Consider the following 576,716-nt stretch of genomic DNA (forward strand, 5'->3'; position numbering starts at 1 on the left):
GTCAGAATATTCCGCAACGTACTCTTTTTATTTATATATATGCTCAGAGCACACTCTTAAACTCAGGGGAGACGTTCAAGGAGGACAGATATGTTTTAAACTCCTGTCGTGGTTTTGTTCATGCACTGGGTGGGCTATATGTCCAGACAACTTTTTAATATTCAAGAAAATCACACAGACTCATTTAATTTGACACCCCACTGCAATGGAGTGTGACGTGGCCGCGTGTAATTGGGCACCTGAAATAGGTAAGCAAGGGGAAAATGGTCAATGTATGATTTATGTGGTTTTAGGGAACAGGAAAAATCATACATTAGTGAACACAGAGTGTGAGCAGACCTTGATTAGAACAGCTCTCTTGGGCAGTGTGTCGTGGCGGCCACAAGGTCAGGTGACCATCTCCTATATCCATGGAGACACAGCGGCATACCCCACACTAAAAGTGTACTTATCGGTAGGACCGATAAAACATCACCTGGTAGTAGGGGTGGCGGAAAGGTTGCCACACCCAGTTATTCTGGGCCGAGACTGGCCAAAATTTAAAGAATTAATTACTGGTTTAGTAATTCTGAAGCAACACCATGTCTATTTTAAATTTTCTAAAACCCCTTTCCACTGTATTTAAATACTAATGAGCAAGTCCTCTTACTAAGCAAAACAGGGTTTTAAACACATAGTTGCCCACCCAGAACAGGTATCTCATTAACCATCAAAGAGATGACACTGGCAAACAAGGTACAACAACAGTTTCTAATAAATTACTTTATCTGCTAATATAAAATACACGGATAGCAGTAGATTTACCATTTAGTGCAGCATCTCATCATTTTGGTGGTGTTTAATTTTTGAATTTCAATATTATAACATGCCAAATATAGTCATTTTAATATGAAAGATGCCATTTTTTACAATTTCTTACAAACTCCACATCTGCAAATGTTAATTATTAAATAATGCAACCAGTTATGTCACTTTTGCTATGATAATATGTTAACAATTGCTATTATCAGCATAAAAAATAAAAAGTCTGAGATGTCAACTCTGTGTCTTTGGGTAAAGTGGGCATACATTGGGGTACAAATGAATATTAAACAGTACATATATGAATTACATTTACGTATTTAAATGTAACGCATAACGAACATGCATACCAACTTTGATGCACAGCTTGAGTTTGCATGTTATCAAGCTTCTTGTACTGTACTGCGTTGGTTCCCAGTGTCTCAATAGTCAATTGTGAATATACTGCATGTGGTAGCTAGAGAATGCCGGGACAGCTAATTGTAGCCTGCCTGGGAATTGCCAGAAACACATGATCAAGGTGATCAATCAAGAATAGAATATTATCGTTTCTTTATAAATATATAGTATGTGCATGCAGGCCTTTTGTTAAGTATATTCCATCAGCAGCATTGTGTTTATTTGCTTCAAAGCCATATTGTGTGTGTGTGTGTGTGAGAGAGAGAGAGAGAGAGAGAGAGAGAGAGAGAGAGAGAGAGAGAGAGAGAGAGAGAGAGAGAGAGAATATAAAATAACGAAAACAAATAACAGTTGTTGCTCATGCTGATACTTGTTTTGGGGTTTGTCCACTGCTTTGTTTGTCTATTTATTTTGGCCAACGTGCCGTTTGTTTGTGCAAGTGTTTCGTGTTTTGTTCAACCTGTTTATTTAGTCATTTATTATTAAATACCCATAACAGCGCATTCACTGAAACAGTCCGTGTCCATCTATTTCCTGGTCTGACGTTACCACACGAGCCATCGTTTGTCTGTATTGTATAATTGCTTTGGCAACACCTGCTATTGTAAGTCATGCCAATAAAGCACCATTGAATTGGTGTCAAATAAGTGGGAAACAGCGCCTTTACTACGCAGGCCAGGAACAGTACTGCAGGGACAGGTTTTTTTTTGTTTGTTTAAAAGGTGTTTGGTGGTGGGGGGTCCAGCTCGTCATCGCCTGTGGAGGGGGGCCGCTCGCCATCGCCCGGGGAGGCCAGTTCGCCATCGCCCGGGGATGCTTGCATGTCACTGCCTGGGGATTTGTTATGTCCAGCAGCAGCAGTTGCGCTGCTGAAAATTCTGGGGCCGGAGCCCATGAGAAGGGAACCACTGGCTACAGAGAATCTAACTTTTAACAAACTACCATGTCGTTTAATAGAATGTGTGTTTGCCATTTCCAAGGTATAGCCTTAATTTGTCCAAACAGTAAGAAATCTTGCATAAAGCGGCCATCATTATCTAGATTCTAATATCTTTGGGATGCCCAAGTGATTTTGAGGGGAAGTGGGGACACTGCTTAATTAGCAAAAAGAGCCAGCACCAGCCTCCATATACCCTGAGATTATTATACATTCAATGACTTGTGCTACAGAAGTTCCTTAGCAAGTTGTGTCATAATTGGACAAGCGGATACATGGAAAATGCTGAAGTGTGAAATATGCTTTCATACCTGCCTCTACATACAATGTCCCCTGGGAATATGCATCTTGGAGGGGAGATAATAAAATAAACAACATTCGTCAGTTGCACCACAGATCATTAGTGTACCGGTACATGCATTTCATTCCTATGTATTTGTATACTACAACTTTCTAGACCTAGTGTGTTCAACTTGCCAGATTCCAAGGACATCCCACCTTGCTGTTTTATTAGAGGGTTTGATAGGTAAGAGGCCAGTGTTTTCTTGAAGAGTTAAGTATTTTTACCAGTAGGTGGCGCCTTTTATTAAGAATACAACGGTGGAGTTTTGTTTGTGTTTCTTCTAACTTCATCTCATTACAACTAGAAAAGCAAAGTGAGCAGCACACATGCTGTGAACAACTTTCAACACTACAAGACGGTTTCTTCTTAATTCCAAAAGTGCCATAGCAGCACGAGCTAAAGATTTAATGACAGGGTTGGACATGGTCTAAGAATGTTTTTGCATAATCTGGCAAAGATTGCCATAAAACACTGCCACTAACAGGCCAGTTCCTCCCATTTTAATTACATTTTTAGAAACTGTGTGAACTCAAGGTCGATTGTGGGGAGGTGAGGAGACCCGTACTGTAGACAGAACATTTAGCAACCAATCCTGTGCAGCACTGCTTCTCATAATAAGCCTTGATTGGGGAGTCTTTTGGAAGCAATGTATGCTGAAACAGTTTGTTAACATCAAATAATGATCTAAGCATAAACAGCAATAGAGATTAAAACAGAACACTCACAAAAGGGAACTAAACCAGTAAGAAATTAAATATTCTGAAAATGTAGATGATATAAACTACACTTTATGGTCAACATATTGTTTTTCATTTATAGTAAGTGACTTTGAATACATTTAAATATATTTTCAGTATTGAAATCTATGGGGTTTGAGAAGTTACTTTGAAAAAACATATATGCATTATAAAACAGAAACATATATAGGAAACTTAACATGGTATAATTTTGATTGATGCCTAGTACCCCCATTACAGACACATCAACTAGTGATGTCATCACCAGCTAGCTGTCAACAAGCATAGTATAATACACTATTTAAAAAATATCTACCCTCTTCACACATTTAGTTAAGGTGCCTTGTTCTACTTAAATAAAACTAAATTGTTGTTTCAAAAGTAAGATAGTTCACACACGTGAAATAAATCAAATATATCATGTTCATATTCATATTATTATTATTTCTTAGCAGACGCCCTTATCCAGGGCGACTTACAATTGTTACAAGATATCACATTATATTTTACATACAATTACCCATTTATACAGTTGGGTTTTTACTGGAGCAATCTAGGTAAAGTACCTTGCTCAAGGGTACAGCAGCAGTGTCCCCCACCTGGGATTGAACCCACGACCCTCTGGTCAAGAGTCCAGAGCCCTAACCACTATATATCTATCTATCTATATCTATCTATCTATATATAGATATAGATATAGATATAGATATAGATATACGTGATTGTGTTTGTGACAAAAAACTAAAAAATTTGTTTAGTTTTCGGGCCATAAGGTAGACGACTATACAAACATCTCTTTACAAATAGCGACAGTAAATACTATCCCCAAGATTGTTCGTCAGAACCTAGCGGGGGTGGCCGGGCCACAGCGATCCTAAGTGAAACTGGAAGTGGTTGATTATCTTCCTGAGGAGGGCAGGAGGCTGCTCCTTCAGTGATCTGAAACTCCCCCCCCCCCCCCCTCTTGCTGGTTTTCTCTGTGTCTGTCACGGTGGATCAATGCGAGAGTCTCAGTTTCACAGAAACTCCCATTCAGTCTTTCTCTCGGCAGTGCTCGCTTGCAATACCTAGGGGGGCACATTTCAACCTTGTTTAGACCCCTTGTCTCACAGCGGGCCCTTAGCGCAGTATGTGGTAGTGGAAGAGACCGGGGTTCGACTGGTCGGGCTCGAAATGTCGCTGGAGGTGTAGAAGGTAGAAAAATCACCACCTTTGACCCCCCTCCTTTCGTTCCCAAGCTTGTTGCTTTGCGAAGCGGCCTAAAAACACAAAATGTCGACCAGAACGCCATTGCCCACTGTGAATGAGCGCGATACTGAAAATGTAAGTATTGCAATATTTTTTTTCTTAATTTTATCATCGCTGTTATTTGATTTGAACTTATGGTGTAAAGCGCTGTGTTCATGTTAAAATTACCGATGTCGACGTTGTATTTACACTACACTGAAGATTGTTGCAGAATAATTTGGGGAGGCGGTGAAACCGAGGAAAATAAATATTGCTATGGATTTGTTTTACTTTTAAAATGTTATTTCTAATTGATTGAAGAAGAAAAAAACGATCATCTAAAAGTAGCCGACTCGTATGCATTAAAAATTGTCTTGTTGTTGTTATTATTATTATTATTATTATTATTATTATTATTATTCATAGTAATATCTGGTGTTGCACAGGGGTCGCGTTTGGGTGTTACTACTGGTCCCAATAATTTATGTACGACTGTACACAACGTTTGTTAATGTTGTGTACTGGAACCGTGTGTGAACTGGTAATTGAATGGTGTTTCACCGATGCTAAGCTAAGAATGTCTTGCACGCTGTTTCTTCAGTGAAGCACATAGTGTTTTTGTGTCCTACTTATATTTATCGGCACGAAAATACAACGGAGGTGATAACGTAGTTATATTTGTTACAAATTGCTGTGCAGTCGTCAGAAACATGCAAATTGGAAACTATCGAAATCGGATGTGCTAAGCCTAAAACAAATGGGGGAAAAACGACTGTTACGGAATGTGGCCTCTACTCGTAACCCACACATTGGGGAGATTAAAACGTCGTTTTTTGTTTTTTTTTTCTTATCACTTTTTTAATAAATTAAAATTGCAACTGGATAGTCAGGCTTGCTTTTTTATGTACTATTATAAAGCCATGCTCTGAAATAAATAGCATGTCAAATCTCAGCACAGTAATGTTATTGCCAGTCTGAAGCTTCTCCCGTTAAGTAGAGCAATGACTCATTCATATGGTATTAGGAGGAATGTAAAACCAACTGAATAAATCCATTCTGATACATTGTTGATTGTGTGTGAGTGTACAGAGCCAGAACCAGTGATACAGTGCTTGATGCTGGTGCAGACTTGAGGATGACTGTGCATTATACACTGTAACTCGTTTTAAAGCTTTTTGTTTAATTATGTATTTTAACCTGTATTGCAACTACTGAAATGTATACAATATCATTATACCATATAGCCATTTGTTTTACTGCAGAATTGTATGTGTTGCTGAAATCCCTCTCCTCATGAAAGTTAAAAGAAAACTTAAAATGCTTCAGTTTGACAGATTTTTAGTCAGGCGTTCATGTAGAACCAGTACTGGAGGGGGTGAAAGGAGGGGAGGAGGGGGTGAAAGGAGGGGAGGAGGGGTTCAAGGAGGGGAGGAGGGGTTGAAGGAGAAGGGAGGAAGAGGGGTGGGGGTGGAGGCGAGGGGGTGGAGGGGAGTGAAGGAGGTGCTGGAGGGCGGAGGAGGGGGGTGAATGATGGGGGGAGGAGGGGGTGAATGAGGGGGGGAGGAGGGGGTGAGTGAGGGGGGGAGGAGGGGGGTGAAGGGGAGAAGGAGGGGGTGAAGGGGGGAGGTAGCTGTGTGAATTTAATTCCACATTCCTCATTATCCGTGAATGGACATGCTCTAACTTTTCTAACTGGAGTCAGTAGCAGTTAAACCTAGTAGGCTGTAGATAGATGGTTATTCTTGGACTCCTGTGATCCCTGCTGGAATGAAGCCACAGGGACCGGAACCTATCAGATAGACAACTTCCTGAGTTGCTCCCTACAGTGTTTCACACACTGGACCAGAATGAATTGTGAAAATGCTTCAGAATGTGTGTTTTTTTTTTTTTTTTTTTTTTTTAGCTTCGGGGCTTCCAGTCTAATTTCAACTCCCAGCCCCATATAAAATGGTGTGATATCAAGCATTTTTGTATCTTTGACATTGTAATTAAAATTCCCTCTCTGTCGCGTGTGTGTGTATGCGTGGTACCATTTTCTGTCCTGACTGAAACCTTTAATCTTTGAAATATTCTGCTCGGGTCTGCACAGCATTTTGTACAGTCATTCTTTATTATGAGAAACCAGTGGGATCGTATACCACCTGCTTTATGTAGTTTTTAGGTGCTATTGTTCATCCTAGCATTCCGGTGTGGAGAACAGTAAACAGTAAATCTCATCTGTGCCCTTTAAAGTTTGTTTGCCTGAAAAGGAGAATACTTATTTTTCAGTTACTGGTAATAAAGAGGAATTAGTTAGAAATCTGTATTTTAGTGCATCTTCGTCTGTTAATTGTTACATGCAGTTTTAAGACGGTTGTCCCAGAAGTTTGTGTTTTCAGTTGGAGTTGTGATGTCATCAGATTTTACTGACCAGTTGTCCCTGAGGCAGTGCATGGCAGTGCACTACCAATCTACTGTTTACACCTGTTATTCGCAGGCTATGTGTGGCAAAGGAAAGTGGCTCATTTGATGTATGCTGCTTTCCACAGGATATTATCTCTGCACTCGTGTTGATGTTGGCCACAGATGGGCAAACTCAAATGGACAAATGAGACCAAGAGACAAACACAATGTCATTAGGGATTGCTCTAAATTCACAGAGTGACATATATAATGAAACTGTTGAGTCCTGACCTGGATTTATGCTTCGGCAATCAAGACAATTTGTCAATTTCAGGTGCTATCTAGGGCTTTAGAATATATTTTCTTGCCTATTACTGGCACAGTCAACGCATTCGTTCACTGGTTCTCAGACGCAGTTTAGTTCAGATGTGATCAGTCTTTCTGTGTGTGGTGGTTGCTGACCAAGACTGACTGAGACCGATTAGTCATAAGGGTGTCAACCAATGGTGAAGCAGGTTTAAGTGACGTAGCTTGTCATGTAACTTGTCACAAGATGGCAGAGTATTGACAGCTGTAGTTCCACAGGTAAAACTACATTAGTCTTAAATTGCTCTGAGTGTCCCGAATTCATAAATACCAGATATGTGCACATTTGAATTGTTTAAACGTTTACTAATCATTTACTGATCAATTTACCGTTTACAGTCTATATTTTCTTACTAAAACATAAGTAACCGGTGTGTCGCTCTCCAATAGGTCACAAATCACAAGCCTCTAGATCCACACGCTGAGAAAATAAACGCCAAAGTCAAATAAAAATCTATGTTGTGCTAAGTTAATACAAAATGTGTAGGGCAATATTAATTTAATTTGCATACATAGTAATAACCAGGATCTAGTTGTGGTCAGTAATTCAGTCTTGGCAGTGTGTGACACCCAGTCGGGAAAAGCTCAACTGTGACGTCAAACCAAAACTGAGCACAACTGATCGCAGAACCTGTGCATACTCAGATGAGATGAGTCAGGACGGCTTTAGTGATATGAGCGAGTTTCTGAAAATGTGTTCATAGTGATTTAATTTCCTGCAAGGGTGAAAGGGCTATTTTAATGATATTTCTGCATACTGGTAAAACATTTGTACGGAGTACCATGAAAACAGTTTGTCAAGGTAATTTTATATATTGGGTTAAAACGATCTTAGGCTACATAATTGTTTTTTTGTATTTTAATTACTTTCCCACCTCCCGGCTTCTTTTGGTTGTCCGGTTACTAATATTGATGTTTAAACCAAATAACACGGAACTTAATTTAGGTCCCGTTCACGTGATTTAGGGGTGGTCCTTCCATAACATTCAGTGTTCGCGCTAGGCAGCGCCATTGCGCCAATGCCCCCTGAAATTAAAAATGTCCCGCTGAAATTCTCTTAACGCGCCCGTGTGTCCCCCTTCCCAGACCAGATGCAATACCAATACGCAGTATATTAATGCATTTTGTATTACCATGACATGTCTGACGACAGGCTAATCTTTTTTACACTTGCGTTTTCATAATTAAACTCCCGTTCCATTATTCTCCAGTCCAGTACTAGAATGCGCTCACACCCTCCCTGGTTAGTCTGTTTCACAGTAAAGCCTGGACGACAGCATCAGGCTTGTTAACAACATGGCCTGGTGCAAATATAACCTTGTATCACTGTTACACCCGACCATTACTTCTGGAAGAATAAGCTTCGGCAGTGACTGTTGAAATGTAGGCTATTATAGTTGTGCTTAAAAATACTGTGTGCAGTAGATTTGTGAAACGAAAACCGCATCATTGGAAAAAAAAAAAAAAAAGTAGCCTACGGTAACGTTATAAAATATGTGAAATTTGTCTTTTCTATGACCAAAAATGTTAAAATTCAGGGCCAAAATAATTCCGTATGTGTTATGCACCAACTGTCTGGCCATTTTGCCAGTAGGCCTATAACGGACATGATAAAATTATAGTGTGTGATTTTATACAGCACTATATATATGCCTACAATACATTATTATTATTATTATTATTTATTTCTTAGCAGACGCCCTTATCCAGGGCTACTTACAATCGTAAGTAAAATACATCTAGCATTGAGAAAACACCACTGGAATTGGGATAAAGGACATTATGTATAATACAGTTCACATGCAGCACGGTTTTGGTAAGTAGCATTTTCTAAACCATATCATTATGTGCAGTATTAAAATGAGTTAAGAAATATAGCAAATCCACAAAACCAACAAAATACATATTGTGTATATTTTGACATTTTATTTTTAGTGTTTTGTGTAACACGGGCCATCGTTTAACCTTGAAAAAAATTAAATACAGTACCTGTGAAGCAGATATACGCGTTTATCATATCAACAACACCGTGTGTTGTAAAAATAAAGCAACAATTGTTTTGAAAATTGTCCAAAATATTTACTTGGTGGCTAAGAATGAAAAATGTCAAGAAAAAAATGCAATTTTTGATATGGAAATTATCAAAATAAAGGGGAAGCTGGAAAGTAAGAATTTACCAGTCAGGACAATGGCATTTAAATACTACTACTATTAAAATGTATCTGTTGGTAATGTGGTTTCTTCTAGCGGTTTTCAAACTGTGGTACACGTACCTGGGGTTACGCGAGAAATTCTGAAATGGCAGACAACGCATTTTATTTAGTACCACTTGCCAATCTATTGCAAACTTTTGTCATGTAATCAACGTTTAATCGCTAACATCAGACTGATGTGCTGTGACAGAGCGTTCAATGCACACAAGACTAATTTACATATTATATATATATATATATATATATATATATATATATATATATATATATATATATATATATGTGTGTGTGTTTTAAATAATAATACATATTTTAAAAAACCTAAAAGCCTAGTCTTTAACTCATTTTATTTCCTATGTGTGTTTGTGCCTGCAAATCGATATTTATTTTTTTCAATGACCCGATTAAAGTTTATTGTAACTTAAGTATTATTGGTTCATTTCAAAATACAGAATGTATGGCCAATCAGAAACCGAAGTATTGTCATGTGGTCTAGTTTTGACAAGCTGTTACGTCTGGTGTGAGAGTAAGAGTTTTTAGCTTTCAATCCAGTGAAAAAATATGGATTGTTGGCTCAATACTAGTACATTACTAGCAAAGGGCAATCAAGACGAAAGACCGTTGGAGATTAAAAATGCCAAAAATGTCTTGCGACTGAAGCTCTCTTCAATTTCCCTGCCATCATCAGTGATTTGTGTGGTAACAAGCAGGGACATCCATCACACTGATACTAGGGAAGCGTTTTATTATTATTTTTTAATTAGCATCAGTACTGTACGTTTGTCACCAAGAATTTAAAAATGTCAATAATATTTTTTCGTAATGAGGTCAGCTGTAGAGATGTGTGGATAGTGAGCTTTTCTTTGCCTTCTTTTCTGTCATTTTAATTATCAATAAAAATACGTGATTGCCATTTGCTATCACAGAATAGTCCTATGTTATTTCTGAGTGACTGAGGCTAGCACGGAGGCTTTGTTGATTTTAATTAATTAATATTTACAATAAAACTAGAAACCTGTTTGAGGGACTATTTTTATCCATTTCTGTTATAATACTGTAACTTTTATAATTGTATCCATCACACACTCCAAGGCTTGTGCGTTTTGTTGTATCATGTTATTGTACAGACCTTTTTTTCTGTTTTTGATTTTATCTCAGATGGGGGTACACGATGGACTTTGTTTTTTGGAAAGGGGTATGCAGCTTAAAAAGATTGAAAACCCCTGTTCTAATGTGATTTGGTACAATGAATGTCCTCTACTCAATGATACACCAGCATCAGTGTGACACATTAACCAATATTTTCCCCAAAAGTGACAGTGAGTATTGTAGAGACACCTTGGTTGTATCTACAGCTTTACAGTTTTATTTTCTGTTCTTCAGAAACAAAAGGCCAGTAAACTCTGTTGGCATATTTAAAACAAACAAAAATAAGAAATGATGGTTGGTTCTGAATCATCAAATATATTGACCCCCTCACTGAAGAAAATGGCCCCCTAAAATTTTGAGAGGGGGCCACATTGACCCTCAGTCTGTAAGTCCTGGAGCAAACACTGAACATTAGCTTATTATTCAGTGCAAGAATTATAATCCTTGATTCGGTGCATGAGGACGCTGAAAAACTAAACCCAAAAATAGCCTACTTCCAGCGAGCATAGCTGACTGCGAAAGTGGGTTTGCATACCTGTCAACGTTTAGTTTTCAAAATAAGGGAGCATTGGTAAACTGAAATCTAGTGGCCTGAATTGAAGTGAATACCTACATAACACAAAGGCATACAACTATTCCACTGTATTAGTGGTAGAATGAGAGGATAGGGGTGTCAGGTTAACCCGAAAACTGAAATCGATAATTGAACCCACAATATCAAATCGATCGATAAAAAATCGATATTTAGAGTTATTTTTGTTTTACCTACAATACAAAATAAGACACCTCTATATTATACTCTTACAATGTTTTAGTATCTCGCAACCCTCTGTTTAGAAAAACATCTAATGGCAACACCGGATTACGGTCAAATGTCAAACTAAAAAAAAAAAGCGTTATAAAAGTGTGTATATATGATTACCCAGGTACACAAAATATAAACTTTCAAATGAAAAAAAATATATAAGTTAATGTACAGTCAGTTACTTACTGTGTGTTGTCCTTAAGAAATATCCAACTAGATCACAGAATTGTAACAGTCCAAAAAGAAACAAAAACTATGTATATCCAATCTGTCCATTCAAACGTGTGTATTTTAAATGTTGTTTGCAAGGAACACAAGCCTGTCGACTTGCTCTGGATCCAGGGCTGCTCGCTTTTTATTTACAATGTTTCCTGCTGTCGAAAAGACACGTTCAGAGCGCACAGATGTGCCTGGCACACACAGGTATTTTTTGGCCAGTTGAGCAAGGTGTGGATATTTCGGGCCTGATTTTTTCCACCATTCCAGTGGATTGCTATCTGCTGAGAGTGGTGTCTCCTTGACATAGCACGCCATCTCCTGCATCAGTTGTATTTCGCAGTTCTTTGTTTCTTCTTGCCCACAGGTGTATGTGTCCCCAAACAGGTCACCCATTGCAGACAGCGCAGTTTTTCTGCTAGCGTCTTTATTTTCAGAACTGCCATGTTCATTTACCAAATCAGTTTCATTTACAAAACGCTGTATCACTTCTGTTTGAATTTCTTCCTGTACCTGACGCTTTTCTTGTTCAGATAAATGTATCAATCGGTGAAAGCGTGGGTCAAAGAATGACGTTTTGTTCAAAAGCATGAATGTTGATTGTCGTTCTTCTTTGTCGTACCTCAAACTCAGATCACTGTAGATTTTGTTTTTCATCTCCTTTATTACAGGAATTTCAGATGCTGCAATCAATTTAACTTGATTGATCAGGATATGCTGAAGAGGTAAAACAGCTGAAGCTGTGGGGTATTTGTCTGTTGATAATGCAGCGGTTGCCGTTTTGAATGGTTTCAGAGTTTCACGGATATTTTCAACAACCAGCCATTCGTTAGTTGTTAACTCCAGATGCGAGAGCTTTTTTTCAAAGATTACAGCGGCCACTGCAGCCTGTTGTTCTGATGCTCGGCAAATCATGTCGTAGGTGCTGTTCCAGCGTGTAACACAGTCATTGATTAAATTGTCATTTTTTAATCCGAGCAACTTTTGCTTATCCTCCAGAAGACATTTGTCAGTTGGTGACCTATTGAAATGTGCAGCCGAACTTTTAAGTCGGGTAAGTGTTCTTTCGATCGGTCCAGTATTCAGTCCCTTCCGTACAGCAAGGTTAATTGTGTGAGCCACACACGGGATGTTGATCAAATTGAGAAATCTTTCTACTGCGTTGACGTAGTTCAGTGCATTATCAGTAGTGACAGCAATTACTGACTCGCGTATATTAAAATCATCCAGAATTTCTGAAATACACTCTGCAACATTTTCTGCTGTGTGACTTCCTCGAAGCTCTTTGGTTTGCAGAACAAAATCTTGCAGTTCCCAAGAATCAGTAATGCAATGCGCTGTTACGGTAACATAAGCATCGGTGGCTAAGGAGGTCCAACCATCTGTAGTTAAAGCAATGTCCTTACAATCATGCAGTATTTGTTTTACATTTGCACGAGTGGTATCATACAGTTTAATTATGTTCTTTGAAATTGTTGTGCGACTCGGAATTTTGTATCGCGACTCCATTTCACTGCAAAATTCCCTGAAACCATCACCCTCGACAATGCTGATGGGTCTCATATCTTTGCAGATGAATTTTACAAGAGATTTTGTAATTGCTTCACTTCGTTGACCGGGTAATGCAGCAGCAGATGTTTGTTGAAAAAACGCTGTCATTCGTGGCTGTTTAGGACATGAAGGCCCAGCCGTTTCTGATCCCTCCTCCTTACCGTGTATTTCGCTGCACTCAAGTGGGTGGTGTTTTTCCAAATGGCTTCTCATGTTCGTTGTATTTGAATTATAGGGGAGTTCGCGTTTGCATAATTTACATACAACATTTTTTTTATTTTCAATCTGTCCTCCAATCGTCCAAAATCCGAAATGACGCCAGTATTTGCCTTTCATACTGGGTGGTGTAACAATTGTGCGCTCAGGAGCACTTCTACCCGCCGTGTTATCACTTTTGTCAGACATCTTTCATTTATGAAAACGAACCGGAAGAGAATTAATCAGTTTCGCGCTGCACTTGAGGAGATACAATTGAACCTTAGTGCCGGGTATTTGTGTCGGTATTTCAAGTAGACATAATGGTGGCGTCCTGTAATTTAAATGCCAATATAGGAAGTTTGGTGCAACATTTAGTTGATAAATTCCAGAAATTTAATAAACTTTGCCATTATCGATCATCCAGTTTTATTATCGATGATCGTAATAAGGAGGAAAATCGATAAAAATATCGATTTTCGATTTTATCGTTGCAGCCCTATGAGAGGATGAACTTGATCACGCTCTGTTCGCCCACCCTAATGATAGACTGGCTGACAGGCTGCTCCTGTAAGGGCTTTTTATGAGTAAAAAACTGAAACATAATAATAGCAGTCTTTTTTTTCACATCAGTAATAACATTTGCCTAGCAGAATAAGATTGTAGTGGTGCACTGGGATTCAATGCACTGTTTTACAAATGTGTATGAGGCTTGGAGCATTTTTATCCAAATGTAACAGGGTATTTTTAGTAACATTTGTTGTTCACCAAAATGTTGTAATTCTAAAATGTATCCACATCAAGACAGCACATAGAAGTAGTTTGGAAACTGTGACAAGCACTTGGAAACAGTGACAAGCGACACTGAGTGGCTGATAAACTCGCTTTTTTTTCTTTGACCAAGGCCACAATGTGAAAGGGCTTACATCACATACCACAAAACAAACAGGAAAGTAACGATATAAAAACAAAAAAGAGGATTTTCACAAAAATGTTAAGTCATCCCAACTAATCGGATAATATCTAATATAGTTTGCCTCCCCCTTCCTTTTTGAGCATTCATGTTACTACACCATGTACAGAAAACGTGTGTATTTCCATATATAATTAGAATTGCATCTTTCAGGACCTGCAACATAGCGAGTGCAAGCAAGGTCCTAATTGTTTTTATCTGACCTTTCACATTGGAGTAACAGAACAACGCTTTGCTTTGAACTTGCGATTATGCACACTCACAGAAAATAGCACTTGTTTAGAGTATTTTTATAAACGTGATGGCCTGTTTATTTTTGCCTGGGTCCTAGCAGTTGGTTGATAACACACACATTTGACAACAGACACATACGCAAGCACAGACACCAACAGACACACATACATATGTGTGGATTAGCACCTAGTTATTTTCAGGAGTTACTGACCACGTATCTTCCAAGCCCCACATCCTGTGAGATCACAGGATGTGGGGCTGCTGGTTATACCTAGGGTCAATAAAAGCAACACGAGAGGTAGGGCTTTTTCTTGTAGAGCTCCTAAATTATTAGGACCGTTACAGTTTTAAGTCAAGACTAAAAACTCACTTTTATAAAATGGCTTTCTTATCTTAGTGGATTTTAATGTAATTTTTAAAATTGCTGCTTTTGTATTATGTGTATACTGTTATTTAAATCTGTTATTTAAATGGTCTGATTGTGGCAGTTGTATGTGTGACATGCGACACAAATGTACTGTGGTTTGTTATTTTTTCTGCTATGTACTGTACTGTGCTTTGCGATACTTTTGTATAAATGCAATAAATAAAAATAAACTCTTAAATCCTTTTGGAAAATAATATTAATAATAATCTTACCTTATTTTGTTCTTCAGTAGCCACTGTTCGTCTATCCGTGGTCGTTGTCACAGTCTTTTGCTGTTTTAAGAGAAGCTATGACAGTGAGTTACTGGAAATACTGGACTTGCATTTTGCATTTGTGCCCTGTCTTTTGCCGTTATATTTGGTGCTAATTTAGATTTGTTTCCGGAACTCACTGATGGTCTTAGGAATCTCTCCATGACTGAACTAAAGCTCGCACTGAAACCCCACCGCACTTCTCACTATACAAATAGCGTATGTGCGCTCTAGTGACATGTACCGTGATAGTAGGGAGCAAATGAAAATTCTGCGAGAGAGCAAATTCCGTGATTTATTCTGCGATCACGGAATCCTGGAGGGACTGTTTAATGTCAACCTGCATGAAAATGTGTTATGCAGGAGATTAGGTTCTGCAGGAGAAGTGCTGTTCATAAGCATTATTTTAAGAAAGGCCATAGACTAAAGTGAACAGTAACTGTTAGAAAACCAGTAGTGACAGCAGGGCCTTAACAGTTTGGGGCTTCCGTTGGTGGGGGGGGGGGGGGGGGTGAATTGCATTGTGTAATGCGCATTACTCCAGTGAAATTAACAAAGTAGACTTTTTTATTGTTAGAGTACACTCTTATACTGAATTGGGGTCACCGTTTTACTGTAGCTGGCACCGTATTTCCACAGAGAGACCTGGTCCCTCTGCATTGATGAAATTTGTGTTTGATTTAATAACTCTAACCTCATGGTGGCGTTTCTTTAGCTCCTTTTTTTTTTCTCCCTTGCATTTTCCATTTTGATCAATCAGTTGCTGAGATGCACACAATGGTCTCTTTTTTTGATGGCTTCCAAAAGATCCTTATCTGATCCTGGAAGGCCTTCTGTCCTGGCACTGTTTTGTTAGCTTGAAACGTGCATCCTTTCTTGCAGCATTATAAAACGGTGAAAAAAGAGGTTAAAGGAAAAAAGTATACTAATAAAAATGTGCAGAAGTGCTTCCTGGATCTTTTCATAAGCCCCCTTCACACTGGCATGCTCTACCCGGGTCGGCAACGTGATTTCACACTGATTTTTGAAGAAGCAGGGTTGACCTTGGTGACAAAAGCAAGTACACAATGGGCGTGCACTATTCCCCAGAGGCTGAAAAGTTGACAGTTTCTCTTGCTTGAATTCCTGGCCCGAATGTTGATTAGATCAAATATTTCTTCATCCCTGCTGCAATCTGGCTCATGGTGTGTCTCAATCAGCTGAAATGTGGCTAAACAGAAATATTCCTTGCGGAAGTGAAACCTTCACGCAGGCATGGCTGTTTGTTACTTCATCCTACCAGGAGTGTCTAATAAACTAATCAGACGTGATATGCAGCTGCAAGAAAACCTGAAGTGGAGCAGAATGCTTCACTGATATGGCATGGATGGAAAAAAGACTCCTATTGCATAGCAGTTTCACTTGGACATGCAACGGTTATTTTCCTGAACTGAAACCAACATTTGCATAAAATTCCATACAGAACTGAAACTGAATTATTATTATGATTTTTTTTTTTTTTTTTTTTTGTTCAATGAAAAAGCATCTGCAGTCTCGGCAGTAAGCCAGCGGCATTGCCAGGAGCTCATCTCACACTTTGCTACATGTAGACGGTTCATATTACAGGGCTCTAAATTGGCAACAAAAATGGCCTTCAGTTCAATACATTTGTAGAGGGCAGCAAGGCCACTAAACTTAAGTCAAGGCCAAAGTGTAAAATGTTGTCTAAATTCATATATAAAGCTAATTATTGGCCACGGAAAGAAAAACAGTTTAACTTTAATAATAGCTATTTATGTATTCAGAATTTTTTTTTTTTTTGTTAACCAGTAACCTAGACAGGGCCAAAAAAATTGTTGGGTGCCAATTTAGGAGCAAGTTGGTCACTATTGTATTCAACTGCTTAAATTACAACTTGTTAAGATACTAAACTGATACTAAGGGTGTGATCACACTGGGTAAGTTTTAGAGGGTTTGGTCCACAATCGGTATGGTTTGGTACGTTTACTTTGTTTAACAGTAGGAGAACTGTGCAGAATTGCGTAAACTGCATTATTCTCCTACTGTAGGCATTCAATACATGTATTAATTAAATTAGTGAAGTGCTTTCTTCCACAGCAATATGTAAGAATCCAAAACATGCTATAAAGAAAACAGCAATACATCAATAGCTGCCATCTTTCAATATGCCTTGCAGGATATTGTAAACATCCGGTTCACACACCATATAAACGAACCAAGTTCACTTGAATCCAAACTAACTTGGTCCCTTTGCTCGCAGATAAGTGTGAACAGCAAGCACATCGATACATTGTTTCAAACAAAACAAACCAGACAGTTAGTTAGAAGGGACCCAGTGTGAATGCAACCTCAAACATATTTTAGTACTCGCTTGTTTGTTGCCTCATTCTGTTGAATAGGTAAACTATGCAGCTGATGACTGCAATGAACTCCACATGTTATATTTGTGATAGTGTGAAGTGTTGTGTATGGAATTGGTGACAGCACCTCTAATTGTGTACAGCTGTACTGTGGGAAATAGCGTGCTGCAGCTCCCATGCTCAGTGTTAGTTAGTGGAGTCCTGGTCTGAGAGCATGTAACACAGCCAGCTCTTATGTTTTTTTGTTTTGTTTTTTTTCTGTACACTTAACCATTTATTGTTTCAGTAAAAAAAAAAGGTTGTTTCAGGGAGTTTGTTCTGTTATTTACAATATTAAATACACCACAGTAAACACAGTATCCTATATTTTATATATTTCCCAAACATTTCTTTTTCAATGCCACAGTCTGAAAGCAAATTTTAGTCAATGGCAGTTTTTCTACTGCAATCAGGAATATGCTTCCTAATTACAGTCCCAAGTATTTATATGTGTTCTGCTGTCACTGCTCTTAAAATTATTATTTTAAGTCATTATTTAGAAATAAACTCAATTTTCCCTGCAGAAGCTGACCCTGCTTTAGTACAAACCCTCCACTACATTTACTGTTTTTCATTATTGTAACGTCTAAATTACCATGCATGCTTCTTTGGCTGAAGTCTATCAGCTCCTCATGTAAGTTACTGCACAAATAAATCATCCTCACTCCTGAAGGTAAACAATGTAACCGAATATATCTCGGATAGATACGGCTGCTAAAGAAGATGCAACAAACGATATAAATCCGTTTGTGTTCACTCAAAGCTTTAGGCACACTACTATCTGAGTGGTGAAAGACAGCATTAGTTTATTGGAGTTCACAAAGACAACTTTTTTCAGCTTCATTATTATTATTATTATTATTATTTGTTTATTTAGCAGATGCCTTTATCCAAGGCGACTTACAGAGACTATGGTGTGTGAACTATGCATCAGCTGCAGAATCACTTACAATTGCGTCTCACCCGAAAGACGGAGCACAAGGAGGTTAAGTGACTTGCTCAGGGTCACACAATGAGTCATTGGCTGAGGTGGGATTTGAACCGGGGACCTCCTGGTTACAAGCCCTTTTGTTTAACCACTGGACCACACAGCCTCCTGATAACCTTTACAATAACCTTTTCACTTCCATTTTTAAAAATTAATTATTGACCTTTTGCTGCATTTCAACCCTTAATTATAATTATTTTCTTTTAAGGTTTTCAGGGCATTTTGTTAATGGCACGTGTGCAACTCACAAACCTTAAAGGGCTAAACACACTACAGCGTTTTTCGCTGCGTTTTTTACACCAGCCGCTTCGTAGCGATTTTTGTATTCACACATGAGCGTTTTTCTCTTGAGATGTCCATTGGAACGTCTGATTCTAGCAGTGCTTGTTCTTTATAAGCAGCACAATACATATCTCGATATGCAATACAAACAGAAAATAAGAGAAAAGTTGAAGCAAAACACCTCCTACCATATAGTGTTTTCTATCAGTAGAATTACCAGTGGGTTGAACAGAAATTCCCTCCACTCATTTTCATGGTACAGATTGTACTGTAACTGCCATTTGCTCTCATCAGACTTTGTGAGTTGTTCCCTTCTTGTTTGAATTGAAGTAAATGCATCCTTTTTCAGTAAACACTACAGCTCAGAAACAACATAAACTGCAGTGTAATGTATTGTGGTTTAATGAAATTAGATCAAATGGGCTACCTCTTTTATTTTATTTTAAATACCGCTAGGCTATTTTTTATTTTTTTTGTCTACTGAGTGTATAAAGTATATGCAAATGAGTGGTATTTTACAGATGTGAACCCACATTCTTCTACTTTGTTCTCTTCTTCGAAGCTATAACAATGCAGCAGCTTGCACCTGATCCACACTGCCTCCGAATGTTGAAGGACTCTGGAAATCGAACCTGTTTCGATTTATTTTTTTGCAGCGATTTACGCTCAAGTGTGAAAGGTAGTATTCAATTCCATAGGATAGTAAGAATACAGTACATACGTTACTGAATGTAGTGTATGCTGCAGCAATTAAATCACTACTCTCCCAGGGTAGAGTTAGTATGTTTTCTTTGTGCTTTACCAAAACTGACAGGAGTTTAACAAATGTGTAAATTAAATAAAAAAAAAAAAATTAAGTAGAAGCAGTACAGAAATATTTGTTGAGGTACAAAAAGAAATCATGAAACTCCAGACAAATCAGCAATTGGAATTACAGGACTACTTAAATTCAATAAAGTAAAAAGAGAAAGCTATACCATTTTTATTTTGTTTTGGCTTATAAAATAAATTAATAAACTGTAATGAATATGTGTTGATAAAGTTCTGTAATTCTCTCTGAACATTGCTTAAACCCCCACTATTCATTAGGGTGAATAGTTTAAACGGTTAATAGACATAATGATGGTCGTGTCGTGTTCAGTTGGGGGGGGGGGGGCACATCTGTTATCATAATGAGTGTTTTTTGCGTACGATTCCTCCCATGTGTATGATGAGTATGACCCCCCTCCCCTGAAACGAGCGTCCCACTGAACAGTTTCCAAATGTGGGCAAGTATGGTAACGTGCATTTTTTTTTTTTTTTTGTAAATGGTGTTTTATTTTATGTGAAACCAGTGTCCCCTGTAGTGGATTGAGATTAACTGTGAAGGAGATACTAGAAACTTAGAAAGGTGTACCGGTACACACATCGTCAATGTGATACAATCGTGATGCAATTAAAGAGGATTTGTGCTCTAAGCTGACTCTCTTTATGTTTGGTAAACAAATGTCAATGCCTGACAGACTAAATATATGTGGAGAGTGTATTTATTTAAAGGGTATTTAGTGTGATAGTGTAAATACGGTTAAACGGTTAACCGATAGAAATCAAATAGTTTAAACAATTTTTTCATTAAACAAAATTTACATCCATTCCAGAAATATCTTTCAAATATGCTTAGTGTATTTGAATAGCAGCTTCCTGCCTCTTGAAGGAGTAATTATCATTGTTTTAAATCAACATTTCCAACCCAATAGCTTCTTTTAACATCATAATAGGCTTAGAATCTTGCAAGTATTTCTAATACTACGCTACAGGTAAATTGCTGCATTCTGATACCTTTGCTGTAGGTCATATGGTGTGATTGCAGCGAGACCAACATTTCTCAACTGCGGCCATAGCAGCCCGCAGTTGAGTTGGAACAGGAAAGTGAAAGTAGTTTGTATATGTATTTAACTCAATACATTAGTAATGTACTTTAGCATATCTACAGTAGCAGAACACCTGATTTTTGTCTCCAATTTGTTTATTAGACGGGCCTGGGAGTTGAGCTCCAGCACAGAGTAAAGAGGGGCTGTTGTATTTTAGTGAGAAACACTTTAACTTTATTATAGAAATAAATGGAAAAATATAGAACTGCATATGTCTTTTTTTCTTTATTTTTCATATGATATACGATGTGTAGCATTTTTAGGAAGAATTTGCACCATTTGTTTGAGAACCACTGAAATAAACTTACTTTTTTTGGAGGGTAGCATATAAAGTGTTTTCTAACATCATAATAGGCTTAGAATCTTGCACTATACAGGCGCTATACAAAATAAGTTTGATTTCTTCCACACTGCAGTCTCATTGTACAGTGGTGCTCTTTAAAGTTTTTAATAATGACTGATGTGTTGCAGGTACACAACTGCATGCTCTAATTGTCTTAGGAGAAGTTCTGGTACTAATCATGTAATCGAAAAAGTCTGACAAGTCAATGATAATCTTGGAGGAAAAGATTGTGTAGTTATTTTGTCTACATATTTGCTGTATGGCGCACAGTAAGGTTTTAAAGTCTCATGTAAAAAAAAAAAAAAATAATATAGGGAGTGTTTGTGTAATCCAACACACCACACCACAGAACTTTTGACACCCCATATCTCAGAAACCATTTGAGGTACATACTTCATGCTTTCAAGTTATATAACGACCTTGGGTGAAATTGGCAAGGTTGTTGCCCTTGACCTAAGGGCAGTTCTTGCCATTAACTCAAATTTTGTTTTTGAATGTTGTGGTATGTTCTGAAATGCTTTAGATCACCTTATGAATGGTTAAACTGTTATATTTGTTGATATTGTTCAGCTGTCTGATTGGAATTTGGAAAATGAACGCAGCTACAATTCTGGCTAGGTTAATGTTTAATTTATTTTGTTGAACTCTGGACTGACTATTAACACTTGCACTTGGCTATTGAGGCAATTGACCAGATAGTGGACTCCGATAGTGCTTTCCTCTACTGACTGTCTGAAGCAGCAGCGAGTCGCTTGCATAGACAGACTTCAATAAATAAAGACGATGTAGTTTTTTAACACTTTACTCACAATCAATCAATTAATGCAAATGCAGACCTAAAAACAGATTTTAAGGTAAAACTTATAAGAAACTCATGAGAAAATAAAATAGTTTTCAGGATAGACACAATTCTAAACATTTGTCTACTTAAGTAATAACTTTCTTTTAAATACAGACATTAGACAAGTTTTGTGATCTGTGTAGAAAAAACAATAGGGGGCCACGTCTGCAATGGAGTTCTGTGAAGGCTTTCATTCGTGCTTGCTCCTGTCCCTCTAACAAAACAGACCAATCCTATTTAGCTGTGCAAGCATCTCAATCAAAGTTTGTGAGATTTGCTTTCCTACGTGTTGTGACTGAATCTGCTTATACAGTATTACAAAACACAAATGAATCAGTCCTGTGAGGAGCCAACTTAGACTAAAGTTTATGGTAGATGGAAATTGTTTCCTAACATCTTTTCCTGTGTCAATGCCAAAGAGTATTACCCTGTTTCCACTGAGCCAAGCAGACCCCAGTGTTCAGTACATTTACCTTTTTGTAGGGCACTACAAGCACCAGGCTGTGAAACTCCAGTCTAATGAGATATCTGAAGTGGGACTATGAAAGTTCACATTGCTTTTGTACTGTTAAACACAAAGACATTTTAAAGCACAGTGGTTTACAAAGTATTTATTGTTAAAGGCAAAACAAGAGGTAACTGTTGTGTATTATGTCAGTCGTTTCAAGAAGCAGCGAGCTGCGGTTGAAATGGAAATACCCATTAAAAATGTACCATAAATATTGTATAGTTAATATATATATATATATAAACAATACATATTTTGTTGTCATAATAGAAAGACAACCGCTCATAATTCTAATGAAACTTCCTAAAGGCATTTCTTGCTGTCACACGCCACACTTAACTGTACATTTGTACATGTTTCTAAAGAAGCGCTTATTCAGTTTTGATTTTACATGGTTAGGATATTCTGTTTATGGGTAGGATATTGGTGTTGCTTGGTTCTAGATAATTATACATGGAAATGGTTGCTTGGAAATAAGCTTCAGCTATCTTCCCCAATTGACATATATTTTCCTTTTACATGTAAAAAAAATATATTCAATATTAAGTTTATTCTGCTTCCCTTTAGTAGAATGTGTAATAACCAGTATGTAATATTTGCAGTTGATTTATAATCCTAAACAATGCAATGTTTGTTTTTACAGTTGTGTGCAGTCTTATGGCTTTGCTGTATTATTTTCAGCAAGTTCAGTAACAGTCCACTTTGTTTCCAGTACCTGCCATAGTTCCAAAAACAAGTGTTTTGAGATCGTTGATATAACACCTTAAAGAAAAGGGCTGAACAAACTTTTTTTATTTTTTTTTTACTGTTGGCAGCAATCTAAAATATAGCTAATTTGGTACCTGGCTCTGTTTGGGACAATCAGAGAAGCCACATTTCCATTTAGCAGGTTGTGTCCCTTCATCTATTTAAAAGGGAAAAACAGAAAGTGCCTTAAAAACCTTAAATATTATTATTATTATTATTATTGTTATTGTTTTAGGCAGGGATTTCCGCATTGTGTGTTTCACAGATATAGTGAAGTTTGGTACATTATTAACAAGATGCAATGCGTGATGCTGCAGCTGTCACTAAATAAATTCAAAAAAAGACGTTTTTCATAAACTCGTGTCTAGTTTATATAGATTACATTCCACAGTACTATAATCTGTTTGGAATAAATATTTTAGTAACACCGCTGTAGTATGTTAAACTTGCTTTAGGCTTGTTGCGAATGTTGTGTGTTTTTTTTTCTTTCTCCTGACTCTACCAAGGCATAATTACCCCTCGCATTCAATTGTTGTGCTCAAGCTTTTACTTACAACAGCAATGATATTAAAATAATCACGGGGGGAGGTGGAGAAATGGAGCGACACTGTGGGCGGTACAATCATAGTTATTCGAACGATTTTATTTTGTGTGCCCAATTAATCGATTGCTATTTTGAGGCTTAACTGACAGCCCTATATCTATCTAGATAGATAGATAGATCTAATATACAGATATTTTGGGTGCATTCGTGGGTGATTAATGGAAGTTTTACGGTATCTGGATTAGGGCGACTGCTGAGGATGTGATGTTGCTGTTAAGCAGTGGCTATGTTGCTGTTACCGTGTGGATTTCTAACGGTAAGGAAAGTGTTCTCAGGGAAATGCTGCTTGTAAGCGGCGGTTGCTCTTAACAGGTGTTGCTACTAACAAGCGTCTACTGTGTGTGTGTGTCTATATATATATATATATATATATATATATATATATATATATATATATATATATATATATATATATATATATATATCTCAATCAATCAATCAATCGGTCTGTCAGTCGTCGCCAGCTATTAGTCTGGTCAACGCAGACCACAGCGGAGTACCCAAGCCATTTGGTCTCGGGCCAGGCACATCCAATTCCGTCCCATTTCTTGTCGGAGCTGGTCTCTCCACAGAGTGGCTGGACGACCGAGCGGTCTTTTGATGTCGAGTGGCAGCCATTCAGTCACGGCCAGTGTCCATCGGCCGTCGGTCCTCCTTGCCAGGTGGCCGGCCCAGCGCTTCTTCGACTTGTCGGCCAACTCGACCGCATCTTTGACCTTGGTCATCTGCCGTATCTGCTCGTTGCTGATCCGGTCCATCCGCCTGACGCCAACCATCCGGCGCTCGATCGCCCGTTCGGTGACGGCCAGTTTCAGCCGGTCGTCCGCAGTCAGCGACCATGTCTCTGCGCCGTAAAGCATCGGCGGCAGCACGGTGCTGTTGAACAATTCAGCGCGCCGGGTCATGTTGTTGCCCATGTTGTTGACCACCTCGGCGATGGAGGTGTAGCTGATCCAGGCGGCCTTCCGTCTGCGCGCTAGCTCGCGGCTGTTCTTGTGCTCCATCGTCAGTTCTTGGCCCAGATAGATGTAGCTGTCGACCTGCTCGATTTGGTTCTGGCCAATGTGGATGGTGTTGTCGGCGACCTGTGCGACAACACCATCCATGATACAGATATGGAGTTTTACAGGGTTAATAAAAAGAATAATGGTTGACCGTCGCCACCGGCCCCCCCGCGACATGTCTCAGGTTTAGGCTTCAGAAAGTTGGTAGCTTTAATTCAGGAATTACAGGTTTTACATTAGAAGAAAGGAATACAAATTGCAAAATGGGCAGCAGTGTGGAGTAGTGGTTAGGGCTCTGGACTCTGGACCGGAGGGTTGTGGGTTCAATCCCCAGTGGGGGACACTGCTGTTGTACCCTTGAGCAAGGTACTTTACCTAGATTGCTCCAGTAAAAACCCAACTGTATAAATGGGTAATTGTATGTAAAATAACGTGATATCTGTATAATGTGAAATAATGTATAATGTGATATCTTGTAACAATTGTAAGTCGCCCTGGATAAGGGCGTCTGCTAAGAAATAAATAATAATAATAAAATGGTAACTAAGGCTGTGATTTTACATGTAACCTTCTGTATTTGAAACTGTCAAACATTTTCAGTGAAAAAGTAGACTATTGTCAACTTTCAATAGTTTTATTAAACTATTAAATATAAATATACAATAAAATAGTCACTGTAGGTACTGTACAGTATGTGCTCCTATTGTAGTATGTGCTTTCTATTGTAGAAAGACCCATTGGATTGAAAACCCAAAAAGAGCAGTAGGCTTGTTCAGATTTAATTGTTGTTGAGCAAATCAAGTATCGCGCATAAGCATGATTACTAGATTTCATTGTTTGTCCAGAGCTTTTATGACTTTTTTTTTTTTTAATTGCGAACAACAGAATCATTTTCTGAAGTAACTTAAAAACAAAACACTTGCCACAACTTCTGTCCTGACAGTTTTAATATTGAGTGTTTTAGGTACAGCAGCTGTTACTAAAGTAGACTTGCTTGTTGGACTTCAGGCTCTTGTACTACTGTAACAAAACATTGATTGGACTGTCCATCCACCTCTCCGCTCTGTCAGTTTTGATAAAGGGTAGACCTCCATAAACTTGTGTCTTACTGTATATGATGGTGGCTTAATCCAAACTACTGATGCTTCATTTAAAAAATAATAGCTTTTATTGATCACCACTCTTCCCGTTAGCATGTGAAAGCCATGAATATTTTCCAATTGGAATGGAAATGCTCTTTTTAATTTAAAAACACATTATATTTCTTTCTCCATTCTCTGTCCCAAATCCTATTATTTTTGTGCAATACAGTGCGAACATATAAACATAGGGTAGCCGTACTGTGCTATCATAATAGTAGAAGCCAGCAGCCAACAGTGCATGCCAGAATATACAGCTCACTATGTTTCAGTCTTCTAAGTCTTATAGTAAATCTCCCCAATTGGATACTATTAGGATCAAATATTCCACATTTGTGCATGTTGTAGTATTCATCGAGGCATTGTATCTCCTAGATAGAGCTGAACCACATGCCATGTCTATTCTTAATCCCTCGTGGAGGGTTTTGACATTCGCTTATTTTTTCAGAAAACGAAATGCAGGTTGTTTTGATATTGATGGGTCCTGACCATGGGTTGCACAAAAATATGTCTATTAACTTGTCTGATCGAACTTCTTCTTGCTGGTTCTTACCAACATCAATTAAATAAATAGTCTGTGCCCTTCCCTTTCCCTTTAACTAAACAGATCTGACAACTCTTTCACCTGTCTCTTTGCATTGCTCGACCCAAACACTGCACCTTATTTATCACCCGGGTGAAGATTGTTTTTTCTGGACTGCTAGTTTTTCAATCAGAGCGAGAGAACAGTCCCAGTAAAGAGCTGGCAACAGGGATGACTTCGGCCATTATCTCTAACGGCTTTATTAGCTGCTGATCCACAGAATAAATATTTTGTTTAAATGCAGGGTAACTGTCCCCTGCTCACAAGGCTGGCAGCCAAGCTTGCTGCTCAGGACTGGGTGTGGGGTGGGGTGGAGGGGGCAATGTCTAATGTAAACCATTACATATGTTGTTTCAAACAACCCTTATACTTCTGTTACACTAATGTAAAACCTAATAGTTTAGATTATGTTGGATAAAGGCAGATTAGATCCCTACCTAGTATTTAGTGTAAATGTATTCTGATAACTGTAAGGGGGATGGCGACTTGATTTAGAAGATTCACCAGCAGTTTTGAAGGAAGGATCCAAAGCTAGGAATGATTATCTGTTGCCGCCCTTGGGCAAAGTCTGACAGTACTCTTTGCTTTGACTTGTGACCTAAGTGTTAGTAGGCTTTTAGAAACAGTAAAAATTTAGTTATTGTCTCAATGTACATGTGTGTGGAGTGGGGGAGGAGGAGAATGTGTCAAGAACCACAGACAAGAGGAAAGGTTTGAGAGCCACGGTATTAGACCAATTGTAATGAGCCCTTCATTTGAGTGTGTGCATTTAAGAAAGCATGTTTCAGCATGTACTATATACTGAATTCACCAGCAGGGGCTGAGAGTAGCTGGTGCTTAGTGTAGCAATGAGGTTGGATACAACGTGTCTGTTGTCCATGAAGAGGGTGTTTTCTATGTTTTCAGGGATGGATGGGATACTGTATTAAAGGGCAAGAAACATGTCTGTTGTCTGCATTGAGGGTGCTTTATTATAACAGTGCCAAGAAAAATTCCCAACTGCTGGATATTGAACAGAATACTGAATTTTGCCTGATAAGTGCAAGTGGAATTCTTATTTTTGGGAAACCGCCCTGAAACTAAAGAGGTTACCTTGCTCAACTGTGTGCTGTAGCCTTATTTTGTTTTTATTTATTTATTTATTTATTTATTTATTTATTTATTTTAAGCACACGTCGGTCGACGGGTACCATGAACCTCATGTCCAGCCTTCGAAGTCCAGCAGCCGGCAGAACATTCCCCGCTGCCGGAACTCCATCACCTCCACCACTGAAGAGCAGCCGCACATCGGGAACTACCGGCTGCTCAAAACCATAGGCAAGGGGAACTTCGCCAAAGTCAAACTGGCCCGACACATACTCACTGGAAGAGAGGTGAGTGAAATATAAACTCAGCATGGTGAGTCTGTGGGGTTTCAATTTGAAAGTAGTAATACTTTTGACTTGTTGAGGTGAGTTTCTGAATCGGGTAAAACTTACAAGAAAGTGGAAGTTTTGGCTAGCTCTTCATGTTGTATTTGAAATATTTTCAAATCCTGAACTAATACAAAAAACTTTTTTAACACAACACGGGTTGTAGTAATGTTAAAGGTTATAAGTAATACAAAATATCAACCCATTTTGTTTTCTTGAAGGGGGAAAATTATCAAATAACTTTTGACACTTTGATTATTGTTTTTGAGTTGGTGCTTATTGGTATATTGCATTGGAATTGGTATTACTTTAGGAACAAATTCAGCAAACTTTACACTTGCTTCAAAATGGGTTCTGGAGTCATGGCGGAATTCTTGGATAGCAGTGGCTGTACCTTTCCAGAGTAAATGGCTTGCTGTGAGGATTGCCTTTTTCCTAGTCCAGTGCATGAGCATTTTGGATTGAAATAGATACTAAAAAGATAGCCCTTTGCCCATAGAATCACACCTATACTGTTGAAAAACAAATGCCAGCAGGTGTTTGTGTTGACTCATTCTGTCTGATGATCTCCTTAGCCAGCCTCCTCCTATAGCTACTCATGTGGGGAAGTACAAAGTATTTTTACTTTGCCAGCTGAAGCTGAAATGGTTTATCTTAAATCGACTGTGAAATAATCAGTTTACCCATTTGTACCGTTGCCCTTCTCGGTCACAATGAATTGCTGCATCATGTGTACTGTATATATTTTTTGCCAATTATGATGTGCAGCCTTTAACCTCAGGAGGCCTAGGTTCTTACAAACCTTCGATCAGTACATTTGTTATGAAATAAACTTTGTTTTAGTACCTAAATTAATCACCCTTCATGTGATCGGGCTGTAGCATATAATGATGACGTCTATTACGAGTTGCGCATGCAGCACTACCCTGTGTGAGCTATCCTGCGAGAGCTACGCTGTGGGATCTTTCGTTCTGCAGCAATACCCCGCTCAAAAAAAAAAAAAAAAAACAGAATAATATACGCTAGTCTGCTAGTTGACTAAATTGACTTTATGGTAGTTTGTCTGCAGACATTGGAAGGTGTATTACAATTAATCGTATGAGTACAATAACATAGTTTACTATAAGTGTGTGCCAAACAGCAGTCCCATCACTTCCAAACACAAGTACAAGATTTTGGCAGTATTATAGTACTCATTTTTATGCATGGATACAATCCCTGGAGAAATTAACAGTCTAGCTGGGTTGCTATAATTTCAAACACCTGATCAAGTCTTTTAAACATTCCACCTGAGGCTGTGGCTTTTTATTTCTAACCTTCTACTAAAGGTTAACCCTGGGGATCCTGGTTATTTTAGTGAAGTATTTCATAGAAATCTATGCTGATATAATGTCAAACCCATTATATGTTTTAGAACTGGCATATTTGGTGGAGTAATTATAAATATGTTAAGCCTGATATATATAATCAAAGATACCCTAAACCTTTAACTGAATTCTAACCTTAAAACCATCAAATACATTCTGTAAAATGTCCAATATTATTTGATATGTTCATAGCTTTGTTCCCTTTATATCTGCTTTTCAGCATTATAATAAATACAATAGTTGACTGCACACTCTTAGGGATGTGATCATTTAGTATTGTGCCACCCGCAAGTGTGCCTTATTGTTCATCCTTATGGTGAAATTGCGATAGTTGAGCTGATCCAGTCATTTCGAGGAGGTCAGGTAGGTTGTCAGTAACAACGGTGAGTAATTGCAGCCTGCTTCCAATAACTGTATGCTGATACACATGCTAGACACTAGTCATGTGTTAAGCGTAATAAAAACCTGTTTAATCTCATCTGAACAGAGTTCAGTTTCTGAGAGGGCAAATACTTTTATTAACTAGGATACTGGATTGAGAAGTAATTCTGTACTGAAAGGGAGTGTAATTTTGTCTTATTTGATTAAGAACTAAATTAAAATTGCTGTCAAGAAATTTTTAAAAAGGGAGAAGATTAGCTCACTTCTTAATTACCTTTAACTGCACCTGGAAGCCACCTATACAAACCCAGCTGCAAGATGGATAGCCAGTTAATGGTGTGAAAGATGAAAATCCAATAATACTGCCTGAATATTGGTAATGGATACTTTCCAATGTCTCCCAACACTGCCAGTATACCTGAGTTTTCTTTATTACCTTTACCAAACTTTTTTAGACTTCTAAGGATGACCAAAACCACTGTACAGTAGCCACTTGTTGTCCACCATACAGAATGATGAATCATTTTTTTTATAGTTTATTACATATCAAATACATGTGCAAATACATATTGAACTGTTGCTGTGTATTGTTAAACTGTTGTAATAATTCTAATACTAGTAATATTTGTGTATGTTTTCTGTCTGATGTCGAAGTGCTCCCTATAATTTACTTCTAAATGGTAATCCACCACTTCTGCAGTCTTCATCACAATTTATTTCCCCAGCTCAACATAATTTTTTAATTGTGCTTTCGTATGACTAAATCTCTCTTAGCCAACTCTGAAACAGCAGTGGTTGGAATTTTTATTTAAACTGGAGTGTGCAGCAAAGTGTGTGGATATTTTCTCCAAAGATGTGTTGTGAAATTACTGAAACTTGGTTGAGTTATTGACCAATTTTTATAAATATCAAAAACAAACTTGTTAGAAATAATAATTCAAAAATGATTAAAAACCCAGTACATAATACATTACAGAAAGCTGCAGCATAAAATTGTCAATATTTTACAATAAAATCAGTGTTCTAAAATAAAATGTAAATTGACTGTTTTATAATTTTGTAAAATACTTCTGTTCTACATGTTAGCCTGATCATTGGATTTAATAAGGACATTTAAACAAATAAATGGACTTGCATTATTTTTTTCATAAATCTTCCTTTCCTTCCAGGTTGCTGTGAAAATAATAGACAAAACACAACTGAACCCTACTAGTCTACAAAAGGTAAGGCTTTTATTGTAATCCTTTTGACGAGAAACAAGGGATCGGATCCTGTATATTATTTGAATACTGTATTCAGAAGGCAGTATGTTTCTAATTGTTTTCTTTTGTGATGTCTTTATTTGAATATAAAGCTGTAACCATGCCTCTGTTTAGAAAGGTCGAATCAGTAATTTGGAAGTACGCTGTACTGTAACCTCGCTACTAAGGCTAGTCAAGGGTCCCAGAAAATGTGGCCTTATTAAGGTACAGAATGTATTTTAATGAGGTGGTTTGACCGATTTAATGATTAGTCACACCTGTGGGCTTTGATTAAAAAACAGTTGATCAATATTATCTTGTCTACCTGAATGCGGTATCAAAAAACAGTGTGGAAAAAATGTATCTTAAAAAAAGGATAAACAATGTCTTTGGTACTTTCTAGATATAGTGAAATATTGGGTATACCTTTTGCTGCTGCAAAAGGGCAGCAGCAAGGTATACCCAATATTTCACTATATCTCAGAAAAAAAAGACTGCAACTTGCCACACTTGCTCATCAGTGCTTTCCTTTCACGGCAGTACTAAGTTTATTGCATTATCTTAGTCTCCAAATATTTTAAAACTGTCAAATTACATGCAAGTAAAAATATATCTTTATTAAACATTGCTGGCATTGTGAAACATTTGCAGTAAATAGCATGATATTAACACTTTTTTGTATTACTTGTAATTGCCTTTCATTACAATTTCATATCACTAGCAAATGTATGATGAATCGATCATAGGTCAGATGATTAATCGATCAATAGAAAATGTCAAGATTAAGACCCCTAATTCTAACACATTAGATTTATTTTAGTGTTAACACAAACTGTTTGAATTCACAGTTTGTTAGTTTTCAGTTTAATAGATGGCTTTCTTTTTTTTCTAAAGTATATCAGTTGTGAACATGACTTGCACCATGTTGCACCCATGTGTTCAGAAGATTTTTTTAATGTTTTGTTTTTCTAAGACTGCATGTTGGTCTTATTAGAGGTGTAATTTTAAGAGAGGTGTGATACATTTGGCCCCAATACATCGACTGAAAACATGGCCTTAACTGTGAGGTGGTCTTTTATACTGATGTGGCATTTAAGCAAGATTTTACTGTACATAGCAAGTCCTGCAGCCAGATTCTTTTTGGGTCACATCTCTCTAGCTTCTGCTGCACTCAGCAGGTTGCTGCCAAATGGTCCAACTGCAAATGAAACCTGTGGTAATGAGTTTCTGTGAATTCAGTATAAATCAACAGGGTAGTTACATATTAACCACTGTTCAAAACTCCTCTGGGGGGAACCTTGTCTCGTAACCAAGAGCAGGCATTTAAAAAAGAATGCTTTGATTGAGATTTTGTTTATTTTATTAAACTTTTTGCTGTAGAAACTGGACAAAATATGTGTTTACAGTTTTACTGGGGAAACTGCAGTGTGCAGTTTATTTGGGCGTTATATTGCATCATATTCCAGTGTGAAAGTGGATGTAGTTATTCCATAACTCTTAACTCATCATGCACAAACTTTCTCTCCTATGGGTTTTAAATGTGCGGTTTTGAAAGTAACAAACATGTATTCAATGTAAGACTTTGTAGTGGTACTACACAAGAGTGAAGTTGTCCCTGCCACTTCAGTGTCCACAGCCAGTAACACTTTGAGCCAGAAGAGACTGCTGAGGTAAAATGTAAGTGAAGCAGTTAGACTTCCTGAATGTAAAGCAAGTAAATGGAGAGCGTTCTTTTAACCTAGTGTAGTGCTACAAACGGTTATGAAATTATTTTTTTGGCTACTTTAAAATGGCTCATTGTTCTCTGACTTTCCTCTTTTGAACACAAACACATTACACCCCCACTTAACTAATTTCTCTCTGCAAAACAGCTTCCTTTTTCTCTACCACAGTACAGCACTTTTTTTTGCAAAAGGGCACTGTATACTCAAAACCATCTATTTTATTAGATATGAAAGACAAAGATGGGCAACGCTCACTGCAGAAAATTGAGCAGTTGACTAAAAAAGGACATTATATACAATGTTTTTCTTTGTGCAGTAACTACTGCATTATAAAGGAAACTGACTGGAGATTGGCTGTCTGCAAATTTTGCAGGCATGCAGCATTTTCCAAGGTCCTGGACAATCCATGTAGTGGTCATCGATACATCAAGTTAATATTTCAGCTTGATACACAATCCATTGTTTTTTTTTTTTTCTTTTTTAAATTACGTTTTGTTTATTTGTTTTTGTATGTGTTTTATTTCACTGAAGTCAAATGTACATATTCTGCAATGCAGTGCTGTCTTGACAGTGCTGCATGTCATTTTGCTTGACTTTTTTAATTTAATTTTTGATTATTGTTATATAAAATGCTTCATTGGGAATTGATCGTTTTTGTATTAACTGGCCTGTGTGCACATTGTTTTACTGTTGAAGGGCCAGAAGTGTTTAGAGAATGATTCAGAATACCGTCTGAGTCTTATTACAATGCCGAGTCGTTCGGCATCAGAGAGAAGCCAACAACCCATTCCCAATTGAAATAGCTGATCTTTATCACGGACACATAATGTGCATTGATATGCAGTATTAATTTGCAAGAAATAGTACTAAGTGGACATTTTGCCCTGTTGGAGCTTACATTGATTCTTATTCCAGGACTGCGACTGCTTGAAAGCCAGATGGATATTGATATTCTAACGTGCTGTTCCCCATTTAAAAAAAAAAAAAAAAAAAAATCCTTTATTGCCCTGAACATGTATTTGCTGCTGTTTGTGCTCTCCTACTGAATATGTTGCTTTGTTGGGCTCCCTCTGCACTGTTACTGTAAATATTCAAATAGTTGTTGCACCAAAAAAAACAATTGCTTTTAACTGTTAACTTAAAGTAGCCTGGATCCAATATGCATACTGTCTGATACTTGTTAATAGATTTTTTTTCAAGGCTGCATGGTGTTACTATTAATTTGGCTGAGGGCACTTCACTGGTGGTGATTAATCAGTCTGATATATTTCTATGATGAAGGCAATTTCAGACATCTGTGTTTCCTTGCTGTAGTAGCTGTGAAATTTGCGGTACTCTTATTTCACGACACTGCTGTTCTAGTAAAGCAGGTCTGTTGTTGCACTGGAAGCCAGTCATTGTATTGCTGTTCATCTGTTTGTAGTAGAGTGCTTTAAATATATAGGAGACATTTTGAAAGTGTGAAAGGAAGACGTTGATTACACAGGATATGTTGTATGATTTAAAGCTGCAGTTTTCCACCATCCTGTTAACTTAAATTTCTTGATTTCTTTCCACTACATTCTTTTTAGGTATAACCTTTTTGTACACGGCAAGTCCCATTATCAAATTAACCCTTTGTGATACACTGCTGATGTAGTTGGTGTTGCAAATTCTTGTACAGCAAACCATGATTTTTTTGTTGTTTTTGTCTTAAGTCTTTGTTAATACAAAGCTGTTGTCTTCACACCTACTTTTAACCCTTTTATCACAACAGGTAAATTATTTAGGAACATACACCTATGGCCTCCTCCCAAGTATAGATATTTTCTCATACAGGGATTTGGGTGGCTGAACATGCAGGACCAATGAGAATAGGTTTTGAGTTTTACACTGCAATCTGCTGTTGAGTTTTAATGTAGAGACTCAGGAACAGGAAGCCAGCCAGCAACATTTTTAGAATTGTGCTATGGAAACTGAAGGTGCATCATAATATATTATAGACACATTTGCAGCAGATTCCTAATGCCAATATATACAATTAAGTTATATGTGAGGATACTCTACAAGTTTCTCTACATTGATTTTTTTCTTCTCAAACCATAAGCTTTGTAACTGTACTGTATGCTTAATAGCAGCTGATACAAAATGAATATTATGTTTTGTGGGGCCCTTGTATATCATTCTAAATACTACGTTATAGTGCTGAGACAAATGTCAGAATATTCAGACAAACATCCTTAACATGTATTCGAAGACAAAAATCCATTGTTCATGTCTGCCAGAAATGACATAATTTAAAAACCAAGTAAAACAAAGGGTTTTGCCTTGCATCGATTTACCATGCAACAGAATGCAGATGCAGGTACATAACTCAGAAATGCCTCACACTATTCAACAGTGGACCAACTTGTTTATTTAAGTAAAATGCCATAGTTTTAGTTTGCTTGTTCAGCTACAAAAAGGCATAAGTAAACCCCAGGAATCATATTACTACTTTTTTTGCAAGTATTCCTATGGCCACTGTTTATTGTGTATTACGGTAATAGTTGTGGTTTCTCCTTTTTCTAATCAACAAGCTCTAATCTCAGTACAGTGACTGTTGCATACAGTTTAAGATCATCCAGATTCAGAAACCTCTGAAGCCCTGGCTGAATGTTATAACTCTCAGCCCCTGTTGAGAAAGAGCTGGAGTTTAGTAGCTGAGAGTTGTCTTCAGCCAGTAGTGACCAGCACTCCTTGATCAGCAGTTTACTGTAGCGGGTGACAGAGAAGCAGGAACATTTTCAAAGCTCCTCTCCTCCCCTGGAGTGGCCTAGAAAACACTTGCCACCTGCCCCCGATGTGGACGGTCACACTTCAAAGTGCACAGTTCAACATCGGTGTCACTATAGACTGTTCAGGAATGATCATTAAAGACATCTGGAAAGATTGAAGCGTTTATCAAGCGACATGGAAGTCCTTTACTGTCAGTTAATTACCTGTAGTGGTAGGTTGTGCTCAGGGTAACAGATATCCCTTTTTTGAAAAAAAAAAAGGGAATTGTAAAATGTAAAAAAAAAAAAAAAGTATCTAGTAAGAGGTTACTTTTTTAATGCAACTTTGTTCATCCAAAATTTTTTGATATTTATCCTTTTTGAACACATTCACACAAAATGGCTTAACATGACAGTGCTCTGAAATCATTGCGTACCTGTACATTTAATTTTCCTATAAATTATTCCTTTATGTACGATATAAAGTCAGTGCATGTTGCTGCTGGAGCAAGATCAAAAAAATGTCAGACACCCTCCACATCCCCTCCTGCCAAAAAGGTGCTAGAGTTGAAGAGTCCACACAAGCAAAAGCACCCATGTGGTTAAAGATTCTTGATTTGTACCTGCAGAAACTGAACTCAACTTTCTTGCTCTTCGCTTCAGTGGTTTCTATCTGACAAGATGATTTATAACAACAGCTCAGCCCATCAACTTTATGCAGGAATGGGAGTTTCAGGGGTCTGTTACTGTCCGTCCTGTACAATATTAAAGCTTCTAAAATAATTCAACTAGTCAAGTTATATGCAGTATGAAATTGTTTTGCATTATTTGTAGCATTGTTTTTTGTTTTTTTACATTAAGAAAAAAAAAGTTCAAACTTACAGTACACGGCAGCAGGGCTGCTACTCAGCGAATCAGTTTTGAAAATGCTTTGTAAGTACGCCCCTTTTTGTGTTCGATGTAAACAAAAGAAGAAAAAAAAAATGTGCCGCCTTGAATCCCGAGCAGGAAGACAGGCTTGTATTCCTGGCAAACAGCCTGTAAATAAATTGTGCACATTGAAGAAAACTGACTATATAGTTTGTGCTTCATAATTAACTGGTATATAATGAATATTTAACAATATTCACTAACGTTAAAAAATAAATAAATAAATAAACGATCAGTGATGCTAAATGCAATTTTGGAGTAACGATCAGCTTGACCTATAGCGGGTATGCATGTTGTGGCAAGTAAATCCATTTATTATTATTATTATTATTATTATGATGACGATGATGATGTTTTAGGCAGGGATTTCCACATTGTGTGTTTAAAATAATAACGTTGCGGGGAGAGGAATGGAGCAAAAATGTATGTTGGCGGTACAATCATTGATATTTACTCAAACGATTATTTTGTGTGCCCAATTAGTCGATTGTTATTTTTGAGACTTAACTGACAGCCCTACACAGCAGAAGTCTCGTCCATAAAACCATGCCGCCAGTTTTTCCCACAAGACCAAAATCTTCTCTCTCCGCCCCAGTGCAAATCTCAATTTAATACGAACCCTGTGTTCAATTCACAAAGCTGAAAAGATTTGATCCTAAACTTCATGGGCCTCTCTTTCGTGTACCGTTTGAACCCTATTTGAGTTTTTGCTGGAATCATTCCCTCCTCAATTACCAGCTCCTGCTTAGGCACAGTGATGTTGAAAATGTGTTTTCAGTCTGTTCATCAGCGGCAGAACCTTGTATAGCTTGTTTGATATACTCGTCATCGACCAAATGCAAAAATGTCATATTGCTGTAAACTGATTTCTATTCATTACTAGTACAACTCGTATTGCTTATTCAGCACACAATGCTCAGTTGACAGGCAAATTCCCCAAAAAGTCAGAAGGGGTCCACGTCTTGCTAATAGCTTTATTAGGATGCTTTCTGATAAATTTAATTGGTGTTCCTGTTAGTATTTATTGATAAGCTTTTTGTGTCTGTAGAATTTGTGTGTAGTAAACCCCTCACTCTTCCTCTGAGCTTGAACTGAAATATAAAACTCGACCAGACAACCTGCTTTTTGACTTTTCACTTGTTAGCTCCATTTAAACACCCTTGTTTCGCAGAAGTATCTGTGAATGAGTAAAACAGGTACTTCTTGGAGGTAAAAATTGGAAATGTGCTAATAACAATCTGCAGTATATAGCTTTGAGTATCTGTGCCATTTGTAGTTATTGTCATCTTGCAATGTTGTTTGTATGTCAAGACTAATACATGCACACACTTCTGTTAGTACACAGCCTGTTTAACGCTATACCTCTTTTATGCCATCCATCCATCCATCCATCCATCCATCCATCTGAAATTAGACCATGCATCCCAGTCTATTAATCACATATGCATAACCTCCCTCCATGTCCATGTCTCTGCCCTCATAAACTAGAGTAGATCATCCCCCACATAAAGAAAAATTACACCTCAGGGCATCTTTACCACCTTCACATTCTTACTATGTGGGGCTTTACATGCACAGTTTGTATCCACACCACACAGGAGTCTATTTGCTTTTTTTTCTCTGTTCTCCTGAAACCTTTTCTCATCCTTTTCCTGGCCACTGTGACACCAGTGGGCAACAATTTTGGCTGAGGAACAAAAGCTTGCACCCAGATGTCAAGCAGCTTGCTTGCTCTGGCTGTTTGTCTTGAGTTCAACAGCAGATGATGTTGAACTTCTTTTCATGTTATGCCTGATTTCCACACATCAAACCTGCATTGGATGTATCTGGCAATCTATGTCAAAGCTTTTCTTTCACATAGGCCAAGCCTCATAATTGATTGTTTAAATGTAACTGCTTGACTTCTTTCATGACTTAGGTTTTAGGCATTCCCCTGTGCCTATGAAACTGCACATCTTCACAAATCCCTTGAATCTTTGTGGGTTGCACTCTATTTGAAAGCAAATACTTAACTGATTGCTAGCATGGTTTAGGGGAAATATGCCAAAGATGTTGAAAAGGAAGGTGTTTTTCGTTTTAAGAAGATATACCCCTTTTTTGTCCAATAAAGGGGTACTAATTTTATCTTCCTGTATGAGCTCTGTTATTGGGAGATGATAAAATCCGTGGCGGTTTAAGGGTTAACCTTTTATTGACATAAGTTGTTTTCAGGCAACACACTATTAATCTTCCAAAGCTACAGTTCACCTAATGAGAAGTCAGAAAGCAACAACTTATGGGACATGTTATAGTAAAGTAAAATTAACACCACAATCCAAGGCACAATTCACAATGAAATTTCATTTTTTTTTTTAAAATTAATTTCCCATATAATCATTTTTGAAAACTCTGCTTTTGTAGTTAATTCATCTCAAACAGCCTAAGGTGCACTCATAAATCATTTCAGAAAAATATTCCTGTGGGAATTTTCATATGCACCTGTCTGTGTGTGATAATAATTTCCAGTATATTTCTTGAAAGCCTTTGCTCTATATACTGTGTCTGTTTATTTGCTGAATACAATAATGTAGACTGCTGCTAAATTTTACTAAATATAATTTAGCTGCTTTGCTTAGAACCAACCTATGTTAAGCCCATATAGTGAATTGCACAAACACAAAGGAGGACAATTTATTATTATTTTTTTTAAAAACCGTAAAGCCGTCAAGCAAAACAAACAGATGTAATGCAGTCTTGTTTAGCTTGATTGAGAATCTGTTTACAAGAGGGGTTGTCCTCTAAATGCATTGCAAACACCAGAATCAGACTGGATGCAATAAGACATTCTGATACATGGTCAATGACTCTGGTGACTATAAAAGGATATTGAGAAGGGAGAAGGGCTGATCCATATGAAGACACAGACACACTGTGCAGGAGTATGGGACATCAGTGGGCCTAACTTGTGAGCTGTTCCTTGGGTGTAGTGGGGTACATGAAAAGGATCTGGTATGATTTCTTTTGCCTAATATTTCTTTGTACAAGCTGCTGGTCACAATAATAATTCATAATTTTTTTTGGAAGTACCAGGATGAACCTCAAGGCTGTTTTCTTGGTGGTGGCACCAGTGTGACTTGACAATGTTGGGTCATTTTGCTGAAAAGGAATACCTATTTCAATATATAATATGGTCTGCAGGCTTTTTTTATTAGATTTTTTTTAGTCTGAGGTACTGGGAATATGAGCAGAGGGTAATGAAAGCACTATGAATTCTTTCTCCTCATTATGTTCAATTTGAGGGATTGAAATGTCCTGCTAATGGATGGCTGGTGTGCTCTTTAATACCTCTCGGGATTCATTCTAGAGCCTTCCCTTCTCTGTGTAGTACTACTTTACTTTAGGTTTATATATAGTTTATTTCCTTAATGTGTAGAAATAGATAAAGCAGAGCAACTAGAGATATGCATGTATTTACAATTTGAGGACTGAAAAGGCAACTGATAGGAACTAACAGTTAATAAATATTGCCGCTATTGACACATCATGTAATTAAAGGGGTTTGGGATAGGTCTAAACATGTTTGTTATTCATTTTAGAAATACAAATTAGATATTTCTTTCATTTTCATGCTATGGAATGTTCAATAAAGTTTGATTTTACCTGCAGTAAACTCTTTTGTCAAGAAAGAAATTATGTATAATGCTGTTACCGTAACTTTCAGTCCCATGTGTTGCAATAAATAAAGTTTTAGCCTCAAGCTCTTTGATTTACTTGCTTTGCTAGATACCAAAGGTGTGACAATATATACTCCATGGCTCACACCTTGAGTTGCCCTGCTGTTTAAATAGACCTGTAACATTGTATCTGTAGGGCATGTACTGTGTGTTGTTGCAATATCATCATGTTTTTAGTAATTTCAGATGTGTTGTAAATATTCTAGTTCTAAGCAGGTGTTACTCTAGATAACATGATGATGTTGTAGGAAAACAGGACTGGAATGCCTGCTAGCAACAGTCAATCAAGTTAGCTAAAAAGACAATGCAGATTCTACTATGGCAGGATTATAAATGAGCCTCTTGGTATTAAAGAACACTGTTACGCTATTGGCATGCATAATTAATGCATCCCAAATTAATCCATTAGTAGGAAATCCATGTTGATAAAATGATGTGAGAGAGGCACCAGGGCCAGAAAAAGTAAATTACATTAAATAACAGAAGTTTAATTCTGGTGTTTAGAGAGGAGTTTTCTACCAGTTAGGACCATTATATGAGTGATCACAAAAATACATCAAATGAGATCTAAAGTACAGTAATTCACAATTACTAATGATCCACCTTTGTAGTGTATTGTGCTTCTTGACCATGATGCTGCCACGTACAGTAGTATTTCATTGGCGAACAGGATCTAGAGCAGAGTAAACAAACACCAGCTTTCCAGGTTGGGACAGTTTTTTGTGTAGGAAGGTCTGGAAAAACCCAGCTTTGCTTTTTTTTTTTTTTTTGTAATATTTTATGTTGCACATGACGTTAGGTTTCTTTGTCAGGATACCTTGTCGTCCACACCCAGCTGTATTGTTAGGACTTGTCAGCTGTTCTAAGCGGCAGCTGTCTAAGGGCCACACATCCAAGGGCAGTCTGAGCTGTGGCAGTCAGAGTGAGAACCAGTGGAGCGAGGACCTCTTCCAAATCTCTCCCAATGGCTACTAGAGGCCTCATTCCTACTTTGACACCCAACGTCTGGATCCCCTGGACAAAGCGGGCTCACTCTTCACTCCCGGAATGAACACTGGGAAGCAACTGCTGCACATCCCCTTATTAACTCCTTCTCCCCCTACGCTGCCTGCTACAAATTTCAAAATCAATTTTTTCACTTGTCATTCCCTGACTAACAAATCTCTGCTTCTCAGCGACCTTGTAACTGATACCAATCTTGATCTTCTCTGTCTAGCTGAAACCTGGCACTTTGTAAACGACATGCATTCACTGCATCTAGCCACCCGAAAGGGCTATTCCCTCTTTGACAAACCTCGCCTCACTGGCCGAGGTGGGGGCACTGCTCTTATTGCCAATTCTGTGCTTGCTTCCTCAGTTCTTTCTTTGCCAGCCTTTTCTTCATTTGAGCATCTCACCATCAAGTTTGCTGTTATCTACTGTCCACCTAAGAATAACTCTGCTTTTATTGCCAAGTTTTCAGAATTCCTCTGAAACTCTCTGAATGTGTCTCTTCATCCCCCCTAACTAGTACTCTGCCGTCCTCCGTTGACGATGCAGTGACCCCCTACAACGCCACCCTTACTCATGTCATCGACACTGTTGCACCGCTTACAACCAGAACCATCAAGAAAGAACAAAACTGTCCATGGTACACCCTCGAACTTTGATTGCTTAAGTCTGCTTGCTGCAAGCTTGAGCACAAGTGGAAGTCGTCTAGACTAACGGTTCACAAAGAGCTCTGGACCGACCAGGCGTGTGCTCGTCGGTGCCAGGGTGAAGTACTTCTCTGAAATCATAACTGTGGGACACAGTAAACACAATGTTACAATTATTTTTGTATGGTTGGACGTACATGTCTGAAATTACTCTGGAGAAATGTTAAAATATAGCTTTTTTAAATAATATAATTTTTAACCTTTCACAATGCAGTTTAAAATAATAATAGGAAGATAATTACAAAATATATTTGGATACATGTCTTATCATATGGTTATATTTGTGTATGTGTAAAACCAGTAACTTATTTCTAAATCAGCTATATTTTCAAACATTTAGATAATTGCCTTATGAATGACCCCCCAGGCTCCCCGAGTGGCTCACCTGGTAGAAGCACAGCCGCATGGTGCGCAGGGTGAGTCATACAGTGCAGGTTTGCGTCCTTGCTGAGCGAAGTAGGCCAAGTCTTCGCTGGGGACTCAGAAGGGAGTGTCGCATTGGCTCTGGCGATCCTGTGGGTTTGGGAGGCAAAACCGGCAGGGACCGATTCTCATCATAGCGCTACAGCAAAGCCTGCCGGCCAGGCACCCAGCAAGCTCAAGGGAGGACACCTGCAGGGCTGGCTTTTGTCCTCCAGAGGTCGATAGCCTGTTGACATCCACTCTCATTCCTGGGTGAAAAAGGAAGCTGGCTTGGTCGTGATTGGAGAAGGCCCGCTGAGCCATGTGGGGAATTGCTGCAGTGAGGGGAAAAGCGATTGGGCATTGCAAATTAGGAGCAAATCAGGGGGAAAAATAATCAGACACACTAAGTGTATTTAAAGACACCCCATGTATTATTAGGATGATCTTGAAATTTAGACTGTGAGGTTGCCTGATTTGTGGAACTGTCTATGTGTGTAGCTGAATATATTTTATTAGAGTATCGTTACTCAGAAGTACACATCATCTTTGGGGTTCATCGTCTATCTATGAGTTATTTAAAGCCACAAAGCCTGCAGTGTGTGCTGGTTTTTGGACACGCTTTGTCTCTTTGATGTTTGCTCCCTCTGCAGAGAGAGGATTATATAGCACCGGTATTATCTTTTTACAAGCAGCGACACAGAGCCAAAGCACTGAGTGTGCAGGGCCGTTAGACAGGGGTTACGTTTTGTGAACTCTGCATCTGTTGCAGTATGAGCTGGTATCTTGATGCCTGACTCTAGTATTTATAGGTGATTCTCGGACTTTAGGACATTGTGCGTAGAAACAGAAAATTACAGAAGTATGTGGTGGTCACTGCTGTAGTGCTGGATTAAATCACATTGAGCAGGAGCACCTAGAGAAATGAGACATCCAGGTAGGAATCCAGGATATGATGTCTGCTACTCTTCTTGTCAGCTCAGCTTTGGTCCTTCATATCTGTACCCTCCAGTCAAATCCAAGCTGTTACAATATGAGGGCCTCTGCCTTTATCTAATTAAAGGCTTGGTTGGTCGAGCTGGTGCAGATGATCTGTATCATTGGTTAAAAGATTTCACTACTGTAGCACTTCGTTTTGTAGGTGAACTTGACATGCACAGGGTTCCAAATCTGGCATTTTATAGATAGGGGCTCAAGTATTCGATACAGTATATCTGAAGGGCTGGATAGGTCAGAGCTGTGTACAGCTGGTAGTTAATTCAGTATAGAAAAAAAGCATGACTGCTCTTCAAGTAAAGGACAAGGTGAGCAAACCAAGATCTCCAGGTTTTGTACAGTCTAAAGTGATGCTTAATTTATCGTGGTGTTTGCAAAGTAGTAAAATAGATGTATCATTTGCAGTAAACTGTACACAGGCCATGATAACGAATATGTTTACTGTAATGGGCAATCGTGCAGTTGGGGTGGCTAAACCTATAGAAGGCAGACTGGAATAGTTATTTGTTTTAGTCTTTTGGAGGCAGCAATGCTTAATCTGTGGACTGGTAGCTACTTTGTGTGACCATCTTAGTGTACCTTTCATATGCAGCTGTCAGCTTGTTCTGTCTAACATGAAATACTTATTGGTTATACTTTTAAGACTTCTGTTGTGTAGCAGTTTAAACTATTCTATCTTTTGGTGTGACATAGACACACAGTTTTTGCATGCAACTAGGACTTGCAACTAGTAAAACCTGCAATGGCTCAAACTGCTACACACTGGGAGTGAAATACAGTATTCCCAGTGAGCTGCATTGTTTATGCATTAGATACTGTAGTGCTGTTGTCATGTGTCCTTTTTTCTCCTGATGCAGGGTGCACTGTCATTCTTTTCTTAGCATACCTGGGTTTCATTTCAACCTTCATTTGTCTGGACCTCAGCTTGGAGATTGAGACTATTCCCGCGACACTCTGATGTGATTCTGGTGTATTTTTACACTACATACTATTATTTGTCTGATTGCCTGTGTGCCACAAATGTGGGGGAAAGGTTTGGACAGTGGCACCCATGTCCATTGTACCAGTAATAACTGCTCTACTACCACAGTTAATTATATAACACAGTATGTGTAAAATGATCATATGTGGACAGTTGGGGAAGGCTCTGGGAAAAATATTGTTCTTATAGCATTCAGCCTTTAGGTTTGACATTACACCACAGGTGAGCTGTGAAACCTATCTGCTCCAATATCAATATTACTTTGCCTTGTGCACCTAACCCTTCCCCTCTTTGAAACAGCAGCCACAGAAAGAGACTCTGAATGAATGACATTTTGCATTTATGCTGCAGATTATAAGCCTGTTGGCTTTTGTTGGTTGCTTCAGCAGAGAATTCCAAGCTGCTGTAGGTAGGTTGTCAGTTTAAGGTTGTTGAGTAGTACTCTGGTAATCCATGTCATGATCCGTTGACCCCAATTGGTAAAGTTGCACCAACAGAATGCGGATACACTGCTGTTTGGGGAATTTATATTATTACTTGGTTAAAAAATAGAAAGCAGAGAGGACTTGTAAGAGGGGAAACCACTGCAGTAGTTGAGGCCATATATTCATATTTGCAGATGACACAAAGCAGCCACCCAGTAATCCCAGGATTAAAAGAAATCAGGTATGAAGATAGCTTAGAACAAAGAAGAATTAGTGGAACACGATTGAAGCTGCAGTAATTAACCGAAACCAGTGCTGCACAGAAACCAGGATCAGAGGATGCATTTAGAAATTTAGTAGACAGACTTGGGGGAGTGAGTGGATGGAATGGGTTACCTAGTCAAGTTGTTGAGGCAGAATCACTCGGATCCTTTAAGACCCAACTTGACAGATTTGAGATCAATAAGGTACCAGAGCTTTAGATGGGCTGAATGGCCTTGTTTGTAATTTTTTCATGTTCTGCTGTCCTGGCTGTATGTGGTGCATGCATGTGGTACAGTATATGATATGTCTTTGTACTGCAATGTCGCAGTTTCAGTACATTTTGCCATATACAGGGCAAATGTCTGAAATCCACGGTGATTTACTTTATTACACTGATTTGCGTATTTGCAGCCGGCAAGCTTGAACAAGATTATTGCAACTTTCCAACCAAAACGGATTGGCAGAGGGGACTTTTAGGTGCCCCCAGTGACGAGGTTATAAAGCCGTGCTCTAGCAGTCTCCTGAATACAAGTCGCTTTCTGCAATTTGACGTAGTAAGTAATAATCTCAGAGGAGGTAGGTGATTTATGTTGGCTGCCTGCTAAAAAGATTATGCTATAAACATTTGAGGTTTACACTCTACATAAGTGTTGCTACTGTACATCACCCGCAGTAATAATGTTAATTCATCCTTATGGAATAAACAGTTTTTTGAAAACTAAAAGGAACATTCCATGCCTAGCATATGATGCGAATCCCACAGTTTCCACAAGTTTGAAATACTTTATAGTGTGTTTTGAATTATTGTTCTGGAACATCATTGTACCACATTAATAATAATAATAATAATAATAATAATAATAATAATAATAATAATAATAATAATAATAAAATGAACTACAAGCAATTTTTTTCATTGTTATACAGTCGACTTGAAAAAACAGTTTATTGTATAATGAATTTCTTTCGTTGTATTCTCAATCAACAATACATAATTTAATTGTTCAGTGTTTCATGTTCATTGTTTATCCAAAAGAAGTATGTAGAAGTTGCACATGTTACATTTGTTGTATGTCTTACTGTGAAATGTGTATACCCTTAGTGCTTAATAATAGATTGTTCCTACGTAAGGCTACGATTTTGTCACTGAGGTCATGGAAATCATGAATTTGAAAATGGATGTAAAAACAGTCAGACAACACATCACTTTTTTTTTTTTTTTGCAGTTTTATTAATCAGAAAATGCTTTCTCACATAAATAACTACAGTACAAAATTTGCTCCTGAATTTTTGGAAAGCAATTGTAAAACTTAATTCTTGTCACTTCAACCTACTTGGAATTTTTGCTGTTTGCTGAACAAGTGGAGCAAACTTCTTATAAAGTCAACTCATTAACCTTTAAAGAAGTCTATAACTTATTTGCAAAAATAGTAACAGACACTATTCACTTAAAACAAAAGTCTGTAGTACTGTTGGTCTTTTTTAGCATTCAATAGCAAGTGCGAAATGTATAGTTTATTTTCATGTGCTAAATGAACATGTAAATCATAAAAAAGAAACTGCATTTGACAAAAAAAGCATCGTATTGTATATATCGACTTACTACTTATACGAATAATATTACTTACCAAGTGAGAGACGGTTGGGTGCCTCCTTTTTAGATGTTGCAGCAAAGCTGTGGTGATATTTCATCTTTCCTTTGCATATGCACTGAACCTGTGAATTGTTAGTTAGGTTGGCCAAAGAAATCCCACACAGCGCTTGTGTGTCTGGCGATTCTCGCAAATTTCTTGGCACCGGGCCTCTCACTTCCATCACTTTCCAAACTCCTTTTCTTTCCCCGTTCTTCTGTACTAGTAACAGTATTGCTATGTGCATCCGCCATATTGCTGTGTTCCCACTTGCAACTCTCAACACTGTTTTGTTTCATTAAATTTTTCGCCCAATGAAAGCGCTTTGCTAACGTAACAAAAACATTGTTACGTTCTAGCAGGAGGATAGAGGTTCTAAACAATATTGCGACAATGCTGCTGCTTGTAAAATAACAATAAAGAAGTACCGACACATTAGCAAAATCACATTTCGAATAGGGTTGCGTGGGTATTATTGAAGAAATAAGTCTGACTTGCAATTTGATGCAAACAGGTTTTATTTATCTAACAGAGAGAACAAGGATAGTCACAGGATACCAGAAGACGTATGTGTGTGGTTTTTTTTTTTTTAAACACAAAACAAAAACCTGTCATCTTCATTTTTTTTTCTACATTGGCCTAAGTTTTTTTTGTCATCTTTTACTAATATATTGCCTTCACTCTCTCAACCAAATCAGTAATAGCGATCTGCTGTTCAGTATTCCTGCCTAGATCAGACCGAGTGAACAGCTGATCGGAATTATTATTCGAGAACGCACCTGGCGTGAATATAGCTGCTAATATACCGTATGCATATAAGGCGATTACTCGAATACCAAAAAGATCGTCGAGTATTAAAATAATCGCCACGACTCGAGTAACTCGATTAATTATCCCAGCTCTAATTATCATGCATTGAAAATATAAATCTGAGTATCAAAATTGTTTGGTTGTTTCACACAGCATTTATGTGTAGCTATAAAGGTCTGCAAATGAGATAGCTGAGCGAGCAAGCATGTAAATCGGTGACAGCTAAAATGCAAAAAGAATTGTGAGTGAGCTGTTTTCTGTAGACAGAAGAACAAATGCATTGGAAAACAGAAGTTCACAAACTTATAGAGGCTCTCTTTACAACATGCTGTTTGTTTCAGAATCGTGGAAAACTATAAGCCTGGTTCATGCCGTACTTCTGTTGCAGATTATTATGATACGTCAGACACAGACAGCTGGGCAGCTTCACTATTTGCTGTATGGGACTCATCGTGTCGCATCCCTTTTGACTGCACAAAGTGGTCTATTTGGTGAACTTTCCATGAATTTTTTTTATTAAATTTAAAACACCACAAAGTTCAAAGGCGGAACAGAACAGAGATAAAAAGCAAGTGGCTTATTTGATGGAGCCATAATCTCGATCAGCTGCAGAGTATTTCAGACAAAAATTGCATTAAGTTATTACATTGAATGTAAGTCCACTAACCCACTGAGATATTGTTGGGAAATGTCGCTGTTTTGAATTATTTAAAAAAAACTAACAAATTGTAAACTCTAACTCGGGCAAAACAGTTGCAATAGAGAAAAGAAAAATAAATCAGCAGACTGCTGTCATTTTCTTTTAAAAACTGCAACGTAGGCATTGTTGTTTCTACAGACAGAAAGTAAGTACGTTTATTGATACATACGGATAACTTGTCGCACCATTTTCCTTTTGAGTTTCAAGAAAATGAAGACCTAGGAACACCAATACAATAGCCTACTTGACTAGAAAAAAAAAATTTAACCGGTATTTCATTTTGTTCAAACTAGTACTGAAGGAAATCAGCCATTCAGAACCAGAGCCTGTTGAAAGCAATAAGATATTTCTTACTGCTGGCTTCTTACAAAGACTTCACTGGCAGGGAGGGGGAGAGGGAAGCATCAAGCAGTCTATAAATCTGTCACATTGAGCAGAGGGTGTTATCAGTTAAGCACCAAGTTCTTGTCAAAGGTACTGTTCATGTGCTGTTGTGTGATGAAGTTGTGCTTCAGTTTAAAAGTTTAGTGATATGTTATTTATGGATGTCGCTTTGCACAGGAATTCATGTTTTAAAGTTTGTTTTAACCTTTTTGTCATCTCTAAATTTATTATGCTCCCCTCCACTAGTGTGGCCCAGTAACAGTTGCAATTTGAACGTACAGCTACTGTTTTTGGATTTGATGATTTTTGGTAAAGGAGCAATATTTCATCTGGCTCAAACATGGGAATTGCGTGTACAGGAAGTTATCCACTTCTGCGCCTCACCTAGGAATGCTGTTGTATTTTCAAAAGGTATCTTAAAAACAAAAAATACTTTAGTCTACCCTGGATGCTGCTAAGTTATGGGTGGTATGGAATTTTCTGACTCTCTTTTTGTATCTTCAAGCTGCACCATTGAATTTAATTGTCATTTTTTGTAATTAATGTCCTGGCTTTTGTAAAAGCAGTAATACAAGTATTTGTTATGGAGGCAGTAACCCACGACAGGGTACGTTGTAGTGAATAATCTTTACAAAGAACAGCAGAAATATTAAAGGAACACAAATACAAAATATTTCAATTTGACTGTTAAAATATGTATTTGTTTTGTCAGTAGCAGACACATTCAGTATAATAGCAGCAATTGATGGAAAAATCCACCGGCATAGGAAATTAATGGGGACCGAAGTCTGCACCAAGAGGCTGGGAGGCACATGGACCGGAATGAGATGCAGGATTGTAGGTTTAGCAGCCACATTTGTCTTGTTTTGAAAGCATCTAGCAGCATATCGCTTGTAGTATATCGCATCCTCCCCATTTTTTTTTTTCTGGAGTCACAGTATCCAGTAAAATAACACATCACATAACCGCTTACACTTTGTCAACATTCAGCAAATCCTGCTCAAGAAAATGGTGAATTATCCTACTTCTTTCTTCAGGACAGGTTAATATGGGGATTCATATTTGGGCTGGTTTAACTGTGAAATAAGGAGACATAAGGTATTTTTAGTCAACACTAATTTATGAACTGTATCAGTAAAAATTGAATTAGTTTTTATATATATATTTTTAAAGACTACCTGCCTACAGTTCTGGGCAATTACATTTTACAGTACATTGTGAATATATATTTTTCCTGGTCCTACCACATTTGATCTCATCAGAAGCACGATGCTTATATTGTAAATTCTGAGAAATGTTTTTTTTTTTTTTTTAAACTAGCAAGCAGATCAATAAAAATAAACAAATGTTTATAACATTACCTTCCAGGGTTTTATTTTTATTTTGTATGTAACACTATATATTGTAACAATATATTTTACTGTACAAAAGCATAAATATTTCTTAAATACAAGTTCAGCAGTCTCTGGCTAAGAGAACACCCCCCAGGAGGCAAGCAAAATGTTCTTATAGACGAAGTGTTCACTTAGACGGAGTTAGCCACCAGACACAATATGAATCAATAAATAAATACATATGTATTACTTGTCATGACGCATGTCCATCAACATATGAAATGAACTGAATAAGTAAAAGCAAAACAACAGTGTGTATGTTAACTTATAATAATAAAGTAACAGACAAACTAACGTTAATAAAACTAAAGCAAAACAACAGTCAAAAGCTTAAATCTCTATGTACTGTGAAATTAGCTGCGGGTGTGTTTCGGTCTATCACAATGGCAGAGGCAAAAATAATGGCCATTACTTAGGGTTAACTTAATGTTAATAAACTAGCTGTCAGACTAAATTAACAGAGCACCCCTAGACATGTAAAAAAAAAAAATGCAGCAGCAGCAATATACAAGACATGCACATTGTTTAACAGAATGGTGAAGCACCTCACCAGAAAGGGAAACACCAAATTACTATGCGACTTGTGTCTGATTCCAACTTTTATGTAGCAAGAGAAACGGCGACGCATTTTGCCTTTTGTTTACGTGCCATTTTGTAGCGATGAGGTGCACTTGTGGAAATCAGAATACAAAATAATTCAATGATATGATTCTGGAAAGATTTATTAAACCAATGAGTGTCCCTCAAGACACTCTCGCGATGACAAGTCGCTTTTTTACAAAACAGTACTGTATCCATTGTGAACAAATTGCTACCAGTGCCAACCAAGGTGTCCTTTTAAGTGAAGTTCCTGTTCCTAGCCAGAGCATTTACAATGGGAAAAATCAGTTTCACCACAAGGGTGTTCCTTTAGGCGAAGTGTTCTCTTAGGAGGTGTTCCTATGTGCAGCTATGTGTTTTCGGCTGGTTTAAAAAACACAATTTAGCTTATTTTTCCTGGTTACTTCAAACATTTGGTGGGGCATTGCAAAAAATAATCTGGCAGTGCTGTGCAGGTGGTCAGTTGCAGAAAGTCAATATCCCCCAGTGACTGCTGTTCAGTGACCCAGTACCATACCCGTAGGTATTGCAGTTTTACCTTATTGTACACAGGGGAAATTTACGCTTTGACCCCCTCCCCCTTTTTATCTTTTAAAATACTAATGCTATTGAAAGACCGTTTTAAAGATTTAAAGAGACAGTGTCACAAACTGTTTGTTTGTTCCAAAGGACATCACTGCCCCACACCACACAATTTCTGATATATTAATGGTTGAAAATCGAAGTTTAACATGGAAACAAAGTTGAAACCATAGAAGAGATTCAGAAGGGAAGGTGGATCAAGTAATCCACAATCCTGGTTACTTGTTAGTAACAGAATAGGACTACATAGTAAAAATAGCAATCCGTTCTGGAGTGTGTAAAGGATTTAAAGATACACTGAGCAGCCATCCTACTACCACTGAGATATTGCCACTGTACTGTATTTCTTAATGGTTTTATCTTTGCATACATCGTATTGCCCTAGATTGACCATGTTACAGCAGATGTCATGAAGTACAGTACTGACTCTCTTTAGTGCAGTTCTACCATAATTTGTCTGGTGAAAACGGATGCCTCCGATATTGCTAGAAAGAGTTTAGTGAATTTCAAATATATTTTATTTTATGTTTTTTTTTTTTTTTTTTTTTTACAAAGCTCAGTCTATGCGAATAAACTACAGCAAAAAAAAGGATGTTTCTTACTATATCCATTTTCTGAATTGCTGGAAACAAGAGAAAGAGAATTAGCCACCTAAACCAATACTAATTGGAGCCCATTCATTATAACTATGCAGGAGTGAGTAATAAAGCTTACTAAAGGTAAGGCAACACTACATAATTTGCTACAGTAGGAAGTGATTGTTTACACCGCTGCCATTTAATAGTGACTCCTGCTGGGAGAGGTGCCTGGGGCAGCTGCTGATCCTGCCTGTGCCTGCTAGCTTTATCTGCTAGTCAGGATACATGGGGGGAGTTCAATTTAAAGCTTTTTTTTATACCTGTCCAATACCTTTTGGTTATGTTTTATCATTGCGCTGGGTGGTTTTGCTGCAGTTTTCCCAATAATTAGTTTTTTCATCTTTCTCCCTCTGTTTTAGTTTCACATGACCTTGCTTTCTAAACAGGTAGGTGACACCCCACCTTTTTTTCTAAACCCCACCCCTTCATTTCATCTTTGAGTGTGTGTGTGTGTGTCTGGACCGTTTGCTGATTGTCAAAAGTAATACTAGACTGTCGTAGACCTGCCCTGTTTTTGCTACAGTAATTTAATTGTACAGCAACACCTGCCCTCCCCCTTCCCCCCCTCCCCGGTTTCACAGAATCAAATACACTTTGTGATTCACATACGGCAGCACATCTGCGCCTCATGGAATCTTTTGAACATCTGTTTCAGTTCTGCTTGGTTTTGATGTTTCTGTCCCTAACATGCTCAATAAGTTTTCAATTGGAAGAAAACTCTATAAAAAAAAAAAAACTGTGGAAATGCCATCTTCAGCATATCACCTGGCAGTTAAGGATTTCTGAATAACCTGGAGATATGGTACTGCAGATACAGACAGATATTCTGGCTTACAGCTAGTTATTATTTTTCCACCTCTCTTTTTTTTCTTTTTCGTGTTAATACTTTATTAGTGTGTCAGTGTGTGTGTGCACCCTGTCGTCCCCATGCCCACTGTTTACAAGTTGTGTGGTTCTGCACTATCTCTGTCGTACAGTAGTGGCTTCTTTTATTATGTGTACCAACATGTCAGAGTTGGTACAAATATCCAGACAACTACAAAGGATGAGGATGATTTCCTGAGCATCTGATGCAAAGGACAAAAAAGCCTTTTGAAAGGTTTCCCTTTCACGTGGCAGTCTGGAAGCCCATTGAGGCGATACGAGAGGCGATACACGGCTTCAACATGCGGTACGTGAGTCAGCAATTACCAAGTGTATGCTGTAAAATACCAACATAAGTTATGGAATCAGTTGTCTACTGCTCTACAGACACCCACACCAGAGAATATTGAACTGACCGTGCAGTTAGCAGAGGAACGTTTACCTTGTGTCCAAGATACAACTTCAAGCTGGCTGTGACGCAATAGACACCAACGCCAGAGGTGTGGCAAGTGCTGTGTGGTCCAGTGGTTAAAGAAAAGGGCTTGTAACCAGGAGGTCCCCGGTTCAAATCCCACCTCAGCCACTGACTCATTGTGTGACCCTGAGCAAGTCACTTAACCTCCTTGTGCTGTCTTTCGGGTGAGATGTAATTGTAAGTGACTCTGCAGCTGATGCATAGTTCACACACCCTAGTCTCTGTAAGTCGCCTTGGATAAAGGCGCCTGCTAAATAAACAAATAATAATAATAATAAAGTGCAGTGGCTGCTCGGAGGTGTCTCCAAATGAAGACATCAGCGCTAACTACACAAGCCAAGATAATGGAGTTACCCTTCCAGGGGCATTTACTCTTCGGCACCGGACTCAAGGGCACACTGTCTCACATGAAGGAGGCAAGACAGGCTATTCGGTCAACATCTCAGAGGGGTGGGCATCCACATCTATACTTACCTAGACTACTGGTTGTTGAGAGCTCCCTCCAAAGAAAAAGCCGTAGAATACAGGGACAAGATTCTTCTACTTTTTCAGAACCTCAGCTTGCTGATCAATAAAGAAAAATCATCACTCGCTCCAGCTCAGTCATTTGTTTTTCTGGGAACACAATTCAATACACTAACAGGAGGAGTGTATCTCACAGAGGAGAGGGTGACCACAATTTGTCAACTGGCAAAGTACTTCCGAAATAGGAGCCAGACCAACAGCACTGCTGTTCCAACAGTTTTTAGGACACATGTCAGCAGCAGTTTCCCTGGTAAGGGATGCAAGATTACATATGAGGCATACTCCTTTTTTCATGGAAACCTTCTCTTCCAGATTCCCTTCACATCAGTCATCCTGGGAGCTGCAACAGAAAGCAGTTGGTGGTGGCTGGTGTTTCTTTCCCTGTGTGTTCAGTGAAAGACGAAGTGTTACCTTCAGATTGAAGTCTATTCAGTTTGTTATGCTCAATACAGACTAGAGCATAGAGCACTGGTTCACATGGCTCAAGAGACCCTAAGGTTCAGTGGACATCCTCGAATCCTACAACCAGCTTCCTTTTTCCCCCAGGAACTCAAGGGTGAATGTCAGCGAGTATCCAACCTCTGGAGGACAAAGGCCAGCCCTGCAGCTTACTAGTTGCCTGACCATCAGGGTTTGCTGTCTGATTTTATTTTATTTACTTTTTCCAAAATGTGCCCAGTACCTGGTGTGTCAGTTTTGTGTGTGTGAATGTGGAATCCTCATCTCCGTGTAGTAATAATTACTACTGTATCTTCAGTATTATCAATGTTAAAATGAGATAGGGAGGGCCCAGACTATGTTTTATTAAAAATGTCACCACTGCATATCTAAATGGAGGTTGAAGAAAGATAACTCCACTCATAACATCAGAGCACAGTAAAGACTTCATGTGACTAGGACAGCTATGGGGCTGTCCTAGTCACATGAAGTATATGAACCCATCCTGTCGCTTAATCTAGCTGTCTTAAACGTACTGCATTTTGGTACTGGCACAGAACCAGCCAGAGTAATAAAATGATGTAATACAAACTTGTCCATATGGGGCACAGTTGAATTCCATATGTGCATGGTTAATTAACTATGAGAAATTCTAAACCTCTGCTCATTCATTCATCATTCATATCACTCAGTGATGTTAATACATAATTAATTCACCACGTGATCTGGGCCTCAACTGAGGCCCCTATTAGCATTTGTATTGTGTTTCCCGTGGGTTTTTCTGTGGTAGTACCTACATTCTACCCTGTCTAGATAAACCACAGCATGTGTGCATACACCACAAACTACTTTAAACCAATTATGCAAATGTAGTGTGTTTATCTTAATCACTGTGCAAAAGTGGTGGGATACTCTGCATTTGTGGTTATAGAGCTTTCTACCTCATCCCATTTCACCGACGGGGTACAGAACCCATAATGGCAGTGCATCACACAGCACACGTGACCTTGCATTGAGGTTATTTGTCCATTACATTAAGGTTGTTATTTGAGACGGTACCGAAAACCTTCCTTTTGATAATCAAATTCAAGTGAGCAATGACATTGGCATGGTTTTGGCATTATGACTTACAAGGGGCCTAATCCCTGTACAATTGCAAACAGACAAGCCCACATAATATCACTCCTGTGAAATGAACCTCTCTGCTTTGTTGAAATGTCCTGGATGTATTATATTACATATTGGGAGTCAATGGGGACGAACCTCTGGTATCACTTTGGTTATTGTCACATTTCTAGTAACATTCACCTTTACAGAGATGTAGCTGATTTCCATCCCACCTAATGTCACTTTGGGAAATAAAATCCTAAAGTGTATTAGTGTTCCAGGTATAAAGTAAAGTAGCATGTAGCATGCAGAACAGTGGGCTTGCATACAGCTTTCTTTTTTGTGTTGTACATGTGCAGTGTGATGGAATGTATATTGAAATATTAAAGTGAACCGGGCAGTAGTGGGTGCAGTATTTTAGTTCTGCAGCAAAATAGTGATATTGTTGTATAAACACTTCTGAGTTTTTTAATGCTTGTTAATGGGTAACTTCTGATTAAATCAACTGATATTAAAAGGAGTTGACTGTGTTTATAGATCTGTTGCTATTTCTGTGTAGGTCTGTAGATACACCTTGTTTTTCGTTTCCATGTAACCTGTAGATTTCACAAACACCATTCCCTTGAAGCAGTGATTATACAAGCTTTTTTTTTTTTTTTTTTTTAAATAAATCTGTTTTCTTAATCTAGGTCAGCATGTCCCTTTTACTGTATGATTCTCCTGAGAATGGATTCATCTGGTTCTGAGCAATAAAATCTTTTTTTTTTTTGCCTGACAAATGTAATTTTAACATTCCAGCCATGTCACCTGGTGTTGGATGGGTTATCATTATGTCCCCATGCCAGCCACAATGGCTCAGGGGAGAGACAGCGTGACCAGCTTCAGGGACAACACACAGTAGCCACAGTTCCTTAAAAGCAAATTGCATTTGAAGACCTACTGTGGCTCAAACTGTGGTGGTGTATCATTGCTGCAGGCTGTCCAGTGTCTGTGTTTATTAATACAGTCAGCACTCAGACATACAACACCCAAATACACTTCAGTCTCATTTTACCGTGCTTGTATTAAGAATAAAATCAATTCCTATAGTTGCTTTTGTGCATTTTCATTTGCAAGTGAACTGTGACATTAGGGCCTTATCGAGCAGCACTATAGTTCAATTTTGAATACTGACTTACTGACTTGGACGTTGTTTTAATTTTGGATAGTGTGTTGTTTTTTTCTGAATCTTTTGCTAAATTGCATTGCCTTTTACATTTTACACAGTTCTGTGCATGGGTTTGTTTTGCTGTTGGGTCGTTAATGAGGAATTTTGCATACTGCTACAATACGTACCAGATTTAAGTGTGTATTGTATTACAGTTCAAGTGTCCACAGTCATCTCTTTTGGCAAGTGATATTTTCAGAATCATATCGTTCTGAATGTAAAATACTTCTGTTGAAAATATAATACTGTACCAACAAAACCAACTACAGTACATGTAAATGGAAGCCTACTTATTTTAAAACACAGTCCTTTCAGCTATGTTTTTTTTTTTGTGTTCCCTGAAAAACAGACAAGGGTTGGAACGGGCCAAAATGAAATAATCAGATATGCCTCACACTCTTATAACCGTCACTGAAGTCAAAATTCTATAGGGTCGGATATGCGAGTCAAGGTTGGCCGATTTTAAATCACGATTTAAATTACTTAATTTAAAAAAACAAAACAAAAAAAACCAACAACTTTGATTTAAATCATTGTTTCATTTACTACCTGTTTTATTTAGTTCTCAAGGAAAAGACATGACAAGTATGTTTTAAAAATCTTTAACACAAACATCTTAAACTCTTACTGTCTATAAACTAAAACTGTTAGGGCTGTATTCTGATCACAGCGCAAATTCGAATGCAAGCATAAACGGTGCTTGTCCCCGATTCTGCGGCACATAAATGGAGTGAAGACATAAAAATAAAATACTGCACTGAAATGATATTCTGAAGACATGTCTTGCCCTGTTATAGAGCGCCTGCCCAATCATTTAACAGATTTGCCGAAGTGATTTTGATGACAGTGCAATGGGGTCCCAAATAAACAATTGTGTTAAGACCTGCATTGAAACCAGGTTTATTTAGTGGTGCAGTCAGGAAGTTTAACAATTGAACACACTATAAAAAGTAAGTAGTCCTAAGTAACAACTGCGTGTGTTTGGACTGACACAGAAAGGAAATCAAAGAAAGATAAGTAAAAGAAAAGAATGACCTGGATGAGTGAGGGGGATTTTTCTCTGACGTACTCCATCGCTAAATTCTTGTAGTTCACATTTAGAGGATGCCACAATGATAAATAATTTGCTTTATTTATGTATTCATTTAAGATTGAGTAATTTAGTTTGGTATGTAACTATTCACAAACCACCATTTCCAACGTCCTTAAATGTACAATTTGGAAGTACTGTAGAGCTACAACCTATGGTACTACAAAAAAAAAAGTGATTTAAATCAAATCCGATTTTGAAATATCAAAAAAATCGCCACCCATGATGTGAGTGCTGACTGTAGTTCTGTAGATGTTTTGTTCTGTAGATGTTGTCTATTTCCATGTTGGTAGATGTAGCAGGCAGCCAGGCCTTTGCTAAAGACACACATCTGGATCAATACAGGGAATTAGCCATTTTTTGGAGGTTACAGCACTAATTAATCGATCATATATGCTTTATATGGGTGACCTCATTGCTAAGTAGGATAGACAGTATGTCTCCAGGGGCATAATTTACCAAAAAGAAAAACAGTTTGTAATGGGTTGGAGAGGATGGTTTCAAACTAATCATCAGTTAATTCTGCTTGTCTGTTTCCTCAATTAAGGGTTACAACCCCCCCCCCCCCCCCATCCCCCACCCCTGTCTACAGGTTTTGTTTTTTGTTTTAAGTAAGCTCTCATTCTAATTTATCATTCTATAGCTGTTTTGCTTACATTCATAGAAACTTCTTAAAATATTTTAACCTAAAGAACCAAACAAATACTGTTCGGTGACAATGCAGCTGTAATCTATCATATTTGGTGTAATACTATAGATAACGCTGAGGCAGAAAACTGAGATTCCTTCAGGGAACTACAAAAGTGAACATGCTGTGCTAATTTTATTACAGTTAATCACTCTTCTTATAATTACTGTATACGTGTATACCTTATTATCACACTTTGCTGTAGTAGCATTGCAACTGGCTTGTTAAATACTGAATTGATAAATAGCAGCAGCTGAGGATGAAAGCAGGTGTGGTCAAACCTCCCCCCAGTAATGGAGCAGGCAGCTGACTGCCCATTGGCTGATGGGGATACAGTAAATAGGTCACTGGTACAATTGAAATTTAGATGCATGACCATTTCTTTCTCTCATTTCCCAGATAATTGTTCAAAGGCATTGTATCTATGAATCCCATAAAGCAACACAAATTATTCAGTAAATAATATAATCAGGGGAGTATAAATAATCTCTTTCCCTGGTAGCATAGATAAAGATGTCTATTTACATATTTTATTGTACTCCATGGTGGATGAATGTGCACAGTGAAGGGGATAGTGCAGTAACACTTTTAGATTTATATTATGAGCTGAATTTTAGTATGGGTATTCTTTTAGAACCAGTTCTTGAGGGTGTGAATTTAGCTCATAGTGGCCTACTTTTCCTGAGCTCTCACCTCTGAATAACAGCTATGGACAGCTACATTGTGAGAAGTACTCTCTCAAATATATGGATGCATTACCATTTATTACCAGACGTTATTCCATCTATACTATAAGCCATGGTGACCACTTTTTTTTTTTTTTTTTTACACAGCGCAAGTCTGTTTTTGGAGTTCCACTGTGAATTGCATTTGCTGATTTAAATTCAATCATGCTGTACTGTGGTAGTGCCATATTCATGTAGCATATAGCTTCAGCTTTACCCCACACTTTACCCCAAGATGCTCCAGTCTCTCAGGATCAGTGTTTGTACCAAAGCCAGTATCCAGACCAGTGACATACAGTACCTTACCAAAAACTAATTTTAATGTGTAATGTACACCAGCATTATTTAATTGTGTTGAAATGATGCTTTGTGTCCACAAAAAGTACTTGAAAACAAGATGTTACTTTTTAGCATTTTCTCCTGTGTTATATAAGCATCCGTCTAAGGGGAGTTTCTACAACAACTGTTAAATAAGTCGTTGGAGATATAGACAACGTTATTTTCGTGTGACCTAAAATAGTGGCTATTTTGTGGCTTTCATCAGATAAGTTTCCTCTGCTATCAAACGCAAAGACTAGGAGCATTCTTTACAGCAATTGCTTTAGTCCGAGCTGTCTTTGTGGGCTACCATATACAAACTATTGTACACTTGGTTATCACAACCATTTATAGGTTCAGGTCAGGGTATTGTATGAAATATCTGATACTGGGTTAATTACTGTAATATTAACACTTTCCACACTACAATTTACAGCATTTAGGGTTTAATAATATTAACAGTGCTGTAATTGTGGTAGTGTTGTTCATTGTCATTCTGCATGGGTTGTAGTGTTTTACAGTTGCACGATCGCTGCTATCTTGCTCGGCTGATCAATAATTGAGTTAGATAAGCTCTGCAATCCCAGAGAGAGAGAAAGAGAAAGGTGACATTTCTTCCGACTACTGGGCTGAAGGCTCCTCAAGGACAGCCAGGCTTAAAAACGAGTCTGTACTGCAGCCCTACGTTTTACTTGTGTCCGACATGCTTAGAAAGTACTGCATGATGGATTAGTTTTAGACTCTGTACAAATAGATGCCTTGAGTAATAAATGCCTAAAAAGCTTTTTTTTTTTTTTTTTTTTGCCTAATTAAAAGAACAAATTCCAGCTGTCCCAAGCAATTAACGCTGTACTGGATATTAATTAGCTGTGATAACCTGCTGTTTTGTAGTAAATGTGCTTCCGAAGTCTCTTTATTTAAATATATTTTACAGTAAAATAAATGCAAGTTGCCCTGCTATTTAGCCCAGACTATTTAAACTGTACTATTGTATCACTGAACACAACATCACACAGATAGCTGGAATGTGTTTTAAATTGCTGTACTTTTTTTATGTCTGCATTAACGGAGTACTGTTGGTAAAAGTTTAATTATTTTAATGTTAAAGACTTCTTTAACAAAACCAAAAAAATAATAATAGTCATTATCACAGGTCCTTCATTTATTGTGGTACTTTGATTGTCTTTGCATTCTTTAAATCAGGATATACAAATTCCAGGACAAAGCAAATTCTTCTTTTTTTTTTTTTTAAGTAGCAGAATCCTCTACTTCTATAGTGTCTGCATATTCCAATTTGAAGTATGAAATCCAAGAACAGAAAAAAGGGGGCCAGTGATAATGCGCCCAAGAGCTAAGATTTGATATTAAATAATTTGTTAGCAGTACATTTTTAATGAAATGTGTTTGTGTGCCAAACTATTCATGAGAGGTTTTAAACTGCTCTTTGCATTCCATTGCTTGCTGCCAGCAGTTTTTTTTTTTTATTTTTTTTTTTCTAAGGACAAACTACTGTAAGGTGAAGTTTCATTTTTGCTTGAAGCCAATAACAAAGTCATCAAAATCTGCTGCCTAATCCGTGAACTAAACACATCTAAGCCTCTAATTAGACTTTAGTATAAAAGTGATTGCTACACTGCAGAAATGTGGCAGGCGATCAGTGTTTCACTGAACTTTCTCCGTTCCAGGCGATTTTTTAATTATTGTGTGAGATGCGGCCAGATGTGGCAACATGTGACCTATCCATTCATTTAAACGCCTATTTGATTCTGTAGCTGGAACATGAAGTAAAAGTAGCAGTGAGTGAGAGGGATTCAGTTTAAACTGGTGCAGCTAAAAGGCTAGCCTATGCAGTGTAGACTGACATGACCTCTTTTGCACAATTCAATTATTTCTTTTTCTGGTAGTTAGTAATGCCTTTTAACCTTGAAATGCTCACAATATTTTTTCTACTCCATATCCTTTTCTAGCTTTTTTTGAGACCACAAATTCCCATTAAGCCAACTGAACAGTAAGATTTCCCCACAGATGCTACAGTACAGTATGCTTTTTTTTCATGTGTTTGGTTGCAGCTTGCAAGAGTACTGTATGAGTAATCATTTATAGTACATACTGTACTGTAGAAAGAACGCACAACTATCTAGGAACAAAGAGCTTCTTGGAAAAATCATCTGATTCTACATCACAGGCAGTGGATTGTGAGCTTGTCACTTGAGATTGCATCAGCTGTGGCTTATCGTATTTGTCTGCTAAAATATTCACCCTTTGTGCCTCAGGAAGAGCCAACAACACAAAGAGGCTCAGGCCCCTTGAGAAATAATCATTGCCAGCTAGTGCAGCGGCATAGTGTAACAGCAACACTCAGATGTCAGGAGATGTTTTCACAGTGTGCTTTGAAGACATGTCATTAAGTCACATTTGCTTGTTGGTTCATACAGTGAGCATCTGCTGCTGTCATCAAAAGCCTTCATTGGGTTTCCACCTGGCAGCTTCAAAAGTTGAGAGGGCCAAGGGGGTTTTGTCACAGTCGAGGATGATGTTAACATAGAAAACAACAATAGCTATCCCTTTTCTAGAGCCAATTGTGTTCTACGGTACCAGTGCAATTGCCTCTTCGTAATAGTGACTCGGTTTGTGCAAATTATTAGTTTTCCCTGTCATTTAGGAGGAATAGTGTTCTGGGTCAAAATTCAGTACTATACAGAATGCAAATATATTTATTATCCTTTACTGGATATGCATACACCAACAAAACCCGGGTTGAGTTGACACGGGGTTGCCCCAGGGTGACTCAGCCCTACATGCATTCGCATTTGCCGTTCTCTACAATTCTCGGGTTAAGGTTCGCCCCAGGGTTGGACGTAACCGTTTCACACTACATATTTTAAACCAGCGTCAAACACAGTGGCGGAAGAAAATATCCAACATGGCTCCCAACATGGAGCGGAGCCTGTGTGTGTGTGTGTGTGTGTGTGTGTGTGTGTGTGTGTGTGTGTGTGTGTGTGTGCGTGCGTGCGTGCGTGCGTGCGTGCGTGCGTGCGTGCGCGTGCGGAATAGAGCGAGCAAGAAAGTGAGCGAGTTTTTAGGCTAGAGACAGGAGGAAGGATTTATTGTTTTTGTGGTGTGGTCCTGACCCAAACACAGACCCTGTTTAATTAATAAAGTAGTTTTTGTTAGCGCCTGAATCCCGTCTCCGTCTCCTGCTTTGAGCCTGAAGACCAGGGGTTGTTACAATATTTTACAATATTTTATTCACGTATACCACCTTAACAGTAGCCACAGAAGTCATTTTGATGGGTTGAGGTTTTCAAATTATAAATTGCTTAGCGTGTCGTATGTTATGTGGTTGTCTGCTTATGACTTTTCCTAAATAAATACCCTGACAGCGTTTGAAGGGCAGGATCACGAAAATAAGGAAGTTATAAGCCCGCCCACCTAGCAACAAAGCCGTAATTCTGACTGACTTTAATACATGTTTTTATTTTGAATATAACTTACAATAATATATATATATATATATATATATATATATATATATATATATATATATATATATATATATGAAGCTAGCCACAGCGCTTCAGCAGAAACATTTCCATCAGAAAACTGCAAAGCTACAGGCTGCAGCAGCTTAACTTGGATTCTGTGCTGCACCGAAATACACATGCAAGAGCTAACACGTTACTTCCGTTTTAAATTAAAAATACTTTTGTTTTTACAGTTTTGTATTTACATATACCTGTTTACGCACTAGTTTCTTTTGAAATGTTAGTTTTATGATATTTTTCTCATTTTTTGAAGTAGTGCTTTATATGTGAGAAGTTCGAAAAAAAACCTTTTATGTTTAATTGTTCATTTAAATACGGCATTTCGGCAGTGCAGATGTTTGATATGATGTGCTTGTACTTTTGAGTTGTATCGGATGGTTGTCTTTCATTTTAATATTGATGTTGTTTAAAATGTACCGTCATAATGACTGCTGGTGGCGGTTTTAGGTATGAGTATAACCACGGCAGTTCTAGTGTTAACGTGGTAATTTCTGTGGCGCATATGTAGAATAATATTGTCTGGCATTAGGGTCGAGTACTCAAAATTAACACTCAAGTACTCAAGCACTAAATTACTCAAAATTCCCACCCCTAGAATATATGCTCCACCTTTCCCATTGAAGTTTTCCCTGCAAAATAGTTTCTTACCTCATCTGATGAACTCCACACAGAGTGAACTCCCAGTCTCCATTTTCTTTGGGTCAGGAGATCAAACAGATCTCTATCCCAGAGATCATTGCAATATAATCCTCTTTGGCACCAAAGTAGGTGTCCTTCCCCCATAAACCATAAAACTCCCTCCAATTGAGCATTGCAGTCCAAATTTCTCCTGCGATTTGCTTGGGTACGGACTCAGTATTGGCATTTCGCGATTGTGAGTTTTATTTAAAGGAAAAGAGAAAAAGTAGTAGTAATTTTTCTTCCTTTTTGCAGGCTTTCAGCTAGTTTATTTGTTGTGTTTTTTCCTCTTTTTCTGTAAAAAAAAAATCTTTAGTCTTCTCCATGCCCTCTGTTGTATGTTGTGTGGTTCTCCACTATCACCATCTTGCAGTAGGGATTTCTGTCTAAATGTGTATCGACATATCAGATACTCCTACACAGAAGGGAAGAGCTATGTCACCCGTGCCTCAGCGATCTGATAGACTCCACGCTGCATCCTCCTCGAGGGCTACAAAAAGATCAATTCTACTGAGTACCAGCTAGACATAAAGACCATCTGTTCAGACCACCTATGCTAGATACCATCCTAGCTACACCTGGGGCGGCTACATCTTCCAGAACCGCAGCATCAGATCGTGCAGACAAGGTGGACATCGTCCTGAGATGGGGCTACACGGCTTCAACATGTGGTATGGGAGTCAGTAATTATGGTGTCAGTTGTCTGCTGCACTACAGACACCTACCCCAGAGAATATTGAAATGGCTATGCAGTTAGCGGAGGAAGGCAAGAATGTATCTAGTTTACAACTTCAGGCTGGCTGTGATGCTATTGACACCAACGCCAGGACTGTGGCAAGTGCGGTGGCTGCTCGGAGGTGTATCCAGATGAAGACATCGACACTAACTCCAGATACACAGACCAAGATACTGGAGCTACCCTTTCAGGGGAACTTGCACTTTGGCACTGTGCCCCAGATAAAGGAGGCGAGACAGGCTATTCAGTCCTGTTCAACAGCAATGAGAGGCGCACCATTTAGGAGAGGCTCTTTCGATACAGATGTTCTTTTAAACATCAGCCACAACATTCCTCATTTGGGAGACAACCATGTTTTCAATGTGGTCAAGGACCAGGCCCTACAGACCCTCATGTGGCCATTTTGGAGAAGTAGGTAAGCCCTCTACTTCTTCCTGACACTTCTTACCATCCAGTGCCTATCCCCTCCCTTGTCTCTGCCAGTAGGGGGGAGGGTTTCTCATTTTCTAACAAACTGGCAAAACAGCCGATCCCTGGGTCCTTGTATATCATACAATACGGTTACAAAATACCATTTCAACCTCATCCTGCAGTAACAGGCATCATCAAAACACGAATGGACTGTTCAAGGCCAAAAGGAGACTTCCTACAACAAGAGCAGGGCCATTACTCAAAATACTTTAATTCAGAAAAAGAACGGGAAATTCAGACCTATTCTAGACATCAGTGGTCTGAACAAGTACTTCCTGTCAGAAAGGTTCAAAATGGTATCACTAGCCACCATTACCAAGACAGTCCAACCAGGAGACTCCACCCTTCCAGATTCCCTTCACATCAAGGTCACCCCGGGAGCTGCAACAGAAAGCAGTTGGTGGTGGATTTCACACCGGTGAGAGTGGTGCTGCCACCATCTTCAAATCCCTCTACGCTTCGTCTTTACACAGACGCCTCCCTGAGAGGGTAAGGAGCACACTTGTCAAAAGCGTAGGTTCAGGGTACCTGGACACCAGGACAGAGACACCTCCACATAAGTCATCTGGAGCTTCTGGCAATCTTTTTAGCACTGAGACACTTCAGCCCAGTTTTAAGAGGAAGGGAGATAAAGATTTTTTACCAACACCACCACAGCAGTAAAATACATCAACCACCAGGAGGGTGCAAAGTCTTGGGAGCTTTGCCTCTTATCCATGCAGCTCTGGAATTGGCGCAGAACACAGGACATTACAATCCATGCAGCTCTGGAATTGGCGCAGAACACAGGACATTACAATCCATGCAACCTATTTACCCGGATGTGAAAACAATAAGGCCAGCCTCCCCTTGATAGCACCTTAGTGGCCCAAAAGGTTTTGGTTTTCAGAAATCCTGGAAATGGCTACACTTACTGGGGAACCGTGGTCTGCTGTCCCAGAAAAACAAGAAGATACTTCACCTCAATCCGTCAGTATTTCAACTGACTGTCTGGAGGTTGAATGGCAACTGCTAAAAGAACAAGTACTATCTGAGCAAGTAATAAACATTCTTCTTGCATCCAAGAAACCTTCCACTTTCCAGGCTTCAACTGGCAAATGGAGCGAATTTATCCGCTGGTGCAATTTAAAATCCGTGCACCATACAGCAGTCTCTCTATCTGAGTTTTTATCCTATCTCAGTCACCTGTTTCATAGGGGTCTCTCTCTTTCCTCCATCAAGGTTCATATTGCTGCAATTCCCAGCATTTAACCTGGCTGGGAAGGCCATGCTATAACACCTAGATTCATTAGGGGGATTAACCATCTAAGACCCCCAAGTAAACACATTGTTCCATTACGGATAAGATTGTTTGCAGACCTAACCCTCAGATTTTACCAAAGGTGGTAACTGAGTTTAATTTGGAGCAAGTGATAACGTTTCTGAATTTTCACCCAAAACCTCACAAATCTAAGGAAGAGGCCAGACTTCACCTGATTTGATGTCTGGAGAGCTTTACATTTTTACATTTACAGGACCCATGAGATCAGACCATCAGGGCAACTGTTTATCTCTTTAACTCCCAAACCCAGGGCAAACCAGTTTCAAACTGGATTACTTCTTGAATTTTATTCTGGTACAACCTTGGTAACAGATCGGCCCCAGGATCCATCAAAGCCCACTTAGTAAGGAGAGTGGCTTCTACTTGGGCAAAACTAAGGTCGGTCCCAATATATGACATCTGCAATGCTGCGACCTGGACCTCCTTCGAGACTTTTATTAAACATTATAACTTAGATGTCTCTTGTTCTCAACCTACACTCAGTGTTATCTGTGGCATTCTCTACTAATATTTAACCTTCTACCACTTTCTGTACGTGCTATGGTGTAGTTCGCTGTGTGGAGTTTATCAGATGAGGTAAAAAGACAAAGATTACCATTAATATGGTTTCTTCTTGGGATGGTGAACTCAAATAGCCCACCTTTCTTTCCCCCTCCCCCCCCCCTTTTTTTTTTTTACTGTCTTTCAAAATTTGGAAAACAATGCTCAGTTGGAGGGGAGTTTTATGGGGGAAGGATACATACTTTGGCACCAAAGAGGACTATATTGCAATGATCTCTGGGTTAGAGATCTGTTTGTTCTCCTGACCCAAGCAAAATGGAGATATTGGAGATATACATTGCAATTTTCCCTTTCCGGTCCAATGTCGGACCCTGTCCGACATCATCAAAAAGACGTAAAAAACAGGACTCTAGTCGTTTTTTCTCTGGGAAAAACCGAGAAAACCATTCAATGGCCGAGTGAGACCGATAGGAGCCAAGAGAAGCCGAAAAAAAAGGGGCGTATCTCATGAATACACACCACATAGATAACACGGACATAAACAAACAAGATAGCTGCTTCTGCATCCAGCGCTCAAAGAATATCATAGACATTTGCAGAGCTTTTTTTAGATGTTATTGTAATAAAATAATGGCTTGGATCGCATTATTGAGGAGTTTGGTGATAAAACGAGTGATCAGGAGATGATTTATCGGTATGCAGTACTATGAAGAGGTATGTGAAAAATACAGCGAACAAGTGGTGGGCCGGGGCTCGAGATGCAGTACTGAGTGTCCTGTTGATATGCAGTGCCTTTTAAACCTGTTTTACTGTGAAAAAAAATACTTTTAAACAGCGCGTCTAAAATAAATTGCACATGTGAAAATAAATTGGACCTGAAGTGCCTGAGACACGCTGAATTAATGGACCGCTAAGGGTTAATGATAATTTTATCTTATTAAACATCATAAAGTAGTACCCCACCAGGACCATCACAAGTATTGTGATCTGCATATTATGAAACAGTATGTGACCTTGACCTTAAGCAGTAGTTGAAACTGCTGCACAATACCCTGTCTGAGACTTACACTCATGAATAGGAGGGTCAGATAACTGGAACCTTAATCTTAGCATATCCTTCTATACCAACACACAGACTTGAAAGTTTTAGTTATTTTTTTACTTCACTTTCTTTCTCTCCCTCTTTCAACAGCTCTTCCGAGAAGTAAGGATAATGAAGATCTTGAATCACCCGAATATAGGTAGGATTGAACCATATTCCGTCGCTAATGCTGTCAGCATGCCTCCATTGTCCCATCCCTGATTTGTAATATTACTTTCACGTTCCCCAGTGCTAGTGGTTTGAGCTCATTGAAGCCCTTGTGAAGGAAACTATTTATCTCTGTCTTCTCTTGCGTCCTGACAGCTTGTTAACACATAATAAGGGCCTGACTGCATAGGCTTAGATTGTGACGGGAGATAAATAGCAGATTGTGCATTGAATTTGATAGTTTAAAAATATATATATAATCATCACTGTTGTCCTTAACAATATTCCCTTCTTTCTGTGAGACAGTTGACTGATGGGTGAAAAAAATAATAACCCTCTTCCTTCATTGTTCATTTGTTCAACAAAACGTGGTTGAATTGCAGCCCGCCACCCCTTTGTTTTTATGTCAAAGAGAAAGAACCTTTAACAAAAATGTGCCAGCTGCTTTTTAACACGATAAATGCATCACATTCACTCAATTATAGAACTGCTACAGTATTGTGCCAAAACATATATGTACAGTATAAGGTTTTGCAGTTTTTGGCACAGAAAAACTGCACTAGTATAGTTCTTGCACTGCAGTGAACTAGCCATTTGTTATTTAAGAAACACTAGCTTCAAGTCTGGCTCTGGTCACACGTGAAATTATTTTTTATGTTTTATAAAAGTATTGCGCATTACAAAATTACTAAATAATTGTGCACAATGTGACACTTTTGCCAGTCTCTGCTTGTGAGAAACCTAGTGCTGTTCAGAGCTGGATTGAGATGCATTGTCATGTATTGGCAGTTTTCCAGGGAAAAAACTACATCCACGTAATGTGTTGTGGAAACAATGGAGGTCAAAAGGAAAGTGTCTATTTTAGCTGCTAATACTGTGTGTGACTTGGCATGAACCTCATCGGACTTGTATGAGCTGTAACAGAAGAAATGTTGAATTGAGTCCAAGGGGTAAAAACTTGTTTTTGAAGATGTGAACTGTTAAGTGAAAGTTGAATTTATTTATTTTTTCTCCCCACAGTTAAATTATTTGAAGTAATTGAAACAGAGAAGACACTTTATTTAATAATGGAATACGCCAGTGGGGGTGAGTTTGAAATAAGCAATAAACAGTGTTAGCTCCAGTAAAATGTTTGTTAAACTTCAATGTTAAATCCATATCTGTTTTATGATGCAGGCGAGGTATTTGACTACTTAGTTGCACATGGGAGGATGAAAGAGAAAGAGGCAAGGGCAAAGTTTCGACAGGTAAGTACCATTTTGTCCTACCCACCTGCCCCCCCCCCCACCAAAAAAAAAACAAAAACACCGCTCCCAGCACCAATACATGCTGTACAATCTAAGCAGTGCACTAGCTTGGACAGTGATGACACTAAATGTGCTTAACAGCAACGGATGGGGAACTGCTGAAGATTCTTCTGAACTGTTAACCTGTGATCATCAGATTACCAGTACATCTTGTTTTGTGGCAGCTGTCCCAAAGACAAGTGATTATACTTGTACTTTTAACTCTGGGGATTCTTTCTCAACACTAACCAGATCTGGTGCTGTACCTAACACATGACCACACTTGTTTCAGAACTAGCCCAAGCAGGTTTTTATAATGCACAGAAATTCAGTGCTAACAGCGGATATATGATTCCATCTGTCATTGAGAACCTGACTGCATAACAATTGCAGGACTGTGAAGCACGTCCATCAGCAGTAGCTGTGACATGTGTTTTTACAATAATGTTGCTCATAAACACATTAAATGAACGTTACATAACTTGTGATTGTGTAGAGAACAATGTGAATCATCCCTTGATAGAAGGAGTACGTTGTGTCATGTTGACATAGTGACATTCTGGCGCTTCTCTATTGCCATGTTCTTGTGCCTTTTTTTAAATAGATTTATTGGATTACATACTGTATCATTTTCAGGCTGTGTAATGTTTAATTCTGTGAAAATAATTCTGCAGGTCATGGCATTCTGTTTTCATTCATTGACTATTTAATCTGACACCTATTAGTAATCAATAAGTGAAATTCCTGTTAATTCAGTACATTACACAGCTAAAATCCTGAAATGAATACTGTCCACTAACTGCTGACTCCTGGTGGCTAAAGTTGTTATTGCAGACCAAAAAAGAATGCATTGAATGTGGATGTTACTATTTATTTATTTTTTTGTACAAATGCTATTTCATTGTGTTTAACATGATGACATACTTTATCAACCCTGTTGTCTAGAATCCTTGTAAATGTTTTGCAGTGAGGAACTGGTTGCATGTTTTATTATAATTATTCCTGTTTGCTGTCTTTTTTTCAACATTTATATGGAATATTATTATTATTATTATTATTATTATTATTATTATTATTATTATTATTATTATTATTATTTGTTTATTTAGCAGATGCCTTTATCCAAGGCGACTTACAGAGACTAGGGTGTGTGAACTATGCATCAGCTGCAGTGTCACTTACAATTACGTCTCACCCGAAAGACGGAGCACAAGGAGGTTAAGTGACTTGTTCACAGTCACACATATGCCACAAACCAACAGGAGTGTCCCAATAATTGAGAACAATGTATACATATACTATTGGGTGCAGTTTCTATTACTTTCATTTATTTCGGTGACTATGTTTTGTGGTTTTATTATTTTCTCCCCAATTTGAAATGCCCAATTATTTTTAGGCTCAGCTCACCGCTACCACCCCTGCGCTGACTCGGGAGGGGCGAAGATGAACACACGCTGTCCTCCGAAGCGTGTGCTGTCAACCGCCCGCTTCTTTACACTCTGCAGACTCACCCTGCAGCCACCTCAGAGCTACAGCGTCGGAGGACAACGCAGCTCTGGGCAGCTTACAGGCAAGCCCACAGGCGCCCGGCCAGACTACAGGGGTCGCTGGTGCGCGGTGAGCTGATGACACCCTGGCCTACCTAACCCCTCCCTCCCCCCGGGCGATGCTCGGCCAATTGAGCGCCGCCCCCTGGGAGCTCCCGTCCACGGTCGGCTGTGGAATAGCCTGGACTCGAACTCGCGACGACCAGGCTATAGAGCGCATCCTGCACTCTAGCGAGTGCTTTTACTGGATGCGCCACTCGGGAGCCCACATGGTGCAGGTATTTCTAACTGTGAATATTAATGCTCTAGCAACCTTGTAATATATATATAATTTTTTTTTCCCCCCAAGATTGTCTCTGCGGTGCAGTATTGCCATCAGAAGCGCATTGTACATAGGGATCTAAAGGTGAGCAAGCAGAAGAAACTTCAGTTCGCTTTTTGATTCCCCCAACCTGTATATTTCTCCCATCTGTCTTCTGGAGAGCACTGTTTTAGTACTTTTACATTTACAGTAGGTTTAATATTTATGAATGACATGCTAGGGATGCTATTTGCTAAATAAATTCATCAGATAAGGTCATTTACACAAATTTGTGTGATGCTTATGTTTGTACAAGTTTTAGAGGGTGCAAAAGTTCAAATTGAGTCAGTTCGTATAGTTCTTCGACTTTACATTTAAGTTTAGTTGTTGTTTTAAATATACATTGATTTAGTAAGCTGCATTTTATTATTTTACATGAACGCAAGTCCCCTAGTAACAGTGGACTAACAGAAGCTGTTTGTTTCCTTAAAATAAAAAAAATAAACATTTGGTCGACAATTACTGTGGGAATTTCTTTGAACTAAATGGTATTTTGTGTCTCATAACTTTTCAATGCCTTTACTTTTTTTAGGCAGAAAACCTGTTGCTGGATGCTGATATGAATATTAAAATTGCTGACTTTGGTTTTAGTAATGAATTTACTATCGGTAACAAATTAGACACATTTTGTGGAAGCCCGCCCTACGCTGCCCCTGAACTATTCCAAGGAAAGAAATACGATGGACCAGAGGTGGACGTGTGGAGTCTAGGAGTCATTCTGTATACACTAGTTAGTGGATCATTGCCTTTCGATGGCCAAAACCTAAAGGTGAGTCTCTGAAAGCCCTCTGCTATTCATGTTACAAAAAAGGCAGCTTTCTAGACCATGTCATATGTAGAATAGCATGGCAGTACAGACTTTACATTCTCATTACATGCTTAGGCATAGTGCGATCTGGACAAATGGTGATGTTCCCAATATAAACCCATTATGTAGCACAAACTGGCTCGTTTTACAGTGTTGCTAAACACCGCTGACAGGACAAAAGCTATAAAGCTGAACCTTTTAAAGCTTTTGTAAGTAGTGTCTTTGATGGGTAAAGACTAATCCTACTTGTTCTGGTGTTCTTCCCAGAGGTGCTATTCACACAATATGGAGATGATACCGGGGTCATTAAGTCTGCAGTAAGAAGCGTTTAGTCTTTAATCATTACGTTAGTGGTAAGGCAGCTTGGGGCTATGCAGTATAGAACGGAGCCTTGTGCTGACTGCGCAGATTTATCTCAAGTACCATATTCAGCAAGATTCAGGAGTCTCAGACTGGCAGAAAGCCCCATCTGAAATGCTCAAAAGAGGATCAGCGTCAATCAGCTTTGGCAAGTGAATATTCCTGTGCAGGCTGGTGTATAATACAGCTATGGTGCAAAAGTTTAGCATCCCCTATAGAATTAACTAATTTTTCTTCATAAAGTCAAATGAAACCTGCTGAATAATGTTACATTAACATACTGAATTACATACAACTTTGTAATTTTCCATATACAGTAGAAGCCTGTTACTTCAAACCCCATTGATCTGAAGCACCTTATTAACCTCCCTGCAAGCGTGTCCCTGACAAATTCAAATGGCTGACAAATGAAAAAGGACAGTACTTACTCCAGCTGAAAAATTATTGAACAGTTGGAAAAGGCTGAACGTGTGCTGTTCAACTTGCTAAAGTCAACAGTTACTGACACAAACTGCAAAACAAAAACTTGAGAAATTCTCGAGTACCATGGCATCAAGCACTGCCACAGCACTGTGAAGAACTATGTGACTCTGTCAAGACAACGTGAGAGAAAAAGCTTGTACGTGTGGTTCATGCAAGAAAGGGAAAAGGGCACTCCGATTTCAGGAGCAGCACTTCAAGAGAAAGCATTGCTATTCCATAGATGACTACATCCAGAGGACAAATTTTAAAGCTAGTGATGGATGGCTGTACACATTTATAAGACACGGCATTGGGCAACTTTGCTTAGCAGGGGAAATACAACAGAGTTAGAACCATTCAGTCAGAAAATGCTTCAGTGTAACACTAAGGAAACAGGGTTTGGGGCTATGAGAAGAATGCTAATGTTTAAATAAACATTGTGAGTACAGTATATGTACATGCATTGCTGTTTATTTGTAAACTTGCACTCATCCAAATGTTCATTCATGCAAACTATTTCTGTATCCCCCCAAGCTGTTCGGATGATCGGGTTTCTACTGTGCTAGCAAAAAACTGACAAGTGACATTTTAAAATCTAGTTTTTATTAATTATGTTCACATTATATACACACACACACACACTTAGAAATTTAAACTTTTTTTTTTTTTTTAATCGCCCTTCCTGCAATGATTTTAGAGGACAAATTTCAAACCCCAGTGCACTAATCTTTTGAAAAGAGCTTTGAAACAGAGTTTAAAGTTATAAGTGTAAAAAGTTGTCAGGATGTTAACAATGAAAAGAAAAATTACAGGTATGTTATTTAAACAGCTGGGGATCTCTAACGCTATATTTTTCGGAACCCTGCTACTTACTCTTTAAGGACAGCTAATCTATCTTCCTGTGTGACCTGGCAGAGTACTGTGGATTTAGCAGCATTTAATTTGCAGTTTTTTTTTCTTTAATTTTTCTTTCTCCCTTCCATTTTCACAAACATTTGCTATTCACTTGTTTGGTCATTTGGAAAATATAACCATCACAGACAATAAAAAAAATGGGTTTGGATTTTTGAAAGCTGTTGTAAGTCATCTCATTAGGCAGCAAGACTGGAAAATCTGTTGATTTATAGTAAATGTCTTATTCTTTGTAGGAACTGAGGGAAAGGGTGTTACGAGGGAAGTACCGTATTCCTTTCTACATGTCCACAGACTGTGAAAACCTGCTAAAAAAACTCCTAGTACTAAACCCAGTGAAACGAGGCAGTCTGGAAGTAAGTATAAAATTCCTTTAATGAGCATGACGTAATGCTGAGAAGTCAACTTTTATTTCTATTGTATCTTTTTATTGCATGTTAAAGGTATGTATGCTTTCTCTTTAAAGTACAAAATGTAACCATTATCGTATGGGTATTTAAAGACCCGAATCCTGAAAGTTGTATACCAAAGCTGCTCTTTGAGCCTGTGATGCAGTCGTGGCCCCGCCCCCGAGGGCACAAAAGGACTGCGCTCACAGCGCTCGGCGCCATTTTTCCTTTCAAGACTGACCTGATCGGAGAGCCTTGTTCAGATAAGTACATTGTTGCTGCTTCTATCTGTATATATTTCAAATGTTTGGTGTTTTACACAAATTATGTGATATTTAAACTAATTGCTGTAATGGTTTTTAACTAATTACATGTATATGTGTGCACTTCAGCCAAGTTATGTCTCACTGCGGTCTTGTGCCCTGCGTGAAGCCAGTGGCTCTCGTCGCTCCTACCCAGGGATCCAGCAACAGGCTGTATGGCTCTGGCTGGAGCTTATTTTATTTCTCGTTTTTGCTGTTTAGCACCATACGAGATGTTTTATATTATTTATATAATTGTTTAATTACGTTTTTTTGTTGATTTTCTTGTACCGACCCGGTGCTAAAGTCACGAACTATACTGGTACTGACCCGATTCCAACCCGGTACCGTACATGTACCAACCTGGTGCTAAAGTCACTGAACTGGTACCGACCCATTGCCAAAGCCACCAAACTGGCCTGGTGTTGACCAGGTTCTGAACCAGTAACTAAACCGGTCCTGAACCAGTACCGACCCAGTGTTAAATACACAAAACCGGTACCAAACCAATCCAGTACCTTCCAGGTACCGACCCGGTTCCAGCCCGCTACCTGACCTGCCCTGTCAATAACTATAAGCTGAATGAGACAGGGGCTGTATACTGTACACTGCATTGCTTGCTCCAGGTTCTATCCCTGTCAGACATGCAGGGCCAGTCTGCCTATTGAGGACAAGCACGGCTGGTGCTCTTCCTGCCTGGGGCCAGTAACAGTTCTTGAAATTTCTGGGTCTGATGGCAGCAGCTTCCGAGACCCTTATTATTTATTTATTAGCAGACGCCCTTATCCACGGCGACTTACAATTGTTACATACAATTACCCATTTATACATTTAGATTTTTACTGGAGCAATATATTGACACAGGCGACTGGTTTTCAATCCTGAGCAGCCAGCCCTGGAGACTGCTGATGCACCGCGACTTGCTAAGTCAGGCACGGGGAACCTTATGGCATCCCGACCCATCGAGCCTGCAGCTGTGGGTCTGGCCCCGGAACGACTGCATTTGAGCTGCAAGGTCTGTTCAATAGGGTTGTTGACACTACAAAATACCAGAGCAGCGTCCAAGCATTCCCAGTATGGGTACAAGTGGGGCGTCTTTTATACTTGGTGTCTACCTCGTGGGATCGACCCCACAACTTCTCCCATGGCAAAAATACTACAATTTTTGCAGGACCCTCTACATTAAGGGGCTCAGTGGCTTTGGCCGCCTATGAAGGACATTGTTCCTCGCTGGAGGCTAAACGTGGTGCCTAATGCACTCATCAAGCCTCCATTTGAGCCCCTGTGTTCAACAGAGCTGAAATTCTTATTTAAAGTTGCTTTCTTGCTCGCTATTACCTCCGCAGAGTGAGTGATAAGCAGGCATTCTCGATAGCGAAAGCGTGCTTAATTTTAACAGAGGCGAGGACAAAGGTCACACTCTCTACCAATCCTTCCTTTTTGCTGAAGACAATCAAGCATTCCATGTCAACCAGTCTGTGGAATTGGAGGCTTTCCATCCACCTCCTTTCCAGTCTGATGGAGAGCGACAGCTCCATATTCTCTGCCCAGTTCGGGCTCTGGCGTACTATGTTGGTAGGATGAAAAGTTGGAGGCAGTCCGAACAATTTTTTGTCTGTTATGGGGAGAAGTCCCATGGTCAAGCCCTGTCTAAGCAGCGGCTGTCCAAGTGGATAGCAGACAGGGTCAGGACTGCCTATGAGTTGGCCAACTTGCCCCCTCCAGAAAAGCTCACTGCCTATTTCACTAGGGACATGGAACTTCATGGGCTTTATTAAAGGGTGCATCTGTCAAAGACATTTTCAATGCAGCGCTGTGGGCGGCTTCCCAGTCGACCCTAATAACACAGGTGTAGAAGTGAGTCTCTCCCGCAATTTGTTCACCCCAGCTACTTGTTACTGGGGTTCCGAATGGTAACGCACAGGGTAGCCTTCGGCTCAACCTTTCTAACATTCCAGTCGTCGGCAGTCTTGCTCTTGCGACGGCTTTGGTACACTCACCCATTCGGTAATGGTTATGTTTCGTACTTGAAAGGGAACGTTAGGCAATTTATCATAATCCTGGTTCCCTGAACTAGAAATGTGACCTAAATGAACATGTTTTCTTTTCTCTTAGCAAATCATGAAGGACCGGTGGATGAATGTTGGTCACGAAGAGGAGGAGTTAAAACCGCATACTGAACCAGAGCCAGACTTCAGTGACACTAAGAGGATAGGTCAGACTCAGTTAATGTTATGTGTAGTGGTAACCATCAATATGGCAGCACTTTAAATTGTTCAGTCAGTCATTCATTCTGACAGGATTTCCAAGTTGTTGCATCATTACTTGCTATTTTTAAAAGTGTACAGCAATTAGTAGTAAACTAAACTGTCATTAGAACTGAGACATTGTATTGCTTGTTACAGAATCACTAACAAAATACCATCTAGGGGAATTAAACAAATGTAGTAAAAACTGATGAATAAGAACCATTGTTTTTTTAAACAGGGCTCCACATTTACTCTGCAAGCTGGATGTCTATACAGTGCATGCTGTATAATTTAATTAAATGCCTGAGTGCAGCTTAGACTTTTAGGGAATTGATATTAAACTACTAGAAATTGTAAGAGGAGGTATAACATACACAAGTTAAGCCAGGAAGATCTGTAGTTGTTAAAATGAAGGGCACATAATACTTAAAGCGTGAAAGCAGCTATTGTGTTCAGTAATCGCCCTGTGCCAAGAACAGTTCAGATTACCCCTGTAATGTAATTTTACAGCTGTCTACCTTATTTAAGTGCACTACTTTTTCTACAGTAAAAGCCAAATGCCTCGTACTTGGAGACTTCTCAGATTGCTTTCACTGTTCCCAGTTTGCAAACCAGCAGATACATTTCACAAAAATCCCTTGTATAGCAACGTTGCCTTTGAATCTTAACTACAGTTTGTTTCTGAGGAGAGCACTTTCTATTGGACCCTAATGTATGCTAGCTGAATATCAAGGTAGTGTTCCAGCAGATGTGTAATGTAGCTTAAAAATGAATTGTGTTCTGGTATACTGAGATTTGAGTTTGTATTGTGTTGATTTTCTTTCCTTTTTATTTTAATGGATACAGATTTAATGGTGACTATGGGGTTCTCAAGAGATGAAATTACAGAGTCTTTAATTGGTCAGAAGTATGATGAAGTAATGGCCACTTACCTTCTACTAGGCAGAAAACCTCCTGAGGCAAGTTCATTACGTTATGTACCTTATCCAATGCGCTTCATACAGAAATTAAGTACAGTATATAAAATAAAATATAGAAATATATGAAATGCACACCTATACACACAGAAAGATATTGATCTCAAACAGGGAGACCCCCACAGGCTCAGATTGAGGTTGATTAAACTCAGGATTCAGTCACAGCAGATGTAACTGAGGGAGTGTTTTTTTTTTCTTAAAGCACATTATGTTAAGGGGAGTTGCAGACAGGCTGGATTGCTGTCCTATACTGAGCTTGCTCACACACGCACTCACACAAAACCGCTGTACTTGCAGCTTTTAAATGCATCTCTGTAAGTCGCCTTGGATAAAGGCGTCTGCTAAATAAACAAATAATAATAAATAATAATCTATTAACAGGCAAACGCCCACACCCGTGCACCATTCCACACAACAGTGCGACGGATAGCAGTACATCCATAGCTAAAAAACCTATAAAACACTTGGTGGTACTGTATTCAGTTTAAGCCAGTTCCCCGCCCCAACTGTGCTGGGTTCCGAAAAAAAAATATAGCGTTATACGTCCCCAAGTGTAGCTACAACTGTTTAAATAACATGCCTGTAATTTTTCTTTTCAATGTTCACATCCTGACTTAAAACTTTAAAGTCTCTGTCAAAGCTCTTTTCAAATGCCCACTCTAGTGCACTAGGGTTTGAGATCTGTCCTTTAAATCACTGCAGGAATAGCTATTTATAAAAAATAAAAAAAGCATAACAAGTGCTCTGGCTTTTCTTTTCTGTACCACATCCTGGATCGTTATTGCTGTGTTACTTGTTTGACAATGTGGGCAATAATCTTTACACTATCAGTGCACTAGAGTGGACATTTTGATAAGAGCTTTGAAAAAGACTAAAGTTATGAGTGTAAAAAGTTGTCAATTTGGTACCTCCAGAGTACTTTGAGGGTGTTAAATGCCAGTTCCTCCTTTTCTTGAGCCACAAAAATTAGAAGTTGGAAATAAAGGATTTGGTTAAATTCTTCTGCCCTTTTAGTTTGAAGGAAGCGAGTCTGTATCCAGCAGCAACCTGTGTCAAAGGTCACGGCCCAGCAGTGACCTCAACAACAGCTCCACACAGTCCCCAGCGCACTCAAAGGTCCAGCGCAGCATTTCAGCCAATCAGAAGCAACGGCGGTTTAGTGATCATGGTGGGGATGACATTCAACCAAGTAAAGTAACAAGCACAATTTCAACACTTGAGTGTGCAGTGTCCTAGTAAGCCCTGCTGACCCAGCTAACTCTGCATCCATGTTGTGGTGGTTTGATGTCTCCCTGTGGTGTGCAGGTGCTTTGACAGCAGTAGTTCTGTGCATGTGGAGGGGGTTGCTTGTTTACAGTGCTCTTTACTGTAGGTGGCTGTGTGCAAGGCCAGTGTAATAAGTTTCAATCTCTGCTTCTTTAATAGCTTCGCTTTCAGATACTGTGGTGCTTTTATTAGCTAGTAACAATCCCTCCCTCCCACTTTAGTTGACAAAATATTATTGATTCTTTCTTTTTTTCATTGAATGTCACTTTTCTATGTTTAAAAACAATATGGAAGATTAGGTTTAGTTTTTTCTTCATCAATAACTTGGTATAGATAAATAGTTTCTACTATTTATCGAGTAGATTCTGCTGTCTAAGCAAAACCCTTGCCCAGTATACTGTAGTATGTGATAACTGGACAATGTGTTGTGGGCATATTTTAAGCACTGTGCTGCCTTGATACTTTTTATTGTTTTGAGCTTCACGAGAGAGGTACCTTTAACACTGTGTTGTAAAAAGCTGAGCAAACAAATATTGACTATCATTTTAACCAAGTGTAAGGGCTTGGAATAGGATTTCATATGAATCAGAATGTGCTGGTACAAGTTTACTTCCACAGACATCCACATCATGGATGCTACTAAATGTAGAGGGTTACCAGAAAAGAATAAGATTCAAATAGTTTATAGAATGAATTCCTTGAAGACTTTTTAAATGTAATTTATGCTTCACCCCCTTGCATTTTAAAATAAATTGCCAAGCTTACACAAATCTTTTTTTGCATTGATAAATATTGAAAAGAAAGTGCTATGATGACATGTTTTTGAACAGCTGGCCCAACCATTCCTCCGGCCGTGTCGTACACTAAACGAGCTCAAGCGAACAGCGTGGAGAGTGACCAGAAAGAAGAATGGGACACTTCCCGCAAGCTCGGCACCACGACTGCAAGCTCCAAAGGGGATATGCCTGCAAGTCCACTGGTCGGTCCGGACCGGAAGAAGTCTACCACCGCCACTGCTGTAAGTGATAGCTGTCTTTTAATAAAGGGGGGTGAAATTATTTAACAATTTTACAGTTTTAATATATTTTATAGTATTGTAATGTAGATGTAAAATCTACAAATAAAATGTGAATTTTGCACTTTTGCTTGATGTATCACAGAGAGCTCAAAGGTGGTTGGCTCACCTAATAAGGGCAGGGTTATGGCACAAGGCAAGATAGAGCAGGGAGGCTTACATGGACCTCTATTTCAGCACCTTTCTCAAGCTCTACGTTCCTCCAAAATGAGTTGCAAAGGGCAGCCCAAGATGTGTTAAACACTGATTTACGGAAGTGTATCCAGTTGTTCCTGATTGTGGCTTTCACATGCATAGGAAACGCTACAGATCTGCCTTATTGTCAATGTGTTTTGAGAGGAAGGAGTTGTCTACACAGTTCAAGACTAATTTATTTCAATCCCTCAATAAAAAGCAGAACAATGTGCTTCCCGGAGGAGGGATGACCAGAAGAAACACTTACGTGTGCGAGCGCTCCAGCACTGACAGATACTCTGCTATACCAAATGGGAAAGACAGCAGGTAGTACCGCCAAGAATTTTAACATCTCAGGTGCCTCACAGTTTTATGCCATCAAGCTTAAACATTACTTGAGGTTTAAGACAGTTCTCAGATGGGTTAGAGGGGGAACAAAGGATATAAGACAAGAACTTGAAATAAAATACAATTGGTGGATCATGGCTTTGGTTAAACACACAGCTGCACCCAGCCATCTTTCCAGTTGGCAGGGGAATTTGAACAAAGATGACATGACAGCCAAAACACACCTGCACTGAGAAACACTATAAAATTAAGCTTTTGGCATCCAAAGTCAGCCTTAAGCTATATTTTAATCATCAATAGCAAACTCTTTCACATTACAGTTTAAGGGCTATACAGTGCAAATACCAAAACTATCAGATTTGCATTTTACTTGCATGTGTCATTAGCCAACTCAAAGTAAAAATTGTACAGCCGCACCCAGCAGGTAATATTAAGTGCTCTAAAGTGTTAGATGTTTTCTTATAAAAAGACACTTTGTCCACTAACAGTGTTCTTTATGTTTTCTTGTTACTTTTTTGGCTCGTTTTTTGTTTTGTTTGTTTTCCTTTTGATTGCTTCCAAAAGCCTAACTGAAATGTCCGCTTGTGCAAGCAGTACTGGTGCAGCAGCATCCGCCGTGCCCTCTACCCGGCCGCGCCATGTCAAGTCCATGTCTGCCTCCGGGCACCCAATCAAAGTCACGCTGCCTCCCATCGAGGATGGCACGGAGGCCTACAGACCAAGGTAAGGATTCTGGTCCTGCTGATCATTTCATGAGTCATGAACAGCCGTAATAGTCCGTAATTTGGTGGTAACAGTAGAAAATAGAAAAGCATTTTGGCTATTTTAATAGATTTAAAAAGTCGATTAAAAAAATGAATGCCCAAAAGCTACTTCAGAAATTGCAAAAGTTGAACCCGTTTGGACAGGAAGTAAAAACACGTAATTGTAGTCTGAAATACTGTTTGCAATAAAACTTCAAAAATAAAACTAGTATGTACTTGACTTAGTTATAGATTCACCTTGCAATATAAACTCCAATTTGGTGAAGTTAAAATAATTGTTGAAATCAATTACTCACTTTTAAAGATTTGCCTGCTTACAGTCCTTAGTTTTCATTTTGTTTTGTGTTGCCTGTTTGAGTTGCACAGGCATGCTGCAGGTGACAGTAATGGTCTCCAGGAGAGGTGTGCCCCCAGTTATTCTGCACAGTCTTGGCATGACATGTGCACACTGCCAGACGGAGCAGCAGCTGCTAGCGATCATAACAAAACAAAGACAAACAAATTGATAGCTTTACATTTCCACTAACTTCATGGGAGTGATCACATTCTAATCAGAACAGCTTTTTTTTTGCATCCAGTGTAATCTAAATTAATTGCGGTATGTTGTGATTTACATTTCATACCTGTAGCATAATAATCTAATTGGGATCCAAGGAGGAGAAGGGGTTCGGATGAACCTCATTCCCATAGTAAGGGAAATGAATGCATGACTTTTTAGGGAGGGGTGCATTTTTGATCAATGCTTCCTACAGTTGCCAACATTAAAATGCATGGAACCCAAGACAAATAAACATTTGTACTGTAAGCCAGGCCAACTAAATGGATTTGTCTGACACCTTTCAGCCATCTTCACCTGTTTAAATACGCTTCTCAATATAATTTCTGTACCTGTTGATATGAACAACAGATTTAAATAGAACCCTAAGATTAACTATTTAAATAAAGTGGCCTGTTTAAATAGTTTTAAGTTTTTTTTGGTTTTTTTGGTGGTTTTTTGTTTTTGCAGTCTGAAGAGTTTTATTAAAAACCAACAGTTTCTACAACAAAAATAAAAACATCCACCGGACACTGCCAACTGTGGCGTTTCATTTAATCCTGTTTGTTGTTTCTGCTCCAGCACTGCAACTCCTCGGGCCCCTGCTGCTTCTCCATCTGCCCACAGCATTAGCAGCACCACTCCGGACCGGACCCGATTCCCCCGTGGCAGCTCCAGCCGAAGCACTTTCCACGGGGCCCAGCTCCGCGACCGCCGCAACGCCACCTACAACGGGCCGCCCGCCTCGCCCACTCTGTCCCACGACACAGCCGCACTGTCGCAGGCCCGGCGGGGCACCTCCACTGGCATCATCGGCAAGATCACTTCCAAGTTTGGACGCAGGTTAGCTGTTTTGATTTGATGAACAAATCCAGTACTTTCCTGTCCTTTGCACATTCAGATTGATGAGCACAGGAACATCAAATATGGGCATTTTCATTAAAAAAATAAAATCAAATAAATGCGGTTAACAGGAATAAGGTGGGGTGTACTATAAATAAGTCATTTAAAAGATCATAATGAATGGCAGGGCATATTTTCCTTGTACTGGGATTTTGCAGGTGCCTGTGTTTTTTATTTACAGAGGCTATTAATGCTACAAATTTGTTTTGCTTTTCCTCTATTTATGAATATGAGTTCTGGTGGAGGAGGGTTGGTTGCAAATGTTGCCGTCTCGAAGACAAGTTTTTCCACATGCATCTACTTTGAAGTAGTACAGCAGCACATGTTTCAGTGTGACCTGAATGAACCTGCCCCCTTCAGAAGAGAGGAGGTGTTCAGTCCCTCTGCACTGTCATCCCAGGGCCTCTGCAGTGTCTGCTCAACCAGCAGTTGTGCTAGTTTATGATGCAGACCAATAAACTCTAGGCACGTGCAGAGCTGAGACTGCAAAACATTTATCAAATTGCAGTTACCCAGGGTCAGCTTCCTTAGAACTGGGGTTGCTGTGTCTGTCTACCTTTAAACACAAAGACGTTTTACAAGAGAACCTTGGTTGAAGAGGGTAACCAAGGAGTGACTCAGGGATTTGCTCACCAAAGTTCCTCTCAGTGGCCACATATATAGGGCTCTATGAAATCCGTTTTATTATTTTGAATTTTCAGGTTTATTTTTTCACTGACAACACGGATTTCATAGGGCCCTACATATACAATGCCTTATTTCATTTTAGTGTCCAGGTAAAACGTAAGAAAAAATTTTTTGACAGGTAAATTGACTTTTTCAGTTTTTGAACAAAGTACCATCTCCCCACTTTGTAACAACTTAGAAACTGCAACACAATAACTGGAACCAATGAAATGATAAAATCAAATGATAAAAAAACAGGGCCTGTGAGCGTAATGTGGCTCTGGTGGCACATTTATTATTATTATTATTATTATTATTATTATTATTATTATTATTGTTGTTTCCTTAGATAGATATATAATTTTATTTATTTTTGTGTTTTTGTTACTGTTTTTTTGTTGTAGAACTATGTCTCTCAGGTTCTCCAGAAGGTAGGAGCAAATATTGTCTGTTTGCTTCCACTTTCCCAAAATGAGGAATGCACTAAACTTCCCCAAACCCCCTGGTTTTGTTTGACTATATCCAGTGTGCTCCCCCCCCCTCCCCCTGATCTGCACGGTTAGTAGATGGTCACTGAATGCTCTGTAGTATCTTAATAACCATTCTGTATCATTACTTGTCTTTCTGTCTTTGTTTTATCAACATGTAAAGGGGATTTAAGTCATTTGTATACTGTCAAGAACCAAACAGCACAGGTGTCTTTGGAGGAATTTTAGATCCCAAAAAGGTTACATTTGAATAAATCACAAATACAGTCATGTTATAAAAACAGGTGGTGTATTCTCAATGGGTTTAACGTACTTCAAGCAGCAAAGGTAGTTTTCATTAATGGAAACGGGTCAAAATTGTGTAAAATAGCTTATCCATCATTTGTATTTACCCTGTTGTTTTTCTTTTAACTTCTTAAAGATTCATTAGGTTTAATGACTGTTGACCTGTTTTATTTTGTTTTTTTTTAATGCATTCCATGGCTCCCAACAGTTAATTTCTGTAGGAATGGGAATGTATTTGACACCTTTTTGGGAGAAGTGTGGGGTTTGTTAGCATGTATCCTTAGGCTGATATCCATGGTGTCTTAACCATCTTAATGTACTAAGCAGAACCCCTTATTGAAACATGGTGTGTGGCAGTTGTGAAAGGTAAAGGTTGGTTATGTTATGTTTTATTTGTATTTTTATTTTGGATATTGTAGTTGGAATAGTCAAAGACTCCATGAAAGTTACCACAAAGGGTTTCACTGCCTCTTAAGGGTTTTTTTTTTCTGTGTGTTAGACCTTCTTAGGTACGTACATGTAATTTAATACATGCATCAGCATTGGCATTGGAAGCCACATACATTTACATTGATACTTGGATAAGTACATACAATAATATTTTAATACATGCATTAGCGGTCTGCAGTTCAGGATGACAAGGTGCATATTTTGCTGTAGTTGTAGTATCAGTTGACATGTCATGACCTGAAATGCTTTAAAATACAACATTAACAGCACAAATACAACATTTACAGCACAAAGTAATGTTGAAGCTGACACCCTGGGATCCTTCAAGAAGCTGCTTGATGAGATTCTGGGATCAATAAGCTACTAACAACCAAACGAGCAAGATGGGCTGAATGGCCTCCTCTCGTTTGTAAACTTTCTTATGTTCTTATGTTAAACAGTATATTGAACACTTCACTACTAGCATAGAAAGACACACATCTTGCATCCCTTTTTGCCTTCAATTAATCAGAAGCACAAGAATACATCTGGAATATACAGTAAACTGTCTATATAGAGGTGTAGAAGATACCTTTTGTATGATTTTCAAAAAGTGCCTTTCAGTGTAATAAGTAATTTTGTTTACAGTGAACCGCATTCCTTGCAAAATGACAATGTAGTCCCACCTTCTGGTGCAGGAAAGTGATGCTTGAATCTTGTGCTGGAAACAATGTTATTTTATTCTGAAAGCTTGCTGTGTTGTATTTAGATTGAGATTTATACAGTAAGTTTAGGATCAAGGTTGTGCAAAATTCTCCAAAAATCAAAATCTCTCTTAACAGACCTTGTGGAATGTCATTGCCTTTGTTCTACTTGCCACATTGCTCTTTTAATTTTATTTAATGTTTCATGTCTTTTTGTGTTTGTTTTTTTTATTTTTATAAATGTGAGTACTTCAAATATAGAAGCCTGTACATTAACTTCCCCCTTTCTGGTTATAAATGTAAATCAGATTATAAATCAAATTCAGTAATGCATTTAACCTATGAATTTGAGTTATAGTTGTATAGTTGATGTTTAAAAGAAATATATATATATATATTGTACTGTTATCATTAGAGCAAAGCGATTCTGAAAGATGTATGTTTGCTGTTTAATATTGTAGCTTGTTAGGTTTTATTGAATCCCATTAATCTGTAGATTGTAACTGCACTGATACTGACCCTTGATTGTGATTGTTTTTTGAGGGGTCAAAGCGAGGGTGAAGCCAGTGGCAGAACTGACACGTCAAGGTGAGAAGCCATTAATACTTCATTACTAGGTCCCATTCCAGTTATGAGCCATTCTATTAAAAAAACACAAAAACACCACTATCATGAAATTAGTTACACCCATCACAGAAATTCTGCTTTTTTTATAAATTGATTTAATAAAATCTAAAATTGTTTGTTTGTTTATTACAAATATGCCATTCTACAATGTAACTGAAAAAGAAGTAAGGTGTAATGAGGAATTATTCAGGAAATTATTTATTGCCAGGGAGGCAAGAAGGCCAGCTTCTTTTTACTTATTTTAACATACAATAATTGAGTACTGCCTAGGATGTGTTCTAAAACCTAAAGGAACCCCTTAATTTATTATGTTGAATAATGCAATATTTTTAATGGGAATTTTCTGAAGTGAATGAATTTACTCCATACAACAGAGTTGTGTATGTTGTTCTGATGGAACAGTTTGAATTAAACATATTCAATAGCCTGTAATCCTCCATCACCCCAGTGGCTCACCTTTTAAAAGCACTACTGCTGGGACTGCAGGGTGAATTGTGCAAGTTTGGCCCAGAATCCTGCTTGTGCCAATCTTGGCTGGAGGCTTACAGGAAGTGCTGATTGGTCTTGGTGCTCCTGCAACATTGGGGAGGAATTTCAGATGGGGCAAATTCACCATCACGTTTCAGCAAACCCTGCTAGTTAGGCATCCAGAGTCCAGGCTGAGACTTCCCAGGTTTGGCAATTGCTTTCAGGGTTCCCTAGGTTGATAACATCCTTGGTAACGTCATGGCTCAGGTTCGGCAGGTGAAAAAGGTGGATTGGTTTGGCAGCAGGAATGGAGGTTGTCTGATCTTCTGTTGTCCTGGTTGGTAAGTTGGTTGCAGTGTTAAAATTAGGCATTTCTAAATGGGTAGAAAAAATGTATCTAAAGGAAATAAGAGGAGTGTCATATCGGTTTCATATTCATTTATAAAAGACAAGAGCAATACATGTAGGAGGTGTGTGTGTGTTTTTTTTGGGGGGGGGGGTTTTGTAATGATTTGTAGTGATTTAATCTAATATACCTATCTGTGCTTTTTTTTGTTTATCGGCGAGTTGTTCATTTTTAGTAACCCGCGGCACCTATGAAGGAGTGGCAATATGATTGAGTGATATTCAGGAAAGCTGGGTATTCTGTATACAAAACAGTGGTAGCATTATCTGAACCTTTTCATATGAGAGTGCAACAGATGGCACACACACAGATGTAATCAAAGCATCCAGACAGGTGTCTGACAGTTTTTTTTGTTTGTTTGTTTTTTTGCTTCAGCTACATATTGAATTACATACTGCAAGTCAAATATTTTCAAGCCTTTTATTAAAAAAAAACTCAAACATTTTTGGCATGGATACTTCCTATATTGCAACAGGTCGCCAACATTTCTGGAGCAAAATAGGTTTTATGGCTGTGTTTCACCAAATGTTTTGGTCGCAAATATTTATGGCTTTACAGTATTACAATCACTGTGCTGTATTTTAATACATGGTATGTTCTATGTTATGTTCTGCACATACTGCCTTTTATTCTTTTTCAGTCCCCTGCCGCATTGTTGTAAACATTTGTCTATTTTTGTATTATTTAGACAAATAATAACAATGATAATAAAACAGTTAATGCTGATACTGATGAAATTGAAAACTTGTGATAAAAGATGGTATGGCATATATTACAGCCACAGCTTGAAGATACTGACATCTGAAAGCCAACAACAGAAGGGCACAAAAAATCAAAGCGCAATTTCAAAACTACAATCTGAGATTTGAAGCAGCAGCGTGACTTCTTATTTTTAAATATTTATGTAATTAACATTAATGCTATTTTTAATTTTTTTTTAATTTAGTAGTCGCCAATTAATTTTTACCCCGTTTTTCTCCCAATTTGAAATGCCCAATTGTATTTAGGCTCTGCCCACCCCTGCGCTGACTTGGGAGCGGCGAAGACACACTGTCCTCTGAAGTGTGTGCTGTCAGCTTCTTTTCACTCTGCAGGCCCGCCATGCAGCCAGCCCAGAGCTACAGCGTCGGAGGACAACGCAGCTCTGGGCAGCTTACAGGCAAGCTGGTGTGCGGTGAGCTGAGGACACCATGGCCGACCTAAACACCCCCCCACCCCGGGCGGCGCGTGACCAGTTGTGCGCCGCCCCCTGGGAGCTCCCGTCCACGGTCGGCAGTGGAATAGCCCAGACTCGAACCGGCAACTTCCAGGCTATAGGGCGCATCCGGTAAAGGATGCGCCACTCGGGAGCCCCTTCATTAATGCTAATTTAGCATTTATTTTGTTGCAGTGTAGTGGGTAACACAATAGGCCATCCCTTATGCCATCAACGGAAATTGGGATAGTATTTCCAAATCAACATAAAGACATATCATCAAATATTCCAGAATTGAAAAAACTATGGTCTAAAATCTTTTTTTTTTTTTTTTTTTAAAGGAATTTTGTAAATCTGCTTGGGTATTTATTTGCATTATGAAAATATCACTCTGATGCATATCTTTCTAAATTATTTTCTCAGGTTGTAATTCCCTTTAAAAGGCTTCAATCTGACATGTACAACCTTTTGAATGTGTACTTTAATGTTATTTTTAAACAAAGAAGCTTTGGAGACCGATGTAACTTGTATTTACCTGTCATTTCTTGAAGGCATGTGACATACTTAGTGACAGAATGTGACAAGTGAATTACTTTGTGCCTAACAAGCCTCTAACTTTTATTTTCCTCCCTATACCCCTTAAATTGTCTCCATATTAATAGATCACATAGCATATACTGTAAGAAAAGTATATATTGATCTAACCGCAGAACTTCTCAATGAACTCTGTTTTCTATACCTTGCATTTCTGTACTAAATCCCAGTTATCACTGTTCAATATCACCTTTTGGGCACTACCTACCACTTGTTAACAATTAGGTAGAAACCAAAAAGGGTAGGATGAGGCTTCTGAAGTGTACAGGTTAGGTAATGCTGTTCTTCTTCCCTAACACTAAATGTTTGATTCTCTGCAGGAGCACCTCAGGGGAACCGAAGGAGCGGGACAAGGAGGATGGCAAGGATCCGAAGCCACGCTCTTTGAGGTTCACCTGGAGCATGAAGACCACCAGTTCCATGGACCCCAACGACATGATGAGGGAGATCCGAAAAGTGCTGGACGCCAACAACTGCGACTACGAGCAGCGGGAGCGCTTCTTGCTGTTCTGCGTGCACGGCGATGCCCGGCAGGACAACCTGGTCCAATGGGAGATGGAGGTCTGCAAGCTGCCCCGCCTGTCCCTCAATGGGGTCCGCTTCAAGAGGATATCTGGCACCTCCATCGCCTTCAAAAACATTGCATCCAAAATCGCTAATGAGCTGAAGCTGTAAAAACAGGACAACTGCATTCATTCATGGGATCAGGGTATAGGTTCAGACATGATGTACAGTTTCCACTGTAGTCGAATGTACTGGTATTGCGGCTAATATGTGTTTTGGCCAGTAAAAAAACAAAAACAAATATCCAACCTCCTCCATCCCCCACGACCCCATGTAAAATAATACTGTAGTTAGAAAATGACCCTCATTGCAATAAAGTTATAACTTAGTTTTTAATCTGTGCAATTTAGTTCTGTATGCTGAACTGCAGTAGCTTTTTTTAAAAATTTTATTTTGTTTTTCATATGTACAGGTAAGTATAGAGCATTCTGTTCATAGTTTATGTTCATAGTTGTATAATACGAAAAGAATCCTATAGCTTAACATCTTGTATAGTTATCTTGATTTCTGTACAAAATTGTTCTAATACTGTGTAATTGAGTTGAAGAAAGTCCTTCCCTAATATTATCTGCATCTGTTAGATTATTGTTTTGTTTACCTCCTCTTTGTGAAGTTTATATTTTTATTTTAAATCTCATAATAGTTTTTTTTATATATATATAAAGAGTTGTCAATATTAAGAGATCTAAATTTAAAACGCCACAAAGTTTTTGTGGTGTCATCCCTGCCTGATTTTAAAGGATTCATGTTTTAATTTGGCCTGTGTTATCATGCTACATACAGTAGTGTTATGAATTCTTACAGCCGGTACACTGAATACAGCAGCACAACCCACATAGTTCAGGAGCATTCCCACAATGTTAAACAAACTGGCATCAAAGTCCTCTGAACCCCTTTTCAATGGAACATCAGTCTACTATTACAATAGCTGTTGAATCACCTGTTCAGTGATTGTACGATTTCTTGTCCCAGTGTAACTTGTTTGTTCTGAATATTTTATCAGATTTCTTGTATTTATTCCACAACATTATGCCTGTAATGTGCAGCTTTGTAATTATTAGGCATTCACTATACAAAAAAAAATATGATTAAGAATTTTTTTTTTTTCTTCGTAATTAGCGATTATAAAAGTACATAAAAACCACTAGTGCTGGTACTTTTATACTTGTTATTTTGTACTTAATTAACTGTAGAGGTTAACTGTGCAATGATATTTCATGTTGTAATTACTGTAATATTGACATATGGGCCCCATCCGCACACTTTGTTGTGAAGAATAGGAACATAATTTTAATTTAAAAAAAAAAAAAAAAAAATTAAAGCTGTGATAATCTCTGGAATCATGATTAAATCAGAACGGACATGGATCTTGCCATCCCGCGGTGGCAGTATAACACTATGAGAAGGACTGTAAATACTGTATTGTAGTGTGTGATGTAGCTTCCTTCCTGTGACAGTTCTGTTCCAGAATGGACGTTCATTTTGTTGCCTTAGCTGATGATAATGCTCAGAAAAAAAGAAGGTAAAATGTACCCCCTTTACCCAGTGTTCATTCAAGGGAGTTTGATGCAAGTCCTCTTGATTCAGTCTCACTGGTGCACTATATTAAAACTTACTTGAAAGGAGTCTCAAGCTGAAAATGTCGTTGTTACTGTGTTGTGTCAATTCAAGTTGTTGTTTCTTGATGTTCATTTTAAGGGGTCTATTTAAATGATCTAAACAACAACGGATCTAAATACTGCTATCAATTTTGGGATTGCATACCACTGTATAATAGTATATTGAGTAGAACAACTTTTTCTCTGCTGTTTGTACGTATATTTTAACTTCTACACCAGTGTATTACTATAGGATACCTTATTATTATTATTATTATTATTATTATTATTATTATTATTATTATTATTATTAAAAACATATACGAATAACATGTTTGATGTCTTATAGCATACTCTAAGCCAGGGGTTCCTTAACTTTCTTAACTTGTGCCCCTCCATTGCATTAGGCATCATGACTGATGACCCCCAACGAATCTTTAGAAATGTTAAAGGACATGTCCTAACAAAAAAATAATCAAGTATGTTGTTCATCTTGAACTTCAATCACATATTAAAACTATTTAATAGATGGGCTGTAAGTCTTTATGATGATGACCGTGACTGGCCCATTGAATACAGCTTATCAAACAAGTCCAAATATATTCCCCTTAATACAATTTTAACTGCATCAAATATGCCTTTTTTGGAGCACAATCGTCTATACAAAAATAGTTTTAATGATCAACGTCATCGCAGGATCTACTCAATATGAGAAGAAACTGATACGCTTACTGAAATGACAATGCTATTTATTTTTTTAAGGAAGTTTATTCATGCAAGGTTTGAAAGTTCATTTTCCTTCTCATTAGCTTACCATTAATGTTCACTGACCCCTTATTTTTTATTAGATTTACACTATAAGCCGTCTCTTTACACGATGATCCGCAGGTAGTGTCCAGCTATTACAATGCTGGGCTGGGAGTAGGACGGAGTGCCACAAGAACCAATTTAGAATACATGCAGGACACTTTGGGAACTCTGTAGAGTATTGCTACATAATAATTACAATGATTCAGATTCTGTGGTTTATAGGTTTATTGATCTACCGTCACATGAAAAAAAGTGGTAAAATATTGCTGCTCTCCCTCCCACAGCCATAAGCTTGACATTTCCCTTAAATAAGTACAGTATGGCCCACATTTTGCTTCATGTTGATAAATAGAAAATTAAAGTTATAGTATCATGAAAAAGGGAATTGCCATGACCCACATCCACATATGACCATTTAAAAATGTAGGTTTGCAGCACACTCATGTATTTTATTGTTTACTTGCCCTATTATTATTTGTTTATTTAGCAGATGCCTTTATCCAAGGCAACTTACAGAGACTAGGGTGTGTGAATTATGCATCAGCTGCAGAGTCACTTACAATTACATTTTACCCGAAAGACAGAGCACAAGGAGGTTAAGTGATTTGCTCAAGGTCACACAATGAGTCAGAGAGGTGGGATTTGAACCGGAGACCTCTTGGTTATAAGCCCGTTTCCTTAACCACTGGACCACACAGCCGCCTATTAAAATGTTAGTCGCAAAATAAGATTAATTTTAGTTTGACTGGCTGTATAATGGAATGTTTGGTTTAATTTTAAAATTATGCAGCAATTCAGTTTCAAGTATTTTACAAAATATTTACAAATAACACCATGTTTTTAAAATGTATTGTAAACATTAACAGACTGTAGTATAGGTCCCAAGTTTCATCAACTGGAATGCTGATACACTATTTGAGGAAGAGCGGTGTTAGTGTTATCCCCCTTCCTCGAGAAAATGTTGCCCTACCTTATTAAAAAAATAATAATAATAAACAAAACAGCATTAGTTAATTTACTTGAATTAATAACCCATCAATAAATGGAATGTACATACATTCTTGATAATGACAAACTTCCGTATTTTTACATCACCCAAACAAACAGTGATCTTACATATAGGTTTTATTCTGTGGGTTGTACAATTACTATCGCTGTTCTACGGGTTTAATGTCAATTTGCGGTTTTTTTTGGGTGGTCAGTTTATTATTAGTGACATTCCCTGACACACACACCAAGTTACTGTGCTGCCATTAGCAATAATGTTGACCTAGTTTCCTTTCGCTTATCAGCAAGAGTTTTCATGAAACGGCTTGAACGTTTACGCTATCCGTAGTGTTCCTGGCAAACAGGAAGTTGAGGTCAAAAGCTGCATGGAAGGTGAAACAGGCTGAAACATTACAGTATTTTCAACATTGAACACATTTTATCAGCGTGGTAAAGGTAAGAGCTGGCTTAAAATTGTAATATGCTTTACTTTATATAAGCGAATTACTGCCGCTGATTAATGTAATCATTCAATTGGATTGGCGGTTAAGTACAGTACCTAGCGACACACGTTACTTGAACCAAGCAAGATTCATTAATGTTGTATTTGTGTGAACCCTGGCAGATTTTCGGTACATACAAGAGGTACAGGTATACATGGGCGTCCACAGAATTAATTCTAGGGAAGGGGGCAAGGTGTTTAAAACTAGTGCCGCATAATAATTATCACACTATTTCTAAGCCTCGTACATTTAATACAACTCAGACTTAACCCTAACAGCCCTCGGTTAAGTCCTGATTTATCAGCCCTAATAGAGCAAAATAATTTAGCTTGGCAGAAGGCTAGGGATTCCGATGATTGGCTTTCATTTAGACACATTAGAAATAAATGTACACAAGCCATTAGCTCAAAAGTAAACTATTATAACAGTCAATTCTCTGACCTCATTAATAATCCTAAGAAATGTTGGAAGTCAGTTAATATGTTGGATAATTAATCAATTTACCCGTATCAATTAAAAACACAGTTGTAATTGCTAAAAAAAAAAAAAAAAAAAAGCATGGTTGATGCTTTCAATAATCTTTTCATTGAAGCTGGACATGTGTTTGATAGGTCTATTTTTTTACTGTTTCAGCTGAACATGATTTATTGGCGAGGTGTTTGCGTCCTTTTAGTTTTTCGTTGCAGCCTGTTTCTGAACTAGAAGTACTGGCTGAGTTGGGCAAAATTGACCCTAAAAGTCTGCTGGATGTGATGGTATTGATCCATCTTTTTTAAAATTAGCTGCTCCTCTGATAGCATCACCTTTGAGTCATTTATTTAATCTTTCCTTCACAACAGTGGAAATTCCTGTAGACTGGAAGTCAGTCCTTGTCATGCCTCTCTTTAAAGGTGGTGATTTGACAGACCCTAACTGTTATAGGCCTATATTGGTTTTACCTTGTATTTCTAAGATCATGGAAAGAATGATTTATCTAAGGCTTTTGATACTGTAGATCACTCAATTCTCTTGAATAAGTTTTGTGATATTGGTTTTAATATTAATTCTCTTGCATGATTTCAAAGTTATTTTCAAAATAGGGCTCAGTGTGTAAAATCTGATAGATTCGTTTCACAATTCCACAGTTACTAAAGGTGTTCCTCAAGGGTCTATATTGGGCCATACTTTTTTTTTTTTTTTTTAATTTATATTAATAATATTGCTCGGGTAATAGGCAACTCTCATATTCATCTTTATGCAGGTGACGCTGTTTTGTATTACGTTGGTCCTATGCTGCCATTAGTAATGTCTGATTTGCAACTCGGCTTTGATCAAATTCAAAAGGCCTTCTATGACTTCCGTCTTTTGCTGAACATTGATAAAACTAAACTTATGCATTTTAATAGAAAAAAATGACAGGTTCTCTTAATAGTGTTTGCAAAATGTTTACTTCTAGTAAGATTGAATTAGAGCAAGTAGCAGTTTATAAATATTTAGGTATTTGGCTGGACAGTGCTTTGTCTTTTAAAACCCATATTGAAAAAGTTCAATCTAAAATTAAATCTAGAATTGTTTTTCTATTTTGCAATAAATCATGTTTTATACGTTCTGCTAGGTCTACTCTAGTCCAGATATCTGTTCTTCCAATACTGGATTCTGGTGATGTTTCTACAAAATGGCCTTGAAAGCTTTGCTTGGAATGCTGATTTAAATATTTGGTATATCAACAAAAAACATATACTCTTGCACTATTAACATAACCTGGTAAATGCTACACAATCTGCCTTAGGTGTACAGCACTGCCAGGTATTATGTAGGGAAATAAATGAATGCTAATTTTGTAGCAAAAGCGATTCATTCTCATTTTTCTTAAATTTGATAGCCCCAATAATACAATGAATTTCACATAATTGTTCAAGATGTCAACATTTGGTAAAGTACGCTGTACAGTATGAGCAAAAAAAATCTCATGTTGGTATATGTTATGTCAAACTTTGGTTTATTTTTCTGCCCTACTGTTTTTAACGTTTTAGCAGCTTAATTTTAGTAAGACCAAGTACATTGATTAGTTGCTTATTTAGTTTGTACTGAGGAAGGCTACTTGACTTAAAACTGTTGACATTTCAACAGTGGGGGGTGGGGATTACAGAACTTTGCATCTCTGCTTAATGAAAAACTGAGATTTGCATCGCAACACAAAATAAGTAAGCCACAGATGCTTAAATGCAGTGGTAGTCCTGACAGTAAAATACTGTACTACAGTATAATGTCATTTTAATTCAAAGGCCATTACATGTAACATCGCACTGCATTTAAACTAGGCACCCTCACGAGACGATCGCTTCTCAAGTATACTGTAGTAAAATAGGATTCTGCAGCCTTGAGTAAACATAATTGTGATCAGGATATAACAAGTTGCTTACCCACGAGGTCTTGTGTTGATGTATTGTCCTCAGTGATTGAGCACCATTGACATCTGTATACTGTATTTAAACTGCTGATGGCACGCTTTTGCTAATTGTAATGCGACAGAGTGGCCGAGGACAGTATAAATTATCAGGCTGGAGTCTTGAATTACAGTTTTAAACCAGTGTTGGTTTTATTTTTCTTACACTGCTGTGGCGAAACAACTGCTAATAAAACAAACAAAATAAACCTAGCTCTCAGCTGGAGCGCTAACTAACAGTACTCCGTGTGGAACAAACACTAGATCTCTTACTCGAGTTTTGGATTATTTTTCTTTCTTCTGCTTCCTTACTCCTCTATACTCCATCACAAAGCTGTCGGCTAAGCCCTTTTTATCGAGGTGCCATTAACTTTAACTAGCAGACAGTTAACCAACTGACCATTATCCTTAATTCGTTAAGGAAAAGCAGCTGTGGCTTTTCCGCAGGCGTGCATACATGCAGGAACTTGTGACATCTAGTGGTCAACCCATTACACTGCAGGGAACAAGCTCCGGGACGGATGTGATTCTTATAAACGGAGTGTATAAAAAAAACGTAATCAATTTCTGCTTCAAAATGCTGCCGAATACACCAGAAAACAATGCAGATTAAGCAAGATAAACACAAATTACAAAAGGCCATTTTGAAGTACATTGTGTAATAATAATAATAATAATGTAATGACCCAGCAGTCTGTGCTAACTAAGAGGACTTGTTTTACGGTTCGGACGCAGCATGGGGCAGACAAGTCTTAAAGATTCAAAGAGAGCTTTTTTAAAAAGCATCAGAATAATATTCTACTCAGTTCATCGTTGGATTTAATGTAGCATCAAGTCTGTTCTGCTGCACACAACTCAGCTATCCTATTGTTGTCTTCAGATATTTATAACAAAAATTGCACCGATTTTAAGACATTTACTGCAGGTTGATCGCACATTACACAGCACTGGAAAGATGACTCAGTGTTCGTAGTATAGTAAGCACGCCTGACCAAACATTCAATTCTGTGCTGGAAGAAATTCAAGCATGAATATCGGTTTACATTATCGGCTAAAATAACAAAAACTGCTGATCGCCGATTGTGGTTTTTTTCCTTATATCAGTGCCATGCCGATAGGCTACCGATTATCGTTGCACCCCTGAGAGAGAGAGAGAGAGAGATCCAAATAAAACTTTGCATTCATACCTTTAATGTGACTCAACTAAAATGTTATTCTTCCACCAAGACGTGTTTGTTTTTCTGCTCACAAAGGTTTGAAGGCCAGATCTCTAAGATGTTCCTGACGATGGCTCTGTTCAGGAAGGGGATCCCTGGCAAGCAGTGGATCGGAAAGTACCGGCGGCCGCGACAGGTAACCTGGCAGATGAAACGTAATATGATTGAAAGGCTGGAGATCGAAGCTGCGAATGAGTACTGGCTGAGCCGGCCCTACATGACCAGGGAGCAGGAGCAGGGCCACGCCACAGAACGCCGTCTTCAGAAGTGGATCGGCATCAAGAGCTCAAAAGCAGCTAACTTTCCAGAACACACATTTTTGGGCGATCACCTTAACCACCTGAATGTCACCAAAAAGTGGACAGTATCTTAGCAACACATTGCAGAAGCATTGATGTCTTAATATCACCAGTGTTTAAATGAAAAAGAGAAAGTTGACTGGGTGGCGTGAGGGAGCCTAATGTATGAATATGTATTGTGTACGTATATTATTAAAGGTGCTGGATTAAATCGGAAGACAACTTGATTCTTGTTTTTTTTATTTCTATGCTCAAAAAGCTAAATGAAAAATGAGTTTTCTGTTTCCCAACTTCCGTTTCAAAAAGGAAAAACGATTTGGACCGAGTATACAACATAACACTCGGCAGGGACAGACAAAGGCACTGCTTACCTTTTAATGCATGTATTCCTTGTGTGATGTAAAAAAAAAAAAGCATTTCTCCTTTAATGCATATACAATAAGTCATGCTGTGCAATGGCATATTTTTCTTTTTGTTCTGCTTACTCAAGAAATATTGATTGATGAGACGTAGCCTCAGTTCTCTTCCTTGTCTGCATTGTCACCCTGCAGAGCAGGCTCCATGGATCGGGGTGACAGTGCTATGTGAGTACAATCAATAGCACCCGTCACATTGGGGAAGCCAGCAACCTGGTAGAAGAAGAATAAATAACACACATTATTGCTATATGTGCAATCCTCTGTATAAAAAGGAAAGTAAGAAATCGACTGTTACTTCTTAATTTCATACACTATAGCTGTTAAATAATTTTTTTTTTTTTGGGGGGGGGGGGGGGGTTGTGAATTGCAGGTTATTAAATAGGTTGCAGTTAAAGCTGAATGACATATATAGATAGATAGATAGACAGATAGATAGATAGATATTGGAAGAGGTCTGTAATAGAGTTGGTTTGCCAGGTTTAAGGCAGGGGAATTTAGATTTCTGGAAAGTAAAAAAAAAACCAATACACCGCCATCAAATACAGAGCAAGTCTCTATTTTTCATGTTCAGTTTGAATTCCGAAGAGCTGTATACAGCATACTTTCACACTGGTATAATGCAGACGTTATTTTCAAAGTGCAGTATAACATACCAATGGGCCAGTTTCCCGCAGGGCTATTTACACGTGAAGTGGCGATGCGTGTATGCGTGTGCACGTTTGAGAGAATTACTCGTGTGAATCAGGTTTGTGCCCAGAAAAAACGGCCAAAGAGAGGGATAGGGTAAATCTCATTTACTCATGTAAACGACAAAAAACACGGTAAAACCACACCCATTTTCACATGGAAACCCGTATTTCACGTGAAAATGTAAGTGAGCTTGTTTCTCCTTATGTGACACAGCTCTAAATATTGCAAGAGAACAGTTCAGTTGTTACTGAGGGTTCCAAGATGGCAGAAACTGGGCGGTTTTATGGTTAGGAGTGGTGTATTTCACCAATGATAATGCAGGCAGTTTTTTTTTTTATTGTTTTTAGCTGTGTGTCTGTCCTGTCATGCTGTATATCTCAAGTGGGTTTACAGTTCTGTATAAAACCATTTACAAATATACCATGAACGCTAAAAATTAAACACGAAGAGCTGTTTAAATGTCTGTAACTGAATTAATTCCTGTGCTTTTTTTGATCCTAGCTATGTCTGAAGACAACGCGTGTCTGCCCTCCATGTTAATATATATAGTTGGTGAACTGATGTCATGAGCCAGCTCGATCGCACAAAACAACACAGCAACATCCAACAAGTTGTTGCTGCCCTCTCAGAACTGACCAAATAAAATTGCAAATGAACGTATTGATTGTGTTTTATTTGTTTGCATCATTAATATTTAACACAACGGTAAATACAACACAACTTACAAGAAAGGAGAGAATCTCTGACAGGACGAGCCTCCTCAGATCGCTGCTGTCCAATTGAAACTGGTAGCTGAGGTAACCTTCCCCCTGTCTGTCTCACAGGCAGCCACTGATTCCTGAACACCAGGTTTTCCTCTAATAGAAGGGTTTTTTTCCTCTCCGCCGAGCGGATGGCCGACACGTAGCTTGTTCCACTAACCATCTATTTTTAGTTATTTTGTTTGTCTTTGTTGTCACTGTTTGTCTCTTCTTGCTTTTATGTTATACATTCACACACGGTCTTTGTCTGTCTTCACAGGTGCGGGTTCAGCGGGGAGCTGGTGGTCCATCTTTTTGGGGGATAGTGAGTCTCACTTCCCTGAACTAGAGTTACAGTAACTCTACAGGTTCTTCATGTGGTCAGAGGGGACGACCGGCCACACTATTCTTTTGCAGCTCATGTGCTATATTTTGCCTCAAGAAAGAAGACTGTCTTACTTCCTCCTTTATCCTCCTGGGACGTGGCCCTCATACTCTTAGTGCTCGAGTCCCATAACTAACAATTATTTCTGTTTTCAGATTCTTTTCTTCCTTACGTCAAGGATTCATATGAGCCGATTTGTCCTCTGATGGTCGACCCCGATCACTAACTGGGACACAGTCGCGAGGCAACGTCCATAACGACTCTCTGAGAAGTCACAGGACTCTGTGTTTTCAGGGGCCCGGAGGCCATTAGGGCTAGCCTTGACTCCATAGGGAAGACTCTCTCGGTTGGAGTCCTGCCCATCCTTTTCTCTCTCTCCCCTGTCTAGAGGCCGAGCCTCTAATCCTAAATTGCAAAAAACACTCCCTTCCTCTCGCAGTCCTGATTCCTGCCCTGTGAACTACAATATAATAATTTACCTTAAGGTTGTCATAGTTTAAATATTGCATAGCGCAGTTTGGGGGGCGTGTAGCTGGGGATCTCTAATTAGCCTCTAGGTCCCTATTTAAGCCTTGATCATTCATGCTCCAGCTTAAACGTCTTCATTTATATCTAAACTGTTGCCACACTCCTTTCACTGCAGGTCACTTCTCTGCACAGCGCTGATATTATCAGTTATTTTCCTACCTGTTTCAGTGATTCTTCTCATCATTCAGCTTCTCTATTTTTCTGCAGGAGCTCCAACGTTAGTCCTTCCTGCAACCGTCCAGTCTCTATTTCTTTTTAAATAAAACCTCATTTCTACCCGAATATTTATTCTTTCTTGATGTTTTCATTAAATAATTCTACCCGATTTTTTTAAAAAAAGCTTTCACCCGAATTTGGAAAAAAAATTTCACCCGAAAATCAGACGCTCTAGTTATATGTGATGACTGCCTCCGTCTACTATGCTGTGGCTAAATGGCCAGGCAGAACCCACGATTCAAGATTTATTCTTCAAAACAGCAGTGTGGGCACGTGCGAAGAAAATGGAGCCGTGACTACATTTACCATATAAGGCGATACAGGGGCGTTAAGATTTACTAACGCGTATTACTTAGAAATGTGCTTACGAATGCCTTATGCAAGATTGATAAATCAGAATTTAGTTGTGCGTACAAACAATTAATGTTTTTAAGCGCGATTGATAAGTATAGCCCGTGGGTCTTCAAAACCAGGATGGATGATGATGTTGAATGTAAATCCGCACCCGGAGGCTCTCCCGCACTGCCACTTGTACATGTGCAAAGTCAGGATCCTGGACATGTAGGTGTAGTTCCTGTTCAGCTCTGAGAATTTCTCCTCATGACAGTCTGGTAAATTTGACTAAAGACATGGGGTCCTTCGGCATCCTCTGCTGTGTAAAGAGCATCCATAATACTATTGTAAATATTATCAAAGGCTGTATGAAATTATATTTTTGAAAGCATTTATATAATTATGACAGAGAGAAAATAGACCTTGGTTATAAATCTCCCTAATTAAATATACAAATAAAATAAGATGGCTATTCTGATATTGGCTGCACGTTTTAAAATAGCCCTGGTATTAGTTTTGTTTAGGCTCTTTGGAAGTACAGAAGTTATAGACATTCACTTCTATACATACAGATGAAAGGATGTATGGACAGACATTAGCAATAACTTATGCTAAACAATGTTAAAACCAAGCTTTATGACAACTGGATAAAGACGTCTCCAGACATATGGAAGTGTGAAATATGTACAGTATGTATGACTGTATACACTGAGTATTTCATCATTGTTGTTTGTTTAATAGTGGACGGTGAACTTTATTTTTTCCAAAAAAAGGATTTCATTAAATACTTGAGTAAACATTTTTAAAACATGCCCCGCTATTTCTTTAAAGCCTGTCTACCGCATTTAATATTAAACTGATGTTGCCACTGATGGAAACAAACTAAAGTCACCTGATCAGTGGTCACTATTTAAGTTTGGTTGACACTGGCTCAGGTATGAATAAATAACTTGTTTTAAAGTACACCTCATTTTGGCCTGGACAGTATATCTAGTTAACAGGTCAAGGTAGATAGAAGTGTCCCACGTGCTCAGATTATAGGGCATTATACTGCTGGCAAACTGCGGTCCACATTATGAGGCTTTTAACCTGCTGTAAAGTATCAGTTTTAGCCTAACATCCAGCTTTCGACTGAGCCAAAGGCCCATCGAGTCAAAAGCATCTATGCTTTTATTCTCATGGTATTTTGTCATCACATATACAACAAACAAAGAAAGAAAGAGAAACTGGACAGTGGTACCTTCCTGCATGCTACCCATAATATTATTTACAATAGGAAGAGCAATTTGCTCAATAAAGATACAGATATCCCATAATGTATTGGTCTTTCTTGTATGGCCCAGTTGTTTTTTTGTATTTTGAATGTTTTTTGCTTGTAAAATACTACATGAAAGCAAAAGTGGATATACTTTACGATTAATACTAGTCAACGATATACTCATGCCAAGCAACATTATTATTTAAACCACTCTCTAGACACAGTGTTAAAATAAGTTATCTTAAGCCAAATCAAACACAATAAACACATTTTTAACATTTCAATAATGTATCTATACAGCAACCAACCCTAAAGCAGACTGAAGAAACACAAGAATATGCAATATTCTTCTATGACAGGTATTGGCTTAAATAACATAAATGCTTATCTTAGAAGGCACAACAAAACAGAACATGATACTGTATGTTTATCAATATGGAACCAGAACTACTATTCTTGGTCCATGTCTGTGAAAACTTGGATCTAGGCCAATGTTCTCTGAAGTTCAACTCTCTCTTGCATATGAATGATATGTATTTGTATAGGGCCTGCCAAAGTACAATGACAAGAGCACTTGTCATAAATATTATTATTATTATTATTATTTATTTCTTAGCAGACGCCTTTATCCAGGGCGACTTACAATCGTAAGCAAATACATTTCAAGTATCACAGTACAATAATACAATTAAGAGCAAGATAAATACAATGACTTTGGTTCAAGCAAGTACAAGTGTGACAAAATACAATTCAATAACACAGCAGATAACAGTGTCAGTGATAGTTACATAAATATGCTCTGTAATAGTTACTGTAGGTTATATCTCTAATGTTAGATGCAAGAGTTTCATTTAGCACTCAGAACTTGTAAGTTGATTATGTCAATAAAAGTATTGTGGATTATACAGTATTGCGTAAAACACATTTTATGTCACACATAAAAACGGTATCAGTAAAGTATCAGTAAAAAAATTAACAGATTTGTAAAACAGTTGTGGAAATCATGACAACGCAATTGAATTGATACATGTATTTCTAAAATGGAGCCAAAAAAATTTTTTATGCAGAAATAGCCGGTATTTTAGTTTTTTTGGTCAAGTTTGCAAATAATGATTTGCTACTACTATAGCTCGTCCAGTCCAGTTAAGTCCACCTTAACTTTAACAAACAAAGTTTCGTCTTTTACATAAATTCCGTTTTTTGGAGCCTCCAGCGCAGTATGGGTGACAAAGCAAGGGAAGCCAGAAGCCACGTTCATTTCAGTGACTGGTCTCTTGAAACTGTTGCTGTTCAGGTCAGGTTTGAAGGCATCCACAATATCAGTTTTGGCCCCACTCTGATCTAGAATCATCAGTGTCACTGTCTGCTCGAAAGGCCAAGGCAGGAGCGAGTCGAATTCACCCCTCATCACCACAACATAGAGAGACAGGTGAGTCCCTTTACCAGTGCCATCTCCATTCAGGTACGCCCTCGCGCAGAGTCTGTACCCACTGCGGCTTGTGTAAAACACCTGGCTGAAAATTGAAGGCGCGCGCCCTTCCACAGCTTCCTTCTTCTTCTTCTTATAATCTTCGATCTTCCAGATGAGTTTCCCGTTGTAGGACATGGCTTCCAACTGACGGAATCTTTCCTCGTTTAAACTGAGCTGCTCAACATGAATGTTTAATAGTCCAGAATGGCGATTGTACTGGCCTTCCAAGGAAGCTGGAACAGAAGAGTTACAGTATTTTAGTTCTGTACATAACAAGACTGTCAAGTGTTACAGCGTGATTTAAAATGGAAGGGAAAAGGAAATAAACGTTCTATCAAAGACGATGGTAAGGACATTTTCAAAGCTGTTCACTCCAAATTGTCATTATTGCAGTTTACTGTAAGGAAAATGACCAATTCTAGAATAATCTAAAAAACAAGACTACTTACCAGTGGTGTTTTATTGAAATCAGTTGCTAGTTACAATACAAGACAATAATAATAACTAGGGGTTTTAATCGCCTAAAATAAAATATAATGAAGTAAGCACTAAATACAAAATAGACTGCACTTTCAGACATTTAACATGGAAGAATAACTGTTATCTGTTCTGATTTGAAAAGTTCAGATAACTATAAACCAGACAACCTTTGCTTTAGCAATGTTTTTTATTTTTATTTATTTCACTGATTGCTGGGTAGGTTTAGGGAAGAAGAAGAAATACTTAGACTTACCCAAATGATCTTTCAGTGATTCAACAACTGAGACTTGCTGCTTTAGACTGCCCACAGAATGTTTCAGCAGCCCCAGCTCTGACCGGCTTGGATCCTGATTGAATACCCTGGTTAAATGCTGCAGCTGTATCTGGACACTGGATACTCTGTCCTTCTGATCTTCAAGTGATTTCTGTCAGTTGCACATGATAAGCATATTAAAAACAAAACAAAACAAAAAAAAAAACGTAAATACATTGAAAAAAAGTCTCTACTTGAGTCAAACTGAAAATAAATTCTGGAGAATCTGACTACTGTATTTACAGCAAAATCATGCTGACATTGTGTGAGAATTTTGTTGCGATACTAGAGGTGGGAGAATGATTTTAAAAGCTTGGTTAGTTTTAATTTATTATCTGGTTTTGCAGACCCTAATTAGCATTAAACCTGGACAATCTCACAGGTAACAGTAGGTAGTTCAAGATTAGTTAAAACAGGGCGTGGGCTCCCGAGTGGCGCATGCAGTAAAGGCGCTCCACGTGAGTGCAGGATGCGCTCTATAGCCTGCAAGTCGCGAGTTCGAATCCAGGCTATTCCTTTGCCGATCGAGGACGGGAGCTTCCAAGGGGCGGCGCACAATTGGCCGAGCGTCGCCCGGGGGGAGGGAGGGTTAGGTCAGTCAGGGTGTCCTCGGCTCACCGCGCACCAGCGACCCCTGTAGTCTGGCCGGGCGCCTGCGGGCTTGCCTGTAAGCTGCCCGAGAGCTGCGTTGTCCTCCGACGCTGTAGCTCTTGGGTGGCTGCATTGTGAGTCTGCAGTGTGAAAAAAAAGCGGTCGGCTTGACGGCACGCGCTTCGGAGGACAGCGTGTGTTCATCTTCGCCCTCCCGAGTCAGCGCAGGGGTGGTAGCGGTGAGCCGACCGTAATAAAATAATTGGCCATTCCAAATTGGGAGAAAATAATAAAAAAAATAATTGGCAACGACTAAATTAAAAAAAAAAACTGGGCGTAAAGGGAAAATATAATATAGTGTAAAAGATATTTGTATTCATTGTACACATTTTATGGAGGTAGCAATATTTTCTGAGAAAAATTTGGAATAAAAGTTAATGTTCTGTGTCATTTACACCACTTTTGCTCATTGTAGAAAAAACATCAATTTATCTTATAAATCTAAGTTGTTTATTTCTTCATTTGTAACATAAACAGGTGTTTTTCTATTATTTCACTTTGATCTGTGAATTTCTTCCATTGTGATTATATCAAAGTCTTGCTTATCTTTTCTCACCACTAACATCTTTGAACATCATCACTTCATTACTTTGAAAGTCTGCATTTTCCAGATTTATATTTTGCACAGGATGCACACCTGCGCTCTGCTTTCACCAGAGGACCCTCCAATGTTATTTTAGCATCCAAATCATTTTGGTAATGTTGATGCCTTCAGTATAAAGTAGGATTATACGTACACCAGTCTTTAAATTGAAGCCCAATAAAATGTTCATTACTAAAGTATACTGTAAATCAAGGATTAGGTCTGCATAAAGAGTTAAAGTCACGCTTTATTTTAATTTCCTAAACATTACTACAGTAACAATTTGAAACGATTTCAAGCATATGATCGACTGGGTATTGATCATCCATAGGGCTCTGATGTTTGATTGATCATCCATAGGGCACTGGTGTTAGCAGTTTTAGCTGGCCTATTATATGTTATTTACTAACAGTTAATAGAAAATAAATAATGTACATTAACATGTTTATTAGCTGTTTGTTAACTGTTAATAAACACAAAAAATGTCCCCTTAAAATAAAGCGTGACCAGAGTTAATTGCTTATCTACAAGTAAGATTGTCAGTATGATTACTACAGAATTACGAGGTACAGTGTGCCATGTTTTAAGAACAGAGAAACAATCAATCTCGAGCATGCTTAAGAAAACTTGAATTATATAACTTTGTTGTTCGGTTTTCGTCTTTTTAAAGACTATATTAACTGGTTTTAAAAAATCCCCCCAGAAGTGTTGACCACATTGTTTGAATTGAATTACAATATACTGTTTACATGACCATTTAAAATAATGCATTCCCCTAGGTGGGGCACATTTGCTGTGCTGCAGTAGCTCTACTGTTGCATTTTAAACAAAACAAGAGCCTTACCTGAACATTACAGAGCATGTTGTCAGTTTTAGTGACCTGCTGCATTAAAGGTTTGATTTCATTCTCCAGTTTGTTAACAACTATTGTTAATTCTTGGACTTCCTGGTGTTTTAAATGTAATGTCACCTGTAGATCAGCGATCTGAGTGGAACAAAAGGCAAGTGCGTGATAGGTATGGACTCATAAAAATTAAACCATAAGTAGAATCTTGGACCTTAAAGACAACTAAGACATCTCTGTACAATTTATTTCTATTAGTGTAGGTGGCTATGTAAATTCCCCCACAATAAGGTACCACTACTGTGCCTCTCCTGAGCATAGAACCATAGCGTTGTATGTTGATGTTGTAAACTGAGAAATATGTTGAGACCATCTCATGTCTCCAACATACTGGTATTTTTTTATTTAATCCACAGTATCAACTAACTCTCTATACATTGTCAAAATGAGTCATTATTTTGGTTTGCAGTGACCATAATTAGTAAAAATGATCACCCCTGCTACCATTTCTCAATTTCTGCTCTTTACCATGTTGCAGTGTTTATCTGTCCACATCTCAGTTTAGATACACATAATTGTACAATATTATAAACTGACAAGGGAAATTACATTTTGACTAACCTTGCAGTATTGTACAGCTTACCTGTTTTTCCAATTTTGAGTTACTTTCTAAAACAAGGAGCAGGTGGTCCTTCAAAGCCATGTCCTCGTGAGCCCGAACTTTAACTCGTTTATCCTACTTAAATACAAAGAAAACCTTTTACACTGTAGACTTTGAAAAACAAAAAGCATAGTGAGCTAATATTCCCAGATCATGAAGAAAGTGAAGGTTTACAAGATTGTGTTTACCTCTCTGTTAAGTTAACGCTTTTCTTAGAAGTGTGTTGCCTTCAGCAATGGAAGATGAAGACTTCCAATCATTGAAAAAGTAGGACTGAACTGATCTTCATGACTCTGAACAGACACAGGTCTAAATAACACGTATTATCAGATATACTGAAGGACTGTTTTGTATAACATGTAAAAAGACTAACTGACTAATTGACCTCTGTGTTGTGATTCATATTGTGAATCAGAATTCACTGTCAGAAATCTCTTCTTAAAAATTATGGAAATACTTTTCGCTAAGTAAACACCTGGCTTGATAGCTAATGGGGGTACGCCATAGTAAAAGCATAGCAAAGTGTAATAAAGCATAGTGAAAACAAAGCATTGGTAAGCATGGTAAAGACCAGCAAAGTATAGTAATGCATAATTGGAACGATGGAAAACAAGGACAAACTATTGTAATTGCATAGTATAACCATGGCAAAAGCATCATAAAACTGAAAATATAGTGTGCAAAAATACTGTAGTAAACTTTTATATAGGACCTCCCTTCAATGAAAAGGTACATTTCCCACTGAGCATTATACGAAGTTATCTTGTTAAATCACATTAATAGTCCTTCAAAAAGAGGAGTAGCTAATACTGTACCTTTCAGACCTACGTGTGAAATACATAAAAAGGGCATTAATATGTACTAACCCTGACTGAGCATCCATACTTATTGTACATGCATTCTATTGGAACTTCTAGGCATTCATGGAAGTGTTCTTTGAGCTACAGAGGAAAAACGAAAACAGTATGTTTAGCTCAAACAAAGTCTGCCATGGCATTGCCAAATTATTCAGGGACTCAGCTCCCCAATAACTCTGAGAGACTTATTTTGTTTTGTGCCCGATAGGCTGACTGCAACAAAACCAGCCCCCACCCCCATTAACAGCACACACTCTTTTTGTTTACAGCTTCAGAAAAGAGGCATCAGTGTTTTCAATCAAATACAAATTGCCAGCTGTCCTGCCACAGTTCAAATAATAATTGAATTAAAACATAAAGTTGCAGAATTTGAAAACACAATTTTAAATGTCAAACTATTTGTTTAGGATTTGCCTGTTTATGGACAAACACAAATAAAAGAACAACTTTAGTGTGGTGACTGCAGCTTTGTAAAATCACAGATCCAGCACCTCAAAGCATATAGGTCATGTAGAAACCAAAAGCGTTTGAGATATTAGCAGTGGAGGTGGATTGAAGTACATAGAGTATAAGGAAAATGAGAAAGTGTTTTAGACTTGGTCTCTTGGTATAACACCTTAACAAATCTGTCCCTAAGTGAGCAGTCTAAATGTGGAATGTTGGACTGAAGTAAAAAATGTATGAAATATGATACATAATGTACACTCTCTTACCTCATGTCTTTTCATAATCTGGGTGCATACATTGGGACAGGGTACTGGATATTCTGGGCACTGAGTTTCTTCATGGTCCTACAAATACACAATGCATGATATAAGTAGGTCATGATTCTCATTATAATATAATAGTGACATACAGTCAGCACTTGGATATCCGTTACCCAGATACATTTTACCGCACATGTATTAAGAATAACATCAATCCCCATTATATATATGTAGGGCTTCTGATTTTCGGTTTTAACCGATAAAACACCCCCGATACAAAAAAGATTTAATCAGTGGATAGTCAATAAACACTGGAAAACACCGGAAAAACTGTGGAAATGGTTAATCTATTTATGTTGACTTTACCCTTTTCCCATTAAAAAAAAATAAAACCTACTACAAAAATAATAATAAATACATTTCCCGGTGCTGCTCGGCAATGTCCCGCCTTCCTGACTTGTATCTATCACTGATTCGTTCTGAATACTTTAAACCCGCCCCAACTACCGAGTGACAGCACATTCCTACATTTCTATTGGAGACTTCGCTTGGGAGACTTAAAACGAGATTACAATCAGGATGGAGGCTTGTTCGCGGGATTTAAAGCTGTAGTACAGTTAAGATACAGAGGATTTAAAACAGAATTGTGGCTAAATCTACAAAAATGCCTACACACAAAAACCCCAGAAGAATGTGCCCGTGACCATAGGGATTTCGTTGTGGAAGACAGCAAAGGAAAGATGGTACAGCATAAGTGTGCAAGTACTGGCGAGTTACTATACATATTTTGTCACAAAAAAAAAAAATAGCTAAAAACAAGCATCGAAAAATACAATTAATAAAACCCGAAAAACAGAAGCCCTATATATATGTAACAAATTAATGCACTTATCCGTCACACACGATTTCCGACTCCGTTTCCAGTTTTGTGATACAAAGCCCATCTCTTCAATGTTACAATTTATCTGAATATCCGTCTCGGCCCACGTTTTCTTTTTTAAATTCTCTCTAATGCCAAATCAGTCTGTCTTATATTGTGCAGTTACACAGCGCTTCCTCCACTTTCACCGGACGAAAGTGCAGCCAAAACAAAGCGAACAAGACAAGCTAGGGTAATGTAACAGTTAATCATTAAACAGTCTGATACTTTTTTTTAAATCTGTGATCTTTTGTTGCTTTTGTGCATTTTCATTTGCAAGTGAACTGTGACATTAAGGCCTTATCGAGCACTATATTCTGCAATTTTGAATGCTGACTTGGGGTACTGTTTTAATTCTGAAACAGGTAACGTTTAGATTTCATTTTGCTGTTAGGTCGTTAATGGGAAATTTTACATACCGTTACAATACATACTGATTTAAAAGTATGTACTGTATTACAGTTAACGTGTTGTCTCTTTAGTTTTAGCAAGTGATATTTTCAGAATCACATCGTTCTGAATTAAAATACTACTTCTGTTGAAAATATAGTACTGTACCAACAAAACAAACTACAGTACCTCTAAATGGAAGCCTAAAACAGTCCTTTCAGATATGTATTTTTGATATTGTATCTTTTTTGTGTTCCCTGAAAAACGGACAAGGGTTGGAACGGGCCAAAATGAAATAATCAGATATGTGTCACACGCGTTTAACCGTCACTGAAGTCAAAATTTTATAGGGTCGGATATGTGAGTGCTGACTGTAATATTGATGTAGATAAATTCAATGAAAAGGCTTTAAATTTAAAAGTTCTAAAGTACTGCACATGTTTTATTTTATAGACCTAGGTTTCTATATATTACTTACCTATTAACAAATAAATGTTACTAAGTTAGTTTAGTTATTTAAACAAAAAAGTGGCTACTAAAGTAAAGTGTGACCAAGCTTTCTTTTTATTCTACACAGTGTCTTCAAAAAGCATAAAGGTTGTTTTGCTTGGATTAGTAGTAATGACGACATCTTTGAACTATTTCTAATTATGTGTATTATCCAAAAAGCTAATTACTGGCCCATGCAAAACTGTATGTACATGAGTGAGGATGGGTGAACAGACTGAGATTACTCCGTAATGAAATAACCTGAACGTAGTTGTTATCACCCCTGACTTACGGTGGACAAAGGTATTCTGAAATATAGATATAATAGGGATTTTAAACTTTTACACAACTGCAGCCTTACCTTCAAATGAATTAACATTATATTTGTTTGACAGTGTGGACAAGGTTCCACTCTATATTTACAAATATTCTTCAAGTGCTCCTTCAAATCCTTTCTGAACATCCTGTCAGTGCATCCTGCGTGTGTGCACTGCAGGGATTCATACTGGCACTGTTCAAGATGGTCCTGTAAGTGCCATGGAAACACATTGCAGAGTTAAACACCTGAATCAATTACTTTAACGCTACAGCATGATATAGTACAAGACAGATGACCACCAGGGTCCATGAACACAAATTAACTTCATACTTCACCGATGAAATAAAACACAGCTTCTTAAAACATATAGACAAAAACAGGAAATTGAACAACAAATATATCCCACTTCATCAGTGGGATTGAGACAGCAGCGTGGTTGTAGGGGGGAGTTTCTTTTGGATGCACGTAAGTAGTTATACGCAGTATTAGATATCACCATGTTCATTTTTAACCAATGAGAATGCAGCATTTGGTTTTGACAGGCCCAAATTTGTAGTTTTTAAGCAATTCCGGAAGTCCCACCCTCCCGTCCTGTCATGTGTTTGTAGTTTTAATGCAAATATGGAAACCATGTTCCGTGTTTGTAGTTTTTTTAATGCACTTAAGGAAACCATGTTCCGTGTTTGTAGTTTGTCACAGTAAAATGGTATTTTTTTAATTTAAATGCATTTTTAAGAGTAAAATGGGTAAACAGGGGTATACATTGTTTTGTTATATGTGTTATTTCAGAAAATAATAAGCTTTTTACAAAAATAAAATAAGCTTGAAAACGGGTATACAGTTTTGTTTTGTTATATTCTTTATTTCGGAAAAATAACATGAGCAGTAAAATGGGAAAAACAAAAAGGTATAAAGTGTTTAAAAATAAAAGGAACAGTAAATGGGAAAACGGGGGTACAAAGTGTTTTGCTTCATATTCTTTATTTCTGAAAAATAAAATGAGCAGTAAAATGGGTGAAAACAAAAAGGGTACAAACTGCTGAAAAAATAAACAAGCTTGAAAATGTGAAAAAAACTAAAATGTATAGTGTTGAAAAATAAAATTAGTAAAAAGGGAAAACAAAAATGTATAAAGTGTTGAAAAAAATAAACCAAGTTGAAAATGGTAAAAAAAAAAAAAACTAAAATGTATAAAGACTTGAAAAATAAAGCAAGCTTGGAAACGAAGACCGTAAAATGTTAAAAACAAGTACATTAAACAGAGAACCGTGTCTGTAAAAAAAAAAAAAAGACAAAGCGTTTTAAAATTAACAAGGATCAGACGCAGTATGTACAGAGCTGAACAGACCTATACAGAAGTAAACCGACACAGGCTGGTCTTAAACAGAGAAGCGTGTCTGTTGAAAAAGACAAAATGTTTAAAATAAGGAACAACCTATTTAAGAAATGTAAATACTTCTAAACCCAACACATAAATAAATCCATAAATACACAGATAAACAAATAAAATGCGAGAACCTGCATACATTGTAAACATTTTAAAAACCTTATTGCATTATTTATTTTACACAGCTTGAGACCCAAGCATATGTAAAGGCAACACACAGCGCTTCTGAAATGTTGCAGTAAATGGTAAAAACAAGGTTGCAATGCAGTTACATAGAATGAAAAACAATTTAAAAGGGAGAAATGTGAATTGTTAACACGTGTAGAGGCTGCATTTCTAAAGCTATACTGCCCCGATACAGAAGCGAGTGTGGCTGGCAGTTCCCCTTGTGTGCTAAGAGCGCTGTGGAAGTGTCACTTCCCCTTCCTCTCACGGCCATGTGTGTAGTTTTAAAATAACTGTTTTATTTTAAGACGCTGTACAAGAGTTTGCTGTAATTCCTTTAGGTAGAATGAGAACAGTTTCAAAGAGGGGAATGGTAAACAATTTATAAATTAATTCAAAAAAGTATTGGCTTTGTGGGTGTTTGTGTTAAATACATTTAAAAAAAAGTCATTTATCGTATCGATAGCCCCTCTCAATAATGACATAGAAAACCTTCTCTTTACACAGTATGTCACTAACCATTTAAAAAGTATTTTCCATACATAGGATTGTTATGCATTTAAAGAAAACTGCATGAAAAACTCTTCTGGATAGCCTGTTAAAAAGTGCTCAGAATAGCGGGTTGTCTGCATAAAGACAAGTGTCAAATTAGTTAACAGAGTTGGTTAACCGACCAGTACGCTTACACGATAGGGGGAGCATTTTTTAAGAGAAACAGAACGGTGGTTGCTGACATTGAGTTGCAATGGCAAAATGAACTAGAGATGTGCCGGTATTCAAACTTCAGCGATGGTTTTAGATTACATTATAGCGTGTATAGCTGCGTTGTCTAAGGATGCAGGGGCTGGCAAGCAAGACAGCTAAAGAAGTGAACAGCGCATTTCAAAGCCTCCAACCGCTGCATCCTGCGCTGATATCTCGGGGTAGTCCAGCCAGTTTCACAAGAGAACCGCCAATGCAATTGCGATATACGTTTGTTGTGGAGTTATTTAGCACAAGGCACGTAGTGTCATTTATCTGTCACACAGTGTGGGAATTTTGTGGCGAAATCTGTCTACAGAATTTTTTGAGTACATTCACATGACTGTCCTTTCAGAAACACTTGTGTGTCAATGTTCTGCAATGAACTACTGGGCAGTACTGAAGATGTGGCTCTAGTAATTCAGTTTTGCTAACTGAAATTAAAAAACAGTAAACACATGTATTCATCAGAAAACATTGTTTACAAAACATTTTCCAAATATTGACAACAGGTAGGCCTACCTGGGGCACACACTGTAAAACTGTTCACTTTTGTTGCCCCTTACACTTCACAGTTTTGTTCCTGGAAATGAAAGCCAAAGTTTGAAAGCCCTGAAATTAAGAAAAAAAAGTTTGCTCTGTGTGTGTGTGTGGGCAAGTTTATAGTGCTTGCTGGGTCAAAAAAGTCTCCACAAGGGAGGAAAGTCTGACAGCACAAACGCCTGATTGCAAAGTGTTTAAATATGTGCCTAAAGACTGTTTTATTCAGTTGATAATCATTCAGTCTGTACTTTTGAAAACTTTTGTGTTTGTTTACTTCTGAATAAGTTTACAGGCCACTTCAGCATTGCCAAGAGACCCAAACCGTTCTTTCTGCACGGCTGGGTCAACATATGCCTTATTTTATTTGCATAAATTAAAAAATAGAACAACTCTATACTTTAGTTTTATTTACCATTTTACACTAACAATTTGTTTTCTTAGATCAAAATTGACTTGAAACTACAATCTTTAAAACTGTTGCTTTAAAACTACACACACGGCCCTTAACCAAGGTAAAAACTACAAACATGTGACAGGAAGGGGTAGTGGCACTTCCACAATGCCCTCAGCACACTGGGGGAACTGCCAGCCACCCTCGCAATTCTCACTGTTTGTTCAGAAACAGTCAAGCACTGACAGTAAAAATGTTTTTTCTTTAAGTAAGTACATTGTAAAAAGTCTAACATAATGGCAGCCGATAGACATTTTAATGTTTTAAACCCAAGACACTTGGTACGGACATTTCAGAAGCCGACCGTGCTGTTTTAGACATGCTTGTACATCCAGCTGTGTAAAATAAATAATGCAATAATGTTTTTAAAACGTTAACTTAACAATGTATACAGCAGGGGTGGGCAGTCCGGTCCTGGAGGGCCGGTGTCCCTCCTGGCTTTTGTTCCAACTGTGCTCGAAATGACTTAAATTAGACCAATAATTGGTAATAATTGGTCCAATTAAGTAATTTAAGGCAAAGTTGGAACAAAAGCCAGGACGGACACTGGCCCTCCAGGACAGGAATTGCCCACCCCTGGTATACAAGGTCTCACATTTTATTTATGTGTATTTATTTATGTATGTATGTATTTATTTATTTATGTGTTGGGTTAAGAAGTGTTTTAAAGTGTTTAACACATTTGTAGTCTTTTTCAACAGACACGCTTCTCTGTTTAAAACCAACCTGTGTTGCTTTACTTCTGTATGGGTCTATTTAGCTGTGTACATACAGCATCTGATCCTTGTTAATTTTAAAACATGTTGTTTTTTTTTTGCTTGTTTGTTTGTTTTTTTTAACAGACACGGTTCTCTGTTTAATGTACTTGTTTTTAACATGTCATGGTCTTTGTTTTCAAGCTTGCTTTATTTTTCAAGTCTTTATACCTTTTAGTTTTTTTTACCATTTTCAACTTGCTTTATTTTTTCAACAATTTATACATTTGTGTTTTCCCTTTTTACTAATTTTATTTTTCAACACTTTGTACATTTTATTTTTTTCCCCATTTTCAAGCTTGTTTATTTTTTTCAACACTTTATACCTTTTTGTTTTTCCCATTTTTCTGCTCATTTTATTTTTCTGAAATAAAGAATATAACAAAACAAAACTGTATACCCGTTTTCAAATTTATTTTATTTTTGTAAAAAGCTTATTTTATTTTCTGAAATAACACATATAACAAAACAATGTATTCCCCTGTTTACCCATTTTACTCTTAAAAATACATTTAAATTAAAAAAATACAATTTTACTGTGTCAAACTACAAACACAGAACATGGTTTCCATAAGTGCATTAAAACTACAAACACAAGACAGGACAGGAGGGTGGGACTTCCGGAATTGTTTAGAAACTACAATTTTGGGCCTGGAAGGGAGGCGGGACTTCCGGTCGATCCTGATTGGCTAAAAAGGGGCAGGGCACCTGTCAAAACCAAATGCTGCATTCTCAATTGGTTAAAATTAACTAATCTACTCTAATACTGTGTATAACTTCTCATGTACAGCTAAATAAATGGCCCAGAAAAAAAAGTTGTTTCAATGTTTAAAGGTTTGTAGTCAGTAATGAATATGGTGTGGATCAGGGGTTAGAACAAACTTTCATCATATAAACTGTATGTGTTTGTGTGGGCTAATGTCAAGCGCTCATACTGAAATCTTTGACCTTGTTTTGACAGCAAACCATGAAAAACACCTACAAAGTTACAGCTTGTTTCACTTTTCTTTTTTTGTGTGTATGATGCAAATAGAAAATTTAGGTTACGGATGTAAACCTGGTTCCCTTTTAGTTCGAAGACGACCACCAACAATACTTTTGGCAAAAGTATACCAAAGCCGTCACGAGGGAGCGTGAGCGGAGACAGCAGGCGAGGGACGTCTCGAGACTGCAAAACCACAGTTAGCGGTGCGAGCGTGCGACCTCAAGGTCCCTTGTAGTTAAAGAAGGCATAGAGGGATCTACCACATTAATTGGGTAGAACCTTGTGAAAGTATGCAGAGTAGCCCAGCTAGCCGCAGTACATATGTCAGATAATGAGGCTCCTCTAAAGAGGGCCCATGGTGTAGCCACTCCTCTGGTAGAGTGCGCAGCCACCCGCCCAGGTGGAGGTAGGCCGGCATTAGTATATACAGTCAAGACTGTCCAAAATCCAGTGAGACAGCCGCTGCTTCGAGAGGGCTTGACCCAGGGTCCTTACACCATAACAGATGAAGAGCTGGTCTGACTGACGCAGAGCTCTCGTTCTGCTAACACAGCTTCTCAATGCCCGAACCGGGCAGAGGGAGTTTAGTTTCCGGTCCTCCTCCAAAGAAAACGGAGGGGGGTGGAAAGCCTCTATTTTCACTGACTGGTTTAAGTGGAAAGCTGTAACCACATTAGGGAGGAAAGCGGGGTTCGCACGCAACCCTGTTTCCGTCGTCCCAGACGCACATACAGGAGCTGTGCACCGGCAGAGCCTGTAGCTCACTGACCTGCTTAGTGGAGGTGATGGCTAACAAAGCCTGTCTTCATAGAGGTATTTAAACTCTATAGAATGTATAGGCTCAAAAAAATAAGCGTCTGGGGACACAGAGTCAATGGGGACACAGCATGCAGATACGGCTGCCAGGTACACTTTCACCATAGAGGGGGATTTACCTGCTTCCAGCAGTTCTTGCAGGAATTGCTATCGGGCAAGAGATAGGGTCATGACCTCTGGACATACACCAATCTTGAAAATACCTCCATTTACAGTACAACGACCTTGTGGAGGAGGCTGTAGCATTCTGCAGTGTACTAACGACCACGTCTGAGGGCCCTAAGGCGGACAGATGGTTCCGTTCTGGGGCCAGACCCATAGTTGGAGTCAGAGAGTGGAGTCTGAGTGCCAGAGAGTGCCTCTCGTCTGACTGAGGAGATCCAGGCGTAATGGAATTTCCCAAGGCGCTGGTAAAGGGTCAAAAAACAGATTCTCCTTGGCCATCTGGGTGGGCCACTGCTCCTTCCTGCGACTGGGAACAGATCAACCGAGGACTGAGGACAGCGAGCACCGAGTGTACTGGGGACAGGCGCCTAGCCTTAACCGTGTGTAGTCAACAAAACTGTGAAAGATTTTTTTGGGGCCAAGTACACCGAACGATCACGCCAAGACAATCCGTCGGAGCCGACTCAACAGCAGGTACCGGTGGAGGAAATCACACGTCTCTTTCTTTTTTTTTAGTTGCAAATAGCAGGAGAGTGTACACACAAATAGCAGGCGCTGTGGGTTAGAAAGCAGTCTACAATCGCGAAGCGATGCAGGCTGGTGAAAAAGAGGATTTAACGAGGCGCAGTTGCGCAACGTTTATAGCTCAGCCACTTTCCAGCAATATAAAATACTGCAGGGGAACTCCATAAAACTCGAGTGAGAGCTCTTTCATACAGACTCAATCACAGCAACTTACCTTACCACAGTGAGAAGCAAAAGAGGAAGTGAGCTCCGTGGAGTGACTGTTTGTTCCCTCGGAAGGCGGGACCGAGGACGTCACTCCCTGGAGGGACCTATCGGCAGCACTGACATAAAATGCTCAGTGAATACATGACCTGTGGCAGGCATATCCCAAAAGTATTGTTTGGTGGTCATCTTTGAATTGAAAGGGACCTGACAGTATACCTGATGGAACTGGATCTGAAATCTTACCTTTAAACGGCATAAAGTCACCTTTGAACTGCAGTCAGGAGAATTTGTGCAGTAGATTTCTAAGTTTAACACTTCTCTTTTACAACAATTGTCCTGAAAAACCTACAGAAAAAAAAAAATACCATTAGGAGACGTTAATATGAAACGAGATTAAAAGAACATACATATTAGTCCCTCACACAGTAGTTATGATGTTTTAAAGTATTGTAAATACAAAACTGGGTAAATGGCCAGTGAGATGCATAATTACGTTTTTCAATTTTACTAAAACACCAATACAATTTCATCAAGAAGTCTCAGTCAATATGTTGCAATACATACACTGGTTACCCTTCATGAACTAGATATTATTATTATTATTATTATTATTATTATTATTATTATTTATTTCTTAGCAGACGCCCTTATCCAGGGCGACTTACAATCGAGATAATCGAACATGCAAACCTTTATACTTTAACTTGGGTCCTTCAATTAATGTATAAGAGTTACTGCATCCTTAAGTATCATCGGGGACCAATGGTTTGTTGACTTCACACTAATTGTGGTATTCTGGTAAGTCAGTCTACATGATTTTGTATCATGCTACAAAGTGACATCAGCAAAGTGAAGTGTGTAGACAGCATAGGATAAGTAAAGGTAATTTGCTTACATTATGTTTGCTTTATATTTTAATGCACTAAAAATACATCTTCAATGTTGATTTGTTATAGTCCTAAAAGTAATTAATAAGGATATTCCAAGTTCCATATGTAAGAAATAAAATCCTGGGGTAAAAAAACTGGTATGATGACTACTGTATATCAAACTGTTAATACTGTATATTCTTCACAAGGTTGCCACTTTAAAAATACCAAAGGCCTGTAAAAACAACATTTTAATTACACAGCAGAGGGATTCCGCACAGCGAGGCGGGGACATGAAAGCATATACGGGTGCCCACAATAGCGTGGGCAGAGCCAAGTGAGACAAGCTGCTGTGAGAGTGCAAGAGCCGTGGCCCAGAGAATAACACCGTGTAACCGTGTTTTTTTTTTTTTTTTTGTTCCTGGGTAGTAAGTGTTATTTCCTAATTGCTTATGCCTCAAAAGTATAGAAAATGGCTATTATTCCCCACAAACTTTGCTTTTGTGACCAGGACAGTGATATTTTGAAATTTACCTATTTTCCAGAACATTCCAGATAGATTCAGTGCTGAGTAAACTTGGAGTAACTTCTAGAACTTTCTAGAACTGTCCAGTAATATAAATAGTATTATAAATACAGGGGTCTTAAGCCCACCAGTTCAGTTTAGTTCCAGCTGCCTAAGTGGATACATATCTGCATTTTTCTGAGATGGCATCAAGGTCATAGGAGACTTCAAAATGGTGGCATTCCTGATGGGTCTCCAAGGCGGTTTTACCAAGTTTCCCTGCTATCTTTGCCTTTGGGACAGCAGGGACACCAAGGTGCACTACCACAGGCGGGACTGGCCACAGCGGACCGAGTTCTCTGTGGGGAGGAGCAACGTCAAGTGGGAGCCACTGGTGGACCCCTGGAAGGTGCTGATGCCACCACTGCACATCAAATTGGGCCTTATGAAACAATTTGTCAGAGCTCTAGATAAGGAGTCGGCAGCCTTCAAGTACCTTCAAGACTTCTTCCCTAAGCTGTCTGAGGCAAAGGTCAAAGCCGGTGTCTTCGTCGGACCACAGATAAAGAAGATCCTGGAGTGCAATGAATTCCCCAAGATGCTCACTAGTAAGGAGAAAGCGGCTTGGAACAGCTTTGTCGCAGTGGTTCGGGGCTTCCTGGGCAATCACAAGGCTGAAAACTATGTGGAGCTGGTTGAGACTCTGGTGAAGAACTACGGCACAATGGGCTGTAGGATGTCCCTCAAAGTCCATATCCTTGATGCTCATCTTGATAAATTCAAGGAGAACATGGGAGCGTACTCGGAGGAGCAAGGCGAGCGCTTCCACCAGGATATACTGGACTTTGAACGCCGCTACCAAGGACAATATAACGAGAACATGATGGGAGACTACATTTGGGGGCTGATTCGTGAAAGTGATTTACAGTATAATCGTAAATCTTGAAAAACTACTCACTTCTAAATCTTTTGTAGTCATTTTTGTATTACTTTAGTATAAATACATGTTAATTTGGATTCATATGTTGTTTTTTTCTGACTTTATGTGAACGAAAAGACACAAATTCGCCCGTTTTCTCATTGGAAATAGGTCAATTTCAAAATATCACTGTCCTGGTCACAAAAGCAAAGTTTGTGGGGAATAATAGCCATTTTCTATACTTTTGAGGCATAAGCAATTAGGAAATAACACTTACTACCCAGGAACAAAAATTGTGTTACATAGTGTAATCATCCCAATAAACCGTGGATTCCAGTACCTGCAAATTGTGTGTGTCTCCTTCCTTCATTTTGCACGGGACAGTACAATATTAATTTGGCTTGTGATTGTAAATCATTTCAGGAACAAAAATGCCAATATTCGTTACAAGGCGAAATACAAATAACACAGTTTCTTAATTATGGACCCCGATAATCGCAATACAATGGGGTAGCCCTGTACTTATGAATATATATTAAAACCATTAAAAAGATGAATTGAAAGAAACGGCAAAAATACTGTAGAAATTCCACTTGCTTTTTTTATGCCAGTACCATTTCAGATAGCTAGCTGAGTTTGACTGAAGTTGCACAAAGTACCAAGATAACTTATTGTTTTATCTCAAATTTGCTATGTCCATTCCTGGTAGTGTTGATTGTATGTTACCAGCAAAATGTGTACCTTTTCTTTTTTAGTTTATTTTTTTACATCTTTGTTCTTGGTTGAAACTTATTAGCCAATAAATAAAGTAATATTAAATAAACTCCTGCCTGGCAGCTTTTTTTTCTTGTTATGTCTGTTGCTTGGCCCCTTGTGTCAATTGCTTAAGTCAATTTGTTATTTTGGTAGAAAGCCCTTAAAACAAGCTTTAAGCATGTATTAACATTTTCTGTCTAGGTTATCACTTGGAGAAAAATGAAGGTATTCAAAATGAATGGCACCCTTTTCTCCATCTGTGGTTTATGTACCGTGAGCTATTTTATTTTATGTATCTCATCAAAGTAATGTAATTATGTTATATGCTACATAAATAGCAATACAAAGGGAAATGATTAATTGGATATTGTTTGGAAATCTGAAAAGAATTCTCATCAAACACAAGTGAGTGTCACATGGCAGTAGTGTGAGGAAGAGATTAGTTTTAACTTCAACACCAACTAAAGAGGAGACTGTTACTTGTTACAAAAGTGGGTGGAAAATAAGTATTTCATATTCATGTATGTATAGTAGTGGTTTACCAATAAATAACTTGATACCTTATTTTACCTTCTGAGTAAATTAAAATTGAACTATGATTCCAGAGCAGACAGTAATTTAGACCACTGTGCCAGCAACTGCAAGCACCCCATAGAGGAAGAAAAAAAAAGTCTTACCTCATTTGATTTTATCAGCACATTATCAACAGGGCATGTTGGAGCAGAGGTGCATTCCCTAGAAAAATGTTGAAAAAAAAATAAATCTGTTAAACCTGACCTAATATATCTACATCTCTTTGTAGGTCTCACATTTTCCTATATGAAAGACACACACATTATGGTAAATGTGCATTCAGTTGTATATGGTATTATTTTCTAATTACTAAAATCACCTTGCACATATTTCAGTGTTACAGTTCTACTCCCTACTTCAAGTAATACAGTGACATTGAAAACATAGGAAAATGTTACAATTTCTTCTGGTATTTATTTTAGTAGATTGTAGGTTTTCCTGATAACCAACCACTGATTTCCCCATGAGCTACAATGAGCATGTTTGCATTCCTTCACCTTACCTCTTGAAGTAGGATATGTACACAAGCACAAAAAATAAATTACACATTTACCATAATCCTTACATCACTTCTTTCACAGTGTACAGGAACATATGAGGCATATGAAGTGATGGTAATACATATTAAAGATTTACTGGAATTATTTAATTAGCTGTGTGTGCTTTAAATTAAAAAGTAAAGTTACAAAACTCACAAGACAACAAACATAATACAAGCCCTGAAATGAATATTATTCTTAGTTCTGAAACAAACAGTTTTATTCATTTCAGAAAATAAGTGGTACAAGATTAATATCCAACACTTGAGTCAGTCGGTTATTTAAAGGATACCCAAGGTTTAAAAACACTGTCCCCTTTCTCATCAGCATAACAGCTTGCAAGTCCCTTATCATTCCCCTGTAGATCATTTAGGTTTCCAGACTTTATTTTCACTTTCACTATGGCGAAGTCCCTTTAGCCTGCCATCACAACGTGCAACAAGTATGAGGACCCCACCAGAAATATTTAACTTCCTTTGGCGGCACAAGTGGTTTCAGCTGGGATCCTAATACCTGTTGCACAGGAAGTGAATCTACATTGTTGTGGCATGACAAACCGGATTCAAAATGAAAATTATGTGTTTAAAAGGTAAACGATTGACAGAAAATACGATTAATAAAAACTAATGAGGTAAAAAAAAAAAAAAAGTTAGGTTATTAACCCTTTAAAACAAAAAAATGTATGTGATTGAGGTTATGGGCAGCAGTGAGGATTTACTTGGTTATTAAGGGGTATAGTGAGATTATGGACCTGCAATCTGGACCACTAACATCACTGGTACAGTATGTAGCTGCCTGTAAAGGGATCTTTAAACATTCTTAAACATGTCTGCAACTTACAAAAAAACTGTAATGCACTGGTAGCAAAATATGTGTCCACAACTTGTCTGGTGAGGATTGAGGACGACTTGGCGACAACTGGGACATATGTACTGTTCATCTAGCTTCTCCACAAACTGGAAATTCATTCTGACCAAAAAGTCAAATTCAGTGGAAATAGCTGCACTGGAGTTCTGTCGTGAAATTCCACCCATATTTGAACTGGAGCAATCGTTCAATGCCATCGTCCCTGTGGAAAATAAAAATTAAAAAAACACACAATTGATTAAGGTATGCATTAGTAGAGAAAAACATGTTCAAAGAATCATATCCCCAGCAATAGGGATGTACAGGAGGCACCCGTCCATACAAAGTTAAAGGAATGTAGAACTTTATAGAGTTTTATATGTAACTGAGAGAACTGCTTATCCAGTAAACTAAAACATTGTTATTCTTGGATATTCTTTATCACAAATTCTTGAGAGTATCAGAATCTGGGGATATAAGTAGGTGCCAGTCTGTCTGTTCACATACATTATTTAATCAGTACTATAATTAAGATGCAAGTCTTCCTTTCAACAGGGCCCTGGCATGCTGACATTCATTAATAAATACATTCCATACATTTCAAACATTCACTCATTTATAATACATCTTAAGCAAGTTAGATCAAACCAGACCCACTGCTTTCAATTGTCTGTAAGAGATCGGTTTACATTTTTATATTTTTCTAGAGAACCACTCAACCAAATCTGACAAAAAAAAAAAAAAAAAAAAAGGTCTTGATCACTCTCGTTTTGTACTAGTTACTTACACACCTGTTTAGTAAAAAAAAAAAAAAAGTAACGTTGCAGTCTTGGTTGATTACTTGTTTGACATCATCAAATATACTGTGTTTAAACACTGAAACGCCCCGTCTGAATTAAACATTGCATGAAAGCTTGTATTTTACTGCCAGCAAACCATATCCTGCAGAGAGGCAAGAACGGCCTTTAGAAATCCCCTGTTCATAACGAAACTAATTAAGCATGTTCAAAAGGCCAAAAAAGGATCCGTTATTATTTTCTCTAGCTTAATTTATGTACGTCAACAAATTTTCTTCACTTTTTTAAAATGTGAGTTCTTCTTTCTTCAGCAAGCAAATGCAAGTTTATCCAAAGATACGAATGGCATGTGAGATTAAATAAGCATCATTCAGAATACACTTTACCGTGCCACTGGTGGCTGTTATTTTAAATGCAATGCTTTCGTTTGCAAATGTCAGACATCCAGGGCTCTGTTTTAAAGCAAGTGTAAACTAATATAAATAATTAAAGCACGAAACTATTTTTTTTGCAGGAAAGGGCAGTTAAATTATTGCTGCGACTAAGTAGTTTCTTGGTTGTTTTATACCGTTAAAATGATTGTATTCCTCTCTTAAATGTTGCCTTTTTCTTTGGACTTGCTTTCAAATAAGGCACTGAGGGGTAGGGGGTACTGTATGGGGCAGTTTGCATTTTCGTTGCAGCAGAGGGTGCACGAAGGATAACGTCTCTACATACAGGGCACAGGAATCAAAACAACATTCTTTTAGAGGTGTCGAATTTAAAACAACACAATAAAATCGCACACACATACATTCATAGTGTTCAATGTGTTTTAAATGTATAAATAGTGCTTCTGTTTTTCGGTTTTCATTAATTGTATTTTTCGGTGCTTTTTTTTTTCTTTTAAGCTATTTTCGAGTTTTATGTAAATATGTTTTTTTTTTCGGGGCTTTCGTTTTTATATACTGTATGACATTTGTGTTTTCGGTTACTTTACAAAATGCTTGAGCGTTTTGGTTTTTTTTTTCTGTAAAAATATGTATAGTAGTAACTCGACAGTACTTGCACACTTATGCTGTACCTTCTTTCCTCAACGAAATCCCTATGGTCACGGGCACATTCTTCTGGGGTTTTTGTGTGTAGGCATTTTTCTACATTTTGCCACAATCCTGTTTTAAATCTTCCGTATCTTAACTGTAATACAGTTTTAAATCCCGCTAACAAGCCTCCATTCCTGATTGTAAACCTCATTTTAAATCTCGCAAGCGCAGTCTCCAATAGAAATGTAGGAATGTGCTGTCATTTAGTAGTGGGGGCGGGTTTAAAGTATTCAGAACGAATCAATTGCCCAGCAGCATTGGGAAATTTATTTAATTATTATTTTTGTAGTCGGTTTTATTTTTCAATGGGAAAAGGGTCAAATCAACCTTAATTGATGAACCATTTCCACAGTTTTCCGGTGTTTATTGGCTATCCACCGATTTATTTATTTTTTGAATCGAGGGTGTTTTATCGGTTAAAACCGAAAATCAGAAGCCCTATGTATAAATCATTGCGCTGAAATAACACTAATGTGTTTTGGGTAGGCTACACATTACATTATGAAAAAGTATATAAATCTGTACAGTACGCCAATACAGTGTACACAGTAGTAAAATCAAAAAATCAAATGAACACCCAGCGCACTTTCTTTTTACTTTATCCTGTAGGATACCGGTATGGTAACACAAAATAAATCATGCTGCTGCATTGCACACATTGGTTTATAATGCGAATAAAAGATTATTTAAAATTGAAACTAAATGATTTTAGCGTTTTTTTTAATTATTATTATTATTATTATTATTATTATTATTATTATTATTATTATTATTATTATTAACTTGGCAGCCTAGACAATTAACACAAAATATATCATGGTGTCGCATTGACAAGTTAGGATATTTACAGGACAGTCAAACATGTTTAAAACGTGCTTCAAAAGTTCTTAACAAATTGATTCAATTGTAAGTGTCGCAATTGCCTGCAGCTTTCGTACATCTCATTATAATATTTGAGAACCCTTATTTCCACTATCCCCGCCCCCTTTTTCCGAATTTAAGCAGGAACGATCATAATTACGTATTCCTCTACGCTTGAACCGCAAACAGAAACTGCTGCCTTCCTTAAAAAGTCGCAAATAACATTGCGCTTGTTTGGGGCAACACTTTAGTACATCTACCCCTTAATTTCAAACCCTCTGTACAACTGCCTCAGAATGTGTTTAAATTGAATATGTAAGTCTTTTTTTGCAATATATTTTGGTAGAGTACATTGCAAAATATCTGCTTATGGTGTGTAGTAGTGTTAGATTTTGGATGACCTCAAAATAGCTATGCATTCTGGACAATTTTATCTGCCTAGTCCACTTAAGACCACTCAAAATACTGCATTGTAATAAAATGCATTTTAACTTGCACAACAGCATCCAATCCAAATTTAATTTTGTGAATCATCAATGTTCAGTTTGCTTTTTTGAGCACTCATATGTGCTTTATTTTCAAAGATATACTAGCTATTCAAATGGAACTCAATTTTGGACTAATTGAACATTCATGATCAGCAAAACTTTAGGCTATTTGTCAATGTTGTTGTATTGTAAACTATATTTGAATACTGGATTGAAATGTCCAATCTATGGAAACAGATGGGATCTACAGTCGTAGTATTTTTTTTTTAAAATAAATAACGGCTAGTAATGACTAATACAATCTGTTTCACACCTGTTCAAGCGCCCACATTTTGATCCACCATCGCACTAATCCAGACGCACAGGATAACACATTTTACGATCCTTGCTCGAGATATCGACTAAAATCTACAGCAAAACCCGACGCCAACTCATCATTTTGTCTGGATTGAGTTAACGCTGGCAGTAGTCACGCTTAATGTGTGTCAGAGACTATCCTACATTAAGTAGATCATAGCCTACTAATTATTTATTTATGTAAATGTATTTATTATTTATGTCTGCTAAATAAACAAATAAAAAAATATGTCCTATTGCTAAAATCTGACACATCGTCTTTTCCCCCCCAGCACCAGTTTAAATCAATCGCATTAACACCAACAGTAATAATTGTTAACACGAACTTCAACAGCATAATGTAACTTTAATATATTTTATTTAATATGTACAGTACTATTTGGTACCGCTGCTATGCTACAAGGGGAACCCCATAGCTGTGCAAGAACATCAAATGGCTTTCTCTCACTAAGGTCCAAACGCTTTTAAAAATACACATATTCCGCGTTTTAAAAATCAGTTGCAACTGTTCGAAAACGTAACCTGTTCTTCGTTTTTCACTAGCCATTATATTTGAATGAATAATATGTTATAAATAAAGACTTGTAACTGCAACTAAAATCGACAATGCAATATGTTGGTAATCTGTTTTACTTTCGGTTTTCATAGAAAGATACATACTCTAGGAAAAACTTTTAAAGGGCGGCTTTTAGGTCTATAGAGGCACATACCTTTTATTCCGCTTCACGCTCAATACACCACTGGACAGCCTCCAAGAATTCGACCTGGAGTATGTTTTTATGATATAGAACACACGGGTTGTTCAGCCAAGACGCGGGGCGCCTTTTTTAACTGTCACAGTGACAAGGGTGTTCGCTTGACATATTGCGGTGAGTAAAAAGGGAGGAAGTATAAGCAAGTATTAGTATGGCACAGTGTCAGGGCCGTAACCAGAGCTGACATTCTAGTACCGAGGTAAAACTTAGGTTTCAAACTATAGCTGCCAGTATATATATATATATATATATATATATATATATATATATATATATATATATATATATATATATATATATATAAAATACGTGGATAAAGGCTATATTTGCACCTGAGCCATTCTTAAAAAAAAAAAGGCATAATACCACAGTAAAGGAAAATATACTTGAACTTTGACCCATTCGACTCCTCGAGACCATCACTTTCAATGCAAACACAAAATGTCTCGTTTTCAATCACTCGACAGCACCCACAGTACAGAAATGTTCATTAATGATCAACAAAATGAGAATACGTTAAAAAAAAAAAAAAAGATAATAAAGCTGGTACATTCGTATCTCAGAGAAACTGGAGAAACAGATAACGACATAGAACGTCTGTACAGCACTGAAACACTATGTTCAAAAAAACGTTAGGTTACTTACAGTAACCTTGGTTCCCTGAATGAGAAGACGACCACCAAAGAACATTATGTATGGGATATGCCTGCCCATTGGGTAGGTATCGCTGAGCTCTCTATACCAGAGCTGGGGATAGGCCCCTTCCTGGAATGATGCACTTTGTCCCACCCACCGAGCGATTAAAACTGTCATCCTGAGGAAGCCATTTCTCTTTTTCATCAAACCAGAGGGCGACCGATGTGACCTCGCGGTTGAGCCGTCGCGAGAGAGAAGGAACGTCAGCATATGAGGGATGCATCAGAATAACCCAAGGGATAGCAGTGTGAGCTTAGACCCGTGTTTCTAATGAAGGCAGGGCAGGATCTACCACATTAAGGTGGCAGAACCTGGAGAAAGTATGTGGCGTAGCCCAGCTAGCCACATTACAAATATCAGACACCGAGGCACCTCTGAAGAGGGCCCAAGATGTAGCCAACCCTCTAGCGGCTACCCTGCCAAGTGGGGGCAAGCCAGCACCATTATATACAGTCGAGACTGTATCCACAATCCAATGTGACAGACGCTGCTTAGAGAGGGGCTGTCTTAGGGTCCGTGTCCCGTGACAGATGAACAGCTGGTCAGACTGATGCAGAGCTCTTGTCCTAGGCACGTAGCATCTCAATGCCCGCACTGGGCAGAGGAAATTCAATCTCTCATCCTCCGTTGAAGCAAACGGGGGTGGATGGAAGGACTCCAGTTCCACAGACTGATTAATGTGGAAGGATGTGATCACCTTGGGGAGGAAAGCAGGGTTGGTGCGCAGAGACACCCTGCTGCCATCCTCCCAAATACGCATGCAGGAGCTGTGCACAGCTCACTGACCCGCTTAGCGGAGGTGATAGCAACGAGGAAGGCTGTCTTCATAGACAGGTACTTCAACTCTATGGAGTGTATGGGCTCAAAACTGGGCCTTAGTGAGAGCCTCCAGTACAATATTAAGGCTCCATTTGGGGCGAACAGTCCTCCTGGGAGGGCGTAATCGCTGAGTACCTTTAAGAAATCGGGTCTGGTGTCAGGCAAGTCTGGACTTGCAGGCAGATGAGTCGCTAGCTGAGGTCGGGCTGACCGTTAGCTGGAAAAGCTGGTGGTCAAGCTCACTGGCCTCTGCGGGATCGCCCTGGGGGTTTTGCTGATTCTCCCGGTTTGCCCACCGCAGGGACCAGGCCCTTCTGTAAGCAGCGGCCGGTAGCATGCTGAACGCTGGGCTCACAGTCCTGACTGCACCACCCCGGGATAGTCAGTGTAAGGCTCGGGCTTCCCTGAAACTGAAGAACCCGATTCTGTAGGTCCGGCAGGCTGCCAGTCTGCCAGAGAAAGTCCAACCCCAGGATACAAGGGTCCTGGACTGCTGCAGCTCAGACCTTGTGACTCACAGTAAGGCTCCCGAACTGGACTTTAAATGCCCGCTTCCCTCTCATCGACAACAGCCCCCCAGTCACTGTGCAAAGCTGCATGGTGGTGGGCTCCAAGCGGTGCTGCTGACTCCCGGTGGTTTGCTGATAGATATCGGGCCTCACCAGTGTTGCACTCAACCCAGTGTCCACCAGCGTAGTGCAGGGGACCCCTTTGATCGACACGGGGATCTGGCAAAAGTCCCCCAGTCGTCCTCCCCACGACTGTCAGCTCAGCTACTTCTGGGAGGAGCTGGCCTCCACTCCTCCAGCTGTATTGCTGGACCCATCCTGGTTGCAGTGTCTGGATGCGGTGTGCTGCTCCGCTGTCAGCTGTTTCTGGGGTGCGATGTAGCCAGGTCTGCAGTCCCCCATCTATGCAGACCCAGAGTCGGCCTGGGGACCCGAGGCGGGAAGGCTGCTGCTGGGCATTTCGCCTGTAGGTGACCATGCTGGTCAGAGTTCCTGCAGAGCTGGACCCAAGACCTGGAGCGCTGGCAGCCACTGGTGGTAAGCGTCTGCACAAGGGAATGACTTCAAGGAGCCAGGAGGGTGTAGGCGCGCCACTGTCGGGATCCCCTTCACTGAGCTGGGCTTGTCACACTGTGGGCGGCTCCTTGTTGATTCCTTCTCTGTCGTCACCTCCTCCCACTCCTCCTCCAATCGCAGTGCAGCCTGCAGGGTCTGAGGGCGTTGTAGTCACAGGTGTTTGTGTAGCTCTCCGGTCACGAGTGCCTCTATGAATTGTAGCCTGCTTGTTCTTGTTCGGCGGGTGAAGACTCTGCGTATGCCTGCCGACTCTCCCTCTTCAGCTCCAATGCAAAACTGTCCAGGCTCTCCTTCGGCCACCGCAAACGATGTTGCAGCCTCAAATGGAGCCCCTCTGGATTGACCAGGCTCCCGAAGTGGCACGCGAGAGCCTTGCTTAAGAGCCGTGTATTCTCCCAGGCTGTCGGGGGGAAGGTTTAACAGGACTAGCTGTGCATCAACCCTCAGCACCCCACTCAGTTGGCTAGCCTTCTCTGCCTCGCTCTAGCCATGCAGCTTGGCCAGTGTCTCCAGCTGCACCGCGAAGGCTTCCCAGCTGCTGGTGTCATTGAATCCTGGGATCTTTATTCCGCCTGGCTGTTCTTTTGACCTCCCACTTGTTTTCTGCTGACCACGTGGGTCTTGCTGCTCACCGCTGGTCTCTCGCTCTGCAGAGCCCGCTCTGACTCTGCTCCACACTCTCGCAGCCAGTCTTGGGAGATGCCCTCTGTTGCTACCGATCTCCACCCGGACAGTGGCGGTGTGTCGGCTCAGGTAACACCTGCCACCAGCTCCTTCTTTACTTTCCACAGTGTTCGATCCATCCCACTTCTCATCACCCATGTAGCACTGGATGAAATTGCTATCAGAATAAAAAGCAGTCTTGACAACACGAGCACAGGTCAGTAACTGGCAGGCTCTTTATTTCTCTTTAGGTTCACAGCAAGTAACACAGCTCATAGCACATGATTCTCCACTCTCTGAATCAACACACCTGATGCAACCTATTTTATCCCCCCTCAGACCCAGACACAAAGTTACAAGTATGAGAGGCATCGACCAATCAGCACCCACTGACCTTTAACTAACAACAATGTAATAGAATATCACGTTCCTCTCCCAGAGTCCTGTACAGCTGCATTGAGGTTCACATGAACAGCACCTGGTGACCCCCATGTAGACAGCCTGATCCAGCACCACGTCCGAGCACCCTGCCGCATGGTGTAAGTTAACAGTTGCGACAAAGCTGGTCCGCCTGCACCTGCCGTTACAGTATGGTCATGTAATTAAAGCAAAATGGCTCCTCATGCCCAGTATTTTTGTTTAAGTTATAAGTGTGAGAAAATACCTTCTGTTCTGGCTTCCCCTTCTTTTTCTTACCTAAATCACAAAGCCGCCCTCCTATAAAAAAAAAAAAAAACCCAGATATACAGTACGTTAAGATATGTATACAGACTTGCCTACACGTATGTAAAACAGCATGTTTCCAAAGTACCTCTGATTTTTGTTTTAGCTACACTAGGACCTTAGTTTTCACGTATGATCCAAAAGATTGAGCTCGAGGAGGAAAGCAAGTGTCTGAGTCGGAATAGATTTCCTAGGTGGAAGCCCCTTTCTTTAACCACTGGACCACACAGCCTCATCGTTTTAAAAAAATGCACGTATGGCACTGCAACTAAACTAAACTCAATATGCTGAGCATATCGAATGTGTTACTGCTCGACGCCGAAATATGAACACTCTCATTGGATGTGTGCGTGCAGTGTGCTCAATGCTTTTTTACAACGCTGTTTTGACTGCTTGAACTTTACTATTCAACCTCAAAATATTTTACATGGCAAACCAACACAGAAAATTAAGGAGTCTTTATATACTTCACCAGAATGTGTACATGAGCACCTGTGTCCTCGTAGCTAGTTACAGCATACTTGTGTTGCACATTCTCCCAAGTCTTTATATGGAAAATGTTCTAAACTATTCTTTCCCCCTATTTATCATTTAAAGGAAGCCGTCCGGTTGCCTACTGAAACATTTTATTTTTTGGGTAAAAGTATTTTTTCACTTCATTTTCCACAGTATAACATAATAGGGAGGTTGTGAAAAAGCCCATCATGAAACTGATACTTCAGTACACAGAGGAATATGCATTAAGCTGTGGAAAGAAAATTAATTAAATAAAAAGCAGCAGCACCAAGACTACTTCTGAACTTTAATGCTTTGTTACAACAAGCATGTCATGATTGAACAATCAATTAGCAATAAACTGACAGTGTATACATGCACAAAGATACCATTACATATTAGGTACTTTTAATGCTTTACACCTAGCAAAGTACATAACAATAAATGGAAAAAAAACTTCCATTATGTACAAACAGATATTGTAAGTACATATGCTGAGGTTTTTAAAATGTGTGCGCTATTTTCTACATACAGTACAGACAGGTCTTTAAAGTAGCACTTTAAACTGAGTTACACAGTAGTAGAAAGTCTAATGTATCCAAGTGAGTTAGCAGTCTCTTTACCTAAGGACATAACCATTATGTAGCATAGCTTAAATTCATGTTCAACTCATGTTAAGTTTTCTACACAGGATTTATACTAACAATACCAAATGATTACATTAGGGCACAACACAGACTAAATATTCCAGCCACGCTGCACTAGTCAAATGTTTCATAACCATCCATCATTGGAACACGCTTTTGGAAAGGAAAATGAGAAAAGAGGTTCCATTGTGAAATGAAAGGCTAGTTTTACCAAATGTGAACGATGGAAACCGTCAATTGACTAGTACAACAGAATAACCTGCTGTGGTCACCTAAAACAAAAGAGCTAAAGTTATTTTCTAAATACTGTCTTGTTAGTAAATATCACTAAGTTAGGAAAAAGGTTTCAGTGCCCTACAATTTGTACTATCAGATATAAGAATATTGATAGAAACAGTATTTAAGATATGACACACATATTTATACTAATGGCAAAGTGATAAAAATAAGTTAAAACTGAAAACATACACCTGAAGCATGTTTCTTTGAAATCATTTGGTCTTTGAAACACAACAAATAGCAAATTATATAGACAAATGAATAAAATAACCAAGCACAATGTTCTTTAAAAGAAAAAAAACAAAACTTTAAAAGACAAAAAAATATAGAAAGCATTAAAACTAAACTTGGAATTATTTTTATCCAAGCATGATAAAAAAAAAATATTATTAGGATCTCAATAGAAGTTTTAGCAGTTTTGAAGACACTGAGGACATGGAGCCTTAAAAGCCCTTCTTGTCAGCATGTACTATATAAAGGTTCATGACAAAATGTTAAGAAAGGGTAGGTCAATCCCCTTTTTCATGTGTATAAAGTAAAAAAATAGCCCTTGATGTGCATGAAAAAATAAAGCTCTTCCCATCACAAATGACTTGCAATAGGTCAAACATTGAAAGAAAATAAAGTAAAAAGCATGCACAGAAGATGGAATGCTAATTTAAAAGCAAGTACATGGTTCTCACACTTCCTGTGGCTTACTAAATAAGCACAACCCCCACCCCACATGATTTCCTCCCCATTTCTTAAGCGTCTTTCTGCTGTACAGTGGGTTTGTAGAATGCATTTCCTGCAAGTTACGACATATACTTGGAGAGAGTCAGCAGATTAGTACCATTATTTTTGTGCTGCTCAAGCCAAAGCTGTGTTTTTTTTAACTGCTTTCCCTTCAAAATCTGTGCATTTTTCACTTTCATGAAGTATGTATGTATGTGTATATATATATATATATATATATATATATATATATATATATATATATATATATATATTCCAGTTGTGGTATGTGAATCAGCCGTGCAGTTTAAAAATCCAACATTTTGTACATACCATACAATTGCCCCCTTGTTAAAACACCACATCTGAGGTATGCATGATGGGCCGGTAAGAATATCATGAGCTTCATTTGAAACCTGTTGCTGTTATAGAGAATTGTAAAATGTGCCACACAGTAAAACTATTATTATCGTTTTCAAATATTTATTGTTAAAGAGCACCTTTGTATGGATGTGAAATTTCAGATATCTTAACTAATTTATTTTTCTTGTGGGTTATATTCACTTTGGATCATTTTCTGTTTCAAGTCAACTCATCCTTTGACTTTTTAAGACTCAAAGCACCGCTGCGACCTTAAACGGAGCTTTCAGAATCATGCTGGAACTGTTTCACGATAGTGACTATTAACCTTTATGCCACACTGCCCTCTGGCTGCAATAAATATATCAGTGTAGTATTTCTTGCAACCACTAGGGGCAGTCCTGCATAAAGACAACTTTACAATGGTGTACCAGATATATTTTTTTACATTGAGGCCACAATGGTTCTTTAAAGCTTTAAGTCACAAGGATTTGATGACTAAAACTGAAAATGATACAAAGTGAATGTAAACAAGAATAATACATTAGTTAAGATACCTCATATCTAACACTACATAACATGCTAAAAAAACCCATCTGTTTTCTTTAGCACAGTTGAAGTTACTTTGTTATTTGGTAAAACTATATATTTTTTAAACTGCTGCTAAAGTTGTTAGAATTACTATTTATCCATACCTTGTAACATGCTAAACGTTAGAACAATGGGACAACAGCGAGACAACAGATTGCCTAAAACAATTCCTACCCTATAGGACAAAATCACGTCCAAAAGCAAGGAAACATTTGAAATGTACAGATTACAAAGCCACTGCCAAAACTCTCATCTTAATTATTTTCTTTGTTCATACTAGCACACACAATTCATAGGGGTCTTTTTTAAATTCATGCAGTGTTTAAAGCACAAAGGTCACTGGAGCACAAAACCAAACTGGATGTAGTTGCTAATAATAACCCTCATGATTTTAATTCTATTTTGTTGTTAAAAAAAAACCAAACAAAAAAAAAACCATTTTATTAATTTGCGCATGGTCATTAAATTGATTAAGTTCCCTGAATTCAGCTGCTTTATGTATAAAATCCTGCAGCGTCTAAACCAATGATTAAAACATTGTGAAAAATGACTTTTACTCAATGACGGGTAATTGATCACCAGATTGTTCTTTTAAAATTCTTCGCTGAAGATAGGAAAATAGCTTGACAGAGCCAATAAACTCTCTACCTCACATTCCTGAACTATTCAAAACTGAATCTGCACACAAACTAAAACAGTCAAAGTAAAACAACAATACAAAAAACAAGCCCCTCTCATTCTACACACATGATTAATGCTCATTGGGTACATACAATATAGTTACAAAGGGAATGTAAAATGACAGCATTTTACCTTTTAAAAAAATAGACACATTTGTTCTCTCTTAAATACTTCAATGACAATGACAAATCAATGACTTGTATTTCTTTTCCAGTTTTATAAGAGCAACCAGAGAAATATGTTCAGCTGTTACTCTTTAAAATACTTTTGTGGAATTAAGTGCACTTGTATGGTGTTAATTATTCCTCGCATAAATGCGAAATTTGTCAGGAGTCAATAGCACCAAGTAGAAAAATAAATAACTGCTTATATACACAAGACTGATAATGATTAGTTCTGTAGTAGAGAAAACAACATATTTGATACAGTAATTAACCAAGCAATACCAAAAGAAATCCAGCGTACATCACTTATGCCCATGGCATAAAATTATTCCATACAAAACGCATGTCTCACTAATGCTGTTAGATAAACCATATCAACTTTGTAGTGTCTTCGTTGTTGCAGATTACATGGAGTAAAATAAAAAAAAAACTTTTGGTTGTCCAGTTTGGCTAAATTTGTAAATGCAATAAATACAAATATTTCTACAATAGGCCTGTTCTAATTTATATCACTAACTTAACAGATTAGTGTAGCATTTGAATAAAAGAAAGTTACTTATACTTATTTGTATTTATCTAATGATAACATTTACTCCAAATAAGTGCGTTGGTGACAGGAAAAGATGATGACAAATCTATTGATAACATGAACCTTTTCTAAAAAGTTCACTTATCTTTTTACCAAAATTGGCTATTCAGATAACAAACTCAGAAGAGACACTGTATGCAACTTCATCTGCAAAAGTTCTAGTCTCTTTAAAAAAAAAAAATACCAAAAAAATACAAAGAAAAAAAAATTGTAACTGCAATGTATTCAGTGCAGAGAGGACTGTGTTTCTGCTTGGATTCCAATCAGTGTTGGTGGCTGCTGTCCGCTGACAGCTGGTACGACTGGCCTTGGGTTCAGACGGGGTGGCATCTGATTGGCTGGCCTGATGAGCGGAGGTGGTGGCTGGTTGAGGGTAGGCCTTGGTTGAAGGAAGCGAGCCTGCTGCTGCAATGGGGGAGGCTGCCGGTGGAGAGCTGGGGCAGCTGGGATAGATGGCCGGAGAAGGGGTGGTGGTTGGTTGAATGAAGCTGTAGGTGTTACAGGAGCTGAGGCAGAAGACACTTGGGCTGGAGGAGAACGACCAGAAGATGGCATCACCAAAGCCTGTAGGTAAAAAATACATTTTGATTTGTATTTAAAAAAATACATTTAGGAGGTAGAGACATAACATTCTCAATTTGACTTCCTGGATTAAAAAAAGGTTTACAAATAAAAAATAACAATGAAAAGTCAAAACCAAAATATGAAGAAAAAAAAATGCATATATATAAGTGCTGGGACGAACACAGGATTTTCGTGTTTGGATATTCGCTCAAAATTAAAATATTCGTTCGGATATTCGTTCGTTTTCAAAAAATAAGAAAAGCCATTATATTGCTTAGAACACAGGCAGAGACAGCATAGCAGCAGGGACCGGGGGGTGACCCCTGTGTGTGTGCCTTTATTTTACAGCAATACCTTACAATATGTAACATGTTAAAGAAGAAAAATATCCCAGGAGTAAAGAATAAGTTGTGTAGGACTTACTTTACCCCAGTGAATTAACTACAAAACAAAGGCTGCCAAATAGCAGTTCAAGTTAAACGTTGTTTTGTTTATTCCCGAAATAAATAGGACAAAGTTGATGCTGCATTTTATTTATTTTTTTACTTTTTTTTCATTTCTTGCCATTTCCGTTTCTTCACAGTAAACAGTGGCCATCGACACGTTTTCATAAAGTATTAACATGAGGTTTACTTGTGTCTTTTTGTAGCTGAACAAGCAAACGAAAACTGAAATTTAACTTTAAACACTTCAAATAAAACAAACATGGAAATTGTGTTGTAAAGTGAAGGGGAAAAACTCACCGTTTTGGTTCTTGTTTATTACATTCCACATAAAGTCGCAACAAGCAAGTTGGGCACTATTTAAGCGAGGCACTTCAGAATTATGTGCTTGCCTTTTTTCTGTCCTGAGATTCTGACTCGCTCCAAGCAGCACAACGCGTTTTTGACCCAGGTGGCCTTCCATAGAGACCACTATGGGTTTGTTTACTTTTTGCGGTCTAAAACTTTTAAGTAGAGGCTCAAGAGCTGCTGTGTTGATCCTGTGTTTTTTTTATATATTAATCTCACATATCACACAGAGCTCTTTTTCATTTGCCATTTTTGCCATTCGCGCAACTTCTGGTGAGGTGGTAAATAAGTGCAAGGTATTTTTGTAATTTCTAGCGAATACGAAAATCTGATTTTTGTACCCAAATACATGGTAAAAAATATTTGTCTGATTTGTCCCAGCACTAATTTATATATATACATACACTGTACTAATGCATATTAACGTAAGAACTGACATCTGCTACAACTGCACTGACATCATCAATGTCAACACCAGTTACCACCTTGTAAGTTCATTGTTAGAAAATATAATAAATGTCTTTACAGCAAATGGAACTCACTTTCTGCCAGATTCACTTAAGTTATGTTTCTACAATAATTGTACATGTTTACATATCCCACCTACTACCCCCAACTCAACTGTCCTTTGAGATGGCATTTCAAACACCAGGGTTGTGGTCTTCTTTTTAAGTTATACCGTCCATCTTATCTCTGCTCTATGTTATCTACTGTCTGTTAGTGAAAGGCAAGTAGAAAATTCCACCACCTCCTCCTCCTCCTCCTCCTCCTCTTCGTCGGTACTTTTCCCTGACGGGGTGTTGAAAGTGTTCTTCCCCTCCTCCCCTGAGGTAGCAGTGTCAACGTTGGGGGCCTGAGTTCCCTGTTCTGCCTCCCACTCCTGCAGCACCTCCTCCAAGTTAAATCGACGACGGTAGTTTACAAAGAAGTTTTTTACCTGACCTACGGTCTTATTACCGATAACTTCGGCAATAGCTTGGAAGTCTTTCCCATACTTCCGGACACCTATGGACAAAGAAGTGGTTGTCTTTAAAAGGGAGATTTTAGTTTTGTTTTGAGTACACATAAACAAAGCAACTGGAAATAAGAAAAAACGGTATGAGAGTTTATAAATAAATAATGAAAGGCCTTCTATGTTTACCTATCTACATCAACTGTAACTCGCCATCAGCCAGTGCCCTCCCTCACAGAATATGCCTTAAAACCACTGCCACTTACTGTAATGGCTATCTGAAAAATCTATACAATTACATGGATCAATGGATTGCTGATTAGGTAAAATGAAAAAAGAAAAGTGCCCTCTCTACAATATTCACAGTTCAATATTCACAGTTCACAGTGGGCTTACATTACCCTGTTAAAAACAATGCTGCTGAAATGTCTATAGCTACCTTGTACTGCAAGAAGCTGTTCATCTGTAGTCCATCTGGCATTTATTTTCTGGTTACACTACAAGAAAAATATAGTGATAAAGTTATACTCTTTATAAACCCTTAAACAAAAAACATAACCCTGAAATCTGCTTGGAAGGTAACAGTATAAATCCTGACTCCTACTTAAACAATGAGGTTCTCTCAGTCCCCACTGACAAGCTGTCAATCGGTGGCCTCTGTTCAGTTCAATGCTATGGTCTAAAGTCCAAGATGTAACACTTTTTTCAAGCAATAGCGAATCAAGCTAACATGCTTCCACTTTTTATTTAGATATTTTTCTACTACTGTATGAAGGCATTCAACATTCGCTTTCTACAGTATTAGAATTTACCTCAGGCAGTCTGTAGTCATCTATACCTGTGTCCATCTTCTGTTTCAGAACACCATTAACTTGCTTAGCATTTTGGACCTTTAAGAAAAAAATGAAATACTCCTCATTAAAACCTCTATATCTATATAATTCTAATAGGTCTAAAATCATATAGAGATAATACAAGTCATGTCTAATGTGTGGCATGATTTCTCATGATTTCCTTAAATGTGTTGAATTGAATGATGTTAATAAGTAGGTTCAAGATGTACTTTATCAGTACAAAAATTTTACTACTATAAATATTTTATTACTATAACATCTAAAAAAAGCTCTGCAAATGTCTGTGATGTTCTTTGAGCGCTGGATGCGGAAGCAGCTATCTTGTTTGTTTATGTCCGTGTTATCTATGTGGTGTCGGGTCTATCAGTATTCATGAGATACGCCATTTTTTTTCGGCTTATCTCGGCTCCTATCGGTCTCACTCGGCCATTGAATGGTTTTCTCGGCTTTTTCCGGAGAAAAAACGACTAGACCTGTTTTTTGCGTCTTTTTGATGATGTTGGACAGGGTTCGACATTGGACCGGAAAGGGAAAATTGCGATGTCTAACTGTACACTAAATTTAATCAATTGGACCAATTAAGCTTCTAATAATCACTTAATTGGTCCAAGTAAATAATTTAGGGTACAGTTGTAACAAAAACCACGACACCGGCCCTCCAGGACCAGGTGTGGAGACCCCTGATCTAAACTGTGGCAGATTTTAATACTGCAACCCTAAAATTAATTGGTTTAATCATTAAAATAGACCCAAGTGAGACTGCACACAATTCATCTCATTAAAAAGTGATCCAGACTAAATGCAGAAGCTACACAACATAAGAGTAAAGTGAAAGACAACTTCTTAAGCTTTCTAGATGATAAAATGCTGATACAGGTACCTGTCGTTTTAATGAAACTAGCTCCATGTCCAGTTGTCTAAGAACAGTGTTTGCTGCACTGGGACTACAGGAAACGGCTACCACATCCTCCTGAGTTAGGTACATGCCTTTGGGAGGGCGGCACTTGGAACGCTGCGAATGGTGGCGATGCATCAGATTCTGGTGCTCCCTTCGACCCAACCCAATCTTACTGTTCTGGACAGGCTGTTCAGAATGACTCTAAAAAAAACATACAAAAGTAATACAATTAAGACATGTAAGTAACACACATAACTCCCTGTGGCAGGGCGGAAGCCCTGAATGTGTAAAGAAAGGTGTTTTTGTTTTCTTTGACAAAGATTAATTATTTAAGTTTGGCTGGAATGGGGTGTATACCGTCCCTGCCAGATACATGTGTGGAATGTGGCTGGGTCCTGATTGAATAATTGATTATTAATCAAGCCCCAGCCACATGCTATATAAAGGGAACCACAGTCTTTGTTTGTTGGGTTAGTTTAGGGAACGGAATGGGCACAACACCGTGACAGCTCTGCTTAGGTGTTGGGCTTTTGATTTGTGTTTGTTCAAATCTTTTTGTTTGTTCCTGTTGTTTTGTACTAGTTAATAAAATAGCACAATAGCTAAGAAATAATAAAACTGTAGCTTTCTGTCTTTGGGTCTGCTTCCTGCCATTCATAAGCCTTGGTTGTGACGCTATCCTGTCACACTTCATATTATAAAACACATAATGTTAACCTGTAAAACTGTAATTGTTCTATCAATAAGGGATGTCAAGTTTAAACATGTAAACATCGTACTATTAGCCATTAACTGAGGGTTTAAAAGAAACTCACAGATATCAGCCCTTAAATCCATTCAGTAAATTATTAATTTGCTTTGTTGTTACTGGAGTTTATTTAGGAGTTGGTCTCTAGAGCATGCTTCTTTGTGAATGTGTCTAAATGTAAACAGTACAGTTTAGTTTACCGCAGTAAGTGTTCACATTTACAAATATTAGTAAACCTGGAAGCCCAACTACCAACAAACAATCATATATTTCTTGGGATTTAGTTTGAGTCTCAACAAGGTACTTGAAATGTAAACAAGACACATTACCTCTTTTTTAGTTTCTTTACTTGGGTCATAATCACTATCATTTCCCTCATTTGGATTTCCCTCTTCCATCTCCTCGTCACTAAAATGCCAAACCAAACATAACTGAAAAATGGCTTCTATAGAAAAAGAAATGTATGTTTTATCAAATATATATATATTTTTAAATACCTAAATTAACTTTAACCATCCAAGTATCTAGCTACATGGGACTGCTCTTCATTAACTTTGATCATCACATTTTGCAAAACAATTTATTTTCATTATAAATTATAATAATTTTCTCCAGTATGAAAAATAACAAGTATAGATTGGAACATCAGACCAAAATACATCAGATTATTTTCTACAGCAAATACATGTGCTTTCTATGAAGGTAGGGCTGGACTTATCACATTACATTTAATATCTGCAAGATTACCAAAATAACAATATTAGAACTCCATGTTCCAATTACCTTTCTTCTTGATTATTTCTGTTTGCTAGTTTTCTGGCCTGACGGTCCATCAGACTTGTCCTGGATCTTGTTTTTTTCCAAGAGTAGTAATATTTTACCAAACTTGAAATGGTTTTATCTGGTAGCTGTAAATTACATTACAGTTAGCAGTGAAAGGAAGAAAGAAATAAAGACTAGTATGTCATATTTAATCCAAGACATTTTCATCTACAATATTTTTGGTACCATAAGCTACAAGAACAAGTTACCAAGTTTTATTTAATGGCACAATACAGTCATGTAGTGAAATGTGATAACTGGAAAAAACAAACCTTTGCAGTGAAAGGGTGGTTTAATTCTTAAGACCAGGTTCCAGCAATTCAACTCTGTATATGACAAAAAAAAAGAAAAGAAAAAAGGAGACCTGTGCCAATATATTGTATGACTGAATTGTACCATTAAATCATACTGAATAACTGCACCCATAAGGTATGTAGCTTTTGAAGGCAAGTTACCATTTGTTGAATCCTGTGGAAACTTTTCCCATGAAAACTGAAGGCTTGCTCAAACAGAACTTTATCCTCCACTGTCCACTCATCAGGAAAAGGGGTGAAGTTTGGGAGATCAGCAAGTGACTTTTCAATGTTGTGCTTGTGCCAAAATAACATGCCCAGAGCCTAATAATAGACAACAAATAATTCAAACCAAGACACATACATTGAGAGTACCTCCAGAGTACTGACAATTTGACAGGTCAATGAACTGCACTAAAGCCAATAAGAGTTGCAAGTTGAACAAAATATTACCAAGTAAACTTTAGTACTAAGAATTAAATCGTGTTGGTTAACAATAGCACAGACTATCAGTGGTCTGCTAAGAAATAAATAATAATAATAATAATAATAATAATAATAATAATAATAATAATAATAATAATAATAAAACAGAAGACGTGTAGTTAATTACATTTAGTTAATTTACGATAAGTTTTCTACAGAAAAAAGAAAACAAATATTAGAACAAAAAGATGAAGACCAAAATACAAACCTGTTCAACATTGTATCCATGCTTTTCTTTTGCTATCGCAATATATTCATCCACTGCAAAAATAAATAAATAATGGAACTGTACATAGTAGTAGTAAAATTAGGCAGTGCACATTGTGGACAAAAAGTAACTAGACATGTACTAGGTTTATGCACAAAGAAATCGATCTTTTTGTAATTGATTGTTTTGATTTAGAAAACAAATGTACAGAGTTTACATGTCAAATACACATATGCAGAATACATAGAGGATTTGGGATTCTTCAATTGGTAACTTAAATCCGATTGCCAGTTAATTTCCATTCCTGTTAGTACCATACTCAGGGGTGAAATTCTGTTGATACTCACCGGTACGCCGTACTGGGACTTATTTTGACGCCTGTACAGGGTACCAGGATTTATTTAATCTGCCTTTCATCCAAGCGGATGCATTCCATCCACTCATACGTGCCCCTGTGTGTGTGTGTGCCTTTATTTTACAGCAAGACATTACACTATGTAACATGTTAAAAGTAAAAACTTATCCCAGGAGTAAAGAATACGTTGTGTAGGCCTTACTTTACCCCAGTGAATTAACTACAAAACAAAGGATGACAAATAAATGTTGTTTGTTTGTTCCCGAAATAAATAGTACATAAAGATTTATACTGTTTCTACCTGAAAAATCTTATTCTGGAATAGATCATGTTAATTAATCTACACAGAAACACAACAGAGAAGCACACAGGATATATTATTGTAGGATAAGTAATAAGAAACAGGGAGTACCCAGGGTCTGGAAAGTATGGGGATGATTTCAGAGAATACTATGAAGATAAAAATGGCCAAGTCAAGTACATAATTTTAAGGCAAGTACATAATTTTTTTAAGAGTAGTGCCTGTTACATTAAAAATTAGAGGGGTATTTTAGCCCCTATTGTGCATTGTTTGACTTAGACCTTTTTGTATAATTTTTTCATAGCAGTTGTTTTTTTTATACTTTTTTTTTATAACATCATTCCTTTTTTAGGATATCTTGAAACAAAACTCCCTCTCTACAGCGGTTAGTGCATACTGTTTTATTTTTTTAATGCTCAGTACATGACCAAGTGATACATGCAGAGGGCACAAAGCTTTCAGTATTTTCAGCTAGGGTCATAATGAAATGATGCTAATGATACTTACATTTTGTATCAAGAATAAGATGATCTGGAGACCATACCAACATTCCCCCACTGTCTTTATCTGTGTATTTTGTAGCACCTAAAAATGCAAAATAAAGAATGTAGTTTATGTACAATTGCTTTATGCATTCAATATTTTTGAGTCAATATGTCAATTAGTCTGATTACTTATTGCTCAGATTTGTACAGCATGAATAAATATCGGCATTAGTACAATGATTCATCCTAAACATAAACCTGTACCTGAACTATATATATATAGTACCTGCTGTATTTCACTCAATTTAAGGGAACGCCTTCTTAAATACTAAAGTCAGCTGTCAAACGCCTGCTGAAATCTGTAAGCGTAAGATATCACGTACACGTATAGTCAATTGTATTATTCAGAGCTTATCTTGAATTGAATCTACCAACAGATCTTTTATAAAAAAAAACAAAATAAAAAAAAACACGTTATATGTTGTGCACCGCACACAGTACGCAAACTTGTTTTTCATTTAACATTATGTGATTGTTAAAGCTTTTTAGGAGGCGGGACTATGCTAATTTGTGTTAATCGTGCAATACTTGTGTATTTGAAAAGGACAATATTGTCTAAATATGTCTGTGACAACTCTACTTTTATTTTCTAGTACACACATTATCCTGGTTCTTATAATTAAAGGATAGGCCTATACTTGGCCATATCCGGTACATTTTAATCATAAACAACAAGAACTACGGTACTAACGTTACCAGTTACTCGATCTGCATGGTTTAGTTGCAAATTTCAACCAAGAAAACATTTTCAACCAACGTCAGTATTACAAATTAAATGAAAAAGCATAAGATTTTGTGTTTACAATACAGCTTGCCAGCCATACCGAGGCTATCACATTCACAGTATAAACGTCAGATATACATTACAATTATTACCAGGTTCAAATTCAGGAATACTGGCTTGATATTCCGATCCCACTCGCATTCCAACGTCTACAAAAATAATATAAAAAAATAAGTTCCAACATATTTCAAAACAGAAATGACAATATGAAAGATTTGAAATATTATTAGTGTTCGAGGCTATCACCGTGCTCGTCGTCGCTGCCACTCTCCTCTGAAAAATGTCCATTTGAGGCGTTTGATGGGCTTTTAGTTCCGTTAGACCGTCCTTTCCCAAGGTACTCTGATCCCTTTTCCATCATTCCCGGCATTGCTAAATACTGTATTTATTTATTTATTAAATAAAGTAAAATTATACAACCAACAGCATTCGACTATGTTTCTGAGCTATTTTCCCCCAAACAACTCCCCTTTCTGCGCAGCAGTGTCACTGTGCTAATGTAATTTCAGGTATTCATCCACCTATATATTTATTTAAATTGTATTAACTTCAAAACAGGGACATGCCTCATTATTATTATTATTATTATTATTATTATCATTAATAAATATATATTTTGCTAATTATTACAACTGTCTTGTCAATTTAAATAACGTGTACTTTTTTGTCCGCAAACAAATGACTTGGCATTTGTAAACTATTTTCTTCGGCGGAAGGAACTGTCATTTGCTTGCTGGTCACAGCAAAGCTGAGCTGCGACTGTAGGGGCTGGAGCTGTACTGGCAACAGAAGCTGATTGAATTGAAGTGTAGTTTCGTGTTTAGCAGTGCATGCTATTCGTTTTTTGTTCATAACGTATATATATATATATATATATATATATATATATATATATATATATATATATATATATATATGAGCACCAGTAGAGTTTAGTGGCCCATGTTTCTTTTGCTTCTGAGGCTACCTACTAATTTATGAAGCTTACGTACGACTCAGTAGTGTTATATATATATATATATATATATATATATATATATATATATATATATATATATATATATATCTGTACAAATAATAAAGTAATTATGCGCACGGCAGATATGTTATGAAGGATCTATTTCCAAAAAAATAAAATAATAAAATAAATAAAAATAAGAAAATAAAAATAATCAGCAACGACCACAGATCAGAAGTTGGGACATTTACGTACGTATTAAAAGTGCTGGTTCAGTGACTACGGTTTATATGTGAAATTACCCGTATTGCAGTATCCAAATATTTACTATAGGAGCAGTTTGTGCAGTCTCTGGTTTATTATTATTATTATTATTATTATTATTATTATTATTATTATTATTATTATTATTATTATTAATGAGTCATTCAGAAGACGCTTTTTTCCAAAGCGACTTACAGAGACTTGGGGTTGAGCTATGCATCATCAACAACTGCTGCTGCAGATTTATTACACCTCCGTGAATTACAAGCTTATACCAGGGGGTGTTATAAAACAGACATATCTCAGCTGCTCAGACGCCCCCAGTGCAGTGGTACACATATCTTCCATCCACAGCGAGTTGTTTTTTTTTCTGTAATTTCTGCTCTATAATTTATTGTACTCGCTTTATTCTTTGCAATAAAATGCAAAGCCTGAATACATATAATGAGATGTTAAACACAAAGCTTACTCATTTTCCACCTCTCTTACTTGTGTTAATCCCTTTATAACACAAATACTAAAGATTAAAATTAGTTTATTTACAGTAACTCATATTTGGTCGATTAAGCATCAAACATTATTGTCATGTTACTAAATCACTGTACTAGAGTATGTTAACACAAATCCTAAAGCCAAATAATGTACCTAAATAAAATCAAATCAAATCAAATAAATAAATAAATAAATAAATAAATAAATAAATAATCTCATTGCTTGTGATTCTGTGCATCAGTGCATCAGAATCTCTCAGGGTGGTTTCATGGTTTCTGAAATATAAAATGCTTTCAACTTCTCTAATATGTATTATAAATATATTAAACCAATACACTTTAAGTAAGCATGGCCTGACATAAACTAGTCGAAATCATATATTGAGCCGTATATCTGCAAATAATTTTCACCTTCATTGTTTTAACGTTTAAAGAATTACCTTAACGCTGTGTGTTGAGAACATGCTACTGTTGTAAAATACTAAATTACTTTTTTTTGTTGTGTTTATAAGACCAGCAGATGGCGATGTTGCTTTATGAAAAAGATCCAAGGGGTCCCAGAGTTTCCCAGCATGGAAACACTGAGATTGATTTTTCTATTACTATTACTGCTTTTCCTGCTGGTTTGATACCACCCTTGGTCAACAGAGGGAGCAGTGCTGGAGACAGAGACGGGCGGCATGAGAAGAGCCAGATTGTAACACTCGGAGCGAATACCATGAAGACAACAGACGTGGAAGATAGTCCAGTGGATTGTATTAGCACCCCAAAACCCTGAACCGTGTCCATACACACCGGACTGAATGACAAGACAGGATGGCTGGGGGAAGGAGAGGACTCGTGGCCCCTCAAAACACTTTCCTGGAAAATATTGTTAGAAGATCTAATGGTAAGAACTGTCTAATGATACTATGTACCCCGATGTTACAGTATTTATAACGTGTGGATCACGCATTCACCGGGATGCCGAATACTTTTTGGAAACTTTTTTTTTTTTTTTGGAAGGAGAAAATCCCCAAGAAAAGTTGTATTTTCGCATTTTTAAAATAACGACTTTGCTTTAGATACAAAATAAATAAATAAATAAATACATAAATAAAAATAACACAACCAAAAAAAAACAAAAAAACAAATAAGAAATAACTTCAGATGAATCAATACCACGGCTTGTATGTGTTTTGCGAAGAAAAATAACCTAACACCTATTATTTACAGGCAATTAACGCACTGCGATGTTTTTAAAACTAATCTCCATACAGTAATCAGTAATTAATCTTCATAAAGACACTTAAAAAAACCCACAGCATTTAACAAAAGTAGTTTACCCTTCATGGAAATTATTTGGTTATAAAATGTAATGTGTTGCATTTGTTGACATGGGTTTCTTAAAATGTTGTCTATCGCATAGCGTGTTTCAACATGGATTTTTCCATGATCGAGTTCCTTCTGTCCTTTTGAAATATTAAGTGCTTTAAATATCACCTAATTAAAAACAAACATTGTAAAACCTTATTTTGAAATATAATGTTCTGCATTTTGAAGTGCACAATATGTACATGCTCTATTCATCCCAATAGAGTCTAGACTGTCACCCACAATTCTGTTCTGATTGAGTTCCTGTGCATCTGATTTTGCAGCCAGATGCTGTATGTATGTGTAGAACTATATCCTGAATGCAAAGAATGCAAGGTTTTACATTATTGATAGCAGGTGGGTTTTACAATAACCACTAATTACCAAAACCGTTTGACTAAAAATAAAGTTAGAAAACAATGTTTTCAACACTTGTGGTTATTATAGGTTAATAATTAATATACTATACGTCTAGAATATACGTAAAATTAATATACGTTTCAGAACATTTCTAAAACAAATGATTCACATTAGAACGATTTATTTGATTGCATTCCAAACAGTGACATTTATTGACTGTTTGGAATGCGACATTATAGAAACTCTAGATAGGCCCATAAATTGCAGCCCACGTTTTCACAATGGTAAAGTTTATCATTGTTGCTACTGGTTTGTTCAAACCACACTGACATCAATACATATTTAAAATGCCCGATAAAGAATGTGTATTTACTAATTGTAAGTACACATGTGGAGTGTGTGGTTAGGGCTCTGGTCTCTTGACCGGAGGGTCATTGGTTCAATCCCAGGTGGGTGACACTGCTGCTGTACCCTTGAGCAAGGTACTTTACCCATTGCTCCACAATGGGTAATTGTATGTAAAAATATATATATTGTAACAATTGTAAGTCGCCCTGGATAAGGGTGTCTGCTAAGAAATAAATAATAATTGTTATAATTTTTATAGTTATAAATAATACTTATGTTTGTTACATATTAGTAGTAGTATTAGTAGTCGTATACCATTAACCATTGGTGATATATATATACAGTATCTATCTATCTATCTATCTATCTATCTATCTATCTATCTATCTATATATCTATATATATATATATATATATATATATATATATATATATACAGTGCCTTGCGAAAGTATTCGGCCCCCTTGAACTTTGCGACCTTTTGCCACATTTCAGGCTTCAAACATAAAGATATGAAACTGTAATTTTTTGTGAAGAATCAACAACAAGTGGGACACAATCATGAAGTGGAACGAAATTTATTGGATATTTCAAACTTTTTTAACAAATAAAAAACTGAAAAATTGGCCGTGCAAAATTATTCAGCCCCCTTAAGTTAATACTTTGTAGCGCCACCTTTTGCTGCGATTACAGCTGTAAGTCGCTTGGGGTATGTCTCTATCAGTTTTGCACATCGAGAGACTGAAATTTTTGCCCATTCCTCCTTGCAAAACAGCTCGAGCTCAGTGAGGTTGGATGGAGAGCATTTGTGAACAGCAGTTTTCAGTTCTTTCCACAGATTCTCGATTGGATTCAGGTCTGGACTTTGACTTGGCCATTCTAACACCTGGATATGTTTATTTGTGAACCATTCCATTGTAGATTTTGCTTTATGTTTTGGATCATTGTCTTGTTGGAAGACAAATCTCCGTCCCAGTCTCAGGTCTTTTGCAGACTCCATCAGGTTTTCTTCCAGAATGGTCCTGTATTTGGCTCCATCCATCTTCCCATCAATTTTAACCATCTTCCCTGTCCCTGCTGAAGAAAAGCAGGCCCAAACCATGATGCTGCCACCACCATGTTTGACAGTGGGGATGGTGTGTTCAGGGTGATGAGCTGTGTTGCTTTTACGCCAAACATAACGTTTTGCATTGTTGCCAAAAAGTTCGATTTTGGTTTCATCTGACCAGAGCACCTTCTTCCACATGTTTGGTGTGTCTCCCAGGTGGCTTGTGGCAAACTGTAAACAACACTTTTTATGGATATCTTTAAGAAATGGCTTTCTTCTTGCCACTCTTCCATAAAGGCCAGATTTGTGCAGTATACGACTGATTGTTGTCCTATGGACAGAGTCTCCCACCTCAGCTGTAGATCTCTGCAGTTCATCCAGAGTGATCATGGGCCTCTTGGCTGCATCTCTGATCAGTCTTCTCCTTGTATGAGCTGAAAGTTTAGAGGGACGGCCAGGTCTTGGTAGATTTGCAGTGGTCTGATACTCCTTCCACTTCAATATTATCGCTTGCACAGTGCTCCTTGGGATGTTTAAAGCTTGGGAAATCTTTTTGTATCCAAATCCGGCTTTAAACTTCTCCACAACAGTATCTCGGACCTGCCTGGTGTGTTCCTTGTTCTTCATGATGCTCTCTGCGCTTTAAACGGACCTCTGAGACTATCACAGTGCAGGTGCATTTATACGGAGACTTGATTACACACAGGTGGATTCTATTTATCATCATTAGTCATTTAGGTCAACATTGGATCATTCAGAGATCCTCACTGAACTTCTGGAGAGAGTTTGCTGCACTGAAAGTAAAGGGGCTGAATAATTTTGCACGCCCAATTTTTCAGTTTTTTATTTGTTAAAAAAGTTTGAAATATCCAATAAATTTTGTTCCACTTCATGATTGTGTCCCACTTGTTGTTGATTCTTCACAAAAAATTACAGTTTCATATCTTTATGTTTGAAACCTGAAATGTGGCAAAAGGTCGCAAAGTTCAAGGGGGCCGAATACTTTCGCAAGGCACTGTATATATATATATATACAGATGTGCTCAAATTTGTTGGTACCCTTACAGCTCACTGAAATAATGCTTCATTCCTCCTGAAAAGTGATGAAATTAAAAGCTATTTTATCATGTATACTTGCATGCCTTTGGTATGTCATAGAATAAAGCAAAGAAGCTGTGAAAAGCGATGAATTATTGCTTATTCTACAGAGATATTCTAAAATGGCCTGGACACATTTGTTGGTACCCCTTAGAAAAGATAATAAATAATTGGATTATAGTGATATTTCAAACTAATTAGTTTCTTTAATTAGTATCACACATGTCTCCAATCTTGTAATCAGTCATTCAGCCTATTTAAATGGAGAAAAGTAGTCACTGTGCTGTTTGGTATCATTGTGTGCACCACACTGAACATGGACCAGAGAAAGCAAAGGAGAGAGTTGTCTGAGGAGATCAGAAAGAAAATAATAGACAAGCATGGTAAAGGTAAAGGCTACAAGACCATCTCCAAGCAGCTTGATGTTCCTGTGACAACAGTTGTAAATATTATTAAGAAGTTTAAGGTCCATGGAACTGTAGCCAACCTCCCTGGGCGCGGCCGCAAGAGGAAAATCGACCCCAGATTGAACAGAAGGATAGTGCGAATGGTAGAAAAAGAACCAAGGATAACTGCCAAAGAGATACAAGCTGAACTCCAAGGTGAAGGTACGTCAGTTTCTGATCGCACCATCCGTCGCTTTTTGAGCGAAAGTGGGCTCCATGGAAGAAGACCCAGGAGGACTCCACTTTTGAAAGAAAAACATAAAAAAGCCAGACTGGAATTTGCTAAAATGCATATTGACAAGTCACAATCCTTCTGGGAGAATGTCCTTTGGACAGATGAGTCAAAACTGGAGCTTTTTGGCAAGTCACATCAGCTCTATGTTCACAGACGAAAAAATGAAGCTTTCAAAGAAAAGAACACCATACCTACAGTGAAAGATGGAGGAGGATCGGTTATGTTTTGGGGCTGCTTTGCTGCACCTGGCACAGGGTGCCTTGAATCTTTTCAGGGCACAATGAAATCTCAAGACTATCAAGGCATTCTGGAGCGAAATGTACTGCCCAGTGTCAGAAAGCTCTGTCTCAGTCGCAGGTCATGGGTCCTCCAACAGGATAATGACCCAAAACACACAGCTAAAAGCACCCAAGAATGGATAAGAACAAAACATTGGACTATTCTGAAGTGGCCTTCTATGAGTCCTGATCTGAATCCTATCGAACATCTATGGAAAGAGCTGAAACTTGCAGTCTGGAGAAGGCACCCATCAAACCTGAGACAGCTGGAGCAGTTTGCTCAGGAAGAGTGGGCCAAACTACCTGTTAACAAGTGCAGAAGTCTCATTGAGAGCTACAGAAAACATTTGATTGCAGTGATTGCCTCTAAAGGTTGTGCAACAAAATATTAGGTTAGCGGTCCCATCATTTTTGTCCATGCCATTTTCATTTGTTTTATTATTTACAATATTATGTTGAATAAAAAATCAAAAGCAAAGTCTGATTTCTATTAAATATGGAATAAACAATGGTGGATGCCAATTACTTTTGTCAGTTTCAAGTTATTTCAGAGAAAACTGTGCATTCTTCGTTTTTTGTGGAGGGGTACCAACAAATTTGAGCATGTCTGTATATATATATATATATATATATATATATCTTTGTAAAGAAAACACTCGGCCAAGTGGTAACATCCAAAACCTAAAAACTAAAGGAGTGTTTTGGCAAGTGTTTTTAACATTCAGTGGCATTGAAAGAAACTGTTGTCTTAACAGATGTCCACCTATGTTTAGTTATACTCAGGCTTCAATAATTCATTTTGAAACAAATGTAAACAAAAAAACAAAATAAACAGTACAGTAAATGCCTTATCGTTTTCTGAATTTTCTAGGCATTTTTGTAAAACCAAAGAGTTCCTTTATGTAAAGTTTATTTTGTAAATGTTTTTTTTATTATTATTATTTAATACAATAATTAATAATTAAGTGTGCCAATGATATCTTCAGTAGCAATGCATAATTCACATGCAATGTGCAGTAGCTATTTTTAAATTAAGAACAGGAACTATAATGTGAACAAAGCACTTTAAATGATAAGGTAAGTCATCTCTTCTGCTTGTTTTTTAAATTGTTTGCTGTTATGGACTTCTGTGCAATAAAAAAAGTGTTTCTCTGATGTTCCTTTCTTCAGAGAAAATGGGACAGAGAAACTTTCTCAATGTAATTGCTCTGTACAGCACATAGGACTCAATTTAATAAAAAAATAAAGAGAATGTACCGATAAGTCCAAGACCTATATTTCGGAACAAATATTTATTCTTAAAGGGAACAAAACTGATTTTCATTAATTCATTTAAATCCTTCATTAAGTTAAGAAATACAATTTTATGTTGTGCCGGCAAACAAAAATGTGTCACCAGAGGCTTAGGCTGAGATTACATTTCAATGATGGTACTGCTATACTTATAGCACCTGCTTTGAAGAAGTACATAATCAAACTGATAATTATGCTGTGCTCAAACTGCGAAAACAGACAAAAAAAACAGAAATGATCTTTGTCACAGTTCTGTTTGTTTTCCTTTTTGGTACGTGCAAAGATAGCTGTGCCACAAAAAACATTTAATTCTCAGTTTCCAGACATTCTTATCTTTTACTGAACAGGGCCCATGGTTCATTTCAACTTTCTGAGTTGTTTTGAATTTAGGCAGCATTTTAAGCTGTACATACTTTGTAAAACTCTTATTGATGAAAGAAATACAGCTATAGAGAGTTAGATTATTTTCTTTAATATATTCAGAAAGGAGATATCCACAAGATTTGAAATGAACAATTCTTTATTGGATTTAACAGATAACCATATCCGTAATGAAATGTAATATAATTTGACCCATGGCCTTGTCCATTGGAGCTCGATAGCCGCTGAACTATGATGTAAATGTATATTGATGAATGATAACTAATGCCAACGGGCAGGACAAGTGGCACTCTGGGCCACCTTCCCCCAAAGGTACAAGGCCGCCTCTTATGCTGGCCGAACTACCTACTAAAGAAAAAAAACTTGCAAATAAAAATGAAAACATATCTTGCCAGCGGGTAGATGTGTGGCCCTATGGGCCACCTACCCCCAAAAGGAAGAGGCCGGGTAGCCTACCTTGTAATACAAAATAATTGCACAGCTCACAATTATGATAAAGATATTTTGTAAAATATATAAAGAGGAGTCTTTGTAACTTATTGATTCATTCATTCGGTGTCTGATCACTGGAGCTCGATAGCCGCCTCAGGCCCACCGTCCCCCAAAATACACACCCGCCTTAAGAATGAAAACATTTGTTTGATCCAGGCCTGTCCACTGGAGCATGACAGCCGGCCCTTTATTTCTGGCCAAACTACCTAAAAAGAAAAAAATATGCAAATACAAATAATAACATATCTTGCCAGTGGGCAGGACAAGCGGAGCAATTCCACTTTCCCCCGGGACAGGCCCACCTCAAACTCCTTCACCTTGTAGAATCAAACTGCCAAGCACTCAGGTATGGAAAAAAACCCTACTCACCGAAAGGCGAAAGGAGGAAATCTTAAAGATCTGTTTGTAAAGATGTAAAGTTTGTCTTGATCTGCTGTGGCGAAATGTTCCTTGAAGCAGCTGAAGTGTCGGCACCAATCCTGAAGGAATGTCCGGAGTAATTATCAGGAAATAGGAGTGTGTAGGAGAGATGCGCATAGATGGTCGCAGAACCAATTCCTGGAAACAACTGATCCTGCTGGGGTGAGGAAGAGGGCTTCAGATGAGCTGGCGCCCAGGCACATCGACAGGTAGATGACCTGAGAATGAAGATGGAGATCTCTGATGCAGAGGTCGGAAGAGGGATCGAAAGCCTGGGTCCGGGAAGTGATTCCGAGGAATCAGCAGTATGCAGAGATGAACATAGCTTTCGGGAGGGCGTCTTTGTATGGGGTGAAGAAGCCGAAGCGAAGAATGTTGACGAGGGAATTCAGGATTTCTTTTGCAATCGGCAGTTTGGGGGATGGACAACTGGGATCAGATCGTTGGATGCCGTTTGAAGCAGTGGAGGTTAGAGGAGGAAAAAGAACTCTGATTAAACAAAAGTGAAATTGTAATCCTGATAAGTAGTGCCGTATGGTAGGGAGGGATATTTTTGAAGACCACCAACCCAGCTTTTGATGACATGCGCAGGAATGTTTGTTGAGCAGCTGTGGTTGCAGCTCCAATCCTGAAGGAATGGCATGAATAGTTTGATGAAGAAAGGCCGGCTTTGGAGATCGTGGAGTCTTGCAGGTTCTGTGCAGTTAGAAACAGCAGGTCCGGAGATGCAGATCGGGGTCTGGAGACCAGATATCTCAGTATGGAAGCGTGGGGACAGAAAACAGAATTTGTGCAAGCAATGTGTTCCTCCTTCCCTTAATTAAACAACCCTTGAACTGCAGCAGGACCTTGCTAGGTAGCTAGAGGGAGCAGAAAAGGGCAAATACAATTTGTGTGATATTTTACATGCTTTAAATGTACGAATATGTAACTGAGATTGAATTTGAGGTCTATATGATCTGCAGCAGGACACCTCGTGGATTCAGCACAAGCTTCAAGGGGAATGAAATTAAGGGCTGCTTCTACATCCATGTGTAAAGCATCCTGCAAATTGTGTGGTTCCATATCCGGTGCTCTGAGGTAGAATGGAAGGAGAGTGACCGGCGTGATAAGTTTGATACAGCCTGAGCTGAAACGATGTACTAAAAATGCAAAACATGGAAGTACAAATACGGCGTTTGGAAAGACTGACTTGTAAAGTATGAATGTTATGTTGTGATCTGTTATACGATAATGATGATGAAACAATTTAATTTATTTTTCCTGTGATCCTGTTGTGCGTGATTGCTCTCGCATTCGGCTACACACATGGCATTGATGCGTACCCAACGGCGCGTTGGAAATGCGTCACAGACTGTGTCTAAGAGCTAAGATGAAACAAATCTGGAAGTTACTTTTTTGCATGAGTGAGGGGTCGCAGTCCTGAACTTGATGTCATGCATTTCACGCTGAGATTAAATTTACATTCCTACCTTTGTGAATTCTGGAGTGATGTTCCTGATAAATAAAGCTTTCAGGAGGGGCGGAATTGTCCAAGCTTGATAGTTTTTGAAGGATGATTTCTGACAAGGTGCAGGCCTAGTAGAAGTCCTCTTGCTAGGTCCTGTAACTGAAAACATAGGACTGCCAACGGCGGAGATGTGGGAACTATCGTGATTCGAATTCATAATGCCAGGTAAGGAACACCAAAGAAAGAAATGACAAGGAGGCGTAGACAATAGGGCTATGTGTGGGAACAGTTTGATTACGTATGTGATTAGTGGGTGGATTCCCCTTTCAGAAACACAATGTAGTTTCCAATTGTATTGTATTTCACACATTTTAACAATTTTTCTTTTTAACTTTTCAGTTTGGACATTATCACATAGACAAACAGGTATACAACATGCTCTGCGGTGGTGTTCTGTGCCTATGATAGTTATTTCTCCCATTATCTGTTACTCTGGAATCGTTCTCTACCAATTTCTGTTAATTTACAAGTATCCCTGACGAAAATACATTTAAATATTTTCAGCCAAATATTTTGTTATACTTTTTATGATTGTTTAAATTGATGTATTCATTCCATCATTCACATATTGTTTTGGTTCAAACTGAAGGGCTGATAATGTACTTCATACTTTTTGGGATGCTAAGTTTTCCCTCCCTCATAGACTTGACAGTGTATAAAGCTATTCACCAGCAAAATCATTGGTATTTAACCATTGTAAAATAACAAATGTTGGTATAGAACTTACGACTGTACCATAATGTTTTGTGCTTGTCTTTACAGTATTAGTAAATGTTTTAAATGTTTTTTGATACTGTTTTTAGCTATTAATGTCTATGAAATATCTCTATTGCTGTCTCCAATTTCCATAGTTTGTCATGTGATAACAATGTAAAACATTAAGCACACTTTAAGGATTTTTTGCAAAAGTGTATTATACCTGAGCTGTTGGCTTTAGTTGTATGTTGCTTTCACTACTTTCCAAGCTCTACTACCTCATTGCTCTGTGATCTAACTGTGGTTTCAGAGTTGGGACAGGTATATCAAACAATGGTTAGTCAGAAATTAAATTTCAGGCATTGTTTTGCCTGGTAATCGATTGTTCTATAGTAAGTAATTCACTTTTGAGTTAAGCCTTATATGCTATACAGAATATGTACAGTATTTACATTGTGTAAGTTTGTGGCGTGAGTTATGGAAGCACCCATGCAAACAATATACTGACTCTATTCAAGGAGTCTCTTTTAAAAGACACATTCCAGTTCAATGTATCATCACCAGTTCCATTTACTATTTAATGAACCTGTTTAACATCCTATGATGTGTGTTCTGCATGATTCTTCTATCTTGTTATTTCTGCTAAGTCCCATTATTTCCCATCCTAGTGGAAATTGTTTCTGAAAAGATTCCGATATGCTTTCCCACCTCATCTCCCCACAACCAGGAGTCTTTTCAGAAGCATTTTGTGCTGGAATAGTTAGTAAGCATGGCAAACAATGATCTACGCAAAAGCAAAAGAGACATTCAAACAGAACACACAAAAAGCATTTGTATCTTCTGTTATAGTATAGGGATAAGTATATATTGTATCTCAGCCTATACGAAAAAAGTCATAATTAACTAATGTTACTTCAGCGACTGATAATTAAGCGATGTTACGACACATCGCTCATTTATGACTTTCCCAACTGTTTTCCTTGGAATTCTCTGTACGTCTTTTAAACTGCTGACTGTCGCTTTTATTACAAAAATTCCAAGCATTGAAAATGTCAGCCCATTCTTTAATGATCATACTAGAAGCCAGAGAATCATTCTTTGGACACCAAGAAAACACAAAAACAACAAAGAAAACTGCTTTCGATATAAACCTTCAAAGTCATGGAATCCATCTATTATAAAAAAAAAAAGGGGCATAAAGTGAATTACTTTACGTTACAATTGCATCTCAGGGTTCGATGCAATTATAACCTTTTAATTCACTGCAGCCCATCTATTATTCTATATATAATCAACTGAAACTGAGCAATCCGATTGGTTAGAAAGGTTGTGATGCTGAATAATCGTGAATGATCAATAAGCATGACCTGGAGAATGGGTGTTTCCATAATTATTTAAAAAAAACTACATAATATTAATACCATACATAAATATGTACACAATGCTGTTTACATATATGTATATATACTGTATATACCTACAAGATGTGAGTCACAAGTGAGGGGTGTAGGACTGCTGTTGCTTTTCTTCTACTAATGCCCTTTCATGTTGTGGCTTTCATGCTTTAACAATTAAAAGTGAAGTTTCTCTATCAAGTTTAAAACGTTGAACCGATTATTATTATCATTATTATTAAACATCTTCCCCCCCTTCCTGCCCTTTTTTTCCTTTTCAACAGACACCAATTTTGTATTGGGTAATGCCCAGATTGTAGACTGGCCCATTGTGTACAGCAATGATGGATTCTGCAAACTCTCAGGATACCATCGGGCCGAGGTTATGCAAAAGAGCAGCACTTGCAGGTACTAATACTGTTCCTCATGCTTTGTTACTGTAGGGTCTAGAAACCATGTCATATTGCACTTCTGAATTACAAGGTGCGGTCCATCATTAGGACCTAAAGTATGCATGTCTGGATAGAATGTTCTGTGATGGAGCGGAACTAAGTGACCTGTCACATGATCGATTGCACACTTCGTTGGGCAAAGCCTACAGTGGTTTGAGTTTGAAAGGAGTAGGATCAACTGTGTCCCAGAGTACAACCAGAATTCGGGGACCACTGGGTCACACGTCTGTAAGGAACAGCAAACAAGTCAGTAGCAACTGATCGATTCATTCGTATTGATTCATGAGGAAAAGCCACTTAATAGCCTAGTAAGGTTAGTTGATGCAAATGAGAGTGTCACCAGAGGTTTTCTTTGCGAGAAAGTTAATCTTTTACTGTCTAAAACAGTTATTCTATTGTTGAATAGTTTTTGCACTGTAGCATGTGTAGTAGGTGAACTGGATGTCTGTTTTTTATTGAGCATTAAGTAATATTTTCTGATTCACCAATAGTACTACAGTACTTTTAAGTGCATGAACAAGGTACAGTATTCAGTATGCATGTCCATAAAGTAGCCACGCTAACTTTCACACCTTCTTTCCCTCACTAAGAACAATCTGTATTTTTTTTATTACATATAGTGTTCTGTTTTAATAATAAACACTTCATTTTTTGTTTGCAGCTTTATGTATGGTGAGCTCACAGACAAGGAAACAAGTGCAAAAGTCCGGCAAACATTTGAAAACTATGAGATGAACTCATTTGAAATACTCATGTATAAGAAAAACAGTAAGTGTTGAGAAACATGACTGGCTGGCTTTGAGGTACAGTACCTTTACCTGAACACTGTGTGGACTTTCCAGAAATAAAGAATGTAGCAGATTATTTTCATTGCATTTCAACCCCAAAAGTAATTCCTTTTTTAATAGCATACACATATGCACAGTGATCATGGAGTAGGGACTGTACTCACAAACTATGGATATGCCAGTACTTTTCTGGACAGGCACTCTTTGTATTGATACTATTTAAAAAAATATCTTATTAATAGATCAAAAGATTATCTAATGTCCTTCTTTCTGCTTGCATAGTAAAGTGTAAATGAAAAAAAAACCTTTCACCATCTTTCCAGTCCCTGTTGTTGTTGGACACAACCTGAGTAATTGTTCCAGCCCAGATCCTAATGGACACATGTCACAAAACCACTATCACATTTTTTACTTTAGCTGCAGGCTCCTAGAGAGGGAAAAAAATGGATAGAAACTAATTTATTGTACCTATAACTGTCTATAGTTCAGTACACTTATATTTCCTGAGCACAGGCAGTAATGTCTGTTTTGAAATAAGAACATAAGAAAGTTTACAAATGAGAGGAGACCATTCGGCCCATCTTGCTCGTTTGGTTGTTAGTAGCTTATTGATCCAAGAATCTCATCAAGCAGCTTCTGAAGGATCCCACAGTGTCAGCTTCAACAACGTTACTAGGGAGTTGGTTCCAGACCCCCACAATTCTCTGTGTAAAAAAGTGCCTCCTATTTTCTGTTCTGATAAATAAATATTTCTTTCTTTTGCCAATTTCTATCCATTAAATTATTTTTAATTATTGTTTGTTTCAGGGATGCCTGTGTGGTTCTTTGTCAAAATTGCCCCAATTCGAAACGAACAGGACAAAGTGGTATTATTTCTGTGCACCTTTAGTGACATCACAGCTTTTAAGCAGCCAATTGAAGATGATTCATCCAAAGGTTGGTCCACCTTGATTTTCTCCACATAAAAACAATAATTGCGCAAATGTGGGGCATTTCAGATAGACAGATGTCTTTTTTTTGGTAAATAATTAGTTTGGTAAATAGTTCTTTAATCTTAAAACTTATCACAGCAGACCTTAGATATGTGTAAAAATGAAAGTAGTTTTGATTAATGGAATGATCGAGGGAATAAGAATACCTGTGTTTTATGTAGAGTATGATGATTAAAATTAACAATACTTTTAACTGTTACTACTAATTACACTGGGCATTAAACACAGGGTTGTTTAATTATATTTTTAGTTTATAAATACACATTTATAGTCATTTATTACATGGTAACAAAGACATTTCACAACTGTCTCTTTTCTAAGGCTGGGGTAAATTTGCTCGTCTGACGAGAGCTCTAACGAGCAGTCGAGGAGTACTGCAGCAACTCGCTCCAACCGTGCACAAAGGAGAGAATGTTCACAAGCACTCCAGACTGGCCGAGGTATGAATGAATTCATGTGTCTAGTGTCAAAATGATTACAGCATTGGATCTCGGAATTCCAAAACTCTTTAAAATGTAATCTTTAGTGCTGAATTGCAAGAGGTCTGAACTGTCCAGAACTGGTTGGGTTTGAGTGTAATCCAGTGCAATAATGTGTAGACAATTAATCATCAACATTGTGGTGCAGGAGTTTAAATAGTCACCAATTTTATCACACAATGGGATCTATTGAATTGATTTAAACATCCCTAATATCGCCATGACTGAAATCAAGCAAAAAGGTCTCGTTCTAACCCTTCTAACAATGCAAGTTAGCTTATTTAGTGTATTTCTTTCTGATAACACAGAAAACTTTTTTTTTTTTTAATGGCTGTGACATGAAGATCTGCTGCTGTTTAGATAAACTGATTAGACCCCATTGATTGATACATTTATGCAAGTGATTTGAACTCCTAAATCCAATTATTTCTGCTCCTACAAAGCAGGATATGGATAATGAATAAATGTTGATCAATTTGTCCAATGCCTAGGCCTTCAATGTACAGTCACTGTACCAATACCAATGCTGCCTGAAATGTCCCCAGTCTGGTGATTTGATTGCTGTTGCAGGTGGTAGTAGTTAAGAGTACTCACTAGGGAATAACATTGGCAGTCTGGTTGGAGAGAACACTGAGGGGGAATCTTGTCACTCACACGATCTAGGAATTGACACACATATTCCCTTCTGAATCCTTCTCACTGGCACTTATACATAGTACATCAATTAAACATCACCCTAGGTTGTGGTTTCTTTAATCTTTTCGCTTTTATCAAGTTGAACTATCTACCAGGGGACTGGAGGCATTTGTTACAAAGCACATTAAGGATGTGCCACATGAGGATTTGTGTCCTCCTACATAGATTATAGTTGGTTACAAACAACTGTATTGGATTGATATTAAAGCAATAATAGAGAACAAGCATATTGCAAAGAAAGGAAAGTACTCTCTGCATTAATCTTAAGGACAAGGTATAAGAGCTCATTCATAACTTCAAAACATTACATCAAAATTTAAGGTAAAACTTAAAAGAAAGTAATTACATTAATCGTATATAACTGTTAACTACAGGACCCATCAAGGTGAAACTGTTGACAGTTAAAGTGAATTGTAATTAACTATTACTTTATTAATGTATCCATTAAATGTATTTTGTAAGGACTGTTGACTGAATCAGAGTTTTAGAAACAGTGTAGTGAGGTTTACAGTAAAACATACATGACAGTTGTAAAATAATAGGAAACAGAACAGTAAGTTTCAAATATAGTAAGACCTTCCCCAATAAATGCTCTCTTTGGAATGAGTGTGATGGCAGTAAATCCCAATACCTAAAAGTCACCTTATCAATACAATTCAATACAGTTTTGCCACTGATCAACACAAAAAAAGTCCATAATGTCAAAGTTTTGTGAAGCAGTTTTGTGAAGCACACAGGCATCCCTGTTGTTGCCGAATGCACAGTGTCTCCCAGCTCAGCCGTGGAAGAGTGTAACTCCTTTAGAGTTGCCATAGGCCTCTTGGTGGTCTCCCTGACTAGTGCCCTTCTCGCCAGGATGCTCCGTTTTTGAGGACAGCCTGTTCTAGACAGATTCACAGTTGTGCCATATTCTCTCCATTTCTTAATAATGGACTTTACTGTGCTCCAGGGGATATTCAATGCCTTGGAAATGTTCTTATATCCTACCCCTGATTGGTGCTTTTGAAAAACCTTATTCCGGATTTGCTTTGAATGTTCCTTCGTCTTCATGATATAGTTTTTTTAGGAAATGTACAAACCAACTGTGGGACCTCCCAGAGACAGGTGTATTTAACCTGAAATCATGTGAAACACCTTAATTGCACACAGGTGGACTCCATTCAACTAAATATGTGACTTCTAAAGACAATTGGTTGCACCAGAACTTATTTAGGTGTGTCATAGCAAAGGGGGTGAATACTTATGCAATCAATTATTTTCTGTTTTATATTTGTAATTAATTTAGAACAATTTGTAGATTTTATTTTTCACTTTGACATTATGGACTTTTTTGTGTTGATCAGTGGCGAAAACTCCTAATTAAGTCCATTTTGATTCCATGTTGTAACACAATAAAATGTGGAAAAGTCCAAGGGGGGTTTGAATACTTTTGAGAGCCACTGTACTGTAGTGCCTTTCATGCCATGTCCCTTCTGCACTTTAATATTATCACTCAGTTGCGTTTCTAAAGCATGTGGAAGTAAATTGCCTTTGCATTTGACTTCAGCCAATGCTTTTGGCATCTCGCTTTAAAACTGAATTGTACTTTTCAATAGATGAAAATGAAATAGCGGTGTTTTCATTTTAAGAGAAACTAAATATACAATGGCTGGCCACTATATTAGGATTGGGCATCGACTTGAATTAGAGATGCAAATTTGGTTTATCATGTGATCTCTGCAGCACTATGAAGCTATGGAGCAGCACAATTGCAAAACAGTCTATCAGAAATAGGGAGTGGCAGCAATAGCAAAACCAAAGGGAAAGTTGTCACCAGTTAGCAAAGCAGCAGAGGGAAAAGACAGTTGACATATTAATGAGTGAATGGATTAACATCCCTCAAAACACCTCCCAGCACCTTGTGGAGTGTATGCCATGTTGTGTCAAGGCTGTGATCAGGGGAAATGGTGGCCCAACCCAATATTTGGTACAGGTCTTAATAAGGTGGCCCAACAGTGTATACCCTTATTGCTTGTAGTGTGTCATTGTTTAGCGCTGAAGTAATTAATTTATTTGCTTTAAAAAAGAAATCTCAAACCTGCTATTTTAATTATAGAACAGTTTGGCTCAGTGATGCAACATCACCACTATTAATGGACACATTAAGTTTAATTAATCAAAGTGGCTGAGGTAGAACATTGACATTTTAAGGTGTTATGAAATAATATAAAAAACATATACAACTGAACCTCAGTCACAAGGGATATACTTTGTGAATATTGGGTTTGGCCAGTCTTTTAGTGTAATTGATTCAGTGCAGTAAGCAATCCATTCTGGTGCATTGTTGGTGCATTAATATCAACAATGAACCAATAGCTGTGATGACTGCCAAAAAGAAAAACAGTCAGAACATCATACTGTCATACTGCATAGCATCACATTGCTAGACAGGCTACCCAATATACAAATATTTAGTTACTAAGTTTCTGGGGGTGGCTATGATGAACCATTAAAAAAATATGTCATTGGTGGCTATTTGGAGGCCTGTGGTTGAGTCATGATTTGTGCAACCTTATGGCTCCAAGTTCTCCAGGACAGTTTGGGACAGTACTTGTCGTCTTATATCTCTTAAATTAAAAGGTACAGAAAAGGTTACCTGAATGTGTTGTGATGGGACCATTGCAGAATTTGATGGGCATGGAGATTGAACTGCTGTACCCTAGCATTGCTGCTGTCCATGTTGCTCTGTGGATAATTTAACAAGCATGACAATTCATATATTACTGAAGAAATATAAATGTTTGTTCTAAATATGATGTGTTTCTTTACAATCTTTCTCAGGTGTTGCAACTTGGCTCTGAGATTCTTCCACAGTACAAGCAAGAAACACCAAAGACTCCCCCTCATATCATTCTTCATTACTGCGCCTTTAAGACCACCTGGGACTGGGTCATCCTCATTTTAACCTTCTACACTGCTATCATGGTCCCTTACAACGTTTCTTTTAAAACCAAGCAGAACAATGTCACGTGGCTGGTGGTCGACAGCATTGTGGATGTAATATTCCTGGTGGACATCGTGCTCAATTTCCACACCACGTTTGTCGGACCAGCAGGGGAGGTTATTTCTGACCCAAAGCTTATCCGCATGAACTACCTGAAGACGTGGTTTGTGATAGACCTGCTTTCCTGCTTGCCCTACGATGTCATCAACGCCTTTGAAAACGTGGACGAGGTTAGTACCTGAACCAGACTTCCTGTTCTGGTAAGTTGTCTTGCCTCGTACAGAAACAGGGAGCTTTAATATATATCGCAGAATACATGTCAGAGATGCCATTTGCAACAAATAAATCAATCAGTCATGCAAAGGACAGCCAATTTACAGCTCTGGATGGCTGGAGTTTAGAATAGTTACTTTTTTTATTTCTCTTTGGCCCCCGTTCCTCCTTCATGTCTAGTCTAGTTGCCTTAGTCTCTGGAAGTCCCAGTGTTGGACCTGACTGTAAGCCATTCTCTCTAATTTATCATTTTCATGGCTTCAGTGTAGGCCAGCAGGGAGTTCTGCCAGAGAGGGAAGGGGTGAGCCGAATGCTCTAAATTGCTGCTCTGCCTTCAGGGTGCCAGCCGAAGAGGGATTCACATCTTGTTAAATTGAGCTATACACGAGCAGAGCAGTTATTGCCCAGTACTGGCTCAGTGTGGCTACAGTGACCTTGGAATAGCTAACTCCTGGCCTGGAGACAAACACTTTCAATTGTTTTTACTCTGTGATTTTTTTGCCAGTGTTGCCATCATGTTATTACTCGTAAAAATAGACAAATGTCACTTAGTACACTGCAGAAAGGGATTACTGTATAGCATCATGCTATCAACCCAGTTCTGGAATTCAACATACAGTAGTAAACTACAGTAGGTGATGCTGGTTAAGTTAAGAAAATGGGAACAAAAATTTAAAAAATAATAGTAGCAAAAGTTTAACTTTAATGTGGCGTATTTTAAAAGCCTTTTTTGTAGTGTTACAAATTAGAACCCAAATCATTAATATAATGAAGGTTCCTACTATTATAATGCAGGACTTAACATGACATTTAAAGGCTAAAATACTGCATACTGTATGTCACTCAGTGTGTAAAGACTGTAATTAGCTGTGAAATTCTTATCTGCACCAGTGTCAAAATTCAAACTCTTTTTCTTTAAAATATGTCTCATTATCTAATAATGTAGACCTGATAAAAGCCATGTGTAGGTCAATAGACCTCTATATCAAGGCACTCGAATTCAGAAAGTGGGAGGTTATACTAGGCATGCATGTACATGTACACCGGGATATAGAGGGGCTGTCTGTACATTCTTGTACCTGTAATCGCTAACCACTGAGCACGACCAAGACATTCGGAATGACTTTGTGGGGTTTGGTGTAACAAGTGACCAGTAGAGAGAAGGATCTGATTGACCGAGTCGGGAAGTGCCATAAAGCATGTAATGTGATTCACACAAAAGCAGGCAATCTGCGTCAGGTATCTATTTATACCACGTTGCGTTGGTGTCACTGAGTTGCATGGAAACAGCTTCCCATCAGAAATCCAGTCTTTTTCCAGAGCTATGGTGAGCAATACAGGGGAACTTATCCATATCTGAATTGAGGCATTCCCAGTCTTATGGGGGAGTCAGGTGATGTCACTTCTTGCAATGATAGATCAAGGGAATCCCCCGGGATCACAGATGAATCAACCTCCCTGTTATCTGGGTCTAAGGCCTGACCTAAATAACGGCTAAATATGGAACATGCTTATCAAGGAGTGGTTACTGTATTGACCACAAGTGAATGAGATGACTTCACCAAAACACTGCATGACCACTTTCAACTGCAGACCAAACTGTGGTCAGCCACCCATTCTCTTTATTGATTCCTTCAGTTCATTTGCTAGAGTCCATTAAAACAAATGGTGCAGTAGTCACAATGAGCTGCATATTAGCCTACAGTGCACATGCTACTTTACACCAAGAGACAGGCTCTTTGCCACACTTGTCAGGAACGATTTAACATGATTAGCTGTGACCGGAAGATTACGAAAGGTATTTTCAATTATTCTATTTTTGTGTCACACCTGAAGAGAAAAGACTCTCTTTAATTGTTTTCTTTGGTATTACCAATTGGTGACACACAGAGAGTACAGTATAACCTTAGAAATTAGGTGTCACAAGGATGGCTGTAGTGGTGATGTCAGACCCGGAACAGAAACACAGAGAGTGGTGAGCGAATTGTGAATTGCGTCGGTTTATTGCAAAATAAACAAAAGGTTTTAACAAACCCAAACACTGATACAAAACAAACGGTGCATTGGCCAAAATAAATAGACAGACAAAACAGACGAAACCAAACAAGTACCGTGCTGGAGCTCCCAACACGAGTAGCAATTGTTATTCGTTTATAAATTCTTATTATTAAATTACCTCCCGACTCTCATTCTCTCCTCACCGAACACACTACCCCGAGTGAGTAAAATGTGCACCTATTGTGTCAGGATTCAATTACTAATTAATTATTCACTTGAATCCCAGCACGTGAACTAATTTGTTCACTCCCCGTGCTCACATACTAATTCACATTTATCTGCATGTGAAGTGATTGTGCAATCCCTGTGCCTAAATACATATTATAACACTTGTGCTAGATAGCCCAATTTATATTCCGTGCACCACTATATCCACATATAACAGACAACATGAAACACAAAATACACACAGGGGCGGGACACCCCACCACGTGAGGCCTTGACTCTTCAGCCTGAATTTATTAGGGAATAATGGTTATTCACAAAGAAAGGTTTCTACAGTTAAAATATAAATAAAGTCAGTGTCAACATTGTACAGTCAAAAAATTGTGAAAAACTCAATGGTTTTCTTTGGTGGAAGTTTGCCACATAAAACTAGCAGATACAATATATGTACATTTAGGAATAGTTCATTAGTGGTCTTAGATTGATTTTCTCCAGATTCAAACAAAAAATGACAATTGGGCCTAGAATGAAATGATCAGATAAGGCAGTGATTTTCAATCTTTTTTTTTTTTTTTTTACCTGTCTGGAGGTTTCAGCCCAAGGATCCCTTTATAATTTCCGCTCTACTAAATGGTACCACAGTTGCAATAAAAGGCAAAATAATCTGATTAACAATTGTTTTCCCCTGTTTATTTAATATATAATTTATTTCACAACAGTTTGTTTAAGACAGAATACCAAACAGTAGGCCTAATTCTTAAACTTTTAATTACAAGTCTTTGGCTGCACAGTATCACAAGACGGTATTTGGGAATCTCTTTGGCAAGACACGCATACACTTTCTATTAGTTATAAATAATCCAAAATAGTCTGCACTGCAAATGTTTATGACATTATCATTTACTTCCCTTCTTAGCACAATTATGTGTGCCATTTAAAATGCTGACAATATCAAAAACATTAATCTCAAGATAAAACTATAATAACTAACAATGGTAAACTTTTTATTAAAGCCAACATAGAAATGATCCAACGGGACTATATATAACTTTCTGTCGCTTTGTACTTTTTGTAGAGTCTTTTGTGTTTTCTTCATTTCTTTTGCAAGTAAGAAATCTATCCATTTTTGACCTGAGAAACTATACACAGGATAATCTGGATGTACTCAATCAAATACCGAAAGCAAATTCAACGAGCCGCTATTACTGTTACTAAAATGCAGCTACGCCTAACAAATAAAACAAAACTGTCACAGTATGAATATCGTGTTTATACTTCTAAAAAATTCAGAAAGATTGTGCTTCACTGATTAGTATTCAATTATACAACAAGTTGAAAACTGAAAAGTTGAAGAGCACTCACCACAGGCAGAATCATCAGAGGCCTGCTTCACCCACCCTAATAACACAGTGGAAATCCACTCAATCACAGTCACGCATGTGTACAGGTGGATGCTAATTTTGAAACTATACTCTACTAACCTTTGAGCTGCTAAACACAAATGAAATATTTATGCACGGTGGTTTCGAGATAATATGTAATTCTGTTAAAAAATATATATTTAAGATCATTCTTTTCTTTTACTTTAATTTTATTTGTGCATTTCTGAGTCGTTCTACGTACCCCCTATCACCCTTAGAAGTACCACTGGTTGAAAATCCCTGAGATAAGGGAATATTCCATCAATATCTTTTAATAAAATGTCTCTCAGAAAATTAGCTATATTATCCACTATGGACCTAATTTATGCTTTTGAGTATAACACTGCATCTTGTGAGGATTTCATTTTTGCATTACATTTTATTAAATATTTTATATCCATTTTCATGTTTCTTTAATTCTTATTAAAATGTAGCTGATGGATGTGATATAACTGTGTTTTCATGTCTGATTGCTTATTAGTTTTCAGTTTTATTTTGCTTTTAACTTTTATTGGATCATTGTTACTATATTTTTGTTTCCTTTGATTTATGTTTTGTTTGCATGGCTTCTCCTCCATCTGTTTACCGATCGGACTTGGAAGAACTGGAACCATCGAGCTGTCACTCAAGTAGGCCTCACAGTTTTCATTTTAAAAACTTAGCTGTCAAAAGCTCAGACATGAATCTTGATTTGCACTTTCTGTTGTACGATAATACATTTGGCCCATATATATATATATATATATATATATATATATATATATATATATATATATATATATATATACAGTACTGTGCAAAAGTTTTAGGCAGGTGTGAAAAAATGCTGTAAAGTAAGAATGCTTTCAAAAATAGACATGTTAATAGATTATATTTATCAATTAACTAAATGCAAAGTGAGTAAACAGAAGAAAAATCTAAATCAAATCCATATTTGGTGTGACCACCCTTTGCCTTCAAAACAGCATCAATTCTTCTAGGTACACTTGCACAAAGTCAGGGATTTTGTAGGCATATAGTCAGGTGTATGATTAAACAATTATACCAAACAGGTGCTAATGATCATCAATTCAATATGTAGGTTGAAACACAATCATTAACTGAAACAGAAACAGCTGTGTAGGAGGAATAAAACTGGGTGAGGAACAGCCAAACTCAGCTAACAAGGTGAGGTTGCTGAAGACAGTTTACTGTCAAAAGTCATACACCATGGCAAGACTGAGCACAGCAACAAGACACAAGGTAGTTATACTGCATCAGCAAGGTCTCTCCCAGGCAGAAATTTCAAGGCAGACAGGGGTTTCCAGATGTGCTGTCCAAGCTCTTTTGAAGAAGCACAAAGAAACAGGCAACGTTGAGGACCGTAGACGCAGTGGTCGGCCAAGGAAACTTACTGCAGCAGATGAAAGACACATCATGCTTACTTCCCTTCGCAATCGGAAGATGTCCAGCAGTGCCATCAGCTCAGAATTAGCAGAAAACAGTGGGACCCTGGTACACCCATCTACTGTCCGGAGAAGTCTGGTCATTAGTGGCCTTCATGGAAGACTTGCAGCCAAAAAGCCATACCTCCGACGTGGAAACAAGGCCAAGCGACTCAACTATGCACGAAAACACAGGAACTGGGGTGCAGAAAAATGGCAGCAGGTGCTCTGGACTATTTGGCTGTAGCAGAAGGCAGTTTGTTCGCCGAAGGTTGGAGAGCGGTACACGAATGAGTGTCTGCAGGCAACAGTGAAGCATGGTGGAGGTTCCTTGCAAGTTTTGGGCTGCATTTCTGCAAATGGAGTTGGGGATTTGGTCAGAATTAATGGTCTCCTCAATGCTGAGAAGTATAGGCAGATACTTATCCATCATGCAATACCATCAGGGAGGCATCTGATTGGCCCCAAATTTATTCTGCAGCATGACAACGACCCCAAACATACAGCGAAAGTCATTAAGAACTATCTTCAGCGTAAAGAAGAACAAGGAGTCCTGGAAGTGATGGTATGGCCCCCACAGAGCCCTGATCTCAACATCATCGAGTCTGTCTGGGATTACATGAAGAGAGAGAAGCAACTGAGGCTGCCTAAATCCACAGAAGAACTGTGGTTAGTTCTCCAAGATGTTTGGGCCAACCTACCTGCCGAGTTCCTTCAAAAACTGTGTGCAAGTGTACCTAGAAGAATTGATGCTGTTTTGAAAGCAAAGGGTGGTCACACCAAATATTGATTTGATGTAGATTTTTCTTCTGTTCACTCACTTTGCATTTTGTTAATTGATAAATATAAACTATTAACATGTCTATTTTTGAAAGCATTCTTACTTTACAGCATTTTTTCACACCTGCCTAAAACTTTTTCACAGTACTGTATATATATATATATATAGATAGAGTACCGGTTTTGGGTACCGTTCTACTTGTGAGACATGTTTATTTAGCATAGTTTTAAACAACAGATGATTATCTTTTCATAGATATCAGGGTATTTAGTAAGTAAGGAGTCAGAGCATGTGAACAGAGCGAGGAGTGGAGCAGGACCATTTTGCTAGGAGCGTGGAGTGGAGTGGGTAAAGTGCCTGAGCGCGAAAAGCCTCTGGCACCGCTCGCGCTCCAACGCCCACTCCAAAAGATGTTTTGCAAATTTAAAATATTTGACACTGTACATATAAGACATGCTAGATAAACGATGCACTTTTGCGATGCTCCGGCAATATTGTGCAATCTATGAAATAATCAATATTATCTAATTTGCCCAGTAAGAGTTTTATTACAACAGTGAAAACCATTGTGTGATTGTATATGAACCATGTTAATTGCAAATTTCGCAAAGCTTATACAATTAAAAAAATCTTTAACCACGCGGTATGTCATACGGGTCAGTGTATGTTAGGATGCCAAGCCGAAATACGACCCCATGTCATTTTTTGACAGAAATTAATGTTTTATTAATTAGTTTTACTAAAAACATAATAGTACTCACTGGAACCGGATCCCTGATATTTGTATCCGGTTCGTCGGTACCAAAGCAGGAACCAGGCACCCGATTTCAAAGGAACGGTTCGCACATCTCTACATTTTGGAAGTGATTTACACTAGCAGTGGAGCGGAGCGTGAGTGGAGCTGGCTGCAGAATTAGAAGCACCGGAGCAGAGCGGACTGGGGAAATAAAAGCCTTGGAGCGAGCGGTTTCAAAGAGGAAGAGGAAGAGAGTGACGAGCAGCATTTATGAGCGCTCCGCTCCACTCACATGCTCTGGTCTGAGTGAGAAAAAACAGCAATACCAACCACTAATCTTGTTGTAAATCATTTGTTGTTTCCAAACTTTTGAGCCCTACTGTATATAGATCACTAATTCAGTAAATACCAACTGAATACACATACATTCATTAATTTAACAATGGAATGGTCTATTTTCACAAAATGTATGACAGAAAATAAATGTCTGTCAGTGTAACATACAGTAAAACACAGGATTATTCTGAAATTACCAAAGGGACACATACATTTTCCTAATATTTAATATCTTACCTGTTTAATCAGGTATGATTGCCTATTATTGTTTTTGCTTAGATCATCATTTGTCATGCTTACAAACTATTCCAACAAAACATGCTTCTAAACAGACTGCAAATAAGCATTCATGTGAGGAAACATTGAGAGTTGCATAGACTTCAGTGCACATACCTTCATCTATGGGTTTCAGTGCACTGTGAAAAACAAATATAAAGGGACCAAAAACAAAGTACGCGGAAAGAGTACTTGGAACTTCAAACGCAAGTCAAAAAGGAAGTTAGAAAGGCCAAGAGAGAGATAGAAATGAACATTGCTAAGGGGGCTAAAACCAATTCCAAAAAGTTTTCCCAATATTATAACAGCAAGAGAACATTCAAAGAGGAGGTCAAATGTCTAAGAGATACAAATGGCAAAATCATAGACGAAGAGAAAAAAATAGCAAATATATTAAATGATTACTTTTCACAAGTTTTTACAAAGGAGAATACGGGCAACATGCCCCACATGTTCCTATCCAGTTTTAAATAACTTTAGCATAACAGAGGCAGAAGTGTTGAAGGGGCTAGGAGCTCTTAAAATAAACACATCCCCTGGGCCGGATGAGATCCTCCCAATAGTACTCAAAGAAATGGAAGAAGTTATTTACAAACTGTTAACCAAGATCATGCAACAGTCTCTTGACACGGGTTGTACCGACAGACTGGAGAATTGCAAACGTAATACCGATCCACAGAAAGGGAAACAAAACCGAACCAGGTAACTACAGACCAATAAGCCTGACTTCTATTATATGTAAACTTATGTAAACTATAATAAGATCCAAAATGGAAAATTACCTATGTGGTAACAGTATACTGGGAGACAGTCAACATGGTTTTAGGAAAGGTTTTGTTGTTAAATGCATTGGTGAGTGCTGTTTTTTTTTGTTTAAAGATTTTCAAACAAGACAATATATGTGTGCGAGTGTGTGTATTTCTTTGTTTTGTTTGGTGCTTATCCACTTGTATTGCTAAACCTTACATTAAGTTGTGGTTCCTCCCTCCAGCTATGCTGATCAATATCCCTATTACTGTGGTGTGCATATCCTGTCCTCATTTTGGGTAGCCCCATGTAAATTTGGAAATAATGGAGTACTTCAATTCAACCGTACAGCCTACAACATAAGTTCTGCAGGAGTGGAAGAGAATGTGGACTCAATATGGTTAGCGTATCTGTGGCTGACTTCCACCACTTTATTAACTAAAGTAGTTAGATTTCAAGACAGTATCAATGGCCTTGAATGATCACTTCTGTTTAAAGTTTTAGTTCATAAAGAAACCCATATTATATAGTACTTGGGTTACTTTCACTAACATGGCAGAACTACACTAGTACTGGAATAGTTAATAAGGGAATGGTTAAGTTATGTCCATGGTTTTACTGTGAATGCTAGAAAATATAATGTTCTGTATTTTTCTGCCCCTCACAGGGAATTAGTAGCCTCTTCAGCTCCCTGAAGGTTGTCAGGCTCCTGCGATTGGGCCGAGTGGCACGCAAGTTGGATCACTATATTGAATATGGAGCTGCAGTTTTGGTGCTGCTGGTGTGTGTGTTCGGACTGGCTGCTCATTGGCTGGCCTGTATCTGGTACAGCATTGGGGACTACGAGGTCATCAACGAGGAAACCAATTCACTACGGACTGACAGTTGGCTTTATACGCTGGGAGAGTCTATTGGGATGCCATATAGATTTAACATATCGGGGAGTGGAAAATGGGAAGGTGGACCAAACAAAGACTCGGTATACATCTCCTCGTTGTATTTCACAATGACCAGCCTCACTAGTATTGGATTTGGAAACATTGCCCCAACCACCGACGGAGAGAAAATCTTTGCGGTGGCCATGATGATGATTGGTTGTAAGTTGAATATTATTATTATTATTATTATTATTATTATTATTATTATTATTATTATTATTATTATCTAACATAGGAATGATTTTTACTAACATAGATAAAACGATTTAAAATTACGATATAGCATGGAACAAATCTTTGCTTTCAGTACAAATATTTCTGCTGGTTGTTATGGTAATCGTTTTACGTGTTCACTTGGTGGGCTGCACCATAAAAAAAAAAAAATTACGTACACATATACATACACCGTAATGTATGTGAAAATGTCTGTATAAATTGTAGGTAGGCCAGTATACTCAAATATACTACTCAAAACACATTGCCTCCACTGTACGATTCCTAGTCAATAAGTATGCAAGCATGGTTTCAATCAATTAATCAACATATTACTTAATGTATTTTATAGTACAGAAATAGGCAGATATAACAAGAAGCAGCTTCCCTAGAACACTGACAAAAAATGCTCAACATCATAAATGTAATATAATGGAGGAAATAGAAGGGTATTTTAAATCTCACAGAAAAAAAAAAAGATATATAATGCTAAGTCTCAGTATTTAACATATATTCCAAAATATAATGTTTTTAACAGCACTGAAAAAAAGATACTGACAAAATGTGAAAATGTGAAATAGTAAACAGTACCACTATGAAGGTACCTTTTTATGACTTCTGTCCAGGCACTTGACACTTCTTTTCTGGCACACTTGGTAACAATGCTCATTACGTGTTCTAATTCTGCAACTTTTCCACATAATGCCTGTTGATGCAGAATCCAGTGTAAGAAAATTGGTACTTCTGCATTTCTTTATTTATTTTTTTCCAGCACTCTGCTAGCCAGTCCACTCTTTTGGTTAGTTTCTTCTAAGGTATTTCTGCACAAAAAAAGTCCTTTCCTGTGGTTGTGTTCATGGAATCCACAGCACTTTCATTTTTTCTTTTCATTTTCAGAAAAACCTTTACATGAGACTCCATAGCTTCTTTCATTTCCAGTAAACTCAAAATACGTTGCTTTGTGCAGCATGTCATACTGACGTTGTATGTTTATAATCTTTCATAACTGCAACCGTTGCACTGCAAATCAGACATATTGCCTTGCCGTCAAAATTATGAATTGAACAAATAATCATCTGGCCAACGATTTTGGAATCTTCTGTGTTCCGCCTCCACCTTTCGCTTCCGTGACATCTCCATCTACTTTCTGGCTACTGATTTTAAATTTTACACAAAGTAAAATAAATAGTTTAAACAAGCCTTCGCTTCGCAATCCTAATAAAAATTATGTGTGCTGTGTGCGTGAGGAAACAGATCCTGTATGCTATTTGATTGGGTATTTTACTACCTCTGTGAGCTGTGATTGGCTTAATGGAAATGTCACTCATATAATGCAGACTGCACATGTTGAATACACATGTTATATTAAAGAGGCGGGTTGTTTTAAAGAAGAATTCCAAAATGATACAGTACATGAATGCAATTTTAGAAACTAATGGGAGGGCCTATGCATTAAAGGAGAAAGGAAAAAAGGTAAACAGTGCAGTTTCACTTTACGTTGCCTCTGCCTGTCCCCTGCTGAGTGCTGTGCCTGCTAATCACTCATTTTCGGTCAGTGTAAGCCACCTCAACCTTCACAATAAGCTACTGACCAAAAGATATGCCTGGACTGCAGAGCTTTTGATATCACGTGGTCACGGTTAGTCTCTGACATTATCGTGCACATTAAATTATAGCTCACAATACATGTAGTGTGCACTGTATGATATGTAAATTAGCCAAATACTGTGCACTTAAATGAATGCATTCTCTGTTAGAAAATGGGGCAGTAAATTTAGATTTATCGTTCACATTAGGCTCACTACTTTACCTGCACTCCAGATTTAGTACCATTTCGTAAATGAGGCCCTAAATGCTTCCAGAAAGTCATCCTGCATCAAATGAGAATGCAGCCAGTACAAACATAGACTGAAGCCATGAAGAGTAGGATGCTCAGATGTATTTATTTGAAAGATTTGGTTTTGGCTGGTTGTTGTATGAAAAAGACTTACTTTTTTTTGATGAACTCTGTGGGCTTCTGGGTGACAAATTGCTTTGTGGGGTTACAACACATGCTCTTATGCCGTCCTAACACATTTAAACCTGATCCATTACAGACCTCTTTCCTTCATATGTTTATATATATATATACCCCTGGGGGAAAACATCTGCAGGATTTATATAGAGTAAATGTCGCAGGATTTAGATCACTAAAGTAGACCCTAATATGTGCATTCCAGGTAGTGAGGCTGGTCAGCACTAGTGTGGGAAGATCCAGAGCTCCATGTCATTAAGGACAAGAATGATCCCAGGTGCAGCTTTATCGCATACATTCTTGTTGCAACTATAGTATAACATGAATCAAGTATATTTAGCCTAATTTTAATACAATAGTCATGAGGAACCTTCTTTTTATTTTTTATAATTTCCTTGTGAAAGGTAAATGTAAACCATAGCTAAAAGGTCAGGAGCTGTTTTTTCTGAACAACAATATTAATTTAGAGATATATAATAAATATCATAATACAAAAAAATATATAAATAATGTCCATTTATTGTACACTAAAGTGTACTGAATGCTAGAAGCTCATTAAAGCAGAGACATTTCTGCATTGATGACACTAATGACTCATTAGCTGATATTCTGTCAAGTACTCAGAAAAGCTTTTGCCGCAGGGGGATTAGAAACTGTTTATTGCAGAATTGTGCAAAAGTTGTCTTTCATCTGTTTCCAGGTTATTGACAACAGTTGCAGTTGGTGGCAGAACATTATTACACAGAGTTTATTTTAAGCAGTGCTGTGGTTTTCATTTTATCTGCTCTGTTGTAGTCACTGTACTGCAAATACAGTTTGTTTGGGAGGGGATCTAAAAAAGGATCTAGTATAAAACACCAGTGAATAAAATGAGTTTGCCTTAAATTGAGAGAAAGACACTTTTCCAACATGTCACATTTAGTATAACAGCTCTTTGCTTCATGCTATTGTATCCTGACCTTGCATCTAAAACCCTTCTACAATAGAAACCCACAAAGCTTTTAGACTTTTAGAAGATCATAATCTGGTTAGATCTGAGTCTTGCAAAAAAACCTTTACAGAGCACAGTCAGAGCGGACAATGAATTTGGTCCCCATGCTGATACACTATGAAAGGGGCAAAGAGGTCCATGTCTGTAACAATGGTCCTTTACTGATAGCTTTCATTGAAATGGTTTTCTATGAAAAGATAACAAACAAACAAAAGAAAACTTGGAGTGTTGGCAGTACTGGGGCCAGTTTACCATAAATTTAACACTAAAAGGAATGACATTTCTGAAATTCAGAATGTTATAGAAGAAAAGTAAACATTCAGGGACACTAGGTTCTCCATGCTTTGGCTCTCCGTCACAGAAACCAATCATTGGTTTTCTGTTACTCACTTGTTTTCATTGTCTTGGTGTTCCTTATGTGAACTATCAAAACTATTTTCCATCTTTATTGAAGCAGCTTTTAAAGGTCGGTTAAGGAAACCATATTGCATATTAACAAAATAAATGTATTGTCTATAGAAATACATACAGTATTCGGCATGAGACTAAGGAACGTAGCATTCCACAATCGATGTGATAGTATAAGAGGACACGTGGACATGTTTTGAGCTGTTTTTGGACCTTTTGAGTTTAAATGGCTGAAAAATGTGTTCCACCTGAGCTAGAAATGTTTAAGAAGGTTCATAATATTCCTCAGACTATGTGTCATTTTTTTTTTACCAAATAGATGCAATTTGAGTTGAAGGCAAGCTTTTCCACAAGTTACATTTGAAATATGTAAATTTCTGTTACTGCACAGATATAAATAATTATTCAATATATTATTGTTTCTTATATTTCTTCTGCCTGAAAATATTGAAAAACATGAGGTGTGGCATAAGAGAAAAGACTAAATGCTTTCCCTAGATGTATAAGTTGCATGGTTTTGAGGTAATCAGAATTCTGCACCATGGGTTGAGAATGTTCAAAAAACCATATACATTTTTGTCAAAAAGGGACTGTGACAGAGAACGAATGAATCTTGGTTATAAATCTCCCTCCCGACCTGTGAGGGCGCTGTGTAAAGGGAACAGTGTGCCCCGGACTGGATCGTTTGACAGTTCATTCCAGGGTCAGTCGGAAATCGGCCATCCAGGAACGGGGCGGAGCCACAGTACACCAAGTCATCGCCCCAGACGGGAAGCGATGTGACAGTCGCGGATTGGAGGAAAAACGATTGCGCTCGCTAACCAAAGGGACGTGGCTGAAGGTACTAAAGGGCATGTGGCCGAGCGGACTGTTCCTTTGTTATGGTTACGGATGAACCGCTGAAGAACTGTGATATACCGTGAGTGTTTAGTGTTTGTTTGTTTTGTCGTACTAATTGTAAATGTTTGTTCTTGTTAGACGGCTAACTCATACCAGGAGCTGTCGCTAAAGGCCAGCACTAACCTGCACAACACTGCACTACTGTTCAGAAACAAATGTATTTCACCACTCACACTTAAAAAGCACTCACTTTGAAATTGTGACCGTGTCTGTGTTCTGTATGTGTATTTACCATCATTATTATTTCGGGACTGAACCCCGTGGGTTTTACTGAGCAGTACACATAGCTGTGTATTGCCAGTTATTATTGTTTACAGTTGTCAAGTGACTTTGGATTATAAATAAACCATCATTGCACCGTGAAAGTTGTTGTTTGTCATTACCTGAGCACTGCATCATCTCTACACTTGCGCACTCCAAACCAAAATGCCACAGGGACATATTTGACACACTGCCAAAAACTAACTGTAAAATATAGATCAAATCTATTTGGTAAAAAACGGACACATAATCTGAAGAATATTATGAACCTTCTTAAACATTTCTAGCTCAGCTGGAACACATTTTTCAATCATGTAAACTTAAAAGGTCCAAAAACAGGTCAGAAGATGACTCTACGAACCTTTGACCTCTGATCTAGCCCGTACCAAAAACACTGTAAACATTATCTCTACTGGATTTGGTGTTCAGATGATAGTCTACTGTATATAAATATAATGAAAAACTCAAGTGGTTCTTGGTAGTGAGGTTTTCTGTTGGAGGTGCATTGTATCGACTGATTTCTGTACCAGATTTACATGATGTTGTTCACAGCCGATATAAAAGGTGGTAAACTACTCCATGGTTGAATGAAGCAGCAGTAATTTAAAACAAATTCACATTGATTGACACTATCTAGCTCCTCCTTCTAGGATATCTTGGGTAATATATGTTCTGCTGTTAATACAGTAGCTGGTACTTATCCATTAGTTATAAGATTAATTTAATATTAACCTTTTGGCATTTTTAATAAAGTATATTAAAATATCCAGGTTTCATTGAAGACAACTGAAAAATAAGCATTTGTGAATGTTGAATAACATCCTTCCACCATAAACAAAGAAGAGTTTCCATTGGAAACCTTACCCCAACAGTATGGCAGCCTAGAGATTTTAAAATACTACCCGTCTGGTAGAACAGACAAAGGATATACTCATGGGTTAATGCTTTTGTGTTTCATTTCTTTGTATAGACTATTGCAACCTTTTACAGACATAAAGATCCCAGGAAGATATTTTTTGTATTTCATTAGAAATATTTGCTGCAGGGCTTGTATTGGATTGCTTATTGGGATCAGTAAGCTATTCGTTTTGGCTTCCTCCATTTCATTCTTATTATTTTTATAAATACAATGTACCTATAGTTAATGTCTGCAGTGCTCTCACCTTGGACAGACCTCAAGTATATGTTTATAAGAATATCCATCCTTATATCCTTGGGCAGGGAGTTTCATTAGAATGATGCTTATGCTTATGCTATAGAACACTTTGCTGCAATGAAAAAGACTCATTTGTATTTAATAAGGTCAAGAATTTGAAGCCACGTAATTATGCATATTTATTTTATACTTTTACTCCTAAATGACCTTTAGCGTACAGCTTGCCCCTAAAACTTGGTTATTTAACTTAAATGAATTCAGGACAGCTTATTAAGGGAAAGAGGAAAATCTGTCCCACTGTCTCATGTTGGTCTTTAATCAGGGCATCGCTGAATCTAAGCGCGTAGAGGCAAAAAATATAAAAGACAAGTTAGGTACTGTAACTTGGGCCATTTCCTATAGAGTATTTGTCTTCTGTTCTCTAAACTGAACCAAGAGTTCAGTGGTGCTCATGATAACACATTTTGCAGCACTTATAAGTCAACCTAGCTTTCTAAACCGGCTGTAGAGTTTTAGGACAATTTAGGCCAATTCATATTCCATAGTTATTTAGACTGACAGGTGTTTTGTTGTATTTAAAGAGAAATGTTATACCAGTACATTTGAAGGTGCTGTTTCACAGGTTTATTGTATAAATGTCAATGATTTATGTTGTTGGACAGCTTTTATAAAAAAAAGTTCATTCACTTCAGTCTATTGAGTTCCGCAGGAAAAAAGAAATGTATTTTAAGATATTGCTTCAATTTTTAACTGCTACTTATAACAAGACTTAACAATAGGATCTGAAAGCTTTAGGCTATGTCTATTTTGAAAAATGAAATAAAGTTAGCTACTGAGGACACTGTTGCTTACTTCCTAAGCAATCATCTAAACATGTTTATGAACATTAGATTGTATTTTTTTTAATTAGCCATTTGTTAAATAACTTCTGAGTTACAACATTCAAGTTGTGAAATTAGGTCCCATAATCGATTGAATTAATTTATGGGTCTTAATTCAGAATGCTATTTCAATTGTTTTTCATGTAAAATACAAGCGCATCTAGGTAAATGTGGTGTAAATAACTTAGCATTCCAGGTATATTTCTAGTCTGCAAAGTAAATGAGTCACCTTCAGATCAGTAAAAAAAAACTAGACATAGTCTATGCTAATGTAAAGCTTAAACTGAAGTGGTTCCCATAGTAACATAATGAGAGATTCTGTGCACTTTATGATTATAACAGGCAATTAAAAATAGAAAGTGGCAGAAATTGGTTGAATACACAATACAAAGTGGATTTCGTGAACCAAGCTGTTATAACTAATACAAATAAATCTGTTTTAGTGTAGAGGGAGGGAAAATACACTTGATAATTCAGATGTGGCGTTAAGCCCCAACGATTTTCGTCTATGAAGGCATGTTTTTAACGAATTGAGAGAAAGGTTAACAATTACCTCATTAGCATCAGTCCTGAGTGTCAAGCTGCTATTCATAAGAGTGAATGACAACAAAATGTTGTGGATAACTAGGCGTTATTGAACGCTTTCTACAGTCAAGTCTAAACTAACGACAGCCTTGACAGACAATTTTTTATTACTATACTTGCTGTGTTATACAGTTTGACATACCCGTGATTAACACTGCCTATTTAAAAAAAATAATAATCTGTAGCTTTATATGAAGGAAAATGTTTAATATAAATATATACTCACACAAGAACATATTCTCTGGCATAATCATTTTGAAACAGCGCTGTGAAGCAGAGAGCAAGTGAGAGACTGAGAATAGACAGTTATTTTATTATTATTATTTATTTACCGTGATCCGTGGCTGACAGCGGTCCTTTTCTTTTTATTTATTTGACGTGTTTTCACAATAAACAGTTTGGAGGCTCAATCAGTGTTCGAAAGGGAGTCTTTTTTTTCGCGCACCACAAGGCTACTGTCGGTGGATTCCATTTTTCTTTTTGCAACAGTTACCAACGCCACCCAGGGAACATTAATAATGCTGGTGATGTCATCAAAAAGAGGCAGATTTTCGTTCTTGAACGACTGTATACCCATTCATAAAGTGCTTTGCGACAGTTGCCTGTTTGCTCAGATCATTTTATGAATAGCAATATGGACGGCTTTCAGCAAGTATTTTTATGAATATGGCCCCAAGTCATTGAGACTTGCAGCACTAACCCATGACAACCCTGAGCTGTGGGGAAGGATTTCAAAATCAATCCTACTTTTTACTGGAAACCAGTGAAGCTTGAATACAGTAAGGAACGTATGTTTGTTATATTTACAGATATTTTGTAAAGGGTGTAGCTGCCTGTGACAGCGATGACGAGTAGAAGCAAAAATGTTACTTTCTGTGAATTAACCATTATTATTATTTGTTTATTTAGCAGACGCCTTTATCCAAGGCGACTTACAGGGACTAGGGTGTGTGAACTATGCATCAGCTGCAGAGTCACTTACAACTACCTCTCACCGGAAAGATGGAGCACAAGGAGGTTAAGTGACTTGCTCAGGATCACACAATGAGTCAGTGGCTGAGGTGGGATTTGAACCGGGGACCTCCTGGTTACAAGCCCTTTTCTTTAACCACTGGACCACACAGATAATGATAGAGACCACACATAATAGGATATTAACGTTATTGGAGCTAATCAAATAACCCCATATAACAAACATATATTTTCATTTTAAACACATGATGGGGAGGATTTTCAAACATCTGCGTTATTATATGGAACTCGCGGTATAGTAACGACAGTTTTAGTAGCAAGTCACTTTCAAATGGAATTTGTTAAAATTAATCCGATAATGCTTTCAAATTAAGTCAATGAAGTCAATGAGGTTAATGAACGCATTTCTTGGTAAAAAGTGTAATTGTTGCAGGTCACATACATCACTTCCTTTCTCAACAACTACATAACAGGAACTCGTTAATCAAAATGCATGCTAACGAGATCAAGAAAAATAATTTGCTGTTACAACTGCTGTAGGTGTACAGGGACAACAGACCTCCCTGTTCCCAGGCTGTCACACTGGCCGACATGCAGGTAGAGGGGAAAAATAGTATTTTAAATCGAAAATTCTTAAAAACAAATGTTGATGGGCCGGGGTGGGGTAAGCCATCTATGTAGGCTTGATTGTAATTTATTTTCTTATGCTGACATCTACTTTTTATAATTGTTTGGTGAATTCCTCTAATCATGTTGAATGCATTTTCTCTGGCACTCTTTGCTCGCCTCCGCGATAAATAAACTCAGCATGATTGAAGTAGCTACTGAACACTTACAGTATTATAAGAATATTTTATATGCATACAAACGTGTGAAGATGGAAGTGTATATTATTTTACATACAGTAAGTGTGTGTGTATGTGGGGGCGGGGTGAGTCTGACAACATGTATACTTACAAATACGTTTAGACAAAATTAGTGCTGGGACGAACACAGGATTTTCATGTTCGGATATTCGCTCATAATTTAAATATTCGTTCGTTTTCAAAAAGTAATAAAATATATTATATTGCTAAGAACGCAGGCAGAGACAGCATAGCAGCAAGGGCAGGGGGCGTGGTCCCTGTGTGTGTGCCTTTTATTTTACAGTAAGACGTTACAATATGTAACATGTTAAAGTAGAAAAATATCCCAGCAGTAACGAATACGTTGTTAAGGCTTTACTCCAGTGAATTAACTACAAAACAAAGGATGCCAAATAGCAGTTCAAGTTAAACGTTGTTTTGTTTATTCCTGAAATAAATAGTTGTGGCAAAGTGGTTTGCAGTGCGCTAGAGAATGACAACAACAATGTTACTGGTGAAATGATGGTTTATTTTGTATCCAAAGTCACTTGACAACAGTAAATAATAATGTTAACTGGCAATACACAATGATGTGTATTGCTCAGTAAAACCACGGGGTTCAGTCCCGAAATAATAAACACAGTCTTTAATACACACACAATATACAAACACGGTCACAAGTCCAAAGTCAGAGCCGTAGTGCTCATGGTGCAAATACAATTAACTGTGACACCAGTACAGTGTTGTCCGGGTTTGTGCTGGCCTGTAGCGACAGCTCTGGATCGTGTTAGCCGGCTAATAACAACAAGTATATTTAGACATGACAAAACAAACACAACACTCACGATTTATAATATGATCCTCCTTCCGGTTTAACGTTAATCATAACAAAGGAACAGATCATCTCGCTACGTCCCCTTGAGTACTGTCACTCACGCCCTCTTGGTAAATGATTACAACCGCTCCTCCAATCCGTGGCTGCCACATCGCTTCCCTTCCGGGTCGATGACTTGGTGGCCATAGACACGTTTTCATAAAGTAATAACATGAGGTTTACTTGTGCCTTTTTGTAGCTGAACAAGCAAACGAAAACGGAAATTGAACTTTAAACACTACAAATAAAACAAACGTGGAAATGGCGTTGTAAAATTAAAGCGAAAAAAACTCACCATTTTGGTTCTCGTTTATTACATTCCACATAACAAAGTCACAACAAAAAATATATAATGTATACAATCTATATACAAATCACTACACAACATTTCCAGCAAGTTGGGCACTGTTTAAGTGAGGCATTTCAGAATGATGTGCTTGCCTTTTTTTTGTCCCATGAGATTCTGACTCGCTCTAAAGCAGCACAACACATTTTTGACCCAGATGGCCTTCCATAGAGATCACAATGCATGCATGCGCATAATCTGGTTTGTTTACTTTTTGTTGTCTAAAACTTTAAATAGAGGCTCAAGAGCTACTGTGTTGATCCTTTTTATATATTAAATGTCAAATACTTACGTACTATATTCATCTCACATATCACATTAAGCTCTTTTTCATTTGCCATTTTTGAAACTGTCGCACAGCTTCTGGTGAGGCGGTAAATATGTGCAAGGTATCTTTGTCATTTTTAGCGAATACGAACATCTGAATTTTGTATCCGAATACATGTGAAAAAATATTTGTTCGAATATTCAGATATTTGTCCCAGCACTTGGCAAAATTCATGTCAATGATCTGTTGCCCGACAGCCCTGGCTGCTTAGGTCAGCTCGATCACATTCCTAATGGACCTGTGTGCCCTATTGTACGTCTGTTCTTCGTTTTTGTGTTAGATACAGGTGTTAAAAGCCAATGACGTATTGCTGTTATAATCGTTAACCCTCTTTATCAAGTCACCTTTGACCTTTGAAATCATCCAGAGACATAGAAGGACAATGCTGCCAACACCTTCATATGTGGGGGTATGGCACGGCCCCTTTTCATAGGCAATTCAAGGTCCTCCCGCAGAGTCTGTCAGAGGCCGACAATAGCTGCCCTATCCAGATGCAATCGTGTTTTTAGATTGCCATCTGGTAAATCTAAGATATTAACCCTGGTCCTGTACACCCTCTCTCTGTATTGTCTGCGTCGCAGCTGGAGTCTGTCAATATAGGCTCGCTCTAAAATTACATTTGCTTCTACTGCTGCTGCAACTCCTGCCACTCAATTTGTGTAACACAAATGAACTCCTGATAAATTATGACAATTAACACAGATTTCCTTTTAAATTCCCACACAAACAAAATAAATAGATGCAAGAAGCACTGCTTGTTAAGATATAAATTTTTTTTCGTAAATCATATCAGCACGATTATTTAATAACGAAATAACGACCACTTGAAAATGCCAAAATCAGTGCTATTATTATTATTATTTATTTCTTAGCAGACGCCCTTATCCGGGCGACTTACAATTGTTACAAGATATCACATTATACATTTTTTCACGTTATACAGATATCACATTATTTTTAACATACAATTACCTATTTATACAGCTGGGTTTTTTACTGGAGCAATCTAGGTAAAGTACCTTGCTCAAGGGTACAGCAGCAGTGTCCCTAACCGGGGATTGAACCCACGACCCTCCGGTCAAGAGTCCAGAGCCCTAACCACTACTCCACACTGCTGCCCACAGTGCTACATACCGATTTGTTGATTAACTCTGGAGTTATCATTTACGACCTTTTGAACCCCCCCAATATCTGGTATGGTAGCATGAAGTGCACAACAAGTACGAGTTATAGAATTATTTTATTAGCTGTTGTTAATAATCTACCCAATGTAACGAAAATCCTTTAGCGTTATAAACAGAGAGATATTAAACCAGCTTTATATAAAAAGTACTCTAGAAAAAACACCTCTTATTCTTTATAAAGGCTCTGCTGGTTCACTATCAATATAGAGAGATGTTTGTTATATTAGAAGAAATTATTTAGACACATAAAATTAAATATTTAGCTGACAGACTTGAATAACGATGTTAATTTGGCCCTGGGCATTCATGGCAAATTACATCTCAATCCCAATTTTGTAGCAATTAGTTGACCGCATTATGCTGACCCTGGACGTAGAAAAATGGTGCAACTTCAGTCATCACTGCAGAAAATCTTTGACTAACCACAGGAGGCAAATAAGGAAAACAACTCAAAAGCAATGACTACTTCAATATAATAACGTTGCCAATCAGTAAGTCCTTGTCAAGCATTTTTTTAAAATGATAACTTGCAACAAAGAGTATCTTAAAACACAACAAAATATTTCAAACATTTATTTGTGCAACATCTCTGTTAAAAAGTGAACAGGTTTATGAACAAACAATATTATAGAAATTAGATGCTAAGACAATTAAGTGATGCGAAGTATTACAAACATATTCAATATGACCCTGACGGTGAAACACTGTCAATCATTCAGCAAACAATAATTAGATTACTAAAAATAAAAAAATAAAATTATTTTAATAGAGCATCCTCAAATACCAGTAATCTGCTGTGTTCTTAAAATACAATCTACAAACTCCTCCTGGTCGTCCTATAGCAGGTAGCAGGCATTGACACGTTATTAGAGCTTTTATATTTTTAAACCAGGTAACTATGTACAGTACAGTACTTGTCTGCTTTAATAAGTCGAGGTAACATAATCAGCTTTTAATGTTCTCTCTGGAAGAGCAGGCAGCGTGAACCTGACAGTGTGTTGTACTTTACTATATATCCTAATGGCACGACAATTTATTCCGTAGGGTTGGTGGAAGTTGGTCATTTAGGAAAGGGCCGCAGGTACGGTATCCAAACTCAATGACCCAGACGTTAAACGGTGTGGCATCTGAGGATTGGAGGAGCGGATGCGCTCGTTAAACTAGGGGTCATGAGCGAGGATATAAATAGGGGTCATATTTGACGTGATCTGTTCCTTGGTAAATTGTTAGAAACAACCTACAAGGAACCTGTGTTACCGTACTGTAAACCGTGAGTTTGTTTTGTCTGTTAGTGTTTGTTATAACTGTCTGTTTGTTTTAAACTAGACTTCCTATAACACGATCCGGAGCTGTAGCAGAAGCCAGCATAAACCCGGACATCACTTTCACCCCTGCATTTCACAGAGAACTGTAATACACCACTTGCACTTATTTCAAATACAGAGTGATACACGCCACTGTATCACTCCATCATTATTATTTACAGCCGTTTGCATTAAGGCTCTGGACATTGTAATTTATCAATAAACACCCTTGCACCTTTTAGTAATTGTCCGTGTGATTTGTACCTGCACTGCACTCACCTGTATCCACTCACCACTTTGCCACACCCTGCCAGCAATCACAGATGTGGCCATTCCCAAATTAGGTAATTGATGCTAATTGGGGAATGGCCACATGTATAAAACAAGAATGGCCACCCCAGGGATTGCTGGCAGGGACAGATTTAACCCCGTCCCTGCCAACCTTATATTCACCCACACACACACTATTTACAGCAGCAGGGCTTCTGCCCTGCCACAGTTATCCAAATTGTATCAGATTTGGTAAAACAGTTCAAGAACAACACATGCTTTTTATTCCACTGTTTGTTGTTGTTGAAAGATGCTGCTGTCGTCAGTGCAAAGTATTGATTGGCTGGTTTTGGTAGATAATAAAAAACATTTGGACCATTTGTGTCTTTGTTTAGTATTTGCTGTCCAATAGATGAACTGAGCTTTCATTAAGGCAAGTCAAAATGAAAAAGCCAGCATTTGCGCGGATTGATTTTGAGTTTGATTCAGAGTTGACACTGTGACATTCCAGCGTGCATCTACTGTCTGATAGAAGCCTGCTAGAGCTGGAACTTGACTGGCTGATGTACTGAATCGTTTTCTAATAAACAGAAACCATCAAATGCCAGTTTAGCTAGAATGGAAGCTCCTGAATTTTCCTAATTTAAAGAGATATACAGCCACTGTTTAGATCAGTAAAACACAACCCTCTAAAATTTGAATCAAATAAATCTCTTTGGTGTATATTTAAAAGGAAAATTGGTCCCTTCAGTGGCCAGCAATGTTAAAACATTCATGCAGTGGCGATGCAAGCACAATTGTACTTCTAGTGAATCTGGTGAATCTGTCAGTCTCCTTCAGTTTACTGCATTTTTAGGGTCAAAAATCCCCTAGGCTGCATTTTATTTGTGTCATTATGCTATGTGCTGAGTAATAATCATCCAAGGAAGGATTTAAGCATCATTAAATGCCTGATGCTGTAAATGGAACAATTCTAGCAATTTATTTTATTATTTTTAAGCAGTATTCCAACAACTGCACTACTCGCCACTCCTCTCTCCCTTCAGTGAAACAAAATATTGTGAATAATGTTACTTAAGAATTTCCGCATGAGTAATGATCTAGAAAGGCCATTCATCTCAGTAGCTGGCTTCATATGATAAAGGAAAGAAAGGTGCAATTAAAATTATAGCAAACAGTCTGGGAGGTAGGGTTGTTCAGCTGTGATGGGGTTTTGGTGGTCTTTTGCACTGAACAAACAGATAAGACTGGTTGTATGGTTTTAACTGGGCTTTATCTTGTGTTGCTGGCTGTTGGTTGTTGCAAAAGAAGATACATTCACATATTCCCAGGGCGACCGAGAGCCTTCATAGGCCCCAGGAAAGGATTGGTATGTGCCCTCCTGGGCATACACGGTACTACATCAATCCGACTTTGTTGTTTACTCATCAGCCAATTAGGGAAGAGCATTATGATGTGTGTATATTGGGATCACTTGATGATCACACGCAATGGCAGCTTCATTGATAAAGACTATAGAGGGAATCATACAATTAACACTAGTACGACCAAGGCGGTCATTTTGACCGTTTTTGGAATTTAAATTTAAATTGCGGTGCATGTGTTTAGGATATGGTGCTGTGCTTTCCTGACTTTTACTAAATATATGTACTAATTACCCTTAGAAGGAAAGAATTGCATAGCTGCAAAAATTAAATGGATAAAATACCCTCTTACCTATTCGTACCAGAAACAGTTGCTGTAGTATTTGTATTTAACAGTCAGGACTTGCTGCCATGTATGAAGTTTGATTATATCAGTCTGTATTCGTCAAGTCAGTGGTCTTCTGACATTTCTGTTGTTTCAATGAGCCTCCTGATAGCCCATCAATCAGCCTTGACAGCTGTGCCCGGCTGTCTCCTCTATGTTTTAGATGCACTCTGGTTACTATATGAGTGACTTGTTTTTCTAAGAAATTCATTGATACCCCAATACACATTAAAAATGGATCACGGAAGACGCATGATAGTGTTTGGAATTACTGCAAAGTCTACCAAACAACGATTCTGATGCAGCAGAGATGGACAATGATGAATCTGACTCTGAAGCAGACTGGGTTTGCGAAGATAAATCTTCCAGCAGCAGTGACAGTGAGGAAGATGCCAATGAAGTGCCAGGACCGAGTGTGTGAACAGGGCGCAGGAGATCCCGTGGGAGAAGAAGCACCTGCAAGGATGCCAGCCACTTCACCTGTCAGCCCCTGCACCAGATCCAGCCGGTACTTCACCTGAGGCAGTCTCTTCTCCAGCGGTAGCGCTAGCACCACCTGGCGTTCAAGAGGCTGGTAATAATGGCACTGTTTGGCACACTATAAATCCTGGTGTTGAAGCTCACGGTAGAAGGGGTGAGCATAATATTTTGAGGGAAGTCCCAGTGTCCACGGCATATGCAAAACGCAACACTGATGAGAGCGCATTGAGTGCTTTTCGCCTATTGATTGACATGCATAGACTTCACAACGTTGTACTGAAGCAGAAGCCCACCGACAACTACAAGATGATTCCTGGTCAATGTCCTTGGAGGAATTAGAAGCTTTCATTGCACTAGTATATGCCCATGGAGCATTTGGAGCCAGAAGCCTGGGTTACTGTTGATAGCTGTGCCAAATGCGCGTCTGCGGTAAGTGCACTGCATATAAGAACATAAGAACATAAGAAAGGTTACAAATGAGAGGAGGCCATTCAGCCCATCTTGCTCATTTGGCTGTTAGTAGCTTATTGATCCCAGGATCTCATCAGCAGCTTTTTCAAGGATCCCAGGGTGTCAGCTTCAACAACATTACTGGGGTTCCAGATGCCTCTTTATCTAATCTCCATTTGTGACCTCTGGTCCTTGCTTCTTTTTTCAGGTTGAAAAAGTCCCCTGGGTCGACATTGGCAGTACCTTTTAGAATTTTGAATGCTTGAATCAGATCGCCGCGTAGTCTTCTTTGTTCAAGACTGAATAGATTAAATTATTTTAGCCTGTCTGCATATGACATACCTTTTAAACAAGGAATAATTCTGGTCGCTCTTCTTTGCACTCTTTCTAGAGCAGCAATATCCTTTTTGTAGCAAGGTGACCAGAACACAATATTCTAAATGAGGTCTTACTAAAGCATTGTAAAGTTTTAACATTACTTCCCTTGATTTAAATTCAACACTTTTTACTATATATCCAAGCATTGTGTTGTTTTTTTTATAGCATCTCCACATTTTCTAGATGAAGACATAAACTCCTAAATCTTTTTTGTAGATTCCTTCTACAATTTCAGTGTCTCCCATATGGTATTTATAATGGACATTTTTATTGCCTGCATGCAATACCTTATGCTTTTCTGTAGACGCCATGTGTCTGTCCAGTTCTGAATGCTGTCTAGATCATTTTGAATGACCTTTGCTGTTGCAGCAGTGCTTGCCACTCCTCCCATTTTTGTGTCATCTGCAAATTTAACAAGTTTGTTTGCTTACTATACCAGAATCTAAGTCATTAATGTAGATTAGGAAGAGCAGAGGACCAAATACTGATCCCTGTGGTACTCCACTGGTTACCTCACTCCATGTTGAAAAGCGCAGGATCTGTGTGATTTGTGCCAACACTTAGACTTTGTAAATGATTGTAAATGAAGCCCATTCTGTTCAAATGTTTATTTATTCATGTAATTTCGCTTATAGTATGTATGTGTATAAACACATAGCTTATATGCATATATGCACTTTGTTATGTAGGCAATATAAACCCATTTATTTAAATTTTTAGTTGTACAGTTTTGTATGTACATGATATACCTGTATATACACAAATGTATTTTAAAATATTTGTTTATTTCATTTTTTATGTAATATATTTGTATATAAACACATTTCTGTTCAAATGTCAGTTTATTTGAATAAAACTACGACTTATATTCAATTGTTTGTCCTTTCATTATAATATTTATGTTGTTTTTAATATGCCGGTCAAATTGACCGCTTATGGTTGTTCTAGGTATGCATATAAATGTGATTGTTCTAGTGTTAAAGCACTACAGATTGCAATATATATTCTTTTTTTTTAGAATTACATATTTTCTTGCAGTGTGTTTGTTATTCTGTAACCTACTAGCCTTTTGCCTTGAAATTAAATTATGACTGAATTAAGTATGCATATTTTGCGGTTCTGTAGCAGTAGTCATAGTCAACAGTGATTTTGTTTGTATTTTCTTTGCTGATCTGTCTTTAAATTATCATTATATTTTATGTAACTTAACGTTTTTAAAAGGAAGCAAGTCACAATGGTGAAAGACCTAAAAGCATCAGATGCATTTAACCCTATTCACGAATGCTTTATGCACAAACAACCATCGCTTGTCCAAGACATACAGACTTTTATAGTCATAAAACTTACCATCTCCTTTATCGTGCCAGTAATAGTGACAGCATTTACGTCAAAAAACACCCATCATCCTTTGAAACCAATTTTCTCATTAACACATTATTCGTCTGATTCATAAATCTGTATTGTGCTGTTAATTGACCCTTGCCGGCATCATATGTAACACATGCCTCAGACCAGGTGGAGAATAAGATGTGCCCAACGGTATCATTTCCTGGCATTATTCTGCATTTAGAAACATGCATCTAAACCAGGGGTGGGCAATCCTGGTCCTGGAGGGCTGGTGTCCCTCCTGGCTTTTGTTCCAACTGTGCTCTAAATTACTTAATTAGACCAATAATTGGTAATAATCAGTACAATTAAGTAATTTAGAGCACAGTTGGAACAAAGGCCAGGAGGGACACCGGCCCTCCAGGACCAGGATTGCCCACCCCTGATCTAAACCAATAATAATAGTAAAAAAAAAGTATATATTTAATTATCCAATAATTATGTAATTGAAGTAATTTGTTACAGTGGAATGTTGCATATCCAACCGTCACATAACTGCCCTGATCAATTAACCGCCTTGCTAAATAAATAAATAAATAAATATTAAAATTAGGCTACGAGAGTAATGGCATTGGCAGCAAGTGCAGCGTCCGCGATGGAAACATAAAGAAAGCGTTATAGCAATCAGCCTTTTGGTCCTTTTCCCTTTAAGAGAGACAGGCTGTGTGCGTGTGTCAGTCAGCTGTGTGTTGCAGTGACGTTTCAATACACCAGTTGAGAAAGCTTTGTGTTTTACTCTTTTTTTGTGCAATGTGTTTATATGGTTGTAGATATCGGCAGCTTGTTGTTGTAGCTTTTAAATGCATTTGAATTAAACAAAGCAAGCTTCATAAACACAATGGCCGTTTGTTTAAAATAGCCGAAGCAATATTTAAACCGAGCTGCTTATCGGCTGTTGACAATATCAAGAAAGAGCACAAAGTAACGTGACAGAGATATTAAGAAAGCAGAGCCAGAGAGGCAGGGACCAACCTCGTTAACCCAATCAGCTTTCTCCTGACAGAATCTAGTATTTCCGAATATTTTAATACTATTATTATTTTAATACTATGAGTTACTGGGGAGTGAATTTAGGTTTTCTTAACCTCTCACTCATGTTCAGCACCTCTTAATTCAGGAGTCCTTTGCTATTACAGACACTGTTATGCCGTATATTCTGATATGCCTAATATGTCACTGATTATAATCAATTTAGTCTAATGCTAGGAATTGCATTATCCAAAGAGACCAGTTGGAAAAGGGCAAGCAGTTTTCAGAAATACTACTGGTTCGAAATGTAAGATGAGTTCCGTCACATCCTGTCCCATCCAAAATGTTCCTGTCCCATTCCATCCTGTGAAAAAATATTTTATTTAATTTTTGTTCCCATCCTGTCCCACCAGAATTTTTCCCATCCCGTACTGTTCCGTATATATAATTATGTTTTCATTCCCGTCCCATCCTGTCCCATGATATTTAAGAAATATTGTATGACGTACCTTTCAGCGAGGATATTTTTCAGTTACCCTTTTTTTCTTGTGTTTTTCATTCTCATCCTGTTCCTAATTGAATTTTTTATTACCGATTACAAGAATAACAAGAACCACACAAACCTACTTCAACCGTTTTATTATGCATAATGTGTTAATAACAGAAAAAAAACTTGAGGGCCAGTCTTTTGAGTTTCACTCCAACTTGAACTCACAATATGTTTATTTAAACCAATTATTTGCTGAGGTTGACATAGTTCAAATTATTTGAGGTCTTTTACAGTTTTTTTATGTAAAAATGTTTGGGAAAAAATTATTTTGGTTGATGGCACTTATCTGGGAAAAACATTCACCTTTTCACTGTTGTCTAAACCTACAGTGGCAATAACCATAAACTCTGGTAGTTTACTTTTTTTTCTTTTTCTTTGTTTTACGTGTACTAGTATGCTATGTGGCTTAATCTTGTAATCTGGTTATTTATTTTACAGTTTTGAGGTGCATTCTCAAAATAATATTTCATGTATTTTTTAAAACAGTTGTTGCTAAATAAAAATAAAAATAGATGAATCCTACTAAGAACAGCATGATTACAAAAATACTACATGTTACTGAAATGTGCTAGGCCTGCAGTTATCAGGGAAACCATAGGGATTAGCAATACAAAATGACCTTAATTATTACTTCAGTTTCTTGGGGGCTGCATAATCCCGAGTTGTGAACATTCATTTTATTTCGTGTTAAAACAAGTGGCTTCCAGATTTAAAAAAAAAACAAAAAACAAGCAAACACATCAGGAAGCTGTGTTTTTAATTAAATTTGTCAAACGCTGAGAAGAAAGCTGTGTGTACTTTGGAGGAGATTGGGTTGGCAAGGACTGCAGTAAATATTAACAGTGTCTGAAATGCTGATATTAGTTTTATGTAGGTAAATATTAGGGCTGCTGATGTTTAAATCTAACAGTGTGTGAGTATTTTTGTCTTTAAAAGTAAGTAAAATGCCAGATTTGGAACTATTTTTATTATTTAAACAATTGCAGCATTTAGAATTGCTACTGATTAGATCAATTGAATAGACTGAAATGGCACCACCTTTAAACATTACAGTTTTTGTTGGATTCACAGGCTGCGTTCTGTCGTAATGTCATAAGATGTTGACAGCATTAACAATGGGGAATAATAGTGAAAGAGTTAAAGTGTCAGCTTGAGTCATTTGAAGATACCAGCAATGGTGTTAATAAAATGGTAACATGTTTTACAGGACTGTGGTGTAAATGGAATACGTAATAATATTCTGTTTTCTTTTAGCCCAGCCAAAGTAGACTTTAGTCTCCGTAAGTAGTCCTTATTATTGGACCCCATTGGAAACCCAAATGACCACTTCCACAGACCAAACATTAATCATTCCATTTTGGGTTTTTTTCAGCTCTCCTGTATGCAACCATATTTGGTAACGTGACCACAATCTTCCAGCAAATGTATGCCAACACCAACAGATACCACGAGATGCTGAACAGCGTGCGTGACTTCCTGAAACTCTACCAGGTCCCCAAAGGTCTGAGCGAGCGAGTCATGGACTACATTGTCTCCACCTGGTCCATGTCCAGAGGCATAGATACTGAAAAGGTATCGCAAACTGTAAGCTATACATTTATTACCTTGCATGCTGGTTTTTCTATTCCTTTGCATGGCAGATCTCAGTCACCTAATGGCATTACCCTAATGATATTAATGTCAGTCCTCTGCAAAATTTGCTTAACAGAATATCTCTTGCTAAAAAATATGAATAGTGGGATGGCTAATGCAATTAATAATATTGAAGTAACCTTTCTGTCTTGTGGGGTATTTGACTACCAGTAATTCTGTATTAATACCGGTAATGCTGTATTAATACCGGTAATTGTTTTTAACCTCCCGGTCCCAAATAGTTTTAATGAAAAAGCTTTCTCTGTATTTTGTTTCATGTAGACTCTTTCTAGTTGCCTCATTAAACATGGAAGGCAAAATCAGTGGATAAACCACTGAAGTATTACATAAATTATTAATAACTTATTTAAAGAGCAATGACTTTATTTATTACCAAGACCATAACAATGAATATTATGAAGGCCTTCAGTGTCCAAAAAACAAACAAAAAAAAATTGCTATTGGAGGACAATCATAAAAAATAGTGCGTTTTTCGCATTCTCAAAATTGCACACTAATGGCTTGTGGGTTAATGAGCTACCTAAATGGATACTCTGTTGCATTTCATCTGTGCTCATTCTGGATAAACAATTGAAGGAAATTAAGAAAAAAAGTCCCTAACATTTGTGATTGTGTACCCAGAGTACCCAATGTGGAGTAGTAGGGGCAGCAGTGTGGAGTAGTGGTTAGGGCTCTGGACTCTTGACCGGAGGGTCGTGGGTTCAATCCCAGGTGGGGGACACTGCTGCTGTACCCTTGAGCAAGGTACTTTACCTAGATTGCTCCAGTAAAAACCCAAGTGTATAAATGGGTAATTGTATGTAAAAATAATGTGATATCTTAAATAAAGCCAATGTTGTATAATAATATACAACTTAATTAATGAAAAAACTGAGTACAAATATAAATCTATACATAATAAGTTAACATTTCTCTTTGCAACTAAAGTCATAGAAAGCAAGGGATTGAGAATTTAAAATGTCAGAGAGATTTGCCAAGCATGCCCTAATTGCATCATCAATATCTGTCTTCTTTTAATTAATGTGTATAACTGCTTTTATCCCTTTTTTAAAGGACTTTGCTGACCATTGTTTTTTTCTTAAAGTAAAGTTTGTCTGAAGGTATAGGCTGTAGCTGTGACTTACAATTTTGGTTGTAAATGTCAAAATGATTAAATACAGGAGAATTTTGAACTGGGTATTTTATTTTATATATATATATATATATATATATATATATATATATATATATATTAGGCCTGTCACTCGATTAAAATTTTTTATTGGTTAATTTATAGGCATTAGTTGATTAATTGGTAGATTAATCTGTGCAGATTTTTAATAAAGGTAACGATTGTATAGCGGCTGTCCTGCATAGTAATAGTCAGAAATCAGAGAAAGTAATTCCACATAATTACCTCTATTTGAGGAATTGGTGCCTTCATCGTGCCCTCTGAATGCCAGTTCTTGCTTGCCAAGGCAAACAACAAAATAAATCAAGCGTTTAAGAACCTCACCATGATTTTTTCTTACTTGCTCATTGTGATGTATTGTATCCCTACACTTCTGCTCATCTAGAACATTAATCCGGGTTTGTCCAAAAGTTTGAATGTTACAGTGGCTCACAAGTGACTTTGGGTTTTTGTGTTGACTTTGTTAGACATCCTTGATTGCTGTAGCCAGTGCTGTCCCATATTGCCTTTTCTGTACTGAACTAAAGACAGTTCCAGCAGTATAATATTTTTAATTGACAGCTACCCATAAGCCACGGATACTTATTCATAATTTGAATATTGGAAGTGGTGAGTATATCCCTTCCCTTCCTGTGTCAGTTGGGTATTTGTGATGTATACCTCCCTTTTTTTTTAACAATCTCCAATTTTTCTGAGAAAGTTCTTCTTGAAAATTGATTCGTAACCAAATCGTCTACGATGTCTCCGTTGTCTAATGACATTTTACTTTAATTTGTAAAACGCCATTCTAAATATTACTTTAGAAGTTTTCAATATAATTCTCAATAACTGTCTCTATAATATTAGCCATATCTACTCAGCTATTCTTATACCACTACCCTTGCATATTTATGTCCCGCCTCCGCTCACTTATGATTGGACTGCCGCAGATCTTCTATTGGTTGATTTTATTTTATATACACATTACACATTGTTTAGTCCCCTCTGGTTTTCTTTTAGGTTTTACAGATCTGCCCAAAGGACATGAGAGCGGATATCTGTGTGCACCTGAATCGCAAAGTCTTTAAAGAGCACCCAGCTTTCAGACTGGCAAGTGATGGCTGCTTACGAGCTTTGGCCATGGAGTTCCAGACCATCCATTGTGCTCCTGGGGACCTGATCTACCATGCAGGCGAAAGTGTAGACAGCCTCTGCTTTGTGGTATCGGGGTCCTTGGAAGTAATACAAGATGATGAAGTTGTAGCCATTTTGGGTAAGTTTGGGTTGTTCAAACCTGTTAATTTTATTGCCATTGCTTAAGTGTGTTTCATCTTAGTATTCTTGAGACACCCTTCATCCCAAACTGTCTCAATATGTGTTGATAGTAGTGTACAGTGTTCATACTCTTGCTAGCATGTATGTTGCTTCAAAAAAACATGCCCAACAAGAACAACAAGGGAGTTATAATGAAATCATTTTGATCCAGCTTTAACCACTTCAACACCATGACGTACGCAAGTACGTCAAATGAAAACCCACTTAAAGTACCATGCCGTACATGCGTACGACAAGTTTCCCATTCTATTCTATTACCGGTTTCTCAGTCTAGCGTTTCAGGTTTCAGGTATCATGGAATGGGCAATGAAAGTCGGGGGAGGGTCAGGTGACATTTATATCCAATTGCGTGTCATGTAGAGATTCCAATCTGCCTGTGCGCGTTTAGAAGACTGAGATATATTGCGGGAAGCCATTCAACTTTTACAAGTATACATATATATACACTTGTAAAAGTTTATAGCGAAAGCTAACATGGCAACGTGCCATTGTTTACTGAAGGGCGTGCAAGTGAAGCTGCTCCTCATTGGTCAGTACCCTAGCTGCTGGGAGACAAAATTGCAAAAATAGACACCAATCCTGTTATTTTTTTTTAACATCGCTTCATTCATGGGGTTTCTATGCGAGAGTGTGTGTTTTGTTTTTTTTTAAACTCAAGACATTTACACGAGAAATGTCTCGTGTAAAATGTTTTTTTGGGTTTCCGTTCGCTCAGTTTATTTTACTCGAGTAAACCCGGCTTTTCACCCGACGTCATGCAAATGAATAGGAAAAGTGGGGTTTGATATGTAAATCAGCTATGTGTAAAGAACTCTAATAGAGCTGTTTTTGAAGATTATTATTGAAATTTTGTGACATTGTGGTTTCCATGCACAGAGAACTGGTACACAAGTGAATCTTAGCTGATCTAATATGGGCAGCAGTTTGGAGTACTGGTTAGGGCTCTGGACTCTTGACCGGAGGGTCGTGGGTTCAATCCCAGATGGGCGACACTGCTGCTGTACCCTTGAGCAAGGTACTTTACCTAGATTGCTCCAGTTAAAACCCAACTGTATAAATGGGTAATTGTATGAAAAAATAATGTGATATCTTGTAACAATTGTAAGTCGCCTTGGATAAGGACGTCTGCTAATAAATAAATAATAATAATAATAACAGACAGGATCTCCAGCCCTTACTGACAAAAGAAGAAATGTCAAGAACGAGGTGAGTGTTTTACTTTGCTTAACTGCAACAATTTAAAGCACACAATGCTCCATCTAAGGTTTTGGTGGTCTGAATAATTCTGTAACTTTCATTTGCCTCAGTCTGCTGGTCCTTTTTTGGCAGCTAAATCTCGTAGCCGTTTTAGCAGCAGGAGCTCTGTGGGTAATACACCACATGTAACTCATCACATAATTACAGCTGAGATTACAAGAACAATCCTCTAGTTACATGTGCTGTAAACCCAATTAGGTAAATAAAATTGGTATGTTTCTGTAATATCATTCTATAGTCTTGTAAGCATCCTTTTTGATGCAATGCGCGTTTAATTAATGGTGCAGTTCTTTTTTGAGTGACATCTGAAATATTAGAATACCCCTTTCTTTTATAACCATAAAGTAACACCTACTGACGTGGCACTGAGAAGTTCCATTACTGGCCAAAGGAAATTCCAAAGGGAGTTACTGAGATTAGTGTAAATTTGTATTCTGGTATTAATTCATTATATTATTATGAACTCCTGTCAGAAATAGCTGGGGGTTCAGCTATCATTTCCCAGAGGTTCGTATTTTAGAAAATAGATATAAAAAAATCTGAAATGTAAAATAAAACATGTTTGAGTAGCTTACTGTCTTTCACTTGAGAGGAGAGACAGCTTGGTGACTGCACTGAGGTGAGGTACAATGCACTAATAATATGTTGAGTCTTTGCTCGAGTTTTCTGAGTTTGGGTATTGCCTTGAGTAGCCTATTTAATTGCGGAGCAACAAGCTGCAAGTTGATAATAGTGGTTAGTATTCCAAGGTTCTATCAGGAATGTCACTCGTTTGTACTTCAGGTTTCTGTCAGGGATCTCACTTAGGCCCATGTGATCAAATAGACTAAGCTTATTAGGTTCATAGGGCTCACCTGTATGTTTGTTGTTTACAGCAAACTGAAATAAATTAGCATTTTTAAAACATTCATATTTCACTTCATGCTACTGCTATAAATGTTTATACTATAACTTGTAGGGTACCACATTAGGAACTGGTGGCTATGGTATGTGAGCTTGTACTGTTATCTGCTGGCAAACCTTGTTAAAACCCCTGGAAAATTGAGCAATGTTATGTCAACTATTGAAGAAACTTAATATAGGTGACATTTTCAAAGAAATTTAATTAATGGATATTGCTGTGACATGTAACGTGGCAATAACTAGGTAATTACTAGGTAATAACTACTGAATCAATCATTTGAACAAGGGGGGGGGGGGTTCCATTATCACACAGGAACTCGACACAGCAATGGCATTATAATTATTATACTACATCTTTTTAGATATATTTATTTATTTGCCTCTGTTTGTCTGAAATAATCCACTGAAAGAGTTAACTCACCAGGGCTTGAGCATCCCTGGGAACATTTCATCAGTAAGCAGTGGTTTTAGAACAGGTGTTGTTAATTAATTTCATCTTTTCAGTCGTGCTTTATTTGCTGTTCTGTTTTTGAGTAGTAACTAAACCACTGACCTCCATAGAAAACAATGGGGGAGCAGTGTCTAACGTTGTATAATTATGCATAAAGTTAAAAAAAAAATCTAACCGTCTAACTACCCAGCTTTTTATCAATTCAAGCCCATAGAAAAATTCATTTGAATCTTTTGTCTCAGCAGGAAGAAAAAAAATAATTTGTATTAAGCAACCTTTTCTAAACAGCTGTTGTCTGCCTCAAGTCATACTGTATAATACACAGTGTTAATGCACAATTGCATCCATTCAGTGTGATCTTTACATGATTAATCAAGACAGCAGCCCAGCATCTTGTGTAATTACAGTACAAATGCAGGTGTAATAGTGAGATCTTTTAGTGTTCTGTATTTAATTAAACATATTATAGGTTATCAATAAAGTTTTTTCTATTATTATTATTATTTATTTCTTAGCAGACGCCCTTATCCAGGACGACTTACAATTATTACAAGATATCACATTATTTTTACATACAATTACCCTTTTATACAGTTGGGTTTTTACTGGAGCAATCTAGGTAAAGTACCTTGCTCAAGGGTACAGCAGCACTGTCCCCACCTGGGACTGAACCCACAACCCTCCGGGCAAGAGTCCAGAGCCCTAACCACTACTCCACACTTTCTAGACACATCTGAGGATTTTTTGTTCATCTGAATAATGTTTTACATTCAACAACCCCCTTTTGAATTTCTAATTTGTTCCAACCATTTGAACATCCATAGAAGTAGATGATTATTACATGTATCTATTAAACAGAAGAAGTGTGCAAGAAGCTGAAGAGTAATTTGTGAAACATGCTGAACTGGGCTGTATTTTAGGACTTAGCCCAAATTCTGAGCATCTGGAGCTCATTTGTTTGACTGTGAGAACAAGACAGAGAGAGAGAAAGATATATCTTAACAGAAAAAACCCAGAATATCAGAACTGAACCAAGCTGAATACAACTTTTGAGATGTAATTATTAGTATTTAGAAAGTTGTGATTTTCCAAGATGGAGGATTAAAGGCAAAGTTAAAAATGAACAAAACTACCAGAATCAATCAGAGTTCAGAGGCTGTTCCATTTCTTGGATTCACAGTCATTTAAATGTCATTTCTCATTGTGGCAAAGAGGTTAACAGTGTGCAGGTGATCATCAGATAATCCAGGTGCAATGGTGGTTTATTTTTAAATCCAATTGCCTGATGACAAACAGCAGTAAAGAATAACAATGATAATGATAAGCAATACAGTGGTGTGTATTGCTTTATTGTAATCCACGGGTTTGTTCCAAAATAATAAACAGTCCCATTTTAAACACCCACATGTAACACAAAACACATACACAAGTCCACAGTGCGTGTTAAAGTTGTAACTCTCTTGGTGTAATTACAGTTCTTGTGAAACAAAGTACAGTGATGTACAGTTAAGTGCTGGCCTTTGGCAACAGCTCTGGATCGTGTTCAGCCGTCTAATAATAACAAACAGTACATTGCTTAGACACGACAACAAACAAACAAAACACTCACGATATAAATTGATGTCCTCCTTTCGGTTTCACCTTTAACCAGACCAACCCCTTTTGTACCATCAATCATGACCCCTTGTTAACGAGTGCAACAGCTCCTCCAATCCACAGCTGCCACATCGTTTCCCTTCCGGGTCGATGATTTAGTGTACCGAAGCTCCGCCCCCTTTCTAGATGACCAACTTCCACCTAACCCTGGGAATTAATTGTCTGTCCATTCAGTCCATGGCACTCTGTTCCCTTTACACAGCACCCTCACAGGTCGGGAGGGAGATGTATCACCAAGAATCATTTTGTCTCTGTCACACTCACGCAACGTCTGAAGTGACATGGTGAGCTGGAAGGCTTTATTTTGTACTCAGAAGGAATTACCTAATTCTTCCTAGATCAAGCCAGGGATGTCTAAAATGTCTAAAGGTTTTCTTTCAATTTTGCAATAGACTAAGAGTCACGTTTTTGAACATTAGACAAATACTGTATGTGACAGGTGCATGTTGCTTTGACCTGTCTATGCATCACATTACAAACTGATTGCTGATTTAGCTTTGATGTACAATGACAGTGTGATTTTGCTTTTCTGAACTACAACTAACGCTTGCTGGCTGATCACATTGCTTTGAAGCTATTCCTGGTCTTTTCTATAGCTAACATAAGCATCCTCCCCCATCCCTTTCCTATTCATACTTGGAGCTTTGGGTTCAATAGCTAATTGTTGTTTCTCAGCTCCTGGAATGTGCACAAGCTCTTCCCTTAGGATTTATATAGAGTTTGATTTCATTGAAAGGGTCTGCATTATTTAGTTGTCCGAGACCCTCCTTCTTAATAATTTAAATGACAAATTAGCTCAGCAGGATTCTGCTGTTCTAATCTACCACTCCTATTTCCAACCTCCACCCCTAGATGGGAGGGGGAAAGGAGATGGGCCCTTCCATCTTCATTTGAGACGTGGGACCAGTGACCAAATACTGTTGAATTGCCATTAACCTTTATATTCAAACATATTAACAATGACAATTCATTTGTATTAGATTATTCCTACTACTCCCTTTAGGCATTTGACGTGTTCCTATTGCATAAGCACTGCTCATAACCGTTATATTCTCCAAGTCAGGTTCATTGTTTACACAATGTAATAACACTGTAGTATTGGTTAATCCAAGCAAAACACATTCAAATGATCCCCAGAGGGAGCTCCCTATAACAAATACAGCATGGGCATTTATATTGTGCTTTCCATGGTGCAGCATGTGAAATCCAGAACAAGCTACAGAGTGGGTTTATCTTCAATAAATAAAGAGTGTGTACATTTTACCTTATTCGATACCTAACATTCCTTTGCACAATCTATGGCAAATGTCATTAGTAACTATTAAAAATAGAGTCATTTTTGAGTGGTACAAAAACAGTGTAATTTTCCAAAAATGCTTGCTTTAATTATATGTTTTTTTTTTAAATTTTTTTTAATTATTATTCTGTTTACTAATAATCCTGGTCAGAATCAAAACTGCCACAGCGAATTAGTTTTAAACAGTATGATACTGATTTGAATGTGAATGACAACAAATAAAATAAGCTTTATACCATGAATTGAATTTGGTGCTACTGTGGAATATAAATAAATACTGGTGAATGACCTGTGACTATTGATTCATGAATGTAATTGCTTTGGCACCTCTTGGAAATCTTGAAGGAGCCATACTAACAATTAAGACCTGATTCAGTTTCACAGTCTGCAGTGAATCAAGGTCTTGAAGCACTCAGCATTGACTAAATTGTATTTTTGGAAAGCAAAACATGGTGTAAGATTCCTTATGATATAAATAGGGTGATTTATGCTGTTTGTGGTTTTCCCGATTAAGGATGTCCATAACTGAGGCTACCATAGAACAATTTTCAATGTATTCATGAATTTGTTTTCATTTCATGTGCAAAGACACTTGAAGCATCATAAACTTTAGGTGCAACATCTTCAATGAGTCCGTCTTAGATTATTTATAATATTGTAAATAATTTATCTTACAAAATAACCTATTGCTGTAACTGTCCCTGACTCTCGGATATGAATGTGCCATATTGTATATTATCATTCTTCTGATTAAATGAACACTCAGACAACCTTAAGGAAAGAAAATAATATATAATTTCTTATGCTGCTGAAGGCAAATTGCTAAATATTGGTTATTGCACCAATAAAGTTAAAAGTACTGAAACTCCCTTTAACTGCAGCTTAGTGTTAGTAAAAAAGAAAAAATAATCATAATAGCACAAATATTTTCAACAGTGGGCATTACAGGCCAGACTGTGCTGCCTAAAGTCCTCAGGCACTGTCCACCTAATTAACACATTTTATTTTCTCTAGAGCATAGCGTCAGTTTCTCACCATAGCTTCACAAACACAGGACCCTTTAATTTAAGACTTCCCAGTCACACAATAGATTATTACAGTAGATGTTTGGATGAATCAATCAGAGCACTGCCAGTCTCCAGAGGATAGCCTGCCTTTGGAGTTCAGTACCATGAAACAGGAGCAGGATAAGAGATAACAGCACATTAGTTTAGCTTTAGATAATGGCTGTCGTCTTCAACATGTTTTGTATCAAAACTGGGTGACATACTGGTGTTACTTTTGAATAATAATAATCCATATATGATGATTACTGTCATACTTTTTATATAAAAATAGTCATTTGGTAACACACCTCTGGAAAAAAAATGAAACACCCCTTGAGATATTAGACCGGTTGGTTTCAAATCTCTAAAGAGGCACCAGTAACAGTTTCTTTAGAAAGCTTTGTGCAGCCATTTTGATTATGGATGGCTTAGTATAAAATCATTGTTGTAATACTGGATTGCTATAGATAAAAGTTAACAGTATATCCACCAGATAGATATTTTCTACATCAGTTTTATGTACTGTACATTAGTGAGCCTACATCAGTCTTATGTAGTGTAGTCAAAAGCTAATTGCCTTATCTGTGATCAGGCAGGTGCCCATTATGTTTTCCTTTATAAAGAATACCAGGAAGATTGTGTGTGCCTTTGACAACCAGACATGAGGTCAGTTGAAGGTGGTGGCTTTGATTCAGACTGTGATTCATACATTGATTTACCATTAAGCAGAGTATTTTGATTCATTGTATGGTATGTCAGTAAAAAATGGCTTTTACATCAAATGTAGTGATTGCACCCCTGTGCTCCTTGAACTGCACAATAGCTTGTTGAGGTTTATATTTTAAAATATATATATTTTACCTCTTTTTAGCATTAACAATATTATCTCTGGTACCCTCTTTCTTCTGTCGAAGGACGTTTAGGTCTTTGCTTATTAAAGCCTCTGCCAATTCCTTTGTATACTGTATATTTCATGTGCATGGTTAAGTGTGAGTAAATTGGTAATTGTGACATGCAGTGACACTGTACAAGTACATATAGGATAGATGCTTTAAAATGGCACTTGCCTTTTGAATTGATGAATAGTGTTCATGGGCACCTAAGATTTTTCAAGTAATTTTGAAAGCTGACAAAGGGCAATTTAAAATTATATGTGTCCCTTAGGGTCTATTGTCCATTTTTCGTTATAGCCATGCATGTCTTAGAATCAAATGCTGTCTTTTTGTTGCTTTCCAAATGGAAATAGTAAATAGCGCTCAATGTTTTCTCCTAAAATGTTCAATATTTATTTTCATCAAAAGTGAATGTGGTATAGTTATTAATGATAGCAAAGTCTAGCAACTGAGCCTGAAGGAGATCTAAGGATCCAATCTGAGCCTAGCCACTAGATTAACTGTGTTCAATGTGCTTCATCAATATAATTGTACTTGTATTGTAACACTTGAAATGTATTTGCTTACGATTGTAAGTCGCCCTGGATAAGGACGTCTGCTAAGAAATAAATAATAATAATAATAATGTTCATCTACCAGGGTAGCCAAGGAACCATAGCTTATCCACCTGGCTTGATCATGTGGAATGTACCCATTGATTGGCTGTCCAATCCAAGCCCACATCTTTCCCTATATTCCCTATATTCCCTTGTAACAGGGGAGATCTGGACTGACTGTCTGGCACATCATTATTACTGCAGGTAGAGGGCAGCAGTCTCGTGGGATCCGCCTGTCGGTCATGGCGATGACACGGAGAGGTGGGGAAGAGGGTGTTTGTGCTTTCCCTCTCTTTGAGTGGCTGAGGGGCGGGCCTTGGGAGAATGCAAGGCCCATAAGAACTGGCTTGGTGGTGCACTCGGGTCGTGTTGGGGGAAATACAGTGTCGCTGGCAGAAGAGGCCAGCGTGAAACAAGGAGCAGGCGAGCCCGGCTGAGGGGACAGCCTTTCATAAAAACAAAAAAAAAAACTAATTTTCACAAAGCAATATAAATAAATACGTACCCGAGGGGACGTGTGTAGAGGAACGGGGAACCCTGGCCAACCCCAGTGTATAGGCACAACTGAGTGTAGGACGGAGACCTGTGCTGACCGGCTTAACGGCAGTGGGGGCACTGCATAAGCAGCACTATTGTTTGTAGTTTTATTACTGTGTTTTATTTTCCCTTTTTCTTTCGCCTTCTGTTTTCATTATTATTTTTGAGCACTTGAAGGTGCACGATAACCCCGTGGTCCTGGTTTACTGTCGGCAGTATCCAGACCACGGACAACAGCGCCCTCTGCGGGCTAAACTAAATAAAAAAATAAATAAGTAAAATAAATAAATCTGGGCACCTGTGCGGTGTTTGCATATAAAATCTTCTGTCTCCCGTGTCAGTGAATACCCCCACCCTTCCACATCCCTATATATTTTTTTTAAGAATGTTTTTTTCTTTATATTTTTGTTTTGCTGGATAAAATATTGTTTTGGAGAAATATTCTTTTAATGAGTAAATGTTTTGTGGATAGGGTCCATTGCTGTATCTATAAGGGTTTTCCAATGTGCTGTTTACATACTGCTTTTCTCCATGAGATTTGCACAGAATTAGCTTGAACTGTTACTACAAATGTCAAATGTCACTGATTGGTGGACAGCTGTTTAAAACCTGTAAGAAACATGGGCTAACCCAGACTTCTAGGGTGAAACTCCAGTAGTAACCTTATTTAACTGCTGCCACTTGTGTCAGCTTTCATTTAACTCCTGCAAATACTGTAATAAAGAACCAACCTACACAGAGGGTAAGAGTTGTTTGATTTCACCGGGGGATACTAATACATCTATGTTGCTGAAGCGGTGGATCTCAAATTACAAGCTACTCTGAAGACAACTTAATTATACAGTGGACCACTGAGTAAAATAGTCCATTTTATAATAGGACCTTTTTCTTTTTTTTTTAGATGTGCACTACATAATACTAATACTTTATGTTCCATACATAAGTCTCATTATTGTATAATGTTGCATACTGCAGAATATGTGATCAATGTTTATCAGCTAGAAATTGGCATCTGTCATGCAATGAGAAACCAAAAGAAACTGACAGAATGTAAAGTGGTGTAGCTAATAAAATACAGTCGCAGACAGAAGTATTGTCACCCTACACTTAATATAAGATGGTTCAAGAAAATATGTTAAATAGAAGTGAACATTAGCCACTAATAAATATGACAAAGACCAACATACACAATTTCTGGTAGTTTAACAAGCAATCTTTATAAAAAACAAAAGCAATTTCAAATATTTGTTCATGACAAAAGTATTGGTGCCCCTGCTTTTGCATTTTGTGTGTCCTCCTGTCGTGGGTTATTGCTTACATAACAAATACTAGTATTACCACCATTTACAAAAGTCAGGAAATACATCACAAAAAACTTGGTTAAAAAATACTTATAGCTTAAGCTTGAAGCCACAAAAGTCACAAAATGCCATACCACACATAATTCAGAAGCAGCCAGGTATTTTAGTATAGATACTGAGATGGGCAGGGTAGCAGTGACAACAGCAGAGGTAAGAACATTTATTTTAAAACCTCAGCAACAATAGTTTACAAGAAAAGTTCCACTAATGATAAGAGGAACAGTGCAAATCGTTTTGAAATCTTTAGCAACACTATAAAAAGTTCAACTAAGCACTAATGGCCAGTAATGAATACTGTACTTCTTGTAATCCACATGGCTTCTCCACAAGCTGCATTGATTTGCTCTTTGCTGCTGCGTTTTACCAGCAAAAACACATTGGATTCAAAACTATTTCTTAATTTAGATATATTGAGAATGTATTTTTAATATTATGAGTATTTAAATTCAATTACTTACTTTGTTCTTCTTCTGAAAATGCAGCCTCTGTGCATTTTGCAAACTATGTAAAATATTTATAATTAATTCTTTAATGACTGATAAAAGGAGTACTAGAAGGGTAAAATGCAGATAAACTGCAAGTTGAAATATTTACGACAAATCATCATGCACTTAAAGAATCAAAAAGTAATTGGCTTCTAATTTAATAGTAGTCAGATTTGTTTGTGCTTGTTCTGCTATTCTGCATTTTCAAGGACACTACATAGTTGATTGAGTGCGTTAAACCAAGTGTACTTGATTTGAAGCATTAGAAAAATTACCTAGCTGTTATACCACTAATTCAGATTGACCGTCAGAAATACTTAACATTGCTGGTGTGACATTCATTTATTGGGCAGATGTTTTCAGTTATAGAGTACGCATTCTTTAGTAATTATCTGGTAAATACAGTATACTTTGTTAATTATTTTGTAGTCATGGCAAACTGATTACTTACATTATTAGTTTACGGTGTGTGCCCCCTGATTTAACAAAACAAAAAAAACCAACAACATTTAACTGCTGGTAACCAAGAAGAGTTGGGTATTTACTGTTTTCTTACTGTATACCCAGCTGGGAAGTAAAACACCAGCACAGGTTTACAGCCCCTCTAACCAGCATGACCAGTTGAAAACCTGCACAGCTACCATCTCTGACCAGGATGCTGGTCATTGTTGGAATTTACAACCGATTTGAACTTTGTGGTTGTTTACCAAATACAGAAACTAAAACTGTGGTCTGAGACATGAATGAAAAAAATAACTATAGGGAAGATGTATTAATAATTAAAGTATTACATACACTTTGTACAATCTTTATGAATATCAATAAAGACGCCAATATTGTATATAGTTTCCTTTAAGGACTTTTTATATGTTATCATACAGTGTTTAAAGTTAAGGATACATTTGTGATTGGTGTATAACATAGCAAGTATCATGTTTTACAAGAATTGCCAATACAACATAAAAGAAATGAAAAACGTTTCATACTTTATTTCACCAAGTGTTAAGACCAATTGCAAAATCAAGAATCTCATGGATGCTCCCGAGTGGCGCATCCAGTAAAGGCGCTCCTCGCAGGATGTGCCCTATAGCCTGGAGATCGCAGGTTCGAATCCAGGCTATGTCACAGCTGACCGTGACCGAGAGTTCCTAGGGGGCGGCGCACAATTGGCTGAGCGCTGCCCGGGTAGGGAGGGCTTAGGTCGGCAGGGGAATCCACGGCTCACCGCGCATCAGCGACCCCTGTGGCCGATAGGGCGCCTGTGGCTCTGCAGCGGAGCCGCCAGATCTGTGTTGTCCTCCGGCACTATAGGTCTGGTGGCATTGCTGTGGATCTGCAGTGCGAAAAATGACGGCTTGGAAGGAGCACGTTTCGGAGGACGCGTGTTCCAGCCTCCGTTTCCCGAGTCGGCGAGGGGGTTGCGAGCGGTGAGCCGGGGATACAGATAATAATTGGGCATGCTAAATTGGGGTGAAAACCGGGGTAAAAATAATTGGCGACAACTAAATTTAAAAAAAAAAAAAAGAAATGGATATTTCCAAGGTTTATAATGCCCTGACATTAATTAAAGTAATGTTTTAGGAGGAGCTGAAGAAGGTCATTTATTATTAAGTCCCTGTCTGTCCACTATTCCACCAAGGGAGATGCTTAACTACAATATAAAGCTTTGACGGATATATAACCACACTGTTTAAGAAGATGTCAACCATATTCTAATATTGGAATCATTATTACTTTGTGGCCCAGATCATTTGTTGGTGTGTTGCCAAGAACATTACATGACAGTATGATAATTGATTGGCTCTGACAACCTCATAAAAATGAATGTGCAGATTTATGTGCAGAATCCGTCTTGACTGTGTGATCTCTATTATAAGTGTATATAATGCAAAACAATCTGTCCCATTTGCACTATGTATTAGATTTACGTACGAAAACTTCATAACAAAGTATGAAGTACCATGCACTAGAATTTAATTTAAAAGCAGCATGTTATTTTTTTTGCGTAAATTCTTTCCATATAATTGAAAATTGTTTGAAATTATATTTACCATTTTTTGACCATGTGGAGTATTAAGTAAAATCTTTCCACCTCATAAGCAAATTGCTTCTATATCTCCTGTGAGGGCCAGAGGCATACTTTAATAAGAAATCATATTTTACATGTGTAGGACTTGTAATAACATATCATCAAAAATACCTCAAAGTAGATATCATAAATCATAATGCCTATTTCCAATATATAGTGATGACTTCATTTCTTTCCTCTTTAAAAGTTGAATTTGTGAGCTGGTTATTGTTAAATTCTGACTAACAGTATGTTATATATGTTAACTTGAACCCTTACTGCAAGGAAGGATCCCTTCAATCACAGAAGCATTGTAAATGTGTTCAGCTACTCTGTAGATGCTCTTTGGTAGTTCCCAGAGCCTTTTTCAGTGGAAGAATGGATAACCTGCATGTGACAACTGAATAACACCAAGGTGGCTATCTTATGGTGTCATGTTATTATCAAGTTAACTTGCCGGATCATTATTGTAAAACATGAATGTAATTGTTTAGCTTCATTGAAGTGAATGCTAGAGAGAATCCACAATGTTAAGAAATGATAATAAAAAGCGATAATGATAGCAATGTGTTCTTCTCTCTGTAGGAAAGGGAGACGTGTTTGGGGATGTATTCTGGAAGGAAGTCACCCTGGCCCAGGCCTGTGCCAACGTCAGAGCCCTCACATACTGCGACCTGCACGTCATTAAACGGGATGCCTTACAGAAAGTCCTGGAGTTCTATACAGCCTTCTCCAACCATTTCTCCAGAAACCTGCTGCTGACCTACAACCTGAGAAAAAGGGTAGGTCTATCTTCTCTTTTCCATATCACTTCCAGGCAGTTGAACTGATGGTATTATTTCAATACGTAATTGGGTGCAGCGAAGGAACTGGAAGCAATACTTTATTACATAAGCTGTGTTAATAAGATGCTGTACTGGTTGGAGGCAAAAAGCAATTTGGTATGTCTGTTACAGTGGGGCCTTATTTGTATTTCATTGAATCTAGTATGGGTTTTTTTTCAGTAGCAGATAACCACTACAAATCAATGTGTACAATGTGTCTCAGTGTGGGGAGAATAATTCAATTTCAGGTGTCTTAACTTTTTTTATATTTTTCCTCTTGATGGAAAGTTTGTGCAGGTGTAGATAGCCCTTGTTTCCTTTGAGGGCACAGGCAGCAGAATCATTAGTGCTTCTTGAATTTTCTGATGTGAGCTTGATTGGATATTCAGTTCCTTGATTGGATATTCAGTTCCTTGATTGGATATTCAGTTCCCTGACTGGGTATTGCATGGGCCCTATGTGAACAGGACAGCGTCTCTGGCCAGGCTGTTTCTACCAGGAAGGGAGACTCAGACACTGATGTTGCAGTTTAAAAACGCTAATGTGCACGTTTAATTATAAATAATAAAACAATAAACAAAATACTGGGACAAAATAAACAGGCACAGTGGCCAAAACAAACAGTTAAACAAAACAATACATACACTTTATATACCCTGTGGTTTCAGGCCGAGCCATCACTTTCAATACACCACCATTAACACCCTTTATATACCCTGTGACAGGAGCCTAATTAATCCTCTCCAGCCACATTCCCACATGTTTCTGCAGGGAGGAATTGAACCCCCTCCCTGCCAGCCCAACATTCCCCACGCACACCCACACCTGTGCACCAGCAAGGCTTTCGACCCTGCCACAAGGTGTTATCTCTCAAATCAGTTATGCTGTAAATATCAATTAATGGCATTAATAAACACAATCTCACAATTTCTCTGTAAATTACGATTGCGATCGAATCACAGTTGATAACCGGATACATTATTACTGCCAAAATCCTTTTTTTAAATTTAGTAGTTGCCAATTAGTTTTTTGTTGTTTTCTCCCCAATTTATAGTGTCCAATTATTTTGTTTAGCTCAGCTCACCGCTACCACCCCTGCACTGACTCGGGAGGGGTGAAGACGAACACACGCTGTCCTCAGAAACGTGTGCCGTTAACCACCTGCTTTTTTACACACTGCAGACTCACCATGCAGCCACCCAGAGCTACAGCGTCGTAGGACAACGCAGCCCTGGGCAGCTTACAGGCAAGCCTGCAGGCGCCCGGCCAGACCACAGGGGTCGCTGGTGCGCGGTGAGCCGAGGACACCCTGGCTGACCTAACCCTCCCTCCCCCCGGGTGGCGCTCGGCCAATTGTGCGCCACCCCCTGGAAGCTTCCGTCCTCTGTCGGCAAAGGAATAGGCTGGACTTGAACCAGTGACCGGTGATTTCCTTTAACCTGATTGGTCAATAGGAGGTCCTTAATCTCTGGTAAAGGACCTTGAATGTTATCGTTTAACCACTGTTCCAAATCAATCTGCAGTAAAATACAGTATTTATGTATAGTGTTGTATCTTTTTTCTGCTTGATGAAACAAAATCTCCATTCTAGTACATGCCTTCTGAATGTTGTCTGTCAATGTAGACTAAGTCTGTTTCCTCGCTATCCTATACGTTCAATCTATCTATTTAAATTTAGCATAGTGTTTGCTGTCAGCTGCAATACAGTAACCACAATAGCAACTAGGCTCCGGTTGGAATGTGAAATCAAGCAGCTTGATGTACTCTGGAGTTGTATCCAGCCTCCTCCAACTACGTCATTACTTTGTGCACTTTACATGCATCAGCAAGTCATTTTGCAGGTCTGTGAGGCAAAACTGGGTGACCTGAAGAACTATATCTGTAACATTCTGATCACACCATATATCAAAATGTCACGTTCGTAGGTTCTTAGGCAATACTGTGAAGTTCTTCATCTCCTATCTCATATTCTGCTCCAGATGGTTTTGACTTCATTTCTCATAGGGTTTCCTCAAAGCTGAGTTTGTGTTTAAATGATAAACTCTTAATATCTAGAAACATTGTTATGGCCTCCTAGGGAATATGAGGTTAAAGAAAGCTCATGGATTGCATGCCTTACTTTCAGCTAGTCTGTTATACTTGCACTTCCTAGGTAATATCCAGAGAAGGGTAAAATTCTCACCACGGTGCCACCCCTTCCGCTCCTTATTTTCTGTATTAAATAACCAACTGCTTCCTCTTATGACTGACATGCTGTGCAACAGGTGAAACGTATTGACCCCAGATACATTGCTGAGTTCAAATGCAAGTGTAACAGACAAGGAATGCAGACCTGAGAGCTTTCGTTTATTACCTATTTTGGTGCCAGATATCGTTTTTAAAATGTGCTTCTTTCAAAACTGCACACATGGTACCTGCATTGAAGCTGAAGTGCACAACAGTTGTGGCTTTAACCTTTTCCTGCCTAAAAAGAATGACCATATATGGGCATGTAGTTTGGCAACCTTAAATTAAAAATCTGCAATTAAAACCCAGTATATCCACAGAAAGGCCTAAGTAGCTGTTTCCAATGATATCATGTATTTTGTTGTGGAATGCATTTCATTTTTTTTATATAAGCCGCTTTCCCCCAAAAAATCATTAAAACATTTGTAATAATAAATAATATTTTTTACAAGTGCCAATTTTGACCCCTAAAAAATATTAGGATTTTACAGAAGTGATTTTTGAGAAATTTTATGAGGATTTCAAATATCTTCTGCCGTTGAGGAGCTACAAGATTTTGTCCGAGCCATGGTCTGTATGACAAAATGCCCAAACCTGCCCTATTTTCAGCATTGTCAGCTATTTTAGTCCAGACTAAGCAAAATAACACAAAGAACGTTGCCAAATCTTTTGTAAAACCTTTTAACATTGAAATGTATGACTACAAATGTAGTCGTTTTTAAAGTATTCAATAACTTTAATTATGAAGAGAAAAATCATATTTACATACTATATAAGTTATAGAATTCAATATAACCACAAATAATACATAAAAAAAATAAAAAAGGTTTATAGAAAAAATAACTATTAACTATTAATACAGTAAACCTAACTATATTGGGGTACTGCAGATGTGGCCACTACTATAAGGAAACAAACAAATACGTTCATGCATTTCATTTTTGGCATATAAACAATGTACTGTATATTTCCTGACTCAATAATTTGCGTTATGAAGAGAAAATCATATTTATATACAAGTATAAATTCAATATAACCACGAACATCAAATCAACAATAACAAACAAAAAACGGTCTATAGAAAAACAAACTATATGGTGATCATAAAGCAGTAATCATAAAGATAATGGGGTGATGCAATAAATGTGGCCACCACTGCAAGCAAATAATCAAATAAACAAACAAACAAATAAATAAATACGTGGTCTAGCTGTATTTGTAATGCCAGTGGCACAGCACTCATGCCAAAGAATATGTTCCATACCGAATGCAAACATCAATTCCATTTGGAATGCTTGTCAAACCACAGGAGAATTTTTGTTTTTTGCAAATGAACTGGTAAAATGTTTGATATGACTTTTCTATCCTTGTATTTATGTTTTTCTAGAAACAAGTAGCAGCTACAATGCAGTCACCTAAAATGATGTTATGTATTTTCCAATAACCTAGAACGACAAACATATAGCTAGGGCTTTGAACTATTTAGTGTTTATTTTCAACGGGTCTAAGGAATGAATTTGTGTTCTTCGTTGAAACATGAAACCTGCTCATGGTACGCTCATTTTCAGAGGCTTTTCCACTTCACGTGTTAACTTTCAGTTGAATCTGATCAGCTGCATCCACAATGTGTGGGCGGATGCGGAGTTGGATGTCAATAATATTTTACAAATTGCTTTATCGGCACAGCTCTGAAATAAGAACCTAGTTTTGTTGAAATGTTATATGTTACATATCCCAATTGAAGGGACGTGCAATAGGAACAATAAATGTAAGAGGAAGAAATAAAACGGGTTTATTAAAAACATTGTGATTTAAACCCTATTTATTTTCTAAATTAAATTAGCTAATTATCATTACAGCACAGTGGACAATATGGCCCAAGATTATTACAGGTGTTTCTGGCCCTTATTGGAGAACTGTGCTAATAAGATGGGTCTCAGTATACTCTATGATTAACATCCAATTAGTGTAATCTCTGCATTGTTCACCTCCACCCACTCAGTCAGCCACAGCTGCTGCTGATCACATATGAAGAATACCATTGAAAGTTATCACATTGAGTGGCAAAGCCTGAAACTCATTAACAGGTTTCATGATATTGGTTCAAAACAAGTGTGCTCCTCTAAAAGATAAGTCGTTTTATTATGGTATTTCAGACACATGAATATGCTGGTATGCTGCTAAGTAATTCTAATACATTGACCATTGTTAGAGACTTGAAAATGATTGTTCATATCTCTTTTCACAAATTAACTTGTGGAGTCAGTCGGTGCCAATTCTGTCAAAAGCCACTTATACAGGTGATGCAGCCCCAGCCCCAGCCTCGAGCAAGACCTTTAAAGAAGTGGTTTCAAAGGAGGATTCACAATTGCATTTGTATTTCTGTTGCCATGGTTTCAGGATTATATCAAATAATTAGAATTCATTGGAAACTTCAAGTCTAAAGACTTATTTCTTTGACTTTTACAGTACAAAAACTGTTTTTGTTTGTATTGCCCTAATAGATCATTGTTTTTGTATGTGTGTATGATGTCACATGGTATCATAAATCAATCTAATTGAAATGATCACATTGTATTTATTTTTATGTGTCACAGCTGTAATGTAGCCTAATGTTTAGCTGTTCAACAAGCTGAGCTGCATGAGGCGCTACAATCAATTACAGTATGGTGTCAGTCTGCCATCTAACCTGGCCTGCTGGGAGACAGACCTAGCATACGAGGTGTGCTTTAGCAGATGCAGCACCTCCCCCATAAAAATTCACCATGGTCAATTTGTATTATTCCTTTTGCAGTTTACCACGTTTTATCATGTGTACCATTCTCTCACTATGCTTTACTGCTCTTTGTTTTCAACTAGTATAGTGCAGTTGCCACCAAATAAAGATGATGATGGTACTATCATAAAACACGTCTGTATGATGAAAAATCCCAATAGTATGTGATCCATCTAGTATGTGATCCAGCTTGGCACTGCTGCAACATGGCCTGAAATCTGCTGACGTCATTGTCGTTGTGTCTGTGGTTGAATCAAACTGCATGGTTGAGGTGAGGCTATATTTACATGGTTTGGGTCAGATTTGTACTTTTGCTGCACTACAAATAAGTAGCTATTGGCTGAAATGACCTAGAGCATTGTAGAAAATCTGGATAACTCAAATAATCTCAAAAAAGGACCAGTAGACAAATGTTTGCTTCCACATTCCAAATGGTCCAGTTTTGAAAGTTGTTAAATGTCCTGGTACAGGTTTTCTCTAGCCAGCTGCTTTTCCACTTGGAAGATTTGTAATGGTAGACCTCTGGGTTAGAAAGGGCACCACACTGGTCTCCACAGCATTCACACTGAATGCGAGAGCTGCAAGTCTGAAGCCGATTTGAGCCCAGAGGGGTTGATCCCATTCTGACTCAATGAGAGAAATGTTTCTTGAAATAATCAAATCATGTCACTTTCCAGACAAACCAAACAAGTGCTTCAGATTCTGAATATCCACAGAGGTGGGATAGTACCAGCAGTGACAATATATGCTTCCCCCCACTGCTCATAAACAATGGCCTACAAAGGGTTGAGACCACCAGTTATTTCACTCTTGACCTGAGCGGAATTTAAACTGTGGTCTCCTGAGGTGAAAGGCATGATTCACTGTACCATTTAGTTCCCAGACATTTAAGCCTAGTTTAATTAATTTGAATAAAAATAATACATTAATTCTTTGAAGGTCTCATACCATATGCTGCATATTGCTCTGAGGCTTTCTTCACTTGAAAAAAAAAAAAAGTTTTTATACATGTTAAGTAGAGCATGATTTATCATTTCTTAATGGGTTTATGTGCTACGTCAGACAATGATTTTAACTAAGGAAGGACAAATAAAAGTAAAATTAATATCATTGTTTGCTTGTGCTGAAACATATCTGTTACATGACTTGAAATGTCTTATGGCAGGGATATTGTGGATGCAGTCACACTTACATTTGTGCATATATATAAAACTTGGTGATACATTATTTAGCATTCGTTTCTGGGAGTATCTGCGGGATCTTTTTCTCTATACTTCTGTCCGTATCAGACTTGCATTTTTATTTCACCTACTGTAAATCAATAATTTTAATACACTTTGCCATGGTACTAAGGCCTCATTTGCTTACCTAATGACTTACCTAGTTCTTAAATACCACAATTTCCATTTAACTGTTCATTGCCATTATTATACAGTTTTGTTCATACATCATGGTCAATACTAATTGAATTTATAGCTGTGGCTGGGGGTGTATGTTACTGGCAGATTTAAAAGAACATGGGGAATGTATAGATTTTTAACATTTTGCCTCCCTCTTCTTGAAAGCAGGACAGTACAGTGTGTTAAAATGCTGTGTAGAAATATGTTAAAATCGTTATTCAGTAAGCAATATGGTATGAATGGTCAGTAGGTACCGTGTTGCTTATGACATTTGTTATGACAGAATTAAAGTGTACTTGTAGTCCTGGAAGCAAAATGCCTGTACTAGACTCAATAATATATTCAATTAGTTTAAAAAGTTGTGGATCTCTTGTTTTTTAATCATTAGAATAAGACCCTTGGTGGGCCGGTTGACGTTACTCAGATAGCATTGCATGTCATCATTAACCACATTTTATTACTCATCCATTTCTTCTCCAACTGGATTATTTTTTTATTTCAAAATGTTAACATTATGTAAAATATGCCTGCAGGGCATAACAAGAGTTGTGTGGCCTGGGCTGAATGATTTTAGATAATTGTCTCTGCAGTCAAAAATTAGAAGTGTCAGTGAGGAAGAAGCAGTCAGGGAGATGCCAATGTGTGAAACAATTTATAATATGTTTGAATATAAAAGCAGGGGTGTGCAATTCGTATCGCCCGACTCCCGGGACAACAAGATTTGTGTGAAGGACAACAAGTTTTACCGTTATACTTTTCCTGTTGGACAAATAGTTTTTATTTATTTATTTATTTATTTATTTATTTATTTATTTTTCTATGATCGTTCTGTTGCTTGAAAGGCACTCTGGGTATATTTCTAGAGGCCGCGCAAGTTTCTGAAAACTGAATTGCGGAAGTCTAGCACCGAAACACAAACATTTAAAAAAGTGTTTATGTCCCACCCTTATCATTTCTGATTGGCTAGCTGTGGAAGAAGCTGATCTTCTATTGGTTACGAAGAAACCCAGAAATGGCTGCCTGAGAGCCCCTCTGACAAGGCAGACTAATCTTTTAAACTTATGGTATTATTTACATTTTTAGTAAGTTAGGAAATAAGTGATACTGCTTTCTTAATACATTAACCTGACATTTAAATGCAGAAATCTAGTCAAGTTACAAAGAAAAAAAAAAAATACACCATAGTCACTAACGTATTAGCGGATTAGAGAAAATCATGTTGTGTAATTTATAACACTTCACGGTAAAGCGTGTACTTGTTGGGGTGTTTAAAAGAAGCATTTCAAGACATACTTTCCCTGGCAGAAAAAAATGTGATGTTTTTTTTTTCTTTCGATTTTAGTGTTGCTAAGCTAGTTTGCTATTTACCATATTTACATATTTATTTTAGATTTAAGCACTATATTACAAAAATATACTTTTGTTTTTACTAGCTTTGAACAAAATCAGTTATTTATTGGACATGCACAAATCCATCAATTTGTGAAACTGTTAAAACATGAAGATTGACAAATATGTTTATAATAAAAGACATGAAATGCTTATATATGAGATTATCTCTACAGTATTTTATTATTTTAAAATACAGTACAGACTAAATCTCATGGCAATGTGTTTATGTATTAATTCATTTATGTGTTTATTTTTCAGTGAAAGTAGTCCAGGGGGAAAATAAATAAATAAATAAAACATCATGCCATGGGACAAGATGTTAGATGAGGAAAAATAGCTGTAACATGTTGCACACTGGTTAAAAGAAAAAAGTATATAATAGAAATAAACAAAAGAAAAAAACATTTTGTCTTGGCAGAATTTGATGGAGCCTACTGTAAATACTGTGTGCATTTTGGTAGAAAAACAGTACACAATGCAGAGAAACTTGAACAGGTTATACAAACATCCTTTAAAAATCTGGGGTTCAGCAGTTACACAACTGAAAGAATGTCAAGAAAAATCTGAATTGCACAAAGCAGCAGTAACAGTTTGGCAATGATTTTGTATCTCTGATGCAACAAACTAAAATACCTGTACATCAGGATTTGGAGTCATCTTATAGAGAAAGAGTGGTAAAAAACAGGCAGAAGCTATTTTTATATATGAATTACTCCCAAATATTGCTTATTATAGTTTTACACTTAGTATGTTACTTAAATTTACTAGAAAATGTGTTCCAAACTGCACTTAAAGGAACATTTCCTTAAAGTATGTTATAAATTTGTTTGTTGAGGTGAAGTGGGGTCACAGGGAACCTTTTGGGGAAACCGCTAGGAGGACCAAGGCTGAATACTCGGCTGGTGTTTTTGCCCAGGGTAGATTTACTCACCCCCTCATTACATCACTAAATACAATACATATATTGCAGAAAGAGCGGTAGTAATGGATCCACTGCTGATCATTAAAATAGGGCTCATTTGTATTACTAATCATGCAGGGTGTTTTTAAATATTTATCCCTTTTTTACACTGCCTAAATATCGCACCATTGGCTATGCCAGACTGTGCTGGTCTACAAACTAAAACATCCGCTTTTATTCACTAGACTCCTTACAGATGTGAGCCATTGCCAATGGGGCTGTTGTATTCAGAATGTACTGCCTGGGTTGTGTTTATGGGGTGCTGACTATGAAAGTGAAAAGTCCCACATGCAATTTTGCAAGTTCCTGATTGAACTTCTTGTAAAATGCTGTCCCTATTAGTTTTGCTTTTTGTTTGTCTGCCACTTTTGGAATCCATGCATCAGTCATCATTGTAGTTGTGTAATGTTCTTCTTTCCACTCTATGTAGTACGTGTTTTATATAAGCTGTGTTCAGAATTGTTGAAGCACAATACTGCACTAATGTTCGGAACAATATTGTTAACTGCTTACAGTAGCACACAATTGTGTGTCGTGGGTAAATATATTACTACCTGTAAAATAACTGCAGTGAAAGTACAGCATTTTGCAATCATATTACATTTTTGTTGCTGATAGATATTATTTTTAATAAATAGTCTGTCAATAACCAGTACATCACCACAGTGCCAATGAAGGTAACTCTAATTTCCAAGTAACTTTCTTCATATTTGCACCACAAACCGGTCCCTTTTATAAACTGAACAAGAGTACAACTTACATGGCGGGAACAGAACTGTGCCTGATTCTTACACACAAAACCGCCCGTGATTGGGTCTCTGCTTTATTAAGCGTGGTGTTCCAGACTAATTACTGGTATAGCATATAAAAAAAAATGTTGTAAGTTTGTAAAATTCACATTTAGATTTCTGTGTACAGTTTTATTATTACTGTATTAGAAGACCCTCTGAGTGGCACGCCCCACCGCTGTCTTAAGGCTGACGTTGAAACGCCGCTCAGGCATCCAGGTTTTATTTAAATATTAACAAGCTGTTGCAGTGGTAGGTGGTTGTCAACAGTGGTAGTCCTAGTGTGGAAGGACATACACAGACATACAAAACAAAACACAGTTCAAAAACAACTAGGAAATAAAAGCTGACCAAACAGTGGTCGAGTGCTACTCCCCTAGAAAGGGGGTCCCGCGCCAGGAACAGTCTCCCTATCACTTCCTCTCTAGATGGGTGGGATTAAAATAAGCTTTTTCCCCTATTCTTTCCAGTACTAGTGATCCTGGTTATCACACAGTGATCCTAGTTCAAACAATCCTGGTATACACACAGTGATCAAAATAACAATACATTTTTGTGTTTTTCTGGTTAACACACACACAGTTGTGAGGCTCCTACAGTCAAACTTGCCTATCCTGATAGTCTATATCCCTGCTTGTAGAACAAAGGAACTGTCTTTTCAGACCGTTTTTAAAGGCATGTGGCCAGGGTTAATTATTATTATTATTATTATTATTTATTTCTTCGCAGACGCCCTTATCCAGGGCGACTTACAATCGTAAGCAAATACATCAAGTATTACAGTACAGGTAATAATACAATTAAGAGCAAGATAAATACAATGACTTTGGTTCAAGCAAGTACAAGTGTGACAAAATACATTTCAATAATACAGCAGATAACAGTGTCAGTGATAGTTACATCAGAATATGATTAAATACAAAATACTACAGATTAAACTCTTGGCAGATTACTGTACTCTGAAGTACAGGATTAAATGCAGTAAAATAGGGGGCAGATAAGAGCAAGTAAAGCGCATTTAAGGAAGGGTGATAAGTGTCCCAGGGGAAAAACAGAGGAGTTCTACAGGTGCTGTCTGAAAAGGTGAGTCTTAAGGTCATTCCACCACTGCGGAGCGAGGGTGGAGAAGGAGCGGGCTCTGAACGCAGGGGAGCATAGAGGAGATAGAGCCAGTCTTCTAGTGCAGGCGGAGCGGAGAGGTTAAGTGGGGGTGTAGGGAGAGATGAGGGTCTGGAGGTAGCTGGGTGCAGTCTGGTCAAGGCATCTGTAGGCTAGTACAAGAGTCTTGAACTGTATGCGAGCGGTGATCGGGAGCCAGTGGAGTGAGCGGAGTAGTGGAGTTGCATGGGAGAAGCGAGGCAGAGAGAACACCAGGCGGGCAGCGGAGTTCTGGATGAGCTGGAGCGGACGGGTGGCGGACGCAGAGAGGCCAGCCAGGAGGGAGTTGCAGTACCAAGGCCTGGACCAGGAGCTGGGTGGCGTAGTTGGTGAGGAAGGGTCGGATTCTTCGGATGTTGCTCAGGAAGAATCAGCAAGTGCATGCCAGAGTGGAGATGTGCTGGGAATAAGAGAGGCAGGGGTCCAGGGTGACTCCGAGGTTCTTAGCGGAGGAAGAGGGAGAGAGTGTGGTAGATTCCAGAGGAACAGAGATAGAGAGATCAGAGGAGGGGGAGGAGGAGGAGGGAAAGAAAAGGAGGTCAGTTTTAGAGAGGTTGAGTTTGAGGTGATGCGAGTGGAATAGCAGACAGACAGGTAGAGATACGGGAGGGGATGGTGGAGTAAGAGGTGGGGAAGGAGAGGAAAATCTGAGGATCTGAGCATCACCAGCATAGAAATGGTATGAGCATCATCAGCATAGAAATGGTATGAGAAACCATAGGATGTGATGAAGGGGCCCAATCAATTAGTCAATCAACACCAGGTGGGAATTCTAACCTCCCAGCCCTGCCATATCTAGCACAAACTTTTTTCCCAAATGAATCACAGTGTATTTACAAACCACAAGAACACATTATTTTCATGTGCAGGGCCTTAGCCCTGCCACACGCTTCCTAATGCATAGTGATGGATAGAGCAATGTAATCCAAATTGTTTTCAATGCTGGTGAGCAAGTCTTTCCAGAGGTACTTGAAAACACCTTCAGAAACTTGCTCCCAAAAAGAAAACTCTGTGCTGGACATGGCCAGAACGTAATGTAACGTTTGTTGTAGCCTCAGAAGACCACTTACAGTTTTTGCTCCTCTCTTCCTCCACTCTGGTAATCACCCCCCCCCCTTTATACAGAGGCAACTGAGTTAATAACCTCCAATTTTAAACTCTTTTAAGTTGTTTCTAACACATTTTATAACTGTAATTGGCCATTTTCCTTTCAGAAAAAAATTGTGCTTAGCGTCTAAAGATTTCGCCCCATGTGTCCCAATGTTTATTGGTCAGTGGTGCATGTAAGAGTGACCTTGGTATATGATAGTAATATTTTTTTATATATAAATATATGGTATATTTGACGAAGACTGTTTTCTGCTAGAGCCCAAACAAAGGAGAGTGGCCCGAATCCTCATCAAAGGAGTGTAATAATCAGGCTTAATGCAATAAACTGACAGTATTGCACAGTAGATGATTTGTAAACTAATATCTCAAAAACATTTTCGTGTGCACTGTTCACTCGTAAATGAAAAAAAAACAAAAAAACATAAATGTGTTTGTACCAGCAAATAGTGCTGGTTAAGCTGAAGAGAGCATAATAACCCCCCCATCCCAACAGAATACTGCAAGCAAAACATAAGGAAACTTGATTCGAAGCAGTTTTCATTAATAAGTAGTTGTTCAGTGGCTCTTTCTTCTTTAAAGACACTTTGGCTGATCTAGCCTGTGTTACATCAAGTATGGCAAGCAACTAAAACTGAAAAACTGCTCCTGAACTTGGGTGCAAGCACCTTAATAAAGAATTATCTAAATATGTATACAATACCCAGCAATTGCATTAAGAACCACTCACATAACCATAAAAAGGGGACAGTAAAAAAAATGAATGTAATTTGAAGCTACTTAAGGCTTTAGAAAGGCCTCATCGGGGAGGTATGGAAATAAACTGTCAGAGTGGGTTATTATACTGGTGCAGTGTACTGTACAGTATATGTGACAATAACATATTGTATTTGAAAAATACCCATGACAATTTAAATTAGATCCCACACGTTCATCAAAACTGCTGGAGAACTGAAGGCAGATAATGTGCCCTGCCGAGCTTGCAATTGAGGTGAATTGATGGAAAGTGTAATTATACATTGTGCTGTGTCCTGGCTGCTGTAACATATACTGTGCCGTGTTATACTTTACCAATATATCCACTGTTCTCAAAGCTTAAACTCATGAGCTACTTGAAGACTGTTTTAAAAAGTCAGTTCTGACTTTCATGTTTCCATGACAGACAACCTTAAAACATATTGGAAACTATTTTCAGCAAAGTACTTGAGCTGCACTGATTGATAAGGAGCTGAATGGGTTACGTGCGCATCAGTCTTCAGGCCCAGTTGCTTTGTATGAAATGTTAGCTTTATGAGCAACAGGAATGAATCTTTTTAAGGACATTAACCAACACTTCAGGCACCTGTTTTATTAGAATACAGCATGCTCACTTTTACTTGTATTTGTCTCTTTAATTGCTCATATGAAAACTGACTTGCTTTGTAAAAGCACAGGTGTCCAACATGGTGTGTGTACTGGTTGGAAGGATGCTTTTAAGGGTAAACCTTTTGTCTAATCGTGTTTTATTAACATTATGTACTTTTCATATGTTACTTGCTTAAACTCGATCCTTTTGATGTTGAATTCTTCTTTAGTAGCCAGTGCAATTTTCTAATTGTTATACCGTATATTTGGTGCTCTTAACAGTGACTTGATTGATAGTAGACTACTGGAGTCTATATATGTGGTTGTAGTTTGGTATATGGTTCCTATATAGACAAGCAACTGAGAGCACAATAAAATAATTTCACATAGGCACCTAAATCCAGTGCAGAATGGACTGTCCATGCTGAGACAGAATCAAATCAATGAGGAGGAAGTCAATGAGTACAACAATCTTATTCAGTACAGACTTGCAGAATGCCTTTTGTTACTTCATTGATTTTGTACTGCAAGTAGTTTGGCATGCTGAGTGCAGATGAAAAATCGGTTTACTTTAGTGCCAGGTCACTGCAAGAGCTTATGTTAGGACAAATAGACTGCCAAGAGCTGTTCTGGACAGAAGGACATGGGTATGCATGCTTTTGAGTGTCCCTTAAGATGTCCCAATTGAATCAAGCAATTGTAGCTATGCTAGGTAACTATTTAGGTTGCTATCCCCAAATACAGGTTTAAGGAAATGACTTTCACTTTTGACCAGCCTGGAATTTAACAGATGACCCATATTGGACCCATATAATTTCGCCAATTCACTCAGTCATGCATTCAATTTGTTTCAACCGATTAACATCAAATATCCTATAAGTTGCAGGAGCGCTCTTTTTCTTTGTGTATAAGGATACGGTTTCTCACAAGTGCAGAGCTTTGTGTTTTTGGTCAGGCTGATAAAGGAAAAATTGGAACAAGATCTGCACTTAAGGCAAATGCTACTGGAAACCACTGAATTTTTTAAAGCGTTGATCACTTTCCTGAGAGTTGATGTAAGGCCAGGTGGTCCTTTTGGTATTTGTGTCTGCTTAGCTGTCAGCTTTAGTGAAATTTACACCCAATGGATGTGAGTTTCTTTGCGACCACCAAATAATCAGCCAGCAAAGTAAACTGCACTGCTGTGCAATACAATTAGATGCTTTCAGAAGCACAGTGTCAAATGCTTCTGTGTGGCTTACAAAGAAAATACTGGTGCCTTGGAGAATATTTATTTGATTAATAGTTTTTTTAAAAAAAATTTTACTAGATAGACCTAAAATTATACTGAATGAATACCAATCGCAGTACGGACAATATTAATAACATTTGCCAAGACGAATACTGATATATCTAATTGTTGCAGTGCACTACAAGCGATGAACTGACTGAATGAACAGCTGATCAGTTTTTTCTGGTGTGATCGGAAGAGGAAGAGGAAAGCACATTTTATTTTAATTCACTGTAGAAAAACTGACACATGTGACTGCCCCATTCATTTCGGGGTGCCAGAGGTTACGCGCATATTACTCAGGCACCATAAAAGCCACCTCACTCGTTACCTTCCCTTGAGGGGCAGAAGTACTATGTTCGCCATCTTAAGGGTTGTCCCAGTTCCTTAGGGAATGAGTGAAGGGTGTTTTATGTGCCCTTCACTGCACTCTTCGACTGACTGCACAAAACAGTTGACTTCTGCGGCTGCGCATAAATGTAATGTAACTGTAGTTAGCTGGGAAATTGTGGATATTGTTAAGTTATTTAACAAGCAAATTATTTGTGAAATGTATGTTGTATTGAGTCGCTTAGCTAATCAAATTAATCTTTTTAAATCTATGATCACAATTTAAATATATGATTAGAAAGTACAGCGAAAAAATCTTTTCAGTACATATTGATTGCTGGAATTAATTATCTATCAATTAATTAATTAGTTCATTGAACTAGATAGGTAGCTACAAAACTAGCAGATGATATAAGCAAGCAATATATTTAAAAATTATTATTATTATTTTTAAGAAATACTTCATAATGTAGCCTAATATTTACATTTTTTTTGGTTTTAAATAATATGTAAGATGTAGCAAAGTTTTTATTTTATTAACCAATTTCAACGTTCTTCAAATGATCTCAAAGTTTAAAAATAACCTCAATAGTGCAATAGCGCGGCGAAAACGACTCCTAGTTGCCGAAATCCTTGCCACAGTTCTTTGGAACAGGAATAGTGCACATGCTACAGCCATTCTTCCAAACTACAATCTGACAACAAAAGATTGTGTAACTTCTTCCCCAGTCAAAGGTAAAGGCGCTGAATGATGATGCTGAAGTGCGTCTCATTTAACACTTTTAGCTCCACCCTACACCCTACTCCCTCGCTCACCCAAGTGCACACTCTGTGACGTCAGTAAAATGACACGCGAACTGTACACTTGTCGAAGGGTGTAGGGTGCAAGGGAATGGTTTGGGACGCAGCACTAATTGGAACTACAATCGCGTGAAGTTAAGCCTCTCATCATGTGACAGAGTTCATGGCTTAAGTTTCGTTTTGAGTTGACTGTAGCAGCTAGACTGAAAGGGACGGTATTGTTGGAAAGCTTAGAATCTCAGTTTTCCAGCAATACCAGCAATAATATTGTACCTTATTAAAGTTTTTTTTTAAAATGATTAGCAGGGAAATGATTTCCCAGTTATTTATTTGCAATACATTTAGATTTATTTTAAACCAGTTGTGACTTTTACCTGAGTTTAAATGTTCAGGTTGAACAGGGACAAATATGTCAAAGTGTCAAATTGTTGCCCAAAACAGTGATATTTTTTAATTTAAATTATTAGTTTTTTATTCCACTTTTAAGTCAGTCATTGGAGGATGTGTTTATTGTATTTTGTTAGTGTCTGCGATTGATTTGTTCTAAGTTATGCAGAGAAGTTTTTTTTATAATTAATTTTATTACAAATATTTATATATGATCAAAACTTGCAGTTGCATTTGATTATTTTCATTAAAAACGTTAAGAAAAATATAACCTCTTTGCTGTCTTGTTAAACCGAAAACCGAACCGACAACCAAGCTTAACCGAGCATAACTGCACAGCCCTAATGGAGACACAAAATACAATTATCAACCAGAGTTGTCGCTGTTGAAAGTTCAGTTGCAGGAAGGGGTAGGCTACCTCTAATGTACTGTTTGGAAAAATGACAATATAGTTGTATTCACTGAAGATAATGCAAATCCAAGTGGCTATGCAAAGTCATGTAAAGTTTTGATTAAAATATGACAGCAAAAAGTGAAATGCATCTCTGCAGCCGTAGCACACTGGAAGGGACTGCTGCTTTCGCTAGCAGAAGCTGGGCCACGTAATTCATCAATTATAACCAACAGCAAATGAAAAAAAAATAAGAGATCTAATTATTTCCATATGAATAGGCCATTTTTAAATTTTCAGCAAAGACCAAAGCATTTTGAGAGCCGCAGTACATATGAAAACATTATATATATATATATATATATATATATATATATATATATATATATATATAATATACTAAATTACCATTAAACTAAACAAATAGCCTATTAGTTCACCAATTAGACATAATAAAAGAAACATGAATAAAACATATCTCACAATAATAAGTCCTTATTCAGTTTTTTTTCCCCTTTTCAGCATAACAAAAAATTTAATACTGTACTGGTAAGTTTGGGTGGCCATATTTTGTAAACCAAATCCGGGGACACTCAGTTATGGGAGCACAGAAAAGTAGCCAAGACTGAAATGTGTGTTGCAGAGTGTATCGCGAGCAGCTTATATTTTAACAGATGCACATATTCATTACAAATAGAAAACAAATATGCATATAACCTACAGAAACAAACACACACACCGCAATAATTGCAAAAAACTTTACATTTTCAAAAAAACTAAACTAAACAAAACAGGCAATATGCAAGAGCCTACTTCTCCTGCTGCCTTCAAGCCAAAGCTAAGTAGCCAAGGTTACGCATGGACATACTGGGAACTTTGGGATATGGGTAACCAGGAGATTCCTGAAAATATAAAATCGAATGTTACTGACGTCCTACTGTACAGTATGCTGTTATGGATTTTCACGTCATGTCAATTTAGAGAAGGAAAAAAATGTATTTTTTTATTTTTTATTTTTTTAAATCTTTGTATTTTGATGGGTTTTTTCTTCAACACTGTTTAACACATTTAGATACGCACCAAGCAAGAACACTTATTAATGCCCATAACACTGGTGTTTATGAGAAACAGGACAACTAGCCAAATACAGGATATTAAACTTAAATATTGTACTATATGTTATAATATATGTACTTATTCCCTCGCCATTCTCTTATAATCCTCATGCAGCTGTTTTTTCTTTTCATGCAATGCAGTTAGCCTATCTAAACCAAGCACGTTTTTTTTTAAACGCAAGTGGGGTTTTCTTCAGACAAAAATACATAACTACGGTAATGCATTTATTAAAAAACTAAGTAATCTAAATAATGTCCTCTTAAGTCTAGTACTTCACACTCTTTCCAGTGTGTACTGAAGCTGGATTTACCGGCAGTTAAAACAAGAGCGGATCAGCTCAACAAACTAGAGCAATAGGCTACAGACAGTAGAATGCCAGAGCAAACAAACTGAGTGGTAGGAATTTCTGTCAATCAACCCAAGGTAACTTTTTTTTTTTTTAAACGGAGGTTGGATCGTCAACTAAACTCAAAACCTGATTGGTTACTACGAATGTTAGTGATGAATCAAGAAAGCGGTTGGATGTAATTTAATGATAGAAACATGGATATTTCTCTCTAACGTATTTACATTACATTAGACCAATGCGAGAAATTAATAGTAAGTTTATTCGGGGACGAACTTCGTGAACCGGGGACCGTTCCGGGGACATTATTTGCCTGGGGACACAGTACCTCATCTGGGGACTGTCCCCGGAAAACGGGGATGTATGGTCACCCTATGGTAAGTTAACTAGAATAGATACATTTCTACTTACCATTACTTTTAATGCAACTTCTGCTGCCGGACTTCTTTGGAGAGTTTTTCAGTGTTTGGCAAATAAGCAGTGGTTTTCATTTTCAGGCCGGATTCAAGACTCACATCGTTTAGTTGGCTCCTCAGTTTGCTTTTTATGAAATTCATGTTAGAAAACACTTGCTCACAAAGGTATGTCGATCCGAAGATTGACAGAAGTCCAAATGCGTATCTCTTCAACTGACTGTAGGTGTTGGATAAGCAATTCCAAACTTCAAACACAAATTGGTCTTGTTTTTTAAGCTTGTCCATTTCGGACCACTTGTGTTGTAGCGCCAGGGTAGATTTCTGCCTTTCCAGATTCTCAAGTTCAGTAAACATGTCTTTGAATTTGGAATTCCATAAATCCTTGTCCTGCAAAACAGCTGATTCAAGTTCAAATTGTGCTCGATCAACTCCAGCAAATGCTGAAAAATTAAAATAAGTGCAGAAGTGTCGGCTTCAAGGGGTTTCAACAAAAATGACAAAGTTGCCTTTTCCTCGCTGAACTCTTGAAATTTTCCGGCAAATGCAGCTTGCATTTTGAGGTTTGTTTCGGCAAGGAACTTAAGGTCAAGATCACAGTCATTTGTTTGTTTATACTGCTTGAGAACTGGGAAATGCACCAACGTGCCTGTCTCAATGTCCCTCACAAATAAAGACAGCTTTCGTTCAAATGAAAGCACTTCTTCTAAAAGCAAGACAGCAACATTTCCCTTTCCCTGTAGCTTCAGGACATTTAAGTGAGAAGTAATATCCACCATGAAAAAGAAGTTCTGTAGCCACTGATCATTTGTAAGCTCGGCATATTCAAAGCCCTTCTCTCGCAGAACTTAACTTCCTTGAGACAGGCTGCAAAACACATCAATACTTTCCCTCTGGAAAGCCATCGTACCTTGTGCATGAGAAGATCAGAATATTGGCTATTGACTTCTTGAAGAAGCTCACAAAACTGATGACAATTAAGACCTCTTGCCATTATTTTGGTGACGATCTGCACAACTAAATCCATCAGTTTCGTTATCGCCCCTGGAAACATTTGTGCATTTGGTGGATGTTGCAATGAAATGTTATTCTATCGTGCTTCACAATTTTTCGAAACAGAGAAATGAAACCCTTGTGTGACCCCTTCATGCTCGGAGCCCATCTGTAGCGATAGAAATTATGTTGTTGGTGTTGATTTATTTTTGTTTTAAACATTCAGTAACAGCAGATGCAATATCTTCCCCCCGAGTTTGTCCTGTGAGTGGCAATAACTCGATCAACTCTTCTTGTGGTCCTTGTGAGTTAACGTATCTGCCGAGAAGGGCAACCTGAGCGATTGTCATCGCAAGTAGTAGAAAACGCCAGTGCTGAATTAATGTCACTAACCTGCTGGCTGGTTACGTCTGTGGCCATATTTACAGTTCTGTCTCTTACAGTCTTGGCTGATAATGGCATGTCTCAAATTTTTTGAACAATTTCATTTTTGTTTTTAAAATCGCTGAAAAGATGCTCCGATGATTTGATAAAACATTATTTTATATATTCCCCATCCGTGAATGGCTTTCCTCATTTCACGATCTCTTGAGCTGCCACAAAACTAGCAGAAGTTGTATTGCTTGGTGATTTCACCCATTTAGCAAACACCCCCTTTGTTTGCTCTGCTTTGCGCTGTAGCTCTTTGACTGCTTTCTTTCTAGCATCCCCAGCTGGGTACTTTTCGGCAAATGTGGCATGTTTTTTAAAAGAATGCCTTTCTAAGTTGGATCTTTTAGTGTTGGCAAATTTCTCATTGCAAATTAGAAATTGCAGGAGTCCCACTGAGCTCGGTATGAAGGCATAGGATTCCGTCCATTCTTTTTGGAATTCTTGATGTTCATCTTCGATTTTCCTCTTTTTTGCTGACTATTTTAGGCTATATATATACACACACAGTGGTTTGCAGAAGTATTCACCCCCCTGCAAATTAATTCTCTTCTTGTTCAACCACCATTGTGGCTTTGGCTTTGTGCTTTGGGTCATTGTCCTGCTGAAATGTGAATTTCCTCCCCAGTTTCAGAGTCTTGGCTTACTCAAACAGATTTTCCTCAAGTATTCGCCTGTACTTTGCACCATCCATTCTCCCCTCTATCCTGACAAGCTTCCCAGTCCCTGCTGAAGAGAAGCATCCCCATAACATGATGCTGCCACCACCATGCTTGACAGTTGGGCTAGTGTTGACTGGGTGATGTGCAGTGTTGGGCTTGCGCTACATGTAACACTTGGAATTTAGACCGAAAAGTTCAATTTTTGTCTCGTCTGACCACAAAAACTTTTTCCACATGTCTGCAGTATCATCTACATGCTTTTTTGCAAACTCCATACGTGCTGTAAGATGAGGCTTTTTGAGTAATGGCTTCTTTCTTGCCACCCATCCATACAGGCCAGCTTTGTGTAGGGACCGGCTTATTATTGATGTGTGAACACTGACTCCCATCTCAGACACAGAACTTTGCAGATCTCTCAAGGTCATTGTTGGCTTCAGAGTGACATCCCGAACCAGTTTACTGCTTGCCCGGCTGCTCAGTTTGGGAGGGCGACCTGATCTGGGTAGTGTCTGGGTGGTATGATGCATCTTCCACTTCTTAATGATGGACTTCACTGTGCTGAGAGGGATACTCAGCACCTTTGAAATTTTCTTGTACCCTCCTCCTGCTGTGTGCCTCTCTACCACTTTATCCCTGACTTGTTTAGAAAGTTTCTTGGTCTTCACGGTTGCTTTGTTGGATCACTATGTGAGTTGCAGCTTGAAAGTCTTTATATACCTGAGGGAAATTATCTACAAGTTAAACCACTTTGAGTACACACAGGCTGAAGCCATTTCACAAATTTTGTGACCTTTCAAACAAATCATTTGCACCTGAGCTGATTTAGGGCTGCAGTAGCAAAGGGGTCGAATACTTATGCAACTGAGATTAATCTGTTTTTCTCTGTAAATCTTACTTATTTATATTCTATATGCATGTTTTAACTCTATCAATGTAGACAGACAGTAGTGGCGAGTGAAACTGAGAAGCTGTTGCGCTCAGTGTTTCAATAACACACAGAAAATAAAAAGGTTGAACAAAACAGAAAACAGGACACGGCACTTGAGGCCAAAACAAAACGAATAGACACTAACAAACAGGGTGGACGAACAGACACAAACAAGTATCGCGCTGGTGCTTCCAGCACGCAATAGCAATTATTTTCTATAAATATCTCCTTCTCTCTCACCCGTTCTCCACTCATGAACACACAACCCTGAGTGAGTGCTACGTGCATCTATATATCCTGTTGTGCCGGTATTCAATTACTAATTAATTATTCACTTGAATCCCAGCACGTGAACTAATTATGTGCAACCCCGTGCTCACATATTAAATACTTTAAATGCACGTGAAGTGAAGTGCAATCCCTGTGCTTAAGTACAATTAAATACTCATGCTTATTACCCACATTATATCCTGTGTACCAACTACAATACACCAACATGAACACACGCAACATACAACATAAAACACAAAAATACACACAGGGGCGGGGCACAATGCCACAATATCCCATGAAGGAATGTAGTTCTATATAGTGGTCTCAGGAAAGTATGTCATGTGACCAAATGAGAACTGCTCATTGGGCTTGTTACTATGTAAAAATATCTTGGTCACTGCACAATAAGCCCCATGTGCAGTCACTTCTGCAGGTGAGTGTTTCTGACAGCATTGTTTCCAGGAGTGACTCAGAACATCAATGCTTTACCACTGATACAAGCTCCCTTGTTAGCTTCGTCTTTGTTCCCATGGAAATAGCCAAAAAAACGAAAAAAAAAACCAATAGTCTTCTGTTAGCCTGGTAAAGCGTTCCTAGTTCTTTGCTCATTTGAAAGCTTAGTGCTTTTCAATGTCTTCTAAAATATTTTTTTATATTCCCCACTTATATTCCACTATCTGCATGCTACTGAAAGTGATGCTTCTGAGACATTTTAAATCTCATTTCTATCAAATAAACAAGGTTAGGTGGAAGAAGGATGTTCTGTATTTGAAGATAGCTCTAGAGTGGAGCTCAGTGTTATAGCTGAAAGAAAGGTCTTGAAAGATTTACCTTAACAACACCCGGTTTTCATGGGCACCCTTGATAAGAAACCATTAATCTTTTAGATAATTGAAACACAGATCAAAGAAAATCAGGTTGGATATACCAGAATCATTTGGATGAGAAGCCTCAATCAAGGAAACAGTGATTGGGTTTCAACGCAGCTCAAAAAGTTGTCACTCTCCACGCACATACCACACTCTATAAGGAAGTGCACGTCTAAAGCATTGTACGACTCTAAAGGGTGGGTAAATTGCCTTCTCACGATAAAAAAACTTTACAATTGACCAAAAACAGTATTTTTTTGCATGGAAACATGTCTGGAAGTCACATTACGAAACTTCATCAGTGAAAATCCCGTTTGTGACATAACCTCGCGTAACTTTCTACTGTAACTGAAGGCCATGCCAAGCAATCCTTTATTAGACTGAAATCTGCTGGAAGTGGCCCTGCCAATATTCTTTGACCAAATGGGAAATAATAAGCTTAGAGTACGAGGGGTGTAGAAGCATTCATTGTGTTATTTTTATTTTTTATGTGACACCATTTATTCAAATTATTGCCATTTGACTCATTATAAAAGTACATTATAGTTAAGTTGTTTTATAAGCAAGATTATAAATACCAAAGCTACAAATGAAAAAATACCCTTTGCAATAAATAAATAAATAAATAAACAAATAACGAAGCCGATTAGTCATCGGACAGCTGATTGCTTTAAGCCTAGACACAAGATGCAATACATTGTACACTAGCCTTGCAGCATCGATTGTGGATACCTAAGCACTAAGGGAAAAAAAAAAGTCAAGTTTGTACCAAAATATGTATTACATTAGCAGAGTTGTGTTATTGTTGCGGGCTACAGACAGCGTCAGGTTTGAGCCTAATTCATCGAGCAAGATTTGTTTTAAAAGTATGAAAACTTGAAAAAGAAAACGAAGTTAGTTCCATGAATTTGTTCAAAAGACAACTACTGGCGAAAGCCTTGCACTGTCCCTGTGGAATTTGGTTTCACGTATTTATTATTATTATTATTATTATTATTATTATTATTATTTATAAGTATGTCTTTATGTATTTGAGAATGCGGTCAAATAAGGTAGCCTATTGTAGATATGCTACCGATATTTTAAAAATGTACTGTCTGTACCAGACTTGGGATAAATATAGTTATAAATATGGTTTGTGAAAAGTAACTAGTGCTTTAATTAAATACAAATTGTAAATAAATGAGAATAATTAAATACATATTGCAGAAGGTAACTATTTGAAAATAATTAAATACAGATTGCAGAAAGTAACTATTTGAAAATACTTAAATATGGTTTGTGGAAAGCAATTACTATTTTAAAATATTTAAATATGAGTAAAGTAGTTGAAATACATTGAACTACTTTAAACTCTTCATAAATATGTAACTGTAACTTACAGCAGCCTAATTATTATCCGGCATTCTAAGCAGATTAATCCTTGTCCATGTTAACCACTCAATTATCTTTGAGAAACTGCTCCTCTTTCACTTAGATTTAATTTGATCAATTAATTGAAATATTGAATATTTTATTCAGTGGGTAAATTTTTCAAAACAATGAAATACATTTAACCACTGGTTTAATGGCTTGTTTTGAAGTTATTGAACTGAACATGTTTAGCATTTTCCTTGTTGGAAATCCTCCTCAACCACCATGTGGTAATTGCAATACATAATTATACATTTAGGGTAATAATTAGTTTTAGTTTTTGATTATTCATTAACTATTTGAGAATACACCCACCCATCGTTATATTGCCCCTCGCTATATTGCGGATTCGGATATATCGCGGTCCTGGAGTTGGCTCCCAATTTTTACTGTCTAACTGCGCATGCCTTAGCTGCAATATACATAGGCACTTAGAATTACTGTTTGTTTTATTTCGTACTGCACATCACAAACAACAATATACAAAACAACTAAAAACAAAGCATTAATATCGTACTGTTATCATATACACACGTATTGCACAATAGCACAAAGCAAATTAAATATCTTCTTGCTGAAGCAGTTTTTATTTTAGCCAACAAGGTATTCACGTGTGGCAGCAATGCACTAGCAAAAGTCACAAGGCAGTGACGTCAGCTCCCTAGCAACTAGCTAGGGAGCTGGAATGGATTATTTTAATGCAGTGGGTTTGTGCATTTGAGAAAGGAGGAGAAAGGAGAGGAAGACTCATGAAATTAATTGGAGACTGAAGTTGATCAGAAGCAATGACCCTCCGCTGTACGAATTAAAATGGTGTGCTGCTTTTTATATGAAAAATTAGAAAAGGCAGGTTGCGTAGAGGATTTATACTGGGTATAAATCTATGGGTCTCTCGCTATATCACGGCCCTCGATATACAGAGGATTTATATTGGCCCCCGACACCTGCAATATTTTTTTTTCAAATAACTTACATATATTTATATATTTTCAAATACTGTTTGTTTTCTGCAAAAATATATATATATATATTTTTAAATAATATTTGACTTTGTGCAATTAATATTTAAAAACAAAATTGTTTTATTTGAGCATATATATTTAAATATTTCAACTGTTTGAAATAGTTGGAGTTTATAAATAAAATATCAAATAAAACTATATCATATATGCCAACAGTCCCTATATGGTCGGGACAGTCCCGATTTCCCAGCAAATGTCCTGCGTCCCGATGCATAGGAAGAAAGTCCCAATATTTACCCATAGAAAAAAAATCATTTATTCTGCACAGTAGAGTTTGTGAAAACCACACGCTGTGCTCTTCATGTGGCTGACACATCTACTCATCACTAACTTGTCAAAGGTAAGAACGCTTCATTATGTCTATTTGAACTGTCATGATGGTCGTGTCGTGTTGAGTTGGGGGTGATACGTCTCTTATATGATTATGTGTACACAAACTGAAAACGTAATGGAAACCCAGTTTAAGAAAGCTGTACGATATCAGAAGTCACTCAAGGGCAAATTGGGCAGCAGTGTGGAGTAGTGGTTAGGGCTCTGGACTCTTGACCGGAGGGTCGTGGGTTAGCACCCAGATGGGGGACACTGCTGCTGTACCCTTGAGCAAGGTACTTTACCTAGATTGCTCCAGTAAAAACCCAACTGTATAAATGGGTAATTGCATGTAAAAATAATGTGATATCTTGTAACAATTGTAAGTCGCCCTGGATAAGGGCGTCTGCTAAGAAATAAAAAAATAATAATAATAATTGGAACTCAGACAGATATTTAAATATACCCTCCCATATTTTAATATTCGGTTATTTTAATTTGGAAGGAGAATTTCTCTGGCTAAAAGCAAACTACATGGAAACACACACAACCCAAAAGTATTACCAAAACGGAGTGTGAAAAATGTGAAACTTATTTTTCTTTTTCCATGAAAATTGTCCCAGTGTCATCAGGTCCAAGCCAAGTTTCAGTTCAAGAGAAAACACCAGTGTTGTAATCCATAATAAAATAATTGATTGAGGAGCTTTATTAGACAGAGATCTAACATTAAATGAAGCCAGGCGTAGATTGGCACAATCAAGAGCATGTGATTGGGCATGGTAATATACTTTAACCAGTAGCAGGAGTGGTAACATACTTCAACCTCTGTTTTGCACAGCCTTCATAAGAAACCATTAATCTTTTAGAGAATTGAAATACATATCAAAGAAAACCAGGTCATATATACCAGAAGTTCAGCTTGCTGTACAGTCACAGCAATTCTTGGTAACTTCCCCATCAGCTGAGGCAGCTGTGCCTCACACAAGAAAAATGTCTCTCACTCTAAAAGTCATGATTTACTCGAAAGACTGAGGCGTAAATACTGTGAGGCAGATTGTGTAGCAATCTAATGACACTTAGCTAACCAGTAATATAATGTCCCTTCCTGCAACTAAGCTGTTTATTAATCTTTTTTTTATCTTATTAAAAAAGGGACATACAGTTGATGAAAATCATTTAGCCAGTAATTGGCCAGTAAAATTCCTTTGGTTCATTGGTAGTATTTCTTAAAATTGGACATAATTGGAACAGTATAGCCCATTCCAAGTGCAAATGTACATTTCTAGAGATTAATAAAATAACTGGGTAACGTTTCATTTTAAGAGGCAGTAATAACTAGGGGGAAGCAGAGGAGCTAATGCTGGTATTTATAATGAATACTGTGCTCTGAAGTGGGTGGGGCTAAAACCACAATGCCGTAAAAAAGAAATTTCTGGCACTTAGAAAGTGTTCATACAACATCTGTGCCAAAGTTGTTTCTTGCCAGTTTGATACCGCTACATGTTTTATTCCACTGCCTGTGTATTTGTCCTTGCTTCAAAAAACACTCCCTTGACACTCCTTTGAAATCCATTTGAATCCCAGTCATTACTTGAATGCAAGTCATTTTATACACTTAGCATGTTCTCCAGTGTCATTTTATAACACATGTATATAAATTTAATATATTTCAGTGTTAAATATATTACAAGATGGTCATGCCAATCAACTGAAACACACCACTGATACTGTCTACACAGTAGGCTTCTATTTGCTACACTTTGGCAGTTACATTGGCAGATTGGGTCTTTGTCAAACAGGATACATTTTGTCTACAGTTATTTAGCACAAAGAGTGTAATTTAGAGGTAGAAGGCCTGCTGCATTCACAGCAAATTCTCCATAGCTATAGAAGCAAGAAGATTAACGGTCTTGTGTACACTCAATTTACTGGGTTACTGTTTTAAATGCCTCTCTTACTCTGCCCAACACTGCCAAATAAGTCAGAGCCCGTTGAATTGCTTCTATGTCCTTAGTTACTTGTAAACAATGTCAGTTTTGCTGTGTGGTTTTCAAAGGCAATACAGCATCTACTGAAAAGGAGCAATGGGCACTGGTTCAGGTGTTGACCATTACCAGAGGCATTAGAACCAGAAAAGGAGGGCTTTACCATCTGTTAAGCCCCCTTGTGCAGTTAAATGTCCTGAGCCAAAGGCAAGGGCATTTAACATAACGAGTCAGGCTTTACCAGATGGTAAAACCCTCTTTTTGGGATTCTATTGTATTAGAAAATGGCTGAATTTCAAGTTTTTCTGTTTGTTTTTATTTAAAATGTTTTGCAGCACTAGTTTTAGTTGCTAATGAATATAAACGTTTACCTCAATACTCCATGAGTAATGAGGCTTGCTTAGAATTCAATGTATGGTCTGGTAGCCTTCAGGTTTTATTATCCCAGTTGAAATTCTGAGGCCTTTTTTTTAGATTGTTAATCTGTGGGTCATGTGCTGTATCAAGCTTTAAATTACTAGCGGTGGATGACATCATGTTGTGGGTATTTCCAATAGTCTAATCAATAACTTAATACTAAAAAAAAAGAAACCAGTTCAGGCACCTTGTACACGAAGGTGACCATGCTTTGTGATCTGTTTGTTTTTATTTATCTCCTAAATGTAAAACATGTAAAAGAATAACTTGTTTTTTTTTTTAATTAGGATATGAGTGCAGGTTTGTGTATTTGTGTATGTTTCAGTATTTAATAAATATATTAGCGTAAGCAAAAATATATCTAGTAGCCTACATGTGTTAATAATGATCGTGCTGTTGGTTCAGGACCTTTGTAGCTTTGCTAGTGAAGAGAGCACAGTGACTATGTTATGCAATGCTGAAATAAAGCTGCTGAAGTAGTCAGTCTACATCCAGTTGTTTGATTTCTACGTGTCATTCAAACTGGAGAGCTGTTATTGTTGTTGTGACTGACAGCAACCACTACTCACGATTAAATATATATATTCAGAGAGCATGTACTAGAACAGAGATTTCCTTTCATGAAGCCGACAAAAAAGATAAATTACATAAATGAATACTGTATTTATGTATTTTCTAGCGGATTGATTTGGAACAGAAATTAAACATAGTGTGAAAGATATCATTCGAGTCTTTTACCAGAGATTAGGGAATTCATATTGACCATTCAGGTTAAAGGAAATCTCCAATCCATTTTCTAATGTTGTCATTAAAGTTGCTATAAAAGGAAATGCAGATAAGATTGTACTGTAGCAGAAGTAGGCTTTGAATCGAATTCCTGTCAAATTATCTGGTTAAACGTTGATATGCTGCATAAATAATTATAAAGCCCTTATGACTGGTGCACTACTGTAGAATGGAAGAAGACTACCAAATGTCTATGACTGGCATAGCATTGTAAATTGCTCTTATTCTTGTCAGAGATAAGAAACATTTTAACAAACCAAATGTCCTTTTCCAGGTCAGTATGTGGTTATGCACTGACATACACTTGGGAGCTTTTATTGGGCTGAAGTCACTTGTATCACCTGCATGTTTTTTAGTTTATGCCTATGAGGGAGCTGTTTGCTATGTACATTGTTAAAAGGTGCCACGCATCTTACACGACTTCTATGCCCTTGCTTAATGAGGGAATTTGTAACCACACGCGATCTCACAGTTTACAGTATAAGGTATCCTGTTGTGCTTTTTTACTTTGGTTAAAATGCTACTTATGTCAGCTGTTCATGTCAAAGCAGTGGGGTGCTTTTGCTATGTGTTGTATCACATTACTGAGCAAAGCTATGCTTAGCGTATGTTGGGCTCGGTTAAGACAGTGCTGATGAGTAAGTGTATTGGAAATCCCTGAGGCTCATTTAGTCCAAGGCTCATTGCTCCACCAGTGAAGAGAGGTATTGACTTGAGGAACATGGGAGGATTTTGGCAACTAGTGATTTAAGAAGATCAGCAGCATAAAACAGCAAATACTTGTGTAGCCAGGCACAGGCTAAACGTCTGACTAATCTAATCTCAATCCTTTCTGAAAACTGATTTTTTTTTAGTCTGAAGTCAGTGTGTATGTAACCACTGATTTCAGTCGTTTTTCATCTTTTAAACAGAACAGTGGTATCAGCCCAAGTCAGTATTTTTAGCTAGCCCCTTGCTTTCTCTACTGTCTGTACACTAAGGAATCAACACAAACATTTCTTATTTCCAGATTGAACAGTTCAGGGCTGATGATGGATGTTTAACTTCACTTGAGTGCTACTCAATAGGTTGATTCAGTTGTCCAATTTCCTTCTACTTCAAGTGGCTTAGATCATTTAACATTATTTGTATTATTCTCAGAAGTTCACACACTGTAGAACCAAACTGATTAATGTAAACAACACTGTGGTTGATTGATAAATGGGAGCAACTTGATAATTCTGGGATTACTATACACCACATAATAATGTATGGCAGTTCTAAAATAATTGGGGCCTTTCGCACAGCGGCAGTGCCTTATTCAGACTGTATTCAGAGTAATCATAACATCAGATCAACAATTCTCTTTCCACAGTTTATTATTATAACATCAGTATACAATGTGATTTCCCTCCTTTCGCTGTTAAAAACTAGATGATAAGATGGTGTTTTCCATCAGGTATTGAATTTACTGCTTACAATGCAGCTTTTAAAATCTTGTCAAATCCTCGGAAGAGCAGACAAATTTGCAGTTACCTGAGTGCTACCTGCCTTAAAACCAGTAATATGGAATGCTCTTAAGAATGTGTAATTATAGTTGAATTTAACGGGTGATGAACACAAGATACTTTGCTGAAGTGGAAAAATGGATTGAGTTATTCTATTATTGGTGCTATTTTTGTGTATTTATAATTTTAGTGCCTAGACATTTTCTGTGTGGTTACTATGCTTGTGGTACATATCACTGAAGTGTGACATATATTGGCAACAAAAGACCAAACCAACAATCTACTGTAAGATCAACCTAATTATGTAATTGCTTACCTTACTAATTATAAGTAAACAAGATTAAGCGTTTCTGCCGAGATAACGCTTGAAAGAGAAATTCTGATGCTATCAGGCTAATGCTGTTTGTATTTTAATCCTCCTTCTGTGTTCTGGTGCATTGGACTATTGCTAACCCCAACAGAAAATGAAGGTTTAACATTCCTCAGATTCAGGTTAAGGCACAGTAGCTGAATGCCAATAAAACTGAGATTTCTAACAAATGTTACAATCCAGTGTACAATTACTTGTTAAACAAGGTCAAATTTGCTTGTCCTTAAAAAAAACCTACTGATCTTCTGTACCTTTGCTTATAAAATGTGGTTATTAAAAATAGATTTATAGGCAAGAAATAATCACAGATAGTAATATATTTAAGCATCCCTGGAAGGAGAGCTTGTATAAGTTATTGTTATTTATTTCTTAGCAGACGCCCTTATCCAGGGCGACTTACAATTGTTACAAGATATCACATTATTTTTACATATAATTACATTATTTTTTACATATTATTTTTACATACAATTACCCATTTATACAGTTGGGTTTTTACTGGAGCAATCTAGGTAAAGTACCTTTCTCAAGGGTATATGTTGCCACTACTAATATCTTCAGATGGCAACTTCATATTTTCAATTTTAAGGAAACTCCTCTAGAAAAATCTAACACTTTTACCTAAGATGGTTGCCATATTAGGGTCAGGTGATTTTTTTTTCATTCTGGATGATGAGGACTTAATACTTCAAAGTACTGGCTTCATACTATTGGCTGTAATATTCAATCATGGGTGTTTTACAAGAAAAAAAATAATTATGACTGTTATTTTATAAAGCTGCCAATGGCACAGTGTCAAAGCCACATATCTCAAAAACCATTTGAGGTAGTTACTTTATATATGCTAGGTTGTATAAACCCTGCATGCCAAAGGTTATGCTGACCATGACTTGTCAATAAAGTTCCATAACAGGGAGTGGCCAGTAGAAATTAACCATTTCACTGCCACATTATTTTATCCTCTGGCCATGTCAAAGATTCAGATCTTCTTCACATATTCCCATTTCCTCGCTTTTAAAAACCATTCAGTCCAAAATCTCCTTTTCATTATGGCTCCCTGGATGCTTTTTTTTGGTCACACAAGCTCCCATTTCTATTTTGTTTTGAATTATATTAGCACAGCATTTGGATATAGATGCTATTATAGAAATAACTACAATTATCTTTAAGCTCCAGATTTTCAATTTTCATTAGAACATTTTGATATTCTTTGTAAATATTTTGATAGAGCATCATATTTGAAGACTGTTCTTTAATGTTAAAATTCGGGTCAGATAGAGTTTGATCCTACACCTCATCACGAATTAGCAGGCCAGGTCTTTGGAGGCTCGTGTACATTTGGTTTTCATAAATGAGGCTATTTGTTACTGTCTTTTATGTACTACTGCGTAGTACTCTACAGATGTTCCACTGAAGTCAATTTGCAAAGACCCAAAGAAATTATAACACATTATTATTTTGCTTTATTGTGCTAGTGTTACTGTTTGGGTTTGCATTCTTTAAAAGTAAGATCTCCCCATTTGAAAGGTCTGCCCCTCACCTTGGACCTGATTGAAGGGGAGTGTATTTTGCCTCTTAAAGCAAAGGATGGTCTTATTGGATATTGTCTGTGGAGGTGTGCTCAGTTTATTTCATTGATTCAGCAATGTATAACTATGGTGGGTGACAGCTGTCAGCTTTCATGCATGCCTGTAGGGATAGACCTGTACAACACAGGCAGCTAAGGCACTGAAAACAAAAACTGTCAAGTCTTCATTCTCTCGAACAACCAGCTCGGGACTTTTTTTTATTACTACCTTCTGGGTATCACTAGATTGTGTGTTCAATGAAAGTCATCGGTCACGGAAAGTCATTTTTCTAGCTCCTTAATATCTCCCAGCATGGCTAACTTACCCACACACTCACAAGGTACACCAGGCCAGATTCTTCAAGGCCAACACCTTTACTTGAAACTTTAAAATTACCTCCACTTGTTCTGATTGGAACTGATGGCCCCTACTCAAAACTTCAACCTGCCTCACACATATAATGTTTGTGTTCCTGCGTGCAATGATAAAAATGCCATTTTTACATTGTTCTATTAAATAACATTTTTAAAGCATTTTACTAACACATGGCATCTAATTGTTAATATAACTGAAGAGAAAACACTCCAGTATGGTGATAACTAGGGCCCTGTGAAATTCACGGACGAATTACAATGACACAAATAACCTGCAATTCAAACCTTAAGATGTCTGTGTAGCCACTCCAGCTGAACTGATCAAAAGATGAATTAAGTAAACATCCCATTAAATTCTGGCTAATTAGAAAACACCCCCTAATTACGAGGGACAATTATTGCCTTTCTAGAAATTGATGCATTTAAAGAAAAAGCTTACCTTGAGACTTGCTATTTTAGAAGAAATAAGTTCACCAGCAAACTCAAAAAGCATTTCTTTGAGGGACTGCACACAGCAATATCGACCTGGTGTGCTGCGCACTGATGGGTATAGCTTATTTTGAAAGCGGTAACATTAGAATTCATCAAACGTATAACAAAGCTGCAGAATTAATAAATACATACAGAGCACTGGCATGAGTTGCACAAGTTTCTGAAGGCAGTGAGGATTTTAGACCCACAACGTTTGTAGTTTGGATAAAGAACCCCTCCCGTTAGATTGTATTCCAGGGTTTAATGCTGACTGTAAATCAGAAATGGAGGGATAGCAACTATGTGCAAAAGAAAACGATAGTGGAATTTCTTTGACTGAATTTTGGAGAAATACAGAACTATTTCCCAATTTAGCAAGAAAGGCTAAAATATATTTGTTAGTTGTTACCAATTCTGTGGATGCTGAAAGAAGTGTTTTCTTCATATGGACACATTTTCACAGAGCAACGTCAATCCATAAAAGAAGACAGAGTTAACCAACTGATGATGCTTAAGTTTAATAGCAAAATATAATGCACAAGAACTGAGAATGGATTTTTATGTCTTTGATGCAAACATAAATTACACTTATGAGCTTCTTATGAACAACCTTTTTTACATTATATTCAAATAACAAAACAAAACCAATAAAAACAAAAGAAAGAAAAAATAAATAAACACAGCTAACGTTACAGAATCTATTAAATTCCCAGATTCCAATAAATGGTTATATTAGCTACAGTGTACAGGTTATATTAGCTACAGGGATCTGTGCCAAAAACAGGAAAATCCATTAAAAAAAAACATCTTCTCTTCTGTTGACTAAATATATATTTGTGCCCGGTGAGATCCAGATATCAAGAAAATGCAATACATTTACGTAAAAGTGCACTGGTAAATTAAAACCTAAATAAGGTATTTACACTTATGAGTTCTCTGAAATAATATTGAAAAAAACGTCCTTTTAAAATCCTGTTATACGTATTCACAGGGGTGTAAGGGTTGAATAAATGTCAGTAACCATCTACAGCATTGTGTTTATTAATCTGCCAATACGTATGTTGTAGTAATGGGATGACCAATTCAAATGGTTATAGTAACGGCATGATTGTTTAATGATTTCTCATTACGTGGCTAACTGTGGAGGCTATAGTGGCATCTTGTGGCTGTAGGACTTAATTACTGGTTAAAAGACAAGTCGTGTAAAACACAAGGCCTGAGTGGTAACATATATCAATAAGAAGAGGGAGTCAGAAATCCATCTAAGGACTTATGACTCTGTTTGTTTGTGTCAGAAACAGTGCTGTCACATTCTGATCGCCTATTCATATGTATATAACAAATCCCATTGCAAGAAAGATGAGTTCTAATGTGTGATTCTAAGGATTATACTCTTTTTTTAGATCTGTAGATCACTGTAAAATGATCCTCCGATGAGCCATTCCATTACCTTGCTCATCTGTGTTTTAAAAACGCCTACTTTAAACCCGGTTGGCTACAAATTTTTTTTTTACAAAATTTCAACTTTCTAACAAGGACAAAACAGGACCCCAGATGGAAGCGGTTTTAATGACAAGAGACGTAATCATTGGCAAATTAGAAGACAGTAAACTGAAGAAACCTCTTATCTAAAGGAACTGAAAATATTAAGGACTGCGAGAAGAAACTGCTCTAAAACGGAAGATGAAAAAGTTAATAATCAAAATGGGCTTTAAAAAACAGTGCTAACCAAACATTCCTTAAAACAACCACTTGAATAAAGTTTTTATTCAAAACTATAAATACATATTTGTATATGTTTTTTAGGACCTGTGATCATTACCCAAAATGCTTTGGGTGAGTAAATAAAATAATGTTCTTGGGCTGATCCTAAGGTTAATGTGCAAAGAGCTTTCTTTTGTTAACAAAACTACATTGTGATGCCTGCAGTACGTTGCTCTTGAGCAGTTCGAGTTAAACAGCTAACCCCAGGGGCCACACTAGGTGGTTCACTGTTAATGTAAGGAATAATTGAATTACTGGAATTAATTAAATAAAAATGATTTAGACTGTGCATAAGCTGGCTTCCCATTAACACCACATATCTTTAATTTGCCGGTTGAGTTGGTATTAGGGTTAACGACTTTTTAAATATGTAGGATAGCTGAATTATTCTAATGCGGCAACTGTAGTTTCACATTAACACACACGGTTTAAAATATACAGTTCACTTTTAAGTACAAAATGTAACCATCACTGTATGGGTATTTACCTCCTAAAGACCCCGAAACCTGAATAAGATATATCAAAGCTGCTCACAGAGCCTGTGACGTAGTCGTGGCCCCGACCCCGAGGGCATAAAAGCACTGCGCTCACAGATCTCCGCGCCATTCTTCCTATCAAGACTGACCTGATGGACGAGCCTTGTTCAGATAAGTTCTTGTACCTCTATCTGCTATATATTTTGCATTTATTATGTTTTTACACAAAATGTATGTGATATTAAAATAATCGCTGTAACAGTTTTCACTAATTATGCATAATTTGTGCACTACAGCCTGTTGTTTGTTACGTCCCACTGCAGCCTTGTGCCCCATATGAAGCTATCGGCTTAGTCCCTCCTTCCTAGGGATCCAGCAACGTAATTCAGCTGACTTGTCCTCTCCCTCCAGGCTGCTTAGCGCCGTCTGGAGTTATTATTTCTCATTTTTTGTTTCGGGACATTTTATTCTCGTTTATTCTCTGTTGAGGACAAGAATGGCAGATGCTCTTCCTGCCTGGGGTCAGAGCACGCCAAGGAGGCACTGGTGAACCGCGGTTTCTGCGAGTTATGTGCACATTTCTGTAAGCACACACTGGAGAAACGTCTCTCCCGAAGCTCTACAGTGCGCTGTGTGTTCCTTACTCCTGCACAGCGCTCTTCCCCATCATCCTCTGTTAGAGAGGTGGCTGTGTCCTCACCACATGGCTCTGTGCCATAGGAGACCAGACGACGCACCCGGGAAAGTAACCCACGCAAGGAACTTTCTTCTCGGTCTTCCTCATCTTCCTCTGCTTCTCCTTCTCCTTTCCCTGAGGAAGAAGAGTCGCCATTCAAAACGATTGGCGGACTCAGAGCAGATGGAAAAGCTCTGGGCAGCTGTTTCCCACCAAGGAACGGTTCTAGTATAATTACTGTGTGAACGGTCGGCGTCACCTGCCCCACCTGTCCCCCAGTAGATGTCTTGTCCCCAAGGGGCTACGGGTGCAGATTGCCCACAGGAGGACATACGGGGCAGCAGTGTGGAGTAGTGGTTAGGGCTCTGGACTCTTGACAGGAGGGTCGTGGCTTCAATCCTTGGTGGGGGGACACTGCCTGGAGTACCCTTGAGCAAGGTACTTTACCTAGATTGCTCCAGTAAAAAAAACAACTGTATAAATGGGTAATTGTATGTAAAAATAATGTGATATCTTGTATCAATTGTAAGTCGCCCCGTATAAGGGCGTCTGCTAATAAATAAATAATAATAATAATAATACTCTCTACTGTCGCCTCTAATGAGGTGGGTGAACAAGAGCTGGCGTTCCCGTCTGAGGATGTGCAGTCCAACGGCACGTCCCCTGCGGATGAGCCTATCATCTCTCCCATGTCACCCCCAGTGCACCCAGATTTCCTTTTAGAAATCCAGTCATCCAGGGGTCACCCGGCTACAGCTCCTGCTGTTAAGTGGTCGATGGACGCCCCTTTACAGGGTGCATGATGTGGAGAAACTGGGTCTGGCCCATTTTCCGCCGGAGGAGGCTTCAATTGCCATCTTGGTACAGGCACCTAATTTAGCGCTCCTGTCCAAGGACGCTACCTACCGTAACAAGCAGTGGCGGGTCTCAGAGGTGATCCTCAAACGTGCCTTTTCAGCCAGTGCATTCGTCGCACGGCTAGACAATTATAATTGTATTCTGGTAGCCTGGCTGCGCTGATAGCTGCACGTAGGCAGCTCTAGCTTTCCCAGGCACTCGTGCCTGACAGTGACAAAGCATCACTGTTGGATGCCCCTATTACACCAGGGCATACATTTGGTCCCACGGTGGACAAAATGCTGCAGCGCTCTCACCGCTTGCAGGAATCCACAAAGAAGCTGGTTCGCTTGCTTCCCAAGCGACCACCACCAGTGCGCAAACCAGCGGCTGTGCCAGCTGCCAGAGGTGGTGCTCAGAACTGACCCTTTAATAGGTTTCGCCATCTGGTGCAAAAACAGAAGCCTCAGGCCAAGCCACAAGCTGTGCAGCAGTCCTAGGAGTTTGCTGACACAAGCCCAGGGCCCCTTTTCAGGGAGCCATGGTAACGCACAAAGCAGCCTCTCGGCTTAGCCTTGACCGACTGCACCCAGCTACCTCCAGACCCTCATCTCTCCCTACACCCCCACTCGACCTCTCCGCTCCTCCTGCACTAGAAGACTGGCTCTACCTCCTTTACGCTCCCCTGCCTCCAGAGCCCGCTCCTTCTCCACCCTCGCCCCGCAGTGGTGGAATGACCTTCCTACAGATGTCAGGACTGCCCAGTTCCTGACCACCTTCCGGTGCCTCCTCAAGACTCACCTCTTCAGACAGCTCCTGTAGAAATCCTCTGTTTTTCCCCCTGGACACTTATCACTCTTCCTTACATGCGCTTTACTTACTCTTATCTGCCCCCTATTTTACTGCATTTAATCATGTACTTTAGATTACTGTAATCTGTCAAGTATTATTTAATCTGTAGTATTTTGTATTTAATTATATCCTGATGCAACTATCACTGACACTTACCTGCTCCGTTATTGAATCGTATTTTGTGTATTTTGTCATACTTGTACTTGCTAGAACCAAAGTCATTGTATTTATCTTGCTCTTAATTGTATTATTACTTGTACTGTGATTCTTGAAATGTATTTGTTTACGACTGTAAGTCGCCCTGGATAAGGGAGTCTGCTAAGAAATAAATAATAATAATAATAAAGTATTGGCGTCAGTGCACCACAGACATCTGGATGCTTACTACTGTTCAGACCGGCTACTCACTACAGATCAAGCACAGTCCCCCTCCCTTTCAGAGCATGACTGTAACATCAGTCACGGACCCACAGGACTTTGCGGTGGTGTCTCAGAAGGTAGCAAATATGGGCTATTTGCATGATAGACACCCTCCAGTTGGAGGAAGGGTTCTATTAAGGTACTTCCTAGTGCCCAAGTGGGGGCCCTGGCTTACTACATTGACAAGCCAAAAAGTTGTAGGCATTCCGAACAATTTTTTGTCTGCTATGGGGCTAAGTCCCATGGTCATGCCCTGTCTAAGCAGTGGCTGCCCAAATGGATAGCAGACAGTGTCACAACTTGCCCCTTCCAGAAAAGCCCATTCCACCAGGGGCATAGCAACTTTGTGGGCTTTATTCCAGAGTGCGTCTGTCAAGGACATTTGCAATGCAGCGGTTTGGTGTACTCCTAATACCCTGGCTTTGGAACAAAAGTGTTAAGGGTGGCTTCCCAGTTGACCCTTACAACACAGGCTTAGAGGTGAGTTTCTCCCTCAGTTTTTTTAGCCCTAGCTACCTGTTACTGGTGTTACGTATGGTAACGCACAGCAGCCTCTCGGCTTAGCCTTGTAGCATTCCAGTCGTTCTGCAATCTTGCCCTTGCGACGGCTTTGGTACTGTCATCCATATGGTAATGGTAATAGTTCCCTGAAATAGAAATGTAACCCTTAACCTTCAAGGTTGCTGTGTCCATTATTGCAGCAGGCTTGAAAGAAAAATGACTCGGAGGTCTGCAAGCGCAATATTTTTATGCCCTCGGGGGCAGGCCATGACTGAGTCACAGGCTCTGCGAGCAGCTTTGATATATCTTATTCCGGTTTCGGGGTCTTTACCCAGACAGTAATGAATACATTTCTGTTTCAAGGAACCAGGGTTATGATAATAACCTAACAATTTAAAATAATGAATTTATTCGTCTGCAGCGTGAAACTAACGGAAAATCACAAATGATATTGCACGCAATAAATATTTGAAATTGCTTTAGGAGGAAAGCTATAAAACTAAGCATCTGTATATAATGTCTGTATTTCAATATAAATTGCAAAAACACAAAGTGCATTAAACAGGACATGTGACTGAAACATTATTTTGCTTTTTATTTTAAATATAATTGTAAAATTACCTGAGATGATGCCATGAAATGTATTGTATTAAATTAAATAAAGGTATGTTACTAGTATTAAGGTTCAAATTTAGAGTGATGCTTCAAGGCGTTACCAAAAGATGGGTTGTATTTAACAACATTAAACAAAATCAGAAAATACTGTAGCTTTATTACCTGTAATACAAAAAATGCAAACAGGTTTTAGTTATAAAACATTTACCATAGTAAATGTTGAACGTTACCATGCTTTCATTGTACTTATACTATGCATTTACCATGGCTGGCCATGTTTACCATACTTGATTTACCTGATTTTACTGTGCATGTGCATTAAAATGCTTTCACAATACCTTTGCTATGCTTGTCATACTTTTGCCATGACACACCGAGCTAGTGGCAGCATTGTCTTTACATTATCTAATAAACATGCTGCATGTCAGCATCCTGAGCACTGCTCTCGTGTGGTTGTTAAGCCCTCAAGCAGATGGGATATGGCTTTTATTTTATGTATGCAGGATGGGAGCCAAATGTGTATTCTGCTGATATACAAAAGAAAAAAGTGTAATGTGCTTTAGATTCTATCAGAGCATGCTCCCAATTAGAAATCAATCTTACAGTATGTGATGCTTGAGGACATGCTTTCAAAGTGTTTGTCTTTAATTTTTTGAAAGGAGACTAAGATATCATGTTTTTTAAGATAATTTATGTTGCATTAAGTGTGTGTTTGCTGTAAAGGGCAAGATAAAATGTGTAGGAAAACCAGTTGATTTTGATAGCGGCTTGTTGCACAAATATATTGCATGAGGAACAGTCTCAAATGTTCAGTGCATGCCTGCTTCAAAACAGACTACTCTGATCATTTCCACCCCAACTTCCCTTAGGGGTTAGAGACAGGTATAATTCAGGGCTGGTAGTGTATCCCTCCAGTAGAATTTATTCACCATTGAATCACTGTTGTATATACAGTAGGGAGAGGCAACTCAAATCTTCAAGGGCCGTTCCATCCAGATTCAGTGTTCCACTCATGTCTTGTGTTTTTTTATTTTTTTTTATGGGGTGCCATGTGTGAAAAAAAAGCGTTCATATTTGTTCCAGATTTAACTTTAATCTTGTATTTTTTCCCCAGATTTACAAATGTTGTGAAAATAAATAAATATTTTTTTTTTATATGTGTACATTCAAAAATAATTTATAGATTTTAAAGTATTTAGCAAGTTTTCAACATTTAAATGCTAAATCTTTATTTTAACAATACATATAGATGTTCTTATTAAATATTTAATATATTGTAATTACTCAAATATATTTTAGACTGTGTTAAGGTACTTTGGTCTGGGTTCAGCAGTTGTTCTTCAGTTGCAGTTACTAGCAACATACCTTTTAAACACAGGCTAGCTCAGGAGTGTCTTAGTGTTAGCAATCACCAGGCTGTCTAGATGACACCTACTGTGGGGTTAGTTTCCTTTTGTATTTCTGGCAATACAGAGCAAGATGTTCACTAGATGGTTATTGATACTATAAAGACATGTTGGCTGTTGTAAGAATGTTGCAGGTTTTATCACAATTTGATAAGATTTAAAATACACGTGTGAAATGCAAAGGTACATGAAAACTGTGATGTATGAGTATGTGATGGTTTACATGTCTCTAAAAGGTTAAAAAAAAGAGTTAAGGTGTTTTATTTCTGACTGATTTCTCTTGTTTGTACCTCGGGATGCACTGTGTGTGCTGCTGCCACCTCCCCCAGTCTGTTCAGGGTGAGGTTGATGAGAGAGCTGCAGGCCTAGTCACAGCCTGAGACTCCACAGCTCTGTTCTCCCCAGAGTCAGAACTGACTGGCAGCTTCTGTCACGCTAAGTTAGAGAGCTCTGTGTTTTTTCTTCTTTTCCTCCCAGGAGATAATAACTTTCTAACTTTTACAGTATGTAAAATAATAATAATCTTTTTAATCATCTTTATTTTATATAGCACAATTCATGCAGCACATCTCAAAGCGCTTTACAATCGAAAAACACACTAATTCATAATCATAAGTAATCACACAGACTATACATATTAAAACATAGCGCACAAAACACACATACTATACAAATTCATAAAAGCAGATCTCCTACATAGGCTGATATGCCAATTTAAAATGTGCATTTTTAAGTGACTGTGGCAAAGTGGTTTGCAGTGCGCAGGTGTAGATGTGATGCAATGCTTGCTTTTATTTGTTGTATTTGACAAAAATCAACAGGTGTTTACTTGTTGCTTTTACTTCAGAAAATGAATACAAAGCATAATGTAGTATTATATTGTGCTTGACAGTCACACATTAATAACATTTTGCATTTGTACTAGTAAAAACACTTCTGTAGAAAAAAATATATATAATGTGACATTAACTTTTATAGCCACTTGCTGTCAAACATTGCGTATTATATAACTTCTACCTATACTGTATAGTAGAAAAAAATGTAGTCTACGCAATGTCAACTACAACAACGTTTGTTAAATTCTTATTTTAAGCATACACTGCTTAAAAATGCAGCCCAACTTAAATTGAAAAAACTTAAAAAAAAAAGATTAAATTTCCGGTTACAAAATTCAGTCAAACTTGAATTTGTTACTTAACAAAAAACAGCACGGTAATCCATTTCTGCTTCAAAATGCCACCAAATACTCACAAATTACAAAAGGTCATTTTGAAGTACATTGTGTAATAATAATAATAATAATAATAATGTAACAGTCCGGCAGTCTGCGTTAACTAAGATGACTTGTTTTGCTGTTCGGACGCATAGAGTGTTGAGCAGCACGGGTCAGGTGAACACTCCAAAGTCTTAAATATTCAAAGAAGAGAGCTTTTTTAAAAAGCATCAGAATAATATTCTACTCACAGTTCATTGTTGGATTTAATGTAGCATCAAGTCTGTTCTGCTGCACACAACTCAGCTATCCTATTGTTGTCTTCAGATATTAAAAAAAAATCCAAACACAGCTCTTTTGAACACTGGAAAAATGACTGTCTTAGTGTTCTTGCGTCATTAGTATAGTACATTCAATTCTGTGCTGGAAGAAATTCAAGCATGATTATCGGGTAAAATAACAAAAACTGCCCATCGCTGATATGTTTTTTTTTCTATATTGGTGCCATGCCGATAGGCTACCAATTATCGGGGTGCACCCCTAGTATAAATGTTTTGGATGAATGAATGCTTGTATGTATGTGCCAAAGCCACTAGGCCACTCTTGTAAAAGAGTTAACTACATCAACAAGTTTTTTTTTTACCTTTTTAAATAAATAAATGATATTTCTGTTTACTGCTTCTATTCACATTGACTGCTCATATTTAGGAACATTGTGGCCTTTTAAGCCTGGTGTTGAAATGATTACCTCTAAATGAATGTCCTGCACAATATTATTGGTATAAGAAACATATTTTGAAAAAAAGAATAACCACCTCCTGCTGCAAATTGGCTCATAGACTGGCATTATAACAAGCTAATTTCAAGAGGGAGGACGATAACTTTGAGGATGTGTAAAATAAAGTTTGGTTTCTTTCGATAAACAGATTGCACCTAAGGACTAACATTATAAACAGTCAATAAAAAAGTCAGAGTTAGATTGAACATTATTGTGGGACATTGCAGCTTTCAATACATCAGCTATTTACCTCTGCACTAAAGTGAAAAAATAGGAAAAAAGACTAAGAACAGTAGCAAGGATATTACTGTTCTGTCCTGCACAAAGAGGGTCTGTGTTGTGTTTATAGCAATATTCGAGTCAATCACTTAATCCAACTTGACACATAAACCAGCCACCTCAGCGATGGGCGCTCAAAAGGACAGAACGTGTGAAGACTGTAGAAAGCTGAGACAGATTGCTCACTCCAGGCTGGGTGTGTTGGCAAGGCGGCTTGGTGCCCAGCATTGCCACTGGCATACTGTGCATGACCTTCACAGCACTCCCCTTGTCACTACGATCTTCACTTTTTTTTTTCTTATGTAAGGAATCGATAACAGTCTGAGGTGTATCCTGTTGCCGGCTGTCAAGAAAAGCCTTCAGTTAGCTATTAAGACTCTCTACTAAAGAAAGGCTGAAAAGCTGTGGTATCAATTCGACACATTAAATATTGCTACTTGTACTACACCACTGAAACATCTCATTACAAAACATTAAGAGTGGTTATGGCTCCAAGGCAAAAAAACTTACAGCCTTCAGTTCATTAGTAGCACAGAAATGCACAAACAGAATATAAATAATTTGGGGGTATATCATATTTGAAGCAATCGAGTTGTAAACATGTGGCCTAAACAAAAGTCACAGGGCCTAAAGTTGTATGGTACCTGACCAACAAAATAAAACATATATATAAAAAAGACATTCTTATTGCAATCAGTGTCAGTTAGAAATGTCGAATGTGATTTCTCTGTTTAGAAATAAAGTAGAACTTGGAGGAATTGAGCTAGTCAGTCCATTGTTAGAAGAATAAGACTGTAACACAAAGCTTAACTCACAACATAAAAATATTAACACATATGAAACTACAGGAGTTGTTTATTCAATTGCATTTTGCATGACAATTTTAAACAGGTTCTTTGGGATATTAGTTATTAAACTCAGTCCAGAAACATTATGTTAATGCTTTTTATTTCTTGGAGGATCAGTAGAAGAATTCTATAAGCAGCAATATTTATGAAACCAAGCTGCAGCCCGTTGTTAATTTATTTTGCTAACTAAATATAATGTGTTCTTAGAGACAGATAGATTCCTCCCTAGAGCAGTCACATTAGACTTACAGTACAGTATGTCTGAACTGAGTCTCATTCAGCCAGGGATCAAGCCCTACAGACTCTACAATCAGACAAGACATGACATCAATGATGACACTTGATACGTGGTAGTTTTTGACACTACCAGGCAGCATTGATGACAAGCACAAAGACAACTTCAATTATAAATTCCAGCATCTGTTTTAAAGCAGCCTGCAATGTAGGCTTCTCACAGTTCTTTGATATTGTCAGGCATTGAGAACCTGCTTTTATGTGGTGGAGGAGGTAGGCCTGTTTAGTTGTAGCAGTTTCTCAGAGGAAGGACATGGGTTCATTACTGTACGCAGCAACTATCAGGCTTCAAAAAAATTGCTTGTTGAAATCCTAATAAACATTTCAGAAAAAATCAATTTGTGATTTCCATTCTGTATCTTAATTTGTATTGTAAGCTGAGAAAAAAAAAAAAAAAAACGTTCATTATCCATTTTAATAATATATATCTCTTGTTGCAGAATAAAGCTAGTAATACCCTGTGCCATTTTAATTAGTCTTTCTTTAATTATCCAACCGTTTGCTGGTCTGAGAACCCCAAGCAAATCAAGCTGTTTACTCTTCCCCCTAATTCACCAAGGTCATTAGTGGATAACTGTAATTATCAGAGGGATTTTCAAAGGCAGCCATGAGTATAATGAATGGAGGTTTGTTTGTAATTAAAGTGGTTTTCCTTGCTGTGCCATCTTAAGAGATAAAAGAAATGAGGTAAGCCAGTCTTAGACCAGCAAAGATACAATAGAAGCAGACAGTAAGCTTGAGGATGAATATACATGTATGCTGTTGACAGGAGCACTTAAGACCCCACAAGGGACAAAGAGCTGTAGGTAAAGCTATCAAGCAATAACAAAAACAACATACCGTACTGTATATAAATCAGCTGTATTGGACAAAGGTTTCTTGAGGTTTTGTCCTTGTATTAGAACCCCAGCTTCAGACTGTAATACATTCTGCCAGTGAGGAAGCTTGCAGTGACACACATCATTAGTTTGGCAATGATGAAAATAGATGTTTTCTTGTTTTTACATACTACAGTACAGCACTGTGGAAGCACCAAAGGATATTGTTTAATTTTGGCCTCCTTCTTGGCTACAGCACATTCTTAAATTAAAATTAATTAGCAAAATGCACACCAAAAAGCATACAGCTATACACCACATCACTGTGTGAGTGAGTCTGGAGAAATTACTTACAGTGATCTGGAAAGGTCCCTGTATACAAAATTGTGGAAATGAAACAAACTGCATTTTCTTTCTTAGATACAACCATAACATATTGCTCATGTTCAAGTTTGGGCAAAGAATGAAATCTTGGCATCTCAAATGCATTGAGCTGTGTTACTTTGAGTTTAGACAGATAAAGCCAGCTGCTCACAATGCTGAAGAAATTGAGTGTTCCCATCTTGGCTTTCCAACCATGTTTAATGTTGTTAGACCAAGGAAATGTTGTCCTAAATACTAAAATGTAAACCTACAAAATACAGTGCCACCAAGTGTGTTTCATAGTTACCTAAATGTGTAACCTAATTAGTGTAAATTAAATAATCGGTAAAGCTATTTATAAATCAAGTTTCAAGTGTGTATTGGCCAACAATTACAATTCCTATCTGTTAAGACACACAACATTAATACAAAACTGTTCTTTACTGAATGAAAAAGAAATGCTACAATGCAGCACCTTTTTATAACCTCCTTAAAAAAAAAAAAAAACATAATTAGATTTTTATTAAAAACTAGCCTTTACAGCAAATTTCCTTTTGTGTTTCCTTCAGATTGTATTCCGAAAGATCAGCGATGTGAAGCGTGAGGAAGAAGAGAGACTGAGAAGGAAGAATGAAGCCCCGCTCAACCTCCCGCCGGACCACCCTGTGCGACGGCTCTTCCAGAGGTTCAGACAACAGAAAGAGGCCCGGCTGGCTGCCGAACGAGCCAAGAACCAGGATGAGCCTGACGTGGAAAAGGGGTCAGTCCAGGTGGAGCACACAAGGCCGGACGTGATTGCCACCACCAGCATCGTCACGGTTACAGAGAGTCCCGCCACCCCTGTCCCTTCAGTATCGGTTAATGCCTCCTCTTCAAGAGAGTCTGACCGGGCAAAACTGCAAGCCCCCACAGTGTCAAACTATGCAGGCAGCAAATCAGCTGAGACCACCAAAGGAAAAGGTTGGAACAGATTCAAAGATCCTGTTGGAAAAGCAGACAACTGGAACAAAGTCTCGAAAGCGGAATCCATGGAGACTTTAAAAGAAAGAACTACGGTTCCCGAGGAGACTTCCTTAAAGAAAACGGATTCCTGCGACAGTGGCATTACAAAAAGTGATTTACGGTTGGACAACGTCGGAGAGGTTCGGAGCCCCCAAGAACGAAGTCCTGTTCAGGTGGATGCTAAGCATATGTTTTTACCGATTCCTGAGCAAACCATTCAGGCTTCAATCTCAGAGCTAAAGCACGAACTGAAGGAGGACATCAAAGCCCTAAACAACAGGATGTCCTCCCTAGAAAACCAACTTGTTGAAATTCTTAGAATATTAAAATCTAGGAAATTCCTAAATTCACCCCAGCACCTGTTTGAAATATCAAGACCAGGGTCCTCGGAGTCAGACAAGGATGACGTTTTTTAATGATTTTTACATGGTTTGGTAATTGGACTTCAATGTATGCCTTGGAAGAGGTGCATGGACTATGTGATAAAACCACATGTTATCAATAGTACAATGGTTATTTCTAATAGTAAGGGGAAAAAAGAATATCATGGGCACAGAGCTGTTCATAGTTCTAGTACTGTATGGTAAACATAGCATATCATGAAGTTGTTCTGTATTACTGCATCTGGGACTATACTACAGTACACTAATGTATTTACCATTTGATTTCCTGTGTACTCTAGCTGCATATCTGAGATCTAACCGGTCTTTTTTTTATTTGTAGCGAGCAGAACTATATTTTCATTTATGAATGTAGCCTCCCCCACTTCTAACAGATAACCAATTTTAGAATCTTTTAAATTAAAAAATAGCCCCATTTGCTTTACTTTAGATCATAAATATCAGTTTCACGATTTATGATTCATGTTTTATTCATCAGATCCCCAGGAGTGGGTGCTTATTAACTTCTCTAGATTATCACACAGGAACCACAACAGTTTACAAGCAAAATGTAACTACTGGCATGTCACCAAATCAGTGTTTTTCATTGCTGATATATGTCCCGTTCTAGGGATGTCTAAGTCCTTTTAGATTCTCTGTGTTTTTCCAGTATGAGCCTGGCCGGACATGTACTAATGCTAGGTTGTGATCAGGACGAGAACCTGGATGTGAAATTTTCTTTACTAAATTAGTCCTTATATTTTGGAAATGTTCTGAGTTGGAACAATTTGCTTTCCCTGCTGTTTTGAGGATACTTATCCACCTTACCTCAGGTCTCAAAATTAAATGTGGATTAATGAAGAGTAATGGTATTCTGTCAAACCAATGGAAAACTGAAATGTGTTTTCCAGACTGGTCTTCAAAGATCATTGTTAGTCTCTCTAGTTTGTGCTATACAGTTTCATGTTACTGCCGCTACTTCTGTGTAGAACTCCTTGTTTGTAACCTTGGTTACCAGTTTTCTTATCTCTTCAGCATTTTCCCATACTGAAGGCATGCCTCCTTGCGTAAGGCCAATGCACATTGTATTTCCTCTGCCTTCCCTCCTTCATCTGCATGTATGGCTGTTTTTTTTAATAGATTGTAATGTACCCTATATTCATTCCTGCTTTTCTATTTCCCCATAGTCATGTGTAAAATCATGTGAAAAAAGTAATGTAGGTATATAAAAATTTGAATAATTAATCAAAAAATTTATTATATCAGGACGGTTTGGACTACAAGTCCTTCTTCAGCTGGATGGAAAAAGCAGCGCTGTAGACATCACTATCACTGCTTCTAATTCGGCCATTTTTTAAAACGAAACATTAAATGTGTGCATTTTTCAGAAACTGGTTTTTCAGACACAACCATTAGAGAAGCTCAGTTACGTGTATCTACGATAAACAGAAAGGATGCTTTGTACAAAAGCAACACACGGAATACTAATACGTATCCCCCTAGTTCTTACCTATACACAGGCAGAGAACTGTTTTTTTGTTTGTTTGTTTGTTTTTAAATAGAATAGCAATAGCAGATATTAATCAAATTGTTTTATATTTTGTCCCTAATTAAAATGTATTACTTTCCTTTTAGCACAGTACACTTATTTTAGGTCATGGCAAGTGAGTTTTAACCTTCTAAAGCTAGACTTCAAAGATTAGTTTATTTCAGTTCCCTTACAGGACATGAAAGAGACTTGGTCTTTGTTGAGTTTGCCCTGTTAATTTTTGTCTTGATGTCCTGTTTACTGTACTTAAAAGGGCGAAAGCTGTCGCTTTGAAAGTCACTGCATTACGTGGTACATGGCGGTTTTGGTCATGAATATTATTTTTTAGCTCACTAATTTAACTAATAACTAATCCCCTTAATGTAAATATGAACTACTTTATTTTGGGTGTTTGAACGTCTTTAGGGTAAAATGCTAGTTTATATCTGCATAATATAGCAATAACATTTTGTTAGGGTGTTAACTAAATTACCGGGCCAAATTAGAGAACCACTAAAGTAGGCACCAGTGGGCCAGTAACAACTATAAATCTTGACAAAAATGACCTTGCATTAGGATCTTATTTTACTGTTCTAGGGAAGGCACGGTCCAGTGAATATAATATATTGTAAATCTGTGGTTTATTGTAAATCTCCTCATTCTTAACTTGCCTGATTGGTTCTTGTGAAAAGGGTTACATTTGGAGAATGGTTAATTGTATTAGGTCAATATATATATTTTTTATAAATTGTCAATAGAAGAGAACAATACAGTATTTGGCTGATAAAGGACATTAGTTTGTTTTCTTTCAGTATAGCTACTCTATCTGAGTCTTGCAGTAAGAAAGGTTTTTGCAGTTCTATTAAAAAATGACATGTAACCAGCATTTAGTCTGCTTTGTGAAGTCATCTCTTTTCTTCCCTCTCCATGTAATGAGCACCAAATAAAGTTTTTACTTGATTTCTGTTGCACTTCTTCAATACATTTGAGTGAGCATGAAGAATGATGAAACATGATTAAAAACTATTTTTGTGGTCAGCCAAATAAGCTGCCAGGTAGCTATGTACTGTTTTGGAATGTTACTATATATATATATATATATATATATATATATATATATATATATATATATATATATATATATAAAACAAACACAATGTGATTTATGCACATCTTATCATATTAATATATTTACTGTATCAATTAATTAAGCACAAATGAGACTATTTGTAAAGATGTAAAATATTATTTATAATAAAATATTTTATACATGAAAGCTTCTGTAGTTTCCTTGTTGTAATTCTAGACTTTTTCACCTCTGGAGGCCTGTGTTTAAATCTGGTCACAAGTGGAATAAGTTTGATGCCCTCAAGTCGTTCACCACACTACAGCGCTCCCTCATTATACACTGCAGAACAGGTTATATGGCAGTATGGTTATTGCTCCCATTTGCCCCATAATGCCATTACATTAACATTATATTGTATTATCTTTGTTCGGTGGAACACAAATTATGTATGGCTCCGACTACAGCGTTATACACTGTATTGGGTCAAATTATGTGTCACAAATGGAAGATTTGATAGGGGCATGCTTGCTGGGCAATGTAGGGAGGCTCACATTGTCACTACTTTTGAAATCTCTGACTCTTAAATTCACAATGATTAACTGTAGATATATTGTGTGTGCGTCTGGGTTTATGCTTTCCTTCTAAAACATGGACTTAATGTAATTAATTCCAAATGGAATGTTCTAAACCCCTTCATTATAATCTGATAAACTCTTATCCCTCACCTGCAAAGTTGCGTAACAACTCATTTCTGGAGCCGTGGAAAAACAAAATAGAGTGGTCAACGTAATTTGCAGATGCGTTCTCTTTTAAAACTTGAATGTTCTTTCCACAATACCAAATCTGTCATCATAACAGTATAGCACATTCTGAAAAGCAGACTAAAGGCAACCTCTACAGTGGGCTCATTGTCAAGATACCATTCAATTACATATCACAAACTCTTTGACCTGCTTGCTAATCTGATTAGTGCTGTATATCTCCTCTTAGCCTTTTAGTATTATGGATATGTAATCTGAGCTTTAGGTCTTCAAACCAGCTTTACAGCGAGACAAATGCTGTGCTAATTTATGTGGATTACAATGGTATGTTAAATGACCTTGTACAATGCCAGTAATATATGTGTTTGGTCAATAACACTTGACAGTATTTCAGACATTGGCCTGGATTAAACTGAAATATTGCTCTGCCGTGAACTATTACTACTAAGTAGTGTTATGGTACTGCCATAAACTTATTTATATAAATGGCTGCAAAATTGCATTTTCTCACTTCATTGACAATTTAAACTTTTTATACCCTGCCTTGCAATTAATTCTTTTCCATCATTTTAAACTGTATCTCAGATATTTTGAATCACTAACACCTTTCACTGGCAACACTAAGCCTTATTGATTAACAGTACTAAGAAGTGTTTCTCTGTGAGGATCCATTCCAGCCATTCCACTTTGGATGGTTTCCCAGAGATAATGTACTGCAACCTTCCTTTTTTGTTTGTTTTCCTAGCATACACCAAATATCCTGGCTCTGCAGACTGAACATGTACTACCCCTGAAAAGCTACTTAAGATGGCTTTGTATGATAAAGTGCTTACACACCAGCTCTTTTGTTGCTGCTGATAAAGTTAAACATACAAAACACACAACAAGGGATAATTCTTTATTATTATCATTCGAGAACTTCATTTTACCTTTCATTCTTTCCTTATAAAAACTTCCTAAAAAAAAAAAAAAGTCAAGAAACAGTCATTTATCCAAATACCATAAACCCAACGGCAGTTTCATTCACCATGGGCCAGACAGCAGACCTGAAAGACTTTTGATTCAGGGCTTACAGTAAACACATTTAAATTACTAATGCTTTTGTAAGGAAATAAATCAAAAGCGATGACTCTGTGGACCATTCTGGAAAACAGACTTTCCTGCAGAACTTACATGAAGCACATATACTTCAGAACAATTGAAACCCCTTCTGGCCCTTTCACATTCAATTTGTTCTGTCCTGGCTGTGGCCCTACACACTGTTAACAGGGATCGTGTTCTGATGTTTATAGTTTTCCCTTAAAGACTTGCGATACATTTATATATTACTGAAAACAGAATGTGAATCAAACCTCTTCAAAGGCTTTTCTTTGAATCATGAACAATTTTGGTCCACATGGTCTGGTCATGAGTAAATAAATCTTGGTATAGAAAATGGCATACTAGATATTACAATAGTTTCTTTGGCTTTTAACACCTATTTCTAATCCATACACATGAACGAAGAACAGGTGTACAACAAGGCAGACAGGCCCACTGGAATGTGATCGAACAGACCTTTGGATTTCTAAAAATGAGGTTTCGGTGCCTTGACAAATCAGGGGGTGTGCTTCAATACGATCCCCAAACTGTGGCTAGGATTTTCGTTCCTCTTATGTAGTCGTTGAGAAAGGAAGTGATGTACTTGACGAGAAATTTGTTCACTAACGACCTCATCAACTATTTCAAAGCATTATCATATTGATTTTATTAACAAATTTAGTTTGGAAATCACTTGCTACTAAAGCTGTTACTATACCACGAGTTCGATACAATGATGCTGATTTTTGAAAATTCCCCCCTATACTACGTAAAAAAATAATACAATAAAATACAAATATTACATCTCTAACAGGCTGGGCTTGTTATGTTGCCTAATCACAAAATATAAACAGCTATAATGGGGGTCTGTTAAAAAGTGCTGGTAGTAGTTAGAATTATTTAGATGATAATGGTGCTCCTAGGAAATCCTAAATAACCACTTTAACCAAAGCTCCCAGTGCTACAGTATTGAGTATTGAAATCAAAACTGTTCAAGCACAATGCAATATATCTCCAAGCCAACAGATGGCTCTGTAGTTGTGAACTATTGTATTTCTTGCTCTTATTGTATTACTTGTATTGTAACACTTGAAATGCATTTGCTTACGATTGTAAGTCGCCCTGGATAAGGGCGTCTGCTAAGAAATAAATAATAATAATAATATCTGATCTTCAGCTTCACAACATACCACTGCATTGTCAATATTATTGCCTAGCCAGTGTTTTCAACCAAAGTGCATATGCACATAGAAAAAAATAACAGCAAAACAGCAAGTCTGATAGTGCTATTGTGTAAACTATATATCTGCTTTCAATTCTAGCAGGACTGGATCCTTATCTTAAATGTAGGCAAACGGACAGGATCCTTTATTACCTGGATGCACCAAACAAGAGTTCAATTTAACTGTATTTCTCTTCTTCTCAGCCTGCTGATGCTACTGGTGTTGAACTTAGAACATCTCTGAAATTCATCTCGACAACTTGATTTATTTAAATCCAATTTCTGAGTTTTTTTTTTTTTATTGGGAAATTAAATATTCAAAGTTACATCATTGAGACAGCAATTCTGGGCATTTAACATATCTTCTTCTGCAGAATGCACCGTCACTGAATACTGTATATTGTCCGCTGTAAAAATGGGTATAAGGCCATTTTATTTTCTCAAGAAGGCTTTTCAATCTGTAAGTTTCCTGGAATGCTAAGTTCTGTGGCCTTTCAATGGAGTTAGTTTTTTCTGCTCTATAGAATAGAAGCTGGTCTACAACCAGGAAGCACAGAAAGTGGTAAAACAAGTATTTGCCTATATTACTACAGCAACAGTATAAAGAGAACAATGGAAAATGAGAAAATAATTAAAAAGGGATATATCATTCTTTGCTGCTGTTTCTTTTTAGATGATTATTTACCAGGCTTCCTAACTAAGGCCGGGACCAAATCAAAACTTTGACCCACCCGCTACTCGCAAATTACAAACCCAATATTAATGTCAGGTTCCCTCTGGGGTAGAAGGAATAACCTTCTGACAAACAAAAAAAAAACACCATCAGTACCAGGTTTGTAATTTGTGATTAGCGGGTGGATCAAAGTTTTGATTTAGTCCAGGCCTAAGCCTCTAAAAAGGAGGCATTCAAAATTACCGCTAGTAGCGTGCAATTATAATTTAAGCCCCCTCATATAGCAATAGAAAATGGAAAATGTCTATTCAAAATCATAGTGGTTACAGAGGGGGCAGAAATTGCAATCCCCTCACTTTTTTATTTTAGGAGTCTTTTCAGAAGGAGTCCCAGTTACTGATTTTTTTTTTTTGCTGGAATAACTAGAAAGCATAATCAACCATGCAAATGATAGATAACACACATAATAGGATATAAAAGGGGGCAATGAGAAAAAACAGAACACATAAAGTATACCTTTAAGTTATATACACTTTAAATCCTAACCATGCTAAAAACAGAGATTTTGGATCCCTCAGTGATTCAATGTTCATGATTGGATGCGGCCAAGCACATCTTACACAGTGATTTGAAACTAATCAATTGTAAACACACTCTGCAGTGCATGCCAACTATTTATAGTGCAGTCATTTCATCATAAGCTACAAGATTTTATTACATCACATTTGTATGATAGTTCCACTATGTATATATGTATTTTTGCATTAGGTTACATCACATGACACCACCACAATATACAAACATTTTCTTCTACTATTAATGAAGTTTAACAAATACGTTCCTAATTTTAACATATCACTTCATGACACATGTTGTATATTGTCCATTCTATCAGGATAACAATTTCCCTGTTGTATAGTTGTGTTTTTTATCTCTTTTGGAAATCTCAATTTAAACAGTTTTAATATTTTGAAACCTGTATTGATACAACTGAACAGTAACGCACAAAACAGCTTAACAAAAAGATTTTACACAAGAAGATTCTGAACACGACATGTACTGTTCTGTGTCTTTTCCCACAAGTTCTGTAGTAGTATTATTATTATTTATTTCTTAGCAGACGCCCTTATCCAGGGCGACTTACAATTGTTACAAGATATCACATTATTTTTACATACAATTACATTATTTTTTTACACACAATTACCCATTTATACAGTTGGGTTTTTACTGGAGCAATCTAGGTAAAGTACCTTGCTCAAGGGTACAGCAGCAGTGTCCCCCACCTGAGACTGAACCCATGACCCTCCGGTCAAGAGTCCAGAGCCCTGACCACTACCCCACACTGCTGTCCCACTCTAGTAGAATTCAAAATGAATGACTTATCCAAAAGAACACTTACTTATGAGAATCTCCTCACCTCCATAGTCATATTAGTGTACAAAAAATATGTAAAAAATACAAAATCTGTGGAGTGTTTTATTTAGACTTCCCATTCACTCAACAACAGTTGCATTGTAGTTTACAATCACTTTTACACATGTGTTCTTTCCCATTCCATTCCAATTTGTGTAAAGTAATACAAAAAACCAAGAATAGGTATGGTTGCTCCTGGCCAGCCTGTAAAAAAACCAAAAAACTTTAAATCATACAAAAAATGTGAATACACTTTTGAATTTGTCTGTATTCCAAACAGATAAAACAATTGTGTATCCAGTTTAGTGTACTACAGCAAACAGTAACAAGATATTAAGCTCAAAAACCATTCAATGCCCAGTATACAGAACCCAGTACATCACTGGGTAATGTATCATATCACCTTCAACATGTAACCAACCCAAGTGTATATGAAAAGGTTTGGCGTGATCTTGATATTTAAAAAAAAAAACACTCCAAGGTGGTTTTCAACCAGCTATATTGGTCACTAAACACATTCCCCAGTAATGGCCGTTATACTTTTCAGATTTCAAGTCTACAACAGTTCTAGCTATACCAAGCATTAATCACACTGATAACTCGCTGGATTGCTCCCTGGGAAACCTTTCTTGTATTGGTTGTTGCTTTCCTATGTCTTCCTCTGATACTTTTGCTCTTTTGCTGTTATGTGTCCTTTTAGCAAGTGGGTCCTTATTGGACTTCTGCAGGTGGGTCATAATGTTATCCCCTACTGTACATTACTTTCATCTTGGCAATGCTATATATATCATTGAGAACTTTATTTCATCTGGACAAGTTGCAAATAATGACAACAGAAAACAGTTTCTTTTTTAAATTGTATTAAAACATGACTCAAAATCAGGCTGTACATCCGACTTGAAAGTACATTTTCCTAAGGGGGGGGGGGGGGGGGATGGCCAACTAAAAAAAAAAAAAAAGATTACACTGTGATAAACTGTGAGAAGAAATTAAAATTGACAGCATAATCAGGGCTGGGGAAAACCTGATCCAGTACTCTAGACAAGAATTATCAATTCAGTGCAGAAAACCTTCAGTGCTAATGCTGTATCTGGAGTTTTAAAGCTTGCAATAAGCTGTATGATTTGAAACACAGTACTTTGAAAAGATTAAGATGTCATTCTATGATTAAAAAAAAAAACATAAATTGCTGAGACCTAGTGCAAGGAGGCCATGTGATTGACAGTTGAGGTAATCAGAGTGGAGAAGTGGGTGCATAGGGTTACAGATCACAATCAAATCACACATTCCCTATGCTGGAAACATACAGGAGGTCAGGCAGTCTCCATATTTGTGGTTTGCAAAAGTAAGAGATGAGACATTTAAAATCAACATGTAAAAAAAAACACACACACACCACAATCGCTAAGGTGCGGAACCCCTAAAGGGACAAAAAAAAAAAAACCCTCTCTCATGCGCACGAGTTAATATTTTGCTGACTGCAGCAGACATCTGGTGTTCTCAGTGGATAGGTTAGGAGACAATTACTGTATTTTCCTCATAGCATAACTATGCAAAACTATGCAAAACTGGTATGCTTTTAGAATCATGCATCCAATTGTATTTTCTTTCTGTCTGGAACATTTCACCCAGTTACAAAAGCAAATGCAAAACAAGTAATTTGAGTCATGTTTCAGGATGTGGGACTTAATTATCTTGATTTATCAGGAAGAAAAATATGCATATTATATATATATATATATATTAATATATATATATTATATATACATATACACATGCCCTTTACATTATACAGTAGGCTACATACAACAGTTCACAGCTCCTGAAGACTAACTCGCAAGAGAAAGCTATTTTACCCCATGCAAGTCTTCAAGATAAGGAGTAAATTAATTCATGTCTCAGTAATTTCCGACCAACACATTGATGATTGAGCCCCAGCCTGCTTTTGTTCTCAAAAAGTGGGTGCAAAGACAGAGAGAAATTACAGAAGAAAAGGTTACCACCATCTCTTACAAGTATGGCTCACTAACCCCGGGGAAGTTAGGTTGATAGTGGATAGTCGTGTGGATATTTTATGTCAAATAATAGTTCATAGCTCCTACATACAAACTCGCAAAGGAATGCCATTTCACGTCATGAAAGTCTTGGTGTTAATGGGTAATTTAAGTCATGTCTCATTGATTTGCGAGTTAATACTCTCTAGTTATGCACACACAAAATACGTATAGATACACTGTACATTATACAGCTGGCTACGTCATATGATGGTTCACAGCTCCTACATACAAACTTGCAAAAGAATGCTATTTCACCACATGAAAGATGTCATGCTATGGAGTAAATTGAGTCACAGCTCATTGATTTGCAAGCTATTCATCTCTAGATTTGAACAGAAGCGATAGTGGTTATTTATTGGACATGCACAATCCATTGATTTGTGAAAATATTAAAACATGAAGATTGACAAATATGTTTATAATGATAAAAATGAAATGCTTATAGATGAGATTATCTGTACAATATTTTATTATTTTAAAATAAAATACAGACTGTAGATCTCATGGCAATGTGTTTACAAAGCTGCCAGCTTTATAAGATAAATATCTCTAGCACCTATGTCAAAGAGTGTGGGTCAAAGTGTGTGGGGGAAACCCTAGCAAAACCCTTGCTAAATAAAAACATCGGTTAACCCTTGCACCGTATAAATGTCTACAATTACTTATTTCAGCAATGTTTTTGCAAAACTCCAAAAACGCTAATTCAAAAGTGTTCATACCCGTTGATGCTATGATAGTATTGTCTACAAGGTGAAAATTATGGATTGTAGGTGAACATTCTTAGAGAGTATAAAAGGGTTAGGAATAGGATGATTGCTGTCATTACCAGTAAGTCAATATGGGAAAAAGTAAAGAGCTATCTGAAGACCTTAGGCAGAACATTATTTATTGTCAAAAAGCTGGTGAAGGTTACAAGCTACAAGAAGATTTCCAAGCATTTGAGTATCCCAAATTCAACTATTGTTTCTATTATCAAGAAGTACAAGACTCAGGGTACTGTCGCAACACTGCCTCTGTCTGGAAGAAAGAAGGTTCTTTCACCAAGAACAAGTAGAAGAATTGTGAGGAAGGTTAATAACAATCCAAGATTTACTGCCAAATATATTCAAAGTGAACTGGCTGCAAGTGGGACTGAGGTTTCCATTTCAACCATAGGTATTGCATGGTGAAGGTCTCAATGGTCACAGGCCAAGGAAAAACCCACTCTTAGGAAAACGTCACAAGGACAATCGCTTAAAGTTTCCAAAACGGCATTTGAATAACAGGTATGAGTTCTGGTCAAAGGTTTTGTAGCGTGATGAAACAAAAATCGAGCTATGGTTACATTGATAGTCGTTACGTTTGGAGAAAGTCTGGTGAGGTGTACAAAGAAAAGAACATCATATATACTGTCAAGCATGGAGGTGGTAGTATACTTCTATGGGGCTGTTTTTCCTCTAATGGCACAGGAAATTTAGTTCCATTACATGGTAAATTGGATTCCACAGCATACCAAAAGACATTAGCCAATCATCTGAAACCCTCAGCTACAAAAACTTGGTTTAAAGCGTAACTGGACATTCCAACATGACAACGATCCAAAGCACACATCAAAAGATGTTAGATAAGGAAAAATAGCTGTAAAATGTTGGACACAGTTTAAAAAAAAAAAAAAAAAATTATATATATATATATATATATATATATATATATATATATATATATATATACATATATACATACATTATATATATATATATATATATATATATATATATATATATATACATATATACATACATTATATATATATATATATATATATATATATATATATATATATATATAATAGAAATAAACAAAAGAAAAAACATATTTGGTCTTTGCAGAATTTTATGGAGCCTACTGTAAATATTGCATGCATTTTCGTAGAAAAACAGTAAAAAAATGCAGAGAAACTTGACAGGTCCTTTAAAAATTTGTTTTTCAACAGTTACAAAACTGAAAGAACATCAAGAAAAATCAGAATTCCACAAAGCAGCAGTAATAGTTGGCAATGATTTTGTATCTGTGATGCAACAAACTAAAACACCTGTACATCAGGAGTTGGATTCAGCTTATAGAGAAAGAATGGAAAAAAACAGGCAGAAGCTATTTTTATATTTGAATAACTCCAAGTATTGCTTATTATAGTTGTACTCTTAGTATGGTACTTAAATTTACTAGCAAATGTGTTCCAAACTGTGCTGAATGGAACATTTCCTTAAAATATGTTATACATTTGTTGAGGTGAGGTGGGGTCACAGGGAACCTTTTGTATATCCTGAAGAATTTAGTGAACCCGTCAAGCTACAAGGCTAGATCCACTCCTGTTAATCACTAATTGATTGATTGTGTCTGAGTTTTCTAGCATTTTGTCCCTTAGACAAGACATTTCTTCCCCAATAATGTAGAATAAAACAAACTATCTTCCAATTCCAAGTTGCCATTTTGTTTTATAATAACAGTAAAGGTTAAACGGTTCATAGGGGTGCCTGCTGAATCCACTGAGTCTACAGTGATAAAATTATTATTATTATTATTATTTATTTCTTAGCAGACGCCCTTATCCAGGGCGACTTACAATCGTAAGCAAAAACATTTCAAGCGTTACAATAAGAGCAAGAAATACAATAACTTTTGTTCAAGTAAAGTACAAGTTTGACAAACCACAATTCAATAATACAGCAGGTAATAGTGATAGTTACATCAGGATATGATTAAATAGTGATAGTTACATCAGGATGTGATTAAATACAAAGTACTACAGGTTAAAAACTTGGCAGATTACAGTATTCTGAAGTACAGGATTAAATGCAGTAAAATAGGGGGCAGATAAGAGCAAAATAAAGCACATTTACATGAAGGGTGATAGTGTCCCAGGATACAAACAGAGGAGTTCTACAGGTGCTCTTTGAAGAGGTGAGTCTTAAGGAGGCGCCGGAATGTGGTCAGGGACTGGGCAGTCCTGACATCTGTAGGAAGGGGCTGTAGAAATCAGCCATCTACTAGTATTGCTACAGATCTAATTAATGTACCAATAACTAAATAACTATCACACTAAAACCTATTTTGTTAATGTAAGTAAACAAACTATTTCGAGAAGTGATAATGGGTATTCATTAAAAGGAAACCACAGAGCACCAAAACCAGGAAAATTGACTGGTGTTTATTGTACCTACTGTACTTGACAGTTAAATGTTTTTTTCCCCAGAGGTTTCTTTCTGGTAGTTCACACACTGAATGGAAAGATCCAAGGCCAACAATGGAAATCAATTGTCCAGGGCTGACATTTCTTCAGTTCTACAGTGATCATGTGTCCTATTCACAACCAATAGTGAAATCCCTTTACAAAGATCACGTGGTTCTCAAAAACGTATCTGGTAAAAAAAACATTGCCGATTCCTAGATTATTGGAACTTAGGAAAAGAGCAATAAAGATTTTCCCTCTGCTAACAACAACTCTTCCCTTGAGACAAAAGCAATATGTTTGGGTTTTATGGTCTTGGTTGGCAGCAGGAGTGCCCCCACAAATATAAAGTGTTTCAGCCAGTCAGAGTGCTGCATTTCTGTTCTTTCCTGAGGTTTCACAGCACCTGCACTGTCACATTATAAAACTGAAGTCAAATTGCATTACTGTTTCCCTTTCTAAAAATGAATAAACACAGCGCACTGCCATCGAGTCAGAACAGCAACTACACTGACAGCCAAATAGTCCAAGACAACAATAAAAGCTACAAATAAACCTATTTGAAATACAGACTTAAACTAGGGGGAAAAGTAGTCCACGAATATTTTTTGCTGGTTCCATTTCTAATCATTTTACTCTCACAATCACTAACTAATCATTACTCAACCCTTAAGCATGGCGTATAAACTTTTGTTTATGTTACATGTTGTGACAACAGGCAGTTAAAAATAACACAATAACAATAATAATAATAATAATGTAAGGAATAAACTCTTGTAGCAAGATAAACGACGAGACTGAAGGTCGAGTATCCATGTCACCAGAAGCCCGAGATACAATTACAGGCTTTTTATTGCACACTTTGGTGTATGTTATTTGTTATAATTAGTTGTAGCCGTTTACAATAGGTTGAACAAGTAGCACATATGACCATTTCCCTTCCCTTGTTTTTTTAAAAGCTTTTGTTTTGGCACTAAACTTTCTATTGTTTTTGTGAAGTATTTTCAATTACCGTAGTAAATATAAATTTCATATATGTGTCAAATACCTGTCTTTGCTTTACTTTACTGGTATTTGATGAATTTTCCTGTTTTCTCCATTTTCTTCGAGGTATGCTTTTAAGTACATTTATATCACTCAACATCTTTTTTCTTGTGACAGCATTTTCCTGTTTTCCAACAAACATGTCTCTGTTTTCATCAGTAACATTTTACAAGTGATAAAAGAGAAGCCTTAGGCAAGGATAAAAGACTGCTTCTTTTCTATCTGGACTCACAGCTACATATTTTATTGAAGTAACAATGCTGCTTGCTGTATACCTTCGGAAGTGTGAAAGTATTTTAAAATTAAATCAGACTCTTGCGGTTCTGGAGTCTTGTATTAAAGGATCTGCCATTGATGTATAAAATACGATGTTTGTGTCGGAGCCTGACAGTTCTGTAGCCTGTTATGACGAAGTGCATCCGGTAAAGGTGCTCCGCGTGGAGTGCAGGATGCGCTATACAGCCTGGACGTCGCCAGTTCGAGTCCAGCCTATTCCACAGCGGATCGTGGACGGGAGCTCCCAGGGGGCGGCGAACAATTGGCCGAGTGTCGCCCGTGTGGGGGAGGGTTTAGGTCGGCCAGGATGTCCTTGGCTCACCGCCGGGCGCCGCGGGCTTGCCTGTAAACTACCCGAGAGCTGCGTTGTCCTCCGATGCTGTAGCTCTTGGGTGTCTGCATGGTGAGTCCGCAGTGTGATAAAAAGTGGTCGCTACAGAGGACAGCTTGTGTTCCTCTTCGCTTTCCCGAGTCAGTGCATGGGTGGTAGCGGTGAGCTGAGTCTAAAAATAATTGGCCATATGCACTCTTTGTGAGACCTCCATTGCATAATATAAGCAATGTGTCATTTATCTTTCAAATAAACACATCAGACATCAGCGGTCCAGATAAGCTGCGTACCTGCCATTTGTACGCATTATAAAATTAATTTAATGCGTAAAAATACGCATAGCAATTTTTCTGCACAGCTTGTCTTCCTCCTCTCTGGTCTTGCCTAAAACTTCCACTAACAATTACATCTCCTAGAATACAATGTCTTCAGTTACTAGGAAACTGTACACAAGAAAAACCAACCCAACAGACATTATCCAAACTCTGGCTAGCCCTGTTGTCTTTGTAGCCAATCACAGTAAGAACTAGAGTTGCTAGCAACTATAAAGGCTTCCAAGCAGTTATCATGAAATTTAAGCGCATTGGTTATTATCGATGAAACGTTATCATCACAACTGTGCTAACTGTAAATTTTGGCACAAATATGAGAATACTTTTGAAAATTCCCCAAAATTGTCATTAAATCTAAGATGGCTGCCACACCATGTGACCAAAGGCCGCCATATTGACCATGGCACAACATCCCACAGTCCTCTACATCCGTGTCAAATTTTGTGCATTTTGGTGCAGCCGATTAGAAGTTATAGGCAGTTTTATAGCCATTTGCGTATGTTGATGATGTCATGCATCACATGTGACCTTTTGGAGAGGTCAGAGGTCACAGGCGATGACATTTTTTCATAGAGCACATATGACTTCCTATACGTGTTCCATTATAATTTTGACAATGTCGGCACGCCCTAAGAGTTAAAATTTCAACGTAAATTCCAATATGGCCACTGCTCCGTGTGAGCAATCGGTTTCAAACTTCAGCAGTTATTACTTTCCAATGGTCTGTACAATTGTGTTGACACTGAAAAGCATAAGTGCAACAGTGTTCTTGTTATGGGTTGCAAAAGTTTTTTTACAATTGTCAATATGGCCGCCAAACCATGTGACCAAAATGTGTCATTTTCATATCACCAGTACTTCACGCGAGTCTCTATGGTCATATAAAGTTTCATGACTGTAGTGTATTGCACCTTGGATTTATGCATGAATGTATGAAAATAGAGCCGTCGTGAAACGGTTATTTGCATGTCGCGGCCATGTTTGTTAGCGAAAAAGCGTAGATTTTACAAACTGTAGAAAGGACCTGGTCGTGAACATGCGTGCCAATTTAGGTGTCGATTGACGTTGCGGTTTAAGACAAGAAGATTGTTGAATATTTATTATTATTATTATTATTATTATTATTATTATTTATTTCTTAGCAGACGCCCTTATCCAGGGCGACTTACAATCGTAAGCAAATATTTGGCGCCAATCCAGCGTAGCGGGCAAAGTAATTGTTCAATCGACCTCGATTGAACATGTTTTTTATAGTCCATTGCTGCACTATCTGCTGCCATTGTTACAGTTCCACCTTAAGTTGTTTTTAAAGGCAAGAGTTTTGAAAAATTCCCAAAATATCCACGAAATCCAATATGGCGGTCGAACCATGTGACTTTCATTCAGGGACGCCAGTCTGGTTGTCCAGCCATAGGCATCTACTTACGTATGCGTTTTCATAACTCTGCGATGACGTTTGGGAAGAAAAATAATAATAATAATAATAATAATAATAATAATAATAATAATAATTATTATTATTATTATTATTATTATTATTATTATTATTATTATTATTATTATTATTATTGGCTTGGAAGCCTAATAATAATAAACATAACAATAACAATAGGCTTCCCCAGCCTTTGGCTTGGAAGCCTAATAAGAAAAATTCGAAGCTACACAGGTTGAAGCATAAACACCACAGTCCAGCTATAAATCCAACTGAAACCATCGTCAGAGGCAACTGCTAAAAAAAGGTGGCTAAAATATTAAACAAACTGTTTAATAACGTATTAATGCATTTCCTTATTTTATTTATGTGTATGGCTTTAGAATTAAGTTTTAAGTCAGCACTCAATTATCCGACCCTATAAAATTTTGACTTCAGTGATGGTTAAACGCGTGTGACGCATATCTGATTATTTCATTTTGGCCTGTTCCAACCCTTGTCTTTTTCAGGGAACACAAAAAATATACAATATATAAAAATACATACAACAATACTGAAAGGACTGTTTTAAAATAAATAGGCTTCTATTTATTGGTTTTGTTGGTACAGTACTATATTTTCAACAGAAGTGGTATTTTAATTCAGAACGATATGATTCTGAAAATATCACTTGCCAAAAGAGACGACTTGACACGTGGACTGTAATACAGTACATACTTTTAAATCCAGTACGTATTGTAGCAGTATGTAAAATTCTCTGTTAACAATCCAACAGCAAAATAAAATCAATTTTACCCATGCACATAATTTTATACAGCGTAAAAGGTAATGCAGTTTAGCAAAAGATAAAAAAAAAAAAAAACAGTTTCCAGAATTAAAACAGTATCCAAAGTCAATATTAAAAATTCCAGAATATAGTGCGCGATAAGGCCCTAATGTCACAGTTCACTTGCAAATGAAAATGCACAAAAACAACTAAATATCACATAACTGTTTAATGATTAACTGTTACATTACCGTAGCTGGTCTCTTTCGCTTTGTTTTGGCTGCATTTCTGTCAGGTGAAACTGGAGGAAGCGTTGTGTAACTGCACAATAAAACAGACTGATTTGACACACGAGAAAAAAAAATAAAAATAACAAAAACAAAAACGCTGGCTGTCATGTATATTCAAATAAATTGTAACATTGAAGAGATGGGTTTCGTATTAGAAAACTGATACGAAACCCATCTTTATAAATAATGGGGTTGGATTTTATTCTTAATACAAGGGCGGTAAAAATGCAACATGTATCTGGGTATCGGATATCCGAGTGCTGACTGTACTTTATACTAGGAAAGCAGATGGAAGTCTTTACTCCTTGAACAATCTGTGCCTGACTGGCAGGGTGTACTACTGGCCATACCAACCTTTGTACTGTTGCCACCCAGATAGGCACTTCTAACATAATAGTTTTACCAGGCACGTCACCACAATAGCTAATCAAACATTTTCCTCTTTAGACAGTATTATCCGGATCTGAATTACTTTTACTGACAAATATTTAAATATCTATCAGTAAAATATCTTGCTCTGTCCCCTTGCTGCTAATGAGTTGGTTTTTTCATATTGAGACATATTATAAAATTTGTAATACAGAAATGCAAGAGCTAAAAGGGTTCATGGCTTAGTTCAATATAAAAGCCGAGGTGTGAACCGCTCAGTTGAAAAATAAATACAAATACTGCAGAGGCACTGCTATGCACTATGGTGAATATTCTTCAAACCTGGTGTCCTGCAGTGTGCAAATGCCATCCTCATACTCCTACAGATCTACCTGATTGAGACAATAATGGAAATATCCAATTGCTCTCACTTCCCTGAAATATACTGCTAGAGGAAGCTGCAACAATAAAGAGAGACAATGGATCTCACCTCCACTGCAGCTGAAAATTGTCGTGAGGTTATAACCTCATTTCCTGTCTGTATGGAAAAGGTAAAGCCCAGCCACTGGACTTAGTCAGCGTAGAGACTCCTAGTGTGGGACTCCACGCAAGCTGGACAGTGCACAGACACTGTACGGCAAACATTTGTTTTTTGTTGAGATTTTATAATCTTTTATTTTACTTTATTTTCTCCGGTGACTTTTTGGGTTAAATGCAGGTTAAATAATTATTTGAGTTGATGTATTATCTTGTTGTTTACAGTAGTTCTGGAATATTTCTGTGTGATGCAACAAAAACATCATCCACCATGTACCTGAACATGTACATCTTCAGTTTCCCTGTGCAAGAGACTAGGAAGTGTGAGCTGTTTTGTTTAACTGGTGAAAGATTACCTTTGTGCAACACATACCACCCTACAATCTGGAAGCTATATATTTCATAATGCAAGATTATGAAATACATATTACCCATAAAAAAATCATTACTTCAGTGATCATTACTTCAGAATACAATTAGAAAAAATACTACCATATTATTCAGGAAAAAATACATTATCTGGAACACAGCTATAGTTTTAAAATGAATACTGAGTATTGTGAAAATAAATCGGTATTGACCCTGCAAACACAGAAACTGATATAATTTGCTCAGATTTCAATCCCACTGCCTAAACTTGGAGTAGCCTTCAAACAGAAGTATGGATACAGAATACAACAGTAATGTGTTGAACCAAACCATTATTTCAATTATCTACTTGAACTTTAAATACCTAATTAAATGAGAACCTGTAAATTAGCGGGCTCCCAGTTACAGACTGATATAAATAGGCCAATTAAAGTATCTTGAAGGCAAAACCTCTAATGAAGTACTTATTTTCTATTAATGAAATGCAATTCAAGTAGCTGGCTGTTGAAACAATTACCCCCTGAAGATTCTGTTTGAAAGATTGTCTTCAATTGTGTCCCCAGTACAGCAGTAAAAAACAAGTTGACAAACTTTGCTGGGATGTCGTAGAGTATGTCTTCTTAACCATGAAAGGTACTCATTTTTTTGCTTGTGTCACTTTAAGCAGTAACCTTCCCTCCAATCACTGTACTTCACAAAGGAAATCTGGTCCGACCTAAGCGTCAAGATCACCCCAAGGTCACCTCTATGGTTTCTGCACTGTGTTGTGTCCAGTGGTTTTTGGGTAAAGAGAATGGGAAAGTTTCTGACAGCTGTGCAATATTAATAAAGTCAGCCCACCCAAGAGACAAGAAAATGGAGGAAGTAGTTTACAGGAATAGGATAGTATAAACCACAAGTGATCTTTGATGCAGATAAGTTATTATATGTTTATTAAATATAATGCTATTCTGAATTCAACACTTCATATTGTCATTTATGCGTACGAACCCGGAAAGGTACATTCTATTCCGAGTAGTATTGATAGATATCTTGAACAGCAACATATGTCATACTTTTAAAATCCATGCAATATAAAAAATGATATGGGCTGCAGTTCATTTCAAGAAAATATTTAATCTCCAGCTGTCGCAGTTTATGATGTCGCATAACTCAATTAAATATTGTCTCGCAATGCACTGCAGCCCATATTAGGGATGTGCATTTTGGTACATTTTAACGCTGATGCATTATTAGCATCAACAATTTACTCAAAGCCTCCACTAGTGTTTTCTACTATTATAACAACCTTGACTTGCATAAAGAAGGAAAAACAGTGAGTGAAATAGCTCGCATCACTCGATTTTCAAGGTGTGGTATCCGAAGCATAATCAACAAGTACAGAAAAACATCTGTAATTGACAAACCCAGGACTGGAAAACCCAAAAAGCTGTCTAACAAGGATGAGCAATGCCTGAAGATAATATCCTTAAGGAATAAGACAAGCGTTGCGTTGAGTGGCTTCTAGTACTAAAAGAGTGCGTACAGGAAAGTATGAGGACAGAAGTGAACTTCAATTGGGTTAAATTTGTTCGTTGGTTTGTTAGGTTGATGAACCCCTGATATAGTCAACTCCGCTTATTGTCATAATTTATGCTCAGTCCACTTGAAGTGATATTAAACAGGTTTGACTGTATCTATCTCTATATGGTTTCATGTGATGAAGCATATATTACAGAACAGCCATTTAATGCGGCATCTAAAATACAAAATAACATAAGATAGTCTGGATTTAATTTCTCCTTTGATAAATTATTGAAGGTTGGGCTCTCATATAATGTAAACTAATTGGCTTTTTAGTCTATACATTGATTAATCAGGCCTTCGGGTCACCAGTAATTTCATTAGAAGAACAAGTGATATAAACAATGGATTTTCTGGATACTAGTTTAAAGGAATACTTTATCTACATTTTTCTAATATGTTACCTTTTTTTTCATATCCTATTATGTGAGCAATGCAATATTAGTAAGATGCACATGATAAAGTATCCCTTTAAATTCTTATCTTTAATGGATATAACATTCTTAGTTTAGCTTTATAATACAGATTTTAACCAGATAGAAGGAGAAGTATATAACATACATACCAGCTAGCAACTTCAACTGATTCAGCATTCAGCTTTGCTTTTGCTGAGTAACAGCATACCCCTGCATACAGTATTTATTATTAAGCCTTTATTTTACTAGGAAATCACATTGAGATTAAAACCTCAAAAATAAAATACTTTTAAAACACAGACAAGTCATACTCAATACAAGAAATAATCAGTTAGTGACAATCAATTAGTGACAGGTGTAATCAACTACTTAAAACAAGCACAGCTCTCAATTAGATAATCATGCAGCTTACTCTTGAATTGTACTAAAGTTATTTGGGACTGCAAGTTACATTTAGACTGGAATTAATTCCAAAAAATAAGCAAATACTTCAGTATGAACTGTAAAATACAAAAATGAGTGTGATCTAAGACTATAGTTACTACAAGCGACTAAAATATTCATTTATGTATGGAGGTAGCTTACATAGAATAGCCTTGTATAAAAAAATATACAAGTGCTTCAGCCTTCGCAATGCCAAAGGGGTCAAGCCAACCAAACCATATAACACACAATGATGAGTACTGTAACTTGAATTAGTAATGCATCTCAAGGCTGCATGATATATGGGATCCAATTTGCTTAAACAGTTGCAATTCAAGTTACTTATCAAATGGTACAGCTAACTTGAAATATGCAACTGTTCAAGAGCTGAAAACAAGTAAAAAGGTCTAATTAAGCAATTGAGAGCTCGGCTGGAATGAAAACCAGCAGCCACAGGGGGTCCCCAGGAGTTGAGAAGCTCTGCTATAGACTGTGTCATCATAATACATTTTTGGTAGAAATATACAAGCAATTAGCCTTTTTTTGCAAGATGGTCAATATGGGCCTTGAAATCAAGATTGCTATCCAGCCAAATACCCAGATACTTACAGTTGTCAACTAACTCAATGGCTTTGTTATCTAAGTAACTAAAGTTGAATCAATAGTAACATAGCAGAGAATACCATAGCTTTTGTCTTACTAGAGTTTAAAAGAAGCTTTAAATTAATTAATTAAAGCTCGTTGAATGGAGTCAAAATCAGATTGCAAATTTGATTGCCAAAGAGGGGAAGAGATTACATGAATATAAAATGGTATCATTTGCATAGAGATGGTACTTACAATATTTAATGTTGTCACTGATATTAACATATAGAATAAACAATAACGGACAAAGAATTAATCCTTGAGGAACACCCTTATTTAACAAAACAGGATTTAACATCAGAATTGCAAGTCTAACAGTCTGTGATCTATTTGTAAGGTAGTTTTGAAACCATCCAGACGCTTACAATCCAATACCAGTGCTCAATAATCTTTTGTTGAGTACTGCATGATCACCCGTATCAAAAGCCTTTGATAATAAAAAAAAAAGACATACATGTTGATTACTTATCTAAAGCCATTTTGATGTCAGATAACATTCAATGATGCAGTCACAAGCTTTGATTTGCAAGCTTTGACCCCAACTGTGTGAATCCATAGCCTACTTTTCTCTTAAATAAATAAGTAGTCTCTAAATTGCTTGGATATACTAAACTGGCACTGTATGTGGCACGTAAAAAATGACTTCAGAAATAGCTACTGCTGCTGACATGGAGCTTACACAGCTACAATAAACATTTATTTTAATTTGTGTTAAGCAGGCTGTACAGGAATATTGGCAAGACTAAAGGCAGATCAATGTTATGCTGCTATGCTTCACACAATGTCCAAAGAGAAGTGAGATAGTCTGTTCCAGTGATTCACATTTCTAATACTGCCATCTCTGTCTGCTTTTACATGATAACACATTAAATTGATCTTTCAGCCATAAAGATATAGCCATGCCCAACAGGATAACAACAGCTGTCTTTAAGCCTCTGTAGGGATGCCTGGAGAAACTGTGAGCAGGGTGTACAATTGCAGTAGGCGGGCAAGGACAATTGCTACGCTTGCATGCAAGAAGCTCCATTAACAGAATCATTGGCTATGTTTACAACAAATATAGTTAGCACAGTATGACTGTAGCACTAGTATGCCTCAAAATCAATTTCACCCTTTTTTTTTAAAACTTGATATGTTTTACAACAAACTTCAAAGTGCTGTACAAATGGGTGTCATTTGTCTTTGTGCTATTTGTTCTGAAGTTGTTATTACAATATTTGCAATGGGATTACAGGAGATAAGGACGTGTATTTCTGCCTCAGTAAGATGATGATGATGATTCGTCCCTTGAATTTGACGTATTTTGACCCATGGAATTATCTTAACATTACCAAATTGGCAATGGCCTACCCCCTCCGGGTATTCCATGCTTGGAACGTGTATTTCCAAAATCTAGAAAGGTATATAGACGGTATAATGACATCACAACTCTTCCATTCTGTTCTGAATGCCAAAAGTCACATAGCCATTGAGTTGCGTAAAACAACTACGAACTTCACAGCTTCAGAAATATCCTTTTGGTGTTTTTCTTAAGGGGTGATTTACCTTTCCTTCTAAGCAATGGTAATAAGACGTTTGTTTCAGGAAATCAAGGAAAAAACCACAACTCATTTTGAATTCCAATTTCCAAACTTCATTAAAACAACCCTGGTATTAATGTTAGCTAACAGCCATCTTCCATAAAGGTCCACCACAGGCATATAAAACAGTGCTGTGAAAAAAAAGACATCAAGCACAGGTTCCTAGTCGTTTTTTCTCCGGAAAAAGCAGAGAAAAGCTTTCAATGACCGAGTGAGGCCGAGAGAAGCTGAAAAAACAAACAAAAAAAAAAAACGGAGGCGGATCTGAGCAATATGCATAGCCCCTTCACCACAGACATAACATGGACATAAACAAGATAGCTGCTTCCGCATCCAGCGCTCAAAGAATTTCACAGACATTTGCCAAGCTTTTTGAGATGTTACAGTAATAAAATAATGACTTGGATCACATTATTGAGGAGTTTGGTGATAAAATGAGTGATCAGGAGATGATTTATCAGTACGCACTACTGTGAAGAGGTATGTGATAAATACAGCGAACAAGGAGTGGGGCAGGGCTGAAGAGTACTGTTGAGTATTCTGTTAATAAACAGCTCATGTAAAAATAAATTGGACCTGATGCGCCTGACAGGCGCTGAATAAATGGACCACAAAGGGTTAAGTTCATCCCACTTCAGTGACCCCTACTGGCCAGGCGCCTGGTAAACTCAAACAGGCACCTGCAGGGCTGGCCCTTGTCCTCCAGGTGCTGCTAGTTCACAGCATACTGAACAATTCTCATGAGTTTCAGAGGATTGCTGCTGTAAGGGAGTAGAATTGGATATTCTAAAAAATATACATGTGTGTATACACCGATGCCTTGACCAGACTTTACCCAGCTACCTCCAGACCCTCATCTCTCCCTACACCCCCACCCAACTTCTCCGCTCCACCTGCACTAGAAGACTGGCTGTACCTCCTCTACGCTCCCCTGCCTCCGGAGCCCACTCCTTCTCCACCCTCGCTCCGCAGTGGTGGAACGACCTTCTTACGGATATCAGGACTGCCCAGTCCCTGACCACCTTCTGGCGCCTCCTGAAGACACACCTCTTCAGACAAGAACTGTAAAACTCAACTCTTCCCTTCTGGACAATATAGCACTCTGCCTTTAATACACTTTAACTTGCACTTATCTGCTCCCTATTTTACTGTATTTAATCCTGCACTTAACCCAATCTGTAGTATTTGGTATTTCACTTGCACTCGTATCTAACCCTGATGTAACTATCAACACTGTTATCTGCTCGAACTGCCCCGATATCAAATCGTACTGTGTTTTGTATTTGCTCTTAATTGTACTGTAATTCTTTGTATTGTATTTTGTACACAACTGTAAGTCGACCTGGGTAAGGGCATCTGCTAAGAATATATATATATATATATATATATATATATATATATATATATATATATATATATATATATATATATATAATCTCAATAAAAACATTAAAACAAAAGAAAGTCTGTTTGGGCTTACGCTCACTTCTCAAATCGATCCACCAACCTTGACTTATAGATTGAAGTCCAAAAGACCAATTGGTCGCACATTCAAAATCAGGACAAGATTTACTGAAGTCTTTAAAAAAAGATTTTCTTCAGTTTATTAGTTAAAAAACATTTTTTACTAAACCGAGCAAACAAACAAAAAGGAACTACGCGTTTTGACACAACAGGTCTTCATCAGGTTCACAATAATTTCAATTACAGCTGTAGTCACTTATATACACACACACACTAATTCAATTAGATAATTCAATTATAATCAAGTCATTTAGTAATTTACAGACATGTCTACATTGTGCAATTTCCATTAGTTCATAACAATTGACACTTTCAGCTGTAATCACTTATACATACATGATCAATTAAATAATGTAACTGTAAAATCAAGTTATTTGGCACTTTACATAATTATCCACATTGTGTAATTGACATAACCACATTATGGTTAATCTACTTCTAATTAAGAATGCAAAACTATAATAGAAATTTCTACTTTGGCAGATAGAGGGTACAATAGACGTATTCAGAGATATTGGCTCAAATATGAGGTTTCATTTAGTCCACAAGGGTTCCATAGTTTTTAATGTAAAAATCCAAAATGATTCTCTTCTTAACAATTGTTTAATTACATTACCACCTCTACTATGAGCTGACTTTTTCAATCGCTGCAAACTTTAAACTTGAAGCCATGATTGATGGTTTTGTAATGTCTCGCTATGGCATAATCCATATTGTTATTTCTAATCGCAGCTTTATGTTCTGCTATCCATATTTTCAAATTTATTTTTGATTGTCCTACATACGCTAGCCCACAAGGACATTTAAGCATATATGTGACATGAGTTGAATTACAGTTAATGAAATCACAAATCTCATACTTTTGACACAAATGTGGATGGTTGAAGAATTTTGTATTGTATGTATTGGAGCAATGAATGCATCTCCCACATCGATAATTCCCATGTAATTCCCATGTGTTTCTTTTGTAACCTCTGGATCGAAAACGCTTCTGCATGTCTTTAGCTTGAATTTCATAATCTGACTCATTGCTACATATTCTTTTTAGACGTATAAACTGGCCATATAGAATGTTTTTAATCATATGTTTAGGGTGGTCACTATTTGCATGCAGAATCGTGTTTCTATCTTTAGGTTTACGAAAGATCCTAGTGTCAAATTTACCATCAACATTTTTAGAAATTAACAAATCAAGAAAATATATCTCAGTTTGACTAAATTCCATGGTGAATTTTAAAGTAGGATATGTATCATTTATCTAATCTCTGAACAAAAATAAATCAGGCTCAGAACCAGTTTATTATTACAAAAATGTCATCAATGTACCTTTTCCACAATAAGGTATTCTGCAGGAGTGCTGGAGGCAGTCTCTTTAATGTATTCTTTTTCCCAATACCCCATGAATAAGTTTGCATAATTTGTGTGTGGGCAGCAATGTGGAACAGTGGTTAGGGCTCTGGACTCTTGACTGGAGGGTTGTGGGTTCAATCCCAGGTGGGGGACACTGCTGCTGTACCCTTGAGCAAGGTACTTTACCTAGATTGCTCCAGTTAAAACCCAACTGTATAAATGGGTAATTGTGCGTGAAAAATAATGTGATATCTTGTAACAATTGTAAGTCGCCCTGGATAAGGGCGTCTGCTAAGAAATAAATAATAATTGGGGGCAAAAGACAAGCCCATTGCTGTACCTTGGATTTGCAGATAGTATTTATTGTTAAACAAAAAATAATTAGATTTTAAAATAAATGTAGTTAATTCTAATAAAAGATTCATAGGTAAATAATTTTGTCTATTTTCAAAATCAAACGACAGTGCCTTCAATCCCCCCTCATGCGGTATATTGGTATATAGACTTTCCACATCGAAAGAAACTAGAAAAGAGTTTGAAGAAACTATGTGTTGGGAAAGCACTCTGATCACATCTCGGGTATCTGCTAAATAAGAAGGTAAATCTCTTACAATATCCTAATAAAATAGTCTACAAACTGGCTTAACGGTTCCGAAATTGAACCGTTATTTGAAACTATAGGTCGTCCTGGAGGTTGTAAAAGATTCTTATGTATTTTTAGTAAAGTGTAAAATACCAGTGTTGAAACTTTAATTGAAACTTTAATAAAAAAAAGTTAAAATAACTGCTATATAAGCAACTTCTCCAAATGCACAGATTCAATAAATGCATGAGAAGTGAATGTCTACTCTAACTGGAGTGATATGTCACTGTTACCACCTTGTGAGAATGGCCGCTAAGTATTGAAGGTGGTGGAATTGCAATCAGATTGAACTCCTGTTTATATTTTGAAATTCCAGTATAACATTCTTGGAAGTATTCCGAGATTGAATATTGAAAATGTTTTCATATTCAACGCAACCGATTTAATTATTATTATGATTATTATTATTTTTTTTTACCGTATCCCATTTCTGAATTTTTCTTGCATTTATTTAAATCCAACGAATAACTGGGTGAATCACATTGTTCTAAAACCATGCCCATTGCTAAGCAGTTGTAGTGCTTAATCTAAGGAAAGTAATTCTCTAAATTAGTCTGTTCAATTTGTTTAAACATTACTTCATTACACACATGTACTTGTTATATAAACAGAATACACCATGAAAGTTCATGGAGTTGTGTGGTTATTTCACTCATGAGTAAGGTTGTATTTTTTTTCAGGGTTATGACAGAGTTCACTATTTCTGCAACATGTATCTATTGCCTTGTAATATGAAGTTCCCCGGGAAAATTCCCATTTCTAAAGAATAGTGTAAATATACATATTTTTATCACTTAAAAATAAATACAGCAAGCATTTGCCTTATTGACGCACTACCTGTTACATTGCATTTAGGAACCTGGCAGCCGGTTTAGTTTGCTTCCTGTAAATGAACTGCATGATTTCTTTAAAACGTCTTCAACGAAATAGACACCAGCTGCATCAAAAACTGGAAATATTTCTGCTAAAGATCGCTCTGTTCAGTACAAGGAGACATTTCATGTGTCTGTTTATTTATGTTTTTATTTTGTTTGATAATTCATTGGTGGTGAATTCAGGATATAAAAATTAAATATTCTACAATTTGGCATTTACTGTTTTTTGGGTAAGCATTGAAATATTTAGGAACATTTGTGTATAATAACTCTAGAGGAAATGAACAATTACATGATCAAATAAATATATCAACTATTTATCTCTGCTTTAATAAATATTATGTTTTATCTTAAAAATACAGCCCTACTCATGAGAATGACTGTAAACACCCCACTTGCACTAGAATAACTACAATACTACTGGCGTATCCTCAATGGCCTGATGATCCAACAGAATGCTCAACAGAATGCACCTCCCGCTGACAGAGCTTTTTAAATGTGAAGCTGTCTGCAGTGAAGAGTGCAGCACAGAAACAACACAGCTGCTGCTCCAGTGATGCTGCTAAATTTCTGGGGATCAATCATCTGGTTAAACGGCTGACTGCAAAAGGATTAAGGCTGTCAAGTGCTGTAATTGATCACGTTTTACAGTAGTTTCTGCATATATGAACACTTCCTAAGAGAACACTTTGTCTAAGAGAACACCCTTGTGGTGAAATAGATTTTCCCTTTGTAAATGCTCCGGCTAAAGGAACAGCAACTTTGCTTAACACAACACCCTTTTGGCACCGCGAGCGATTTGTTCACAACTGATACAGTACTGTTTTGTAACCTGATAACTTGTCATCATCAAACTTAAATTCAAATGGTTTATTCAATCTTTTCAAATGTGGTTTGTCATCACGAGTGTGTCTTGAGGCACACTGATTGCTTTATTCAATCTTTCCAGACCTGCCGTTATATCATTGCCTCATTTTGTATTCTGATTTCCATGAGTGCACCTCATCGCTACAAAATGGCATGTAAACAAACGCGAAATGCGCCGCTATTTCTCTTGCTACAAAAAGTTGGAAATTGTTCGAGCTTCTGAAAAAAACCTGAATCAGACATAAGTTGCCGAGCAAGTTGGTGTTTTCCGTTCTGGTGAGTTGCATCACCATTCTGTAAAATAATTTTGTGCACGTGTTAAATATTGCTCCTATACAGGTATTCATAATTAATCTAGAGCTGCTGCTGCATTTTTTAATGTGTGTAGGGGTGCTGTGTTAATTTAGTTTGACAGTTAGTTTCTTAACGTTAGTTTGTATGTACACTTTATTATTATAGTTTATTAACATACACTTGCCTATTGCTTTTCTCTTGTTCTGTAAATGTCATATGTTGATGCACCTGCGTCATGACAAGTAATAAATATGTATTTATTTATTGATTCATATTGTGTCTGGTGGTCGACTCCATCTTTAAGAACACTTCGGCTAAGAGAACACTTCGCTTGCTTCCAGAGGGGTGTTCTCTTAGCCAGAGACTACTGTACTGACAGAATGATTTCTGAAAAACCAGGACATTTCAGGATTTTTGGAACAATTATGGGGACAATCTCAGTCAAAGTAAGATGTAGTTAGCCTAATCAATTGTGAAAGGGCATTTCTAGAAACAAATGATTTGATTTCTCTAATCAAGCAGAGCTGTTGAAACAAGTGGCCACCAAGCATTCATTTCCGACTTGCTCCAATGCTGAAGAGACCAAAGCCATGCAATAAAAGCCATACCGGTTAATTTTACAGACACCTATGCTAATCACTATACTGTTTGATTTGTCACACAAAACCAAGCTTTATATATTCACAGTACAGAAATTGTGTATCAGCAGGAATCCCAAATGTGTTTTGTTTGTTTAGATAGAGGTTAGTGCATTGGAAATTCATCCTTCAATAGTGAGTGCAGAATCATTTTTATTATTGCTGTATTTCGATCCCAGATGTTATTAAACCACAGGAAAGGACAACATGGGAATACAATTACACAATGACAGACACTATTGTAAATCCAGAAATATCTGCAAGCCTTTTATTATGCGATTTTCACATATATATAAAAACATAAATGACAACTGGATTTGAAATTCCACATAGCTTTTCTGTGACCCTCTGTTGTAAATTAAAAAATAGAATGTTTGATTTTAAGATGGTATAAAAAAAAAAAAAAAAAACACGTTTTAACTTTGGTAAATACGTTCTAGTAGTATTTTTTGTTGATTTACTATGATATCAGAATTTGCATTCAGTTCTGTTTTGGAGTTAATATTGCAATAGTAGGCCTATACATTGTATACAGCACTTTAAATGTCTCTGAAGTTGTTTGTGTACGAGTGTAAGGCATTGCAAAATAATACGGCAGGGACGGTGCTATGATGTGCTATAAACAGATATGCTATGGTTTGACTGTGACGCTAAACTGTAAGATTGCACTGTGTCTATGAATTTGGGACAAATGCCGTCCCAGAGGCATTAAGCCTGGGACTGGGACTTGATCTTTACATTTCGGGACTGTCCCGCTCAATTAGGGACGGGTGGTCACCCTAGGCAACAGGTCGCCAACATTTCTGGAGCGAAATTGGTCTTCTGGGTGTGATTCGCCAAATATTTTGACCGCAAATATTTCTGGATTTACAGTATTTGATGTATATCATATATAACCTCCAGGGGGCGTGCATGTGTATACAATATACTACCATATTAAATCAAAATCATTTCATAGGTAATACTGATATACTGTATATGTCAGGCATGTGTCTTTACTGAACAACATCTTTACTACTATACACTAACTGACCAAAACAGTCAATTAGAATGTCAAATTAAAATGAAATGCATGACAGTGAATGCGGTCATGTGACGAGTTATGTGATCCACTAGGCCTATATAAGCTGTATGCGATATATTCCGCAACAATTGAGGGAAAGTCATTTCAGTGACTTCACAAGGGGCACGATAACGGGTGCCCTTTCAAACAGCTTGTCCTTGAAAGCAGTGGAACTGGCCAATGTGCCAATCAAGACAGTCTCCTGAGTGTTCCTGGAATGGCAACGTTTGCAAAAAAAAAAACATCACGGGAAAGCACAACAAATGGTGGATCGAGTCAAATAAAGATGCATTTACAAAGATACAATCTCAATTACGCAAAGAAGGGCCATTTATACAAATGGCAATGAAATGCTACAAACTCATCCATTAGGCATATTGGTAAAGCGTATTGTATATTGGTAAATTAACATGCCTGTAACAGCAACAAATCTCTCCTAGTCATCATCCTCTGAGTTGGAGGAGGACTCTTACTTGACATTTCCCAGGCAATGGGCCTCATTTACGAAAGGGTGCTGAACTTTATGGCGAGTGATAATTGCAATTACTGTGCACGTTAATGACTTCTGTATTTACTATTGCAATTGTATTAATTATCGCACAAAATAGTGGGCATATTATGGTGCACACTCATTTTATTGTGCCACACTATGGTAATCAGAATGAATATGTGATTTATATGGTAATGCATGATAATGCATTTAAATGAGCATCCAGCTCACAATAATGAGATGAGCTGTATTCACATGGTATTCACTAAAGGACGTTAATTTTAGTGCGCGCATTAAAGTGATCATTTATTAGTGCGTATGGGAACCAGGCTCTAAACACTGATAGGCGCGCTATTTTTCTGGCCTGAAAACTAATGATATGCAGTTCGATTCTTTCTTTCGATTAGTTTGATTCATTCAGTTTAGTGAATCAATTCTGAAGATTTGGTCGTTTGATTCACTGATTCACTAATGCAAAATAAATACATATTGCTGAATTACTTGGTTATGAAAATTCATTAGAACAGAAAAATCTGGCAGCAAAGGCCATTTAAGATAAGACTGTTCACTTGGTGGGCCGCACCCATATATACATACACACACACACACACACACACACACACACATGTCGTAATGTATGTGAAAATGTCTGTATAAATTGTATGTAGGCCAATATACTCAAACATACTACTCAAAACACATTGCCTCCACTGTACGATTCCTAGTCAATAAGTATGCAGGCATGGTTTCAATCAATTAATCAACATATTACTTAATGTATTTTAGGGTTGCCACCCCGCCGGTATTTTACTGGACTGTCCGGTATTTTTATGTACTTTGACCCTGTCCGTTTTTTTTGGAAGATGTCCGGTAATTCTAAGCATTCTAATCAATTGGATATGTAAGCATTGCAGTTTCACTTTACATTGCCCCTGCCTGTCCCCTGCTGAGTGCTGTGTCTGTTGATCACTCATTTTCAGTCAATGTAAGCCACCTCCACCTTCACAATACATGTACTGTGCACGGTATTGTATGTAAATAAGCCAAATACTGTGTAAATTGATACTGTAAATTGATGCGTTCTCTGTTAGTAAATGGGGCAGTAAATTTAGATGTATTATGCACATTAGGCTCAGTATTGTACGTGCACGCTAACTCCAACTTTTGTAAATGAGGCCCAACGACTCCTGCTTCTTTGAAAATGGCAGCCTGTATGTCATGGATGATTCGAGATCGGGCAGTAATGTTTTTGCTAGCATTTTCTCTGGCAATCAGTTACATTCCTGTTTGTGTACTCAGGCAGTCATGTCTTTTGTTGACGATTGTAATACATGCATCACTATAGTCACATTTAAGACACAGGCCATTTTAGAGAAGAAAGAATTGGTTTAAAACTTGCGTCTTAATTCGAAGGAATGCAGACTTATACAAATATTTAGATAGAAGTTCAACCTATTTACAGAAAAGTGAGTGCTACATATTGCAGTTGTTTCTAATGTTTGGTACTTGGTCTGATGATATCAGCAGTGTCTTCCTGTCTCCACTTGACACTCCATTCCATTCACAGCTGTAACTAAAAATCTGTTTAAGTACCAATTACATCTTTTTGAAGAACAAAAAAAAAATTACCTTGCACAAAAATCCTGTTCCAGTAGATCATCCCTACGTGACTTCCTCTGAAAAACATCAAGTTTGACAGGGTTAGTATCGCTGTACAGAAAGCCAAAAGGAAAGCGCAACCATTCCTGCCGACAAGGACTGCTCCTGCATGGATGAAACACAGTCTGTGCCATCTGTTTGTTACACTGAATTATGAGCTTTGTCTAGAGACAACAGAACTGACAGAATAAGAGCTACAAACAAAACCCTTATTACTTAAATTCCTCAATTTTCTTGTTTTTTATTTATTTTCAGAGTTAACTTTTAAGCAAGTTCATTATAATAGCAACATACTGTTCCTTATTTAATGCACATTAACAGTGGCAGGTGTAAATAGCCACTGTTAAAATTATAAAAATAGGGCCCTAACCCCAGCATTTTACATACAAAAAAAATAAAGTGATGCAAGAGCGCTGTTAGAGTTGTTAAGTTTTATTTTATACCCAACGATATTTACATCAATCTAATTGGGCCCTATTGTGTATATTTGAGAGCGGGGAGCTATGTGGGATACTATTAGTGGGCTGCAAGTTGCTGTAATTAGTAATTGCGGGTTTGTTAATGTTATCCAATTAATGGTATCCAGTATCTAAGCAACCTCTTCATCATAATAGGAAATGTCAAAAACACACGAACGCCACAAAGACACACACTGAATCACACCATGTATAAAAGATTCATTTTGCTGCAATAACAGGCACGGGCCTGTTATTGCAGCTGAAAGTGATTCAGAGGTAAAAAGAGGATAAATTATTCATTATTCAAGTGATGAACTTTCTGTGGGTCTCTGCAGGTCTCTGCAGTGGAACGAGATGTGCCTGAAGCAGAGTTGTTGTACTTCCATAGCCATTTTTTCTTAAGGACGTGAAGTAATCTTTATGTATAACACATTAGTGAAGAGTCAAAATAAAATGGTCCTGGTTTATGATGCTCTTTATTCAAGGTGTGGGCATACACTCAAAAAGCATAAAATACAATGTGATATTAAAAGACAAAAACACGTTAAAACAGGGCTCCCGAGTGGCGCATCCAGGAAAAAGGCACTCCGCCAGAGTGCAGGATGCGCCGTATAGCTCGGTTTGAATCCAAGCTATGCCACTGCCGACCATGGACTGGAGTTCCCAGGCACAACTGGCCAAGCGCTGCCTGTGTGGGACAGGGTTTAGGTCAGCTGGAGAGTCCTTGGCTCACCACATACCAGCGAGTCCTGTGGCTGGCCAGGCGCCTGCAGGCCGGCTTGTACACAATTCGGAACTGCGTGGTCCTTTTGACGCTGTAAGTTCTGAATATGGTTGCACGGCGGGCTTGCAGAGCGAAAAAACGCAGACAGCTGATGCCACTCGTTTCGGAGGACGCGAGTATTCGTCCTCATCTCTCCCGATATTTTTTATATTCAAAACAAGCACCTTATTTTTTTTGGTTGCTTTGATAGATGCCAAATTAAATAAAGTTGGACCTGACAGCCTGACTTTATTTAATATATATCGCAGAACATTCAATCACTATGCTTCCCGTGATCAACGAATGTTATATGAAATAAAGAGTGTAGCTAACTCCAGTCCTTCATGTTTCATTGGCACATTTTACTAAAAATCATACACATCAAACAATTTTGTAGCAGCAGTAAGGAAACAATACGCTTCTCCAATATGACATATGTTAATAAACTGAGATCTGGTCGTGTGAACACAATCCCTGCCAGACAGTGCAGTGCATGAGGGTCAACAGCCGCTAAAGAGAGAAGATATCACGATTTTCTTCCTATGCATCAGGATGCGGGACATTTGCTAGGAAATCGTGACTGTCCCAACCATATTGGGACTGTTGACATGTATGGTAGGGGGATTAAGCCTCTTCACCACAGCCAAAACCTCCCTGATCAAAAATGGTGATTCAATTTTACATTTAAAGAATAATTAAAGCTGGTTAACACTTACAATTAACCCTTGAACAGGTGGGAAAGAAACAACTGTCTTCACTCCATTTTCTGCTATGACTCCAAGCCAATTCAATACTGCCCAGTTAAGTAGACAGTCATGGTCACCATGCCAGTAGTAACCAAACCCAAAGGCCAATCCAGAGGAAAACATCTTTCCCAGAAACCCATGCCGAGAACCTCCCATTGGAACATAGATGTACCTGTAACGACAATAAAGGAGAATGTTCAGGTCTTTAGATTCTGTGATGAAGCATTAATATGCAATGCATTAACATCCAACTGTGGCACTGGCAACAATAAAACGTTCTGTGCCAAAAGCAAGGGTACTTAAAGAAAACCAAGGTCAGTTATCTATTAGATATTACTCAAAGTGCCGATTACTATACAGAATAAAGTACACCCAACTGTGCATAATAATCCTGTAATGTTATCAAGGGTTTGTAGCGAACATCAACATTTTTGGTTCATACATAGGTATTATCTCCAGTTCTGAATCAAACTGAGCATTGTTGGGTCAAGGTTAAGAGGGTGGTAAAGAGAACACAGTACTCAAGTACTGGACAGTTGGAACTGTCTGTCAGATGCTTTCCTGCATTGTAAAAAGAGTTATCACCATATTAACACTTAATATAAAAGTATAGACACACATAATTAAAACAAATTCCCTCAATCAAGACAGTGCTTTAGCTGCAACTCAAAGACAGTGATTTTCTAGAAAACTTTTGCTGAAAATGCACCCTACAGACCTGTTCTGTCAACAGCAACTCTCTGATTCTGCATCAGTCAGTACATAAAAACAATCAGAAGAAGAAATTGGTTGAAAATGAGATAAATGGTGGCTCCTAACTTTAAAAGCTGCTGTCATTTTTGCAGTCTGCGAAAGTGATTTTCAATAACTCTCCCCGAGGCCAATTGCAAGGGTTAAAAAATGGCTTTTACTATTTTTTCAAGAATGGGTGTTTTTATAGGCCATTTTCACACTGTCATAATCGGATATTATAAAAGATCTGTGTGGGAGAACAACCATTCACAGTGATATAACTGTTCTATCTTTAGTTCTTCTTGGAACACACAACCATGTAGCACGTTGCACACCACAGACAATTCTAAGATCCTTAATTAAATTGTCTCCACCAGGGCCTCTCTATATATATCAACTCTTCTTTTACATATCACATATATTAGCATTATTCTAGTCACAATAGAAAAGGATAGATTGTTGCTGCACCTCCCAGGATTAATTTAAGTAATTTGTTTTGTGACCACAAGAGCAGCCTGTCTATGCTAAAAAGCTAAGCAGGGTTGGGACTGGTCAGTACTTAGATGGGGGACCTCCATAGAAAAACGAGGTGCTACAAGTGGTATTGGTGGCTCAGTAGGGGGCATTCTTCAGGGGTGTTAAGCCAGTGTAATGGATAAAGCTCTGGTTTGTTTAAACTGTTTCTACTGTAAATAATGGTTAAGTTTCCTACCAATTCCCTGGGTCATCACTGTAAACGAGAATCTGTTTTCAATTGGTTCCAACCCATGTTTTAAACAAAGTTTTGGACTCCTATACCAATGCAAAGTTGAACATGGTTGCCAATTACTACATTCTCTTATGGACACAAATAATACAGAGGTGATTATTATTATTATTATTATTATTATTATTATTATTATTATTATTATTTATTTCTTAGCAGACGCCCTTATCCAGGGCGACTTACAGTCGGAAACAAAAATACATTTCAAGAAGTGATGCCAAAAATCTCTCCATTTAGGCTGCCAGTATTTGCATTGAAACTGGATTGTAACCAATTCACACTTTGATAAAATGACAATGTTAACAGCTGAATCACTTCAAAAATGATTCACAAACATTTTGCAGAAGAAAAAAAAAAGAGAGAATAAAAGTAGAACTTGAGCTGTCTAAGCAAGTCTTTATTTTTTTTCTCCATAGGCTTGTCAAATGTCTTGATGAAATCCCCCATGAAACACTTGCAGGTTGACTTGCTGCAATGATTAATTTCACATGTTAATGCATACCACTGGTTGTTTTTTCTAAATTGCATATGCTTTTGGGACATCAGATATTTAGGTGTTTTCAAATTGGGGGGGGGGTCTACTCTGCTGTGCTCTTTCAGAAACTGGTGACTTCTCCCTATAAAATGTAGGCAGCTGCTAAAATCACCCATTAGTCATGAACTAAAATAAGTTTAAAATAAAATTGACTTATAGGATGTATCCACTGATAATGCCATACATTCCCCAGCATTATTTCTTATGACCCTAATTTATCTACTTGATCTGGGTATATTTTAATATATGTTTTCTCAGCAATTGGATACACTGTATCCTTAACCAACGGCTGGAAAAAAATCTTATAACAACAGCACATCTCTGAGTTATAGTATATTTCTGTGTACCTGCCCATTTTGCTTATTTATACAAACAAGGTGACTAAGAAATGTATGAATTCAGTCTTGTGTGACTAAAAAGCTACAGCATCTCCAAATAAATGCAGCAGGAAATGCAAAAGAAGAAAGCACACAGAAAACCATTAAATCAGAGACATGTCGCATTTATCAATGTTACTGCAATATAAAAAAATCATAAATGCAGCATTTATACTTCAGAATCGCAGCAGTTTCTCAAAATGATGCAAATGGAGGAATTATTATGTGTCTTGGTATATAATTCAGGCTAGCATACCTTCAGTAAGTCATAGGTTCTCATTTACAATGCATGTTGTGCTGTTATGAACATTAGATTTTTTTGGTTTTGTTTTCATATGAAATAGGTCTTATAATTATGATGTCACATTGTACAAATACAATAACTAATAAATGCTGATTCACATTTGCTTGGTTAACATGTAACTTGCTATTTTGGTACAGTAGTCCCTTGCTATAAAAAATACCGTTATCTTGTACATTGGGATATGCCGGGCACAATGTATGTCCCCCAATAATATCCAATTAAGTGTGATGCTAGGTCACTGTGAATAGATCCAAAGAGACACACTAGAAAAAAAAAAAAAAAACAGCTCTCATACTGACACCAAAGACAAGACCAAAATAAATGGAAGAACAGATACAAATAGCCTACTAAATCACTAAAATGAAGTACATGATTAAAAGAGGGCATAAAACTCACACTCTTAAGAGTTTAAACTAATTGCAATCAATTGGTGGGAAAAGGCCGAGAAGCTTTCAGAAATACTGATGGACTCCAGTGGTTCGAAACGCAAGATGTGGACTACAGTTAAAATTCAGAATTTTAAGTCTTTAATTGCTTTTGCAAAGAAAGTCGGACTCCTACCAACAGAAACTGTAAAACGTTTTATATAAATTATATATCTTTGTATTTATGTAAAGTGCGTGCAGTATATGTTCGGTACTATATAGTATCATAACGTGTCAATGCGGCACCATTATCTATTTGTGTTAATTGTGTACTTAATAGGCTATGGTAAAAAAAAGAAAAAGAAAATGTGCCAAAATCATTTAGTTTCGATTTAAAATAATTTATCATTTTTGCATTGTACAGTTATGTGTTACAATCCAACAGCATGACTTATTTTGTCTATAGGTTAAAATAAAAAGAAAATGTGCTAGGTATTCATTTGATTGTATTACTGTACTGTATACTGTATGAGGCAACTGTACAGATTTATATGTTTTTACATAATGTAATGTGTACACATTAATATTATTTCAGCACAGTGAGTAATACATTTGATAAAAACTGTGCACTATAAATCCAAAACTCTAGGTTAATGATATAAAAAATATCCAGTCAAAATGTTTAGCATTAATATCAGATTGAATGATTTTCAAAATATTGGTAGTAGTTCTACAATAGGCTGCCCTACTCGCCAGCTTTTCCCATTACATAATGTTCTTAATAATAATAATAATAATAATAATAATAATAATAATAATAATAATAATAATAATAATACATGAATCAGAATTCTGCAGGGACAGAGCAAGGCTCTAGCTAGTAGAATGTTTTGGTTTTTTTTGGTGTGTTTTTGGGGATCCAGTATACCGGTAGCCCATACAAGTTCAATACATTTTTCAGCAGATGCTAAGCCACCTGGGCATTTGTTTTAACTTTCTGGATCTTCATTCTGTAAGTCTTGCAGCAAGTTGATATTTAAGCCTTATATTTGTCTTTTTTTAACACATTTGTGGAACCAACAGTTTTTTTTTCTCTTGTTCATGTTTTTATTCTTTCTCTATTCATGGTCACTCAAGCCTGCAGGTGCTAAGGTTGGTAGCCTTCAGCAATAATACAGCAGACCATGCTAATTTAGTACATTTTTAGGGTGCAAACCTTACTTTTTTGCAGATGCCCATGATAGATGTTACTCAAGGCTTGTGTAACATGAATTGCACCTTATCTTACTGCTAAGAGACTGAGAAGCCTTAAGCTTAAGGCAATCAGCTATCCTATCACCATTAATAAAATTAACAAAAGTGTAAAGGACAAATCAATATATATAAATACATGGATCAAGGCTATATTTGCATCCCGAGTCATTCGAAAAAAAAGGCATTATACCACAGTAGTGATGTCAAAATGGCATATTTGTCTCTAGAAGATTATACTTAACCTTTGACTGTTATTTGACTCCTGTGCACCCCGAGACCACTTTAAATCACAAAATGTCTAGTTTTCAATCACTCGGCAACACCCACAATTCGTGCTTTTTAGGCACTTAACAAATCTGTCTCTTTGAAGATTTACAATTATCCTCCACCAACGGGAGCACCAAACAAACGAGTGAGACAAATAATCTTCGACTCTGACAGTGACGAAGAAAACAAGAAAAACATACCCCATTGAGACACCTTTTTCTTAAATACGTTATTGTTTGCAGTTCATTATCTACCCAGTTTAATTCACCATTCCTGAATTATCAAAAAGAAAATTACATTTAAGATTCTTTAATACTAACTTAATTTACGTTATTATTATTCATTAAATTCACTTGCAATTTGAACCTTAACACCGGTTTATTGTCTTTTTTTATTATAGCTACTAATATGCATGTACTGTAAAAAATAATAGATGGGCTTCAGTGAGTTAAAGGAAATTAATTCCATCTCAGGTTTCTGTGACGGTTTATAAAGTACTAGACCCAACGGTCTCGTAGTTTATGACGTCACATAAACCCTAGATGGAATTATTTTCCAGTAACTCACTGAAGCCCATCTCTCTCTCTATCTATCTATCTATCTATCTATGCTTTTTTTTTTACAAAGGCCTGTGTTTTCATGTACTTTGTAGTAGCTTAAGTATTTGCTCATAAAACAACTCAATTATAAAGCACTATCATTTTAGAAGTCACCTGCAAACAGCAATAATTTAAAACATTGAATAAATGGTTAAAATAATACATATAAAATACAAAAAACATACTGAATGAAGAGGTCTCTAAACTCCTTGCATGCTTATTTTTTCTATTGGTCAAAGAAGCTCCCCAGGGCAACTTTCTGCAGATCTCATTGTTAATAAAGAACTGCTTGGCATGGCCATTTAGTTTTAGTAGAAAGCTGTGCAAGGTTACGTCACAAACAGGCTCTTCACTGCTGAAGTCTTGTGAGCAAACAGTACGGCTTTCGAAACCTTAGTTTTGATTTATCCACCCTTTTTAGCAGTGCCATGTTTTGGCTGTGCACATCCTGTAGCGTGAGGAATGTGCATGATATGTGTGTGCTAGGTCACATTCTCACGACAATGGACAGAAAATGAGGAGTGCATATAAACCAAGCCATTCAGTCCTGTTTTACAGTCACATAATGAACATGAGTAGGGCTGTATTGTTTCACATAAAAAAATGGATTATTTCACAGTATAAAATTAGGTATTTCAAGATATTTCACGATTAAACATAATATTTATTAAAGCAAGAAAAAATTGTGTTGTCACATTCAAAATGTATAATTCTCTATTATACCAACAATGTCCAAAATATTTAAATGCTTACCTGAAAAACATGAAATGCTAAATTGTAGAATATTTCATTTTTAATGTGTCCACCTTTTAAAGACATTCTGTTTTAACCGTCAGTGAATTATCAGACAAAACAAAAACATACATAAATGTAAAAACAACAACAGACACGTGAAATGTCCCCTTCTTGTAATGGACAGACCAATCTTTAGCAGAAATATTTCCAATCATTGATGCAGCTGGTGTCTTTTTCATTGAAGACATTTTAAAGAAATTGTGCAGCTATACGCAGTGTATTCAATAATTTACCGGAAGCAAACTAAACCAGCTACCAGGTTCAACATTTTCTGTATTTATTTTTAAGTGATACAAAATGTACACTAATCTTTCAGAAATGGGAATTATTAGTGGGTACAGCACACTACACGGCAATGGGTAAATTTCAAGGAACGTGATGCCTGTGAAAAAAAAAACAGCCTTGCACACTGCACAGCTCTGTTAAAATTATATACAATATACCTATTTGTTAAAAAAATAATAATAATACTTTGAAAGTCATTTTGAAATTGATACTACTCTTCTTTAGACCTAATGCAATTGTAAGTGTGGGTTTATTTGAAGTTGTATTAGGTTCCTCGGTCAGGATTTTAGTAACAAAAATAATGCTGAGATCAGTTATCAGCAATTCTTTTTTTTAGTCCCTGTGATTTACATAGATGTGTGCACTAAAGAAGAAAGCTCTTTATCTTAAAATCTGTGACAGGCTGGTATTAAAGAATTAAAAGAGGGCTTTTGAAAGAGATTATTCAAAGCCTTGTAAAAATCAGCACACCTGTAAACACTTCAGATTTTAACCTCTGAATAAAAAAAGCCTTGGGGGCAATTTTAATGAGACTTGTAAATGGAGTAATTAGCTTCCACAACAGTATCTGTAACGTGGTTCGTGGAGGCATTACTTGCATTAAAGTTTTCATACAGAGCAGTGAAAATTAAGTGTAAATAAAAGGTTATATTAAACGTGAATTAATGTTATCATTTCTTAGATTTTATTTTATAGTTCTTTGCATTGCTACAAATAATAGAGTGGTTAAATAAAACACTGGACCAAACAAGGCATTATAATTTAAATAAACCACCTCCTCTAGAATTTCTAACTCCTCTGCGTGCAATTCCAGTTTGCGTTGCCTCTGCCTGTTCCCTCCGGAGGGCTGCGTCTGTTGATCGCTCATTTTTGATATGCCTGGACTGCTGGTGCTTTTTATATCACGGTGGTCACGGGTAAGTCTGGGACATCATCGTGCACATTAAATTATCGCTCACAATACATGTAGTGTACACGCTATGGTATGTAAATTAGCCAAATACTGTGTATGTAAATTAATGCGTTCTCTGTTCCTAAATGAGACAGTAAATTTAGATTTATGGTGCACGTGCGGCTCACTACTGTAATGTACACGTACAGGTGCAGTTAGTGCCCTTTCTTGAGGCCCTATATACCATACTCTTGTGTGGCAAAGAAAGGAAATTCTTGACAAGCACCATGCTTCTGGGTATACTCAAATAATATAACATAGGGCTATAATAATATAGTTTAATAAACTGGGTACCCAGCAGCTTGTTCTTTATATAAGGCATGTTAGCCCTGTGGATTGGGGGCTTTTAATATAAGGTGGAATCTTTCTAAATATAATAGATTTAAAAATCTGTAAAACATTTTCAATAAAGGAAAACCTTCATTTGCATCAGTTGCTAAGGCTCATACTCCTCTGACCAAAAAAAAAAACCCCCAAAAAAAAACTCAAGTGCTATATCCACCCTTGTATGTGACATAAAAGGAACCTCAGGCACCAATCAACTATAAATAAATACATCATATTTTAAAACAGGACACTAGTTTGAACAATCAGCATTTACATCACAATTAAACTGTATTCATTACCAGAACTGAGCTGAACACATTATTTGTTGTTGAATGCACATTACTGAAAGCCCAGAGTCTGCATTTTCAGTTCAAACACATTTTTACACTGAACTGCAGTTGTTTCTCTGTCGGTTAGAAAAGGACCTAAACACAAATGGTTTCGAAGTTCAGTTTCAACAAAGCTTTACAAATCATAGCGATATAACAGCAACTTAACTGAAACTCTGCTCAGCGTTTAGTAAATAATCATTTTAAAATGCAAAAAACTTTGCTCATAGCAAAAGCTTACTAAACCTGACCCCTTATGTATTAATGCAGTATTCAATTTATTGTACCAATATACCTAAACATCATTATTACAGAAAATATTTAGAATAGTGTCTGCCGTGGAGATACCTTCCAATTTATTTATCATGAAAAGCGTATAGAGAGATAACCCTACAAAATCTGTTTGTGCAACAGCCAGCCTCAGAGTATAACAGAGTAATAAGCTACAGTAGTTTCCCCCAAAGCAGCACCTGTAGTTCCTCACTTACATACTATTTTTTTCCAATTACACAACAGACAGACAGGTAGCTTGGTAGGTAAGTACCTTGTTTAATAGAATGGGTACAACACAAATGTGTGTGCCAGTAACTTACCCCCAGCTCCTGTCATTTTTAATTTTTTTTCTAACTAGGCTGAGCGTCAATCTGTCAAAAGCCTGATGGACTGTGAGTGTTCTGCGCTTTTCAGATACATCATTGCAATGAGGCAAGAGCAGCAGCAGAAGCACTTTCATCTTTGAATGGTTTCAAGTTTGTCGTTTTCCAGTAAATAGTTTTACATTGTTACTGGATGTACTAAACGTCTCATGAATATTAATGAATTTGTGCTGAACATAATTGTGCAGTAAGTGAGATCTGAGAACAGCGTAATGAGAGTAAAACGGTTATTTTGGCAGTAAAAATGTCAAGTACATATAAAAACATTAAAAAAAAATTAAGATGCAACAAATAACCCTGTACTGTGCAGAGCTTACCACTAAATATAAAAAAATAAATGGCAAGCTATAAGTATTTGTACATTGGGCTTTTGTTTCAACAGTTTCCAATTTAGTGTGGATGTGAATATGTTTTAAATTGTTACCAGCTACATTTTATATTGCTGTCAAAAGCATAAGAAAAGTATCGAATATAGGGGTAGGTGTACTAAAATGGGCCAGTCGCAGCGCAAACATACCGCAATTTACATTTTCGTTGCGACATTTAGCAAAGTATATATTTTGTCATATGCACTAAGAGAAAAATATGTTAATGAAAATATACTAATTTAAGTATTTGTTGCGTCTTATTAGCGAGATCTCTATTGCGAGAGTCGTAGCGGGAGTTGAGTTGTGGTTTGCTGCAGCAGAGGGTGCCCAAAGGATAACGTCTATGCATGCAAGGGTCCAAGAATCAAAACGTTAGGCAATATTGCAGACCAACTGGAATGCCACAAGGCTCGGCCAAGGCCACCTTGCGCGTTACCATGAAGAACCCCAGTACAATGATAGGGCTAAATAACTGAGGGAAAACTCAACTCTATGTTTATGCTGTAAGGGTCAAGATCGAGGCCACCCTTAACACTCTTGTTCCAAAACCAGGGTTTTGTGGATCCACGACATTCAGCCGATAGAACCGCGTAAAAGTATGGGGAGTAGCCCACACTGCTGCATCGAAAATGTCCCTGACAGATGTGCCCTGGAACAAAGCCCACAAAGTTGCCATGCCCCTGGTGGAATGGGCAGTGAGATTATCTGGAGGGGGCAAGTTGTCTCGCTCATATGCAGTCTTAACTGTGTCTGTAATCCATCTTGATAGCATCAGTTTAGACAGAGCTTTCCCATGGGACTTAGCTCCATTACAGACAAAAGACTGCTCAGTACCTCCAACTTTGAGTTTTGTCCACATAATACGCTAGTGACCGCACCAGTGAAAAGCGTATGGAGCTGCTGCTCTCTATCAGACTGGAAAGAAGGTGGATGAAAGGCCTCAAGTTCCACTGTCTGGTTAATGTGGAATGCCGAGATGGTTTTCGGCAAAAAAAACAGGATTAGCGCGAAGTGTGACTTTGGCCCTGGCAAAATTTAAGTAGGCTTTTCCAATCGAAAAAGCTTGCATCTCATCCACCCGCATACTGGATGTAATCGCAAGTGAGAAAGACGCTTTCATAGATAAATATTTCAGCTCCGCTGAATGCAAGGGCTCAAAGGGAGGCTTCATAAGTGCTTCAGGTGCCACATTAAGCCTCCAACAATGGACCTTCATAGCCGGCCGAAGCCGGCGAGCTCCTTTCAAAAATTACCCCTGCGGAGACTAAATCAATTTTAATATGACAAGCCGAAATGAATGCCAAATAGACCTTCAATGTAAAGGGGATTTCCCCTCATCAAATAGGTCCTGTAAAAATTGTAGTATAACGGCCATGGGACAGGTTGTGGGGTCAAAACCCTTAGGCAGGCACCAGTGTTTGAAACAAGCCCCACTTGTACCCATACTGGGAATGCGTGGACTCTACTCTGGCATTCTGTATGGTGTCAATGACCCTTTAGAATGCCCCAGATGGCTCAAATAGTGCCATTCAGGGGCCAGACCCAGAGCTGCAGGCTCGATGGGTCGGGATGCCACAATGTCCCCCGCGCCTGACTGAGCAGGTTGCAGCGTTTCGGCAGTTCCCACGGCTGGCCTTTCAGGAGCTATATCAGGGTTAAAAACCAGAGTCTCTTGGGCCAGCAGGTCCCTGGCTCCCGTTATGGAGAACCAGAGGGGACAATGGGATGATTCTTGGGAAGCAAAAAGGTCCACCTGTGCTCTCCAGAAACGTTGCCAGATGAGGCTCACCAGCTCTGGGTGATGCCTTCATTCTGAGGCACTGAGCTCCCCTTGAAAGGAGGTCTGCTGCCCAATTTGTCACCCAGGGCAGTGGTGCGCCCAAAGCAACAGTCTGTGGGCTACCCGGTGGAGACTGGGGGACCTGAGGCCGCCCTGGTGGTTTATGTAAGCTACCACAGTAGTGTTGTCTGTCCGGACGAGCATGTGTCTCCCCTGAACCTTCTGTAAAAATTCTGCAAGGCCAGAAACACTGTCTGCAGTTCCTAAATATTTGTATGGAGACCCTGCCACAGGGGTTTCCATACTCCTTGTGCTCCCCTTGCTGTTCCACATGGCACACCAGCCGAGGCTGGACACATCCGTGGTGATAACCTCCCTTCTGGTAACGCTGCCCAGCGCTACGCCTAAGTGCAGGTGAGCAGGCTGTGTCCACTAGGATAGCGTCTGCAGACAGTGCCGAGACACTGTTAACAGGTGGCCTGGATTCAATGCAGGCTGAAAAATCTTCCTTTTGGACCAGGCTTGGAGAGAACGCATGTGCAGAAGACCCAAGTGAAGGGTCTGGGAAGCTGCTGCCATCAAGCCCAGAAGCCACTGAAACATCACTACTGTGAGCTTTTTGTTCAGCTGATGATTCTTGAAATGTACTTTTGTTTACGACTGTAAGCTGCCCTGGATAAGGGTGTCTGCTAAGAAATAAATAATTATAATAATAATAATAATAATAATAATAATAATAATAATAATAATAATAATGAAAAAGCTTCAGACAAGCGGCTATTCTCTGCACTCTATCCTCTGACAGAGTTGACAGCATGGTCCTGGAATTGCTCAGTAAAACCCACGGATTCAGTCCTGAAATAATAATGACAGTAATTACTGTGATGGGGTGCCCTCCCATTGTGGATATTATTTATTTACGTATGTATTCATTTGTGTTGTTGTTGTTGTTGTTGTTGTTGTTATTGTATGTGTGTGCGGACGGACGAAAGCCATCCAACATTATTGTTTATTGTTTGAGACCGTGAAAAGCCGGTTAAATCCCCATCCCAATAAAGCCTGTGGGAATATGGCTGGAGCCTTACTAAAGTAATTGTTTAAATGGGTAATTAAGGCTCTAGCCACAGTATAAAAGACCCACTCTGGGCTAAGAGTTTGGAAGAGTTGTGAGGAGAATGAATGATAGTAGGAGCGAATGCTACCAAGCCAGCGAACAAAGGTACTCGTTTTTGTAAATGTATCATTATTGTTTGTGTTCGCTTTGTTTTGACTCTTGTGCCCTTTTGTTTCATGTAAAGTCTTTTGTTTTGTTTGAATATTTATTTTGTTTATTAAAGACGAGCGCAGCTGCTCTGCTGTGGGTCTGTGGCTCTGTGAAAGAGACTTTAGCAAACAGCTCTGGTAAGCTACCAAGATGCTGTTGTAGTTGCCCAGCCGAGCAGCAAACGCACTGGCTGAGTAAGCCTTCCTGAGAATAATCTCTGAAACATTGTTTATTTGGGCAGGTAGCATCTTTGTTCAAAAGCGGTAGCTTTGGGGCTTGCATCAGTGATGCAATAGTGGAATCTACCAGTGGAAAATCAGCCAAGCCAAGCTTTTCCACCTCATGTAAGCTGTACAGTGTCCCCAAGGAAGGTAAAGCAGCTGTTGCTGTAGCCGGGTGACCCCAGGATGAATGCAAAAGAAAATCCGGGTGTACTAGAGGAGACACCAGAGAAGGAGCGGGATCATGTACAGGCCATGGGACATTTAAGACATCGGTGGCCCTCTTAATCAAAAGCTCTGCTGACAATGACATATGCGCTACTGGTGTTGCGCTACCCAAAGCCAAATGTATACTGTCTGTTTTTATTTAAGTTAGTCAGTGGTGCACTACTAAATTGTGCTCAATTACAAACCACCTGCACATTAATAGAATAGGTGTGTTTCCTATTCCTATACAGATGTTTAGAATGAGCTGGAGGGGTTAGCAGCACATGTGTGCAGTCTATTGCTCCCAACACGTTGGGGAAACCAGAAATGTCATATAAATTTGTTTTCAAGGCTTGTAAGTACACCCTGCCTTATGGGAAAAATAGGTATTTGGCTGTTCGCCTCAAAAATGCATTGAGCATAACTGGCAACACACAAGAGTTCTTAACAAATTGATGCAATTGTAAGTGTCGCAATTGCCTGCAGCTTTTGTACATCTCATTATAATATTTGAGAACACTCATTTGCACTATCTCCGCCCCCTTTTTGCAAATTTATGCAGGAACGCCCACAATTAGATATTCATCTACGCTTGAACCGCAAACAGAAACTGCTGCCGCAAAGCATTCCCTAAAAAGTCGCAAATAGCATTGTACTTGTTTAGTACATTTCACCCAAGACTTCCGACTCATTTGCGACTATTATGACAGGCGCAACACTTTAGTACACCTACCCCATAATCTCCTACAGTATTATACAGTGTACTCGATTATACTGTTTTACTAGATAAGACCTTCAACTGTAATGTAATTGAATAAACTGCATGCAATGTGAAAACATGAGTTATATCTTACACTGTTATTCATTTTAAAATCTTTCCTATATTACATGTGACTGTACGATTAGCCTGGGAAGTATGAATAATGCTGTTAATAATATATCTATATTGCATTTAGGAAAAATGTGCAAAGAATTGTATCTCGTTTCTAGGTTGATTGCTTTTCTAAATCTGATTAATAAAAATGATTACATTATTTCTTTGGCATGTCATACCATCTATACAAGTGTATTTCTGTTATTTCCATTTAACAGCAAAAATATTTCTAATCTCCAAACTTTAAACAATGCTGACAGGGAAATCCTCCAATTGTATTATACCATATGATTGGGTTTTGTGGAAAACTGTCCATAAAACCTGAGAATGTTCTACTAAATAAAAAATAAGAATTGGAATTGCCCTAAAATGAGGTTAGAGGCTTCAGGGCAAAGTAAAATTTGGACAATGCTTATAGGTTAATTCTAAGACATCTGAAAGGACTCGGGTGGAAATTTCTCAACGATAGCCCCTGGTATCATCACATTTGAGACCGTTTCATCGTGATGCAACAGTAAATTGTGCACATCTTCAATACGGACCAACCTGCCAGCCAAACACATAATATCATAGCTCTTTCAAAGTCTGTTCTGTTGTCTTGCCTATCATGACTGAAACTCACTTTCAACACAAAATGAGAGCTTTTATAAATTACAGAATACATGTCAAGGATGTTATTTAGATAAGAAATTAAGCAGTAATGTGAGGGACAACCACTTACACAAAATTGTGTACTATTGTAGCTAATTGCATTTTTGTCCAAATCCTGTAGTCAGTTGTAAACAGTGTGTAATGTAGAACCTTGGAACGGATAATAGAAGAAGCCTATTGATACAGGACCCATATAAAAGATTACCATGGTAACCTTGAACATTAATTTTGCAGATTTTTAACTTAGTTTACCATGTTTGTTGGGTTTTTAACCTTGCTTTACTATATATTTTTCTGTTCTTTAGAATTCCTTGTACTCTGCTAATTCTGCTAATTCCTTGCACTTTGCTAAGCTTGTACCTTTGTACCATTCATACAGAAGCTAAACATCTAAAAAGGGAGATGTGTTCCAATCAGTGCCGGTTTCTGGTTTAGCTGTCCGTCAGGTTTTGCAGTCTTACCTTGTAGGACAGTGGTTCTCAATCCTGGTCCTGGGGGACCACTGCCCTGCTGGATTTTGTTCCAACCAAGCGCTCAATTACAAAATCGAACCCTTAATTGAACTAATAATTTTACTAATCTGAGCTTTTTAATTATTTCAAAACAGATGGCGATTTCAATTTAGCTATAAAATTGTATAACGAACTTAAATTCTCCAACTTTTTATAAACTACACTATTTAAAAAGTCAAATTAAGCTAATCATTAGATCAATTAAGGGTTTAATTAAGTAACTGAGAGCTTGGTTGAAACAAAAACCAGCAGGGCAGTGGTCCCCCAGGACCAGGATTAAGAACCACTGTTGCAGGATATTTCTAGCTTTAGTTTCTCCCTCTATCTCCTTCCCACCCAGAGGACACCAGTTCTCCTCATCACTGAAGACCAGCTCAAATTAGATACAAAATCTCTCTTTATACTCCTCACAAGTCCAAGTCCCCTGCCAAGATCTGAACTTGTGGCACATGAAAGCTAAAGGATCAATACAGAAAAGCATAGAGCTGCCAGCTATCAAATTCTTTTGAATGCTCTTCTGTGCTTTATTACCAATTAAAGAGTAGATCAAAGTCAGGCAGAAGAACGCGAGAGGTAAGCATACCATGCATTATTCTTCTTTCACAGTGTCAATGCACCAATAGATAAAACCAATAGATTGTGTCTCTCACATTCCAGCTTTCTGGCTTATCTGCAAAACTAAAATACTAAGCCCTAAAAAGCTGGTATATTTTACTCTTGATAGCCTTGACTAAAATCCCATCTCTTTGTGGTGGAAGATACTCATTTGAATATCTGTTTTCATATGGATATTGTCCAGCACACCCTTGCTCCATTTGAGCTGGAATGACCCTGCCTGTAATATTTTAAAAAAGAGAGAGGTGTCTTTAAATGAGATCTGGGGGCATTATTTCAATCACCTGCCAAGCAGTTTGGTAGCAAAGCTGTAGGTTTGCAAAGCTGAAATCCGGCACAGACAGTAATCATAACAAAACCAATAATATGTGAACAACAATACGATTAGGGAGTATAAAGGTATGCAAGTCTTATGGGTGTTTATGAGTTTGCAAGTAATTTCTTTCTATTTTCATAATTCTAAAAATTAAACATCCATGCAAAAAACAGTGTAAAATAGACAGGTATTCTCAGTAGACATAGAAAACTGAAGCAATGATAACCCATCCGTGTCTAATGAAAAAATAATTGACATAATATGTTTACAAAATTTTATGTTTTTAGTTAAAAGGAAGTTTGCATAATTGAACTAACATTCTTCTACTTGGCATGCACCTGGTTCTACCCACCCATAGCAGAAATAACTTTATAACTACATCCTCTATGCTTTCCAAGACTGAATTTAGCACTACACTGAGTTTCCTGTATTTATCCCCTACGTTTTGTACTTTGCGTCTAAGCTATATTATAATTACTTTGTATTAACTGGGTAAACCCTCTGAGAAAACATCTTGTTTATTGTTGTGTCCCAAAAAAGACATGCAAGAGACACAATTCATACAATATTAAAAACTTATAGCTCAATAATTCATTTCAAACAGTGCTGTTTATATAAAAAAAGCATTATGTTTTTTTTTCTTAATCTAGGGGAGCCAGTTCCAGCTATCAGGGCCTTTAAAAGCAACTGATTTATGTCTTAGTGCCTTTTTATTCAGGGACCTTAAACTCTACATCTCAACTCTACTCTAATCAAGAAATACATTATTTATTTCAGCAATGTTTTGGAAAAAAATGCTAATTCAAAAGTATTCATACCCTTTGATGCTATGATAGTATTGTCTACAAGGTGCTAGAAATTTCAATATGATAATGCAGAACCTAATTCTAGAAAAGTCTAGAAAATGGTGGATTGTAGGTGAACATTCATAGAGAGTATGAAAAGGGTTAGGCATAGGATGATTGCTGTCATTACCAATAAGTCAATATGGGACAAAGTAAAGAGCTATCTGAAGACCTTAGGCAGAACATTATTTATTGTCATAAAGCTGGTGAAGGATACAAGAAGATTTCCAAGCATTTGAGTATCCCAATTTCAACTATTGTTTCTATTATCAAGAAGTACAAGATTCATGGTACTGTCACAACGCTCCCTCAGTCTGGAAGAAAGAAGGTTCTTTCACCAAGAAAAATTAGAAGAATTATGAGGAAGGTTAATAACAATCCGAGATTGACTGCCAAAGATATTCAAAGTGAATTGGCTGCAAGTGGGACTGGGGTTTCCATTTCAACCATAGGTCGAGTATTGCATGGTGAAGGTCTCAATGGTCGCAGGCCAAGGAAAAAGCCACTCTTAGGAAAATGTCACAAGGACAATCGCTTAAAGTATGCAAAACGGCATTTGAATGATGGACATGAGTTCTGGTCAAAGGTTTTGTGGAGTGATGAAACAGAAATTGAACTATTTGGTCACGCTGATAGTCGTTACGTTTGGAGAAAGTCTGGTGAGGAGTACAAGGAAAGGAACACCATACCTACTGTCAAGCATGGAGGTGGTAATATCCTTCTATGGAGCTGTTTTTCCTCTAATGGCACAGGAAGTTTAGTTCCAATACATGGTAAAATGGATTCCATAGCATACCAAAAGATATTGGCCAATCATCTGAAATCCTCCGCTACAAAACTTGGTTTAACTGGATGTTCCAACACAACAACTATCCAAAGCACACATCAAAATCTACTTCAGAATGATTAAAGAATAATAAAATCAAGGTTCTGGAATGGCCTAGTCAAAATCCCGATCTAAATCCGATTGAGAATCTTTGGTATGAGTTGAAGAAGGCTGTGCACAAGAGAAATCCTTGGAATGTGTAACTTGTAAACAGTTTTGCGTTGAAGATTGGTCAAAAATCACTAAAGAATCATGCCAAAAGCTCATTGACAAATATCCTAATCGTTTGAAATAGGTTATTATTTCTAAAGGTGCCTCAACTATCTATTAATTTTATTTTCCTAGTCAGGGTATGAATACTTTTGAATTAGCATTTTTTTTTAATTTTTTTATTTTATCAATCATGTGCTCAAGGCTGAATGCTAACAACCTGGAATAACATGCAGATTGATGATTAGTATTCTCTGATATATTGAGCCTCAGGACAGTTACATAAACCTGTCTTCAAATGTTTGACTTCTCCAATTGCTCTGGAGTTCAGTTCTCATCTACTTTTGCACTTCCATGTCTCCCATGCTGGCTTATCTATATTGTTTCAGCAGCAAAAAATGCTGAACAGCAAACGATAAGCTGTCTGCGGTAAATCAATATAATACAAGTTTAAACACAACTGGATAAGCTACTCAACTCAAGATATATACAGATAGACAGACAGGATGCCTCCAAATATAAAAATGTCAATTCATCTAAATCTATTCATTTAGATCAGATGACAAACTGTTATTGCCAAATTAAGATTGATACAAAGTTTCACTTTTTTGTGCATACATTTCTTCTTATTATGTATCTTTTCTCTATGGGATAAGTCCTGCAATATAGATGATTATCTATACAATCGCTGGGCGACTAGCCATGATATAGTGAAATGCTATGGGCTAAATGTAAAATAAGCATTCATGAAGGGACATTTCAGAATTGATTCCAGAACAATTTCAGGGCACTGTGATTTTTCATCTCAGTTGATTCCATCTGCTTCTGTACACTATCAAGTATACGGTTCATGTAAATGGTTATGGTCTTGAAATATTCCTTCTTAAAACTCAGAAAAGTAAAAGCCAGAGCCTGTTCTGTTAAATGGTAAGTATATGTCATAATCTTGAATGGTTTCTTACAGTATTTGGTGGAGCCAAATGAAAAACTGAAATCAGCACTCCGTGGATCCTTCAAAAGCACTCTTTATGGGATGTGCTCTTCATTTATCACGGAAGGCTTGTGCGGTACAAGGGAAGGTTAATAGAAGATACATCAGTTCTGTGACTCACCTGATAAGCGAACGGTGCAGTCCTACATCAAAATGCCTGAAAGAAAAAGAATGAATACCTTCAACAAAAGAAAGATCCCTACACACTTCTTAAACTTCACTTGTCATTATTTCAGAATATTAAAGCAAGTTGATCACTGTGGCAAAGTGGTTAGTAGTGAGCAGGTGTAGAGGTGATGCAGTGCTCTAATAATAACACATAAATAGAATTTACGGTGCAAATAGTTCTTTTATTTTCTGTTTCATGGTTTGGCACCGTTCAATAATAGTGCTGGCAACTACACACCAATGTGTAGTTTGCTCAGCGAAATAATAGTGTGTTTCAGTCCCAAAATAATAATAAATAAAGGCAATGTCCCGGCACGGCTCCGCGTCCTTTCACGGTGATCCCGTGCTGGTGGTGAATACACAGCGAATAGTGACTGATGCAGTAGTAATAATCCAGGGTTAAGGCTGGCTTGACAGCGACAGCTCCCGGGTGTTTATCCATCTAACAATTATAAATAAACAGGTTAGACACACAACAAAATACAACACTCACAGTTACATGTTTTCGGTCCATTCGCTTGTAACCATAACTACAGAATAGATTGTTTGGCCACATCCCCTGAAATACCCTTAGTGACGCCTCCTTAAGCGGCGGGTCCAATCTTGTATCCTCCAATCCATGACTGACACATCGCCTAGCGCATTAAGGCGATGACTTCTAGTATTGTGGCTCCGCCCCTTTTCTGGATGGCCAACTTCCAACTGACCCTGGAATGAACTGTCAAACCATCCAGTCCGGGGCACCCTGTTCCTGTTATACAGCGCCCTCACAGGTCGGGAGGGAGATCGTTGACTAGGATTCATTTGCTCTCTGTCACAATCACATAAATGAGTCATTTGGTGTCAAATGGTGACTATCATACATTTTGGCACACAGGTACAGTACATGGACATGAATGAGTGAGTGAGGCAGTCATCACATTAATGAATCGACACTGAATTTAAAATGGCAACACACAAAAACATTTATTGAGCTTGAAACAATGGTGGAGAGGCAATACCTTGCCATGGATATAACCTTTACCCCGTGCAATGTAGCCACTTGTTGAGACATCCAGAGAGTTATAAGCATGTGCAACGTGCAATGTTGCAGTGTGTGATCCACTGTTGTTGCAGATACTGGCCCGTGTTGCTGGGCTGGGATGAGGTTAAAACCATAAATGCTGGTAAGCTGTTTTGCATAGTGGCTAACAAGCTTGCTTACAGTGTGCAAGGTCGCTGGGTCTTCACCAGCCTCCACCCTGTTACACTTGGTGGGTTATAAGCTTGAAACAGAACTGAGACACTATTAAAATGGGTTTTGTCAAGACAGGAATTCTTAAATGAATGTGAGACAACATAAACATCACTTTACACTTCAAATCACTGAGAAATGTGCTATTTCTATGAAGGTTAAGGTCTGCAATTACTATTTTCTGTGATTATAATAATAATACAGGTGTGCAGTGCAGCAAGCCTAATGCCTTTATTTTGCACAGAACATACAGTACTTGAATGAATCAAAAGACAAAGAATTCTGAATCATTTCCTTAACTGTGAATATATGATTAATGGTAAATTATGCGAAAGACTCACAAAGCAGGATCTCGCTTAATTAAAATTAAATGGTTTGTTTTATCCACAGTAGGTGATTAAAGCTGCACGATTGTGTATTATTAACATCAAATGCGTGACGTGTGTCTTCACATTTTCTTTTTTTTATAAAAGCTTTAATGTGGATACTAAATCAATTAATTCACGGTTGTGAAATGCTATCCCCAACAACTGGGTTATTGTGGTGTTGCCTACACACATGGCACATTTGTGCTGAAATCTGAAAGTGACCTGCTTGAATTCTAGCCACAGATTGTTTGTAATGTTGTCGTACTTACTTTTAAGACTGTAGACATAGCCAAGTGATGTTCAATATATCATTGTTTTGGCTGCAAATGTTTTTAATTTTAAAACAATGAAAACTACACTTCAGCTAAAACGATTATTTCTCTAGCTTTTACATGTGCCAGTTGGCACTTGGCATGACAGTCAGGACTTGGCAGATATATTGACACCAATTATAATGTTTCAGGAAAATGTTACTAGTTGCCTTACACATTATTTAAAAGTCAATCAATCAATCTTTATTTTATATAGCGCCTCTCATAGTGGACCACCATCACAAAGCGCTTTACAAGATGCAGTAACAACAAGAAAATCCATAATACTTTAAATACAGAGAAATGCATCATACATGATATACAGTAAAAAACAAACAAACACCCATGCATAATACATTAAATACAGTGGAAAGTGCATAATACATGATAGTAGCATAATACATGAAAAAGTAGCAGCAACACAGCAGCTAATAGCAGATATCAAGCTTAAAGAGCATGGAAAGCAAGAGAGAACAGGTGGGTCTTGAGAGTTGATTTAAAGCGAACGACGGTGGGAGCATCTTGCACCAAAGCTGGAAGAGAGTTCCAAAGAGTCGGAGCCATGAAGGTAAACGAGCGTACTCCAAGTGTGGCACACTTGTGCTTGGGGATAACAAGCAGGCCAGTCGGAGGACCTCAGCTTACGGGTAGGGACATAGCGGGTCAGCAGGTTGAAGAGGTACTCAGGACCTGTGTGATGAAGGTCTTTGTAGGTGAGCAGGAGAGTTTTGAGTTTTAGCCAGTGCAGCTGGGCAAGACGGGGTGTGTGTGATGTGATCACGTCTTTTATATCTGGTAAGGGTCCTGGCAGCGGCATTCTGAACTAGCTGCAGTCGGTTAATGGTGCGTGAAGGAGACCACCATATAGAGAGTTGAGAGTCAAGAGGAGACAAATGCATGACAAAGTATCTCCGCATCTGGGAGGGAAAGGTAGGGACGGACTTTGGAGATATTTCGAAGATGGTAGAAGGAAGATTTGACCACAGAGGAGATGTGTGAATCAAAGGAGCAGTTGCTGTCAAGAAGTACACCAAGACTTCGTACTGTGGGGGAAGGCAGCAGCAGGCAGTTTCCGAGTTTCAGGGCAGGTATACTGTATTTAGATTCTTAAGTTGAGTTTTAGATCCTACTAGAAGGAGTTCAGATTTGCTTGTGTTTATCTTAAGAAAATTGGCAGACATCCAAGGCACGATGTCTTGAATGCGGACCATGACAGAGGGGCTACCAGGGTCGAGTTTTAAGTAGAGCTGGGTGTAGTCAGCATAGGAGTGAAACATGAGGCTGTGTTGGTGGATGAGGTGACCCAAGGGAATCGTGTAGATATTGTAGAGAAGGGGTTCAAGAACATATCCTTGGGGGACACCGCAAGTGACTGGGTTTGCAACACCACTGCGTCCAGCATAGAAAACAGACTGCATGCGTCCGGATAGGTAAGAGGACATCCATCCTTGGGACGGATGTCCTATATTGTATATTTTATTACACTTTATATATTAAATCAGGTGCTTGGATTAGTGTTTCCATAATTCACAATGATCAGACAAATGATCAAATGACTATGTGATATTTTATGCGTTGTGACTGGTAAGTATGATCTGTCTCAGTACGAACTGAAGGTGACCACTGAAATTCAAAAGGAGTGTGATCATTTCCAGTAACCTCCTGTGGAATGCATTAGGTTTAAGAGTTCACTACTATCACCTTGGGCCAAAGTCAAAACTTGTAACCACATTCTCAGCCGAGTAAAAGCAGACATTCCACCCAGTTGTTACTGAAGGAGCTCTGACCTTCACAGTCTTATAGGCAAATAAAGTGTTGTTAATTTGTCCTTTTAGCCGGTGACCTAATCACTGAAATGAGTGCAAGATAAGATGGGAAAGTAAAAGATGGAATATTAAGGAAGATTTTGATAATGAATATGGGCACTGTCAGACTAAGTGATTCATGAACACATATGCACACCAGCAATCTAATCTCTGAGCGCTCAGATAATGCTACTGGTATATTGATTCAGGTTTTGTATGAAGCAAACAATCACTAAGTTAGGGGTCTCTTGAGTAAAATCGCAAATCCCTTTGTTATGTTTTGAACAGTATTTTTATATAAAGAGCAGTATTAACGATCAAAGATCGTTAGGGAGGGGTATTAAATAGTGGAGGGGAATCAAAGGTGTGTTGATATTACCTGTCATAACACAGTATATGGTGGAAAACATTGTATAAATGTTGCTATACTGGCAGCTAAACCCATAAAAAAACTGTAACTTTTACTCAGTATAATAGGTCAGGGTTTCTCAAACTGGGGAGCGCATCCCTCATGGGGGGCACAGAATGTATCCTGGGGGGGCGTGAGAAGGTTTGGGATTTTTTTTTTTCTGCTGACACCTCCTGGCATGTCAGAGTTTCTAGATGGCGCTGTGCATCTGACTGGTGTCTTATTTAAGATAGCAGATTATTGGACGAGGTCCGCTGCCATCTGGTGATATACAGTACTGTGCAAAAGTTTTAGGCAGGTGTGAAAAAATGCTGTAAAGTAAGAATGCTTTCAAAAATAGACATGTTAATAGTTTATATTTATCAATTAACAAAATGCAAAGTGAACAGAAGAAAAATCTACATCAAATCAATATTTGGTGTGACCACTCTTTGCCTTCAAAACAACATCAATTCTTCTAGGTACACTTGCACACAGTTTTTGAAGGGACTCGGCAGGTAGGTTGGCCCAAAGATCTTGGAGAACTAACCACAGTTCTTCTATGGCTTTAGGCAGCCTCAGTTGCTTCTCTCTCTTCATGTAATCCCAGACAGACTCGATGATGTTGAGATCAGGGCTCTGTGGGGGCCATACCATCACTTCCAGGACTCCTTGTTCTTCTTTACCCTGAAGATAGTTCTTAATGACTTTCGCTGTATGTTTGGGGTCGTTGTCATGCTGCAGAATAAATTTGGGGCAAATCAGATGCCTCCCTGATGGTATTGCATGATGGATAAGTATCTGCCTGTACTTCTTAGCATTGAGGAGACCATTAATTCTGACCAAATCCTCAACTCCATTTGCAGAAATGCAGCCCCAAACTTGCAAGGAACCTCCACCATGCTTCACTGTTACCTGCAGACACTCATTTGTGTACCGCTTTCCAGCCCTTCGGCGAACAAACTGCCTTCTGCTACAGCCAAATATTTCAAATTTTGACTCATCAGTCCAGAGCACATGCTGCCATTTTTCTGCACCCCAGTTCCTGTGTTTTCGTGCATAGTTGAGTCACTTGGCCTTGTTTCCACCTCGGAGGTATGGCTTTTTGGCTGCAAGTCTTCCATGAAGGCCACTTCTGACCAGACTTCTCCGGACAGTAGATGGGTGTACCAGGGTCCCACTGTTTTCTGCCAATTCTGAGCTGATGGCACTGCTGGACATCTTCCGATTGCGAAGGGAAGTAAGCATGATGTGTCTTTCACCTGCTGCAGTGAGTTTCCTTGGCCGACCACTGCATCTACGGTCCTCAACGTTGCCCTTTTCTTTGTGCTTCTTCAAAAGAGCTTGGACAGCACATCTGGAAACCCCTGTCTGCCTTGAAATTTCTGCCTGGGAGAGACCTTGCTGATGCAGTATAACTACCTTGTGTCTTGTTGCTGTGCTCAGTCTTGCCATGGTGTATGACTTTTGACAGTAACCTGTCTTCAGCAACCTCACCTTGTTAGCTGAGTTTGGCTGTTCCTCACCCAGTTTTATTCCTCCTACACAGTTGTTTCTGTTTCAGTTAATGATTGTGTTTCAACCTACATATTAAATTGATGATCATTAGCACCTGTTTGGTATAATTGTTTAATCATACACCTGACTATATGCCTACAAAATCCCTGACTTTGTGTAAGTGTACCTAGAAGAATTGATGTTGTTTTGAAGGCAAAGGGCGGTCACACCAAATATGGATTTGATTTAGATTTTTCTTCTGTTCACTCACTTTGCATTTAGTTAATTGATAAATATAATCTATTAACATGTCTATTTTTGAAAGCATTCTTACTTTATAGCATTTTTTCACACCTGCCTAAAACTTTTGCACAGTACTGTACGTTGTTTGTCGGCTTACGTGGTGTGCGTATTAGTAAGCGTGAGACACAATCGGTATACTATTATTTACAGTGTTAAGTTTGCTCTTATTATGATGGATAGGTGGCTGGTTTGTGCAAAAGAACACCACAGCAATGACATACAACAATGACATACAGAGAAGCCATGTTGGATTTTTTTTACCGGTATATGTACATGTGTCAGGGGGTACGTCAAGTAAGTGCATCATTTATTTTTTGGACACTGCTACTTTAAATACTAAGTACAATTAAGGCATGAAAAGCAGAAAACCAAACAATGTTCTTCTAACACCCCCCTGCCTAATTCATACATAATTCAGCAGAGAAATTCAATAACATTGCTTCTGAATATTTCCAAGCACATTATATACATTTTGGGGATATCTGCTTCAAAAGAAATTACATCCTGGGGCTGAATGCATGTTAAAATCAATATTAAAAAGGGTAGCATGTGGGTAGAACATATTGTTTTTAAAACAAAAAAGCAGTTTGCAACTTTACAATTTGCTTGAAATCCCCCCGCACAGATTATGAGAAAGACATTTTCAAGAAATAAGAAATTATTCTCAGGAAATTAGAGCCTAATGTGCAGATCTATTAATTATTCAGTAACAATTAACAAAACCAGATAGTTTAGTAAAGGATATGAAACTTTTCAGGGTCTGTGGGCTGTACTGTTGAACTAGAGAGGGGATGCAGGTTAACACATAGAACAGCCGAGGCAACTTACAGGACATCTCTATGGCTGGAAGTATGTAGAGAAAGACACTGGAAAACAGAAGTGATTGCCAAGTAAAGGGAAACATTATTATTGATAACTGTATTAATCAACAATAATTGTTTAGCTGACTGGCAGTCATCTAAAGCTGAAAAGGATATGCATTGCTGCTATCTACCAATTTGTTCCTCTCTCTCTCTCTCACTCTCTCTCTCTCTCTCTCTCCTCTCGCGCTCTCTCTCTCTCTCGCTGATTGTCCCAAACTTGTCCACAAAATGAATGGCGGGGTGTGAGAGAAATAGCTTCTGCACTATGTAGGAGGAGAGAGGAAATTGATAAAAGTTCAAATATCATTTAAGATCATTGTGATTATTGTGATCCTTTTTAGCCGATAATTGAGAACTGAAATTTGCCATAATTACAGCCATAATTATTTAAATCCAGCCACTGTTAGTGCTATTTCTATTTAATTAGAGGCACCATGCCATCAATTAAGGCCCTAGGAGCTAGTTCCACAATACATTCTACATACAAATCACCTCCAAAGTGTAATTAATAAATCCATTGGAAAAAAAGTATTGCATTGAAAATATAATTTTAATTCCATAAATACTTGTTAATAATGAAAAAACAATCTTCACCCAAACAAAACCGGAAAAGCCTCCGCAATTATCAATGGTATAATTTTGCATGGTAAATGTGTAGTCCTTTGCATTAGCACTATGCTTTTCTTGTGCTTCAACAACAGTATGCATTTGTCATACCAACCATGATTTTTATAACACTGTGGTTTTCATTTTTTTTGTCAAGCTTGCTTCACCATGCTTTCAATATGCTTTTACTATGCATACCTACACATTGTCATACTTACACCACAGTACACTTTTAAAAGGTTATAGAGAATATGATGATTTGTAAACTATAAAAGCATTTCAACTAATGCAACTGACATCTAGTGGAAATCAAACTCAAAAGTTTATTTTAGTAATACTAAAACTGTCTGTCCATTTCTTGAACATTTTACTGTAGCAGTTATTAACACTTCCCAATCAGCAATAGCATTCAGAAGCAATCCCTTCAAAAATTGTTTAATTGGATTTATTCTCGTTCAAAGATTGTCCTTTTCGGCTTCTTTTACTAAATAAGCATCAAAAGTTCTGGATAAGGGGAAAACAGTTTAAAGGTTTGATTAACCAGAATAAAGCCCAGTACTTCAGGCAAACATTCAGGCTTGGATTCATTTATCTTTCTAATTCTCAAAAAAGATTTCTATCCAATCCTATCATGAATAAATTACAGTAATGTATGTAAGTCTGGGGAACATGTATAACAAATGAGAAACATCAGCATTATAGCTACTCAGATCTGAGCTGGAGGGGATTCTTGACAGAAAGAAGATTGAAAAAATAAAATTACATTATAATCCCAGTACTGCCAACCCTTTTCACTTTTAGGTAATACATTTGGATTTCACTTGCATCCAAACAGCTTGGAAATGAGGCTGTTTCATCTTTAGGGTCTTATCCTGATAATCATTGACAAACTAGTGTAAATCACTCACTGCGCCACGTCATAAAATACAGATAATCATTGGGAAATTAGGAGCATCAGCAGGTAAGCTGATGAATTGTTTTGCAGTAAAAGTATAATGTACTGACAAGCAATCTGACCTTGCTTCTCAAAAAAATCTGTGACACAAAGACAAACAGATGGATGCCTCCAGTATGTCCCTGTCAGCAAACATTTACATCTCATGGGTAGATAATTAGAACTCCTTCAAACAAAGTGTTTTGATATTTGGGACAATGCTATACTGTTGATAAAAAAAAGACTAAATAAAAGTTGTTTGAGTTCACACTTTGTAAGGATACACCATGAATGGTCATAGTCCTGTAGTTCTTCCACGAAGGAAGATTGTCAAATAACCCACAAGCCCCCAAAGCGATTAAGAAACTTGGTTATCCTTATGAGTGACATAACCACAGCACTCTAAGGATGTTCATGGGGTATTCTGTTGACAGTATATAACAAGGATAATTATGGAAAATAAAGTATGTTTAAATCTACATTAAACAATTGAATTTAGATAATTACTTTTCTTAAATCAAGCTCTACATCTGCTTAGCAACGCAGCGTAATTTTGAACACTGTGATTCGCCCGGTCATTCTGCTGCTGAATTTGAATGAATGCAAGATTGATTCAACCACCGGATATGAAAAAGTTATTTGATGCTAGATCTCTTAATGCATGTTGTATAAATGTAACTGGTGTACTGTAATTCCCAGCAGTTATTGATTGTGTTCACAATTGCAAAAGAAGATAGTTGGCATTATAACATTATAGGACCTCTGTGTAAGTGGAATTCAGTAAAGTACGCTTTTAAAATAAAGGCAAAGGCAAACTAAAACAGCACAATACACTATTTTTTTTTTTTTTTTTTTTTTACAGGTTTCTGAAAATAAATGGAAAAATGTGCTAAAAAAACATTTTTCATCGCAAGGTAAGTTATAGGGATGAAATCTGAGGTCATGTGCTGCTTCTGCTCATTTTCAAATTAACATACCCATTAAACTGTATTTTGTTACAAAGCAGCACATAATGGATCTTTAGATCTGTCCCAGCAATGTCCTAGTAATATTCTGGTCTGTAGTTAGCCAATTTGTTACTTGGATACTGTACCGAAAGAATGCTTTTCTCAGACCAGAGAAGGCTATTGTGTAACCAAGATTTATATCCAGAACAAAATAATGCTTTTCTATGTTTATTAAAACTGTTATCTGGTACAGTAAAAGCTGTCCAATCCAGCGCTGTTCGGGTCCTGAAAATTGTGCCAGATTATACAGTGTGCTGGATTACAGAGTAACAAAAAATCTAATACTGTACCTAAAAAAAGTAAAATGACAAAACTATTTGAACACTTGAAAAAAAAAACAAAAAAAAAAACGGTATTACTGTGCATACATAGTACAATAAACACAATAATGCCTTAATAACATCGTACCTGTTGTGAGCATGAGCCTGTTTAAACCATTCCCATAGAACGATGTTCACTAGCGCATCCTGTACCTGCATGTGGGGTTCAGGCTCTTTCTGCTGGCACTCAGGTTTTCTCTGTGTTGCTTTAAAAATAGACATCTTTTCAGAATGTCTGAAATGGTTTGCCTTGCGATTCTGAATTTTTTACTTGGCTCTTTTTGTGTTGGTTTTGGGAAGCGTTCATCTTTTTTGATAAGCGCAAACATTCTTCTTCAAGAGATAGCTCGTTGTGTGGAAGTTTAGACATTTTATTGGCTGTTTAACTACTGCACAGTCAGCACATACATGTGAGTATATACACAACATCTTGCTTTTGCTTTTTTAAATACTCATTTTAAATTTAGAAAAGAAAAATCACATGACCCGGTGACAAACTGCACAGTTAGATTTACGTAGGTTTTAGACAGACAAGAGTATCATTCATTTCAATAGGGATTTGGTCGGGACCCAAAAATCATGCAGAATTATACAGAATGCTGGTATGTCGAGGGGCTGGATTAGACAGGTTTTACTGTATTACTCTTAAGACTCTTAGAACAGCATTAGAACAGCTACAGCACTTCTACCTTCAAGTTCTTTTCACTGTTTCTTTTGAGTATGTTGGAGTACACTTCATTATATTTACATACACATATTGTGGTGTTGGAGGGGTAAGGTTAGCCGAAAGCATTAAGATATTCCACAAAAGTATGTCTGATAAAAGACACATTCACAAGGGTTTTCACCCGTCTCTCTGTACAGTACATTTAGGTCATGTTCCTGAAAGTCATCAAACATATTCTGCTAGTACACATAGATGAAGTTTGCATATTCATTAATTAATGTGTAATGAATTACAATTTCTTGACAAAGATATTACAGCACAGGTGCACTGTCAGGCCCGTGAGCTACAATGAATTCTGATCTCAACCAAACTGGGAAAATTCCAAATTGTGGCTGCGTTGACATTTGCTTAATTGTATGTGTGTTCTAACTGGAGTCCAGGAGAGAGGAGGGAAATAGAAAACTGCCTGGAATTAACCAGTGGAATTGAACACCTTGAAATGCTTTATGTCACAAAGATGAGATTGGTGTCAAGGAACAAAAACATAGCATTTCCATTGGCATAATGGTATCTATGATTGAAGGGTTGGTAAATATGAATTAAAATGTGAAAGGATCTGTATCATTGTTTAGAGGTTAAAACAATGGTGCATAGAAAACAGCTGTGCAAAGACACATCTCAAAGTGTGTGTTCTGTTCTTTATCATTGATATAGCCCACAATAATGTTGCTGTGAAATGGTACATTTTTATTGGACAACTTATTTAAATATCCCAGGATAAGCCATATATTGGAGACTGTGTGGTCCAGTGGTTAAAGAAACGGGCTTGTAACCAGGAGGTCCCCGGTTTAAATCCCACCTCAGCCACTGACTCATTGTGTGACCCTGAGCAAGTCACTTAACCTCCTTGTGCTCTGTCTTTCGGGTGAGACGTAATTGTAAGTGACTCTGCAGCTGATGCATAGTTCAGACACCCTAGTGTCTGTAAGTCGCCTTGGATAAAGGCGTCTGCTAAATAAACAAATAATAATAATAATAATAATATATTAAGTCAGAGGTCAAAGTTAAGGTTTCTGTTTAAATATTGAAGAAGACGCTGGTTTGCAATATATTATCCCCCCTCTGCGCTAAAACAGACCAAAAAAAAAAAGATAATCACAACAGAAGTGGTTATGCAGTAATACCATGGTGCCCACTTAGAGGAACAGAAGGTTCCACTTAAATCTTGGGTCTCTTTCATGTGAAACAAACTCAGTAACATACAGAACTAACCTTTGAATTGAGTGTTTTAAATTCATGGCCGATTTGAGAAATTGCATGCAATAATTAGTGAAGCTTAACCTTTTCCACATTTATAAGAAACCTGCAAAAAAAAAAAAAACCTTCTAAAGCATCACACTTCACTTATGAACATTTATTTTATTACATTTCTGTATGTGCTACACAGACGATTTGTACTTGGGGGTGGGAGTAGTTAACATTCAAGTGATTCTAAAATACAACACTTGTAGTATTTCATACCTGTACCAAGGTAATCGTTAAACAAAACAGAGAATGAAAATGTTAGGAAACACGTATAAAGCAAGTACCTCACCTCCACATCCCAGCGAAACTGTACATGGTGCTGACACTGCACGGTAGTCTAAGTGCTTCAATGCCATCCAGTTTAACAATTAGGGCTGGCACACCAAAAAGCACCAAGTACTTCACATAGAAAAACAGTGCTTGGGCCAATGCCAGGCCACCTGAAATGAGACAGCATCCCCCAAGTTAGACAAAAAATGTATAGAGCCTAATCCATTCCAAATCAGACTGTAGGAGTATGATACGGTAAATTCGTGGTTAATTTCTAACAGTACAACATGTTTCTTGTGTGCCTATGGGCTTCAAAGATTATACAGGTACTGTATCTTCAATTTAGGTGTTGGCGTGTAACACGTGTGTTTTGTGTTTCTTTTTATTATTATTAGTACTGTTTTGTTTTAGTTATTGATTGGTTTGTTTACATTCCTGTCCCCTTTTGCACAGCTGCCGCTGGTCAGACTACTGGTTCCTTCATTGTGTGTCTGCTCCCACATGCATGCCGTGGCTGTATCAGCATGAGAGGATCTCACATTTTCCACCTGCAGACAATCTACTGATTATCTCCTTTTAAAAATGAGATGCAGAGAGCAAACGGGACGCAAGCTGGTTGTTGTAAAGCTACTATTGGCTACTGGCTACTGGCTACTGGCTACTGGCTACTGGCTACTGGCTACTGGCTACTGGCGGGCTGTTGGAACTTGGAGAGAAGCTGAGAGCGAGCGAGAGTTAGCAGCAGGTAAAAGGAAAATTTGGAATCTGTGCTCATCTACATCGGTACCTGTACTAGAAATTGACGGTAGTAGAGTAGAGTGTGGTGAGCTGGACCTTTTTGGACTTCTTTTTTTATTGTTGGAGAACAAGAAGAAAAAGAAGTATCCTTGCAAACCTATTTGGTATTTTTTTCTCTCTCTGCTAGTACTCTCGGCTCCGCTCCAGCAGCGCGTCAGTCTGGTGTTTGTGTGGATGTGTGGTATTTTTAATATTGTGTGCGGCCGGCACATTGTTTTAAACTGTTTTGTTTAGTTTGTTGCATTATAGGAGTCTCATAGAGGAGTGTGTTATTGAAGTATATTCCTACCATTGTATATTAATGCAATTAGCCATTTTCTTTGCTAAGTCGCTGTTAACTTGTACCTAGCTACTATAGTTTGTTTTGTAAAATTAACTACACTTAGTTACGTCAGGTTGTTTATAGGGGGCTTTGTAGCTTAGTTTTGCTGTAGTTTTTGTTTTAGATTAGAAACATTTTATTATTTGTGTGATTGCACGTTTGTAACTGATATTGTTTTATTTTGATTGCTGTGTTTATTATCAGTTGAAACTGACCTACCTCTGCCCTCTCTCTGGGTTGTCTGGAATTGTGAAAGGGTTAAATTGTCTTTTGAATTTGTTAATATTATTTGCTGAATTTCTTCTCCTGTCTACAGCTCTTCTCTTTTGTAATAAGACTTGTTGATTTTTAACTTGCCTCTGGTATTTGTGACAAGGGAACGACTCATATTGAAAACACAAAATAAAAGAACCTGTGTGCTAAGCATAATATTTTTATTCAGTTATTTTATATATACATTTTGGAATTCAATCCCAAATGGCATAGCCGGCTACAACAAGTATCTGATTTAAAAACAGACTAAAGATATTCTGATTAATATTTAAAGGGAAGACAAGTTGCTGGAATGGTATTTTACAGATAATTCTTGTACTGCTGTATACAGGTATATACTATAAACATTTCTCTTGCAGGATTCTCTGCCTGATGGAACAGTATCTGGGTGTGAGCACTGTCGGCATTTAATTTCCATTTAGATGGAAATCAAACACAAACATTTTAAATAACAAAATTACATTAGGATTGTGTATGAAGCTAGTAACCAATACATAGACTCTGCAACCAATACAGACTCGGTTTATTCGAACGAATTGGAATGAGTTCTCTGCTGCTATTTCTCTTGGTAAATCCAACATCTCTGTGAGGGCCAAGGCTGGCTCCTTGGTGCTGAGCCTTACTGGCAGATGTATGAACTCCCAGAAAATCTAAATACAAAATCATTCTTAAAGCACGTTGGTAGGGCATACAAAAATACAGTGATATATTTATCCACATGTTGCCAACTTTTTGCACTTCCAGTTTTTAGTTGCCAAAAGTCTGTAGAACATTTCTCGGCTCTGTACCTTCCTATATTGGGTGTGGTTTCCAAAGCCCCCCCTCTACCCCTGCAACAACATTCTCTTGTTTTCTCTTTGTAACTATGAGGCAGGGGAGGCGGGAGCTGTTGACTCACAGAGGTGTATTTTGAGTCAGCTGAATATGTTCCCTGATGGTGCTGAGGCTGATAAGTTACGTTAAAATGCAAAGGATGCAAAGTTTGATTCTTGGTTTTTCACGTAGTTTGTAATTGCCACCCACCAGGCAGGCTTGATTGAATTTTAAATGGAATAATTGATTTGTGTATAAATAGGAACTGGTGATGCAGGGAAATTCTGCACCGCCAAGCCCGCAGGAGCAGAGTGGCTTTAAAATTTAAAGAGTGGGTTTAAAATGTCCCTAATGCTAAACTAAATAAAAGAAAACACAGTTTGAGCCGAGCATCATTGAAACTCATTCTGTATTGTAAGTAAAGATACAGCAGATGGATCTTGCCAGTTTTTCAAGCCCAATGCATGTATAGGCTTTAATTAGTTAGTATTCCTGATGCTGGACTCCTCACGCACACAGCCATTGTATGGCAAATTTTGTTTTGTGAAAAGTGTTTTTTGTTTGCACAGTTTTGTATGGCATGTGTGAAGCTATATAGTGGTGGGCGCTACCATCGCTGGTACTTCAGCGACAGCTCACTGTAATTGTTGAAATAAGTCTGATATTTTAAACTTGTATTAATGGTGAAACTTCCCGTTCTGTATCCAGGATATCCTCACAGCTTGATTATCAGCATACTGTCAGAAGGAAGGTAATTATTTAGTCCAGAATTCATGAAAATATAAAGAGGAAATAGGTCACCTGTTGGCTATTTTTCATCAGATCCTCAGCAAAATCTATTCAACACACCTACATGAAAGGTAATCTCTCACTGTCAGGTAACCATCTGGGATACGAGGTCACCCCCAGTGTTTTATGATATGTCTTAAGTGTTAAAAGTTTATGGCACAAATAGTCCCAGAGCTATACTCTAACCCATTGTACTGCAGTGGCTCTGCCCTGAAATGGACAGCAGTTCAAATCCTAAACTATTTTCTTTCAGGCAATTAATAGATCATTTGTTTGTGGCGCATCAACCTTATAAGCAATGCTGTGTTGAGGCTACAGTGGAAAGGTGTGGTGTGGTGAATCCTGCACATCAGAGACATACTACAGACAATTATAAATACTAAAATCATGATATGGCTTAGCCAATTCTAAGCACAAATGTATCTATTGGTTTCTGTTGCATTTAAAACAAATGTGTTGATTTTTTTTACAATGACCTACAGTACATACATCGCATATCCATAACTGTCTAGATTGATAGTCTTAATAACTTGTGGAGAGTGTCATAACCAAACAATGTGATTTAAATACAGTAATTATGTATGGGGTGGGGGGGCTAATAAAACAGCCAATATCTTTCTCTTCACCCACTGCAGTAACTCACACGATGAATTTCAAATCTCAGAACAGCCTACAGTCTACTGTGTCTCTACTGTCAGATACTTAGAATCTGAAGCACAGTGAGGTCAAAGATGTAATTTCATCCAGTTTGATCATTATGTGAACTGTTATATTGGTGGTGGGGGGAGGGGGGTGGGGGACACGACTGTGGAAAAAAATGATGCAATACTTGACTTTTTTAAAACTTTTAAATTGCATTCCCTGCCTCAAGATGGCTTCCCTTGTACCCGCATGGACATCTCAGAACTACATTTCCCATCATCCTCCTGCTCACATATGTAACTGAGATGGATTTACCAGTGAGCAAGAGGATGATGGGAAATGTAAACCTATTACTCCAATAAACCTACGTTATCTTTCCCCAGTCAAATCGTAGAGTGCATTAATAAGCACGGTAAACAACAGAAATGAATAAAGAAAATGTAGAACATAAAAAAGTGCACCCAGATGTAGTCAACGAAAGACAACAAATTCTTTGTCGTATTAAATTATTTTAGGTAAGGCAAGTTTATTTTTCTGTTAAAAGTGCTGCTGCCTGGCTGTACAGAATTACTGGGGAGAACCCTGAGTAAAAAATGCTGTTGTAACAAATGTCTTATGTATTGACTGTTACATACCATGTATAGTATTTGATCTGTCTGCTTAGGATGCAGGTTACAAGTCAATAATTTATAGTTTTATTAGTACATTTGTAATTCCAGTGCCCAACAAGCTAATTCATTGTGGTTGTTTTTCAAGGAAACTGTGGAGGTGCAAGTAATGTTTGAAATATACCGGTACAATAATTTCTCTTAGAGCACAGATATACATAATTATTCAAATATTTCTTCTACTTGTGAAAATATTAAAAAACCATGATGTGTGCTATAAGAGGTCAAACAAAAAGCTTTCCTAGATGTATAACTTGCACGGTTTTGAGGTTATTAGAAGTCTGCACTGTGGGTTGACATTTTTACAGAATGTTAAAATGTCAACCACACATTTTTGTCAAAAAGGGACATTTTTGACACTGCCCAAATTTAGCAGTAAAATATAGATTAAATCATTTTGTTAAAAAAGTGACACATAATCTGAAGAATATTATGAGTCTATTAAACACTTCTAGCTCCGGTGGAACATATTTTTTTAGCCTTTTAAACTCAAAATGTTCCACAAACAGCTCAAAACATGACTGCGTGACCTTTGACCTCCCCACACTGTGACATAAAATAAAAACACGATCTTGTTCAATACATTCATGCTGATTTTTGTGTTAATCCGTATCTTACCACCACCCCTAACTTTTTAAAATATTAACTTTCTTTCTGCATCTTTGTGTTTTTACAGCAATAAAGGATTTAATATCAACTTTACCCTTATTATTCATTTATTTATTTCAGTTTTTAGAAATATAGTCTGGCCATGAGTATTAAGGTTTGTGACTTAAGTGAAACTGAAAATAAATTAATAATAACAGAACAAGTGCATCAATTCTGGTAGTGGTACTGGTGTGACTCACAAAAGCCTCACCTGCCAGGTGAACTCTTCATAGTTTATGATGGGTCCATTGTGAAAAGGTAGGCAGTGAAACAAAAGAATGACTTGTAGCTCTTCTGTCCAGAATCTTGTCAGAAGTACTCCAGGCTGAAGCTGGTATACCGCAGGCAGCACACAGCCAGGCTGAACAGCAGCAAGTAGTATTTATTCTCTGTCTTGTACCAACTTCTCTGTACAAGAGACAAAAAGACAGGATCAGTGATTACACATTCTTCTTCATTTCAATTGATGCTCTTGAACAGTGTTGGACTGGAGCTATTCTGCTGGTTTTTTTTGTTTTTTTTTCACAGAGTAAAACCACTTCTCATTGGCTAACTAACCTGTGTCACGGAATGGACTTGGTGACCTACAGGCCCATGATCAATTGGCCAGCTAACCACTTAACATTGGAACCTATAGAATCTAGTTGTTGCTCTCTGCCTGAGTATTACTAAGAGACATTTTGCCAGTATAAGGCAGGCTCTAAAACTGGGAAAAGAAGCAATACAATAAAGATTGCGTTATAAAATAAGTCCATAAAAATAGACACAAAACACAAACTCAACATTACGTTTAGTTTTAAACTAGTTTTGTTTAATTACAGAAAGCCTTAGAGAAGGTTAACAAACACTCTTAAAAGAAGTAAAAATGAGTGCTGTAAGTGTAATAAATAAGTAGCTCGATATCACCTACAAACTGTTTTCTCTAAATATACTGTATAAAACAAAACCAGGGACATGCAGTCCCAGTGGAGGATAGGACCCATCATTTCAAAAAGGTAACACATCAAATATAGATTTTACTTGAAATCTTTTTGTTACAGTATGTATTACTGACCTCCAGAACCCACAATGTATGTGTATTTTAAGACACATTTTTGAACCTCCTTTCAGGATTTGATTCCATACACTGCTGCCTTGGCCAGCCACCTAAACGGCAAGCCTGAGGACCAACCCGGAGTGGAAGCATTTATAGTGTCAGCATTCTTCCTGTTGTTTACTGGTTATACAGTACTGTGTATTTATAGTGGTGGAGATATATGGGTATTTTTAATAGAGCACAGAATCCTAACTGGAATCAATATAAATTAGCTAATGACTTCACTTTTTTTTTTCTTAAATAATGCAAGAGCTATGAATTGTAATTTACAGTGCTAAAGATTAATTGTTAGCAACTGTCATGAATTTAAACTCGGAGTTCAATTTTTTTTCTAAAATCTGATTTATTTTATATACCAACATTATCTTGCACAAGATAAGTAATAACAAAAAACCTGGGAGCTCTTTTGCAAAACCGAAATTGCTTGAGTGGCAGAGCCTGAAGTGAATCATAATAAGCATAGTTAATAAACTGTTGCATCTTCGATGAAATAAGGAAGATACTGAAAAAAAGACTCGATCTGCTTTTGTAATAAAATGTGTAGGCTTGCAATGGCTTGCAAATATTTAACGCTTTGCCAAATATAGAAACATTTTAGTTTTTTTGGTTTAAAACTGCAGTTGACAAATTATTCAGACCTCTTCTGTAGAACACTGTTATTTAAAATGGGTTTACTGTATACAGGGTTTGGCATAAAAATGGGCCTGCTGAAAAACTGTCTGCAGAACAACATGGTAAAAGAATAGCAAACATTGTGAATGACTGAACATACTCTATTCTAGTAAATAACAACAAAGGCATAGTAAAATGTTTTAGAAAGACAAGGTCAACTGTGAAATTATTGTCCAAACTTTGGACTGTTGGGCTGTTCTTAATTATTACATCTCAGGAGAGTTTCTATGTCCGAGACAGCATTCAGAGAACCACAAACTCTTACAAAGCTGACAAATTCAACAGCAGTTTGTTATAAAAGAAATATGTCTTTTATAATGTGGCCTAGATTTATAGATTTACAAAGCAGTAATTAACTGATAAGATACCATACAGAGTGCTATATTAGTTTGATGTACAAAACTAAGCTAAGCTACATACACCTCTGGGGGATTCATAACACTAGCAGCTTCACCCCCAGTAATACTTCCCCTTTCTCTGTTTTATAGGGGAATGGTTTCATGCCAGCCTCAATTAATTGTAAATTCAATTCCTGCCTACATCAGACAATAAATCAACATATTAAACTGTATTGATCTTCTTCCTTTATTAATAATACAGCCGGCTGACTTTGGGCATTATATGTCATTTGGAAAATTCTAGTAGGAAAACTCAAATGGTGCTTATCTTGATTTCTGCAATATTCTTTCTTTCAACTCCAATGTCTGCCATTATGAAGAGCCCAGAAAAACAGACTTCTTGACTGAGCATGGTGATCCATTACCTGTATTTCTTCCAGGAAGCTCATGTGTAGAGCAGCAGCAGGGAGAGGCACTCTCAGCATAGCCATGGTGTAAGAGAGGGCCATGTGCAGCAGAACCACAGCCAGGCCTTTGAGGCCCAAGAGAAATAAAGAGGCCAGCAAGCCATACAGTGCCAGGAACCAAACCCTGAACTGAACAGCAGAATAAGCTTTTTAATCTGGTTTAACCTACATATGCTAGATTCAATGATAAATGCATTAGATACATGTATATTAATGATTACTGTATAAATTAAAAGCTCAATAAAACTAAAGACATTTTTTAACAATTCATGCATCTTTTCTAGGAGTGTCTCTCATTAAAATCTTAGTGTTTTATGAATAAGATTATTTTTTGTCTTACTGAATATCTTATGATTTAGTGTTTAAAGTTGTGTATAATTAGAAATGTGACACTTTGACCATGTTTTCAAATAAACAGCAATTATAACTTCTGCTGGCTATATAGGATCATATAAGATAATTATTTTGCCTGTTTGTTTGTTTTTTAATTATTTTCTAGAACCAAAGCACATTGGATACTTACCTTGGGAATACACATTCTGGACACCTTTGAAACAATTGAATGGCCAATCAGTGTCTAGATGAAATAATTTTGACCCCACTCTGTCCAGAACCTCCATTCAAAGTCTGTTGGATCCTACAAATGTGAAAAAAGAAGGGTTTTAAAATGAGGATGCGTATTATGTCTGTGGGCCTTCTGAGTCAGTTCTCTTTTTGAAGAAGGCTATTGAGAACTGGGGACATTTTTAGTTATTTTCTAACCTCAAGCACAAGCAAATGCTGTTCTGCCAAAATACAAACAACCCATCTGGTTAGCACCACAATTTCAGGTTGGGCTACCCTAGCTAAATGACACTCAGATGAGATACCAGAGACTATTTATCACCCAAGGCCTCAAGCCTGGAAGAAGTAAGTGCCCCCACCAAGCCACCAGCACCAGGGGTCAGGGATCTGTATGTAGACTGAAACTGTATTGCAGTTAAAGTAGGTATAAATGCCAGTGTGTTTCTAAAAGCAAGGGAAAACCATGGGCCAGGAAGTCAATGGGCTCAATTTTTAGCTTAAATCCAAATTTAGCCACTACAGCCTCACTAAACAATGTTTGTGAAAATATTATTGTTATTACTATGATTATTATGATATGATTACCTATTTAGAGATAAGAGAACCACTAAAAATAATTTATCTAGTCTTTGCTTTATAGACAGATATCTAGCCAGATATCAATTTATTGACTGTTATTGAATTCTAGTCATGGCACTTGGTAATCTTTAATGGCCACAAATGCTACTTGTTTCAAGAGGCAGCACCTCCAGCAGAGCAATGCTGGTGAGCAGACTGAATATATGCATGCAGGGTTGAGTGAAGCCATTCAAGTACTGAACAAGCTCAACCTAATTGGAAAATCAGAAATAACAGTGGTGCAATTAAAGAATGATATGTGGTTTTGGATATTACATCTTTAATCATGAAATTATTCTTGTGCTGTTGTTTTTAAACGTTTTCCATTACATGAGAGTAGATGTTAAAACTTCACGCTGATTTGAACTCGGCTCTCGCCAAGATAAGCACCAACTAAGATGTAGCTTTAGAGGAAACTAATGTGATCCATCTGCATATCCATCCATTTGTGTTTCCTTCCATCTGATGATGTAGAAATCCTTCTTCCTGGTGTTGATGGCTGAAGTGTAATGCTGGCTCCAGGGATCAGCTTATTTTGCCTCCCCAGCGCATCAGCACACACAACGGCTGCGATGCTGGCTCCGGGGATCAACCACAGTGCAGTCTCCCCAGCGCATCAGCATGACAACCGTCTGGATTGAGCTAAGTAGGGTACATCTCTGGGGTCTTCAAGTGGGCACCTTCCATCCTCTGTGTTTCGTTGACTAGCCCACGACACCTCAAGAGGGTTCAACAGTGATTCTGGTGTCCCAGCATCACCCCCCTCCGTCCCCCACTCAACTCAGCCTAGTTTACTTACCCGTACATCAGCGTTTCTTTCTTTCAATTGTGCTTGAGATCCCCAGCCAGAATCTTTCCGTCTCAACCACAGCCAGTTGCTGCTCCTTTCTGCTGCTTCAGATGAGTTCTTCACTGTGCGACGCAACTCTTGACCACTGAACCCGAAATAATATTGGAAAGTAATGAACTTCTGTTATACATTATTTAATAGTTCTATAATTGCAGTTTATCCGTACTGAAAAAACCCCCCAAAACATTTCATATATGAATGAGACTAGTATTAACTTAGTGTAATATCACTTAATCAATTCCTACCTGCATGTCTGTTGGGTAACTGCTGTAACAAGATCTACAAGAATGTCAAAGTGCTACATCTTATCCTCTAAATGGGATTTCTTATTCATAGAGACAGATTAGAGTCAATGTATATTTATTAAACATTACCTTTTTAAATCCCCAAATGAAAAATCCTTGTTCAAATTCAAATTCGCTCCTGAGGAATTCTTCATAGTCTGTCAAAAGTGAAATGTAGAGATGAAACTGCAGAAGTGTAAAATAGCTTGATGTGCAGTGACCCCTATCAAGTGACAAACTTTCTGCATTACATCTTAAACACTAGCTAAATTGTCTAGACAGTTATTTTGCGAGGTTGGGCAAAGGTGCAGCATTAGTTTGTGTAATCGTGGCATTGTTATTCTGTGCCATCACTCTGTCTACGTACAAGGGAACATGGCTGTATTTTTATATAACCTTTGAAATTTGTTTGCAAATTCGGAGATATTTCAATCAGATCTCTCTGAGGATTAACATTCAAGACATCATTTTATGAGATCAGAGTTGGTAAATAACCTTTCAGTTGATCATCTTTGTATTATACATTTTTGAAAATGCAGTACAACATCATTGGGTTTGGGTAAGTATCTCTGTTGCAGAGCACATGTATTTATTTGTTAAATATAATGCAATTCATGTAATTGTTAGATAATTATTTTATTATTACATGTAACTTAGTAATTGGTGTTACCATGTACTGTAAGTAATGAGTAAAAAAGTTAGTATTCAATATATAATAACAATCATACATTAGCATGTAGCAGTAGTAACAATGTAATTTATCCTGTCATTTTTTAAAATAAGCAAGTACTGATTAAGGTAATTGCCAAGTTATGCCCCGTTTGCCCTGGCTGGCGCTCCCAGCTATGGCTGCCCACAGCAATAAACAGAGTGTTTCCACTGCTCGCCCAAGCGGCTTAACGCGGCTATCTGGTCCGGTTTTTTATCTCATACTAGATGTAGCCAAACTGGCATCATCACACAGCCAGGTGTTTTGTTTACGACAATGATGAAACATGCGGAACTTGATATATAAAAACTAAGTAACAATAGCCAAAACAAAAACAAAAAACATTTCCTACCCGTAAGAAGCTACATAGGTCTTTAAGGCACTTCTTTACAATGTATTATTGTTTTATGTTTAGCAGTGTGAAGCCTTCATTTTTTAAAGAGAACACACAAACTGAAAGCTAAAAGAAGAATCGTATGTAGTACCACAATGAAAATAGCAACGTTCTTTCAATTTCAGTTTCCATGGCTCAGACAGCCTTGTCTTACCGCCGTTTCTTTAATACAAAACACAATACAATCCCACTATCCCCCAGTGACCTTTGCCGCATGGCAAGTATTTTCAAGGTTGGCCAGGTTTGTAAAAAAGCAATGAAACGGTCTTTTGATTTCGGCAGCTAGCCGTGGGCAGCCGAAGCCTGTAGCGCCAGGCAGTGGAAACGAGGCACGTGACTGATCCAAAGAAACAATATTTGAGCAAATTATTAGCCTGTTTTTTCAGTACAGCCAGGAACATTCTTGCAGAGACCTGCTCAAAAATGTAGAGGCTAATGCTACCAGGATTTAACTAGTAACATAAAAACCCATGCAGTGAATGCTGAACATATCTAAATAACCCCTTTGAGAATATTATTATTAATATGGTTATAGTATACAAAAGCAGCATGTATGCCATAGTTATGTTCATGATTCCTTTAACTTCTTTTTCAGCCTGTGTTTTTCCACAAAATGCATACACGATGGTTGCTACCGTGCCTTGAGGAAAGCACATCTGTAAGTAAAATGTGAGTCCGCAGTGGCAGGGAACCCTGCAAACCCCCCTCCCCCTGCAGCAAGCACTCTGCTGTTCTCTGCAGTGCAGTGTCAGCTGCTCCTGGTTTTTCCCTTCCCTGGGAAATCACCTCATCACCCATGCAGGAGGCTTTCCTGCCCTGGTGCAGTAACAATCAGGAAACTTAATGCAGTTTATGGGATGAGAACTTTTAGGCAAGTGCACCACCTTCTGGGAAAAAACAACCCTGCAGCAACCCTTTATTTGGTTGCTAGATGCAACAGAGATGAACTACAAGATAACATCAAAGCAGTAAATCCAAATAACTCCACAACTGCATTAACAGAGAACTAAGATCTTTATATATCATACCATAAGATACTGTATTTTATAAATAATACATCCGTATCATCCTAAAAATGGGAAAGCTGGGAGGAAAATAAAAATCAAGTGTTTACCGCTGAGACTTAAAATGTCATTAAACGTGTGGTGTGATATGGTTCTCTTTCAGAGACTCCAATTTATCGGGCGCAAGGAGATGTTTTTTTTAAACAGAAATGACTCATTTAACAATATGGATTAATCTACAGTAACAGAAGAACTTTAACAATGCAACAGATGTCAGATTCTGCACTTAAACACAAATAACAAACCATCAGCTGCACCTCAGGCTTCATTTAGTACCCCTCGGCAGAGATATCCAGTTTAAGACAGCCATTAGCTATAAACGAAGCACCAGCCATCTTTGATCCATCCACTCCTCAGTGTTTGTCAGCTTTCATGATGAATCAATCATTCATGTTTAGATGCTAGCTAATGAACGGTGCCTTTTAACCATGTCTCTCTCTTTCAAAATACTTGAAAGGTTTTGTATCACGCTTAAAACAAGGGTAACTAGAGAGCTGTATGTAAGTATACCGTAAGTAACATAAATATATGCCCTGCAATAAATAATTATAAAGATTTTAAAAAAAAAAATGTTATGATAAGGCACTTTGCTCCAGTGGTGTGACCTACATGGATAGTACCTTTAATATGGTTATTATAACAAATGTCCATACAACATTTTATTAAATTCAGGCAAACAATAAAGATATAGCCTTTTTTGGCATATCCAATAATTACATTGTGACAACCTCATGTGTAGTAAAGAATGTGGAAATGTCATCAAAATGCAATGAGTAGTATTGAATATATAGGTATAAAGAAATAAAGTATGACATATATACAGACATACAATAATCCACAGTACGGTGAATATGTTTTTGTAACAAAGCTGTACACACACACACACACACACACACAGATGAACCTGCTTTATATCATGATAGCCGTGCAGGCATCATTCATGATATAAAGCGAGTCATGATATAAACCGGATTCCACGTTTGCCTATGACAGCACATTATGAGTGCGATAAAATATGAAAGAAAACTAACAGTGAATTAAAGAGCAGTGTTTTAATACTGTATATTTACTCATTCTTTATATTTAAACAAATGCATATAGTTTACTACAGGACAAATACATTTTGTATCATTAACTGGAATGAAACAGTTGGTGTAATTGGTGTAATTGTTGTAATAGCTCTGTTGACTGATTAGAGCTATTAGACGTTGCACTTGGTGGTTTGTTTTGTGAATGACTGTTAAAAAAGAAAAATTTGGTGATATTGGTGTTTTTCAACTGAACTGTATCCCGTTAAGACCACCCACGTGACCGACAGGCTGCACAAAATGTCAGTTTATCAGCCGAGATGATTATTGGTTGTTAGTTGTGCTGAAAATTAATTCTATCATGTGGTTACTTAGTAAAGCCCGGCGACGCAGCATTTGACAGGCTGTACCAAACGTGACAATAAGCGGGTTTGTGAGATGATATTAACAGAGGTAATTTGTCAAAGAACCTGTGGTGCATGGCGAGTGGTTTTTGAAGAATCGTGATAATAAAAGGGGCATGATATTAAGCGAGGTGATATAAAACAGGTTCATCTGTGTGTATTTATATATAATTTGCATTCCCCTCTGGGGATCTTTAACTTCATTTTTAGCACTTGGTATTGCATCATGCATGGTAGTGCCTACACACATTAGGCATGGCAGAGTCAGCAGGAGAGGGTCTGTGTGTCTATATATATATATATATAACCGTTTTCTAATCATGCTTTTTACACCCCTGATTGCTGGTAGCCAGCACTGTCTTGCTTCATTTGGGAGTTACTGTTACATAGTGTCAAATGAAAATGCACCTTGGAAATTAGCAATTCATTGATAACACAGTAATTTAAAGTTGTTTAAGGCCACCACCTAGTGGAAAACCAATTTATGAAACACATATTGTGTCTCTCAACACTAGAAAGTTAGTATAAAGCATGAGGATTTCAATAGAAATTCCAACTCTTTTAATTTTGCAGTGAACCCCGTTGACTATGCAGAGTGCGTGCAGGCTGCTGCTCTGGCCGATGCGGCCCACCGTTTCCACCGTGTCCTCTTTAGCGGTTGTCTGGACAGGAGAAGGATGGGTGTGGGGCACGCTGGTGATCTGGTGGTCTGGCCTCGCTCACCCTCCTTGAGCACAGCCTCAACCCTTTCAGCGTGGGTCAGGGCTTGCTACAGGGAGGTTGGGGCAGTGAGGCAGACCTGCTGATGGAACTGGGTTGGGGTCAGGCCACGGACAAACGCCTCCATGGCCAGGTCCTCTTGGATGGTCGGTGGGTATTCAGGGTTCCCCCAGCAGGTCAGGTACAAAACATTGGCTGCGAGGAACCCCAGCTTTTCTTCAGCCACCCTTGCGAGTGGCGCAGACTGGTGGCAGGATACACTTTTGCGAACTTTTCAAGCGCTGCTGACAAAGCGTTTAAGTCGCATTGGCTCGCCAAGTCGAGGTCCAACAGTACTTGCAGGGCTTTGCCCTCAAGCACCGCCACCAGTTGTCCAGCTGTTCGCCAAGGCTGCTATGTGGAACTTCGTCTGGTAAGCCTCCCAGGGGAAAGATCCATCATAGAGGGCGTCCTTAATGCAGTTGCCAGTGGATCTCATTGCCATCTGTGGAGGAAGGATGCAGGAAGCCCCTTGTTCGTTCTGCTCACTCCTCCCAACTGTAGGTGCCCCAGCTCTTCCATCTGCCTTTATAATTGGTAATATTTTCTAAATATTTTTTCTGCTAACCTACACTGACATTTTAAATGTCTATCTGGTGGAGAAGGCAAAATCATTAAATGGTTACCTCTTTGTGCATGGGATCAGTACTTGGTGCACTGACTCCACTTCAATGGCAAGATTTAGAAGAAAGGTTACAGAGGAGTTGTGATTTTAATCAAATAAATAGATAACGTTTCTCATCGCTTGTATGTAGTGTATGCAGTAGGACTCCACAGAGTGTATAAACACAGAGATAAGCTAAAGTCAGCATGCTGACTGTTCTAGCAATTAGGTCCTGGCTTCATTCTCTCTCTCCCTAGCTAATCACATTGTTTGAACTAAGCAGATACAAGCCATCCTGGTTTTGTCTTTTGGGCACAAAGGCATTGCATAATAAGCCAATGTGTTGCTGCAGCAGGTACAAATCAGGAGAGGCTACTGAACTCTTGTCATGTGTTCAGGTTAGTGATTGTGTCACACACACCTGCAGCATCACCTAAAGAGGGTGATTGGAAAGAGGAATAGCAACATAACAGGAGTAAAAAATCGAATCCTTGCCTCTAACATCTGCTGGCATGTAGCTATTGATCCCCACCCACCATGTAAGGGCAATGAACAGTCGACTAGAAAAGTGACAGTCAGCCTCAGAAATTGGTTGTTGCATGCTTTAATTCAAAGCAGTAGCAACATGGTAATATTTGTTTGTGTTTAAAGTGTATGCTAGTAGCGAACTAGCAATGTCAGTATTTAATTCTATTCAGCTGTTTGAATTAAGAAAGAAAGTCATTGTGAAGCGTGTGGTTTCAGATGGACGGTAGTGCAATTGCTGTTGCAATCCATTACACTTAAATAGTTTTAAAATACAGTGCAACACAATGTTACAAAACTGTAACACAAATAGGGTAGCTGACCTTTTTTTTTAAGTGGCGAGTAGTGAACTAGTTTTACTTTGACTATTCGACTTTGGCAAATAAGTAGTTATTCTTCCCCTACTATAAATACAATCTATATATATGAAAAAATAACTAAGAACCAAAATAATTGAAAGTGATATGTTATCACAACCAAGACATTATTCTGATAGCAGTATCTGCCATTTTGTCAGTAGTGATGATAAAAGGTTCCCCAACAACCCTAGCCACTTTTTAGGTCATTAATATGTTTTGTCAGCTTTTGGGATGCATTAATCATTCATGTTCAGATGCTAGCTAACAAAGGATGCCTTTTAACCATGTCTCTTTTTCAAATGCTTTTTTTATGATATTTTGCTCCTGTGGTGCAACCTACACGGATAGTATCTTTAATACATTATTGTAACAAATTGTAACAAATGACCAACTATTGGTCTAACAATGGTGGATCTGAACTTATATGTGGTTTAGATCATTAAACTAGCTCCCTTCGTTTCACAAAGTTTTTATAATCAGTCAGCTAACCATGCATGTGAATCTATTGTAAAATCATGTGAATCTGTCTGTAAAAAAAAAGGTTCATGCCTGGGGTGGCCCTGTTTTAATAATTTGGGTTTAGATCAGTTAGAACTGGGGCCTCCAAAAAACTAATGAAACACAGGCTGAACAGTGAAATCAAAACCTCCTTATTCCAGGAGAGCAGGAGGAAGGCCATTATTATCCCCAATTATTATCCCCTACATATGTGTGTGGGGGAAAAAAAGGCAGAATTAACCATTTTTATATTTTATTTAAACTAAAATTATCACCTGAAAAGAGTAAAAATGAAAATCAAAACCCTGAAATATAATGCAACTTAGGAAGGAATTGAAGTGTGTTTGGTAGAACAACAAAAGACATGACACAGTGGGACTCATGTATGACACACTTGTTTGAACTCTGATCCAGTGTTGTACATGGTGGATTATTATAAACTGACCTATTAAAGGCTAGCAGACACTTTGGTAAGGACATTTCTAGCAATTTATTTATTTAATAGATTTCTTCAGAAATAAAAAAAATAAAAAATAAAAATCTTGGATTGAAAGTTTTTTCCTGTGTATTTGCTACAATTGTGTCTTTGGTCACCTCTATGTTCATCCCACTATTGGGCCTACACAGGTTCAAATCATTACTGTTAACAGAAAAAAAGGCTTGCCTTTTATTGATAATATGTCAGATGCCATGGTAACTGAGCAGTTGTGTGGCCTGATTGGTCCGTGTCCTAGGATGGTACGCTCACGTTCCCAGTGAGAACTGCTGAGTGGACCCTGCTTTTTAAAACCCCTCCAGAGTTCATGGCCTCCCATTATTTAGCAGATTTGTTTTGCATCCTGGCTGAACCTTCTAGTGTGAGAATAGAAACTCCATTTGGATCCTATATGTACCAGAGCAGGGACGCCGGGGGCATAGCGTAACAAATGTGTGGGGTCAATTGGTAAGAACTTTTATTATCATTATTTAATTTTTTTTAATTCAAAATGTATGCTTTTTAAATGTGCAACATTATTTGAAATCAAGAGACATGGGCAAAAAGACTACAAATTATAACAATCTGGACCAAACATGGTACAGATTGAGGTTCTGTGATATTTTTGTTGATTCATGTATGTTTAATGAAAAAAAAGTAAAATAGAATAAAGGCCTAGTTATACAGCTCTTTTTAAAACTCGTGGTCTCAGCGCATAACCACAGGTACATGTACCAATACAAAAATACTAGGCTGGTTATTTGTGCATTTTCTTTTCTTTTATAATATACAGCTTTAATAAAATGGTAAAAGGTATTTCTATTTGGAAATGCTCAACTGCCATGCATAATTGGACCCATGTTTTTGTGTGGATAATTTGATGCCTTTTTTATGACATGCCTTTATTCATGTTAATAGGTTTATATGGTTCTCTGAGAAGCATTGTGTTGCTCAGCAGATTGATTTGCAGTGCCTTTTAATAAGAGAATGAGTGCCCAACAGGTTTATGTTCTGGAAAAAGCATTTGGATTAGGGCTAACTCCCTGGCTGGGTGCAGTTGTCCACAACAGAAAGAAGAATGCCCAGGTTTCCTGCTACCAGTTCAAGAGACTCTTCCGATTGGTCAGTGAATAATTACAGTAGCATTGTTAGGGGCTAAAGTCAGAATAAGATTGAGGTTTTATATAATCCAACTTCTCCAAATTGAGAGAAACCTTTTAGCAGGGGTGTTGGGTTTAGAAAAGACAAAGATATTACATTAGAGTTATAATTTAGTATACTGTTGAAGTTTAATACAGAAGTTTTTAATAAATAAAGAAAACTGTACATTTCAATAAAATGCTTGTACTATATATATTGTAGTTAAAAAATGTGACCTTAGACAACAGAATATAAGAAAATGATTATGAGACTAGCCAAAACATTTGCCAACTTGACTAGGTTTTTTTTTTTTTTTTTTTTACTTTAATATTATTTAAGTTGTACCTTCTGTTGTCTGCATGCATCAGAGTACAATACAGCAAAACTTAATCAAATGTATTATCAGTGTTGTAGATTTAATTGTATTAAATGTGGCTGTTGTCTGTAGAGGGTGTTGCATTTTAAATTATATTTCTTAAGGGTCTTACATTATTAAAGATTATGGGCTAAACTTTAGTATTCTTATGCTCCTGTGTTGTACTTTTTTCTAGAAGAAATAAAACAAATAAACATAGATAAACAACTAATGTGTATGTAGTGACCCTTAAATCATAATTTAAAACATGTTAGAGTTGTATAAACACTGTACTAGTGCCAAAGCTTGGCAAATCTATCTTTAGATTTCCAAGAAGTTCCACCTTTATATGAATCAGTGACTGAAACCCTCAGCTAAGCCATAGCAGTACTCTCCTCCCATAAGCCTCCGCTCTTAACTAGTGTCCCCCCTCAGCTCAGGTTGGGAGGGCGGACAGTCAGACTAATTGAGCCCGGGGTCTGTGTTTACTAGAAATTTGTGGGCCATGCTTTTACAAAATGGACACCTGGAGCGAAGATAACTAACTTAATTTCATGTGCAACCTCTGCTACAATAAAACTTAGGCTGCCAAAAGGATAACTGCTAAGACAAATGCTGATAGCCAAGAAAATGGATCTTTAGCTCCTGTGTGTATATAAGCACTGAAAAAGCAGCCTAACAAACACTAGTGTGTTTAGTATATTTAACATCAACATCAGAAACATAATAGGCTTAGCAAGGTCTTCATGAATCTAAACATTGCTAGATTTCTCTCTGAATAGTTTAAACTGTGCTCAACCAGCAAAAGTCAAACAATTGAAGGTTTTATATTTTCCAACATACTCAGTCAGCACTCATAATTTCGACAGGCCTGTATATGAAACAATGCACAGGGCTTAAACACAAACTAGTAATCCTATAAAGCTGGATGTTTAAATATCTAGAGGTGCCCCCACTCAGGACTTTTTACTTCACTAGCCAATAACGGTGAAGTTCAGCTAGGTTAGAAAGTCTATTTGAGTGAATGATGAGCCTGTACCCTGTTTTAAAGGTGGTGAGAAGGAAATACAAGCTTGGAAGTAAATTATTCTCAAGTAGCCTGGTGTAGGTACAGTAGTCCTTAAGATAATTTAGCTTTTTGATATGTGCTTATGTATCTAATAAATTTAAATAAATGTACTATTTTAAACTCTGTCCTTCGTGTATCAAGATTTCAAAACCATCATCTTTAGTGCACATGTGTCTCTAGTGTATTGTTGCCGGGAAGGCTGAGAGCTATATTTAGTTCCGCTGTTCATATCACTGAAATAGGGTACTGGTACAATCGTCTCACTGCTTTCTAATCTTGTGAGAATGGCTGTGGACAAACGAGAGTAGAAATAATGACAATTATATGATTTAGAAGCAATGTACTATATGAAAACAACAAGTTGTAGAGAACAAATTTAATTGAGCTTTGCCATTGGCCTCGCACATGGTAGTTCTTGTATTTCAGTGTGATGTTTGCACATTCATGATAGCACAGTGAGAGGAGGTTTGTTTTTGTGCAAGTTGTAACATAAGCTTCAGAAGAAATTATTTGTAGAGTGTTAAGACTCAAATGTGTTGGGTAAAAGGGAAGTTTAAGTGGTATTTCTCTTTCTGCACCTGCTTTTAACTGGGGTTCAACTGTAGTTTGTTCAAAACCAAGATTGAAAGTCATCAGTGCAAGTATAGTACCTTTCATCTTGAGTAATCAAAGTCTTGCAAGTGGCATGTGGGTATGGACCTTGGGTATAAAATCTTCTGTAGACTGATGGCTTCCATTACTGTCAGAATTGGAGATATATTTAAATGTAATTGTTTCAGTTGCATGCAACTGTCGGTGACAGTTTAATGGTAACAGACATTGAATGATTGATAGCTTGAATGTGGTAATTGTGAATCTTATGTGCAATCAGTCTGCTTGAAACAAGACCTTTCTGTCCTCTTTGATGGGGTAAACTTGTGCATTCTGCGCAGTAGCTGTCTTAAAAAAAAAACAGCTAATCCCTGATCCTTTCACAGCTGTGGGTTTGAAAAACAAAGGTTCAAACATTTGTGGTCACGGAGATATGTATGTGTTCTATATTTGTGTTCAATTATGTTCAAGTCCATTCTCTAAATGCTTTCAAGTCAAAGTTCATCTACAGGAAAGCAGATGCATCCCTAAGCCAAATCTTCATCAAAACAAACATGTTCTACAATACAAATCTTTAAGGAAGGACTGTTCTACTGGTGTACAGAACAGTACAGATTTCCACCATTGCGAACACATCAGACAAATTGGTTGATGCTTTGCGGGCAAAGGGGAGCAGTTGGAGGCCTAAAGTACTGTAATTCAGCACTATGCAAATGCCTACTTCCTGTATTATTGACCTGCATATTCAGGTACCAAATGCTTCCAGAAATTGCTGATGGAATTGTGGAACTGTTAAGTACACTTGAAAAAGTGTGTTGCCGTTGAAAAAGTGTGTTGGACAACTTTTTTTAGGATTACTAGTCAGCTGTCTTGTAGCACGATGCCCCAAAGACCCCTGCCACTTGAATATGGATGATAATGATCTGTTGATGATAATGATCTGTTGTCTGAGACAGTGTTTGCTCCACATTATCTGCAATATGCCATGGAACATGTGTCCTGAATGATGGTTTGCAACGTCTATGTGGACATCTACAAATGTCAGTATTATTCCAAGTCTGCCTGTACCCTTTTTGCTGAATAATACAATGTTATGCCTATTTTCTGGAGAAAATACATTGTATTGTATACAGCAGTAAGTGTAAAAACACGATGCTGATGATACTCTTATGTGCACATTAATGCTTCATTGTCTTAATATATTTAATACATGAAACTGGGATGAACACTTTTTGGAGGTGTTCAAATTGAATTTGCTTAGTTTGGTTTTCCTTCCACCTTTTTTATGATTTCTGCTATAATTCTGATATTTCTCAAATACTGAGTTCAGGAGCTGAACTTCAGTTCCATTTGCCTGCTAAGGATGTGTGTAATGTAGGCTAGGTCAGACAAAGTGTCTTAGAATAGAATTATGAGCAAGTTCCATCCAGTGATGTGCCACTTTGGGTCCATTTTCTTTTTTTTTTTTGCTGGCAATACACTGCTGTGCACTAGATGGTGCTGGCGCTTATTAGGCAACTAGGACTGAGCAGGCCGTGAACTCATAGTCCAAGCACTTTAACACAGACCTATCAACAAAAAAATAATAATTACAATAATCCCTCAGAATGATTGTAGACATCATAAGAGGACAGTAAAAAAAAAAATAATAGAAAGCAAACTTTGAAAACTTTATTAAAACTCTTTAATAAAAACTTAAAAATGACAAAAATTATTTAGTTACATGTCAATCTATTATTTACTTTATAAACCTTGATAGAAAGTAGGACACAGATGAGCAATGTATATTGTAACAAAAAAATTAAATGTTTTATTGTTTCAGAAAGATGGAGACAGAAAATAACTAAATTCCTTGTTTTAGAAATGGAATTTGGATTTCTATGAATATTATTTAAAGGGGATTTTCATTTCGATGTGTGTAGACATATCAACACAACTTGATTGACTGGCTTCACCAACCAAGATTAGCAGTAATCTTGGACTACCTTACTTAAATTAACATTAGGCAGTCCAATACTAATCAGGGTCCCTGAAACAAGCCGTAAGAGTCCTGCTTCACTACCATGAATAAGAGACAATTGGCACCATCTTTAGGAAATCTGACTGGCAAATGAGGCTGTTGATCAATCAGATGACTCTCTAAACTCCATCTCTCCCAGGTTTCCCAAAGGGACGCTACTGAGAAGCTGGCTCACCAAGTCCCGGCCCAGATTTCTTTTATTGATTGCAGGGTTAAAAAGGCCACAAGTGACACTAATGCGGAGGAAAAGGATGAAGCGCACGAAAGTTGCAAAGGCCACGTAAGCGGTAAATATTGTTATTCTACATGCAAGACTTATTCTTCAATTATTTAAGGTTATAATCATTAATGGGGTTGCCATCCTCTGTCCTGTACCCCTCTGAGTGTCAGGACACTTCTACTAATTTGTTCTTCGGCTGGTCAAGTGACTTACTGGTTCTGCCAATAATGTTATTGATCTTGTTTTCTGCTGCATCTCTGCTAGTCTCTCTCCCTGGGTGAATGGAGCAGTGTATCCATCCTAGTAATACATGGGAGTCAAGTCATTTCCTGTTACTGATAAACTGCATTATGCTGTATCACCAGAGACCATGTTTTTTCTTGTAATTCAGCACATGACAGAGATGTAAGGTAGAATGGAAGTTCATTCAGCCCATGACAGAGATGCAAGGTAGAATGGAAGTTCATTCAGCACATGACAGAGATGCAAGGTAGAATGGAAGTTCATTCAGCCCATGACAGAGATGCAAGGTAGAATGGAAGTTCATTCAGCACATGACAGAGATGCAAGGTAGAATGGAAGTTCATTCTCATGTTAGCACTGCCACTCTACACAGAGGAGCTAGTAACACACTGGAGTACTGAGGTTTTGATTGGTAGAATTGGCCTTCAATTTCTAGGAGATCTTTGCCATATTGAACAAAACCAAAATACTAAACCTACAGTACTTAATAATCACCCATAACTATTAAATACTCAATTGTGCTTAACACAGAAATACTAAATGAAACATAATCAATTCAGTGTTTTCAAAAGTTGCAATGGTTTTGGATTCGCTGCTTATGCCATTTCAGATGGTTAGTCACGTAGACATGAATGGAAAAAAGGAAAGTAAAACATAAATAAAAACAAATAAAAATACTTAACTTGAAATAATGATGTGACAATAAGAAAACTTAATACAAGAGATAAATAAAGCAAAAATACAAGCATGAGAAGGGGCACAGTATGAAAAACAGCTTCTATTTATGGGCCTGGATGATGAAAGAACATCCAAGTTACATTGTGGATAGTCCAGTCAGAATGGTGAAAAAAAAAAAAAAAAAACACCTCCAACTGAATTCCTCCCAAAATGTGTAAATAATTTAAATATTGAATTAGCCAGTTTTTCTTTTTTTTTTGTTATTAGGTATTTTATTGGGCAAAAAAAGTCTGCTAATGTTGTCATTTGTCACAAATGACACATTTATTCATTGATTTAACAGAGCAAATGTTTCGCCAAATAATTTATTTTGGCTGTTTGGGACTTGGTATGGAAGTGCTACCAGGAAAAGGTTTCAGATATAGGTGCTTTTTCAAAGCGTTTGTGCTATGTCTTCTTATTCAGAAACTAACTGTCTATGAATTACAAGGCTTGTGGTTCAGTCCAGTGGGGTTTGAGAATGCACAAGGTAAGCTAAAACATCCCAAAATAATTATACTTTGCCCTTATAATTTACTTATAATTTCCATTTGTTGAAAAAGGAAGAATTTTTTTGTCTTTTGCCCCTTTATATATGGATTTCACATAAAATACCAAACATTAAACAGCATTAAAACATACACTTATAAAACAAGTTTAATGCATGCATGCCAACTTACAGCATTTTAACACAATGTTTTTTCCCCTTTTTAGAACGTCCCTGCGAATGCCACATTTCACTTAAGTCCGTAACGCCAAAGGGAATTGGAACTGAGTTAGAAATGGAAGTCACCACCAAAGAGGAGCTCATTTTTCAATGTTTTCAAAGGCAACGAACTAGCAAACACAGAAAACAGAAGAATTTAATGTTTATTTAAAAAGCAAAACAATCATGGAAATTTATACAAATCTGCTATTTGCAACAAATTACACTGTGATTCATATATCAACTCTAAATATATATATATATTTATTATGGTTTATTATAAAACAATGAGTGTGATTGTAAATTATTTACATTTAGATACATTAATTTCCTTGTAATGGCAAAGCTTTTAGTATAGGAATGTATGTATAAGATGTTATGAGAATTTGTGTTTCTAGAGAGAATGGGTGTGAATGGTGGCAGCACAGTGAGTAGTCTAGTGCAGAATGGCTCATTGCTCAACTGAATGAAACTTAGCCTTTTCCGACTTCTCTTTTGTTGGCAAACCTTCATGGACATAGTAATCTACTGTATTAGCATCTTATCTTCACTAAGAAATTGATGATTACATTCTAAAAAGAAAGAAAATAAATGATTTACAGTGACTGTGCCTTTCGCACACTGGTGGATGGCCTATAAATCCTACTATAAATGTAACAGGATCACCTGTTATTTGTGGAGAAAATGTTACAGTAGGTTTGAGGATTATTTTCTTTATTTTTTTGTAAATGTAAATGGATATTTCATTTTTTTTAAGAACCTGGTGCAGAGAACCAGTACTGAACTGCAGTGTGCATTTGTTTTCCTTTTTCTGTGAAGTACAGTTTTGTGGTATTCCACAGCTGTGGAAAAATCATTTTGCTTGTGATGCCCCTAATAGCTAACCGAGTACTTAACCTAGTACTAGTTTTAATTTCTGTTTCATAAATACAAAAAAATCAACAGTCTTTAAACGTCAGCCTGGATAAAGGCAACCAGTACTGAACTACATTGAACATTGTTTAGTAAATGTTGCATTGTGGTATTTAACAGGCATGAAACAATTCTGCTTGTGATGCACATAACGAGTAGTTGACCTTCACAAATCAACCCTGTAGTTTGTTTTCATTTATGTTTTATAAATTGTAGAGTTTTTCCAGAGCCAATAATTTATTTGAGCGATCACTGGCTGTACTAGTCACCGGTACACATAATGGTTACTTGACCACTTTTTACCAGGGACATGTTTTACAATGCAGAATGCATTATTGTGTTCCTATTATTTTGCTGTGAATTTCTGCTGGATGAGTTTGTGTTTCAGTAGTTCTTGGTCCGATACGGATGGCTGTAGTTTCTCTAATGCATGCTGAAAATCCTCCCTCATTAATAGGAGCTCCGAGTCCTCTGTGTCCAGACCTAGGTAGGGGAGACAGAATGATTTACCTTAATTCAGATCAGGACATTTAGGCAGAGCCCGTAAGCTGATAAGAAAATGATGATCACAACATTATGAGCTGTTTGTAGCTATGAGTGACTGCCCCAAACCCAAACGGCATATTAATATTAGGAACCTGATGAGACTCACAAGTCATTTCAGGCTTTACTGGGTTGAATTATTTACACTGAAGTCTAGGCCTCTACAATACCCAACTAAACAAGCTCATAATAGACAAATAGTACCTGAAGAGCAACTTGCTATAGGCATTGCATATCACAGGTTACACATTCTTCTTGTTTAGAGTCAATTTGTACATCATTTTCAGGTTTCAGTCATCACATCCTGGTGACTTTTTAAAACTCACAAGTTAGATGCAACCGTGGTCTAAATACAATTCCTAAACATGTCTTCACTCCAAGGCAGCCAAGTTAATGCTTGAATGTAACCATTAACCTGTCGATCAAATAAATACCACAGAGAGAATACTTTCAGGGCTCCATTGAGGGTAAATTTCTGAGTTTTTGAACAGTAACCAGGATGTGATTACTGAATGAAAAAAATCAATAAAGCGATCCTAGACAGTAAGAAGAATGCAACATTAAAGATCACAGTGATATTTCATAGTCGTACCAAGTTGCTGGGGTGCTTATCCGTTACCATGCAACACATGATGCTTGAAGGTTAGTATCTTGGTTTTTGGCAGGTAAATGACTTCCATATTTTCTCTGGTTAAGCATAAGCCATCAGTAACTATTTGTACGTTCACTCTTTATTGGAGACGTAGCACTTAAAATATGCTCGTTTTTTGCTACACACCTAGTAAAAACATACAGCTTTTTTTATTTGCACTGTCATCGTCATTGAAGATGAGGTTGTCTGATTGTTCTCCTATATCAAATGTACATTCTATTGCATCCCAACAAATACGCTGCATCAAGGCTTCACTGTACAGTATGTCAGCTATTGATGCAGAATTGCAGTATACTCATGTGCTTTTAAAGATATATAAGAAAGACTCCGTTGAATGTAGATTTAAACAGCACTGTCAATTTAACAGAAAATCCAAGATACTATCCTTACAATCGCTAACCCAATATTGGAAGTGAATAACAGTGATTGTTCCATATTTTGAAATTTAAAAACATCTGGATAATAAAATTGTGCCCATGCAAGTCATTAGATGGGCATGGGCTGCAATGCTATATAAAGCACAGCAGGGTTTAGTTTGGAGCTTTACGAGGGTAAAATTGCTAGCAGCTGAGTTGAAGAGTTTTAGTTTAAGGTTGATGTAAAACAAGTGCTTGGAGTAGAATCTTAGACTTGTTTGGAATGCCTTCATTTCATTTTAAAAATACACATATTTCCTAAATACATTTAGGTTTTTGCATGGAGGAGTCTAAACTGTTTGCTTGGGAGACGAATAGACTAAAATGAACAATACTTGGGATGATATTTACTTGTATAAAGGAGGGGAAAAAAGTGCTGGAAAAAAAGTGAAATGAGGTGTAAAGCTATAAATCAAAAGAAAGATCAGGCCAATTTAAAATGTCTACAAATAGACCCTGTGCAAATGTTTTGAAATGACTACGAATGGCAATGCAATGTTTCATATCTTTAAAAGGTCAAATCCTGATAGTTTAATATTACAAGCACATTAAATTAGTGAGGATGCCAACAACCAATATGTAAATCTGTAAACCTATTTTATTTTAGAAGCAAATCCTATGTAAATAAACAAAAAAAGAGACAACCTAATTTATGTTAATTTGCAATGCTGAATTGCTCAGTGCAATGAAGCAACAGGCTTTTCCTGTGGCTGCGCTAACAATTCCTGTAAATCTCTATCGCAGATTGCAGTTAAATATATAAAATATATATATCTTTAAGATTACTCATGTCTTGTGGGGAGATTTTCTGGTATGTTTCTGCATCATACTTGTCACAGCAGTTTAGAAATCCGACTGCTTCGCTGTGCATCTTCCAGCACTGTCAGTTACATTTTTTAGGCTCCGATCTATACTGCAATTAGCTTTTTTTGTTGGTTTCTGTGTAAATGCTTCAAAAATAGGCTATTTTGTCTGGTCAAAAACAGCCTTCAATTAGCAAATGAATGACAGTGTTTTAAAACTCTGAAACATGGTCTGAAGCTGAATGGTTTAGTATAATGGGAACCTTCATCTATTCTCCTGATCTTCCGCTTTATGGCTGACATCATGGCGTCTGAGCAGAGTGCATAGATATCTGCTCCTGACAACTGAGGAGGGCATCTCTCAATTACATCAGGGAGGCTGACACTCGAATCCACCTTGAACCTAGAAACACATGAAAAGGGAACGCTGTTGTTACAGTGGCTTCACTGAAAGAAACAAAGAAGAATGATTTAATATGATGTTTAGCATTTATAAACAAAAACTGTAAAACTAGCAATAAACTTCTGTGTTTCAATGAGGTCTGTCTACAATAAAAAGCACGCTGCGGTTACATAGCTTAATCAGCATACTTATCACGACTGTTATGAGATGCAGCTTGATGTTAAAGATGAAGCTGGGTCAGCCCTGCAGGCTTGTTGTGGTTTTTTTTTTTTTTTTTTTTTTTTTAAAGATAATTTCTTGAAATCAAGAAAGCACTCTATGCATATAAAGGAGGACAAAGGAAAATGAAATGGCTGTATGACGTGTCAATGGAAAAGGGACAAAAGAGATGGAAGAAAGAAGATGAAGGGAGATAAGAAGGGGACAGCAGATAGAAAAGAGGAAGACCAACACAAGAGAGGTTATACAATGGTTGTGTTGAAAGATAAGTCTCATGGTTATGTTGTTGATGTGTTAAAGTATGCAATACCTTATACCTCATTCCATTATGTGATTTCATTTAAAAAGCTTTTTGATCAAGACTGGATTGACTTTGACACCTACAATATTGTACCCTGCAAATTCTGTACTTTTTAAACAATATTGAATGATTGATTTTGTTAATGGACAGCAATAAAGAATGGAAACATTATGTAGTGTATTGTGTGGTATATCTGGACCAAAGAAATGTCATGTGTAAATTACCTTGAAGAATATATCCTACATATTTACTAAAAAAGACATTTGTCCAAAAGTCTGAATTTTGGCTGCAACACATCAAAAGCATAACACTGAAGACGTGTTATATTTGAAATAAAAGATTAAATTCACAGAAAGTTTAAAATGGAGCTCAAAAGTCATTCAGGTATGCAGGACCATAAATTGTTCCCATCACATGTATTACTGCCAAAGCTGTGTCAACTTTATTTAACTGGCTTGCACACTTACTTTCTAGTGATCGCCTTAAGGATCTGTAGCTGGGATTCCTTATCTTCACTGATGCCCACATACAGCAATTTGTCAAATCTGACCTCCCCAAAAAAAAAAGTACAAATAATGCCCTTGTTACGATTCTGTTGGCAGAACTATATTAAGAATCTTAATTTAACACGTCCTTGATTGAAAAAGTTCACTCATGAAGCATGATCAAACAGGTTTACAGTTCACAATATTGTCTGAATATTGTGTACTGTAGGAACCCATACACTGTACTGTATGGCATCATCTGAAACATTGAATCCACATTATAGAGTTGTAATACTTGCCAGGTCTGCCACTGTTACATATTAAAAAAATCATACTAATAAGAAATGAGAAAGCTTTTAAAATGGGAAACATTTTAAGAGGAGCTGGACACCTATATCGTTCACAGGTAAGAGAAGTGACTCATCACCATCACTTCAAATGAGTGACAATGGCTCTAAAAGTAGTTAATAGTTCATTGTATTTTAAATGTCTGAAAAAAAAAAAATGAAATAGGAATTTGTGAAAAAAAAAACAAAGTATCCCTGAGGGTACTACCTAACAGTTATAACCATGTGGCAGTGAAATAGTTAATTTCTACTGGACACTGTCTGTAATGGAACATTATTGAGAGAATCGTAGAATGCAGCACTGTACCAGCTGTAAAGACATGGTCTGTATCATTAACATGGCCAGAGGTTAAAACAATGTGGCACTGAAACAGTTAATGTTAACTGGACACCACCTGTAATGGAACTGTATTAAGAGATTCATAGAATAGCTGTGACAAAGTGACAGCATTTAAAGTCACATGACCTCAATAGCACAGGTCAATGTCATGGGTACCAACACATTTGGTGTGGACCGTTTTTATAACCCTGCAACTATGAAGTCACTACCTCAGCTACTTTCTGAGCTATGAGGCTTGGAAACTATTACAAGACCAACCTGCCAGGCCTGAGCAGTGCTTGATCCAGGAGGTCCGGCCGGTTGGTGGCTCCAATCACAAACACCTCCCCTTTGGAGTGAAGCCCGTCCAGCTCAGCCAGAAGCTGGGATACCACTCTGGAAAGTTAAGATGAAGGAACATGCTCTTATCACAACAAAAGCATTAACAGTACAGTGCTGAAAACATTCCTTTCCTTCTAATATTCTACATTTAAGGTAGAAACATTAGAATAAAACAAAACAGTAATAAAGATTAGGCACCTATGAAACTGACTTGCACTGTTAGTTGTCATAAGAGTCCTTTTTGAAAGATTTCATGATGAAGGTATTAAGATCAAACACTGTTTAAATCAATTGAAGAAACCCCTAAAAGCCCTTAGATATCAGGTCTATTACTCCTACAATGTCTTGCTTGTCCCCTGCAATCAGGTATGTCCTTATAATATTCTCCAACCTTATTTGTGTCTATTTGTCTGAGGAAGGCTCCACAAGGCAAGGCATTTTAGACCTGGTAGTAGAACTATATCTGGTTAATGGCTTAGCTTACCTGTCCATGACTCCTCCTGAGTCTCCACTGCGACCTCTGTTGGGAGCAAGAGAGTCCAGCTCATCAAAGAAAATAATACAAGGTGCTGCAGACCTGGCCTTGGCAAACACTAAAACAAGAAGCAAAGATGTATTGAAATCAGAACACACACACACACACAGGGTTATAAATGTCAGAAATATGAGAATATATTAGGCCTGCACACATTTAAGTCAAACTGAGCACCAGCAGCTGCAAAACAAATGTCAGCACCTTTGTGCTTGATGGATATAGCACTACAGTGAACCTCAGGACACATTTCAATAACTATATATAAAAGAATGGAATTACCTGCACAATGACACACACAAAGTAGACAATATTGAAAACGCCACCTTTTGAGAAATGCCAACCCTAAACGAATGTAATGTACATAAAAATGTTTCTTATGTCTGATCAGAAGATATTTACCAGCCCTTACCTTCTCTAACATTTTCCTCACTTTGTCCCACATACATGTTGATCAGTTCTGGCCCCTTTACACTAGAGGACAGAAAAAGCAGGTTTCAACACAAGCTGAACAACAAATACAAACTACTGGAGTGGATGACATTCTGTAGTGTTCAATTTTACAACTGTTGGTGCTTTTGCCAAACAGAATCCTTGTAACCTATAATAATAATAATATCTTTATTTTTATATAGCACCTTTCATAGTGGACCACCAGCACAAAGCGCTTTACAGAGGTAGGCTGTGAACTGTGCATTATATGCAGAGTCACTTACAATAGGACATTGATTTAACATCTCATCCGCAGGATGGAGCACAAGGAGGTTAAGTGACTTGCTCAGGGCTACACAGTGAATCAGTCAGTAGCAGAGGTGGGATTTGAATCGGTGACCTTCTGTAACACACACACACACATATAACATTATATATATATATATATACTGTATACACACACACATATACATATATATATATATATATATATATATATACTGTATACACACACACACACACATATACATATATATACATATATATATAAATACATGTTACACTCAGTCAGGATTCGGTCAATCACTGAAAAAAATAACCATTTCAATTTGAGCATTTACAAATTATCAAAATTAAAGGTCATTTCGGTCTTTGAGCAAATTATTTTGATCAAATTAAACAAGCAAAAGAGCGAAGCGCAGAAGAAGAGACAGCTTCTTCGGTCTTTGAGTAAAGCGATACACAAATTGCGAAATGTGCTTTGAGCAAATGCACAGTTCCCAAACAGATTTTAAAGATGCTGCTTGGAGCTCCCGAGTGGCACATCCAGTAAAAGTGCTACGTGTGGAGTACAGGATACGCCCTATAGCCTGGACGTCATTGGTTCTAGTCCAGGCTATTCCACAGCTGACCGTGGATGGGAGCTCCCAGGGGGCGGCGCACAGCTGGCCGAGTGCCGTCCGGGTGGGGAGGGCTTAGGTCGGCCAGGGTGTCCTCTGCTCACCGCATACCAGCGACCCATGTGGTCTGTCCGGGCGCCTGTGGGCTTGCCTGTAAGTGGCCCAGAGCTGCGTTCCTCCGACGCTGTAGCTCTGAGGTGGCTGCATGGTGAGCCTGCCGTGTGTAAAGAAGCGGGTGGCTAATGGCAGACGCTTCGGAGGACAGCGTGTGTTCATCTTCGCCCCTCAACAGGGAGTACAGGGGTGGTAGCGGTGAGCTGAGCCTAAAAATAATTGAACACTCTAAATTGGGAGAAAATAATACAAAATAATTGGCGACGACTTTTTTTTTATTTTATTTTATTTATTTATTTATTTATTTATTTATTTATTTTAAAAGATGCTGCTCAAATTTGCTATTAGCAATTAATTGTGGGGTGTTAAAATATTTTTTTAATTGAATGAACATAAAATCAGTAAATTATATTTATAAGATACACGTCATTGATTCATTATTTATGTAAGGAAGTTATTATTTATGCAGGAAGTTAACCAATTGAGACCGTGGCTTCATTTGCAAGGGAGATGTGATAAGCAATTTAGGAGGAGGGTGACCTCAAGCATTAAACTCCAAGAGTTTGAAATAACGTTCCTAATGTTCTCGCCTTGTTATTTAGAAAATACAGTTTTAGAGGAAAAAACTAACACAATTAAAAATTGATTGTTTTATTCTTATTATAAGACTACTGTATACACAGTATTTTAAACTGCAAAATCAAATGTCAATCCATGTTTGTCTAATCACTTTAAGTGAAAGAAAGAAAGAAAGAAAGAAAGTAAGTATGCTTTTTAAACAGTTAATATTCTCATAAATCAGAGGAAGGGGTGAACTACCACTTTTTAGAAAAAAGGTTTTGCAGACCCCAATCAGCACAAGACAGTGCCACGCCTGTGGAATAAAGACGGAGACTGCTTTTGACTGCAAGAAACCCTTCTTAAAGGTTTTTAGTTGAGATGACATTTTCAAAAGAAACCATATTAAGAGCTCCACTGGGATACTGAGTCTCATGTTAAAACACTGTTTTGATTGATTAAATAATAACAGTCAGGTAAAATGAAAGTAGTTCAATCAAATTAGACACATAAAGAAACCATAATCCATAAAAACTTTTAAAAAAATCACAATTTAGATTTAGAAACATACGCATCACTGTATTTGTTTTTGCAAGGCTTGCTGCTGTGGCATTTAGAATTGCACCAAACACTCTTACGCACAAAGAAGCACTGCTGCTGCTGAAGAAAGAGAAAGATTGTTTTCTTTGGGTACTTTGTCCAAATTAGGATTGAATTATCAGACAACTGAAATTCAATTTGACTGTAAAGGTGCTCCAGAGATCCTCCAGCAGACCGAAGACCGAAGAAGCTGTCTCTTCTTTTGTGTTTCGTTCTTTGCTTGTTTGATATTTTCCATTTTGCAATTTGATCAAAATGGTTTGCTCAGCGACTGAAATAACCTTTCATTTCATTCTCTGATAATTTGCAAATGCTCAAATTGCGAAATTGTTACTTTTTTTTCGGTGATTGACCGAATCATGACTGAGTGTAACATATACATTTCCCTCCAAACCATTTGGAAGGAAGGAAGGAAGTCATTTGGATTTCGGGCCTTGGGATGCGCTGGATTCCATACCTGAGGAATGTCATGGAACACTCTGTTGCCACTGCTTTAGCCAGCAGGGTTTTTCCAGTGCCTGGTGGTCCATAGAGCAGCAGTCCAGAGCGCCTCAGGCCCAGAGACAGCAGCTCAGGGTGCTCCAGGGGCAGCTGGATAGTATCCAGGATCTCTTTCTTCACCTGCAGTAAGCCACCCACATCCTGCCACTTCACAGAGGGGATCTAGGGGGCAAGGGATGCCTTATGACTTATTGTAATGGGATCAAACTTAAGATGTGATTCCTGTTTATACATTTAAAAAATAAATCTAAGGCAAGCTCTGAGGTTAAAACTATTTCATGTTTTTTTGGATATGCCTCACTCTCTTGTAAAATACCTACAATTTTGAACTACAAATAAATGCATGCAATACATCCCTATTAAGTCAGCACAGGTATTTGAATACAATAAAACAAATGAGCCTGCATTAAATTAACACATAAAACAACAAATAAAAAAAAGTGTTAGAAATGGAAACATTTATGATGAGACTGCTTTACTGTACATGGTGGTGTCAGATTTTGACATCTGTTTATAGTTTCCCAAATAAAAGAAATATCCACCAATTTTCCCAAAAATGTTTTAAAGAATGCAATTAAAAAAAAAATAATAATAATAATTCTGAATCCTACCTTAGGAGCTCCGATGGTCTGTGAATGCGCCTTTTGTAGCTGGTCCAAGGAGCTGGTAAAATCCTCAGAAAGGACAGAAATGCCAGAAGCACAAAGGTCATGCTCTTCTTGCAAACTTATTCCACCTGGAAAACTGAGTTTCAAAAAGAAAACAGACTTCTGCAAAATGTATTTATAAACGCAACAAAATGGTCTTTCAATTTATGATGACACGTATTCCAATCAAAACATTTAAAACTATACAGTTTATTTTTTTGTACTATAGTAATTGATGTTCGTGGAGGACATACAATAATTATACAATAGGCTTACCAAGTACTGAGTACTCGTTTGAAGGCTGATTTACTAGCGTAGGCTAGCAATGCGCAAAGATCCCCCAGAAGCAACCCCTGAGAATAAAATTATATATATATAAATTAGAGGAAAAAAAAAATCTTAAAAGTATTGCCATTCTTTTAATAAGATCAAGATGCAGTTCTGCAGTATATTAAGACAATACCAAAGGTAAGAAAGCTTACCAATTCCACATAGGTTCAAACAGTGACTGAGGAAGGCACATGAACAATATAAAAAAAAGGATTTATATATAATTCTGACCAGGAGTTTCCTGAAGTTAGTTACAGTAGAAATTCCCAACAACACATAACTGAATGCATCAGCTTGGTAAATTGTGGTTGTGCCTCATTTTTCTTACATTGAGCTGCCAGTCTCAAGATACTCACTGCTGTCTGTTTGGCGACTTTACTCAGATTGACATCTTTTCCCAGAGATATAGCTGCGGTAAGGCTGACCAGCATTGCCTTTCTCTGCTCTTCTGAAGGACTCTCTAGAGCCACCTCATGGAGAAATGCTGTCACTACATCTGGAAATAGCTCCTGAGGGTTACACACTGTGCCAATGACTACAGCAGGGTAGATGCTAAAGAAAAAAGTTTTTTGTTGATTTACGTCAGCAGAAACAAGTAGTTGAAGCTGAATAGGTAGGCAGGTAGGAACTATTTATCGATTGATTAAATGCATAACCTATATGAAGACAGTACTGTATGATAGTTTTCCGATTTGTAATGTGTGTTGATGTTTTGATCACGGTACTGGGAGACACTGGTTGTGCATGCCGTTTCTTTAATTGTAATAAAAACAGAAGACAAATTGATACTTAAGATTGCATACAAATATCTCTGTGGAAGGGTTAAAATGACGGGTCAGACAGACTACAGTACACCCACATATACATATATATATATATATATATATATATATATATATATATATATATATATATATATATATATATTTTTATCCTGAACTTACCTGGCTTGTTTAGCAGTGTTGGCGAGGAGCTGTCTCAGAGTACAGGTGACTCGGGAGTCTTCCCCCAGCCCGTCTCTGTGCCTCCCAATGAGCTGGATGTTTCTCAGGAGGAGCACGCAGGGCTTGTAGAGATCAGCCCGTGAGAAGGCAGCCTGCAGCTTGGCCTCAGTAGCCGCGGTTGTATCACCACAGAGATTCACACAGTCTATCTGCAAGACAGTGTTATTTAGATACTTCAGTTTACATAACGGGTTGGTTTGTTCAACCTGTAGCAGCCGGGACTAAACCACAGAGCATTTTACAGCAGTGGGGAAATCACCCTGTATTGCATCATCCACCAATATGTGGTTATCCTAGGATTAGCCCTAAAAGAAGCTGATGCAATTCAATTCCATATCTCTGATTAACTGCTAAAAAGAAAACTTCAAGATTACATTTGTATATACTTGGTTTGTGTTTGATTAAGTTAGTTATGCAGAATGTTATGTTTGAACTCTGCTACTATTATGTTATGCCACTATGTGTGTAACAGTACCTTGAGCAGGTGAAGGTTCAGTCTGCTGCATGCTGCTCTGATAGCTGTGACCTTCCCACTGCCCCTCTGTCCCTGTACTAGGACACTGCACGGTCCACCCAACCCCGGAGAACTGCAAGACAAAAACATGTTTGTACTTTTTCCCCATCCTTCTCCAGTACAAATTACAGCAGCAAAAAACACAGAACACAACAGCATCATTTCAAGAATATGGGATGGAAAACCAAAACAGTGCCAGGCTCTCTCGTTACAAAACCAAGAGGAAACACCCTTGGCCTCTAACAAAGGCTTCTTATTGCAACCAATACATTATAAAACCATTGTGCATTGTTCTGCATAGACGTATTTTACTTGTATTCAGCTGAAGTGGCCAACCAACATCATAGCAGCGTTAAATACACACACACACATTTCTAGAGAGAATAAGACTTTTAAATGTTAGAATTTTAGGGTGTCTTGTAGAAGCATGATGTCATCCACTGTACACACACACTTTGGTACTGACCCATCTGTAATGTAAGGCTGTATGATAGTGGTGAGCTGCTCCACTGTGTTAGAAAGCCCTGGAGGAGACAAGCTGGTCCAGAATGTATGCCCATCTCCCAACAAGGAACATGGAACATAGCTGTTTGTGGAGCCTGTCTGAGTGGGTGAAAAACAGGAAGGCATACTAATTACAACAGACACATAGCCAACCACCAAACAAGACATTTACAGGAACGCTGTACACTGCACATCTGTAGCACAGAGAATTCATTTCTCTACGTGTCATGCAATTAGTTTGTCTGTGACACTTCAGGCTGAAAGCTTAACTCTTTAGAACCCACATGGATACCTCAATAATACATTATCACACCCCAGAGTGCCACATATTAAAAATATGACCACTGAAACCGACTTCTTGTCAAAACCCATTGAACTACAATGCTTAACAAATCTACACACTAAACCTACCAAGACTAGTTATCTCTTACCAGGTAGAGAGAAGAGTGATCTTTGTCTGCCAGGTAACCAATGAAGCTGGTACCTCCATCCTTCTCACCTATGCCGAAAACCTTCTTTACCTTAAAATACAGCATCGGCCAACTGGAAATACAAGTGTAAACAACGTTAAACTTTAATTATTTTGTTATTATTATGTGTATTTTTGAATAAGTGGGAGGTGTCTGTTGGTGTAGTGTGTGTTAGTCTTTGAGTATGCTAAATGTTTAAATGCATACATTTGGTGTGAATGCAAAGGGAGCTTTTCTATATGTTGGTGACAGAGTGGTTTGCTTTTGCCAGTCAATCCAGGGATGGAAATAAGACTCATAGCTGAGCAGTTTCACCCATTCCAGGTTTTAGTACGAGCTTGATTAGCCACAGTGTATAGGTAACACGCTTGGGTGCGTTCTATTAAACTCATAGTAAAACCAAGAATGGATCAAACTGCTATGAAAATTACAGTTGTATTTCCATCCCTGCAATCTATTAACAAACTACAGCATAAAAGAGCCCCTAAACTGAAAGATCACCTTGTAAATCCATCTGTATGAGTCTCCAGGAAGTCTGCTTGTCCCTCACTGGGCACGCACAAAACATCACCTAACTGGACCAACCTAAAATGGCAAAATAAAAAGGTTTTAAGCATAACAAAATAATGTAACTCTCTCTGCCGTTTTCTTTTATTGTCCACTTGGTCTCAAGTCTCAAATCTAAGTGGAGGTTTTTTTTTTTTCATGTTCAGCTTTACTTCTCCACTGACCTTACAGTACATCACTAACCTGGGTGTGCTAAAGTGCTCATACAGGATATTATCAAAGACCCCGCTGGAGCTGTAGGCAGGTGATGTAATGACTTCAACATGCAGTTCTTTTGCATAAAGTGGGGTTGCTGTGCATGACTTGCTCTCTTTTGGCTGTGTATCTTTATGTGACTTCTGTTCATAACACCTCTGAAAGAAATAAAACACAAGATCACTTCTGTTAAAATTCCTATTCCAATCCACTGTAATAACAATTTAAACTAACACTTGTTCTAAGATCAGATTTGTTGTAAGCGCTCATTTCAATCAATGAATACAGTAAAGGAATAACATGCAAGACAGATTTACAATACATCATCAGAGGCTCATCTTAAGGTTTTCCCCCAAGAGTTAAGGGTTATGGACCAGTAGTTGTTGCTTACCTTTAGCTTCACAACTCTGCTGGTAATAGGTACTGGTGCCCCCTTGGAAAGGTTGAACCATAAAGAAGGGGAGACAAGACCCACACTGTCTGGTAGATCCGGGTCTGCAGACCTAATGAAATCAGCAACAACCACTGAAGCGAGATGCCCGCACCTGTTCTTTCCAGCATCATCGTGATCCGTTTTGTCGTCCGATCTTCCCAGTTCTTGTAAACGTTCATTTCTATTTACGGTTCTGGTTTTATCGGAAAGGACGTTCAATGCAGAAACACTAACCCATTCCTGGTTGAACAGACCCAATTTAAGGAGCGAATTTTTGCTCAACAAGAGGCACGTGTCGAGGTCCCTTGCTGGACCCCGTTCCTCTTTCAGTTTAATTTTCCCCTGCTTTACCAAGCTAGATATATCTACCACTCTAATATCAAACCTGCACTCTAGCGCTTGCAGACAACTAGAAAATTCTGCACTCAAAAACTTCCTTCTGTCCAGCAAAGAACTGCCACCGCTTAGGCTATTGACATAATGTGCAAAATCAGAAACATACAGCGACTGCAGAACTCTATGTCCATGATTTGAGCCTTCCAAAGCAGCATGGTTCTGGGCCATCTCTCTAAAATCTGCGACCACTACGCGAGTATTTACTGTAATGACTCCCTGCATTACAGGTGTGCACTCTAATATAACCAAGTCAAGCAGATAATGGTTGACCTGGGCAACGTCTTCGCCAAACAGTGGGTGGTAAGGAATTGCCAACACATCCCCTTGTCTTGCCAGAAGGTTTTCCTTCTGACAAGAAGCGAGTATGAGCAGCCCATTGGAAAACTTCTCAGAGCTGGCCCATTTGAAACTCTGCCTGCTTCTAGCGCCAATGACAATTTTACTCAGTGCTATCGGCTTCACCACACGTAATTTTACTTTTTCCCGAGACTGGAAGCCATAATGTATACAAAAAAGCTTGCTTGTGTACATGTTCAAAAATGTATCGCTTTTGACTGGGGTTTCGCCCTCCGATACTTCTTCCTCTGTCGTTACGTGCGCGCAAAGGAGTAACTCAGCCCCAGTTGGATCCTGACGTCTCCGAGCAGACAACAAGGTACAAGTGTCATCACTTCTTTTCGGGAATACCTGCGTAAATTGTGACTTTGTAAGAAGAACGTGAAGAGGATGGTATTGAGACGGGAAGGTATCCAAGGTGAACAACTCTGCCAGAGCTGCCATGTTGTTGAACACAGAGTGCACTGATGAAATAGCTTCAAGGGGAAAGTGTAGATAATCGAGCAAAAGAACCTTTTTTTTTAATACGCTAGGGGGTGCTGTATTACAGTACATGTATAAAAAATAATAACATACGACCGGGGTACATTTCAAATTATGATCAGCTTACGGAGAACAGTAACATTTTAATCCTATTATGTGTCCACAAAAGAAAATACACACCAAAACCAAAACAAAATTACACAATGAAGTTTAAGAGGTTAACAACGGGTTGGAATAAGATTTTTTTTTTTACTTGGGCACATAGTATATACAGGACATGCTAAAATACTGCTAAACTGTATTTTTAGTATTATTAAGTATTAAGCATGCAGTTTGTTCATCATTTATGAAAAACAAGAATACATACAATCACTAGAAAGCAGATGCTCTAACTATATAACAGAACATAAATGTTAATTTGATGCTTCTCTGTTTGGCTTCTGTTAACAATTTGGCACTGCTTACATGCACTGCAGTTAATTATCTAAATGAACAGAATAGCTTCTCTTATTCACTAATCTCTCCAGTGTTATTATCACGGTAATTACAGGGTTCCCAGTCTTGTGTATTCTCAGACTCATATACACAGCAGACCCTTCTCATCCTGGCACTCTGTAATGATGAGTGGCTCAAACGTGCGGTTCATGTTTAAAAGCAGAGGACCAGTTAAAGGCCACTAAAGGAAGCATTTTCTTTTTTTTTTTTTTTTTTACTGTCTTCTTCCATTTTCATGACATTTGCATTCCGAGTGGTTCTTATTGCAATTACACAAACAGTGCAGACTTTTTAAAAAGTCTTTAAGGTGCTTCTCTTCAAAAAAAAGTGGACAGCAAATTTGAAGCTGCTTGCTCTTAATTTTTTTTTTTTTATCAATATCAAAACCGTATTTCTACAGTATATTGAAGAGCATATTTGCCCCAAAGCCAGAGTGACACATTGGCACATTTACTATAGACCATTCTCAGTGTGCTGAGTAAAATGAATTGCATGGAGAAAAAGATAAAGCCTATACATAATGAACATACATAGTCTTTGAATTTGTTTAGAATTATACATCTTGCATTATTACTGTGATAATAACAACATTATTGCATTAGTGCTAACAAGAAATAGTGCTAAAGTGGCAAACACGAACCACTAGATTGTGAACTTGAGTAGACTGCTTCTTTCAACTGTTTTTTATGTTTGTTTGTTTTTTAGATAAGATTATTTTCATTCCATCACTGAAACATAACCTGTGGACATAATTATGTGTGCTGGAAGGATTAGAGTATATAAACATCTTCATAGACAGACATGATGAACTTTAGGGAACTGTGGCAGGGTGAGGTGTCCCCATCACCTTATTACTGTTAATGTTGTGTTTAGGTGGTGATTTGGCACAGAATTTCCCTATCCCTGCAGGAAAATAGTCTTTCTGTTTCCATCTATTCAAGCATTGTGAGAATGTAGCTAGGATGGAGGAAACCTGCACCCTGATTGGTTGGGCAATGAATTAGCCTGTAAGGCAGGTAGTTATAAAAGGCTGTAGTCAGCTTAGTATTGGGGAGAAATGATGATACACCTGATGTGTGTTACTCGGTACCTGAGCTACAAGGCACTGCTCTCTTTAGTTAAATGATTGTTGATTTAAGTTGGTCTTGTTAAACCACTTGTTTGTTTATTTGTTTGTTTGTAAATAGAAGTGCACAAATGTGCTGAAATCTACTTCCTGTTTTCGGTGTTTCCAGTGTTTCCTGTGTTTACCTGTTTGACCATTGGCTGACCTGAAACCAAATCCATCCACTTCAATAATTGCATCCCTCTTGTGATTTGTCAAAGTGACTGCACATCTGGCCTTGGGGGGGTTTAAGCTGGAAAAAAAAATAAAAATAACACACACAAAAAAACTGTGTGTTCTATTGAAAAACAAACAGAATATAACAGACTTCCAAAAAGTCCCACTCACTGCCAGGTCATGGGATTTTACAGTATGTACTTATTCTCTGCTACTTGGGACATTAACAAGATGTTCCCATTAAACCAGGTAGCACAAGAAGGACAATTTACTAGAGCTCCAAAGTAGAACATTACACATGACTTGTCATAGTCACTGATACACATCAACTTTAAAACGGCCATTCACAATTTAAGTAGACAAATGTAGACTAGCACCCTTTTCAGTGTACTTCACTTATTTTTACCTTATAAACCCCAACACACCACTGCATTAGCAAAAGTGTAAAACATGCAACTTTCTAGAAGTCTTTAAACAGCCAATATTACTTATCTTTCCAAATGTATTCTTCTTCTTATTTCTTCTTATTGCTACCCTAAACCTGTCAGCCAGCAGTACTGCATCAAGTGGATGTACCGTAAGAAATGCATAACAAAAACAAATATCACATAGAAGTTGCTTTTTAATTTTAAACGCATACAAACTGTGCCAAAAAGCATGATTGAATGCTGCTATAGAACTGGGAAATAAAATAGTATGCAGTATCTGCAGTATCTTCCCTAAGTCTGTGTTTGTAAGTAACACTATCTTTATTATCCCTTGAGAAAATCTCAACCACTATCTCTTAGCCAACTATCCACTCAAACTTCCTGAAGATTGAAGAAAATGACCTCTACTATTCTAAAATGATAACCAGCGGTTATAGATGGGACCAAACACTGGCCACTGGGATTTTTATTCATAACTAGGAACTTCCTTCCTACACTCCAGACACTTCCTGCATAAGGCTACCCATAGAGGTATGTCTCGGTAGTGGTGGAGTAATGCATTGCTTTCTCAAACAATGCCACAAAAGCACTAGTTTGTGTTGGTGGATATTATGAATCTACTAAGTTATAAATGAAGATATGTATTTTAAAAGGTGCAGTGAAATGGAACACATTTTAGAAGGTTGCTCCCTTATCAGTCCATGTTGAAAATGCCAGCTCTGTATGTCCTGTAAAATATCAGTACAAAAAGAAATGATATATATATATATATAATTTACTGTATTATTTATTTTGCTCGTATTTGAATTTGATCTTATTTGCTACTGATTTTATTGTACTTTATAACTGCTCTTATCGGTAATATGATATTCTGTAATATGATATATATATATATATATATATATATATATATATATATATATATATATATATGGCTGCATTTAACAAAACTGTAACTATACAGTAAGATATAAATACCTGAATGACAACAGCTTTAAAAAAAAAAAAAATTGCCAATGGAGAAAGAAAATAAAGAGATTTTTACAAAGCCTTACTTATGGTTCATTAAAATCATACTACTGCCTGATTACTACTGTACAACTGAATATGTGTTGGCATAGCAAGAAATGGTGTTAACAGATGTTTTTTTTGTGACAAGATCAGTTGTATGCCGTTATTCCGTTCTGGAAAAAAAAAAAAAAAAAACGACTTGGATCTGCCAGGTTAAAAAAAAAACGCTTTGGATCTGCCAGGTTAGTTCCATTTAGAACCACAACATGAAACCAATGAGGAATGATAAGCTGTCATACAGGCCACATTAGGCTTTGAATGTGTCCTAAGAATGGACAAACAATTGTATGTTTTAAGATGGGTAACACCCTATCACTGGACTTGATTTGCCCTTGATTTGTGATGTTATCTTCTTAAACTTCAAAGATTTTAATTTAAAATTATAGACACTGCCACGCATATTTTAGGGAGGATATTAAAACAAAGGAGAGTACTGTATTTGTATTTACAGTATGTTTTGCCAGCACACATGTTATATGAATAATCCTTTTCTTTTCAAAGGTAATAACTCTCGTTTTAGTTGCCAGTTAAAATTTATATATATAAAATAAATATATATATATATAAATTAAGGCAACCTTTAATGTGAGCTATATAATTTAATAAGCCTTTCTGGGTTTTATATTAAAACAGTGTTAACATTGCACTGTAACAAAAGCCTAATTTTTTGATGTGTGCTGTTATAGTCTTCCATAGATCTCTGTGCACTTTACTTTTTTTTCTTTTTTGTACATTTCAAAAAAATGTTTTTTTAGTTGTATGGGCACATAACCAAATCGTCACCCGTACAAATTACAAGCAGTGGTTTATAAACATGTACTGCAGAATTGAATTTTCCATTATTGGGCCCTTTATTGCCAACAGAAACGTGTAGCGACTGACAAGTAAACTGACCTATCACAAGTTGTCTAATGCAGTAATTCTACTCGAGGCTGTCGTAAGAGGCGGGTCTTTGTAGCTGTTAAAAGTTGAATAATTTTGTAGCGCGGCGCAGAGGATGCATGGAAATAGTGCAGTTAGCAAAGGTAGGAAACGCATTACCAGGGATTAAGTTGTCTGTGGATTGCAGCTGAGAACTTCAGCAAGATGACCTCGAAGTGTCCCAGATGTGAGAAACCTGTCTATTTCGGTAAGCTTGTCTACGGTATTTATTGACCAATGTTGTTAGTCTCTTTACTGTTTGAATCATAGTCGTCCAAGTGGATATGAATTAGACCGCTGTATGAGAATACTCGTGTATGTGCTGTTTTATTTAACAGACTGCTGAAATAAATACAGTTACCATGTAGGTGTGTTTTTGATGTTTTTTATTTGTATGTATTTATTTTTTTTAATTTTAAAAGCCCCTTTTTTGAAGCACACATAGTATATAATCAATATGTGCATTCCTTATATTCTAAGAATTCACGGTAAGCAGAGAGAAAAAATAACAAGCACATAGATTTAATTTAAAATTATCAAAATAAAACCATTGTGTTGACAACTGTTGCAAATACTAGACCTGTTTTGTTTTGGTACCCGGGGTTTACAGGTTAATGGCATCTTGTATACTTCATTTTCTTAGACCTGAGTTTTGACTGAATGTGGTAGCCTATCACATCCTCATATTGTTGTAGTTCTGTACATGGTAGTCATATACACCATGGATCATCGATTAAGATGCATGGTAATTTTCTGATTTGAGTAACTCTACTTGGACAGCTCAGTTTATTTTTCGTGATATTTGTGTACAGATGTGCAAGTTTGGATCTGACTGGGTCTGTTCCATTACTTGATGGAGTGGAGTTCTGGCCATCATTTGCATTTTAACTGACTATGTGGCTATGATTGGTGAAGTATACTGTGTGGTGTGGCTTCTCCTGAAATAAACACTCCACTTGTTTGTACTGTGTGTAGCTATAACACAGTGTTTACTGACAGAGAGATGACACAACCTGTTTTGAACCAAGGAGCAAGGGATGTGATTTTGTAAATGTGGTATCTTTGAACATGATTTTTTTTTTTTTTTTTAATATAAGTATCTGGCAGTCACAATTAGGAAAGTAAACTGAAGGGTGCAAATTCACACTGGCTCCCTGCAGTTCAGTGATACAAGTACATATTCTCAATAACAACATTTCAAATCTAAAATGCCAGTGTCAGAGGGATTCTAAGGGTGGGTAGAAGGTCAGAACAGCTGTTCTGAAATGTGTATATTCTTGTGCATTACACAGAGCACCCCCCTGTTTAACAAGTACAACTACAGAAGCTGCCTTTTTGTTTTGAAGGATGTAAAGCTTATGGACCTTAGTGCATTGGGGTTTGCATGAAACACATATGGAGACAGTGTAGTTTTATCCAGATTAATGACTGCCTAGCCTGGCTCACTGGTTGCACATAAAGAGGGTTAAAAATGAAGCAGCTATTTGGGGTTTGTTTAGTGTTTTAAGTGGTGTTGTGTTGTAAAATCAGAACACTTGTTTGTTGAAATTACCCATTACATAAGACCTGCTGCTGAGATTAATGTTGTGGTAAAAGCTTTGTGTCCTTTAAACTAAAATATAAACGCATATTAAATGATACATTTAAGTTATGCAAGCTTTTTTGGCAAGGACAGTGTGTATCTGGACCATTTATCAGTAGCTAGTTCTGACAGGCACCCGCTGAGCTGTACAGTTATAGTGTATGTAAAGTAGAGTGATATTGACTCTTTCTAGAAGACCGTATACAAAATTCACACTTTCCATATTTCTGATAACTTTTAACCCAGGAATTGTTTGTTTCAGATACTGTACGCTGGTGTATAATATGAATCCTTACAGACACAAATCTGTACTTGTTGCAGTAGATTTACAGTAGAAAGATTTGCACACATGGTTGGTGCTTGGTTCTGGTGAGGCAGTCTTTCACATAGTTAAAGCCTAGTGTAGGTGTAAAAAAAAATGCAAGTCATTTCATAGTGTGGGATGTTTCAAAGTAGAAGAGATGCATCAAATTAATGATGACATCTTTCTAAGAGCTTCTACAGCATACTTTAAAATCATTATAAAGGTACTGGAAATTTGATAAAAGCGTAAGGCTCTATAGTGGAGGCGCTTGTATGTACAATACTTGTCTTGCATTAACAATTTATACAGCTAGTTATCAAGTGTTCATTAGAGGTGAGAATGACCATGATGAATACTTCAATTCCACAAGAGCATTAGAAAAGTGGATAATATAGAAAATCAGTGCATGCACATTATAGAGGGTCCATTACAATCTGGATTTTAAAATAAAAATGAATATACACCCACCCCTCGTTATATCGCCTCTCGCTATACTGCGGATTCGTATATATCTCGCGGTCTTGGCGTTGGCTCCCCATTTTTACAGTCTTAACTGCGCATGCCTTAGCTGCAATATACATAGACAATTTCACTTGGAATTACTGTTTGTTTTATTTTGTACACAAGCTAAAATATACAGAACAATTAAACATTAAGCATTAATATCGTACTGTTATTACATGCATTGCACAGTAACAAAAAGCAAATTAAATTGCGGTATATCGAGTGGGTGGTGTATTTGTACAAATAAATAATCAGTTTATTGTATCCTACCCAAATGCAAACTGAAAGGTAAGGAGGTAGGATGATAAGTATGGAGAATTATTCATGATCTAACAGACACAGTGTGTGCATAAAGGTCCATATTTTGAATATAATATTGGTTTCAAATCCTTTTCAACTCAATCCCCGGGGCAGATAGAAACATGATCTGTTATACTGCTGTATGACTACAAAGTACTCTTGCGCACTGTGTGGGATTTAACCCAGACCCCTAAACTCCCGGGGGACAAAACAGGCAGCAACTCTAAATGGTAGTGCGTTTCCCCCACTTCCCCCAAGCTATCTGGGGCCGGTCAACTGAAGTTCCTGCTTCATACTAAGTTTTAACTAAACACCTTGTTCACACTCCTACTGAAGATCAAATATGTATACTGTATTTGTACTGTAGCTAAATAAAATGCTGTACACAACCCACGTTGGTCAACACATTTCTAAACGAAGCATAGAAACACCAATTTGATTCGTAGATAACATTGAACAGTGTTGCATTTTTTCCAATCAATTTGTCAATCTGAGGTAAAACTAAGCCTAGAACTTATTTGTGTTTATTGTACAACTTTACCTGTTTCTCCTTATATTCTCCTTCTATTGCTTCGTACTTATGTACTACTTGGCTGAGCTTAAGAGGTTATCCCAAACAGGTGACATTCATAATAACTGATTTATGAGTTACTGTAAAGCTATAAATATTTGCGACCAAAATATTTGGCAAATCATACCCATAAAACCTATTTTGCTCCAGAAATGTTGGCTACCTGTTGCAATATACAAAGTATGTGTTAGTGGAATTTGATTTTGTGCCAAAAATGTTTGCGGTTTATTTTTTTGTTTGTTTTTAATACACGGAAAACGCAGAATAAAAGACTTGCAAATATTGATGGCTTTACAGAATACTGCAGACATGAGCCAGTCGGCCGTATCATATGCAGTGCGAGATGTAGCTTTAGTAAAATGGGCAGGAGAATTCATCAATTTCCCTGTCTCTCACGAGCTGCAACAAAATACAAAGCAGGGTTTTCTTGGGAGGTATGGGTTTCCTGGTGTGCTAGGAGCCATATATTGCACACATGTGCAGCTATGCGCACCAACACAGAATAGGCACCTCTACATAAATCGTAAGGAGACCTATTCTGTCAACATGCAAGAAGTATGTGATGCCAACAACTTCATCACAAATGTGTATGCAAACCATCCTGGCTCTGCTCATGTCTATCCTCGCTAATTTACAGGTGGCAGCTGCGTTTCAGCGGGATGACAGTCTGAGAGGCTGGTTGATCGGGGACAGTGGGTATCCACTGAAATGGTGGCTACTGACACTGCTAACCCCACGACCCCTGTCGAACAGAGGTATAACCGTACCTTTAAATGTGCTTGTACTAATAAAACAAGGAAGCCGTTACTTGGATCATGGATAATAGCTAGCTGTTTGCTCCTCCTGTTTTTTTTTTTTTTCCCCTGTAGTCAGAATTTTGATAAAGTAATAGGTTTTTTTTTTGTTTTGTTTTTAATCTACCTATGCATTTTTCGTGTGGGTGAAACCAAGGTTAACATCATAACAAAACCTGAGCTGCTGTTCTCCAGGACAGATTAGCATTTTATAGACACTGACTAAACGTAATATCCTGTTAGGTCATTGCCTGTTATCTTATAAAATCGTAATGTTTTTAACAGTTATTTAATTTTACTTTTGGTCTATAAAATTCATACCTTGAAATTGTATCCACGTTGTTATGTAGTACTGTAGGTATTTGTACTCCACTGTCCAATATGATTTGCATTGTGAGCCTCACGTGTATCTACATGGGGCGGTACAAACCTCAGTCATCTTGAAATTGGGAAGCTCTATTAGCAATGGTTTCCCATTTTATGAAAGATACTAATGCAGGCTACATGTTTTAAAAAAAAAAACAAAAAATAAAAAAATAAAAAAAAAACACTAATGCCGGTATTCCGTGTTCACTCAGGGTTGGTCATATACTGTAAGTTATCAGAAAAATGCTACTGCATAAAAAAACTAGTAGAAAATTAAGAGTTTTGGGTAGCAAAACGCTTCCAAATATGTTATCTTCGAGCCTTGCTATTTGTTCAATAAATGCACAGGATCTAAATGTTGTTACATACGTTACTTGTTTTGGACAGACATTGCTATTGAAAATTTGGACCAGTAATAAAAATAAAGAATCAGGTATACACAATGTATACCAAGCATCAAAAGAAACTTATCGCTATTGTAACACATTTATTTCCGAAAAAAAAGTTATATAAATGATGGACATTGACTAAATGTTTTTGGTTTCTTTTTAATCACTCGATCATTCATCCTTGACCATGACACGCTTGAGTGACTATGACTGAAGCATATGCACTTAATCACCTAATTAGTGAGATTGTTGATTGACTGGATATGGAGCGATTTCAGCTGCTGAATTGCAAGCTTGAATAAATGCAATAAAGAAAATCACAGAAAAAAAAACAAATTTGCCACATTTGTCAAGAGAGCAGCGCCTTCGTGCAATCGGCATGTTGGAGGCTGGACTAGGGCAGCGTCGTGTGGCTCGCCGTCTTGGGTGCTCGCATCTGGCAATTTCAAACCTGGCAAGACAGTATAACCAGACACACTCTGTCAATGACAGGCCATGAACTGGGAGACCAAGAGTCTCCCAACACCTGCCCAAGATCGACAGATAATTTTGCAGCACTTTCATGATGTCATTTGTTAATCAGCACAATAAAAAGTCACTGCACCTGTTCTAAAACAGAGTTTGTCATTTTTCGATCACATCTAGTGAACTTTATCCAAATATAAGTGATAAGCTTCTTTTGATGCTCAAATCCTAAGTGATAAGTTTCTTTTGATGTTCAGTATAGCTCAGCACTGCAAAAGACAGACTTCAATATGATACTAGTATCAAATTCATTGATGTCTGTAAATAATGATAAAATGGTCAGGTAACGTTTTTGACAGACTTGGTTCCGTATGAAATGCACGTTTGCAGGACAGAATTTTTGCTGAAAAAAAAAATAATGTGGACAACAAACACCAAAACAGACACACGGTTATCCACTATTGCATATAAATCATTATTCATCAAGAGAAACAGGATTTTGTACAACGTTTAACTGAAAATCACTCCACCAGACTCTCCCTTTTACCATTATAAAAAATACTGGATGTACTTAAAATGTATACGCATAACTGTATTTTTAGATTATATTTTTCTATAATACTGAGTTCAGTAAATCTGTAAGGTTTAACAATTATATGTATACATTTATTTATACAGGGACATCTATATATTTATCTTATCCATTGTATCATTAGGGCAGAATCTACCCTATTAGCATGGAAGGACCCTTTTTACTTGACCCATACCACAAGCACTGAGCAGAGCAACACATTCATTCTTGACTCTTTCCTCTCCATAAAAGCTGACCAATTCTTATTATGCCTATGACGTATGTGCCATAGATGTATGGAAACCTTTGTCTTGTATATTAAAAACACTCTGACACATTAGTATACATGTAGAATATTCTAGTTCAGTCAGCTAGCATTTTGTGGCCTGCTTAAATTAGAATGCTTTTAAAGCCTTTCTTTAGCCTAGTTATTATATTTGACTATGTTGTGCATTTGAATTGTGTGGCAGCCTCAGTTACTGTATGTAATGTAGCCATTCAAATTAGAATCACAATTATCAGTAGAGCACAAAGCATTGTTGCTAAAAGTATGGCTACTGTATTTGCATACTTAATGCATCCTGAAGTGGAAATTGACAGTTTTTATCTGCTTTATGGACGTATCCCTATCTACACTGAAGAATATGTACCTCACTCTGGGGCCTCAAGGTATTTTGAAACAAGTATACATTTTTAAAGAGAAATTAAAAACAATTAGACTAACATTAAACAACCAAATACCAACAAGAACCTGTACAACTTTTGAGGTGTTTGTTAGTTTCATAAAGTTAATTTGTATTTCTCACTGAATTTCCCTTTGCCTTTACACTGCAGAGACATGAATGTACCAGTTAGGAACCAAGGCTTCCAAACAGAAACAGACCACTAAGCTGTGAAAGAACATTTTGGAGAAACTTATGGATTTTAATTGTCCAAGACCTCATTCATCGCCCCAATGCACAAAAAAGGAAATTGCATTATTTATTTTTTTACTAAAAATGGCAAATTGACACCTAATTTGAAATTTATGACCCCCTCAACAATTGAAAAAATGGTATCGTACTGTATTTGGAACTTTTGTGGCTATTTTCATTGCCCTAACCACTGTAACATTTAATGATTTAAATGTGTGTACCTACAGTAAGATAAACTATAGGATAGATTTAAGGGTTAATGTTTGGCCTGAATGACGACACTTTCAGAACCTCCCCCCTCCAACCATTTGAAAGATATGGCCAGGGCTTGATTGGTGGTCCAGAGGTCATAGGGGAGAGAGTGCCCTATTTAGCCAACACAGCTTTTTACAGAGCCACAGCAGGTTCTAAAACTAGTGTAAAAAGATTTGTAGTGCATTCTGTTTCCTTAATTTTTTTAAGAAAGGAGAAACATTTTTGACATTCTGAAACTTGGGAAAACAACTCAAAACAATAATGCACCAGCTCCTGCAGTACCTGCAATAAAGATTTATAATATAATTGTTTGGTTTCCTTTCAGAAAAAATAGGGGGACTTTGTCCCATCTTCAAATTCAGACCCTTTGTTTTAGTTTCATTTCCTGAGGGAAAACGGAATGTTTTGTTGAGTCGTTCACCAATCCCTTGTGGAATGAGATGCCATTTTTAATGCTTTGTTTTTCACAGGGAGGATTTTGTAGATCATTTATTAGCTTTCAAAGCGGATGTAATCTTTCATGAATTTTCAAAGCCAAAATTTCAAACATAATCTAATGCCCCCCCCCAGACAGACTCTGTAAAGGTGACTTTGTTTAAAGAACACACACCGAGATTAAATGGCTTAATGAAAAGCCAGTGTTGATAATACTACGGTTTAATAGTGTTACTCCAGATTTGTGCAGAGGGGGTGTTTTAAACTGACTAATATAATTTTGCTCACTCACAACATAATACACTCAACATTGAATTTGTTTTCCTCATTATTGTCTCTTATTTTACTCTTACTGTCTGTTAATACAAGGTTACTCTGTCAATCACATACTGAAGCATAATTCTATATTCTGGAGTGAACTGGCTGGTTCCGGTACGTAGGTGACTGCTTGGTTAAGGACACCATAAATGCTGCTGTGAAAATTTGCAGCACTTGCTTTGGCCATGTGTCCAGGCTGCAGCAGCAAACAAGGAATTTAACCTGTGCCCTTTCCGATCCATTTGTCAGGGCAGTCGTGTCAGAGGTTCTTTTTCACAGCACAGTTTGTTCCTCTGTTTCTGTTGGAAAGCCATTTCCAATAAACTTGTTGTTGGGCGACCTGAGGGGGCCTGAATTAGGATAGCACAGTTGTCAACACTTGATTCTGCAGACTTGACAATGATGTTATCATAGACGAGCTATATTTTCAAAACCTTGTAAATGGAAGTAAAATCGCAATGCGAGTAGTGTAGAATGTGTTTGGTTAACGTGCCTAAGATTTTACAAGAGGTTAAGTTGATGCAATCTCACATATGACTATCTCAATTTGTTTTATTTCATTGAGATTTTACTGTACTAGGACCAAGCTGTTATAAGCATGCCTGTGTCTAACTGGAAGTAGAGTTTTAAAGACTTAAAATATGTGCTTTTAAATACTAATAAAAGCAGCAAGTTGTGCCTATGGGGGTTGGACTGCTCCATGAGATCTCTATATAAGCTAGCACATTATTCCATAGCCCTCTTTCTTGAGGTTCTTTCTTGAGGTTTAAGTATAAACACATGTCAGGCTCTGGCACTTTGTGACACTGCAAATCAACTTTCTTTAAGTTTTTCAAGTCTTAAATACCAATTCTGATTTTAATTTTACTTTCAGTGGATTAATGCCCAATATCCAGTTACAACCCAGTGATTTAAGCTGGCATTGACAGTGTTTGGAGACCATGGTTTCTGGTGAAATTAATTATTGTGCTGTACTTACTAACTTTTTTCTTTTCTTTTTTTGAAACCTAACAGCTGAAAAAGTGAGCTCCCTTGGGAAGAACTGGCATCGTTTTTGTCTGAAATGTGAACGCTGTAACAAGACTCTGTCTGCGGGCAACCATGCCGAGGTAAAGTGGCACTTCTGATACTCTATCCTGCTGTGAGCCAGTTAGAGCCGAGGATAGACGTCTCTGGTGCGTCACACACAATACCACCACTACTGGAGGAGTGGGGGGATTGTTCACCTGTCCTATTTAATAAATGTATTATGCTTTTAATACCTACGTACTTGTGTGATACATGGCTGCTTTCACAGACTCCAGTTAGCACTGACTTTGGACTAAGATACTGTAATATTACTCTAGGTTGCCCCAGATTAGTCATACTGTAGGTGGGCTATTTAATATTGGCATAAAATTTGTATTTTATCTGAAAATTTTAGTACAATAGAACCTGTCATATCCGATCCTGTGAAATACGATACCCTCTATTAACCGATGGACCTTTGGCATATGTCATTTACACATGCTGCTACCGACTGAACGGTACTGATGGAAACTGATCAATACACATTTTATTCTTGGTCTAAAACAGTAAATTCAGCTCTTGGCAAGACAGAATGGATTCAGTTGCAGGTAAAAATAAATAAAGACAGACAAGACAATGCTTTTAGAAATTCAGTTTCACTTTTTACATGCTGTCACGTCATGCGACTGCCCAGTTTAACCATGTTAAATAAAGGAAAACAAGAAGGCAAGTGATTTAATATAATTGCTGTACCGCTAAATACCTGCAACAAGATTTTTCGCCAACGTCCAAAGCAAGTTTGTGTTTGTGTGTGTGTGCGCTTTCTTGTTGTTTCTGTCTCGGGCTAATATGCATGGTGCAAAAAAAGCTGTCACATTACTTTGGCATGCTGTTTTGTAAATTGCCACATACTGTATTACAGTGCTTTGTTTTGTAGTATTTTCACTGATTTTCTTTGTATAGTATACATGCAGTACTGTAATGCTCCAATGTTAATAAAGCAACTACAGTGTATAGTGACCCCCTCTATGATCATATATTTGTTCATATCCAATGGGCCCCTGGAACCAATTACATTGGATATGACAGGCTCTCCTAAAAACACATTTACAAACCATTGTTTATATAAAACCGGGCTTTTGCTGGCAGTCTACAGTACATACACATGTTTCTATCTGAATAATGTAACCCCACTTAATGGATGTTGGACCTTTTTTGTGTTTATTCATTTGGTTTGGTTGGAGCATTTTATTATTGTTAAGCACCACAGTGAACTGCTGTAAACAAAAACAGAGGTTGTTTTTTTGCACATCACTAACACTATTCTCAGTTGTAATTCCATTACAGACTTCAGTTGGCAGGAACTGATTTAGTGATCTGACAGCTAGCTGTAAGAGGTTATGCTGCATGATTTAACATCACATTGCTGTGATAATTTAGTTTTGATTCACAGAGGTCCCTGGAGTAAAAGCATGCAGGGTGAAGTGGGGAGAGATAGCTTGTGCTTTCTGCATGTTCCTCTGCTCTGCTTTTATTATCTTCAGCTAAGACAACCTATCCCAAACTACTCATTTTAGACTACTATCTATGCTGAGTCTACTTTGGTGGGGTTCAAACCTATGACATTCCAGTCAAGAAACCAGCAATTACTATGTTGGGCTGTAGTCAGCGGCCACTTTTAATTAAAACTTTGAATGCCAATGTAACACAATACAAGGCTTAATGTATAAAAATATGGTAATATTAAAGTGCATTGTTCAGCATTAAAATAAAGGGCATTTTCATTTGTTTCAGGACTTTTTCCTGTTGTCATGTCTGTCACATGCACACACTGCTGTCCGGTTTAATTCTTACAGTACAGTGCATAGGTAAGGTGTTCTGAATGTGAACACTAGACTAGCAACTTTAAACTGACCTGGGGGACAGGGACTTAAAAGGACTGGTATTTACATAGTAATGCGAAATCATGTCATTCTTTGTTCCATAAAATGTTGCTTTAATGGTAGGAATAGCATTGAAGTTTCATGTAGCTAACCCTTCTGGGCAGTATTTATGATCTGTGCAAGAACCTGTTAACAATAACGGATATTATGTACTGTAATTCAAATTACAATCTGACCTTTTGTATGTTTTATACAGACTTTGATAGGAATGTTTTTAATGTATACATAGTTGCCATTGCCACGTGTTCTATTGGTTTCACAGCTTCAGGAGACCAGGATGCTCTTCCAAGTCTAGCACTAGTAACATGCTGTGCAGAGCATGCATTCTTTTCAATTAAGATGCAGTCCATGGTACTCGCACTGTGGCAGGTGATTGTTAACCTGATACCTTCACACTGACCCTATGAAATCTAACTCCACAGGAGGTTGTCTAGTATGCAATAGGTCCAAGGTCGTGTTTGATTGTCCTGTGCCAAAGAACAAGAGAATTTTCTGGCTCACTGATCTGAAACATGTCTGTGGTATGAATGTACAGTAGCTGTGCTGTTTTTACCAACCTTCAGCCAGTACAGTACCTTGCCTTGAGCATCAAAACACGTCTACAGCAGCCTGAACACTGGTTAATTTTTAATGAAATAAGGCTAGGATTTAAAGAGAGTCTCATTAGCACTTTCTTTATAAAGCTAATGCCATTTGGGAGTATCTGATAACATTTTCCAGCGGGGGAAGATTTGAAGAAAAGAAAGTTTAATGATGAAATTATTTAAAATGAAAAATGTTGACATTTTCATAAAACGTTATCTACTAATGAACAGTAAAAGTTAGTTTCCTAGTAACACGTACAAATAGCTAATACTGCTGCTACTGATAATTTGTGAATCACTGCAGGAATCATTTAATGGGTATAACAGTGTGTTTCCTTTTTTGTCAGTGCTAACTGGTTCAGTGAGTTGTCCCATACTAATGACTTTAGACTATGAATAACTGTTTTTCTCTCCTCTTGAAAAACGGCCAACTTATGCCTTCAATACTGTGAAGAATATTTTTTATAGAGCAAGTAGCTGCAAATGTCATTTCATTTGTGTGGGGTTTTTTTTTAAAATTTTTTTTTTTAAACGTTCCCTATTTTATGATGCTTACAATCATTGAGCAGTTATCGGTTATGTTGCTCTAATTACTAAAATTTAATGATTATCTTTTTTTTTTTTTCTCTCTAAATCTACCTGGCTTGTCTCAACAGCTCCAGATTCTCTAGACCAGTGGTTTTCAACCTGTGGTACACGTACCTTTACTGGTACACGACAGGCTTGCCACTGGTATACACCGACAATTCTTTATGACAATACGATTCCTCAAAACACAATGCTTCCTCAATCGCACTACCGTAATGAATCAATCTGTCTGTACCACTGAATCACAGAGAAATGAGAAACTGTGATGCAGGGCACCAGACTGCGTAAAAGGGTTACAAATGCAACAAACAAACAACTGTCATTTTGACAACTCTTTTTTTTTTTTTTTTTTTTTTTTAGGGAATATAAGTGAGTTTTGTACTAAAGCAGGGTCAGTTGTTGCAGGGAAAACACAGTTTATTTCTCAAACTGACCATTTAAAGAATGTGACAGCAGAACACACAGAAATACTTGGGACTGTAATTAGGAAGTGTACTATGTACTGCAGCTTACTTGATTGCAGTAAACAAAACAAAAAACACCATTTATTAAATTTAACTCTGATTGTGCTAATGAAAATATAGGACAATGTGCTTGCTGTGGTGTATTTAATATCGTAAATATAGCAGAACAAACTACAATTTAAACTTGTTTTTACTGAAGAATAAACAGTATGCAATTCATAAGAGCTGTCTGTTAGATGCTGTCAGATCAGGATGTCACTAACATGGAGCATGGCAGCTGCAGCATGCTGTCTCCATATTACTGTACAGCTGTACACAATTAAAGGTGCGGTCACCAATTCCATACACAACACTTGCAAAATATTAAAAATATAAACATGCAGAGTTCATGAATAGGTGAACCATTTAGCAGAATGAGGCAACAAACAAGCAAGTACAGACACAAACCTGGTTACAATGGGGTAGGTCTGTGTTTTACAACAGCAGTTTAAGATTGCACATTGTTACTGGTACACCTGGTGGTCCCTGCTGGAAACACTGGTACTTGAAATGAAAAGGTTGAAAACCACTGCTCTAGACAAGCTCAAAGCAAACGCAAAGATAGGAAAAAAAAAATTCTATTGGATGAACAGAACACAGAACTACTTAAAGATTGCAAAAACCATGAAATAGTGTAGTAAGGGTAGTTACAGTTGAATCTACCTGCTGTACCATGCTAATAAAGGTAAACATTTTCAAAAGTTTTTTTGGGGACGTTGATTTAAGACCTCTAGTCAAGAAACTTTGATTAGTGATACACATACCCTGTCACTTTCCCCATGAAACTTTGCAGTCTGTGCTGAGAACAAATGCATCATGTAACATATAAACCACACTTCTATAATTAAGCTAAGATAGACAAGAAAGATCCTTTTGGTTGCCTTGAATGCACAGTACACTGTCCTGAACAGGCTTGAGCTCTGTGTCTACAGGCCTCCCAAGGGTTATAGCCATTTTGGAACTCTGCCCATCTGATACAGAATACCCTGATCCTAATACCTTATCTTCTTTCAAGATTCTTTTTTGAAGTCTCCCTGCCTACTCTTTGCCTTTTGCCGTACGCCTTTTGTGTGTAGCTCAAGAGTAAAGTCTCTCTCAACAGAATGAGGTTTGTGTTTCCTTATCGCGAATATCTCCAAGACTCCAAAACCATTCCTTTGCTGGGTAAGATTTATTCAATCACTGTGTTAAAGGTGGTTTGAGTAAATAAGCTATAATCGATAATGAGCATGGGAAACACCCCCCCCCCCCCCCCCCCCACCAAAATAATAAAATTAAATTAAATTTAAGAAAAATAAAAAATTCTGTTTTAAGTGTCTGGAAGGAATCATTTCCGGCCCCCTGTAGAGAGTTTGGGATTTAATATTAAATTTACTAGAATCTATGACCAACCTACCCAATGTTTTGTTTCTTGTGTAACTGGCAAACCATGAGATACAGAGTTTAGTTTTGTTTGCTCCAGCTCCAGAGCAACAGAATTATTTTTGATTGTCTATTTGTATGGGTTGCAGGTCAGTAAAATTGATTTGTTTAGTTATTATAAAATACCAACTTAGGATATACAAACTCACATGAAACCGTGGAAAGCATTTCCCATGGATATTGGTTCTGACTGCCATGTCAAGGCGTCCTTCCTTCTGCTGATTTTGTAGGTTTTGATGCATTTGTCAACGCTCATCACCAAATATTGCTGTTTCACTTTCAACCGCATTAGTTATAACCCTTCTTTTAATTTTTCACAATTTGTATACTGTAACCCTGCAGCATTCACAATCATACATCTGATAGTAAAACCAGGTTACATTGGAACAGTTACCCTCATTTAAAAAATGCCACTAAACTATCGCAACGTTTTATTTTTGACCAAATTTTGCTCTTGTTGGTCAGACTTTTATTTTTACCCAGAGCGACACGCTGTTACCATACAATTGACAATATGAATTGCAACCTACAGTAATTAGGATTGAAACTTATTTTTTGTCAAGAAAAAAAATATTGTATTTCAACCTTAAGAATCTATCATTTGTGGTGATTTAATGAGCTCTATGCTCTTAACTAATAACCTCTATGAATCAAGTAACTGCAGGAGTGTAGTCCCACATTACATACTATAGCCAAAGAGAAACCTTCTAAAGCAGACGTGAATATAATGACTTGGATAAGGTCTTATCTTGCTCCTGTCAGACTGGAGCATTACATCATCTTGTCTTTCTCTGCGCAGTTCAGATAAAACACAGGCTGGCTGTCCCAGCTAGAAATATGTGTGTCAGCTTTACAAACAGTACAAGAGTTTACACTGGGAACATAATTGCAGGGAGATGCCCATAATTACTGGGCTTGTGACCTTGTGATCTTTTGAGAGGAAAAGACTAAACTTCTGCTATAAACATCCTAAAATATGGGAATTTTTTTTAAGCCATTTAATAGATGAGATGGGGAGCGGGCTTTAAGTTAAAGATAATTTTATAGCCTTATTTTTTCAAGTACTATACTTAACTAAACATTTGCTGGAGCACTGCATGCTATGAAATTAATTTTTTTGCCACTGAAATATTTTGACAAATCAAAGGTAAACAAATGAAAAGCACTTGTCTAATGAAGTGGTTTTAAGTTTAGTACTTTGGTTTGTTTTTAGGAATGTTCAGTCCCCACTTTATTGGGAATGCAGAAGGGGACAATAATAGAAGCAGGGCTTGCCTATAGTGCATGTACACTTCATAACACAAGGCCCACGTAGGGTACAAATGTGTTTGTGGTTGCAATATTAGTGTAAAGTGCATGAACAGAACACGTTATTAACTAGAGATTACAAGGATATTCCCATAATAAATTACTGCACGGAGCTTTGTAGGAAACAAAGTGACTGACGTATCGGCAGGGTGTGCTAGAAAGTGTGCTCAAAAACCATATATTTAAAAATCTGTGCTACGTGTTGCCTGAAACTGTCTCAAACCAGAGCAGGAAATGCATTACATTTCTGAAATTCTCAACAAGTATTCAGAAATGTGGGGAATTGTAGGGCATTGCCTTGGCAATTCCAGTTACTTGGATTGTATTCTATTCATGTTTATCTGGACACTTGACAGTTTGATACCATAGCCATACATCAGTAACTTGGTGGCAGTTATAGAGATGCAAAAATCCACACTTGAAAACACAAGTGATGTGAACAAAGGCAGATCTAAGTACTTCCTGTGGTAGATAATTAAGATATGGGCCAGTACAGTACCAAGCTAATATAGCGAAAAGGCTTTCCGAATCAGCTGGAAAAACAAGGTGCCGATAAAACATATTACCGGCACAATGTTTATAGGTTTAAGAATCCAGCCCCATGTCCCTTGTGCCAAGTTTAAGGTTTTTTTTTTTTTTTTTTTTTTGTTACAGCCACTTAAGTGAATAATGTTTGGTTTCTCTGCTGTGTGGTACTGTATAAGAGTGAGTAACCTCTGGACACACATGGTGTCTATTTTCTAAAATTAGACTGAAGTAAGTGAATTATGTTAATGATGTGAAATGTTTAGTGCATGGTACAATATGGGATTTTGCTTGCTACTGAACCATCTGTTTTTAATCTAAATATTGTTTCATTTCTCTGCATTGGTTAGAATGTGAACACACATATGGAAGCTGTTTGCTAAAAACAGGGATGGGACAAAGGAATTGTTTGAAATTGGATTTTTTTTGGCTGAACTTTTCACTAAATACTTTTGCTACTGTGCAAACAAAGCTGACCGTTGAATATAAAAATAAAACCAACAATAAAACAAAAATGGGAAATATTCTTTCTAGGGGAACAAATATTTTATCTGCACCCTTCCTCAATAAGTCTCTTCAGATTAAGGTCCTCATTTAAACGGACAGTTGTGGCTTGATGACCAAGTGTCTTACAAGGGCAATAGATGCTGTTCTGCAGCTGTAGTTTTTGAGGGGAATTTGTTCCAAGAAAGAAAAACGAAACCCTGTATACTTTTGCGAGCATTCTTGTACTGCAGTTCTCCTAAATACAAATCATCTGAGCTCTAGACAGTAGGAATTAGAAAACTGTGGTGGTGTTCAGTGTTGGTTACAATTACCATGTGGCTGCATTACCTCCAAGCCCAAGATCAAATGTATCCCTGCTGGCACACTGTTACACCTGGCCGCCATTCTACACAACTGTTTTTGTGTTTAGCCTGCAATTGTTAGTTTACTTCAAATACTGTACTTTTTAAATTTCAGTTTAGCCACTGCATTTGGGTTCATCCATCACGGTTTAGATCAATAAAATAGACCCCATTATGTCATTGTATGATCATGGACCTTTTGTTCTTTTGATTTAGTAATGGGACTTGGCATCTCAGTCCATTTAATTGAATAGAGAGGTAAGGACTGGATATGAACCTGAGCTACTTTCCTGAAGAGAACATTCATGTTGTGTTGTGATAAACCTAGAGTTTTGTTCGGAAGCCTTAAAAAAATCTTTGTCTTGGATGTTTTGGGGTGTTTTAAAGTGGACAGTTATATGATTTTGTATGAGAATTTATTTAATGTCATCTAAGATATTTCTTTAATTTCCATACTGCAGCACGATGGGATGCCATATTGCCACAAGCCATGCTATGCTACACTGTTTGGACCCAAAGGTAAGTTCATACTGTTTTCCTCTCCTTTACCAAATCCACAAACCCCTATGGTACCATGTCTGAAATTGATGTACAGTGTATGCTCCTGCAGTCTTGTTGTAGCACTGTTGTAAATTAGATTTTTCAGTCTGTTAATATATCAGCATTGAATAACTTGAGAAATAGTTTAGCCACTGTTGCAACCTGTTGGTGCCTTTCCCCAAGTACAGCAGCCCTTGGTGGTTTAACTCGTGACTCTGTCTATGCAATTGCCCAGAAAGCCCTCATTCTCCAAGTTTTTCTTTCATTGTGGAACAATAGTGGGAGCAGTGCTCCAGATAATGTTATAGAGTAATTTAAACACGGTGTGAAAAATGTATTTTTTTTAGTCTCTTGTCCTCTCTTTCCAAGTTGACAGACACACTCCCTAAAAATTTAAAATAGAGAAAACATGTCTAGAAATATAAGAACTGTACCAATGCTGCACTAATGCAAATAAACAATGGTAATATTGTATTCCTTATTGATCGACCTTTCTATAGCATTATACAGCATTCGACTCCCTCTAAACACAGAATATTGTATTTATTATATAGATTTACCTTCCAGAAATTCGGTTTACAGATTGGTAAATTGGTAGGTTAGGTTGAGGAGGACTAAGACAGCGCAGAGAAATCCTGAAGATCAAGAAACCAGACGATTATTCAACAGTCACAAACACTCATTGCAAGTGAGTTGATTGAACCGTACTTTCCTTTTTTCTTTTTTTTTTTTTTTTGTTATAAATACAAATGAAAACCCAGACTTATTGGTCACATGTTTCTGGCAATTCCCAGGGAGGCTACAGTTCGCTGTCCCAGCATTTGTATTCTCAAGCTACCTCTTGCAGTATATTATTAACAGTTGACCATTGAGATGCCGGGAACCAACAGAGTACAAGAAGCTTGATAAACATGTGAACTCAAGCTATGAAACAAAATTGCTATGTGTATTCTTTACGCATTCAATTTAAATATCATGTGCAAGTCATATTTTTCAATGTGTAAAACACCCAGTCCACAGCTTATCTGCAGCACTGAGTGGGAGTTTGGCCAGGTCTGTAAATTGTAAATTATTATTTTTTTTTTTAAATCACAATTGACTTGGTAAAGTTGCACGCTAAATGTATTATTTATTTATTTTTGGTCCTTCTCCATTTTTTTCAGTACGTACTTTATATGTGTTCACAATGTAGTTTGCAAGTACACTCCTCCTTTTTTTATTCATTTTTTCCAATTATTGGAATGTCCAATTATTACTCAACCTGGCTCACCGTTGCAACCCCCGAACTAACTCGGGAGAGACGAGGACGAGCACTCGCTTCCTCCGAAATGAGTGTTGTCAGCCGTCTGCTTTTTTCGTTCTGCAAGCCCGCTGTGCAGCCATATCAGGACTTACAGCGTCAAAGGACCATGCAGTTCTGAATTGCATATCAATTTCTATCAGAGCTTCAGTTTTGCGTACTATCTATGTAGTTTAGGGTTACCAAATTTTTCTTCAATTCACTGATGCTGTAGCAACTATGAAGCCATTCAAATAACAGTATGTAATTACACCAACAGTTTAAAAATTAAACATTCTTTATGTTGTCATCTAGTCAAAACATGTACAAAAAACAGATTAAAAAAATAGATCAGCTATGACCATTTAAACGTGATACACACATTCAGAATGATTAAACAAATAATCTATAATAATCTAATTTATATTATTTTTGAATGGCGCTAACACAACCTAATAAATGACTGCTATTAACTTGCTGAGCACACTGATAAAGTATAGCAAAACCGGGACCAAAAATGAAGGCTGAAAATTGGGACAGTGCCAGTTTTCCCAGGATGTCTGGTAACACTAATGTAGTTCTGAGACATTTTCTTTTTTTGTTTCCTCAGAATATGAACTGAACTACATGTGAAATGTTTACTTCCAAATCAGGTTGCCTTGATTTCCTAGGTGCATAAAGGAGTCCAGCAGTTCACATGAGGGTTTGCAAGCTTACCAGACTATTTGTTTGCTAAAGAGAGTGAGACCAGTTGGACTCGGTATTGTTGGTTTCTCAAGCGGGCCTTGTTGTTCACACAATGTACTGAACCGTACTGAGTGCGGACCAAACCCTCTAAACAGACGCAGTGTGAACACAGCCTTATACAGTATCATCAATTCAGTTGGAGCTAACTTAGTTTTAAAAAAAAAAAAGCGTGTTTGACAGATTAAAGAATAGATACGTCCCACTGCTTGAATGATGTGCACGCTAATTAAATTGGCCCGGTGTTAAAGATTGAATTGGAGATTAATCTTGTCACAGCTTGGTGTAAAATCTCTTGCTTCCATTTTGGTGTGGGCTGCGATCCAGCTACTCTTGCAATGAGGCAGACGCTACACAAAAAAAAAAAAAAGTTCTTTCAGATAGTGCTTAGTTGCTTATCTTGGTAGAACCATTGTCTGTATGCAATAAAAATGCAAGGGAGTTCTATTTCCTTGAGTTGACATACTACTGACAACGTTTGGCATCAGATTCTGTGTCTGCCAGTCTGCTGATCTCCTAACTATTTAGCTTTTTTAGTTTATTGTATTTTGTACAAATATTGATAGATGGCTTTTGCTGTGCTTAAATAAATAGAGGAACTGAAATAAAACATTCATATTATTTAAATACTTAGTACTCAAGGGGCAAAATCTAAAGCCGGGCAACTTTTACACTATGTAAGCATTTAAAGTCAGTACTTCAAGTTCATGCTTTTAAAGAAGTGCTACAGTATACATCTTACTCGGAGGTAAACATTCCCAATTCTAAAATAATCGGCAGGCCTCGTCATTTATTAGAATTACAAAGTACCGCTTAATTATATACTATATGGAGGGCTTCTAGTTTTTGGTTTTTATTTTCCATCTCTCTCCCTCCCTTTTAAACCTTAATTAATAGTTGTTAAGCCTTAACTGAATACCAGAGTGTTTTAAATTGGCAACACACTACTAGAAACTAACGCAGTGGAAATTAATAAACTGAATTCGGCGATTAGAGCCAGAACGAAATGCAGGTTCAAATAGAATCAGGTGAGATCAATGCAGGTTGTTTAACTCAATCAAGATATGAGGGTAAAAAGAAACAACTTCCTTTGGTAATTTTAGTGTTTGATTATGAAAGCAAATTGGCTTAAAATATGTTTAAAGGGACATCACGTGATCAAAAATAAAACTAGAAGCCATTGGAATACATTGGAATAAGCAATTGACTCAAACACAATACTGTTATTGAAAAGTCCCTGCTGCTTCCTGGTAAGGGTTAACTTCCTGTGTTGTAGTTTAGACTACTTCAGATGACTCAGTGCTCTTCCTGCATTGTGATCAAGAGGCAACAGTTGTATTTTGAAATAACAAAAGGGCAGCAGTTATAATGTTCTTAAACTTAATAAGAGGTAGTAAATGAGGCTGTATTTTTATTTATTTTTTCACGGTTATCACAAATTTCACAATTTCCTTTTTGTGAAATGTCCTCATTGCTGTGTAATACTGTATGTAGTTCCCTGTGAAAATTACCATTTCTGAAAGAATAGTGCAAATCTACTTATTTTGTATCACTTAAACATAAATCCAGCAAACGTTTGCTTTACTGACACACTACCTGTTACTATACACTGCATTTGGATCCGGTAAATGATTGAACACAGTGCACGATTTCTTTTAAAATATCTTCAACGAAAAATACACAAGCTGTATCAAAGATTGAAAATATTTCTGTTAAGATTGCTCTGTGCGTTACAAGAAGGATACATTGACATGTCTGTTTTTACTTTTTATGGTTTTATTTTGTTTTATAATTTCCTGATGGTAAAACATGCTGTAGAAGGTCTTTTAAAAGGTGGACATTTGATTTAAAAAAAATATATATATGTATATATTCTACAATTTTTAGCATTAGTTGTTTTTTCAGGTAAGCATTTAAATATTTAAGAATTTCTGTATAATAAATCTAGAGAAACTGATCAATTTTGAATACGATAATGCCATTTTTTTCCCTGCTTTTAATAAATACTATGTTTAATCGTGAGATACCTATTTTTGGACTGAAATAAGCATTGCTTATAAAATGTGCCAAAAATATTTAGGGTTGGGACCCTGTTCTTTACACGCCTGTAGGACTGTAGACTATGCTGTGCCTGAGCCTCACCAATATTTGCATTTCTCTTATCCTTGTGAGAGAAGTTACACGTTTGGCTAGACAGTGTCTGTTTATCCTTGAACATGAGTGTTGTGGGGCTCACTTGACATGTCTGCAGTGATTTATATCTGGCTAAACCAAGTTTTTCAAGGAGCTTTGTCAGTACATGGAAAATGCACTATGGGTGTTTATCCTCCATCTGTGGAATGAGCAATGTCTACCTAAAACATTAGAAGGTTGTGTTCATAAATCATTAGTGCTGCAGTGAATGCACTGAAGTCCTGTGCATCTGAAGCATGTCTGTTAGTGTTGCTGCTCTGATGTGTTTTGAGAGCTGGAGTGTCTCTACCCCTCATTGACAAGGATTCTGCATTAAATGAAGGATAAATTGTGCTTGCCTAAAAAATATTTGTGCATATCTTGCTTCCCACCTCGCCCGACCCCTTTTCAGGAATGATCTTATGGTTTTTGTAAGTACGGTAAGCTAAAACAGAAATGCTAAAATCAAACGCTGTCAAAAATCATAATTTTTTTTTATGGAATTGAGCTAATGAGGACCTAAATTGGCTTATTCCCTCAGGTAATTTATTTTAAATGTTTTACAATTTCAAAAGAAATTCTGATAATGGTGTTCTTTACACTGGGGCACCACTGCCTAATTCAAATTAATCTTTTCCAGGTTGACTTGCACTTTTAGATTTGGGAATTAATTCCCACGCCAAGACAATGTTCTGCACCAAGCTTGACCTTGAACAAAGCATAATATAAAATAACATCACGTTTTATTTTAACTTTTTAAAATGTTCTCTTTTTGTTTCAACTTTTAAGTTGGTTCTGTAACTAATATTCTAAATTCTATGCCACCTGTTAGGATTCAGTCCCTAACTTATTGTTTCACTAAATACTCTTTCACTAAATATGTTGTAGGCTGTAATCGTCCCGATATGTACGTTATTGATGGGTTCTTTTTTAAATAAGACCAACCCACTTTTCATAATCAATCATAGTCAAAATATATATTGAGTATAATGTAACAATTTTGAACCACAGTGTGCAATGGGTAAGTTACATAAAGATAAAGAAATGCAGATTGACTGAGGTAAGGCATGTGTTGATAGCTTGACTCCAATCTGCCCCCCCAACCCACCCACCCCTTTTCCCCTGGTATATCCTGTATAGATAATTATGAGAAATATTTAATAAGATACCCTGTAGTCATAGCAACAGTACATTGCATGCATTTGACACAGATGCCTGGTATGATTTGTTATGATTGTCAACTAAATATACATCAGTGGTTGGCTGTAATCCATGTATACAGTTTGAGAATATTATGACTCCTTGTTGTGATTGCAGAATAACTTCTCTTTTTTTCCCCCTGGTATATCCTTTATTGATAATTATGAATGAGAAATATTTAATAAGATATTCTTCCTACAAATTAATGCAGACCACTGGGTGGAAGTTTGACTCTCTGTTATGATTACAAATTCAAGAATGTATGGAAATAAATAGGCATGTGCCTATACTTTTTATGTATGTATTTATTTATGTATGTATTTATTTATTTTTACCTTTTTAAGCAATGTTAAGTTGTTAAACTGAATAAAACGTGTGAATTGCCCAACACAAAATAGTGCAGTTACTCGGTTTCCCTTGTTTACACAATTTAAAACTAATGTTATAAGTGATTTTTTGTCTGACTTATTATTATTATTATTATTAATTTGGAATTTTGATATAAAATCATTTTTATTTAACTTTCTTAAATGTGCCATCTCTACAGTGAATTGTAGGATTGTAGACCTGGATAAAATGTAACCTCTGATTTAAACTCAACAAATACATATCAGTTTCCATGGCGATAGCTGTTGGACTTAAGGAAAGGTCACATTTACTCAATGAATCAGATTCATTTGCTAGATTTGCAGCATATTTTCATTGCCAGTGTATGGCCTCAGTACTGTAGTACGGCACTAAAAATGTCAGCACCTACAGCAGGATGAGGAAAATGCTCTTCCAATCGGCTTTTAAAACCACTCAATGTGGAAGTTAATGGTTCTCGGTTATAAAGGTGATGGAAAGTCAGATTTTCTGGTTTTGAAAATGAATGAATTTATTTAATACCTACCGACCCAAATACTTTTTTAAAGGTTTTAAAGAGTATCAGCACACCCCTAGAAATAAATATTTACCGGATTATTCATTTTGTTTGCGTTCTGTCTACAGGTGTTAATATTGGAGGGGCGGGTTCTTATATTTACGAAACTCCACCACACACTCCTGTGAATAAATCAATGGAAAGTCCCACTGAGTGCTCGCCTACTACACCCTGGACACCTGCTCAGACAACCAAGCCATTCAGACCAGGTAAGGGAATGGAAGGGGGAAATGTATGAAATGATTGACCACTGTGTTGGTTCAGTATTTGATAAGGTCAGTAATTCACAACACAAGTAAAAGTATTGTGATAATAATGAAAAAAAAAAAAGCTGTCATTTTTGATAAACATTTTCCTTAAGGCAAATCTTAAGATGGGAAGCATGTAGTCATAGCAACGGTACATTGCATGCATTTGACATTCGACCACAGATGCCTGGGATGCCTTATTATGATTGTCAACTAATTATACACTAGTCAGTGCTTGTCTGTAATCCATTTATACAGTTTGAGAATAGTATGACTTCTTGTTGTGATTTAAGAATAACTTATCTCTGGTGTTCATGATAAAGTGCACAGTTGGAATGTCAGACTCTCTTTCCAGACTGGAAGATTTGGTAGGCGGATGAAGTGGGGGGGGGGGTTGTTATTTGAGACCCAAGCACTAATTTAGCCCCTTGTCACCATATTTCCTCAGGAACAGAGATTTAAAAAAAAAAAAAAAAAAAAACAACTAAAAACTAAAGACCTTTTGATCTGGAGCCAGAACACTATCCACATTCGCTGTGCTGTGGGCGGATGGGCTTAAAATAGAAATGCTATAACGCTGTCAATTGAGATGCAGCTAAATGATTTCATGAACCTGATAAGTACTGCAGTGAAGAATTTTAATGGGCCAGCTTTAATCTTGCCTCTTAAAATACAGCATTTGTTTTAACAAGCCTTTTCCTCCAAGAGACGGGAGTATAAATCTTCAGAGGAAACTATACAAAAATATGAAGCTGGAGGCTGTTTTTGTTTTTGAAGAGATATTTCACCAGCATTATTGGAATATTATCAGCACTGAGAAATGGAAATTGTTATGGCGAGTTCTTGGTCATACAAAACATTTACCAGTGTGTGTATATATGCTGCGGTAAACATCTGACTCGGGTCAGTCTTATGTTTGTTACCGGTAAATGTCAGCATTTACCAAATAAGGTGGTAAATGTCTGAAATTATGAAGAAATAGATTGTTTTTTGGGCATTTACCAAAGCTTTTTGGTAAATGCAGGTATATCAATGAAGAATGTATTTATTCATGCATATAAATTGTCAAAATAATCATCAATGCAGAAGAATATATTTATTTATTTTTCTATACAAATGTTCCATTTAACAAAAAACATTGTCAAAGAATATATGTATTTTTTCATACGCATTTTCCACGAATAGAATAATCATTAATGTGCTTACAGTAATGCACAATTGATCAGTTCAGCATGGTACTGAACAATATTGTGATCTATTTATGTAGAACCAACATTCTGCTAAAACTGCGTATAAAATAATTCACAATGGTGTTGAAGGATATTGTACTCAATATGTAGTAGTTTGATGAAAAATAACATTCTGTTACTGCAAATTAACTCATGAAGACCTTTTCAACAGTTTGGTTATGACACAAAACGCCACAAAGACAGGCAGTGAATAGATACAGTGCCTATAGAAAGTCTATACCCCCTTGAACTTTTTCCACATTTTGTTGTGTCAGTGCCTCAGTGTTTAAATGAGGATTTATTTCCACCTATCTACACACCATACTCCACACTGTTTTATTGAGAAAAATTGTATATTAAAAATAGAAAACTGAAAGATCATAATTGGATAAGTCTCCACCCCCCTCACTTAGTACGTGGTGGAAACACCCTTGGCAGCAATTACAGCTGTGAGTCTGTTGGGATAGGTCTCTGCCAACTGCACACCTAAATTTGGCAATATTTGACCATTCTATACAAAACTGTTCAAACTCTGTCAAGTTCCTTGGGGAGTGTTAATGGACAGCAGTCTTCATCAAGTCATGCCACAAATTTTCGATTGGATTTAGGTCGGGGCTCTGACTGGTCCACTCAAGGACATTTACCTTTTTGTTCCTTAGCCACTCCAGTGTAGCTTTGGCTGTGTGCTTTGGGTCATAGTCATGCTGAAAGGTGAACTTCCATCCCAGTTTCAGCTTTCTTGCAGAGGGCAGCAGGTTTTCCTCAAGGACTTCTCTATACTTTGCTCCATTCATTTTCCCTTCTATCCTGACAAGTGCCCCAGTCCCTGCCAATGAGAAACATCCCCATAACATGATGCTGCCACCACCATCCTTTACAGTAGGGATGGTGTTCTTTGTGTGATGCACTGTGTTGGGTTTGCACCAAACATAACGCTTTTCATTTAGGCCAAAAAGTTCCATTTTAGTTTCGTCAGACCACAAAACTTTTTGCCACATGGCTACAGAATCTCCTGAGGTGTTTTTTTTTTTTTTTTTTTTTTTACATACTTCAAACGGGATTCAAGGTGGGCTTTCTTGAGTAATGGCTTCCTTCTTGCCACCCTACCATAGAGGCCAGATTTGTGGAGTGCTTGGGATATTGTTGTCACATGTACACTTTGACCAGTCTTGGCCATAAAAGCCTGTAGCTCTTGCAAAGTTGGCTTCTTGGTAGCCTCTCTGATCAGTCTCCTCCTTGCTCGGTCATCCAGTTTGGAGGGACGGCCTGATCTAGGGACGGCCTGATCTAGGCACGGTCTTGGTGGTGCCATACACCTTCCACTTCTTAATAGTTTTGACTGTGCTCCAAGGGATATTCAAGGCCTTTGATATTTTTTTTATACCCATCCCTTGATCTGTGCCTTTCAGCAACTTTGTCCTGGAGTTCTGAGATGATTGCTTTTAAGGCCGCTATACAAAATAAAGATTATTATTATTATTATTATTATTATTATTACAAAACCCTTTCTATACTTGGTTTGGGATCAAGTCCCCTAAACTAACATACTGCTGTTGCTCGTCAAGTCCTGGCCTCCTGTCGATTTCCTGGTCTTCCTGATGGTCCTGGCTGGGCAGTGCCTTCACAAGGCAGCGTCTTGCACTTGAAGGGTTTCATAGTAGTTATCCTGCAGAGCGGACTCTCTCCTCCTCGATGTAAACACATCAAGCCTTCGCTCAGCGCCCGTCTGTATGGCTATGACGCTGCTGCATTTTTAAATGGACGTAGGCTCCTTGGGCACGTCCCCCCAGCCAATCAGGACCTCACGATCAGCTCAGCTCCGGGCAAACCTTCATGTTTACTAAGCAGCAGCACAGGTGAACCAGCGACAGGGTTCTCCCTGTCACACGAGTTACCGATTTCTTATTTTTATTTTTTTTTTATTTTTTTTTTTTTTGTAAATGTCGACATTTTACCAGTAAATGTTAAGATTTGCCAATATTCTGACTTTTACCGTAACATATATTACTAGGGGGAGTGGTGAAGACTAGCATAAAATTAAGTTTTTAGTTTAAGGGCCTTAATTGGCATACTCCATTTCTAAACAAAAAGAGCCATATTGGGGAGCTGTGTGAGTCATATAGGGTCAATTGCAACAAACTTGTAGATTTAGTATGAAGTTGCAGACTTGCTAATATGGTACTATCTTAGGATCATCCTGTGTACTAATTTAATACCAATTGCAACGAAAAAAGATAGAGAACAAAGTTGGGGACTAGCTGATCCCCAGCTTTAGTCAGAGCTCAGGGTTAAGCTCTCTATTGTAGTGTGCTACCAGACAGGAACTGAAGGGGGGTATTTTTTAAACTTAAGAAAATGATGTACGGAAATGTATTTACGCAAGAAAGTAAATACTACGGCTGAATTGCAAAAGGTTATCTTCTCATTTTATTAAACCAAATTCACACATAACCTTATTTTCCTAAAACGCCACCAAAATTTAATGAAGCTGCATTAGAGGATAAACAAAACTTGTATAAGTCCTCATTATTTAATTCACACACAAAACAAATGCATTTGTTTATAGGATGAAAGGTGTTTTGTAGACCTATAAAAGGTGTAAATCGAATCAGAACTGCTAATTACATATTTCATGTATAGGCTATCGGAGCTTAATTTCTCAGTACATCCATACAAAGGCAATCGTGGCCAGTAATCGAGTGCAAAACAATACAATGGAGCAAAAACTGTATTTCATAGAGTGTCTAACAGATGTTATTGAAACTGTGGAGGATGGCCGAAAGGATTCTACACAATTCTACAGCGCACAACTGCACGGAATACACTTATAAGCAGATTTAATGCTGCCTTCTCTGTGGAAGAGGCTGAAAGTAAACACTGGAAAGTCGTACTGGAATTAATAATAATAATAATAATAATAATAATAATTGTTGCAATTCAGACATATTTTAATATGCAGCTGGGGACTATGTTGAGCTGCTTAGTTGCAATTGGTATTAACTTGTGTACTAGTTTTAGTACGGTCCTCCGTGCTAACCACGGGATCATCCCCAGTTAGTACGCTCCTTTCGGTTTGTTGCAATTGACCGATTAGGCTCAAGAGTCATCAGTTGGACAGACCTGGTTTATGAAAATATTGAGCTCAATGAACTTCTGATTTTGGGTGAATATCCCTGATGACAAGATGCACTTGATCCATTTCTTCAGTTGTGTTGCAGCTTAATATGGTTATCTGAAAACCTAAAACATTAGAATATAACTTTGTAAGCCAATTAGAGGTATAATTATTATTTTTGTCTTCATTTATTTTTATGTCTTTAAGCTGGTCCAACCTATGTGAAGACTTTTGCTGGAGAAACATCGCTCTGCCCTGGCTGTGGGAAGGTGGTTTATTTTGGTAAGCAACAGTGTGATTTTATTTATTTCCGTTGTTTAGGCAGGAACTGTTCCAATAGAGCTAGGCTGCTTGTTTTCAGAGCCACCCTTGGGGCTGGTCAGAGAGGCCACATTCTTCTCATTACTGTTCCATAACACAACAGCAGTTCATGGGGCAGTCTATAGACTGTGGCACAGTGGGTTAATTCACCAGCAAACACAAAACCATTTAGTAGTCCTTGTCACAAAAGCACTGCACAGTTGTGCAGCACTGCTCTCTGCTCCCTCCAACCCCAAGAGAGTATCCCTCCAGGACAGGCCCAAGGGATGTTGATTCGGAAATGTGAGAAAGCTAACTGTGTACATTGTCACTGCTTGTGTGCTTTTGTTTTATTTATTTATTTATTTTCCAGCTGCTGGCCTTTAAAGTTGGACATCTGATTGCAGAGGAATTCAAATCTAGAATACAGATTTATATATTTCAGTTTAATCTGCCTTTTATAGTATTGCACAATATGTGCTTTATTTTTGCCATCCTTCAGTTACCTTTTGTTATGCTTTTTATTGTATCCAAGATATATTAAGTCAATAATTATAGTTTTACAGTCCTGTGGTTTTTGGCTTAGACACTTACAATATAAATACATTTATCATGGTTCTTCTAACTACTGTTTGTTGAATGGTCCTGCATACTTTGCTGCTCTCTGGTAGTCTTTCTGTGACAAAATTGTGTGGTAGTGACACTGAAGTGAGGGTTACAGTTAATATTCTTTAAACAGGTGTACTTGCAGCTGAAGGTGTTGCAGTAATTCATGTTTCCTTACAGCTTTGTTACCCCAAAATGTGTTCCTATTGGCAATTTGTGTTTTTGTTCAGATTAATTTGATTTTAACCTTCCAATATAATTGTCATTGCTGTGATTGCTTGAGTATACCAAGACTGTAATAATTAGCTGTGAAAAGAGCAGCAAGTGTTCCAAACTTCATTCAAGGGTTCTGTGAAATTGAGAAAGTGGCAACTGTGTTTGACAGACTGACGGACTGGACTTTGGTTAACTTTTTCAAGATGACTTATTGCTTTTGGACAAGTCCCAGAAGATGATGTGTTACTGGGTGAAAAAACAAGGAAAGTTGATAGATGAGGGTCTTAGCAGAGTATACTGCACCCTAGTTGGTACTTATGTTCACTTAAACTAGGATGTTGGTTGGTGGTGTAACATCCATCCATCCTGCAATGGTTTACTCTTCAATGAAAATAACTAAATTGCGACTCCAATAGAAAACACTTTTCATATTAAATTTATAGTATCATTCTATATGGAGTAAGCGCCAGTCATAGAATAACAAAATGGCAGTTGTGCACATGATGGTTCTGTGTTTTTAATTGAAACGCCAGTAAAAATTGGGGCAAAAAAAATCTCAGTATACACACTTTACATGTGGAATATGATGCTCAGCAGTTCTGGTTTCTGATTTAAGTTTAATGTCCCTGGCATGTATGATGAGCAGAATCTGTGCAAGTCAAAGCCACATTTTCCCAAATTAGCTGGTACTTGACGAACGTTTGGGCAATCGCTGTGCTGACAGAAATAGTATCTACAGAAGGTATGAACATGACATCAGCACAAAACAAGCCAGGTTAATTCGTCTTGAAATCATAAAGACAAGAAAATTGACAGAACTGGGCGGTGCAAGCCATCGGGAGACGCATCAGAAATCACATTGGACATTTCCATCAATGCATTTCTTAAGTTTACAAACTAAAGCATCACCATTTTCTGTCAAATATTTATGATTAAGACTGTCGGCGTTGGGCAGTGTTTTAGCTGATAGACAGTACTGTCGCACGAAGTCGCTCTGACAAAATCATTAGCAGTCATTCTGCGCTCTGTTTATTAAAGCGTGTGTAAAAGCCGCATACATGGATTGCTTGTCTCTCCGTTCACTTTCTTGTTTTAGTTTAATGTGTTGCTTATTTTTCAGTATGTTCTTTTATTGTCAGCGCGAACATGTACCTCAATGCAGCAGTATCTGAAACAGTATGCCTCATCTGACCCACTTCTGCTATTTTTGCTTTTTGTAAACTTCAAAACATTGGTTTTCTTTTGAATATTCATAAAGTGATTTACATTTTCTCCCCATTCCTCATCCACTAAAAATATTATATTTCGTGTAAGTATTTCAATTTAGTTTTCGATCAAGCTAGCAGTTACCACGCCCAGAAATTGCCACAATAATCACCTTGATTGGCCAACATAATCAGATGATAATGCTTATGTGAAGTGATGTCTAAATGCCTGCTGTATCCTAGGATACAGTGTAGGGCTGCTTATTAGAATGTCAGTCAAAATAAGACAGCATTTTAATGAAAATATTGTGTATTTCCTAGAAAATAGTACTGGGAAAACCATTGAATAATAGACAAAAATCAGGTATAAATCAGTAAAAACCGACGTCCTGTTAAGAATCCTGTAATTTTCCGGTAAAATTCGGAATAAACCAGAAACACAGAACACTAAGTATGAAGTATAGCCTAAGCCATGATAAACAGAAGAAAAGGGGAACCAGCGATTTATATCGATAGGGTCAATAATAGATTTTTTAAAACCTTTGTTAGCATTTCTTTAAATAAAATGCTGTTCGAACATACTCAAAATTATGATGATGTCAGGGTACAAAGGAAACTACCGTACTGGAAAACATGTTGTCAAGTGACTGAGCAAATCAAAATGTTATCTGACGGCTGAATCTAGGTTTAGTCTTGACATTACCTCTGTGTTTATCTTCTGTCGATCTTGGCCACAGTTTAAGGTCACTTGTGTTTTTAACTATATGTAAAGCCTGCACTTATTTATTTTTTTTATTATTGGAGAGTTACAATTAGCATGAACAGATATTTAGAAATATACTTGATAAAATTACATTATTAATCATTTCTTGCAGCAGTAATGTAGAGAGAGTCTGTGGGTCTACAGAACCTAGAAAGTTCTGGTTCTGTTCTCTTAGTAACTTACACTGTTAATTTGACTACACTAAATTGTGCTACACTACTTATAGACTCCATCAATACTAGATGACTAAACTGTTAGAAATGTAGCCCTGATAATTCTAATCACTTAAAAAGAGGCATCTCTACACTGGTTTGAATAAGTCTACCTCGAAGATTATAGCGAGCAGTTCAAACGTGTGGAAGATGCAGAACATACAGGTAGTGGACAAAAAAATGGAAAAACCTGGGTAAATGAGGGACGCCAAGTATATTGAAAGCAGGGGCTTCCACACAGGTGTGGCTTATGCGTTAATTAAGCAAATAACATCCCAGCATGCTTAGGGTCATGTCTAAAAATGCTGGACAGGCCTGGTTGCCTATAATTATGGCTAGCATGGCTGCAAGAGGAGACCTCAGTGACTTTGAAAGAGGGGTGATTGTTGGGGCACGTTTGGCAGGAGCTTCAGTGACCAAGACAGCTCAACTTGCTGATGTTTCACGAGCAACGGTGTCTAAGGTGACGTTGGCATGGAACTCCAAGGGAAAGACATCATCAGCAAAGGGCAACAGTGGGTGGAAGCGCATACTCCAGGATCGCGATATTCATGCATTAATTCGAAGTGCAAGGCAAAACAGGCGAGCAACTGCAGATCAATTGACTGCAAATTTCAACCTGGGGCGCGAGCAGCCAGTTTCATCAAAAACGGTCTGCCGAGAACTCCACAGAGCGGGATACCATAGTGGCCCAACGCCCTATTAAGTGACTTTTACATTGGTGTTTCCATTTGTTTTTGTCCACTACCTGTATCTGGACAGTTTATTTCAGTAATACTCCTACTTCTGTCATTTTTAAATTTGCTGTGCAATTAGAAACAAATATATCAATATGACATAATTGTCCCTTAATTAGTTATGTATGCTGCAGTGCTTGTAGTAATGAAATGCAGCATTTGTTTTTGCAAATTCAAGTGGAACATCCATTCTTCTATATGCACAAAGCGGAGGAAGCAATGGACTTCCACTCAAGCTCACACCCGCACAGCTGGTCTGCTGCGTAAACATGCCGCTCAGCTCTTTTACTATTCTGGGCGAAAGTTCCGGGTTTGGTGACCTTTGGAACGTAGAACAAAATTATCCTTTTAGTGGTGAGAGTCCTGGCAGTCACTTTCTGCAGCAACTTGCTGAATGCTTCACGTGGCGGAGACCGTAAATGCACAGATTTTACAGTAACGTTTTGTTCGGTTTCCAGTGCTCAAAAATAGTAACAGTGCTTATTAAAGGATGTGTTGTTCACCTACATAGGGGCCAGGGTGTTCTTGCACTCATTAACACACTCATTTCCACTATGAATAATCAATTCTGTCCCAGCATCCGGCTTTAACGTCAGATATGTTCATATTTCCATCACCTGATGACTAGGTCATTATTTCCATTTTGGATTTTTGAATTTATAACACATCCCCCAATACCCTGTCAATTTGGCACAGTAGTGTTAACACGAGCAGATGGTTTTATTAAGAACAAAATCTTGATGTTGAAACCCAAAGCAGGGTTTCTGTAGCTCTGACTGTCTTTGGTTTTCACCCTAGCGGAGAAGGTGATGTCCCTGGGCAGAAACTGGCATCGGCCGTGCCTGCGCTGTGAGAGGTGCAAGAAGACACTGTGTGCTGGAGGCCATGCTGAGGTAGATTGACGTGATCAGAAAACCACCACGGTTTGCAATGAAAAAAAGCAAACTACAAGCGTACAACACCTACTTTTACAATGCAGATTGCACAACATCATACAGCTGTTTTATTTACACTTCCATTCTCTCACCTTGTCACAAACTACATTTTAAAAAATGTAGTTTAGGATAAAGGCAGGAAGCTTTTGAAGCTCTGTGGGTTAATTTTTATAGGCATATTGCAGCTGTGCTTGCAAAACTTTTTTTTTTTATATAGGAGAAAGTTGCTGTATAAGTATAGCCTTTAACTAAATTCTGCCTAAAAGTCTAATGTAACTTGGTGTGAAGGTTTTTGCCTGGGACCAGTTATAAAGGGAGACAGTTACTAAGGATCATTAACGTATTTTTCCAGCAGCCTGTTGGCCATGCTATCTCCACCCTCTGTTATCGACAGGATTAAACTTGTAGCTTTGAGGTGTTATGATGCCCCCTAATGGATACAAGTTTTGTTGCACAGTATTGAAGAAAGGGTTTGTAAATAGATGTGGATAGAAGGATTTACAGTCCACTTTGTAACAGGTGGAAATCTAGCTTTATGTAGTACAGACTCCCAGTCTGAGACCAGTTGTAAATATTATAGACTATCGCACTTAACACAGGGAATGTAAGAACTGCCTTGAATTTTCCAAAGATATTTCAGACCCTCCCCAAGAGCACACAACCCAAGATTGTCCTTCACTCCAAGCAGCAGTGCTTTAACTTGAAAACTGGGGGCCCCCAGCTGCAACAACTCTGGGGAAATTAATTAAACATGCTCTGCTTTTGTATTCATTGTTTTAAAGATAGTAATTGAAGTTTTCATAACATTTTACTCACCTGACTGATTTATGTACTGATCATTTTACATTTGTAGCATGAAGGGAAACCATATTGCCATGTTCCTTGCTACGGACACCTGTTTGGACCAAAAGGTTAGTCTGATTTGCCTGTGTTTTTATTAACACATTAAAACATTGTAGGCAGTCCAAGATATTTTAGGAACTTGGTTTGAAATCCTCATTTTGTGGTTTTGTGTCCTTTTCTCTCTTTTTTTCTCTGATTTGGTATTTCCTCCTAATTCAATAATCCCATGATTTTTTTTTTTTGTTTGTTTTATCTGAATGTGCTCTTTAAATTTCCCTACCCAGGAATCTGAAACTATACCCTGTTCAATCTTGCCCTCTGTAGAGAGTGGTCATCCAGGAGGCAAAACCAGCTTAAGTATTGAAATTTAAATGAATGACATTTTCTTGTTTTAAACAAAAAGATTACATGGAGTGCCTGTAATAAACTGGAACACTGGTCAAAACTGTGTTCTGCACAACTGCATGTTGCAAACCAGAGATTGTAATGGAAAACAATAACTATAAGAATAACTACTGTATCTATTCTATGTATTCCAGGCGTTAACATTGGAGAAGTTGGATGTTACATTTATGACAAAGACAGGGAGCAGTCTGAGATTACTAGCCAGTATTAACTTCGAATAAGGTAACGAATAAGGTAAGTACACTATCTGGATTCATTGTACAGTAAATACACAATATTATATTGTAATATTAGGGGCTGCTATGATCTTCATTTAAACTCAAATTAATTCCACCATGTTTTTTATTTTTTTTTGTGATTTTTAGTGATCCTTAATGGCCACGGGCACATTTGTGTCTTGGTCAGAAAGTCAAGGCATAGATTGAGAGAGCACAGAGTAGCTATTGTAATGGCTGTTTTTATCCAGCAATACCCTCCTGAAAAGATGCCAGTTGATGATTTGTGCTGACCTTTTATGTTTACCAGAATATAACTAAATACTAAATTGAAAATCTGTTTTTATTATTTTCAGAAGCCTTGGAATGAAGACTATTTAAAGGAATGAATGCGAAAGTGTTGGAATAATATTCAGTATACTTTGTTTGTTTGTTTTTTTGTTTACTTTTTTGCTTTATTTAACACACTATATTAATTACATTTAATTTTGTGGACTTTCGCTGATATTGTAGGTATTGTTGGTTTGTAGAATACACAGGTAGTGCAGAAAGAGTATCGTTTATATAGAATATACAGTATAGTTAGGACGTATTTGTAATTGTAAATGTGTTCATGTATTGCAATATGTAGCTCAATGGAAGGTGCTCTGGTATCAAAATAGAAAAAAAAAGCTTTTTGTCAAGTCCACTGACAGTTGAGGCGTTATTGTAACAGGAATATGAATGTAAGCTAGATTGTGCAACATTTACTTAAGATATTCACAAGAACTCTACAATTTGCAGCAAGCTATATGATGTTATGCAGACTTGCCTGTTTCAAGCTTGTTGAATTACATTGTTACAATGTTGTTTCTCACAGTACTTCAAACAAAGCATGCTAGGTTTGCTTGTCAACTCTGTGCTACTTTTAGGGTTTACCTTATGCCTGAAGTAAAATGCTTGTCACTGTCACTTGCAGTATAAAGCCATGTCAGAGTGCTTTCAGCAGCTATTTCCAGTGATGTATCTCTGACGTGAAAGTGATCATTGTAATATTTTGAAATAAAACAATAAAAAAGATCTTTTTCTTGAGAGTTCTACCAGTATTTAGTTTTGTATCTCTTGTTTCCCTTGTGTGGTGCCACAAGGACTGCTGCTCCTGAGTTTACAACCACTCCCAAAACAAGTTTCTATAGCAACCAAAAAGCGTGTGCTTTATAACAGTAATCTACAGCCAAGAGAACACCTTGGGGAAGCAAACAGTGTTCTACAAGACGGAGTTGACCACCAGACACCAATATGAATCAATAAATATGTATAACTTGTCATGATGCACCTGCATCAACATATGACATTAACTGAATAAGTAATAGAAAAGCAATAGGCAAGTGTAGGTTAATAAAACAGACAAACTAACGTTAATAAACTGTCAAACTAAATTAACACAGCACCCCTACACATGTTAAATGCAGCAGCAGCTCTAGATTAATTATGAATACCTGTAGGTGCAATATTCAAGACAGGCACAAAATTATTCAATAGAATGGGGAAGCAACTCACCAGAACGGAAAACACCAAATTGCTCTGCAACTTGTGTCCGATTCAGGTTTTTTTCAGGGGCTCAAACAATTTCCAACTTTTTGTAGCAAGAGAAACAGCGGTGCATACTCGTGGATATCAGAAAACAAAACAAGGCAATGATATGATGGTTGCGCGCCAATACCTGAATGCTAAATACTTTTTCTGACTTCCTGGCGATTTGTAAAAGCTCCATGGTAAATTACAAATCCCTGGTGTTTCCATTTTTAAACAAATTGTGTACTCTGTATCCTTTATACACTAATAGATCGGAGGATTTTTTTTTTTACCAATAATGTTCATAAAAAGCTCTGTACATACTTGATGCTTTTTTTGTTTGTTGTTAATTTGAAAAAAATATGTAAAAGTTTGAAATATAAAACAAAAAGCAGCACCTTGATTTAAATAAATAAATAAATCCTTTCAGCTTGACTGAAACCCCACACTGTGAGCACTGCTGACAAAAAGAGTACGTATCGGGTAAAAAACAACATGGTTTCCTTCCTATCAGCTACTGCTAAACACTGTTCATGGGTCACACAACGTAGTGGTTCAAATGAACCACATGAACCTTTGCTTATTAATACCGTTTGCTTCAATTGGCTCATGTGGGGTTGAATCAGCTGAGGCTTCAGTCCCATCACTAGCTGTCTCAGTGAGAGCGAGCGGTAGACTGGAATTTAGCACAGAGATTTTTATTATTTTGTTTTGCTTTGGTGTGGTCCTTTTGATTGTTTGTTTATTAGTCCTGTGCTAATAAACTGCCGAATTCGAGCACAAAGCTCCTGCTGTGTGGAGCCTGCTTTCATTTTTGCGATGTTACAATATGTTATTTTAGAAAAAACATTTTTCTAAATAGTGTACTGTTTATTAGAAGGGGGTGGGGGGGGGTGCAGCAAAAAAAAAAAAAAAAAAACTGGGAAAGTTTGGGAACCAATGCTTTAGCTACTTCAAGATATCGTGATCTGTGAAACCTTTTTATTGTGGATTTCATCGTATTATCTAGCTAAGAAATGCTGTGCAATTCTATATTAATAACACTGCATAAAAAAACCTGCTATCATTAACATGTAATTGTAGGGTTAGACATGCTTGTACAGATCCTGTATGTTCACAGGGACTTGTAAACTTATATTCTCTGGAAGGCGTTTTGCTGTTGGTGATTATTTTAAATAAAGAAACTTAAAGGGATGGTTCAAACAGTTTGCATGTCTGTTTTTAAAAAAAAAAAAAAAAAGTCACGAGATGACTGTATAAAAATTTGACTTCAGTGATGGTTAAAAGTGTAATACATGTCTGATTATTTAATTTTGTCTATTTTTCTGGTAACACAAAAAAAAGTTACAATGTCAAAAATCCATAGCTGCAGGGCTCCCGAGTGGCGCATCCGGTAAAGGCGCTCCGCGTGGAGTGCAGGATGCGCCCTATAGCCTGGACGTCACCTGGACTAGAGCTCCCAGGGGGCAGTGCACAATTGCGCTGCCTGACGGGGGTGGGGGGCTTAGGTCGGCCAGGGTGTCCTCGGCTCACCACGCACCAGCGACCCCTGTGGTCTGGCCAGGCGCCTGCGGGCTTACCTGTAAGCTGCCCAGAGCTACGTTGTCCTCCGACGCTGTAGCTCTGAGGTGGCTGCATGTGGGCCTGCAGTGTGTAAAAGAAGTGGTCGGCTGATGGCACACGCTTCGGAGGACAGCGCGTTTTCGTCTTAAACACGAGTCAGCACAAGGGTGGTAGCGGTGAGCTGAGCCTAAAAATAATTGGCTATTCCAAATTGGGGAGAAAATGATAAAAACAATTGGCGACTACTAAATTTAAATAAAAAATACACAGCTGAAAGGACTGTTTTTTTTGTTTTTTTTTTTAACTAAGTAGGCTTCCATTTAGATGTACTGTAGTTTTTTGGTACAGCACTATTTTCAACAGAAGAAGTATTCTGAAAATACCACTTGCCAAAAAAGACTGGACACGTGGACTGTGATACAGTACATACTTTAAAATTCCACATTAATAACCCAGTAGCAAAATTAAATTAAAAAAAAAGTTACCTATGCACAGAACTATGTAAAATGTAAAAGGCAATACAATTTAGCAAAAGATTAAAAAAAAAAAAAAAAAAAAAAACAGAATTAACAGTATCCAAAGTCAGTATTCAAAATTGCAGAATATATTGCTCGATAAGGCCCTAATGTCACAGTTCACTTGCAAATGAAAATGCACAAAAACAACTAATAAAAAATACATCACAGTGTATAAAACTTTTAATGGTTAGTTGTTTTACCGGTCTCGTGGTGTTGGTGTTGCTGCACAGACAGACTGATTTGCGCATGCGAGAAAAAAATAAATAAATAAAACACAGACTGACCGATATTAAAATAAATTGTAACATTGAAGAAATGGCACTGAGCCGGAAATCGCATGTGATGGATAAGTGCAATAATTTGTTTATTTATATATCTCGTGGGTGTTGTGGTCCAATATAGCGAGAGACCCATAAAAAACAAATAGGATAACAAATACTATACAACCACTCCCTCGTTTTATCGGGGGCGTCTGGGTCCAGTATAAATCCTCTACGCAACCTGCTTTTTCTCATTTTTCGTATAAAAAGCAGCACACCGTTTTAATTCATCCAATTAATTTCATGAGTCTTCCTCTTTTCTCAAATTTACAAACCTGCTGCATTGAAATCCAATCCCAACAACATAGGAGGTTTGTTGCTAGGGAGCCGACGTCACTGCCTTGCGGCTTAGTGCATCGCTGCCACACTTGAACACCTCGTTGGCTAAAATAAAAACCACTTCAGCAAGTAGATATTTAATTTGCTTTATATTATTGTGCAATACACAAAGCAAATTAAATATCTACTTGCTGAAGCTTTGTTTTTAATTGTATGTTGTTGTTTGTGACGTGCATTATGAAATAAAATGAACAGTAATTCTAAGTGCCTATGTATATTGCAGCTAAGGCATGCGCAGTTAGACAGTAAAAATGGGGAGCCAACGCCAGGACCGCGAGATATATACGAATCCGCAGTATAGCGAGAGGCGATATAACGAGGGGTGGGTGTATATATATCATTGGCCATCATTTTATTTTTATTGACAATATCAACTCAAATACAACACAGTTTTGAAACTGTTGAGCATGACTGTTTTCATTTTGTGCCCCTTATGAAACTTTGTACTGTATGACCTCCTAGTTACTGGACTTTTTATTGCATTAATATTAGCCACTGACAAAGAAACAGTAAGATGTGTAAAAGTGTTTGTTCACTTTTGTTCATATGTGTTTTACTAGTACAATACTCAACTGTCACATAAGGAAGTAAACATGACAAATTTAGAAATATAGATAATAAAAAAAGTGAACACTGCATCTTGGAGTTATTTATATTGCTTGAACGCAAAGGCACGTTTACTGTCATTTGTTTTCCCTGTCAGGTTGTAGTTTATAAATAAACAGTAGCATGTGGTAGGTCTAAGACCTAACAGTTGGTGGATTTGCATACACTTAAAGAGCAAGTAGCTTCAAGTTCCTTTTTTACTGCTCCCATACTATTTCATGATGTTGACAATCCTTCTTAATGGTTCATATTAACTGAATTATTATTATTATTATTATTATTATTATTATTATTATTATGAATTAAGCTTATGTTAAGGTGCTTTGAAAAGTAGTTCAAGATGGGCCGAATGGCCTCCTTTGTAAACTTTCTTATGTTCAAGAACTGCTCTTCAGTTCTAGTATCTTTACATTAGTAATCCAGATGAATCTGGTCACCTCTACCTTTGTCAGACTTGTATGGTCATTTTGGAACATTTACTACATTTCAGTCTTCCTTAAGACTAAATTGCAGGGAGTGTTCTGGTCGAGTATTAAAACAACCAAAAAGGGAATGCCCTCCTAGTGCTTTGACAGCATTTGGCGGGTCTACAGCCAAAGCCAATGTCCCCTCTCGTTTTATGAGAAGTAAATTAAGATTTTGATCCTTGGGTTAACTGTGTGCTAGCATGAGACAAGATCTCCTGGTCTGAGCATTTAAGTAACAGATTGAAAAAGAACCAAGACAGAAATGTGTTAACATGACATTTATTTGTATTGTAGTTTTAGAGAAAGGTCAGTCCTACATGTATATAAAAAAGGAATGAACCATAAACAAACAATGAAAGCATAATCATAATCTATCACTTCTGCAGATAAACTTTAGGACAAAACAAAGAATGGTGTACCTGATACTAGATACAGTAGGTTACTGTATTTGTTAGTTAAGAACTCCGTGTTTGCAGTTGGTCAGTTTAAATCCCTGTTACTTCACACACCATTTCCCACTTCTCTGTGATTTTGAACAAATTTACCCTGACTGCTCTATGATTGTTAGTACAAATTTCTTGCACAAAAAGCTTTGTTTTACATTAAAGCAAGCGCAGACATTTGTTGAATTTCAAATCTGCCTAGATGACAGAGATAATTGACTGAGCTACTGACAGCCTTATCTTGAACTACTGTACTGTACAAGATGTATTACAAATCTGTTAAGACATTTCTTATCTTCGTTTTTATCCGTCTGGCATCATTGGATGATGCCTATATTTTGTTCTATAATACATGTCTTGCATATCTTTATACTATAGCATTGTTCCCTCTAAATTATTATATATGCACATTATAAAGTTCTCGGACAAGAAAAAAATATATACTACTACTAATTTAGATATGTGAAAAAAGGAATGAAAGTGAGTAATAGGGAGCGTCAGGATCAAGCTGTAACCACTAGTGGGCACTCTTTCCCAGAAATAGCCAGTAGACCTTACTAATATTCAGCAATCGAAACCACAGACCATACAACAAAAATAATCCAATTTATATTTAAAACAAGTAAAAACAGCATTAAACAGAGTTCTAGTTATACTCCCTGGTAGCTGTGCTGGATGATGATGCTTTAAAATGATTTGACATTTTGTTCCTACAGGGTAGGCTTCTATAAATGTGTTGGTCTGTTACTTTTAAATGTACTTTTTAAAGCTTTCTCTAACTAACATTATTATTATTATTATTATTTAATTCTTATCAGACACCCTTACCCAGGACAACTTACAGTTGTATACAAAAAATACATATCAAGAATTACAGTACAATTAAGAGCAAGATACAAAATTCAAAGATTTTAGTCTTAATAAGAGGAAAATTAGATACCACGCTAGTGTTGAACGGGAATGTTTTGGTCACCATTAACACAATACTCTAGACTTTGCTTGCGATTGACCCAAGTATTGCTGTTTCCACCTTCATTCGTCTGTTTGTAACCACTGGATTAACTTATTCCAGTTTTGTGTTGATAAAGTAGCTTCCTGTCTCGGTTTAGGATACATTTTCTTTTAAATCACAATTGAGGGGTTTCAGTGAGATGTCTGTTCTTTCTTCAGCTGATATGGCGATTGTCCTTTTTCTGTAACAATAAAATATCAATTTTATTATTCCAAACTGCCGGATTTGCCATCTGTACTTAAAGCCCCAACTTTTAACACCTGAGAGAAATGTTTTCTGATTTTATGTTTTGAACAAACGTCTTATCAATGAATAAATCAAGCAAGTACATTACAAGTGATTAAAATAACACACTTTGTATTAAAACTAAAACTAGCTGCTTTTCTGATTTAGAAAAAGGCATGTTTTGTTCATTTTGTATATGGAGTTGTTGAAGGGGGCTCTCTTTGTTTAACTCAATTTTAAGGAACTTGTCCAAGGATTCAATTTTAAATATGGCTCCTTACAGCAGTTTTTAAAAAGAACCAGAAAAAATAAAAATACTGTTACAAAATGAGGTCCATTTAGTGCGGTCTTTCAGAGCACATTATTAAAATCAGTTTATATATATTTTTTGACATTTTTATAAAGTGTATCCAAATTACTTTATACTAGGGTGTCTGATTTTCCGTTTTTTCCCGATTATCCTGATTTCTCCCCCAGTGGATCGTTTCTCTTTGTAAAACAGCATGGAGTAAAGTTGTTTAGTTTTCCCGTATGTTTTGTGTGCAATTATACTTGCAACTCCACTACAAATAATATTTGTTTATTTAGCAGACACCTTTATCCATGGCGACTTACAGAGACTAGGGTGTCTGAACTATGCATCAGCTGCAGAGTCACTTACAACTACGTCTCACCCGAAAGACGGAGCACAAAGAGGTTAAGTGACTTGCTCAGGGTCACACAATGAGTCAGTGGCTGAGGTGGGATTTGAACCGTGGACCTCCTGGTTACAAGCCCATTTCTTTAACCACTGGACCACACAGCCTCTTGAAAATAAAACTTGATTGGAACGGAGAAATGCCTCCATATACAGTGTGTGTGTGACAGAGAGAGAAAGAGAGAGAGGGGAGAGAGATAGATGTCAAAAGTTTGCATACCCCAATGTGTGGAAATATACATACGTTGGGGATTTAAACTGTTGACGACAACTTTGTTGTCAACACTTTGTGCTTAGGCATTTGTTTATTTCTTTCTAAATAAACCCTGATTTCTACCCGAATATTTATTCTTTCTTGATTAAATAAAAAAATCCACCCAATTTATTTCATTAAATAATTCTACCCGATTTTTTAAAAAGCATTCACCCGAATTTGGAAAAGAATTTCCCCTGAAAATCAGACGCCCTATTTATACTGTACCTTGTTTGCTCGACATCTTCAATAGTTTCAGGTAGGCGGAGATTTTGGGTTTCAGGAAGGAAGAATGCCGTGAAGCCAGCCAGGATTGCCACTGAGCAGAATATGGTTTGAGGGAGAAGCTTCCAGATGTCTTCCAATAGCATTATCAGTGGTGCAGCAGACACTCCCAAACGAGCCACGAATGAGCTGTAGCCAATGCCATTTTGTCTTTTCAGAAAACGAAAAACAGCTTATTGCTCTTGTTCTTGTGAAATCGCTGTCACTCACATATCTGGTCTGCTCCACAAATACATGTATATCGTCTTTCACAAAAAAAATTCCCAAAGCATTTTACAAAAAAAAGTTAAAAAATAAACAAAACATAACATAAATCGCTTACATTGACATCTGTCCCTAATAAACATAAATGAACAGAAATAAACTACTAGCCAGAAAATGCCTTTTTAACGCAAGTTACTTGTGCTACTATTTCCATTTAGCTAGAATTTTTGTTTTACATGTCAGTATTCCTTTTCAATGATTTATTCTGTCTTTAGATCCCTCTGCCCTTTTTAAGATTTCCTGACCAGTTCTTGTCTGTTCAATCAGTTAATATATATATATATATATATATATATATATATATATATATATATATATATATATATATATATATATACAGTACTGTGCAAAAGTTTTAGGCAGGTGTGAAAAAATGCTGTAAAGTAAGAATGCATTCAAAAATAGACATGTTAAGATTATATTTATCAATTAACTAAATGCAAAGTGAGTGAACAGAAGAAAAATCTAAATCAAATCCATATTTGGTGTGACCACCCTTTGCCTTCAAAACAGCATCAATTCTTCTAGGTACACTTGCACAAAGTCAGGGATTTTGTAGGCATATAGTCAGGTGTATGATGAAACAATTATACCAAACAGGTGCTAATGATCATCAATTCAATATGTAGGTTGAAACACAATCATTAACTGAAACAGAAACAGCTGTGTAGGAGGAATAAAACTGGGTGAGGAACAGCCAAACTCAGCTAACAAGGTGAGGTTGCTGAAGACAGTTTACTGTCAAAAGTCATACACCATGGCAAGACTGAGCACAGCAACAAGACACAAGGTAGTTATACTGCATCAGCAAGGTCTCTCCCAGGCAGAAATTTCAAGGCAGACAGGGGTTTCTAGATGTGCTGTCCAAGCTCTTTTGAAGAAGCACTAAGAAACGGGCAACGTTGAGGACCGTAGACGCAGTGGTCGGCCAAGGAAACTTACTGCAGCAGATGAAAGACACATCATGCTTACTTCCCTTCACAATCGGAAGATGTCCAGCAGTGCCATCAGCTCAGAATTCGCAGAAAACAGTGGGACCCTGGTACACCCATCTACTGTCCGGAGAAGTCTGGTCAGAAGTGGCCTTCATGGAAGACTTGCGGCCAAAAAGCCATACCTCCGACGTGGAAACAAGGCCAAGCGACTCAACTATGCATGAAAACACAGGAACTGGGGTGCAGAAAAATGGCAGCAGGTGCTCTGGACTGATGAGTCAAAATTTGAAATATTTGGCTGTAGCAGAAGGCAGTTTGTTCGCTGAAGGGCTGAAGAGCGGTACATGAATGAGTGTCTGCAGGCAACAGTGAAGCATGGTGGAGGTTCCTTGCAAGTTTGGGGCTGCATTTCTGCAAATGGAGTTGGGGATTTGGTCAGAATCAATGGTCTCCTCAATGCTGAGAAGTACAGGCAGATACTTATCCATCATGCAATACCATCAGGGAGGCATCTGATTGGCCCCAAATTTATTCTGTAGCATGACAACGACCCCAAACATACAGCGAAAGTCATTAAGAACTATCTTCAGCGTAAAGAAGAACAAGGAGTCCTGGAAGTGATGGTATGGCCCCCACAGAGCCCTGATCTCAACATCATCGACTCTGTCTGGGATTACATGAAGAGAGAGAAGCAACTGAGGCTGCCTAAATCCACAGAAGAACTGTGGTTAGTTCTCCAAGATGTTTGGGCCAACCTACCTGCCGAGTTCCTTCAAAAACTGTGCAAGTGTACCTAGAAGAATTGATGCTGTTTTGAAGGCAAAGGGTGGTCACACCAAATATTGATTTTATGTAGATTTTTCTTCTGTTCACTCACTTTGCATTTTGTTAATTGATAAATATAAACTATTAACACGTCTATTTTTGAAAGCATTCTTACTTTACAGCATTTTTTCACACCTGCCTAAAACTTTTGCACAGTACTGTGTGTATATATATATATATATATATATATATATATATATATATATATATATATATATATATATATATATATAATTTTGAGATTTCACTTACCTGACAACTGTTGGGTACAGCTCTGCCGTGTAAAGATACACAATGGTAAAGGAAGCCTCAGACAAGCCTTTCCCAAGGATAGCAATTACTGAGCGAACCAGCACCATACCTGGACAACACATATAAACATGTTTAATTGACGCCAGAACACTCTTGAACTTGAGAAAGCAATAACAGTAACTATGTCATGCTTCAATAGATTTTTGTTCAGAAGACCACACAATCATAAGGGCTTATGAAGTTCATAACAAAATGTTATCAAGCAACTTCATGAGTTTTGATGGTGGTACTGTATATGCAAATCCAATGTCTGTACTATTAAAATATGCAGCTTTTCAATACATTCATAACTCATATATAATTTGACTGCAGGAAACAAAACATACTTGAAGGAAGAAACAGATTGATTCCCAAACACACTCCAGTCAAAAGTAAGGACCAGGCCTGACTTTGCCTTCTTCCAATCCTATTCAGCATGTAGTAGACCAACAATTTAGCAGGCACCTCAATTGCTCCATAAATAAACTGGGTAAGGTACATGTTTAGACCAAACCCAGTAATATTTAGGCTGATTCCGTAGTATGTGTGAGCAACTCCGAACCTAATGAAAGGAAACTCCATGGTAATGTTTCAAAATGATAAACCAAAAATGTGAGGATATTTAAAATACCTAGTTGTGTTACTTAATAATATTTTTTTTAAATATAAATAACAGTTTTTCTTTCTCCTTTCCATAAAATAGGAGCATAAATTACAGACAAATAAACCACTTTTCAGACCAAAAATCTGACAGTTGTTTCTGTATACAGTCTAATTGTGACATGTACCATATAATTCCAGTGCAGATTGCAAGCTTCCTCATCTTTGGAGTTCTCACCAGATCCAAATAGGTATAATTCTTATTTTTTCCCTCTACGGTCACAATCCTAGAAAGCATCTGAAAATAAAACACCATGTTTTGTGTCAGCTTTTTCATCTTTGTTGCATCACCCTCTAGCATACAAAACCAAGACAGAAAATTACGCAAATATGGTACACCATTTTACAAATTTTGGCTTGTCTGTGATGTTTTGCACAGAACCTCACTCAAAGGTATTATGTAGGTGCAGTTTGTGGAAAGTGGTCTGCAAACTCGCTAATACTGAAAATACAGATAGCTACTGGAAACTGGAATAGTCTTCACTCTATCACCCATATTTAATCTGGATGTTCTTTTTTTATGTCCCACCCATTGCCAGGACCATGGGATTAAAATAGACAAGATGCATACAAACATCAGAATGCTGTTTCAGATTTGTCTGCTGTACTGCAATAGGTTGCACCCCCTGCAATATTGATTTTAGCCTGAAACTGAATATACAGACAAGCCTATGTTAATTAGACCACAAGCACAAACTCTCTTTTCAGTTACCTCTGGGGTTATTTTGGATGAGGCGTCTTTCCTATTGTTCATTTTTGCACATTTTGAAAGGTACGTGTGAGCCTCGTGTACCTTGCCATTGGCTAACAACCATCTTGCTGACTCTGGGATCCACCTATTACAAGAGACACACAGACATTGTTAGTGAAGAGAGAAAAAATGAATTACTGTCTTGTTCTTTCAGTTATCTCTGTTATTCCCATGATTTTTTAATGCTTGTACCGGTACTTGAGAAATCATGTGATAGTGTGACATCATAAAATAATACTTTTATAGCTGTATGCACTTAAACTGAGCTGTGAGTTTTATGCTTTCTTGTTTGATTTCTGTTCCTCTACAAACTATTTTATTGAATAGTTTCCAATGCAAAATCTTTACATCTATGGGACTCAACAAGGGAGTTGCAAAAAAATGTATGCTTATGAGTTGTCTTTCATCCATGATTTAAAGCCAAGTTATTTCCCCTTTACCAGCATGTAAGATTTTAACAACATGTTTGTCTTACCACCAAACGATGCAGCATATAACAAGAGGAGAGGTGACAGCTAAGAGCAGCCATCTCCAGTCTCTGATCAGATAAGCTATCAGTGCAAGCATCATGTTCCCAGTAGACCAAACCATGCTGCCAAAGACTCCGATAAAAGTTCGGTGTTCAATATCAACCCACTCAATAGCTGAAAAGATAATACAGTTTGTGATTTTGAAGCATTTGTTGCAGTCTAAAGCTTTATGCATATTGCTACAATATACAACATTCACAATAATGACTATTGCCCTGATAAAGTGTATACTTACTTAGGCAAATGGAGATAATAGATATCCCAGTAAGTCCAAATCCTGTGAGAGACCTCATTATGGCAAACATTACATAGGAGACAGAGAATGTAGCTGCCAATCCAAACACTATAGATAAAATAAAGGATGCTAAGAGCATTGGCTTTCTTCCAAATCTGAAAAAAGAAAAATTAGGTCGAGGGCGAAGTCCAATGAACTTAGTGGGGGATTTTTACTGAAAATGAAAGCTATAGGTAATTACATGGAAACAAGCAAAAGGTAAAATAAATAGGTAAACACTTTGGCAAAACGTATATATTCTCAATGGTGAGAGCACTGTACAGGCGTGGTTTTATTTTATTAAGTGTCAGGTAACGAAATTAATAGTAAACTAAATTATTATACATACATTTCCAAGGGTGGTCTAGGGGGGATGTTTTACATTTAAGAAGGAATACAAATTAAAAAAAATTACTTGTCTGAGAGGCCGCCAAATACGATGGCTCCTATCATCACACCAATGAAGAAGAAAGTGGCACTAGCTTGATTCAGTCCTTTCTTGTTACAAACCATGTCCCACTTAAGAAAGAAAGCAAAACAATTTGAATTTGCATTCACAAAGAGTTATCCAAAATATTTATTTTGACTTAGAGACAGATTGAATCAATGCTGGTTCAAAACAACAGACTTGTATTACTCAAAAACATACATAAACATAAAATCCAACATTTTAGCTTTTGTAAAACATGGAAATTATTTATTGAAAACTAAATAAAAGGCATTGAATATTTTGTATTTGTGAGTGATTTGTGTGCCATCATTTGGTAGCAATACAGTAAATTATACAGTAGAAATGCAATGAATTGTAATTATACTGCAAACTGGAAAGATATTAATATAGAAGACAGATATTTTTCTTCTGTTTAGCTAAAATAATGCACAGTAAAAAAAAAAAAACCGGAATGGCAGTTGAACAGTAAAGTTAAGTACCTTCTCTCTGACAGCATATCCTTAAAGGAAAGGAGCTGTACTTGCACGCTGTTTATATTTATATACATTATTATTCATAGTGTATACATATCCACTGGATAAGAAAACAAAATCAAACCAAACAGTATATCATTTAACACTGAAATGCCCAAATGTTGTGAAAAGTGACCTACTTCATCACAACTGCTTGTTTATTTATCCAACGATGCCAGGAATTGTTTAACCTTTCAGTTTTCACCTTCTTATTCATACAGAATTGCAGCTGATGGGGTTGCGACCCATACTTCATTGTATGTACTATTAATACAAACTTTTACAAACACGGTACTTTAATATACTGTAATGAGCCTGGGTGTGCTGTGACCATATTCAGGAAGGTTCTGTGACCCAGAGTCAAAGGTTCAACCACAGCAGGTGTTCAGGGACGTCAGACAGGAGCAGCTTGGCTTGCAGCGTGAACGGGACCCAGTTGCAACATTGTTGTCACAAATCGGGGAAATTGTTACAACAATGTTGCAAGGGATCGAGAGCAGGAAGCCGTGCATGCTTGGGATTGGTGGCTGGTGTACCGGGGGCGTGGCTTTGACGGAAAAAAAACATTGTGTGTACCAGTATAACCTTGTTAATTGTAAATTTCACAAAGCCTACAATTAAAAAAAATAATCTTTAACCACATGGTATGTGCAAACAAGTCAGTGTGTATGTTAGGATCCCAAGCCGCAATACGACCCCATCGGCTTGGGGTTAAATGACATTTTTAGGTAGCCAAAATCTTGTCGTTGGGCTTGGGGTTGCAGAAAATTCACTTCACCCAAAACCAATCTGAAGAATATCTGCTCATGTCAAAGTGAGACTAGTTTGAATTACCCATCGTAATTTTCATCCCTTCATATAAAAGTGAGACTGAATTGTGAACATGTCATTTATAGTTGTCAAATACATTTTTGACAGAAATTAATGTTACTAAGAATCAGTTTTATTAAAAACATAATAGTACTCACTGGAATCGGATCCCTGATATTTGTATCCAGTTCGTCGGTTCCAAGAATCTGAAATACCTGTGTGAGGCTGCCTTCATTTTGCCTTAATTTCCCACAAACGCGACAGTACTTAAAAAAACACTGTCTTTTCTCGTGGGCATTTGTATTTTACCGTTTGTTTTTGTACGTACGTTCAATTAGAAATAACATTTACATTTCTTATGAGGAAATGTTAAAGTGCAAAACAGTAGTTAGTATACAGTATATATTTTTTACAGCTTTGTAAACATTTGTTAGTATGTGTATTTTAATTCAGTTGGTATTTAATTTAATTCAACGTAAAATTTTGTAAAGGTTAACCGTTAATAAAGTATCATTTGTTGATTTTAGGACAGCTCCGGCATTTTTTTTGGCACTACAGCCCTGCTCATCCCCCAACAATGCAGCAGTCTCAATCGGGGAAGGTGACCTGGTCCTGCTGGTTTTTCTTTATTTTCATGCATGTTATCATCTTTATAGTTCTGTTGAAAGCATTTTGATGTACTGTATAACAGCTGAGAGGAAGCACTGCGGTTTGTGCTCCGAAGGATGAGGTTTTTAGTGTTCTCAGTAACGCATCAAGGGAAATACTCCTACCTCAAACTGTTTCTTAGAAAAAAAACAAAACCCTCACTGTTTCTATGTAACTTAAATGTCTAAGAAAGAAATTGAAGATAATAGAGGTGTGTAGTGTGGCTCTTATTGAAAGATAAACCATATGTTCTGCACAGGATGATATCTGCTATTTCAATGAAAAATCAGTAACTGTGACTCATATGTGATTTAGAATACCTTAAAAACATGGTACATTCCGAGTTAACCTGAGACCCATTTGGAGAATTTAGGGAATCCTTAAAAGATTTACCTCTGTCGCTACAGTTGAAGAGAATATAGATGTATCATAAACCCATCCATACTGGCACTCCACAGTTGCAGCAGCATTTCCAGCCCCCATGGAGGAGTTGGAAAGCAGTTGAAACTGGGGCTCAGAGAACATCTTGCAGGTGCTGAAAGCCCCACTAAGCTCCATTGGGATGCTGACAACAAGTTTCTGGTGTGCAGTAAGGTTCCCAAAGATGTCTTCATTGTCTGGGTCTGAGATGGCACAGTGGTGAGTGGGTACAGCTGAAATGAAGTTGTGCAGCAGAAAGTGCCATGGGAGAGTCACTCTGGGAAAGCATAGGATGACGAAAATAAAAATCTGGAACCTCCCAAAGCCTCCGATGTCTGCCAGGATGTTTTCAAACTTCATCTTTGTCTTGCTTATCTAAGTGAGTCAGTGTGCATATGCTTCTTCTTTTAAAACCGGTGGAAACTGAGAGGACAGAAGAGTGCCAGACAACGCTTTCTATCACTTGTTGTATGAACTCCCGATGGACTTTGAGACCATTATAAACAGAACTACCTGTACTCTTAATGGTCTTCAAAACTCCACAGGTTCAGGTTAGTAAAGGGAACAAAATTAACTTTTTAAAATACTATAAATGATTTATTTTTAATTAAACTTTAGTCTTTTTATTTTCATGCTGCATTCCCTTCCCCATTCCCATTTGATGTTAATTCTAGCTGTCTCACCTCACTTACTGTACATACACGAGTCTAGCTGTCTCACCTCACTTACTGTACATACACGAGTCTAGCTGTATCACCTCACTTACTGTACTTACACGAGTCTAGCTGTCTCATCTCACTTACTGTACTTACACGAGTCTAGCTGTCTCACCTCACTTACTGTACTTACACGAGTCTAGCTGTCTCACCTCACTTACTGTACTTACACGAGTCTAGCTGTCTCACCTCACTTACTGTACGTACACGAGTCTAGCTGTCTCACCTCACTTACTGTACATACACGAGTCTAGCTGTCTCATCTCACTTACTGTACTTACACGAGTCTAGCTGTCTCATCTCACTTACTGTACTTACACGAGTCTAGCTGTCTCATCTCACTTACTGTACATAAACGAGTCTAGCTGTCTCACCTCACTTACTGTACGTACACGAGTCTAGCTGTCTCATCTCACTTACTGTACTTACACGAGTCTAGCTGTCTCACCTCACTTACTGTACTTACACGAGTCTAGCTGTCTCACCTCACTTACTGTACTTACACGAGTCTAGCTGTCTCACCTCACTTACTGTACTTACACGAGTCTAGCTGTCTCACCTCACTTACTGTACTTACACGAGTCTAGCTGTCTCGCCTCACTTACTGTACTTACACGAGTCTAGCTGTCTCGCCTCACTTACTGTACTTACACGAGTCTAGCTGTCTCACCTCACTTACTGTACATACACGAGTCTAGCTGTCTCACCTCACTTACTGTACATACACGAGTCTAGCTGTCTCATCTCACTTACTGTACTTACACGAGTCTAGCTGTCTCATCTCACTTACTGTACTTACACGAGTCTAGCTGTCTCATCTCACTTACTGTACATAAACGAGTCTAGCTGTCTCACCTCACTTACTGTACTTACACGAGTCTAGCTGTCTCATCTCACTTACTGTACTTACACGAGTCTAGCTGTCTCATCTCACTTACTGTACATACACGAGTCTAGCTGTCTCATCTCACTTACTGTACATACACGAGTCTAGCTGTCTCATCTCACTTACTGTACATACACGAGTCTAGCTGTCTCATCTCACTTACTGTACTTACACGAGTCTAGCTGTCTCATCTCACTTACTGTACATACACGAGTCTAGCTGTCTCATCTCACTTACTGTACATACACGAGTCTAGCTGTCTCATCTCACTTACTGTACATACACAAGTCTAGCTGTCTCATCTCACTTACTGTACTTACACGAGTCTAGCTGTCTCATCTCACTTACTGTACATAGACGAGTCTAGCTGTCTCATCTCACTTACTGTACTTACACGAGTCTAGCTGTCTCACCTCACTTACTGTAGTTCCAACTATGAGCTGTGCTCTTTCAAATAGTTGTCCTTTTTCTAGGGTTGCAATAAGACTCCATATACACTAGGACAGGCTTTTCAACTCCCACCCCAATGCGTTCTAGTAAGTGTAGTCCTGTTGTGAAAGGTACATGAGGCACCAGAATGCATTGCAATGTGAGTTGAAAAGCCTGAACCATCTCAATCTGTCCTAGTGTACATGGAGTCATATAGTAACCTTATCTTTTCGCCATTTAAGCTTTCATGAGCTGTGGGCCAATATCAGGTTGGGACAACATACAAATATACTTTGTACTGTACAAGTAAACAAAGTAGCACCTCCACGAATATTACCTGCAACCTGGATGAAATCCATCCACATGAAGCACCTCACCTGCTCTAAAATAAATACATTATTTGTAAACATACCAAACATATGTAGTCATGGATTTATAAATCAGTGTTTATTTAGCCATGGAACTCACTGAGGCAACAAATGTTACCAATCTACTGAAGCCTGTAACAAACGACCCATCTGACTTTCCTCCCAAACCCTGGAGACATGCAAAGGCCATGCTCCCTGCCAAGATCTGCAATGTGTTGTGAATGGGATTCAAACCACACTTGCATGGCTCACCTTGCATTCCCTGCTTCAGTCTATGTAAGCTGAGGAAAGCAGAATGTCAAGGTATGTAAGATTCAGTGGGATTTCCAGTACAGTTTAAAATACAGCTGTGAAATTAAATGTGCTTTTATTTATTTATTAAATGTTTTTAATTTTATAAGTTTTACATTATGTAAATATAGGAAAACATAAATATTGTGCAAGAAATGCCAGGATACCTTATGTTGGGAAGTGTGTGTACAATTTCATTTAACACAGCCATGTCCTGTATAACAAGATGCTGTCCTTCGTGTTTTGGATGTACCCGAACTTATACCTGTATTGTTTCTTGGTATAGATTAATAGGTTACTTCCACATCCAAAACTACAGACAACCACCTATCCTGATAATACTGTTTTGTCTTTTTTTTCTCTCACAAAAATGCATGTCAGCAGATGTTTTGTGTTCTATATTGTAATGAGAATATTTGTTTGGTGGATAAAAAAAAAGGGTCAAGCCAACCTTTAATTAATGCGTAACACTGAATGGATCATTCATTCATTGAAACAAATCCAAACCATGTTGTTAATTGTATATGCCAGATTTGAACTGAGGTTTAATACTTCCAGAACGTGTGTATCTCTGTAGTGTCGTTAAATACACAGACATAAACGGGTGCAAATCGATTTGAAAATTGGTGCTAAAAAGTTTAGCATCAGAGAGCCTACTGGTGATAAATGATCAAACCCTGCCCTGATCAAGCCCCCCTCACAATTTCCCACACGACACAAACCTGGGAGGAAAGTCAGATGTGTCGCCCTGGATAAGGGTGTCTGCTAAGAAATAAATAATAATAAATAATAATAAACCTGTGTATGTGGATGAGTATGGGTGGGCCATGTGAGTAGTCCAGACCCAATGAGTAACTATCATCATCTATGGTTGCTAAGGAATAGAATAAATACATCTTACACTGGCGCCAGAATCTAATGTTGCTGGTGGTATATGAGGTACCGTGGTGTTGGAATCTGGCACCAGCATGCCAAATTTGCATCCCTGTATATAAATGATCATCACATAATGCCTTGCACTCAAATAAATCCTGTCATGGCGGGCCCTAATGGCTTTATAACCTTCCTGGCAGGCTGTGTGGTCCAGTGGTTAAAGAAAAGGGCTTGTAACCAGGAGGGCCCCGGTTCAAATCCCACCTCAGCCACTGACTCATTGTGTGACCCTGAGCAAGTCACTTAACCTCCTTGTGCTCTGTCTTTCGGATGAGATGTAGTTGTAAGTGACTCTGCAGCTGATGCATAGTTCACACACCTTAGTCTCTGTAAGTTGCCTTGGATAAAGGCGTCTGCTAAATAAACAATAATAAACAAGTGTTTCTAATGAACATTTTGATTTAGTACATCTACAGATTTTTAAACCCAGGTGAACATGACATTTTTATAATGCATAACTTTAAAAAATGATTAAGTGTGTGAAAGCACATCTTTTATATTGCCTATTGTGTAACAATTGCTTTACAAATCTTTGTCAGATAAAACAATCTGTCCAAGATTGTGTTTTCCATGGCCAATCAATCACCATGGGGAGAAATCCTAGGCTCTGATTGGCTGAGAAGGTTTACTTAAACAGTTAAATATGTACAGTGCAGCTAGACAAATTGAACAAAGCTCTTGTTAGGGAATTCTATCAATTCCACGCCACCACTTCTGGGGAAGACAGAATAAATATACCCATGCCCACCGAGAGGGCGGGGGCAAAAACAAAGAAATACATTCTGGTCCATCAATATCGAACATTTCAAAAGTAACAGCGCCAGCCCTCAGTCCTGCACAGGACAATTTGTGTTCACACCCACCACCACATTAAAACAACAAGAAAAAGTCAGGGTAAGGTTGTGCTACACTATATTACGGACTATAGTACTGTACTGTACTCTGAACCAATGTTCTTCTGTGGTAGTCTAATGTACACGGCAGTGCAGGCGCTGTCAAACTGTATTTATTTGAAATTAAATAATTGAAGTGTATAGTGAGAAACGTTGGTTGTGTGTGTGTATGACTTACACTGTGAGGGTACGCCTCAATCTTACTCTGCGAAAGCATTTTACAGTAGTTTTTATTTGGAATTGTGGATTTGTTGAATATGTTACTCTGTTAGTTTTAAAGTTATTTCTCAGTTCTGTATTCAGCAGCCCCTTCTGTCAGGCGTCACTCTCTCTTCTAACATCAGAAAATAAATAATTGAAGGTAAAGATATCAATGTTACACTCAAGTCACGCGACATTAACTTCCACACTGCTATCAAGTGCTGGAACAATACTTTATTCTACATCGTGGAGCTCTCGGTTAGATACGGGGGTACTATGTTCTGCGAGTACCATAAAGCATACTCCGCTAAAGCTACCACCATCTTATCAGCCGATAACCATTTTGTCGATCGGTCTTACCCTGATTTTAGACCTCTTTTAACCACGATTTCAGTGGTTTGTGAGCCAATGCCTGCGGAATCTGCGCATCCACAGCCCATTCTACTGTCCTCTGTCCAAATACAATCCACCATCATTCTCTTTCTACACATATTCGCCGCAATATTATAGAATATCACCAGATTTCAGATGTTGGCATGATACAGCATATCAGAGTAATTTTCACTCCTTATGACTTGTGCAGAGTCACATGTTTTGTATTGATTATTTTTTGCTATATCCAGTCAATTATTAAGAGTTGCTTGTTATACAACAAAAAATTGTAAAACCTCTTTGGCACATTTAATAAATGAATTACCAGGCATACAGTTAAATAGTAAACAACAGTCAACAACTGTTTCACAGGACAAGAGAGAAAGAAATATAATGAGTAATATAACAAGCTTATTTTATTAAGTAATAACTATGTTATTATGCATAGTTACAATGTACTTAATGTCTCAATATTGTTGCACAATATGTGCAAATACACAGTTGTATCAGAAAAGGGTTAGGGTTATATTGTGCAAAAAATGTAGACATTAAGCACATTGTGACTATGCATACTAACATTGTAATTATGCGTACATACACATGTATTTACAAAGTAACTACTATGTAAATACACAGTAATTAGAGATGCAATGTAAAGTGTTACCATGTCCATACTCACATGTCACTTCACACTTTGCAAAGCAGTATAGTCAATAGCAAAGGCTATACTTACCCCAAGTAACTATAGCCAGAATCTGCACCATCTGACCACAAGCACCAGCGTTCACCAGTCCCTGACAAAATAAGCAACTGGGGCAAGCAGAATGTTACCCAGAGTCCACGAGAGGCCATTGATAGTCCCGGGAAAAGTATGATGCTTAATGTCTGTTCACTCTATATCTTAAAAATAAACAAAACTTTGAAAATGTTTAACTCTTACATCCATGTACTGTAATGGAATGGAATTGCTTAATCATTTCTTACTGAATCACACACACACATTCCAGGCACAAATCAGGCTTCTGTGCCATAAAAATGTGTTCAACTTGTTTTTCCTAGATGTTTATAACGATGGGTGGAAGATGTAGTAGTTTATGAATCCACGATGAAAGTATGAAGAATGTATTTCCTGTATAATGTTGTAAGTATATAAAAAATAGAAGATTGCTTTAATTTGTTTACAATTATTATTTATTTCTTAGCAGACGCCCTTATCCAGGGCGACTTACAATTGTTACAAGATATCACATTATTTTTACATACAATTACCCATTTATACAGTTGGGTTTTTACTGGAGCAAGCTAGGTAAAGTACCTTGCTCAAGGGTACAGCAGCAGTGTCCCCACCGGGATTTGAACCCACGACCCTCTGGTCAAGAGTCCAGAGCCCTATCCACTACTCCACACAATTATAACAGGATTAAATTGGGTGATTATTGCTAGTTTTGAACTATATTGCTAGTTTTTAACTATATCCTAAATACGTTGGGAACTGAGTAAAAAAAAAACACCATACATGTTACTGTGTACGTGTATGCCAATATGTACAAATTACAGCTTAGGGTGATATTACATGGGCCTGTATTTTATGTTATGTATTTTTGAAGAACCCAAAATTAAACCCAAATTTAATTTTGTGCTGTCCCTTGTTTCAGCCAACCAGGAAGTATTAAAACACTTTTCACCTTTTGCAGAGAACCCAACAACTCGACAAACCCTTTCAATAAAAGCATGTGAGAAGTAAGAAAACAGAAAATGATTGACATTCCAGTCAGGGACACTCCACAGAGTCCTTGTTACAGCAAGCATCTCATCGGAGAGTGAAAACAGCCAGCCACTGACCCAGAGACTGCCGTGGCTAAGAAGGACACCAGGAGCACAGCCTTTTGCACAAACCTTTTAAAAAATGATATTAAAAAGCATATGTTTTTGAGATGCGGCATATATATATATATATATATATATATATATATATATATATATATATATATATATATATATATATATATATATATATACACAAAATATTAAGCATGTAGGAAAGATGAGCCATGTTCTCTGCACAAGATATGTCACAAAATACTAATAATAAAAAATAAACTTGATAAAACCCAGACCTAATGTAGCTAACATGAAAATGTAGCCTATAGAAAAAGCAGCAATGTTGAAATTACAAGATAATAAATGGTTAGGATTAATCCCCTGAAAACATTTTTTCCTGATGGCTAGAATTTACAACAGTGGTGAAAGTTCTAGCCTTGAAAAACTTTCTTGTAATCTTCTCCATACTTGTTATATAAACATCAGAAGATGGTCCCAAACTTTGTTAACTAGTAGTAATTGGTTCACTAGGATATAAATAAAGACATTCAGAGTTGAACTGTGTTCTTTTTGATACTAGTGTGTTGTTTACTATCCAGTATTACAGTAAATTGCTTTTGTGCTGAAGGTTTTTAATACAGATCAAAGATTGCACAAAGTAAATGTGCTTGTTAATTATACAGAAAGTGCACTTTCTTGTAAACTATTCAATAATAGATCTTGCGGTAGGTGGTAGGTGTTGTAGATTTTCATTTGATAAAAAAAAGCAGTTTGTCATTGGTGCAACGGAGTTGGAATTGAACACTCCCCATGGAAATCATGGAGAGCAGAGAGGGTGAAATCTGTTCTATCACAGTTCATTCAGTACATACACCCTGTAGAGAACATAATAACTTACTTGTCTGAGAGGTTGCCAAATACAACAGCTCCCAGTGTGACTCCAATGAAAAAGAAAGTTGCAAGTGCTTGGTTCAGCTTTTTCTCATCACACACCAGATCCCACTGGTAATGCAGAAAGAGGAACGGTTATTTGTATCACAATGTAAACTTTTTCTCTTACTGTTTTGGGAATGTGTACAATCCTGGTAGGGGTTGATGAAGGACAATTGTAACAAGTACAAATCATTAGTATTCATTTTATTATTACTGGTATGTATTTTGGTTATGTATTCCTTTTTTATTGCTTGTATTTATTGTACTGTATATTTTTTTTTTATTTTCTGTCCACTAGCATTTTGATAATGGTACAGCACTTTTCCAGCATTTTTCCTGCCTCAATTAAAAAGAACATGTGCATTAGGAAAGATAGTAAAAGGCATTAAAAGGTAAGTGGCATGTGCCATTTGAATGCTTTTTGTAGGTGTCTCCTCCTTAGAGAATTTGTGGTTGGTGTAGCTGGGTTATATTCCTGTTAGCCGCCAACCACGAAAGCACCACTGTAATTTCTGTCAGCCCCTGTCTAAATAATATATAATATAATAATATCTAAACTTTGAAACACACATTTAAACTCCTCAACACATACACCTTTTGTACCACTCTCGTCCTATTTAACAACAAGAGCAGGCATATGGTTTTTAAAATATATATAAAAAAATAATTACTTTCTACCCACATTCAAAGTCTGTAATTAGATTTCAGCCCTTGTTATAAATGTACCTTGTCGAATTATAAACCAACAGCATACTGCAATGTAATCCTGCCCCATTGTGTTAGGAATCTTGATGCAATTATTGCAGTAAAAAAAGCTTAGCTTTTGCAATTTTAAGAAGTTAATGTGTGACCCTGTGACAGAGCAAATTAATCCTAGTCAACAATCTCCCTCCCGTGAGGGTGCTGTATAACAGGAACAGTGTGCATTGTACTGGATGGTTCAGCAGTTAATTCCAGGGGCAGTTGGAAGTCGGCCACCCAGAAAGAGAGCAGAGCCACAATACCAGAAGTCATTGCCTTAATGCAGTAGGCGAGGTGTCAGTCACGGATTGGAGGATATGTGATTGGACTCACCACCGAAGTAGGCGTGACTAAGGGTATTTCAGGGGATGTGGCCAAGCAATCTGTTCCTTTGTTATGGTTATGGACAGACCTGTAAAAGGAGTAGAGATTAGATAACCGTGAGTGCTGTATTTTGTTTGTGTTTATAACTGTTTATTTGTAATTATTAGACGGCTAAACACCCGGGAGCTGTCGCTGTCAAGCCAGCATTAAAACCTGGATTACAGCTACAGCACCAGTCACTAATCACTGTGTATTCACCACCAGCACGGGAACACCGCGAAAGGACGCGGAGCCGTGCTGGGACATTGCCTTTGTTTATTATTGTTTTAGGACTGAAACCCAGTATTATTTCACCCTGCAAACTACACATTGTTGTGTAGTTGCCAGTGCTTTTATTGAATGGTGCAAAACTGGGAAAAAGAAAATTCTGTACCGTGAACTCTGTCTGTGTGTTATTGTTGGACCACTGCATCCTCCTCTACACCTGCACACTACAAACCACTTTGCCACATGTAAGAATATCTCAGTATAATGAAGTAATATACTACTACCAGTGCAACAGGTCGCCAACATTTCTGGAGCAAAATAGGTTTTATCTGTGTGATTTGCCAAATATTTTCGTACCAAATATTTATGTAGTTACAGTATTTTGTTTAAATATAGCTGATACAGCATAAGTAAATAACTAGAGAACATAAATAAATAACTCAAAATGTTTTTGATGTTCATACCGCAAGTTTCTTTCTTTCTTTTGTAGTATGTTTTGTAATTCATTTTCTCAGGTCACAGAATCGCTGTTCAGCAGTTTTTTCATTCAGCCATTTTATCTTGTTGTTTAGGAGTGGAGGTAAAGGGTGTGCCTTTGAAAAGGGGCGGGACTGACAGTGATGTGAACCAGTCACATGACAGACGGAGACTATTGCCTGGTGGTTTAAGGATGTGAGGGCAATAGTTAAATCTATTTTTGCTCCTATGATGAGGTTTTAACCAATCACAGGCCAGAATTTCCAAGCACTGTTTAGAGAGAGAGAGAGAGAGAGCTACGGTACACAACTCACACCCTCGAAAATAGAAAATTCTGCAACATTTTTTTTGTCATTAAGCTTTAATAGGTAATTTTAAGAAAAATAAAGTGAGGAAAATACAGACATTCTGAATTTATTTGTGAAATATAGGTGAAAATATTACTGCATTTTACCATTCAGTTCAGGCGGTGAACATCGGATGTAGTAGCCACTAGAGGCAGCTAGAGGCTGTGAAACAAACAGTTTTGAAATAGTAACAGTTTAATAGTGACATTAGGGTTGGATTTAGGGATAGGGGTTACATTTATCTAGAGGGCGCGAAACAAACGGTGCTGAAATAATAGTAACAGTTTAATAGTGACATTAGGTTTAGGGTTCGGTTTATTGGTAGGGATTAGATTTAGGGGTTAAGTATAAGTCGCATATGACGTGGCATGGACTGAAGTTGCGCATGGACAAATAAATTGTGTTAGTAATTGTAAATGAGGTAAGGTGAATGATGGAGTAACATGACGTTTAGTTCAATTAGTTCTGTTTAAGGGGAAAAAGAAGGTTTTAAAAATATGATTTGCCAAAGATATCCCATTTAAGGATAGTTGTTTAATGTTTGGGTGCTTTAAAAAAAGTTGTGCAGCACAGCTGCATTTTGTTTTTACTATATTTTTGTAAATACGTTTTTTTCTTTATTTAATATAATATGTTTCAAGAAAAGACAAAGATTAAAAAACTGTTTGCCCCTAGTGGTGTACTGAGTGCAATACCTCCCTCAATGCTATGATCAATGCAGGTAAAGGAGGCAGATGAAGGACACCAGGATTCTTTTGAAAAATTGCTGGTTTTATTGCACACACTCACAGTGTGAAACTAAATTTAACAAAAGTAAGGGAAAACTCTCAGTTCACAATAATAAAACAAACCTTACTGTCAATGGCACTAACTAAACAAAAGACCTCTTTACTATCGGAGGAGGGCTGCCCCGTTTACCACTCTAAAATACTTAGTCTGTAGAATGCTTCTTCCTCCTCAAGAACATGCAGTTTGCGCAGTAGGTAAAATAGCAACAGCACCTATTTTTCCCCAACCAAAACAAACAATTGATATTGATGTTGCTGCCTCTGTGCTTGTTGACTGCATTTCTGATATAAAGAATTGAATGTCACAAAATGTTTTGCATATAAATTGTGATAAGGCAGAGGTTATGCTGTTAGGTACTTCCCATCAACTACGTAAAACCAATACTGTAAACCTGTCAGTTAATGGTACCATGCTTGAGTTTAGCTCCAAAATGAAAAATTTGGGAGTGATTTTTGATCATGCATCAACTTTTGACCTATGCTCTCTGACTCTGTAGCTGAAAAAACTGGTTCATGCTTTTGTTTTCAAACAGGTAGATTATTGTAACACCCTGCTCGCAGGCGTCTCTAAAAGCACGCTTACTGTATTACAATATGTTCAGAACTCAGCCGATAGAATCCTGATTGGGTCACATGCAAGTAATGACATCACTCCTGTTCAAGAGTCCTTGCACTGGCTGTCTGTCAGGTTTCGAGTTGATTTTAAAATCCTTCTTCTTACCTTTAAGGCTCTGCATAGTTTGGCTCCACAGTACTTACCTGATCTTTTATCTGTTTACACTCCCTCACGCAACCTTCGCTCAACTGATTCTGGACTGTAGTGTGTTCCTGCTGCTCGTCTACGCTCTGTGGGTGACAGAGCCTTTTGTTGTTATGCCCCAAAACTCTGGAACACCATTCCTAAAGAAATCAGGGATTCAGCCACTTTGCTTTTAAATCTAGCTTAAAGACTTACTTTTTTAGAAAGGCATTTTTGTGAATGTTTTTATCTTCTGTGTTTCTTTGTTGTTGTGATTTGTGTTTTTCTTGAAAAGCACTTTGAGATGATTGCTTTTAAAGGCGCTATAATTGAGAGAGATGGCTCTGCACCTCCTGGCTTTATATATCATTGCCACTGCTGGGCCCCTAATTGCTAACTAAAATGGAAGTACTCCCCACTGTGGCTGATCAACTTGTTACATTAGCATACAGGTTTTACAAAACTACTGGCCACTAGTGGCCATTGTAGGTTTTACAACCAAATCATAAATAAACCATAGCCTTTTTCCTAACTGTGGACAGGGAACTCCTTACCCGGTCACAAAATACTAAACTTCTTAATTGTTTTCCCACAAGCAGTTTGCATATTTTGAATGTTGACTGCATTCTTCCATGTGTACTGCAGGATTTAAAAAGCTGAAAAAGAGTTCAGAAGGCGTTCACCAATTTTTTGTTCACTAATATCTATGCACAAAATATTGACCACGCTTTATTATAAGGGTCACTTGTTAACAGTCAGCTAATAAACATGTTAATGTATATATAATGCATTTTTCTGTTAATTGTTAATTAAGCCTAAGGCTTTATGGTATTTAACAATTCTTTGACTTTCCATGATAAATGAATGGGGTTGTTATTCTACTTCATAAAAAGTATTTACTACTTTGAACATAAATCCCTTAAATGTATAATTAGAGATTCGGTTTTTCGGTTTATGTATTTCCATTTATTTTGACAGTTTATCCATCAGCTATTTACAGACTGCATCTCAAATCTTTGTCAGAGAGACGAGTTTAGAGACACAAATCGCACACTCCACTCGGCTCTGATTTCCAATATTTTGTCATTCTCTTTTAAAACAACTTGAAAACTGTTTTTGCATTTAGAAGGCCTTATTTGTTGGCATTACTTTAATAAATAATTTTTCATTTTAAATTGTTTTAACTTTTTGAATCTAAAGAACTTTAATCTAAAGCACTTTATCACAAATTGACCACCTGACCACCTCTTGTTTATAACGCTTCCATGTCGTTATGTCCTGTTTCTCTAAATAAAGTAAAAGATTTTCTGGAACTTCATGAATCTGTGCCTGAGCTGGTAGCAGAAGCTCTGCTGAGCTGGAAACCCATTTAGTGTTTAAAGTTCCTGAAGCAGAACCCCTCCAATTATTATATGTTTCTAAAGATCCAATTATTATATGTAAAAAGACATTGATGAGTATGTATGTATGTACTACAGTGCAGGGGTACACCCCTGTAACTAATTGGTTAGTGGTACAGTAGCAAATTACAATCAGCTTTGCTGGTTGATGCATCCTATTCAATTAAGTTAATGCTTGATGAAAGATATATCTTTTTTAGCTTCTCAAACTGTTTAACAGTTTTCTTTCCTTTGCATATAAACAATTCTTCTAAGGGAGTTAAGACTTTAAATAAATTGGAAGAGCTCAATAAAGTAAATCTTCTAAATACTGTGAAGTAATAAAGCACATACTGATTTCACTTGGCTCTCCTGAGGTTTGGTTCACTTGTGACGTGTAGGTATCCAATTTTATATGGTGTGTGTGCACGAGCTGTCGTAACATAATTTGACATTTATTTTGTTGCGTCTCTTTCTTTATTTCTCAGTTCATCACAATATTCTCGTCTGCTTCTGTATTTCCAAAAGCTTATTAGTGACCATGTATTTTTCTAAACTCACATCATAATGCCTGAATCTCTTTTAAATCCTAGGCTGAGATTCAGGGGAGGGATCTTGCTTCTCTTATCGATCCCTCCTCCCCAACTTATTTTAACCTCAACAAACTCAATTAGCGGTTGCTGAGCAACCTCAGTTGTAACGTCACCCACCATCTGCTCAAAATCTGCACGGCTGATTCATTAATAATCCCAAGCACCAAGTTTCCATTTGTCATAATTAATGGTATTCCAAATAAAAAATATGTATATATTAGACCACCTCTGTAGCAGAGTCTCTCCCCCAGGGGGATGTAACTGGGGGCAAAGAAAATCTGAATTGTGTTGCTTTTATGTTGATAAGGATTCGTGTGTTTCAATCATATTTGATACTCATTTATATTCATGTTCAATATATGATTCATGAACCACCGTTGCAAATGTTTTGTTAAACAGTTTTAAAGGTCAAAGTTCATTAGAGAACTATGTACATGATTGATTTTGACAGTCTGGTTCAATTTTGTAATGAGTGTAATTCATTTTTTAAATTCAATAAGAAAATTGGATTGCTGTTCTGTAGAGAAGGGTAGAGTCAAACCCACAAACTCGAGTGTAATGAAAACCGCTTTATTCAATTACCCTGGCTAGCTGCTGAGGTCTATTCAAATCCTAAGGTTTTCATTTAAAGAGAAACCATTAGTACAGCTTTAAAGAATAACCACCGCTCAGTATGATACACTTTGGTACAACCCAGTTTACTATTTTGTAAAGAGAAAAGAGTGGATTGCAGAGGGTGTCAGTCGGCACTATGAGATTCTGGACCTTTCAACACAGAAAAGTTGGCAACAGCTGTGGAACATATGTTGCACAGTGGCCCTGCTAGGGCAGTTTCCAAGGAAAAAGAAAAATGCATCACCTTTTTCTCACTCTATTTTGGTAGTACTTTCGGATTGTGTGTGTTTACATGTTGTTTTCATTTAGCCAGATAAATTCTCCTTCCAAATGCAAATAATCTAATTAATAATAAAATAGGGTCTGAGTTCCAATTTGGCCTTGCGTGACTATTGATATCTGCCAGGATGTGAGTGGTGCAGGAATGATGTAATGTCCAAACAGAGGGTATATTTACAATTGTCCTGGTTTATTAAATAAAAACTCTCCCCTCTACCATCAGTGGTATCGGGGATTTTAAACCGTGGTCTTGCGGAACCAAAACAATAAACAATAAACCACAAATACAAGTCCAGGGTGCAGTGCCTGTGCTCCGTGGTGCTGCATCAAGTTGAGGTGTGGTGGTAGTGCTGGCTCTGTAGCTTCAGCTCCCGTGGAGCCCATCTGCCAAAATACAATACAAAACAAAACAAACAAGCAGCATTCCAGCTTGTCAGCGTGCCAGTGTAAGGGGCCGTTCTCACGTAGCTGTGTCCCCTTTGATCAGCAAGGCACCATGCTCTATCCAGTCGCCGCACACAACACAGCTGATCATAATAGAGTCGTTCAGCAGTCTTACAGGTACGACCTTCCACCAAGCTGGCCGACTTCCGTTTGCATCCTACCATCGAGTCGGCCCATCACTGTGAAGGTGTACCACCTACCTTACTTACCGCCCTTCCTGGTCGGGAGGTAGATTTGCAGCTTTCCTAAACGCTCCGGAGAGCCGTATGGCATGAGCAGTTACGTGGGGCTCAGAGCAGGATTAAACAGATACTTAAATGAACCACCCTAAGCCGTAACATTAATACTGTCAAATGCAGCATTCAACTCTGCAAACAAAGTGTTCACAGCATACATAAAAAAACGTGAGAAGATGGCTGTGACAAACCACAGCTATTGACTCACTTTAAACAGAAATAACACTTTAGGGTCAGTGCAAGGCTCTCATCAGTAGAATGTGGTTCTATATATTGTTGGGGATCCAGATGCCAATACTGTCTCTGCCAAATAGTCACTTGGCAGTATTTGGCACCTTAGGTGCTAAATATTGTCCCTGCCAAATAGTGTCTCCATGCCGTATTTGTCACTCCAGCACAACTGTAATAATAAAGTAATAATGTGCAATATATTGTATATAACCGTATTGATTGGCTATGTAATTTGTTTTACATTCTTTGCTTTGTAAGATCGGAGAACAGTGTACTGATAATTAGTGCACTTATTACTATAGCGGAGCAGAACAGTGTCTGTTTACCTTCTATGTGTGTAATCATGTGCTGAGGATGCAAAAATAGTTGCCACATACACTTTTTTAGAGATATAAATGTATTTAAAAAAAAAAAAGCTTTTGTAAAGGAGAGGTTGCGTGCATATCTCCACAGTCTTCTCTGTTGGGTTCCATAAAAAATGTCCAATACTTACCTTCCAAAGTGAACTTCTCTGTATATCTCCTCAAACTTTCTTGAAAGTTTCTACAAGAATCTTTTGGGTATTTCCCCTCCGATAAATAGATGTACACATCTTCCAGATAAACTGGCTCGTGTGTTGACCTTTCCATCATTAAATTTCAATGCAAAACCATTGACTTGAGACCGTTTTTAGCAGACAAGATTCAAGATGGCGCAAAACATAAACTAGGTATGCGCAAATGAATTTGCACGCACGCTAACTACAAATGAGAGTCTTCTTCCAAAGCACATTCTGGAACTATGTTAAGTCTTGCAGCAAGCTGATGTTAAGTGCTGTATTTGTCTTTTTGAACAATTCGTGGAACCAACATTTATTTTTTCTTTTTCATGTTTTTGTTCTTCTAAAGCAAATCTTACTCAATGAATTAGGTTTAAGAGATTTTACTTGAACTGTAGGTGGATGCTCAAGCCTGGTGGGGTCGATAGCCTGCAGCCATAACAAAGCCCCTGGTAACGAATTCCCAGTTATATTAATTTAATACATAGGGGTACGCACGTGAATTTTTTGTCCTTGGTAGCTACCCATGATGGATGCTACATAAGGCAAGTGTACAGTATCTTGTATCTTATCGCTAAGGGACAGAAAAGTCTAAACTTAAAGTAATCGCCTATTCGATCACCAAACACAAAGACATAAAAAAAATAAAGGATGAAAAAAAATCTGTGCTTTGCAAAGGCTTTTGTTATTTATTTATTTATGTATTGCAAAATTTGTAGTAGCGTCAGTATTTTTTTTATAAAGCTGCTTATAAAATAACCAAACTATAAAGCTCTAACATTTTATGAGTCAAATGGTAATAATTTGAAAAGCTGAATACATGGTGTTACAAAAAATACTGAATGAAGAAGTATCTAAACCCCATTACCCACCCTTTAAAGTCATACGATGTTTTAGACGCACACTTCCTACAGCGTGTGAAATGTGCGTGCTACATCATACAAATAAGGACTAGAGAGAGAGTAACGACTTTCTAAGCAGCATGGAAACCCAGCCTATGATTCCTCATGCTTTTGCACATGCTCATTCTAGACATGGTGTTCACCTCAATTCTGGTGCATTGAAGATGGGGCTAGGGTGGCTCAGGTTGATCATCAATGTTGAAGTCGTAGGATTCAGACTGTCGTCTCTGTGTACACTGACAGAGTAATCACTGGAATGAAACAGTGAGTTGTCTGGATTCTATGATGTGTCAACTTTGTCCAACCCAAATAATGATGTTTCTTATCTTGACAGTTATGTTTAAAAGCAACAGACCCAACAACAATAAAAATAAAATAAAATATGCAGGCTTTTTAATGGCACGGGTCTGTAACCTTTTAATAACAAATGATGCCTGCTTTCTGATACAAACAAGATCCATGTTGTCAGATTTTTATAGGCATGAGCTGAATATGAAAAAGGAACAATTATTAATGAATCCTTACAATATATTCCAAGAATAATATGATACGTGCCATTTGTTATGGCCAATAGGGTTTGCCATGCAGTTATTTTATTTTAGTTTTACATTCTATTTGCGATGTGTAAACATTATGTAGATTCTTTTCTAAAAAATGCTAAAATATGTAGGCATAAACTTTGATGAAAGAAGCTTTATTGTAGTTTACAGATCTACTTCAAACATCTTCTTGTGAGTGTGTGCGAGTGTGTGTTTTCCTTAATGAATACAACACTCTTCTGTTTCAGATAATGTATTCCTGATTTAGATGTATACTTAAAGAGGAACACCATTAAAATGCGATACTTATTTCAAATGAAGCCAGAAATATAATATACTGTATAAGCAAAAAAGCTGCTCCCTTAAATTCTTCAGAGTAAGATGGCAACTGAAAAAGGTGGATGTACACTGAACTGAATTAAGTGCAGTTAACTTATATTAAGGTAATTTACAAACTGGCCTGCACACAGCTTTGAGAGTTGCAATAGTCATTGTTATCATTTTTTTATATCACTGAGAACAAATATGAAATGCATCTCAGCTCTGATCTGGTATCACTACCCAAATTTAAACAGAAAAGCCTTAATCACAAGCTTACATCTTTAACTGTGCAGTAATTATTCTATCTTTGCTGACTCGCCACTGATTGTGTTTATTGTTCTGACAATTTTCCCTCTCCAAGAAACCCTAAAAGTGGTATATTAGTAGGTTTCATGTTATAGGTTCATTACTCGTTCAGAATTAGGAGTGGTACAATCAAAACTGGAAGAGCCATTGTTCTTAATACAAAGCAGCACACCTCATTGGAAATTTCTGATAGGAGAATCCGCCCATTAATCAAATACGTAATCATCAAACCCGATATATAGCCCCCTTGTTGTTTCTTCGTTTGGTCGCCCTCCTCCCCTGCCTCCACCTTGCAGTGTGCGTTGTCTAGGGGGAAGGTGGCCTCGAGTGCCACTTATCCTGCTCACTGGCTTTAGTTTTTCATTTAATTAATATACTTTATTCATCATATTTTCTGCCAGCATAAGGGCGGCTAACATGCTCCAATGGACAAGGTCATGGGCCAAATTCAAATAACAATGTAATCATTTACTGTCATGTTTATCTGTCAATTTAATAAATTGTTAATTTTCACTCTAATTCTGGATGTCTCCTTTCTGAATTTATAATTTCACAATCAAGACCTCAGCTACAACATAAATTCATGACACAAAACAAAAATCTATTCACTGACAGGCCACATAGTACACCATTATGATTCTTCTGTTTTAACAGAATACATATAATATAGTGGTTTTTAAGTTGCAAATATGTTTGTATTGTTTTAAATGTTCAACAAATGAAACAACATATTTTAAGATTAATTGATGAGCATACATGAATCTATTATTATTATTATAAATAGTGGAGTTTATACATTTTAAAACCTAAACAAGGGCCGTGTAATGCAATTATTCCCTTTTTATGATGCTGTAAACTGAGGATGTAGCCAAATTCAGCTCTAATTCAATAGCCGATACATAAGGGATACATAAGTATGTTTTTAAATCAGGTACTAAATGACAACTATAACCTATATATTTATAATAATCATTGCCAACATATTCACCGAACTGGAAGGTACAGTATTGATGCTTTTCATTATTCTTGAAGTCTTTCAATGTTCTCTGAACCAGTGCAATCACTTATCACATACATTCTTACTAAATCTGTCAATTGTCAAAACAGATCTGTAACTACAGAAATACATATTTAAAGAATGTAATCAAATCTTGTTTTGTTTTTCCTTGCAACTGTATATTTTTGTTTGCTGTCTATATCCCTGAATCTCAGAAAATTAAAAGGAATGACAAATGGAATACATTTTTTTCAGTGAACTAAGCATGGCGATGGTGTTGTTTTGTTTTGTTTGATATTGATTGTCAATAGCACATTTATAAACAATATGTATTTTGTGTAATGCACATTACTTTTTGATTCATCACACAATATTGTATTTGTTTTTGGAATTTAATTCATTTTGGAATACAGCAGAAGTGTAATACTGTAGGTCAGTTGTAAGCCATTAGAGAGGTGTGAATAATATAGAAATAACATTACCATATGGTCAATTCAACATAATGTCATCCACATGTAAAGGTGTTCACAATCACTACACCAGTTCTAAAACTACTATTCTGAACTTCACATTTCTTAACATTAAGCACACTTAAGCAGAACTGGTTCTGAGGAGAAGCAAAATGAGAATACTCAAGAATAAGAAAAGCCCACATTATTGGTATATATTTACTGGGTTTCTGTAGCAATTCCCAAAGCAATGCCAATATTCAGGTCAAGATATCACCTTAGATTCCCAAGGAGCGACAATAGGCCACGTTACATGAGTGTTTGACTTTTCTCGAGACATCTGAAATAAAATGAAATAAACGTGGGCAAGGTGCCTTTTTGTGTTTACAGGTAAAGCCTCTAATTTTCCTTTTGAAAGCCTACTTTTCCCCGAACGCTATGCAAATGAAGGAGAGGGGGAGGGGGGTCAGATTTAAATTAGCCATGCTGACGGCCCACTTAGATTCTCGTGCTGTTAACTGTGAAAGTCCAAGCAGAGAAAAGTTTCACCAGAAAGAATCAACGTGTTATCATGTGTGACGTAACTAGTTATTAAAGATCTGATTTACTGATGGATAGTGCCTCCTTTTTTAATACTTTGTTTTAGTGTTGTCGCCCACACTGCTTTTCACACATCATCTGTGGGCCAAATCCGAGTGTCGTTGAACAGGCGTTTGGGCTATTGCAAGCGAGTGGGCAGATACTACTGAAGCATACTGAAGTGAACCACAAGCTTGTTCCCCAAATTATTACAAGCTGCTTTATCCTGCATAATCTGTGCCAGGACCATAAGAAGGTGTTCAGGCAAGCAGAGGAACAGCTACCTCAGCCTCCAGCAAGAATTGCACAACAGCAATATGAAGAGGATCCTGCTATTAGAGATGCACGGCTATCTTTATTTTTGTAACCCGACACTGTACTTTTATTTTGTATCACATTTTTGTTTCATTAACTTATTTTGTATCTCTTTATACCAAATACAGCATCCTCATTTGCGCTGTACTTGTATGACTGGAATATTGAGTAGTATTGTTGATTCCCAAGAAATAAGTTGAGAAAATTCCACACCACATTTTATTTTGAGAGTGGGTTAAACAATGTTCGCGTTGTGCATTGTATCAAGCTGCCTCATCATATCATCATTAACACCTGAGTCTCTTCATCGCTCCAACGGACGCAAGTGGAGGATGGATACAGGTTTTGCTTAGACATAAGTAACTAGGAGAAATTGCATTGGAGTATAGTTATACACATTTAAACATAGTACTTAGTAGCACTTTACAATAAAGATGGTTTGACAGTTGTTTGGAAAGCTATTTGCAAGTGTATTCTGAAGTACTGTACGGATAAATACAATCTGTATGATACTTTACAAACACATTTAGATCCGTGTATGATTAGCATTATGCAAAGTTCTAGGGAAGACAAAGAACAAAATGGGGTTATCTGCAACATCAATCTGATAAAGGAAATACTGCAAACAAAACATTAATTTCCCTGCTGCCATCTTTGGACCATGGTAACTTACGTATTCCCATGTGACTTTCATAGCAGCTTTAGGAAAGGACTTGAATGAGCTAATTAACATTTTCACGAGAAACTCGTGTTTACATGTAAGTGGCCGTTGATTTCATGAGCATAAACAAACCAACATGTAAACTGGCCTAATGTCTGCCCTCTGTTGCTACAAAACCTTGACCTATAAATATTCAGTTATATTTGAAAAAGAAAGTACAATAATAGAAACACAAAAGGGGGTGGGACATTTATCGTCCATTGTAACCCACTCAGCCACCTTATTTACTCTATAACTTGGCATCACTGAATAGATAATCGCCACCTCTTTATATATAAGCAAAATATTTTAATGAGGCTATTTCACAAGCGCAGTTATCTATTTTCTATGAATGAAGAACAACCAGGGGTGGGGGTGGGACATATATTGCTGATTAACCCCGCTCAGACCCCTTGTTTAATAAATATCTTGGTTAACCTGAATATTGTAATAATAATAATAATAATAATAATAATAATAATAATAATAATAATAAAACAAAATAAAAACATGTATTTGGCTCATGAATCTGCTGAGAACTGGGAACAATGTTGTAAGGAAACTTGACAAGCAACGGCATAAAAATAAATAATCACTGTTCTATCTTGATGAATAGAAGCATTTTAAACACAATCTCGTAGTTTATGGATACATTACGGTGACTCTAGTGTAATTTGAAATGGCATTGAGGACCTGTCAGTTGAATAAACTCTTGAACCACCCCACCCCCTGATTCAGCACCACACAGTTTCCCAGTTAATTTTGAAGTCTCCACACAAACTTACTTTCAATGTGATTTACTGCTCAGTAATTTCATGCTTAATCTACCACTGTTTCCGTGTTGCCTCAGATAATCAGACAAATAAATGGTTTATAACATTAAAAGTTGACATTTTAGACAACCTTCATTTTATATGTAATAAAGATTAGCTGCAGTGTTCAACAACGTGTAGCAAGTTGAAGAACCCAAACCTTTAGTGCCTGGTTTTGTCAGCTTTTGAGATTATATATATATATATATATATATATATATATATATATATATATATATATATATATATATATTCAGTGCTGCAGTGTCTCATGTTTTTTTTTCTTCGGGTGTCCAGACCAAATAAACATTTTTGGGGTTTGCAAGACCTTAAACTTCAGCCATTTTTACCACTGTGAGAAAGAAATGAAACAATCTCATACACACATACAGTACATATATATGCATACACATGCATGCATACACCCCCATAATATTCTTTTAAAACTTTTTTTTCATGTTATAGTTGAGTTGGATTAACATTTATTTAAATGTATTGAAATCAAAATTTTGAAAAACTCTGATAAGAGTACACCGAGTAATTATTAAATCATTCAGTATTATGCCTGTAAGACAATAGGTAAGAGAAGGTCAAGTGACAAGGATAAAAGAGAACACATTTAAACATTAAATTGATAATACAAATGAACTCAATGGCATAACATTGTTGTATATTATATACTGTATATTTTATAATTACATCAACTGCTTCACTATATATATTAAGGCTGAGATCGATATGAATGAGGCCAATGTGGTTTTGAAGCTGCAAGGACAATGCAGTGTATTGCAGCATCAGGGCTGCTGTAATTAATGGTATGTGTTTGCTGACAATTTAAAACAAGTACCCACAATCGTTGAACTTTTAACCATTTCAGCAATCATTTAATAGACTCTTTCTTGCTGAGAACTGAACTAGTTCAATACTTGTAATGGTTGCTATTGAGGGGGGAGGGGGGAGCGGAGGGGTGTCCATTTGTCTCTTTTTCCCCTTATCTGAGAAATGTATGTGTTGTTGAAAGTAGAGGGTGGGGGTTGGAGAATATATCTATTGTGGGCTGGGGTGGGTTTGGGTTACATGTATGCCTTACAATGTTAAACTCACCACAGGAAGAAATGGAAGGAGGAGGCTAATATCGCCAATTGTCCAGAGCTAATAGCCAAGTATTGTGCGTTATTTGTTACTCTGTATTAGGGCTAGTTCATATACTATAGTAGTAGTGCATTTCTCTGTATAATTGTACCTGTATGTTGCTAATAACCTGATTACTGTGATTTGAAATTGTTTGTCATGACTGGTCATTTTTACTCTCCGGGTCTCAATAGATATTAAGAAAACAGTAGGCCTTGTTTTCTTACAATATCATTTCAGTCTAGCAAACAGAGTCAAGTTGTCTATAAATAGTAACAAACCAAAAATAAATAAATAAATAAATAAATAAATAAATAAATAAACAGGAATGAGTTATAATATATATTATATATATATATATATATATATATATATATATATACATATTAGAGATGGGACGAATACAGCGATTCCGAATAATTTTCCTTTAAGGTCTCACTGAACCGACACATTTCAATTGAAATCTGTAGACAGGTGAGTTTCGCGTGGCCGATGCAGATCCACATTATAAAACACACAAGTGTAACAATAGTGTGTAATGTCTTCATGTAGGGTTTAAAAAAAAACAAATAGAACTGACATTTAATTTGAACATGGTGACGCTCTTAAATAATGTCATGAGGTTCTGCAGAGCGCTTTCGATTCAAAATGAATTGTCGGCTATTAACTGGCCAATTATCATCATGTATGTTTTGCCTCTTCTCAGTTTAACATTTTTAAACCTCAACATCAATAGATCGAAGAATTGTAACACGAGGGATTTTTTTTAAAACCCTACCTGACGACGTTATACACTATTGTTATGCTTACCTGTTTATAATGTGGATCTGCATCGGCCATGTGCAACTCACCTGTCTAGAGATTAAGGTCACAATTTGTTTTTAGTTGAAAGCACTTTGGAGATTATACACACAGCACAACCTAACTAAGTTTAACTGGCTTTCAATTGAAATGTGTCAGTTCAGGGAGGCCTTAAAGGAAAATTATTCAGAAGCGCTGTATTCGTCCCAACCCTAATATATATATATATATATATATATATATATATATATATATATATATATATATATATAAACAGTTGCTACATAAGTGTTCCTTGATGTACGTCAATGGACACTATAACTCATAATGTGTCCACTAAGAACAATTATATCAATGCATGCTTTCCTCATTCTCAATTCAAAACACAATTATTGCAACACCAAGTGATTTGCAGTACCATAATACTACTGAATAGAGATCCCATTATATTAATATTATATAGCATAGAATTTACATCCAGCCCTACTATATATAGCAAATACACATTTATATGTTTATATATAATATACAGGTAGGCAGGATTGGGAAAAATGCCACTGCCAATTTATCAGTTTCTTCTTTACAGAATGATATCTTAAGACAGAAAGAAACCACAAACATGCATTTGGTCTGGCCCAGGACTCGAGGCAAGGTAGACTTTTAAAAGTAGATTATAAGCATGAATTGCCATGCAAGAGACTTTTAAAAAGTAAGGTTATTATCTGGCAGTAACCTTGCTTTCAGAGGCTTCTTGTTTTCCTTTGGTGGGCTGGATTTGTATTTTCGGTCTCACCCTCCTTCCAGGCTTGCCAGCAGGTGACAGGGGTGAAGAGTCCTCTGTGATCCCAGCAGCCTGAGCTTTTGGCTTAAATGGAGGGGCGTTGTTTGCTCGGAATGAAATATACTGCCTCTTGACTTCAGTGGTCACTGGCTGCCTCCGCTGGTGTGATGGGGAGGGGCTGTCTGTTCGGGAGGTGGAGTACCTCCTTGGGGAAGCACTGAGGCTACGTGTAGGGGGTAATACGTGGCTCCTAGGTGATCTACGGATGGGCATTCTGGGGCTTCCATGGTAAGGAGCCAGGCTGGGTGAAGGCTGGGGCTGTGACTGCATCTGTTTTGACCTCGGGTCATAATGGACATTTATGCTTGCATTCCCTATTTTTTGCACTTGAAGCCTGCAATGCCAGAAATAATACTTTATTAATTCAAAATTGTTGTCAATAAGTATTGTAAATTGTTAATTGTGTACAGAACCTGTTCCATTTCAGTTAATTTCCACAATTACATATGGCCAAATGACGGCACTTTGATAATATGATAATATGTAAGAAAACAGATTTTAAAAAGTTATCACTCCTTTAACATTATTATTTCTGTAATAACCCCAGATCCTATGATGATGTGTCTGCTGTGCATCCCAAGATAACAAATGTGTCATTTAAAAAATATATTATACAGCCAAGAAAGTAGAAACAGGAAATTAACTTAACTTGGCACTGAATAAATATTAATTTATTCAAAGTTATATAAATCAAAGTCCATTCTGTTTCTTTCAAATCATCCCCAGACAATGACCTTATATGGCTATACAATATCCAGTGCATGCCCAATGAAGCTGAGATGATACTAGCTACTGTTATTTTATAGCTCTGATATAAATGTATTGTTTATGAGTTTTCTAAATGATTATTTATAATATGCTAAATTAATAACGCTTATTAATTTCCATCCCAGGTAGTTGTATAAAAAGATTATTCTTCAAGAACATAACATAGTATTACAAACTAGAATACAAACTCATGCAAAGTTAAATGAAACAAAACAAAAAATAAAGCAAACATACCCATTTACATACCCTGTAGATTCATATTTCTGAGCACTAGGTACTGTCTGAGGGGGTGAGGAGGGGATGCCAGATCCTAAATGGGTTGAAACCTTCTTTACAGGTATGACAGGTCTGGGGATTCTGCTCTTAGGCCTCTGTATTTCCTGCTCCTTGTCCAAGGATTTTGCCTTCTGTACGAATGCCTTTTTGGGGAAGGAATCATCAGAGTCATGGGTGTCTTCTTCAGAGCCTGTGGTCGACAGAGTTTCTGAGGCTCTTCTGCGATCATCTGCAGAGGAGGTCGAGGATGAGGCACCTGAGGTCAGCCTCATCAAGCGGCCCTGGCGTTTCTCCATTATTAAGCGTGCCAGATCTGGCTGCTTTGCTCTCTTGTACAACCGTTCTCTGGAAGAAAGAGAAGCTGAATGCTCTGAACCAGTGTCCTCTTCAGACAGTAAGATGGGTATTCGGCTCTTAAATCTGGAGATTAGGACCTTACTTGGAATAGCTTTCTCTGCATATACACTGGGACCTTCTATTTGTAATTCAGCTTCTTCTTTAACTTCAGGTAGAGGCCCCTCATGTGGCAAACCATCTTCATCCACAATGTTTTGCTCAGACACTACGGAGACCAAACCAGGCAAATCTTCCTCTGCCATCTGGTCATTTTGGTTTTCAACTGAAACATCAGGGCCATTTTGGATTTTAAGATCTTCTGCAGGGCTTTGAGAAGAGGTTTCGGACTCAATAGCAGCCGGTGCAGAACTTTCAGCTTCTGCCTCCTTTTCAGTAGAATTAAACTCACCATTCACCTTCATTGTTTCTTTCTCTTGAAGCTCTTCTTCAGCCAAAGGTTCTTCAGTTGGACCGAAGAAATCAAAGTCGTCTTGTCTAAACTGCTGGCCACTGGAAGACATGATATTCATATGTGACTTTTCAGCAATGTGGAGAAATGTACGTTCAATTTTGGTGAACGGAGAAGATGTGGCGGTGGCTGCAATCAGTGGATTTGGTTCAGATTTGAGAACTGAGGACAGTGTCCCTGGCTCGGAAACGTCCAGTTGGCTGCCCATGGGCTGAGGCCTCTCACTCTGAGGGGTGATGGCAGCCATTGTTCCCAAATCTACATCCGGTGCAAGGTCACCAGCTATTAGGGACTTTCTCATATCACCTGGGGAAAACAAGACCAGAGTTTTGGAACCTTCTTCCATTTCAAGGTCTCCCTCTACAGTTGAGGCCCTGCCCTTGGATTCTTTTTGATCGTCGGCAAGGAGAGTGGATGGGGCTCCATCCTGGCTACGCTCTGTGCTCTTCTGACTGAGCTCACTGCTTGACTCGCTGTGGGGCTCTGCTTCTTCTTTTAGCACGTCCTGCTTCTCTTCATCCTTTTCTTCTAGTGGCATTACATTAAGCTCATGACGATGCAGCAAGTGGCCAGTCAAGACAACTGCTAGGAAATCTACTCTCTTTGTTCTTTGATGCTGTTGTAGGCCGTGTAGTTTCATTTCTTTTTCAGGGGCCTGGTCCCTTGATCTATATTCTTCATAAGGCGGACAAGAAGGCATCAACAAAGGCAGACCATTCTGCTCAAAAGGTTTGGATGACAGTACCTGAAACAAACAAGGTAAAGCTGTATTAATTCAATGTTTACTAAGGCTGTGTTTGAAATAAGAAATTGATTTTTCCTCACTGGTGTCAAGGAACAGAATGAAAATGTATATTAAACAGATAAAAACAATCATGTATGTGTATGCCCTGATTAGATACAGTAGAAATTGAAGATTACTAGTAATTAATTTATGATAAGAAATTGTTTTAACATATCTGCAGCTCACCTTTACTATCGCCACCTACCAGAACTATACCATTGGGAATTACTAACTTGATCGAGCTTAATAAAAGGAGTAACCAATTCAGCTGATAGGACCATTATAAATACATGTATGTCTATATAGTATATTTATCTTTTTATCTAGTTTCTTACTAAAATACACAAAATGAGTCAATTAAAAAAAAAGGATGTCCCAATACTTGTAGAATTATATATATATGTCATTTTTACATTTTTCATTTGTTACCTAAACTTTCCCAGGGGCCACTTTTTTAATAGAAAGCCAAGAGGTTAAAAATACCATCACATCATCAATGTGTGTAGGCCATTTATTCTTAAGACTTCTTTGAGAATGTACAGTCGGCATGGGATTCAGATTCAAACTGCGGATCCACCTAACCTCTATGTGGCCACATTAAGATGATGTCAGCTATTCATCCAGCAAAGTCATCAATTTTAAAATGTTTGTAAATGTAAGAGGAAGTTTGGAACTTCCAGATCCATTTATAAGCTAAGGAAGGTCAATACAGTAACAACACACATTCAACCCATATGCCTTAGAAATGACTGCTTTGATTGATAAACAGGGTCATTCTGGTCTTGTTAGCACCTATCCCCATAATGAAAAAAATATGCATTAGGCATGGTAATCTGTCCTGCCAAACACAACCTACTCTACAACACTACAAATCATTATTATTATTATTTATTATATTATTATTTGTTTATTTAGCAGACACCTTTATCCAAGGCGACTTACAGAGACTAGGGTGTGTGAACTATGCATCAGCTGCAGAGTCACTTACAACTATGTCTCACCCAAAAGACGGAGCACAAGGAGGTTAAGTGACTTGCTCAGGGTCACACAATGAGTCAGTGGCCGAGGTGGGATTTGAACCGGGGACCTCCTGGATACAAGACCTTTTCTTTAACCACTGGACCACACAGCCTCCTAGGCATGGTAAGATTGCCAAAGTGGACCCAAGACAGCTGAACCCTCCAACATTACTCCAAGCAGGATTCACTATCACACTTCATTGCCAATAAGTAATTGTTCCTTTTTTCACAACAATGCATGTTCTTTTCACAAACAATTAGGTAATTCCAATGATTCAAAACAGAAATATATTCTAATATTGCTGCTTTGTAGATTAATAAAATAGAGTAGTTTGTATACCAAGCATTTTACTGTAGTGTATGTGATTGTATGCTTTTTAGTTGTTTAAAAGTATGGAAAATGCCTAAGGCTGGACTAACATTTGTAACAAATTACAAGTATAACTACTGTTCCTATTTAAAATCATATTAAAAATCTTAAATAAACAAACAGTGGTCAGGAATTACACTACCAGGATCATACAGAATTCTATAAATGCACTGCATTTTTCTTCAATCCCTCTTTCAGCAAGAATCATTCTGTTTGAACGACAATATAAACAGTCTTATTTACTTACTTGCCTTTTCTCGCTTACATAAAATCAATAAAAAAGACGCAACAATGGTTTAAAGTCCTTCCCCAAAACTTTTAATAACATTTTGGTTGTATACAAGCTTTTCCAGATTGTCTAGATTACATACATGAATAGAAAAGGCACAAAAATCCATTGCACAGCTTTTTTTTAAAAAATCACTCAGCCCATTTGTGATTTCAAGTTTTTCGTAGATAGTGTTTTGCTTTATATACAGCTGATAAGCAAATTGTTGCATGCCAATATGCACATATATGTACATTAGTAACTTATTAAAAAGTTTAAAATACATGCTTTACTTGTAGATATTACAAGCCTACTGTACAGTGTTATTGCGTTAAAAAACTGATTACATTTTTAAGAAAGGCTTTCTTTATTGAAAAGACACTCACGGATCACCTATTTGCAGTAAAATTGAAATTTTACACAGTTTTTTAGGCTTCCCATTACAATTTCAAACTAAAACATAAATGTTAATGATGAGGCACACTGACATATGGGATGCTGCAGGATGCCACAAGGTATACAGTGGTTAAAGCTATGCTAACTGAGGGATCATGTAACTTTCAAAGCAAGAAAAATGTTAATCTCCAAATAAATATTATAAACTGTATCCTGTACAGTAACTAAATATAACATACCCAGACTGTATTTGCAATCTAGTAAATTCACTGCACTCTTATGTATTTACTGACACAGTACCAGTGGTCTTGTTTTCCAGTTCAACCATACATTTGTTAGTTTACGGGGGATAACATACATAACTGTCTAATTTATATATTTTGTTTTATATTCCCCATTACTAAACCATCAACAAAAACAACTACTAATATGACTGCTTCTACTACTACCACCATAATAATACTTACAAAATCTCGAATGATGTAATTCATCACTGATTTTAAAAGCATGCAATTTGTAACGGAATAAGTTTAAAGAATTCAATTAAAATATACAAGAACAAATAAAATAAGTGGTCCCTTGTAAATATCGGTTTACAGTAAGATTTGAGTTGCTTTTTTAATTGTTTTGAGATTTAAATTTAAGAACAAAACAACCTATGCTCCTAATAAGTGGCTAGATTATGGTACATACCCTTGCAGGCCACCGATTGCACACTAATAAATCGAGTAGCTTAGAAAAATAAAAGTCAACTCTGACAAACAACCCTTTCACAAATGACTGGGCTTTGCCAGCTGAAAGGCTAAAACAACCATTTACAAAAGCTAAATACGCACAAAACAGCTCATACTGTGCCACATCTGGATGGCCTACTTGCTGTTGAAAAAATGTATTTGTCCTAAAACCATTGGAACGGTATTCTGATAAGATTCAATGGTTAAAATGAATAGCCCTAGAAATTTGAAGTATAGTTTTATTTTTCACTGACCCGTGAGTATCCTTTTACCAGTGCCAAGATACAACAATAATAAAACAAACAAAAAACAAAAACAAAAAATATGAAGTGCTTCATGGTAGAAGAGCTTGGTTTTTTTCAGACAGATTTGTATAGCTATTTCCATTTTTTTATGGTCAGGAAAAAATCCTCATGAAATTACCTATGGAAATCGCCTGTGTGCAGTAAAGTGGTGAGTGAAATGGATATAAAATGGTAATGTTATAAAGCTCAAGACTCTCGTGAAGCACCTCTTGTTAAAAACAAATACAGAATGTGTGAAATACAGCGTGTTTTATACAAAGACTAAAATACATGCAGATGAATGCAAAATGGTTTACCTTAAAACACCCACAATTTAGCAGCTTGTTAAAAAGGAACATATATTCATTATACAGTATCCTAATGGCTGATGCAGTGTCCTTTACAAAAGAGAGCCTTTCACAGAGCAAATCCTTACCTATTGTAAATTTGTCTGATGAAGCCTACACACTTTCCATATACAACACAGGTAATAGTTACCCAAAATTGGTCAAATGTGACTACTTTTAATATCATTTTGACTTACTATGAAACATACATATTTTTTAAAATAAAAATATTTCTGCTACTAACAAACACTTCTCTTCACATAAGCTCTTTGAGGTGTATTCTGAACACCTCAATCAGCATTTTTGATCAATATGTGTAAGTGGGCAAACAATATACTTTCAGGCAACTGAATGTAATAAGTGAATAGCCTGGTTGAGGGCCATAGTGGTTTAAAATTCAACTTTACACACTGATGTCCCTGATTTAGATCCATAAAACAGTTTTTTGAGCTTTCTGAACAGCTGACTTAAAAGGGGTTAAGTAAATCTGGCAACTAACAAGCAATTGTTTCCTCCTAGAAAAAAAAAAACCAAAAACAGACTCTCCTGCAGACTTCTAGTTTAATTCTCTCTGTTAAGGTACCCTGTAACAGATCATCACATTCTGATCGCTGTTTAGCATACGCAAGCAAATGCATTAAGTGCTTGATTAGGCAAAATATAAGCAAAGAATAAAACAACAAACCAACATGACAAAATAAAAACAATTAATTTACTACACAGTGAGTAATTTCAGCACTGTGGTGCTTGCATTCATCACTGTAACACAAATGATCTACTTCAGAACAAAAGAATAACCTCCACTACAGATTATGTTCTTGTGTAACAAAACTGAATTATGACTTACAGCAGCCTCACACTTCAATAATTAGAAAGAAAACATTAAAGAAACTTTTTTCTTTTTAGTTACTCTCCTACTGTTACTAGGCAAATGGTATAATCAAACAGTTCATTTAAATATCTACTCATTATCAGCAACATATCAATAAGTATTGCACTCAGGTGATGTACATGGAAAACACAACATATACTGTAATAGCAGCAAAAAGCTTTAACATAAGAAATAAACTCTTTTGAAATAAACGTTACAATGAAGTGGAAAACACTAAATAAATAAAGGCATGGTGAATCATTTACTTGCATATTACATTATGTGCTGTAATTATAGTAATGTACCAGTACTGATGTACAATAGAGTGGGACAACTGGATGACATACAGTACTGCTTCATTTATACAAGCAGTATGGAGAGCAGCAAAACAGCAGTATAGTGCAGCAAAATCTATACCAGTGCTATGCTTTTTATTTAACCAAACCCAAAGTGTAGCTAATGGGTGAACATAATACTACGACAAGAGAAAAATTTGAGACATTTTTATTCAGTTTCCCTAATTTAGTCAGGGGACCACGAATAGGTGAATAAAGCAATTTATTCCACATAACGGAAAGAATGTCCAATCTTCAATTGTGCCCTATACAAAAATGTATAGAACTACAATAAACTGTATATAACGCGGTTTGCCACATATTAATAAGCTAAGCAGAATGTGTTATTTTAAATAATTTTACTGCTGTAATGTACATAACATGGGACTTTATTCTGCATTCTTACATAGCCCATCCTTATTTCTCCTTCAGTCCTGATTTTCTTTTCTGTATATAGAGAGAAACCATGAGTGAAAAGTCTCACTGTTTAGTGTTAGGCAAAACTGCATCTTTTATCACACAATTGCTTTTCTAAATAGAACAAAGTGACTTTCAGTTGCATTTTAAAGTGCTGCAGTAAGTCATGTCTGCATGCTATTGCACTAGGTTAGCAGCAGGACACATAACTGAACTTTTATTCAGTATTCATAATTGAATTCTTTATGGTTTAAACTCTTGCATTGAATAAGTCATATTATTTCTCTTCTTTGTTCAGCTGCTACTATACAGTTGAATGAGGTATTATATAAAGGGGATGCATTGCATTGTGGGGGTATATGTGTTTGTTAAAACCATAAATGGAAGCACTGCTCTCAAAACAGAGAGACTAAACATTTCAGATTGATTTAAACCGTGGATCACAGTTATTTATTCCACCCACATTTAACTCAGCTCCACTATTTTTTTTTAAATTTAATTTAGCTATCCAATACATAGGAACATAGCAATAAATAGGAACCCTTTCAAGGGAAGCACATACACTACATCAAGAGCTTTATTGGTGGAAGATAATTAAAAAAGCACAATGGACCCTGAATAATATTACTATAAATACAGGTAACAGAAAATACACTTGACAACTAGTAAAAGCATCTATGCCGAATCCCCACCTCTATATAAATGGGAAGAGGGTATAGAGGGTCCAGTGTGCTCCTGTGTGAGTTTTTAAGCAAGACCTTTCCAAAACATGAATAGCAATTTATTTTTGTATAATAGAAACATCCAAAAAAACAACACCTTTTTTTAAATATAATTTATAATAGCTGTATTTTTAACTTGTAATCTTCAACAGTGATATTTCTCCCTTATTTACAATGTCATTAACACCGCTTGACAATCTTCTTTTGTTGCTATTCTTCCCATAGCAATACGTTTCATTATTAGTTTTTTGGGCTCAAGTACTGCATTGAACTTTGAATGCATGAAGCAGACGAAGTTTATTGCATAAATAAGGAACATCACTTCTTTCTGAGGGTGTTGTGAGGGCAGAGTGTGATGGGATATAGCTCATGTTTTGTTCATTAATTTGGCCAACATCTGCTGAAATTGTATCCTGGACATACTGAGGACCGAAGGCCTAACTCTCTGGCCCCCAGACAAGAGGGGCATGTGTCTTCGATGGGGCATGCGAGCAGGGCTGCTCTCAGCTGAACGACTGCGTTGTAGGAAAGTACCACCAGGGTGAGGGTAGTGCTCCGTTTCCAGAGTTGAGGAGGAGAAAACATAGGATGCCAGTCTTCTCAATTGGTTGGACCTCGGGGAAGAGTGTTGGGATTGCCTGCCTTCCTCCAACTGAAAAAGACCAATAAGAGTGGAGGAAAAGGTGTCAGGCGGGGGAAGACTTGCACTTGCTTTCTGTGCATGCTGTTGAAATCTTCGCAGATGGTGAAGACACCAAAAAAAGAGACTGAAACTGTTTTTTTTTTGGCTGACTTAAGCTAATTATTGGGGAGAAATTATTTTAAAAAATGTTTCAGTGACTAAAGAATACTTGACACACTTGCTCTAAAATAATACCTTTAACACTGTGGTTCAAAGCATATATATATATTGTGGTAAAGTGGCTAACGGTCAAGGCAGACAACGGCAGGAAAACAGGCACACAGGCTGGAGGTTGCAGGTTTAAACGCTTTTTTGCACACTTATTATTTACACAGAATAATTTAAATTACAAAAACTAAACAAAAACCAAAACAAAAGCCTAGGTATGTCACAGAGCTCTAAATAAACTTCCCCAGGCCCTAAACTAAGAATGGGCCAGCTATGCTGTTTTCCCGTTACAAAAACCACAGTTCAACTATAGTACACACAGTTGTTGTATTAAGTTTCAATTTTGCACAAACTCACCACCAACTCCCAACACGACTCCTACTTCACCCACCCCCAATGCAGACAAAATGGAGTCTTTCATACCATGTTCAAATGATCTTAATTACAATTAACCAATTTGTAACCCTTACAATAGTACCATTACCTAATTTTATTCTCCACAGGTGTATTGTCAGTCGCTCTGATGACATCTAGTGGTTGGTACATTGTTACTGCAGTTTTACATTTCACCATGAAATAAGGCTTTGGACAATCTCAAGCTTACATACTTTCCATCTGTGACCTTACCACATATCCCCCCACTCAGCTCAAACCCATGGTTTAGAGTGTACTCCGCTGAGAGACAGTGGACCCTGGATAACCCGTCTATTTCCATTTTTTGTACCACTACAATGTTCGATGTTAAATCAGTATGGCTGTAAGGATAAGAACCAAACGGGTCACTAGCATTTTTTTCTTTGTTTACCATCATCCACTTTAAGGGAGCACGGTCTGTCACCAAGGTAAATTCTCTACCTAGAAGGTTTCAATAGCCCATTTACTGCCAGGCACTCTTTTTTGACTGCGACATACCTTTGTTCCCTTGGCAACAGTTTCTTGCTCAGATAAATGTCAGTTTGGGGGTGGTAAACAGAGGTTCTAATGGGCTTTACTCTCAAAAACTCACAAAGAAGGATCTGTTAAAATCTCCTTGGGGATCCAAACACGAGCGAACATCTGTACTAACTCCTTGGCTACTGTTTTTGAAGCCATGTTTCTTAGAGGAATGGCTTCAGGGTACTGTGTGGCATAGTCTACTACCACTAAAATGTACTCATGCCCCATTGTTGACCATGTTAACGGCCCCACTAGATCATAAGCTATACGTTCAAAAGGAATGTCAGTAATTGGGAGGGGAACTAAGGGAGCTCTATGATTTGTACGGGGACTTGTCAACTGACAGTCGGGACAACCAATACAAAAATGTCTCCCATCTTCATAAACCATCTTCTTCTAGCCAGAAGAAACATTTTAAAATGCACTGGGTGGTTTTTTCTACCGTTGGGTGTGCCCCAAACAAGTGACTATGTGCTAGTCTCATTACGGTAAGCCTATGGCTTTGCGGTAGCAACAACTGCTCTACTTCTGTTTCTCCTAGACAAGTTATCCGATACAATAAATCATTCTTTAAAATATAATACTCATTCTTTCCTTTTGTTTGTTCCCTCTACGGGCACACCATTAATGGGGTCATTGGCCTGTTCCCGACCAAACAGAGTTTGGGATCGCACATTGGTCCAACAACTCCTGATCACCGCCCTCGTTTCTGTCAATGGGTGTTCCCCAGTCTCATTAACAATCTCTTGGTCATTACAATGAGTGCCTACCCCTTTACCAGTACGCTTCTCTCTGACATCCACTAGTGTTTCTGTATTTTCTTGAATAGGCTGTCCCCTGTGTTAATCAACTCTTCGGGCCCTACATGTTTTTTTTAGTTTTGGGTGAGACACAAATAACTTGTGATCGATAAATGAGAATATTTGTCCCAAGCTCTCTTTTGAGTCAGCTTTACTCAAGGGTAACTTTTCTGTGGGGTTAGCCAATTCCCCCTGTATCTTGACCAGTCTCTACCCAGTATCACGGCGTGCGGTAATTTTGGGACTACCCCGACTCTCAAAACATTTCCTCATGAAATTCAATTCTGATTTTAGTAGTAGGGTAAAAATTGATATCACCATGCACCCAAGTAATACCAGTCTTGAGACCACAAGTAGGGGAAACTAATGTTACTGCATTGCCTGAATCAGCGAGAGCTTGAGCGTCCTTCCCATTTATTTGTACTTCAACTAATAATGGGTGGTTCCCTATGGCCACATTCACAATATTTACTACCCCACATTGATATTTATTATACCCCATGTTACACTGCATCGGCATTGGGGCACTGAACCGCGATGTGACCTAACTCCTGACATTGGAAACACCTATACATTTTATACTGGTCACCAGGCTTTTCAGACACATTCCCCTTTTTAAACCCCTCATTCCCAAGTCCTTTCACGGTTGGTAATAGGGCTGCAACGAAGTGTACATTTTGACCTTCGAAGGTTCGGAACACATTACCAAACCTTCGATGGTACTCATTTGCATAATTTACTGGTGACATCACCATAGCTCCTTGTTTATATTTGATTGAAAATCCTATTATTTTACGGGCAATCCATATAAGTAGAATAAAACATTCACATGTAGTTTAAAAATACGTTATATAGAACAGTAATCATGGGCAGCAGTGTGGAGTAGTGGTTAATAATACTACTACTAATAATAATAATAATAATAATAATAATAATAATAATAATAATAATAATAATATGAACTTACGCTTGTCAAGTGACCTCAGAGACTGGTTATACCGCCATGATATGAGTCGCTTGCACAGTTTGCATTCAACTCTTTTTTTGGTCGTCTGGGCATTTAACAAAAACATCCCAAACAGCAGAGGTGTTTCAAGACATTTCTTTAAATACAGCTTACGCTATACAATGCTTTGGTGTCGAGATGAAGAATGAAGAAATTAAAGGTTTGCCTCTGGATAACACGAGCTGGAAGGGGGAGGGACGGACGGTGCGCAGTTTAAAAAAATATATATATATTAGTGTTATCATATTTTGTATGTTTCAAACATATTCTACCATAGCACTTCTCTTACACTGTCTTGTACACTAGATATTCAGTACATATTTTACTGAAGCACTACAACCGCTACAGGTACAGGTGCTATACTCTGCTCCATACACGACAGCGGCACGGTATGGAGTTGCTACATATAACGATTTGGTAGGGATTTTAATACAACAACTTTTGTTTACGGAATATGCATTATACAAATCCAAAGATGCATGTGAGTGACATTTAATAATGTGTGATTTATAGTATTAATATATTGCCAGTTTCTGTTAACAGGTAAAAAAGAAAAAAAAACACAGTGCGTCGATGGTATCTGACGAACCTTCAAGGTTTAAAACAATCTTTGAATCCCTGGTAGGCGAACGAACCTTCGAACCCAGCCCTAGTTGGTAACCACTCTTCAGCACCCACTTTAGAACCCAAATTACTCTTACCAGAACTCTTGCAGTCCGGTCTTTCTGGGTGGGGGGGAGCCAGTTGCTCCGAGAAGGTACCGGGTGAGGCGAGTGTCACAAAGTCGTCCACAGTGTCAGGGTTTCCTTGTCCGACACACTTTCAAAGAGGAGGAGGCAACGCCTGCAAAAAGTGATCCACTACAAGGATCTTAGTCACCCTTGTGGCAGAATTTACCTCCGGCTTCAACCATCGCCTGGCCAGGTGAAAGATGGTCAAACATTTGTGACCTGGGTGCTTGATCCTCCTTGTACTTCCAGGCATTAAAACGCAGTGCTCTCACTGCAGATGTCATTCCCTCTCTGGCCAGTATCTCTGCCTTTAGCTGGTCGTAATCAATTATTGTTCCAACACTAGAAAGATATTCCAGTGTCTAGGGCTGAGGTACAAAACTATATTTTTTGAGGGGCCAGATACAGAGAAAGCCAACTTGCCAAGGGCCGAAATTCATGAGATAAAGAATATTACCAAGACATTTTAAATGATTCCCATGTACTGCATACCATATGCATTTGTTTTAAACCCTGGAAGCTAAACACAATAATAATACGCGTTTTAGTACTAGCCCTCTCTGATTGGTTAACATTTCAGTGGGAGATGTTGCAGTGTTTCTGGAACACCAGTTTTTGGATGTTGGGCTCCAGGGAAGAGGTGGCTACTCTAAGCACAGCATGCAGGCTATCATCCGTCAATCTTGTTCTGAGGTGTGACTTGTTTAGCTTCATAATGGAGAACACCTGCTCACAGATAGAAGTACTGCCAAACAAGGAGACCAACTTTAAAGCTTCTCTGCACAGATTGGCAAACTGATCATGATCCAAAGATCGGTAGAATTCTAACAGTGGAACTTCCCTATGCTTGTTCTTCAGTACACTGGAACACTGCTGTTCAATGGCTTCCAGTTGTTCGTCAGGGACACTTTCAGCAGCAACGGAGAAAGGGTCTGAAAAGGAGTTTAAAATGAGGCTTGCTCACTCTTGAACTGCTCAAATCTGCTGCCAAACAATTCCTGCAGTTGTTTCAGTACGCTTACATGGCGATTCTATTTGTATTTTATGTCCTGTGGAAAGGCTTCTTGACATGCTTCAAAGTGTGTCAGCTGCCCTGTCTCAAGCTGCTTTGCGAACAGCTTTAACTTAATTTCAAATCAGAAATATGATACTGTCTACCTTGTAACTTCAGGCTTAAGTCATTAAGATGGCCTGTAATAGCAGTAAAAAAAAAAGCAAGATCAGCAACCCAGTCACTGTCTTCCATAACGGAGGTGTCCCGTCCCTTCTTTTGCAGAAATGTTTTTATTTCATTTCTCAGCGCAAAAAAACGGTTTAAGACGTTGCCACTGTTAAGCCATCTTACGTCCATGTTATACACAACGTCATCGTAAATGGCACTTATATTTTCCAAACAAATTCACGATGATTTAAAGAATGTGCACAAATTAAGTTAACTGTTGGCACAGCAAAATTTGGCACATAAGGCCTCCTGGTGTATTATGCAATGGAACTGCTTCAGCAGCACAGCTCATTCTCTGATGTCCTTCTTTAAACATCCAATGAACCCTGTACTCACACCTGTCATAGCCGGTGCACCATTGGTAGTCACCCCCACCAACTTATCCCAGGGCTAACGTAATTGTTGTACTGCTATTTCAAATGCATTAAAAATATGTCATAGCCAGTGGTTCTGCCATGCAGAGATCCCAGCTCCTTCAAATGCTCTTGTTACTCCACAAATTTAAAGTTGTGCTGTGTCACTGGCATCGGTGCTTTCATCAAGAGCAGCTGAGAAGTTCACAAAATCATTACATACGCTTTTTAGCTGATCACATCTATTGTCAGACACGTCTACTATACGTTGCTTTAATACATCATTTTAAAATGATTACGGTCCGGATTAAAGGAGGCAGCAGGCCATATGTTGTGCACCCCTAGTCTAGGGGCATGCTAAAAGCCTGCATATCTGTCAGTCAATCAATCAATTTTTTTTTTGTATAGCGCCTTTCATGCCAAAGCATCCCAAAGCGCTTGACAGAGGCCTTGGTTCACAAAACAAACCCAAGTTCGATTTAACTGATAGGGCATCAGTAAATCAGAAAGAGCAGACCTTTCAATTCTCACCTGCACTGGAAGCCAATTAAGGGATTCCAAGTTTTCAGCAGCATTCTGTACCAATTTACCCTTACAGAGGGAGTCAGAAAAAAGATCTGACTGCAATACTTCAATCCTAGAGTTTAAAAGTGTATCAGTATTTCAACATCCAACAAAGAGAGAAAGAAACTAATCATTGCAATAATACGGCAATTAAAAAATAGATTGATTTGCCACATTATTGCTGCGTGATCTAAATATTAACTCTATGTCTAGTATCATATCAATATTTCTTGTCTCTTTTGCAAGTGACACAGCAAATCCATCAATGTTAACATAGTTCAGTTTTAATTTGCAACGAGATACTCAAAAGTTATCTCATCAATGTTCTACTCCAAAAAAAACAACAACAAAAAATTATTTATAAAATTACTGTTGTCTGGACCAGGGGTTCTCAACCTTATTGCTCCTAAGCCCTCCTCCCGATATAATTCCATGACCCACCACATACATACATACATACATACATACATACATACATACATACATACATACATACCGTGTTTACTCGAATTTAGGTCGCCCCTGAATTCAAGTCGCACACCCAAATACAGACACCAAAAAAAAAAAAAAAAAAAAAGACCCTGAATGCAAGTCACATTTAACTCAATGAAAAAAACCCAATTAATGGTTAAATTACTTTTTAATTTCTAGGTGCCAGCAGGGAACACTGTATTACTGTACATTAAAGCATCAGAGTACGTCACATATTACATTACAAATGCAAATGGGAAAAGAAAATATGTACAGTACAGTACTTTCAGTATTGAACGACAGTCATTGCAGTTTATGGTGCTGGGAAAGGGTAAATTACCTTGAACTTTATTTCAGTCTGCTTTATTGTCCTCGTTTGTTTAATTTGGCCAACGTGGCTCTGTCACGTTCGCAAGCAAAATTAGTGCAAGATAGAAATGCGTAGTTCATTTTAGGTTTGAGTTAGGACTTTGGAGTTTACACTAGTGGGGTTCCGGTAGTTAAACCAGGCACAGACCATAATAACAGTGAGTAAGTTAGAGAATCAGAGAGCGATGGAGAATCCGCAATTAAGCAGTACATACCTTAGTGTTCCTGTTTCTTGTGCTTCTCCAGATAGAGAAAGAAAAATATATAAATAAATGATTGTTCATTTTGAAGCCGGACCCGCGTTGATCATTTCAACAAGTACTATACTGATTCAGATTTGTCTTCTTAAACTTATACTACTAAAACCAAGAATGGATTGCTTCTGCTTGATAATATGTTTTACCTATGTATTGTGGTTTGATTTTTTTTTTTACTATGTACTGTACAGTGCTTTGAGATACTTCTGTATAAAAAGTGCTACAAAAATGCAAATAAATAAATAAAAACTGCTATGCAATGGGAGTCTTATTTCCATCCCTGATACATATATAACATTATTTTTGCTTTACTTGCTCAATTTGAAACTTGTTGCTGGTACTGAGCAACAATTTGCCAAGACGTGGATCTTCACCAAGCACACACGCATGTCATGGTCATCCTGGCTCGGTACTTTGTTTTCATCGATGTCATGGCTGAAAATCTGGTTTTGCATAAGTAGGTTGTACTGAATGGGACCAAAATGTCAAAACACCAAAATGTCTCCAGCGGCATTTCACTGAACTTGGTTCTGAGGGAGCTGTCTGATGAAATGTCAATGAGCTCTTCTAACAGCTTTGATGGGACAGAAGGTGGCAGTTTAGCTTCAATATTCTCACTAATGGGGTTTGTAGCCCACAGGTGTGTAGCTGCTTGTTCCATCGTAATTTCTGGAAAGTAAGTATTACATTTGTTGAGTAGACCAGACACATGCGCTGCCAGTTACGATTTGATTACGTCAAAGTCAATGTTTCGTTCCTGAATGAAAGAATGTAAGAGCTCAAAACATATCAGTAGTCCCCCTACAGACACAAACTTTCCAGAGTTGTAGTTTCCTTTTGAATGCGTCAATTCTTTCACACTGGACAATAAAATGAGTGCTCCTACTTTGCACAGTTGTATTCAACTTATTAATTTCACTGAATAGGTCTGCGAGGTAACCCAGTTTTGACAGCCACACGTCATCTTTCAGCACTTCGGCAAGTTCGGGTTTCTTATCAGCTAAGAAAGTGCATAACTCTTTCTTGAGATTAAATATACGGGTAACCATTCTGCCTCGTGATACCCATCCCACCTCTGTATGCATGAGCAAGGAATGGTGCTCTGTGCCCACTTCCTCACAAAGTGCAGCACAACACCTGGAGTTTGTTGCTCTGGATTTAATAAAATTAATGAGTGTTACCGCTGTGCTCAGAACACTGTGAAGACCTGGTTCAATATCATTCACAGCAAGCGCCTCCTGCTGTAAAAAGCAATGTGTCCAAATAGCGTGAGGTGAAATGGCTTTTATTTTTTGCACAACACCAGAATGCTTTCCAGTCATTGCTGAGGCTCCAGCAGTGCAGACCCCAATGCAATCAGTCCAGCTGATTTATGCCGAAGTCATAAAATCATTGAACAGTTTGAAAATATCGTCTGACTTCGTTGTTGTCTTGAGCTCTTTACAAAACAAAGTCTTCCTTTCTTCCCTTATTCCACACATACCGAACATAGGCGAGTAAATGGGACATTTTAGAAATGTCTGTGTCATTGTATAGCAAAATCATTGTCACGCTGCCGATCAATACAGTGGTATTTTTGCCAGTTCCTTGGCCTTCTGCTCTCCAAACATTTCCTTTACAATTTTAATGGCACACGGCATTATCAACTCCTCATCAATCGTATGCAATATTTTTGCTTTAGCAATTTTCTGCACCACTATGTACAATGACACTACAAGCTTTTTATCTGCGGTAGTTGTGGATTTCATTACAGCTTTAGTACCAAGCAGCTCCTTAGCCTTTCATTCAAAAAATGAATGTTGCTTGTTTTTATATATTTCATGCTTGGTAATTAAAAGTCTCTGTAATTTGGAGGGTTTGGTTTCAAACATTCATTGGACAGTACTTGTGCACAAATTACACACTGCGGTTCAGGTATATCTCCACCTCCAGTACAAATAAAACTGAAATTCAAGGAGCCGTCTTCGTATTTCTTTAATTTTGCAGGGTCAATAACGGCTTTATGTTTTTTACTCACAACACCACCTCCTTGCTGTTCTTCAGCCCTTACGGTTGAACTTGTTGAAGGAAGTTCTGTATCATCATTCTGTGGGTTTTGTTGTTTTGATGCTGATAGTAAAATAAAAAATGATTTTCCAATGATTTTTCCTCTGCTTTGTAATCTGTCGGGCCCCCTCTGAAATAGCTCTATTACACCACACGTAACCCGAGAAAGTGTTATGTAACCTGAGAACGTTAATTTCTGCGCATGCTTAAGACATGCAGAGCTAATAGGTTTCAGCATGTCATAAGCATGCATGGAAAATAACACATTTTCTGGTTTATTTTTTGAGGACCACTTGAAACCTCCACAAGGCCCCCTAGGGGGCCGCAGACCCCTGGTTGAGAACTCCTGGTCTAGACCAGTGTTTCTCAAACTGGGGGGGCGCAGACTGTATCCTGGGGGGGGGGGGGGGGCGTAAGAAGGTTCAGCTTTTTTCTTTTTTTTTTTTTTTATTACAGAGCACGTCTTAACCTATACTGTATAATGGACAGATAATTTATTTTGGTTATTGCTGGTTTTGATTGGATCGCCAATAATACTTCCAATCAGAGGGTTGCATACAGTGCTCATAGCGATCCCGCCCTTTGGCAGACTGGTACACAGAACAGGTTGAAGAAGCACTGGATGAGGGAAAGAATGTGTCAGTTGTCAAAGTGGATATGAGAATGGCAGTGAAGAAGCCAATCTGCTTGAAAACATTAAAAGTACAGGACATTTCCATCAATGGATTTAAAAAATCTGGAATTGATGATGCGATCAGAAACCCAGAGGCACTGTAAACGGTGCCTGCTACTGTAGGAGGACTGTTCTTTTTTATGTTAAGCATTTTTATGTTTTTTTTTTTTTTTTTTTTTTACAAGGGTTTAACAGACAAAATCGTTTGTGCCAAACTTGTTAGAAAGTCTGTAACAAAACGGTTGATTGTCATTGTCGATATGTTATAGTTACGACAATTACTGAAGACACCCACAGTGCAGGTATTGCAAAGTCCATAAACAAAACAAAACCGTTAAAATAAATTAGTTCTGGCCTTCTTTGTTGTTCACCAAGTTGCTGCCGTGACATTTTAGGTGCTACAACGAGTTACTGTAAATGAGTTACTGTTTTAGCAAACATATTTCATGAAGTAAACATTTATTTGAATGTTTTTGGAATTAAAAGTATACATGCAAAACTGTGTGGCATTTCTTTGTGAACGTGCTAAGTGAAAAACAGCAATTTAAAAACCATCAAAATCCCCCAAGGTAGTAAATTCGACAAATTTAATACCAGCCAAAATTTCCTGTTATATGGTATATATTAACTTAAAACAAATCTTTCTGCTGACACCTCCAGGCATGTCAAAGTTTGTAGATGGTGCTGTGCATCTGACTGGTGCCTTTTAAGCTTGCGCATCTTTAGATGAAGTCAGCTGCCATCTGGTAATGTATGTTTATCGGCTTACTATGTGGTGTGCACGTTAGTAAGTGTAACTGTAATTTGCAGTAAGTTTGCTCTTGTTACAATGGATTGGTGGCAGGTTCGTGCAAAAGAAGAAACACAACAGCAGTGACATACAGAGAAGCATGTTGGATTTTTTTTTACCGGTGTAAGTACTTATGTATGGTGGGGGTGGGGGGGGGGGCATCCCGTACCACAGACAAGGGAAAGGGGGGAGAGGTCCAAAAAGTTTGAGAACCACTGGTCTAGATGAAAGACTGATAGCACTGTTTAAGCAGAGACAACATCTGGCTGCAGCCAAGAGAATGGTAAGCATAGTATCTGAAAATTTGCTGCATGGTGCAGATAGAATGGTCAAGTGGGAGCATGCAAGCACAAAACACAAGACGATCCAGAACAGAACTCTGGAAAAAATGCACCTGGCCTGGAAATGCTATTGGTGATAACTAAAGAGCTTGGAACCAGTGACTCCAACACAGTGTTCTAGATAGGTCAATTAAATCACTTGATCAACAAAGACTGCACTCAAATACAACAGCACGAGAACAAATAATGACCTAATCAGCCCTTAGACGGAGACCGTTTACCATTCTGACAAGGGTCATTTCAATAAAATGAAATTCTGCTAAACTGACAAAAAATGTTAATACAAGCCAGTTGCTGTAAGATGGATCTTCACCCAGACTGCAAACACATCCCAACAACTTGGAAAATTCCTCATGATCCATGAATGGAGTTTATAGCGTTTTTGAGCAATATGACACTGGTTAAATGTTTGTAAAGAGGTCAGAAATATAAATTAGAGCAAAATATATTAACAAAACATTTTCCTTGGTTAGATTTTCGTTAAAACCTTCTACTGCACGTTACCTAAATAATTGCCTATTATATTTAGAATAACATCCAAGTTTTCAAGTGATGTTAAATGACAAGCCTGAGATAATAAAAAAGAAATATACTGGGAATGCAGTGGACACATGTGCAACTGGGAGACACGGAGCAGCATGCAGCTCTTAATATTTTTTTTTTTCAACTTAAAATCAGAATAAATATCCTTGAAACAAATAACTTTTTTTTTTTTCTTTTTTTTTTATAATTTAGTCGTTGCCAATTAGTTTTTATTATTTTCTCCCCAATTTGAAATGCCCAATTATTTTTTAGGCTCAGCTCACCGCTACCACCCCTGTGCTGACTCGGGAGGGGCGAAGATGAATACACGCTGTCCTCCGAAGCGTGTGCCGTCAGCCGCCCGCTTCTTTACACGCTGCGAACTCACCATGCAGCCGCCTCAGAGCTACAGCGTCGGAGGACAACGCAGCTCTGGGCAGCTTACAGGCAAGCCCGCAGGGGCCCGGCCAGACCACAGGGGTCGCTGGTGCGCGGTGAGCCGAGGACACCCTGGCCGACCTAACCGTCCCTCCCCCCGGGTGACGCTCGGCCAATTGAGCGCCGCCCCCTGGAAGCTCCCATCCACGGTTGGCTTTGGAATAGCCTGGACGTCGCAAGTTCGAGTTCTAGGGAGCGCATTTACTGGATGCGCCACTCGGGAGCCCCCGAAACAAATAACTTTTGAACCTACATTTGTATCCATTTTATACTGACAATAAGGCAATACTACTGTAAGCTATGCATGTAAAATATTCCAAATAGATCTTCCCATTAAAATAAGTCTCCTAAAAATAACCATAGTTTGATGTCTAAAACAATTAAGTTTTCATAAGTATAGTATGTCACGCCCCAAAAAACTTCAATTCGCCTATTAGTCATGTTTGTTAACCCATCCAAGTTGGATAGAAATGTGTACAGATTGGGAAACTTGATAACTCACATTCTCACAACTCACACAATTTTCTTTATGAAAACGTACCATGTCTTTTCTGCAAACTGAAATGTTTGTGGTTTATCACACTTTTTATTTTCCAATCAATATATATATGTATATATATAGTAGAAATATTAAATGTGAATCTGAATTTGTGGCACATCAAGTTTTTTTTATTTTTTTAATCCAGAACAGAACACCTCTCAGCACAACCCTGCACCATGTATTGGGTCAGTTTTGGGACACAGTGAGAGAGTTTAGGGGCAAGTTTTACTCCGACCACTGTCTTACTACAGTAAATACACTGGTATCCTTGTAGAGAAGGACACATACACACTACTCTTCAAGAAGTATTGGGATCAATTAGTAAAACACTGCAGCATGGACTGAATAATCTGGTGCCCAACGAGGCCAGGTGAAGACAAGCCGGACTGGGCCTCGCCTCCAGGATTCAGTAGCTTGGTTAACTTTGTTGATAAGGTTCTCTGGGTGAAAAGAGGCGATTAGCTTGACAGCAGCAACCAAGGAACCACCAGTTGATATAAAAAATGCTACTGGGCACAGCAGTTGGCTTACATGTTTTGGCCTTTAACGTGACAACATTTTATTTGAATCCTGACCCGATAAGTACTGTTGTTTTTGTTAGCAAACAAGATCATTTGCATTAAAATTTTAAAAAAATAAAATAAAAAATACCATGGTATTCCCTGTGAAATGTAAAGTTCAGCATTAACTGCCCATCCCTACTCAACCCCTGAGTTTGTTAACTAAAACACTGCCTTAATTAAAACATATTTTTTTTTCTGATGAACATTTTATAGCAATTGAACAGCAGCAACATTTCAAAATGTTTTGAAATCCAGGCTACTGTATGTCTGTGCTTGTGGAACTGGATGACTTATTTTACATCACAATAAAGCCATGTCGCTGACAAGCAATAATAGGATAGGATGCCAAATCCAGCTTCCTCCAAGCTATTTCTTGTACTACACCCAGGAGGCACAGAAAACAGAGGAGTGTCTTCTCTAGTAGTTTCAAAATGAACATGACCTGGGACAGTAAGTGTTGCTGGAATACAATCTCATGACTTCACCAGTTTGAAAGCAAGAATATTTCTCATTATAAAACATGTGTTCTCAAAAGCCATTACTTAGCATAGGGAGCATATATGCATCTGTCAATACGTGTTATTTTTTACTTCTTGTTTTCTTTGTAACTTTTAAGTTAAAATGTGTAAATTACACTGAATTATCTTTCATTACATTATTAAAAAAAAGCATGTTTCAATAATCAGGAACTAAAAAAGGTGGTCTGCAGTCATCTGTATCCAAAACAATACCTACCTCAACAAAAAAGAGACTTGTAACTAAACTTAAAAAGTGCAACTAGATGCTTCTCAAATAATCAAGGTTGCAAAGTTTGTAAACAAAATGAATCCCCATTAACTGTAAAAGCAACACAATTTAGCAATGTATTATGTCAATTTTTAATGTTAACTACTGCTTAGCCTAAATTACACATGCAGTATTATAGCTATTAAGTGTTAGTGCTGAGTGTGCCATACTGTGCAGTGTCACCTTATCAAAACACAGAATATATATATATATATATATATATATATATAATATTCCCACTAGCCAGCAAGTATTAAAATACAAAAATACAAATTACTTTTGCATCAACACTTCCCAATTTTAATTTCCACATTCTCATGAAGGACTAAGACTAGTATCATATCACATCATGAAGCATTAAGTCACTGTTTTATGTCATTCATGTAGGAGTTTAAAAGTTGATAAACTAGGTGGGACTATAAAATGAACTTACTGTATGTGTATACTGTATATAAAAGGAAAAACAAAACAAAATGCATGCTGAGAATTCTCACAAAAATGAAAAAATTATGTATCCACTACAAGTGAGAAGACTGAAAATGCTCTACAAAGAAAAGTACAGCAAATTAAACAAAAAAAAAAAACAGGAAAAAAATAAAAGGTAACATTTCAATGCTTTTTAAAACGTTAAAAGTAAGAAATGATCAAATCCTGGTATTAACTACTAGGGCAAATTCTAAATACAAGTCCAGAGAATGTGATATGTATACCATTCAGTCATGGATCCCTCACTTTTAAAATCAGACCTCTTACCTGTCTGTGGGGACCTGCAGGCTCCGATTCCCTCCTTTTTGGACAAGTAGAAGGCAGTAAGTGGCACGGCGACTGAGCCTGGCTTGCCATAAGCATTTCTTGCTTGCTTTCTGATACAGAGTGACCACGCCCACCACTTTTACGAGAAGTGTCCTCCTCAGCCACAGTGAGCATGCCCCTTGTCCTCCCTTCCTTTGGACGCACCACAACCTCTGCCCCTCCCAGTCTCCTCCTCTCCTCATTCTCCTCAATGGGGCGAAGCTCCTCTGGTTCGTCGTCTGTAGTTCCAGAAGTGCTGGGCTCGGCTCCGGGTTGAAAATCCTTAAGCTCAGTCACTTTATCAATGATTACCCATTCTTTGCTATCAAAGTCCTCCTCTTCTGCCAGAGGGACAGATTTGAGAGCATTGCTGAGGGCCTCATGCTCGACTGACGCAGAAACCTCTATCCTCCCACAGATTTGTCTGTCACAGTGCCCAGTATCGACAGACAGCATCTGAGCAGGTTGGGAAGAGTATACCTGTCTGGAAGGGGAACCGAGTATGTCCATCCTTGACCTAGAAAAAGCACAAAACTGATGTAAAGAGATTGAAAGAATAATATACCATTAACTAGTTGTGATTACTACTGTGGCAAGCCAAACGTGTGAAAAATATTGAGTAGCAAATTCTGCTATTATCTCTGTGCAATTGCTCAAAAGCTGATTTATACTGTCTGTGCAAGTACAGTATTATTTATTTATTTTCCCCTTTTCTGGTTTGAATATCTTGAATGAATATAGCAAATACATCCCCATTACCAACAGCGGAAATGTACAGTAGCTATAATTCAATTACTTTGTTAACAGCAATGAACTATTAAGTACACATGTACTGTACTAGAACACTCTACTATTGTTAATTTCCACTTGGCCATCAACACTCGATCTTGGCTAGGGGCCTACTTGGATTCCTGCACCCCGGCACCTTTCTTTAAAAATTAAGCACTGTGTGCATGTGTTAGGTCTTGTCGATGTTTGTGATTGCACGACAGCAGTCTGTTGTTGCCATGAGAACAATATGTTGATTGACAGGTTTGAAAGTTGTACTCGCGTGATGTGTGAAAGGGTTATGATGGTATTACACCGGCATCGATTGCGCAATTTCATGCTGTGTGAAAAGGTATTTTACACACTCGTTAAAACGTTTCAGAGATGGCACAGTAGCTGCATTTCTGTGTGAAAATGGTGTTAGATGCAGAAACAGACTGCCTGTTGATATTCAGATACATTGGGCAGAAGAACGATGGTTAAATAATTGGACACTCTCAACAATAACAAAACTTAACCTGCAGTTTGATACTTTTCTGTTTGCTTTAGGTGTAAGTGGGACAATACAAAATGCCACAACTGGGCACTGATTTACTATAGGGATAGCCTGGACAACATCCTTAATGTCATGAGAATGAAATTAGTGAGCAGGATTGTAGAATGACCTTTTGTCATGAACATCTGTCCTTCCTTCAGCGGCTGATAAACGCTCAGATTCGGGACTGTTGACCCTTCGATACCGTAGAGATCGTACTTGTACACTTGGGGATTCTGGAGGAACCCTGACAGGGGAAATAGGACAGGCACCTCGGCTGGGATCCTCTTCCAACGCAGACTGCGCCTGACAAACAAAACGGAGAAGCATGACAGAGACTCCACGTTAAATACCATGGAAAAGTAATGAATCTGTAACTAATGCTAAAAATGCTTTTAGCCATTGTTATTTACATTAATTTGTAGTTCAAACACCACAAGTTAACAGTAGTTCAAATTACTGAAAATGAAATTATTAGAATTAAAAAAAATGCTTTAGCACTTGGAAACTTAAAACTAAGATTCTGGTGCATCTGTATATATAAAAAAATATGTAATTTGATATATATATAATGGGTATTTATAATGTAATTTCCTGTGTGACATTTTACAATTGTGATAGTATGGTTGTTTTAAGACAATATTATATCACTTGTTGGATAATGGCAGGTTATGTAAGCTTTGGAACTTAAGTAGTTTTCAATCAATCGCTGTTCAGTCATGATGCAGGTAAAGCCACGGCTAAAGGGAAACCAGCAATACAATTTGCCCAAAATATTGCTGCCATAAAATGATCTGAAATAGAAAGAAGAACTACAAAAAATGAAAGGCGATCTGAAACTTCTAAGGGAGGCTAAGAGCATATAATTAATTTAGATTGGTGTAAAATGAATGCAACTATCATGTTTGCCATGCAGTGTGTGACAGACAGACTGACAATAGTTAAATAGTTAATGATGATACATAAAGATAAAAGATTATAATTTACATCAACCCCATTTTGACTGTTATAAAGCTTTGGGTGATATTAGGTGTGTTAATATGCTTTTCTTGGCAGGGTTAAATGCCATTAGTAACACCAACATTACCTTGCTGATGCTGATCCTGAGTTTGTTGCGGTTGAAGTCGGTGTCTTCCCACACCTCCCCATCATTTGGCAGCTGGCCCTCTACCTGCCTTCCTGGCAGGACAGGAGGGGCGTTTTCCTGGTCACTGAGGTGTTCATCCTGCAGAACATCATCTGTGTTTTCTCTCTGTAAATCACCGGGCACTGGAGTGACATTGACAAACCTAAACAAAGGGGAAAAAAGGCTGCATTTTATAGTTGTTTTAAATTTACATGGCGGCCTGACAAAATACAGAGACAAATACAGTGCAGTTTGTTTACAAGAATCATATCCGTCCCGCGTGTTGTGATTCTTATAAGTGGATGTTTCTTAAAAGCGGACCAATATGATTACTGTGGTGCAGAATCAGTATGTTAGTATGAGAATGATAAGAGCTTGTTCCCTACAGTGTAATGGGTTGACCACTAGATGTCACGAGTTCCCTCATGTATGCATGTGACAGAGAGAGAAAGAATTCAAACTGTAAATCTCCCTCCCGACCAAAGAAGGCGCTTGGTAAGGTGGATCGTATGCTTCCTCCTAGATGGACTGCCTTGACGGTAGGCAGAAACCGGAAGGTGACCATATTAGGGGGAGCGCGTAGTTGCATGTACCTGGAAGGATTCCATTGCAATCAGCTGCGGGGCGAGCCCCTAGTGGAGAAACCATGGCAACGGGTTGCTTGCAGGGATGAGGTTCTGGGTACAAAAGGGGAAGCAGCTACGTTAGTACGCCCCTTGCGCTGATGACGATATTCAGCCGGAGCCTGTGTGTTTGTTATTGTTTTTTGTGTCGTTATCAGAGGAGGAGTGAGAGTCGGGAGCTGCAGCCGCGGAGCCAGCATTCGACCCGGAGCACGTCCCTCACAGCACAACACAGCACAGCACCAGCACTCACCACGACCCCGGAAGAAAGAGCACAGTTTCGTGCACGGAGGATTGTGGTTCAGGAGTGTCATTCTTTTATTATTATTATTTATTGCAATTATTGACATTAAAAACACAGACGTTTTTGGGAGAACTCTGGTCTGGACATTGCCTTTATTATCACCACTCACATCCTGTTCACAAGTGGTGTCAGAAACGGGATTTTACAATGGACCCTGCAGCACTGAACACCATGATGGAGGCTCAGGCACGGAGGCATGAAGAGACCTTGGCAGCGGTGATGGAGAGGATGAATGCCATGTTCCTCGCGGCCAACCAGAGGAGGGAACCGGTGGCCGAACCAGCAGTAGCGCCTCCGAAACCTAAAGTGGTGAAGATGTCGCTGGAGGATGATCCCGAGGCCTATTTAACATCCTTTGAAAGGCAGGCGACAGCAGCCCTATGGCCTCGGGAGTGGTGGGCTACCCAGCTGGGACCCAATCTGATCGGGGAAGCCCAGGCAGCCTACCACGCTTTAACCCATGAACAAGCCATGGATTATGATGTGGTAAAGAAAGCCATCCTTCAGCGACTGGACATCACGGAGGAGACGCACCGCCGCCGGTTCCGGGAGTACCAACGCCCCGAAGGAGTCCGACCCCGAGTAATGGCCCAGCAGTTGGTGGACCAGGTGACCCGGTGGCTCTGCCCTGGTGAACGCACAGCAGAGGAGGTGGCTGAGATTGTCACCATTGAACAATTTATACAGTTGCTGGGGCCAGAAGCCAGTAATTGGGTCAGCCGGCACCGGCCCACCACGCTGGACGCCGCAGTCAGGTTGGCTGAGGGGTACGAGGACTCTATGCCCACACCGCTGCCCACCCCGATACATCCCACGCCGACCTTCATCAGACCCAGGATGGCGGGCCCAAGGCCTGGGCCCCTTCACCCACACACACCCTTCACGTCTGGACCAGCACCCTCACGTTCCCCAACGGGTGGCCTCGCTCCACAACACTGGAGGCCGAGGTCAACCCCCAGCTGGGGTAGAACAGGGGCCCCCTCCCCGCTGTCAGGTCGGCAGCGGGACAATCAGGCTCCGTGGGCGCCTCTCCCTCTGGAATGTTACCGGTGCCATGGGGTCGGCCACCTTGCCCGGAATTGCCCCTCAGCAATGGAGTGTGGTGCGGCTTCGCATTATTTGGTACCGGCGACAGGTAAGTCCAGGGGTAATGATTGGGAGGGACCTTGTATTGTTGATGTGCGGGTTGGTAATGTGAGCACCCACGCATTAGTGGACTCTGGGTGTGGTCAGACCTTGATTTCGGAAACTCTCTTAGAAGGGGTACCTTGGTGGTCACGTGGGTTAGTGGTCATCTCCTGTATCCATGGAGATAACAAGGACTACCCCCTCACTAAATTAGATGTGACCATTGGTAGTCACACCCGCCGTGTAATTGTGGCGGTGGCAAAAAGGTTGCCATACCCTGTTATTTTAGGTCGAGACTGGCCATGTTTCGAAACAATTATAAACCAAAAGGTAGAGCCAGTCTCCGGTAAGACCATAGGAGCAGCGGGGGAAACTATTGGAGATATTTTTCCGCTGCATGCTGATCTGTTCCCCTCTCGGTTCCGCCCAAAAAAAACTAAACGAGAGAGAAGGGTGGAAAAATGGGAGGGCGCATCAATGACACGAGGTTGGGGTTTGGTAGGAGACTCCTCCACGTCTGATAAACGCCAGGGAAAGGGAATTGGGATCCAGTGTGACCGACCGGGCCGAGTTACTGAGACCCCTAGTGCTGAGGCTACCATATCCCCGCTCGATATACCGAAAGTCTGGGACCGAGATGTTGATCTAGCGTACGAGCAAAAAAATGATCCTACGCTGGCTAACCTCTGGGGGCAGGTTCGGTCTATCGAGGGGAAGGAAGTAGATGGCAATCGGCCGCTCACATACCCTCACCACATTGTGCTTGGGCATTTGCTGTATAGAGTATCCCGAGCCCCGAGCACAGGGCAGACTGTAACACAGTTACTCGTTCCTCAGTCTTTTCGACATGAGATCATGCGGTTGGCTCATGATGTCCCTTGTTCGGGCCACTTAGGTAGCGAAAAGACTCAGGAACGAATATTGGCTCGATTTTACTGGGCGGGAGTGTACAGTGAGGTGAAGCGGTATGTGGCAACCTGTAGAGAGTGCCAACAGGTAGCGCCGGGGCGGGTTCGCCCGGCCCCATTGGTTCCACTGCCCCTGATCAATATCCCCTTTGAACGCATTGCAATGGACATAGTGGGCCCATTGAGCCAGTCTGACTGTGGATATACGCATATTTTAGTAGTGGTGGACTACGCGACCAGATATCCAGAGGCAGTACCATTGAGGTCCACTAGTGCATTAGCGATTGCAAAAGAGTTAGTACAGATCATAGCGAGAGTAGGGATCCCCAAAGAAATTCTGACTGATCACGGAACTAATTTTATGTCACGGTGTTTAAAGGAACTGTATAAATTATTACAAATTCGATCCATTCGGACCTCCGTTTATCACCCGCAATCGGATGGTTTGGTGGAACGTTTTAATCAGACATTGAAGCAGATGCTGAGGCGGTTTGTCAACCAGGAGCAAAAACATTGGGCTAAACTCCTTCCCTACCTGATGTTTGCAGTGAGAGAGGTGCCTCAGAGCTCGACCGGGTTTTCTCCCTTTGAGCTGCTGTACGGGAGACAGCCACGAGGGGTCCTTGATCTTGTAAAGGAAGGATGGGAGGAGCAAAATAAAGATGCTAAAAACATAGTGAAATATGTAATTATGTTGAGAGATCGCCTGCAATTGGTTGGTCATTTGGCACACGAGAACTTAAAACAGGCTCAGCATCGGCAAGAGCAGCAGTACAATAAACAAGCACGGATTCGGACTTTTCGGCCAGGAGATAAGGTACTGCTGCTACTTCCCACTTCGGAGTCTAAACTATACGCTAAGTGGCAGGGACCATATGAGGTGATGCGGGCAATTGGTAATGTAAACTACGAAATCAGACAACCCGATCGCCGGAACAAAACTGAAATTTACCATATTAATTTATTAAAACCCTACAATGAAAGGGAGGCCCTGTTTATAGCCAATGACAGTATAGAAGAGGATTTTGGTCCCTCTGTCAGTACACCAGCTACAGTTAACATTCCGATGGGGGAACAGTTACTTCCTGATCAGAAGTGTGAACTCCGTGGGTTAGTGAAACAATTTGGTGATGTTTTTTCTGACTTGCCTGGCAGAACTAATATGATTGAACATGCTATTATTACTCCCGCAGGTGTCAGGGTTCGAGAGAGACCGTATCGAATCCCGGAGAGTCGCAGGGGTGCCGTTGGCCGGGAGGTGAGGGATATGCTCGAGCTTGGAGTCATTGAGCCTTCCCGGAGCGAGTGGAGCAGCCCGATAGTGATGGTGCCTAAGAAGGACGGCTCCACTCGGTTCTGCGTGGATTTCAGAAAGGTTAATGCCATCTCCAAGTTTGATGCATATCCCATGCCTCGGGTAGACGAGCTCCTCGACCGACTGGGAGGAGCGCGGTTGATTTCGACTTTGGATCTGACGAAGGGATACTGGCAAATTCCACTAACCCAGAGTTCGCAAGAGAAAACTGCTTTCTCTACCCCGGGTGGCTTGTTCCATTTCCAGACCATGCCCTTTGGGTTGCATGGAGCCCCGGCCACCTTTCAGAGACTGATGGACCAGGTCCTAGCGCCCCATCAGCAGTATGCCGCTGCATACATTGATGACGTGGTGATTTTCAGCTCTACCTGGAGAGAGCATATTATTAGACTTTCGGCCGTCCTACAGTCTCTGAGGGAGGCGGGGCTGACGGCTAACCTGGGCAAGTGTGCATTCGGCAAACAAGAAACCCAGTATCTTGGCTTCCTTATGGGTAATGGGCGGGTAAAGCCGATCGCTTCTAAAGTCCAGGCTCTAGTGGAGACGGCGATCCCGAGAACCAAACCGCAGGTGAGATCACTATTGGGGTTAGCAGGCTATTATCGCCGCTTTATCCCCGAGTATGCCACCATAGTTAACCCCTTGGTAGAGCTCACCAAAAAGACGGCTCCAAAAATAGTTAAGTGGACAGGGGAGTGTCAGGGGGCCTTTGACACGATTAAGAGGAGACTATGCCAGGCCCCAGCACTTATTTCACCAGATTTCAGTAAGGAGTTCATCCTCCAGACCGATGCCTCCCAGATTGGTCTGGGGGCGGTCCTGTCCCAGCAAGTTGACGGGGTAGAACACCCGATTATTTACATGAGCAAAAAATTGGCTCCACGGGAGATTAACTACTCCGTCATTGAGAAGGAGTGTTTGGCCATCAAATGGGCCACTCATGCCCTTCGTTATTACTTGCTGGGGCGTTCTTTCACTCTTGTCACTGATCATGCTCCTTTAAGGTGGTTGCATACGATGAAGGACAATAACGCTCGGATAACTCGGTGGTATCTGGCGCTGCAACCCTTCCACTATACAGTGAAACATCGTGCGGGTAAGGAGCATCAAAATGCAGATTTTTTTTCAAGGGAGGGGGGCCCATTGGGGAACTTAGAATTGGCCGAGTGTGCCTTCGGCATCACTCTGAGGGGTGAGATGTGTGACAGAGAGAGAAAGAATTCAAACTGTAAATCTCCCTCCCGACCAAAGAAGGCGCTTGGTAAGGTGGATCGTATGCTTCCTCCTAGATGGACTGCCTTGACGGTAGGCAGAAACCGGAAGGTGACCATATTAGGGGGAGCGCGTAGTTGCATGTACCTGGAAGGATTCCATTGCAATCAGCTGCGGGGCGAGCCCCTAGTGGAGAAACCATGGCAACGGGTTGCTTGCAGGGATGAGGTTCTGGGTACAAAAGGGGAAGCAGCTACGTTAGTACGCCCCTTGCGCTGATGACGATATTCAGCCGGAGCCTGTGTGTTTGTTATTGTTTTTTGTGTCGTTATCAGAGGAGGAGTGAGAGTCGGGAGCTGCAGCCGCGGAGCCAGCATTCGACCCGGAGCACGTCCCTCACAGCACAACACAGCACAGCACCAGCACTCACCACGACCCCGGAAGAAAGAGCACAGTTTCGTGCACGGAGGATTGTGGTTCAGGAGTGTCATTCTTTTATTATTATTATTTATTGCAATTATTGACATTAAAAACACAGACGTTTTTGGGAGAACTCTGGTCTGGACATTGCCTTTATTATCACCACTCACATCCTGTTCACAATGCACGACCACGAAAAATCCACAGCTACTTTCCTTAACGAATTATGGATAATAGTCACTTGGTTAACTGCTTGTTAAAGTTAATGACACCTCGATAGAAATGGCCTAGCCGATAGCTTTGTGATGGAGGTATAGAGGCGTAAGGAAGCAGAAGTAACAAAAAGAAACCAAAACTCGAGTAAGAGATAAGAACATAAGAACCGCCACCGCAGTGTAAGAAAAATAAAACCAACACCGGTTTAAAACTGTAAATCAAGACTCCAGCCTGATAATTTACACTGTCCTCGGCCACTCTGTTGCATTACAATTAGCAAAAGCGTGCCATCAGCAGTTTAAATACAGTATACAGATGTCAATGGTGCTCAATCACTGAGGACAATACATCAACACAAGTCCTCGAGTGTTAGCAGCTTGTTATAGGATCACGGTTATGACTTATGTTTACTCAAGGCTGCAGAATCCTATTATTTATTTATTTATTTATTTATTTTTTAGTCGACGCCAATTATTTTACCCTGGTTTTCACCCCAATTTAGCATGCCCAATTATTATCTGTATCCCCGGCTCACCGCTCGCAACCCCCCAGCCGACTCGGGAAACGGAGGCTGGAATACGCGTCCTCCGAAACGTGCTCCTGCCAAGCAGTCATTTTTCGCACTGCAGATCCACAGCAATGCCACCAGACCTATAGTGCCGGAGGACAACACAGATCTGGCGACTCCGCTGCAGAGCCACAGGCGCCCTATCGGCCACAGGGGTCACTGATGCGCGGTGAGCCGTGGATTCCCCTGCCGACCTAAGCCCTCCCTACCCGGGCAGCGCTCAGCCAATTGTGCGCCGCCCCCTAGGAACTCCCGGTCACGGTCAGCTGTGACATAGCCTGGATTCGAACCTGCGATCTCCAGGCTATAGGGCACATCCTGCATTCCGCGCGGAGCGCCTTTACTGGATGCGCCACTCGGGAGCCCTGAAGGCAGAATCCTATTTTACTACAGTATACTTGAGAAGCGATCGTCTCGTGAGGGCGCCTAGTTTAAATGCAGTGCGGTGTTACGTGTAATGGCCTTTGAATTAAAATGACATTATAGTACAGTATTTTACTGTCAGGACTACTACTGCATTAAAACATCTATGGCTTACTTATTTTCTGTTGCGATGCAAATCTCACAGTTTTTCACTAAGCGGAGATGCAAAGCTCTGCAATCCCCTCCTCCTCCTCCTCCTCCTCCTCACCGCGCCGCCTACATGCATATCACACAGTAACACTGCTGTACTCAGTATGTATTCAATGAATGTGAATTCACTTTATTGAAACACATTTTCACTAACAGAGAACACAAAAAACATACCTGCACAATGCAATGGCGCAGTCATGTTTGAATACAAACAATGGAGTGTTTCCTGCATCATTGCACTATCCACACTGTGTATGTGCCTAATCACGCGAGATGTGATCAAATTCAAATTAAAAAATAGCTTGTACTGGCTGTACACATCACAAGTACCGTATTACATGTAGTCAGTTTGCCCCAAAATGATTCTTATAAGCAGATTGCTTGATTCTTACAAGCAGATTATTTTACATTGGTTGGTATAGGAATGATTTGGTCCTAGTGGTTTTGATCACTATATGCTGTTGATTCTTATATCAGTGATTCTTATAAACAGACTGCACTGTACATACAACCACAATTGACAATGTGTGTAGTTAGCAAGATACAGCTATCTAATAATCAATAATAACAATAATAACATACAAAAAGAGACCCTCAGTAAACAAAACCAAAGCATCGCCAGAGGGCCTAAAGTAAGGGAAATGAAGCTCAGTGTAATCAAATGACTTGTAAACGCAAAATCCATATTGGGGGGGAAAAAATAAAAAAGATGTACCGCCGGTATGTGTAATCCAGTCCTTTTGGAATTATAATTTGCTTACCCGACCATGGCTGCCGTCTGCCTTGTGTTGTGCTGAGGTGGGGTAGAGGTGCTGGTTGATAATAATGAATCAGTTCCTCCTTTCTCCCAGTCAAATGGTTCATTTTCAGTTATCGTTCGTTCTTTCATGCTGTTCTCAAACACTGACATTAAAAGCTGAAAATACAGGTAAAGCAAAAGTTTATAAAACATGACAGCTATTTGCCGTTTTTGTTTGTGTGTGCCTTTTAATAAAAAACAGTTTACGCTTGACTTAACCTCCAATGAACACAACTTAAAAAAAAAAAAAATCTCAACGTTCTGTTCATAAAAAAAAAGTTTAAAATGACCTCTTGATTTTTCACTCTGTCTTCTATGGGAATCAAATGGCAACTTCTTGTTTTTCAAAAGATGCTTGTTTAAACATGGTGTGTATTTTATAATTTGCTGGATCACCATGTTTGTTTCCATCAACATCAGGTTACAAAGAAAATACAGACAACAGGCTGTAGTTACCGCGACAAGTATTTATTATGTCTACATGTTTTCTGCAGAGAATATGGCTTTCCAACGCCTTGTACCCTCTTGATCCATAATCAAGGGTTCACATAACTGGTACGCAGGTACGCATGCGGACCAATGAAAAATGCAGACTTAGGTAGTGTTGTATAAGATGCAAGCATACCGTCAGTATATTTTTAACAGAAAAGCATTTATAATAAAGGCAGAGACGGTGTTCGCAGTTTGAAGGTCAGCTATACATGGCTAATTTATGGATTATTCCAGGAGAGTGGAGGTCTACAGGCTTTGTGAACAATGTCCGTGAACTGCACCATAACTGTTTAATTCACAGTACTTGTTTGTGGACCAATGAAATAGCAACTTGCCAACACAGCCGTCTGCAAGAACCAATGGGGTACGTAATGTGCCTTAATGAAACTGTGCCTCATTTTTATTTTTGTTTTGTTTTATGTAAAAAAATACGAACCTCACCAGCTTTCACAAATGTGTTAATAGCTTAGGAAAAGAAAACAAAAAACAAAAACAAATTGGGAACATTCTTTCCCCCGGACCTGCACTGATTACATCAATAGCCCTGGGGGACTGAGTAAAAGCGGAAAACCACCAATCAGCGGAGATTTTTCATCTCTGTATGACATCACCAACCATAATGGTTCCCTGTTGATATATGGATTTCAATGAGTAGTGTTTTTACCTGATAGTCTGGTTTGGTGAAATACTCAAGGCTTGATACATGATCCAAGAAGATATGAAACTCTGAAGGCATGTGTTTCAGCAGCATCCTGTGATCATATCGCTCCTTGATCTGACCCACTTGCTCCTGTTAAAAACAAACACAGACAATTTGAAAAAAAATTATATTTTATATATATATATGTATATATATATATATATATATATATATATATATATATATATATATATATATATATAGATTTGTTTTTGAGTGATTATAAATTTAGCATATGTATTTTGATTCTCTGTATATAAAAAGAAACAAAAAAAAAAAAAAAAACATTTCACTGACATTTGTAGCAGATGTACCAACCTTATCTTTAATTTTACGCCAAGGTAGCTGTCCAACTGCAAATTCAACCAACATGTAAAATAAGGACCACAGGTCATCATGTCGACCCATTTCCTATAAAATATTACAGAACAAAAATAATTATTTTTTGTCATGTCTGTGAAAAAATACACCACTTGCCAATGTATGCTGTCTGGACTGGAGGGGGTAAATTATATCTATTCTCTATGTGTCCAACAGGGGCAAATCATAATTTATGGGACCAAATTATCTAAAGGTTAAACTACCACAGACATAAGGTGAGTATGTACTGAATGAGATGGAAAGTTGAAAACAACTGACGCAGCATGGAAAATGCTCCTTTCAACAATTACTCTTTTTTGAATAAAACATGCACCCTTTTACAAATATATGTGTTATAAAGTATAAAAATTGACTGTTATATACAAAGTGTGCAGTATACTCAGGTAATAATATAGTCTAGTATACTGATAGGGCTGTATACAAGAGGTATGTGTTATACAAGATGTGCATTTTGTAGAAGAGGTGCACGTTATACAAGGGATGTATCCCAAGGCGCTCAGTCTTGCTCATTATTATACTTCCCTTTCATCCCACACAGAAGAAATAAAAAATAAAATGGCACTCACTTTGTTTTTATGTGCATTTACTGAAGCATAACGAACAGTTCCCCGAAATCCAGCAACATTTCTAGGCTAAAAAAAATGTATATATATATATATATTATTACAAATCAATAACAATCATTATTGTTAGCCAAGTAAAAACATTTTATATTTAAAACGTTATCACATTAATTAAAAATTGAAAAAACATGATATTAAAAGCTTACAAATGACATGCTGAAATCTAAATGACAATTGTTTGTGAACACACCCTGACAGTCCTTGCATGATCATCTGCGAAAAATTATTGAATGTCACTATAGAGAAGAGAATACTGAAACATATGGACAAGATACTGGGCTAGAACCTCCAATTTCTCAATAGCAATTTTTTTTGGAAACAAAAAATGCATTCTACAAAATTACCAAAACAGCAATATACTTAATTGTGCCAATAACAACAACAACAACAACAAAAAGAAACAGCTCAGAATCTGGTCCCCTGTATTTAAATCACCTTCGGCCTTTATTTATGCTGTAAAACTGGGTAAAGCAAGCAGATGCTGAAAAGTAATTAGAATACAATCCTACTATCCACTGGTTTCTATGTAATCCTTAGAATCACATCCAAGTTCCACTTCATACTAGCAGGACTATCAGAAATGATCGATAATATAATTATGTATTGTACCTTTTAAACACTTTCTGTGCCAATATGTGTTTGAAGGCAAAGAAATTTCCAGGCGAGATCCCTGTCTAGTATTGTGACACAGAAAGCTTGGTGACAGCACACTCACAACTTTACTGCACTGTGATGGTAACAAGCAGCTGACGGAGTAACACTTCAAACATTTGCTTCTAAATAAAAGGCCAAAAGGAACTGTAAAACAAAAAAAGGAAAATCAACATAATATGACAGAACATAAACAGCAAACAATACATAAATGAAATCAATGTGTCCAAAAACAAACAAAAAAAAAAAAAACATATATTTTTTAATAGAGGTGACTTAAATTCTACGTATAAAATAATTGGTAATGATGATGAATGCCTGAAGACTGAATAGACATTCAGTCCATAGATGCCTGAGTTACTTTCTCTGTCATGATTTGTTACAGTTGTGCTGCCAGCAAATCTCCAATTGTGCAGTGTCCAGAAAAAATTAAAGAAGAAAATCAGAATTGATGTTGGTGTCTCAGATCAGTAAAAGAAACCCCACAGAGTGTCATATTATATTTAAATGACATGTTTTTGTGTCTATTTCATTTGAATTACCTATATATATATATATATATATATATATATATATATATATATATATATATATATATATATACACATGCACACACACATACATACACTAAAGGTTTGTAAGATTAAAAAATCTTTTATTTTCAGGACTATTCGGGCAAAAGCCCTTCTTCAGCTTTTTAAAAAGAAAAATAAACAGTGCAGTAAACTTATTATTCAAGATTTGTAATTATACAAGAAATCGGTGAATGGTGTCATGATTATTAGAATAGAATGTTCATTCCCAGAACATAGAACATTCTAATAATCATGACACCATCCACAGACTTTATGTATAATTACAAATCTTGAACAACAACAAGTTTACTGCACTGTGTTTACTTTGAAACCTTTTGTGTACATTTTTTAAAAACTTTTTCTTTCATATGCCTTCAATGTTGTACACTGCAGTTTTATATATATATATATATATATATATATATATATATATATATATATATAACATTTTAATTACACAATTTGCACTATATTTGTTTGTAAACACACAGGACCATGTTCATAAAGCATTAGCACTGTGTATATTAAGTTTATACCGTAAATTTATGATATAGCCGTGCACTGGTGCAAAACGAGCTCCAATGCATTCCACACACTTTTTTGTTGTATTACACACACCTTTGGATAACGCACACTGTTTTCGCCACCTCGGTATCGGTTCTTAACACTACATTCATCTGCTTACTTAACATAGCAACAAGCAGTATACAGTTGGCTACTAACTCTGCCAAGAAAAAGCAGATCAAGTTCAAAGTTTGAAACACGCTATGGGGCACTTAAATTTTTTGATTTTGTTCAATGAAATATATTTGAAAAATAATTAGTTTAAAATAAACTCCCCATTGAAATTAATAGTAGGGCTTAATTTTAATTAAAAAATTTTAAAAGTTTAATGTGACGGCTTTTGTCATCTCTCTCCTTGCACGTCAGATAACATTAAATAAAACAGTGCATGGTGGGATACTATCATATTAATTTCCCCTGTTCACTGCGCTGCTAGGAACTGTAACCAAACTATTTTAATAGTGTGTGTATGCATTAAGCCCGACTAAAGATGAAACAGTACTTCAGTGTGGGTGCTTTTAGCTGGATTATTTAGAACGGTTTTGAGTACAGTTCTCAAGATCGTTTATGTAGTGTGGACAGGGCTTTAGACTGTATTACCTAAGATACCACAAGTCCGTTCAAGAGTAGTGCTAACTGGGGTCTGGGTAACTAGCCGGCCTGGTTTTACCATTACCACACAACAAAAATAAAATGCCAAATAAATCAGACCAATCATAACTTGTGACCTTGTTAATATTCTATATAGTGGTTCATATGTATGCAATCATGCTTTCTGTACTCATTGACCTCTAATAGAACTGTTTTCTCCCGAATCAAAATTAAATAAATCTTTAAAAACATAAACAAACACCTTCATTGCTGTGTTGTTTCCGACGTTTACCTAAATTAATCTTAAAGGGAAAACGAGATAAAAATATATATTTTTCTAAGCACGAATTTAATTCAGTACATATACTGTACGTGCTAAAATGTCTTGTCCTCAGTTGCCTCACATGTATTAGTCAATTACAGGTTGATATCTGTATTAAATGAGTAATCATAGTTCATTCCCAACAATAACTCTAAATCATTGTGTTCTTCAGTGCCATTTATACTTTTGGCTGAAGGTCATTTTCAGTAAAAGCTAGGGCACTTCTTCACAGTTTGCTATCACTTCTAAAAACTGCTGCAGTGCAGGCTGGATCATGAGGAACTTGCATTTTTAATCACTGAAGAGCAGCTGAGTCAGCAAAGAAATGCAGCTCAAGCAGTGCTTGAGTACATCACTCACTGATGCATGCAGACAAATAAAATATTGATCTCACGTAGCAGAACTTTAACCAGCTCTTATTTTGTGCGACTGTACAAATGCTTTATGCCATTTTATGTTTAGTGGCTCATGAAATAACGATCATTTTTACTTCTGCTAGTGGAATAAAAAACACCCTCCACTGTTGGCACTGTGCACTCAGGTTCGTACTGTTAGCCAGGCTGCTGTCAGGTCCAGCCAAATCCATGTGATTTAACAGTAGAACCAAGGCAATCATTTTGACGGTTTTCACTTTAAAAATTTAAATTACTCTGCGTGTGTTAAAGATCCGCGGTTGTCTGTTCCTGGCTCTTCCTAAATACATGTAACAATAATGTGACATCTTGTAACAATTGTAAGTCGCCCTGGATAAGGGTGTCTGCTAAGAAAGAAAGAAAGAAAGAAAGAAAGAAAGAAAGAAAGAAAGAATAATAATAATAATAATAATAATAATAATAATAATAATAATAATATACCCTGATGGCATTTGAAAGTCAGAATCGCAAAAATAAAAAGTTATAAGAACTTCTACCTCGAACCGCCAATACATGCTTTTATTGTTAATATAGCCTACAATATTCTATTTTTTTTTATATGTATACAAGCCAGTTTGTTATCTCTACCTAAACTGAGTTAACAGCAGTATGTATTTGAATAGAATATTGCTCTTGAAGTCTAGATATGTGTTATCCTATTGTATACATTCCTTGGAGAAATGCCGTCTGGCTGTCTACGTGAGCATATATAGTCTGCTGTCTTATAATATTACTATTGCAAGAATCTTTCGAGAAATCTTGAGATTTTTGCATTTTGATTTGAGAGCTAACTACAGATATTTGCCTTGGCATCAGAAATCTGGAACGACTTCATTGAAAACAGCATTACCTGCTTCAAGCTACTGTAATGCACACAGGTGATTCTGTGGTGGAATACAGAGCATGTGAAGAACATTTTCAACTACAACTAGAAATTGTAAACAAAAACACAGCATCTCTGGCAGCATAATCTAAGGGGTATGCCATATCAGAGCAAATGGTTTGTAAACATGAAGTAAAATGGTAATGTGAAAATTATAGTATCATTGACATATCCACAGGTTAAACAATGTTGCACTGAAACACCACCTGTAATGGAATTTTTTGAGAGAATCATAGTATACACTGTATACCAGCTATAAAGAGCATACATCAAAACATGTTATAGCCAGAGTTTAAAGCAATGTGACAACAAAGGTGTTAATTTCCAGACAACGCATGTAACTGAACTTTAGTAAGAACATCAAGAAATACAGCTGTGTACTAAACTGTACTGTCTCTATGCAGCTGTAACATCAAAGGTCATATGACCTCAATATGGCAGCCACATTATATCAAAAGGCCAACGTCATTATTTATTTCTTAGCAGATGTCCTTATCCAGGGCGACTTACAATTGACATACTGCAGATACAGTAGACAAACAATTTAATTATAATTCCACAAGTGATTACTTTCAGTTAACATAATTAAAATGTAATGCATGTATTTAATAATGCACTCGTGTAGCAGTGCCTAGCACTGAAGAACACCAATAATGTAATTTGAATCTCACAAATGCCATAAATAGACTATTCAATAAGAAACTGAGATCTTTTTTTTTTTAAATTCTGAAAAAAAGACCCTCATAAACCTGTGGCTCCGCATGAGCTTTTTTTCACTCAATGCTCATGAAACAGCTCTTTGTAGGCCAGTCTATAAAGATACACAATCACGCTACAAGCAATTCACAACTGTTTCAATGGCTTGTACAACAGTTTCTTTCATTCTTTGTGAATTAAGGTTTAAGATCAAAAGGGATAAAAGAGAGTATAATGCATTCTATACTGACATTTGTAAATCAATCCCTTTCCAAAGCAACAATATCTATCAAAATCAGCTTTGAACAGCCTTAAAGGAAACTCTTACCAAATACATTTAGGGAATAATTCACACAATGTAACACATATGTTTAATATAATAGATCATTTTAAAAAAGTATTTTCTTACAAGATGCCAAAACTCTGAGGCACATTTAAGAATGCATTATATTGTAAGAAAATTCAATTTAATAGAATAAACATAAAATTGCAGAGTTACTTACAGGTCTTACTTCTCCATTGGTGTTAGTGTACTGTCGTGCAAGGCCAAAATCTAACATGAAGCATTTCCTATACGTTGAAGGGAGTCGTCCCATGGCAAAATTAGACTGGAAGAAAAATTATTTTTAACAATAAATAAACAAATGAATAAATAAAAAAAGGAAGTTATGCAATGGAATTTCATGTGACTGAATTTAGAATGGTAAAAACTGAAAAACATCTAATCCCTTCCAAAATTAAAGACTATGGTGCAGAATGACTCACACCATATGGATTTATAGCCTTTTTTTTTTTTTTTTTTTACAGAAAAAAAGAGTTAAAACATGTTTTCCAGATAAGGTGTCCTACAACGCACTAAATATTTCTCCAAAATGTGCAAATTTGACATTATATGCAGTTGAGATCTTTTTGCATTAAACTTTAACAGAGATAATCAAAAGTCCACCACAAATCTGTGCTCTTAAATCTATTTAATTCTTTATCAACAGGAAATGTGTTGTATTCTAGGCTGCACTAGGTTTGCTATGGAAACTTTATAGTATATTGTTTCAAACTAGGTCCTGCTAGTTTGTTTTTTCTTAATCTGGAGCAAAGTGCAGGACACAAAGTGTAAAGTGACCTTCCACAATGTCACATAGTGTAGCATTAAAAAGCTAGGACCTGACCTGTAGGATATTCTAACCATTAATTAACCTCTTGGCCATATGACATAAGTGTATTTTGCCTTCACAGACATCTGGAAAACATAACAATACGTATCTTTAAAAAACATAATTAATAAAAAAATGTAATATTGGAACAGATTGATCTTGCTTAATTTGCATAAAAGTGCATATTGTGAATTCCAACACAGTAAATTGAGTCTATTCGTCCTACAGACCCAGCAAAGTGGTTTATTAACCACAAGACAAGTTAAAGACAGGATGTTCTGGAAAACTACATGATATTGTAAATATTTTTCTACATTTTTTACATTTGCAGTGCTGTCCTGTAATAGATCCATGTGTTAGCTGTACAATTAGAAGTGTGACATCAATCTGCTTTCAAAGACAGTCATCCGGTTTGCATACTCCAAATTCAAGCAAAAATAACTATTATTACACTAATATTGTTAATGAAGATAGTTTAACCTGTGTGCAAACGCAGACAAAACCAGTTAGCTTTTGCAATGGTCCCCATGTTTTTAATTTTATTTTTTTTTGCTGGTTCTTTCTGTTTTCAGCATTTGCATTAACATTTGAAAAGGTATGGGCTGGTTTGTGTTTGCAACAGGGAGTGGGGGTTCATGTATGGCTAAAAAGATCATTCTCTTCTCAATGATGCTTACACGTTTAAAAGGGTACATACAGGTTTGATATCCCGGTGCAGGAACCCAACAGAGTGAATGGCTTCTATTGATTCTAAGATCTGTTTTCCTAATCGAAGGGTTGTGCTCATTGTGAAGGTCCCACGTGGCTGGCTACGTCTGAGGTCTGCAAGGTTTCTTCCCTGGGGAAAAGCATACAATTACCTCAAATTCTCAATTTTAAAAGGGCCACATTTTAAATTACATGAATTCATTTCAGGCAGCCTAAACAGCCAACATGAAAACACATTTTAAAGTTACTGGACTATGAATACTTATTTCAAGTTAGGAAGGTTAACCAACATGCAAGTTCTAAGGCCAAATCTTCATACGGCACACACCTTATATCCTAGGTATAACATGCTGTATGTAATGTTGACATGATTACAGTAGCAAAACACTTTTTCTTGTAAGGGTACTAGTTATAAAATGGTTTGAGTGTAAATATACATTTATATGAGAGTAAGAAAATGTGTTACATTCGCTAAAATAAAAATAATAATACAAATGGTTTTAAAAAGACCACATTTGTTAGATTATTGATTTTTTAAAGTACACAGTTTCTCCTGATTCTGACAATTCTCAATAATGTATGCTAAAGAATGTCCTAACCATTTCTCATCACAGCTTGATAAGCACTTCTCTATCTTTAAAGTTTTATAAATGTACATATATAGACAACTCATCTACTACTGTAACCCAGCACTCCATACCACAATTCATCAGGAAAAATACTTAAAAACAATCCTTCAAACAGCTTGACCAATACACAGGGATGGACATTTCTGTATATTTTAATAACAGAATATACAGAATTTACTAAACAATTAAACTGTTACATTATTATACTTTACATCAACGTGCCACTGGCTAAAAATAATGGTTACATAATACCAAAATTGAGGTAATACATAAAAAAAAGACTATTTCACAATGCTTCAATAAGGCTACGTACACACAAACTGCATTTGGCTCGACAACAGTATTTACAAATGGCACTCGCTGCGGTTGTTTGTTGTACGCACACACACCTTTCATTACTGAGGTGAGTGACTCCCTGTTTAAACAAACCACTGAACTCGGGCCATCATCACATGATGATCGTGAGGTTTTGTGTGAGAACATGGAGGCTGTTTTTGTTTATGCTTTTGGAAGAAAGCACTGTATGTAATCGATCGAGAGCTTGTCAAGCACAGCTATGCTCTTTTCTGCAAAACCAGCGGAGACGCCGTTTTACTTTTTCTGCACTGATAAATACAGTGGCGACGATCTGCAGTACCATGACGGTAGATCGAAACATTTGGGCGATCTTCAGACCAGAAGGCTGGTTGGAACGACTTCAGTGGCTTCCAAATGACTGGATTAAAAATGTACGCATGTCTAAGGAGTCGTATATGTGTCTTTGTCATTTACTGAGACCTTTCCTGGAGTGCCAAAACACACAGAAGAGACGTTCGGTATCGGTTTAAAAACGAGTTGTGGTCGCACTGTGGCATTTGGGGATACAAATTGTCCCATATTGTTGTAACCAAAAATACAATTTTTTTTTTCTTACAACAAAATATTATACAAATGTACTTTGATTAAATAAAAAAGTGTATTATATGTATGCACTATTTACCATTGTTATGCATTTACTATTCATCAAAATTACAAAATCAACTTGGCTCATCAGTTATCTATATATTTTTTTTAGCCATTTTTATCACATGGAAATGTCTGATAAACAATGACATCATTAGTTGCGCAGAAATCCACTGAGCACCAACTGTGGTTGTGTTAGTGCGGTTGTAACACACACACACAGTTAGTGCGCATTAACTAACTGAACTGAATGAATACCACAATAACCACACTCGATACTTGTTCCGAACAGGATTAACTAGTGCGGTTGTCACTGCCCTTTGTAACCAAACTGTGCGTGTATACAAACCGTATTAAGAGCAAAAGGTGAACTCACAACCACATTTAGCCTGTGTGTATACGTAGCCTAAGTAGCTCTTTTTATTAAAAGGAGCTGTAATCAAGTACAGTATGCATAAACCCCAATTTATGCATAAATTCAAAACAGCAATTAAAGGCAACATAATAACACACAGATTACAATGAATCAATACATTTTCTTTGTTGGAAAACTATAAAAAATAAATAAATGTTTACATTAAGTAATATGGTACATACCTCCCAATCCTGGAATACATTCTGCTACATAAAGCCTCATAAATTATGTATTAAGTACAATCATTGCCTAAAGTCATGTTAATACTGTACTACAAAACGTGCTTTTTTATTTTATTTATTTAACCTTGTCAATTAATCTTTAGCAATCGTTTCAATCATTAGGTTTGTGACTCGCTCCTTTGTGGAGTGCATTTTGTGGAGCAAGCTGTAATGGTTTGTTGCGATTTGCTGGTAATTCTGTTGCTTGTGCAATGCATACTCTCAGTCTTGCAGTGAACAGAGACCGAGGCTTGAAGCTGGGCCTCACTCTGCAGGTAGTTGGATACATGCTTGTATCATGTGGTTATTATTGTCTACATGAACAGCATAGAGCTCAGTCTTTTCTTGCAAAGTGTGACTTGTACGGTTTTAGTGTCTACTTTGGTCAAATGTCCCCAAACGTATATATTATATAATATTAACCACAGCGAATTTTATGATATCTGTTTTTGTAAAATACACCTATTTTGTAAAATAATTAAATACAGTTTTAATAGGTGCAATGGTGCATTCCCACCACCTCCATTACCCATAGCTACAGTATTGGTATCACCCTGCACTTTTAAGAACGTCTGTCTTTTTTTTTTATCTGTCAGGAGCTTGAGTAATTTAGAGCTATAGAAAGAAATGTATTTAATACTTATTTATACATTATGTTTGTTGCAATACAAGATATATGACATGATTAATCATTTTCTAAACGATTAACAATTTTCTATTCGATTATTTGATAAATGATTATGGCCATTCCTACCAATACATAAATAATATAGTTTGAACAAAGAGATGGCACTATTCTATCCATTTAAATTCAGTATTTCCCCAGTATATTTATTATGAGTTTATCTGCATTTTCTAAAAAATGCATTTTGACAGATTCAGTTATGTAATTTTTTTATTGCTACAGATGCATCTATTTATACTGTAGGTTTATACTTATCTGCAGATGCATTCATTTATAAGCACATTTGTATTCTCTACTGCATCTGAAAAGTAACTGAAAAAAATGCTCTGATTTTCTTATTTGCATGTCAAATACAGACACTACAGATATATGAATGTGCCTCTCATTACTAGTTCCTAGGGAACAAGAAATAAACAAGCAAAGAAATGGTTGTACTGCTTCCAAAGTTCCTAAAATATGTATTTCCGGCCCATAAAAAATGAAGACACTGGTGCGAGATAAGATAAGAAGAAAACCTTACATGTCATAACATTTATTGTATAGCTTTATGGTATACAAGGCCCTCTTCACAAATTTTTAATCATCATAAATCATTTAATGGTTTAAATAAATGTTGATGTTCAATAAAACGGCAGTCGTTTCTTTCATGAAACTGGTAAAAATGGTTATGCTTGAATTTAAGATATGCAAATAGATAAGCTTGAATTTAAGATATGCAACTAGATAAGCTTGAATTTAAGATATGCAACTAGATAAGCTTGAATTTAAGATATGCAACTAGATAAGCTTGAATTTAAGATATGCAACTAGATAAGCTAGATAAGCAAATTGGTGTGGTCCTGGGTAAGACCATTTTTTTCTTTTAAAGCAACTCAACAAATGTATAAATTAAATACATATTTTAAATATTTTGTTAAAACCAATATGTGTATTACTAGAAAATAAACGTTATTTGAAAGCTGGTTCACATCAAAGCACTGAAAAGTACTGTACTTAGATGGATTCCTCAGTGGCTCACCTTGTAAAAGCAATGCACACAAGGTTTGAATCTGGTTTGCACCAAGTTGCTGATCTTGTCTGGGGACCCACAGCAAGCGCTACTTTGGGCTTCGTGCTTAATAGTGGGCACAGATTGAGAGTGGTTTACCATGGTAAGACAACATTTTAAATTAACAGAAAATGATAACCAAGTCTGACAAACCAGTTTCACCAGCTGCATAAATACTAACAGAACACAGTTAGTATTGAGTTAGTATTGACTTATCATACACTGCTGTAAAGTGTAATTAAACAATGATTAATTTTAATGGCCCAAAAATTGCCGCTGCCAGCTGTGTCACTGGCAGCAATTCCGCTGCCAGAATTGCCGGTGTCAGCATTGCCGCTGTCAGCTGTGCCACCTGCAGCATTTCTGCTGTCAGGATTGTGTGTATTTTGTTTATTTTGTATTTATTGTATTAATATGATTTCAATGTATTGTTCACTGTTTAAAAACATGTTTGTTATTATTGTTTTACAGCATTGATAGGGGTAAAATTTCGCATCCAGCTAAACACGTGCATAATGTGAACATCTCCAAATTAATTAAACAATTAAGAATTTGGAGATGGTCACGTATATATATAAAGAGCAGATCAGTCGCTCATGAGGGTTGAGTGTTCAGAGGAGGAACGAGAGATGTGCGTGAAAGTAAGATCTATATAAGAAGAACTACAATTGCTACCCGTGCTAGTTTTACACCAGCACGATAGTTCTGTGTTTTGTCTTGTTAATGTTTTGTGTATTTGCTTTGGCCATTGTGCCGTTTGTTTTGTAGTCATTGTTTTGTTTCAACCTTTCCAGTTATTAAATCAACACACCAGCGCTTCCATCTGCAGTATTGTTGTCTGTATTTCTTGGTCTGACTTCACCACTAAGCCATCTGTGTTGAATCAAAATTGAATCAAGAAAATCAAAAGAGCAGCATGATGGAATTTAAGAGACGTTATAAAAATGTCATCTGAAGCTATTGAATATTTACAGTGGAGTTGTTGGTCCAAGTGGTGGTAAAGGATGAGTGCCTTGATGAATGCACTAAGTGTTCAACTGTTACCTGCTCAAACGTATTACTTTAATTTAGAAGTACATTCACTAGTTTTTCCACTCTTACAAATAACAAGACTTTTTGTGACACCAAAGAAAGATGTTTTTTTAATGCAGAAATGCAAGTGAGTAGAGGGGTTAAGTTCCGGTGACATGCTGCGTTTAACTATATGGCCCAATTATGGTGATAGCAGCAGATATTATTGCAGGTATGTATACAGTTTACTAAAATTCAAAGATTTTGCAAAGTTGTATCTTGTTTGTTATTTTCGTTATTTCCATGCAATTTGGTCACATTGCAACACACAGTAACTTTGCTATGTAGCCCTCTGCTCTGTAAACCTTAGATCAAACATTTGCACCTTGTTAGTAAGTATGTAGACACAATTAAAAATAATTTTAATAATTAATAAACATTCATTTGTGTTGCACTGTTTATTTTTGTTGCATTGTCACATATAAGTTGAAAAAACAGTTAATTAAACGGACTCCAGGGTCTACTTTGTCATGTAACAGACAGCATATTTTACACAAGTGTAATTTATAAGGAAGTACAAAGTTATCCAGCTTACCTGAAGTTGCATAACCACATAATTGAACTTTTCATTTCTTCCACAACCAATGAACTTACAAACATGGTCTTTTCCTGAAAAAAAAAATAAAAAAAATTATATATTATTTACTTTTATTGTATCTAATACACAAATAACTTTTCATTTCAAGAATTTCATTTTGTGTAAATGAATTTAAAAAAGGAGAAATCTTAAATAAATTGAATACAAATTCACACACCATATTTTTTGTAAGATATTATACAATTACAATGAAACCTGTTAGTTAACTTATGAATCAACAAAGTATGATTCGAGAATATTACTTTTTGTACATATCTTTTTTTCTTTTTTTAAGTGTAAACCCTGTTTTCATAACTCAGACCATTCTATAGTGTTCTTGGTAAGTAGCTAAATAGCTTTCCAACTTTAAATTTTCATACTGTGGCTTCATGTATCTTTATATTTGTACACAATGATCTAACTATACATGCAGTATAATATGCAATTTTCTCATTTTTTCTGAACTTCTCATTTGAAATAAATACTTAAATACATCAACATTAGATATACTCTGTGTTTCTTTAAATCAAAAGTATGCTAAATACAATGTTGAGAGGGTGAATGAAGATCTTGGTGTATCATGGAAGCACAATCTCCGGGATAATAGTAACTGCGCAGACAAATAAATATATACAGTGCCTTGCAAAAGTATTCAGACCCCTGACCAATTCTCTCATATTACTGAATTACAAATGGTACATTGAAATTTCGTTCTGTTTGATATTTTATTTTAAAACACTGAAACTCAAAATCAATTATTGTAAGGTGACATTGGTTTTATGTTGGGAAATATTTTTAAGAAAAATAAAAAAAACTGAAATATCTTGCTTGCATAAGTATACAACCCCTGTGCTGTGGAAGCTCCCAGTTTACACCGATGAAAGAAATTGCCCTAACGAGGACACAATTACCTTACCATTGGCCTCCACCTGTGAACCATTAAAGTTGCTGGCACATTTTCTGGATAAAAACCCCCACTGTTGAAGGATCATTGGTCAGGCTGTGAATCTGAAGGAAAATGAAGACCAAGAGCATTCTACAGAAGTTAGAGATAAAGTAATACAAATGCATAGATTATGGAAAGGGTTCAAAATAATATCCAAGTGTTTGGATATCCCAGTGACCACAGTTGGATCAATAATCAGGAAGTGGAAGCTGCATCACACCACCCAGGCACAGCCAAGAAAAGGCCATCCCTCAAAACTCAGCGCTCAAACAAGAAGGAGACTTGTGAGAGAAGCCACAGAGAGGCCAACAATCACTTTGAAGGAGCTACAGAGTTCAGTGGCTGGGAGTGGAGTAATGGTGCACCAGTCAACCATATCAAGAGCTCTGCATAACACTGGCCTGTATGGGAGGGTGGCAAGAAAGAATGGTTACTCAAAAAGTACCATCTGAAAGCACGTCTGGAGTTTGCCAGAAAGCATGAGAGTTACCCAGCTGTGATGTGGGAAAAGGTTTTGTGGTCAGATGAGACCAAGATAGAGCTTTTTGGCCAAAACTCAAAGCGCTATGTGTGGCGCAAACCTAACATTGCCCATGCCTCAAGACACACCATCCCTACAGTGAAGTATGGTGGTGGCAGCATCATGCTGTGGGGATGAGGAAGAATGGATGGAGCAAAATACAGGGAAATACTGCAAGAGAACCTGCTTCAGTCCGCTAAAAAACTGAAGCTTGGGAGGAAATTCACCTTTCAGCAGGACAATGATCCCAAGCACAAGGCCAAAGCAACATTGGAGTGGCTCAAGAACAAAAAGGTGAATGTCCTACAGTGGCCCAGTCAAAGTCCTGATCTCAATCCCTTTGAGAATCTGTGGCACTATTTGAAAATTGCGGTCCACAAGCGTCGTCCAACCAACCTGAACAACCTGGAGCAAATCTGCCAAGAAGAATGGGCCAAAATCACTCCGACACTGTGTGCAAAGCTGGTACATACTTACCCCAAAAGACTGAAAGCTGTTATTGCAGCGAAAGGTGGCTCTACCAAATATTAATGTGTGGGGGTTGAATACTTATGCAAGCAAGATATTTCAGTTTTTTATTTTTCTTAAAAATATTTCCCAACATAAAACCAATGTCACCTTACAATAATTGATTTTGAGTTTCAGTGTTTTAAAATAAAATATCAAACAGAACGAAATTTCAATGTACCATTTGTAATTCAGTAATATGAGAGAATTGGTCAGGGGTCTGAATACTTTTGCAAGGCACTGTATATACATATATATACATTGTATAACAATTTTAAACAATACAGCCTATCCTTTTTCATCCCTCTCACTCAGGATGTGTGCAGTCTACCTACCTTGCAGTTTCTTCAGGACAGCTACTTCCATCTTGAGGACCTGTTTTGGTTGCTGGGCAGACTCCACCTTCAATGCCACACTCTCCCTCGTCAGCAGATCCGAGGCTTCATAGATTTCACCGAACCCTCCTCCTCCAATCTTCTTCAGCTAAACAGACCAGAGAAATCGGTTCTTTTAAATTCAAAGGACGTATTAGAAAGAAAATATTCTTCTTTCAAGTGAATACGGTTATACTTATGAACTAAAATCTGGCTCTGCACAACTATGATTACAGTTTAACGGTTAACCTTCTTTACACATATTTTACACACCCAGAGCGCGGGATGATTGAGTTAGGGCACAACTTACCCATTTTATATTGGCAGAAGAAAATAAAAAATTACTATAAAAATTAAGACCTATAGCTTTCTGGTAGAAACCAGACATTTTTTTCTGGAATAGTTAGAATGCACTGTAAATAATGTCCGACAAGGAGAACACACAAACCATAACAGGATATTAAATAAATAACACATTATTAGTTATGCCATGTGTACAGTGCCTCTTATTGTAAAGTACAGTGTTTCTCAAATGCAACTCCCTTATACACCCTCTGCAGCTCCTGTTGTAAATGAACTGTTTATTATACAGTACTGTTTCATTTTCTGGAGTCTGGAATGAAAAGACTGTGTAACAATGTCCTGAATAAATGACAGCAGTCAATCTACCTTTAGCTGCCAATCTAACTTTAATGCGTGACTGAATTCCCTACTAAACATTCCCCCATTTTCTGTTCACTCTGGGTTGTCTAAACTGTCAATTTCTTCAGCAATTACAACTGGAAATATAATCATTAAACAGATTACCATTTTAACACATAAAATAATGATTAATTTCACCATATACAGTCTTTACAGTTTCAGATAACAACACTGCACATCATTTTTATGCTCAGCCACAAATGTTTGTTATTATGATAAGGTAATTTTAAAAGGGAAGATGTACACACTGAAAGGAAAAATACAATTAGTGTATCTTACTGTACAATCTTATCATAAAAGATATTGAGAGACTACTTGTAGAAACATGGGTCTACTGGAAAGCCTTTTAATAGCTCTGCCTCAAGACTCATTGCCTTGTAGTTGTTATTTACTTCATGCTATTATTGGACTTGGCTTTCACCAAGGTAAAATGAGATAGTAGTGGTGGGGATCAACCAAGACGTAGCTTCGCTGTTATATAGGAGTCTTCTGTGTTTTTGGCAGAATCCGCAAAATAAATATGACCTTACATCCTGGAAGAATGTGATATTGTCAACAGGTCTCACCAGCCAATCTTGTACTGTTCCACATTCTCCCATCTTATCCATTCTCCCTGCCTAGCCTGGGACATGCCTTAACACACCTCTTCCTCTCCTCCTGCTTTTGCACTTCAATAACTACCAACTTCCTCCTTTCAGCTGGAGCTGCTTTGTGCCATCGGAGGAGCCAAACAGAGAATAAGACCTCTTCCCTGTTTTACTTGCCCCATGATATCACTGATAAGAAGGGCAACCTTTGCATCTTCCATCATGTCCTTTACTACCGCTTTTCTCCCAGTTCTCACTATGGGCGCTACCTCCCTCACACACTTGTCACGCAATTCCATCAGTTATTTCCAGCCGAACTTTAGCACACTTGAATTCCTCATTTAGAGCTGAGACTGGCAGCTATAGTTTCCCTTTACCATAAAGTAATACCCTGCTCAGGCACTGTAGAACTCCCAGCCATTAGCTGGGAGTTCTAACGTATGAACTAATCAAGGCTTTCAGTCTCTCTACTGTTGACAGGGAAACATCATACACAGTAAGTGGTAACAGCTACCTTGGAAGAAGACCAAACTGAAAGTACAAGACTTTAAGCTTGCCCGCTAGTGCACTACTGTCGATCCTATTCTGCCCTTGCACTTCCTGCTGTCTCACCTCTCCCACTCTGACTGTGTCCTTTAAATCCCCCACTCTTTACAGACTTTTCTGACACTGTTGGAATGGCCTCGCCATCAATATAAAACACAGTATCCACAAATTTGCCTTTGATTATGGAAATGCTCCTCGACTTGGTGGGCTTGAACTGCATACGTGCCCATCTGATGTTATCTGCTTGTGCAGGCTACCGTTGTAGTCATGGTGGTCATGTCATCCATGTATGCTCTAAGTGGTGGCAGCCTCATGCCAGAAGCCAGCCATTCTCCTCACATTTCTCATTTTGAGGCCCAAATAATAACTTTCATTGCCATGGTAAAGGCCAGTGGAGAAATGGTGCAACCTGCCTTGATTCCGACTTCAATAAATTGCCAAGTCGTGGTAAACTCTGTCACGTGGTCTTTCCCTCATCACCACCTACACTATTTACAGCATCCACTGGATTTATTCCAGATCTTCCTGATTTTTCTGTAGCTTCACTGTAATATATAAGCCTATACTGAAGCACTTTTCCTCCGCCAGGTAACATGGATTTCCTATTGGACCGGTATTGATGGCTGAAATGTAATGCTGGCTGCAGGGACCAGACTAATTGCAGCCTCCCTGGCGCATCAGCACACACCACGGTGGCGATACTGGCTCCAGGGATCAACTAAAGTGCAGCCTCCCTGGCGCATCAGCATGGCAACCGTCTGGAATGTACTGTCTCACCAATATCTTGGTGATCTTGCAGCTCTCAGAATTTTCCCTGGCCTACATGATACATTTTCCTGTTTTGCCAATGACAAGTTTTTAAACTTATGAAGCTGTTTTCAAGGATTGCTAATGATTAAAATTCCAATAAACTGAGGGTTTTGAAAAATTGAAATAAATCATAATAAATTCATATCAATCTACTCCAAAATACACAATCACAAATATTTGTCTTCACAGGGCATCAAGCTAGTGACTATAAAATCATGCATGATACAAAATCTAAATAGTTTCAAGTGGGTGTTAATCACATCAGTATGATTTGTGTTGATTTTTACATTGAACAGATCGAGGTACAATTCCTTACATTTTTCTGTAAATATCTCCATGCTTTCCTTTCCTTTTTGTGAATTAGTGCATTTAAAAAATAAAATATACACTTACCACTTTCCATCTGTCCTTGACCATGCAGTTGGCCAGCAGAATGTCGGCCTGCTCCCCTGCCCCGTTCATTTTAGCTTCGTCCTGGATAGCTGGTGCTAGGCACTGCATCGGCCAGCCAGTGAAAACTCGGGCAGTTCCCAACTTAAACGAGCCATTTATCTAGAGGATGTTAAAGAAACAAAGTTGAAGATGTGATGTTAACAAACTAAACATGGAATGGGCCAAAAAAAAGTCCAAGGAGCTTGAAATAAGAAAATACTGTAATTGTCTTTACACGGTCTAATACTGTGTAATATTGACAACCAATGTAACCTCATATCAAAGGTCGCGAGTCCTGGACACCTGCTTATTTGTTTACTGGAATTATTTCTACAATATATTAGATTACTTTCAAATGCACATCCTGCTTCAAAATATGCATGCGCCAGCAGGTGGTGTCGAAAGTCAACAAGTGACGAAATATCCTTGAGTGAACATGCAGGCTCAAAGAAACAGGTGAGAGAACGAGAGAGAAGAAAGAATAATTAACACGAATGAATACAGATAACACAAATAATAAACACTGTTTGTGTTATCCGTATTTATTTTTACTCTCTCTCTCTTTTGTTTATTATTCTTTCTTCAGTTCATTCGAGCCGCAAAGCATGCGTCACCCAGCATTTTACCGGGAGCTGCACTTGAACTGCAAAAGAGCCGCGGTTTGGCCACTCATACTGTTTAGACAATATGGCTGTCAGTTAAGCCTCCAAATAGCAATCAATTAATTGGGCACTCAAAATTGAATCATTCGAAAAAATATGGACGATTGTCCCACCCACATACATGTCACTCTATTCCTCTCCCCCGACAAGATTATTTTAATATCATTGCTGTTACTGTAAAGCTTGTCCACAACAACGGAATGCAAGGGTTAATTACACCTTGGTAGCGTCAGGAGAAGAAAAAAAACTCCACAACATTTGCAACAAGCCTAAAGCAAGTTTAACATACTACAGGAGTGTTACTAAATATTCCAAACAGATTATAGTACTTTGGAATGTAATCTATATAAACTAGACACAAATATATTACTGTGAAGCTTTTTTTTATTATTTAGTGACAGCTGCAGTATCACGCATTGCATCTTGTTAATACTGTATCACCTAACCTTCACTATCTGTAAAACACACAATGCGGAAATCCCTGCCTAAAACATCATCATCATAATAATAATAATACCACAAATAAATTAATTTACTTACCACAACATGCATACCTGCTATACAGGTCAAGCCGATCGTTACTCCAAAATTGAGTTTAACATCACTGATCGTTTAAAAAAAAAAAATGTTTTAAAGTTATTGAATATTACTAAATATTCATTATATAACAGTTCATTTTAAAACTCCAAAAAAGCACATACTATACAGTCAGTCAGTTTTCTTCAATTTGCAGGCTGTTTGCCAGGAATACAAGCCTGTCATCTTGCTTCGGATTCAAGGCAGTGTGCTTTTTTTGTTTTTTGTTTACATCGACCACACACAGAGGGGCGTGCTTACAAAGCATTTTCAAAACTGATTCGCTGGTAGGATGGGACCAGCAAATGAAATGCTAGTTAACACGAGCAGGAAAAGAAGAGCACGCCCACTGCTTGTCTGGCAGAAATACTGTAAATAGCAAGGCAGGGCGTTCAGTGCATTAAATAATGTTATTAACTATGCGCATTACAAAAATGTAATTATTGAATCGATTACCAGTATTTATATCGATGTATATAATGAGACACGGAATCGACTGGAAAAAACGATTTTCGATTTGATTGTAGCAGCCCTAATAGACAAGGTCGCTATTTTAATCTATTATGCTGCTTTATAGTTTCCACTTCCTTTGACCTACTGTACGTAATATACAGTAGGTAGCAAAAATGTCACTTTATACAGTAAATGTGTGGCCTGTATTAGACGTACAGTTTTCACATGGTCACAAGTTTGGCCTCTATACAGTATCTCTCTAAATTTGAGTGCTCTAGCAATACAAATCATACAACTGTGGGATTTATAGACATTTCTACATTTGGTGGTGAAGATTCTGTTTATTTAAAAGGCCTGGTAACACAGATGTTGCCAGCTTGTTGCCTCATGTGACCACCCTGGTCAACACCCTGGTGACATGTTTTCCCACTTTAGGATGATGTTCTATTTTTCAGGCGACATTATTATTATTTGTTTATTTAGCAGACGCCTTTATCTAAGGCGACATAAGGGCAACATTTTCAATACCAGCCAATCAATCATGTTTGATAGTAGTGTCACATGATAATAAGGATATAGACCATAAAGTCAGACAGCCAACGTATATGGTACATTCCAATTCCTGCATTTCATCCAATTAATTATATGCAGGCTATTGATATGCAAGAGTGTGTATGTGCATGAGCAAATGGTAATGTCAACAACTACAATAACATATTTAAGCTTTGAATAAAATTCTTACAATAAAATACACGGTTAGCGTATTTTTTAAAATGTGTTTTATTTTAAATTAATTTAACGTGTGTACAGTATGCCTGTCATTCCTACATTAACCCCCAATCATAACATCTTTAATTTTAGAATTAGAATTATTGAAAATATTGTTTAGGACAATGAATACCAATATATTTATTATGTTTGCCATATTAAATACATAGACCTACAAACTAAATAACTACGAATCTATACCTTTTTATTTAATTAAGAAGGAACTACAGGTTTATTAATGTAATTAGTACATTTTTATACCGTAGTCTTACTTTGCAGCATGTTTGCGTTTCGTGACAAAAACGTGCATTATGACTGGGTTGCATTAGGTTGTTGCCTGTGTGCTGCCAGCTTGTCGACTGTATGCTTGTCTCTCGTGTGACCATCGCAAAATGCAAGGCTTCACATACATATGCATACTGTAGGTTAACAAGCTTATAAACTGGGCATTTGTACATTTCCTGGAATCATCCCTTGCAGCAAACTAATTATAATACAAAAATAATATAAAATATTACCAGTACTCTTGGTTTCCTTATGCTATGCAATCACAAGCTGATTACGACAAGAACTTGATGCAGGCTCAAGCCAAGTAGACCAGGTCAAGAGCAAATATTTAAAAAATATACACCACATACACTATATATGTTTTACAATAAGATTACACTTTGAACTTCAAATTTTATTTTTAAATCTAATATTAAACATTGGCATGCAACAGCAGTCATAATATAGATAACAATATCAGCTTACAAGTATATGCATGCAGTGTCCAGGACAGCAGACAACCATGCGCAGCTGACTATGAAAAATAACACCCGTATACAAAATCATGCCAATTAAAATGGATACAATTGAATAGCTTTTGTCTTAATTGGTTTGTTACTGTACCTTTGTAATAATAAAACAGCAAGAGACACACATGGAACGTTGCCAGAAACTGGTAAAATCAAGCAGAAAAGGAATGCATACAAAATAGCAGTGCTTTATCCAGGCTGTAGTCCATTTGCTCATCCTCCATCCCGTGAGTAATTTTTTTCATTACAATGAAGGTCTGAATTTGGGTAAAAGTTGAATACCAATACTGGGATGACATATAGTTCTATAAAAACTTGACTTTATGTCGTTTACCATGTTATGACCCAAGCTCAAATGCTTTTTACTTGCTGTTTCAGTTTTTTTAAGTTTAAAAGGGTTTATTGATATGCTTATCTTTAGACTCTTACAATATGTGTAAATAAACAAAAGGTTTGGTGCTATGTTAATTGATCAGGCATGGCATTTCTGACTTTAAAAACAATGTATGCTATCACAAAGTTGGTCCTCAATTTGGAAACTATTAGCTGACATGTTCATAGTAATCTCCTCTGACTGACTCAGATTTATCAGTTTCATGGCTATATCTAGAACCAATGCAAATTCCAAGAAACCACATACTGTAGGCCTACATGTGGTTTTTTTTTTTGTTTTTTTTTAAATTAATGCAAGATATATTTTTTTTTCTGACTATACTAACTGAAAATGAAATCACAGTTCCATGAGCACTGATCATTTTTCATACTGTAACAGCAAAGTAATTCAGTTGAAAATAGTAAGATTCTCTGTGATTCAGCAATTGGTGATAGTTACATGATTACTTTTACTGGCATATTTATCTATTCAGAATAGACTCATACTGGGAGACATGGATAAGAAAATGTATTTTTTGAATTACTTTATTTCAGCATCTTAAGTATATGGTGAAGGATTTTTGCAATAGCTTTTTTCTGCATCCAGGCAAAGTAGCCTAATACCCAAAAATAATGCCCAGAAATAAAAAGCTGCAACAGCCATTTTGTTTTGCATTAGTAGGTGAAGTGCAGCCACATTTCTGGTGTTTTCTTTTTTTCAAAAACAGTTAAATCTCTCACCATGTTATACAATTTCTCAAAACCTTAGGTCTCTCTGATAATGCCAGATATTCAATTCCCAATTTACCAGATGTTAATTAAATACATCACATTTTATTTCAGACTGCACCAAAAATATTAGTGAGGATGTCAGAATACGCCTGCAAAAGAAGTAGCTGTCTTAAATTAGAAATCAATATTTAAATTACTGTCATGTAGCAGCACTCTGCAGTAAAATCATTAAAATACGAAAGGCCTTTCCTGGTGCTTTACATACTTTTACAGACAAAATGACACGAAAGAGATTCACATGCATTGTTACAGGTGTTGTTTATCATAACCTTGGCCCAATTACAGTCTCAATTGGATTTAAGATTCCTAAAATTCAATGCAGGCCCTCTGATTAAATGCTTTGACCCTAACTTTAAATTGACATCAAGTTTTTTCCTCATTGACGAATCTGGCAGTTTCTGAAATGAATTCATGGAGTATAATAAGAAATTCAATCTAAAGTACTCTACCTTACCCTCAGCTGCACCTCTAAAAATCATGTGTTGACAGATTTAAGATGGTCTTTAAAATCATGACACTTTATTCTGAACTAATCATTTCGGATCAGATATTTAATGAATTCCAGAGTAATATTGTAACATGTTTACAGATTTAAGTTGCAAGTTTATTAAAACATATAAAAACAATTTAGTAAACCAGCACAAAGGGCATTACCAGAGAACACAGACCATTTTTTTTATTGTAATGAGCCCACGCTATGTTAATGCACTGAGCAAGGGATATTATTGTGGTTTTTAGTCACTAACAATCCTGATCATGCTCTTCCTGTACTTTGTTTAATATAATTTGGTAATGACGCTCTCACCAGTCTGAATAACTTTTTAGCCACAAGGGTTAAAAGTTTGTAATCTATTGATTTATAGTTAAAAATTAGTGAACAGTGGCTTGCATTTGAATCAGGATCAGAATGGGCACCCATATTTTACGATATCATTAGGCTACATTTTAAATTATCACAATGCTAAAATAAACACTACAGAATAATTTAAGACTGTAGACAATCATATAAATTACTAAATTATATCAATCTTTTTTTTTTATCTTGTGACTGTCATAATGCTGTCACTTGAGGATTAAACTATACAATATATCCCTGAGTTGACCTCTGGGTTTAACACACCTTTCATATTCTCTCACATATTAAAACCATGCAGACAAGAAAGAAAGTACTTTACTAGAAAAAAAAAGAAACACTGCCAATTCAATTGTAATACAATCTGAAGACAAATCAAAGAGGACTCGAACATCAGCATTTAAAAAAGCAGAGTAAAATGGCCTTAAATGGTCGAGCTGATTACTTTAAGAATGGTCAAGTATACAAATTAGTAAATCAACATTTGTTGTGGAGAAACTAGAATGAGCCTCGTCTGTTAAATCCATGCTATATCTGCAATATCCATACAAGCATTCTTTACTCAGTGTTTAAAAATAAAGTGATTTTTCACTTAGAGGAATTATAGACATGAAAAAAAGTATATGTATTGCATTTTTACTGGCCACATGCTTATCACGATGAAACAATACTCAATGCTAGTAGGGGAAAAAATGTCATATGCTATACAATATCTTCACAAAGCTGTTTCAGTTAACACAGCAGGGGGGTAACCCTATAAACCACAATGTTGGTTTGTTGAATCATACCATACTTCTGGCTTCTAGATATTACTTCGTACAGGCAATTTAATGTAAAGATGAAAACAAGTGAGTAATATAAAATCAGCTGGTTATTTTATGAAAACCACAGAGCTTTCATACAGTTTCTTACATTAAATTATGTTCATAAACAACAACTGTTGCACATGATCTTACATCAGATTCACCAAATGTAAGGAAAAATAATTTTCTACACAATTATCATTATTATTATTGTAATTACTGTTAACAGATATTTAGATTTAAAAGTATACCGATAGTGTTCACTGTTAACATTGTCCCATATGCTGGTCAGTTTAACATTATTGATATTTACCTGGTTCAGAAATAGTGGTAGCGATTCCTTTTCCTCTTTTCTTTGTATCCTTCATTTTTTATTTTGTTAGAAGTATCAAATGAATTAATGACCATCACAACTAATCATCCAGGGCTAATCAGCACATAGATTAAAAAAAATCTTAGAATTAAACTCCGATATTGGATTTATTAATTGTATTTTTTATTTTATTTAGCTAGTTTATTCTACTTAATGGCTGGTTCCAATTGTATGCACATCTTCTGGTATTTAATTTAAATTGTGCTTTGTGTTTTGATAATAACATGTTCAAAGACCGAAAAGCGCATCCTATTAAAAAAACTAGACATTCTCTGCTATATAACTAGAAGGCAATACATTTTACTTTACCATTTATAAGAAAAACAACTAAAATCTACATAAACTTATTTTACAACATAAATGAGCAATGCGCATTACACCTCTGAAATGTCGCTGACTTAAAACTATTGAAAGATGCATAGTTTATACTATTTTAACCCACCCCCAAACCGCCTATCCCTTTCCTCCTTCAGATTTTTTGTCCGCAGTGCAGCTGGAGCCCAGCAACAACCATCTTCCTTGCGACAGGCGGCGCACGAGGACATTGGTTTCCCAAGAAACAACATCAAACCCACGCGCGATTCTCCACGCCCTTATTTTACACCAATGCGTAAGCTCAACCCCCATTCAGGACCGCCTTCTGTTCTCAACCATTGGACAAACTACAAAAACCCACTGTCGCTCAACGTTATAAAGATTAAATCACTACTTGGGATCAGAAATCAGAGATGGATCGATGAAATGCGTGCGGCCAGAAGAGCATTCTGGGAGATGAAGTTTTCTGCATGAGTTCAACACATACTAGTTATGGGAACCTACAATAGTTCAAGACTATAATTCCCAGAACCCATTGCCCACGCAAGTCTTACGAGGCCTGCATTGCAATGTATTTAAGTCAATTATTCATAACTGCAAAAATACACAGCCTATGCATTTTTTGTACTTTCCATACTAACGGCAAGCTTCCAATTTTTAAAAAAAATTATATGCAATTGCTGAGGGCCTGTGGCAATGACAAGGTGCTCCCAATGGGCGCTTGCTGTTACTACAATAGACAAGGTGCCGATGGAACGAAAGCGGGTGGTTAAAAATAAGACACTAATGAGATGCATATGAACGCAGAGAAAAAAAAATAACTATAGAATATAGGTATTCTAACCTGTTCTTTTGCCGCCGGAATAAGATGACAGTTTTGGAAGCTTTGCAGAAGTGCATTATTCAGTTTGCAGGTTCATTGCGGTTTTTTGCTCATACTGTATGCTCCTGCACCATCCTCCACCCTGCTCTTCTCGCTCTCCCGAATCAGTGTGACAGGGATTCTCCCACAATGCACCCCAAAGCCAGGGCTTTAGCAACTACATCACATGCGTGTTTTAGTTGCATAGCAACTTGACTGGAGTGCTTTGCAGTATTCATTTTTGATGAACGCTCACTTCCATGATCTATTACGTGTGTTACTCAGGTTTATATATATATATATATATATATATATATATATATATATATATATATATATATATATATATATATATAAAAGAGGCTGTGTGGTCCAGTATCCAGTGGTTAAAGAAACAGGCTTGTAACCAGGAAGTCTCTGTTTCAAATCCCAGCTCAGCCACTGACACTCCATTGTGTGACCCTAAGCAAGTCACTTGTCACTTAACCTCCTTATGCTTATGCTGTTGAGTAAGACTCTGTTGTAAGTGACTCTGCAACTGATGCATAGTTCACACACCTTAGTCTCATATCTTGTAAAGTGTTTTGTGATGGTGGTCCACTATGAAAGGTGTTATATAAAGATTGTTATTATATATATAAAAAAATGTTCACCATGGTATAATTGTTGCAATGTAATTTTGCAGTTTTACAAAATCACATCTTTACTATGTTTTCACTTATCTTTACTACACTTTACATTGTAACGGAGTAAAACTTTTTGAAGAGAGCTGGTCCTAACAGAGCGAGATCTGACTGTTATTTGTTTAGATGTTATATTGTGGCCTATTCACAAAAGTTTGACTCACGTTAAACTTTTGAATTGAAAAAAAGGAATTGATCGCAACCCTGCACAGAAAGAACTACATATACTGAACACATGAAACCTACGAAAGGACAACATATACATGTAAAAAAAATTATATATATATATATATATATATATATATTATATACAGTATATACATCCGATACACACTAAAAGGGCAATCCCAAAGGGTCTAGGAATAAGAATACGAAGAATATGCTCAAAAGAAAGTGACTATGTAAAACAAAGAAATGTATTAAAAACAAATCTTAAAAAAGAGGATACAAAGAAAGAATTATAGAGACGGAGTTAAGAAAAGTGGATAAACTAAAAAGAGATGATCTACTAGATTATAAAAATAGAGATAAAAAGGTCAAAAGAGTCCCATTAATAATGACTTACTCTAAACTTTTGCCCAATATTTCTAAGATAGTTTGGAAACACTTGCGGATTCTACATAATTCAGAAAAATTAAAAAAAAGTATTTCTTAAGGCCCCAGTTGTAGCATTCAAAAGAGAAGCTAATTTAGGTGATATTTTAGTTCACAGTAAACATAAAAGAATAATTGACAAAACAGGTTCTACTAACATATGCACTAGTAGATGTAAAGTGTGTAAACACATAGACAAACGTAAAAATATAATTAAACATAAGAACACCACATATCCACTAAAAACTAATACCTACTGTAAAAATAGCAATGTTGTTTATGGAATAGCCTGTGAAAAATGTGATGAAATCAAATATGTTGGAGAGACTGGAACTACTTTATATAAAAGAATTCAGAACCACCTTTCGTTAATTAGAAATAAAAAAATGAATGAACCAATATTACAGCACTTCACCAGTCAGGGACATGACATAAATGATGTAAAGTTTGTAGTATTAGAACAGCTCAAATTAGACAATGCGACATATAGAAGAATAAAAGAAAGTAAATGGATAAATAGACTGAACACGATTATGCCAGCGGGACTCAACAGAAAAGAATGAACTAATTAACTTCAATAAATATATAACATTTAAATAAATAAACAAAATTCATTCAAAAGTTGTGCATGCTGATGCGCTGGGGAGGCCAAATCTAGACTGATCCTCAGAGCCAGCATTGCATGATATAATAAAAATATAAGTTTATATAAAGTAGTGTTAATTAGAATTAATACAGATTCAAAGATAGAAGTAAAAATGATGTCACAATATATAGAACACCATTACATCATGTAAGAATAAATCATGAATTTGAATGTAAACAATAACAAGTAGTTGTCATGCCGTCAAAAACCTATAAATACCTCCAATGTTTGGATTCAAACACAGGCTCCCTTGAGAAAGATATGTACAACATATCGAAACGTTGGGCAGCTGGCTCTTTGAGCTATGTATATATATATATATATATATATATATATATATATATATATATATATATATCAATCATACCCTGTTTATTATCACTATTTTTCAAAGTCCACTGGCCATGCACCATAGGTTCTTTGACAAATTACCTCTCTTAATATCATCTCACAAACCCGCTTATTGTCATGTTTTGCTGCGTGGCCGGGCTGATAAACTGACATTTTGTGCAGCCCGTCAAATGCTGCGTGGGCGATGTTAACGGGATACAGTTCAGTTGAAAAACACCAACATCATCAAATTATTCTTCTTTTAATAGTCAGTCTTATACAAATGCACACAAAAAAAAATAGTGCAACACCTAATTGATAGCTCTCATCAGTCGACAATTCATGCCTTTTTTTTAGATAATGACACAAACTCTTTCGTTCCAGTTAATGATATAAAACGTATTTGTCCTGTAGTAAACTATATGCATTTGTTTAAAGATAAAGAATGAGTAAATATACAGTATTAAAACACTGCTCTTTAATTCACTGTTAGTTTTCTTTCATATTTTATCTCACTCATAATGTGCTGTCATAGGCAAACGTGGAATCCGGTTTATATCATGACTCGCTTTATATCATGAATGATGCCTGCACGGCTATCATGATATAAAGCAGGTTCATCTGTATGTCCAACACACATAGATTTCAATGTATATACTGTATTTTCATGAAGGTTTATTTTTAGTTTCTTAACATTTATAATCTTATGCACTGTGGCCAAGTGGGGTATTCTTTGCCACGTTTGGCGCCGTCTTTCTAGTATAAAAGAAGTACTTCTACAACAAATAAGGTTAACAGGGCGGTGCCTGTATATTTATTAGTTCATAAAACAAAACAAAAGCCTGACTCTACCCAGGAGTACTAACTAAACTTTTACATTTTTAACTGATAAAACCGGATGGCTAAGCTGTTTACTGGTACCCACAATACATATACTTTATCAAGTTTTACCATATCTTTTCAAAAGGACTGCACATAGGTCTCTTCTTCAGGCCTTAGCCTTAACACAGACCAAACATTTTTACATGCTTATATACCTGCCTGCTAATTACAGGCAGGTGTACTTAATTGAATTAGAGCCAGGTGATCAGTGCTCGAGTCCCCCCAAAAAATGTGCCTTATCATTTCAACAACAGTTCAGAATTAACTAAGAATAACATACAGTAGAAGCCCATTCATCCGAACAGCTGGGGAGCATAGCAATGGTTTGTATTAATGAGCATTCAGATGTTTACAAAAACAGCAATACACAGGTTTAAGGTTTATTTAAAAATGAGTATTTTTGTAATAGCCCCAAACCTGAGTTCCCTTTCAATTCGAAGACGTAGGCCGCTCTTTGTATCTGTCTGTCGTGTGTGAGCGACTGCCTGTGCAGTCATCCGCGAGTGGTTGTCTATTCTTTCTGAGAGTACACAGTTCCTCCACGGGGCTAGGCCTTGCTGTATCCCCGCTGTTGAGTGACTCTTCCAGCCACGCTCTCCTCCACGGGGCTAGACTCGGTGAGTCGGGCCTTGTAAGCAAACAGTGTGCTCTCCCCTATACTATCTTTCTACCTGGCTGCTCCAACTTGCTAACCGTGGCTTCGGCCTTGTGTGCCCCTGGTACACACTACTCGCTGACCAGATGTGTGTGACCGTGCGGTTAGGGTAGGCACATTTGCGTAGCACCACCCCCCCCCCCCCAAGTGCTCAGTGCATACGACACACGGTGCCCAGCACCTCAGCATCAGTGCACAGTCACAGCTCTGCACAGTACATGGTACACATAGTGCTCTCGGTACACAGTGCACGCGGTGCTTGGTACACACGGTGCACAGTGCACATGGTGCTTGGTAACCACTCCTACAACGCTAGTGCGGGAATGCACAGTGCTGCACGGTACACGATACACATAGTGCACGGTATTCGGTGCGCACGCCGCTCAGGATGCATGGTGCACACAGTGCGTGGCCACTGCCTCAGACCTAGCGCAACAGCTCACTGTGCTGCACGGTACTCGGTGCGTATAGGGCTCCACACACACAGTGCTTGGTACTACACAAGTGCACGGTCATACTGTGCTGCATGGTACGTGGTGCACAAGGTGCCCACGGTACTTAGTGCGCGGTGCGCAGTGTTAGGTACCCTCGGCTACAGCGCTAGTGGGTGAACGCACAGCGTTCACACTTAGCCAGTGCTTGAGCGCAGTGCAAGTGGTGTTTAGTGCACGGCCCATGCAAAACACCAGGCCCATGTCAGGCAAGTCGGGGTTCCACCCCTGCATGGCCTGCAGCGCCAATATCCCGCAAAAGGACAAGCATACCCTCTGTGCGCAGTGCTTGAGCGTTCAACATGCCACCTTGGCCCTCGAGACGGACGTGGCCTGTAGCATCTGTGAGGCTTTCCAGCCCCGGGTGAAAGAAGCTCGCTTGGAGAGGGCCACGAGGGCGAGCTCTGCGTCCTCTATGGCCGGACCGTCGGCGGCTCTTGGAGCCCCAGAGCCCCTCCTCCATGACCTGTCCCAGGACCCCCTGGTAGGCATCCCCAACAAGCAGGCCCCCCGCAGTCGCTCCCCATCGCCACAAGTGAGAAGGGTGAAGCGTTCCAAGCAGGCAAGGGACATTATGGACCTCAAGGCCCAGAGCTCTTGGCTAAACAGGCGCCGGTGGCCCAGGCCCCTGCACAGGCCCCACTGCAGCCCCAATTGCCATACCCCCCCTCCCCCAGGGGAGTTCAGGGTGGATGGGAAGAGGCATCTCAGCTGGCGCAAGAGGACACGCTCTCCATAGAGACCTCTGGGGAGGGGGCCTCCTTCTCCTCTGACAAGCAGGTGGGTGAGACCCCTGCTGAGGAAGAATCTGGCTTCGAGGTAGCCTCGGAAGCCAGTGCCTCCACCCCCCCCCCCCCCTTTTTAGAAAGAAAAAATACAATGCAAGCACTGGTGTTTTATAGTACTATGTCCCAGTTTCAACTTAAATGGGTTTAAATACAGTAATGTAAAACAACAATAAAACTCATAGTTTGTGAGTCAGATTGCATTATGGGGGAAATGGGAGCCACGACCTTACTGTGTTATAACCGATTCTGCACTATAACAGGTCGCATTATAACGGGGAAGCAGTTTTAAAATTAAATTTGGTGACATGCCTTTGGACACATTCTGGTTGGCTGTTGCAAACGAATATCCAGTAGTCTCAGACCATGCCATCTCAATGTTGTTGCCATTTTCGACAACCTACCTGTGCCAGTTAAGTTTTTCAAGTGTGACTTACATAAAAAACAAACTATGAGAACGTCTGAGAACGCCTGAGCTCCGAGTTTCACTGTCATCAATTCCTGCCAGAATAAAGCGACTGTGTACATAGAGGCAAGCTCAGATTTCACATTGAAAGTAAGTTTTGTTTATAATAATAATAATAATAATAATAATAATAATAATAATAATAATAATGGACGGGGGGGGGGGCGCAGACATTTTTTATTTATGTAAGTGTTCCTTGGCCTGGAAAAGGTTGGGAAACGCTGCTATAAGGGATGAAAAAAGCTGAGGCTGTGACTGCTTTTGGTTATGCTCATTCTATCTGTGTGAGACGTCATTTTTGGCTGAAATCCAAGCAGATGCAGCCAATCCCGTTGATCAATTAGACAGGAAATAAGCATGGCACGGAACTGCTTTACCTATGAAGTCTATCTGTCAATCATATTTGTCCAGCCATTGTAGGGTACGTGATCTCAACGTTAGTGCACTTTTGGATACAAGTACTAATCGTTAAATACCAAAAAATGGCTTTATATTTTTAAACATTGCAATAAATCAAAGTCAAGGGAAGTTGGAATGGATATCGAGACTTTGAAGAAATGTTTCCGTTTGTTGCTGTAGAAGTTGACGAGTCTACAGACATTTCAGACTTAGCTCAGGCATCTGTCATTTTGAGGTTTGTTAAACGATCAAGTCAAAGAGGCTTTCCTAGACCTTGATGATGTGAGCAGTGACAGAACAGCAGCAGCGAGTATGTGTTAAAGAAATTAGAAAATTACAATTGTGGTCAAAAGTTGGTAGCACAAACTTACGACTAAAGCTGTAAATCTACGTTTAAATTAACATACGTGTAAAGTGTTTAAATATCCGGTCGTTTACCGGTTAAATGATTCATAACATTCATATTTAATAAAAGTACTCTTGTGACTCTTATTCAAATGTTAATTACTTTATTTTAACTTTTAAGTTTAATATTGACATATATATGGTCAGTAGTACTGTCGTGCACAAATCTGTTGCTAAGATTAAATACGGAGCTTCATTCAGTGCATCTCACAAGTCAGCCTTCAGTATCGTAAAGACGATGTATTCTACACATCACAGAGCGGCGGGAAGGCAGTTTGTAGTCAGGCTCAATAAAAGACAGAAGACAACTAAATCCTTGTCCTTCCGCAACTCAACTGCTACTAGATCAGATATTGTATCTTCCCTTACGGGATCACAAAAGCTGTGGAGTGCAAATTGTGTTATCCTGGACTGACCCGCTTGAGTCTTCATCTAGCTGGTACTATAGTGAGTGAGGCTGTTTCAACCAGAGATGAGTGAGCATTACACACGAGGAACCTTCGCGATAACTTAGCAAGTTTGAACAAACTGTGCATTTTACAGTATTGTCCTCAACTTTTTCAAAATAGGCCCAAACAGGACTTCTCTTTTTAATTTTTGAATGAGACATTTTGTACTTGCTTCTTTCTTTACCGACTTGAACGAGATCTATATGTATTACGCTTGCACATTGCATCCTACCAGTCTTCTCCGACTGACTAAAGGTTAATCACGCGGTGGACTGGAGGGGTGGGGTAAGTCTAAGGCGCAGAGGAAGTAAAAATAACTTTTCGTTTACTGTTTAAACTCTTCCAGCCTTACTTACGACGGAGTCGGAAAATCTCATTATGGAATGCAAGATATTTTTCAAAATGTAGAGGGGTTGGCTGCATTTTTTAATAAATCCACAAAACCCACCAGGCTTCTCGACTGGGGAAACAATGCATGCCACAGGCTGTCTGAACAAGGTGGAACTCACATTCAATACTGATTTATATTTTATGCATTTTAAATAATATAATGTGTTTCCAATAATGTGGCCTGACAGTAATGTCTACCCAAACATTTCCACCACCTCCTCTGTTCTCCCCCTCCATAGCAGAGGGGGAGAACAGAGCAGAGGCAGTCCTTGTGGGAAAGGAAGATACCACACAATGCATTTGTGAAACTGGCCAGAATAGATGATTAAATAAATAGTAGCAAGCACTGGCTCTGGTCACTATGGTCTGTCATGTCGGTGGCTTCATTTGAGTGTGTTTATGTGTCCTGTTCCCAAGGAGACGGCTGAATGACACTGACACTGGGGACATTGCTCACAACGTGCCTCTGAGAGAACCAACAAAATGCTACAGTTTAGTCCATACAATAACTTAGTTTCATACTGTATTGCCCACTGTGTTTACTTGATTCCTAATTTATTTATGTGCGTATTATTCACTTAATTACTAAGTAAGTAGTGTGATAGGATAGCATCACGGCCCAAGCTGTTACTGGCACTCACCTTCACTAAACAGACTCCAAAACACAGTACAAAAACTCCCTTCTCTCAAACACTGTCACCCCCAAACAAAGGACTTCTCAATGCTTCTATGCTTTTATATATGTGGCCACTCCCCAATTAACACCAATTACCTAACTGGAGAATGAGCACCCCTGTGATTGCTGGCAGGGACAGATTTAACCCCATACCTGCCAACCTTACATTCCCACACACACACTTTTACAGGGGCAGGGCTGCTGCCCTGCCACAAGTAGTAATTAGTTTCACTTAATATTTACCTCACTAGTTGTGTGCTCTATTTATTATTGATTTTCACATGATATGTCTATTAAAGCTGGCCTTTTAGTCATTTTCAGGGGACAATAACTAAGGTTATTAATGGGATATACACTTTCATAAATATACCTCTTTTCAAATCTTTTTAGATGCACGATAAAAACCTTTTATGAATGTTCTGCATTGTAAGCTGTTGCAGCACTATTTGCACGTTTGATGATCTCCTGAGTAACCACAAACTCATTGCAGGGGGTGTCCACATTCATTTTGCACTACAAAAAAACAGTCGCTGTGTCTGGATTAAGGCTTTGTCTGAAATCAGTGTGTATCTTCCTAACTATAGAAAAGGCCCTCTCACAGTCTGCTTTGCTGTGGGGTAAACTGAGGAGGGCAACCAGCACTTTGGAGGACACCTGGCCACTTTCATGGGTGTTTTAAGTGTCATGACTTCTGCCCAGAGCTGCGTTGTCCTCCAATGCTGTAGCTATGAGGTGGCTGCATGGTGGGCCTGCACTTTGTAAAAGAAGTGGTCGGCTGATGGCACACACTTCAGAGGACAGTGTGTGTTCGTCTTTGCTGCTCCCGAGTCAGCGTGGGGGTGGTAGTGGTGAGCTGAGCCTAAAAATAATTGATTATTCCAAACTGGGGAGAAAATGATAAAAACAATTGGCATCTACTAAATTAAAAAAAAAAAAAAGTCTAAAAGATTTGATAGGATATATGGCACAACACTACCTGAAAAACTTATCCTTTGTTGCTGAGTTAATGGGATCCTCTTCAGCAAGAAAGGTTGCCCAGTAAGTGCCAGCTATTTGCACACAGAGTATAATATTTGGGACATATTATTATTTATTATTATTTATTTCTTAGCAGACGCCCTTATCCAGGACGACTTACAGTCATAAACAAAAAATACATTCCAAGAATCACAGTACAAGTATTAATACATTCCAAATCATCTCTGGTGATGGGATTGACGTTGATCCAGCTAAAACTGAGATGGTGAAGACAGCCAGTAAAAAAGACCCCCACAGAAGTACATAAGAACACAAGAAAGTTTACTAACAAGAGGAGGCCATTCGGCCCATCTTGCTCGTTTGATTGTTAGTAGCTTATTGATCTCAGAATCTCATCAAGCAGCTTCTTCAAGGATCCAAGGGTGTCAGCTTTAACAACATTACTGGGCAGTTGGTTCCAACAATTCTCTGTAAAAAAAGTGCCTCCTATTTTCTGTTCCACAACAAAATACATTATATAATTGGAAACAACTAGCTAAGGCCTTTCTGTGGATATATTGGGTTTTAATTTCTGATTTAAGGTTGCCAAACTATATATATTCATGCCCATGTATAGACATTCTGCTTAGGCGTCAAAGGGTTAAGCTATTTCTTTTTTTTCAGCCTTGGCTGTTCTCTGTACATTTCGTGGACTATGTTTCTTTTGGTTTGTGAATTGTCCCTTTAAAGAATACATTTTGTAACTTGCTGTTACTTTCACCTGTGCTGTATGTATCCTCACAATACCTTTGTAAAACTAATTGTGATTGCTTTGGTATTTATTATTAAGATTCCCTGGATCAATAATCAGTTGTGAATGAAATTTCATGTTAAACCAGACAAACTTCAAATTCGAAATGGTGTATTCAGATACAAGCTTGCTCCACTCCATGCTTTATGCTAAATTGAACTGCTTTGCAAATTTTGTATTTTAAAATTACAGTAAGTCAGAACAAGAAAGTCCCTTGTAACTACTGTATTTCCCTATTCTCCCAGTAGATGTCAGTGTTGTTCATAGGTATTTGAGGAGCCTGTGTGTCGGATTTGTTAAACTCTATACAAAATAATTCTTCTTCTTCTTCTTCTTCTTCTTCTTCTTCTTCTTCTTCTTCTTCTTCTTCTTCTTCTTCTTCTTCTTCTTCTTTAATGCTCATTCTGCAGTCAAATACGGTGCCAGCAGGTGGCATAACAGCTTACGCTCATAACTCAACGAAACACACCTCAATCCATAAACACTCTGTGCCCTTCCAGCCTAGACTGCAAAACTTCTAAATTCAATCTGAAGGCTTATTCAAACACAATTCATTTTAAAATAAAATGTTTTGTTACCCAACAAAGTTACAGTGTTTAATCTATTTCCCCACAAAAGCAAACCTTTTCTGTCTTTCAGACCTTCACGTTCTAGATCAGGCCATTGTCACACAGGCCAACTAATTGTTGGAAACATTTGACCTTCAAGTCATGGCCACGGAATTCCGAGCCAATAAATGACCTGTTTTTGCAATTCTCATAATAGCAGTGGAAACCACAGTCCAACTTTTGTAGTTACAGTGTTAGGTGCAAACTTGGGTTCTGAATTGCATTTTAAGTACATTTGTGAAACAGAAATAGGTAATGACAGTCATGAAAAATGGGCCCATCCCATAGAATCGATGTGGAAAATATTTTGTACACAGTTAGGTACAACAACATTTTACCTCACCCCCTGTACTATTCACTTGGAAACAATAAGGAAAATATCCCCATTGTACTGGAGACCTGGATTCAGATTAAGGATAGCTGTACTTTATCTCATACAGATAATGACTTATGTGATTAGATACATAATGCAACATGTGTTACTTGCTACAGATACAAAAATATTATTCTAGTGTTTTTTAAAAATTCCCTTGACCCATAAACTACAAAGCAATTTATTTCTCTGCCACTAGATGTCACACATGTATCGCAGTTCAGTAAGTCAGATGATGTAGAGCAGTGGTTCCCAACCCTGGTTCTGGGGACCCCCTGTGTCTGCTGGTTTTCATGCCAACTGAGCTCTCAGTTACTTAACTAGACCCTTTTTTGAATTGATCATTTGCTTAATTAGACCTTTTTAATTTTTTCAGCTCTTAAATAGTTGCAGAGTTCAAGTTACTTATAAAATGTTATAGCTAACTTGAAATCTTCAACTGTTTAAGAGCTGAGAACAAGTAAAAAGGCAGAAATTAAGCAAATGATCAGTTCAATTAAGGGTCTAGTTAAGTAATTGAGAGCTCAGTTGGAATGAAAACCAGCAGACAAAGGGGGTCCCCAGGACCAGGGTTGGGAAGCACTGATTTAGAGGAAAAGCAGAATGTATCATAGAAGTGCTAACATATCTTTACTTTATCCTGCAAGTTTGCAAAGCTGTAGCTGTTTGCAGTGTTATTTTACAACCTAAGAATCCTGATTTACTCCTACATTTAATACTGTTGGCGTTACAATATGCCCTACCTTAGAGATGTTATTATTATACGATTTTCAAATGTCTGTCAAAATCCTGTATTTGGAAACATGTGTTTTCTTTTACAAGAAGTCTGTACTGTTGCTTTTTTAAATGGTCCTTGTTCAAGCCACATCATATAGAAAGTTCTCCCAATCCCTTTCAGGATAAGTAAATATGCACATCACTCATCAATTTAGGTTATATAGCTAAGGATTCTCAACCCCATGTTAAATAAAAAAAACAACTGAAAAATGCTATTAAGTTTCAGAAAAATATACTGTACTAGTGTAATCTGCTTCTGGGCATTTGCAGCACAGGTCACATAACAATGCTTGGCTGTAAAAAGGTCACGATTTTGGGCCACTACCTAAACTTTGATTGGCTTTCATAAATCATATGTGTGCTGTTTTCTCTTTGATTCATATTTGTGATAAATGGATTACAAAGCCAAGCATTCTGTGACTTGCACTACAGTAATGTAGAATGGATTGCTCACATATATTTGTTACTGCAGCACTATCCCCCATCAACACACATGTGCAAGTTTCCAACATTCCCTAAGAAGACATCTGAAACTGAACTATAAATAATTTAAGGCTGGCAGAATTGTAGGATTGCTGCTCTTGCAGTTAGTCATTAGAATGTTGTTATTTCTTCACATATAATTTCAATAAAGTGTAAAATAGGGTATGTTTGTGTTTTCAGGTAAAACTCCCTAGTATTTATGAAAAAAAGTACCGAATATCTTCACCTTCAAGATCAGTAGTACCACGGACAACTTTTCAGGGATAAAGGACCTAAATGTACTGTAAGTTGCATGTACTGTAATGTTTACTTCATCTGCTTCTATACCATAAGTTAACACCTAGTGTTTAAAAAAAGAATGTGTAAGAACAAAAACACTACATTTTATGGCTCATTAATTAATTAATGATATATTCTGTAAATCTGTTTTTAAAGCCCTGTACTATGCATGACTGATTACAACCCCTTAAAGAGTAAGTAGAGGGGTTCCGAAAAATAAAGTGCTACACGTCCCCATGTGTTGCTACAACTGTTTAAATGATGTACCAATAATTTATTATTTTCATTGTTAACATCCTGACAACTTTTTACACTTATAACTTTAAAGTCTGTTTCAACACTACTTGGAATTTGCTACATTCTGATTTTTAGCATGCATGTCACCCTTTGATACTCCCAACAAAAGGCAAAATGAGAAATGCTGTTTATAGTCAAACAGAGCCCCCTTGTTAAATCACAATTTGATTATTAAGGGCATGTAGATAGTAAATGATACATGCAGGAGTCTTTAACACATTCACTGTTACAGAATTAAGAAGATACAGGTGCACTACCCTAGTGGCCTATACTGGCCTCATTACGGAAACACACTTTGCTCAGGCTAAAATTACTTGCTAAACGATGCTTGTGCAGGGCGGAAGCCCTGTATATGTAAATAGTGGGGTTTGGTGTATTGTATAAATAAAGTTGAATTACTTTGAATTACCTATCTACCTCAAGATGGCTTCCCATATACCCGCATGGACCTCTCAGAACTACATTTCCCATCATCCTACTGCTCACTTGTAAATCCATCTCAGTTACATATGTGCGTAGGAGGATGATGGGAAATGTAGTTCTGAGAGGTCCATGCGGGTACATGTGAAGCCATCTTGAGGTAGGGAATGCAATTTAAAAGTTTAAAAAAGTGGTCAAAATGTAAAAAAAATAAATAAAAAAAGTAAAACAATATACACACCTTACGTAAACAGTTCTAGCAACACATGGGAACATGTAACACAATACAATAAAAAGCTCCTTATGTGCCCTTTAAGACCTCATCTATTTGGAACGACATCTACAAACACATCTGAAGTAGCCCATGACCCAGAGATGTGATATAAACAACACTTTTCTAATTTGCTTTCATTGAGATCTGTTCTTTTTCTGTGTAATACTGTAAGGGAAATTTTTTTTTTCTTTGAGTCTGTCTATGTTTGAAAATATACGTCCTATAAGTATTTATCTGGCCTATGCTATATGTGTGTAAATATTTGCATCTTTCTATCACAAATTACAATTTTCATTTCCATACTTTTGAGGTTTAATTGTAACCCCGTGTGGTTCAGGGGGCAGGAGCTATAGCACCTCCCCTGTTCTGTCCCTCCAAAATATCTGTCAATCTCCATATTTAAACCCCTTGGCCCTTATTCTCTGTCTTGTGTTGTAATTTCCTCTATCCTCCCTTCCTCCTCCACTCTGCTGCTCCTCCTCTGCAATGGTCTCCCTCTGGGGGCAAGTGAAGCTTACTTCCCAACCTCAGAGGCCCAGTCGCGATGGCCTCACCCTCTGCCAGGAAGGTTCTCCTCAAGCCAAAGGGGTCCCCCAGCCAAATCTATCCTAACTCTTGTTTTCCCGTCCTCCTCTCACTTTATGTTCCCCCTGGGGGAAGTAATGCTTGCTTCCAAGCCTTGGAGGTGGATCGGTTCCGTCTCACCTCCGCGAGCCAAGGGGAAACCCTGTCCTCTTTTCTAAGTCACAAAGCACTTCTCTCCTATTTCAAGTTCTTCCTCTACACAGCTCTTGCTCTTGTCCCGTGAACTATTACACAACACAGGACAAGTTAATTTATTTTTAATCAGTTCTTTAGAATACCAACATTGCATGGCTTTATTACATTTTTAATAGACCCATAGTTGATAAATCAACTTGACAAGAGTACAGTCAGTTGGAAAACAACATAATATTACATCAAAAGACATCAAAAAAGACTTTTAAATGGCAGTAATTAACCAAGTCTTTGATTGTGAGTTGGAATGATTACAAAGACAGTAGAGATCAAATTTAGTCAGTAAATATTTAATGAGAACAAGATAAATATTGATAATCTGCTTTTTACCTTTATATGTTATATGGACATTTTTGTGTAGCAATTTTTCTTTTCAGGTTATTATTTATCATATCTTTTACGGCCTTTACGAAGTATAATATATAGTAGTACTTAAAAAAAAAAACCTTAAAAAAGTCATTTTTCAAAGCCTTTCTATTTTATAATATATTAAATGGACTGGACTGCTGTTCTTTTTTATATTTTGGACTGATGCTTGATCAGTCCTTTCAACACTGAGTTCTTTTGCGATGAAATCAAAACACAATGGTTCTATAAAGTTTCAATATATTTTAGAAAAATGATTTAAACCCCCAAAGGAAATTTAATTTTGTTATAAAGTCAGGTCTTGGAAATAATTTAAGAAAATCTTCCAAGATAATCCCAGGTGCTTTGTTTAGTTGCTGAGAACCAAACAATAACAATGTTACAGAAATAGAAATGTCAGTATAATGTTAAATTATGAAGAAATAAGCGTGAGAAATCAATTGTTTATGTGTTTGTGTTCGGGGGGTAGGGGTGTTGGGTGTTACGGGGGTGGGGGCTATGCTGTTAGAGGTATAAACATGTTTTTCTTGCTGCAATATTAATATTAACAAATTCAAACTTTGCAAAACATACAGCCAGCCTCACATACCCCCAGATTATGATACACCTAATAACACTTTTCTTTCATGATATTACCTTAAAAGGTTTCTTAAAATATCTTTTTGAGTGCTTGAAATTATATACTACTGGTGTTATTTTCAAAACTTGGTAAGTGGATTTTGATCATGGTAAATGTAAATCTGCTTATCTTGTATATTTCAAACTAAACTAGTGTTCTGTATGTTTATTAATTAAGCACATGTGCACAAAATGTGATTCAACTTTTTAGATATTTGTTCAACCACGCTAGTAATATATGTGTATATTGAACCATTTATCCGATATACTAGTAAGGGCATTTTTTTAGCACATTACTGAATGCATCATAATCAGGAGTTATATAAAGGCTGTGTGTCTGTCAGTACGGCTGTTACATTCTTACATTTTTCATACAAAATGTCCCACAATAGAAGCTTCTACCTTTCTTGATGTATTTTTGTTATACTTCAGATGTGATTGCTGACATTCTGATATTGGAATACAGTAATAACCCATTTTTATTTACTTACATTTTTAAGTAACTTTTAGTTTTAAAGCTGAACAGTAACATGAGAGAAAAAAAAAAAACCTTTCTAGAACAGTCATTACCTTGGAACAACGGTAGCAGACCAGATTTAATGTAGTGTGTTTAGTATGTTTTTTTATGGAGAACCACCAGGTTATGAAAGTAAATGTTTGCATTAATTCTGCAATATAGTACAGTGCTATAAAAGAGCATTAACTGAGAGATCAGAAAGCTGGATTTCCAGACGCTGAATTTATATATTTTACGAGGTTCTACTAAATCTTGAAATTTTATAACGTGGCTTATTGTGGCTAGTAAAATGTATGCCAAAGTGCTTTACGTGAACATATACAGTTTAGTGAGCATCTATCAAACAATTCAATTACATGTGTGCCAAAATAGTCATATTTTTCACAAAGGGACAAAAATTACTCACAGATGGTAATTCTCGCACATTGTTTGGCAAACAACATTCTTTAGCCTTTCCAATAATCAAAACAGTTGCAAACAAAAAGAAAAATCAAAGCTATTTGTATTTAGTTTTTTCTGCTTTAAAAAATAAACACACACACAAAAATTCAGGTGAGCATCTGTTTCCATTCAAATTATTACAATCTGTTTTTGTATTTAATTTTTTAATCATATGTACATGATGCTATCATTTTATGTCCAATGGCAGCATCCTATATCTATGGTGACATCACTTTTCAAATATGTGCTTCTTATACAAGGGACTTGATGTCACAGGGCAATTAGGGTTTGTCTACCACCTCATTAACATGGATCCTTAAGAGGGGATCGGGCCCACTTGTTAGTCTCTCCAGGGAGTTGCAGACATTATGGTGTTTTGTTTAACAGTACAGTAACAATAACTAGATTTAGGGTCTAACATGGTTCCAGATGGCTCTTTTGAGTTATATGGCTGATAAAGGAGCTAAGGAACAGCCTTTGTCTCTTTAATTTACCAAAGCAGCTGGCACTATAACCAGATACATTTTTATCATGCTCACAAGTAAATTAGATTTTCCCTATCCCTCTCTGTGGACGTTATTTTCGGCCACAAACCTGATCCTGTCTAGCTGTTCTCCCAAACATGCACACGCATTTCAGGTGTAAAGAACCACACATGGAAACTCCCCCATGGAGAGGCAAATGTTAATATAATGTTAATTAAAAATATATATTCAAATGTATTTCTCTTTGGTTTATCTTCTCGTTGCTGCGTGCTGGTTATGTGCTTTATTCACTTTGAATTAGAATCTTATATTTTATTAGTTTGGATGGATGTGTAGGTAAGAGTTAAAAATAAATGTCTTCATGTTTGGTGAGTCTGTACTTGTGGAAATAAATCTCTTATCTTAATGCTGTAAAGGAGATACCAGATGGAATCATTAAAATCAACTAAACAGTACCACTGCTTAGTTTTCATCATTTTGTTGTCTCAATTGATACCAAGGTCAGGAATAATATTGGGTGCACTCATTGTTGTTTGGATATAAACCGGTCTACCCGTAATTTTCCTAACTGAATCAGCCTACTAAAATTTAAGTGAAGCATTCTCACAGAGCAGTGACAGTAATTCCTGCCACATTGAAATCTCAACCATGTGTATTTATAAACCCGGAGCTCAGTTTCGTATTGTGGGGATAAATGGTAGTTTACACTGTAAGACTATAGATCGTTGGTGGCCAAGAGAAAAAACTCTTGCTGAATGAATAGATGTATTTATATATATTTATATCTAAAACACAGGATTGCCATGCAGTGTTTACCATCAAGCTTTACAGGCCTAAAAAACAACCCTGGTTTAAATTCACCTGACAAAGGTGCAAACAGAGTGTGTCATTCCATCTTGGTACCTCTGCACTGGTGCTGTATGTGTGGCCTGCTTAATAATCACAATTAAATATTGCAATTGTAATACTGTATTTCATTCCAAGGCACATACAGCTTCCCGTTTTTTAGTGATATTAAAAATTAGTGTGATACAGTGCCTTGCAGAAGTATTCACCCCCCTTGGACTTTTTCACATTTTGTAGTGTTACAACCTGGAATTAAAATGGATTTAATTGGGATTTTTACCATTTGATTTACACAACATACTTAACACTTTGAAGGTGCAAAATATTTATTATTGTGACACAAAAGTTAATTAAACAAAAAAAAAGACATTTGTTGGTTGCATAAGTATTCACCCCACTGAGTCAATACTTGGTAGAAGCACCTTTGGCAGCAATTACAGCTGTGAGTCTTTTTGGGTAAGTCTCTACCAGCTTTGCACGTCTGGATCCTGCAATTTTTGCCCATTCTTCTTGGCAAAATTGCTCAAGCTCTGTCAAGTTGGATGGGGACCATTGGTGAACAGCAATTTTCAAGTCTTGCCACAGATTCTCAAAGGTCTGGGCTTTGACTGGGCCATTCTAAGACATTCAGGTTCTTGTTTTTAACCCACTCCAGTGTAGCTTTGGCTGTGTGTTTAGGGTCATTGTCCTGCTGGAAGGTGAACCTCTGCCCCAGTCCCAGGTCTCTTGCAGACTGAAACAGGTTTTCCTCTAGAATCTCCTTGTATTTGGCCCTCAATCCTGACCAGTTTCCCAGTCCCTGCCGATGAAAAGCATCCCCATAACATGATGCTGCCACCACCATGCTTCACCGTGGGGATGGTGTTCTCAAGGTGATGAGCAGTGTTGGCTTTGCGCCACACATAGCATTTTGCGCTAAGGCCAAAAAGTTCAATTTTGGTCTCATCAGACCAGAGAACCCTTTTCCACATGTTTGCTGTGTCTCCCACATGCCTTTTGGGTTTTTTTCAGCAATGGCTTTCTTCTCGCCACTCTTCCATAAAGCCCAGCTTTGTGGAGCATCCGGGTTATAGTTGTCCCATGGACGGTTTCTCCCATCTCAGCTGTGGATCTCTCCAGCTCCTTCAGAGTTACCATTGGCCTCTTGGTTGCTATTCTGACTAATAGAGCGAATAGAGTCGCGGTTGTGCCATATTCTTTCCATTTTTTAATAATGGATTTAACGGTGCTCTGGGGTATGTTCAAAGTTTGGGATATTTTTTTATAACCCAACCCTGATTGGTGCTTCTCCAGAACTTTATCCTGGACTTGTTTTGATAGCTCCTTGGTCTTCATGATGCTGTTTGTTTAGATATGCTCTCTAACAAACTCTGGGGTCTTCCAGAAACAGGTGTATTTAATCTGAGATCATGTGACACTTTAATTGCACACAGGTGGACTCCGTTCAACTAATTATGTGACTTCTGAAGGCAATTGGTTGCACCAGAGCTTATTTAGGGGTGTCACAGCAAAGGGGGTGAATACTTATGCAATCAAGACTTTTCAGTTTTTTATTTGTAAATAATTTTGAAAAATATCCCAGGTGTTTCTTATTGTTTTAATTGGGCACTAATATTCATCTCTTCTCCACTGAGAGGCACAGTACAAAGAGTGAATTCAGAAGCACGAACTTGATGGAGCCAGGCTTAGGACTCCTGTTGTGCTTCTATGCACATTCAGCATTTTACAGCCTGTAAATATAAAGTACCAGCATAATGCATCTTGTTGCCACCATTGCTATGGGGTACACTTGGCATCAACAGAGTATATCTGTGTTTTATTTTACAAAGATGAAAATTAAGGGAACTGTTGTCTTAGGGACATAAATATGCCTGTTGGCTTTACCGTACAAGTAAGCCATTTTTCAGGTTTATTACAATGTGTTCCTATATCCGTTTGGCACACTGTTTGCCCTGGCCATGGCCTTGACACAATGTGGCATATTATTATTATTATTATTATTATTATTATTATTATTATTATTATTATTATTTATTTCTTAGCAGACGCCCTTATCCAGGGCGACTTACAATCGTAAGCAAAAACATTTCAAGCGTTACAATACAAGTAATACAATAAGAGCAAGAAATACAATAACTTTTGTTCAAGTAAAGTACAAGTTTGACAAACCACAATTCAATAATACAGCAGATAATAGTGATAGTTACATCAGGATATGATTAAATAGTGATAGTTACATCAGGATGTGAGTAAATACAAAGTACTACAGGTTAAAAACTTGGCAGATTACAGTATTCTGAAGTACAGGATTAAATGCAGTAAAATAGGGGCTGATAAGAGCAAAATAAAGCACATTTACATGAAGGGTGATAGTGTCCCAGGATACAAACAGAGGAGTTCTACAGGTGCTCTTTGAAGAGGTGAGTCTTAAGGAGGCGCCGGAATGTGGTCAGGGACTGGGCAGTCCTGACATCTGTAGGAAGGTCATTCCACCACTGCGGAGCAAGGGTGGAGAAGGAGCGGGCTTTGGAGGCAGGGGAGCGTAGCGGTGGTAGAGCTAGTCTTCTAGTGCAGGCGGAGCGGAGAGGTCGAGTGGGGGTGTAGGGAGAGATGAGGGTCTGGAGGTAGCTGGGTGCAGACTGGTCAAGACTCCACAAGGTGCTGGAAGGTATCTCAAGAGATAATAAAGCATTTAGCCATCTATATTTCTGAACTGAAAAGCCTCTCTTGGTGATCACTTTCTCTATGATTTGGCATACACACTGATGATGACCAGTATTTTGGAGCAGGCTACCGACATGGCAGTCCTTGCTACTGTGGCACCTATATCAACTTTCATGTCTCTTTTGAATGCTTTTAGATCTTTACCTTTCCCTATTTCTAGTAGAGTGTTATAATACTGCAAGGATCACATGTCACATCACATCATCAACCTGATTTTCTTACCTGATTCAGGGCAATGTCAAAGAAGATAGCAAGTTAAAAAAATATAATTACCATTTTATTTTCATATTCTGTTTTATACTTGGCATACAATGTATGTGTTCCAAATAGGGTTGCCAACTGCCATAATTCCTGATTCTATTGGGAGAGCATCATGTTTAAAATTTGTATTACTTGAAATTGTATGTGGTAAACATTATGTATCAAAATAATGCAATTCCGTCAATATAGAGAATTTTGCAGTACCCAGCACTCGTTCTCATTAACCTTGTGGTTAATCTTCTATTTATTTAATATTTCTTCCTGCTTCACACAGTCCCGCCCCAATCAGACAAACACAGCAAATCAGCAGGCTGTATAGGTCTGATTGATGGAAACAATCCTCACAGGAAATAATTCCCACCCCCGGACAGGTGTGTGCTTTTGGTAACTAGTTAGCAAAACTATTCAATCCCTTTAGCGACAGTTCACACAATTCACACTTAATTTACATGTTCAATAAAATCAATTAAATTGCGGTTTGAGAGGAGAAACATTCTAACATTTGGAATCTCATTGAAACAGACCAACTCCAATGGGGTTGCTCACTCCTTGTCAGAAGTATGCCTTTTTACACTCCTGTAGACCATACCATGATAAGCAAGTGTTAACAACAGGCATGAAAGGTGTTTCTTGTGTGTGTGTGAGTTCCAAAATATAACTGTTAACAAAGATCTATTGACTTGTTATTTTGCCTTCCTTTTCTTTGAAATCTGGAACATTACCAAGTTGTTCAGCCTTGTCCCCATGTGTCCAACTAAGAAATAAAACAACCTCTTGTGCTATCTAACGGAAAACTTAAAAAATCACTTGCAATAAGTGATTGGAAAACATTGACAGTCAACCAACATTTATTTATTCACAAACCAATATTGTGTTGTACTAAGGGACTTCTCTGCTACAGATCCTAGGATATGCACAGCTGTGGGTCTGTACACTGACTCCACTGCATACCTAATGACCAGCAACTGGTCCAGTGCAGTTAGGTCATCGGTCATGATTTTGGAGAATATCCAGGCCTTGACTGCTCAAAACAGAAGTTCCATGGCATTTGTGGCAGTCATTCAGGTCCCTTTTTTGTTTACTAACAAAACGCCCTCTTCAGCCCTTTGTGCAAAAGGTAATTTAACTTGATAATTGAGTGCCTTTCACGCAGACATGTTATGGCAGCATTCACAGCTGCAACAACATTTTTCCCACAATTTGACTTTTATTAAACTGGAGTTGCTTTTAATGCTGTACTGTCTTTAAAGTTCAGTTGAATTGCTGCCCATTGCCATGTATGCCGAGCCCTGACACATTGTCTTTAAGGAACATTCTGGATTTGTTTTGAACAGGCTGTTTCAAATAGAGAGACTACACAACAAGTTACATCTCTGCATGTTAAATGCACCGTTTAGAATCTTACATTTAGATTTCAAGAGGGGAAATAAGAACTAGGGTCAGGATATTCAAAAGAGATACAAGTTTCGCAAGGGTAGTTGCGGGGATTTTCCCCCTTAATTCTGCCTTCAGAAAAAGGTTGTGCCTGCGAGTGAAATTTAAAATGGGAGTTGTGGGAGAAAAAAACATTGCTCATTGTTTTACCTGTAAGTGTTTTTTGTTTTTTTTTTCTGGAGGAGGCGTTGTGAATAATTATGTAAGTCCACTTAAAAATGTGACATTTAAAATGTCAAATTCATCAATTCACAATGTTGGGGGAAAGTGTGCTGCATGTTTTTGACTTCACTAATTCTCAAACACGCTAAAATACCATTTAAATACTGTTTACCCCTATCAAGAAGGAGCTTAGTGCTCACTAATCTATATCTATAATCTATATCAATTAACTTTTAGTTCTAGTTGTTCAGAGCGATGCGAGAACTGAAAAAAAAAATTGACACTTTTGCTAAATATGCAAAGAAAATATTTTCATTAATAAATATGTTTTAAAAATAAATACCTGTGTCTTGACAGATTCCCTCTTAAGATGTCAATTTAGGATGCTGATATCTGAGGCAAGTTCTCAGTTTCAGATACTGGGACAGTAAAAACAGGTGTTAATGGTAGCTATGCCCAGAGAGCCCAACCGATATGAGAATCGTTTGGGACGCCCTTTTTCTGTTAAAGTGATTGGCTAGTTAACTCAAATTTCAAATCATTATATATATATATATATATATATATATATATATATATATATATATATAAAGCTAGTCAAAGATAAAACTGCCCGAACGGTGCACTAAAACTGTGTGAAACATCTTAAAATCTGTACTACATGATTACTCAGACTCTATATATTCAAAAGCATTATCATAATGTGAGTGAGTTCATACTTCTTTACCCGTGTAGACAGTATAATTAGACGTTTCTCACTGATTTACTGCCTAGTTTTTGCTTAAAAGAGATAACTTCCCAACATTTCGGTATGTTTAACATACTTTACCTTTGTCAAGGGAAAGTGTGTTTGAAAACAAACAGTGGAGATACTTGTGGGCTTTTGATGTCATGGTAACTACACTCACTTATTTCTATTTAAATCTATTAATGTGTTTGTCATTTACTACATAGTTAATGATGTAATGATCTACCATTCCTTTCTATTTAAACCTTCAGGCATCATGTTGTTGAGTCTATTTATCAATCTATTTTTTCTTTATTCTTCTGTATTGTGCATTATCAAATTGTATTTCTTCTAAAACTACAAATTGTAGGTCATAGTGTTGAACTATTAGTTCATTTAGGTTTTTATTTCTTATGTTTGATAGGTGATTCTGTATTCTTTTATATAATGTTGTACCTGTCTCGCCTACATATTTTAATTTTGTTACATTTTTGGCAATATAAACCATAAAGTTGCTAGTTTTGCATGACAGGTTTCTCATGACTGAATATCTATTTTCTCTATTTGCGATTTGATGTAAAACTTTTGGCCATAACTGTATATGAAAACTTATAAAATGATAATTATTTTTAATATGTAGACTATAGTGACGGAGTAATCGTGTGGTTTCATTTTTAATATTTTTTACATTGTTTAGTGCCAAATTTAATTTCAGTTTTTTCCATTTTTGTCAGCTATTATGATAGTCCCCTCTTCAGTAAAGTTGCCCTCTCTGTGCTGTTGAACACTCTGAGCCATCGTTTCACCTTGTACACAAATACACCTGCATCATTTGGATGTAGTCTGAGGTCTGATTAATTTCCTGTTTAGATTCTTTCAAATGTATTCATTTCTGCAGCCTTGTGATATTAGCAATTTACCCGAAAATCTTTTGAATTTCACAGACTTTCAAATATATGCAAGTTATTGGCAATGCAAGCAGAGTTGCATAAAATCACCAAATCTTTGAATATCTGACCCTAGGTTGTAGTTTTGTAACTATAGAGGTTCTAGGACTGTTAAGCACTATACAAACATAAAAAAACAGCATAGTATTTTAAAAAAGGTTTAACTTAAAAACATCCAGTTTTATGAGGATCCTGTATTGATTTGTTTTAAGTTGAATCATTTTGCAGTATCTTGCTACGCTGTCAAAAAAAATACTGTATGTGAAAATTGTGTTTAAAACGACTAATTCGAAGGCAGCCCATCAAATTGGACTTTTTCAGAAAAAAATAAAGACAAAATATAGTAAACTCTTTGAATAGCATTGTATTGTCCACTTGAGTATGACTCCTGTAGTGAAACTATAAATCCTGAAGCAAACATAATTGGAAATTACATCAATAACCCACACATCTTTAAAGTCGTAGTATGCAATAGGATTCATATTATTATTATTATAGGATTAGTAGCTTTTCTATGTGGGTCACCAAAATACATCCCAGTCCTGCACATTAGTATATGCAAGACGTTCTGAGTTCCCAGGGATACCTTTAGTAACTCTACCTAGCCAGCTGGCACCTGAAAAAGGAAAGGGACAATTAGGGGCAAAGTTCCTTCCTCAGCAACCAGATTCAGGATGTTTTTTTTAAAGTTGAATGTGTAAGAAAATCTCTGACTCAGCTACTTTTTAAACAACTTTGCCAATGCCTGTTGAGAAAAACAAGGCTGTATACAAAATGAGTATTTGGTCTCCTACTTGAGCTGTATTTATTGTTAACAACCATTCATGCTAGCTCATTTCTCCTTTGCCTCATATATAATTTTCTATAATAATCATTAGGTTTATCTCCTATAATTGTTTCCGTCTTCTGAAAAGACCATTCACGCAATTGTGGTGTGTCCAGGATCAATTACAATCTCCATTCCAGTGTCTATATGGTGTTGATACAATATGTTCTTTTTGCTCAGGAGGTTGCTTAAGGGTGTTTTTTGTACAGGTTTGCTTTAGAGGGTCCCTGAGGTTCTGGGAGTCTTTAGACTGACATCCTGGAAAATATGCAACTAAGTTTCACAGAAAACCCACCGATCTCACTTGAGCATTTCTGTACAGTAGATTTCTACAGTTGTTTTGGTATTAATTCATTTCTTTTGCAGGTTCATGTTTTTAAAGATTCATGAAAATAGTAGTTATAGAATGGGGATAATATAGAAGAAAACAAAAGCAATCATACCTAATTGAAAGGGTCCAGCATAGGTTTTTGCAATATTAAGTACTGTAATAATTATTCTGTTGTGCAATTAACATGGTTTATTTACATACAATATTGATTCATATTCTAATACAAGATCCAAACAATGAAACCTTTTGTATCACAATACCAGGCTGTGTTACTATTAGCCTCTGAATGTGTGTTTTGCAATTGTTTTATTTTTTAAGTTCCACTTCAAAACACTCTCACCCACTGAACTCATGATTGCAACGCAGCTGTGGAGGCGTCAGGGAATCTTGGCTGGACAGGTCTTGTCGGTAGCAGACCTTGAACAATTGAATTATCTACAGTCTTGATACTTGCTGATAGTGTTGTGTACTGTATTTGTGAAACTCTTCTAACTGAAAGCTGCAGGTGCCTCAAATATCCTAGATATCAGCCTTGAGCAGGCACAGTATTGTTTTGACTAATTTATTTCGCTTATGCTTTCAAACTTTTCTGCTCAAACATTTTCTATTGATTTTACAATTTGTAGAACTGTGTGGTTTCTAAGACGATTGCATATTTTTTTTTTATAAAAATAATTATTTTTAAATAACTCAGTGATAATGTAACATAGTGTTACTTTAGTGTATTTTTATTTGCATGTTCACAATATTGTTTGTCATTTAGTATCACTAAGATTATTATTATGATTTAATATGTATTATGATTGTGTATTTTGTTTATTCACTATTTAATTATTGTTTAATCACAGCATAAAGCGTGTGTGGATATTTCATTTGTTTAGTGCTCCTACCCCTGCATCGGTGCCTTGAGTGAATGATCCTGCTGAACTTCTAGTGATTGACAGCTGTCCTCAGAGCAGGAGCAAGATGGCATCAGAAGCGTTGATTGAATCAATTTCCGCTTGTGGCTTATTTAAAACAATAAACCAGGTTGGAAACAGAGAGAAACGTAGGGCAGAAAATAAAGCACTCCTGTGCTTAGTGTCTGTCTGTCTCTGTTGTTGTTTTGTATGAGATATTGATAAGGTGACCAGATGTCCCACTTTGGACGGGACAGACCCACTTTTGGAACACTGGTCCCAGTGACCCCAGAACCTCTCTTGGGGCACTTATTTCATCCCGTTTTTCTTCCCGGGCATCGTCACGCCGGTATTTTCATGCAGGCTGCTGTGTTACGAGCAGCAGCATTAAATAGTGACTGTACAACGCCGTGCAGATCTGAAGAATTACTGAACAGTCAACGTTCATATTTCACGACAAACCCCATGATTTAGATAAACAAACTTTATTGATGAGGCATACGGAGCAATGACCATGAACAAACAATCTGGCATAACACCTACTTGGATCGAAGATCCCATTTGTGGTCGTAGGACGAGGCAGGAGATCCCCCCATAGAACTATACTTAGGATTTTAAAGTAGGACATGGGGGCGGATGGTGGGTTGCGAAAGAATTAATGTGAAAGGAAGGGTGTAAACAGGTTATTTATACTAGCAGTAATGATTCAATTTGGATTTATTAAATGATATGATTCAATTAGACCACCTAGAAGTAGGTTACTTATTCCTGTTTCCTTATTCGCGGTAAAGCTGACAAAGCAGCGTGTCCTTTTTCTGTGTGTTTTAACTCATTTACACATCTTGCTCAATTAATATATTGGTACCATTTAAAAGATAATCGATCTTTCTTTAAAAAAATAAATAAATATATTAATAACAGAAATCTGTATCAGCAGCATAGCGGTACCCCCAAATATTACCCGCTTGTTTTGCCCCATGTACCCCCTTAGACGCCTTGCTCACAAAATATCAAGGTATTCCTTGTCAAACACAACCACCAGAAATCAAAACATCCAACAAATTCGAGCCACTTCAAAATTTAGATGATCAAAACCAACATCAAGAGAACGAAAGGAACAACATCCAAGGACCCTATTAACAGTGATGGCCAGACAGCAAAACAAAGGGAGGTCATGATTGTTCGGGACTCCACATTGAGAAACAGTAAGTTCAGTTCGCAGTCTGGACCCACTTACTACAACAGTGTGCTGCCTTCTAGGAGCCTTTGTCACACACATCACTGAGAACGTGGACAGGCTCCTAGAATGAACAGGAGACGACCCAGTAGTAGTCATCAACATTGGTACAAACAACATTGCAAGAGACAGACCAAAATCCCTGCAAAAGAAATTCAGAGATCTAGGAAGGAAATTAAAAAACAAAACTGTGGTATTTTCTGGGATGCTGCCGGCACCTTGCAAAGCATACGGACAGCTGAAAATAAATAATCGAAATGCAAGGCTGAAATCGTGGTGCACACAGGAAGGCTTCATCTTCCTTGAACATTGGACCACATTCTACAACATGGACTATCTATATAGGCGCGACAGACTGGATCCTCGAGGAAGGGGGGAGAAATCAACAAAAAAAACAGAAGGGAGACTACATCAAAACAAGGGCAACAGCTCAGGTAAGACAGCCATTACATGTATTTAATTAAATGCTAGAAGTCTCAGAAACAAAATGTTAGAACTTGAAGCTACTGCACTAACAAGTAACTACGATGTGATAGGTGTTACAAAAACTTGGTTCCGAGAGTGATGGAGACGAATATAATATTAGTGGGTATACACTGTATAGGAAAAACAGGCAGGACAAAAGAGGCGGAGGGTTAGTGCTATACATAAAAAACAGTTGATGTAAAAAAGCCCAGGTGTTAAATCTGCAAGAAAAGAACAACACATAATCAATATGGGTCAGAATAATGGACAAAAATTCAAAGGGCATAATAATAGCAGCATGCTACAGACCACCAAATTCAGGCACAGAGCAAAATGATCTGTTATACATTGACATCAGAAATGCGTGCAGCAAAGGAACAGCCATATTAATGGGGGATTTCAACTTCCCCCATATAAAATTGGAAAACCCAGTGGGGAGCAGGACAGACGCAATTGAAATGGTGGAAATGACAAATGACTGTTTTTTTTTTGTTACGTGTGTGTTTTGTGCTGCAGAGGAGGAGTGAGCACCCCGGAGCTGTAGCTACAGAGCCAGCAGGCAACCCTGAGCACTTCCCTGCACAGCACCACGTACACTTGCACCACAGTCGTTGACGTTTTTCCTTATTATAGCAAATATCAGTGCTGTATAGTTTAGAATAAAAGGTACGGAACACAGAGTTTATTTGAGAAGGGTCTGACAGTATATCTCCCGGGGTAGATTTAACTGCTAATATGTCTGCAAAGCGCTCATTGTTGTGTAGCCTTAGAGCAAGCAAATGACTGGGTCTGCTACTATTAAAGTAATACTTTTGTCTGGCCCTATGGATAAGAAATTCCGCACTCTGTCTGAGTAATTGATTCAGTTCTTTTCTTGTAAGATTAAGTTCAACTGCAGTAGTTTCAGAAAAAAGAGTTTTGTTGATGTGCAGTTGTTTTATTTTTAAGTTCCACTTCAAAACACTCTCACCCACTGAACTCATGATTGCAATGCAGCTGTGGAGGCGTCAGGACAGGTCTTGTCGGTAGCAGACCTTGAACAATTGAATTATCTACAGTCTTGATACTTGCTGATAGTGTTGTGTACTGTATTTGTGAAACTCTTCTAACTGAAAGCTGCAGGTGCCTCAAATATCCAAGATATCAGCCTTGAGCAGGCACAGTATTGTTTTGATTAATTTATTTTGCTTACACTTTCAAACCTTTATGCTCAAGCATTTTCTATTGACTTTACAATTTGTAGAACTTATTATGATTTATTATGTATTATGATTGTTTATTTTGTTTATTCACTATTTAATTATTGTTTGATCACAGCATAAAGCGTGTGTGGATATTTAATTTGTTTAGTGCTCCTACCCCTGCATCGGTGCCTTGAGTGAATGATCCTGCTGAATTTCTAGTGATTGACAGCTGTCCTCAGAGCAGGAGCAAGATGACATCAGAAGCGCTGATTGAATCAATTTCCGCTTGTGGCTTATTTAAAACAATAAACCAGGTTGGAAACAGAGAGAAACGTAGGGCAGAAAATAAAGCACTCCTGTGCTTAGTGTCTGTCTATCTGTTGTTGTTTTGTGTGAGATATCAAGCTACCTTCGGTCTTTTGTTTTTTTTAATTCTGGTTTTGTTTTTGTAAATCTAACAGGTTGCAGACTTCATGTGTCGCTGATGCCAAGAAAGCACATTCATTATTATACTACTGGACCTTGTTTACAGAGCAAAGGCACATTGTTTGTAAAGGGTGCTGCAAACCAGACACGATGTGACAAGCGAAACTGTGTGTTACGGGTCTCAAACAGAGATTCTGTGAAACTGACTATAGTGTCTAGTGGTCAATAAGATAACTCAACCCTTGGATGAATTGTCTGTCAAATGGTCATAACGAAAACAAAGCAAAGAAAACATTTGTGCTTCAAGAGTTTATAAAACAATCACCTCACAGGAATCTTTCATTTGTGCGATGGTTACATGTGCAAAAATGCAACAAAATGAATAGAACTTATACTTTTGACAAGTATCTTTCACACCACAGACGACATGATAGGCGATGCGGGGGCGACACTGGAGCGGCGCGAATAAATAGAATTGAATCCTATTTTTTGCGATTTGTCGTTCAACAAGTAGGGAATTGACCAATCAGAGAACAGCGTCAATGGACATGGTCCAGCAGTGTGAAGCCGTATCCAAAATGACAGAGGAAACAATACTTGCTGTGGAAAAATACCCAGAGTTTTATGACAAAAATCATAGCAATTATAGAGATACAGATTTGAAAGGTAATATAGAGTCCATTTCGAAGGCAATGGATAAGCCTGGTATGTATCATTTATTGCCATTTATGTTAAAATACCACCAGAAAAGGCACTCATAATTACTATTGTAATATGTACCGAATATGTACCAGTCTTGATCATAGTTTTGTCAGTAGCAATGTTTTAATAGTTTATTGATCTGGTAGTTTTCCAATCTGTCGCACCACGTCTATGTCGCTTCTAGTGTGTATGGTCATGTCGCTGTAAAAGTGTATTTTGTTGCCCAATTAAAAATCGCACCACGTCTGGTGCATAGCGGTCTTAACTCTTAGAATATAAGTTCTGAGCTATAAAGGTCTTGGGTTAAAGAAAATGGGTTGAAAATGTAATGCTGCACGAACAAAATGTTTTAAAGTGAGTATGATTATGCTTGTTGTCAAACTGAGGTTTGCATGTTATCTAATGAATAATGTACAGGAATTTAGAATATGTTAAACAAAACTGGAGGTACTTGAATTAATTGTACAATCGACTGCAATAAGAATGAAACAGAACTAAATATTCTAGTTTTGAGAGTGCTATATGTTTTATTGGTAGTCATTTTTGATCCTAAGTTTGTGATTTTTAAACTAATGGTGTATGTAAATGGAAAGATGATCATTGTCCCAGCCTTGTTGTGCATTCTTTAATTGATTCAGGAGAGAGGTCAATCGTCCTTTGGATGAGACATAAAACCGACGTCTTATTGTAAGTGACTCTGTAGCAGCAGTTGTGATGCATAGTTCACCCCCTAGTCTATGTAAGTCACTCTGAATAAAAGCATCTGCTAAAATGACTAAATAATAATAATACATTGTATTCCTGGTGTCCTGAGGTGTGTACTCAGTGCTGCTACCTGTAGGGGAGCAGCAGCTTTTCAATGTACCATCCTCTGTACAATAAATGGTTTGGTGGTGATTGGCTGGTCATGTAGGCAAACGCTTAGTCAATGAAATTGCACCATTCAGGTAAGGGGGAACTGCAATCTCAATGAAACCCTGACTAGAACATGGGAATACTATACTATATGTTTGGTTGATTCTTCTCTTTGAAACTTATTTTGTTTTACTGTGATGATGCTGACTTACTAGCCTGTATGGCTACTTCCAGATGCAATTTGTTCAGAAAAAGGAAGCTCTAGCCCTACTTGCCAGAGAGTGAAAATAACCTTATTCCCCAATAATCTGAAACCCTGTCTGTAACTAACTAGCTACAACCTGTGTTGGAGGGTTTTTGCAGGAGATAACAGTTGTGATAACTAACATATGTCTGTAGTCACTGTGGACAGTGTTTGCTTCAGTCTTAGGATATATATATTTAGCAGAGAAGCAAACTTTAATACAATGCACGAGTTGCGTGACATAGATCAAAAGGGTTTTTGCATTGTTAAATCGTTGAAGTGTGCTCAAAGACATGTCTGACTGTCAGGCTGTTAAATGAAAAATGTGCTTTATTGCTATATTCCCACAAAACCTAGGAGAGGAACAGTCAGCCTCAATTAATGTGAAAAGAGCCTGGTCTTTTCACATGCAAGCATGCTACTCAACTTCTGTGAAAGCCCTCCCAGCTGGATGTTTTTAATAAATAATAGTCTGTTTTCACTTATCTCACTGTCGAAACAAGTCAAGTTGCTGCTGTGAATGGGCGAAGCAAAAGATTTGGATAACCCCCTGAAATTATTGCTTACAATTTGTGAAATTCGTGTGTGTGAATAATGCAAAGATAACCAGTGATAATAATTACAAAAATAAATTGTACATCTGTTTTTGTAGACTGGGACATCTCTAGACCAGGTGGACCCCTTTGGGCTCTGTCTTGTTCAATGAAAGTGGTAAACTTTCTTTACTGTAGAATTTCTGGGAAAGATTAAATAAAATGTACAGTATAAAGAATTCACTTCTTGATAATCATGTTGGGTTTGAAACCATTCCTGATGCAGTGCCGAAGAAAGAATGTTTTGGCAACAGTGTGGAGTAGTGGTTAGGGCTCTGGACTCTTGACCGGAGGGTCGTGGGTTCAATCCCAGATGGGGGACACTGCTGCTGTACCCTTGAGCAAGGTACTTTACCTTGATTGCTCCAGTAAAAACCCAACTGTATAAATGGGTAATTGTATGTAAAAATAATGTGATATCTTGTAACAATTGTAAGTCACCCTGGATAAGGGCGTCTACTAAAGAAATGAATAAATAAAGTAAGCTCTCAGTTTACATACCTTAGCTGAATAAATCGGTACATGCATATATGCACATTCATGGTCATTTCACCTGTACAGTAAATTGTGACTGGCTAATCTGACTAACTGAAAAAATACACCTTCAATTTAGCTAATGATTTTCAACTGACTTTTTTTACTTAAATGTGACAATGCAACACAAATAAACAGTGCAACACATATGAATGTATTATGAATTATTTTAATTATTTTTAATTGGGGCAAGGGGCAAATCACTGACCTTTTTTTGGCTAGCCCAGTCTCACACTGTAACATCCATTGTAGTGCATTCAAATTATTGTATTGCACACAAAAATGTTATTAATGTATTAGTTTTCATCGGTATGCTGAAGAGAGTCAACGATATATTTAAAGTGCACACCAAAATAACCCAAACTGGACTCAATTCACAGTATAAAAAAATCACACACAGGGTCTTAAATTAGATTTACTGTGTGAAATGATTAACAATTTTAAAATCAATCTGGAAACTACAAGCAGCATATGAACCGGTATTATTTATTATCTAGTATCTAAACATCTTCTGCCCCAATCCCATGAAATCTCAAGCATATGTACATCTTTATCCACATAACATACTTAAAATACCATTCTGATCAGTATTTTTCACTTTTCTGAAACCATCATTTTGAAAACGGTCACTAAACATGAAATTGAATTGTCACTATATTTTATAAAACCTTGCAGACACATGGTACAACTTGGCAAAAGCTGCATTTTAGTAGCCTGTATTCATACCTTCAGTAATATCTGCTGCTACAGTATTAGCAGTAATTGGACCACAAAAAAATGCAACATGTCATGTTTCAGGAAAATCTTCTTTCGGAGAGAAGTGAAGGTACAGTTACGCACAACAAAAAGCTAACCAATAGCGAGCAGAAGCTGGGAAGAGGTGGTCGCCCTAGCAACTAGTAGCTGAACTCAGTGAGGATTAGTACAATTTTTTGTAAAAATATGACAACGGGTGGCCATTTAAAGTCTCATACTGGTTCCGATATTTTATGACTTAGCTTAGCGTTTACTAAATATGACTGATGGTGGTGGCATATGGTGACACCTTTAGGGTCTGTTTTTCTCTGTGAAGGTGGGCTCACTTTGTTTTGCAAATTCATGGTGAGGCTAGTGTGTGATGTGGGATAAGTAGGCATAATGTTTTGGGACATGCGCAAAATAGGTTTGGTCTGAGACTAAGCTTAAATTCTTGAAAATGTTATAAACCCACAACTATCTAGCAGTAATATACATTCAGTTTCACAGTCATGAAAGTGAAAAGTATACATAGTAAGAATGTGAAGCTGATACTGCAGTGGGTCCTCTATATAGATAGAATTAAAAGGAATCAGCAGCTAAAATGCCATATATCACAATATTCCATTCCTAGTCAGTCACAGTATTCATGTACACTAATAACACCCATGTTCTCTTAACTTGTTCTTACATAGTACAGTATAATAATGACAAAAAAGCAGCAGCATCAGGCAGCCCCAGCTCAACGGAGGAAGCTGGTAGTCAACGAGGTGCAAAAGCAGGAGGAGAGGATGAGGTGTATAAAGGCCATTTTCCAGGCCAAGCAGGGAGAGTGGATGAGATGGGAGAGTGTGGAACAACGCAAGATTGGCTGGCAAGACCTATGGTCAATGGAACAGAGCAGGATCAGTTTCCTCATCAGGTCAACATATGATGTTCTCCCATCACCACAGAACCTAAACCTCTGGGTAGGAGAGGATCACTCATGTCCTTTGTGTTCATCACCTGCAACATTAAGGCACATTTTGACAGGATGTAAGGTGGCTCTTAGCCAAGGTCAGTTTACTTGGCGCCATGATCAGGTGCTGCGATTTTTGGCCTTAGCATTGGAAGACAAGCGTAACATGACCAATAAGTTGTCACCTGTTCCATCAAAACATTACACAAAAAAGACAACATTCCTCCGCCCAGGAGAGCAACCACCTAGAAAAGGTGTTAAAACCAATCCTCGCCCAGGACAACTGGAAGCTGCTAGAGACTGGAAAATGCTGGCAGATGTTGGTCAACGGCTTATTTTTCCACCTGAGATTGCCACCACTAACCTTTGACCAGATATTGTCTTGTGGTCTGGATCAGCACGCCTTGTTCACCTGATAGAGTTAACAGTGCCATGGGAGGATGCTGTAGATGAGGCGTATGAGAGGAAGAAACTGCGGTATGCTCAACTAGCCACTGAAGCGGAACAGCGAGGATGGAGAGTCCAGGTTTACCCAGTGAAGGTGGGTTGTCGAGGATATGTGGCACACTCTACAACCTGGTTTCTCAGAGACGTCGGATTCAGTGGCCAAGAGTTGCGTCGCACAATGAAGAACTTATCTGAAGCAGCAGAGAGGAGCAGCAACTGGCTGTGGTTGAGACGGAAAGATTCTGGCTGGGGATCTCAAGCACAATAGAAAGGAAACTTGATGTATGGGTAAGTAAGCTGGGCTGAGTTGAGTGGGAGAAGGAGGGGGGTGATCGTGGGCTAGTCGACGAAGCACCGAGGATGGAAGGTGCCCACTTGAAGACCCCAGAGATGTACCCTACTTAGCTCAATCCAGACGGCTGTCATGCTGATGCGCTGGGGAGACCGCACTGTGGTTGATCCCCGGAGCCAGCATCACAGCCGTTGTGTGTGCTGATGCGCTAGGGAGGCAATAAGCTGATCCCTGGAGCCAGCATTACACTTCAGCCATCAACACCAGACAGAAGGATATCTACATCATCATATTGAAGGAAGCGCAAATGGATGGAGACGCATATGGATCACATTAGTTTACTGTAAAGCTACGTCTTAGTTGGTGCTTATCTTGGCTTATCTACTCTCGTGTAATGGAAATCATGGCAAGTTATTTAATTTATATGTCCTTTTACAGCGACACTTTCTTTTTAAATGTAATATCCCACATGGACCATTTTAAATAGGTGCTGCCAAAAGGGATCCAGCCCATCTTGTTCTATTTTTTAAATGAAGAGTATTTTTGGAATAAACAAATAAACAATTTCATCTAAACCGTCGAAACAGCTTAAAGGTTTCATTAACACCAATCTCAATTTAATTAATCAAAACAGGCTTTAAAAAAGTCCTTAAAGTAATTGTTGCTAACAAAATAATTCCATAAATCTCAGCCATTTCACACTTTTATTAGCTTTATTGGTCTCCAAAGCGCAGTTTTGAAAGAAACGTCCTGTAGCATGCATGTATTTTAAATTGAAAACATGACATCTGGTGCTATTCTCATGTTATCTATTTGCACTTGCACGTCCTGGGTCATTTAACCTCAGCAGAGTCTCCTGTATCAAAGCATGTTACTGCCTGAAAATACAGGAAGCAGCTGGTTATTGGTTATACACAGGAAAGAAGTCAGAAAAAAAGGTGGGGACAATTTCATTCTCCAGGTGACCCAGGCAGTACAAGATTGTCTAAAAGCAGGTTTGCAGACAGCTCTCTTTAAGTTTAATACCAGATATCATGTTTTTAAATAAAATGAAGATAAGCAAAGGCATTTTATCATATGAGAAGAAACAATTAATATTTGTACTTTTTCCTTGTGTTCAAATATAATTAAACAACGTCTAACATTACATAAAATAATTTTGCCTGGGATTCATTATTGTTCTAAGGGGAAGCCTAATGTTAAATATTTTAAATAATGGGATTTTGTGGTGCTCGTTTTGGCAATGGGAAGAGTATGGGTGTTATGTTTATGCATACCTTGCATCTGTGTAGTGCAGCGTCTCAGGATAGATTGAACAGATATCTGCACAGCTGAGACAGCTGCACTAGATTTGCTGTCCCTTAGAAAAACTGAGAATAAGATGGAGCACGGACAGACATACAACAAAAGTAAAATAAAAAAAAAAAAAATAATAAAAAAACAAAACACTGAAAGCCAAACAGAAAATAAAAGGTGCTGAGTAAACAAGGTAGCATGGAATGTCCTGCTCTGGCTTCTCAGCCCAGTTGAGACGCTAGACTGGGACATGCCACCTGCTGGTCAGGGACCAATCCCCACTTGCCATTCCCTGTAAACATCCATGGTACACAAAGACTCTCACTAGTACAGTATTGGAACAACCGGAAATACATTCCAGGTTTGCTATTTTCTAGATTTCTAGGTATTCACTTTTACGAAGGCTGGAGACAGTGCTTCAAGACTATGAGCTGTACCGTATACATTTGCATCCTATGCTGCCCGAAGGAAACTATTTGGGGTCAGCTGGGATCCTTGTGAATGGGGAAAGAAAATCAAGAAAAAAAAAAAACAATATCATGAGGAGTCTTGTGAATCATTAAGAAATTAATCAAACAAATACAGTGACAATGTTGTTATAAAGCAAAGTGAAGTAGACAAACATTTTGGCTCGTGCTTTCAGACATCTATATAAGCATTAATTGAAACAGCAAACCGATACAAATGTATTTGTTTTTTTAGTTTACCTAATTTCTCAGGTATGACTTTACACTGATTAGCCCAACATTACAGTTACAGAAGCCCATAATATTCCCGTCTTATTGTATGAGAGGAAGCAAATGTGGCTTTTGGCCAGTCAGTGTATAAACCTGATTGTATTATATTTACTTATTATTTTCTATAAGATATTGTAATTGATTCAATCACTTCCTTGCATGCAGATACTGGAGGTTTATTTGTGTGGTTTTTAAATAGAGCGATTAAAAGTGTCAAACCAGACAGCAAGACTCAGGAATGAATGTTAATAGTCTCCCCCGTGAATTGCAAAGATTTTATATTTCAGCTACCACCTACAATTGCGGTCAGGTCTATTCCTTGTAATTCGATTTGGCTACCCCATGCTGCTGTGCCGCAAGCATTTACTGAGTTAGATTAGTAAAACACACAGCCACAAATTAGTGACCTCCCAAAATATAGCACTTGTCATTTATTTTTAACAAACCTAAATGTCTGATTCACAACACCATGCTTTATGACAAACGACAATGACACCCAGAAATGCTGGTGGACATCAGGTTTGGTTAAGCCAACTTGAACGCAGCAGCAAAAAAAAAAAAAAAAAAGCTATAGATTTAAAAGACCTGAAACACTAAAACATGAAAGCATTGCTAACTGGTTAGGAATTTAACAAGACAAAGTACTTTTCCTTTTACAAGTCATTTGCAGCTTTGCACAGAAATAATGAGGCTATTTCAGAGTACAAGGAATTGCATCCAAGCAATTGGAAGATTTACAACCTCCAGGCCATTCTTTGTGCTGTTTTATGTGCATATTGCCTTTGAGTGTTATGAAGTATTCACCTAAAACACTTCCTCGCTTTTCTGGGAATTAAACAATTACACCTTTTTAAGCATGTTTCACTTATGGTAGAAAGGATTACATGTTTGCCATGTTATTGCAATGTATCAGTTAAGGGAATAAAGAACATTATTAAGATCACAGTGCCTAATCTTCTAAATTCTACCTTCATTTCTGCCATTAGACTGTAATCTCCCGAGAAGTAGAATGTTGAGAGTTTGGTTGCCAAAGATAGTCTATAAAGTTGTATTTTAAGCCTGCTATAGGCATTTTAATTCATAGTGTTTATATTTGCCTTTCATTGTGTGTTACATCTCACCTGATATTCTGGGCTTAATTCCTGTTCCATGGCCAACTCATTTACGAAATACAAAAATTGACAAAGTTCCTATTATATTTGGTTTACACTAAGGCAAACCATGCTTTACCATGTATTAATTTCCTTTTACTACAATGTTGTATGCTAAAAGGTAAAGATAACCTTCTTAATGACAAGCCTTAGTATTCTATTTGTAAAGTTGGTACATGTACTGTATGTCCACACACAGTACAGATACGGTATATTAGCGGTATTTAAATGCATTTTCAAACAGACGCGGTTTTAGTGTCAAGTGTAGGGCATGTCCTCAAATTCTATAAACACAAAGTCAAAAGATTATTGAGTTTTGAGTCTGTCTGGTTATGGTTCACTGTGAGCTATACTTTTTGTATAACCAACAACTACTGTATGTTATGTAAAACCTACAGTATTTATCCTCTGGAAACTAGCTAGTTACCCTATATGTTTGTCCTTTTGTACAAATATGGAACTGTAACAGGGTGAGGTGCCCTGTACATTGTTTGTTTACTTTTAGATCGGGGTCCCCCTCTGCCCCTGTGTTATTTTGTATTATTATTATTATGATTTATTATTGTATTTGTCGGCGAGCGCCGTGTTTTTTGTTTTGTTTTTAAAACGTGTCCTGGCAGAGGCGAGATCGGTGCTCGTCCTCTGCCAGGAGTAATAATTAATAAACCCGTGCAGATTGTGGCCGAGGGGTAATAGGATGATTTGCTAATTAGTTAAACCCCTCGGCCATGATATAAAAAGCCTGCAGCTCTCGCTAACGGGGGGTGGGTGTTTGGAGTAGAGAGACGGAGAGCGAGAGGATTAAAACGAAACTAACAGTAAACAGGAACAGTGACGGCGATCTGCCCAGCCTGACCTGTGTTTTTGTGTTAGTGCTTTCTTTTTGTTTAATTATTTATTTTGCTCTGTGAGCGAGTGTTTTCTGTTTAAATATTTTATTTATTTTTGGATTCATTAAATAAAACGGCGCCCGCGCCACTGCACAATACTTTTTTTGTTTTTGTTGTCCCTTCTTCTGCCGTGACGTCAGACCACTCAGCCGTTCCTGCCACACGTGGTGTCCTGCGTGGGATTGCAGCGCCTCCAGGACGCAGGCAGAAGAGGGTACTGCAGGTTTTTTTTCGTTTTTTTTCGTTTTTGTGGTTGGAGGGAGAAAGGAGAGTAAGGAGGAAGAAGGATGGGAGGAAAACGGAGGATAGGGAGAAGGATGAGCTGCAGACAGCAGCAGCTGCAGCAACAGCAGCCCGGGTGTTACTGCTGCGCTGAGCCTGGGCATTCCAGGACCAACTGCCCCTGGTACCCCCTTGGACAGCGACCCCAACTATGCCCCATCTGCGGAGGTGAGCACTACGTGGCCCGCTGCCCTGTCCATCAGGAGCAGGTGTCGCCTCAGTCTCCACAACCAGCAGGGGGAGGTAGACTGCTGCTCCCACCGCCCCAACAACAGCGGCCACAACAGCAACCACAGCAGCTGAACAAGAGGTGGTGGTCCAGGGTGCCAACTAAGTTTGGACCCCCGGACTGGGCAGCTGAACAGGAGCAGTGGAGGAAGGAGGGGGCTCCTATGTGCGGCGCCTGTGGCGAGTTTGGGCACGTCAGGGAAGACTGCCCTTACGGGGACCCCCAGTTTGAAGAGGCGTGGAACCAGGGTCTGGTGGGGGACGCTGCAGAGTGGTTCTGGGCAGTGGACCAGACCCGGTCATCTCCAGCACCCAAGAGTGAGGAGCCCGAACGTCCTGCGCCTGAAAGGGAGGAGCCTGAACGTCCTGCGCTTGAAAGGGAGGAGCCCGAACGTCCTGCGCCTGAAAGGGAGGAGCCCGAACATCCTGCACCCAAGAGGGGGGAGTCGGTGCGTCCACAGCCCAAGAGGGGGGAGTCGGTGCGTCCACAGCCCAGGTACATGCCAGCAGAGGGAGAGTTCCTGCTGGTTCCACCTCCACCTCCGTGGGAGGACTGCATGTCGCTTCCACCTCCGCCAGCAGAGGGAGAGTTCCTGCTGGTTCCGCCTCCACCTCCGTGGGAGGACTGCATGTCGCTTCCACCTCCGCCAGCAGAGGGAGAGTTCCTGCTGGTTCCGCTTCCACCACACTGGGAGGACTGTGTGTCGCTCCCACCTCCGCCAGCAGAGGGTGAGTGCCTGCTGGTTCCGCATCCATCGCCGCCACCAGCAGAGGGAGCATGCCTGCTGGTTCCGCCACCAGCAGAAGGAGCATGCCTGCTGGTTTCACCGCTGCCTCCTTCGCAGCCAGAAGGGGAGGAGCAGGAGCTGCCTCCTTCGCAGCCAGAAGGGGAGGAGCAGGAGCTGCCTCCTTCGCAGCCAGAAGGGGAGGAGCAGGAGCTGCCTCCTTCGCAGCCAGAAGGGGAGGAGCAGGAGCTGCCTCCTTCGCAGCCAGAAGGGGAGGAGCAGGAGCTGCCTCCTTCGCAGCCAGAAGGGGAGGAGCAGGAGCCGCTTCCTTCGCAGCCAGAAGGGGAGGAGCAGGAGCTGCTTCCACCACCACCTGAGGGAGAGCAGCAGGAGCTGCCTCTTTCTTCACCACCACCACCACCCGAGGGAGAGGAGCAGGAGCTGCCTCTCCCTTCACGACAGGATGGACCGAAACAGAAGGTTGGCGGTCCGCAGCTGCCCTTGCACAGGCTGCTAAAACGAGCAAGGGGGAGAATCGCTGGGTCGCAGCGGCTGAGAAGAGGGCCAAACCTAGCCCCAACGCTGGTCCTGGCTCCCCTCCTGCAATCGCCTCCTGAGGGTCCGTTGCCGCCGTCGCCTCCTGAGGGTCCACTGCCGCCATCGCCTCTTGAGGGACCGCTGCCGCCCTGTCGTGCATCGCCTGGGGTTGCCAGCCGCTCCGCATTGCCTGGGGTTGCCAGCCGCTCCGCATTGCCTGGGGTTGCCAGCCGCTCCGCATTGCCTGGGGTTGCCAGCCGCTCCGCATCGCCTGGGGTTGCCAGCCGCTCCGCATCGCCTGGGGCTGCCTGCTCCGCATCGCCTGGGGTTGCCAGCTGCTCCGCATCGCCTGAGGTTGCCAGCCGCTCCGCATCGCCTGGGGTGGCCTGTTCCGCATCGCCTGGGGCTGCCGTTTGCTCCACACAGGGTGCAGGGTGCGAGGGAGAAGTGGAGCTCCCGCTGCCGCCTCTATGGCCAGGGGCTCCCCTCCCAAGTCCGCTGCTGCTGCCGTCGCCTCCCGAGGGTCCGCTGCTGCTGCCGTCGCCTCCCGAGGGTCCGCTGCTGCTGCCGTCACCTCCCGAGGGTCCGCTGCTGCTGCCGTCGCCTCCTGAGGGGGCGCTGCCGTCGCCTCGGGTCGCCAGGGATCCTGCGTCGCCTGGGGTCTTCGAGGGTCCTGCGTCGCCTGGGGTCGCCAGGGGTCCTGCTTCGCCTGGGGTCACTACACTATGGCCGGAGCCCCACGGAGGGGAACGGACGGCCATGAAGAAAGGGGGAGAGGTCAGGAGACCAGCTCCCCCAGCCGCACTTTCGCGGTCGGAGATCATGTGGTCGGAGCCCCACGGAGGGGAACTGCCGGCCATGAAGAAGGGGGGGGAGGTCAGGAGACCAGCCGCACTTTCGCGGCAGGAAACACTGTGGCCAGAGCCCCACGGAGGGGAGCTGCCGGCCACGAAGAAGGGGGGGGAGGTCAGGAGACCAGCTCCCCCAGCCGCACTTTCGCGGCAGGATAGTGTGTGGCGGGAGCCCCTGAAGAGGGAGCTGCCGGCCACGGAAAATTGGGGGGTGCCGGACCTCCCACCATGGCCACCCCCATGGACACTGTGCTTCCCCCCCCTCTTCCGGGACTTTGAGACTGAGGGGGGAGGTGGCCGTTGGGGCCATGTGTGCATTGCACAAGGGGGGGGATATGTAACAGGGTGAGGTGCCCTGTACATTGTTTGTTTACTTTTAGATCGGGGTCCCCCTCTGCCCCTGTGTTATTTTGTATTATTATTATTATGATTTATTATTGTATTTGTCGGCGAGCGCCGTGTTTTTGTTTTGTTTTTAAAACGTGTCCTGGCAGAGGCGAGATCGGTGCTCGTCCTCTGCCAGGAGTAATAATTAATAAACCCGTGCAGATTGTGGCCGAGGGGTAATAGGATGATTTGCTAATTAGTTAAACCCCTCGGCCATGATATAAAAAGCCTGCAGCTCTCGCTAACGGGGGGTGGGTGTTTGGAGTAGAGAGACGGAGAGCGAGAGGATTAAAACAAAACTAACAGTAAACAGGAACAGTGACGGCGATCTGCCCAGCCTGACCTGTGTTTTTGTGTTAGTGCTTTCTTTTTGTTTAATTATTTATTTTGCTCTGTGAGCGAGTGTTTTCTGTTTAAATATTTTATTTATTTTTGGATTCATTAAATAAAACGGCGCCCGCGCCACTGCACAATACTTTTTTTGTTTTTGTTGTCCCTTCTTCTGCCGTGACGTCAGACCACTCAGCCGTTCCTGCCACAGGAACACATTATAACCAAAGTCAGTAAACTGGAATTTTATATAACCACAGAGGAAGATTATATCTACCAATCTACTGCAGTTGCAGTATATCACCATATCAATTGTTAGCTTGTAGATTCACAATTTTCATATTATTCTATCAAAAAACTCAGATCTGTATTTACTGTATATATAAGGATATTGTCTTGAATAACATGTATTAAGAAAATGACCTACTGATATTTTATAAGCATCGCTATTCTTAATGACATTTGGTGGGTTGATAATGCTATCTTTAACAATGAAGAAGACAAACACTCCTGTTATGCAATGGGCAAAACCCCATATCATTCAGACCACCAGCATTCCTTTTATCATATATAGCAATATAAACCCCAGGAAAAATCTACTTATCACTCTACCAGCTGTAACCTGCCTGAAACGTAATGGTAGTTATGGAAGCACTTTGCAGTTCCAGCTGCCTGTACCTACCTAGAATGAGCTGTGCTTCTTCTAAGAATGCCTTTGATATAAAGTGTTAAGGATTAAGACAGAACCTCAGGTGCACATACCATTACCGGTACAAATTAACACATAACACCCTTAACTACAATGTGTTTTTTCTATGCTGTGACGTAACCTGGATTAGCAGAAAGGAAGCAGTGCAGCCTAGATCTATTAGAATGATTTACAGTTCAGTACCATTCTTTCAGTTTTGGACTAAGTTTATAGAACTAAAAAGCAACTCATTGTAATATTGCCTAGACAAGAAGTCCTTAAACAAATTAGTTATAGAAAGACATTGACAAAGACTTTTAGAGACCTCTTGCTTGTTATTTTACATAGGTCTTACACATTTAGGACATGTCCGTCATTATGAGTACTGCACACTGTACATTTAGAACTGAAGCTCTCAAATTTTAATATAAAGTGTTTTGGACCAGGTGGCACGGTGGCGTAGTGGTTAGCGCTGCTGCCTCACAGCGCCAGGGTCCTGGGTTCGAATCCGGCCTAGGGTACTGTCTGTGTGGAGTTTGTTCTCCCCGTGTTCACGTGGGTTTTCTCTGGGTATTCCGGTTTCCTCCCACAGTCCAAAGACATGCTGTCCAGGTTGATTGGTCACTCTAAATTGCCCTCTGTGTGAGTGTGTCTGTGTGGTGCCCTGCGATGGACTGGCGTCCCGTCCAGGGTGTATGCCGGGTTAGGCTCCGGCTCACTGTGACACTGTAAAGAAGTAAGCGGTTAATGATAATGGATGGATGGGTGGATGTTTTGGACTATAGGATTCTTTAAAGGGTACCCAAATGGCTACCCCATGTTGCTCAGTCAAATCCCCCCTTTCTAAAGATTTATTCCGCTTATTCATCTTGCAAGTGCATAGAATAGAACTGCTGCAAAAGGTACCCTCTGAATTTCTGCAATCAGAAGCCTTTCTGAAACAGTGAGCTTCAGTGGGGAACACATTACCGGTGCACACTCCTTATTTGTTTATTGGCCTCATTACAGAAATCCACCTTGCTTAGGCTTGCTGAGATTGGTGACTTTATAAACTTGCTATATATCCACGAGTGCTGAAACTATAATTGATGATGATTAAAAACACATATCATCATAGATAAAAAATGAAATGCCAATTTTGGTGCTTTTGTTTAGGGTATAATACATTCCAGAGCACCAGGTTCAAGTGTACCCCTGCTGTTTATTTATAAACACTAAAATGCCTCTGTAGTTACCATTAAATAGTACTGCTAAGATATATTGACTGTCGTTTTAACTGTAAACTAATTTAGGAGCAAGAAGAACAAATTGTCTTGTGTAATGCGGGCATGGTCTGTCTCAAATGGACGTTGACAAAACTGTTGATAGGACAACCATCAAAACAAACTCCTGTTCAGCAAGTGGTGGCTCAGGCAGGGAACTCACTTTTAAGATAGATTAGTAAACACCAAGCATATTTGGCGCCAGAACATTCGTCAGTCAAATGACTAGTATCTCATTTGTCATTTGATAAACAACATGTCCAATGATCAGCTAGCAAGGGCTTTATATCTTAATGCATTTGTCCCTGTTGTGCGTCAGAGTTCGCCTCCTCCTCCCCAGCCTCCACCTGTTTTCCAGCTTTGTCTAAGGGGGAGGGAAGCTATCCTGCCCCCCTGCCCATGGCTCCCCTACAGTCAACCTCTCCACTATCAGTAAACTAAATTATGGGCAGGGGTACCTTGAGGGGCGACGCCAATGGCCAAAGATGTAATAAGGACATGTAGTATTTGTTATCTAAGCTTTAATAAATATCGTTCTTTCTATTGCATGTGTTTTCCTGACTGAATCTATATTTTACATTACAAAATATGATTTTGAAGTAGTACATTTCTTCTGAGTTTTGGTGGCACCATTGGTTTGTTTCTGCTTATTGTCTGACCACAAGAAGAGATGTTTGAATGGCTGGAAAGAGCAGGAATATGCCAAACATCATAAAAGATTAATTAAATTGCAGAAGCAGAAGAAAAACAAATATATAAGAAGCAGAAAATGTTTAAACAATATATCACTAATAGCTCCACCTATCATATTACCTGGATATTCTGTTAACACCTTATAGACAACCACATTATTCTCAACAACAGAAAATCAATCCATTGGAAATACACTTCATGAAACCCAACATCCGACGACTAAGGGAGGAGGAAATAGAGCAGTTTAATTAAATAGAAAATGATTAAGTGAATGGATGTAGTGGTGGTTGTAGAAAAGGAAAAAGTGCCCAATGGTTCATTATCCTGTCCAGAAAACCGGGTATAGAGGAGCAATTTACAAGAAACAGGAAATGCAGAAGAGGGGGTTCATTTGTGCAGGATCCCAGATCTGGTAAATATTTTTGTCTGACAGTTAAACCATTTTAAAATGAGTTACCATATGAAAAACAACAACAACAACAACAACAAAAGAACTCTAGGTAAATAACGTGCAATATAATTCCTTTGGTGAATGAATTGAATGACATGAATTGAATGACCAAAGTGCACCATACCAATACTGTATATTTTAGGATACGACGTCTATGAGTAAGAAAAAAAAAAAAAAAAAAAAAAAACTAGCACTCTTTAACAACAACAGCGTTGTTAAAGAGTGCTAGTTTTCATCAGCGGTATTAATCCATTTAAAGGAGAGTAAGGAGTATGCACTGCTGCAATAATTTCCAATATACAGCATTGACATAAATGGCAAAGGGTAACTGTTGGTGGTGTTTGATCAAAGAATGCAAATGAAATGGAACATATACAGTAAATCTGCAAAACATTCCATCCCCTATTTTATCATTGTTGTAGTGCTTTCAAGGCATGTGAATAGTTTTGGTCACATTTAGCACCTGTGTTTCATTTTTTTTGTGTGATCACAAACAGATATATATGCCCCTATTATACATTTCTGATTTGGATGACATGCCAGAGTTTGTATGATAAATAATAACAAACAAGTGTCTACTTTGGTCGATAAAGAAGCCAATTGATGTTTTGCTATGTAACAGTAAAGACCTGTTATGAACTAAAACAACAGCCTTTAAATGTGCATGGTTGTCTAAGGAGAGATGGTATATATTGTTATCTTGAGGGCCTGGCTCTGAGTAAATAATATATTTCTACCCTTGCTTCAGCAATTAACTAAAGGCCATTCCTATAATCATTAAACAAAATTTTTCTAGTAGATGCCATTGCAAAACAAAGAGACATGTGGATAGATGAATAGGATCCACAGTATTCAGACCAGTTCACATTGGTTCACGTGAACCGGTCAAAAACAAATATCAATCCAAACTTTTTACATTCAAGACATTTTATTTATTTATTTAGAATAAAGTAATAATCTGAGTATGATGCGTTCCTCTGAACAGGCTGGCTGTAGGGGTGACGTCAGGCCAGAAAGGAACACACAGACAGGCAGTACTGGTGGGTGCAACTGAGACACAATGGCTGCGCTCAGTGTGTTTATATAATTAAACAAATTAGAGGTTTAAACAAAAACAGCACACGGCACTTGAGGCCAAAATAAATAGACAAACAAAACAGACTAACACTATACAAACAGTGGACGAAACAAACACGGTGAGTTAAAACAAACAAACAAGTATCGTGCTGGTCCTTCCGGCATGAAATAGCAATTGTTATTTACTTTTTAATTTATTTTTACTCTCCTTCTCTCTCCCGTTCTCTACTCACTGAACACCCAACCGCGAGTGAGTGAAACACTGCATCTTTTATGCAGGTGTACCAAGACTCAATTGCTAATTAATCATTCAATTTGGAATCTCGGTACATCTGCACGTGAACTAATTTGTGTACTTCCCCGTGCTCACATACAAATGCCCCTTTTAATCTGCATGTGAAGTGATTGTGCCATCCTCGTGTCTAAATACAATTATATTGGGACTTTGACTAGGCCATTCCAGCACCTTGATTTTATTCTTCTTTAACCATTCTGAAGCAGATTTTTATGTGTGCTTTGGATCATTGTTGTGTTGGAACTTCCAGTTTCACTTTAAACCAAGTTTTGTAGCGGAGGGTTTGAGATGACTGGCCAATATCTTTTAGTATGCTATGGAATCCAACACATTCTGTGGCCGTTTTAGATTTATAGTGTGTTTTGGATTGTACAGTGGAAATCTGATGAGATATTCAAAACAGTCCAGCATATATACAGTGCTACCCAGTTATAATGAGGTTGTCAAGGTCCAAAATTAGGACACCGCGTCATTTGTGTTTCACCATATAACGTATTTTGCCATTTTTATTTCCGAAATAATTTACAATGCCCACAAGCCAAATTAATATTGTAGCGTACAGTGGAAAATGAAGGAGGGGGACACACACAATTTGCAGATATTTAAATCCATCCATCCACGCAATGTAGATACTGCAACATTGATATATTTTGAAACTGCTGCTTGAGTTTCACCTTTTCTTACTCTGTCCACCGCATCGAGTTTCATTTTAACAAAGAAAGATTTTCGTTTTTTGCTGTCTGCCATGCTTCGTACTGTATATCTGGAACGTTCACACAATGTTTGTGAATCAAAATGCATTACGGAAGAAATGGGAGCCATGACCTTACCGTGTTATAACCAATTCCGCACTATAACAGGTCGTGTTATAACGGGTAGCACTGTACTTACTTGATTTAGTTTCCAATGATTTACTTAGGATAGCCAACTGAAATGTAACATCTTGTTTCCAACAACTAATGTGTCACACACAGGGTGCGACCCTCAGTTTTAATATGGTGAGTAGATTTTACTATAAATTCGTCATGTTGATGACTAAGCATTTACTGCACAGACAACAGAACTTCAGTTCTATAATAAAAGTCTTTCTGCTTCAAAACTGGAAGAATCTGCACCGCCCTTTTGATCTCACAGAACCAATCCTTTTGAACTCGTGGAACCAACCCCCGTTTCTTGTTTCCATAGTAACACTCACTTAGGTTAACAGCAGGAATGAACATTCTGAATTAATTCTGCTTTGTCTGCAGTTTGGAAGAGACGGCTATTGCCAACTGTAAAGAAACTAAAAAACTTTAAAAGCAAATACATCCAACTCCAGATAGTAGCTTAACAACAAGGCACTAATAGAGCTTTGAGGTTTCTGTGCAGCCCAGCAGACCAGACAGGGGATTCAAAATAACAGGACAGCTTTTAAAAATGTATCTGTGCTGCCGGAGAGCTGCACCACTACAGGCCATTGATAAGCAGAGATAATCTGCTAAATATCGCTCTGTCTAGTACAAGAAGGGGACATTTCATGTGTCTCTTGTTATTTTTACTTTTATTTATGTTTTTATTTTGTTTGATCATTCACTGATGGTAAAAAATAGAATGTCCTTAAAAGGTGGACTTGAAAAACAAAATCATTTAAATATTTAGGAACATTTGATCGTGCAATATACTGAAATACTTATTTTTAGACTGTGAAATATCCCATTTTTTACAGTGAGAAAAACACAGCCCTATTTTCCCCTGATGCATGGCAACTCATTATGGGCAACAGTACGATTGATCAGCTTGGACGGCACGAGAAATCTTCAAAACATATGTTTTATTTAATGCATTTGGAGATAGCAGCTAGGTTATGGGGGAGGAGAGAAAGAGTGAAGCTGAGACTTGAGCCCTGTCTGAAGTAAAATCTACTATAAATTTATAATGGGTTTTGTTTTTTAGGAATTAGATTTTGTGTTGCTTACCTGGCGTTTTTGGAGTTAAAACACAAGCAAATATGACAATAACTGAAAAAATAAAGAAATGTGTTCACTTCCTTGGAATTTTTATATATTTATCTTCCCTGGCATTTGAATAATATAGTTTTACTTCTTGGCATTTTATGTAGGCAATGCCTGTATAGTTCCCTGGCATTTTATGTATATACGTCACTCACTGGCACACAGTAATAGTTCCCTAACTATTTAAAGTAAATAGTTCCCTGGTGTTTAATGCATATAGTTCCTGGAATTGTATGTAGTTAGTTCCTTGGCAGATCGATTGTTTATAGTTGCCCTCCCAGAATTTAAATTTAATAAAAAAAACTCCATTACATGAAAACAAAGCATGCAAAAGCAATATGTGTGCAAAAGAAACATATTGTCTCCTCATATTGGCCACCATAAAAGTTCCCCTGGCCACCAGCTTTTGAAAGCTACAAAGCATACAAAGTGATTAGTCCCTTTGTATGCCTCATAGTGACTGTTTCAGAATGACTCATTATGGTCACCAATGCTTCATTTTTGGAGAAGGGGGATAAATGTTTTCTATGGACACTTTTATTCTATTCGTGGTGGATTGGACAGAGTTAAAGTTCATGCTTTCACCACAGTTCAACACAGTAAAATTATAGAACTAGCAAGAAAAAAGAAGCTGTTTTTGTTCCAGGTAAAACTTTCTGTCTAAATACACTCTTAAGTGCCATGTAATAACAGGATGGTTGTGCATCAACAATGCATCTTTTGTAATTACACTGTATTTATACAATGGAATTACTATCTATTCACATATGTAATTACAGTGTAGCTACAGACACTTAAAGAGTAAGTAGCGGGATGCCAAAAAATATAGCATTATACGTCCCCATGTGTTGCTACAACTGTTTAAATAACGTAGCTGTAAATGTTCTTTTCATTGTTAACTTTTTACACGTATAACTTTAGAGTCTGTTTCAGAGCTCTTTTCAAAATGTCTGCTCTAGTGCACTGGAAGTGTAAGGATTATTGCCCACATTGTCAAACAGATAACACAGCAATAACGATCCATGATGTGGTATGGAACAGAAAAGCCAGAGCACTTGTTGTTCAGTTTTTTTTTTTAAGTTGTCAGGATGTTAACAATGAAAAGACTAATTACAGGTACGTTATTTAAACAGTTGTAGCAACATGTGGGGACGTGTAACGCTATATTTTCAGAACCCTGCTACTTACTCTTTAATGTGTTACGTTGTTGTAAATAGTTTTTGGATTTTTTGATTTTCATATCAGAAAGTTTTCCTTTGCACTTGCTTGTGAAAAAGGATCCCAAAAAACAAAAGGAAGGAACAATCAACAATTGTCTCTCTTAAGAAAATATATTTAAATAAATGTTACTTATTTACTGTACTTAAGTAAATGTTATTTACACAACAACTCTCAAATGATTCAAAGCAACGAGGAATCAGAACTGCATACTGGTTAACAAAACTATTATTTGTTTCAATAATCAAATAGAAATTTCCCAAGCATGACTCTTTCTTATCCATAACGTTGGTACAAGCTGATTTTCTCCCCAATTTGTCCAATAAATTTTCCCCCTCAACTCAGCAATTGCCCACACAGCTCAGGAGAACTGACGGTTCAGTGGGTGTCCTTTGATCCCACGACCGAGCCAGCTTCCTCTTTTACACCCAGGAACTTGAGAGTGGATGTTGGCGAACTACCGCTCTGGAAGACAAAGGCCAGCCCTGTAGGTGTCTGCCTGAGCTCACAGGACAACTGACCAGCAGAGTTTGCTGCAGCGCGATGAGGAGAAGCAGTCCCTGTTGGTTTTGTCTCCCTAACCCACGGGAGCATCAGAGCCAATGTGACGATCCCTTCAGAGTCCCCAGCAAAGACAGACGACTTCATACAGCCAGGATGCGAACCTGCACTCCCCTGACTGTATGACTCGCCCTGCACACCACGTGACTGTACATTTACCAGGTGAGCCACTCAGGGACCCAGAGACAATAACATTTGACATGTAATAACATGTGCTGGAAAAAAAAAAAACACTTTTAATGAACTGCTTTGTGTTTTAATGCTTTTACATGCAGTAAAATGCAGTGAATACTAACCTTTTAACCTTCCAAACTGAGGTAATGGAAAAGCATCAAACTTTTGGGCATTAAAAAAATTTGAATAACATCTGATCAAAATTATTGTTAAATAGAATGTATTTGTAAATATGGAGCCTAAGCAATTTTTCTTCTATAAAGCACATTTGTGGGCCTTTTGATCTCTTGCCAATATGGCAGGTATTCAATCTCATTACAGAATCCCTTTGTCACTTGTTATGTAACTCAGCATCTATATATAATGATAGGATGTTTCCAGTACCTTGTGTTCCTATGTATTATTCATGAAGAGATCTCCAGTAGAATTATTTTCTTAAAGACAATGCTGTTGCTAAGCTAAAACGTTAGGAGTTCTAGAAATGCAGTCTTTCTTATCCTTCTCCCCAGGAAACCCTCCCTCTAGCGTGATGTTACTACAGTACCGCACAGCAAAGCTAGCTTTTGTGGGTTTTTTCTTTTTTGTTGTTATGTTTTTTTCTTTCTGGATATTGGACAGCTATTAAAAGAATTGAAAGGAAACAGAAATTCTACAGACTTGAGTCCCAAAATTCTTTTTTAAGAGGCTAATAATGGTTCAGAATAACTAAGTGTTTGCTCCAGTGTAAAGTCTGCACCACTTTAGTGAAATGTTAAACAAGCACAAAAATGCAGATCTCAAAATGCTGCACGAAAGCTTCATACTAGTTTTGAAATATCAAGTTTATATTCCATTTAGAAAACAAACCAGGTGTGTGCACTGGTAATTTCTTCCCCCTTGAACAACATTCTGTCATTATTATATATATATATATATATATATATATATATATATATATATATATATATATATATATATATATATATATACATACAATGTCATATAATATGGTTCAATAAGCTACAAATGTCAATTTTAGGAATGTATGTTTCTAAACTATACCAATTAAAAGCACAAAATGTAACCACAGCTGAAATGTTACAGAGATCATGAATTTGGGAGGGAGCAAAAAGCTATTAGTTAAAAAAGGAAAGAGGATTACCATATTTCCATTTTAGTTCTTAGAAATTTCAAATGATATGAGAAGATTGCACTGCAAAATATGCGTACATCTTGAAACCATACCCTGTACTTTGAAGCTAACTTCTATCTGTACTCCCATCAGGCCTGACCAGTAGAACTAAAGCTGGATCCCATTAATTCCTATTATCACATATGTTTTAGCTGCAATCATTTTCTTTGGGAGCTGTTATCATTTGTTGAATTGTTTACCTTACATGGAAAATATATCAAAGCACTGCAGTTAAACTTGTAAGTTCATGTAGGCAAAGCCATTTTCAGGTAATACACATTTAATTCTCTGATAAAGGCTATTTTGCAAACATTCTCATTGCCTTATACTGATATACTTTTCAAACATTTTGCCCAGAGATAATCAGAAATAAAAAAAGACGAAATGCTCTATATGCAATGAATAATGCATTACAAAGTGACTTGGCTCAAAGAGGTGCAATGGAAACTGACTAAACTTGCCCAAAGATTGTTGGCTTAAATCCTAGATGACGCATCGGGTGTAAAATATTTTGCAGTTTTCTCTGAATTCTGGGCTTTGTTTTTAAAAGGAAAACTTTATAATTTGCCTGGCTGGATATCTTGTCCCTCTTATTCTAAAAGCTGTGACCTATTGGCCTACATTTTGGTAGAGATAGACACAAATGTAAATAGACATAAGAACATAAGAAGAAGAACATAAGAACATAAGAATATAAGAAAGTTTACAAACGAGAGGAGGCCATTCAGCCCATCTTGCTCGTTTGGTTGTTAGTAGCTTATTGATCCCAGAATCTCATGAAGCAGCTTCTTGAAGGATCCCAGGGTGTCAGCTTCAACAACATTACTGGGGAGTTCAACACATCATTTACAAACAAATAAATGTACTTTCTACACTGAACACAATTGTTATATTTCCATATCCTATGAAAATATACAACCATTCATTTTCATGTGAGTCACAATTTGACTTTTTATATCATTACCTTGTAGGTGTAACATTGGGGAATTGGTTCAGTAAAAATACATTTTTCAGTTTTTCTATTCTTACATGTACATGCTATCCAGCAAATGTAATTGCTACAAAAGTGGATGTAATTTCTTCAGTTAATAATTACACTTCTGATTATTAATTAATCCTTTCTATACAGTACACTACATGTTTCCTGACAAGGGCTTCAAATGCATTCACATTTAATACAAATGCTCAGTAAAAATGGTAAAATATAAACCTTACACAACATACTGAATGAACACAGTTAAGGCAGTTTGTGTATTGCTTGGAAAAACAATGCTTTATGTTTACATTTAGAACCTACCAGTAAATGCTGTCCACTAGAATGTTTTCAATTAAGTTAACATATATATTGTAGCGTTTTCGGGTTCTCCTTGGACAGAATTGAGACTGCAACCGTGAGTAGGTAAAGGCTCAAACCGTTTATTATTTACAATTACTAAATTTATCACAAAATAAATCATAAGATGAGGGAAAGGGAACTGGGAATCAAAAATGAAAATAAATGATTACAATTAGTAGTAGTATTGGTTTCTTTTGATCCTTTTCCTCTTTATCTCTAACTCTCCCTCCCAAACATCAAAGCTGCCGGGGTACACCCCGTGGACTCTTGGACAGCTGTCCGGTAGGTGAGAAGAGACAGGGGTATGTGGCTGCCCCAGTCTTTCTGGTCCTGGCTGGTCCAGATGGCCAGTTGCACAACCAGGAGGAGGTTAAACCGCTCAATGAGCCCATTGCCCTGTGGGTGGAGGGGGTGGTGTGTGTCTTCCGGATCCCCATCCGTTTGCACACCTCTGCGAAGACCCGGCTCTCAAAATTGCAACCATGATCGCTGTGGAGCTCCTCAGGCACCCAATAGTGACTGAATATGCCCCACAAGAGGGCCTTGGCAACTGTGGTCACGCTCTGGTCTGGTAGAGCGTACGCCTCAGGCCACTTTGTGAAATACACCATTGCCACTAGTACGAATCAGTTCAATTTCTCAGACCTCGGGAAGGCCCTAGGACATCCACAGGCACAGGCTCCATGGGGGCCCCCAACTGGTAGCTCTGTAGGAGCACCCATGACTGTCCCAGGGGTCCTTTCTGGGCCGTGCAGGCGTTGCACCACCGGCAGTGGGTTTCCATGTCCCGCCTGCAACGGTCCCAGTAGAACCGGTCCCGCAGTCTGTGCAACGTCTTCGCCACTGCCCAGACTCCCATGGACAGCCTGCAGTACTTGTTCCCGGAGTGCTTGGGGAACAACCAGCTGCCAGCATTGCTGTTGAGTTGCTGGGTGGTCCAGGCTCGGTGGAGCACCCCCCCTCTCAACTCCAGGGCGTCCCACTGTGCACAGAAAGCCTTGACCCCTGTAGAGAGTGTAGAGATCTCTCCCCACGCAGGCACTCAATCAGGAACTCAAGCTCCGGGTCGCTTGCTTGCAGCTGCTCCTGTCCCAGGACCGCCATCAGCACCCCACCATCAGCAGTGACCACGCTCACTTGCTCACCAGCATTGTGGCTTGTCTCCTTCAGGTCCAGGCGCTCGCAGTACCGGTACTGAGCAACCTCGCACGGCCGGCGAGACAGGGTGTCAGCATTCCCATGCTGTCGGCTGGCTTGGTGTTGGAACCGGAAATTGATCCCCAGGAGCACCTCAATCCAGTGCGCTACTTGCCCCCCTGGTTCTTTGAAGCGGAGGAGCCACTGAAGCGAAGCATGGTCGGTCCTGACAGCGAAGGGCCTGCCGTACAGGTAGAGCCGGAAGTGACGAATGGACTTGACTACTGCCAAAAGCTCCCTCCAGGAGATATTACTGCTCTAGAAAGACTGCAAAGAAGAGCGACCACAATTATCCCGGGTTTAAAAGGCATGTCGTATGCAGACAGGCTCAAAGAATTGAATCTGTTCAGTCTTGAACAAAGAAGACTATGCAGTGATCTGATTCAAGCATTCAAAATTCTAAAACGTATTGACAGCACACCTCCATGTCCCACATCACTCGCGTCGGTGTCGAACAGGAAGGGTAGGGCCGGGTCAGGGTAGGCAAGGACGGGGCCATGGCCAATGTTGGAGCTGGCGGAACGCGCTGTCGCACTCTTCGGTCCAGCTGAACCGCTTCCCCTTTTCTGTGGTGGAGTGCAGTGGGCAGGCAATGTCGGCAAACCCCCGGACAAACCACCAATAATAGGAGGCCAGCTCCAGGAAGCCCCTCACTTGGCGGACTGATACCGGCGTCGGCCACCCCTGTATAAAAAAAGACGAAATGCTTTATATGCAATGAATAATGCATTACAAAGTGACTTGGCTCAAAGAGGTGCAATGGAAACTGACTAAACTTGCCCAAAGATTGTTGGCTTAAATCCTAGATGACGCATTGGGTGTAAAATATTTTGCAGTTTTCTCTGAATTCTGGGCTTTGTTTTTAATTTGCCTGGCTGGATATCTTGTCCCTCTTATTCTAAAAGCTGTGACCTATTGGCCTACATTTTGGTAGAGATAGACACAAATGTAAATAGACACATCAATTACAAACAAATAAATGTACTTTCTACACTAAACACAATTTTTTCATTCCCAAATCCTATGAAAATATACAACCTATATATGCAGCACATATATTAAATATGTACTGCACTCTACTCATAGTGGAAAATTAAATGCCCCTCAGGAAGACTATTGTTACCGCCAGGGTGCAATGCCCCTGCTATAGCCCCCTATCAGTAAAAATAGTCTTCCCTTGGGTCAATAATTTTCCACTATAGCCCTCCTCTCCAGTCCAGTCCAGTGTGGAGTAATGGATAGGGGCTCTGGATTCTTGACCGGAGGATCGTGGGTTCAATCCCAGATGGGGGACACTGCTGCTGTACCCTTGAGCAAGGTATTTTACCTAGATTGCTCCAGTAAAAACCCAAATGTATAAATGGGTAATTCTATGTAAAAATAATGTGTAAAAATAATGCAATTGTATGTAAAAAATAATATGATATCTTGTAACAATTGTAAGTCACCCTGGATAAGGGCATCTGCTAAGAAATAAATGATAAAATAAAAAATAATATATATATATTGTAACACAGCAGGGAGGGGGTTAATATCCTCCCTGCAGAAAACATGTGCGTATGCACATTTTGTTTAATTGTTTATTGTTTAATTATCACCCGCACCTGGTAATGATTGTAAATTAATGCCAGGTGTAGGGTATTTAAGACTGCTGAGTAGAAGGAGGCAGATAGTGTGCTCTGTCTCCGAGCAGTCATACTGAAAGTGCTGTGTCAAACCTGTGTGGGTTTTTTGTGTGTTTGTGTGACAGGTAAACGGCTTAGCCGTCCTGCGAGTTAGTCCGGGACTTACCTGTGTAGTTAGCGCTCCAAAACGGAGTTAGGTATTTGTTTCTGTTTAATTTGTGTATTAAAAATAGCGCGTCAGCGCTTAAACTCCATTTCTCGTGTCCTGGGTCTGCTTTAAAAGGGACAAATGAACGACCGTGAGTGCCAGCCGGTTACAATATATATATATATATATATATATATATACAGTACTGTGCAAAAGTTTTAAGCAGGTGTGAAAAAATGCTGTAAAGTAAGAATGCTTTCAAAAATAGACATGTTAATAGATTATATTTATCAATTAACTAAATGCAAAGTGAGTGAACAGAAGAAAAATCTACATAAAATCAATATTTGGTGTGACCACCCTTTGCCTTCAAAACAGCATCAATTCTTCTAGGTACACTTGCACAAAGTCAGGGATTTTGTAGGCATATAGTCAGGTGTATGATTAAACAATTATACCAAACAGGTGCTAATGATCATCAATTCAATATGTAGGTTGAAACACAATCATTAACTGAAACAGAAACAGCTGTGTAGGAGGAATAAAACTGGGTGAGGAACAGCCAAACTCAGCTAACAAGGTGAGGTTGCTGAAGACAGTTTACTGTCAAAAGTCATACACCATGGCAAGACTGAGCACAGCAACAAGACACAAGGTAGTAATACTGCATCAGCAAGGTCTCTCCCAATCAGAAATTTCAAGGCAGACAGGGGTTTCCAGATGTGCTGTCCAAGCTCTTTTGAAGAAGCACAAAGAAACGGGCAACATTGAGGACCGTAGACGCAGTGGTCGGCCAAGGAAACTCACTGCAGCAGGTGAAAGACACATCATGCTTACTTCCCTTCGCAATCGGAAGATGTCCAGCAGTGCCATTAGCTCAGAATTGGCAGAAAACAGTGGGACCCTGGTACACCCATCTACTGTCCGGAGAAGTCTGGTCAGAAGTGGCCTTCATGGAAGACTTGCGGCCAAAAAGCCATACCACCGATGTGGAAACAAGGCCAAGCGACTCAACTATGCACGAAAACACAGGAACTGGGGTGCAGAAAAATGGCAGCAGGTGCTCTGGACTGATGAGCCAAAATTTGAAATATTTGGCTGTAGCAGAAGGCAGTTTGTTCACCAAAGGGCTGGAGAGCGGTACACGAATGAGTGTCTGCAGGCAACAGTGAAGCATGGTGGAAGTTCCTTGCAAGTTTGGGGCTGCATTTCTGCAAATGGAGTTGGGGATTTGGTCAGAATTAATGGTCTCCTCAATGCTGAGAAGTACAGGCAGATACTTATCCATCATGCAATACCATCAGGGAGGCATCTGATTGGCCCCAAATTTATTCTGTAGCATGACAACGACCCCAAACATACAGCGAATGTCATTAAGAACTATCTTCAGCATAAAGAAGAACAAGGAGTCCTGGAAGTGATGGTACGGCCCCCACAGAGCCCTGATCTCAACATCATCGAGTCTGTCTGGGATTATATGGAGAGAGAATTTAGTGGATTTAGGCAACCGAGGCTGCCTAAATCTACAGAAGAACTGTGGTTAGTTCTCCAAGATGTTTGGGCCAACCTACCTGCCGAGTTCCTTCAAAAACTGTGTGCAAGTGTACCTAGAAGAATTGATGCTGTTTTGAAGGCAAAGGGTGGTCACACCAAATATTGATTTGATGTAGATTTTTCTTCTGTTCACTCACTTTGCATTTTGTTAATTGATAAATATAAACTTTTAACATGTCTATTTTTGAAAGCATTCTTACTTTACAGCATTTTTTCACACCTGCCTAAAACTTTTGCACAGTACTGTATATATATATACAGTTGGCACTCACATGTCCAACCCTATAAAATTGTGAATTCAATGACAGTTAAATGAGTGTGACGGATATCTGATTATTTCATCTAATTTGACGTGTATGGAGGTGAGCACGTTGTAACCTGCCCCCTAACACCGAAACAACCCCCTGCCCTGCACATACACACACACATTTCGTAAAAAGAAAAAATATGACTTTGAGGAACTGTACAGTGAGACGTTCATTCTTTCATTTAAATTGTTAGCACATAAGTTATGGGAATAACACAGCAGTAAAAGACAAAAACGTGTCAGAAAACGTGGCTTTGTATCAGAAAACTGGTGACGGCGTCGGAAATCGAGTGTGACGGGTAAGTGCATTAATTTGTTACATATTGAAGCGTCTGGTTCATCCAGGCAATAACGAGGTCGGGACAACATTACTTTTAATTAAATAACTCTTTTATTCCCTTAATTAGTGTACAGCAGTTACCAGCTCTAATAGAGTATCACTCTCCAAACCCTACCTCTAAGAACTCTCGCCCTAACTCCCCTCGCCCTGGGAGTCGTCCTCCTATTCCCCACCCAGAATCACCCACGGGAAACACTCATTGGACCCCTGGGCTGGCAATCATCTCTGTAGTGTGCAAGTCATTATTGTGAGTCCTCCCGCACGATACTTATATATATATATATATATATATATATACAGTCAGCACTTGGATATACGACACTCAGATACACGTCAGTTGTATTAAGAATAAATTCAAACCCCATTATATATAGTGTAGCGTGCTAGCACCCACTGCAGTCCTGCACAATAATGACTTGCACACTACAGAGATGATTGCCAGCCCAGGGGTCCAATGAGTGTTTCCCGTGGGTGATTCTGGGCGGGGAATAGGAGGACGACTCCCAGGGCGAGGAGAGTTGTTTGGGGTTCATCCACCGTTTGTTTGTCTGTCTATTTGTTTTGGCCACCACGCTGTTGGTTTTGTTAAGTGTTTTTATCTTGTTAAAACTTTTTATTATGAAATAAACTGGCGCAACAGCGCAATTCACAATTCACTCACCATTCTGTGTGTTTCTGTTCCGGGTCTGACGTTACCACTACAGCCATCCTGTTCACAGACTCGTATTTGGGAAGTTACTAAAGTATCTTTTTACCATTTGAGAAATATAGCCAAACTTAGACCAATTATTTCCTGCTTTTGTTTCATCTGGAATTGATGATTGTAATGCACTTTATTCTGGTGTCCCAAAATGTGTGGTATCCCGCTTACAGCTTGTTCAGAACACCGGCGCTAGATTTCTGACTAAAACCAGAAAAAGTGAACAGTAAAAAGTTACTCTTGTTTTCACCTCTTTACACTGGCTCCCTGTGCAGTATATAATTGATTTTAAGATTTTGCTGTTAACTTACAAGGCCCTGAATGGATTAGCACCTAGTTATTTGCAGGAGTCACTGACCCCGTATCTTCCAAACCACACTCTGAGATCGCAGGATGTGGGGATGCTGGTTATTCCTAAGGTCAACAAAAGCAACACAGGAGGTAGGGCTTTTTCTTGTAGAGCTCCGAAAATTATGGAATGCTGTGCCTTAGTTTGTCAAGGTGGGACCGTTACAGTTTTCAAGTCAAGACTAAAAATGCACTTTTATAAAATGGCTTTCTTATCTTAGTGGGTTTAAATTTAACTTTAAAATTGCTGATTTTGTATTATGTGTATACTGTTATTTAAATATGTTACTTAAATGGTCTGATTGTGGCAGTTGTATGCGCAACATGCTATACAAATGCACTGTGGTTTGTTCTTTTTTCTGCTATGTACTGTACAGTGCTTTGCAATACTTTTGTATAAAAAGCGCTATATAAATGCAATAAATAAATTTATATAATGTAAGCCGTTGACCTAGTTATTAGCCAGACTTGAATTGCATGCAGAGCTGAAGGTTGGTGCATGTTTATTCGGTTGTACCACACCCAATCTCCATCCTGTTACTAACTTGTCCAGTCCACCCACTCTCTATGAAGTCCCGCCAAAGTATTGTTGAAAGTACCCAAATGCTGCTCAAATGCTGGCAATAACACCTTAGCTTACCTTGGCAGATCCCTTTGGAATGTATTGCCCCATGGGAAATAATGATGATTGCAGAACAAAGATCTAAAAAGACAGCCCTGAGTTTTTGAAGATTTTGTTTATCAGCGGAATGGGGTTTTGTAGAAATCTTTTTTACCTTTCACAGTTATTTATATATTTTATTATATTACTTTGCAAAGGATGCAGTGGTAATACAAAAAGTAAATGCAGGTAGAGACAGGCCTATCTGATTCCATGCAGTAATACAAACACGGACGACACCATCTCCAGTAGTACTCCAACTGCAGAAGGACTGGATGGGACATACAGTATGTTATTAACCCCCCATGTTTTTTATTGCAATAGTGACTATTTAGAGATGTAATCAAAAATAGTTTATGTGCTTCTGGCAGCATGAATACCATATGCAGATACACTATATAATAAAATCAGGATGGAAGGCTAAAAAAAACATAGCTGTATAAAATGTAAATGATTTTTCAATATTTGCATTTCATTTGATTTATGACAAGTACCAACAATGTAAAGAAATGACTGGATACCCTTGGATTTGTGTTTCTCGTAAAACTGCTTCTTTTGGACAGGTTCAATTGTATTGAAACAATTGCTAATATGGGACATGTATTACAATCTAACTTTGATAATGGTGTCTCATTTTCTTTCGTGTTTGTTATTATTTATGTAAAAATGTTAACATCTGAGTTTATTAATAAAATGGAACTACAATCTGAGCCCTATTTGTGGTCTTTAAAAAGCAAAAGTTATGTTAGTATTATTCATTGCTTGTGGTGTTGTATCCATCCATCTGTTATGATTTTATTACAAATTGGTGTTTTTTGGCATCAATATGCATAAACATGCAATAGCAAATTCTGTTGGTAGGCCCATCTGGGCACTGAGCTTTTCCTTTGTTTAAAGTCTGGACTATGTTTTTAATCTCTGATGACAGTACGGGGATTCGCAGATATTGTTTGGTTTGTTTGTCTAATGTACACAATTTTAACTTTTTATCTGTCTATTCTGTTTTATATATAAGAACATAAGGACAGAAGAAAGTTTACAAACGAAAGGAGGCCATTCGGCCCATCTTGCTCGTTTGGTAGTTAGTAGCTTATTGATCCCAGAATCTCATCAAGCAGCTTCTTGAAGGATCCCAGGGTGTCAGCTTCAACAACATTACTGGGGAGTTGGTTCCATACCCTCACAATTCTCTGTGTAAAAAAGTGCCTCCTATTTTCTGTTCTGAATGCCCCTTTATCTAATCTCCATTTGTGACCCCTGGTCCTTGTTTCTTTCTTCAGGTCGAAAAAGTCCCTTGGGTTGACATTGTCAGTATCTTTTAGAATTTTGAATGTTTGAATCAGATCATCGTGTAGTCTTCTTTGTTCAAGACTAAATAGATTAAATTATTTTAGCCTGTCTGCATATGACTTGCCTTTTAAACCCAGAATAATTCTGGTTGCTTTTCTTTGCAGTCTTTCTAGAGCAGCAATATCCTTTTTGTACGAGGTGACCAGAACACCACTGGTTACCTCGCTCCATTTTGAGGTTTCTCCTCTGATCAGTGTTATACAGACAAGGAAATCCATGTGCATGCATTTCCTTGTCTGTATAACATTGACTTATATTTGCTAACATTGACTATAATATGCATATTGTTTCTTTTGCGCCAAATGCATTTGATACCTTTGAAAATGATCTAATTTGTAATATTAATAAGTGTACTGCATGTTGTTAGTGTTTTAGTTAGGCACAATTCAAAATGAACGCCTTGGACATATTTTTGCGATTTACAGGAATATGCAATGGAATTTTTTATACCAAGTTGTGGGTAAATAACTTACAGACTTAAATACCATTTTTAATTATTTACAGCCTTGTCCTGTTCCTCCAGTTTGTTTGGGCTCATCGTTGAAAACAGTTAAAGAGTTAGTGCTATTTACCAGGTTCAATAAAGTATCCCAATGAACAGAGTTGCAGGGCTCCAGATAGATGCTAAGTAAATCTATTCTAGCAGCTGGCTGCAATGGGTCGCCACAACCATAACAAAATCCAATTTAGAGAATAATGTGCAAAATAGATGAATTAGACAAATTATTATAAAGCAAATGTCACAAAAAGAAAGGCACGATACATTGTTCAAACTCCTTTCAACATCCCAGCATTACAAGACGTTTGTGCAAACTGGCATCCATATACACAGGTAGTTAGTAAAACTCCAAGATTCTCCAGCAGCAGCATAGATCACAACACAGACAGCAGGTCTCTTTCTCTTGTTACGGAGGACAATGAATGCTATAATCATTTGATCGTGACCTATATCACCTGGCGGGGTCACCTGGGAAACAGTCCCACTACAGCCATCAACAGGATAGTTCAGTTTTAAGGGAATTCATTTCTTATACCTACTACATATGTGCAGGCGTGTGACCATATGATGACACTATTGCAAACACATACAGGAAAATAACAACAGAGTTGTAAAGAAATACATATAAAATGGCAGCCATTGTTTTATGATCCTACAGTGTCGCAGTGAATTTAGGACTGTGAATTGAGTAATTTGGCAGTTATAGTTACTAGCACTGAGGGAAAAATACAAAACAAAATGCGTCACCAAAAGTGCATTACATTGGAAAGGCAGTTTGCTCACGTTTTCTTTATGAAAATCTAGATCAAACTCATTTAGCCCTAGCGTTAGAGATTTACCTCTTCATCATAATTGGGCCCTAAGAAGTGATGTTATCTTATATTTTTGAATTAATATCTGAGATTTATCAAGCACATTTCAAAATGCAGATTGAGTCAAATTCAGTTTCTCCATCTGTATTGGGTGGCCGTGATTGCTTGGAAACAAAACAACAGCAATAAGAGAATGGAAAATGCAAATGGTCGCTTATAATTATTTAGAAAGATTATTGGAAACAGACATTGCATTCTAATAAAACACAGAACATGGATTATTAAAACAATACACAAGTTCATATTTGCCATGTTACTGCATACTACCAGATTAACGGATTAAGATCCGTTAATCTGGTTGAATTTACCATGCTGGGATACACATGAACATTACCTACATGTTTTGTGGGTAATTCTGTACTGACAACTCATACCTTGCCATTGAATAATGTATTGTTCACCTCTCTACAGTATGTGTGATTCTATTTTACAAAGGCTCAAATTTAATTCAGTTCAATTGTCCATTCATCATTCACACCAGATATGTTTTTTGGCATCTGTTTCCTGTGGTCCACACCTGCAGCCCACACTGCTACAACAGGTTGCCCATAAGAACTGCAATCCAAAATCAGCACAGACATGGAGTCCAGTATTTCAGGCAATTGCCATAATTAAGCCACACATACAACTAGCTAAACGTTCTTATCTATGTGCAAAGCAATGGGGGCTCATGGTCGCCTACCATAACAATCTGTATTATTTGTAGTGACATATAGAGATGACAAATCATGTGAACACAGAGATAAAAAACATATAAAAATCAAGTTTCTGTTTTGGATGCACTTCAAAATAATGGCCACGCATCCTTAAGAATTCCAGTGCATTAGCTGCTGTTCCTGTGGCGTTCCACTCAAATTAATTATGAATTTGTGACCATTACCATTTTCTACCATTATAAAATAGCAGCAAAACATGAATAGTGTGCTACTATGCAAACCTATGAAACTGTATTGGAATTCGTATGAATTTGTATGATTAAATTGTGACCATTATTTTAACGGTAAGATTTAAATTTGTGTCAATTCATGATTGTGATTTTGTGATATGGAAACCAGTGCATTGACCACCAAGAAAAGGCCTGTAAATGTACTATGCTTTGTTTTTCTACTGGTTTCAGCTCAGGTATGTCTCTCAGTTCAAAATGGCTTTATAAGTTCCCATTATAGATCTCAGGTACAAATGACCTGGAATGTAGTTGTGCAAAACAGACTTTGAATACAAAACACAACAAATATGAGAAATACAATTCCAAATCGATTAGCTGTTTCTTTCAGTTTCTTTGCTGTTGTTATTGGCAAAGTAAATATGATTAATGTGTTCTTCTGCCATGAAATTGTCTTTTTGTTCCTGTATTAAACCATTTGAGTGGAGGTTGTATTTATGAGTCAAAGGACATAAGAAATACATTCGTACCAACATCCACAGCAGTTTTTTTTTTTTTACGTCAAGGGAGAAATTCAGGTCACATATGTATAATTAATAATAAAGGTATGTGTTATTATATGACACGTAGAGTCTCTTAGCCATTCACATTCATTGGGATTCCAAATCATGTTAGCCTGAAAAAACAGCACAGTTTCAATGGACAGATGTCACAAGGCTTCTCTTCACAACACACCATACATTACAGTCTTAGTGGAAGTGGATGTGGCACCTAAAAGGAAAAGGCCAAAGAACGTGTCGCACTATAACAAGAGGACATGGTACTTATTTGCAAGTCACATATTCTGATCCACCCCCCCGTCCCCGTCCCCCCTTCCAGTTGAATTGTACCAAATAAATCCATAATTTGCTCAACAATGTTACAGTGTTTAAAGTAATAGAATACAGAGCTTTCATATTAAAAAAGGAACAAACAACAGCCCTTTTATCTTCTGCCATAACATATTTTGGAAACTAAGTTTTTTTTTGTTTGGTTTCTGCACAGGCCTGACTGTTCTTTGTCCTTAAATACATCAAAGGTAACCTTATCTAAAGAGAAAAAGATTACCTTTGTGGCAATCTGCATTTTCCTTTCAAATGGACCATTAAATATTTGTAAGCCCTTTTTGTTGTGGATTTGGACCCGGGTGCTTGTAGACTGGTGTTTTGTGCTTGTAGACCGATATTAATTTGAATGTGACTACAGTTAAAATTAACAAATGCTGCTAAACTGGCTAAAACATCTGAATGAAAAAGCTGCAAAAAAAAAAAAAAAAAAAGCCTAACTGAAAGTGATGCAATAGTCATGGGCACCCTTAACTTGATAGTAATATAAATCAACTTGATAGTAATATAAGTAAAACCGTGCTAATTATATTGCTAAACATAGTCTCTTTAGGACTCCACCTGTCAGATACTCTTTAAAATGTTTTCCTGCTCATATTACTGTCACTATTGATTTTCAAAGATCCTATAATACTTTTGAAAGACATGTAATAATAGCAATAGGATTTTGCAACAGTAGTATCTTAATCCAGCACTAATGAACAAATCCCTGTGAGAAATCATCCCCTTTTTACTCTGGCTACATTTGTCTTCAAATTAGTCCAACTCTTGATTAATTTATAGTGTCATGCTACAATGTAGAACATGCTGTAATTGAAATATTAATCCAATTTGAGATTTCTGGATTTGTTCATATTTGACTGAAAATATGTGGTTAACAGAGGACAACATTGAAATTAAAAACATATTAAATTAATTTGTGATTTTATAAGTGAAACTTGTAATTACAGTACATTATAATGGATGGATACAAAACAGTTCTACAGTCATTTTCTGATCTGATGTCAGGACACATTCCTTATTTATCTGCCCTATAAACTATTAAAATGCTCTTTTTTAATACATCAGCACTTATTTATATCTTTCATAAGTGTAAAATCCATGAATGGCTTCAGTCTTGGTGGCATTGTCATAGAACCTGCAATTAAATGATTTTCTTGCAATACACTGAAGCCCATCTATTATTCCATATTCTATTCATTTTGTAGTTACTGAAGCATCTTCCCTAGCACATATGTGGATAGCAGCTCATTTCACTGTTGGAGATTGGACAGGAGCTCAGCATCGACACGATACACTATTATTGTCGTTGCTAATATCATTGGTTAGGTTGTCCCTTTTCTCAATTATTGTTTATTTTTAAACATTAGATAATACAGTTTTTGACATTTAAAACTTGTTTGGGTTTACATTTGGAACTAATTTGTCGATGCAGCACCACACTTTGTTTACAGGCCAAATAACAATTAAGACATGAGTGAAAAACAATATTGGTGCCTAACCTGTTTATTGTGTTATTTTAGCATTTTATAGCTCTTGGCTTGTTACTGCATTTTTATTTATAGATTATAATTTGCAATTATTTGGGGGAAAACATTTATTTGCCTTACAGTGTTCCAAGTAACATGTAACTTTGGCAGTTCAATTTAGTCTTTCTTAACAATGCAATTTTTAAAAGCAATGGATTTTGGAATAAGCCTGTTCCTGGAAATTACAATGTTAGTGGTATTGTGAATTTAGCTTGTAAACCATTTGCCCTTATGTTGGCCAGTTGTCTTAGTCAGTTACAGAATTTTGAGCACACACTGCATTATAGGTCATAGTTGTTAAGGACAAATCCACTTTTTAAAGGAGGTTATAACGTCACTATGGGGGAGTTTCCAGGTGTGTTCTAATTTTTCTCGAGACATTGTGCTCGATCCAAATGAAAAATGACCCTATACATTTCGGCTTTCCATTGGCTCAGTTTATTTTACTCGACAAGACCCTCTTTTCACCTGACGTCATGCAAATGAAGGGGGCAGGAGGAGGTTGATATGCAAATTAGCCATGCGTAGCATTCTCATGCTGTTTTCACAGACAGTTCGGGAAAATGTGGTTCCCTTTCAATTCGAAGACGACCACCAAAACATTATGTATGGGATATGCCTGCCTATTGGTAGGCATTTTCTGAGCTCTCTATACTAGAACTGCCAATAGGCCCCTTGTTGTGAGGACGCAGAGGGGTTAAAACCGTCATTCCATGGAAGCTATGTCTCTTTTTGCCTCTCAAGACGGGAAGGTAAGACCCTCTGTTTTGGTATCTGAGCATATTGTTAAAAAGAGCTTTTGAGTCAACTGCAGTTCCCTTGCCTTTCAGGCTGAAAGCTGGCTTGCCGCTTTCATGGAATCAGTGACTCCTGATTCAGCTTTTTTCTTCTTTCTTCTTCAGCAATCTGCTCGCGTTGCAGGTTGCTGTTTTCCTATGTGTGGTACGTGAGTCGACTGCCTGTGCAGTATTGATTTAAAGGAGTGAGAGTTGTTGTCTTTTTCCAGCCTTCGCTCGTGTGGGAGCACATCCTCTACCAGGGCTAGGCTCTGCCATACCCCCGCTATCGAGTGACTCAGCTGGCTGCCGAGGGGCAGTTTAAATATATATAAAAACAGCAGGCCTTGTCCTCCACAGGCTGTATTTTTACTAGACCCACTGGCTGCCTCGGCCTGCCCACCTGGGTGCGTCAGGCCTTCGAAAAATCAACAACAACAGCACTGTGCTCCCCAGTAATATTGTTTGTATTGTATTATTGTGTTGTACTCCGTCCACAGATTTGCCCGCCACGGCTTTGGCCTGTGTGTCCCCTAGTATACACTACGCACTGACCAGATGTGTGACTACACGCGGTTAGGGTAGGCACTGCTGCCTCTGTGTGAAACAGCTCTCTCTCTCGAGTTTTCTGGAGTTCCTCTGCAATTTAATTGCTGGAAGCCGGCTTGCCGCTTTGCGATTGTAGTCTGCTTTTCTAACCTTATAACGCTCGCTGTTTTGTGTTTTCCTCTTCTACTTCAGTTTTTAAAAAAAAGAAAGAAAAAGAGACACGTGATCCTCCACTGGACCCCGGTTGTGGAGTTGTCTCCGCTGGATTGTCTCGGCCCGCCCCTCTCGGTGTGCTTAAAAAAATTCAGTTGTATTTACCCTCACAGCTTTGCTGTTATGTGCGTGTATGTGTGGTTTTCTTTCACTGCCTTGCAATATATATATATATATATATATATATATATATATATATATATATATATATATATATATATATATATATATATATACTGTATATATATAGATATATACTGTATATATATATATATATATATATATATATATATATATATATATATATAGTGACAAAGTTGTTCCTTCTTTGCATACTTTGGTCACAAGTATGAGCGGGGACAACACAATAGACACAATAAGTGTAAGTTTATTTAAAACAGGATACCTGTGTGTTTATTTTCAAGGGGAAGTCCAATAATCAGAATCATAATGTCAATCCAGAGTTCACAAACAATCAGATAGTCATCCAAATTAGGGTCAAAACTGCCAACAGTGTTATCCGAACAGTCCAGGGTCATACACAGTAATGCAATCCAGAAATACAGCCAAACCTCTCAAACCACAGCACCAAACTTCTTCTACTCCCCTCTCACTGTGATGCTGTCAGTTTGCTCCTTTTATAGGGCTGGTCATTACCCTTGATCACCTGTAGGTGTGCTGACATACCTTAATTACCTGATAAGGATCTTGGGTAGTGTAGTTTGTGGTGGGCGACCATTTTGTGAACTGTAGTCCTATTGGGACCTCCATTTTGTGAAAGGACAAAGTCCTAACAAAATCTCTGCCCTCACATATCTCCCCTTCAGGACCATGCCCTGAGGTTTATCACAATATAGCTGACATGTTTGTCCACTTGACCTATTTTCTTATCATATATATATATATATATATATATATATATATATATATATATATATATATATATATAAAATTTAGTCGTCACCAATTTAGAATGCCCAATTGTATTTTATTAATCCTGGTTCACCGCTGCAACCCTCCGGCGGCTCGGGGAACGGTGGCTGACACACGTGTCCTCCAAAACGTGTCCCTGCCTAGCCGTCTTTTTTCGCACTGCAGATCCGCAGTGAAGCCATCAGACCTATAGTGCCGGAGGACAACACAGATCTGAATGGCTCCACTGCAGACCCGCAGGCGCCCTATCAGCCTCAGGAGTTGCTGGTGCACGGTTAACCATGGATTGCCCTGCTGTCCTAAACCCTCTTTACCGCCCCCTGTGCGCCGCCCCCTGTGAACTCCTGGTCACGGTTGGCAATGACATAGCCTAGATTTGAACCCGCGATCTCCAGGCTATAGGGCGCATCCTGCACTCCATGCAGAGCACCTTTACTGGATGCACCACTCAGGAGTCTAAACTTATATTTTTGATTGAGTGTTTTGAAGTTTCTGACAATCTGTTATCGTAAATATTTAATAGGTTTTTGCTTTTGGCATTTGATATTTCAGTTCTATATTGATACCACTTAAGCCACCAATTTACAAAATAAGATGACTGGAGATCTGGTGACTTCAATTACTACTGTATCAGCAAACAAAGGGTTGAGTTGAACACGCCTGGAAATTATTTTCACAGAAAAGGCATTATAAAAACTCTCCCAGGCATGAATAATCCAAAGTGGGCATTAGCTACAACTCTGGTATGCTTTAAAAAGGTATTACTATTCATACAAGAACTTGGGTTTTTTGGAAACAAATACAGGTACCTGAAGAAAAAAAAACACACAATCCCACAAACATTAAATTCATTATTTTACAACTTAGTTGGTAATGGCGTGGTTTTGAGAGCAAATTCCTGTAAATAATTACCCCCTTGTATTTTTCATATACCTTTGATCAGAGAAAATAAAACCCCCCAAATATCCAAATCCAGCATTTTTCCCTTTTTAATTGAAGTAGTAAGAATCCAATAAAAAGACCTGTGTTTTCTTGTAAAATTGCTGAATAGCTCAATAATTAATCGTTGAATAAATTTTATTATGCCCACTGCATTTTTATGAAGCAGACTAGACATATTACTAATGCTGCTAGTTTAAATGGACAAGAGCAAAGCCAGTTTTTTTTCTTCTTTTTTTATCTTGGGGGATGAATTTAGGCAGCATATCAGCAAGGACATTAAACAGCGTGACAGTACAAACTTTACTCAATAAGATGATGAGAGGGTTAGCATTTTACAACTGAAAGGTACACATTTTAAGTTAAACTATAATGCTGTTGTAATTGTTTCTTTTTCAAATAATATTCTGAATCAACATTTTATGATTTCATCAAAAAAGACTGAATTGCACGGTGAGCCCCTGATATTACCTATTATATTTCGGCACAGTATATCATTTGTCATTCTATTCATCAGTTCCACAGAGTCATTGACCCCAGGGTTGAATTTCTCAGGAGCCTAGCAAAACCTACAATGCTAGTTCTTACAGTTAATGGGTTGTGTTTATAAACAGACTTTTTATTTTACAGAATACTGTAGTTTACCATAGTGGCAGTATGAGTCTATTTTTGAGTAGCCGATGGCCTGATGGGGAATGATTGAGAATACAGCTGGATCTTTTTTATTTATTATTTCCTGATGTGCTGACCTGCACCCCTTGTGGTAAGTCACATGAACAATTTCAAGAAATATTTATGTGTCTCTGAAGTCTGAAGAAAAAAAATGTTAAGCAGTGTCACATGTCTGGAGAAATGAACATAATTACTGTAGAGTATGGTCTCTCTGTAAGCAAGACCTTCAACAAATACAGTAGAGTAGTATCACTCTAATTGGAACCTGATTGGATGAGAGAGGTTAATCTGAGAGATACATTAAAAATGATTGAATCCACACTAATACCTGTCACCTGTCTACTGGTGGATTGTTATGCTTATCTGGGCTATACAATGCACTTATACTTTTAAAATGGTATCCTGCAGTAAGTGTTATAATGTAAGGAACTGTTGTGTAAGTTGGCAGATGTTAAGATCTGCCAGCTTTGCTGTAAATACTGCCAACAAAAAGGTTATACGGTTCACAGCAGTATCTCAGTCTTCAGAGCAGAGAAGAATAACACAAATAATCCTGCAATCAAAATCAAACAGCTTTTGTTAACAAAATGGGATTTGAAGGAAATGGAAATGCTCCAGACCAGCAATATTAAAGATAACCAAGTCAATGAAAACAAAAACAAAAATTGTTAATGTACCGTCAGAGTTTTTATTTATTTATTTTTAAATAAAAATGGAAAAAAGCTTTTAATAACTGAAAAATTCTTGGCTAACAGTTGAACGTGTTTTTCACAGATCAGCCTGGGTGGAATGTCAGCTTTTTTACCTTATTTCAGGACTGTCTTCCAGTCCTAGGGCTACATTTGTACCTAAACATATGTCTTTCAAGAAGATTGAAAACAATATAATGTAATATCATGGACCTCACAGCTAGAAAGGTAGGTCATCGTTCTTATTACAATATAAAGGGTAGTAACTGAAGATCAAACTCCTGTCTGCACGTTCAGAAACCAACACACTGGGGTCTATTCAATTAATTTTACCAGGGGCAGGTCTAAATACTGCCACAGTTATAATAATAAAAATATGACCAATCCTGGCATTTTATTTATTTAAATACACTAAAGAGACTCACTCTCACACACTGTTAGATATGTAGGTTTAAATGGTGTTTTGTATCTACACAAAGTCTATTTTTTGTAGTTTATCATACTATTAAATAATAAATTTTCAGCCACAGTTCTGTCTTTTGTTTAAAAACAATGGGTATCTTGAATCAGAACATTATTGTAGTAATTAGATACATGTATAATGAAGCACCATGCCCATTTAAAATTGTTCATTTTCATTTTATCAGTTAAGTGAGAGTGCTGTATTCTGTTCTCTGGCCTATTTCACAAAGAATAAGACTTCTACAGGCATACACATGCATAGAAAATATTAAAAGCATGTTTGTGGCGGAGTGTCCCGCCCCTATTTATTATTATTTGTATTATTGTTTGCGGCGCGGATAACAGCGCAGCGTATTTCTTATTATTTATAATTTAAAAACCCGTGAGGATGCATGACTGATCAGCTACTGATTATTTAACTAGCTGACAGTCATGCATCCTTACCAAACGCGTGCAGACTGTGCCCGAGGGGTAATAAGATAATTAACAGCTAGTTAACCCCTCGGCCAGAGTATAAGAACCTGCAGCTGGCCGTGCTGCAGGGTTGGGTGCAGAGAAGAGGTACGGGGAGATAGAGAGGAGACAGAAATAACAATTGCTAAAACGTGCTGGATTAGCTAGCACGACACTTACTTGTTTGTCTGTCTGATTCGTTTGGCCCTCGTGCCCTTTTGTTTTGTTGTTTTGTTCAAATCATTTGTTTTGTTTATTAATAAAATCAGCTAAACGCCGTTGCGTTCAGTTTCACCCGCCCATCCATTGTTGTGATTCAGTTACTTCCTGGTCCGTGACGTCACCACACTTCACCACTGTGAGCCAGCCTGCCACAATGTTATAAATAATTCTGTCAGCCAATCAAAATGCCTAATTCATTAGTATTTTATTTTGCCATAGTAATTTGACATTCTAAGGTCTAAAAGTAATTCCCCCCACAAGGCAGAGTCCACAGTTTTGTTCTTTTATACGAAGAGTTACATAAGATAATAAAAACTGAAATGAACATAATCCAGCTGAAGTAAATATGTGTCACGTAAAATAATGTGTGTCATGCTCAATACATTAATAATGAATAATTTTATAATATGAATAGTCAACTAGTTAGCCCTGTTAATGATTCCTTTGGCACAATTTATTATCAGTAATTTTCACAAATCTGATGCCTTCTCTTACTTTGTCTTTAACTGACCCACACAGAGCCATCATATAATCTGTATTTAAGGATGCCTAACATAATCCATAACCAAAAGGAGCTTTTATTTTAGTGTAATACCCAACACACCATGCACCCCGGATATTTGACCCCAATTTAAAAACCAGTTAATGCCCATCAGTCAGTTAAAAAGCAGTTAATGCCCATTTCAAAGGGTGGTGATGCTATTATGAAAAAAACTATTAAGAACACTCTATAGATGCCTAATAGATATATAGCTAGTGGAGTCACTGGACCTCATCTAAAAACATCCTTTACATAAAACGTTAAATATAATTTTGAGTTGCTTTTATTTTTTCTTCATACAGTAAATTTCAAAAATATACTTCCCATAGAATTTTAAAAAACTTGTGCTAAATACCAGCTGAAGACTGCCAGCATGGCGATTGCCTGGCTATAAACATGCTGATCATCTGCTTTCCCCTCCTCTGACAGGAAACTATTCATTGCATCAGTAAAAGACCCAGTAACTCTCACCCCCTTGCTATGCATCTTCAGGCTAAGTTTAGATACAATATTTACTGGTAGAGCTGGGATGTGATCTCATAACCCTTTGACGTTCTGGATTAATAAACTATCACAGTTTACCAGTGGAATTAATCATCTGAATCCTTATATTTCCTGATCCAGGACAACGCTTTCATTTCCTAAGATGACAAGTATAAACCTGGCTCTGCTGTTTGGAATATGTTTATTCAGAGAATATTTGAATGTCAGACAACCAATCAGGACATGCATTCATTTCCATCCTGCTCCACCCACTCCTTGGCCACATTCTCTTCCCTGAGTTATTTTCTCGTTAGCACTGTGACGCTGAAGGTGTTCAAATGCTTTGCATTTTCATGTGTTCTACAGATGTGGTTGGAATAGGCCTTGTAGTTTTATGAAGGAATTAATCTCGGCATAAATGTATTCCTGCAAGGAGGGGGTGTATATTTTTATGACTGATGCTGGTGTTAAAGTAATAAAGCTAATGATTAGAGGTATTTTAAAGAGCATGATCCAGTAGCTTTTCTGTCAGCTGTGAACACAGTAAAAAAAATACAACAAGGTTTACAGTGAGTTGGTCTTATTTATTTTATTTTTTTTTGGGGGGGGGGGGGGGGGGGGGGTATTTTATTAGAATTTCAGTTCCTTAATATTTTCATACCTGAGGTGTGTAAACTATACTTTATATATTATTTTTTATAATTCAATATTATTTTAAAACGTAGGGTTTAGTATCATAGAATGTGAATACAGTCTAATCTTATTCATACTTATTGCATACACTTGTACACTCCCTGATGAACTCACTTTATGAGTCCACTTCGAGAGAAAGACCTGGTGTTTCTATCTCATGTGAGACAAGTATTTGCAAGCATGTATCACTTGCATATACAGGTCATCATGGTTCATAGGTTGTGTATAACAGGTACAGGGAGGAGGTGGCTGATTGACAAAGGCTTTGAGACAACTTATTTTGCCAGCAGCTTCCTGCTTGGTGGAGTTCATGAGTGTAATGCAAGTTGACAGAATATTTTTTTGGAAAGCAAACCAAGTAAACAGACTCTGTTATATTGAGAAGATCTACTTTGTAAAACATAAATAAAAAGGCATACAGAATGAATTGCTATAAAGAAGAAGAATCAAACACTTGAAGAGCTAAAAATAAATAAGGGCTAATTCACAATTTACATGGTGTAAACAATCCCTTTATATAAAACCACTATTTTGGAGAGGTGCACAGCAGTCTTTCACTATGAAATCATTAGCATGAATAGCTAATGCGGTCTGCCTAATCCAAGTCTGGATTGCTCATTTGTATTTCCTAATCAGTTGCATTTAGGTCCCAGTGGGGAAGTCATGTTTCCAGATACCTTCCAAAACAACAACAACAACAACAACTGACAAGAAACAGTAAATAACATTCAGCAAAAAAAAAAAAAACTCATTTTATTTTATTTTATCATTTTTAAACAGTCACACTTAGGTAAATAAAAGAAATGGAAAAATTAACACTATTGAAACTTAATCTAGATCAACATACTCAGGACACACTGTCTCCCATGAATCACATTTTCCAGCACATTATTTGGAATGCCAGATATTGTTTCCCAGATTCAGTTATACCAAGTATTTATATCTTATTTCTTGTAAACTCTATATTTTAAAGATACAATTCAAAAAGCCCAGCCCTGTTGACAGACTCATATGCTTTGAAAACAAACGTTGCTGCACCTTCAAGTGAAAAGGAAAAGACAGCCATCTTGCATACATGATTGTTTTTATTTTTATTTTAGAAAATAAAGCACACCCATAAGTACATACAGATAGATAGAAATGATACATATGCAAACTATATAAGACATATCAGCAATAGTAACATATGCTTAGCAATCTTTCTGCAAGAGTTCTTCCATTTCAAACCTGTTGTAGGTTGGTTTCCTAAACGTGGTATATATACAGTATATATTAATAATTATAGTTCATGTATATTCCTAGTGTTTAAAACTCCAGGCTCAGTAGCTAAGGTGACCTTGCAGATAACACAATATGCTGATTGAAATGTTTGTCAAAGTTCAAAACCACTATCCTTCAACTTTAACTGTGGACATTGTCTTTGGTTAATTATAAAATACTTGCTAGGCTGTTTTTTTCTGTAGTGTATTGAGAGGGGGTGTACAGTATATACCATACAAACCTCTATGTGGTGCTCTAGGCTCTTGGAAGTTTATTTAACATACAGACTGTATGACTGTTTAGATCCATGCGTTAAAATATAACATGCAGAGGAATTTGCAGAAGGTTACCAAAATTAGTCCTGTTGATACAATTCCCTTATAGGTCACTTGCCAGTAGGGACTATTCATTTGGCAACCTTTCTTCAGCTTGAGTTTACAACAAACCTTTCGTTTTTACAAGCAAAAAATGTATAACATGTCTTGTATTAAACATGATACCTGCAGAGTTTGACATATAGATCAAACATACTTTTATGCTCTGTTTGTTTTAGAAGTAACCTGGATGTCAAAAATATTACAATTGGTTAATGTTTAAATAATATGGTCACCATACATAGAGAATATGTGATGGGTTTATTTTCCCATTTCAGGAGAGCCTGACAAAGGACAAAGGTCAAAGGAGAAAAGTACAGGAAGGTTATAAAATCAGCTGGATGACAATCGGTGTTATAAACAACATATGACAGTTAATACTAACAGTAGTTGGTGACAGCAATATCATTATAAGAACATGTAACTACTGCATTTATAAGAAATCTTATTTTATAACATGACCTTTACACTAGTGATGTGTGATTAAAATGTGGTTGTAAGAAAGTGTAGCAATATCTTTAAAGTGATTGCATTATTAATTATTATTATTATTATTATTATTATTATTATTATTATTATTATTATTATTCACAACAAACAGGATACATTAAGAAGGTTACTGAATGATTGTTCCAGTTATACAGTATGAGTAATGCAACACCTCACAGGACTGCTGATATGCCTGTACAGTGCATCGCTGTAAACTCCTTTAGGCTGGAATTTTAACATTAAACTCTATGGTTGGTCCCGTGTCACACACAGTCAAGTCATACCAGGTTGGGTCAGGTAGTCCGTCAGTGACTTGATCAGAGTGCACCCCAGCACCTCGTTGTAATTAATGTGTAATCTTCTGTGAAGCCTGATTGCTTTATTTATTGATGTAACTCTGTTTTTGTTGAAAGCTTGTAAATGTTTATAAAGGGAATGTGATATGTGAACTGAAACTAGCTGGACAGCTGTCCGGTTGCAGCTTATGGAACTCTTGGCAGGCAAGTGGTTATTACAATACAAGATGGTGTGTGAATATTGCAGTACAGGATGGTGTGTGAACTTGTGCTGCTCTCTCTATCAGTTCCTTCTGCTCTCGGGGAAACACAGATGTTCCAGAGGGATTGCATGAGAGTGCTAAATCAGGTCCATTGGACATATCCAGGAGCATATGTGCACAACAATTATGTAAATGCTGTAGTTAACCCTGCTAGGGAGGACAGCTCTATAATAAATACAAAGTCCCTGAGAGCCAAAGTTCTAGCACTTCAAAGGCTGCAGGCCCACAGTACATGTACTGTAAGAAACCAAGGGCTTATATAACAGTGAATGACATGTATGACCCCATTGCATGCTGATGTACTTACATAATAAACCTACCTAAAGAAGATATGTTAATTTGTACCCCTCGTATTCAATTGATTTAAATTACAAAAGCTGACATGACCACACCTGGAATATCTTGTAAGCCCACAGTTTCTGTCAAGATCATGGTGGAGGAGCTCATTGTTTAGTCCTGGTAGTTAAATATATTGCAAACAAGTCTGTCGGCAATATATGCAACTGTAAGTCACTATGACCTACACCCACAGTATGTACATTATAAAAAAGTATCCCAGAATTCTGGGACCAGTTCAGCTACCCAGGGTGGGCTGGCGAAGGCGGTGTCTGTAGTTAACAAGCAGCAATGACCCCCCTTACCTGGGTTCGGAGCAGCTCAACAGAGTACATGGACATGTTGGTCCTCAGGGGTGTTGAAAGGGTTAATTTGGGAGTTAGGGTGAGCCTACACACAGTGGGATGGGCAACATGATATAGGGGATGCCTCTTGCTTAGGAAGGGTAGTTACAGTGTTGTATGTGGTCCTAAGTTTTATTCCTGGCAACCTCCATTGCTTCAATGATATACTGTATAAAGTACACTATCTAATGTTCCATTAAGTTGTTAGGCATGAAACACAACTGTAAGGAATTGCTTTACAAATGAGGCAGCTAACTAATAAAATGTAATTTTGCTTTATGGTGAGTTAGTTTGTGAATTATATTTATTATTCTATAAACTACATAATGGTATGATATATAATTTATAAAACTTTATGAATACATTTCTTTTTATTATAAAAAAGTGTCTTTTTTTTTTTTTTTGCCAACCTGTATGTAGAGTATATATTATCTGTTTAGGCCAATATAATTCATTTGGCGAATTAAAACAAATTCTCAGAGCTCAGAATTTGACTTAATTACTACAGTAGGAGAAAGTGGTTCCCATCACATTTGTTGGAAAGGGAACTACAAACATCTGCGTGGTAGCTGGCATAGAATGTGAGACTGAACTATTTTGCTTACAAAATCATTTGTCAGTAAAAACAAACCTATTTCCTTTGTTTTAAGTTGTATACAAATTAAGTTAGTGACATATTAAGATACTGAGTGATTCTGAACAAATGCTGATCAAACACAGACATTAATCCAACTAACCCTACTAAGGACATAGAGATTTTAAGATATGCAGCCCAAGCTGTTTGTTTTTCCGCCCTATTGTCTGTGCTTGTGTTTTTGTGCCACCTTTTAAGGTGTCAGTGTACCATTGGATCATTGGAACATTGCATGGACAACTCCTGATGTAGGTTAATGTGCTGCAATAAAATAAACAAACACGTAGCCTTGATTGTTTAAATAGGAGAGATACACTGTTTTATTACACTGTTTTATTCTTTTTTAGTGATGGATTGGTAGACCAAAGTCCACTATTTATCCCCCAGGAGTGGATAGCACAAACAATACAGCTGTGAGCTTCCCAACAAGCCAGGTCTTAGTCACTAAACAAGTTAAAATTAATGATAAAGCTACTGTAATGTATACTGTACATCATATGTACAGTATGGGCAGGATTTTCTATGAAAAGATTGCAAGAAGTCGTCATTGGAGTAATCTCTACAGTTTCATTACCCCTGGTATATGTTTGTCATTATAAATGGTCATTGGGAACCAACTAAAGCCTTAGCATCAATGCAAAACTGTGTAATCTTCAAAATGAGTATGTTTCCTATCTTGATAAGGCATATTATTTTGAGTTCCATGTTGTCCATGTGGTGTATTATTATTTTATTATTATTTGTTTATTTAGCAGGCGCCTTTATCCAAGGTGACTTACAGAGACTTGGGTGTGTGAACTATGCATCAGCTGTAGAGTCACTTACAACTATGTCTCACCCAAAAGGCAGAGCACAAGGAGGTTAAGTGACTTGCTTAGGGTCACACAATGAGTCAGTGGCTGAGGTGGGATTTCCTGGTTACAAGCCCTTTTCTTTAACCACTGGACCACACATCCTCCCTAGTGTAGTGTA

The 576,716-nt window shown here is 37.8% G+C and overlaps 9 protein-coding genes, 1 long non-coding RNA gene and 1 pseudogene across 34 annotated transcripts; 5 read left to right on the forward strand and 6 right to left on the reverse strand.

Moving 5' to 3' along the window:
- The first annotated feature begins 4,080 nt into the window (after positions 1-4,080).
- LOC117402838 (serine/threonine-protein kinase MARK1) lies at positions 4,081-90,546 on the forward strand. Of its 16 annotated transcripts, none has more exons than XM_059024486.1 (20): positions 4,081-4,540; positions 27,724-27,927; positions 30,884-30,937; positions 51,922-51,948; positions 67,444-67,492; positions 68,521-68,586; positions 68,677-68,747; positions 70,683-70,739; positions 71,227-71,463; positions 73,473-73,592; positions 76,043-76,142; positions 77,023-77,135; positions 78,168-78,342; positions 79,250-79,437; positions 79,889-79,995; positions 80,581-80,739; positions 81,898-82,158; positions 83,289-83,315; positions 85,334-85,378; positions 88,401-90,546. In XM_059024486.1, exons 1-20 carry the CDS (start codon positions 4,490-4,492, stop codon positions 88,753-88,755), a joined length of 2,466 nt encoding a protein of 821 aa, XP_058880469.1. In that variant the 5' UTR covers positions 4,081-4,489; the 3' UTR covers positions 88,756-90,546. The 16 variants fall into 16 exon arrangements, with proteins under 16 accessions (XP_058880469.1, XP_058880471.1, XP_058880477.1 ...); XM_059024488.1 differs by having other exon boundaries at positions 79,892-79,995; XM_059024494.1 differs by having other exon boundaries at positions 79,892-79,995; positions 80,611-80,739.
- Positions 90,547-92,363: 1,817 nt separating this feature from the next.
- On the forward strand, positions 92,364-96,710 carry mrpl57 (mitochondrial ribosomal protein L57). Its single transcript, XM_034003116.3, has 2 exons — positions 92,364-92,495; positions 96,221-96,710. Exon 2 carries the CDS (start codon positions 96,243-96,245, stop codon positions 96,555-96,557), a length of 315 nt encoding a protein of 104 aa, XP_033859007.3. The 5' UTR covers positions 92,364-92,495; positions 96,221-96,242; the 3' UTR covers positions 96,558-96,710.
- A 4,345-nt stretch (positions 96,711-101,055) lies between these two features.
- LOC117402571 (TNF receptor-associated factor 5-like) lies at positions 101,056-125,917 on the reverse strand. Its single transcript, XM_034003864.2, has 11 exons — positions 125,779-125,917; positions 121,478-121,706; positions 120,203-120,260; positions 116,720-116,821; positions 109,779-109,943; positions 107,626-107,703; positions 106,922-106,996; positions 106,038-106,130; positions 105,395-105,535; positions 103,257-103,428; positions 101,056-102,756 (listed from the first exon to the last, which is right to left on the reverse strand). The coding sequence occupies exons 2-11, from the start codon at positions 121,699-121,701 to the stop codon at positions 102,176-102,178; spliced, it is 1,689 nt and encodes a 562-aa protein (XP_033859755.1). The 5' UTR covers positions 121,702-121,706; positions 125,779-125,917; the 3' UTR covers positions 101,056-102,175.
- Positions 125,918-130,591: 4,674 nt separating this feature from the next.
- On the reverse strand, positions 130,592-143,412 carry LOC117403261 (REST corepressor 3-like). Of its 2 annotated transcripts, none has more exons than XM_034005280.3 (12): positions 143,177-143,412; positions 143,023-143,079; positions 142,109-142,186; positions 140,946-140,998; positions 140,414-140,575; positions 139,920-140,044; positions 139,466-139,544; positions 138,371-138,589; positions 137,449-137,526; positions 137,076-137,133; positions 136,622-136,689; positions 130,592-134,893 (listed from the first exon to the last, which is right to left on the reverse strand). In XM_034005280.3, exons 1-12 carry the CDS (start codon positions 143,298-143,300, stop codon positions 134,555-134,557), a joined length of 1,440 nt encoding a protein of 479 aa, XP_033861171.1. In that variant the 5' UTR covers positions 143,301-143,412; the 3' UTR covers positions 130,592-134,554. The 2 variants fall into 2 exon arrangements, with proteins under 2 accessions (XP_033861171.1, XP_058880482.1); XM_059024499.1 differs by having other exon boundaries at positions 136,430-136,689.
- Positions 143,413-145,366: 1,954 nt separating this feature from the next.
- On the forward strand, positions 145,367-255,491 carry LOC117402475 (potassium voltage-gated channel subfamily H member 1-like). Of its 4 annotated transcripts, none has more exons than XM_034003660.3 (12): positions 145,367-145,532; positions 154,245-154,271; positions 156,280-156,403; positions 157,109-157,215; positions 158,043-158,171; positions 158,549-158,667; positions 162,223-162,615; positions 171,270-171,699; positions 192,407-192,618; positions 194,858-195,110; positions 208,308-208,504; positions 253,818-255,491. In XM_034003660.3, exons 1-12 carry the CDS (start codon positions 145,460-145,462, stop codon positions 254,664-254,666), a joined length of 2,913 nt encoding a protein of 970 aa, XP_033859551.1. In that variant the 5' UTR covers positions 145,367-145,459; the 3' UTR covers positions 254,667-255,491. The 4 variants fall into 4 exon arrangements, with proteins under 4 accessions (XP_033859551.1, XP_033859552.1, XP_033859554.1 ...); XM_034003661.3 differs by having other exon boundaries at positions 192,407-192,606; XM_034003663.3 differs by lacking the exon at positions 154,245-154,271.
- Positions 255,492-262,428: 6,937 nt separating this feature from the next.
- On the reverse strand, positions 262,429-333,944 carry LOC117402885 (protein-cysteine N-palmitoyltransferase HHAT-like; annotated as a pseudogene).
- A 2,726-nt stretch (positions 333,945-336,670) lies between these two features.
- Positions 336,671-343,524, forward strand: LOC117402210 (uncharacterized). 2 transcript variants are annotated; one of them, XR_009328737.1, is made up of 4 exons: positions 336,671-336,785; positions 337,320-337,439; positions 341,632-341,779; positions 343,387-343,524. It is a non-coding gene; the product is annotated as an uncharacterized LOC117402210 (long non-coding RNA). The 2 variants fall into 2 exon arrangements; XR_004544428.2 differs by lacking the exon at positions 337,320-337,439.
- Positions 343,525-343,526: 2 nt separating this feature from the next.
- On the reverse strand, positions 343,527-358,638 carry pex6 (peroxisomal biogenesis factor 6). Its single transcript, XM_034003128.3, has 17 exons — positions 357,379-358,638; positions 356,976-357,145; positions 356,727-356,810; positions 356,187-356,298; positions 355,718-355,854; positions 355,213-355,324; positions 354,678-354,886; positions 354,090-354,285; positions 353,680-353,756; positions 353,368-353,500; positions 352,713-352,918; positions 350,065-350,126; positions 349,605-349,713; positions 349,058-349,174; positions 348,095-348,172; positions 346,968-347,107; positions 343,527-344,773 (listed from the first exon to the last, which is right to left on the reverse strand). The coding sequence occupies exons 1-17, from the start codon at positions 358,594-358,596 to the stop codon at positions 344,637-344,639; spliced, it is 3,297 nt and encodes a 1,098-aa protein (XP_033859019.3). The 5' UTR covers positions 358,597-358,638; the 3' UTR covers positions 343,527-344,636.
- Positions 358,639-362,882: 4,244 nt separating this feature from the next.
- LOC117402482 (cysteine-rich protein 2-like) lies at positions 362,883-398,300 on the forward strand. 2 transcript variants are annotated; one of them, XM_034003677.3, is made up of 9 exons: positions 362,883-363,040; positions 371,615-371,709; positions 379,791-379,848; positions 386,255-386,395; positions 390,986-391,060; positions 395,616-395,710; positions 396,606-396,663; positions 397,135-397,234; positions 397,572-398,300. In XM_034003677.3, the coding sequence occupies exons 1-8, from the start codon at positions 362,998-363,000 to the stop codon at positions 397,209-397,211; spliced, it is 642 nt and encodes a 213-aa protein (XP_033859568.1). In that variant the 5' UTR covers positions 362,883-362,997; the 3' UTR covers positions 397,212-397,234; positions 397,572-398,300. The 2 variants fall into 2 exon arrangements, with proteins under 2 accessions (XP_033859568.1, XP_033859569.1); XM_034003678.3 differs by having other exon boundaries at positions 397,135-397,222.
- A 4,554-nt stretch (positions 398,301-402,854) lies between these two features.
- On the reverse strand, positions 402,855-413,237 carry LOC117402746 (solute carrier family 22 member 7-like). Its single transcript, XM_034004174.2, has 10 exons — positions 412,842-413,237; positions 410,443-410,546; positions 409,989-410,143; positions 409,699-409,867; positions 409,185-409,308; positions 408,601-408,710; positions 408,160-408,374; positions 407,774-407,882; positions 405,441-405,647; positions 402,855-404,218 (listed from the first exon to the last, which is right to left on the reverse strand). Exons 1-10 carry the CDS (start codon positions 413,226-413,228, stop codon positions 404,131-404,133), a joined length of 1,668 nt encoding a protein of 555 aa, XP_033860065.1. The 5' UTR covers positions 413,229-413,237; the 3' UTR covers positions 402,855-404,130.
- A 23,606-nt stretch (positions 413,238-436,843) lies between these two features.
- Positions 436,844-498,872, reverse strand: LOC117403089 (tau-tubulin kinase 1-like). Of its 4 annotated transcripts, none has more exons than XM_059024504.1 (15): positions 498,715-498,872; positions 491,068-491,226; positions 487,991-488,138; positions 485,641-485,714; positions 480,084-480,224; positions 478,739-478,843; positions 473,484-473,549; positions 472,855-472,947; positions 472,501-472,626; positions 471,307-471,461; positions 463,240-463,441; positions 462,283-462,458; positions 460,811-461,366; positions 438,417-439,996; positions 436,844-437,736 (listed from the first exon to the last, which is right to left on the reverse strand). In XM_059024504.1, the coding sequence occupies exons 2-15, from the start codon at positions 491,173-491,175 to the stop codon at positions 437,280-437,282; spliced, it is 3,987 nt and encodes a 1,328-aa protein (XP_058880487.1). In that variant the 5' UTR covers positions 491,176-491,226; positions 498,715-498,872; the 3' UTR covers positions 436,844-437,279. The 4 variants fall into 4 exon arrangements, with proteins under 4 accessions (XP_058880487.1, XP_058880485.1, XP_058880486.1 ...); XM_059024502.1 differs by having other exon boundaries at positions 438,405-439,996; XM_059024503.1 differs by lacking the exon at positions 498,715-498,872 and adding an exon at positions 497,496-498,107 and having other exon boundaries at positions 438,405-439,996.
- Positions 498,873-576,716: the final 77,844 nt, after the last annotated feature.

Source organism: Acipenser ruthenus, chromosome 5 (genome assembly GCF_902713425.1).
Source record: "Acipenser ruthenus chromosome 5, fAciRut3.2 maternal haplotype, whole genome shotgun sequence".
Classification (NCBI taxonomy): Eukaryota; Metazoa; Chordata; class Actinopteri; order Acipenseriformes; family Acipenseridae; genus Acipenser; species Acipenser ruthenus.

Excerpts from the sequence above, each read along its gene's own strand:
- LOC117402838 (XM_059024486.1), top strand. The coding sequence starts at position 4,490 with ATGTCGACCAGAACGCCATTGCCCACTGTGAATGAGCGCGATACTGAA. Across the intron at positions 4,541-27,723 it reads ATGAGCGCGATACTGAAAAT|CACACGTCGGTCGACGGGTA; the intron begins GTAAGTATTGCA and ends ATTTATTTTAAG. Across the intron at positions 70,740-71,226 it reads TTGTACATAGGGATCTAAAG|GCAGAAAACCTGTTGCTGGA; the intron begins GTGAGCAAGCAG and ends TACTTTTTTTAG.
- mrpl57 (XM_034003116.3), top strand. The coding sequence starts at position 96,243 with ATGTTCCTGACGATGGCTCTGTTCAGGAAGGGGATCCCTGGCAAGCAG.
- LOC117402571 (XM_034003864.2), bottom strand. The coding sequence starts at position 121,701 with ATGGCATTGAACGATTGCTCCAGTTCAAATATGGGTGGAATTTCACGA. Across the intron at positions 107,704-109,778 it reads TAATGTTAATTCATTTGAAG|GACCATGAAGAAACTCAGTG; the intron begins GTAAGGCTGCAG and ends GTGTATTTGTAG. Across the intron at positions 106,997-107,625 it reads AGATTATGAAAAGACATGAG|CTCAAAGAACACTTCCATGA; the intron begins GTAAGAGAGTGT and ends TTTCCTCTGTAG.
- LOC117403261 (XM_059024499.1), bottom strand. The coding sequence starts at position 143,300 with ATGCCGGGAATGATGGAAAAGGGATCAGAGTACCTTGGGAAAGGACGG. Across the intron at positions 140,999-142,108 it reads TCTTATTCTTGATACAAAAT|TGGATGAATATATTGCGATA; the intron begins GTAAGTATCATT and ends TTATTTTTGCAG. Across the intron at positions 139,545-139,919 it reads AGAAATAATCAAGAAGAAAG|TGACGAGGAGATGGAAGAGG; the intron begins GTAATTGGAACA and ends TTGGCATTTTAG.
- LOC117402475 (XM_034003660.3), top strand. The coding sequence starts at position 145,460 with ATGGCTGGGGGAAGGAGAGGACTCGTGGCCCCTCAAAACACTTTCCTG. Across the intron at positions 156,404-157,108 it reads CAAAAGAGCAGCACTTGCAG|CTTTATGTATGGTGAGCTCA; the intron begins GTACTAATACTG and ends TTTTGTTTGCAG. Across the intron at positions 195,111-208,307 it reads TGAAGTTGTAGCCATTTTGG|GAAAGGGAGACGTGTTTGGG; the intron begins GTAAGTTTGGGT and ends TTCTCTCTGTAG.
- pex6 (XM_034003128.3), bottom strand. The coding sequence starts at position 358,596 with ATGGCAGCTCTGGCAGAGTTGTTCACCTTGGATACCTTCCCGTCTCAA. Across the intron at positions 350,127-352,712 it reads TGTTCCATGACATTCCTCAG|TGTAAAGGGGCCAGAACTGA; the intron begins GTATGGAATCCA and ends TCTGTCCTCTAG. Across the intron at positions 348,173-349,057 it reads GCACTGCTCAGGCCTGGCAG|ATTTGACAAATTGCTGTATG; the intron begins GTTGGTCTTGTA and ends TGGGGAGGTCAG.
- LOC117402482 (XM_034003677.3), top strand. The coding sequence starts at position 362,998 with ATGACCTCGAAGTGTCCCAGATGTGAGAAACCTGTCTATTTCG. Across the intron at positions 386,396-390,985 it reads AACCAAGCCATTCAGACCAG|CTGGTCCAACCTATGTGAAG; the intron begins GTAAGGGAATGG and ends TATGTCTTTAAG. Across the intron at positions 391,061-395,615 it reads TGGGAAGGTGGTTTATTTTG|CGGAGAAGGTGATGTCCCTG; the intron begins GTAAGCAACAGT and ends TTTTCACCCTAG.
- LOC117402746 (XM_034004174.2), bottom strand. The coding sequence starts at position 413,228 with ATGAAGTTTGAAAACATCCTGGCAGACATCGGAGGCTTTGGGAGGTTC. Across the intron at positions 410,144-410,442 it reads TTTGGCGGCCTCTCAGACAA|ATTTGGAAGAAAGCCAATGC; the intron begins GTAATTTTTTTT and ends TTCTTTTTTCAG. Across the intron at positions 408,711-409,184 it reads CATCCAAAATAACCCCAGAG|ATGCTTTCTAGGATTGTGAC; the intron begins GTAACTGAAAAG and ends TTTTATTTTCAG.
- LOC117403089 (XM_059024502.1), bottom strand. The coding sequence starts at position 491,175 with ATGCAGTGCCTAGCACCAGCTATCCAGGACGAAGCTAAAATGAACGGG. Across the intron at positions 485,715-487,990 it reads TGTCCTGAAGAAACTGCAAG|GAAAAGACCATGTTTGTAAG; the intron begins GTAGGTAGACTG and ends TTTTTTTTTCAG. Across the intron at positions 463,442-471,306 it reads CAGACGGCAGCCATGGTCGG|GTTTGTCAATGTCACTCCAG; the intron begins GTAAGCAAATTA and ends CCCTTTGTTTAG.